Raw genomic sequence first — 563,443 nt, 5'->3', positions numbered from 1 at the left:
CCATCAGTCCCTCCCTTCAGGTGATGAGGAAGGCAGAAACTCTGTAGATTGTTAGAAAAACGGAGAGCTTTGTGTTTGGCACATTACCTCGCTCCTACAAGGAAAATGAAGTACCTGTCAATGCCTCATCAGGCCAGCAGCACAATAAGAATTGATTGCCCCTGGAAGTCCCCAGCTGAGAGCTGCCATGTGGAGGGCAGGCAGCTGCCCACCCAGCAACCCCAGCTCCTGTTCTGCCACAGGCCACCTGGTCTCCCTGAGCCAGTGGGTGACTCTGAACCCTCCCTCCTGCCCTACACTGTCCTTATCCTTCCAGGCTCAGGGGCCACACTTTAACCCTAGCTTCTGTAGAGCTTGATCTACCCAGACTCCTCAGAGAGACACAAGAAACAAAGAAACGCAGAAAGCAATTCCTCCAGAGAAACAAACTGGATCTGACTTTTCACTTAAAACCTCCTCATTTGGGTGTTTGAACTGAGTGAGCAGGTTTGTGTGGGATGTAAATCTGGGCCAAAGCGGTGAAAGAACTATCCATTCATCCACCCATTCCTCTCCTGGCTCCTTGCATGGACCCCCAATCTCTGGGTTTTAGAACTCTCCATAATACAAACACCAAATGTCTGGATTGCCCCAGCTCCACTTTGAGGAAGGCAATTTTGGAAAATACATTTTCTCAGGGTTATGTGAGGCAGGCAAGCAGCTTTCACTGAAATCCTTTATTCCTAGTATGAGCCAGGAGGGAAGAGAGGGAGAGGGAGCCTACTTAGGCTGAGAGTTTGCCTTTGCTGCAGTCTCTTTTGTTGCAGCTCTGGTTAGAGTTTCTTCTCCTCTTTGAATAATTCATGTGATGTAGGAAGCGTTGGCTCAGCACAGCCAACACATTTGTCCTTGCAGAACAGTCTTCTCATAGCGAGCATTTAGAACATGGGTACCTCCAGATCTCAGTACTACCCACCCACATGCTCCCGGCAGGGCTTCTCTGGGTGAGTTTCTCTCTAGCTGGGTTGAACAGCAACTGCTCTCACTGCCAACTCAAGGACTGACCAGTGACCTTCCCTGCAGCACATCCCCCTGCCCTGGCAGCAGCTGCACCTCCTCTTCCTCACACTGCTCAGGCTTGCACCTGGCCATCTCCAAACTGAGCAAGAAGAAGAAATTCCTCTTGGTTTCTCACTCCAGACCCCTAATCCTGGTTGACCACTGGGGTGTGTGGCAGGCAAAGCAGCAAGGTCACCATGATGGCACGGCCCAACATGACCACATGTGTGCGTTAAAGCAGCCCCTCCAATTTCCACCAGGCACACAGAAAATGAACCCCAGTAGCCCAGCTGTGAGACACCACAGGTACATATGGGTTTGTATGTGAAACTACAAAACATAAATGTCTTCCATGTAAAGAAACATGTATTTTCTGGCATTTGAGATATTATTCTGAATGCTCTCATGACAGCTGAACACCTGAAATCATGGAAGAACCCAGCTCCAAACTGGAAATGCTGCAAACTCCAGTGCAAGGAATTCACTTGGAAGACTGGAACTCATGTTGGAAAGTGGTGTTCAAAACCCATACCTGCCGTGGAAAAAAAGGGTTTTGTCTTGTCCATCTTTCTGGTCTTCTGGTCCCGGTTTGGATAAAGACAGCACAGAGCAGACACAAGAAGGGAGTTATGCTTAAAATGTGGTGTTTTGTTCACTTACCCACACATTCTCTAGTTGCATTTAGCACAGATGTCTGAAGCCTGTCCTCCATGCATTTGGGGCTGATTCAAGTGGCTCCCTCAGAGATCCATCCTGGCTGGCCCCTGGCAGAGTGTGCTCCCCTCAAGGATGTAGGGGTCTCTCATTAGCAATACCCCTTGCCTCACCATTAACTGAATTACACATTTCTCACAGCAGGTTTCCTCTCTCCCTCCTCTGCACTCTCAGGAATCCTTCACTTCCTGCACATCTGCAGTGCTTCAGCAGTAGCCCCTTCAGAAATTCACAGATGCTTTCTCTAAGGCCTAGAGAAAGTGTGTTACTCACTCCTGCTTCTCCGAGGGCAGGCAGCTCCACAGGAGCAGTGCTTCTTCTCTGTTTCCTCCTCCTCAGGCTCACAAAGTAACAAACTGTCTGGATTCCAAAGCCTGGATTCCAAAGCACTGCCTGGATTCCACAGCACTGCTGCAGAGACTGTCACAGCAGCTTGGCAGTGCCCTGCTCCTGCTGGGGCACCATCCACAGGGCACCACCCAATTCCCAGCAGGAATGTGCTGGATGAGGCCATGGCGATGCCTGTGGGACTAATCCCAGCACGCATTCCAGAGCATCAGCTGAGGAACTCTTCCTGGATAAGACCCAACAGCCCTTATAGACCCAGCTGTCATCATTACTGTCTTTTTCTTTCCTGTTTTAACCTGTGCCCTAATTTTCTTTTTCAGAAATTATACCACATTGTGATTCTTCTTTTGCTGTCTCAGACCTCCTTAAAACACAATGTATTACATAATTTTATTTTAAGTCTGCTGTTTGCAAACTGGGGCTGAGTCCAAGATACAGAATTAGCTTGCACTTGTAAGGAAATATTTTGCAAAATTAAAACTATATGATTCATATAGCTTGTGGATTGAAACTACAAGTTTCAATTGAACTACTACTATTGAAACTACAGACTCCTATCCCTAGAGACAACTACTAAGTGTATTAAAACCATATTTTAGACCCAATGCAGACCTAAACAAACCAGCATGCAGATAGCCACTGCTCCATCACTACCTCAGGTGTTCAAGAGTAAAGTGAGCTGCAAGAAAACTCGAAACTGGTCAAGTGCACATACAGGGGATGTGCCTTCCTAACACGAGCTGTGCCTTGCAGACACAGGGCTTGATTCAGAGTTTTAGCAACCCCTTAAGAAAACCAAGTTGGCAAATATCAGAACTAGCAATAAACATAACTTGTGTGGAACAGTACTTTCTACAGGTACAAGTAAATGTACCCATAGAGGCTATCTAATTTTTTACAGTTATTTCTTTTACTAAAAAGACTTGAAATATCATCTTTATGCTGCTCCTGCTGATGATTCCTCAACATAGTGGACAGGGTGAAGTCTTTACCACATTTAAAAGAGATTTTTGCTACTGCTTTCAGTGCAGACTGGATAGCATATACATTTCATGTGCTGATTGTCTTGCAAGCAGTCTCTTCTCCCAGTGTTTGTAAAATATAAAATTTTGATCTCTTTACAAGTATTTAATTATCACAGTAATTGACCCTGACACTAACATCATGAGAAAGTCAATTTAACCTTTTGGTGTCTGCCGAATTAACATAAAGATGTTAATTTTCACTTTGTGCTGTGATCAACCTTAACTATAACCAAAGGCTGCTGGGCTCCTCCAGTGGAAATACACAAGAATAACTTTGTCAATTTTTAATCAGTTTCTTTTCAGTTCAAGGCCATGAGATCACATCCCTGATGCTTATGAGATGATTTTTAGATCATAGTTTGCTCTTGTTATTTGGAGGAACCTTCTTTTGTTAGAGCAAGATGACTCTGCCTTTTTAGCTCTTACCAAGAGCTCAAAGGCTAGAAAATCCTGAGTGACCTCTCTTAGTAATGGAGATTTCTTAAAATTAAATTGACGTTTAGAATTTTGATGTTTCACAGCTGAGTATCTTTGAAAGTTTTAAATGCCTCCATTTCTTGCAAATGGAGCAAAGTAATGAAGCAGAGATAATGAATATTGGTTTCATCTGCACATAGGTCTTAGGGTTGGCAGACTTTAATGTTTACAGCACTGGGAGTTTGACAATGAACAAGGCCTTGATAAAAGTTGTCTGGTAGATTTCAGTGAATCATGGAATCATTCTTTCAGGAAAAGACCTTTAAGATCATCAAATCCATCTGTTGACCCAGCACAGGCAAGTCCACCACTAAACCATGTCCTTAAACAGTGCCTAAGAGGTTTGCTTAGATCACAACCATATTTTACTGTTAGGCACAAAATTTTGGGTTTAATCCAATTCTTCCTTTGTATCTGTACAGTGTTTGGTGTACTGGAGACCCTATTTCTATAGGCACCTGTAAAAGCCACTGTAACATTACATAAAAAAGAGGGTGCTGTAGGAATTCAGCCTTCTTGATCTACAGCATCTGCTGTCAAAGATAAAAGAGGTGACCTGGGATCCCATGTTATACAAGGGTTTAGAGTAAATGATGAATCTGGTCCTTCAGATTTTGAAGCCTGTGGCTTTACATCTACAATTTTCTGCCATAAATGAAAATAGATTCAAAGACTTCAGAATCCTGATTCCTATTTTACCATATATGAAAACTGAGTGTTTTCCTGCCAGGTTAAAAAGTTTCATGTTGAATCAGCCCAAATCAAATTGTCAGATGTTACGTTTGTTTCCCTGATAACTGCAGAAAAACCAGCACTAATTTTAAGTTTAAAAAGGGTTAAAAAAAAATCCCTCTTTAGTTTCTAGTTTCTGCTTCTTGATGAGATTGCTGGTATGAAAGACATCTGATCACTGTTGGACACAAAATAAAAATAGTGGATCTTGGGATGCTAATCACATACAAAATAACAATAGAAATAAGAATTCCTATTTATAATTTTCCTTACTGAAAGCTTCTAATAAAGTACTCATTTCTTACCTTATGCTGTAAGAGGGATTTTAAAGCATTTCTATGTGGAAAGTTCCTATATGATGTATGTTCTTTTTTCCATAAAAAGAAAATGGGCACAGTTTCTACACCATTTCACTAAAACAGATATTTTTGATGATGATTTCTTTGCATACAGGAATACATTTTGTTAATTAAAAATAGGTCCTTTTTTACTTTCACAAAGCTTTATAAGAAAAGTCTTGTAGCTGGACATGACTATTTCTGTAAAGTTTGAAATTTATTTGAAAGTTTCTTGGGTTATAGTGACACCCTATGGCAGTTTTATTGTACCTTACAGATCATTTTGAAATTAACTTGTCATAACATTTTACAGCCTGTCTCTGGCTGTAAATCACTAAGGAACTGCTTTGATATTTTTAGAAATCTTTTAATTACAAGTTACTCAAAAGATTATTCCACCTCTTCAAATTTGTATTTTCCCTTTTCCTCTTACTAGAAAATTATATTTTACAGCCTTTGGTATTATCTTCTCTCCACGTTTAACAGATAATCTATGCCAAACAGTACAGTTATACTATTCATAACTACCTATGGTGATACCAATTTGTGAATAGTCTCTTGCTTGATTGATTCACTAAATTATAGAATGTACCTCATTGTGTTTCTCTAATCCTAGATCTGAACTCTTTAAAAGGAAACAACATGTTAGAGGTTAAGGAATTTTTTTCCCTGTTAAATACTGTTGGAAACTAAAACTGTGGGACATGAAAATAAAATTCACTACTACATGAAGAACAGAATTTATAAAACCTGCCTTCCTGGGCCTCTCCCTTACATGAATTTTCCAGTGTCTAACCAGACCTCTCTCTACCTACAGCCCTTCCCTCACCTGAGGTACAAAGTTGGTCCCTCTAATGAGGCAACAGTTACCATAAAACTTACATTAATTCTTTATCTTTGGCATTTTAACAACACTTTCATCAAACAAGGGTGGAAAATGGGCAGCAGGTTTGAAGTTGTAAAGGGCTGAGAAGGAATGAGGGAGAAGGATGACTGAGCACGCACATTGATCTTAAAAACGGAGATGAAAATCTACAAATGCTCAGCCTGACATGAAAGAGGAGTTGTGTTTATGCTGAACTGCAGTTAGAGCTTAGTTATGTTAGAATAAAATAAGCTCCAGAGTACCTTTCATGTAAACTTTTCTTGTTTTAAAATTGATATAGAGACAACTTAAAATGATAAAGATTTTTTTTCTTTTAGCAAGGTATTTGTTTCAAAGCAATATTTTAAGTGCCAATAGATGTCAGTTAATACACTGTAAGTGTATTAACAGATGTCAATGACTAAATATGTCAAATCTCTTACAATCTATAAATTAAAAAATTAAAACCCACATGCTTTTGCCATAATTTTAAAGGTATTTCCATTGCTAAACAAGCTGAAATCGCTGACTAAACACCTAGCATCTCCTGCAGCTCTTTTGAGAGAATGGGAAGGAAACCAGCTCTATTTCAATTTAAAACCACTAGTGTTTCAAAACTAAGAAACTGAGCAACATACAAAGCAAAATTTCTTCTCTCACAATGCCTGCATTAAAATGTACTGAAGAAAAATGAAATTAAGCAACTGTATCTTCTCGAAGGACACAGTGACTAGTAACTCATAGCTCAGGACAGTACTTTTAATTACTATTGCTTTTGTTCAAATAAATTTTGTTTTAAAACACACAGATTTAATACAGTCCCTTTCTAATGTCTCTAATCTTTATGTATATTTACATACTGAATATTTGACCTAACTTTCACTAGAAAATGTCTGCTACAGCAAAACAGGGACTGGGAAAAAAATTAATTATTCAACTTCCTAATCGCAGACATTCAATTTAACAAAGTAGTTACTTCCAACAAAAAACAGACACAGAGAAATGAAACATTCCAATAAGAGTGTTAAGACTAGATTAAATCAGAGCTCAAACAGCTGCCCATCAGCAGCAGCAATAGTTGTCAGGACCAGTCAGGCTCTTCCATAAAACAGCATCCAGCAGCACTCCCTGCACAGGCCCAGGGAATGTGAAGAGAGCAGGTGGGCAGGAGGTAGAATTTCAAAGAAAATAGGTCCAACCCTGCAGGGCAGCCACTAGATACTCTGGCATTTTGCAGATGACAGTTTCCACTGTCCTTCCTGTTTGTTTTTTTTTTTTCCTTCAGCAATTCCCTGAACTCTGCCTCTCTGCACTGGAGGGTTGCTCTATCATTCTGGCACCTGGATTCAGTAATCCTTCACTCATCTGCAGCAGCTTTTAACACTTCTACTTCAGGCTCTTGTTGCCTATAGAATAGAGGACAAGGCAAACAGATGATCATCAGCCCACTCCACTGCCTTGCCAGAGCTGGACCATCAAGCTGAGATGCAGAGCCTCCATGTTAGGCTCCCTTCTGCAGCCCCTCATGGCATAGCAATAATCTCCAGCTGAAAAGCAACAAGCACAAAATTCAGCCTGTCACTGTCATAAAGTCAGCATCCCTTACCAAGCATCACCAGAAAAAAGAAATTGTCAGAAGCCCTTGAGTTTGGTTGCCCTTCTACTTCTAAAGCCATGCACTCCTTGGGAGCACTGATGCAGGAAAAAATCAAAGAGAAAGTAGATGCAAGAAATACCTTCACCAGAAGGGGCCTGGAAAAGTAGCAGGCACATGGTCCAAAGGAAAATTCTGACAAAAAAGTGTTACATGTGGAATTGAGCTCAGTTAAGTTAGAAATTATGTGTGAAGAGACACGCATAATTTAAGACATACTTATTTAATCTCTGCAATGTGCAGGAAATCACAGCTTTGTCCTATCTATGTCATGAATAGAATAAGGCAATACTTTCAGCAGCCAGTTAATGATCTGGTTAGCTTAAGAACTATTTACTGTTTGTTAAATCAAAGTATTTCAGCTGTATGGCTCTGGTTTGCAAAATGTAGCAATGAAGATATTGCAAGAGGTATTTGCTACTTCACTGCAAATCTTTCATTTGTAATGGTTGTAAATCAGTAAGACTCAAGCAATGAATTCTTTAGGAAACATAAAACCAGTAAGGACAATCAAACTATAAAAAAAAAATCAGCTAATTTAACAGTTTCCTGCTTGCCAGATAATAGAAATAGAGAAACAATAATTTAATCTTACACAGAATAATGATTAAAATGTTAGTACTTTATACTGAAATCAACCCAATTGCAGAAATTACATCTAGTATCTATCAAGTCAGAAAATTACACAGAAAATACTTCTGTTGCTAGTTTTATATATAACTATATAACACATCTATATAACAGATCAAGAATTCAAGCATAGCTTGCATCAAAATTATATATAGTTATACAAATACTTTAATTTTTTCCCTATTTTGTAGCCAAATAAAGCCAGGGTTTGTAGCATAAGGCGATTCAAGGAAGGTCTATAACTGAAGTTCCCATTCAACAACAAAAGTATGAAAATTATATTCTAGTCTAATTTTAGTTTTTCCTGATTCTCCTGCTTTGATTTTCTAGGAGTTTCATTGTAAGTCAAAATCATTGTAAGACATAATTATTTTTAGAAATTCTTAAAAAATAAAAATAATAAAAACATCTATCTGGTGCCAAGTTAGGATAGATTCTTCAAATGAAATTTACAGCAATTAGAGAAACATCTGATTGCTTCATTAGCATTTTCCTATTTGCAGTATTTGAAGTCACTGCTGTGACATTGGTTAAAATGCTTATTCACAGCATTGGTACCACAGGTAAATGTTTATTTCATCTGAATGGCAACAGCAGTAATTGCAATTCTAGGTTTTTTTAGTTCTCTACTCCAATATTTTTGTGTTCAGAAGATATGCAGTTATTCCTCTGTGTGGTGTTTGGTTCTAAAGTCACCTGCTGGAAATCAAGCTCTACAAGGTTTTGATTTTATTTACTCTTACAAGTACTAGGTTGCATCAAGGAGAAACAGACTGACATGAACAAAAGCTGCCTGTGTCATAACTTCAGCTCCCAAACCCCTTGCTTCCCAGGTAAAAGATAACAATGATGTAGTTACAAATGGAGGTTCTTCTTTGATTATTTGGCTAATTATTGCAGGCTAATGTAAAACCTAGTCTTTTGATGTTGTGCAAAAGGTGAAGCATTTTAAGAAATTCCATCATAAAAGGCCAAATAATAATTAAGGCACAAGCAAAACTATGAAAAAAAAAACCTTTAAAAAATTGGTATGTAAATATCGGAAGGTAATTAAACTTCTACCATTTCTGAGTTTCCAATCATTCCACACCCAGAACAGCCTCAATTTGCAGGAAGAAACTGCAATAGATCCATCATAATACAGTTCATAGACAGGTGTCATACAGAGGGAAAAAAAAAAATTAAAAAAGCCTAGAGTTTAAATTTTATGTCTGGAATACTTAGTAAATTATTTCAGTTTGAATAACTAGTATTTATTGAGGTGCTTTTGGGTTTGTGCATGGATAGGAGTGTAAACTGACTTCCTGCTTTGTCAGTTTGGCACAGGAAACCAGAATCCACCTTGTTACCTTATGAACCATTTTCCAATCCTCTGAGCAGCTGCAGTGGTCTCCAACTGGCAACACAGCTCTACAAAGGCTGATATAAAAAAGATTAATTAAAGTTCTAGTGTATGACAAATCCAAAGGTTGGACTAGAGATATTTAAGTGATGAAATACAGACAATTAGCTGCCAATATCAAAGAATTCCAGGCAAAGAAAAACCAACCAGCTTCCCTGTTTGAAGATTTAGGTGATCTGGATTCACAGAAAGTTTATAAAAATGTCAACTTTACTCCACAACAAACCAACTCACAACATCTGGATTTCAGCACTTGAAACCTTCCAGCTTAAGAAACAGGTAGGAGTTATGTATCCTACCAATATCCAGAAATGGAGAGACCAAGAGAACATTTCCAGGGTGAAGGACATGCCAGTCAGATCAGGACTGTGATTAGCTGAGCAAATTAAGGCAGGCATTTTCTCAGCAGGAGGCTGACATAGGACAGGACTGTGCTCACTTGATGGATACAGCTGTGGGAGGAAAGGGGCTGCTGTCATCCTCAGCAAGGGAAATCAAAGAGACAACTGAAGCCAGCTGATACTACCTTTCCATTTGCACCTCATCCATCTTTTTGTTCTTTCACTCTCTTCTCCCACACTATCTCTGCTTCTAAGCAGATCAGACATCAGATGTCTTGTACTTGAACAATTTATACCACACAAAAGGCTGAGAACTACATTTCTTCAGAGCACTCTTTGGCAAACTCTAACCTGCCAAAGCAGTGAATCTTGAAACTCAGGTTTAGAGAAAGGGCTGGTTTCTGGGTCAATGAGCTGTGAAAATGCAAATTGAGATCACCATGTGTCATCAGAAAAGGTAAATGCTAATTTTAGAGGCATCTAGTGTGGCAGTTTTCCCCCAGAACTTTAATCCACTGCATGAAGGCAATATGTGATGACATTTGACAAACGTCTGGACAGCAATCTCTAAGAAATGAACTCAGAAGTACATGGGATAAAACTCAGAAGTACATGGGAAGTACATTTTGTATTTCAAACAAAATGTACAGGGGAAAAGTCTACTGTAGAAGTTACTGTTAGTTAATTTAATGAAAATTATCAATAAAAATATCTTCCAACGTGAAAATATGAAAATTCATTTATTTCCATAGGCAACCTAATTCAGAGTACAAAGTGATGTGTATTTCTCAAAACTGTCACTGTACCTTTTACATAACTTTAAAGTAACTGATCTAAAAGTTGATACAAGAATAATTTTGGTTTTGAAGAGCTGTCCAATAAATCAGATATACACTAATGCCATGCTATGACAGTTCTATTTATGAATCACGGCTGACACAACAACAATATCACCATAAATCCCATGAGAATTTTAATGTTTTACAATCAGAACATAAAACTGCCACTACTACAGAGACTGTACAATTAGACAAATAAACAAGTATTAAATATTTTGCACAAGGCCTGAGTTCACTATAACACATTTTGATTTACAGCTTCATCTCAGAAATCTGTACAGCAGTTAGACCTGTTCCAGAGAACTTGAAGATAATACAACTTCAGGGCTTATTTGTTATGTTGATACAAGGGTGAGGCCTGAAAGGCAAGAGGATTTGGTGTATGAATCCAAGGTTTTACTGCCTTGTGTCATTTTCTTGCAAAGCAGTCAAAACCTAATTGAAGGTAATGCACAAGGCAGAACCTCACTTGAAACTCAGCTCACTCATCTTAAATTCTCCAGATAGGTTTTCTCACAGCTTTCCAAAGAAAAAGTTCACAATGAGTATATAAAATGCAGCATATCTCTTAACAAAGAAAAAGAAGGATTACATATACAGCAGGGTATTTTTTTTTCTGTACTTCCCCTCCCTTCTTTCATTGGAAATGGCACAAATCACCAATATCCCACCCAACCCCAATAAAAAGACCTTAATCAATAACCAAAGGTCACTCCAAAGTCCAAAAACTTCATTGTAATGCAAGATCCAGTAATGCAAGATCCAGTGTTCATAAACTTATGTTTTAAAAACTTTCCTTTTCTGCTCAAGTCACACAGATGTAGGCAGACCAGGCATGTATTATTAATAATAGATAACACAAGTATCGTATAATTCTTAGCCTGTATGGAAGCTATATGGAATTTGATTCAAATCTAACTTCTCATTTAATCTCTGGTTTTTTGGTGCAATTGAACTGAGAAATCCAAAACTCCTACAATCTAGAATACAATCACACTTATCTATCTACAGACACCGATAACACTACAACAGAGGTTATAATACAAAAGTCAACAGACATTTTTCTTACTTTAAAAGGCAATCAGGGTTACTTGTTAAGGTTCCACATAAATATGAACCAGTTGCTGCTAAAAAGATGAAACAGAAAAGGAAAGTTTTAAAGAATAAGGCTTGAAATGTTGTGCACCTACACATCCAAAAAGTCAGCCTTTTACCTGGGGTACTTAACACTTGTGTAAGGCCACAACTTCCCCACAACATTTCTTATTCACAGTGAGGAGAACAAAGTATCTTCATTAAAACAAACCAGCATCTACCCATGCTCCCAGTAAATTTCTCTCCCCAATCTCCCAGTAACTGGAAACTCCTTTACCTTTCAAAAGCCTCCACTGGTACTGCTGCCCTCCTGCATAAGCAAGTTCCAAGGGCTGTTCTGTGCCTTAGTCACACCACTTGTGTGATGAAAAGGCACAGAAGCAGCTCCCTCCCCCAGTGACACCTGTGCCATTTCATTCCTGGTTTCTCTCATGAGTCAGAACTAGGGGCTTCTAAGCTAATCTGAAACTCAGTAGTTTTTTCTCCATCAGCCCAAGTAGAGGTTTTTCAAGCCTCTTTAATACAATCCTTCCCTCTAGCAGGATTCGTTTGTTTTCTGTGACTGAGTTTTGAGAGGATGCTTCTGACACTTTAATATTTAAACCCAAATAGAACCAAGAGCTCTAATATGGAAAACATTGCTGTCTTGGTGCAGTCATATTCATTTAGCATACACCAGAGCAGGAAAAGCACAACTGATGTAAGATGTGCAGCTATTTTCACTTAGCTTCTCCTTTGATAGAAAACAAAATATAGATGAATCACTCAAAGAATAGGAACTTATGCCCTTCCCTTTACAAATCAATGTAAACTAGATGGGCTGGGCATTTCAGCCCAGACCCTGTCCTCATTTACACAGTAAATGAAGACATGCTGACAGTGGGTGACCCAAGTGGGTGCAGAGTGGCTGCTGTCATGATACAACCTGACAGGCTTTCACATTTTTCCTTTAAATTAGGTTCAATATAAAGGGCAAAAATTTAGTGTAATTTACTGTCTTCCTCAAGGCATTGTAAAGAATAACTTATTACCAGGTTATAATTTCATTAACAGCATTTCTAGTTTCTTAACCAGGTACCAATTTCAAACCTTTGTTCTTTCTCCGCTTTACTTTACATGAGGACTAGGCAGACCCTCTGCTTCAGGCCAGGCTAGATGTAGCACTGTTTTCCATCCAAGTTCAGCTACAGGAGGCTCCTGGAATACCCATATTTTGCAACATTGTCCCTTCCCTTTGTCTTTCCCAAAAACCAACTTGGATGTGAAGCACAACTGCTGCTCTCAAACAATTCACTCTGGCCACAAAACAAGTCTTCCAGCCTCTTGCAGGGCCTTAGAACCACAACTTGTAAGTGGAGAGACCAGTTGGCCAAGGATTCCTAAAGAAAAACTACAGTAGCAGGAGCCAAGTGGCATGTGGCCATGATGACTTACCTCTTGCAAGTCCTCTTTCCTTTAAGTTAAGAAGAAATCATTTGAGAACTTCAAACACACTGAGTTTCCTGACCACTAAACAAGAAGCATCTATGTGAAAAAGAGACTGGACTCACTGCTTTTGTTTTATTAAGTTTAAAAAAAAAATTAAATAACTGGAAGATTTTGTAGGAGCATTTGTAAGCACCCTTTCCAGTTTTCTTTGCTGTTCTTCCACTCTGGGCATTCTGAAAATTGCAGCAAACAAGAGAAATCAAAGTTATGTTCTCAAATATAAATGGAAAAAGTCCTATTGCTCAAGTCAGATAAAGACCTTATTCCATTGCATTACCACTTCAAAAAAGGGCTTATTTTAATTTGAACCTGCAGGATTTATTTTTATTTTGTTCTTACGAAACAGCATATATTCTGGTATAGCCCATGCCAAAAGCACATACCCCAAACCACACAGTTTAGGAGGTCTAGCAAATTAAATCAGACCATTTTTTTTCTACTTTCCCTGCAATAGGCTAAACTAAATCCAGTTCTGAAAAGCTCCCAGTCCAGAGACATCAGGACACTGACTTTTATGACTGCCTTTGCCATAGATGTATTAATTTAATACACTGTAGCGTCCTATGAGATGTTTTTAATATAAACCTATTTTCCTAATAATTTAGAGGAATACAGATTGAAGTAATTCTTCAAAGGCTTGCCTTAGGTTACCCTAACAAAACACATAAAAGAAGACATGAGTGTGATTGACAGTATAGAGTGCCAGCAACTGTACATGAATTTAAATAGTTCAACAGTTCTAGTATTGTACTTCAATTTACATGGATATTTTAACATAACCTACAATGCTTACCATGAATATTAACAGCACATAAGCCTCACAATGTATTAGGTATTGTTTTCCAGACCACAGATTTATTGGTCCCAGGTATTTTAAAATGATAGGACTAACGCAGCAGCTATTATACATAAAGAATTCTTTAAGAAATATGCTTAATGCTATCACGGCTTCGAACTGTGGAAGTATAACAAAATACAAGTCATATTTACAGCATAAGGCCCTTTGGTTTCTTAAGCAGCAAATGAAAGAAGAGTTTCTTCAGTGAAAGGCTTTGAAAAATAAAGCAAGTAGGCTTTCCATAAAAAAGGTAACTAGTTCTTTCCTTCTCAAAATAACCATTTATAGTCTGCAAAATTCTAGGTAAGAAAGCTCTTGAAATTCTTAGGGAAAAAGAAGTTAAAACTCAACAGTAGTATCTGACAGAGCAGAGATTCCACCATGGGCAAGCTGAACATACACCTTCTGGAAGTAGAAGAAACCACTATGTGGATTTCTGGAGACCTTTATTGAATTTAGTGTAATACAATAAAAAGGATCTGAAATACCTGTGTATTTATCATACACTCTAGAGCTTACAAATCCGTATTTGAGAAATCACTTCATGTCAATCTATCCTTCATAAGGACTTGATTTAAATCAAAAGTAAAATGAAATAGTTCACTCTTAGTCAAGGCAATTTATGGCAGTCTGCTTTTCCATAAAACCCTGTGCAAATTGTATAAGGTGATCCTTTTTCATTGTCTCAACTGAGCCAAAAATTATTAATTAATTCAAGATATTTCTGTGTAACTATGTAGCGTGTGTTTAGTTACACAGTTGGGGCAGTCAACAGGAATTTTACATTTACATTCATTTTTTGAGGTTTCATAACTACAGGGTTTTTTTCACATCAGTTAGAAGCAGCATCATACTAGCCAAAACAATGGAATATACAGTAAATGTGATGAAATCACCACATGTATTTTAAAATCCTGCTTAAGTGGTATGTTGCTTTTGCTATGGGGCTTGTAACAAGGATCTGGCATTATAAAAGAGATTGTAAACCCGCATGACCTTTGAAGCAGTGTTCTTCTTCTGTCCCAAACTTGAACCAAGTTTTAAAACAACTTCTTATGCCTGATGAATCTTGTTAGATCTTACTTCCACATTCATTACATTGGCTTACATGAGAGAAGAAAGTCAAAATATCCTCCCTTCTTGGTCTTGCCCTTAGTTATGGGTTAGAGTGCTCTCTGTATATTTTGGCTATCAAGATTTTTAGGTCAGCTGAAGAATTTTCTTTTTGCAAACTGTGATAGAACAAAATGACAGCTTGTGACAAATTCAGGCAACATGAGTAATTCTCCAGGTTTGCATCCAATAGCAGCATTATACCCCATAAGCATTTTTGCTGAACTTAAACAAAATATTGTAGGGAATTTCATTGGACTTGACTGAGTTCAGCTCTGAATAATTTCAATATACTTCTTTTTCAGGTGAATATACACATCCTACCTTCAGCACTCTCATGTTGGCAAAGAGACAGGAAATCTTTAGCATGTAAGATGACTTTGCACTCACACAATTCCACTGCAGTACCAGGTGAATGAAGCATCAGCCTTTTTTCCTGCCCAGAAGTCTTTACTTTGCTGGGTTGAAAGTTTCCCCAAGTCATGCTTTTATTAATAAAACCAAGATGTTAATCAGCTTACCCATGATCCAAATTTCACCATTCTTTGAAGGAAGAAAACAAAACATTTTACCCAAAAAGATCTTTTAAGTCATTGCTAGCTGAGCTGCTGTTTGTCATTGTGTTTGCTGGTTGTGCAAAGTTCTGAGGAGAAAAGAAAGGATTACCCTGTATGCCAAAGCCTGGCTGTGCTAGCATGTTCATCTGAGGTCCCAAGGCTGTATTGCTCGCATTTGGGGACCCTGAAGGTGGCACAAACTGATTGACCCACTGGCTTGATTTCTGTTGAGCCAACTGCTTCATGCTAACTTTGGGCTTTTGGGGACCAAAAAGATTATCTAAAGCAGACATGTCTGGGGGTCTGTTTTGTTGTGTCAGTGGAGAGACTGCAGATGCAGCATTCATAGGACTGTAATTTGGCATATTGGCAGGTGGTACCATGTTCATCTTGGTTGCTCCTGCTGCACTTGGACCACTGAAGAAATTCTGAGTGGCAAGACCTGCTCCCATGGTGAATCCAGCAGTCTGAAACCCCATGTTTGTGTTTAGTCCATTTGTCATATTTCTCTTTGTGTTGTCAATGGGTGATGAAAATCCCATCCCAACACCCATAGAAGGAACAGAAGAGAAGCTGTTTGAAGATGCAACTTGAGCTTGGTTGATAGGACGGCTGGTCAAAGATGCCATGTTATCTATCAAGGTATCTGTCAAGTCTTTTGTCTGCAAAAGACATAAAATGCAGTTAAATGTTTTTCCTGTACAGACACTCTAGCAACAGTATTTTATTGTTACCCCTGCAGACCCAGCATTAATTTTTCAGAAATTAGAATTCACTGTACGGAATTGTGCATGAAATGTAATAATACACAAGAGAAGTTACAGTATTTGTGTTCTTTGCTACTTAGAACTAATTGTTATGCAATTTTAATTTGACATCTAAGACTCCACACAAAGCACTACTGTGACTGTTTGCTTAAATGGCCCATTCCTATCCCCAAATCTTATATATTTCCTTAAGAAACTCTTCAGAGAAAAACCTTTTTTAGTATGTCCTTTTTCCTTATCTAGTACTATGACCTTCCTATAATAATGACACCCCTGGAAACTCTGGCAATTTGAAAAGTGGAAATATTGCTAATTATGCAAATGGAAGGCACATGAAGATTTAATTTAGCTTTTCTCAACTGTGCCGTTGTACCACCAGAGAAAACAAAAGTGAGTCACAGGAGAAAAAATATGCTAAATGCATACAGCCCTTGAAAAAGCATCAGAGCTCCAATGGAAACAGTGCAGTTGTTTGTTCTCTCTCACCTGCTTCACTGGAGGTGTCACTGTAGTTGCTTGGGGCTTAAGAGGTTGCTGGCTTTTCAGTTTCTGTGCCTGTTCTTGTTCTTTAGCTAACTTCTGCTTCTCTTCCAGAGTAAGTGAGGCCTTGAAAAGGGAAAGTACTGGTAGTAATTTGCAAAAAACGCTTATTCTGACATTCATATTTTTATTTCTTACTAGCACTGTTGTTTTAATACTATGTGGTAAATACAATTATTTACACAAAGGAGAAAGGCAATAAGTGAAATCTACTATTATATTTACCATAGTGCTAGAAAGCACTTCAAGCAAATAAATATAATATTAAGAGCAGCATAATGACAAATTTGGCCAGATCTCAAATAAAACAGATATATCAGCAGAGCCACTTTAGCTTTGTTTCCTTAATATTGGATGTAATAAAAAGTGTTCTTTACAGTTTTTGTTTTTATATGGTTACTAACTTGATCTAGAAATTCAATTGACTGTGGAGTTGAAAATGGAATTTCATTTTAAAACTGCTCAAGAATATTTTGAGGATTTTAACTCCACTTTTGTTAATACTGAAGGATGAAATAATTAAATAATTCCCCCTTACTTTAAAATTAATGCAAGGACTCAGATAACTAGAAAGAAAAATGATAAAACATAGATTCTGGGCAGCCATTTCTATAATTAGTACAAAAAGAATTTTACAATACTTCAAGCTTATGTTTACTGTATTTCTGCTTATATTTTATATTATGCTATATTTTTCCTTTACTTTTTGTATTTAACCACATATTGACTGTTTTCACTTAACTTTGAAAGGTAGAGTAAAAGTTAGTCTCTACTACTACTTAAAATTCTACACTTTATCTTCATTTCTCTTTGTCATTTTATCATAAGGATCCCTATTTTGCTTTTCCTACCTATATCCAGTGGTGAAGTTTCAGTTTCATTTAAATCTATAATTAAGGAGAAAGAAAATGACCACAAATTTATAATCCTAATTGCTGCCTACTTCATACAAACATATATTCAAGGAAAGGCTTACATGTAAATTGAAGGATATGATCTGAACGTTTTTCATGGACCTTCTCATGTGACTATATAAAGAAGTTAGTTTTTCTACTAAAGCTTTAAATATTGTACCTATTTACACAGTCTTTTTCTGAAACCCTATCAGCTTTGGGTTAGACAGATGGAAAAAAAAGAATTACAAAAAAAAAAAGCAAAGCACACCTTTCTTTGTATTGATGACATCTCATTCTCTTTACTATCAGATCCACTAGTGAGAAGGTCAGTCCCATTATTAAATACCTTGTCAATCTGTTTAAGTTCAAAGAAAAGAAATTTCATTATTTGAAATAGTGCAATTCAAGGCTATGTAAATATCAACTAAATGATTCTACATTTCAATGTTCTATGAGTAAGTTACATGTTGTTTCTTACCTGATTGCCTGTACCACTAGATCTTGCCTCTTCAGCCCCACTCATTTGGTTGGCTATGTCCAAGGATCTACACAGTGCAGAGTATATTACAACAAGGCAACTTTGCAATCACATCCATAACATCAATCTAACAATGCAGATCATTCTTCTGCATTTAAATAATACCAAACAATTGCACTGAGAGCAACCACTTTTATATAATGCCTTCAGGAGACTGGCAAATGTTCCTTTGAAAAGTAGTAAACATCTCCTAATAATCTCCCATGGTCTTCATTTCTCCCTTTGAGCAGGGTGACCCAGACTTTAGATATCCCAAATTATTTTGTCTCAGAAATCTCACTTCATATCAGGCTCCATAAAATAGCTCCAAGTACTTCAAAATATCACAGCCTTCTAAAAGGCTGCAATGTTTATGTTTCTCTGATATGGTTTATTTCTCAGCAACTACAGGAAAGCAGCTTAGCACATAGAAGTGGATCTTCTGCCAACTATGCTTATTAGAGATAATTCTCAACTACTGAACTTAGAATTACCTGATTTTTTTTATTGCTATGGCTAGAGTTCTCTAACATTTGCCAAAAAATGACTACTTCTCCAACACAAAACATTAACACTTACTTCTGTTGCTCTTGCATGACATGAAGTTGCTCAAGTTTTGTTTTATGCTCTGCTTCCAATCTATTGAGCATATCTCTTATAACACAAATAAAAGAATTGAACTGGAAAAGAAATACATAAGAAGTTTGGATTTTGCAGTGATGGAATTCAGATAGGTGTAACTTAGCAGGTAATACCTCATAAACCCACAATACACAATGTAAGATAGTGTAGACTTTAAAATAATTTATACTCCACCTCCATTCTCATGCATTAGACAGCAAATTACAAGCAGAGTGCATAGTGAAACACAGAAAAATACATGCCACTAAAAAAACTGAAATGGGCTAATGCAGACAAAACCTCCACACAAGTATTTCCAGATTAATTTTTAAACAAACAACCAATCTATTATTCCTTTTCCCAATATTTCATAGCATCATAGCATTTTATTTGAATACTTATTATGTTAGTAGCTAACTGCTTTTGCAGGGTATTTGGAAGGTGACAGTATTAATTTTGAAATTTTACATCAGATCAGTTAAATACACTAAAAAATAACAAGCTTCAAACACAGAAATACAGTAAAATTGGGAAGGGTTTTTGTATTGTTTATTTTCACAATAGACACAGATATGCAGTAATGAATGAATTTTTTTATGACAACAGTTTAAATTTATTCTCAGATAACTGTCAAGGAAAAGCATGCAGAACAGTTGTGCTCCTACCTGATTGAGATTAAGATTGTTCTCAATACTAAGAGGAATCAGATGGGGCAATACTTTTCCTGCAAGCTGTTCTTTGGTAATTCCCAACTTCTTGTGAGTAAATGTACATTTGTAAATACCTAACACAGAACATCAAAATAGGAGAAAATGTTTAGTAAACAATGTGAACAAACTTGAAGTAGCACACTCACATATGTATTGATCATCTGAGCAAGCACTGTGTTTGTGCGCAAGCAGGGACAAAACGTGACCAAGAGATCTTAAAGGCTAAGTACTGATCCACAACAAACAAGAGGCTTAGCTACACTTCAGAACAATAACATGTCCAAAGTCATACTTTGCAGCTATGAAACCTGGTATTAGTAAATGTATTGTTGTGGCCAATTATCTGAGAGTATGCAGCTCTGAACAGATGATGTGCAAGCAATTTGCCACAAACTGACACACTGCCACTTGAGAAAACAAGCTGCATCAACTAAGGACGTGTTCTCTCCTGCTCACTACAAGTGGCTAGGATTAACTATCATCCTGCTCTCTGATGGGTTTTTTTACAAAAACTGTTAACTAGAAGTTGTGGACTGTTAGACATAGTATCAGAACTCATGCATAATCTTTATCTGTTTCAAATTCACTGGAAAAAAAATCCTGGCAGGCATGAGAGACTGAGTGTTAAGCCCAAAAGTTCTGCAGAGTTTCTGAGAGGAAGAGTCCTCTGCTTAAACAGTCCAGGTTCTGGTGGCAAAACCTGAACATACCAGCATAAAAGACACAGCAGCTTTCCTCACTTTCTATAGTAGTAGAACAGAGCTGTCACCAAGACAAAGACAGTGAAGGATTGTATTATGATTCTGGAAGAAAGGAGAGCCTGCTGATTTCAGCCCATAATTTCCAAACCAGGATTCACTTACTCACTGTATCTGAGTAGAATTCAGAATTAACAGAACTAAAGCAAAAAATAGAGTCCCTTATTCTTAGATAGCAAATAAAAATCAAAGCTGCAAGGGCTAAGGAAAACAGGCAGCTTTAGATCAGTACAGACAAGATGCCTTCTTGCTATTTTGAGCAAATAAAATAATGCAGCCATCATATATGAGTACAGTGTTTAATGAGGGTTACTGGCAGTGCAGCTCAGCTGTTACAACTGGTCTACACAACTTTGGTGTCAGGAGGGGAAAGAGTCACTGTCTTCCACACTTGGCCAAGGAGTCACAACTCTTCCTTGGCAGTGGCTCTGGTCGTCTGGACTCCTTAAGCCCATTCCATTTGCTAAAATCACACACCCAGTGAAAGCCAAGCACCAAGTGGCAGTAGGAAAGCTCAAGTGGGAGTGAGGTATCCCCTCCCAGCAGTACCAAACCATTTGGTTTTGTTAGTCATTTTGGGAGACCTCACCCAGACTGTGTTCCACTTCTGCCCACAGGCACAACTGTGTGCCTAAATATCCAACAAAATGAGTCTAACAAAACCTGCAGTAAGGAACAGCAGATTTGTACACCACCATTTACAGCATCTGCTATGCAAGAGAGGTAAAAGAAGGCAACAGTAATATGTCAAAAGCTCCAGCATCTGAAAGATGACAGTTCATATATACTTCTGAAGAAAACAACCCCTCTGACTCTGTGGAGCACCCAGTCCATGTAAGTGTCACAGTCAAGAACTGCAGTGAGTACTCAGAACTGCACTGGGCCCTGAAGACTAAAAATATATGTACTAGTGCTCAAATGTCATACATAATGTAACTGAACAGGGACATACTCAAGAACCAGAAAGGTTTTAATAGTCATTTTAGGGAAACACTATGCAAACATGTTCGATGGTAACACAGAAAGCTCTTGGATTTACAGTATCAAAACACAAAAGAGAAAGTTGGAAGTATTAGTTACCTAAAATTCCCATGAGCACCGCAGGTTCCTTTGACGGAATTTGTTGTAGAAAAGGTAAAATATCATCAAGTACAAACCATTTATCCAAGTACTCCAAAATCTTGCCCAAACACACCAATGAGTTTACCCGGACCTGTGAAGTACGATAAGAATTAAACAAAGTCTTTATTTATAGGAAGAAAACAAAACAAATTTACAAAACTAGTAAGATAATCTTTGTACTGAAAAATTCAAGACAAGTTAAAAAAAGGTTTTGTATCATGAAAGAAAAATGCTTGTTTTTATGCTCACAAAAACTTGGCTTTTCAGCATGACAAACATTGTCAATGTGTATTACTGTGGAACTCACTTCAGTGATTTTTACACTATTACCAACTATTAACTATTTTTACACTATTAACTATTAACTATTTTTACACTATTAACAACACGGTAAGTTGTTAACAACTTTTAAAATTGTTAGAGCAAAGAAATGATGCTTTTGCACTTTTAAGAAGTTTTTTTAAAAAAATTCAGTAAGAAATCAGAACACAATGATTGGCTTTTCTTTAAAGACACAACATGGTAAAACCCAAAGTAATTAAAGGTTACAACATTTTCTGAACACTAGAGAACGTTACTATGATACTCACAGCAAGAGAAGAAGTTTGCAAACATGCATTTTTAATTCTTGGAATTAATGAATTTTTCATTGATGGGTAATCTATTAAATTGGCAAACGTGGGAATTATGTTTAGGCAAAGCTCCTAAAAAAACAAAACCACACAAGTTTAAAAAGAAACATGCATATTTATTATATAATTAGTACTAATATAACTCAATATCAGTTAGTTTGAAATGTCTTCTTAGGCTTTCCTCCTAAGGAAATATTTAAGGAAATCTTTTCAACTAACCTGCCCTTAATCTATCACACTCACTTAAAAATAGCTATAATAATAAAGCATCATGGCATGTATACAGAATCTTCAAAAATGGATTCTAGAAAAAAGAGCATTCATAAATTCATAATATTTAAAATGCAAGAATATCTTGCATTTTCATGAGGTTCCTTTATATAAAACCCAGCTTTTACTACACCAAATTATTAATCTCTTATATAAATCAACAAATTTCAATGAGTACTATCGATAATACCGCAGTAAAATAAGGGACTGAATGATAAAATACCATGTCAAAACTAACCATCCTTTCGCAACAGAGAAAAAATAAACACATAATTTCAGACCAATCTCAAAAAAAAGAGACAGTAATACTAAGTATATGTTGTAAGTATATGTTGTAAATACGTCAGTAACCAAAGTACTGATGCAGAAAGAAACTCATGACAGATATATAGAAACAAAAACCTTTGTCCCTAATATTACAAAGGCTTTGCAAAGGCAAAGTCACATCTGATTATCCAAAACTGCCTTTCAGAAATATTTTGTTTCTTTATCTCCCGCTCCTGAACATTTTTGGGTAACTGGAAGTTAATTGCAGTTGAATGATTAAAAAAAAAATCCCCAGAAGAACCTTAGAAAGGTAGAGAAAGCTAAGGAGAAAAAAAAATCATGGATATATAAAAAAAAGTCACCAGAATGCAGATTAATATGACTTTACAGCACATCAGGTCTCCTGAGGTAACTGTCAGCACAGATGTTCTCACCAGCAGGAGCTCAGAATCAGCCACCTCTCACTGACTGGTACAGGCATGCATGCCTGCATGGTTTCTGCTGCACAGGCAGTGAAATATAAATGCATATCCTACTTCCTGCTATGATGGCTAGTAGGAATCTAAGATAAGAGCATTAGAACAACAGTCAAGTGGTTACCTTCCTGGAAAACAAGGAAACTAAATTTTACTTTATTAGAAATAAATATTCTTTAATAAAACATTCATCTCTTTCAACATTCGGGCATATTATACAGTTTTATCTTTTTTTTTTAAGTAAACAAACACTTTTTTACAAAATAAGTTTTTACAAAACTTTTTGTGTGAGTATACAAAAAGTTGGCATGTCAGCTGAATGAAGAAAAAAGAAAGTTTTAAATAAAGGCTGCAACTACTATACCTGGATCTGAATTGAAGGTGCTTCCAAGGCTCTATAAACCATCGGCAGAACGCTGTTCTTTATTTCATCTGGTGGAGTTTTGGTTAGAAGCAAGTCCATTTTTTGCAGGAAGATTAACAATATCTATTCAAAGAAAGACAATTCAGAAGCAAAAAGTTTTAACTGCAAAGGATATATTTACAATTTAAAGTGTTTTGTATCATATCAAAAAAACTTCAGAAGTTTTCTTATAACTCAGGAAATATGATCACTTACCATGTTGCTTGCCTGAAGGCATGGAAGACAAAAAACACTTTGACATGTTATTGTAATTTAAAAGCAGCAAATACAAATCAAACAAAATATGCATGTTCTAGACGGATTCTTATAAGAAATAAGAAATTATAATGACTCAGTAAGGAGTTCTTGTTTCTACTTACAAGAACATGTAAATAGTTCTTGTTTCTCTTTATGGTCTTTTGTTAATATACATCCCCAGAAAATTTTTATACACACATCATTGTTACAAAAGCCAAACTTCCAAAAAACTATAACTCAAATTCTGTCTTCAAAGCACTTGATCACAACTCCACATATATAAGCTGCATTTCATGTGTCTAAAATCAAAACAGGGACATAATAAAAACAATATTATGGCTACTAGATGGACAAAAAAGCCTTTATTCTATTTAACATGGAAATTGTGTATCCTAAAATTAAAAAAACCTCAAATAAAATATTCACATTGCATTAAAAACTAGAATAGCACATATGCATAGTGGGATGCATCTTGCTTAAGATTAGCCATCTAAAGGTTAAACACTATCCTAAATCACTCAGCCAGCTCAGTCTCAAATACAGAGCACTATGTAACTCATAAGATTCATATTACAACTCGGACAGGTGCTAGAGGGGATACTGAGCATCCGTTGATAGCAGAACTCCTTTCAGAAAATAGGCTAAACTATTTGGATAAATTGATGGATAAATTATGTTTAAAAGTATCACATTTATAACAAAAAGCCAAGTATTTTATAGGAACACTTATATTTTTGTCTAAAAATATATGGCAATCAATGCTTCTATGTCAAATAAACAGAAGTATTGAAGTGTAGAAACAGAAATGTAGCAAGACCCCATTACAAATTCTCTCCTTTTATTTATTCTGCCTTCTCTTTACAGAGAAGAAAAACAGATTTTTATAGTGCAGCTAATATGTGTTTTCTTGTTGGAAATGTATAATTTCCCAAATTGCACACACCTACATACAAAATCATTCATTTGTTCCATGAACATTGATTCTGACGTAATACCCACATATTTGGGACAATCAGGGTGAAATGGACGAGACCAGTTTTAAGGCTAAATTTTACGGTTTTCTTCAATACATAATCTTTGTCCTAAACTTGAGTTTTTAAGCCTTACATGTTCTCTTAACATCTGCTCTTCTCTAACAACCCTAACCACATAATGTGGATTTACAGTTTCTATGTTTAAGCTTCTAGGATTCTATTTGATGCTTTTTATCTATTTAGGTAAAAATTAAGAAGGTACTGATTCACACACATCATTTAATAAGCAATTAACAGCAGCTGCACTCTAAGTAACAATGCATCATTCATTAATGCGGGACCCAGTACTTGTCAGGGACCACTTCTGAGTAGTGAATTAGAAAATGAATTTACAGCACATCCTATGCTGCCTATGGAATCCTGTAGATACAAACTAAGGGTTTGTCTGCGAAGCTATGTCAGAGTAAGCCAGGATGTTAACATACAGAACACATTACTCCACACTAACAACAAGAATAAGTTAATCTGAATATTCCATTTTCATATTATGAATTCCCTTACAAAAAGACATTGTGAACACTACCTGACCTTCTTCATATTGAATTAGAGCACCTTTCCTATGATGCATTCATTTCCTAATTTGAATATCCTACTAAAGTCAAGCAACAGGCCCCTCATACAAATCTGTAACATCTTGAAAGAGTGTTTGGAAGAAACACTGGCATCTTCCCTGAATGCCCTTCTCCAGGAGTCAGAAGCACACAGAAACCAGACATTTCTGCCTTGTACAAAGATAGATTTCCAGGTGTGACTATCCTCTGGCATTCTGAACCTCTGTAATTTTTTCCAGAATTCCTGATATATTAACTTTGAAAACATGACCTAGATTACTTCAACTTTGCCATACTAAAAAGACCATAGAAATAATAGCTGAATAAGCCATGCAGTACTTTGCATTAAAAATACCAGCATAAGAATAGTGTCTAGATAGTCACAGAAAAGCTTTGCAAAGACCTGTCTTTATGAGTTGACTCCAAGTTTGTATTTTGCTTCCTTCATTTCTCAAGATACAAACCAGCTTTTGTATCCATTATGCTCCAGATGTAACTTTGCTACAAATGTTTTGCAGTAAGGATTATGTCACAAATCTAATGCTAAAGGCAACAGAACACAGATTTACCTTTTAGGATAACACAGCACAAATGAGATGTTCACTGGCTTTTGGTTAGTTAAACATTGACTTTTTTCAAGACAAAAGAACTAACATGAAGCTTCAGTGTACAAAGTATAAACAGCATTAAGTAGTTCAAATTTCCTGAGGTATTCTTAGACAGGTGCCTCCTTCCCTGCCTCCACAGTGTAATGACACTTCTCTGGTCCAGTTTTCTGAAACTCAGAAATCAAAGGTCTGCTATGTTTACCTTGCCCTTTCAGTACTCTGCAGATAAATATTGGCACACAGGAGTGAGCTAGAAGGAATGCATACCTGTCTCTCATCTGCGGAGGCACAATGCCTTACTTTACGACAGATTTCTCAGGAATCATCATGGTGATGACAAAAGGATGCAAATTTTTGCTCCTTTTTAGTAACAACTATGTCTTAATGTTATACATTTAAACAGCACGGAAAACAGCATATTTTACTTATCCATTACATTTGCCAAATAAAAATGAAATTAATTTCACAAATTTTTGCACAGTCCTCAAACAAATGCTACTCTTAATATGAATAAAGAGCACTTCTTAGAGAGTGTCAATGCTGCAATTTTTCCACCCCATGGTCCCAATGTCAGCAAACTGGATAGAAGAAAAACCCAACTCAAAAATCCCCAGGTTCATCTACTGGTAGAATATATGCAAACTGCACTGTACAATCCTGCTCAGATTGCCAAGATATGTGTTAACATGCATAGAAATACATCTCCTACAATCAACCAAAACCAAGTGGTAAATGAAACCTTTTGTGCAAATCCCATCTCATCTATAAATGCAATATACCCTCAGAACTCATATAAACAAGCAAAGGTAGAGGCTCTGAGAATATCCTGGAAAAATTTATTTTGAATGAAGCAAGACTGCCTGGACAACTACAGAGCAGACTGGGCAATGCGTGTGAAGCTGGAAAAGGGAAATAGAACAATTAGTCATTTTTTCAGGGAAAACAAAAACAAATGCAAAAATTGTAATATGAATAATATTAACATACCTGGATTGGTTCTTGCTGCTTAAAAACAGGACCAAGATCAGGTAGAATGAGTTTGATATATTCTTCTTTGGTGCACTCCTCAGCAATTAAGAGAACATTAGGCAAGACAAAGGGTACCATATCCGGATTCACAAACTCAGAAGTCAAGCAAGGCAAAATTCGCTGAATTATAACGCGCTAAAAGAAAAAATACCCAAGTATGAATCATGTACTGCACTGCAGTAAGTTACCATTGTGCCAGTTCAGCAGCTTGAGACAGTAATACTAAGTATATGTTGTAATATAGACAGATAATTTCCAGTTTTGATCTCTTATTGGCACAAAATACTGTAGTTAATTTACACTGAGCTACTCTGTTTAATTTTCTGTTTGCACTCAAAATTAACAACTATGAACATCAACAAAAAGCAATTAACGGTACAGAAAATAGGACTTTGAGCCACACATGAGTTATGACAACCATGCTCCATATGCTTTCTTAAAAATACACTAAGACCCTTAAAAATATCCTATAAACCCTCCAAATTAGTAATTTTTTGTTTCTGAACCCCATCATTCACTGAACAAACACATAATCCTACTATACCTTCCTGCGAAACTCCAGACACATTCCCTAACTAGGATTCTGCTGATGAAACAGCTATTAAAACTGTGGATGTCTACTGTAGCGTTAGACATCCTTAAACGCTCTTGAAGTCAATAAAAAGAAATATATGGTTCAAGGGCATAGTCATTTCCCTCATAAAATATACTTTCAAGACAGAAAAAAAAAATTAAAAAGAATGCCCTAAAGATTATTTGATCAATCAGTGGCTGTCTAAAGTTAGATGAAATACAGGCCACTTATTTTCAAATTCAAAGCACCAACTCTTTCTGATCAAACAAAAAAATTACTAAATAAAAAATAATAGAGTATTGACTATGAAGTCTAAATGTCGCACTGTGTAGTGCAAAACAGAACTAAAAATATAGAAATTTAATGCACTGGTTGAGAAGCTCAGTTATTCTACTATGTACTAAACTACTTTTCTATCACATGTGCATTACAGCTTATATAAATTAAGGTATACCACAAAAGGAAAGAGAGCCAGTCTAGACATATTGCTTAAACTGCACAGGAGAAATATGTAATGACAGGCATTTGCCTTTGACATTTCTGAGCACTGCCAGCACAAGAAAGCACTTAGTCTACTGAGGGAAGGAAGCTTTGCATCATTCAACATTAAAGTACTGCCTTGCTATGAAAAAACTTGAAGCAATCTTGTAGGAAGAAAAAGTGGCAAATTGGCTTCAAAGAACAGTGATGGCATCTAGAAACACAGGGAAAGCCTTTAAGTGGAGAGAAGACAACTCCCTTTCAAACTGGGATGAACTACAACAGGACATGCAAATGATGGTTCCTAATTTGGCTCATTTGCCATTTTCCATTTAAAGTATTATTGATTGCTGAGGATTACTTCCAGAATAAGCAGATTCTAATCTCCCTTTATTTCCTTCTACTCTATTCGGACAGTCTCACGGCAGTCTATTATGGTACAATGCTACAGAATGTCCAGCATTCCAGTGCCAAAATGCTAACAGATGCTCATATATTTTCAAACTTGCTATTACAAGACATCATTCAGACATACCTTAGGTAGTTTTGGCAGAACTTTTGGTAGTCCTTTAAAGAACTGTGATTTCTGCAGGTTATCCCTTTGAAATAATGAATCAAAATACTGAAGCGTCATTGCTCCTACATCATCGAAGAATGGTATCTAAAAATAAGATTAAAAAGTTTTGATCTGGAGGGGGACAACACTGACACTGCTACAATAATTCCAAAATATTATCATCTACCTACCCTTTCAATGCATGACAGTAAGCTTTTACAATGACATGTCTCCAACTAGCAATCAGAAAATTAAATTTTTACATAAGTAGTAAAACATTCAGATACAGGTTGATTATTAAGACAGAATTTTCCTAGCATTTTTCAAAAACTCATGCATGTTACATGTATCTAAGTTAAAACATTATTTCATACACAGTAAGGGGCTTACAAAAATATGTAATGTAAAATAAAAACTTGGAATAAATATTCTTCTAGGAATAATTATGCTGTATTGTATTATATTATATTACAACACAGGATGACCTACATCTGGGCTCCCACCCCTGGAAACTCCAGAAACCCTGGAAACTCTGATATCTCTACCCTATAATTTTAGTGTGCAGATGTGGTAAAAGAGACTCAACATCTTTATAAAACCCTACTGCTTAACACAACCCCTCACAGATTTGTTTGTTGTAGTCCTTCAGAAAACTGAGCTGATACCTAAGAAATATCTACCAATTCCGTCACTCCCATCTTTCAGCATATACGTGCACAAAACCATCACCTGCTCCCTCTCTCCCTTCTTCACCCACTTTTTTCTTCAACAGTTAAATCACTGATTCCTATCTCTGCACACCATCTTTTTACACCACAGCAAAATAATAAAATCCTTTAGCAAAACAAAACTATAAGCAGGAACCTGAAAAGCTATCAGATTGAAGAAAATGGGGCATAAGACAAGGGAAGAACAATGCTACTTTCATATAGGAAAATGAAGCAACAGTTTTGCCTTATTAAAACTTACATTAAATCCTACTTGCAATTAAATTTTGCTTTGTTAGGGTGAACAATTTCTGAATATACTTTATTATTCTGCACACTTAAGAATATATCAAAAATCATAAGCCAAAAGTTAATCTTTATGTTTACTGCCCTTTATCATTTCCTCACTTTCCAATCCTTCCAATATAATTTTAAAGATTGAATTGTATAAAATCATAGCACTGAAAGGATTCCAATTGAATGGAAAGGAATAAAACAGTGTTGCATTGAATAATTTTTGAATAATTGAATAATTTTTCTAAATTCTGTCTCAGCACCTACTTTTTCCCCATAAATAAATGTCAGCATAAGGATAACTTCTGACATCAACTAACATTACATCTAAATGGTTAAAAAATATTTAACATTTCAAATAAAATGCTTCACAGAAAACACTTCAAAATAGCTCTAGAAATCAAGCAGTAATTTCTCTCTTTCCTATGGCTGCTGTATTTTCCATGGACTGACCTTAGTCATTTGATCAGCGTCTGGTCTGACTGCCGGCGCTACGTTTAGGAGGAGCTTCACGTGCTCACGCACCTCCTCGGGTATGTTCTCAAGAGTACTGGAGCTTAAACGGCTCAGCTGTGGAAGTAATTCAAGCATGAACACCATGAAGTCAGAAAACTCTGCATGTAACTATTTCCAATATACAACATTTGTTCTCTTGATGGTTTCTCTATCCATGCATTTGATATCCCTCTCTTCTTGCTCACAGTCTCCTCTGTTTCCCAAGAGCCTACCTGTTTTAAGTCCCATCTCTGTTTTTAAAACTTCCCACTGTAGTTCAGCTTATCAGAGAACACAAACACAATATTTTAAACAGGCAAATGTCATTATCTGAGGTGTTGTCTATACACATTAAAACCCAGTACACACTGTGTGGCAGTGGGCACCCAAAGCACTTACAACAAAGGAAACCTGCATATGAGCAGACATTATGTCAGCTGATCCAATTAACTGTGATGCTGTCCTCTGTTAATTCTCACAGTCCACAAAGAATGTGAAATGGTGATAGCTAAGTGGACACCAACTGCCATGTCAAGTGATCAAATCACTCTAAACCCAGCCCTCTTCAGTGGTCCTACACAAGTAATTTGCTGCCAGGTGTTTCATCCTGTTCATCCCAACAGGTAAGCATTATTTCATGAAACCACATTCAACAGGTTTACCGAGAAATTAGGTGAAAAATGCGATTTTTAGTTTACAAAATTGGTACATGTAACCTCCTCTAAACATATTCTTATTTCTCATATTTTGCTATGATGTTTTTCCTTGTTATATGTATGCAGGGTAAGATACCATTGTCAGATGGTTTATGTTGGAGCACTGATAGTGTTCTCAATATTCAAATCTATTTTACAGCAGTAACTTTTCAAATATGAAAATCAACAAACAATAACCATAAAAAGAACAAATACCTGGTCCAGCTGTCTACTAAAGCTTTTATAAATATCTTGCTTGTTGACCTCAAAAATTGGCTTCCCTTTATTAAACACTGCATACATAACAGCTCCCAGAGAGTACATATCACTGGCGGTCTCACAGCTCACAGAGAGAATATATTCTGGCGCCAGATACTCAGGATTTGGAAGACACAAGGATGGCAAGTTTGGATCCCATTCCTTACAAGGGAACTTTGGCTACAAGAGATGTATGAGAAGCAAAACAAAGTACATTTATCAAGGATTTTTAAAGACCGTTTTCAAAAAGAAATTCAAGCAGCGAAAAATAATTAAGCCACTCAAATTCAATTATGAATCAAACAGCAACACAGTAAGGCAAAACTGTAAAGATTCTCTGTCTAGCTTAGATGCAGTGCAGATCTGAATCCCTGATGCAGTTTTATCTGAATATTAGAGCTGGGAAGTGTAATGTAAAATCAAAGCACTGCTGTAATGGGGAAACATGAGATATGATGGAATTAATTTTCAAAGGTAGCAGCCAGGCACTGAGTAAGTGGAACACACTAAGTTATGCTTGCAAGTCATCCAACATAAAGGGGACCAGAAGTGGCACAGGATCCAGCCTCTGCTTGAAACCAGCACTAGTCCACTGTGACCCCACTGAGCTCACTCAGGCTCTTTTTCTGAGACTATCATATGGCATATATGTCTATGGCATATGTTCTAACTTCTGGCCAACAAAATACAAAGGTGAACATTAAATAAATGGCTATGTACTGGAATGTAAAATCATGAAACTGGTTTCAGGCAAAGACCTGAATTTGAAACTGAATGATGATAAAGACAAAGATTCTTACCTCCTGTTCAGATGGATTTGTTGATTGGATACAAAAATCAAAGCCCATAATTTTCCATGCTCCACTCTTATTCAAGATTATATTTTCAGGAGTAATATTTCCATGGACCATTTTGACACTGCTATGCAAAAATGACAAACCTTCAGAAACCTGTTCATAAAAGATCATTATTTCAGGTTAAATATTTCCCCAAACATCCTGTAAGACATTTACAAAATTCTGTTCTTATGGTCACAGTTAAATTCCTAAGTTAACTAAGAAACAATTTTTCATATTTTAGTCTATGCCTTAAAAATTATGCATGAAGGAAATTAAACACAGATGGGTAATCAACAGGTGAGATTAGCAGTGTGAATTAACTATCATGGCATAAGTGTGATGGTGCATTCCCCTCTCCTCTCAGGCCACGCCATCTCAGAAGAACAAGAATGCTTTATGAAGCTGGTCAATATATTCACCAGACAAAACCTGGGAGCTAATGGTTCTCCACAGAACGTAAAGGAAAGACTGACATATGGAAAAGTCAGATGTAGCATAGACATTTACATGGAAAATAAAAATTTTCTATTTTACATGTCAGAACAATCAAAAAAAGAGTTGCACCTTAGAGTTTCTAGTGTTTATCCTCTTTTACACTTAGAGAGATCAGGGCACTATTGTCTCTCACCTCACAATTATTTGATTTACTATAGGCAGACAAAACTTTGGCAGTGTACTGACTTCATTTAAAAAAATCATTAACACTAAAAGCACAAAAAAAATTATAAAGACAACCTGTACCATACCTGAAGCAAACCATATTTGGTCTCCACGTCATAAAGTTTGTATTCTTTAATGTCTGATGGTAAAGGAGAAGGTAGGTTGTCCCAGCTGCCAAGAACATTAGCTAAACTTGCACAGACTGGTTCTGTACAAAATGCCAAGCAATCCCTGTATAGGAAATGCATTAAAAAATTTCTTGTACATAAATGTAATATATCTCTTGACTGCAAATAAAGAACCATACAAATATCAAGTATATTGCCAAAGCACCTGGTGCTACCAAAAGCCATGTTATATTTCAGGTTTTGAATTCTTTTCATATTATACTAAAGAGAAACACACAAATATCTGAAGTTCAAAAAAATACTAGAATTAGGATATTTTATTCTCTAAAATTCACATAAATCACTAACGATTCACAAAATTTTTTTCATCAATTTTTTTAAAAAAACAATGCTTTCCTTGTCCTGGTCCAGGACAAATTGATCAAGTAATTCTTATTACTATTAAAACTTGTAAAATCAGACTTCTACCTATGCCTAAAATCCACATGTCCCTGACTGAAGTAGTACTTAATGAGGTCAGACAATGATCAGAAACTAAATTAATATAACATAAGGGAGCACCTGAATATTCTTTTACTTTGACAACTGATAGAGAAGATCTGCAAAACACAAATACACTTGTTATATGAACAGCAGTTTTCATGTGAAGTGACTGTTCTCTAATTATTTTATTGATTTTTTCTTCATGAAAAATTAATGGTCTTGCTTATGCATTTTTGTGTCAATTGTTTTTGAAAACAGAAGAAGCAAACTTCCGTACATAAGGACTGGTTGTAACACTGTCAAAATTTCAGAATTGGTCCTATATATTGGAAACCAATAAATGTCTCAATTTCCCAAGCTTCATGCAACACAGACAGAGTCATTCTTTACATCCACATTCTTCACACTGTTCTGCACAGCAGTGGAGGCCCTGGACAGCCATTGCAATTCACTCCTTAATTGTTTTAAAGGGATTCTTTTGAGAAAGCACTACATGGATGGTAGCACACATACCTGCTTTAAGGATCATTAATTCATGAGAACACTAAATACTGCATCAGGATGGACACAGAAAACAGAAACCAAAAAACAGTAACAAAGATATATTTTTTAATCTAAAGTTCTAGGCAAGAAGACAGAGCCTAACTTTTTGATCACTCCATAAAAACATCAGAAGACACACCTCAGCATGAAACTACCACATATCTTTTTAGTATTTCAATTATTAACAAGTTTGACCTTTGAAGTACAATAAGGCCACTGTAACATGCAAACCTCTTACTATCCATCCAAACTTTAGTTTTATCTCCTGCCTCTCTAGAAGAAAAACAAGTGAAAAGTAAAATACTTTGAATGCTAAGTGTCAGCCAACCTGACACAATTTTTTTGCTTGGTTTCCTCCCTCCCATTCTGATAATGACATACCTTTCATGTTTCTATTAATATGGCTAGGGTTATAAAATTTGTTTCTATCACAAACACAAGTCAAAACGAGAACACAGAAAGACAAAGCATTTTCTTTTCAGTCTGACTTCAGCTTTACCACAGAGCTTATCCATTTTAGTTATGGTTAAGGCACAGATAAAAATACCAAGGGAACAGTTATTTCATGGTTTTTATAACAAACTCTCTGATTACTGCTGGTTTGAGGGAATAAAAATATGGCTGTTTATTTTTTACTTCAGGAGGTAATTAAAAAAAGGGCCCAAGTCACAGTATTGGGGGGATGCAGTAAATCTAATTAAATAGCAGAATTTTGCAGGAGGTGATGTCTGCCATATAGGGCAGCTGCCTTAACAGTTTCCTGAATAATATCAACATGAAATTCAGAATAATAAGATAAAAATATTTAAAAAATAAAAGTAACAAATGCAATGTCTAGTAAATTATAAGGGCCAATTCACACTACTACTAATTTTAAAGGGTAGGAATGATATTATGAGTTAATCCACAATTTGGATTTTTTATCCTTTTCTTCAATAATAAGCCAAATATAAAATAATAATGCTTTCCAGTGCTGTTAATGGAATTCAAGACCATTTGTAAATAAACATACTCATATTACATATTTAGTATAAATAAGGAGTTACTCATATAAATGCATGTTAAGAGGTTTTACATCATTATATGTAATACATACATTTATATTTAATATAACTATGTTGGATACCAATAATTTTTAGTAGAAACATTCTATTAATAGCAGAAAAGCTATCTACACACTAGAGTCAGAAAGGTATGGCCTTTCTTTCCATATCTACTTCAGCCCTCCAGGTGCATCAAGTATCTAATTTGCATCATATAGGAGGAATATAATGGGCGACCTGCAAGCAGTTCATTACAACTGTATACTACTTTGGGGAAACACAAAAGAAGAAAAAAGGAAGAAAAAAAGATCAAGTACAGTCTAGCTAGAACACCCATGAGAGATTTCTTCAAGAACAGACACTCTGCAAAGACCTGAAATCCTAAAGCAATCTTACAGCATGCTTGCACAAGGTTAGACACACATATATTCTACATAAACCTTTATTTTATTAATCTTCTCCAAAAACTGTTACACCAGTAACAGCAACTGTACAGGTTTTGTGCTTCTGGTGTTTCTACCAGCAGCTGAGTGTGCTGAGTATGGAAACAAAAACAGCTGAAGCAAAGTGTAAGGCATTACTAAAGACTCACAAACAAGAACTGTGATGTAACTACACTGTTACTTTTATTCAAAAAGCTTAAATGCTTCACAAGAACACCACCAAAGCTTTCTTAAAGGTATCAATCTGGGTGTTTTCTTCTGAAGGGCAAAGTTCAGGGGAAACGTTGCTGAGTCAACTGGAAAGCTGTGACAATTTTAGGAAGAAGGCAGAGGTATACTCTGGGAATCACTTGCATACACTATAATTTGAGATGACCCTAGGCCATTCAGCATGTAATAGTTTATTTACTGTTCTAGAGTACTGAGAGCTGTCTTCAACTACCTAACTGATTTTCTTTAGGCCATTGTAAGGGATATCCTAGATCACAGGTGCAATGACAGCTTTGAACCCCTGTTAACGTGAAATGTGTTTAGCACTGGAGGAAAGATAGATATGAATATGTAAGTGCAATCCAATAAACCTGTCTCAGAGCAGGCATTGCAAAGATGAAGCATTCCTACAGTATTCTCAGCTTCTAGAAATCATTTGGAAGAAGTCAACACAGAAAGGAAAGACATTATAGAAGGAATCTTTATCAGGCTACTTAGGATAGGATCACTTCTGGAAATCATCTAGTCCAACCCCCTTCCTCTTTGGGGAAAAAACCCTAAAACCTCCATGATCTTCTTTGGTATTATCAGGATCAGTTTCCTATTTTAACATAAAAGCTTCATTTTCTATGTTAGATTTTAGTGTGCTGTTATCCCTACAGCTGAACAATAAATCTGTAAGACTAACCAGCTATTGTTCCTAGTGACCAACCTTTCATAAATCAAATAAGCACTAGAAGAACATGCTGAATTTTGTCTTCCTTGATGGGCACCTGAAGGCCTTTTCAACACATATTTAGTTACAACACATACAATTTATAAAAAATCTCTAATCTCACATGTACTAAATACATGTCATACATGGAACAAAATATATGAAAAAGTTTTTGAGAGAAAACTATTTTAAGAGAATTCTTTGAAAGCAAAATTAATTAAAGCACCAAATTTTCATGCTGTAATGGTCATGTGTAGCCTTACAGCTGCAACTGGACTACAATCAAGCAATAGATTATTAATTTGATTCACACCCAAAATGCATTCTGTGGTGGGGGGCGGGGAATATGGGGATAGGGTGAATACCTTGTCATATGAATAAATACACTAAACTTCAATCTCATCAAATGTATGTATTGAATGTTCCAGGCAGTTTACATCCACTACCAAAACAATGATTAAAAGTAACTGTTCTCTACTTTACTACAGCTTACCTGGACTCTTCTAATGGATGCTGCACAGTAAGTAGTCTAGGGTGTCGAAGTCTAGTTAGCTGTTGAACACCTCGTTTTAAGGAATCAATAATCTGATCTTTTTCAAATTTTTGGTACTTGTCTATTAGCTTCTTATCAAAGACAAAAACAGCCACTTCCTGAAAACAAGCAACAAAATTCTCTCAGTATATAACACAGCCAAAATCTAAGCCTACACACAATTATATACAAATGTGGTTTTTCAATCAACACTACAATCCCAGCAATACAATAACCAAACAAAGAAATTGACTTGTTCTTACTTAGTCCCAGTCATGGGAGACCTTACTGTAGATAAACCCTGAAATAGGCATTTTGAATTAAGGTACTAATGTTCCTTTATTGTATAAACAGTAATGAGTAAACTATAACCCCTACCTACACAGTGACAAAGCAGCAGATCCACAGTCAGAAATCAGCCTGATTTTAAGTAGATGAAAGCATTTATATCTACCATGAACAGTTAAAATATTCTGAGTATATATCAAGTGTTGCTTTATTAAAACAAGTCCTGTCTTAGTGTTCTGCTCCAAACTAGTACAATCTGACAAAGGAGTCACAGTAGTCTATTAATCTGATCAGACCATTCACATGATAAAACACTAAGAATTTTGTAATGCTTAAAGATGTGAAAAAACCAAAAACATTAAGAACAGAGAAATTCTCTCCAACTTCTGCAACTGGAGCAGGAGAAAATTAAGAAATCTGTACGAAACTTTGAAATTACAGAGGTCGATGTAAAATAAAAAATTAGATTACATCAGCATCTGGGAAGTCGTTAATGTCGAAATTTATCAACTGATGAAAACAAGGAATTAAAACCTTTCATCATGAAACAGACTTTTATATGCTGCTACAACAGCATTATGAATAATAATAAAGGTTAGAAAGCAGTAGAAAATAATATGAAAATACAGTTTGCAGTCCCAAGAGGAACTCAATGCTCTTTTATTGCACATTTTATAATCATTACTCTAATTAAAATCTCACAGGAACAACTTCATTATTAATTAAATAAAACTCTATAAACTTTCAGAAATAGGCTATCTAAAATATGAAATTCAGCCCAATACACAAAAAATTGATTTTTAGCTATTTTCATTAAGCCCTTAGCAGGTGAATACTTGTAACTAACTCAACTAAGTACACTTTTCCTACCTCTATTTCCTGCCTCTATCCATATCTGCTCCCTGCTCCAGCTTTTATATGTGATGGATCAAACATTTACACAAGGCAGAGAATAGCAATAACAGCGGATGGAAGAAATGCACTGAGCAGCACATGAACAATAACAAAATTTCAAACTAAGACTGCACTTCTGAAAAAACTTCTGTTTGATGACAAGTGAAAAGAATCAAAATATTTAAATCAGCTATGGTTTGAATATTTTCTGATGGGTCTAAGTAAGTTCTATTGGTGCTTGCTGCAATCCTGCATGGTTTGTTTAAACTCATAATTCCCTGCACCTGGCAGCAGAGAACACGATTTGTGCTTCAGATCCTTAACCAGCTGACTCAAGGCCATTAGGTCCCTCTTGACTGTCTGTAGCCTTGTTGTTGGGACTTACCTTCTGATTTCTGCTAGCTTTACAACTGAGCTGGCAAGTGCTTTGTGACCTTACCCTATCTATTTATGATCGCACTTTCTAAGCAGAAGGACAAGTGCCACATTGTGCCAAAAAAAAGTGTAAGTGCATAAAGTCTAAGTTATATCTAAGATGAGCTGAAATACATACTGTGAAAGTATACACCTATATATAACCAGAGTGACTCATAAATCTTTCAAACAGCAGCAGATCAGCTATGAAACAGAACCAGACAAACATATGCACACAGGTAAGTAATTTCCTCACATTCTGTTAGGTTGTAACTAAGTCACTTACACAATAAGCAAGAAAATACAAGGTACATTAAAAAAATAATAACAGATAAACATTTAGAAATCCTAGAAAAGCAGCAAGGCAGGAACCAGGCAGAACTCGGAAAAGAAGAATAAATCTAGAGATATCTACTGTCACCAGAGATGGAATATTTGTAACTGTCCACTGACTCAAAACAGGAACAAAAGTAATCCTGAAAACAGAGATTTCTGATGGGATCTACTGCTGTAACATTAAACCCTCCAAATTTAGTTGTTTTATCTGGCTACAATGACTTAAACTATTAAGTCTATTAGACTTATAAGACAAACTATTGTGTTGTGGTAAAGTGACAACAACAAGGCCTTACATCCTACTTGTCTGATTACAATACACACTGCAAAAAAACCTTGTAGCTTCAACTTAGATATACACACTTGTAATACAGCAAATACGTGCAACTTCACAAAAGTGACTGCTATCACCTTGAAAATGACAGCCAGCCCAAAGAACATTCAGAAGGTACATGGGAGAGAAATAAAAAATGTTAAAGAACATATATTGCAATACAACATACCATAAGCCTGTATTGCTGCACAATTTGTTTTGCAATGGCAAAGTGAATGTTGACATGGTATTACCTAGCTGGTAATATTAATACTTAATGGGAACTGCATGTCAAAAGACCAGCCATCTAAAATTCCATGCAGTACAACTGCTGCTGTATTTTTAATTACATGGCATGCAACTGCACGGATGTTAGTCAGGGTTTACAGATATATTGCAGGACCACAGGGAGCACCTGAACTAAAACTCTGTAAAACTGTTGGTCAGAACACCCATTCAAGGCTTGAAAAAGGTGATTGACAGGAAACTAGTTACATATACTCTGTCAACTATACAGTGAAAGAAACTTGCTATAACTCTCCAGACCTTAAGGATATACCTGCTACAGGTCAAATGCTTACTGGGCACACAGATTGTATAAAACATATCAAAATTACCATGCTTCTAATGTTATTACTGTGTATAGCCGAGTAAGACCAAAAAAAGGCGCAAATGAACAGCTATGTTGGGTAAAGTCAGTAAATAAAAGACGCACAGAGCTCTGCACCAGCTAAAAAATGAAAACATGGCAAAAGTACTTGATTAAACATTGTTCAGACTCTGTCACACAGAATCAGATCACACATTCTTTGCAGATTATTTATTCTATCTATTATATATATCTATTTACTACTGTTTATTTGCCTATGATCTAACAGATTGTATAAACATTTTCCAACTACATTCCTTTGCGTCCATTTCTTTTTGGTATATTTGCAGCAAGCTGTTGCATTGTCTAAGTGACTTCACATTTCTTAGCATTACTTTTAACTAAAGACTATAATTTATTAACACTTCATTTACACTTTGAAACTTGTATTTTCTCCCTGAATTTGAAAAAAGACTTTTCACATTTCTCCAGTGCAACAAAATAATTTTCTGTAATAATAATTCTTAAACTCTGTTTTTTGCAAACCTTCTTCTGAAGTCACAGTCCTATATTCGTTTATACATGTAATTGCAAATGAGTCAAATGCTTGACTATTGGTGCTCTAAACCCTACTACTTTAAAGAAACTAAAAAGGAACAATACTGATCTGAAAGCAGCACACGGAAAGCATAACTTCCTTCAAAACCTCCTCCTCTATCCCATGCCTTCCTGTTACAGTATCTCATAACTTAACATTTCTAAGCTCTCAATTTCTGTACGGTAGCTGAGCAAAAAACTACAGTATGGGTTGCTGACAACAAATGACTACATACTTCACGGTTATTTTAAACTGTAAAAAGTCAGATTTGTTACAAAAAAAAAAAGCTCAAGCTGCAACAAACTGGGGAACCAATCCATGGTAATGTAAACTTACTGTCAGGTCACTTTTAACTCAGATGAATTCTTGATCTTGGTTCCAAATTGTATGCTATGAATGTAGAACCCCTTCTTTCTCTGACAAAAGGCTTAAAGCAAGTAATACTTATATATCTGAGAACAATGTACTTAAATAGCACTGAGTTTTTTGTGTCATTTCACTACCCTTTACATGAGTCTGTCCAGTCGCACTTTAACTCCCACTTACCAACTGCTACCAATCAATTTGTCATCTAATGCTTATAAACACAGGTCTTTAGTTGATAACTCACCTGCTTTGTTGATTTTTTAGTTCCATGAAATATCTTCCAAGCAAGACCATTACCTCCACTGGCAATGTGCCGCCCCACATCGAATTCCCTGGTGACGGGATTTCCCATGACTGCACTGGTGACATCAGCTGTCACCTTCGTGACAGTGCTCTTCAGCTTGTTCAGCATGGACTCCATGGTTTCAGTTTGCACCAATGGCTTATCCTACAGACAAGAAAACAAAGGTTTGCAGTGTTCTCAATTCAACCATTTACTGGAAACTGTCATCAAATAATGCAAAGGATTTGTAAACTGTCCCCTGACAGGAAAGGTTCACACGCTGTGTGTTAGTAACCATCAAATAGAGAAACAAATCTGAAGGAAAACAGACTCCTTTAATTCCAGTGCTCACGGAACTACTGACTTGTCTGAGGTGAAGGATTGCTTAAGTTCCCAGGCCAGCAAAATAATGGATGTGTACTATACAGACAACAAGTAAAAACCAGAAATATTCTTTCCTATGTAGTGCTTTTCAAAATACAAGCTCAAAATTCAGTATTTTGCCCATCAGACTGCTGACATTACCATTTGCATGATCCAACGATTAATGAGCTTAATACTTAAGTGCATGGGAAGGAAACAAGAAAGCATCTTTTTATGCTTTACCAAAATTGTGCAATGAAGCTTTTTTCACATCACCTTTCAAATTTTAGAGCTAAAAGACTGTGGCAGCTTCCAATTTACTTCATCTTCCCCTGTAGTGTGGACTTTCAGAGTTTTCTATATTTTCTTAATAAATCTGACTTGCCTATTCTGCCAGATACAAGTTCTGAAGCCATTTATGCTATTGTTTCTCTGATAATGTATACACAAGAAAGAATGAAGGCAGCAAAGAAACAGCAGAAAAAAAAAAAAAGATATAGATATCCAGCTTCCTTATCTGTGTGAGCAAAGAAAAAGAGAATGCAAGAAAAAAATTATTTCCTGGAATCAGTATTGTGTAGTATATTCAAAAGCAACACTTGGGGATATTTCTTCAGTCTCTCTTTCAAGTAAGATGTAAAAACATCTGTATCCTTCAGTCAAACTTAACCAAAATCAACCACACTGAAATTACCTGGACATGCACTCCTTCTCTCCCTGGTACTATAGATTTGATTCCACTACAAACCAGGACAAATAATCTGATTAGGTTGTAATTGCAAAGACCTGTAATAGAGGTCTGTAAATGTAAAAGAGGTAATAAACATACTAAACAAAACCTCCCTGTGTTATGGGACAATTCCCTCCAGTGCAATTGTGCGTAACAGTATTAGACAAGCCCCAAGCAAATCTTAGTGGAGCACTGCAAGCAGAATAGCTGTGCTGCTCTTTCTCAAATGTTTGGATATGAGAAGCTGTGTCTGAAATCAACAAGACAATCTTAAGAATAACTACAAACTTGTTTGGTATGTAGTTAGTGTTTTGTTGAGAACACACCTTGAAATAAATTATGGAAACACAGAATTCCTTTATTAAGTAATTTTATTTCAGTGTTTTAAATTTCATTATTACAAGAAATTAATTTTACTTTATGATGCATTATATGGAAAAACACATGCAAGTCCTAACTGTGCAGCCCTACACCAAACTTCTAGGAAGACACTGGCTAATATCCCTGTATGAAGAAACTTTTCATTAAACTAATAAATATGCACAAACAAGGATCATGGATTATTCTAAAAAGGATCTATAGGCATTTCCAGCTCTCAGCAATTTTATTCAGCAGCTATTCTGTGGGCAAACTCTATATGCTAAAAGACTATAAAATCAATTCTAACAAGTTTAAGATAATCCCAAATCTAATTTACTTGGGTTTAGATCTCGTGCTTTTTCCATTGTTTTGTTCACTCCCAGCCATCAAATCTTCTCTAGTACCAATGTAGCACCATCTTGTTAGGACTCTAAAACACTTTGCAAAATTAACTGCAGAAATATTATGAAGAAAATGCATGTGGATGCATGTTCAAATTCCTCTGTGTAAATCTGAAAGGAAACTTTCTCTACAGAGATGGTGGGAAAATGGGATAGTATTCATTAAATCAGAAGTGTCCTCTGCTGTGGGTGACAGACAAACTGCAGTGAGTAGCCTGAAAAAGCCACTAGGTGAGAATGTCAACAGTATTCCAGTATCTGAAGTGCCAGAATTTAAAATTCAAGCGTGGTAGACCCTGTCCAACCTGTTCCCCTCCAGCCTGACAGTAGGCAAACTATTGCTTAATTTAGCTTCTGAGCAAGCAGTACCAAGCAACTTATTTCTCAATAAGCAGATGGAGTTTAAAGCTTACATCTACCTAACTGTAAATTTGTAGAAATCCTCTTATCAACATCTGAATATAAGCTAAAATAATAGATTTTGCTTTATAAAAACAACTGCATCACCAACTTCAGTAAAAAAATCTATATATGTCAACAGGAAAAAGGTACCTGGAACATCCATACCCCACCAAAAACATCTGGTTTGGATAGTATCTCTAATACCACAAACCATGACATGTTAACCACATCTGAAATACAGAAGTCTAGTTCTCAACTGCAGGAAAACTTGTTAGTTCAGTTAAGACTGGTCTAGTATTTTTAAAAAATAATAATAACCAAGTGGCAATCAAGTCAGTCACCCACGATGAAATTTGCATTTCAAGTTAAAAGGTAATAAACGAGACAAATGCAAAATCTGAAGTATAACAGTGTCTGTACAAGCAACATAGGACATGCAATAAACGCTTCAGAACTCTTCCTGTTTGAATTTCATGAGTAATATCAATGCTACTGATTCTGAGTCTGCAAAACCTGGAACTAATCCTAAAAAATTCTGAATATTCAATATGTTTTTTCATGAATGCCTCTCACAATCAGTAGTGGCTTTTATACTGATGTACATCAGCAATCGTACGGCAGCATGATGAGAACAATCATTTAGCAAGGTAGTAAGCAACAACCAACACTGCACTCAGAAAGCAGGCAGAACTTTCAAAATGTTGAAATACAGGCTGTTGAAGTCCAAAACAAAGACTGTCCACCATTTTTCAATTCTCACTCATAAAAAACAAACCCTGCATAATGCAAACGCAGCAGTTTAACCTCAAACTAATCCACAGCTTCATCTGATGTATGGCTGTGAGTGCACACTGCACGGCAGTACAACACACACTACCACTACTCTGAACTATAACAAGCCGGGATCCCCCTTGGGGAACCCAGACCTGCAGGCTGGTGCACAGCTACCTCATGCTGCCCAGCCGCATCCGATCCCCCTGCCCCAAGCCAGGATCAATCCACAGAAGTAACTGCTGGAACAACTGAGGCACAGCAAATAAAAGGACAAAACCTCAGCATTTTTAAAGCACATCCAGGCTTTTACATTTGTTACAAAAACACCGAGAGGGTCAAATGCAATGAAGCACTGGACAAGGCTGCCCTCGCCGCACGTCACCTTCCTAACTTTCATGTACCATTTCGGTACTGAGCTTCAGCTGAATCCCTACCAAAATCCCACGGATCGAGATCCATGAACAAGGCTCTCTGTCTGTCGCCTGGTGACAGGTGAAACCAGCCTGTGCACTGCACAAACCCCGGTCAGCCTCCTGCGGGCCAGTCCTCCGGGAGGAAGTATTTACTGTTATTTCCAGTGAGAGCGGACTCGCACCGCTCCGCGCCGCAGGGCCGGTGCCCGCGCTCCTGCTCTGCGGGGCAGCCGGCAGCAGCGCGCCGGGGGGCGGCCACAGGCGGCAGGTGACCCGCGACCCGCCGGCTCGGGCAGCTCAGCGCTCCCCGCGCGGCGATCGAGCCTCCGGGGCGGCCCTTCCCCTCCAGCCCTCAGCGCCGGGACCCGAAAGCACCGGCCCCGCGGAGCCGGCCGGCCCTGCCCGCCCCGCGCAGCGCCACCAGGCCACGGGCAGCCGCTGTCGACCCGGGCCGCGGCCTCTCACCTGAGCCCGCGGAAACTGCCGGCGCAGCGCCCGGCCGCCCGTCGCCCTGTGGGCCCGGCGGGCCGCCTGTCACGCCGGTTCCGTCTCTCGCTCGGACCCCGTCCTGCCGCGACTACTCCATAGTGACGGCGGCAGCCTCGGCGGCGGGGCGGGGGCGGCCGGAGCTCGGCTCACTTCCGACCCGCAGGGGCGGCGCTGGGCGCGGCCGGGGGCGGCGGGCGGGAAGTGATGCGCTCTGCCGGCTTCCGCCCGGCCGCGGCCATGGCGGGGTATTTGACTCCGCGCTTCAGGAGGATCCGCAGCCAGAGCGACTTGCAGCCGTGCCGGGGGAGCGGGCGGCGCCGAGGTGGGCGAAGAGCGCCATCCCCCGTCTCTCCGCCGCAGTGTCGGAGGGGCCGGGGAGTGGAGCGGGCTGCGAGGGGCCGGCGTTTCCCCGTTGTTTGTGCTGCACCCCCGGCTGCCGGTGCGGCGCAATGGGCGGCGGGCAGAGCGGGACTGGGGAGGCTCGGCAGCTGGACGGGAGGAGAGAACCTTCCTCCGGCCGTACCCCCGGAGCTCAACTTACCGGGGACGCCGCTGGTAGAGCTGGGCTGGGTGCCAGGCGCGGTTAATGCGCTGCAGACACTTTTGTTTGTTGTCTGCTGAGCTGGACGCCATGTGTGAGGATCAACTGGGGGCTTCGGAGCATCTCCCCCAGAGGGGCTGAGAGCACTGGGGCTGCTCCGCCGGGAGAAGAGAAGGCTTGGGGGTGTCTTTGCAAGAGTGCAAAGGGGATGGAGGCAGACTATGAAAAATGCATGTATTTTATGATTGGCTTTCGCAAATATTAAAGGGAATATTATATGTGTTGTGTTAGAAAGTAGTGCTGTATTAATTCTCTTAAGTAGTGTGTTAAATATAGTTTTAGGTTATAAAAATGTTAAAATAGAAACTATGCTGTGTAGGATACTTTTTTTAAAGAAAGGACACCTAAATCTTTCAGAGAAAAAGAATTTATTGCCCTCTTATCAGAAGAAATGAACTTCTTCCCGCCTTGAAGGCGCTGTTAGGATTTGGAGGAAGAAGTTGGCGATGACCAGACAGAATCCTGTGTTTGAATGGAATTTATACATCATGTATGAGGTGTATGAATATGCAACAGGCTATTGTTTTTAAGGGTTAATCCTTTGTTAACAGGTGTCCTTTTCTGGGCTCGTGCTGCTCAGAAAAAGGTACCTGGACGTCCATAACTCCCTTGTCTCTATTGTCTCATATTGTCCTAATTCAAATTGTCCAAAATATTATTGCTCTAATTGTATCACTATTTTTATAGCCATTTTATTACTATTAAACTTTTAAAATTTTAAAAACAAGTGATTGGCATTTTTCACACAGACTCTCTTCAGTGATACCCAGAGAGGTTGTAATATGGTGTGTGGAAATCTCGGCTTCTGGAGTTATTCAAAACCTGGTTCTGGATGGCCTTGCTTGAGCAGGGAGGTTGAACCTGATAGACCCCAGAGTCCCTGCAAGCCTCGGCTGTTTTGTGATTAAATAATGATTTAATGTGTATGTACACAGCGTATACATACAATATATATGGTCATAACAATGACAAAAAAAACCCTTCATCACCTGTTTTTAGTGGATTTTTGTTCTCTTCTCTGGACTCTACCATAGTGGGTGTGAGTCAGCTTATGAGAAGGACTGAGTCATGAAATACTATCTTTGTAAAATTCAGCTGATTTCTGATTTTTTATTTAAATATAAAACTAAAATCACAGTGTATTTTTCAAGTATTAAAGGTTTGTAAATTTCTACAACTTTCATATAAACATTTTGCAGACTGTGATGGTCCTTTTCAAGCAACTCAGCTGTGGAATAGTATTATACATGCCCTTCACAATCAAGTGGAAGTCAAAAGGCGTAGACAACACCTGAAAACATACAGAAACTGTTTCACCGGCTCCAATGCTGTTGATGTGGTACTGAGCCATCTTATGCAGAGCATGTACCTAAGCTGCAATGACATTTCTCGGCTGAAGGGGGTCCGTGTATGCCAAGCATTGATGGATCACAAAGTGTTTGAGCCAGTTGGAGCCAAGCTTTACTTATTCAAGAATGGGAAGGAAACAGAGTTTGAAGACACGGACACTAGTCTCTATAGATTTGTAAACAGCAGTCTTGATCCTCTTCTTCCAAGAAAGAGTAAGGACAATGAAAGCTTATCTCCTGAGCAAATCTGCAAGCAGAAAACTAAACGATGTTCCAAGTGAGTTATTCTGGACTATTCCAGTTTTTCTCTTTTTTACAAAAAGTTAAGGAGGGTTACCTTTAAATGAAGTTATGTCTGACTAAACCAGTTGTTGGAGACTTCTGAAAAGTATGTGCCAGTTTTGAGAAACGTTTTGTCTAAATTGTAGATGTTTCCAGGTATTTTTGAGTAAAGTATTTTGATCTGCCGTTTGTTATTTGGAATAAAGTCTGTCACAAATGGCATAAGCCTAGGAATAATTTGGTTTTGCTATCAGTTGTGCTGAAATCTGAGACTTAGCATGAATGAGCTGGTTACTGAAAGCCAGTAAACAAAGTGGAACTAGAAAACAGTATTTGGAATCAATATCCTTGCCCTTTCCACAAAGCAGATGTGGATGATAGGAATTCCTGTAGCAGGATAGACTCCAGATATAATGAAGCCCTAAATTTCTGATTTAAGAGCAATTTAGTAAGTAACAGAAAGCCAAGTGTGCTCTAATAGTATTTGTTATACATCTTTCTTTTCCCCTCCCAAAGCAGAAAGTGTGGCACAACACTTTCAAACCCCTTAGCATTGGAAGCAGCTGATAAAAAGAGGATTGAGGAGCTTCTTCAATCAATACATGTTCATGCATCTTTACCTCCAAAGATCATGGTTAATGAACCAACTCGCCTGCTTTCTAAAGGAGGTGAGGATTAAATTTTTTCTTTTGAAAACTTGATTGTTCTTCACTGTATCTTGTAGTGAGTGCCCCATTTTTGTTAAACAATGCTCCACAGAGACCTAAATTTAACCTGTCGCTAATAACAAAATATCTAAATAAGTGTTAAAGGGGTTAATGCTTATGAACAGAAGTAAACACAACAGGGTTATGTTTTTGCATAATGTGCTATTTCTGAAAATACTTAATCTTAAGATTATCTTTATTATGTGATTCCTTTGCTTTTCACTTGTCTTTTTTTCCTTCTACTAATTAGAGTAGTTTATTCTGAATCCTAATATGATGGGGGAGACTTTTTTTTTTAGCATTCCTATTTTGATCATTTCTTACCCAGCACAGCAACTTCACACTATTCTGTTACTGTGTTTTGTTTGAACACTTAAAAGATTCTTTAGTGAGTTAAAACAAAGGTTAGTTGTTTACATAAGATCTTGTTTCTGAGGGTTTTTTGTTTGTTTATGGTATCAGTAATAGAAGATGTCTGGAAACAGCAAGCTCTGCTACGACTGCTGCAGTTAATTGATGTTCCCCTTCTAGAAGATATCTTGGTGTCTTCAGTGAAGACAAAATCAGACAGTTTTGGCAAAGAAGAAGACATGATTATATCAAATACTTTCCTGGACAGAGAGGTTGCATGTAGCTTAAACTTGCCCGAGTAAGTTTTATATCTGTTAAATGAATTTGTTAGTAAAGGCTTTATTTTATTCTTGATCAAAAATTTGTGTTAAATGAACAAGCAGACATCATTATGTTTGTGTAGTTATAGACAGAGGTGATGTTAGTGTGATTGACTTCTTTTCAGAAGTGCTAAGTGATTTCACAAAAAGTATGTATTTAGAGTTGGACATTTGAGCATTTCAAGTGAACATTAGAACTTTAACCTTGAATGTTGTAAACATGCCTAGTTTCTAGATCAGAATCTTTACTCTTAGGTCTCTGTAACAGATATCAGAACATGAAAACTTTATTCTGAGTCTTTGTCACAGTTCCTGGTCGCTGTGGTGTGAAGATACAGAGTCAATAATGCATCTGTTGTTAGCAAGAGAAAAGAAGAAACCAAGCTGTAGCACTGAATGCTTATATCATGAGAATATAAATGTAGCTGCATGTTGTCAATGTTCTTTTCCTTAAGTCTTCTCTAACTTTTGTAGTGTTCCTGTTTAGTGTACTGAGGTTGATCTCTATCTTGCATATACTTCTAATGAATATGTCAAGCCTCATGTGAATGTCTTAGGAATTACTATTTTTGTCAAATTAATTCAGTTTTTATCTGTAATTTCACAATCTTTATTTCTGTTCTCCATGATAAAAATAAGATTCTGTGGATCTTAAATTATATTTGCAACTTGTCATTGGTTCAGATCAAATTATTTTACATCCAGAATCAGGTAAAAGCAATTGTTCTTCTGCCTCACACATTTCTATGATTTTATATTTATTCTGTACAAAATGGTTGGAACTTTTTCCTCTGATTTTCTGGCTTCTTTCAACAATAAATTACGCACCCGAATTTTAGGTGTGTAATTAGATTACATTTTCTTTCCTTAATTAAGATATAGAGACAATAGATGCTTGTGAAAACTCATGCCTTTATAGTAGGTTATATAATAAACCACTTCTGTAGTCCTCTGGGATTAAACCAACTTTTATTTTCCTCTTTTTTCAAACTAACTGTCTTTTTCTCTTCTGTAAGGATCAGGTTTTTTCACCCTGGTTAGCCCTGGTGGGTTCTCAGTGTGTGTGTTGGAGTCATGGTGGGGGTGGTGTTTGGTTTTTAAATACTAGCTGAATTCCTGGGGACAGTGACACTCCTGCATGATTGCAGCTTGTTTTGGTCTGGGTTTGTCTCAGGTGTATTGCCTTTAGCATCAGAAAAACATGAAGGTTGCCCATTTTGAGCAGGTTCTTGAACTGCTGTAGTGAAATAAGTTACACAAACTGCGTAATAAGCCAGTTCAACATTGTGGTTCACATATGTGACTCTACCTGCCTGGCTATTTCTATCTAGTTTTCTTTTAGAGGATTGAATGGACCCTGAGATAGCTCAGTTGTTTAGAGCATGGTGCTAATTACACCAAGGTTACAGATTCAATCCCATTTACTTAAGAGATGGATGCAATGATCCTTGTGTGTCCCTTCTGACTCAGAATATTCTATGAATCTGTGAAAATAAAAATAGGTAGAGTATTTTAAAGCAAGCACTAAAACAACCTTTTCCTTCTGCAGGCTTGACACATGGCTCTATGCTGCAATTGAATGCTTGGAGTATTTTCCTGACCAATTCCTAGTGATGGTTAGTCAGCAGTTACCTGAAAGCACTGACAACCCCAGCAGTCTGAATACATACAAGAAGATTCTTTTTGATGTTATTATGAAGTATTACAGTCAAAAGAAGGACTCTCTTCTTGCCACTCAGGATTTTGATATTCATTCAGGAATTATAGAACTTATAGGTAAGAGCAACCTGGAACAAAAAAATTAAGATGAAAACTGTGTAGAGGAAGTCACAAATTATCAATTGACTGCATCATGACACCATTTGCACTGCCATTGCAGATGCACTTTTTAGGTTGGAAGGAAATGCGCAAGATCACTATTATGAACCTCTACTCAAGACAAGGACAAATTTCAAAGTTAGATCCATTTGCTTAGGGCCTGGTCCAACTGAATTTTGAAAATCTGGAAGGATAGAGATTCACCAACCTCTGTGGATAATTCGATATGTAACTACGCCCATTGTGAAAGTTACTCACCCCAGGTCAGAATTTGCCTTATTGCTACTACTAAGTAATAACGTAAAACTAAAACCATTGCTATACAGCTTTTCCTGTTAACCAGAATAAGGTTTTTAAAGTTATGGACATAGGGTCCTTTTTAGTAATAGAAGTTATATAAAATTATAAAAGGGACTATTAAGAACCCTCCTATCGTATGCATGCAAGTAAACCAGAGGGGTTTCATTTAAATACAAGTTTAACATTAATCCCACACCTAAATAGGCTTTGTTGCTGCTTCTTCAGTCCTGTTGGGTTGTTGTGCCTTAACCCCAGCTGCCAACTAAATACTATAAAGCTGCTCACTCACTGCCTGCTGCCATCCTGCCCCTGGTAGGGGAGGAAAAAGGAAAACTTGTGGATTGAGAAAAGAATCCTTTAATAACTGGAACAATATGAAATTTTGTTTGGAAGGAAACACCCCCCAAAACTGAGATTATTATTGGGATTTAAATAAGTATTCATGACTCTGAAAATGAATAGTAACTTTGGATATGCTGTTTAACTCCATGACAGAAAAAGGAAAAACAGATCAAGCTCTGGAGGCATTACAACTTTATTTAAAATTATTAGCACCAAATATCAGTGAAGAACTTCACAGGCTCCTTACATTCCTAGCCATTGCATCAGAATCTGAGGGCTACAGATTGCAAAAACAAGTAAGTGTCTGTTTTGCTTAATGTGAAAAATAGCAGTTTGTCATAGTAAAGCTAATTTTTTTGTCTAGTTAGAAGTATTCCATTTACTACCTTTCCATGTGATTTGTTTCCCACTGATAGCATCCTGTTGTACTTAGTCTTTGCTAGCACTCTGTAGTCAATCTAATGCCAAATCTGGGTACTATTTTTCTAGTTTGAGAACAGATTTGTGATCATCAAGACTTGTACAAAGTTCATCTTACAAAACAGGACCCTGTCAAGAGCGCAGGCAGAACTGCTGACTCAGTTTCTGATGGACAATCACGCCGAGGTCTTCAAGGTATCATTCTCCTTACATCATTGGCTTTGTCATTTTAAATGTTAAATGCCATGAATTGCCTTTTTTTGAGTATGACAAGTCTGAGGAACTCTGTTTAATGTTCCATTTTATAATAGTGCAGCCAAACAGGGTGAGAAGTTATTCCACACTATACAGGACAGATTTTTGAGAGCTTTGCAATCCTTTATAAATTATATCCTCTCTTTGTATTTGAATGATTTCTATTAGGAAAATATTTAAAATACTAATAATTTTTATAGAGTCATTTTGGCACCTTGTTGGTAATGAATGCCTACTAAATATTTAAGTATCTTAATGTCTTTCTCCTTTAGAAGTTCACTGGCATACTCTGAGTGGTAGAAAATTGGCATGCTTGTGTAGCCCAGTGTATGTGTACAGCTTTGACAACTCTAAAAGATCCTTCAGCATTTTGGAATGTTAACTTCTAAATTGGAATGTTAACTTCTACAATTGAAGAAAACAAATAGAACCACAAAATGCTAGTAGCCTTTCTATTAAACTTGATGAGTTGTGTAAATATACACATATTATCTCCTTCATTTATGTTTCATCATATTTTCACATGTGAAAAGATGAAACTTTACCATACCCTTTAAAAATAAGCTTAAACAGAAATTTGGTTTCAGTAAAGTACTGGTTTTTATATTTATACAACATATTGATTTCCATTTCTGACTTCAGGTCAAGACATGGGAGAACTTTTTTTTTTTAATTAGCTCCATTTTAGTTTGAAAGCATTAAGTGGTTAGTGAGGGTTTTGTATTTGTTAGTACACAGCCAACCCCCCCTTTTTTAATTTGTGTTAAGGGTTCTGACATGAGGGTTGAGCCTTTTTTCCCCACTGGAGTCAGGGCCAGAACTGTGCAGCAGTGACAGCAGGATGGTGGTTCACTCTGACAGCTCAATTGAGGGCCTTGTGTGAAAGCTGAAATCAGCTTGTTTTAAACTGCAGTTTTTGCCATGGAAAACAGCATCGAGAACTTTTTGCTTCCTATTTCTTTGGCCAGAAATAAACACTTGCGTCTTAGTAAAACTATGTATTTTAGTGCAATTCTGTGAGAGACTTTGAAATGTGTACAAAAAAAATGTGGGCATAAATTCTTCTGCATTTAACTATGTGTTTTTAAATTGGTTATCTGAAAGCTTTACATTATAAAAATATAGAAGTATTGCTTTTGTAATATTTTCTTTGTTGGGTTGTATTTTCAGGCTCCTTTAACTCTTCTGGAACTAACGAGCAGGAAACTTCAGAGTTTGCTAGAAGGGCAAGATCCAGATATCAATTCAGGTAGATAATGGGATAAATTTTTATATAAATTATTGTATAAGAACTAATTTATCATCAGTTGACTATAATTGTGTGTAGACTTCTTTTCTTTGTCGCAAGTGATGCGTTAGGGGGATTAGTGGCTAATGCACTAAATATTAAATTATATGCTATCTGCAAAATTGGTCTGAATATTGGAGAGCAAGGACTCGATTAATCTAGTTTGGGTATGCTATGATTTTTTCTTTTTTTTCTTTTTTACCAAATAATTTTTTTCTGGAAATAGTAGTGCAAAATGTGCTTCCTGAAGTGATTTGCTTCTAATTTGGTTTGGGAATTTGATGAGACTTTGTATTTAGGAGCAGTAGTCTTTTATTTTTGCCACCAGACACCTATAAATTGTCACAGAATTCAGTAGTTCAAGGTTCTGATATATGACTTGAGCACAGACTTTGTCTGTTTTTTTGAATGTTAAGTGTTTTGAAGAACTCTCTCCTTTTTCTGGGTAAGCTTAAAGTTTATTAAGATCTTAGGACTTATACACCAAGTGTCAAATGCCTTCCTTTTAGACTGCACTACCCTTCTGTATGTGGGGTTAATGCTTTTCAGCTTATTTCTTTTGAGCTAACATTCTGTCTGGCCTTGCTGCCAATACTGATTAAAAGGGTTGGCTTAAATAATTGGATTTCTCTCTGACTCTTCATCTTCTTTGACTCCTGTATTGCCAGTGCATTGTGTGCTTAAACACTGAAGAGAAATCCCTCAGGAAACAAATTACACTAAGTTATTTTGCTGTGTAATATTACATTTAATACAGCAGCTGCTGGAGAAGTAGTTTGGTACAGAATCTTTTACCATCTGTGTTGGATTTTGGAATGAGGCCAAATTCCTTCTGGTTCAGTGTTCTGAGAATCACTTATTATGAAGCCAAAGAATACAGAGATGAGCAGCAGTGGGAAGAGGTGCCTGTCTGTAATATTTTCAGAGCCTGTGTGATCTCCATTGACACACTGAAGAGACAACAGAAGCACGAACCCCATATTCCATTTTTCTTACTAAGTTTTGGGGTTCCAATCTATAAATGCATATAAGTTCCATCGACTTGTTGAAATAGTTTGATCTGATTGTAAGCTCTCTGGCATGGCATATTCCCGTTTTCCTGTGTGCCTCATATGCTGGTGTCATTTTCCCTTTTTCCAAAATCTTTCCTAGGAGCTATTGAGCATTCTTAGCTGGTGAACTTCTTAAGTCCAGGTGGGAGCAGGAGGGAATGCTGGGAGACCCAGATAAGAAAAGGGGTCTGTCAATTGCAGGAAAGTAATCCTTAGGTCTGCTGGAAATAAAAAAGACTAAAACCAGCAAGAGAACTCTGGAATTTGTTTTAATCTAGTAAGACACTTGAAACCACAGAACTCAAGATCCATGCTGAAGTTTTAAGAGTTAATCTCTTTGTCATTTGTTAAGCCTTCCCTTTTAAAAGAGCTGCCTTTTTTCTTCATCTGATTCTACTAAACCATAAAAGTATTGATGTTTGACAAACTTACTTTAGAAGAAGGGAAGGACAGGTCCAGATGAAAACTGTGACAGCTCAGGTTAATACTACTCTCTCTGTGAAGCCTAAAGATGATGGTGTTTATAAGGAAGGATTAATAAGAAATCTTTCCCCTTCAGCAATTGACACTTGTTCAACCAAATTGCTCTCTAATATGTATAGGAATAAAAAGTGTCTGTGGAGTAGCTGAATGCCTGTCTTTGCTCAGGCCAGAACCCACCTGCCCAGTGAGGGGGCTTGAGTCCTTGCAGGGCAGCACTTCAGTGCGGAGATTCACAACCTTTTAATAGCTAAGGTGTGCTGAGTTAAGTATCCCTCTTGCATCACCTTGGCTTCTGGTGCCCAAACCATGCTCAGATGTCTGCTCATGTAGAAGCTCCTAAATTCTGTTCCTGATTTTTGTAGTCTGGTTTAGAGGCAACTGTTTCTCCAAAGTATGTATTCACTTGCATTAGGTACTGAGCCTTGCTTACCGATCTGATTTAGTCACAGAGAACCTCTGGATCCTGACAAATGCAAGGTGCCATTCTTATTGTGTAATGTTCTTCTTGTTTCTGTGTGAGAACTGTATTTGCTCTTTGTCTTGCAGGCCTGTTTTTCAATACAGAATCTTCTATGATACTGTACTTGTAACACTGCTTTTCAACTTTATTTTTGCATTTCATGTTTAGATTTCTATCCGTTCTCAGTGGAGAGCTGTATGTTTCATATTACTTGTAGATGTAATCACATCTGAACTAAAATATCAATATACCTATGTTTCTTGTCATATTTTTAACAAGGCTTTTACATGATGCATGAAACTTAATTTGAATCTCTGATTTCTCACAAAGGCTTCACCTTCTGTCAGCGCATTACAGCTAAAGAATATGAAGATCAAAAGCAACAAACCAATCAGTATCTTCTAGCACTGGTTCAAGAGATAGACAATGACCCTACTGTTCCTTTGAAGCAAAAGAAGAAATTAATCAAAGAATTCCGAAAATACCATTCTTTTGTCTACTGTAGTGGTTGCAAAGCTACATGTGAATTTTGTACTCCAAATGGTTAACTACAATACAGCCTTTTTTAATATTTTTTTTAAAGACTGAAGGAGGCACATGAAAATTGCTCATAAAAATGCTTTTATCTTACATCTTTACATCTTCAGTTTCAGGAGGCTACAACTATCAAAATTACTATGCTGCTATAAAGCATTAAATCTAATTTATCTTTTAAGCAAAATATACTTAATTATTTGTAAGTAAGTTGTAACAGCTCGGTGCTTGGGCTGCCTTGAGTTCAGGGTTTGGCACTTTTTTCAATCTGTCCCACAACCCCATGGCTTTCTGTCTGAACCACATCTATGTTCTGAGCCATGCTTGGGTTGATAATCAGTAGAGGGGGTTTTAATATTTTCTATCTTTAATTAATAATAACTTAATCTCATCTTAAACCATAGGTTATGACTCCTGTGGGTATTGTAAAAGTGTACAAAGTGTGTAAAAAGTGTTAGAAACAGGTCAGTGGATTTTGGATCTGCAGCAGGAAGGATTTATTAGGCAGGTGAGCTGTGTGTGCTTGTAGTCAGTAATTACAACCTGTTGTTGCTGCCTCCCCACTCTGGCAGACTGAGCATCTGCTAATTAACAGGGAAAGTTACATTTTAAAGACGTCCTCTCCAGGTCTCTTTGTAGGCTCCCTTAAGGTACAGGAAGGCAACAATTAGGTCACCCCAAAGCCTTCTCTTTTTCATGCTCTCTCAGCCTTTTTTTAATAATAAATAAATATGTGATATAGTGTGAGAGGTTACATTGCTTCTTTGATGCTTGCAACAGACATTTAGTCATGTATTGGACAAAGGCTCAAAGTCTTGGTATTGGAAGGGACCTCTGGTCTACTCTCACCAGCCAGATTGGAGTTGATGAGTGCAGGCTGCTCAAGGACTTTTCCAGTTGAGTTTAGAGTATCTACAAAAACAGAAATGCCACAGCCTCTTGGGTGAGTCTGGTCCAGACTTTCACCAGTCTCACAGTATTTAAAAACAAGCAAACGAACCCTACCTCCACACAAAAAAGAAAAAAGAAAATACCCAACCAAAATAAGCTGCCTTATGCTTAGGCAGAATTTCTTGCGCTGCCTCCTGTCCTTTTACTGGCACTGCTGAAGTGTCTGGCTCAGTATTCTTCACTCCCTCCTGTGAGCATTCTCAGGGCTAAACAATCACAGCACTCTCAGCCTCTTCCCTGTGTGACAGATCCTCTACTTTATCATTTTCTTGGCCCCAGTGCTGGACTAGTTCCACTAGAAGCATGATTTAATGATTTATTTTTTTTCTGTTGTGAGTGTGCTGTTTAGGTGTCTCCATCCTTCTGTAGGCTCTAATACAGTCAAGTGAGCAGGATACCAAAGCTTTCTTAGAACAATTGCTGTTTGTTGTTTTTTTTAAATTAAAATAGTTGCACTATAAGATATAAACAACACAACCTATTACCTGTGCACTTAGTTAACTTGCATATTTGAAGTAGCCTTATTTAAATTACCTGGCCCTATTAGAAATCAGGGAATGTAGTTGAAATCTCTGTCCATGAATCCATGTTTATGCACTTGCTATTTAAGTGTGACTCACCAGTGTGAAATAAATAATTTCTAGAGGAGGAAAAACATCCAAGTTTCCCCTTTCAGAGGTGAATGCCCTAATCCCTATACTACAGGGCCATGTATTCTTTTTCTAGCCCTGTGTGGGGTTTTGGCCACTCTCCCAGAAGAGGGAGCGTATACAGAAGCAGGTTATTGAGACTTGTAAACAGGAAAGTATTTCCTGACTTAGTGCTTCTGGTGTTAAGTAGATGAAGAAAGAGGTTTTAGTTGTTTTTTTTCCAAATCTCTCTCTCTGTGTCTTAAGTCTGTTTACTGTGTCTTACTCAAAATACTAAACCTGGTAACAGGCAGAGGTGATAACGTGGTAGTTTGTAGGCTGGATGGGCTGGGAATTGCTTTGGGAAAAACTGTGTTGTTAAAAAACAAACTTGCACTTTGTGACTTGATTTAGAATTTTCTTGTGGTAATTTAAATGTAATAAATAATTGTATAAAAAGTGATGAGCCTGTCATTTCATAGTGTGTTCACTGGGAAGAGGCAGTTCAAGGGGAGTAGAACGAGCTATTAAACAGTAAGGGAGTGTTCTGAGCAGCAGTTTATAGCTGTCCTGTTGTTCCCTTCAGTTTGTGGCACAGGAAGCTAAGATTGATCTAGTTCTGAAAAGGAAAGGAAGAGGTCTTGAGAGCCATGTTTTATTCACATACCCTAACAGAGGATCTACTTACCTTTTAATCTTCTCTTGACAGAAGCTTGTTATTTTACATCTAAGGACCTACGGAATAGGTTTGGTGAACTATAGACTACTGGTTTTCGGCTAAATTCCAAAATTAGAAAAATTTTATTGGCCTTTAGAAAGTTCTGTCACATATTTTTAACAGTGTCTGACACAGAATCATGTGCTAAGGAAACTTGGGACCTGTCACTCTTTTCTGTTTATGATTTCTAGCATACAGCTATCAAATTAATTGCCAGTATGAATTTGTTTGAAGTAGAGAGTGTTCAGAGTGAAGAGTTTAATCAAGGTACTTTTCAGTACAGTCTTATCAAAGCACAAGTGGTGCCACCTTCAAAGGAGGCTTGCTTCTATTCACAGAGTATTCATGTTTGCTCCTACAAAAGGTTCATTAGTGCTTTCATGAGAATGTGTATGTTTCTTTGAGTCCCAGCTAAAGTATGCTGACACTTTCATGAAGCACTTAGTTAAAAAACCAGAGCTGGGACACAAGGCTTCTCCATGTGGCTGTCAAAGTGACAGTGTACCAGACTTACTCATGTCCTACACAAAGTCATACAATCTGTGTCCAACAAGTTGTAGGTGCTGGTCTCATGCCTTCATACCCTAGCTGCCTCCTGTGTGGCTCACATAGCTGCTAACAGCAGGAGGAAGGTACTCCTTTCATTCCTTTCAGCAGGTTAGACTCGAGGAAAGCAACCATGAGCTTCTTCCAAAGTTAAAAAAGCCACACTCACTCTCTGAAGCACTGGCTGTTCTTCGATGTTGCCCTTATGCAAGGTAGCCAGGTAAGTGCACTGTGCAGGAATATTTACTGGCTTTATGTTAGGACAGATGAAAAAGGGAATATGAGACACAACAGGACACTCCAGTGTCCATTTTCCACCCTGTCTGAGTGCCTGTCTCTGTCTTGGCAAGCAGGCAGGCCAGGTGGGGCACCCCCATCTAGCCTGGCCCTCCCAGCCTTCTGCCTCTTAGGCCAGGCTCTTCTCCCTCCTGCATGCCATGCTGCACAACTGATAGCAAAGTAACAGCTTCTGATGCCAGAAATAACAAGTTCTGGGGTGTTTGTGTTTATCTAGGATGCCTGGAGAGGACACAGATGGGTCATCACTCAGGACACAGCTGCAAGCTTTGTTCATCACCTTCATGGCAACTTCTTATCAGAAAGATGGGAGTGGCAGGAAGCTTATTTGCTCAGGCATTGTTTAAAATGAAAACCAAACAAAAAACTACACAACCTACTAAATTAAAAACCGTTTAGAAAAATGAATTGTTCAAATTACTCTTTTCTCAAAGCCTAAGCATATTGTCAATAGCAGCGGTCACGTTTCAAGTATATTTCCCTCATAGCTACTGACTAAAATAACCAAAAATAAAACTCATGTATTTCTTTGCAGGAAAGGCTCCTTCTAAGATACATTTAATGCCCTTTCAGTGGAATATGTGAGGTAGAATAATACTCATTTTGAAAAAAAAAAAAATTTCTTCTCACTATGTATTAGCATCACACCAATACAAGCACTTGATATTTTTATTGCCTCATGCACTGAGGTGTTCTGCAATAAAAATACAATGAAGCCATCAGAAAAGATACAAACATAATGAAATTACAGTGAACATATTACTTCATAGTATTACGCTTGTAAAACTTTATTTCTAAACTCTTAACATTTTTTCTCAACCCAATTCAATACAGGAAAGCTAAAACACAATCCTAGCTGATGGAAAAGAGGTTGTAGTTCAAAGAATTCCATTCTAAGTAAATCAATGGAATAACAACATATCCAACTATGCCACCTATATATCAAATTTTTCTTCACAGATATTGTGTCCATGTTCTTCATAGTCTTCTCTAGTTACTATCATGTCTTCAAAATCATCATTTTCAGAAATGAGCTTCCCACCTTCCCAAGAATAAGTGATAGGGCTGGAAAATGAAAGTTATTATTACTCCTCTATAGATTCATTTAAAATAGAAATATGCAGTGATGATTTCCAAGACTTTTATTTAGCCATACCTATTTAAACTACATTTTTGTTTGCTAAATCAAACCATCCAGCTCCAGAGAAATTACGAGACAAAGTCTGAAACTTTAGCAGGGCTAGCTGACTTGGGTTTTAAAAGGGGGCCTGTTTGAATGCAGGTGTGAAGAGGGAACAACATGGATATGCTTTATATTTACTTTGCACAGATAATAATTCTTTAATAGGATTTAAAAATACTCCTTAAAAATGCTTTTTTAAAAGTAGACTTTTTTGGTATATTCAAAATGTACTTATTTTGTCTCCACTCCTTCTGCAAAGATGTTACCCCTCCCTAACCCCTGAAGTGGTTTATTAATTATGACTTGGCAGCTTTCAGATGCTGAAAATTCTAAGTAAAAGACTCAGTTCTAATCTTACATAGTTACAATACAGCCTTAATTATCTGTTTGCAGTAAAAAGGCTGACCCTAAAAACACTTCCTTAACTTTATTAGGTAAAGTACAGAGCAAGCAGGTGATCTTTAGTTTATTTTGTTTGTCTGAAAATACTCTGATTTAAAACATTCTCTTGCACAGTTTTTGTTCACTTAATATTTAAATTAATGCCTTTACTCAATCTACGTTCTTAATCAGCAAAAGAAACCCTACTTTATTGTTTGCTCTGCTAGAAAGATAAAGCCCCTTCTATTTATTAGTTTAGGACTTACTTTTCAGGAAGAACAACGGAAACATCATAGTCAGTTGGCGTAAGACATCTAACTTCAGAATAAACCCGATCTCTGAAGCCTGGAAAAAGGGTGTTTCCCCCAGTCAGAACTATGTTCTTGAAGAAATGAGGCTGCATTTCTGTAAAATAATTAAGTAAATATGTAGTTAAGAGATGGAACATATATCTAAAGATTAAAGGTGGTAATATTTCCAATTTTGTTATGAATTTAAACAGAAGTAATAAATATGTATACAAAAAATTTATTATCAGCATATCAATTAAATGGAAATATGAGAAGGTGATCAATCACCCTATGTTCTCTCTGATTTCAGAATTTGGCTTTGATAACTACTGTTTTCTTGTATTTATTAAATTTCACATTTGCCAACACAATTCCCCTTTCAAGAGTGATTTTAAATGACACAGGCTTTTGAAGAGTCGTTAATAGCCTAAATGCTGCCATACTTAACATGGCATCATAAAACCTATGAAAATCTTCTTTGTAATAATAATTATCTATACATAATCTATGAAATTAAAGCCTTAGTATTACTTCTGACAAACAGCAGTCAGAAAGGTTTTACTCTTTGATGCTTAAATTACTGACTTTTGGTCAGTTTCACACCAAATGAAACCAAGCCATTACAACATCCCTCCCTGTCCCACTCCCCTGTCCTTTTCAAAACACTTTCAGGATATACCTTCAGGTAAATTCTGAATAGAATAAACAATGGCTTCAGGAATTCCCATCTCTTGAATACCAATATCCGAAGGATGGAAAAGTATTTCTGGAACTGCAAATCTTTCATTTGTTAGACGAAGTATTTGTTCACCGGTCTTGTATTTTCCACTTAACACCATCTCTTCCCTTGGCTAAATTAAAGACACGAATAGTATCCACTGCTTAAGAAAAGAAATCACATCCTAGAAAATTCAGCTGATCCATTTCATGTCTTGCAGAGGTAGGCAGTGTATGCTGCCATTGTCATATTATCTATCAGCAACTCTTTTAAGAATAATGCATACTCCAGTATTAAATCTGAAGTGACTTTGCTCTTACCAACTGCAGTTTTGCCCAAAGCAAAATAAAACTAGGTAGGCATGAGAGTAGCCTTGAAGTATAGGACTGCTTTCAAAACTATGGCTGGCTCAGTAAATGAGATAAAACCGTTAAACTGTCTTCACTGATATTTCAGGCTCTTCTATAACATTGAACTTTCAACCTTATTTGGGTGTTTAAATGTAATTCAGAGAAACAAAAAAAACCATCAAAGCAGAGAAAACATTTCCTAACTTAATGTTCAAAATCTTAATAATGATATGAGTAAGTTATATGACAGAGCACAAACAGAGACAGCTACAGCTGTTAAATAATAGAATATAAAATGCTATGCTGAAAAAACAGTATTTTGTTGTCATCCCAATTTACTGAGGAAAAACTTTAGAATTATTATTACCTTACAAAATCCTTTTTTGATTGTGCTGAAGTCTGGCAAAACATAATCTACCATTACAGTATTTTCCTCTCCTTTCAATCTGAAAAAGAATGTAAAATTCAACAGAATAAAAAACAAGTTCTAAGTTCCAGCTATTTTATACTAACAAGACTTCAACTTAACTGGAAAGTTTTCTGATTAAGAGTATAGTTTTGTTTGTACAAACAGATTATTCTCCATTTAGTACCATTGCATACATACTTGGCAATGTCCATGTCTTTGTAAAAGTCTTGAGAAACATAACACACATCTTCTTTCACTTGGTTAATTACATGTGTTTCATCCATAACATGTAGCTGCCTGTGAACAACAAAAACCAAAACCACATAAGTTTGAGAATAATTAAGTGTTCCCTTTCCTGTCCAGTTTTGCTCTGGAACTGAGCAACCATTGTTTTTCAGCTGCAGGAAGCTCCTGTCTCAATATCTAAACTTGCATTCAATTTACAAAAGCATTCCTGGCCTACTGGCGCTTAATATTGTCCCGTTTCACAGTTCAGTAAATCCATCAACCTGCATTTGCCCACTGTCTTGCTAACAAGCACAGCTGTAATCCTGCCAGTAGCTCTTTGGTAAAGACCTTTACCTAGATACACTTCCAAGCTGAAGGATCCCAATGAAAGGTTGATCCTACTGCATTTTATTTTGCAGTATTGATATAATCAGTCAGCAAACTGACTGATGATCTACTCAGAAAATATGTCAAGACTTGTATAATTGTGAACACACAGGTAACCTCAACAACTTCAAAAACACTGGCACTTTGAAAAACAACAGCCTAATTCTTCAATCCTAATTCATCTTGATCTTAAGGTCAAGATGGTAGCTAGCAGATTATAACAGACAAAAAATTCCCTTCTCCTTTAAACAGCAATTAATCTAAAATTCACAAAACCAGTAAGAATACCCCATAAACTTCTAGCTCATTTCATACCAAGTTTCAGAGTGAAAATTACGATGCTTTACCTGTAAGAGATGATCTCCTTTAGATGGTTGGTTAAGAGTTTCCCTCCAACATTAATCCTACAGAAAGAGAGTAACATGAGGAATTCTGTCATTAACTTCAGGCACAGCAAACAGTTCTTCTAGAAAATATATACTGCAGCATACCTGATGATTGCCTCTTTTTTCTTTTTACTTCTGCAGTAAGGTACAATGTGGGTAAAAGAGTATCCGCTATCCACGATGATACAACACAGCTCAGATGGATTATCCCGGAAATACCTGTGTGCACTAAGAGCTCCAGCTGAAATAGAAAAAATTGAATTCCATTTTTATATGAACATTTAGAATTCACAGTGATATGAAGGTGTACTTGCTTCATATTTTAAATGCCTTTGACAGACTTTCAAGACCTCAATACATAGTAATACAGCCACTGCATTAATTCATTTTGGCAGTGGGTAAAATTAAGTGTTATATATGGTCCTATTTAATCTTTTTCAGGAATTCCAGTCCATGTTCCATTTCCTCTAAAGTCTAATCACACTGATCATGCTACATACTTATCAAACTTATCAAACTTATCAAAAGGAGTATCCTGTGTCCAGTTACCTGTCAGAAGGGTAGTATGGTTTTTCACACATTCCCTTTGAGACGCAATACATTTCATAATCATAATGCTGTATTTTATTTGCTAACACATAACAAAACCAAACAAAAAACCAATCCTACACCCCTAAAAAAGGAAAGCTATCAAAGAATTCATGCAAAGTTTTGGCAGAATTCTTCAAATGTTATCCTGTTTCAAAATCCATCTGTTATTTCTGTCATCCTTACTCTCCTCAAATTTCCTGTCCTTATATACCATGACACTCTTTAGGAAGTAATACAAGAGTACAGCTGGAATTTGTAAAAAGTACAATTTTTAAAATGTTTAATCCACTTTTATTCAAGAGCCAGGAAGCAACTGAAGTAATAGTTTTTACTATGTATATATATGTGTGTGTGCATGCGTGCTTGCTAATTCATTTATTTAAAGAGTTAAGCTTCAAAATACATAAATGCAAACTGGAAGGAGACATACTCACCATTTACTCGAAGAACAGCTTGAAATTGATATTCTTCAAATAGAATTTCATTCATAGATTCTTGTATTGAAGTGAAGTTAAAATAAGGTTCGGTAATAATTATATTGGTATCTACAAAATCCACCTATAAAAAACACATTAAGATGGTCAGTACATAAAAGTTAAAAATTAATTAAAAATCCATTACCATCTTTTGCAGCAGTGGAAGATCATGTAAATCTGAAGTCATGATTACCACTTGGCATATCTGTTTGTAGAAGCTAGACTTAGAATGTTTTGGCTTTTTTAAGGGCTTCATGATCAGTGATACAAATTTATCTAATTAATGGGTAAAAAACATAATAGAAGGCAACACTTTCATATCCTGATTTTGTTCCCATCCTTGCAAATTGTAATTCAACATTTTAAAGAGATACCACAAAGGAACACTCCATTTTTAATGTAAAATACTTTACACTAATCCTGTCAGCTACAGAAAAATAAGTCTCCTTGACAGCTCAGCACTTGCACCACAGCTTACTTGTCTAATAACCAAAGCCCTGTACAGTGAGGAATCAATAATAAAACTCCTAGCGGCCTCTGCTGAGGCCAGCAAAGGATCCTGGATTTTCCATGTTCACCAGTATCTAAAACACTGTTAGAGAGGACTTAATACGGTTACTTCAATCATAACTGGACATGGCCCTAAAAAAATCACCAGCTGTATCTCTCTGTAGACTTCACTTGTGAAGAATTAAAAACAAATTCTCTAAACCATAATTACATTGAATACAGTTCCAAAACAAAAATGGAATTTATGTATCAAAAGCCAGCACATTATATTTTAAATATAAAAATGTACAGAGACTAAGTTGATTTGAGGGATTACTTTCATTCTCAGTATGCAGGTGTTGGAAAAAACTCAAGAATTTCCAGAAAACGCAACATTTTAAAAAGAAAAAAATTAAAAGAAATCCCTAATACACTTCCTGTGCTAAATCCAGCTTGTGTGATATGAAAAAAATTAAGTATCAGATATTTATATTTTATACATTTAAGTTATTCAGAGGTAGAAAATGGCTAGCCAAAGATGATTACTAAATGTGTATGTATTTTGGCCTACTGACCCAGCTCATCCCTCCCTTTTACATTTACTATTTCTTGATCTCTTAACTACATTGTATCTGCCTGTGATTATTTTTTATTAACTTGACCTCTTAATTATATTGATATGAATTTCTTATGTGGGCTATACTGAGTACATACCTACAAGACTAAAAAATTTAAATAATTTTCAAAATTCTACACCAGAACTCAAAAACGTTTGCAAAAATTTTAAATCCCTGTGATTTCTAATTGAAGGCACTTTCAAAAAGAACAGTAAGATCACTTGTTCTACTTAATATTTGTTAATTCCATTAGTCAGTATTTAATCTACACAAAATATGTAGTTAAGAAAAGACTCTTACTTGATACATTTCTTTTCCAAAGAGATAATCCCAAACCTGTCTCTGAACATCCCAGTTCACCAAGTAACCCTGTAGGAATTTAGAAACAAATTTACACTATTTAGAAAAAATAAAATCATACTTTAAAAAAAAAGTCAACAATTGAGACTGGTAATATAAAAATAATGAGAGTTAAAATGTCTAAATTTACATTTTTAGGCTAAGGAGTAAATGTTACATAGGATTAAGGTGTGTTACAAATATTCCCCATTGATACATTGATTGCTGCACTTCAAAAACAATGTACAGTATTGTTTTTGGCAGAAGTTTGTCCGTCTTCCTCAGTGCCAGGGAAGCAAATTATGGAGCAGATTACCTGGAGTGCCACCACCCAGCATGTAGGGGACATACAAGTGATCAGTTCCAGCCAGCATGGGTTGATTACAGCTTGACAAACTTGTTCTTCTGTGACAAGGTGCCCCACTGAGTGGAGAAGGGAATGGATGTGAATGCTGTCTACGTGGACTTTACCAAAGTCAGGAAAGTCTTTGACAGCAGTTCTCACAGCATTCTCTGGAGAAGCTGGCTGCTCATGCCTTGGGTGGATGAACTCTTTACTGGGTAAAAGACTGGCTGGATGTCCAGTCCAGAGAGTGGTGCTGAATGGTGCTACATCCACTTGGCATCCCATCACCAGTGGTGTTCCCCAGAGCTCAGTATTGGGGTCCCTGTTATCAACAATGTGGGCAAGGGAATCAGGTGTACCCTCAGTAAATTCACAGAAAGCACTAAGTTGGGTGCTTGATCTGCTGGAGGGTAGAAAAGCTCTGTAAAGATTTCTGGATGGGCTGGATTGATGGACTGAGGACAATCTTATCATGTTCAGCAAGGCCAAGGGTGGGGTCCTGCACTTGGATCACAAAAACCCATGCAGCACTGCTGGCTAGGGGCAGAATAGCTGGGACATTGCCCAGGGGAAAAGGACCTGGGGGGGCTGGTTGGCAGCCACTGAGCATGAGCCAGCAGTGCCCAGATGGCCAAGAAGGCCAAGAGTACCCTGGCCTGTATCAGCAATATCAGCCAGCAGGACCAGGGCAGGGATTGCCCTCATGCACCAGGCACTGGTGAGGCCATCCCTTGGAATCCTACTTTCAGTTTTGGCTCCCTCCCAACAAGAAAGGCATTGAAGGACTGAAGCAAGTCCACAGAAGGGCCACAAAGCTGGTGAGGTGTTCAGAGAACAAATCCTGCGAGGACCAGCTGAGGGAGGCTGTCTACAGAAATGGAGGCTCAAGTGGGACCTTACTGCTCTCTGCAGTGACCTCAGAAGAGGTTGTAGTGATGTGGTGGTTTTGTCTCTTCTCCCAGATAACAAGTGACAGGACCAGAGAGAATGGCCTTAAGCTGCACCAAAGAATTTTAGACTAGAAATATTTTCTCACCAGCAGGGCCATCAACCACTGGCAGAGGCTGCCCAGGGAACTGGCTGTGTCACCACCCCTGGAGGTATTTAGATGTGCAGATGTGGCACTTGGGGACATGGACAGTGCAAGGTTAACTTTTGGACTTGATGATCTTAAAGTGTTTCAACCTAAACACTTCTATGACTGTTAAACTTCACACTGCTGACTGATTCTTGTATGATACCACATATAACCTTGCAGTTGGGACATACAGTATGAAAACTATTCCTTAGAACAATTTACACTGGGCTTTAATGTTAAACTGAAGATATCTTACTCACTTTCTGAAAGGGAAGAATATAAAAAAGACCAGAGGGATCCTTAATTTCATCCAGTTGATTTGCCGTAAACGTTTTCAAGCGTGCAGTCTTTGACCTGAATTGACAGTTGGGAATAACGCTGGAAAAGATTGGGAAGTTTCCTATTAAACATGGTATTAGACACATTCACTTTCTTTAAGCCACTTTCATAAACAGTCTACTTTTAATAATATTTTCGCTGATGTATTTTGGCCTTAGTCCATTAGCTGGAGCCAGTCGTGAGGGAAATCTTTAATTTCTGACAACTCCAGTACAGACAAGACACTTTTTGGAAAACCAAGTACCAACCCACCTCCGCCACCGCCTGCAAGCAGGAAGAGCGCCAGGGGCTCTCCCCCCACCCCGGCCGGTGGGGCACGGTGTGACACAGAGGGGCACGGTGTGACACACAGGTGAACAGTGTGACACACAGGTGCACGATGTGACACGGCGGGGCACGGTGTGACACAGGGACACGGTGTGACACAGAGGGGCACGGTGTGACACAGAGGGACAGAGTGTGACACGGCGCGGCACGGTGTGACAGAGGGGGACGCGCTGTGACACAGAGGGTCTCAGTGCGCAGCGCGGCGCAGGGGCGGGGCCAGGCCGCGCCTCTCCGCGGCGAGCGCAAGCGCGCTGCGCGCCCGCGCGCCGGTGAGCGGCTGTGGGGCGCGGGGCTGGCGGAGAGCGGCGGCGGCGAAGCCATGAGGGGACGCCCAACGCCCGCCCCGCCCCGTCCCGGCCTCTCACCTGACGTTCGCGTGGCTGTAGCCGATCTTGGCGTTGTAGGCGCCGTTATCCAGCACCAGCGTCGCCATGTTCCCCACGGCGCCACGGCCGCCGCCGTCCCAGTATAGATCCGCCACCGCCGTGGATCTGTACGGTGACCATAGAGCGGAGGAGCAGCGCGCGCGTGGCCGCGGGACGCGGGAGTGCCGGCAGCGCTCCGCCTCTGCCGCGGGGCGCGCGCCCTGCCCGTGACGCTGGCGGGAGCCATTGGCCGGGCGTGACCCGGCAGCGCTCGTCACACGGTGGGCGGGGCGGTGACGCGGCGTCACCGCGGACAGCGCCCGGCCCGGGCGCGCGGCCCCCCGCCTCCGTCAGCCCCGCGGGGAGGGCACCGACGGCTGGGGACGAGGCGGGGGTGGGCGGGGCGAGAGCCCGGTGTGGCGGTGATTTAAAGGTACACACTGCCTCGGGTGACCCTGCCGGCTCGGGATGCTGCGGTGCGGGAGCGCCGCGCCTCGGGATAAAGGTGCTGAGTGACGATGGCATTGAGAAGTGCGCAGCAACACGGGCCTGGCCTGAGTAAGAATGTGACACAGTGGAAAGGGAGACAGCTCTAAATTCCATCATCATTGTTTTACTGTTACAGAATCACAGAATCAATTCGGTTGGAAAAGACCTGAGATCACTGAGTTCAACCTATGACTGAACACCATGGCACTAATGCATGGCCTTTCTTTAAACACCTTCAGGGACGGTGTCTCCACCGCCTCCCTGGGCAGTCCATTCCAATGTCCAATCACCATTTCTGTGAAACAATAACAACAAGTTCTGGTGCAGTTTAAGAGTAAGTCCTCGCATCCTGTCCCTGGTTGTCTGGGAGAAGAGACCAGCCCCCAGCTGCCTACAGCTTTCCTTCATGTAGAAAGTCTTTCAAAGCATGCATAATTAACACTTCTATTATAAATAGTATGGAAAACAGTGCTATTGGAATTCACTGTTGCTGACCAGTTTTTGTGTTACTGAAGTCTGTGTAGTATAGCAGCACACACCTTTGTAGAATCATGGAACCATAGAACAGCATCAGGTGGAAGGATGCTGAAAGATCATCTGGTCCAACCTTTCGTAGTAAAGGGAACCATGATGAGACAATCTAACACCCTGTCCAACACCATCTTGAAAACCTGCAATAGGAGCTCCCCGAGGAATGATTTTTGCAGTGATTGGTTATTCTCAGGGGGCAAAAGTTCCTTATATCAAGACAAAAGCTCTGCTGGTACAACTTAACCCTTGTTTTTTGTCGTCTTGTGAGGAGAGAGCCTCCATCATTGTAGCCACTCTGTAAGTACCACAATACTGTGATAAGGTCCCCCTGAGCTTCTCCAGAAAAAAACAAGTCCTTCAGTCCTTCTTCAGTGTGTGTTCTTGAGTCTTTGATCACCTTTATGGCCTTAGTTTGGATGCTCTCCAGTTGTCCACAATTTTTTTGGAACTGGTGGGAGCAGAACTGGACACAGTACTGCAGGTGTGGCCTGAAATGCACCAAGCAGGGTGGGATGATCAAGTTTCTGTCCCTGCTAGCAATGCCCCTGAGGGTGCAACCCAGGATCTGCTTGCTGCAGTGGGGCACTGCTAAGGGCAGTTCAGCCTGATGTCCATTCCACAAGGCTCTTTCTATAACACACAGCTCTGAGCCTGCACTGGGCTCTGTGGGTATGTATCTCAGGTGCAGCACCTTGCACTTGTCTTGGTGATGAATTTTTCCTCTATTTATATGTTTTATTTGCCATCACTAATTCCTTTGTTGTATTCCAGTAAAACCAGAAGAGCATTACAGTTCTGTATTTGTGTGTAATTGACTTTCGTGAACTTAAAAATAACTTACTCTGTATGATGACTCTTCTCCCTAGCAAATAAAAAATGTCTTTCCATGAGCCGGGATGTTCACTGGAACACATGGCAATCTGCTTTTAGACAAATCCTCTTTGTGTGCTTGTGAAGGAAGTGTGTCTTAAGGACAGCTTCCTTAATCCTGACCGTAGCAGATATGTTGTGGTGTGTTGCAATATCCTGTTTTACCTTCTCCCTTCCCCTCGCCCCTCGCTGAGTGTGCCCTGTCAATCAGGCTAACATACCAGCAAGGCATCGTGTGATAGGTGTCCCTAGTACCTTGAGACCCTGCCCCTTCACCTGGTTGGTGACTCACCTGTCCCCTCCCCTTCCCCTGTCCTGAGCTTAAAATGTGAATGAGACCATGCGGCTTCATTCTGTTACCAGCAGTGGCCCAGTGCAGACGTATCTGTACTCATGGAATAAACATCTGGCTACCTTCTAGCAGAATCCATTCCCTTTCTCTCCACCATCGCCAGAAGCTCTCTCCTGAGGAGAACGGAGTCCTGTCTTGTGCCCCGCTGCACTTTGCCGCCAGCCAAGGTACCTCTGGGGTTAAACACCACAGTGCTGCCTCTGGCCAAGCAGCGAAGGTCAGAACTGGCCTAGGCACCATCTAACTGGTTATATTGGGATACATATTCCAATATATTGGCGTCCCTGGGTGGGCTCGACTCTGCAGCCCGAAAAAGGACTCGCAGTTCCTCAGAGAAGCTTCTGCCAGCCGTGCATCCAGCTGAAAGGAGCCTGGCTTCAAGACTCCCAGCTAGAGACTTTGGGAATACTCCCAGAAAAAGTTTCGTGGACTGTTCGGCGCCTTTGGAAAGCCCTGCTTCATTGTGGTGAACAGATTTTCCAGAGGGAGAAAAGGGCAGCCTCTCTTGCACCCAGAGAGAGGTCCTTTTCCGGTGGAGACCTGCCTGCCTGTACCCAGCCTACAGCTTCCATTTCACGTGAGTATCTCTGCTTTCGGTAGAGCAGAAGCTCAAAAACAGACTCTGCCGCGAGTTCTGTTCCTTTTTTGCCTTTGCATTTTGGCTGCGCAGCCCCACAGACGAGAATTCATAGCGTTCTAGTTTAGCTTTCCTGCTGCGTGTTTCACTGTTTTTTAGAATTCGCGCCGGAGCGGGATCGCTCTCTGCCCTTCCCCCCCCGGCTCAGCAGCGTGTCCAGACACGTGTTAGGAGATTTTCTTTCTCTTTCTCTTGGCGGAGGAGGGGGGGGGGCTCTCTTTCCACGTGGCCGGGGGACCTGCGGGGGTCGGGAGTGCTCTGCACACGCGGCGGCGGGGGGGGGGGCGTCCCGGTTTCGGCTGCCACGTGGAGTGGCTGCTCCCTCTGCTCCGCGGGGGTGCTGCATTCCACCGCAGGGGGCATGGCGTGCCCTACTGCTGCTGCCCGGGAATTTTAAAAGCAGTATATACAGCTGCATTGTGAAGCTTTTGTCTGCTCGTTATCGCTTTCTATCTGTGGTTTTTTTTAGAAATTGGTAGCTGAATTTAGCTTTGTTTTTGGTCAGGCGGGATTAAGTACTTTGCTTTTTAACATGGGTTCCAAACTTAGCATTGTACAAAGGGGAGTGTATTATCATATTGTTAGCATTTTAATCAAGAGTAATGTGAAATTCTCTAAAGGAAAATTGAAACAGTTTATAAGATGGCTTTTTCTGCAGTTCCCAAACATTTCCCCTGAAGAAATCCACAATATTCAATTCTGGGATAAAGTTGGGAATGAATTGATAACCTTAGGACAATCTGGCAAATTACCCTCAGCTAAATTTGTGTTCTGGAGTTTGCAAATTCGAACAGCATTGCTCAAACAAAAGGAAATGGAGAAAAAAGCCAAATGTAAAGCCATGTGCCTCTGCTCTCCCTGTTCCTCCCTCTCCCTCTAAAACCCCTAAACCTCTTTCCCCAAAAAAATCCCGAGCACGTGTTAGCTTTTCGGAGAGCAGTGATGTCCAAAATGGCCCCCAGTCCCTAGGGGGTGCACAAGATGGTGGGTGCCACGTGGCATCTTCCCAAACCTGGTCTTCTTCTTCCCAAAATCCTCTTAAGCATCCCAAAATTCCTGCCCCATCCCCCTCTCCTCCTGTTCCTCGTGACACCTTCCCCCCTCCCCCCGCCTTTCCTGCAGTACCCTCAGCTCCGCCCCTCTACTCCTGCCAGGGGGCGGCTGCTGACGTGATGTCACCAGGTGACCCCGCCCTCTGTTCCCACGGTATCCCCGCCCCCTGCCAGCCCCTTGACCCCGCCCCCTGTTCCCACGGTATCCCCGCCCCCTGCCAGCCCCTTGACCCCGCCCCTTGTTCCCACGGTTTCCCCGCCCCTTGCCGGCTCCCTGTCCCCGCCCCCTCCCCGGGTTCCCACGGTGGGGACACACCCACTGCCTGTCCCCAAACCTGTAGCTGTGATTCCAATGCTTCTGATTCAAGGGATACAGAGCAGGGGACAGCAGACCCAATGCACAGTGCCATGTTGTCACTGGCTCCTGTTACGTTTCAGCCTGCAGCTCAAGCTGGAGCAGCCCCAACTGCTAATTGGAGTTCTTTTGGACGACAATTGATTAAAGAGATCTGTAAATCTCATAAAGAATATGGTCCACACAGTCCATATTTCCGTGGCCTTTTAAATTCTGAATTAAGTAGGACTATTGTGGTTCCACATGATTTAAAACAATTGTTTTCATGTCTCATGACATCCACGGAATTCAAATTATGGGAATCAGCATTGAAACAACTGCTAAAAGATGCTCTCCCAAGCTTACAGGCTGATCCAAACACAGCAAAAGACAACAATGGTAACCTTATTACTATTGACCACCTCTGTGGTGAGGGTCAATGGTCTTCTCCCTCAGTCCAAGCTGCTGCAATTCCTGCAGAAACACTTGAGAAAGTAAAGGAAGCAGCTGAAAAGGCATTCTTTTCCCTTCAACCTGAGGGGCCTTTTGAGCCCTATAGTAAAATCAAACAACTACCATCAGAACCTTTTGTGAAATTTGTAGAAAGGCTAACTAGAGCCATTGAAATACAAGTTAAAAAGGAAAATGCAAGGGAAGCAATTTTAGAAGAAATAGCGTTTACAAATGCAAATGAACAGTGTCGAGCGGCAATCCTGAGCCTTCCTATGGAACCTTCCCCTACATTAAAAGATATGCTTCTAGTCTGTAACAGGAAAGTGCCTCTGATGAGTGTTGCTGAAGACACCAGACCAAGGCTGCTGCCAAGACCACCTCAGCGTGTTGCTGTTGCCAGCCCTGCACCTTCTCTTTCAGCACAGCAGTACCCTGGGCAGCAGCGGAGACCGGCAATGGTTGAGCCCACTAAACCATGCCTGCTTTGTAATAAGCTAGGGCACTGGAGTAACCAGTGCCCCCTGAAAAGGGAATTTGATGAATTTAAAAATAGCAGGGGAGGAGAACTGCAAGCCCTCCCTGGGGGTCAACAACAAAAAAACGAAGAATAAAGCGCCAGCCTGCCAGGCGTGCAGACATAAAAGGAGCAGGCCAAGAGAATAAGGGTAGCAAAACAAATCAAGCGCGCGATAATATTAACATTTGTGTAAGTAAAGCAGGTGCTTCAAAGACCAAGTCTGCTAGTCCACTGTTGAAAGTGAAACAAAATAAGCTTTGTTATGATTTAAGTAATTCTGTATTAACCGCATCTTCTGTCAATGAGCCTTACAGGTTGCAGCTGACAGAGTCACTCCACCTGAAGGACACTGACTGGCATATTGTCTCTGTAAATCCTGAACAGAAAGGTACTTGGAACCAAATTCGTTGTAAGTACATCATCACTGGGGACAAAAACACACCACAAGAGATCGAAATTGCTCCGGGACTGACAACATCAGATCCTAAGCAATTTGTTCTCAGCCTGCACTGTTTCCACCCACCCCTGTTTCTTCCCAAGGGACAAATTGTTGCTCAAGCTATCCCTGTGCCATCTTTACCTGAAAATGTCAATAAACAAGGGCCCACAGTCGCCCGGGTCCAAGTTATTGGGACAGATAAACCCAAATTGTGGTGCAATGTCAGTGGGAGTGGGGAGTCTAAACGCATTGAGATGCTTGTAGACACAGGTGCAGACTGCACAGTGATTCCAGTACAAGACTGGCCAGCACACTGGCCTTTACAAAATGTTGCTGGTCACCTTCGAGGTGTAGGAGGTCTGCAATTGGCAAGGCAATCCAAAAGCATTATTCAATTCGAGGGTCCAAACGGACAATTGGCAAATATCCGTCCATTTGTGTTAGATTATTCAGAACCTTTGTTAGGGAGAGATTTAATGGCCCAGTGGGGTGTCACAATTAATATTCCAGACTCTCCACAGCATTTTTGTGCAGCAGTCATTAAACAACAGCACCCCACCCAAAAACTTAAGTGGAAAACAGACGAACCAGTTGATGTGAAACAGTGGCCACTCAGTAAACAAAAAATAAAAGTGCTTGAGGAACTAGTACAAGAGCAACTAAGAAAGGGCCACATTGTAGAGACCATGTCCCCATGGAACTCTCCGGTGTTTGTCATCCAAAAAGCTGACAAAAAGAGGTGGCGACTTCTCTGTGACCTCCGACAAATTAATAATGTAATTGAAGATATGGGTTCTCCCCAGCCTGGTATGCCATCCCCAACAATGCTTCCTCAAGATTGGAAATTAGCTGTTATTGATATTAAAGATTGTTTTTTCCAAATCCCATTGCACCCTGACGATGCACCGCGTTTGGCATTCTCTGTCCCTTCTATCAATTCAGAAGCTCCTATGAAAAGGTACCATTGGACCGTTCTTCCTCAGGGATTAAAGGTATCTCCAGCTATCTGCCAGTGGTATGTCTCTTCCCTGCTTTCCCCAGTTCGTGCAGCCACAGAGAAGGCCATCATCTACCATTATATGGATGATATCCTTGTGTGTGCCCCCAATGATGATTTACTAACACATGCGCTTGACCTAACGATCGATGCATTGATTGTTGCAGGGTTCGAGCTCCAGGAACAGAAAATTCAAAAGATGCCACCTTGGAAGTATTTGGGCTTAGAAATTGGAAATAGGACCATTGTTCCTCAAAAACTAGAAATCAATCCAAGGATCAAGACCCTTGCGGATGTCCACAAGTTGTGTGGGTCTTTGAATTGGGTAAGACCATGGCTTGGTCTGACTAATGAAGACCTTGCCCCTCTTTTCAATTTATTGAAAGGGGGAGAGGACCCAGGGGCTCCTAGGTCTATTACCCCAGAGGCACGGAAAGCTCTAGAAAAGGTTCAGATTGCAATGTCCACAAGACAGGCCCACCGATGCCGGCCTGACCTGCCATTCAAATTTATCATCCTAGGTAAGTTGCCACACCTCCATGGAATTATTTTCCAGTGGGAGGAAAAACAAACACCTAAGGCAAAGGACACACCAAAAAAGGACCGGGACCAGAGGGACTCTCTCTTGATCATAGAATGGGTTTTCCTCAGTCACAAAAGGTCCAAGAGGCTGACAAAGCCTCAGGAGCTGATAGCAGAACTGATCCGGAAAGCAAGGACCCGGATCAGGGAGTTAGCAGGATGTGATTTTAAGTGCATTCACATTCCAGTTGAGTTAAAATCAGGTCAAAATACTATGAAAATACTGGAACAATTGTTTCAAGAAAATGAAGTGTTGCAGTTTGCTCTGGATTCCTACTCAGGACAATTTTCGGTAGCACGGCCCGCTTGCAAATTGTTTGAACAAGATGTTCAATTTACTTTAAAATTAAGAACTGCTCTAAGTAGGAGACCTTTAAAAAGGGCTCTGACTGTCTTTACAGATGCGTCCGGGAGGTCCCACAAGTCTGTTATGACTTGGAAAGATCCTCAAACCCAGCAGTGGGAGACGGACATTGCTGAGGTGGAAGGTTCGCCTCAGGTTGCTGAATTGGCTGCAGTTGTTAGGGCTTTTGAAAGGTTCTCAGAACCATTTAATCTGATTACAGACTCTGCATACGTGGCAGGAGTAGTATCCAGAGCAGATCAAGCAATACTGCAAGATGTATCTAACATTGCACTTTTTGAATTGCTTTCCAAACTGGTAAAGTTAGTCACTCACCGAGAGCAACCCTTTTATGTGATGCATGTCAGGTCACACACTGACTTGCCAGGGTTTATTGCTGAAGGCAACAGAAGGGCAGATGCTCTTGCTGCGCCTGCAGTGATGGCCACTCTCCCAAATGTTTTTGAACAGGCAAAAATCAGCCACCAGCTTTTCCACCAAAATGCACCTGGCCTGGTTCGCCAGTTTAACATCACTCGAGAACAGGCCAAAGCGATTGTGGCCACGTGCCCAAATTGCCAACAACATGCACTCCCTACAGTGAGTACGGGAGCAAACCCAAGGGGACTGAACAGTTGTGAACTGTGGCAAACAGATGTAACACACATACAGGCTTTTGGACGGCAGAAATATGTTCATGTTAGTGTAGATACCTTTTCTGGAGCGGTCTATGCTTCTGCCCACACAGGAGAATCATCTATTGATGCTATTAAGCACCTCTTACAGGCTTTTTCTTTCATGGGCATCCCCAAGGAGCTGAAAACTGATAATGGGCCTGCTTATAGATCCAAGGAATTCGGGAGCTTCCTGCAGCAATGGGGAGTAGAGCACAAAACTGGCATCCCCTACTCCCCTACAGGTCAAGCCATTGTAGAAAGAACTCACCGTGATATTAAAAGGGTCCTGGACCAGCAACAACAGGTTCTGAAGGTAGAACCTCCCCACATCCGGTTATCCAGGGCGCTATTCACAATAAATTTTCTGAATTGTTCTTTTGACAGCCTGAACCCTCCCATCCTACGCCACTTTGGGGGGAACAGTCACAGGTTGATGAAAGAAAAACCTCCAGTTTTAGTAAAGGACCCTGAGACTTGGAAAATGGTGGGACCTTACAAATTGGTTACTTGGGGACGTGGATACGCCTGTGTGTCCACCCCCTCTGGTTTAAGGTGGGTTCCTTCCAAATGGGTAAAGCCCTATGTTCCCAAAGTCTCAGAGAAATCTGCAGAAGCACCCCAGGTTGCTCACGCTGCCTGGAGAAGAAAACGCCGCGCACGTTCTCTGGAGGAAATTCCATTTAAGCCTCCTATCTGGAATAGTTTGTAATATATGTTTGTCTCAAGTTTTTGTATCAGTTTAGATCCCACTGTTCGTGTGTAGCCTCGAGACGTCATGAGACCGAGCCTGCTTCTCGTCCTACTCGTGATCATCCCACCTGCAATCTCCTACATAGTACCGCAGCCCAAACCACGTATGGACTACCTTGACAAAGGCTCTCAGACATCAACAGAGAAACTGACAACGAGCTGAATGGACTTTTCAATGGCTGGGGACTCTCGGGCTGGTTGGGATCTATTCTGAAAACTGTAATTTTAGTGCTGTTTATTTTAGTTGTAGTTATTGTAGTTTTTAGCATTGTTTTTGGAGTAATCAGACGCATGGTTCTCAAGTTAATCTCAAACTCATCTCCCCCTCCTGAAGTCTACCATTTGGAAGCCCTCAGTGCTCCAGTGGATGACCTGGAAGCCTCAGTAGAATCATTCTGCACCATAAACACAGCCCTCTTCTTTTTAAACAAAACTAGGGGGAGATGTTGTGGTGTGTTGCAATATCCTGTTTTACCTTCTCCCTTCCCCCTCGCCCCTCGCTGAGTGTGCCCTGTCAATCAGGCTAACATACCAGCAAGGCATCGTGTGATAGGTGTCCCTAGTACCTTGAGACCCTGCCCCTTCACCTGGTTGGTGACTCACCTGTCCCCTCCCCTTCCCCTGTCCTGAGCTTAAAATGTGAATGAGACCATGCGGCTTCATTCTGTTACCAGCAGTGGCCCAGTGCAGACGTATCTGTACTCATGGAATAAACATCTGGCTACCTTCTAGCAGAATCCATTCCCTTTCTCTCCACCATCGCCAGAAGCTCTCTCCTGAGGAGAACGGAGTCCTGTCTTGTGCCCCGCTGCACTTTGCCGCCAGCCAAGGTACCTCTGGGGTTAAACACCACAGTGCTGCCTCTGGCCAAGCAGCGAAGGTCAGAACTGGCCTAGGCACCATCTAACTGGTTATATTGGGATACATATTCCAATACAGATACATTATTTGATTCTTGAGAAGAGGTCACAGGAATTATCAAAAGCCTGTTTTTCTAGTTCAGGGGCTCCTGGGTGCTTTTTAAAGAACGCTCTAGGTTGTTTTCCTTCTTTGCCTGCTGACAGGTATACTCATAGTAAATTTTTGGGTTTGTAATTAAAATCCAAAATACACAAAGCATAGAATAGTAACAAATTTATTAGGTATTCAGTGTTACAGAGAAACATAAAATACTACTCTTAAAACTGCATAACTTTATCCTTTTACTAATATAAAGTTATTCGAATAATTGTTTAGATTCAAAAAGTCCTAATATCTATTGCTAACTTTTGCCTTGTGAATATAAAAGTGAAAGCTAGATTTTAGTAAATTAATGTTTGCCTTCTAAATACTAGCTCCAGCTCATGAAGCTTCATCTCCTATCATCCAATGACTTGTTAGGAGTTACTTTTGCTTTTTTCCTTTTTTTTTTTTTGTCCTAGGATGTAGAACAAGTGCCAGGCTTTTAAGAGTTTACTTAGATATATATGAAGTGGTTGATATACATAAATATTTCAAATGTCTTCAAACTAAAGTTGGTGTATTTACTGTCACTGCTACTTGAGGGCAATTCATACATATTTTTTGAGATTGTTTACACATTCACCCATATATTCCAATGGCACTTGTGATAAGACTTTCTGCTGTTGTTGGAGAAGGTAACACAGACCAAGTCAGCCACATAGCAAGGACACAGTGTGACACAGTGTGTCACATAAATAGGAATTTCAAAATCCATGTGGTAGCAAACCTTGTACATTGCCCCTTACAATAGTGAGAATTGATATTTTGTGATGTTCTTTGAATAATGGTACTAATCAGAGTACTTAAGCTTGCACATCTGCATTTGAAGACAGACCATTGTCTTTTGCAGTATCTATAAGAACGCATGCCAGATTTCTCATTCTGCAAGTACTATACAAAGCACTCACTGAAACTTAGCTCAAATTTAGTTTGTTCTCATACATCTCCTACTGCCTTATTTAATGGGGGAAATGATTTTTTAAAAATTGTTTTTTTAAAAAATTCTGTGACCTTCATGTTTCTGAAGTTGCTTGAGCTCTAGTTGGTTTTGTGTTTTTTCCTCTCAACTCCATTCCAGTTTTTACAGTTAAGAAATCCCCATGAACACATGAAACTGTGAGAGAGTCAAACTCACTGTGCACACTCTCTACAAAGCACAGGTGCTCCAGTCTGTGGGAACAAGCAGCCTCAGAATGACTGAGTGGTGCCAAGTACAGAATTTCCAGTTTGTTTGGAGCATCCAAAGAAAGATTACCTTGAGGAAGAAGTTACCACACTCTTTGCCACAGAGGGCTGTTATCCTGGACTTTGCATCAATGAACAGTGCTCCATGTATCCATGTTTGAGTGATGGTGAAGGGCAGGGTGCTGGTTGAGATGACTGCCTGGTAGAAAATTCCACATCCATGGCTTCTTGAGTGTTCTGTTGAATTCACAAATTCTGTTGTGTTTGCATATAGGCCCTAAGAATACCTATGGCAAATACAAGACAATTTTTTTCTTTGAGATCCTTTCAGCATCCTGGATATGCTCACAAGTGGGGTGCTTTTTTAGTGACATGAGGGCCATCTGCTCTGAGAGGGAGAGAACCCAGGAGCTGGGAGGGCTACTGTGGCCAGCAGGGTAGGGCCTTCCTAGCCAGGGCTTGTCCCAGCACCCCCAGCCAGGGAGCAAGGCAGACAGGCGTGGGAGTGAAGCCCAGAGCCCAGGTTATCAAGCAAACATGACAATGAAGCAGGTGGAACATCAAGTACATAAAACAATCCTCAGGTCACAATCAGGATCAGGACTGGTGGGATTAGCAAGAGCCAGACATAGTTTGAGGATCATCATGCAGGTCCATGCTGACTGGGAAGGTCTGAAATCAACATTGTTGCCCTTCTAATTCCCTTCTGGGGGAGGAGGGTGTGGTGTGTGGTGGGTGTTAATCTGTGCATTTTCCTCTGTTCCTCCTCACAGTATGCTCCAGGACATGGGGGTGCAACATGAGGTCACAACTCAAATCAATCCTGCTGGACAGAAATATTTCTGGTCTTCAGTTCTGACATCAGTGAAGAGCGTCAGGACTTCCCCTGTTCTTCCAGAGCTATGCTTGTAGGATGCTTGAAAGAGAACATATGGCATGGCCCTGCTTTCCTTGCCCCTTGTATTTTCTCTCTTAATGAGAAGCTGACCCATCATGATGATGAGTATTGTTTCTCCATTATACTGGTAGACTTTTTCCTAATTGAGAAAACTGAACATAAAACAGGCATAAAAGTGTTAGCTTCATAACAGCTTCATACATAGCTCATTCCTACATTATAAATCTCCTTAAGAATATAATGAGGTCAGTATTACACAACTGACTGATTTTTAAATGCCTGGAAAAATCAATTGAAAATGTTCATCTCCTGACCTATTTTTTCTATACTGCTTCATATTTCTGACTTAAAGGTCCTTGGGGTTTTCGTTCATCACTTGTAAATTATTAATGTTATGTATATGAGAAGCAGAGAAAATAGTATCTGATGTCTTTCCTCTGCAGCTCAGGCTCTATTACAGAGGCCCATCTTGTGTATGGAGGTCACATTTGAAACTTTTTCGTTTTCTGACTGATAATTTTTTCTTTTTTTTTTTTTTCTTTTTCCAGGTAATGTTTTTAGGATACTTGGTTACCCACCACTGAAATACTTCAAGGTGCCTTTTATGAATGAGGAAGTGCCAGAGGAAAAGGGTTACAAAACCATGTTTGGATGAACAAAACTAACACGAGACATTAATTTCTTAACTTACTTGGAGATTTTGCTACAGCATGAGAGGCTGTTCTCTCAAAAGTAAAATAACTCATAGGCTATAAACTTGTCACAGATAGCCAGCAAAATGTAAGCATCTGGGGAACAACCTGATTTTACAAGTCTCTGGGTTTGAGCAATTCGGGTATAGGATATAAATATGTGTGTGTGTGTGTAAATGTAAATTTCTTGCCATAGCATTGTAAGTTTCTGCCGGTAAGCTCTTTATCTTATCCAGCTTTGTTTCTTTTCTGTGGTGCTGTAGAAGCTGCAGCTCTCCTATCTTTGCGCTTGGCCGCGGTCAGGCCCAGGCAAAGGTGTGATGGTGCTGGGACACGCTCCACAGGCGGGACAGGGATGGAGCCACAGGCGGGGATGCACAGACAGCTTCCAGAATCTGGAGATGGGAAGGCTGAAGAGGGATGAAAGAAACAGCTGGCGAAAGAGAGCGGGGGAAATGTGGGCGGTGGGGCTGAGGTGGGCAGAGGCTTTGGGCGCTGAATGGAGACGGAGATGCTGAGCAGGCGGGCAGGGGGTCTGTGAACAAGCGAAGGGCGGAGGGGCCACCTCCCTTGCCCATGGCGCCACGAGTGCCCGTGCGCCTGTCCCTGTCCCCGTTCCCGGGCCGTGCCCCCGTTCCCCGCGCCGCTCTGCCCGCACGGAGCCGCCGCTCTCCGCGCGGGGCGGGGGCCCCGGGCCCGTCCCGCCCCGTCTCGCCCCCGTCACCAGGCGATGCTGCGGCCAAGATGGCGCCGGGCGTCGAGTAAGCGCGAGTGGGGATAGCGGCTCCGCTCCCGGCGCTCTCCCCACCTCGGGCAGGGGCGGGCGCAGGGATGAGGCGCGTTCCCGGTCCCGGCTGGTCGTCGTGAGGGGCGCGGGCAGGCAGACACCATGGCGGGGATTATCAAGAAGCAGATCCTGAAGCATCTCTCCAGGTCAGTGGGGCGCGGTGCACCGGGCAGCTGAGGCGCTGCGGGGAGGGGGCGACTGCGGGTCCCAGTCCCGGTGAGCGACCCCCGGTCTGGGCGCTGGGCGGGGGCACCGGGTCATTCTGCGCGCAGAAGGGGGAACCGAAGACGCCTCCTCGTAGTGATTTGGAGGCGGAGGAGGTGGCTGGGCGCTCGTGTGGGGCTGTCCGGCGGCCACAGCCGCTTAGCTGGCCCCTGGCCCCGGCTCCTTCGGCCGGTGCCCGGCGGCGCAGGCGGGGAGGGGGCTCGGTCTCCTGCCTGGCGCAGGAGGGAGTCGCCGAGTGAGTCACCGCCGGGCTGAGGGTGCCCGCCCCCGCTGCCCGAGGCGTGCGGGGGGCAGAGAAGCGGGGCAGACCGCGACCCCCGTGATTCCCGGGCGGTGGGGGCGAGCAGAGCCGCCGCGGTGCGCTGCTGGCCGGGCTGGGGCAGCTCGGCCTGAGTGTCCTTGCGCTCAGCTCGCCAATTCCGAGCTCTTGAGACACCCAGCAGGTGAGGCCGGGCCACAGAAAGGAGAGGTGAAAATAAGTTCGTGGTTTTCTGGCTGACTAAAATAATGTCTAAGGTGCCTCGCGGCCTAAAACAAAACAAACAAGCCTCCTGTAAATTTCTTAGCTGTCAATGTCGTGTGCTTGAAAGATGGAGAAATCACAGAAAGTACACAATCTGATTCATACAGTTTTAAAAAGCCGCATCAGGTTTCTCCCATTTTCTCAAGAGAGGCAAAAACCTGTTAGGTACTTGATCTGTCATAATACCATAGCGTTGCTAATTCTTCACAACTTACTTTTATATCTTAAAAAATACAATCTGAAATACTTTTTTTTTCCTTACAAAATGTTCTATTCCACTTTAGTGTAGTATATCTTAAAAGTGTTTATAGAGAATCAAACAAAATGAAGTGACAGATTGTCATTTGACTAATCTGTTGTTGATGCGTATGGAGAACATAATTCTCATTCCAAATCCTTTGATATCTATCTGCTAAATGTGATGTATGGAGCAGTAGTAGAATAATTTTTCTGCTCTGCCCTGCTCATGAGTTATGTAGCAGGGAATGCTGACAAAGAAATCTCTTCGCATGAAAATGACAGAGCACCGTGTGAATGGAAATGCAAGGAGAAGATGTCATCAGCCTTGAGTCAGGTTTCTAATCAGCAGTGTGCTTGGAATAGCTGGATTTAGCAGCTTGTTTCCTGCAGGGATATGTATGTAGCAAGCCGTATGAGAAGAGAAGTGAGCTCTAGTCTCTGTGCTACAGGTTAACTCTAAAATGTATCTGGGAACTAAGCCTGAGTAAGATGCCTCGGTTGTTGTCCAGTTTTTCAAATGAGCAGCTGAATAGATTAGAAATAAGTACTTTGTCATGTTTGTGATTCCTCTCTTGTCTGTTGTGATAATGTTTACTCAACAAGGCTCTGTCAAATGATTATGACAGATTTTATCACTTCTGGAAAGCTTATGGGATATATCCAGTGGTATGTGGCTTGCAAGTTGAGCTTGATGCTCATAATCCATACTATTCAAAGAGTGTTTTTGATGCCTGTAGACAGCATTATGAAGCCCCTTGCTATGGGTGTTGTTCATTACATGTTCAGATAATACCTTTACTTCCTGCAGAACAGGTGTTTCAGTGGTTTCAGAAGCTCATTACTCAGGAAAGCAGAATTCAAGTGACATGAGCTTAAATTTCAGGACCTTGACTTTTCTGCAAAAAATATAAAAGTATTCATTCAGGATTTTCATTAATAAGTTTTGTGAGAGTGTGACTAAGGAGCCAAATACATAATGAATTTCCTGTAATAGAGAGCGTGCCAAAGGACGCTTTCACTTTTTACTCTTACTATAATAGTTACTGTTCTGCAGTTTTCATAGTTTCTTGCAACTGCTGCCTGCTTCAACTAAGCAGGCATTAGTGGCAGGACTAAAATTTATTGGAAGAGGTACATATGTAGTGGAAAGAATTACCCTCTTATCTTGATTTATTTTCATTTTTTAATATTTTATTTCCCTTTATGTTTGAACAAAGATATGAATTTGTACCTTGAGTTATAGAGAAGTGCTTTGATTTTTTTGCCACAAACCACAGAACAGTTGAGGTTGGAAGGGATCTTTAAATCTTGTCCAGCTCCCCAAATCATCATTGATTTGGCAATGTTTGCCATGAAGATCACTGCAATATCTGTTAATCATGTTTTTACTCTTCTTCCTATCTAGGTACTGTATTTGCAAATTTGGAAGCATTGTGTCATTGAGCAATGCAGTTTCCATTTAGCAGTTCACAGTGCTTTTATTAGATGAACTGATAATGGACACTGGTGTAGAAGGAGCCTTCATCATTCTACGTTTGTTAGACAGTGAAAATGTTTCATAGGTATGAGCCTTTAAAGTCTGAGAATAAGATGACCCAAACTGCATTTTGAAATGGTTTTGATATCCAAATGACCTTTTACCTTTATAAAGAGTTTTTTTGTTGCTGTGTTACAGTTTAAGAGCAGTGAAGGTAATAAAGCTTATTTTATTCGGTTTGTAACAAGTCTTTATCTCATGTCAGGATGTGGTGATGAGTTTTTTGCTTTTTCAGTCTTTTAAATTTTTTTAGAAATGTTCTCTATCTTCAACATGCATTGCTTTCCAAGGCGGTGATAGAAAATGAGGAGGGAAGGGCTAGGAACATACTACATCTGTTTTTGTTGTTCTTCACATTATGTGGTGCTTGGTGTAGGGTATGAAACTAATTGTATCAACTAAACTGAAGAGATGAATTTGCCATTTGGAGGCTTGAAATTGTGACATTTCCATTTTGTGTTAGGTGAGGTTTTACTGAATGCAGTTGATGGAGTGTCTTGGTTTCATATGTGCCCTAAAATGAAAACAAGTGTCTGGATACCAGCATCATCCTTTACAGAGGTAGGAAAGATACTCCATCCCTAGGAGAAGTCTTCTCTGTAGTGTTGGGATCACTCACTTGTACTGTAAAGGCCTTCCTCATTGAACTGGAGCTTGTGTTGAATCTTCATTTGTTACGTATTTTCAGTGGTGAGAGAATTCTTGTTGAACAGCACCTTTTTATTGCAAAATGTTCTGTTCAGTGCTCTGCTGTGATGATTGCAGATATCCTTCAGAATTCCTTCTTTTTTTCTCAGACTTGGTGAACATGTGTATGAAACAATGGTGTTAAAGATTTCCAGTAGGAATCTAGATTGCCCTGGGCTTACTGTAATACTTTCTCTGGTTTTGAGGGGATCATCTCCATGGCAGGGGTTTCAGTCTTGGGTTTTTTGGATGGGAGGTGCATGCAGAGATCAGGTATTACTAACTCAGACTTGTATAAGGGTGTTTTCAGGTGTTTTTTAGTTTTGGACACCAGTCTCATTGAAATTCGCTTTCTAGTTAATGAGCAGTCTGAGTCTTCTGTGTATTTGCATGCTTCATGCCTTTCTGTGAAAAACAGTTTTGTTTCTTTGTGTAAGAAGCATGAAAGCAAACTTATAAACTTTGCTGGTCTGATAAGTAGCCACACTGAATATGACAGTCTTCACCTCAATTGATATTAACTCTTAAGTTTATTAATGATAACACGTAGTTCAACTTAAAAAGTCCCAGTTTGCATCTTACTCAATATTTTCCACAAAGAAAACAGTAAGAGGTTTTGAAGTGTTTGGTATGGCAGAAATTGTTTTCAGTTGTGTCATTAGTTAATGTTCTGCATGAACTTAGACCTTTGCTTTTGCTTATCTGAATCAATAGATGTGAACATACTAAGATTTCAGTAGAGGAAAATTGCAGTGAGTTTTGTGACAATTGTTTTCATCCCATAATTAGGAAATCATTCTAAAGCTCATATGGAGAATGGTTGTACAAAGAATAGCATCCTAATTGTATGAATGTCAGGAATCAGCTGGTACTGATGTAAACAATGATATCCTACCTCATCTAATACAACTGATATGCATCCTACCGAAGTATTTACCCTGCATATTGACCTGGTTTTAAGCCAGTCAGACATGCCTGATTGGTGAGGAATGTTGTCCTCTCAAGGGATCTGATTTCTTTTAGGTAAAGCAATGTAACACCTTTATTGGGCTAGAATGGGCCATTTCCTTCGTGAAAGTGAATGACCAAAATTGTTTGGATGAACTTTGAATATTCTGCTAGTAGCAAAATAAGTAGGTTTTTGCTTATTTTCAGTTTTGTGTATTCTGCTTCTGTGTCACTTTAGTTTTGTGAAAGTTATCCAATTCCTTTAGCCAGCCAAAGAACACAAAATGTGTGCTTTTCTGCTTCTCTCTTTGCTTGTACTAATTTTGCAGAGTGTATTCTAGGTGACTGACTTCATTGGCTTGTGTAGTATGTGAGAAAATCGCAGAACACAATGTAGACATAATAATCTCTCTTATTCTGAATGAGTCTGTATGGTATCTGAATGCTTGCAGAAGGTGTTAGCATTGTGTCTGTCTTAAATGCTGCACCTAGGGAAAGAATAAGCCTAAAAACTACAAGTAGTAAAACAGAACTGCTTTAGACAGCAGACAAGAAGGAGAAAGAGCAATTTGAAATTTCACTGTAACCCTGTATTTCTTAAATTCCCTTATGTTTGAAAATCAATACTTTTAGTATTTAAGTGGAGACTTCGTGCCAACAATTTCTTCTGTGTGAACATCTTAGTAATGTTCTGATGAGCATGTAGGAATCAATAAATGCTTTTTTAAACAGAAATAAAAAACTTTCACTCTCTTCTGTTTTTATTAGTAGCTTCATGCATCATATTGCATTTTAATATTCTGTAACAGAACATCTTCCAAAATTCAAACTGAAATTGCTGTGGTGCTTTATGAAAGTATACATGTATTTTGGAGATAAATGAGCAATAATGCATTTTCTGGAAAAATTCTAAATCGTTACCTTTATTAAGATTTGATATTAAATCTTGTGTTATGTCTCAGAAAGATCTCTTCAGCTTTCAGTAGGATTTGGATTAATAAAATAAACTCACAGAATTTGAGATGACCATTTCAGTTTGTTTTACATTATTTTTGCAAATGTATTATAACTCTAAATGCTAATTCTACAGACATTGTACAATTAAAGCTCTGCTGAAGCTTTGTTGAAGTCAGACAACTCTTGTGCATACATAATAAAAACTAATACATTTGCACAATCAAGAGGAATTAATCAGCACCATTTGAGTTGTATGTGATCATTTTCTTTAAAGAGTTCTCAGATTATGAGTAGGTTTCACAATGAAAATCATTTTGAAGATTGCTCTGTTCAAGTATCTGACACACTAGTATGAAGTATTCCCTGGGGAAAATGGGTATTTAAATAAAACCTGTAAGGAATAAAATTGTCCTTTAAGGTCAAGTGATTGTGGAGTATGTAAGTATCAAAACTAGCCCACAGTTGCATTTTTTTTAAATTTGATATTTCTCCTATCAAAGCCTTAGTGTTTTGAGGTTTTTTTTTTTTAATATTGAAGCAGAATAAACGTTGGTACTAAATAACTCCAAGAATGAGAGGTGCTTTTTAAACTGTCTTGGTATATTTTTTCTTTTTTTCTACAAGAAGATTGGATGAAGGAGATCAGATAATTTCTGATGAGACATTAATGGAATTATGAAAGCTTATGCAAAGTGATTTACTTCACAGTTTTTTTGTGAATCATCAGAATAATTGCTAACAAGTAATTACTCAGTTGTATCAAGAGTATCTTGGGTTTGGCCGCTTGCACAACAACCCAGGTTTCTCAATCCAGTAACTCATGTAGGAGTACAGCTTTGTGGAGCTGGTGCTAACCAAGGTTCCGATCTCTTCATTGTCTTCTTTTGTGGTAAGGAGACACAGGAGAGGAAGGAGTTCCAGCTAGACTGTGCTTTTTAGTTCTTCCAGCCTCCCCTGGATGGGTGGACGAGCCTTGCTGGAAGAAGAATGTCCCCAGCACAGATTTGGTGGCAGCTCTGCTGTGCATCTTTACCATTTAGCTTGAAAACACCGGAGGAATTCAGATTCACCCAGGAATCTGAAAGTTATGTGGTTGCCTACTTATGAAATAGTTTTCATGTCGTGGTTTCTTCCATTATTGGGGTCTGGAGACTTGAGAAGAATAATTTTTAACTAGGTATCTGTAAGTCACTTTAGTGATAAGTCTCTTAAATTCTGTTCTGATATCCCAACAAACTGCCTACCAAGGTCACTGTCCAAATGTTTGCATTTTGTTGCAACCAAAAGGGTGAAAGTTTAGGAATTAATTATATTTAAGCTGAAGTATCTCTTTGAAGTGAAGACAGTTAGCAGAGAGCTTTTTTTGAAGAGCTGATTGTACTAAAATTTCATAGCCTGCAAAATCACATTGTCAGACGTGTGCAGGTCAAACACAAAAACAAATCTAGAAGTCCCATTCCCCTACATCTCTAGAATCAGATTTCTTTAGTGTGAATTTTGAATAGCTGAGGTTGAGACACTGTAAGTAGGAACAAATAATATGGGAAATCTCAGGCTAAGCAAAACAAAACTGAAAAATTGTCTCCCATTTAAAATAAAACCCTCTTATACTGCATCTTTGGGCTATCTTCTTCCTCATCTTCCAAATGTACTTACTGGGTGTCCCTGAAGTGACTTGACTACATTGTATTGATCTTTTCTGAATTATTAAAATTTTATTCATAAGCTGTTCATTTAAACAGGGCTCCAGTACTGTAATACCAGACAGCAAGGGATACTCTCACAGGAATCTAGTGTTTTACACAGGCCTGTTTCCTTTTGAATTCTGTAGTGTCATGATGTGTAACAAACTGTTGTAACTGCAGTTATCTTCAGCTAAAACTCTCTTACGTTATTGTATCACTCCTTTTTCCCTTTGAACTTGATCCCTTGTGTGTCCCCTGTGTCCCGTTCCCTACAGCGATCCCAGCTGGCTCTGGTGGAGATTGGTTTGCTGTGAATATCCTTACTACCAAAATGAGTACCAGAAGCTTCTCAGAAGCCGTGGCAACTGACCACTTGCTTTCACCAGGAATAGGGGCCTTATGTCTGAATACCTTGCCCTCAGGTAACTTCCCCTCTCCCACCTTTGTAGAGTAAATGTAAGAGGTGGTATGTATTTCTATAAATTTAGGAGTGAAGTGAGCTCTATAAAATGTTACTTGAATTTCCACTCCTGTTTCTTTTTGTAATTTAAAATTATGCAAAAAATAATTGTTTGTATGCAGCTGTGTGTTTTGGATTCTTTGGGATTTTTGTAAGTCCTAAACTAAATTCGGGTTTGTGAAATAAATCAGCAATCCCATTGTTAACATACCTTGACGTGTATTTTCTAAATGTAATCTGGGTATTTCCCAATATCTTTAGGCTATATGACATCTACTGTTTATTATTTGCATCTGCTTAATTCTTTTTCAGTACTTATTGTGTATTAGCTCTGTATTTGATATACTTGAAGGATCAGACAGCTCTTAAACTAGTTTACAGAAGAAAGTGACTGATTTTATTTATTTATTTAAAATTAAGAGTTCTTATAGATAATATCTTATCAAAAATATCTTACTTTGTTGTGAGATCTGATCAGTTACCATTAAAAAAGATACCTGCTAATGTCATATAAATAGATGATACCATTTCCAAAAAGCAGGTATTGTTATGCTTTTACACTGTATCATTACTTCATGATTTTAAATTTCTGAAGTTTTTTTTCATCAAATGGCTTTTTTTTTTGCATTAGGTACAGAATATTGTATTTTAAGTGGTATTTTTGAATAGTTTGGGTTTTTTTTAATAGTTTAAATATATTTAATAGTTATCAATTATAACCAAATTAAGGTGGTGTTTTTGCTGCCTGGGATGGGGAACTTGCGTATGTATTGCCACATATTGTTTGATATATTCAGGATTTTATATTATCTTGTACTCACTATATCGTTAAGGCATGATGTATAGGACTGTCATATTTGAATAAATTTCTTTTGGGTTGATCATATTGACCATTTCTCTGCTTGATGTGAAAAGACTCATGGAATAGAAAAGCTTAATATTGATCTGTGTGAGAGTTTATCATAAATGAAAGGTAAATTGCTTGAGCAATGTTTTACTTGCGACATGATTATCATTTGTGCAGTGCAAGCTCCTCATTTATGCACAGTGCTTGGCTGTGTCTCTGCAGATCTGCTTCATGACACATAATTAGATAATAACCACTGATGACAGCAGCTGTCTCAGTTCTGTCTGTACCCAAAAAGCAAGCAATACAGCTTTTCTAAACGGAAAGAAAATAATGTCCTATATGTGTTATTACAGAATTAACTAGGGGAGGCATTACATACTTGGTGGGGATGTCAGTATTTGAGAAAGTGTGGAACAGGTCTTGAAGTGAGTAGCAATGTTCTAAGACGTCTTTAGGAAGTCACCTGGAGTGGAAGTCTGTGCTGAAGTCCTTCTGTGCTGTAATGAAATGGAAGCAATTATTTGAAAAGTGTCAGCAAAGCAGATGCATTATTCAGGGCTCCTACAATGGGATGGATCAGGAGGTGGTGTGACACTGTGCCAGATGCGTTACACAAATATGGGTTTCTTGTTGAGCCAAGGTCCTAATTAGTGATCTCCCTGGAAAGGAAGATTGTTAGACTATGATAGGCCAAAAAGCCTGATAACTGTTAGGTGCTTGACGTCCTATATAGTAGCATGAAAAGTCCCACCTGAAGCTGTAGGGTTGTAGGTGCTATTTTGGATCTGTCCAGTGTGCTATAACTCATGGCCAGCCCAAGAGCAGTAAGTCCAGCTGGGTGTGTGAACAAGGAAAAGCCCTGTCCTGCTCCAAAGGGTTGGGTGATGAGCACCTTCACAAAGTGCTTTGCAGGAGGTGATGCAGATCCTCTCCATGCTGGACATCCAGCAGGCCATGGAGGGTTCTCCCTCTTGCACTCAGACACCAAATACATAGCAGACAATTGTGCAAATGTTCATGGTGAGATTAGATAAAGCATGTAGGAATTAGTGTGGAGTAGCCACAATACCGATGGGTAAAGGGGTGATACCTTTCTCATGTACAAGCTGATGTTGGAGGGTGTAAGAGGGTGCCAGTTGGGTGTCACAGATAGTGAGGGATGTACTTGATCAAGCCAGTTACTTAAAATCAGCTATGATTTGTGGTGTTGTGTTGGATGAGAGGAACTCAATTGTAACAGTATACACTGGTGATCCCAGTAGTTTTTTTCCTGTGGGAAATTTGACAGAGAGTTAGTTCTATTCCTCTTCCATACTTGAAATCCTCAAGTTTGAAGTGGTATAGTGAGCTGAATAGTAGTAGACTTCCTTCATTCTGTTACTTAGAGTCATGGGAAGGAAACATCTTACTGAGAAACTCAATTGTAAAAGACCATTTTTCTTGTTTCAGAAATGGTTTAATATTCCTTAGTGATCAAATAACATGGTTCAGCCAGGTGAAACAGTAAAAAAAACCCAGTTATCTTCATGTTCCATTTCTGCTGTTCTATTATTGATCCAGTTACCAGTGCTTAGTAGGTCATGCTTCCCTTTTTCAAAGTCCGTTGTTTAAGCAGTTTGAGTTCATAACAAGGAGATAAGCAAAACTTATGGTACATACTGTGATTTAATAATTTATCATGATTAGAGCATGCATCTAGACTCATATCGCTGAGGAAATTTTATTTAAAAAGCAGGGAAGGCATGGTAGAGCTGGGGAAAGCAGTTGTATATTCAGGAGATGTGCCAAACATCTGAGAATCTGTGTCCAAATGTGATCCAGGCTTCTCTTATTTCTCTACTAAATCCAGAGGTTGGAATTTCTGTTGTCAAACTTGACAAGGCACCACCTGGTATTCGCTCCAAACCTTTGGGGAGCACTGCTCTAAGCTTCATGTGGTTTGTGGCCTTCCTTATACAAGCCATACGCTTGTGGCTTCAGAAGAGCGTTTTCCCATCTTCTCTACCAGTTTGGGGGGGTCTTTTGTTTCTGTTTCAACTTCTTGGCCATCTTCTCTGCCAGAATGGTGGAGCTCCAAGCCTGTGGTGTTACAAACAAACCTTTAGAAAATAACTATTTTAGACAAGGAAATAAATGCATCTTTTATGTAGGTTTTGAGTTATTTTAGAGGGAGAGAACTGAAAGAACTGTTGTGTCCTGACAAAATACATTGATTGTAACTTACTCCTCTTTCATTCTTAATACTGCACTGTTACTGTACAGTCTTTTATGCTTTTCACAAAACTCTTAGTTTGTACTTTGTAAATTGAAGTTGAACCATTTATCTGTAACTGCATAGGTGTGTAGATGTACCCAAAGGAGCTGTGTCAGGCAGCTTGTGATACTGACAAATTCATATTTCTGGGTTCTTGCATTTAAACTGTAAATATTTTACAGCATTATTCTACTTATGAAATTCAATATTAAAGCTGTATTGAAATCTATACTATCACACAGTAATTCAAACCTCAGATATGTTTTGAGAAAGAAAGTGTAGTTTGAAAAAATGAAAATCAATCTGTGAAAACAATTCTGTGAAGAATATCTTTTCACTGCTCACTTGTTGGGAGTTTCCTTCCATGATTTTTGACATGAAGAGTACAGTCCTGACAGGCAATCCTCTTATGTCTGTCTCGTCTAAATGAAGAATGTATATAAAAAAAAGTGATGGTCCTTGAAATTTTTCTCTGTCCTTCTGCTCCATGTTGAGAGAAACTGGCTTCTATTTTGTTTGTTGGAAGGATATGAAAAGTAACTCAAAAATGGCTTTGCTGTTGCCATTCTCCCCCTGGTTGGTATTTTGGTATCTTTCTTATTCTGAAATTTGAAAACCTCTTTTTGTAGGTCCTGTGTGTTTCCTCTGATGTGTCTGCAGCTGTGATCCAGGATAATGCTTAGATCTGTCTCCAATCTGAGAGGCATTTCTGGTGTGGCTGAACTACAGGGAACTCTGAGGGGGACTTCTTTCACAGAGCATGTGTCTCAGGAGACTTGTGCGTGTGTAATGGCAGAATGGTTTTGCATTTGCTGTGTAAATGTGACTTTAAATGACACCAGTTTGTAATTCTTATGTTGACCCTTACGTAGAAAGTCAAGACTGAGAGGTACTACCAGGTGACTGAAAACACTCAATGGCTGCTTTTTATCTTCTAGGAATTTTGTGCTACCTGAGTCAGATGAGACTTTGCAATAATTTCAGAGATAGGAAATTTTATATTTTGCTGTTACTAATAGGTTGTTTTAATGAGGAACATTATTTAGCTCTTGTCATTATTCTTTCTTGTTGAAAGCAAGAAAAAAGGGTAACCAGAAAACAAAATAATTGAAGTCCTTTATTCCCCTCATAATGTTTCTAAACAGACCATTTAGAAGTACATTAGTTACCAAGGAGAATGCATTTATCAATACCTTTATCTCAGTATATTTTTAGTACTGAAATTATGAAACTATATTATTCACAGATTACATCTCATTGCCTGTGGATAATTTATGAATGTAAGCAATACAGTAACAACTTCAGTACTTCTGTCATAAGAAACATGTCTAGTATTATTTGCAAATACATACTACTTGTATTTTGTCAGGCTAGGTAAATGCATTTTCAAAGCTAACCATCCCAGAATGGAGTCGGGGAGTTGGACTCAAAAAATGCCTTCTCTGTTTCAAGCTGTATTTGGAAACTGTTAAGAGGAAAATAAAAGCTTGCTGATCTTCTTCATCTTCTTCCACATCTCCTCCAGAATCAGACTTAATGAGGACCTTGTAGTTCATTTAGAAGCTGGTCTCTTGAATGGAAAGGAAATGCTGGAATTGCACCTCCTGGGGCATTGCTGCAGAGTGATGTTCCCTCACTGAGGACAGACAAAGCCCTTTGCTCTCTGCCTGGAGAATAGCAGCACCAGGAGATTTTGGTGGGAAAAGTCACAAAGCATACTGCCAACAGCAGTATTTTCTACTCCCTGGTCTTGCAAAACTAGACTCAATTCATGAGCAGAAATAATTTTTTCATGGCAGATTGAAAATGTGGCAAAGTATAGCCTGTTCATAGCTTATGGTAGATACAATGCTACAGCTGTTGGTTTGAAGGCAGGGTACACATGGGCTCTGTCATGCTGTCTCACAAGGATGTGAACCATTTGACAGAGTCACATTATCAGATTGTTTCATTGTATCATCAAATCCTAGTGCATTTGAAATATAAAGTAATTTATATGTACACTTTTAACTAGGTACACTTTTTACCGCATGGATATCATGTTGAGCTTTCAGGTTTTCATCCAATATTTTATATACCTCATGCTGTTGTGTATGTATTTCTAATTGGTCTTTAAATTCTATGACTAAATCGAATTAATATTGTAAATAAAACTGTTTTATTGCAAGATTTTAACCAAATATAGAAAGGTACTGTTTACAATAGTAATTTTAGGGGTTTGGGATTTTTAATTTCAAAAAATTAAAGAGTGAAATAGATTCAATTCTACTTTATATAGTTTAAAATAAATAGTTCAATAGTTTGAGTCAAGGATCATTTGTTATTCTGGGTGACACAAAAATTATAAGATATCTCACAATATATTTTTGTTTACTGTATTTATACAGTAACATTAACTGTATTTATAAATTGAGCTAATGAGATGAAAAAATTATAGGCACAAATCAATTACATCATACCATTTCTTTCCTGGGTGAAATTTATCAAAGATTTCTTCACCCCCAGACCATTGCTTTAAGTTAAATTGCCACCGATATGCAAGATAACTTTGATTGCTTTATACATATTTACTTAAGGGGTGTTTGTTTTTAGGTTCACCAAAAATCTGTCGCCTGACAAGATCAACCTGAGCACGTTAAAGGGGGAAGGTCAGCTGACCAATTTAGAGTTGGATCAAGAGGTGCTCCAGAACATGCTGGATCTTCCAACATGGCTGGCTATAAACAAGGTGTTTTGTAATAAAGCATCCATTAGGGTGAGTGTTTTATTGCGCTGGAGTGGTAATTAACCGACTCTTTTTTCGGTTTGTCTTTGTAAACTTTCAAGCAACTTTGTATTAGTAGGAAATTCTGATAAGTCCTTGATAAAATTTTAAAAAACAATGAAGGTTTTATCAGCAATCATTTCTTCCTTATTTTTCTTTCTCATGTGATGACATAAAATACATCTGGAAATAATGAAAATAAGAGTGATTATTTTTAATTTTTTTTTTCTTCCAAAAATACCTTTTGGAGGGATTCTGATCTCTGTGGGAAATGTGGGAAACACAGTAAATCTGGGAGATACTGCATTTTTGGGTGTTGTGGCTGCTAATAATTTAAACAATGTGTATCATCTCTACCACGTTGTATGAACGTGGGATTAAGAAATGAAGTATGCCTTGTTCATGACTGAAGTTACAATCAGGTCAAACATGAACACCTCCTTAGTCTTTAGGTGGAGTTTGTTTATGGTTTTTTGGTGTTCTTTCTTTGCTTTTTTTTTTTCCCACAATGGGAGATTGTCCTGATTTTTCTAAATGCAGTGAGCTTGATGTTTTGTTGCAGGCATCTAATTAGTTGTAGGTCAACAAAGGAAATGTACTTTTTTTTTTCCCTTTTAAAGGAAATAATGTGTAAGGCTGTGATGCTTTTTCTGATGCTTGACAACTCACTGTTAAGGAGACAGATTCTCCTTTGTTCCTCTGTTTTTCTACTCAATGATTATTAAATTTTGAAGTTCAAACTTTTTAACACCTAGTGTGCATAAAGTTACCACACAGTATGTTCAGATGAACTTAATATTTTGAAAGTAATGTTATGCTGAGTTCAGAAGCTAGAAATATAATTTGTATGCTTAGAACACATTCTGTGTGATTTATTTTACTGTATTTTTAATATTTAATTTGCTTTAGAGTAGTGTGTTCTCTTGCAGATACCATGGACAAAATTGAAAACACATCCCATCTCTTTGGTGAGTTCTGAAATAAACTCTGAAATGTACTGTGTGTAGGAGAATCTATATCAAATATTTATATAGTTCTCTTGTATATGATTCTGGAAATAACTGAAACATTAACTGGCCTTTACTAAGTGTCCTCTGGGTAGCAGCAGATCAAGGCAAAATGCCTTAATGTTTTCCTTGGTAGGTTTATTTTCTTAATCTGTGGCTTCAGTGTAATCACTGTAATGTTTGACTGTTAGCTCACTTCTGTCACGTTTTTAGTCATTGCATGTTCATTTGGGCTTACCTGAAGGGTAGGTTTTTGTCCAAGTCACCTCTGTTAAAAGTTCCTGCCTTTCTTTTGGAGCAGTCTTTTCTAGGACTTTTCAGTTCTACATCTATACTTTACATAGTGATCTCAGCTATGGCAGGTTTGTCACACATAGCATTTATAGGGTTTTTGTAACCACCTAGGATTCAGCCTGGATATAAATAGGAGGTAAAATGTGTAAATAGAACTCAACAACAATTTGAAGTCGCATTAATTCTCGCATTTGTTCTCCTTTGTTCTTTAAATATACTAACAATTGTGGTAGCACAAGAAGTAATGTATTTGATGATAAGTAAACTTTCTCAATTGCATTTCCTTAAGAGTGAATATTCCTTTAGCTGTCATGCTTCCCAGTCTTGCAGTGAATGTGCTTGTAATTCCTTCATTCTGAATCAGACTTGGGAAAGACATGTTGTTTTAAATAATTGATGCATTTGCTAGTGACCCAGTTGGAATGTACTTACATCTGTACTGCTTCTTCCTGACATCCAGAACTTAAAGCCTGGTAATGCTGAGGTGGGATGATTCAACTACTTGGCTGGGAGATGCAATTGCCAAATTAGGAAATGGGTTTAAGCTGTGCTATTCTTAAACATGACACACTTTGACCTATGGTAGCAAGGCACTGTTTGGTTAGCTCCTGTTGGGCTTACATTAGCACTCTTTGAGGCTAAAATAACTTTCAAGGTAATCTTTTTTACGTAAAGGTGTCCTTGAACAAGTGCATTAAATATGTAGCAAAAGTTCAGTATTCAATGGTAGATTATACAACAGCCTTTGTGATTTCTAAAGCAAAGTGAATTTGCTGCCCAAGTGCCAAACCTCAGCCCTTCACTACATCACTGAACTTCTGGTATTTTGGCAGGGATGGGAAGAAGGGAGATTTTTGCTACTGAGAGTTGAATTGAATTGGAATAGCATCCTCTGTTAGCACAGCTTACTGGATAACTAGAACCCACTTGTCTGGCCAAAGGGACTTTCACTAAGCTGAGTTGCCCTTTGTGAGAATCAGTCTGTTGACATAGTGGCACATACTGTTTGTTCATGACCCAGGTCTGGTTTTATATGATAAACAGGATAGTTTTGAGCAGTGATTTTGGGCCCCAAGGATGATCTGCAGTAGTTTTCACTCTATCCAAGTACAGAAGTTGCCAGTGAAAAAAGACACAGATCTGCAGCCAGGCATTCTTCATTACCTCTTTTTTATATTGTGCAGTCTCCTTGAATCCATGTCCTACTGTTCTGTGCACTAGTCATGTAGTAGAGGGAATTTTTAAAAGAGTGGTCAAATATCCAAAACCGTTAGGATAACTAGGAGAAATCTTGGCTTCCCCTCACCATCCTCAAACTAAGGGATTGTTTTTTTCTTGGTTTATTTCTCTGTTGTTTTCAAGGAAAGATAATCATTGAGATAGCTAAAAAATAATTCTAAAATGTCCAAATTTACCCTTAACAGCTATTGCTTCCCTTTAAGCATCAAAATACAGTGAAGTATAAATAAACCCAGACTAGACACTTCATGAATTTTTTGGTTGTAGCTATGTTTTCATGGATAAGAATAGCACAGAAAAATGTTGAGCAAGCAGATTATGACAATGGGCATGATTAACACAATATGATAATAATCTAGTAGCTAAGGCAGGTTGAATCATGAAAAATCTAAAATTGAGGACAAAGGGGTTTTGGTATTTGTCTGACCTCAGAGCATAAATGGGGGAATTCAGAAGGGCTGGTAGAAAGTTGCAGTTAGACAGGGAAAAAAATCTTAACTGTTGTGCTTTGAATCAGCTTGCATTAAGTATTAAGTATTTCATTGAAAGAACAACCATATAGAAAGAAAATTCAGATAACTACACATTAAAGCATGTACATTTTGAAATGTGATTTTTGAAAATTTATGTGTTGGATAAATAATATTCAGGGATCAAGAAATTTAAGATACAATATTTGACTGGGGGTGTGTGTTAGAACCCTAAAACATAAGAAATAGTTTAAAAAAGATAATTCTAGTGCATTACGAAAGTTTGTGGAAAAATTGATGTGGTAGGAAATATTTTATGTATACTTCAGAAAAAGTTCTCAACTGACCTTTTTTGTTTGGATTTTGGTTCTTCATATGTCATCTATTTACTTTGTTACCTCTAAGGTCTCCAATTTTGTTTTGTTTTGTTTTGTTTTTCAAGTCCTTGGATAAAGTTGTAATGGAAATGAGCACATGTGAAGAGCCACGTGCCCCTAATGGACCCTCTCCAATAGCAACTGCATCTGGGCAGAGGTCAGTGATGGTACTTACCTGTAATTAATCAGAAAAATTTTGGCATTATGTAAATCAGATTGACTATGTACTTCTGAAAATTTAAATTTTTAGAAGTATATAGCCTGCCATTCCCATCTCCTCCAAAATTTTATTTTATTGCTTGTGTGTGAAGTAGTGTAGTGATAATGGAGTTATCCAGGCCCAAGCCTGGAGAGAAGATGTGAACTAGATATAGAGCTTGCAAGGTACATTCCATAGGGGTGCAACTGCTATATCAGATATTTTCTGAGTTTAATTGAGATTAAGTTTTTAAAAAATGAATGGTATCTTGCCTTCATCCATTTTGAAAATACATATAATGTTCATGTGTGTTTTAAAAATTTTTCTTTTTTGTTTTGTCTAAAGAGTTCTAAGGGTTGTTTGTTAGTGCAGTGTTTTAAAGTTCCATTTCCTTAATTGTATCAACTGATTCTTACTGAAAGATTACATGCACACTGTGTAGCCCAAAACTTAAGCAATTTGATGGGACAGCACAACATTACATCAGTGATTTTATGTAATTTCCTTTACATGGACACAAAACATTTTTCCATGGTTACAGGGCCCTATATACAGAGAAATAAATTTGATGATACGATATTTTTTCTTGTAGTAACTTCTGTGCAATGTATGGAAGTCCATGGGCCTCTGTGTCTCCTAGGGTACAGCTTGATAATCACAGCCATAGAGATTTTGTGTAGAATGAAAGTTGAAAATGGAAAAGGAATGACAAACCACCCAAGTTTTTGGGGATTTTTTTTTAAAGAAGCAGAAAAAACCCACAAGAAAACAAAAGGGGGAAAATTTTTAGATGTTAAAATAATATTTAATATTCAGTTTCCCATACACTAATCTAAAACATTCAGAACATATAAGATTTTTATTTAAAAATTATTTACAACAGCTTAATCTTTTTTAATACTGGAATGCATGTTGATTTACTGTAGAAGTTTAGCCACCATTTAGGATGCCTTTCTTTATAGAGTGAAATAATGTAAATACTTTATACTATTTTGAATATCTGAAAGGTATTATTTTTAATGGACAAAATATTTTGGCTTATAGACATAAATACTAACCAGACTAGAATTGTCAAGTAATTAATTTGACATTAATTACTCCTTATGTTTATAAAGAAGAGTAGGCTTTCTGCATAATGATGTAGACTACTTTTTTATGTATGTATAATAACATATGATACATACATCCATGTAATTTAACATCAAAGGATTGTATTAAATGTTATAATTTCTGTAGATTGATCTTAGTCAAATATATATTCTTATGTAGAGATCAGGATCACAGAGTGAAAATTATTGTAAACTGCATCAAGTGTATTGAGCAAAAGTTGCTAACTGTAGAGTACATTAGTAACTTCATTTATTTTAACATCTGTTTCATAATTTATTTAATCTGTTTAATTTTGTGCCCTTTCACTCGGTTTATATTTAATATGTTGGCATTTCACTTTTTAGTGAATATGGCTTTGCTGAAAAAGTGGTAGAAGGCATTTCAGTTTCTGTGAACTCCATCATAATAAGGATTGGTGCAAAAGCCTTTAATGCTTCATTTGAACTTTCCCAGCTGAGAATATATAGTGTAAATGCAAACTGGGAACATGCTGACCTTAGATTTACCAGAATACAAGAAGCTCAACGTGGAGAGGTAAATAATACTGTTTACTAACTTTTTTCCCTTGTTTTTGTGATAAAGGAGGAAGTTGAATTTCAACCTTTTACAGGATAGAGAAAATTACTGGGAATGGAGACATTCTGTGCTCAGTAATTTCAGTTGCTCTTTAGGAGCACAAATGTGTAAAACTGGTGGATGTGAGTCAGATCAAAGAGCCAATGTGGATGCTTAGACAAGAACAAAGACCAAGGCAAGCCGGTGTATGGTTTCCCTCTTATGTTCTCCAAGTGAATGACTGTTCTAAAATGCAAACTGAGCCAGACTTGGAGAGTACTGAAAGAACAAAGAACAGTATATTAAATATGGAAGGATAAGAAGTTGTGCTTTTTGTTATTATTGTTGTTATTAGTAGTAGTAGTAATAATAATAACAACAGCAGCAGGAATTATATTTTACAAGTTTTGTCTGGTTGTTTATTTGTTTGTGAGAATTTGCCTGATAAGGATTTTTTTTTCTAAAGCAGTTTTAAATTAAATTTAGTCAAGTTCTTGTGGAATTATTTTCTGGGAATACCTAAATCTTGTGCATATATAAAAAAGTAATAGCAGTAAAGTATATATGTTTCTATTGTCCTGGAGAGTAACACATGGAAGCTCTAGTTTGTTGTACATCATTCATTTGCCTTCTTCCAGCTAACCAAAGTTAATTGTATACTGAGTGCAAGATTGATTATAAATATTGTATTCAAGGAGACTTTTTAGCATCATACATCTGGCCAGCTTACTCCAGAGTTGAGTCTGGTGATTGATTTTTATGTAGGGAAAGAAACCCCTAGAGAATATCAGTTAAAAATACCACAAAAGAAAGAAGCTGAAAACTATTTTTCTGACTGTTTTCCTTTCCTGAAGCTTATTTGTATGCTTATGCTCCCATGTTAATGAAGTCTGAATGGGAAGAATTAAACTTTGACTAGATGGAGTTTTGTATTGGAAGATTTTTTGATTTTGTGGTTTTTAGGAAGAATTTGATTCTGAACAGTTGACCTGTACACAACAGAGCTTTCCTTGGGAGAGTGTTCCTTTCCTATCCAATTAATACCAGAAACAAATGTCTAGATATTACAGTAAATGATTTGTTAGCAGCAAATTGCATGAGAAGGTGAAAAACCAAAACCAGTGCTGTACTTTGAAGATAACATGTGCTAAACGATATATTTAGGGTATAATCATTTAGCTTTGCACTGTAGCTACATTATTAATATAATAAGCAATCTCCTTAGAATACTTAAAAGCTTTTTATCACACTGCATCTCCTGTATGAAGAGGATATGTCTTCTGCTTTTCTGCAAAAAGTGTTTCAGGATGCTTTGCACTGCACTTTGCATCTTGCTCACTTGATGGAGTGTACCTCCTTTCTAGACACACTGGGTATGATTTACTTAAGTCTCTGCATTTCTCAGGACATATGCTGTAAGGTTTTCAAATTGACAAGAGGAGAATGACAAGTAAGAATAAGTCATATACCAAACAAATTCTTCCATCTTGCTCTTTACTCATGGCTGATCCTTGTTTCTTCAGAGAGTAATCATGGAATCATTAAGGTTGGAAAAGACCTGCAAGATCTTTTGACCAAATGTCACCATGCCCACTAAACCATAGCACTAAGTGCTGCATCCAGTCATTTCTTGAAATTCTGTAGGGATGGTGACTCTAACAATTCCCTAGGCAGCCCATTCCAATGCTTAACCACCCTTCTAGTGAATAAATTCTTCCTCATGTCCCTTCCTTAACCTCCCCTGGTGCAGCTAGAGGCCATTTCCTCTTGTCCTGTTTCTAGTCTTGTCTCCTGCCTGGGAGAAGAAACCAATCCCCATCTTTGCGCAATTTCCCCTCAGGCAGTTTTAGAGAGCAATAAGGTCGCTTCTGAGCCTTCTTTTCTCCAGGCTAAACATGTTTATTTCCCTCAGATGCTCCTCACAAGATTTGTGCTCCAGACCCTTTACCTTCTGTGAGCATGCTCCAGCCACCTCTGTGTCTGTGCTGAAGTGAGGGACCCAGTACTGAAGAGTCACTCTGCCCCCAGCCTGTGGTGTTGCTTGCAGTTGTTGTGACCCAGGGGCAGGACCAGGCACCGGGCCTTGCTGAGCATCATAAAATTGTCCCTGGCCCATCAATCCAAACTGTCCAGATCCCTCTTCAGTGCCTTCTTACCCTCCAGCAGATCAACTCTCTCCCAGCTTAGTGTTATCTGTGAACTTACGGGGGGAACTTGATCCCATCATCCAAATTATGCAGGAAGGGGTTTTAGGTCAACTAGAATTACTGGTTTTCCATACTGATATCCTGTTCATTTAATGTTCTCCATGATGTTCCTGCTGGACAGTTGTTCATTTTTCCGTATTTGATTTTCAGTGTCCAGCTGTACTTGATGCTCTTGTGTCATCATTATTCTAACATTTGCTTGCTGTGCCTTCTAGAAATCCATGTAGTGGATTCAGAGCTTATGGTGTCTGCATGGCATGCTGTGTGCTCAATGTTTAACTTTCTCTTTTAATTGAAATAAAACACTCCAAAAAAACCTCACCTATCCTGTAGCTTTGCTTCATCCCCTGCCCTTTTCTTATTTAACATTTTTTAGCTAAACTAAACTATCATTTTTTTCCTCTCCCAAAAGCAACCTAGCATGCAATAGCTGTAACTTTTATTTTCTTCTGAATATTTTAAATGCTGCTTTTTACCTCAGCCTGCTTGGAAGTAGCTTAGCGTTTCTGTGACAAGCAGGGTGAGGGCTTCCTGACACCTTTAGGTGGAACAACAAGTGAGTTGTATTTGTTCTGACTGTATGGCTCATGTGAGTTTTTGTGTACATATGTACAGATGTATACATACACATGCAGAGGGCTACGTGCAAGTAGCTGTCATATTGCATCAAGGTGTTTTTCTCTTTTTTTCTGTCTTAAAGGTCTTGACTTTTAAAGAAATCAACTGGCAGATGATCAGAATAGAAGCTGATGCAATCCAGAGTTCTAAGCATGAAATAATGAGTGCTCCAGTTCGACTGATTACTAACCAATCAAAAATTAGGGTCACGCTTAAAAGAAGGGTAAACTTGAAAAATTTGAAGTCTTATTTTATTTTTTAATTTGTAACTCATGCTCTTAATGCATACATGTACATAGTAAAGATTTTAAATTTAGACCATATTGAATGTAGAATTCCCTGAACTAAATTTATAATAACATGTCACTGGTAAGACTGTAGAGTTTACAAGAAATACTGCAGACAGATTTTGAAAATTAAGACCTTATATAGGTCCCATTAATAAAACGGTTTGATCTGCAGAGCTTTGTTTATTGTTGTTTATCTCATTGTTTTATCTGTCTAGATTCTGGTAATATTTACACTGCTTACATTCCGAGAAATGCAGCAGTTTAATATCTGATGCATGCCAAATACATAGAGTGAAGCATAAATATACTGTGTGTTAGATACTCCTTAATTAGTAAGAGGAATAAGATTTAAAATAAAAAAATGCTTGTTATTGCTTTTTGCATGAAGCTTTTCTTTACCTCACATATTTAATATAAGAAATATAAGTGCTTAGTTCAATGTCTTAAAATTTTTATTTTACAGTTAAAAGACTGTAATGTTGTGGCATCCAAACTGGTTCTGATTCTGGATGATTTGCTGTGGGTTTTGACTGATTCCCAATTGAAAGCCATGGTGCAGTATGCCAAATCTCTTAGTGAAGCCATAGAGAAATCAGCAGAACAGAGGAAAAGCTTGGCTTCTGAAACAGCCCAGGTATGAGGATTAATTGTCTCACTGTATCATTATCAGGTGTTCTACAAAACAACACAGTGTGCTTAGTTGTGTTACTTTATTTTAGGGAATATTCAGTTACTCATTTTCATTCAGCTGTGTATCATAAATTATACCAGGAATTAATCATAGTTTAAAATAGTCTTTACTTTGCAAGACTCTGTGTATTGATGCTAACTGCAGAAAATAAAAGTAGTTCTATTTCTTTACCCATGTACAGAGTGTTTAGACTTCTGTATTTACTTAACTCCTTATTGACTGTTTAGTAAATTTGTTCTCCAAGTATTTTATGGTTATGAATTTAAATTATTAAGACACATTAAAGTAAACTTAATGTGTGGGTAGATATGGTTACTATAATAATTTAACGTGCTTGTCCAGTTTGTTCTCCTGGTACTGAAAAATTAGGTTTTGTTTAGAGCTTACCTTCATACAGCTCTTGTTGGAATATATAGTGAAAACCAGTTCTACTTTAAATATATTTCTGCTGGCATATCTGTGCTGCTGATGCTGCATGTAAATCTTGGTGTTCTTCAGCACACAGAGCAGGTTAGACCAACTGGGCTTTGTGAGTGTTGAGGGGAGGCACCTCTTCTTGTGTGTGAAGAAGCAGGACAAGTACACTTATAGAAGATAAGAGCTATAAAATAAAACACGGTTGATTACTGAGTACAGTCACTTGTAGAGGATCTCTTAGAGTAAAGCCAGTGGACTGTAACAGAGTTCAGTTCTTTTGCTGGCCCTGATGCTTTATGCTAAGATGTGAAGGTTTAGCAACAGCAATGTAATGGTTACCTGCTCTTGAGCAGGGAGGTTCTGGTTCTTCAGTGCCCTGTACTTGCATCTCACCTGTTCCCTGACACTGGCACTGACTTATGTTTGACCCTGTCGTGATGTAGCCTGAGGAACTAAATTAGCAGAATGGAGCCCACTGTTGGTTTAGTTCCCTGAACAGCTTGCAACAAAAGCTAGAAAAATACCAGTGCTGTGAGTGACAGGGATGTAAGGAAGTGTGAGGAATGGGGAGAATGGGGTGTGCCCTGGTAGTGCAGTACAGTGCACACAGCCATTAGATCAACTTAGCTTTACTCTCAAACATTAAACTTAAATCTTAGTAATGATCCAAGGGGGAATACATGTCATGCAGATTTTTCCTTGTTTCAAATGCCTGTGTTGTGTAAGGAGACAGATACTTATGCTTGAAAGAAACAATAAACATCACAAATTGATGTGATTGACTAAATATTTTTTCAGAGCTCTGCCCCTGCACCCAGTTCCCAGCAGGTGAAAACGCACCAGACAACAGCAGCGCCTGATCAAAACGATGCAATAGTAAAATTGTTTAATGATTTTGATGTTAAGGAAACTTCTTATCACTTAGTAATTTCCCACTTGGATCTACATATATGTGATGATATCCACTCTAAAGAGAAAGGTAATTTTTTTTTTTAAGTTGCATGTCTATGAATCATAATCATCGTCAGGGGAGACGTTTTGAGGAATACAATAATGAGAAAATAATAATACAATAAAGTCAAGAGACTTTAGTTTAGAGGAATAGTTAGAATTGTCTCCAGTGTCTATGGATTCATGTACAGCTATTTAGGTAGCTCTGTTAGGACAGCATTTCATTAATAAATGTAATCATTTTAGAATAATTGCAAAACCTAGGAGTGTTAGTACTTCTGTGCTTTTTCTGTCTTCTAGGAACTTATTCTATCAGTCTGATTGTTACTGCTGGGTCTTGTATAAGTTAGCTGGGTTATGAAGAATACAGTGACAACATTTTTGTGGCTTGAAGGGGTCACTATACAATCTGTTTCTTTAATACTCTTATAAATGCAAACTAATAAAAGAGTGTTATTCTTTGTGTTACTAATTTAGACCGTTTGATATGGTCTGCAGCTCATGGAAAGAATGGAATGAGTGTCCTGTGACCTTAAAATTTTGTGTGTAAATCTTGTACTGATTCTTTTTAACAAAAGCCTATTGCATGTAGTCACATTTAGAATCAGAAAAAAAAGAAGATAAATAAGGGCATTTTTTCATGCCTTTCAAAAGTGATCATAGGGAGTGAGATATTACTGTATATTTAGTCACTGAAGAATTTATGGAAACATACAAGGTCTGCTGAAGAAAAATATGAAAAACGTAGGGTTTAACAAAAATGCATTTCCTTGCTTAGGAAAGACACTTTCAGAACAGCAGAGCATGAGGTTCACTGGCTGGAGATGTATTTCCTTACATGCAGTATATCTACTGTGGTTGGAATTTATCCCTCCTAGTGAGATCTTTTTATTGGTCCTTTATTTTTGGAGTTTAAATTCAACAGTGGAAAAAGTCAGAAGAGAAGATTCTTAGAAGACCCCTTCACTGCAATATTTGTCAAATAAAATTATATAGTATTCTTGAAAGTTAATGTTGACTTCAAAGACTGATTATAATCATATATTCAGCATAAAAAGTTTTGTTTCAGAAAAACTGCAGTAATGCATTTTCAAGATGTTGTCTTTTTATTAGCATTGAAAACAGCATGCAATTTGTAAGTAGTGACTGAGTACAGAATTCTACAAGCTCAAGCTGATCTTTAGAAATCATTGAAGACTACCTGAATGAAAATATTAAGGGAAGATAATGAGGTTGTAAGGAGAAACATAAGGGGAAGAAAGTAGGTGTTAGGTGTTTAAAGGATTACAACAGCATGAGAACTAACACACTAAATGCAATGTCTGCAGGCCAAGCATTGTTTTGTTTTGCAGACCCAAACAGACGTGTTACAGGAGGGGCCATGCAGCTTTCCTTCAGCTATTTAACAGTGGATTATTATCCATTTCACAAAGCAGGTATGAAAGCAAGCCTTTTATGAATTACCTGTGACTGTGACTGTCTTGTCTGAAAGCTAAAAAAATTTGTGCCTACACATATACAGCTTGGATAATCATGCTCAAACCATTTGAAAGGCACCTTCTATATGCAAAAGCAAACAACAAAAGCAACAATCTGGGAACTAGTTTAATTTCTGTGAATGAGCTGGTTTAGGCCAAATGCTTTTCAGTGTTTTGTTTGGTCAACAAAACAGTGTTTACACATTTCTGACATGAAGAGAATTTTGTGTTGACAGAGGAAGGCAGTACTGCATATTGAGAATTCAGTAATTGGTTATTAGCAGGAATCAATCTGTTGATTTTTTTTTCATATATAGAATACTATCCTTTTATATCCATTTCCAATCAGTGTTTTGCTTTTTACATTATTTTGCTGAACAGGAACCTCAGTGTGTAGAGGCTCAATTGTGTAGCCTTTTGTTAAGCATTGTTATTAAAAAAATGTTAGCGATTTCCAAAGAAGTGTTTCTTACAAAAAAAATATTTATGAGAAAAGTGTTTCTCATAAATTTCTAGTGGAAATCTAAAAATTTTAAAAGAGGCTACATCACAGAGCATGTGACAGCAAAACAGGGTCTGATCATCTTTCTAATCAGATGGTCTGGAGCAGAAATCCACGTCATCATGCATGTTAGTCTGTCCTCTACTCCCAGCCTGTAAACACTCAGTTGACTAGTGATCCATGCCAAGGCTGAGCTCCATCTGTTCCCACTGGTCTTGCCCTGCCTGCCCTCCTGTGCTCCCCAAAAGCTCCCCTGTGTTCATCCCCTCAGCATTTCAGTTGTGTGTGCTGTCTCACCACGTGTCTGTGACCCTAAAGGGATCGCAGCCGTGCGACTGCATACAGGGGTGTGGTGGCTCTGCTCTCTCACATGCATGTGTTAGTGTTCCTGTCCTTCAGAGAGGCAGTTGCCCAAACTGGCTTCCCAGAAGGAGTGTTAGAGCTTTCCCTATGGTGTTGCTGACAAAGTCCTGGAGGTCCTTCAGAGTCTGCTTGCATGTGCTTGGAGTAACCCCATGCTGCTAGCCCTGTTTGGAGAATCCCATTGTCATGGGCTTCAGTCTAATGCATCTTCATCCTTTAGTTCCATTTCTGTTTTTTTCCCTGTTCCTTTATCTTCCTCCTTAGCTATAAAAATGATAATAACCGACAAAGATAACTGTGAAGAAGGGTGGGGAAAAATGTCATCTCTTGTGATAGGCAGGCACCAGCCTAAAAGTTTATTTAATGCTGCAATATTTGCATTTAGACTTAAAAGAATTTTTTTCCAAAATAATTTTCCTATTTTAATAGCAATCATATTTGCTTATCCCTAGTGTAAGTATCCAAAAAGTCATTAAGTCCCAAAGAAAGTACATTTTCACATGGTAGTATTTAAAGAGTGATGTACCAACTGATAGAAGTTATTTGTCATTGCATCCTTATTATTGAACAGGTTGGTAGAATGTCTTTACAGGGACTACTTGAAGATACCAGGATTTCTTTCAGAGGTTTGAGTGCTTGACCAACAGAAACATGTTGGAATTGAAAGCAGGGACAAAAGCATTTCCAGTGGGATTGATTTTAAGGCTGTGTGTGCTGCAGCACTTCTTGAACTTACCTTGTTGTTTGTGTGCCATAAAGGTGCTAGAGAACCAAGACAAAAAGAATACATTTCTGGAAAGGGACCAGGAACTTCTTAGGACACAGTTCTGGCAGGAAAGATAAGCTTGGAAAAAGTGAGCATGAGAACATCGTTCTGTTACTTGCTCTCACTTTTTTTTTCAACTGAACATTTTTTTGCATGTTCTCACATATGACATTAATGTGTCGTAAGATTTCTCTGAACTGAAAATACTCAATGATGTTTTGAGTGTTAGTGGTGTTATAAGGCAGCTGGTAATGCTATATTCTGAGTGATTTCGTGAAGTGCTGAGACTTGGAATATGGAATGTATATGGAATATATAACTTCTGTTTTAACGTCTGGTATGACTGCTGTTGTTCTATAATTACAGCATGCAATGAGCTTATAGTTCAAAGAATACTTGTGAAATAGTAGAAACATGTTATCCTGTTAAAAGCAAAATTTCAAATGAGCTAATATTTTTCCCATTTCTCTTATTTGCAGGAGACAGCTGTGATCACTGGATGCATTACAGTGATGCCACTAAAACCAGAAGTGGATGGGCCAAAGAATTATTAAATGAATTCAAAAGCAATGTTGAATTGCTTAAGCAGGCTGTGAAGGATCAGGTCATAGATTCTCCTCCTAAATCACCACCTGCTGTATCTCCTCAGAACCTACAAACAGGTATTTTCTTTACATCACTACTACTCTACTAATGAAATATTAAAACTATGAAAAAAGACTGTTTTTTTCAATGATTCCATCACTATTCTTTCTTACAGGCAAGGAACAGATGCCAAAAGGAACATCTAGGGCTTCCTCTGTATCTTCCCAACAACCAAAGGGCAAACTGATGTCTAGTCCTATTGTGGTTAGACTTGCAGACTTCAATATATATCAGGTACATTTCTTTAAGTTAGTAAAACTGGGGTAACTCCACCCTTACTATTATGTAGTTGTGGTTTTTAAGGGACAATATGAAGCCCATTGAAATTAATGAGACTTTCCATTCATTATTGGGGTAGACCTTTTTGAACCTGCTTCTGCTTTGTTAAAATTGTGATCCTATCACAGTTAAATGTTGGATCTAAGTTCTATTGTTCTCCAAATTAGGAATTTGGAATTCAAATTTAATCTTTTCATTGTACTATCTTATGTGCCTAATATCTTAATATGTGGTTTTGTATATTATGCTTTTCTTATTGTTATATTTTTCAAAGTACATTAAAAACCGTTAAGAGGTTTTATTAGGTTTTTAAAATCTTTTTCCAGCCACTCCCTTTCTAGTGGTATTTTGAGCAGACACTTTTACCATTTCTGTCCCCCTTCCCTTTGTTAGAATGAATAGTTTTGGTTGCTGGTTGTGGTCCAGATTGACTATTCTGAGGCAAGTGAAATAGAGGAGGTGTGTCTCCATTAGGCAGAATTGTAGTGATATGTGAGGATCTACTCTTAAATTTCAGGTCCTAACAAAAATGTTTAGTGTGTGTTCTTTGTCACTGTGATTTCTGCTTGCTCTTTTTCCAATTTCCAACACTTTTCTGCCATATCACTACTGGTGTTGTGGGAGATTGCAGATTGCTGCTGGGAGCCTTATCTGGATCTGAAGTGGTTTTATTTTATTGTTTTGTACTGTTCATATTTCCATTTGCTTTCTGCTCTTGTCTCCTCCTCTGTACACAAACACATTTTCAGTTTTTAAATTGGCATTATTTCTATGCAATTTCCTAAAAGCTATTTTTCTATATACATCATTTTACTCGAGTTTTTGTGTCTGTTAATGCAGTTATGTTTGCCTCTTGAAAACAGCTACATAAAGTGAAGCAGGCTTATAAAGGTCATGTATTTATTGTTTCCAGAGAAATTCTAGTAGACATCATCATATATTCAATATTAATACACTGGGTAATTTCAAACTAGCAGTTTGACCTACCAACTGTTAAATGGAAAAGCTTTGTTTTGGCAACATACTTTTTAAACTAGGATGCATTCAATGAAATTTAAGGTCAAATATATATCAAATGTTGGTTTCTTATTTGTTTGATAGTTTACATTTTAAGGAAAGAGAAATGCTATGTTCCATAGCATCTTGATTCTTCTGTGAAGCAGACCTTCAGGCATATCCAAACATACATCTCTGCCAGGTGCATGCTGAACACCTTGCTTCACACACAGTTTGAGAGTCAGCTGTGTACTGGAATTTGTTCTTATGACAAAACAAGAACTACCTAATGTGTGTAATAAACTTACCTAGCTTATCTGTCCCTAGACCAGGGATAGATTGTATGTATCCAGACTGTATGGAAATACTCCATCCAAGCATAAATGCTTAAACAGGAGCTGTAGCATTTGCAATTAAAAATCAGATCATTCTAGGCTTCTGCTGGACACCTTTGAAAGTGACCTGCTCCCTTTTGTCTTGTATGAAGGAAGGGGATCTGGTACCTTTAAAACAATTTTCTTGTGAAACTCTTCTATGTGAGTCATTTCTGCTTCAAGGCAGGTAACTGTTTGTCACTGTTCATCAGCACTTTGTACTTTATGTTATGTTGTTTGGGGGCCTACACCCAAGAGCAGTGGAATGTTACCTTACTAGGGACAGTACCATGCAACTACAAATGCTTAATCATTCATACAAGTGGAATGTGTAAATGAAATAATCTTTTATCATTTACAGGTTTCAACAGCAGACCAGTGTCGTTCTTCCCCTAAAGCTCTGATTTCTTGCAATAAAAAGTCACTTTATCTTCCACCAGAAATGCCAGCTATTCATATTGAATTCACTGAATATTACTACCCAGATGGAAAGGACTTTCCTAGTAAGACTTTTTTAATGTGTTTGTTTTTGGTTGTTGTTGTTGTACTGATGCATAAATTTTGTGTGTTACTTTCACCTTTGTGAAGCTTAAAGCTTGGAAATAGGTAATGGCTTTCTAAAATGGATAGAGCACAAGACTGCTCCATTTCCACAATGCTTGCTCCTGCAAACTTCTATTAATATTGGTTTATATAAACATGCTTGTTCAGTCTGAAAACACTTGCAGCATTTTCAGCAGCACATGAATTATTCATTCTCCAGCATCCACATATTGTTTCTGCAATTTCACTGTCTGACTACATAAAAGAACTCAAACTATTGCAACAATACCTAAAATGCACTGAAGAGCTGCTGGAGTTGTTGTGGGAATGTGTTCTGTGGCTGGCCTTGTTTTATATACAGAAATGTTAGTGGATTTCTTGGGGATGGAAACTGAGGACACCAGATTTCCATGGTGTTCCCTTTCTTCTGTAATGAGAATATTCTCCCCATTTCTTCAGACTTAATTCTGTTCTTAGTTTTTATAAACTCAAAAATTCAGTTACTTTCTTGGAGTGAGAGAAAGAAGCATCACTTCAGGTATGCCCTAACAATTCTTCCTTGAGACTAAAGGACTGGGTTTCTGTTCTTTCTCTGATGAAAAGTATTGGTGAAATTGTAAGTTTGCAATCATTTAAAAACCAAAGAAAACCCAACCCATAAACATTTTCCTTATTCTCATGGTTTCTTTTTATTTTCTCCTTTAGTTCCATGTCCAAATTTGTATGGCCAGCTGAATGCTTTGCAGTTCACTCTGGATCAAAGAAGTATTCTTTGGCTAAACCAGTTTGTGTTGGATTTGAAACAGAGTCTTATTCAGTTCATGGCCATGTACAAGTTAAATGACAATTCAAAATCAGATGAACATGTTGATGTGAGAGTGGATGGACTAATGTTAAAGGTATGCTGTCATTGAGTAGGGGTTTTGTGGTTCCTTGGAAGACTAATTCTTTTGTTATTCTCTTACAAATACCTAAATGAATGAAAAAATGCTTCTCTAAAAAACTCTGCAGAATATGATTTTTTGAAGGCAGACATCTTGTTTCCTGTACTCCTTCATCTGTGTCCTGGTATTTTGGTTTTGTATTGAAGATATGAGTGGGAATACTAACAAATTATTTCCCTGTGGTCAGCAAACTTGGCATAGCAGAGCTAAAAAGAAATTGAGCATTAAAGTAAAAAAATGAGTGAAAAATTAATATTTGTACTCTATATTTATGCAAGGGTCCTGCCTTGTTCCTCTGGCTGTATTATGTCAAAGCTATTTTGTCTTGTCGGTGAATGCTCTAGAGTAAAGAAAGCAGTTCATCTGAGGGTTTATTTCCTTCTCCAAAACCCATTCTCACCATTTTCTTTTTCATGCTGGCTGTTAGTGTAGCTCAGGTACATGAGTTCTCTGTATGCTTGTGGCAGAGGAGTGATGCTTGTTAATGCAGCTGAACATCAAATTTTTGCTTGCCTTGTCTTCTGCTTCTTTGTAAAAAAAAGAATTATGGAACAGATAAATTTCCCACCCAAACCCTGTTTGCATTGGGCATTTCATTGTATGGATTCCAAGGTTCAGAGGTGAACAAAATGAGTCTCTTCAGTGGAGAGGAGAGGTTTCAAGGGCTCTAAAAAGTCAGCAAATGGAGAGGTGGTTATTTTTCTAACCTGTTGCTACATTCTTAATGTATACTTTACAAGGACATGGTTTGTACTGAATAGAAACAGTTATTAAGAGTGAATGACTGGAATCTGCAAATATAGATTAATCTGCTATTGAATCATTATATGGGAATAGCCTACTAAACTACGAGAGGATAAAAGTATTCTAACATCTCTCAAATCTTGATTTGAACTAATTATGTCACCCTGTATTAACAGCATTATTTTTATTCAAGCAAATGATGAATTGATGAATGGTTAATTATTTTATTTAGGGTTTTTTTTTTCTTGAGTCCTTGTGTTTAAAAGAAGAAGCTTCATTACCCCCATCTTTGTGTCTTTTGGGATGATTTTTTTACTCCTCCTTTCTAGATTCAGAATGGAGATACTGTGATAGAAAGCAGTGTCACTGATATTAGCCAAACTATATTAACAATTATTAACATATTAACAATTTAAGATTCAGCATTTGGCATAAAATAAGTCTATTTTAAAATATGCACTAAAAATATGCAAGTTAATTACAGTGTGCTGAACTATTTATGTTCTTTAGGAGTTGAGATACATTATTATTTTCCTGATGAAACAAATATATTATGATTATCAGATAATTGTCAAAAATACCTGACCTAAATTCTGCAATATTAAGAATATTAGCTGCAGTGGCATATCTAACTGATTGCTTGTGTCTTAACAAAGAAATAAAACACTGTAGTACTCGATATGGTGGAAAACCCAATCTGACATGCCAGATTGAACTCCAAATTATAATTCTCTGTTTTTCAAAGCTGTAAATTTTGGAAACACTTCAAGAAACATTCTACCAAGTTGCTTGAGTTAAGGAAATGAGCCACTTCAGCCTAATATAACTGAACTAAATTTAAGACCTTCAGATAAGAAAAGCCTGAGATGCTTATGTTTCTGTGCAAATATTGATGAAAAGCCTGAGACCCTTCTGTTTTGTACAAATATTGATGTCACAGCATCCTTCTTAAAAATGAGAGAGAACATAAATCTTAGTCTGTGAGCCCAACTTATCCCTGTTCTGTTTCACTGTACTTGATTTCTCATAAAACTGTAATTACATTCCTTTGTATCAGCTGTCATGGCTATTATTTTGTTTCTTTGATTGTATACCTTCTTATTCTACATAGTTTTAACTAGAAAAAATTTATTTCTCCCTTGCAGATCATCATCCCATTTGAAAACAAACCTGAAATTCATAAAGATCAACCTCGTGCAATTTCCATTCAAAGTTCAGAGATGATTGCTACGAATACCAGATGCTCCCCAAACTGCAGACACTCTGATCTAGAAGCTTTGTTTCAGAACTTCAAGGACTCAGAATTTTTCAGTAGAAATTTCACCACTTTTCCTAAGTCCCCCAAAAATTTTAATCTTTTACATCCAATCTTCCAGAGACATGCTCATGAACAAGATACCAAAATGCATGATGTTTATAAGGGTTATATCATTCCAGAATTGAATAAATATGCATTAAAGACATCTGCAGCTACTGATGTTTGGGCCATGCATTTTTCCCAGTTTTGGATAGATTACGAAGGAACGAAAAGTGGGAAAGGCCGGCCAGTAAGCTTTGTGGACTCTTTCCCACTTTCACTTTGGATTTGTCAGCCAATACGATTTGCAAAGTCACAAAAAGAGCTTGTATCCCGTAATCAGACAGCCTTGAACATTCCAAAAAGTGAATCTAGTGATCTCTCTAATAGATTGCAACGTAAGAAACTTCTAAAGGAGTATTACAGCAGTGAGACAGAGCCTTCAACCAATGGCATTCAAATGTCTGAGACCTCAGTGCTTTCTGAAAGCTCTTCCTCTGATGCAGATGTACATGTTCTTGTCCATGTTCAGAAACATGTAAGCGTGCAGATCAATCACTACCAGTATCTTTTTTTGCTGTTTCTCCATGAATCTCTTGTATTGCTCCTGGAAAACTTAAGGAAGGACGTAGAGGCAGTGACAGGAAAACCTGCAAAGCAAACAGATGTCTGCATTGGGATTCTACTGAAAACTGCAGAAGTAGCCTTACTGCTCCATCCAGTGACTCAGGGAAACCCTTGTAAATCTCCTGTTGAGGAAGAAGGAAGTACTATGGCATCAGAACTCTCCCCTGTGGGAAATGGGGAAACTCTTACTTCAGAGAGTAAATTAGTTGGTAGCAAGATAGTGGAAGCCAGTATTACTAATTTTGGTTATGTAAATGACTGCAAGCCTCTGAATGCTGAAGTTAATAAAGGAATTTTAATAGATCCTCTTTTGTTTAAATCAGACAGTAATACGGATTTTCAGAAAGCAATGTCATTTTCTGATGATGCATCAGAAAAAGGTTTGGGAGATACGAGTGAAGGAGGAAGCAGTGGACTTTTTAGTAGAAGTGATTCTGAAGAGGTCTGTGGACCTCTAAGTGAGAAAAGTAGTTTGAATCCTAGGGATTTGGTGTCCATTCTAAATAAGAGAGAAGATTCTACTGAATTTTTCATTGATAAAGAGGATGACAGAAACATATCCTCAAATAAGTTAAATGAACAGGAGGGCACAACTGAAGGCTGTCCTGACCAAGTCGCTGACTTGGAAACAGAAACTGCCTTAGAGTCTGAAGAGCTTGAAATCAACAAAGACAAAGTGGCTTCAGTTAAAATGTTTGCATCCCAGTCTTCTTCAAGGTATAGAAAATTAATACTAAAATAGTTTTCCTACTCTTTGAAAAGATTTAGAAATCTTGTTGGCCACAGACTTCCAGTACTTTCAGCAGTCAGAAGGGAACATCTTAAGAGTTGGTCTCGATGGTCCTTCCAACTCAGGCTGTTCTGTGATTCTGTGTTTAGTAGATGAAAATTTTTAAAGCATGGAAAAAGTTATGCAGTATCCAGCATTCAGTGAAAGTTAAAATTAGTGTTAATTAATTGATTTAAACTATTTACTTTTAGTTTAAGTGTCAGGAAATACGTATTGAGAGAAGTACTGACATAAATACCCACATGAATATGTGTTGTTTCTACATTTACCTTGTCTTGTCAAAGGATTATTAAATAATCAGACTTTTTCATTTATATCTTGCTTGGTTTAGAGGAATTTTTAATGTAACTTCTATGTATTATTTAATATAAACAATATTTTCTTCATATCTTTATATTTTAAAAGTGCTAAGCCCAAGGAACGCTGCTCGTCCAACCTCCCTGCATTCTCTGTTTCTTACAAAAATATGAAGAGAAGTCCATCACAAGTCTCTCTGGATACCATCTCTATTGATAGTATGATGCTAGAGGATCATTTGATAGAGAGTGATGGAAGTGATAGTCAAAGCTTTCTGGAGAAAGGTAAGCAGGTTTCACAAAATATTTTTAAGCAATACATCAAAATGTTGTTTGTTATTAAAGTCATGCTCAAAAGGATTCTGGTCCAGCAAATCCTGGATACTTTACAAGACTATTTCTGTTACCTTCACCAGTAATATCAAGTGTATTCACCACATATAATTTCAGGGGAAAGCAATAAACTGCACTACTTAAGCAGCACTATTTAATTTTAACACTGCTTAATTTTCCTCTCTTAAGGAAAGTAAGAGCTTTGAAGTGATGTGTTGCAAATCTGAATTAGGCAGAACTAGTTCCTTGCTATGCTTGAAAGCAACTGCTTTGGCTGCAATACTTACAGGTTGGAGCCTGAATCAGTGTTACACTTGAAGTGGCAAAGAAGCTTTCATTTTAGAAGTGGATAAAAAAGAAACAAATTTTCACTAATGCTCTCTGTGCTAATTACCAGTCAGATAGGTTTGGTAGTCTCCCTGCAGTTCATCCCTCAAGGAGTATTTCCCAAGTATTGACTGTCTAATAGCAGGTATTTGTCCAATTCTTGCTCATCTGTGTATATACTGATGAAATAATTTTCCCATGTCAGGAAATAGAGTAAGAAGACCTTATTGATACCTCTTTTCTGATAATTCTAATTAGCATAAGATTGTTTTTTTTCTGTAGGATTTCTCTTCAGTCTAGAGCAATAATGAGAAGACTGCTTCACTTGCAAGCCTGTTATATATTTGAATTGTAGGAGTATTCCTGCATGTGCTTATGTGGGAGTATGCCATGAAATACACTTTCCATTTTAAATAACCTTTATATGTCTTTTTAGCTTGTTAAACAATATTTAACTGCAGGTTAAGTATCTATGCTTTCCAGTTGTCAAGGAAACACTATCATGATTATGATTGCTCTAATAAAAAGATATGTAGCTTACTTCTCTAAACATACAAGCATCTGCTCTAAAGGCACTGTGCAGTATTTTAGAAACACAACTTGGATTTTTTTTCTGGCTTCATCGCATTTATATTATTTGATTTGGAATTCTAAAAAAATGCCTTCACAGTTTTTTTTAACAATGCATGTAGAGTGCTGTATTGTTTTTGTCACTGTATCCTGCTTTACTTTTGATTAGCATCTAGAACTTGGAACTCTCTATAAGAAGAATGGATTTGGCACTTCAGTTGTAAATATTTGTTTAATAAGCCACTCAACTCGTATTAAAAAATGAATAATGTGTGCATTCAGTAACAGTCACTGACTTTATTCTTAATGGAAAAGTGATTAAGATTATGCTGTGCTAAATTCACATTTTTTCTGATGTGTGTTTGCAAGGTATTACAGCCACAAACTATCAAAGTCCATCAGAAAATGTCCATGAAGGAGGCACAGTGATGGAAAATTGTGATGGGTCATCTCCAGATGCCATGAGTGCTGCTTCAGAAAATGCCCATGAGACTAGTGAAGAAATGGTAATGTTATTGAATTCCATTAGAACACACGATTCTGTAAATTAAACCTTAAAGCACAACTAAAATGTCTCCTTTTAGAGGTGATTTTTTGAGTCATTAGAAAAATGAACCCAAAATACTAGTAATGATGATGGATATACATCTTCTGATACCAAAACTGACTTAAAACTGGCTTCTGCTTCTTTTTTAAAAATACTGCAACCCTGTAAATAGAGAAAAAGGGCTGACTACTATGCAGATAGCCAAAGTTTAGTAGCCTATCCTAGCTTTTTAACCTGGTTTGATTCAGCACTGCAAGTGCTTGGTTGTGCTTATGATATGCATAAAGTTGAATGCAGTTGTAGGTAATGTCAGATACCTGATATTTCAGGTAACACATAGGTCATGTGCTTCTCTTGTCAGTAAGGAAACTCTATCTCACTTCCATGGCTTCTCTAGCCAAGTCTGAATGGGCATCAGTACAAGTGTCTGTCTTTGGACAGACTGTTGAGCAATCTATTATGAAGCCAATGTGTACAAAAAGAAAAGGATAAGAAAATGAGAACTTTTTATTTCTCTGTGAGCAAGGGCTTTCAATACAAAGGGCTGTTTTCCTTTTGTGATGGAAAAGGTTTAGACATACCTTACAAACAATAATCACTGTAAAATAATTTTATAATCTTATATTGTTTTATCTGGGTTTTGTTGACAGATGTCTGTTGTGGTTTTTCAAGTATTTGGTATTAATGGTGAAATTGACATCAGAGGAGAAGACACAGAAATATGCTTACAGGTCAACCAAGTGATACCAAACCAGCTAGGAAATATTGGTGTTCGACAATATCTGTGCAACAGAACTGTTGGTAAGAGCTAACAATTCAGTGTGTTGAAATTGGAGCTGGAAACATTTGTTCCAAGTAAATAAAAATGAAAACACAGTTTTATGTTAGCCTAGCATCCCTTTTATGCTAGTTTAGAACTCTGATTTTTTCTTCATTGCCATATGTTAAAAAGGAAGAATAAATAAATGGAACTGTGTATGATCATGTGGGTAAAAAGGTGCATTGCATTGAATTCTGGTCATTAGTTTGCTTTTTTGAAAATAAAGTAAGCTGCATTATGAGCTGGTTTTGGCTGGGGTAGAATTAATTGTCTTCCTAGTGACTGGTATGGGGCTATGTTCTTGGATTTTGGTTTTTGTATTAAACTGTCTTTGTCTTAAGCCACAAGTTTTCTGGCATGTACCCTTCCAGTTCTCTCCCCAGTCCCACTGGTGGGGGGTGAATGAGAGGCTGTGTGGGGCCTGGCTGCTGGGGGTGTTACCATGACAAATTGCATTGTGTTACTGTTTCCTGAAGATGGAACTCCTTATGACTGTAATAGTACTTTGCTTTATGTACCTTCCTTTGAAGGAATGTTTCCTTTTTTTCAAGATCAGTTTCTCTAGATTAAATGACACACACTGTTTAAACAGGCTTATAATATGTGGTTTAAGAAAATTTTAAACATTTCCTCTGTCAGGAAATACGAGCTTTAAAGATAGACAACTGTTTTTAGTTTGGTTTGGGTTGGGTTTTTTTGTTTGTTTTGGTTTTTGGGGGGTTTTGTTGGTTGGTTGTCTTTGGCTTTTTTAAGCTTAATACAAATAGTATAGTTTCATGCCAAGTATTTGCACAGCTAGATCAACCAGTGTCTTTCAGAGCTGTTCTTGGGCATGAGTACAATATATACACATTTTGCCAGAAAAACCGAGTTCTTGTGGATGATTTGTTTTCCTTGTCATGATGTATTGGTATGGCAGCTCATGTCACAGTCTGCTTTGTTCCCCTCTGCCAGCCTTCCACATGGATTGCTGGATGGAAGCTCTGTTGCACTATAGGGTTTTTGGGGAAGGTCCCTGACGTGCCAGCTTCCGTTCAGTTCCTTTCTGAGGAAGTAGCTGTAGCAGCTGTTGGCTGCCATTTTCTTATTCCAGCCTTCTATCAGCATGGCTTTTGTTCAGCAGGTGCTTCAGCCTTGGAGGTGGTACAACCTCTGATCCCCTAGCTAAAGAACATTTTCTGGTAAGCTGAGCCACTGCCAGCAGCTGCTGCCTTAGCAGCTGTTGCATGATGTTGTAGTCAACATCTGAAGGCTAGGAGAACATCCAGTAGGGAGCACTCATGGCTGACCTTCAGTTCATACAGGCAAATTGACCTCTGGTTATCTGCCATATCCTCTGTAAAAGCTGGAGGGAGTAAATAATATGAACATACCACCTTCCTGCTCTTCTTTGTATCTTCAGCTGGAGCCTCTGATAGTGATAATGCTTCTCAGCTGATAATGAGAGGCTTGTGCACTGTCTAATTATTTTATGGGTAGAAAGGATATAACATGATTGGAATCTCCAAATACTTCCACTTCGTATGTCTTCCTTTCTCTTTCTGGCAGGTACCTGAATGGATGAGCCAACAACACTTTTTTTGGTTTTTTATGCATTTTTTATGCATTTTTATGCACTCCTGTTCTGTAATGTACATATTCTCTTGACTGATCTTTTCACTGTGATTTCTGTACTGTCAGGAATCTTCTGCTCATGCTCCCTGTGTCCCATATTCATTTCTATTAGAACTAAAAGAGAAAAAGTTTGGAAAAAGCTTGAGAATCACATCAAAATAGACTGTTTAAAAGAGTTAATAGTAACAAAATACAGCTAAAAGAACAGGTGAGCAAATGTGTACCATAATATCCCAATAAAAGCAACCTCCCTCTTCAAGACCTTTAATAAAACTTTCTCAAGTGCTGCATTAACAATTGAAACCAGTAATCTGAGGAACCATGCAATGCAGTGAATACTCAACTTATAATTACAGTCTCCAAGATATTCTGGAAGAAAATAGCCATTTAAAATGCACTATGCTGTTAATGCAGTAGATGTAAAAAGGGAAGAATGTGGCTAAAAGCTAGACTAAGTTGAAAGCTACATGGCAGCTGTGCAATTCCCTGCAGGGCTGGATGCAGGACTGCTACTTTATCTGATCTTGCCTGGCAGCAAAACTAAAAGAAGGAGGGAGGGAGTATGGCAGAAGTATTGTGGGAGGGCTGTGCTTTTACTGAGATCTAATCATGCTGAACCTGCTTCTTAGAAGGCAACAGCAGTTCATAGCAGTTTCCAGATTTTTTAATAGCATTTTTTACTCCATCTTCCCTTGTCTTTGCCCCTTTCAGGTATCTGCAAGATGACTAAAATTGACTCAAGGCTGAGACTAAATCTGTGTTCTTTTCCTCTGCTCTTTTTCCGTACTTTGGATCCTCCCAGCAATGATGCAGGCACTCTTTTCAGGTGCAGAAATACTTAGGGCACCTATGCTTATTTCTTTATCTGTATGTGTGGGAAGTATATGGATCCCTGAGGTAAACAAAGTTTCCTGAACCAGTTGCAGAGATTCATTGAACAGCATGGTGATTGTTCTTCTGTCTGGAGAGTGTCTCTTTCTTTCTCCTGGGCTGCTGGTAGTTTATTCACTTTTGTCTGGACTGAGCCTAAAAAGATAGTTGATACTTGTAGTATGGTTTTGGTTGGTTGCTTGGTTTTTGGAGTGGGTTCTTCTGGAGAAAGAGAATATGAGATTTAGCACTTCTCAAACATTGGAAAGATGGAAGGATGGAGTCGTGGCTGTCAGTGTTGTGGAAACTCCTATTCACAGAGGTAACAAAGGGAGAGATTCTGGTTCGCAGCAGAGGCTGAAGGTTCTCATGTTCATCTTTGTCTTTGTTGGCCCAGATCGACAGTGTGTCCATCTAACCCGACTCTAGTGCCAGTAGATAAGTGCACAAGTCCTGACTCTGCTCCTGTGCCAGGTCATCCATGAACCTGCACACTGTACAGGAAGAGGAACCCAATCAATGTACAAATAGAAAAGCAAATCAATTACCTTGTCAGACTGCTGTAGCTCTAGGCAGTGTCTGTTGCATGATGAATTGACATAATGCAGTTGATTTTTCTTGAGTTTCTTGAGGTAACTTTCACCTTTCAATGTTTGTTTTTTCTGTTACTGTGATTGTGCTTCTTGTCATAGAGATAATTTCTGTAGGCCAGCCATCATAGTGATGACATGACTTGAGAATCCCATGGGGAACTACTTTATACAAAAAATGGTTACTGCTCACTGCCCACCTCCCGCAATCTGGTTACCTTAAATTTTTATTTTAATTTTACTTTAGCTTAGTTTATGATGGTTTTCAGAACTTTTTATGTTGAATTTTGTAATTGTCCTTACTGATTAAAGATACTGACATTAGCAGGAAAGTGACAGAGTTTTTTAACATTCAAGTCTATTGCTGCCCAAGTAATGCATATGTGGTCTTACTCTCTATCTTACTGCATTCATGGTTCCTAAGTTAGGAAGCCTTTCCAAGAAAATACCTGCTCTCCTGACAGAGTGAAGTGACTTTAATGTTTTTCTGAATTGAAATTTAATGACTTAGTGGAAAAGTATGCAAAACAATTGGTTATCCATCGTCAAGGCACCAAGGAAACAATTTTATTTTTGTGGATGGTGATACTTCTGCATTGTCTTTTCTCTTGTCACAGTGAGGTAATAGTCTTTATATGTGCTCTTTATTTTTGTACTTTGAAGTGCTATACTTAGAAATTTGCTCTGAAGTTCTGTATTTGCAACACTGCTTTTAATGAATAATAACTCTATGATACTTCTTGGGAAATCAGTTGGACAATAGAGGTGGAAATAATTACATCATAATTGATTTTCTGTACAATGCAAAATTTTAATGCAAATTTGTTTTCTTTTTGCAACAGGTTCTGACTGTAAATCTGTGGCTGGACCTGTTAATTCATCACCTGAGATTAGTCTGAGATGGGAAAGCGGGCCTAGTGCTGTTGTACATTCCCTGCTAGCTGTAAAAAATGGGTTTCTTCAGTGTCATGTGGAGAACTTCAGTGCTGAATTTCTAACATCTTCTCTCACAAACATTCAGCATTTTCTAGAAGATGAAACTGTCGCAGAAGTGATGCCTATGAAGATAAAAGTTTCTAATGCAAGGATTAATTTAAAAGTATGTTAACAATGAGATACTTGGCTGCTCCAAAAAAATGGTGTTTTTGTTTCTTTGATGATAAATTACTAATCTGGATACAGTTAACTTCAAAGAAACTGCTATCATACTCTGAAAGGTCTTTAGATAACACTAAAACAATTTTAAAATCCATAGATTTGGTTAGCTCTGTGGTATGCCTGGAGGGGAATTTTCTGCATGAATAAGCTATTTGTATGAATTAACATTTCATACTTCTTCCCCCTCTCCCAAATCTTTCTTGTAGAGTGACGGTGTCTGGGAATTTTATATGTAAGGTTCTAGAGGCACAGTGTGGGTTTTTCTGGTTGGGCTTTTTTGCTTAGCAAAGGATATATTTTCTAATTACAAACCATGGATTTTAAACGTTATTTCTCTTTCCTAGTTGGAGGGTTGCTCTTGCAATGAAAGTTCTGTACAAAATAAGGAGAAGGGTTATAGAATTACAGTACAAACCACTTGAACACAACCCAAATTTCATGTTCTTCTAGAAACAGATACTGAACAGTGCAAGCATTTTCAGCACCATATCTTAAAATAGTAACATTAAGAGGACACTTCTGTTCAAGTCTCTTAGGGGACTTTCTTTCAGACATTTAAATAAGAGGGCGAGTTCTGTGCTGCACAGCCACTGAATATAAAGATAGGGGCACTTTTTTGAGGGGTGTAGAACAACAGAAAAACAAACAAACATAAAGAATTATTACATTGCTTTGGACAGTAATAATCACCCATACAAACTTTGAACAAGGCAAGGATTGGAAGAGCAGCTCCAGTTCTACATCTGGGCTAAGGTCTTGATTCTGCCAAGATCATTATTGACTGGAAAGGCAGTTGTCTTGTGTTCTACTCAAAAGGCATCAGTATTCCTTCCCTCAGTGATACAGCCCTTCCATCCCCTGAGGATCTTTGGGCACTCTTAGAGTTGTTCCTCCTCTACTGGATTAGCATAAGCATTTTCTGTAAGAGCTGTGAATCTGTTCCTCAGATTTCAGTGGATCACAAACATGAATGCCCAAATGCAAAAAGCAAAACCTTTACACATAGTCACTTGCATTTAAAACCAGGATGGTTCTGGTTTATTGGCAAGAAGGCTGACTTAAGCAAAATGTTCTTGGGAAAGCAGCTGCTTGAGATGGCGAATGTACAATAATAAACTGGCAACAAGATTCTGCTTGGCAGCAAAAGCACCAAAGTGCTCACTCAGCAGTGCACACAAGTCACGGTGCAGTTACTCATGATGGTTGACAAACTGCAGATTTGACATAGAGATGATTCATTTCTCTAGAGTTGTTGGGTATTATAGAGTGAGAAGATATGGTTCAAATGTGTGCTACATTGCCTGTTCAATGCAGTATGTTCTTTTATTTCTTCTGCATGAGACTTCATGCAGTGTGTTTCATGGCAAGGGAGGAATTTAGGAAATATTATTTTATTGTTTGCATTTTTTCTGCTGCAATCTCAATGCTGTTTCAAGAAGCTTTGGAAGCTGTATCTCAACAGCTTTCTTGGTACACATTTAATGCTGATATGTATAGTTTCTGATTATACTGGCTTCATTATTCTGTTTGACAGGGATAATGAACTATAAAGATTTCCTGGGGAGACCCCAAAGAAGTAATTTGTGAAGTTTCTCTTGTGTTAAATACAGTAGTATAACTAAACTGCCGCTGGTGTCATCCCAAACTAAATTCTGAAAAGACAAAATCTGCTCAAGAATGATAGCTGTAGCCATTCAATCTTTAAATAGTTCAAGGGAAAATCAGACACTGTATAGCACAGGCTTCTTATCTGTGACTCAGCCACTGAGCTAACAAATGTCTTGAGTTGGGGTATAATCTTATTGAGATGTCTGTAAAAACACTTTGAAGTATTTTTGTTGGACTATATATTGAGTTCAGCAGACTTACTCCAGAGATAATTTTGAGCCTTTAAAACAATCCCTGAGGGAAAAGAAAGGAAGCCAAAGTTTAGTGGAGATCCCATTAGAAAATTCTGCTCTGAAACATTCCCTTTCAAGTTTCATTAAATCCACTTATGTTTAAATAAACACCCTACTTAACTATTTTTATTTCCTTGTAAACTAATTTTTTATTATGTGTGTTTTTTAGGATGACAGTCCACGTGAAAATCTTAAGGCATCTGAGCTGGTACCCATAAAACTGCATATTGACATACTCTGGATAGAAAGAAATGATGATGGCACTTTTCTCATTAGAGGTTTGTATGTTGCTGCACCTTGATCTCAATTCAATAATCCTGTTGTTTTTTCCTTTGTGCATACTTGTGACTAATTATGAAATGATAACTGTTGATAATTTGTGTAAGTGGTGTTGCCATATGCCATAATTGTAAGTGTAGTCACAAAAAAGAATACCTTTTTGATTAGTGTATTGGCTGTGATAACCCACAGTTGAATCAGTCTGGGAGAAATAAAAAATATGCTTATAATGTCATCAGGATATGCATTATCGGTGCATATCACTTCATCATGATAAATTTAGGGTTCCTTTGTTCTACAAAGCAAACAAAAAAATTGCCTTTCTTTACAGATTTCCAAGGTGGTTGCTGTCTTTATTGTTTTGTGTTGCAGGTAGTTGTAGAAACTACTGTAAAACCATGACCCTGACTTCTTCCCTTAATGTACAACAGTATATTTTAAGAGGTGTTATATAGTGGACTTCACTTACAAATGCTAGAAAATTTCTTTAATGGCAAGTAGTTAAGATTATTTCCTAATTTAAAAATGTGATTCTGCAGATTCATCTCCCTGTGTCTTTAAATGTAAATACAGTCTTCAGAGGGACCTGGAGACAGTAAGTTAATAGCAATATTAATAGTTCTAAAATTTCTGATTATTCAGAGTGCATATTCTGTGGTGATGATACAGGTCGGTATAAAAATGTGTTTATTTTCTCCAGGCTGGAAGTTACATATTGTTTCTTTCTTCCTCTAAAAGGTTATCAGTTTTAATTAAATTTGATTCTTAAATTTGATTTTGACAGGCAAATATTAATGTACTTAATATTATAAGTATATTTGTTTTAGGTGGATTTAATTTTGTACTGATAAGAATAAAGCTTAAAAAGTTTTGACAAAACCCCTGCACACTATTTCTGTAATGCAGACAATCAAAAAGTAAATGATGTGTCAAAGATGAAGAATTTAAGCAGAACATTGCAGCAAGCAGTGGGATCTGTTGAATGTAAAACACAGGACCAAGCCACGCAAACTACTTGGGAGACACCCAGACCTTCTAAATCAAGCAGGCATTCATCTGACTTCCTTAAAAATGAGGTATAAACTTTTGACTTCACTTTTCCCCCCTCAAAATTATCTTACAATGATTATTAATCATAATTGTAAGGCTATCTGGGGGTGGGCCTGCGATACACTTTTGTTTAGAAATCTGTTGGAAATGGAAAATATGGATCGTGGATATTCTGGTGTGGTTCAGCAATTTAACACTGCTTTCTAAATAGTGTAATAATACACTGCACACTGACCCTTTTCCTTTAAGTCAGAAGAAATTTTATAAGGGAGTTTTCTTTTCCTTATCTCCTTCATTCCTGTACAACACAGCTGCCAAAAACAAGGGACTTAGCTGTTTGGTCAGATCTGTACAGATCTATCAGTCATACCAGATTTTGAATGGACGTTGACAAAATCCACAGATTAATTTTGCTGTTTTTCTCACTGAGTAAAAATCTGATCCTAGAGCTCACAATCTTGGGTCATTCCATCCCACTCCAGAATGGAAATGGCACAGCTGAAACACTATCTATCCCACCTTTTGAGCTGATTGCATTAACTCTCTCCATGTTCTATGCTCACTGACCGAGAATCAGTTGCAATTGGCTCAGCCTCAGCAAACCTCTGCCCAGCAATGAATGGGAGCATTTGGTTTTTCAGAAGTTACTGAAATGGAAAAAAGTCATCAGTATGGAGTTATGCTAATAGCTTTCTTTTCTAACCCCTTCATTTCAGCTTATTGAAGAAAATGAATGTCTCAAACAGGAACTAGCCAAAGCCAAAATGGCTCTTGCTGAGGTCCAAATGGAAAAAGATGCCCTGCTTCATCGCATGAAGAGGATGAATGTTGATCATCAGTAGGACACTGTTCTGTTTGTTCAAAGCATCATCATCATCATAACTGCAGGTGGTGGTGGCACCTAAAATACTGTCTGCAAATCACTTGAAAATGTGGTTATTTTTTTGCTTACAGACAGTTTTCTCATTACAAAAAAAAAAAATGTTTGTGAACCAGGTACTCTTCTGAAATTATCATTACACATTGTAACTTTTCTCAGCCCATTTTAAACTGAAATGACTTTGGAAAAATCAGTTTATACTGTACTTTATTAATGTACTGAGGAAAAAAATCATATCATCTACTTTTAATATTATCAAAGGAAATGTTATTTTTAAAATGTTTTCTGAAAAGTGGATGGTTCTGTAATGAAAGAAGGTGCCTGGGTACATAGCAGAGTCCATGTACCATGCCTCACTAACTAGGCATACCTCTTTTTCTAAGGTTATGTTTGATTGTTACCAGAAGATATCTATAGATAAGAGGTTACATTTGCACTATGATGATACAGGCTAGATCCTCTAGAATAGTATAGCTACTGAAAATTAAAATACCAGCCCTAAACTGGCCCTGCATTCAGTGTAATTTGCCCCGAGAGGATTTTAAGTATAATCCTCTGGTGCTATAGAGTTCCAGATATCCTTTCCGTATGCACTCCTAAAATAAACCAGTAAATGCTGGAGAATTTAAATAAGAGGGCATACTACTGGGCTTTCCTTCTGCTTGAAGGTCCACTGTATCTGTACAGTTGATGTAATTTAGACATTCACACTTTATTTTTCCTTTCTCTGTGAAGAGGATATAGCCCTGATATAGGATCTGGCCCTTTGTGACAGGTGAGCTTTGAGCTATTTTGCATGCATGTCTGATTCCTGCACAACTCATCAGACATGCCCAAGGATTTGGTTCAATGTGTTTAAATAAATAATGTCAGTGCTTGTGAGGGGGGAAAATCCTACTGGGATTCATTAGTTGTATATTGCTCTTTTTTTTGATAAAAAAGCTGTAGAGAATCACTTAATTACCCAAAGAAATTGTGAGATTACATGAAATGTAATTATACAGTTTAAATTATGGGTGATTTGTACAAATTGAACAATAATTTTCAGCTAAAAACTGGTACAGATGAACAAGTAAAAAAGCACAACACCATAAAATAGAGACTATAAGAGTGTGCTTCTAAACAATTTAGGAAACAACGTACAAAACCATACATGCCTGTAAGAGATTGTCCTTGCTGGAAGTAAAACTGACTGAATAATTTAACTAGTGACCTTGAATCTGACAAATGAAAATCTTTTAATTGCTACCACAGTTGTTTCTGCTCCATGGGATCTTGGAGGGAAGTTCTGTTTGTAAATAAGCAAACAAATCTCAAAAAGTATTTAGTATCCTGTGGTTTGACTTTGCATACTCAGGTTGTCAAACCAGTTTTAATTAAATTGTTTTCATTATAACTTTTTGGAGGACACATAATTTGCACTGCTGGAAATAGTTATTGAAAGTGTGCAGATTTTAACCAAGAACTCTGTGGAAGAACTGGTTCAGGCACTATTTTAAAGCCTGCCATATGAAACCCTAGTTGAAACTCTTCTTAATTCCCATGGAAATTTTTATTTTATTGTTCTGAATTAGATGAAAAAATGTACACACAATGTTTCTATCAGAGAAATATTTGTATTTGAATAGTTACATAAGACAACACAGTATTAAATATGAGTGGTGCAATTTCACATAAATATGATGTCAGATTCAGGGGAGGAATTCTCCTTTGGTTTAACTCTGGTTGGTACTATTAAAGTAATTTTTATTTGGTTTATCCTTGCCAAGATCTAGTTGGAATTATTTTGAAGAAGGAATGTATAGAATGCTTAGTAGCATGTTGCTAGAATATTACATTGAGAGTTATCTAATTTTTAAAAAGAAATAAATAGCAATATCAAATGTCTGGAGTTTTTTTACTACATAAACAAAAACTTGCTTGTTTTGAGAAAAACCAATTGCAAACCAAATCCAAAATAACAGCCCAAAGCAGCCCTTCTCAGTACAATTGTTGAAATTCAGGGTATCACTTCCTAGCACTTCCTTGTAACTGGATGCATTTTCAACTTCATGGCCGTTGCACAGTATTGAACATCACCTGTGGGCAGTTCAGAGGAGATGGGTGTGCTTGGTTGTGAGCTTGACAATACTGAGAGTGATAGTACAGTGTCATTCTGAAATTAGTTTTCCTATTGAAAAAACTGCAGAGGGAGAGTTAATTTATTAATGTTTGAAAGTACAAAGTTAAACTAAGCTCTAATAGGTTATACTAAATGTAGTTACAAAAAGCCTCAGAATTAAAAAAAATAAAAAAGGCTTAATTGATCCTCAAGGCTCTGCTGTGTTCATAACCTCCTAGACAGGAAATTTGTACTATCAGCAGAGCCTCTTGCTTTTATTCTGCAAACACCTAAATGGAAGATAGTTTGGAGAACTTACTTGTATATAGAAAACTGACTCCAGAAGTCTAGCAGGAAAACTGTTACCATGTTTTGTTTTACATTTTCTGGGGAAATTTCAACTGGTCTACAGTTTAGCTTAACACTCTTCATTTTGTTTAGAAATGCTGGTTTAATGTCCAATGAAGCTTTCACATCAGCTTACTCAAAAGGCTGTGCCCTTTCCCAGGCTTGGTCACTGAATCTTTCTGGCATGTGCTGTTCCAGTTCTCACTGCAACTCTAACTTTGTTGGTAAGCACCAGTTTTAAATCAAAACTTTGTGGCCTTACAGTATTACTTATAAAAAGCCTGATGGAGAGGGAGTTCTTTAGAGATCATACCTGCTTGGGTCCCTTATGCCTAAGTCCTTTATTTCCCATTTCCATTAGCCAGGTTCTGTTTGTACACTGTCTCACTTAGGAATTTAATTGGGAGTCTTAATCTGGGATCACAAATGATCTCTAAAGGATAACTGCCAGCTGCAAAAAATTTCCTATGTCTGCCATGATAATGGTTACCTTTATTAAAAATATTTTTTTAATAAATGTCTGGAGAATGTGATGATAAAGGTAAAGAATTCTATCAAGCATCTACAATTCCAAGACTACCAAGTGTATGTAAGTATTGCAGAAGCAAACTCCCTGCAGTGACCAGATTTCAGGTAAGCAGTGATGGACACAATGGTTTCTATATAAAATAATCTGCTTGCATTGGTCTGGTTCTTAAAATGTTCATCACAAAATGCTTCAAGTGGACTTTCAGCTCACTATTGTCATCTGCACATTTTAGAGAGTACATCAGATTCCAATTCAGCTGGTGGTATAAATGAATGTCTTTACTCTAGGAACAGAGCATCACCTTGCTGATATTTTAAGTACCAATGAAATTGTGGGCACTTGCTGTGAAATCCACTAATTCACCCCTCCCAACCGGGAAATGAGTTTTTGTGACAGCCCTACAATACAACCTTATCTTTTTTTAATTCCAACCCATGCCACTTTTGAAGAGCAGCCCTAATTCCTGTGTCTGGTTGTGAACCCAGTGGCAGGCTCTGTCGTGCTGAGGCTCGTGGCTCCCAGTGGTGCAGCACCAAGCAGTGTGCTCAGCTCACTCGGCTGAGGGCCCTGGCAGTGACCTCCTCCCTCATCTCAGTGACAGCAGCAAACCTGAGAGCACAAGCAGCACCAAGGTTGTGCTAATTGGTGTTAAGGGATGCAAAACATGGACAGGAATAGTGCTCCTTGCTGGAGGAACAAAGCTTTGTTTCTCAATAAAATTAGGAAAAAGCATAAAGATTAAAACAAATAAATAAAAGCTGTGTAGTTACAGCTGTTTACAGTTTTAGGTATTTTTAGCATGCTTATATAAAAACTTAATTAAAATTGTTCTGATTTTAAAGTTTATGGAAGACATTTTTGAACACTTTATATTTCAAGAACATTTTTGGAACTCTCAGCTTCTCAAATATTACAGAATGTCTTGCAAGTATGTGTTATGCTAGTTGTTAGCTGAAACAAGTTGCAGGAATTAAATCTTCAAAAATCAACTAAACTCTTGATAACCTATGTTTTCTCCCAAGTAGCTTCTGCATCCCAAAGAGATGAATCTTTCATATTGCTGCATAATTAAATGGGTAGATAATAACTTTTTTTAAAGGACATTTTTTGGCTTGCTCTGCCATTGCCCAAGCCACTCCTAAGCAGTTACATTAAAGTATCTGTATTTTATTATTCCTTCACTATCTCCTGCCTTTTTTTTGTCACCATCACTCATTTTAGTATGAGTGGAAGTGGAATATATGTATTTCCTAAAGCTGTCTGCCATGTAATCTCAGTATTAAGTCTTAATATTGTCTTAACAATCTCTGAGAACATTGATTTGGAAGTAAAAATAAGATGCACTTATGCTGTGACTGAGAGTAAGATGGCAGTGTGTGGAGCATAATGCATGAACTGGTTTAATGCAGTTTTCCTAGGACAGTCTGTTTGAACCACCATGATTTAATTTGAGTTAGATAATTGGTAAGTATTTTAAACATTTGACAGAGACATGGACAGATGAGCACTTCGGAAGTGCTGCTCTGAGGCAGTAAGTGCTGAATAAAGAGGCAGCCTCTGCCCAACCTATCTGTGGAACAAATCTGCTACCCTCCGTGGTAGCGGAGGGTGCGACTGCCAGAAACAACTTCTGTCGTTGTAATTACATTGTGCTAGTAACGTGGAGTTTTTGAGCCCTGGAGAACGCCTTTGCAGTGAGAATTACCGCGGTGCAGTCCATGGCGGTGAGGGAGGGCCGCTCTCGGCTGCGGAGCCTCCCCGCGCTGCCGCCAGGGGGCGGAGCGGGCGCCGCCACTGCCGAGGGTCACCGGCAGCTTCCAGCGGCCAATGGTGCTCCAGCCCACAGCACCACTGAAAATCAGGGTTAGTTTGCTTTCTAATTTAGATAAGCTGGCTTTGTTTCCACTGCCTTCTTTATGGCATATGTTTGCCTCTTTAAGAAAATCACATGAACTGCCTGAACAGTGTCAGAAGAAAGATTTTCTTCCCCCTTTTAGCTTTAAATAAATTATAAAAAATTATTTTTCTACATATTGTCACCTTTATGGTAAGATTTTTTTAACAGATTTCTTGTGCTTCATCATTATCTCTTGGAAGTGTAGAATAAATTGTTCTGGTTTTCCTATCACTGTATAGATGAAAAGCTCCACTTTGATATCAACAATTTATTTGTTTAATTTCCTCGCTAACTAGAAGAACCCCTCATTTTAATAAAAAAAATTGCTGTGTTTCTTTGGGAATAACCAAATGTAATCCTTTACAAATGCTTACCTTACGCACCTTTGCCAGATGGTAATCTAACATGACAGTTTATATTAACACCATAGTGTGTGCTAAGTGATCTGGAGTTATTTCTTTTTATATCCTGTTTGGCTATTCAAAAACTTACAGGCAGAATGACTAAGCAGAGAGAAGAGCAATTTATATAAAATTTACTGTAGGAATGGGGTTGCTTTATTTTTATCAAATAGAGAAAATAGCATAGAAAGCAGCTGTCTCTTTATTCCTCTGGAATCCTAATGTAGTATTTTTCTTCCACTTATTTTTAATTCTAAAAAGAGCCTGCAACTCAGGATAGGTATAATGGAGAGTTTTTTTAAGATGTCATCCTGCAGTGCCAATACTAGAATATGTTGCAGAACATGACAATATACTGGACACCAGCGAAATCACAGCTGCTTACCTGAACTGAGTTTTATTTAGAAATGAGGCTTCTCTGCTCAAACTTAGCAGGAAGATAGCAAGAATTCTCCTGAAAAATCACTTCCTTCTAAACATAAGATTTGCTATTGGTGGAGTATCAACCAAAAAACCCCATCTATTTAGAGGCTTTCTGAGTTTGTATGTGTGTGTGTATTTGAAAGTATATATACCATGGCTTTCTTAAAGAATTATAACAAATATGTCACCCCCAGCACTTCATTTCCTATTCAGGAGTAATGTAAGAAATATGGTAAATTACAAACAGTCATTGAGAAATTCTTTAAAGCAGTATCAGTGCTATTTGCTTTAGCTAGGTCCTAAATTTTTCCAAGTCACTAACAGCTGGCAATGTAACTCATGGAAACTACAAGTTAAGTTTCAAACTCATGCTCATCTGAAGATATATCTGAGATGGGTCATGACCTGAATGCTGTTCTTAAACCTTCCTTTGCTATTATCAGAAGCATTTTCAGCTTATGCAACAGGAAAGAATTCCTTCAAAGTCATAATATTAAGAAGATTTTTAAAAAGACTCCTTGAAATGAGACTTGACAAAATACTCCAGCAGGCAAAGGCAACCTAGAGTTAATCTCTTTTGCCTTTTCATTATGCAAAACATGTCTCTTATTTAGCTACTGTAAGTCAAGGAGGAAAAAGGGAGAGTGTTTGAAATAAGCAAAGGGAAAACAACACATTAGAACAAATTCTCAGTACCTTATTCATGAAAACATGTTCCTATGTGGCTGAATAGCTGTCACCTTTAATGTCAGTGTGGCTACCTTTAAATCCACAGCTGCTGGAATCAAAAGGAATATTTTTGCTTAGCAGCAAATAGTAATGTATAGGCAGTAACAGATTTATTTTTTTTTCTTCTCCATCTGGTGATAAAACTCATATGGAGCAACATCATACTGCATGTGCTTGCTGGATACTAACTGACAAACACTGTCATAATCTCCCACTTTGCTGATGTCCTTTCACTTTAAGGACCCTTGGAAAATTCTTATGCCAATAAGGAGACCCTACTTCAAGTGGGATTTATAAATAACAGGAAATTTAGGTATCAGATACTCCACAATCTCACCCACTCTGCCATTCCTGATATCCACTAGAAAGGGGCCTGCAAGAATAATCTAATCTCTAAACACTAGAGGTGATTTCTGAGAACTTAAAGAAGGAGTGTTTAACTAAAGATAAGGCAGAGCTGTCGCACAAACACGTCCTCAGCATGATGTACATTTTCACTACAAGCATCCTAACAGGGATGTGAGAAATACAGGGTCGTATTATAGAAGGAAGTAGAAAAGGGAGACTGAGAATTTCTATGAAAGGAAATTTAAAAATTGTAGCAAGAGAAAAATGCACAATAAATAGACAAACTGAATAATAATTAAATCAGGTGCTACAAATATTTAGTTATTGTATACACAATGTGCATTACATCCAGGTACATTCAAAAAAATTGGAAAATATGATTTCATGTAAAAAAAATCCTATCGAAAAAAAAAGAAATTGACTTGGCTTTCACAGCAAATCTGAACTGTTGCTTCCCTGCTCAAATGGTGGGGGTGGTGGTGAAATGTTTCAGCCTCCCCTCACAGGAAACAAGTGATAGGACAAGAGGAAACTGCCTCAAGTTGTAGTAAGGGAGGTTTAGGTTGGACATTAGGAAAAATTTCTGGACCAAAAGGGTTGTCAAGCACTGGAACAGCCTAGCCAGGAAAGTGGTGGAGTCACCATCCCTGAAGGTATTTTAAAGATGTGTAGGTGTGGCACTTAATGGACACAGTGCAGTGGTGGACCTGGCAGTGGTGGGGCAATGGCTGGGCTCAATGACCTCAAAGGTCTCTTCACACCTGAAGGTTTCTGTGAAATGGGATTGGGTTAATGCAGGGTAGTGTCTTCACTGGGATATTGCTGGGAAAAGCAATAGTTGGATGAAGTACTAACATCAAAATAAAACTGGGCAGTTCCATATTTTGATGTTTCAAATTTAAAAATGTTTTGTTGTATCTTCAATATAAAAAGGAATGATGTGATAAATAGTAGTGTCATACAAGCTCATTAATTTGCCATTACAAAGTCTATTTTCAGAAAACTACAGTGCGTGGTAGGTCCAGAGGTGTGAAAAGAGGAAACAAATGTAAGAAAACAGCAGTTATCAGATTTATGTGACTTCAGAATTTTCCTACTTGAATTATTCATCCTACTTTAGTTATTCACCCAGCATTATCGGAGGTGGATCTTTTTAGCTCCAATTTGTTGTATACTTAATTATTTGATTAAAGATTACTTTGCATTAATTATTGTGTATTTTTCTAGGATTATGCCAGCCTATTTGCATATCCATAGCAGAGTGTGTCTCTGTACTTTCTATTCTCTTAATATGGAAATAGAACTTCTATCTCAAATAGCTGCACCAGTTTTCTTTCTTCCAGTGTGAAAGAATGCAAAGATTAATTCCTAGATCTGTTTTTCTGAATCAGCTCCAGTTAGAAGAGGGTCGTGGATATGCTGGTATTCCTGTAATCCTCTCTGCTACCTTTGCTGCTGATGCTCTGGGGTAGGTCAGTACACTATTATGTTCTTGAAACATTAATCTTACATGGAATAATTTTTTGTGCATGGTTCTTCCTTTGAGATCTTAGCTTTTACTTAGCTGCTGAAATAAAATCAGGGCTTTTTGCCTGGGGTTGATAGTCACCTTCAGTTCAGATGAGTAAGTGTAAATCAAATTAATTGGCTGGTTTAGCCACAGACTTTACCAATTATTTTTTTAGACCAAGACTTACTGTATTGTTAGAAGGCTCAAAATGAGGGAGTTGCACACCAGCAAATAAATTACTCATGTTAATATTTTCCTCTGTAATCCAGTTACACAAGAGGTAATTGAGATTAAGAAATTCACTGCATAATCATGTCCTCATGCAAAAAGCAATAACTTTCTTCCCTAGGCAGTGCAAGACTAGCTGTCTAATTTTAATAAACACTCTAGAATGTTGTTTTGTGGGGCTTGAAGAAGTAATTAAGAATGAAGAACCTTTTTACTCTTGGGCTAACTGAATAAAATATGTTGGGGCCCTAATCTTGTGCTAGGAGCAAAGTACCAGCTTCACAAAAACACCATTTCTGACAAATTTGATATTAATTGGTTTTTTGACAGACAGCAGCAGTACCCTTAACATCAGAATAACTATGGTTGTATATGTACTGTACGAAACCACAGTAACCACTGTGCTGTGTATTTTAATTTACACATGAAGACTCCATTGAAGTACACACACAGAAGGCAGTAACCTGAGATAAAAAAATTTAGCAAGACAATGAGCAAAGCTTACATACCTGTTATTTGTGCTGTGTTGCTATCAGTGTGCACATATACAGGTGCATGCTAACAAGTCATTTCTCAGAACAAAAGCATGGATTTCCAAGTGGAATACAAAGCAATCCCAAGCCTATTCTAAATTAAAATATTTGAATGAAAACAATGTGTTAACTTGGTTTAAGTCTGTCCCTTGATTACTGTGATTCCCAAGTTATTCTTTAGGAAAAATAATTGTTTCATATTTACTTTTTCCATGTCCCTTATTTTATATACTTCTATTTATATCTCCCTATGGTTATAATTTTTTTAAAGCTGAACTCGTCTAGTCTATTTAGGCTTTACGAAGACTGTAAATAATACACATCTGATCACAGCTCTTTCCCTTTACTGTACCTTGCTTAGTTCTGATATAATATTTTTGAGACAAGACAAAGTCAGTGGTTGTATACACTGACATATTGCTGCTCATTTCCTTTCCTAATAATTCCCAATAATTGTGTTTGCTGTTTTGATTACCATATAGCATTAAATGGACATTTTTATAGACATGTATGGAGAAGTAACAGCAGTTGTGGAATTGTAAAAGGGGAATCCAAAATATCCCTCTGCTAAAGAATTATTCCTTTCTTTTGACAACATTGAGTTCTACCTTCTGTTTTACTATCTACTAGAACAGTGTACTCTTGCATACTCAGTTTTAGTCCAAGCTATCTGTTGTTTTGCTACTTTATTTCACTTCTTATTCTCTTCAGAGGCTCTTTTTGAGCCTGCTGGACAGTGCAGATCCTAGGAGAGACCTTTACACAGCTGTACTGGCAACCTCTCACCAATGTGAAAATTGACCATTTTTCCCTTTTACTTTCCTTTCTTTAACCACTCACAAGAGAATTGTCCTTCTTAATAACAATTTGATTTCTTTAAAAGTATTCTCTAAGGACCTTGTCAAAAGCTTTTTGGACAGCCAAATACAACCCATTGATTGACTTGCAATTTTCTATATGCTCTTTGACTTCTCCAAAGGACTCCTACAGAAACATGAGACATGACTTGCTTCTCCAAAAGCTGTACTGAATCTTCACTGCTGTATGCAGGCAGGTGTCTACCAATTTTCCAAGCATGCAAGTCAACTCAGTAGTTCTCCAGGGCTCCTTCAAGCCCCTTAGGGGTTATTAGGATCACATTTGCCTCCTTCCACTCATCTAGTACCAAGGCCAATTGAAACAATAGCTCACAGGTCATCATTCTAATTCTGTGTGTGTTAGATCTGAGGCTCTTCAGACTATTTGGGGAACTGAATCTGGTCCAGGCAAGTTATTTTTATTTATTGATTTGTTTCAACAAAACCTTTGCTTATGAGACTGTAACTTCAGTTAACACCTTGGACTTGTCCTGTGAAGAAAAGCCCTGGTAGTTGAAATGTCAACTACTTTTTCACCACAAATAGTTATATCCACTGGAAAAAACACCTGGCCAGACCAACAATCCAGTGCAAAGTTAGCTATCTGCATAATCTGTGTTAAGAATAAGCATAAAAGCTAAAACTTGCATGGATTAAGTAAAATAAAGCGAGTAAGAGAATCTGTGGAATACTGTACATTTGACAATGTTATACTGAGAAAGAGTGCTGTGTCCATTTGGTTCCAGGTTAATTCCCACTGCAACACTAATCAAATATCTTTGTCATGTATTTCTCTGTTGAAATTTCAAATATATTCTACCTTGTTGGTCATTACCACACATATGCGCAAATACAAACATACATAAGGAATGCACGATGTACGAGTGTTCACTCAACCATTTACATCAATTCTGAGGAGTGATTTACCCCTATGTATTCATGTAGGATAGCTACTATTAGAGGAGACAAAACCAGAATAGACCCCCTGGCAGAACACTTCTAGCTATGCTATTGCCTTACAGTGCACCAGCCCTCTGTGCTGCTTTCCTGGGAGTTACTGATGGGAGAGCAAGGATAACACTTGCACACAATTCTACCAGCTGTCTGTACTTGCAGTTGCAGTCCCTTGTCACTTGCATGTTGCAGCTGAGACTTCTCTATGATCCTTCTTTCAGGCAGTCAGAATCTGATGTGTAGGCAATGTTGTACATATCCTCAAAGGAAGATAAGAAGATGAAAATATTTCATAGTCCGAAAGAGGTTGCAATGTATCAAGATAGAAACAAGTTGTTTTTTATGCAATAAGCTGTGCATTAAGCAGTACAGGCAAAGCTTTAATACTGCACTGTATCTGTCAGCACACACTGGATTGGGGCATCTAATCAGCATGCTGCTCTTACCAACTTGTATCCACATTTGATTGTGCATTTCTCTCTAATGAATGAAAAATAGTCTCAGGCATATTTTGATAGCACACTGATGTAAACCTAACCCAGAGCAGAAGGACTGGATGAATAATCATACTGCTAATCCCACCTGCTCTGACACAAGAAATACATGTAAAGATAGGTATAAGATAGGTATAGATATCCCAGTTAACCTTAGCATCTGCCATCAGAGCAAGATCACAGCTGTACTGGAAATGGCACAGCAACAGAACTTTCTGTCAGTAATATCCCACGCCCATATTCTGGAGGTTTGGCTCTCCAGCACTGACACCACCTGCAGTGTGTGTGTCCTTGACACTTTCCAGCAGTGGGACATTTCAGCTCTTTGGGGAATGCAGCACACTTCCCATCGTACATTCAGATGACTCTGTAGGTTTGTGGCTGTGAGACAGGATCACAGTTTAATTTCTTGCTCTTCCTTAACATGTTCAGAGCCCAATAAAGGTGATGCGATGAGGTCATTGCAAATGCTGAAACAGTGCCTTGCTGTTGTGCAACATCACCAAGGGACTGGTTTTCCATTCTTTTCCCATGCAAATTTCCAACATGCTTGAAAGGAAGTGTTTATAGAAAATGGAATCCAGTCAGAATTGTTTGGTCAGAGACAGGATTGTTGTGGTTGTCAAAAATGGCTTTTTCCTCACATGTTACTTCAGCTGCTACTTAATTGGGTGAATCCAAGAATCCATGCAGTTTTTTAAGACCACAGAACTCTTGGTGTTTTTATATCCCTCATGAGTTAGTTTTAGTACCTTCAGTTTCTATAATTTTCTTTTACAGTGGGGGAGGATGCAAGTCCTTTTGCATATTTCAGTGGTGAGAGCTAAACTAAGCATCATGTGAGTATTGTGGTGTGTCCCAGTTTTCCAAACCGAGGCCATGTCCACTGTGCCATCTACCTGCTGAGCCTATCCCCGAGGAGGGCTGACCTGCATCCAGGCTCCACCTTGGCAGGCAACCAGGACATGATGGCATTCATACCTGGCCTCAAGAGCTCATGGCTTGAAACTCAGTTTCTTTTTTATGCTATAGATATACACTCTAAAGAGCAAAAGACAATACCAAGACTGAAAAATACTTGCCACCCAGATGCACGAAAAATACTGCTTTCTCTTGGGCAGCCTTCACAAAAATTAGAATAATAATCAGGCCTATTTAATGCTAATTTATTTTCTGCTGTCAAAAAGAGCTGATGGTTTATTCTAGCATTTTGAGCTCTGTTTCAGAATATCCCTCAGAATTTGTAATCAGGATCTTAGGCCTTCCCTATATCTTTACGTGAGAGGACTGATAATACATAGTCCTGAAATACGATGTCAATATGTTGCTATTCTACACAACTATTTTTTAATATCATGGATTTAGTGTTTTCTTCAATACCTACAACTCAGTTTTTCATACTCTCTTCCACGCATTTGCTTGGAAATAAAGAGGGAAAAGTCATGGAATGTTAGAAAGCACCCATTTAATTTGCCTTTAATTCTGGGAGGCTGCAGGAGGAAGAAATGAAGAAGTTGTCACCCTGATATGAGAACAAAGCTGAGTGATAGTTGCATTGTAAAAACATTAAGGAAACTCCCTGCTTTTTACAGTCACTTGTAGTCCTTTCAAATGACAAACCAGTTAAAGAATTTCTAGGTAGGCTAAGTGGTCTCTCTGGTATTTTAGAAAATGGAAGAAAACAGAAGGTAAAGCATATGTTGTGTTGAGAGAAATTCTGAGATTGAAGGTGTGATGCCACTTAGACACTGACAGCTGCAGTGGTCATAACTTAAAATGTCTTTACAAATACTAAAACCTTAGAATCAAAATTATGCTGTCATATGGAACATCACTGCTCAAAAAACATACAATATTTTGAAGGATCTCTTTGCTGTTTTACGTATTATTTTTCTCATCTGTAACTACTGCAAATTATGCAGTTATGTTTCTACATTCTGTGTCTAATTCCCTTATTTATCATACATTTGTCTTTTAACACTCCACAGTCTTGTCCTGATATTACCCAGAGCAAAAAAGTAAGACATTTAAAAATACAAAGGAGTCCACTTAATCTAATGAATGTGTTTGGCCATTTACATTCAACTCAGTCTAGATACTTTGTTTTTCTTTCTACAGCCCACTGTCGATTTCATCTCTGGAAACAGACCAGCCCATGTTCTCAATTTTTCTCTTCAGTAGCCCTTAGAATTTATCCACATTTAACCCTTCCATTAAACAGTGCTGCTTACATTTCACTTTTCAAATTGATGGAATTACTCTGTTCTGCTGTATTTGTTAATGAAACTAAATCTTCTATTCAGCCTTCACAGGCTTTTTTGGGCACTAGGCTATGGATTTACTGGGGTTTTGAGCCTTTCTACATTCATAAAATCTTTCTGAATTTGCTGGCTACTGAATGCATCTGCTCCATTGATATTTCTATGCTGATTCTACTTACTGTTCTTCAACAGCTTTCTGGACGATCATTTCAATTAGAGCACAGTCTTGAGATTTTATTTTCCCTAGAAGAATTATGTAACATTTATACTGAGTCATATTTGCCATCTGCTGATCCAACCACATAAACAATACAAATTCTTGAAAACCTGAGATTTTCCTTAGCATCTGCTTCTAATCTAATTTTTCACAAATGTGCAGGTTTATGCACACACTCCTGCCTTACAATTAGCTCCTCACCAATTACTGGCACCTCTTCCGAGGCTCTCAGCAAACTGGAAGGAATCTCTTCATGCAGAGCATGCAGAGGATACATGTGAGAAGGTGTTTATCAGGCCATGCATGTGACTGCCTACAAAATCAAAAGCAAGGGAGGAAAACAGGGAAATTATGGCACTCTTAACACAAATTCAGAATGCAGGGGGGCTCTTAGTTTATGGCTAACTTCTTTGGAACTAGTTAATGCTCCAGTGGGTGCCAACAAGACACAACTTTTTATTGGTTTTGAATTACAGTTTTCCACTGTGAGTGCTGTGGCTAAGGACTTAAACTATAAATCCTAATTCATGTGATTACACGTTTATATATTCAAACCACATTGAAACACTTGTGATCACAGAATCAGGCCTTAAAATTGCTATTTATATCATACTCAATAAGAAAAGCTATAGTTAGAGTCCTTATTAATTTTACGCATGCATTCAGTTCTGTGTCCTGCTGACAATATTGGAGAAGACATAATTTTACATCCTGAAAATGAAAAACTATGTAAATTACATTTTCTAGCTAAAATATACTGTTTTGTTTCTGTGGATGACTATTGAAATGACAGGTCACCATAAGGATTGGGTTTTTTTTGCTTTTCTAAGAGAAAATCAGACCTCACAATGAAATTTCTATCAATTTTTAAGATATTAAAATTGCTTAATTAGCTAACAGAAACACAAAAACATCTGTAGAATTGTTACTGTCAGGGACTAAAACAAATAATTTGTTAAATCAACAAGGACCTTTCCACTGCCTTAAATGTACCATAGGTTTGGTGTAATAAATACTGTCCGAAAACAGAACATTAGAATTCTGCCTAACACAATGTTATTTCGCCACTGCTCCCATTGCTTCTTGTGAACACGAGAGGAGAGTGGGAACACATGGGACAGTGCCACTGATCCCAGTGGGAGAAGGGCGAGGGATGATAACTTATTTACTTATGGTCCTACCTACCCCAATTATTAAACTAAAACAGGAACACAGGGCTATCATTTTGTTCTTGCGCATGCACAGTATCAAACCATGCATTTCTCAAGGATCTGCCTATGAGCTGGCCAGCACTGAGAATTTTCAGCATGGCTTGAAAGAACCCACAATCCACGAGGAATGATTAATTTTGGACCCCGGAAAAGTCACACAATTTAAAAGGTCTCTGTAACAGAACCGGGAGCTCCAGAAGGGCTGATTGGATTTAATACGAAATATATTGTTATATTCAGTTATATTATTATATTCAGTTATACCTATACTAAGTGTTTCTTATCCTTGGAAACACTGAGAAGCCGCGACCCTGGCGTGCGGCAGGTGCCGGGAGTCCCGCCTGCCCGATTCGCTCCTGACCCCGCGGGGCCCGGGTTTTCCTGTCTGCCCGCACCGCTTGCGCAGCGGAGCCGGCGCTGTTCGTGCGGAGCCCCCGGCGCTGTTCGTGCGGGGTTCTCGGAGCTGCCCGTGCCATGTCCCCGGCGCTGTTCGTGCGGGGCTCCCGCCGCGCCCCTGACGGCAGGAGTGCCGCGGGCGCCCCCGCCCCGCACACTGTGCCACGGGCCCGTCGCCCCTCCCGCACCTGCTGGCAACCGCCCCGCGGGCGGGCGCGCGTCCCTCAGCGCCCGCCACAGGAGCCGCCTCTGCTCCCTCTGCTCTCTCTGCTCCCCAGCCCCCGTGCTCAGCGCGGGCAGCCGGCCCCGGCCCGGCGCTGCCTGAGGCCGCTCGGAGCCGCCGCGGGGGGCGCGGCCGGCGCACCTGGCGGGGCGCGGGCGGGCGGCGCTGCCGGCACCGCAGTGGAGCGTGGGGCGGGCCGGGGCCGGGGCCGGGGCGCGGCGGCCACGGTGGAGCGCGGGTTCGGCGGAGCGCCGGGGCGGGCGCAGGGGGCGCCGCGCCCGGGCAGCCACTGGGAGCGCGCCAGCCGCGTCTCCTCAGCAACGGGCCTGGCACGGCAGGGCTGCGCCTCCTCCCTGCCTCCCTCCGCCCGCTCCTCCCCGCTTCCGTCCGTCCGTCCGTCCGTCCATCCATCCGTCTATCCATCTGTGAGGGTTGTTATCCCTGCTGGCCCGTCCGGCCATAGGAGCCGAGGCTGCCCGCTCCCCCCGCCCCATCCTCTCGGCCGGGGCTGTGTGTCCATGGGAGTGGGGGGAGGTTCTTTATTGGCCTCGTCCTCCCTCTCTCCCTCCCTCCCCCCTTCTTCCACACTCCACCCAGAAATGATCCAGTGAAACTAGGAGGAGGTGATTCTCCTCCTCCCTCCTGCTGCTGCTCCTGCTGGTCTGGAAGGGACTGCAGGAATCTCTGCTGTGCTCTGCTCTGAGGCAGGGTCTGGGGAGGGGAGACCGTTCTGTGGAGGGAGGGAGGGGGCCGCAGTGGCCCGGGGTGCCGCTCTCCCGTGGGGGGCTGCTTGGTTCCCGACCATGGGCAAGGACCAGGAACTGCTGGAAGCCGCTCGCACTGGGAATGTGGCTCTGGTGGAGAAACTCCTCTCTGGAAGGAAAGGAGGGATCCTGGGCAGTGGATCTGGAGCTATTCCCTTATCCAGCTTATTGAGGTAGGGACATCGTTCCCCATCAAATGCTGGGGATATTAACCTGTTCTTCCCTATCATTATTATCATCGCACCTCTCATCTTCATTTCCATTCCCGCATCCTTCATAGTAACAATAAATCGTTCACTCTCTCGCCAAGTACAAGCATGCCAGGGTTTAAAGTCACAGGCAGTCATTTTATTAACATAGTGGTACTGAATTTCCTGCCTTCAATGCGTCTGCAGGGTCCTTGTTCATTCTGTTACTAGCTGTGGTGCAGAACTTATGTTTTGACTGTTGGGCTAATACATACAATGTATTAATTACCCTTCCTTTGATATTTCCATCTTCCAATTGCTACTTTAATCACAAATGGAAGTGTTTATCACAGACAAGGCATTGCATCGTGGAATTCTGTGTAAAAAGACATAGCTTCACCTCATACCCTCACCCATAGCTTCTACCCTTGCTTGCAGAGGAAATTAGGCATGCCATCGTAATAAGCCTACAAAACAAAGAAAGAGAATCTTTTTTTTGTGGGAGATCATCGAGGCAGAGGAGGTGTAAAACTTAGGGAGCAGGTTAGGTAAGAGCAGCATTACTTTCAAGGTACCTGGATTTAGTGGAGTGAAACTGGGTTACTGCCCATGTTGGGTGATAGGGCTTAACTTCAGTCATTAGTTGTATCTCCTGCCATCTCCAGCATAGCTTTGATCATAAGTTTCATCATGCTCTTAAGTCACAGCATTGTCACACTCATTTATGGCATCTGACTGTATTCAGAGCAGAGAAGGTCTGCAGCACACAGTCCAGTCCTAGTGTTCAACACTAAACTAGGCATAGCAAAAGGAGAAAAAATGAACTGAAACACTGTTGACCTAGAACTTGAATAAATTTGGGGTTTGGTTTGGAGTTTTTTTTTGTTCCTTAAAGAAAGAAAAGGCCTAGCACAATGGAAATTGATTAAATTAAAATATATTTGTGCTTCCCTTGCCAGTGCCTTCTTGTCAAGATATTTATATTATTTCCAAGTTCCCTATCAGGGAAAATTTATTGTTAACTCTCTAAATTATACTGTTTAAACTCTTTTATAAAATCTTGCTATTTTAAAGCTAGGTTTAGTGCTGTAAATAACAACAGTTCAGGTATTCATAGTTTACCAAAGTTCCGTGGCACCCCTGTTCAATGAGCTATTGCACCACTGTTGAATTACTAGCCCATTGACCAAAACCAAAACACACCATGTGATTGCTTTTTGTACTGTACTCGAATAGGCTGCTTAGGAAGAAGTGTGCCAGCTAGTCAGTTGAATTTGAAATATGATACCCACTTTTCTAAGTACAGGAGTAAGTTCACTTCAGTACAATGACTGGCCATTTATAATCTAGTTCTAACACATGGTTTGTGCAGAGGCTTTCTCCAGGGCTAGTGCCTGTGCTGTATTCTTGCACCGCTAATTTCATGTTGTATATTGTGAGTTCTGTATATCCAGAGGGGGTGCATTTGCTTGTGCTTGCCTCCCTTTATTAAATAGCACTGTTGTATGTTGTGTACACAGAACACGTGAACTGTGTGTTTTGTATATACAGATGGGTCATCACAGCCCTTGTTTGTTACTCAGGATTGGCGAATTTTAGGCTGTAAAGTCAACTGACTTTTTTTTTTTCCTGGAAGTGCACTTAGCTTGAAGAGAAGTAAAGCAGATAAAACATATACTGTTTAATTTATGGCATTTCTTACTAATGTCAACAAGAATGTCTATGGCTTTCTGTAAACACAGCTTCAAAAATGCAGAGTGAACTTTCAGCTGTATGCTGCATCCAGCTGTATGATGAAATATTTCTAATTTAGAAAGAATTCATTAAGCATCATTAATGATGCTTAAATATTCACAATCTAACACACTATGGAACATAGGGCATTTTAGAGGGTACAGCAGGAATGCTCAAAGCAGAAACTAGTATGCATTATAGTAAATGTATTTTATGAAAGAATTATATGTGACAGGTATTTTGACATAGCTTTTTTTCCTTTGTTTTTGGAAATGTTCCATGATCTAACTGATGCCATTAATTATGGATTAAGTCCAGAATGACATGCAAGATTAAACTTGGATCTGTCTTGGTACAGAAAACATGGAAACAATGTGAGAGTCATATGAACATCCTGATCCTGTTTGGGAAATCAACACTTACAGATAGTAGCCAAGCTGTAGAAGAGCCATACTTGTACACTATAAAAGTTTGAATTTGAGGGGGATCCAAAGATTTTTTAAATAGAAGACCTGAAGAAGTTTACTAGTAGAGCTATATTGGTATCTTTGCATACAGTTTGTTAGAATAAAAACTTTTGATGGTTGATTTTTAAAAAGCCACAGAGAAAAATATAGGGGCATAATTTTCTTAATTTTATTTAATTTTTAGGAGTAATTTTGACAGTAACTCCTGCTGTTTTGTTGATCATAATTATTGCTCAGTTTCAAAAATGGTGCCCCAGAACTGTACATATCCCACTGTGGTGAGAAAGGTGTATGTTGCTCTTTCTTTCTCCTTTTTGGCAGTGCTGTTTCTAGTGTTAGCTTGGAAAAGTCCAGCTCTTTCAGCATGCATACAGACTAATACTCTGCCTGATGCACTGGTCAAGGCAGTAGGACTACATTGTCCCTTTAGATTTCTTCCAAGTGCTGAAAACAACTCAGTTTATGTGGCTGAACGCTCTATGGATAGACATGATTTTTTGCCTGAATTTGTCTTTACAGTAATTATGTGCCCTGTGAATGAAATTTAGTATTCATAAATTGAAAAACATGCATTGATTGTTATCTGAACCAATGAACAAGCTATCTGAGCTCTGATGTCCTATTTGCATTTTTATAACAACTTTTTTTTTTCTTAACGATTAATGTGCTTTATGGCACTTGGGGGAAAATGAGGGCAAACTTTTGTATGGGTATTCTATAGCTTGACCTATTTGTTGATATTAATTGCAGACTAAATTATACAAATTTTAAAGGCCTGACTTTTAATTCCTAAGTCATTAAATTATGACAACAGTTGAAGAAAACAGTTCTGTTCTGGAAGGCTGTTTAAGCACACATATAAATGTATGAAGGAATTCCTGCGAGAATTTAAACATGTGCTTAGAGTATGTGCAAAGTACATAAAAATGATGTATGCTTAATTAAGACCTCATATGCGCCCAAATATCTGTAATACTTACTTACATAATACCTCATGGCCAGATTGGTTTATATACAACAATGACAACAAATCAGTGATGTTTGACTGTGTGGACTCTGTAACTCATTTCAGCTCAGGAGAAGTTTGGAGGGCTGCCCTGGGTAGTTTGTGCCCCTGCCTCAATATCCATAGTTTGCTCTGTATTGTAAAGATTGTGGCTTCAGGTGCAAAGATCTGCATAAAGCATTGCAACATACTAGAGCAAGTAACCTAAGTAAACACCTGTAATTTAGTTGCTTAAACTTGGGTACTTAGTGGTAGTTTAGGTGCCCAGGTGTTTTCTGAATGGAATGATGGACTTTGACAAACAACCAGCAACTCTGGAGATAACATCTAAATTCCCGGCGTGATACACTAGGACATCTAAAGCTGTGCTACATGTTTTGCCTATGGTCTCTAACCCAAAACATTAGTGCAGGGCCGGAGTGTCTTCTTTTACTATCTTGAGACACGTCATAAAACGTTCAAAGTTTAGAAGACTTAAGTCTAAATTTATTTTTTGTTTCTTTGTGAATTCCACTGGAATTGTCATAAATTAGTATATTAAATATGTTTCATCCTAAAAAAAAGTTTTTGAAGTTTAGAGTTATGGATTTTTTTCCAGATTGCAAATAGAATTTTCACGTATTTTTATGTGATTTCACTGGCTCTTATATTATTCCAGTGTAAACATCAAAACTTGACAATAAAATCCCACAGTCTCTCTAGAATTTGTCATTAATTTCTGTATCCCAAATTCTTAAATGCATATTAAAGGATTTAACACATAGGAAGAGTAATGTGTTTCTAACAAATCTGGTATTTTTAATTTTCTTAATTTGATTATCTCTGTATACATAGCATGTTTTAATTGACCAGCAGTTTTTCATAGCTGGATAGAGACAGCCTTCATTTCTTTCAAAGAATTTTTAGGAAAAATAACTTTGAAGGTTTTAATGTATCTCAGAGACCTTACCTCATTTTGCCACATGTAGCCATGCACATGCCCATTTCTTCCATGTTACTGGCAGGAATGGATAGTTTTTTGTTATACGTTAATTTTTAGTCTTTTTAAACTGAACACGTTAAAAGAGCTTTGGTTTTTTAACGGGACTGTGGGATTGAATATTAATTAATATGAACTGGCACCGAGTAGTAGGGAAGGTTGAATTGGCCCTTTTTTGCTCTTTGTTGGCTGCTGCCATTACACAGCATGAGAGGGTGGAGCAGCCTGCCTGGAGCTGGTTCTTTCCCCTTCCACGCTTGGCACTGTGGCCGGGAATGGTTTCGTTCTTTGCTCAGCCTTACTTAGCGCAGCTACACCATGTGTAGGCCTGGCCCAAGTTATTTCTCCTCCAAAGTGTAAGAAACACGGCAAGCAGATTGTCAGTCTGGGAGTTGCAATCTGTTTCCTCATCTGTTTCTCAGAGCAGTGTCTTGCTTGCAGCAAAGCCACAGTTTAGCCTGATGGCCTCAGTGTGTGCTGAAAACCACACAGATCCTCTTCTGTCCTTGTGCACAGCCCTCTGATTCATTCAGCTTCCTTTGTGAAAACAGATCGCACTTGGTAGGTCCTGTAGAGCAGGAAGTACTTAAAATGTTGAAATACTTTATGAAGCTTTAGTTAACAGTTTTAAAGCTTTTTCATGTTATAATTTGAATAACAAATGGACCAACTTAACAAGAATAAGGGATCTATTTCTGTTATTCATTACAGCTAGCATTGTTTAAAGTAAGGGGACCTTAACAAGATAGTGTTATGTGAGATTTGCAGTTCCAGAGTTCTGGGTTCACATAATTCCAAGGTATTTATTTCAGACAACCAACACAGATAATAAAATGGAAAATATTTATTACATAATTCAATATGGCATCCAGTAACTCTATTTCTAATTTTAGTCATACTACTTTTAATGAATGAAGGGGATTGTACTGATGTCCTAAGCAGAGCCCAGCATTCCCAGATTTCCCACTTACCTTCATTAATCTAATTCTTTTGAGGACATATTTAATCTTTCTTTTTTTGCCTTTCAGTATGGAATGCAAACTAATAATCAGGACAACAGTTAGTTTATGCTATTTGGTATTAGTGGTAGTTGATTGATGCATTGACTCTACTTTCCCTTGCAAATATGTGAGCTTCTCTTAGCCTTTGTTTTGTTATCTTCTACCCTTTTTAGATTTATTTTTAGTCTTCTTTTTGATAAATTCTTTCAATCAAAGTTCAGACAACATTTTATCTATTGAACTCCTTAGATTTCTTCTCTAGTTTGAAATATTTACAATATGTAAATGTAGCAATATAATAATATCCAGGTTATAGATAGATGGTTAAGGCAAGGCAATTCACGAAGTCTGTGTAATAAATCTTCCCTAGGAGTTCAATATGATCCCAGATTTAAGCTCTGTACTTAAACTCCATGGATAAACTTCTCACATCTCCTTACTCCAGAAATTGTTTTCTGAGTATTGGTGAAGTGTATGTTCTATTAATTTTCCTAAGTGTTAGACCAAATGCAAAAATTGACCACCAAGAACTGTAGATCTAGTGTAAAATCTACCAAGGTAATTTTGTCTGCCCATAGATAGGATCAAGATATGGGAACTCTATTGGGAAGACTGATGGAGCTTATGATGGAACCAGGCAGACTAGTAAGGGAAGTTTGACAAAGGTGTCAAAAGGAGAAGCTAAGGAACAACCTTCAGAAGATTGAAGTGACTGTAACGTAAAACAATACCTTTAGAATTCGTATAGAATCCTTAGCCACTAGATGGCTAGTGTCTAATTCCACAGAGGACCCTATGAAGTGATCATCCCTCCTGTATATTTCGCCATTTATAATTTTAGAGGTTTGGTAATTCAGTAGAATTAATGCTGCTTTGTAAATTTTTGACATTGACATGACATTACTGTTTTTAAGTAGTAATGTTGTAGTGGAACTAAAAGGGGAAATAAACGAAAGGGAATGAAGAATTACGTAATCTGAAAGGTCTGCTATCTTGTGAAAGTTGGAAATGTCATGAAGAACAAATACAGATGCTTTTAGGGCAGGTGTTTTCACAGTCACTGCAGTAGGGATCCAGGACATAGCCATGTTTTCAAAACTCTACAGGTAGTTTTTTTTTATTTGCCTCAATTTCTGTTTGTATGAGCATTCCTGGATGAGGTGTTAAGGAGTGCTTATAGCTTTAGGCAATTTTTTTTTATTTTCCTGACAAAGGCACTAGTTGAAGCATCCTATATACTGCTTTAATTTATGCAACTGGTGTATAATCTGTACGGGACAGTGTAATGTAGAGTGCAGTTACAGTGCCTTTTCTTCAGCAAGCTTAGTCTGCTCACCTGGGGAAGTGACAGATACAAGAGTTCTGCAGCTGGAATTCCCTTCTGCCATGGAATTTCTCTGCTGGCCATTTCCAGTTAGAATACACATCCTAATCGTATACTAATATTCGAAAGTAAAATATATTGACAGCTTTTAATTTTAAATAGTAAGTAGTGAGTAGTGTTAATTTCTGCTTACTCATACGACATTTCCAAGTACATGGACACTTTTGGGAAGCAGGGAATACATTTTTTAAAACCTTCTAGCCTTTATTGGAAGACCTTTTTTATTTTTAATTACTTTTTCCTGGTGGCAGTATTTTCAGTATGATCACTTTGCATTAAGAAGTAATACAACAACTGTTCTGCACCTCATTTAACATCTATGAATTTCTATTAATGTACAGGTATCTACTGTGAGAAAGGTTCTGTGAGATTTAGTTCCACAAGGTTATACTTTTATTATAATCATTTTACACTGTTTCCTATGTATTGCACATACATTTTCTAGAGCAAGAAAAAATGTTCAAAATGATGTCTTGAGTGCAATTTAGTTCCTCTTTAAAACAGCCAGTGGCAGCTATGTCTTTGTAGGTGTTGATGTCAGTGCCAGGTGTCTAAGTTCCTATTACAGGCAACGGAGATCAAGTCACTTAGGGGGCATAGAGAGTGACTGAGCTCACCCCAAAGTAGATATTGAATTATTTTAAGATGAAACATATCCCTTATTTAAATATTTTTGTAGGTAAACATTGAAGAACAGGAAAACAATTGTAATTGAAAGTATATGTAGAATATATTAAAAATTATATATAGGTAGGTTGAAGATAAATTTGGGTGGAATTTCTTTCCTTCTGTGTTGTATAGCTGGTTTGGGTTAATTCAGAAGCAGTAGAAAGTAGGTACTGGTCGATGATCGGTAGATTAGCTGGCCAAGGGGCAGAATTCTGGATGGTTGAAGTTAGAGAGACATGAAAATTGCTTCAAATGCACGATGTTGTATCACATGAGGTTTATTGAAAATGCTCCAAGTGTACAAGAAACAAATTAGAAAACATGAGCTGGAGTTGAAACTTAGGAAGATAGGAAAGGCAAAAGTAAATACGTTGACATCAAAAGAAAATATGGACTCAGTGCTTGGTGGGGTGGCAGAGCCAGTGACAAAGCTCACGTACAAGGCAATGACTCATTGTCTTTTCTGCTTTGGTTAGTCGGCTATACAGTTTGACTTGCCAGCTTTTGAAACAGTCCCCACAGTAGAGGAAGATCAGGGGAACATTTACATTTGAGGAACACATATTCATGTGAGGTCGCTGTTAATTTTTGGAGAATTGTATCAAACATGGGAAGTTTCTGATGACTGAAAAAGGAAAATGTCATGTGTGGGGGGATAGAATGTAAGAAAATAGAGATAGTGCAGAAAGTAATCTCACCCCTGAGGAGTTGCAGCTGTACTAATCACCAAAGATTAGGAGCAGGCCTGCCCTTAATAGGCCACAGCTGTGTCCAATAAGCATGAGTGCTATAAAGGAGTGGGTTAGCTGGCTGGGAGGCGTGTTGGAGTTTGTTGGCTGTGTTGTGTACAAGATAGAGTTAGTGCTGCGAGGGCCATGCGAAACCACCAAGAAGGTATGGGACTTTTGCAATACTGTAACCACAGTCATGTCCATGGTTTGGAAGAGCAAAAGGCTGGTTCTGGTGTCACCTGGCTCATCAGTCTATTCTAAGTCCTAGAGAAAGTTCCAGAGTGTATCCTTATGCATGTATTTTCTGCTCTCACAAAGGGTGAGAACACATCTAATAATAGCCAGCATGGATTTACTAAACTTACGATGAATAAGAGGATGATAAGATGGGTTGAAACTTGGTTGGACTGTGAGAGGGTGTGATTGACAGTACAAAATCCAACTGCTGGGATCTGCTAGAGAGTTTCCTCAGGATTCAAGGGCCAGCATTGATTGCAACATTTTGCGTATAGCAGGTTTGTAGATGACACCAAACTGCAGCAGAAACATTCATATGAGGAATTGCTGTAAGGAGGGACCTGGACAGGCTGGAGAAATGGGCTCATTGGGGTCTCATGAAATTCAGGCAGAAACATTGTGTAGCCCTTCAGCTAGGAGTGGATAGCCTCTTACACCACTGCCGGTTCTTTTGCTGCAGTTGGACAGTTTTTGTGTTGTACATCTTTTTCTGGCATGTTAGTCATTACAAAACCAAAATATTGCACTTAGTCTTTGAATTCACACATTAGTAACTTCTTTCTCCTGTGGGAATGGTGTGATTGGTATGTGGATTTTCTCCTAATCCTTCATAGCCTGGACAAGTGCTGAAATAGGTTAAGTTGTTAAATATTCACACTGTCACAGTATGAGACGTGTCCAAGAGATAGATGCCTTTTGGAGAAAATAAGAAAAAGGAAGAGTTTTATAAATCAAATTTGGGACTGTCTTTTGGACTAGGTATTTTCTGCATATTGCTTGAATTTTGCTTGCTTCAGCACTGCATATTGCTTGAATTTTAAACCTTCATGATAATACTTTCCAGTGTAGTTTATACTGGTATTCTGAAAGTTAACTCCTGAGTTTAATGTCTTCAGTGTTTACTTACTGACTTGTTAGGGTCATTGTTTTCTATTTTTAGATGTCACTTCATATGAACAGTGAATCTCTAGGTTATTTTTTGCAAATTAACATCCCCAGCATATTCATATTAGCAGTTTGACCCCAGAATCTCAATTAAGTTATTGGTAAGGTTTCTTAAAAACATAATTTGTGCTTATTTTTAGTTTTCAGCTTTCTCAAGTAATTATTTATGCACTTTCATGTCCTTCTTGTCATCTGGATAGTTAATTTGTCAAAATATGCTCATAAGTGATTTGCAATCACCCCGCTTCCTGTTTTGTGCACATTTATTGCAGAGCAGTCTCTTGCATAACCAAGTGGTAGATCTGCCAGGGATATTCTCACATAATGTGCACAAGTAATGCTTCAAAGGACCAAATAAATAATTTGTGGAAATAAAGCATATGACATGTAGTATGTTGTAACATACATGTTACAAATCTGTTGTTTGCCTGTCACAACAGTTAAATCTATCCCCTATATTCCTACTTTCATGTAGACCATGCAAATCTTGATTTCAGAGAGAGGCATCTTGTCATAAGCAGAAAGTAAAGCCTCTAAAGGTATGGAATAAGTATGTGTTCTGGGTGAGGAAATGGGGGGAGAAGACCTGAATCAAGGTATTTGGGGTGGTTTGCAAGCAGGCTGTATGTTTCTGAAAATAAATGATTGGTAAAGGAAATGGGTAGAAGAATTGAGATTAGGAATAAGAACTGAGACTGACCATGGCAGTTAGCAGCACTGAGGACAGCGAGAGAAGTTTGAGATGAGCTACGAGGAACAGGGCAGAATAAAGTAAAATTCATTCAGCAGAATTGAAAGAAAATATATATGTACTGAAATACAGTTTTCATTCAAAGCCTGACATTTTCGTATTTCCTTGCTATATTTGTGAAATGCATTTGCAAACGGTCTCATTTTCTTTTAGTGCTAAAATAAATTCCTATAATAGTGGTTAATAAAGGGCCACCAGACATGACATTAGTTTAAGTGGAAGAAGTGCTTATGATAAATCATCTTGTCAAGTTTTCCAAGATGACACTACAGGGTGAAATTTCAGGAGTTTTAGTTTGCTTTTTTTATGAATGATAACATTAAGGTTGCCAGTGAAGTTTTTATGTATCCCACTGAATGCAGGCATTACATGTTTTTATTTTAATGGCACAATCTGTAGTCTTTTCCTCACTTGTGGCCCAGGATAGACAGTGCTCATTAAATAAGCAGTTATTCAGCGTTTTTGGCTTACTACTCAGTGTTTAGCCCTGAGCCTCATTTTCTGCACAAAATTCAAACTCTTCTCTAGAAAAAGAATGATTAATATTTCTCCTGGGCTTTTTTTTTTTTTTTCTTTGGTGATGTTTGTCACTACGGTATCTGACTGCTTCACAGCATTAATGAGTTTACTGTCCCTGTACTTCAGTGACTGGATAGGGTTTTAATATCTGCATTTAAAAATGCTGACTGAAGCACTCTGAGATTATGGTGAGAAGTTTGTGTTGAATTGGTGTTTCCATCTGGTGACTTCAAAGAGCTCATTTTTCACAGGATTAATATAGTTAGTATAAAATTATAGGAGTGGCTCTTCATGGTCAGAATGAATGTCTGTCTAGCAAAGTACTCCTCTCCACTTTTGACTGTGAGTCAAGAGCCTGTTCTTAGAAGAATATAGTGGCAAAGCAAACACGTAGTGTGTAACAGTTTCTCCAGTGTACTCTCACAGCTTTTAGCAATTTACAGCAGCTTTCTACAACAGATGTATTGTCTTTGTATTAAATAGCTCCAGTGGATTTTTTTCTTCTGTGCATTTGTTCAATTGGTCTTTGAAGCAGTGCAAATTTTTAGCATTCATGACATCTCACAGCAAGGGTTCCACATCTTAATGAAGTATTATATGAAGAACATTCTCTGTAAATTAAGTAGCATTTATATGTTCAAATGCATAAAGATCTGTTCAGATACTCAGAGGTTTCTGGAGAGCAGACATGGATACAGTGCAGTTCTGTGGTGCAGCATTAAACTGCTGTTCCTGTTCTTACCTTATTTAATTGATTTAATAAATACCAATGCGCCTTTTAATACCTTTGATTTTCAAAACGAAAAGTTTTTATTCAATCATCCCCATTAAGGGATAGGCCTTCAACTGTTCCAAGATCATTCATTGCACAATAAAAGGAAACCATGTGATTAAGACTATTATTAATACTTGTGTGTTAGTAGGGTGACTGAGCATCAGAACTTTAATCCTTGCCTTTGCAATCACAATGCATTTTAATACACTCCTTTTGTATATAGTTATGTATATATTTCCACAGAAATGTATTTTTTTTTTCCAGAGAAAAATGCATTTCTTTTGAGATTGTAAATATGGACTACCCATATGGTGGTGAATAGAACACAAAGAAATTTGAGACATCTCTAATAATCTAGGAAAAACTACAACTCCTGATGTGTATCTAGTATGTTTGAGACATTATGTAGAATTTAAGATACTGGAGGATGGTTTTTTCCTTTTTTTCTTTTCAGTGACTAGTGGTACTCATTTGCACAAGATTCCCATTATATTATGTGAAACAGCAAAAGTGAGGCAAGACAAATCAAACTTTAGTTGTTGAAAGTCAAGTGTGAAGATGAAATGAAAGAGCTGTGTGTAGGGGAAAGCTGTTATTTTCCTCTCTTCTCTTGTGGGAAACAGCAAGGTCATTCCCAAGTGATGAAATGTTTAGTCTTATGCCCTAGAAAGATAGTTTGAGGCATAAATGGGGTGTGTATGATTTTCTCACTTAAACTGTGGACCAGAACTAATGAGTTACTTCAGAAGAGAAGCTGTTCTTGGTCTGTGGTACTTACTGTGTTGCTACTGCCTAACCAAAAAAAGAGAGGAGCTTCAACACTGAGCATCTATGTCTCTGTCATTCAAGCAAGAAGGAGTTACACAGACATAAATAGTATAAAAGGAGTAAAAGTAGCTGAAATCTTGTCATCTGCCTCCAGTGCCTGAGTAGTCTTTGCTATGACATGAACTGTTGCAATGTTTGTGCTCATTCTTTTGCTTTAAAGCTCAGCTGGTTGTAACAGGACACAGACTGAGTTTTGAGAAAAGCGCTTGTTTAGAAGTGTCTCCTTTTTAAAATGCCAAGGGAGCATCCTCCTTGTTAGGCTGCCTATTTCAGTAGATAATCTCCAGGGAATAAATCAGCTAATTATGATGGTAGTAAGAGATGAAGAGATTTCTTTCCCTTCCCTCAGTAACTAAATATTGTTTTCATAGGGTTTTTTCTCATCATCCCTTCCTTTCCCACTATTACTGTGATGCCCAGCCTGAAAGGGGGAAGAAAGGATGTGAAGAATCCTGAGGTTGCTTGTGCCAGTCTTGAAAAAGAGAACCTTGCTGCAGGTATTCACCTCAAGGCCAGGGAGTCCATATGGAAAAAAAAAAGATATCTAGGTTAATGACTTTGGTAAATGCAGAAGGCACTAGGCTGGAAATGGCATGGAAAAATTGAACATAAAGCAGAAATTCATTGGGTAGTTTGAAAGAACAGACGCAATACTGATGAAAAATATAAGATCAGGGATACAGGACTGATTTACAAAGTAGGGCATGGTAATTTCCTGGACAAAATAGTAGAGGTCCATTTTCAGAACCTTCCTTAAAGACTGATGAAAACTTTTGAAGTGGCAAATGAATTTATGTAGAGTGACAAGAAAATACATGGAGATGGTTGGATGTTGTCTGGTCTTTGCCCAAGAGACCCGTAGCACGTGTGGATGAATTTGCCTAGCTACTGGGGAAAATGCCAAAACCAAACCCACTATCTCTGAAAAATGGCAGAAGGAAGGAACTCAGTCCTTTTGTGGTATTTCTGGTAAAATATGTTCTTGGGCCTAAAAAAAGCTCAGTTAAGAGTGAGAAAGCAGGCCTTAGGATTATTTTTTAAAGCATAGAGCCAGAATGTCTAGACTTTTTTCTTTTAAAGTTCACTACTTTGTCTAATCTTCATGGTAGCTAATTATCCAAATCTCCTTTGAAAATCTGACTTTGTTAAATTACACAAGATGTTACCATTTTTGAGTGTCACAATTCCTAAAGAAGAATCAAGAGCAATTATTGGAGAAGGTCAGCTTGTAATATGCATCTCTGTAGATAAGTTTCATTTGACTTGTGAGGTGCTGTATCACCATGCAACTGTCATTCAGCATGCATTATTGTAGTCTTCTGGGATTCTTGGAAAAGTCCACAATACAGCTGAGATTTTCTCCATGAAAATGAGCCTTTTGCTAAAACTGACAATTCATTATATTCCTGAGGAGTTGGGTCTTTGGGGATTTTCTTTCTCTGCTCCATAGAAAGCAATCTATGTACCACATTAATTTCACAGTATTGCACTACCAAATTTACTGGGATGAACCTCATGTAAAGCATGCAGAACTCAGCAAAGGATGGCTTTCTTTTCACTGTGACTATAAGGCAGATGCTACCTTTCAAAGCAGCTGAATTGACACGCACGTAGGGAGTTGTCAGGAACTATTTCAAATTTTCCAGAGCAGCAAGGGAGGCTGTCCTGACTGAGAGCACTGCTCAGGGCGTACTTCTGTAATTTTAGTCACAGGGCCTAACGTTCCGATCATTGCAGGCAAATGCAGTATAATTTTGATGACAAATCTCTTTCCCTTTTCAACTCCATTAGGGTACATTATTACACATCTAAGCATACAGGACTTGACAATAATAGGAATGATTAAAATAGTTGTTTTTCATTTAAACCATTTTTGATTCATATATGAAGAATTTCTTTCTAAAGATGTTATAAGTTTAGTTTTCATGGGCATCATGCAAAGAAGCTTTAGCTAGATTTGAAAATTCTTAGAAACACCTGGGATTAAGATTAGAGATTTGTGACCCACCTTAAAAATTGTCAGAAAAGGAAAAAGTAGCCTGACTTTAACTTCTCATTTGAAATGTAATATGTCTCTTAATTTGGTGTTGTGCTGCTGTGCTGAAGTTGGCTGTATATAATACCGTACCTGATTTTTTTCCATAATTTTCAAGTGATTGTTTTTTGAGCAGGTTTTGGGGTCAGTAAGCACATATAGCAATTACAGTATGCAAAGAGAAGTTTGCCTCATCCATTCAAATGGATTCTCAGGCTAAAGCTGGGATAATTTATTCTGACCATGACAGCTGAAGACTTGTACACCTAAGCATTAGTTCACATTCCAAATGAAGAAAATGCCTTTGGCTAACAGCAATGCATTCTGTAACTCTACACTGACCACATTAATGATATTGTATAGCTGAGTATTACTGCACTAAATATTACACATCTCCAGTTCTGTTAGTGCTTTGATCATTAGATTCTCTTTTCCAATTGAAACACTATCAAGTTGTGTTTGTGTTTCACTGTTAATCAATAGTGAGCTAGCCTATCAATTTCTCAATAGGGCAGTATTTTCCACTACAGCTTAAAAACTTAAATGTAAATAATTGCTCACTTTATCTTCACACATCTCTTTTTTTTCTATTGTGGGATGTTACTTCAATGCTAATGAGACAGGACTGGGTATCACCATCCTCCAGAAAATAATGCAAGTGGGAGAAAACATACTGAAGACATCTTGCAAATAAGTTTGAGTTATGTTTTCTATATAGGAAACCTTGAAAAATCCTGAAAGGAGCTAAGTCACACTCAAGTAGTTATGTGTCTGGTTTATAGATCTATGCTTCAGTGAAAAGAGCCAAATTCCTCTCCTTAGAGTCGTGCATCAATAATATGATGATGTCAAAGGTGCATGTCCTCTTCCCTCCCAATCAATATCTTTTTTTTCAAGAAAATGGAAGTGTTTGTATGTCTGTAGTAGTGCATGAAAAGCCATCTTCAATTAAAAAAAACCCCAGGTTTTCTTGTTGAACTGTGGTTGTTTTTATACTTGCTGTGGTCTAAGTTTCTGACCACACAAAGAGCATGGAGTTTAACAGAGCCCAAAACAGTAGTTAAGCTGGTAACTCTATAATTCACCTCTGATGTGGAGATTCAGGTTCAAGTCTCTGGTCTTATCCCAAGAGAATTCTGTAATTGGTTTACCCAGCATGTACTTTTCCCCAGACCAAAGATTATACAGAGTTACATAAAAATATTATTCAAAGAGATTAAAGATTTTAAATCCAAAATGTACAAGCAGTGTTGGACATGACACTTGCTTGGGAAACAGAATGATGGTATAAGGTTACTTTTAAGTTTAATCTTCCCATTGTAATCCATCAGTTTTTAGTTTCACATTCTGTTTTTTTCTGTTTAAAAAACTTAAAAGTCAACACGAAAAACCCCCACTTCAGAATGATTCTTAGTTTAAATTTCACATAGGAAAGTTGTTGTTTTGTTTTTTACATTTTGAATGAGTAAGAAATGTGTTAGATGGTAGGTTCAAAAGCCTTAGCACTGTTTGAAGTGGACCTGCAGTTTTCTCTGTGGCATGGGCTTGGAAGTACAGGACTTGGAACTTGTCAGAGTATTCTGTGCTTTTATAGATTTAGCAGAACTGTGCAGTTATGAATGTGTTGGTTGTAGGTTTCATTTGTTTAGGCACTGAACAAGATTTAAAACTGCTCCTTTCTCAGATGAATATCATCAATCCATTCATGTCTGTGGTGAAGTTTTACATTTGTGCAATAACTTTCATCTGCTGAAGTAATTACTATTCATATGTGACTTCTGGCTGAACTGGTTGGAGAAAAATATGTTCATTAACATATTACATTACTGAAATCTATCAATCTGGAGCATAGAGGTCTTTCTTTAATATCTCCATTTCTTTCTTCCCCTTTCCTCTGATCTGTCTCTCTTGGTTTCTCTGCCCACCTGTTGCCACTGTTTCCCCCTTCTCTGCCTCTCTCTCCCCATCACTCTATCTCCAATAATCTACCTTTCCATTTATCCCTTTCTCACCACATCTCTGCACCAGCTTCTGCCCCACCACCATCTCTCTCCCCTCTCTCCACCAGTTTAAGCCATAAAGAGAATCACCTGAGGCAAAATTATGCAAGAACACAAATCAGGAAGCGTTGCCTATTGAGCTGAAAATAGTAAGATAGAAGGATTCAGTGACAAAGTAATCTGAAAAGGGAGAAACTGACATCTTTGTTTAGGAAAAAAGTTGGTGTTCCTGAGGATGAGCCAATGGCAAGTATGATTAGACTAAAACAGGGCAAGTTACCCACAATCCCATCCAACATTAAAAAGGAAAAGTGTGAAATAGAGAGGACGCGTTTTATTTAGAATATGGACATCTGCTTGGGTTGTATACTCTTGTCTGTAAACTGAGACTTAGCATAATAATGACAGCAAGTATCCTAAAGAATTGTTGGATGATTTGACTGATTATAGATAAGTTCATTAAAAAATAAAAGCCTATGCAGAAATACCTGATAATATAAACTACTTCAGAACAGAGAGCTGAAGATGAGGATGTCTGATATGTTTTCAGAAATAATTTAGATGACAGTGAAAAAAGAAAGGTGTGACTAGGGATTTCTGGCAGTAAAGAGAGAAGTTTTAGATCACACCCTTTTAATTGGTTTGGTGATGTTGCTAGATTGTAGTGGATGGGCCTTTTTTATAATGTACACAAAAGAACTTCACACATAAGTGCTTCAAATTTACAATGGGGCTGCTTTGGAATTAGATAATTAAAGTACTGAAAAAGCAGAAAGAGTGAGGAAAAGTACAGTGACTGGCTTATTTACTGGTTTATAAAAAACCTGGAGACATGATTTTGTTAGTTAAAACATAAGCATAAATAAACATATTTATTTAGGGGAGATATAAAGAGAAGGTACAGAAGGGAAGTCCTTCTCAGTATGCAATTGTCTTGAGAAAGAGATTAATGAGTAAAAAAGCTGTCTTGCAGAGATTAAGATCATATTCTGCACTCCACTTCAAAATTCTCTTTTTCTCCTTCCTAAAGATTTTATATCTAGGCAAAGCATCATAGAAAGCGGGGTGAGCAAATTTAGGATCTCTTAGATGCATGGAAAGCATGGTGAGGTAACACACAGCAATGTTATCTGTAAATGACATCATCTGTGCCAGGATCAACAGAGCCACCTAACAATCTACATATGGTTCTCTTTAGATTTACATGTGTGGAGCAATGGTACCCAGCCTAGAGCTACACAGAGAGAGCTTGGGTTTAGCTTGGGACTTCTTAGCTGAGGTTCAGTGTCATGCAAATGTGGCTATAATTCTTCTGGACTTCAGCTAGTTTTAGGAGCATTATAAATGCACACAGTTGGCCAAGAAATGCTAAGTCCTAACTGGCTTTTGCAGGCAGTCCTATGTCTGTGTACCCACATTTCTCTGCAGATAGTCTGCCTATGAACTGTGCTGTGTCGGTGGCATATTGTGTGCATCACTGAATGTTGTACATTACCACATGGTGTTCTTCAGATAAAATTCACTCCACTTTAATCATATGAGAGGAATGGTGCTCTCTTAGTTGTTGTTCAATATTTTATTTTCTCATTGTAGCTGTTAGCTTATGCCTTTGACGCACAGCTTGTAGGTGTTTCTATAAAGAGAATTCTTTTCCTCACTTATTTCACAGTAGAGTTTTGCAAGTATAATGCACTTATTTTCAAAAACAACCTTTGTTGATGACAGGGTATTATTACTCCACTTTACAAATGGATATGTGAAACCCTGAGACACTAGGGTCAACATCATTGGGTAATTTTAGATGCCTGATTCAAAACACCTAAAACCTGCTTTCTGACTTTGAAGAATATTTGTCATCACAAACCATTTAAAAGTGCAAAGCACAATTTCCTCTGACTAGCAGGGCAACTGCGTATAGTGCTTGTGCAGTTCAAACTCAGAATATGAAGTGGATATTCTGAAAGTTACATGCTTGATGATCATTCTTATAAAGTTAGATTTAAGAGACTTTCCTACTGTCAGAAAACCTCTGTGGTACAAGAGGTCTGCATCTCTAGGTCAATACTGCACTACCCTGCATACAAATGTATTCATTTTTCCCATGCAGTCCTCTAGCCCATTCAGAATATATTTCCCTTTCTGTTCAGCTTCACATTTAGCTGGCTCTGTTCTACAAATTCATGAACTGCCTTTACAGTAGGTTACATATACAGACTGAGGCAGTTTTAATAAGGACAAAAATGCATGCATAACTTATTTATGCCATTTCTTGTCTTTTCAGTGGGATTTCTTAAAATATTTTTACATTATTATATATAGATATATAATTTCCTTTTTCTTTTATAAAAAAGTGATAAACTAGCAATTCCATCATGTTTGTGGTATCAACGCTCAGATGCTTTAGACCTGTTCAATTTTTGCATCTCAACTGACCAGCTGCATGATAGCAACTCATGGGGCTAAGACCCAGAGTATTCATGGCCAAAGAAGTCCTCTTTTGGCCTTATGAAGCTTGTAAGCCACTAACTACATGAACCTGATGCAGGTCAGTGAGAAATGGCACTTCAGGATGTGCTGCACAGAACTCTGTGCTTGACTAGCGTGCTTGGTACAGGTAGCCAGTGGTCATGGGCATAATTATTTTGAAAGCGTTGCTGACGTTTCCCCAGTTATTGTGGAATTCCTTTTAGGAAAACACGTTCTGGAAGGGTGTTTTACAAGTGTTAGACACTTGTCACTTGATGAATGCTCAGCTCTTCTAGTCTGTCCAACTGTTTTCTTAGCTTTAGACTTCATTCTAAATATCCTGTGTTTCTTTGTGTCCTTTCACAGCTCTTCATTTTACCTTGGGAGGCTTATCCTGCCAGTCTTTGCCTCATCTATTTAAATTATTTCAACAGCTCCCTCCAAATTTCATGTCTTGCCTGCCTGAGTCCTCTTTTCTGTCTTCTCATTTAAGCTTATTTTAATTTCCTGCAAATTTCCCTTAGTATGCTAATTCAGATTTTCTTCCCTCATCCCCTATTTTCTTCTACTCTAGATCACCTTTCTTAGAAATATGACATGTGACATTGCAGCTTCAACAAAGCAGTTTAATCATAAGCAAAGTAAAATGTGATTTTTTTACATTGGGGAGTAGAGGTAATGCATAATAGGCCGTGTTGCTAGAGCACTTGCAAAATTCACCATCCATAAAGAAGATGAGTTAGTCAGAGAAAGAACATATCTGAGTCTGCATTTTACTGATGGGCAGTAGCTTTTTAGCATGATTTGTACAGAAGACCGTGATTTATTTAATTCTGCATGGTAGGATGAGTCTCAGAGTGCACTAGTGTGTAAATAGTACACTCAGGGAACTTCTTGTTTATAAAGGAAAATCTGATTATTATTGTAGAATGAAGGGAATGCTGCAGTCAAGCAGTATGGAAATAGTTTTGGAAATTTTAAGACTTAAGGGATTTCTCAAAAAAAATCATGCATGAATACGCTTGAAAAGTTGGAATCAAAAGGTTTTTGGTTGAAAAGGGGAAAAAAGGCATTCTTTTTTATGTATGTATATATAAATACATCTAAAATGAACCAATAAATCATTCAGTGTGTGATGCTAATTTTATTGGTTTGATTAGTTACTCTGCAGTGTGAGTGGGAGAATTCCTCAGTGCCATGAAAAGCACAGTTTTGCTCACATCTAGCATATATATGCATGATGCAGGTATTGCACCTGAACTTCTGCATTGGTAACATATTCCGAGTAGAGAAACAGTCTCAATGTCAGTGCATTCAACTCTTTTATAAATCTATCTTGACCGTGAAAGATACGTTCTCAAAGTATCTGACTGATGAACAATGGGAGAGGACCTTGTAAAATTTCTCCACCCAAAAAATGCAAATTTCAGAATTCATGCTACATAACTAATTTTTACAGTATATATATATGCTGGATGTTTTATTTATGAAGATTATTAGCTTGAAAATTTTTGCCATATCTGAGAATTATTCTTTAAAGAAAACTGTGAAGAACTGAACTCATCCCTTGGTATGGTGTATAGCTCTCAGAAGGAAAAATCATGACAATAAATGTTGATTTCTCTCACTCTAATATAATATTTTACTATCATTTAACTTGGAATGTATTACAAACAACAAAAAAATCATTCATTATCTAGAACCTGAGCAGAAAACATTACTTATGAATGAATGATAATTTATGTAGAACTAGGTCCCATCTTAAAAGACAATTATAAAATTGGATAATGAAAGGAATGCAGAATATGCAACATTTTAAATTTTAAATATATAATCAGATTGAAGTAAATAAAATGATACTGTGATTCGTAAGACCTTAACGTTGGAAAAAACCAAACATTGCATTAGCTTGAACATGAATGTTGTCATGGATTGAAGTGTTACTAGATAAGAAACTTTAAAATTTGATAGAAGAAGCTACCATTTATAGTCTCTGTTTAATGTTAGTAGCCAGAGGGTTACTCTAACAGTGAAACAAAGAGGAAGATGCATTTAAATGTGGCTGACTCCCAAGCCAATCTTAAAGTCCAGTCTGAGAGTTCCCATATTCCTCTAACCAGTTTGTTTCCTTTGTTCAGCGTCTTGAAATAAATTGTCACTTAGAGAAATGCCAAAGTTTGATTCTGTGGAGTATTTTCATTTTGGAGGAAGAAACTAAAATTGCGTTAGTCAAATTGACAGATACTGAAAAACTAGAAACTATTGTGAAATGCTTTATAAAACAGGATTAGACTATAATAAAACCCTGATAATCTGCAGAAAAGGGTTAAACACAAACATTTTTGATAGACCAAGAATATTTTAAAGAAGAGAAATAAAATTTTAAAAACCATATATAAAGAATACTGAGTGTGAACAAATTGGTATCCGATTCTTTAGATAACCATTCTATGTATAGACTTCTTACACTATCAAAAGAATTGAAAGATCTCAAGAAAGCTCTGCGAACCTAAATTCTGTAGCAACATACTGTAAGAATACTCTTAGTCCCAGTTTACAATACTAACCCACAGTATTGGCAAGTGACACTAATAGAAAAGTTCCCAACAACTTATCTCAAAGTTTTCTCAAGATGATGAAAGTGTGTACCACAATTGTAATTTCTTCTCACATCTCTTAGTATGGGCTAGTGGTTCATATTTCTCAAGATGATGAAAGTGTGTACCACAATTGTAATTTCTTCTCACATCTCTTAGTATGGGCTAGTGGTTCATATTTATTTCAAGTTCCTCAGATGTCTGCATTTTTGTATTCAGTTCCACTAAACTTTCAGTAGGTTCATCTTGGTATTTTTGTTCTTCTCTGATATCTGCAATAAAAATAGCGTACTTTATTCAGCTGGTGGCTGGGACACATCCTGGTGCCTGGTTCATTTTGTTTTTAAATACCCAGGGGAGTTCTAATCTGTCAATACCTGCAGGTAGTTGGAGCAAAATTTTTTTACTTGAACATGTAGCTGATTTAGCACTATACACCAGGATCTATTCTTGGCATCTCAGATAATGATAGTATTTTTTAATTAAATGAGGTATTAAGACAGTAAAGTGACATATTTTCAATGATGTTAAAAATAATTTTAAATTAAGGGAGATCCTCAGATTGGTGAACATTTTCTCATGGCAGAAGATTGCTGGTCTAATGTGTTCTGCTTTCTCTTGATAAAATTATGCTTTGTGTACAAGTTTGCCATTTAATTTTCAGAAGTTTTATCAAACCTAGTGATAATCTAGCTTTCACTGTAGTGAAAATTAGTGATTATTTGCACTAGCACCCAGCATGTTGATTATAACTTCAGCTTTATGTCTAGGTGCCCCTGTTTTGAAATAGATCTTTATGGTTTTCACTGGGTCTGCGAGAACCATCCTGTTTGTCATTCCATATTGAATATGCAGTTTGCAGTGAGTCTAAAAAAGCCCCTTATGATGATTCTTGAGGCTGTACCTGAGAAATAAAACTCTTCTCAATCTTCAAGAGATGTTTCTCTTTTAGTACATTACCAAGGATATTGAAGTCAACAGGAACTTGAGCACATCTTCAGGGTGTTGCATTGCAATTCTGAGAGGAGTATGATAGTTAAACAGTTGGAATGAGTGCATCATGCATTAGTTTTGTTTTACATTATCCCATGGCAGGTGTATTAAACTATTTCCTATTCAGCTGTTTATGAATAGTGAAGGGCATGACTGAAAATTCCTGGAAAGTGTAATAGACAGTGTATTAGAAATTACAAGAAGCAATGTCAGTGAAACATCACACAGTTGACTGATAACAGGTTAATCAAATACATTAAAGCTTAATTTAAATGGATCTAGCATTACCCATCAACTCAAAACCTTCTATATGTCGGATTTTCCTTTTAAAGTGGGACAGTTGTGGTCAAAGTAAATCCAACCTGTTGTTCTTTGTTAGACTTAAAGTGGATCCACATTCAGAAGATGATCTGAAATTATAATTAATTTTTTTATTAATAGATCAACTATTCAAAATTTTTGTTTAAGATCTGAGGAAGTCCTACATGGATAATTAATGTTTTTCATCTCATTCATATTATTAATATATTATCAGACAAAGTTTTAGTGTGAAATTATTCTCTATTTATCTTGATCTTTTGCCCTAAAATCAAATTTGAATGGTGATGCTTTCAACTGAACTTCAGTTTTAGTCTGTAATAAAGATGGCTGTGCAAGACTATCCATTAACTTACGAGCAAATACTTTAAAATTAGTTGATCAGAAATTGCAGAATTCAAGATGAAGCAAGCATGTAGTAAATCTGAAAAATTTCTGTAGGCATCCAAATTCATATTCATCTGGATAATGGAAGCTTCTATCAGAAGTTTATTATTTATCACGAGGAGAAATAAAGTAGGAGAAAGGGATTAAAGCTGGAATGGATAAAAATGCTGAAAAGGACGGATAAAAGTACAGTCTTTAAAGCAGTACTGCTCTTAAGGAACAATTGTATAGTGTGAGGTAGTAAAAGCAGGGATACTGTGTTCAGTGAGAGTGAAAGATGGATGTGTGCGCCCAAGTGGATATCTTACTTGATAGTGGTTTACCCTGTCCTTTGCAAATAATTTTAATTTAGAAAGATAACATTTTCTCAAGACTATTAAATTTAGAATGAAATAGTATGGACAGCTGGCTTCAGGATAATTGGTAAATTTGAACTCTGACAGACCAGGCTGTTAGCAATGAGAGTATCTCTTGCTTTAACCCTTTAATGCCATAAGGAAATGTCTCAGTCCTTAGAATTCTAAGTTAATACAGCTCCCATACCTGTTCCCAGCTTTGTCTCATATACTCTCAGCACAATTGTACTCTTACGAGAGTATGCCTCCTGCTCTTTTCACAGCTAAAATCTACACAACTAAATTAAGTTTGCTTCCATTCACTTTTTCTATTCATTTGGTAACAACCAACCTAATGCTGAAGGATTCCAGGTCCTTGGACCATTCTCTCTTCTCTTGTGAGCTGTAAAAGGTTCTGTTCCTGCTTTGTGCAAGGAGGACCACAAGTAGTAGAACCGCCTGGATTAGAGTAGTAGAATTAAATGTTATTATTACTTAAATGAATTAAGTAGTGAAGGAATGAAGTAATTTAAAGAATTGAATATTACTTGTAACATTACTTGATCTGTAAGGATTTAAGTTCCTGTGGAGTGTAGGGTAATAGTTATTTTATGCTTTCTGATATCTAGTTATCTCTCAATCTTACATCCAAGAAAAGTCAATCATAAAAATATGGCATATGTCTGGGATAACTTTTGAAAGCTACTGCAGGTAAAATTTAGACGTCCTAATTTTCCTTTGATGTAACTCCATAGATTTTTTTTTTCACGAATATCTTGCCACAAATTCTCTATTTCTTACTTTTGTTTGACAGATTTAAATAAATTACCTGTCATCAAAACCACAAGCCATTTGCAGAATCTCCTGCATAATTCAATGTAGGCTTTATAGAGACTTGTTATAGGTTTCTGAGAAAAAATCCTTACTCTTTTTCATGCTTGAAGTGTTCTCTTGCAAAGCCTGTGTCAGGATTTATTATTCTTATGATTGTATATGTTTGGTTAATTCTAGATAAAATACAGAAACAATAATTTGCTGGTTAGGGGACTGGAGGTCAGGGTATTTCCCAGGTGAATACTCTCATTGCCCTTTTAAGTATTTTCCGCCATCACTGAGCACCTTGAAAAGAAAGGAGTCAGCTTTTCTGAGTTCTTAGGAAGGGGAGATGCCTACTTATATTTCTTAAAGTCCCTCCAGTCTATGGGTTGTAAATCGAGGACATTTTTCTTTAGTCTTAAGATACTTTATCCTTGGAAGAAGAGGGGGTTTTCAGAAATGTGTATGTCTTGGAATTTCCTCTTGACTAGATTTAAGGAGCTACTTAGTGTTTTTTGCTTTGATTACTCTTCTGAGTGTTAGCTGAGGTGCCTAATTCTGGCAATGCAATATGTTTTTTTGTTTGTAAGCATTTAACTTTATTTAACCTGAGGAGAAAGAACAAGATTACTTATCCTGTATGTACTGTCTTTTTCATAATTCTAGGCCTTAGAAAAAAACAACTGCACTTTAAAATTAATGGGAAAAACTTCAGGTCATGGGAACCTGAAGAGAGAGCACAGAACATTAGTAGCCTTTCAGCTTTATCCAGGTAGTATTTATTTACAATTTGGTATGCTCTCCTTTTTAGAAGAGAACTGGAAAATTCAAAGGGTTTCACAGTAGTGAATTGATGGAACATATCTAGACTTCAGTCTGTGAATAAAGAAGTAAGATCAAGGTTTGAAAGACAGCAATTTGAATATTGGACATAAATTAAACCATGTATAGAATAAAGAATGCAAAATTAGTATTTCTTTCTTGAGTCATCTTCAGTTTTTTAATATCTTCAACCCTATCAGGGTATGTGTATTTTCTACATGACAGCATATCCAAGTACATAAAGGACGAGAATGTGAATGAAGGCATCAACCTGGATTTACCAAGGCTAATTTGTAGCTGGCTAACCTGTCTGCCATCTGTGAGGAGAACGTAAGTCAGCAATGTGCCCTTGCAGGAGAGAAGGTCAACAGAAAACATGGCCAGCAAGTTGAGGGAAGTGCCTATTCACCTCTGTTCAAAGACTGGTAGTTTTTGACTTCATTATAGGGGATACAAACCCACTGGGGAAAATCCAGAAGAGAGAAACACAGCAAGATCATTAAGAGGCTGCAGCACTGACATATGAGAAGTTGAAAGAGCTCTTTGTTCAGACAGAAGAAAAGAGCACTAACCAGAATCTCATTAAGGTGTCCTTAACTAAACTACTTCTTTTGGTGTTAAAAAGGGCCCCCATCTTATTAGGTGTGCACAGCAAGGGGAAAATGGGGGCAAATACAAAATTCAACAAGGAAATTTATGTTGGATATTATGGATAAAAATCACAGTGTAATCAAGCTCTGCCAAAGATTGGCAAGGGAGATGATATAATATCCATGACTGAAGACATGTAAAACTTGACTACACAATTTTGCAAGCAAACTGAACTAACCTCAAAATTAGCTCCACCTTTGAGATTTTCATATCTCAGAGAAAGTGATTGAATGAGATTATTCCAAAGGTTCTTTTCATATATTCTGAAAGTCTTCACAGTTAAATTCTCACCATAAGCATTCTGTCTTTTCTGGCAACAATATTCCCAGCTGCAAGTTCTTCTGGTGCTGAAGCTTGGCCTAAGAATTTGTGATCAATCATGTTCACTACTTGCTACTGTTACTTAGATTCTTAAGCAGTGAGACGGTTGGACAAGAGTAATTTTTTCCTCCTTTTCTCCTCCCTTTTACAAATATCTCTTAGATAGTAGTATTTTCTCATTGACTAATTTAAGGTGTACTAATTTAGTAACTCTCCTTATCTGTTACTTTCTTCACTTTGAGTTGATAGAGATGATTGCATGTTCCCTTTGTTTTCCACTTGCAGTCTGTCATTGTTAAAGGTGACGTTCTTCACAAACAACTTCACGGTAAAGCAGTTCTGGTACCTAGAAGTTCCTTTAGCCTCTGAAAATTAGACAGTTATCTTTCAGAGGGATAGAACTTCTGTTGCCCCAGTCAGTCCATTGTTTACATTGTTCACAAACTGAAAGGATGAAATTGTTCAAATTGTCTTGCCATCTGGACCACAAACATTTAGTTTTTCAGGAGAAAAGAAATAGGTATGTTGCAAGTTTTTTGGGTAGTTGTGTATTGTGGTCTTACTTTGGTACAAGTCATTTGATCAACTTTTGACCAGTCTTGTTATTCTAATCCCAGTGGTTAATGGGAGGACTTTATGGCAGTGCTGAATGCAGTTCAATGTATCTCCTACATGTCTCTCTAGCACTGCCAGAAGCAGGGATGTTATTAATGCATCCTAGCTCCAAGTTTGAGGAAGTGTGTGTAGAATGGAGTATGAGGTGCACTTACCTTACATGTGTTAGAAAGGAAAAAACCTGGTTGGTTTGGATTGACTGGGTATATTTACTCCATCATTCCATCAGTGAGTTACTCTTCATGCAATCTGCTTACTGGTGTTAGATTAATTTTTGGAGGTGAAGCTCTGTATAGTTGAAGAGGTCAATTTGATTTTTCTGGATTTGAAGGAAAAAAAAATTACAGATGAATTTTCTGTTTTATGTACTTTGATGTGTGACATCAAGAGGTGGACCTTTCAGTAAAAAATTAATACATCTTTGTCAGCATCACTGCTTGGCACCAGCTTATTATCTTAGTTTAAAACTTTCATACCTTCTCTGAGTTCTCACGGGAAGCTCCTTTCAACACTGACACCTTCTCTCTTTCTTCCAAGTGGCTGGCTGACTCCTTCCTGTTCCTTGCACAACCACCTGACCTTTCCTCCTCACAGCTCCTTCAGCACTATCTCTATTTTCCTGCATTCTACCCTCCCACACATCTTCATGTAAGATTAATGTGTATCACAGAAGGGTTGTTGTTGGAAGGGACCTCAGGACATGATCTGCAGAGGTCAGCTAAAAGAGGTTGCCCAGTCACATCTTGAGTACCTCCAGAAATGGCCACTCTGAATCTTGGGCAATCCCACTCAAGTCTTCCATAATAATTACAGTAAAAAAGGATTTTATTATTTCCAGAATATTTATGGAATGTAATGTGTTGAACTTCATGTCCATTACCTCTTTTCCTATCACAGGGCACTACTGAGAAGAGTTTGGCTTTGCCTTCTCTACACCCTCCCACTGTATATTACTGTGACATCCTCCCAAGTCTTCCCTAGCCTAAACAATGTTATAAGACTCAGCTTCTACTACTCTTAAAAGATACTCCAGTCCTTTAGTTTTGGGAGTTAAGGTTTTTTCTTTCAGTAACAATTGTGAAATAATTATGCTGATAGTTGGACTGAAGTTTGTGAAATGTTTTTATTTTGATTTTTTTTATCCTGAAAATACAGCTTTATTTAAAGAAACTTTATCCTCTTACATAAAAAGAATTCAGAAAAATATCAGGAGAAAAAAACCCACTATTTTATTCATGTATTTTACAGCTATAACTTCCCTTCATTTTACGTTTTCATCTTAACTACAGGGATAAAGAAATAGGAATAGAATCAATAAAAACAGGATCAAATGCTGTTGGAAACACTTAAAACATGGGGAATTGCTGTTCTTTTATTACCTTAATTATTGACAAAGTAACTTCTCTCATTTGACTTCAAAATATTTTATGCATAATTTATGTTTTATAGTATAGTACCAAATGTCATAGTAAAACTCAATTTTATGTTACTGTCTTTACAATGCTGAAATATTGATGATTTGATAGTAACTATGTTGAATTTGGTATAATATTGTATTCAGTCAATGCTTAGGTTGTGTTCAGGATAAAAAGACCAGTTAGTCACCTTTGTAAGGGTAAAATCCACATATTGTCTTTTCGAGAATATGAAACTTTCTTCTTCTGGCTACAAAAATGAGTTCTGTTTGTTATAGCTCAGTGTCTAAGTGCGAAAATAGTTTCCAAAGAATGGAAATGGCCTTGGGAGGAAGTGAATAATCAAAGTATATGCATATACTACTTAATGAACCCTCCACAGTATGTGGAGGAGCATTTGCAATTGAGTTTATTCTGTATTTGCACATGTCTGCCTCTACTTATTGCAGTAACCATATTTAAAATCAGTTCAATTTAAAATAAATAATCAGTTCAATTTAAAATAAGTTGTATTTTTCAGTGTGCTAAGGAGATAGCTAGATAGCTTCTAATTGTGGATTATATTCATATGGATTATTGTTCCTTTTTTATATTTCATTTGAGATCCATGGGTCGGGATCCAAATTTAGAACTATTCACTGAAATAAAAGGAGTACATAGTGAACCACATCACTAGAAATAGTAAACAAAGAATAAAAAATACTACTTTTATAGTATAACTAACTTGAGTTCTTCTTATTTTTAATCTTGTGGTTGACCACAAGTTTGTGGTTCATTGATTTCTGCACACATAAGACAATGCAGCTGAAATTAGACCTCCTTGACCTGCACTGCCTGTAATTCACTTCATCCACCATGTACAAGTGTAAAGAAGGTAGTACAGTCTGCTACCACATTTTAATGGCTATAATAGCAGGATACAGCTGGTAGGAGCTCAATTCACATGAACTGAATTTTGATTTTTCCTCCTTTTTCTTTTATTAATTTTATTTCTAATATACAATATTAATTGCATTTTGTTCTTATAGGTGTTTTAGTTTGTACTGGCATTGGTTAAGATATCTGCTTGAGTGTCTCCTCCCAGCCCCATAGCTGTACCATGCCAATCTTCCTTCATCTTTTTGTGACTGCAGCCAAGAAATCAGTTCCTTTGTTATTGCATAAGAAACCAATGGTAAACCAGATACATTCAAATTTGAAAGAAAAAGGGGTCCATCTTGAAGAATAGTTCAAATGATAAAATTCAATACTGTTTTATCTTTAAATTGACAGAGGGCATTTGTGTCTCTTTATTTGTAAGACAGTCTTTTTTCCATAATGTGATTTAACTGTGGGAAATTTAACTTAAAATTGGTTATGAGTATTCCAGTATGTAATCCTGTAGTTTGGACTCTTTGTGACTCCACGTATCTTCTGTTACAGTTCCCCATGCTCAGGTGGACTAGAACACCATTTTAACTTCACTGTAATGATTAGGTGTGGAAATGGTGCTGTGCCACCATGTGATCCATAAACAAAGTGATACAAAATTCTCTCTGCTGGAATTGGAAGCTGGCTAATCTTTCAGATCAGTATATCCAGGTAAAGACTTCAATTCCTAGAAGCTCTGAATACATTATCAAACAATTTGACCTACCTACAAGCTTGTGAACTGTGAGTAGGAGATTTAAGACAACATTTTGTAGTTTGATTTTATTACCTCAGCCTTCCAGAAGCTGAAACTTTGTCTCAGAGATCAATAGAATGTCTCCTGCCCTGCTTCAGCTGTCATGAGGCTTTGGAGTTCCTTTCTTCTCTGTTTAAATTTCCTGATTTATACTTTTTCATTTTTAAGGGATTTTCAGAGATAGTATGACAGACTGCCACTATTGTAGTTCCTGGTTCCAGCATATTCTTCATCATGGGCATGGATAGCCAACTCTCATCCTTGACCTGTTCTCACAAGACAGAAATTTGTTCTTTCTTCTGGAGAGACCATTTAATTAATTATGGAAAATAATATCTCTAAGTGGGACAAATTTCCAAAGTTTAACTAGGTCCCTCTCACCTAAGAAGGCTTCTTTCTCCTTTATTTGTGATGACTGGGAAATCAGAAGTGAGAAATGTGTCAGTTCAGTAAGGCTTTGGCTGTCTTTAATTTCAACTTGTTTAGTTTTGGTGGGATTAATTATTTTTTTCTACCCAATCACTTCTTGCTTCCTTCTGTGCAATATGAAGTTTCTTCCAGAGTCCCTGTTTACAAAACTTAAATGTAGGTATTTTTTGGTGTGGAGGATTTTCATATCTATGCCTACCTTTTGATTTTTTTGAATCAAAAAAGGACTGCTTTTTGCTAAGTGTTCTTTCTGCTAAAAAGTTCAAGACATTGATGCTGCTATAGCTATTAGCAATATTTTCCTGGAATAAGGTAATTCTGAGTCTATTGTGAATTCCTTTCTTAAATTTTTACCAGAATGAGACTCCTAGACTGCCTTGCAGGTGTAAAATGCAGTTTGGATGCACTGCTAGGAATTTCCATCAATATGAGTGTGCAGTTGAAGGAGGAGAAAAGAAGTTAACAACAGTGGTGTATTGTTTGGGATTTTCACATTTACAACTTTCCTCCCCCTTATCCTGTATCCTGGTGTTGAGCAGTCAAACAATGAGCTAAAAAAGGAATTGGGGTCAGTGTACCACTGCTTCTCCCTTCTATGCTCTTTGCTGGGAGAATCAAAGGCATAAAGCTGAAACATGAGGTGTGGGCCAGAGGCTCATCCTGGTGTGTCTGGACCTAAACTCAAAACAGTGTGCTCTTGCATCCTCTGAGTGATAAATGCTGCTGGTGAGTGACAGGCTTCTGCCAAATTTGTGACAGGAATGTGAGACTGCATCTAACTTTAATGTGCCAGGGAACATTTCTGGGTACTGGAAGGTGCCATGTGGCACTTGCCCAAGCAAAGAGCTACCAAGCACAGCTGAAGAATGGGTATGTGCCTAGGGCCTGATAGACAATCTGGATGCAGCTATCCTGTTTAGAGGGTTTGAGTAGTGTAGGTGTGGAGCATTCTATGCCAGTATGACCTTAGTGCCAGAAAATAGTTCCAAACATGTTTAGTTTACTATTGCTGGTGCAGCCTGAGTTCCTAAATGGCTTAGAGCTGAAGTGACAAGAGAACTGACATGGCATTCAGGGTCTGGCAAAATGGGGAGTCGTAACCTGCATACAACCATGACATTTTCTGGGAGTTAAGCAGAGCCAGATAGTTTTAATGATATAGATTGTGCTTTGGTCTCAACAGTACATAAACATTCTAGATCCCAGACTGTCCACTGCAATTTTGTAAATGAGGCCTGAAACAATTGTGCCTCTGTGACATGGAAGAGTAGCATGTAAAACTCTACTGCCTAAAAATGATTGTCTGGAGAATCTGTTAGGGATATTAGGTTGTTCAGAGCGACTTGGTGATGTGGGAAAGACAAAAACCAGTTTCTGTTTGTAAGATGAAAAATGCAGTCCTGTACCAATTTACCTCTGTATTAAGATTTTTTTTTTTTAGCTGTGATGGCTGCAAAACTGAAGCTTTAAAATTTATCTTGCCATTTAAAAAAAAAAAACCCCAAGCTATTCTGAAGTTATTTCATACCCTAGACTGCTCCTAAAGTCTTGTCTTCTATGTGGCAGAACTATATGATTAACTGTGTTAAAATTTGTGTTTCATGTAATGAGAGTCTATTCCTTGATTGGTTGGCCAGTTAAAGTTTTATGTTTTACAAATAAAAAAAATCAGAAGTTTTGTTTCTACTTTGTTTGCTGTAGATTTGGAATAGTTTTAGAATTTCTGCAACCATGAACTGCATTCTGGTGTTGTTTCCATGCCCAAGGAGAAATTAACCTTCCAGCTTTGATTATGCTTTTAGAGAAAACACTTACAACTTCTCTGTGTATTCAGTCTACTCTGAACTGGCATGATCAAAGGCTGTATGGAATCAAGGCTGTATGGAATCTTTATGCCTATAATGTACCCCCAATTAATTCAGTGTCACAATTACCAGTATTATAGGAGTAATAATGTGCTGTGTGTGTCTTTTCAAATAATGTGCTATGCATGGTCATGTCAATTTGGGTTGAGTTTTCATGCCTTTTAAGATGCCAAGTTCCTTCAGATCACTTTGCACTCTTTTCAGGTGGCTTCCTGAAAATCCAGGAGATGGATAGTCTGGTAACTAGATGGTTCTTAAATGTTTACTTTCTACAACTTTCTACTACAACAAGCTGTGTGTCATAAATTATTTTGTTCAATAGAAAGTGTCTTGTTGGATGAATTAATGTTTTCTGAGTGATTCAAATGATTGCTAGCATATCTTAGCAAATAATTTGTCAGTCATGTGATGGTTATGACCTTTGTAGTTATTTCAGTAACAGTGTTCAGGGAGTTTTAAGTGGTGATACATATCTGAAAGCTTTGTAAGACCTTTGTAGTATGTCACTGAAACTTCAGTCTCTATTTAAAGTATGTTACTTGTCTTTGTGAAAGTAATTTTTTGGTAATAAAAGTATTTCTAGTCATGATCATAGTAATGCTTTGGATGCTGCTGAGGTAATTCTGACCTCTGTTGGCAAAGCACAGCAAATGAAATGTGTGCTGAGTAGCATCCTTCTGTTTAGATATTATTTATTTCAAATATGACATGTGCTGAGAGAAGAAATTAAGGAATTCTATATTTTTATTGCTGGAAAGCTTTTTTCTGTCTTACTGTTCCAGTTAGCTAGAGCATAGCTAGCTAACATAGGATAGAGAATTTATGCTCAAACTGTCCTTAGTTAATAACATTATCTCAATTAAAGTTTTGTATCATGCAATAGTTTCATCCAGTATCATTCTTACTCAGATTTTCTATGCTATGCCAAAAGCATTTGAAAATTTCACATTATAATAGCTCTATGTGTTAAAGACTAGATGTTACAATGATTCCATTTGAGGTTTGCAGTATGTCTGATAAAGACCAATCTTCAAGGCTCTGCAAAAACTCGATTAGTGGATTGATTTTGCCCAGTTGTACTTAATGCAGTAGGTAATTTCCTTCCTTATTTAACTTGATATACAAGAGAAGAAAGAAATGTTGATGTAATCTGAACAGGTGGCAATTTTTTTCTATACAATGACTATCATTTCTATAATGTATTTGTCATATCTATATTTCATATGTCTTTCCTAAGCTGTGTCCTTGTTAATGAAGTTAATTCAGAGCTGATGGAAAGAGTGAGTGTTAGCACTTGGATGGAGGCAGTCAATATGCAGATACTCCATGGCAGCATTCTAGCATATGCAATAAGAGCACCTCTGATTTAAAATGGTTTCTCTAAAGAACAGACTCAAATTGTTTAATATTTGTTATTAAATATAAATATGTTTGTATTATACAGTTCATTATAAAGTCACCCCAGGACAACAGGAAAGAGTTTTAGTACTCTTTTGATTCATTTTGATCAAGGTTACTTTCAAGTACCTTATATCCTGTAAAAATGTACTCTGGCACACTTGTGATGTTCCCTGACTTGCTTATTGTCTGCTTAGGCCCATGGAGCCTGAATAACGAAGGAAGTATTCTACTGGAAAGCACAAATGTTATGCATATATTCTACATATGTTATAGGTCATTGATAGACATCAAGAGCCTTAATATCTCAGGATTCATATTTTGGAAGTGAGCTCCTGGAGCTGTAGTCTTTCACAGTTCTGAGTTTAGGCTGTTATGGCAGGTTGTCCAAAAGGGTTGGACATTATTGCTGCTGTGATGACATGAAGATATGGAAGCTTTGAATAAGGAATATGGCAAATCATGTGGATAACATTTAATATCATGTGGATGAAAACGGAAGTGAGACTCTCACATCTGTTACATTTTCATATGTCAAGATAGTGAGGGATTGATTACATGGATGCAGGGATTAATGTTAATACAGTTGATTTCTGAATCTCATTTTCAAATCTTAGCATAAATTGAGAATAAGATGTGAGATGGCCTTCAAGAATCAAGGGGAAATAGAATTGTGCATTTCTTTTTGTGTCTATTTTGCTAGTGTCTGAAAGAATTACTCTACTTTTGAGGAAACCCAGATGAGGAAGGACAAGGTATTAAAGCCAGCTGAATTGCAGACTCTATATATAGCAAGCTCTGTTCTGTGTGTCCTAGAGCTATAACAGTCTCATCTCAGGTTGGTTTCTAAGATGAACAATCTTTAGTACAGGATTGAGGTCACAGATCTAGCAGCATCCATATTCAAAAATCTTTGATGCAAATTGTTGCTCTTCCCAGTGCTGCTTCCAGTGCCAGAGCTTCAGGAATTTTTATTCCACTTAAACAAATGTCAGTAAGTGTTCCAGGATGCATAATTAATCATTTAGAGGTTTTTAGTTTTCCTTTTCTAGTAAATATTGACTTTGTCTCTCTGTGATAAGAATGTGTTTAAAATTGCAAACACCATGAATTTATGCTGGATGGGAACACTGTATTGGATCTCCAAAAATGAATTGTGGAAAAAGTATCTTTTCTTACTAAAGATTCAAGGTCAGTTGAGTTAGGAAAAAGAATTGCTAAGGGAATATCTTTCCTAATAAAATATATAATCATATCTGTATTCTTGAGAGATAGAGAAATATGACTTTGCTTCCATTTATTTCTGATAAAAGTAATATTGGAGTGGGTTTTAAAAATTTTTATTTTAATGTCAGCTTTTTTTTGAAAGAAGTCAGAATGGTCTTTCTGAGGATGTGCTCTGCTCTTCAAAAGAGAATTATGATGTATATACTAGACCTCAGCATCCATGGGTATGTTCATATAAGTGTATGCAATCTAAAAATCATAGAATAAGCATAGTTGGAAGGGACCCACAAAGGTCATCAAAATCCAACTCCTGGCCCTGCACCATCCCCAGGAGTCACTCCCTGTGCCTGAGAGCATTGTCCAGATGTGCCCTGAGCTCTGCCAGGCTGGTGCTGTGACCACTGCCCTGGTGAGCCTATTCTGGTGCCTTAACACCCTCTGGGTGAAGAATCTATTTCTGATACCCAACCTAAACCTCCCTGGACACAACTTCAGGCCATTCCCTTGGGCCCTGCCACTGGTCACCATAGAGAAGAGATCAGTGCCTGCCCCTCCTCTTCCCGTCTCAAGGAAGTTGTAACTGCAATGAGGTTTTCCCTCAGTCTCCTCCAGGCTGAACAGACCAAGTGTCCTTGAACAGCTTTCCTCTCAAGGCCCTTCACCATTTTGTTGCTCTCTAATAGCTTTATATCACTCTTATATTGTGGCACCCTAACCTGCACACAGCGCTCGTGGTGAGGCTGCACTAATGCAGAGTAGAATGGGACAATCCCCTCCCTCAACCAACTGGTGAGTGAGTATTTGATGTACTTCGAATCATAAGATATGCAAGGGTTTTCACAACCACTCAGAAGACTGATTTCTGTTGTGATTATAGAAAAATGATTATTGTTTATGTAATTTCACTAAGTATTAGTTGTCTAAAAGAGTTGAAAGAACCCAGTATTTATTTATAGAGGGAGTTTAATATATGTATATACCCATAAGTGTTGTATTCACACTGAAAAAAGATATAGCCAAGGCAATTAGCCTTTATTATATGGCTCAATAGTAAATAACACAGTGACTGTGTTCCTGATTAATCTTGATCAATCTATAGATCTTATACAAAGTGCATAGGTCTGATTCATAACAAATACATAGAACCCAAGCACCTCATATATATTAGGGAGCCCAAACTAAGGATACAATGAGAGTTGAGTTGCTCTTCATAGGAACAATTAATCTGATGCACTGATCTTCAGCATTAGCTGTGTGGTATTCTTCAGATTGCTTAGATCACCTAAGATCATACATACCTCTGGCAATGGTTTTAGAATTATTTACATTGTTTAAACATAAATTATTTTACTTATGAAAGGTACTGCCTGCTGATCTGGTTTTGGACTGTGTATTTTCATAATTTAGTAGTTGTTCTTACAGCATTCTTCTGCAGGATGATGCCAAATGAGAGGTAACATTTTTTCCTGTCAGAATGACTGTATTTTCAAGGACAGAAGCCCGGATTGAATCCAAAGATCTGTCTGACTCATCACTGACAAGCTGGAATTACTGTGGTTCTCTGTGGACTAAGCAAAACCCCAGCTTGTCCCTATAGACAAGTGGAATACAGAGGAGCCCTTATGTCATAGCTGATGAAGGCTTTCTCTCTTTTAACTGCTCCAGGCAAATTGGTCTTGACTCTAAAAGCTAACGAGTACTAGTAAGAAGCATTTTGCATTCTGAATGTAGCCACAGTATTATGCAGTATATTCAGCCAGTGTACTTCTAGATGCGTAGTCCATAAGGAATGATGAAGCCAGACTGGTTAGGTAAAGGTCAAATGCAAAGTTACCTTATATATGACAGATTTTCAAATTTTTAAATTTGACATCATCCTGGAGTCAATGTGTTTCTCCTTTTGGAGTTATTTCAAGTGATGTAACTATTAAGACTATCTGGATAAAAGTACATACCCTCAAGGGAAATTGATTGCAGCTTTGAGTAAACAGAGTTCTAGCTCAGTTAAAATAATTCATGTGACTTCTGTTCTGGTTTAGTTTTAGATTTTACCATAAAGAGTACTTAATTGGAGGAACTGTGTGTTCATCAACATGTTTTTACTAGATGGATTCTTTCCCAAACTGGGCATGCATAAATTTGCATGTAGTTACACATGCACAAACTGTCCAGTTTGAAGAGTTGTAGGATGTGCCTCCCAATGGTCTATGTCAAGACCTGGTTTCTCTAGTATTTTTAATATAGATGTCTTAACCTCAGAGACATACAGCTACACAACTGACTCCCAGGCTACTTCACCTACTTTGCTGACTGATCCACCTTGGTCTTCTTAACCAATCACACACTGTCTTACACACTCACATTACAGCAGCCTCTGATCCAAGGTCTCCCTCCAGTTTCTGGTATGCAGACCTCATTTGCTCTATTTCCTGGCCAGACTGACATATATTCTCAATAGCCCTCATCTGGCTCAGGTGCAGGTAGTTTGGCCCTCATGCACACAGGATAGAGGCCCCTGTCCAAGGAAATGGAATCAGAATTTAATAAGATTGAGTGCAGGACATGACCAGCCTATTGTGCTGCAGAACCAACTATACACAACTGGTCAACCCTTTTTGTCCCCTTATCCCTCTATCTCCTCAAACTTGTTCCTCCCCAAATCACCTAAGTCCATCCCTTTCCCTGCCTTTGGTTCCTTCCCTAAATATCCCATTGGAAATCCTACTGAATCCACATGTCCCGTAGCCCTAGACAGTGGCGTCTCTCAGCTTGAAGTGTTATCCAGCGTTGTTTTGTGTTGATATGTGTCACTCCTTGGCAGTGGGGTGGAGGCTCTCACAGCACAGTTTTGAGAGAGACCCCAACAAAGTGTCTTTGCCTGCTGTGGTGCTGCTGTGCCCTGCTGGACTTGCATGGATGGGCTTTTAATGCACTGGTGATCTTCTCTGATGAGCTCCAGAGTAGCAGGGCTAGGGCATTACTTGATTCTCCAACTCTGTTGTCCCTTTGTGCTCCTTTATAGATAAACAGGAGGTGTTCATCACAACCTAACATGTGAATAAGAATTTGTGTAGTTTCCAATCATCTTAGTACTATTCCAGCTGTTCTTTGGGTACTTTACAATCATCATGTCCTCATTTGCAACTTCTATAATTTCTCATCTCAGGAGTTCCTTTAAAGTTGTCTCTTAAGTCCTAACTCTATCAAAATATGCTTTTGTAAAACCCTTTTCTTTCAATTGCATTCTTTTATCCTGAGGTTATTCAGGATAAGACCATATTGAATATTATGAGGTTATTCAAAGGATAAGTCCATATTGTCTCTCTGAAAGGCTCATCATGACTAATCTATTCTGGATAGCCAGGACTTTGGTGTGGGTGCACGCACAGTTGGTGGTAATTGGCAGCAGAGCCTCATCCCTAATGGACTGCAGCTGTGAAAAACAGGTGAACAGCATTGACAGTAATGAGACCTGGAGTGCCCAGGTGTACTGACCAATCACGAGAGGGAACAGAAGGCACACAGGTGCAATGCATGTACTATGAGGGGTATAAAAGGTTGGGCTGAAGAACAAGAAGGGCAGCTGCTTGCAGCCTTCTGATGTGGTATGGTGTTCCTCTGTGTGGGTAGATGCCTGAAGCCTTCTGATGTGGTATGGTGCTACTCCGTATGGGTTGAAGCCTTCTGATATTGTATGGTGATGCTCTGTGTATTGTGGCCTTCTTGACTGTGGTGTGTGCTGCGACACTTTGGTATTTCTGTGTCTGGCTTTCTGCCCCTCCTCAGCAACACACTGACTTTCAGTCATTTATAATTAACCTTTTCATAGTTCTTTCCACTGGAGAAGCAATGGATGGCAGGTTGGACTAATGATGGCATGGGTATCATTGTTCTCCAACGAAAAATGCAGTTAGTAACAGCAAGAATGGTAAGTGAGCAAGTATCTCTGTAGCTATCTGTTGGACACCAGGTTACCTGCATACTTTTAAATACCGCCACCCTACTCCAAATTGTAGTCTGGGCAGATGTACTTGTTACATCTGTCAGTGTTCATTTAGTAATGATACTTCACAGAACTTGAAAAGTAATAATTATTGCAAAGATACTGTTTTTTGAGTCTTATGTTGTTGGACATGGTCCTGTTCTTCAACATTTTTTTTTTAATTACACTTTTTACTTTTATGCTTCTGTTATCATTTTTAAGTGTTGATCCTGCTGTTTGCATATTTGGAGAGAGATCTTTTTCTAACCCACTGTTGTAGCTAGCTCTAAGTATAGTAATGACCAAAGGTTGTATACTAAATAATCACACTCATAATGTGTATTGCTCTTGCTATATCAAATAGAAATCACAAATTGAAGACACTCAGTATGGAAATGAGATCACAGTTTGGTGGAATCCTCCAGTTTTGCAGACTTACGCTGAGGCCAAGACTGTAAACAGATCTGGGTTAAAGAAAGCAAGTGGAATAAACTGCTTTAGAACCTGAACTTAAGTAACATCCATAATCCCATGAATAAGTTGAAAATGAATTTTGTTGTATTATTTATATTAGGGAAACTAAACAAGAGGAATCAAAATGAAATAAGTGCATTCAAAATTGAGTCACGTTTCACACTGATCGAACAAAAGCACTAATTTAGAATTATATATACAAGAAGCTTTTAGCATAAGATCAATATTAACAAAATTGATAATACATTCGCCATTCTCTTTATTTTTAAGTAAAATTTAAAAATATTTTTGAGACTTTTTGCTCAGTTGCTTCATGCGACAGGCTTTTTTGATAATGGAAAGAAAATCAAAGGTAGCCTTAATCAAGATATCATCTACTTTTCTCAATTTAATACCTATAACTGCACCTGCTTGAAATTAATTCTAAAATACATTTTTTTCAGGTTTTTTTGCATGTACAGTTATTTGTTAGGCTTTAAAATATGACTTTGTTAGAAAGTTTTATCTGCTACTAAAGGCAAATATTTAAATTTACTTTCTTTGAAGTCATTTGAAAACATACATGAAATTCAGCAAGGGGTGTTCATAATTGGTAAAACCATCCATGAAAAAGAAATATATATTTTTTATAGGATAATATATTTGGCATAACACTGGATTCTAACAAAGAGGAAGCCATAGAAAGAAAAAAAATCACATGTATTAAAAAGATATGCTTCTATATTTGATAAGTAACATTAAGTTATATGGGTTAGAGCAAGAGTTGTCCATTTGGTGTATTTGTGCATACAGTAGAGAATAAGAGCTACTTTTCTGCTGTTCACAATAAGTAATGTTATGTATCTGAATGATGATATATATTATTGTGTAAAAGATTGCATTTTCAAAATTCTCTGTTAAGTTGCCCATGTGCTTGGTATAAACTGAGTTTACACAACTGAACATGTGTATGAATGTAGGCAGAGCACTAATAAAGAGCCTGGCCACGGGTTTAAGAAACTTTAGTCAGTGTGTTTCTGCCAGATTAACAAAAAGCATGGAAAATTTGGGAGATTTTGGCTCAGAACAAGACAAATTGCTGTAATATGTATTTATTCTGTGGAACACAGGAACAGTAAGAGGCTGTGTAAATCTGAACTGGTTTCTAAGGCTTTTAAAAGTTCTTATCCTTGTTTACCAGAAATATTTTCCTTTCATCTTAGCAGAACTCCCATGTAAGGACCAGAAATATTATTGCATAGTCATGAAATAGTATAATGATAATGGAATGATATAGTGCAGATATATATATAGAGAGAGCAGAAATGTGATGTAAAAATTATGCATACCTTGCAAGCATAGTTCTTGTACTATTGGTGGAGAGTGTGTGTGTGATGATTAACTGGAAAAAGCTTTTATTTCCTTGCTTTTCTATTCATATGTGTGTAACAACAGCCACTTCACAATTATTTCTTTCCAAAAAGAATAGCAAAATAAGAAATCAATTGACCAACCATAATTTTCTTTTATCTGTCATTTTCATGTGTCTTTTAAAATTCTACTCTTTATATGTAACTACTTAAGCTCATTAAAGAAAACAGTAGTTTTCTTACCAAGTAAAGAGTATTTTCAATTAATATTTGACGTCAGTTCATATAAGGTCAATATTCTTTGTCCACAATGAGAGCAGACTGTTGAGGAGGACATCTTTCAGCTTTTAGCAATAATGTAAATAGTATAACATTTGTTTCTTTGTGCCTTACTTTGGCAAGATGTAATGGAAGAAACTAATTGATCATCATGTTTTAATTCACCATTGAATGAAAACTAATTTTTTTTTCCACAAAAAGTAGGTTCAATTACTTTTTAAAAATTAAGTAATGGGAAGGTTTAATTTACTGATGTACATGGGAAAACAAATTCCTAACTTACTAATGCGTACCACATTAAGAAATTTGGTTGACTGCATCACTAGAAGAAATATGCTTTTAAGAGCATTCAATATTAACTATTCTGAAGAGCTGCTAATTTGCTTTCAATGAATATTCTTTTCTGGCAAATGAATGGTGGTGTTTGTTTCCTGCCAGATCCTCTTTTTTGTTGCTGTTTTTACAGATACTTTAATACACAGATAAATGAATATATTTAATGGTTCTTCACACATCTTATATGTTTATGATACCAAAGGAGGGATCTTTAGGTTTTCCTCAATCTCTACTCCACTTTTGTTTGAAGTCAGCTGCTTTTTATGGAGCTTATATATGACTGGACTTCTGTCCTGCTGTGTTCTAAAGGCAAGAGAAGAGCTTTAGCTGAAGCTGGGAGTTTTAGGATGTAAGAATTTTTGTTTGGATTGTCCAATTTGAATTTAATTTGGTTCTCAAAGTTATCAAAGCATAAATATCCTGTGTATATTCTGGACCTGTTGCAATGCAGGACCTTCTGGGAGAGGATTTCAGCACAGGCCCAAGGGAAGCCAAGTCCTGCTCGTGTTTGCTGTGTTCTGTACTTTGATAACCACACTGTGATTTTAAGCATGCCTTTGTGCACCCTTTGGGAGCTGACAGTGATTAGTCTGTCCATCCTGTCTGGTGTCTCTGAGTCAACATTTACTCATTGTCTTCTGTCCTTTGCCCCTCAGCTGCCCAACCTGTGTGTCATGAGGAGTTGGACACAGGTGCATTTATATACTCTTTAACAAAGTCTCAGGTTTGTTTTTTTTTTTAAGTCGATATAGTTTCAGTTGAAAAATATTTCCTAATTCTGGAGTCAGGAAGTAAAACAATGCTTTAATTAGTGAATGGATTAAAGAAGAAAATTAGAATTAGGGGAGAAGAAATGAGGGTTATCTTAAGGAATTTTGGTAGGAATTAGCAGGTTTTTCCTTTATTAATTTTTTAAGTTCATGATGCCTAGTGCATCATGAACAGTATAGGAATTAATGGATTCTTGCACTTTAAAAAAAGAGCCAATAGACAAATCCTAACAACTCTAAGTCAAACCAAGCAAATTATAACCATATAATAACTATATAAATTGTTCTGATTGGTAGTGTATTTTTTTGTAATATTTTAAATCTTATTTTCTATGCCACTTCTTTTCTTCGTTCTCCTATAAACTGGTATATATATCAAAGGATGAAAATATAATAAATAAAAAGTAATTGATAAACACAAAAGTATGCAAAAGTATGAGAGGTTGTACCTCATCAATACAGAAGGACTTCTTTCCTTCTAATAGAAAGGAATGGTTGTCTTTGCCATAAAAATAACATCTGTCTATTGCAGAGGAGCTCTCAGTTCAGGGACTCAATTTTTACTATTCCATGAACTTAAAATTATTTCCTTTAATTGAAAAGATTAGAATGACTTGTCTTATCTGAAAGTTGCCCTCTGCAGAGAACTTATCTGTAGATGTCTGAGCAGATTTTTTAAACAGTTGCTTTTTCTTTTCGTTGCTACTTTGGACCCAAGAAAATAATTCAACCCTGTTCTTCCAAGAAATTAAATTGCAGGGAGAGGTGAGGTACCCAGCATTATGCAGAATTATGCTCAGTGCAGAACGCAATGTTTCACACAAATAATTCTGTATGCACACAATATTACTTGTAGGAAAACAACTGCTTAAGTTTGAGCTAATGAATCATTTAAATACACACAAATGAAAAAGAGACCAGTCTGCATCAGTATTCCCTTGTGTGGATATATATATGTACAAATATATATATTCCATTTTATAGGTAATAAAATGCAGATTCAATAGTAAATCTTAAAAATCATTTGTTAAGCATAACATGTCATTTTACTGATGTAGATAATGAAAAATGACAGTATGAAAAATTCTTTTCACTTGTTAGCTTCAAATTATTTTCTTTAAACAATAGCACTTAATTCTAATGTATGAAGTGAAGGGAAATATATTTTCCCAGTGACTGTTTAGCACAGTACTAGAAACTAATGAATATAGACTAATTCAGGAATCATTATTTTGTATTCTGGAACTTTTAATACTAATGATTAAAACTGTTACAGAAAATTAAATTGCTTCTGTCAAGGATACAATCAGTTTCAAATGTGGCCAGTTAGATAAAAAAACTTGCTGCTTCTCAATGCACCTCTGTTATCCAATTTCCAGGGCTTGGTTTAGTTGTTGGTTTTGGTAGATTAGCAGTCATGTTTTCCACTTTGAAACAAAATATGTCCTTTACTGTTTTTTGAACAGCTCATAATAGATCATGAGACTGGTTAAACAGGACATGTAATGAGGCTGTCTGTAAAATACAGCAAGATAACAAAACTTAAGTTAATTAACTTATTTTTGAAAGTATATCTAATTTATTTTAAATTATAATCAGCTGAAGTGGGAACTAAAATATCAAGGTAAGTAAAAAGAACAAATTTCCTGCCCCTTTAAGCAACATGATTGGTTATCACTAATCTGATGTTTGTTTGGTTCTAGACTAACTGCCCTAAAGACAGTTAATACCTACTTGTAGAAAAGTAGTACAAAATCAGATGATAACCTCAGTGTAATTACCAGAGTAATAGAGAGAGAACAGTTCTAATTGAAATGACTATTCTGTTATTAGTCTTTGAGTCTGCCCTACATAAAGTTCATGACTCTTATATAGATGGATGTGTTAAATTATTTTTATAAATAAATTATATTGATATCAAGATGACGCTTGCTATTTTAACTTTCTTTCAAGGTAATTCATCTCTTAAAGTTTAATCACACTTGTTGCAGAGATCTTCAGATTATTTGTAGATCAAATTTCTGACACTTCTGTACTTGCCAAGCCAAATAGTTAATATCACACTTTTGCTTTATTTGCAGTATCTGGCGAGGACCAAACATAAACTGCACTGACAGTTCGGGTTATACTGCTTTACATCATGCAGCTTTGAATGGACACAAGTAAGTGCCTAACATTTTGTTTTTATCATTTTTAGAATGATTTTTAACTGTGTAATGCAAGAAAACAGCATAGTTCTGAGGTTTCTACCAAAAATTGGCAAACCTTGACATATTAAAGTGCCTTTTTTCCAAATAGAATAAATTAATATAAGATGTTTTGATGGTGTCATCAATATCAACAAGTAGTAATGACAAATGGGAAATGTAGTTTAAAAGCTATTGATTCTGTACTGCTTCTTCCGAATTCTTCCTTGTTTTTGGGGAAATTTAGCATTGTTACTGCTGGTCTTGCCTGTAGTTTTCATTGCTGGGAAATTGCAGCAGAACATATTGTTATATTTCTGTATGTAGGCACATATGTGTAAAGTGTGAGCCTTTCAGGAAGCAATTTTGTGAAACAAAGAACAGTAGAGATTAATCATTATCAAAGCAAAAGTGACATGGAAAGAATATTTAGTAATTATACACTTGAAAGCAGGGGGGGAAAAGGGTATTTTCACTAAAGGAAGTTTTGACATAAAGCTTTGGTTAAATTTCTCTGTGGGAGATGAGTAATTGATCCAAACCTAGTGGAAATTAAGACTGGTCAGCATGCATTTTAATGTGATTTTGGACTGTCCATAAAATAACACATGATACATAACTGTTGTTTATTTATCTAACTTATTGCAGAATTTTTGCATCATTTGAATGAAAAATTTAAACTTTAGGATGTGTCTTCAATTGTATTCTAGAAAGGTGCCTGTTTCCTTTAGGATGGATCAATTGTTTGATGAATATGGGATGTATTTCTAAATAAAGATATAAAATAAACTCTTGAACTAGATATTGTGCATTTTTCAAAGTTTAGCTGTGTAGGAAGGTTCAGAATCATCCATTAATATATTTTTACTTCCATATAATTAGGCCTAAGTTCTTAAAACGGTCTGTTAATCTCAGCATTTTTGTTCATTATTTATGGATTATTTTGCTATTGCTAATTTTTGACCAACCAAACCCCAAGCATTGACTTGCAAAGATTGCTGATTTTAAATAGATGAAAAGATGGGATTGGTATATTTAATACTAGCAATACAGCAATAGTTACACAGAAAGTTAAAAATATTGCTATATAAATACTGAAACCATCAGAGGTTCAAGTGAATCCTAGCAATATAAAGTCCAAAAACACACAAAAGCCAAATCATGATTTTAGACCAAGTATTGACCAAACTTATTCCAAGGTCAGGGAGGACTTAAAAATGTGGACTTATGTACAGCAGCAGATATAACTACAGCCTTTGAAAAGTTCTGTGTTGGCTGCCATGACCCCTTACACTCGCAGCAGGATAAGTAGCATTAATTGAAATCACAATTATACCTTGTTATATTAAACTGGAATATATCTTGAGGTATTTTGTGATAAATCATGAGGGTTCCAGGACCTGCTGTTACCCAAGACATTATACTGATCCTGCTGCAATGGTAGCATGGGCAGCAAGAGAACTGGACAGATACCTGGTGGTCCTAGTTTTGTTATTTTAGTCATTACAAATAACCAATACATTACTCTCTCTTTGACTTTTCAGACTTGATATTCAAAATAAAAATGGCATACAATCATTTGACACAATAAGCTGCCCACTTAGGAGAAGTTCCTGTCTTTTAAAAACTTCTGGGACTTTAATTTTTCCCACTTTACACTAGGTTGAATGTGAGAGATTTCAGAGTTTTTCAAGAAAAGCAATAATTCTATGATTTGTGGCTGGGATACTTGGACACCATTGTTCAAATCCTTGCTTGATCACTGAATGTGATGAATGCCCTCCTTCTTGGTCATTGTGGGATCATTTTCTTTCTTTGTGAAACTATTCTGCTTTATATAAGTAATTAAATTATATCTGGGGCAGGCACTGGAATCTCAGTCTCCCTAAGTAATTTCACTTAGCCCAGTAAAGTTACTGGGCTAAGGACTTTGTCTCCTCCTCTCTCAAATGTATTTGTACAAAATGAAAAAGTTCTGCCAAAGGACTAAAAAAGGCTTACCCAAGATAAGTGTGATGGGTCAGGGCATTCTTGAAGGATGAAGGAGATGCATGTTCTATTTTGTAACTCAAATCTCATAATAGACTCTTCCCAAAAATTCCTGCATGTTTTAATCTATAGATTTCATCTGTGCAGAGCTTTTCTTCTGATTTTCTTCTACTCAGCTCAGTTTAGGCTACCTTTGTTTGGTGTTCCTTTCAAAGGAACTGCTGTGTATGTCTAGCTCTCATTGGATGATTTACTGCGAACTATTATTTAATGGGAAGTCTCTCAAACCTTATGTGTACTAAAAAGTTTCCCTCAGGAGTCATTTTTTTGGAACTTTTTGTGCAACAGAAATCTTTCTGTAGTGGACCTGCGTTTTTTTTTTTTTTTTTTTGGCTGTTCTCATGGAATTTGACCTTGTCAGGTGTAACCAAAATCCAGCTTAAATTTTCCTCAAAGCTTAGATGTGATGACTCCAGTATCTTTTGAAGTCAACTGGCAGTTTCTTTTGTGCTGGATATATTCCCTCATAACTCATCACATTTGTCTTTCAATATGCAATTAAATAGGGTTCTATCAAGGTTGGAAGAATAATGGCATTAGATTTATTTTCTGTCTTAATTTGTAGTCAGTTTGTAGTAATTTTTTTTGGTCATAACATAGGCTACATCGAGTTCCCTCTCTTCACTGATTTTTTGGGCGAAATCAGTAAGTGTTTCCATATTTGTAAAAAGTCTGCATAGAGCTGCCCACACTGGATCATAGATTCTCTTAGCTTAATAACTAAGGAGGCCAGACTGTGTCAAACTATGAGACTACAAATGCAGCAGCAAGACAGAATTTATTTACTTTCTGACATACTTGGTAATGTTATCATACCACACAGCTGATTTTTAGTTTAGCTTTTGAAGTTAAGTACAGGAAACTGCTTAAAAATCAGGGATGCAATATACTAATTTATGCTGATCTTTCACTTAATGTATGATAAGCCACGCCAAAAGGAATATAAAGAGAATTAAAATGGTAATAAGTCACTTTTCCCCTCACTGCTACAAGGCAGCTGAGTGTGGAAAATGAAAATAGCAGTTATTTCATAGAAGTTATACATAGAAGTTATCTCATAAATCTAGCTAGATCATCATTAAATTGTTTCCTAAATATCTTTGAGATAATGCCTTAAAGAAGAGGAAAGACTATTACTTAGCCTTACAGTAAGAAATGTGTCCATCAAACTATCGTCTTGTCATCCTGCCTCCAGAGTTCAGCTGTGATGGAGACAAGAGTACTTCTCTGCCTTTAGTGCCTTGGGGACATGCACATGTTCTGTACAGGAAAATTCTAAAAATAATTCTAGGGCCAGGTGATCCTATTGAAAGAAATAGGTTCAGAGAACTGATGATAATATTGTTGATGGTATTCTTAAGTAAGAATCATTAATATCAATTAATAGTTTTTTGTCTATGCTTCACTATCTATTTAATGTTCAGAAATTATTTGTCTTCACTTTTTGTAGCGGTTTTGCTTGAAATACAGGTTTGTTTTTTTTCTATTTTCCAGGATAAAGATGTTGGTCAAATGCATGTTCATGTAAAAACTTAATAAAATTAGTTTTCTGTTGATTTTGAGATTTACCTCCTGTTTTCTAGGGATATAGTTCTCAAATTACTTCAGTATGAAGCATCAACTAATGTAGCAGATAATAAAGGTTACTTTCCCATTCACTTGGCTGCTTGGAGAGGAGATGTAGATATTGTGAAGATTCTCATCCATCATGGACCATCGCACTCCAGAGTGAATGAACAGGTGAAGTGATAAAAAATATTTGTGTATCATCAGAAAAAAAATCCAGCACATATTCTATGGGTTTGACCAATTTATAGACAAGTTTAAAAAAGTCTGTTTTCCATTGTTTCAGTAATTTCTTCTCCAAGATTGATAAAATCTTCCATTATAAGCATACCAGATGCCTTTCTTCTGAATAGGCACTGACTTAAAGAATACTATATTTTAAAAGTATGCAAAAACCTTCTGTTTGCTTTGGAAAAATCACATGAAGACATACTCTAACTTTACATCTTTTTTGTATGGTTGTAAATTTGCAGTTTTCTATTCTGACATACTAAGTTCCTGAAAATCTTTGAGATAAAATTAATATCCTTGCTATATTTTAAGAATACTGTAAATAATCAGATATGCAGAGGTAAATATCAAACCAGATGGGCTGCATGGATGCACATGCAGCAGAAAGGATAGATAAAAAGAAAGACCAAGAGAAAACTGAGAGTATTACAGTGTGTAAGGGCAGTATAAGCATGTTGCATTCTGCTGTCAAACATATGGTACACCTTCTGTTTTTATTCTGTGTATTCTTCCATGGTCCATTCATAGGATTAGTACTTAGAAATAGAAAGAAGCTGATGAAAATTTGACACCATCTAGGCTGAGCTGCTTAAGAGCTGGAAGTAGGCTGTGAAATGCAGACAGTAACCATTAAACAACTGCATTTGCCAGGGTAGTGTCTTGGTTTGGAAAGACAGGAGTCTGCTAAGGAAGGCAGGAGCCTCCCCTGAAATGGAGAATGTAAACCCTCCCCACCCCTCTGAATTACTATAAATTTTAAATTAAGGGGCTCTCAGGCAAAAAATATGGGAGCAGGAAATAACAGTTCTTTAATAGGGAAAGGAAAAAAATAAAAGGATAAAGTAGACAATGCAGTACACTAAAACAGCACTGACAGGGTCAGAACTCAACCTGACACCCTGTTAGTCGTGGTGTTGGTAGCAGTCCAATTGGGAATGTGGCTGCAGTCCTCCTGGAGTGTCAGGTGTGGTCCTGTTGGAGCAGGGGGTCCTGTAGAGAAGGATGTATTCGTCCTCTGAAGATCCAGTGGAAGAAGACAGCTGCTGTTTCTCCGGGGAATCCCATGGAGAAAGCCGTACCAGTGTCCCAAAATCTTCTGGATTATATCTGGGCAGGAATGCTTGGCTCCCCACTCTGGGTGGAGCATCTCACAATGGGATGTTATAGTTCTCATCAGTCATGCAGTGACATTCAATAGCCTGTTATCAGCAATGTCCCCTCCCGAGTGAGGTGTGAATGTGGTCACTCAGAGAGATAAGGCAAACTGCCCACTTGACAAAGGTAATCTGCCATACAGATGGTAATGGAAAACAACGTGTATTGCAATCTTCAACAGGTGTTCAGAGACTTGGAATGTGAAGGTGGGAGTCAGCTCCTGATTCGGATCTAAGCTATAATTGTCTGCATTGCCTGCATGGTCACCTTTTTGTTCCACAGAGGTCTGGGCTGTGTAATCACAGGAGCCAACAGGGCTATTCAGATGACTAAAAGAGGGATTCAAGTGTCCCAACACGGAAATGCGGGATCTTCTGAGACCCTGCAGTAACTGAGACATCTGCATGGGCCTGAGAGTGTGACAGAGGGTGCTCAGAATTTCCAGGTCCTTGTGGAGAGAGTGGTGAAGTCCAGCTATGGTCCCCCCTGGCCCCCCACAACACCTCAAATGGCGAAGTGCAATCTTACATATTAATTGTTCTTTCAGTGCCTACAGTAGTGTGGCCAGAAGGCAAACAGTGAGAAGATAAGAAATGGGAGACCTAGATTACAAACACTCCAAACACCATGCTTTGAGTAATCTATTTGATATCTGAGGTTATACACCTAGCCATTGGAATCCATACAATAACTAAGATATGAATATCAAGTATTAGTGCAGGTAATATAGGAAAGTAAAGTAATAAAATATGTCCATGTGGCAGCCTTCTGGGATATCCTGTAATACTCTGGCACATTCAAGAAAAAAACAACACTCAAAATTTGTCATTTTGTGATTTCAGTTTCAGATTAACATAATTCTCCAACTTGCTCATTCTCATCAGTTTTATGTAGGGTGAAACCAGTTGAACTGTAGGATTAGCTTTTGTCAAGGAGAGGTATTTTCAGTTTTATTTATGCAACAAAACAAAAAGCAACTATTGAATCATGTGTCACGCATTTGCTTGAAGACATTACGTATGTTCTACTGACAGAATACTGGAAACTGTGTAGGAGCATCCGAGAGGCTGAGAGCCAAAAAGATATTTCAGTAAGATCAGAAAGAGAAATGTAAATTCAAACCTACTTCTCCTCAGTCCCACATATACCCTCAGACTTTAAGAATATTGTCAGACTTGATTAGGTGTGCTGTATCTGCTTTGATCACTGGAGCAAATAAGCAGGGATGCAGCTGATACTTCTAAACCCCACTGACTCAAAAAAGGTCCTTCTGTTTATGTATTTAACCCAAAAACCTTACAATAGAAAATGTGCGAGCAATCCTCACAAGAAATGTTGCATCTTAAGTCTTTTAAGGGCATCTTGATCATATCAAACTTTGAAGTTAAACTCACATATACAGAGTTTTTCTGACCTTGTAAATTCCTTAATGTTCCACTCTAGGCAATGGCCAAGTTTAGTGTGTGGACTACTTTGCTGGCACCTACTTCCCTCTGCTAATTAGCACTCTGTGAAGGATAATATCCTCAGTATCCCAGAAAGAGGGAATGTGGTGTTGTTACAGAGCCACCTCCACCCACATATCCTCAAATAACACCTGAGGCATCCTCACCCTAACACCTGTTGTGCTCTCCCATGAGCCTGTAGGATTCTGAGGCCTTTGCTTATTTGCAGACAGATCAATGCTCTGTTAACTTCTCTCTGGAGCTGTGGCTTCTAAGAAATCCTGGACTACTTTTCTTTTTCTTCTGAGAGCTGAAGATAAGGACAGCCATATTTCATAACAATTTTTGACCTCAGCAAATAGTGCACTCAAGTCAGACCATTTTTTCCACTGTTTTTGTTGGTAGTGGTGTTTTTATTTTCCAAAGAGTCACATTAAGATGTAATTGTTTGCATTTTAAGAAAGTTTTGTTTGTGATTTAAAAAATTATTGCGACTAATTTGTAACATGTTTTTGTTTTCATCTATCTGATTGAAATTCTATGTGAAAGAAATGCTGCTAAAAACTTACGGGAAAGCAGTTGGATGACTGAACAAAGAAATAAATGACAAGCTCATGATGCATAAATTTATATTAGATGAAATAATGAATTTTTTTCGGTATATTGTAAATTGATGAAACTGCGTTCTACACTTTGAAAATGCAGTTCAGTAGCATCATATGCAACCATATCCAGCATCTAAAGCTCTGAATGCCCCCTGCTGTTCCTATTACATAAAATTGGAACAAACGGTAAAGAGACAAACAGCTAAATGACAATTATATTATGGGGGTAGTGTAATGTAGCCTGGCAGCTCTACACACAGAGAATGGTTAGAGCATAACAATTATGTATGAGGAATTCTATCAATGTTTCATGTAGGAGTCTTGGTTGACAGGCATGGTGTATGTTTTAAATCACAAAATATGGTGACATTGCAAAAATGTAGGGTTTAACTTCATTGAGGATTTAAAATTATGTAAATTATAAACTGAATTAAAATAGTATGAGATTAAGATTTGTTAATTGATAATAAAATAAAAATGTGTGATGTTAACAGTCAAACTGTTTATAATTTATTTCTGCAAAATGGATCTGGATAGCTAAAACATTTATTGTGGCAACTTTCATCATAAAATTGCATAATTGATGACAAATCCTAATTTAAGAAAAAATGTTTAATAACAGCCACATACAGGTCAATATGCAGTGTTTGGTTTTTTCAGGAAAAAATGTGAATAATATCAGGGCTAAATCTAAATATATCCTGTTAAATATATAAATGTATTATTAAATATGAATAAAATATATTCCAATTATATATATGCAGAGTATGAGTTGTGAAAAATTTACAGGAAAAAAATGTGAACTCTTGTGAAATTTTTATGGATTCAATGTGCTGTAGAATTTGCTTTTGCATCAAATTGTAATTGCCACAAAACCCACCCACATTTCTTTAAAACTACTCAGCAGTTGTTCTGGAATATGAAGAGAGTCCAGGATGCATTCATATGATTGTAAACACCTACATTTTAACATATTTGCAAAGTTCTCCAAATCATCCAAATGAAACACGGACTTCTCTCAGTGATACCTCATGGATTTCCAGAAGTTCAATTCAGTTCCAAAATAGCCTGCAAATCCAATACTTTTAAAATTCTGCATTTGATTTTACCCCTCAGTTAATTTGGTACTAGTGTGTGAATTTCAGTGTTTCCCTTCCAGCTCTTACTACATTTTTTTAGAAGGAAAAAAAGTGCACGCACAATCTTTGATTTAAGCCAATTGCAACAATAAATTGGGAAAAAAGGTTTTTTAAAGTAGTCAACCATATTATGTTACTTTTTTACATAAGTAAAAGTGAATTTCAATGGGAAGCCAGTAGATTTGATTTAAATTCACACTGAGGAACTTGCAGACAAACTTCCTTTATTTTTTCAGAATTATTAACTTGTTGGTGGAACTTCTCAGAAAACTAAGACCATCCTGAGGTCATTCCGTTCTCTGTCTTCCATATATTCTTTCACTCCTTTTTTCTCTATTTATTTAGTTATGAAAGCCTTATTTTTGTATTGTTTTTTTCTTCTAGTTGACTACTTTTGAGTATATTCAGCATATAAATAGGTGTTTCCAGAATGTCCCACCAGAATCTCCCATTGTTCCCTCAACTTCTTTAATTTCAACTTAAATTCTCATTTCATTCTCAACTGAGAAAAAAGCAAAAAGCTTTCAATAGCAAATGTTTTGTTCATTTAGTTTACTTTGGGATTATGTGATAAAAATGGCTCAGTGATTTAGGAAGTCTCCTTTTTCAACCCCTTTTTGATAAAAAAAGGAGTTGAGCATCCTTTGGAAAGGTCTGTTAAATCAGTACTTGAGTTATTGCTGGTACAGTACTTGCATGGACTTTAGGAGATTTAAAACTTGCTTGGCAAAGAAAAAAAGGACTTCACAACTATACAATAAATGTCCTGATTTTACCCACAGTTTAATAGTGCTTCACAAGAGCCTCTATAATATTCATGATAGCCATTCATTCTCCTGATACTTCCTGTACTTCTTCACTATCAGACTGCCAAGCTACAATAACGGTCTCTGTAATGTATTTGCTAATCTGCCCTCTAATGAATAGACCTCAAGATATATTGTACATTTTGCAGTGGCACACCTCCTTAGCAGCTGAATGATGTAGCACAGCCTGCAGATTCTGATGAGGTGCAGGGCTCTGAAGGCAGTTGAGTTTGCAACCACACCAGCCTGAGTTCTGGCTGTATGTGGAAGAGAAGATATTCAGAGAAAGGCTACAAAAGGTCAGGATCTTGCCCATGAAATAATACTTGTAACAAATAATGAAGAAAATTTAAAAGAGGTTAAAAGCTGACTCATGAAATGCTTTGCTTATTTCTGAACAAGGTCCTTTGCACCATAAGAGTAACTACTTGACAAAAATATTATTTGTGAATGTTGGAGACTGTTTTTAAAATTCTGTGTTTGCATAATATTGGTCTACTCTATTTACCTTACATTTTGTATGTCTTTACTTGGTTCTTATTTCTCCATCTTTCTTTTTCTAGAACCATTAAGGTGTAGAATCTATCTTGTAGTTGCTAACATATCATGAAGTATCCAGAATTGCTGCAAGGATTCTAGTATTTTTCTTCAGCACTAGATGTATTATTTAGCCCTTGGGTATCAAATTTCAGGCTCTAATTACAGAATGGTAATTTGCTTGCAGGTATTTTTTAGCAGATCACCTGCTCATGGCAATGACTGTTAACACATAAACTTTCTGTGCTCCAGAAACAATTGTTTATGCTTGGAACTGAAAAATATTGCTTCAAAATAGTATGTGACTTTAGGGATATGAAGGCAAACTACCTTAAAATCAATAGTCTCCTCTCCTTTCCTCTCCATTCTAAGCTGATTTATATCAGTAGTACTAAACTGTCAAAGTAGATAAATTTAGAGGGCAGTTAAGCAAGTATTAATTGACTCTTTGAAGGTTAAAAATAATTTTGTCTTCTCTACCTGAATTGAAGCTATTAATTTACATTTTGGAGAAGGACTGTTTTACTATCAAGCTTTAATTAGGTAGTACCTCTCAGCTCTGATAACACAATACGTACAATGCTTGTTCTGAGGGCATATATGAAGGTAATTTAATTATCATGTTTGCCCAGGCTGCATTCTTTTGCTTTATTTCAGTGATATGTAGCTCTTTCTAATTTTGTATCAGTTCAATTTCTCGTGAACTGAAATGTAGCATTTATTTGGCAAATAAAAACCATATTAAAGTGTTCAACAATATATATCTGAAAATAATAACATTTTGTTACTTCGCTTTTCTTCATCAGGATGGTTCAAAATGTACCTTTTCTTTTCAATATGCCTTTGTGTGAAAATTCATCTGACTATTCTTTATCCAGAGGGAGCAAATTCCAGTTTGCCGCTCAGCAGCAGCAACTTGTACTGTTTGATATCTATGCGTCTGTATTTGTCTATCACATTTTGAGACAAGGGCCATAGCAAATTTAATTTTTCTTTCTTTGGAAATTTAATCAGAATACTCTTAAGCTACAATATTAGCATAGTTGGCACAAGATTTGAAATAGTTCAATAAGTACTTCCATAAATTCTTCAAAAAACCCTCAGATGTAAGATGATTTTGGACAGATATTTAATTGTAAGCCTGTATTTTGTTATTTACCTCCTAGAATGCCAATACAGTTAGTTGCATAGTTATTACACAACTTCTTTTTGTAGCTATGTCCATTGGACATATAAATACAGAAACTGTAGGCAAAAATTGCCATGATTGTTCATTTTGTGTGCAACTATCTGATGTTCAAACTTAATTGTACAAAATCAGGCTGCAGTTGCCTGTTCATCTAGCTGTCTATGAAATATTGAAAAATTTAAAAATTAATTTTAATAAAATGTGCTTGTGATTTGTGGGCATACAATTGTGCATAAAAAAATTACTTTGCTGGGTCCTATTTGAAGATATATTAAGGTCACTAGATCTCAAAAAGCTTGTTTCAGGTAGTTGGTAGAACATTGCAGCAGTGTAGTATTGTGACAGTATATATTTTAATATCAATTTCTGGTCTGTGCAATAAAGAAAGCCCACATGGTGGTCTGAATGATGCACAATGATTTAAATACTTACTAGAAATCAAGCCATGTCTGCCAGGGGAAGCTTCTTCACGGATCTTCTCTAGCCTCTGTGTTGCAGTTCAGCAGGAAACATACTCTAGTCCCAGATCTTGTGTAGTGTTGCAGACACCCATGAGTTTGACTGCAACGTTGATTTATCTGAATGTATTGATCTGTCTCTTCTGTTCCCAAGTTCATCTGAGTCATCTTAGATTGCCAGAGATGAAAATGACAGTCATGTTGTTAAAACCACAAACCCAAGAGTTGAGTTTTTTGGTTACAGAATTAGGAACATCATTGCCAAAAAAACTCCTTTCTAGTTTTTACTGTGCAACATGAATATTCTTATCCTAGCTAGCTTTTGAGTAAGAGTCCAAAGCCTCATTTCTCTGCATCTCTGACTCTATCTGTCTTTTCAAAGGCAATTGTTTTTTTTCTATTTTCAGTTCTCTGTCCCCTGAACTTTCTTCAGCTGTCTCCTTGAAAAATAGAACGATGGATTCAGATTTGCCACTTTTTTTTCCTTTAGAGTGATATCTCTATCTTTCTTTTGCATCTTTTCTGAATTTACATGAATCTTAATTTTTTTATATAGCTTATTTATTTTGTTCTTTTACAATATTCCTAAACTGTCACAACATTTTATAAATAATTTATCAGAAGAGGCAGTCAATGTATATACTTATAAAATTTATTGCATCTAGTGTATTTTAAGGCTTTGTAAATTCTGCATATGATGTATTAATAATATGGATGACGTATAGAATTCAGAGAGCTCGATAAACTATTTCCTTTGTCTTTTCCTGAAGTTGTCTTTTTGGTATTATAAGTATACAGACAGAATTGGAAGGAAACAATTAAAAAATATAATGCTTATTCTCAATATTTATTATTAACTTTATTGAGTAATATTTTGGGAAACACTTGGAGGCATTGCCTTATAAAGCAAAAACCTGTTCACATGCATATTTGTGAGCATATGCGTACTCATATGCCATAAAACACATAGAGAGCTCTCTTTGGAGTCCTGAGAAGACCAAGTGCTTAAGGGATTTGTAAATATTTGTATAGGTGCTGTTTTGTCTTCTTCAGAGTTTTAATTGTTGTCTGGATAGTAACTTTTTATAGTGATACATGAAACTAACCTTGTGCCTGATGTATTTGCACTGCAGTTTTATCCATAATTCCATTTCTCTAGTAATAAACCGCTATGGTATAAAATGAGCAAAATCAAGAAGAGATTGTTCTCTGTCAGAGTATTTTTAAGAGAAGGACTCAATCATAATTTCAGGAACAGTTGAATCAAAGAAGTTTACAGATTTTGGCATATCATGAGCTACAAGGTTTTGTGGGGCATGTTGTTAAAATGGATTGGGAGCAGTGTAGACACATAAGAAGCTCATCTGCTTGAGAGCAGCAAGCTGAAGTATTAATGTGTTATTATTAAAATTTCAGTGGAGTAATTTTGAAGCATTTAACATATATTACCATACATTATATTACAAACTCTGCCTCTGTAGTGAGCTCACGGAAGCAATTTAGAGAAGCTGAGCATTTCTGTTGTGGATTAAACATGAATATCTGAAGCTTTTGGGTTTTTTTAACAGAACAATGAAAATGAAACAGCACTGCATTGTGCAGCTCAGTATGGTCATTCAGAAGTTGTTGCTGTTCTGCTAGAAGAGCTGACAGACCCCACAATAAGAAACAACAAACTGGAAACACCTCTGGATCTGGCAGCACTTTATGGACGTCTGCGCGTTGTGAAAATGATCATCAAAGCCTATCCAAACCTGATGAACTGTAATACAAGAAAACACACTCCTTTGCATCTTGCTGCTCGTAATGGCCACAAAGCTGTCGTGCAGGTGCTTCTGGAGGCTGGAATGGATGTCAGCTGCCAAGTTAGTGTGTAATTCCTCCCTCCCCTTCTTCACTCCCTCCCTCCCTCCCTCCCTTTCCTTCCTTTCCTTCCTTCCTTCCTTCCTTCCTTCCCCCTGCATTAGACTATGATTTAAATGAAATTACTTCTTACATTTTTTTCTTTAAGATACACTTGCATTTACTTTATTAGAAATGCTGCAAGGTGATATATAATACAACTGTATTTATTACAACTCAATGTGTTAAAAAGGATAACTCAAGAAAGATACATATCTTCAAAGCTGAGTGCATATTTTAATGCTGTCTTGAAACATGTAGATACACAAATCATATCAACTATTCATGTAGGTGTGTATAAATATATTTTGTACAAGAGTGGCTGCAAAAGGCTGTAAGCTGGTTTTCTAGAGCTATGGCCCTTGGTCACAGCAATCTAAAACAGTGTTTGATTGAGAGCTCATTTTCCTGTGATTATTCCATCCTAAACTCAAGTTACAGAGCAATAACAATTTTGATTTTTGCATTTTTAAACGGTTCTTGTATAAATCTGTGAGAAAATTCTATAGCAATACTCTCTCCCAGCTACTGACTCCAACCTGTCAGCTCTTCGGTGCATCGAGTTTTATGCGCAGTAAGTTATAAGGATGTTAAAGGGGTAACTTTAAATAAAATAGACATAGATGGGAAGAGACACAAGGTACAGCAGCAGTGAATTTTCTGTTCAATTCTTTGTACTGGAAGGTGTCCAGGCCTTTTAACTACGGAGGACTGGATTCTGTTATGTGTTCTGAAAAGTTGCCTCAATCTTATGATTTCTCTTGATTTGATTGATGGCACTGAGTTTGTTGTAGAGTGGATTTAATCTTCATAAATGGAGTAACTTCCTTGCTGTCTCTGTCTCACTGTATAAAATATGTTTTGATGTAAGGTTGTTTCAGGTTTATACCTATTTTCAGATAAAGTAAGCAAGCAACCAAAATTAATTACATTTACTTTAGAGTCACATTCAGACATTCTCTACCACTTAGCAGTTGCTTAGAGCCTGTTGATAAAACCACCAAAGTTGTGGGTTCAGTCTCTGTATGGGCCATTCACTTAAGAGTTGGACTTGATGATCCTTCTGGGTCACTTCCAACTTAGAAGATTCTGTGAATCTGTGAACAAATCTTGCAAACTTTGTCTAAACTTTGATTAAAATGAATATCCATTTTAAGCTTTAATTAAGGTGCTTTTAATTAAACTCCTTTATACACAAAATTCCCTTTTATATGGAAAGATTGGACCTGGATTCCAGACACTTTTATTTCTGGATTCTTCCATCAAGGTCCTGTTTTTCAACTTTTGAGAAAAAGAATGTGAAGTGAGGAAGAAAAGATAGATTAAAAAAAAACTCAAAACAACAACAAAAAAGCAAATCAGAAAATATTAGTGTATTTTAAGATTAAAACTGGATATTCTCAAGTTCCTTCCATAGCAAAATGTGGTAAAATTGTTTTACTACCTTTATTACTTGTCTCATATTTTGAGTTAGTGTTGATACTTGTTTTAAGCTATTTTAAAGTGAAACACTTTTGTGTGATTTGTGAATTTGCCACCCGTCAAGCTTTCAATTTAATTTGATTTTGATTTTCTTTACTAGAAAAAGAGACTTTTGCAAAGGTTAATATAAGCAGCTCATTTTTTCTTTCTATTACTACAGTTTCAGTAATTTAGAAAAGTTTAACAGCAACATAGAACTTTCAAATGCATATTTCTGAATGTATAATTTTTCTTTTATCTCTAGCAAAAGAATGAGGAAAAATTTAGAAAGAAACTGGTGCCTGAATTGATATTTAAGAAATAGAATAATTGAAGGAAAATAGTCTCTGTCATGGCAACTTACAAACTGATGGTTACATGAGGGCAAAATATTACACAATGCTTTTATGAAATGTGTTCTTCCTCTTATGTAATCTAGATAATTTTAGCACTACTGTGAATTCTCCTAAGCCATTTTTATCTATAGCTATACTAAAAATTTTTCACTAGACTTTAAAAAATACAGTGCCTGGGATCTTTTAAGAAATGAAAGATTCTTTTAGTAATGGTGATCTCTTTGACATCTCCACTAAAATTATAGGGCTTACTTGTTTTTTTCTTTTTTTTTTTTTTGCAATTCTAATTGCTTTTAAGTGATTTATATTCTTAGGTTTTTTTCTGTAGTTATTCAGAGGCAGAGATTTTTTTTTCACTAGGTTATCTTGTTTCTTAGAGGTTTTGTCCCAGTTGCCATAAGGAAATATCATTTATTTATTTTCTTGCTGGTATACAGATTCTCTATCAATATGTTCCTTTTCATTCAGCAACTTAACATATTGGTAATTTGGCTTATTAACTTATTACTTCTATAGCCTCTGAAAAATTCTGTTGATGATTACTGGCAGCTTATTAAGGTGAGGAGAGCACAAAATATCAGCTTGTCACTTAAAACTATTTTGTTATTAATTAAATTGATCTGCATCACTGTTTGGGAAAGAACAATTTACCAAGTAAAACCTTATGTGGTAAACAACAACTTTGCACGCATTTAAACATGTTAAATAAATTCAGTTTATCACCATAAAGACCTCTCAGAATATTTAGAGATGATAATAGGAGTAGCCTGTCTTGTATCACTGTAGTTGTAAAGATGTATTTATTTAAATGGGAGGTTTAGTTTAGCCATGTTATCTTTCTCTTTTTTACTCCTTGAGCACTATTAATCACAGCAAAAATTTGGACTAATGAAAGAGAGCATTTACTTTTTTATTTAATTAATCACACATTTTATTAATTTCCCGTGTCTATCCCACTATCCTTCAATCTGGAATTATTTAGGAGTGGGCAATACAAATCTGCTTCATCTCTTTATGCTTTGGAGTTTTCATTTAAATTGAAACATATAAGAAATATACATGTTTTGGTTAAGTGAGAGACTTTGGGCCTTCACTAAATTAATATACTGTACAGTTCAGTATGTTTCATGTAAACTGTAGTTTAATAATTATAAATACCCTAAAATATTGGCCTCTTCTATTTATCCAACTTTCATCTATCCCTATTTGCCTTCCCTGTCTGTTCCAATAATGATGAAAATTTCCACTGCTTATCACTGGTACTTCTGCCAAAAGCTGTGCCCCCTCCTTTTTGCTCTCACTGTCTATGAAGGATATTCTGTGAATCAATTTGCAAAGCTACCTTCTGTCCTTCAGATTGTCTGAAATCCATGTCAGGCAAACTGCCTTTGAATAAGGACTAGACAAGTGACCTAATTACAAGCTCTTGCATATTTACATGATTAAAAGAAAATATGTAATTATTGAAACCCTTGATGGTTCTCTGTGAGCCTACAAATTGTATGCCAAGTTGACCTAGGTATTTTGGTGTGCCTATTGACAATGCCCTCCTGTCCTAGCTTGATCTATGTGTCCAGCTGACCTGTATTTAGTAGTAAGCAGGGGCAGGGACTGTTTTATTATGTTTGGCACAATTTGTGCTCTAGTTCTCTGTATTCCATATACAGAAAATTATGCCAGTGTCAATATATTATCCATTGGAGCAAACTCAAGTAGACTTTAGCTCACTTTGTTCATGAAAAATTGCCAGCAGTTTCTGTATTAAGTATCACTGGGAAAGACTTTCCAAATATAATGGTAGTGTTTACTTTGCCAGGAAAATGTGATCCAAGGCAATGAAAGATTCAGGAAGTAAAACAGTGAAAATTGTCTATAAATCTTAAGCTAACTTGCTGTAGTATAGACAAAGAATATATTGGTGCACAAGCACACTGTTATAAGTGAAAAAGAGCTTCATAAAAGTTCTAGGACATCTTAAATAATATATAGAAATTACTTGCAACTATATTTTTTAATCCTTGTGATTTATGTAAATGCTCTAATGCACAAGAATAAAACATTCTGAATTTACTTCTACCTTCAAGTAGTAAGCCACATGTACATCTAAAAAGAGAGATGCATCTACTTAGCCAGTCTGAATTTCTCTTGGCCCTGTTTATCCTGAGGTTCAGCATTCCCTCTAAGTTAAAGCAGAGTTTTGTAACTGTCTGGTAACAAGGGCATTTCTGCCTTCTGGATAGTTTTTGGGTTGAGGGGTCTGATTCACTTGTTAGTTATTCACCATTACCATGAAATCCTGCCTAGGGCTTTTAAGATTTGTGTCAGAATTCATCTCCATGACATCTTATGCAGGATTACACGCCTGCATCTTAAAAGTGTGCTTTCAATCTCCATATTCTCAGATTGGTTTTAGTTCAGTTTCATGGTAGTATTTCTCCCCTTGATTAGATATCACCTTTGTAGTGCACAGATCTTTGCACTGTTTATGTGGTGTGCGTTTTAAATTTCTTTTTTGAAGAAATTGTTCACAATATGTATCTCATTTCCGGGATATGACATTCATTACTATTGTCTGATAGCTCAGAGTTATAAAGCACAGATTGCCCTAGAATTCAGGGCAGTGTGGAATGTCGGTAAAGCATTTTAGGATCATGTTCTGATATGACAGGAAGTATTATAGATAGAATAGACTAAGAAGCAAGAAAGTATATATGGAAAAAAATGGCACTTAAGTTTGGATTCCTCTTCCAACTCTATGAATTACATGTGTAAAGGTGGGTTAAGTTCCTGTACTCCCTTTATGCATAGCAGAACTATAGGTTCTTAGGTTGCCCCCAGATAATTTGTTTGCCTTACACATCTACAGGAAGTTCCTCTTTTCCTGTTAGTTTTAATTCAATTTCTTACAAGATGCTTTCATCAAGGAAAATATTGCTTACCTTTCCTCCAGTGGGGAATTTTGATGAACAGAAAGACTGCTGCCCATGCCAATTATCATATCAGGATCCTTTTCACTGTTTAACTGGGTAATCAGAGGATAAACCCTCGTCCTCAAAGCTGTTGATTTAGTATGCCAGAACATTTGATCTTTCTTAGTCTTAGATCATGGTACAGTTGTCACTAATGTAGTCCATTTTTTCCATTAAACAAGGATCCTTATTAGTACAGAATGATATCTTTGATTTTAGTCAAGGTGCAACTGGTTTTCATTTTTGTGTTTCAATCTTTTAGAAATAAAATTTAGTGCCCTGGCTTCCTCTAACAATTGAACCTCTGTGGATTTTATTGTTTATGTGTACATCACTAATTCTTCTCCTTGACAGAATCAGAGCTTGTTTGAGGTTGGAAGGGAAGTATGGAAGTCATCAGGTCCAACTCCCCCTTTGAAGCAGAATCCCATAGAATAGGTTGCCCAGGATCATGTCCAGACAAGCTTTGAACTGAATTATCTTCAAGAACTGAGACCCTACAACTTTGCTTGACAACCTGTACCAGAGTTCAGTTCCCTGCAAAGGAAAAAAAAATCATATGTTCAAAGAGAACCTACTGTGTTTCAGTTTTTCCCCATTATTTCTTCTGACAGTGGACATGACCAAGCCTTGCTTAGACTTCTTTCCTCTTTATACCCTCCCTTCAGATATTTGTACACATTGATGAGATCCACTATAAGCCTTCATTTGTCTAGGCTCAACTGTCCCAATTCTCTCTGCTTTTTTTCATAGAAGAGATGCTCCAGTTTCTTAACAATTTGTGTCTCTGTCTAGTAGCTCCATCTCCATCTTGTGCTGGGGAGCCCAGAACTAAACTGGTGTGGACCCCCAGTAGTGAGCAGAAGGGGAGCCACCTCCCTTGACCTGCTGTTAACGCTCCTCCTTGATGACAGAGAACTCTTTTAACTCTTTTTAACACCTGATCCACCTAATAGTCATGCCAGTAAGTGACCAATCCAAAGGAAATGCAATATGACACCAAGAGGATAATAGGCTTTTTTCAGAATTGCTGATGTCAAACCTTTTCAGTAATCAGAACTTGAACTATCAGTGACTTTTCTGAGAACTTTTCTCATTCCCAGAAATGTCTGAGCTGCACATTAATCTCTCTGTGTACCTCTGTGGTTGCACTGTCATTGCAGAGTTACCCATTTTGAAGTCAATTGCACTATCTGGAACTATCCTGAAGATATTGTTTGAGTAAAGGATTCTGAAACCATCTCTAAGTAAATCTCCATATTTAGTCTTCTTGTTCCAAATAAACCTGGGAATGTCCAACTGGATTGCTTCTGAAAATGGAAATATTAGAAGTTGTTTTGAGATGTGTTTCATATGTATACTCTCTTACTGACTTCCTTCTCCTCTCTTTTATACTGTTAGTGTAAATGGTGTGCAGGATGTGGATGTCATTTGGCATGCTCTACTTTTACCTCCATGTACCAAGCAGTAGTAGGACATATGTACACTTACAGTGTACTCGCATCCTATCTCAGGATCTCTGATTACTTCTAAATATGCTGTCATTGCATTGCTGTAACTCTGATGCCTTCTGACACAACTAATTAATAATGAATTTCTATTTTGTTTCAGAATTGGGTTTTGTATGTATGTATCTTTAAGGTCTTTCTACCATAGTAAGTATGACTGGATAAAGTACAGGAAAAAACAAATTTAAGCAGCAAAATCTTTAATGTTTGTCTAAGATAAATTTCAAAATCTAATTTACCATTAAAAAAAGAGGTAAGTCAGATACTCAGTGAGATCTAGTAGTGCTCTAGTTAATGCTATTGGATGGAAAGTGATTCTGTTCCGATTTTTCAGTAACAGCAGTATAAAATACTAAGAAAAGCAGCTGGTTAAGAGAGTATGTTTTTCAGTACTATAAATTTTATTTGAGCAAAAGTCTGCTCACAAAGAATTTTGTGTCAAAAAAATCTGCAAAATCAAGTTCACAGACAGCTAAGTTAGAATTCAAATGACATGAACATAGGCATCTAAAGCTGTTGGGGGTGCCTTAGGGTATCCAAGGCATCTGTATGAGGCAGATGTGAGGCAGATCAAATGTGAACATCAACTGGACCAGCTGCTGGACCCCAGGATGTCCTAGGGCATCTCTCACATATAACTGAATTGACCTTCTAGGGTGTGATCCAGTTTCACACAAAAAAATCTAATTGTAGATGTCCACATGTAAACTGTCTGACTGCTGAAGAGCTGTGTTCCACTGATGGTGCTGACTAGAATTTCACTGCCTGTAATGGGAGTTTAGAAATTTTTCACAAACTCAGGCTTGTTAATAGGGAGCTATATTCCATTCCTACTATATTTTCTTATATTGTTATTAATTTTACAGTAGAACTGACAGCACTTTTGGTTTTGTCTTGAACAATAATAAGAAAATCTTGTATTCTAGTATTTATTCTTGCCTATTCCATGGTTTTTTATGTGTAAGTAAAATAGAAGGGCAAAAATATTTTATTTATAATTTACAGAAAAATTAATTGGTATTTAAATGTCATAATGTTTCTTTTCTAGACAGAAAAAGGGAGTGCCCTACATGAAGCAGCCCTATTTGGAAAGGTGGAGGTAGTACGCATTTTGCTTGAAACAGGTAAATCTGATTTACAGGAAACACTGAACAAATGCCCTTAATTTTCCTAATTTGGTATGTCCTTAAGTTTTGGTTATACAAATTACTGTTATCTCTATCAGCCTTTGCAAATCTAATCACATGTACTTCTCCTTAAAACAGTGTTCTTTTAGAATAAGAAATTGCTATACACAGAGAACAAAGGTGATGTTCAGACTCAGAAATTCCATATATGACTCAGTGTATGTCACTGTATTCTGAGAATAAATGTATTATGAGAACAAAATGGCTACATAAAATTTTGTTATTCAGTCTGAAAGGCAGCCAAGAATATTCTTTGATGTAGAGACCAGAAGATTCATGTTCACATTTATTTCCTTCAGTTAGCTATTCCTAGCATACGCACCATTCTGCTTGCTTCTTCATTTCCTGGATAAACTGAGTGCCTGCAAAGAAAGGGGAAGACACTGTATCTCTGAGAATTGCATTTGTCCTGAAAGAAGAACAGGGATATAAAGTCCAAACATAATACTACATAATAAGTTTCAGAATTGTTGTAGGTAAATTACATTTCTAGACAACTGTCTTCTCAGGTAAATGGTAAGACCAATGAGAATGAAAATTCTTAGAAATAATTTCTTACAGATCCATGAACTTCCATTATACTGAGGGATCTCATTGGTCTTTATTATTGTTCTTGTGGTGTTATATATGTATTGCAAAAGAAAGTATATCCTACTTGCAGCTCTTCATCTGAATCTCAACGAGTGTATCCCTTGACCTCAAACCTGTTTTCAGAAAAAAAATGGTCCTTCTGAGTTACTTCTCTGTTTGGATGAAAAAGAAGGCGGCTGAAAGGGATCTTTACCTGCCCTTGAAAAGGCCTTTTTATTTCCTAAAAAAGGAAGGACTGGAGAACATCACACAAGCATAGGAAGCCCTTTAGACCACAGAAAAAACCTATCTTTTTCAGATTAATACATGTTGCAGCCTCTACCAGCATAAAGTTGTCAAGACAGTGGAGTAGAATCTTCACAGTGAACCTTCAACCCCAAATGCTCTGCACTTCTGCCTTTTGTACCTAACAATCCCTTCTTTTCTAGTTCTGCTTAAAAAAGAGTCAGAAGATGTTATAAGTAGCTCCTACAAAGGAAAGATGTGAGTTGGTACGTCTGGCCTCTGAAAGTCAACTGCCACTGCTAAATAGCCCAGTAATATTTTGGTTTTGTTTTCAGTGAAAAAAATTTGTGTTTCTCACAAAACAAATTAGGAAAATGTCTTGGGTTAGGAAACTGCAGCCTTTTCTGGATGCTTTCAGAATGTCCTTTTAAATCCTGCTTCCTCTGTTTTTCTCTGGTGTCCTGAGAAGAATTTCACTTTTTTTGCTAGGACATTTAATATCTTTACTTTTTATGTAAACCACATCTAAACTGAAAAACAACTTAAGCATTCCTACTATAAGGTAAAATTTCCAAGGAAGCTCCTACAAGGCAAAGGTAGAGTCATGCTGTACCCTGTACAACAGGTCCTGATCCAGGGCAGGCCTCAAACTTAATTCACAGTTGAAGCCCAACCTGAGGAAATCCTGTGGCTGTTCATAGTGCCCGTATTCTACACATGGATATTTCATGGATATTTCTATTCATGGCATGAGTTTTGAAAATGCTGCCATGAAGTACAACTTTAACATATAGGTTAAAAAATTTTTCAGTCTTGCTCCCAAAACACATACTGGTACTCTGGACCAGAAAGTTCCACCAGAAAGTTCCCAATGAATCAAAGTAGTTTGGAGAGAAATGTAGGAAAAACAATCAGAGAATTTATTGATTCTGCAAAATACCTTTTCAGCATGGTTTTTCTTTAGGAGCAATCTGTTAAAATCCCAAATTTGGTTACTTTATATCCCCATGATATACAGAAACATGAAAACCATCTATGTCAGCAGGTGAATTTTAGGCTGCTTGAGCTTTAAACAGAAATGTATCGTCTGTATCTACTCAGCTGTAATGCTGTTGTAAAACCATTTGCTTGCAATTTGTCAGGTAACTCAGTCTGATATAACGCATTTATAATCCGAAGCGTTTAGGGTTAAATATTCCACCTCAGATCCATTTCTTTTTCAGGAATTGATACCAACATAAAGGACAGTTTGGGTAGAACGGTTTTGGATATACTTAAAGAGCATCCATCTCAGCAGTCTCTCCAAATTGCAGCTCTACTTCAAGGTAAGGCATATTCAATTACACATTTGTTAAATACAATAGAGAAATATTATTGTATATTGTGATTTCTAATCTTTAAATGTTTCATTACACAAAGGAGCAGCCTTTTGATTTAAAAAGACTAGTTGAAGAAAAATAAGTTGTCCAATATCTGAATTTCAGAGTAAACCCTTTCTTTTTTGCAGGCCACTGACATTACCGTGGTGTGTCACTTATACTTAGTCTTTTAACATTCTTCATTACACCATAACATATTGTAATATTTCAGTAGCAGTTCCATTAAATTGTAATGAAAACCTACAATTGAAATGCTTGATTTGTAGCAACTAAATGACTGAAAGATGTTGGCAATTTTTCAAACCATTTCATTATACTTCTTCATTTTCCTTAAATGAAAAAAAATATAAACCAGGCAGTATTTCTTGTTATTGTAGGAGAAAGAATAAGTTTTCCGTACATGCATTTGTTCTCATTCCCCATCGTACGTTCATGGTGTAAGGTTGATGGAAGTTCATTGCTTACTTCAATCTTCTACTCTAGAAGATAGCTGTAAAGTGATGAAACATGAACTACAACATAATTCAGTGTTAAATGTCATTTCTATGGAATTCTATGGAATTTGTTCCCTGTGTTTTCAGCTTAGCCTTTCATTAAGTGCATTTGACAGAGGAGGTCCCTGCAGGTATCAGTGCTGCATCTTCATTTGTATTTATTATTCCCACCATTAAATAAGCCATTTTAATCAGTTCAGTGGTGGTTCTACACATGACAGGCTCCCTCATAACTGTATTTTCTAAGAAGATTTCTTAGAGAAAATGCGGTCATGTAGCCATACTGTGCCATTTCTTTTCTGAATTACTTCCAAACTACATCAAAGAATTGACCAGGTTCCATAAAGTTTTCTAGTAAGATGATGGTCTGAAGATAGAAAATCCTATAAGTATAATGAAAATTTTGCAGGTTCTAGGAGAGGTATTCCTGTAAGGAGCAGATTCATGTTAGACCTGAACCAGTTAACAGATTGAGGTCTCCCTCTCTCCCTTCTTCCTATTTTCTTTTGCCTTTTCCCTCACTTTCCCCCTTCCTCCTCCTCTACTTCCACCTACACAGTTCCCTTACATATTCCCCATTTACATGAGATTTCAAAGTTACTTGATTCAGTTCACAAACCAAATATATATTTATGATATATATAAAATTATGAAAAATATTAAAAATATAGAACTATACTTTCTATAGTTTTAATTAGCTTGCCTCTTCTGTGATTCAGGTCTCTGAGTTACCTCTGTCCCAGGTAACTGACAGTAATGTGCATTGAAAAGTGGGAAGGAAGAGATGTGTGGGGGACACAGGGCTTCCCCTGTCAGAAGAAGGGAGTTTCTAATTTGAGTCAGACTCATACTTCAACCTTTAAGTCCTCACAGAGCTGCAGCATGAACACATTACCATGTAGAGGAAAAGAGGGTTAATGTCATCCTGGGACTTGTTCAGTGGCAGGAAAACAGTCAGAGCTCCCACTTTCTTAGACATCCAAATCAATCATCCTTCAGGTACTGATTTAAGATGCATCATAAAATCCCATCACCAACTAAACTAATTTTAATTTTACTGCTTCTTTTTTGTTCCATTTTATCCTTATTGTAAAAACCTTGCAGTCCCTAACCCCACTGATGAACATTTTTTTGCTCTGTGAGTAAAAAGCACCACACTCCCTCTCATAGGTTTCTCACATTGATGGATCAGTAGCTGCCCTCAGTCTTTACCACACAGAAAAAGAAATCTATTAATTTCAATCAATTTTTTTGCTTTGCCATGCAGTCTTTTTCAAACGTGTGCCTTGAAGTATAAAAATGACTGCTTAGTAGTTTCAGCTCTTATTAGTGTGATGAAACTGTCTTGTAATGAGCAGCTGTTTATTTTTGCTCTCTGCCTATAATCAGAAGTGATGTGCAAGAATGAAAAATAGTTACAAAGATGCCATTCTGACTCCTAAGACAACCTGAGGAGCTCCTTCAGAACTCACATATATTCTTTTGGGGAACTTACATATATTCTTTTTCATCAGCAAAATGTTCACTGAATCCTTATCCATCAAAGTATGAGTTGAAGTTGAAAAAAACAGAATTCAGTACTAGCACTACTGATGATGCAGTTGACCTACCCTCCTCTAAAAGACAGCTGACTACAGTCTTCACTAAAGTGTGGGTATTTATCCTATTGTAGCTGAAAAATCAGTGAAGCACTAGATTTTTGGAATCCTGAATGTACTATAATTGAATTTGACTTCAGTGCGTAATGAATTCCATGCTAAGAAAGGGCAATTACTGAGAAAGATTTCATGGCTTTCAAATACATTCCTGTTAAGGCTGCTGTCTTCAGATGGTTGTCTAGAGCAGCTTACATGGCTCTTTCATGTAGACATATAGGAAATAGAAATTAAATTAATGATGTCAGACAATTACTGGCCAAATTGTTTAAGTTTCTTGCTAATGTTGTGCTTTATGCAGACAAAGAAGGATTGATTTGTTCTTTCACCTTGTTGCAAGGATAGACTAAGGTGTTATCACCAAGTAATGTCATTAAGTTATTTTGGGTCTCACTTGCACTGTTCTGTGTCACTTTACAGTTTATAGTATTAACATAGCATAGTATTTGTCCCTGCCATAAAACATTAGCTTTCAAAATATAAAACCAAGGCTAAAGGATCCATATGAACAGGCTGGCAGAGGTGGGCAAGGAAATTATGTGACTGATATTACTGGTGGGCCTGTTATGCAGAGGAATAACAGAGTTGGAAGAAATGTTTAGAAAGAAAATCAGTTGGCTTTGGGGTTATTTATAAGAAACTCCCTGAAGGAGATGAAATTTCTGTGTTTGGAAGCAGTTAATGGAGGTAGTAACACTAAATCCCATGAGCTGATACTAGAGCCAGTAGGGCTGGTAGCCACCTGTGAATAAATGCCCTCCCAGAATTTAAGAATTGTGGATAGAAATTGTTCTCCCTCTTTTAAAGAGTATTGAGACAACTACTTTTTACAGATTGTAGGTTTAAAGAAGCAAGACCTTTTGCTAGTGAGGTTTTAGAAGTGATCCTAGCCTTCTTGCGATCTTTATTTTACATCCTTTCGCACTATCCTGAGAAAAGAGCAATAGAAGTTTCCGCAAAAGTTTTTTTGTTTGTGTGTGTTTGCAAAGTCTGCCACCTTTTTTGAGGATTTGGCACATTATCTGGTAGAAGGAAAATAAATTAAAAGATCACTTTAATGAGCAGCAGGAAAAAGGCTGAGTAAGCTATAGAAGACCTATTTTTTTTTTAACATCCTGTTAATTATAGTTTGAATTAATAGAAATGACAGTTCAGGTTTTACTTCTATATTTTTTGTATATGTCACATCATCTTCTGTGTCTTCATCAGATCTGAGTAGCATTGAACTCAAAATGCTTATTAGGGTTTAGATTCTTAATGTAGTAAGGAATAAATAGATATATAAGTACTATGTACTGGAAGAGCAGAGAACTAGGATATTGTGCCAAGCAAGGCCAAGCTACTGGATGCATTTCATGGGTGCAGTGAAACAAAAGCACTCAGTGCTGAAGCAGTTAACAGTACTGGCACTTAGGGCTTTTATAATTAGGCATTGGAGATAAAAGGGATGTTGCCAAGTCTAGTAGGCCTAAAATTAAACCAACCAGCTGTGTTTTAGTTTCAGCACATGTGAACGTGACGCAGGTGCGAGCTGCACCATCTTTCAACTCTTTCTGCACAGCCCACTATGCTCTCTATTAGAATCTTGCTCTTTTACTATTTCTGGAAGCAGAATTCTCGTTATTATGAAACAAAGAAGATAGTAGATAAACAGATGAAAAATGGCATGAGCCCCAGTAAATGCTGCTGCACAGACAGTATGGAGGGAGATGCAGTGGAAAATGCATTCCTCTATTCTGCTGAAGCTGCTTAGGAACCTAACATTGTACCTGTTACCAAATTACTCATAAATGGAGAATACATAAGCAGCTGCAGAACCAGAAATCCTTTCATTCCTCTCTGTTTAAATAGCTTTGGTGACATTAGCACTGGCTTTTTTTTTTTTTTTTTTTTTTTTTAATGTATTCTCACTCTCTCCTCTTTCTGTGGTCAAGTAGATCTTCCATTCTCTTGACTGCAGGAGGCCAGCCTCAGTCAAGGCTGGAAGAATGGAATAGATTTTCAATCAAGAATTTAATTAAAACTGCATGGGATGAAAATAATTGAGATCTCAATTCCTCTTCATTGTTTTGGTTTTGTTTTTATCTTCTCTTTTGTTTATGGGTTCATTTTGTTTTGTTTTTATCTTCTCTTTTGTTTATGGGTTCATTTTGTTTTGTTTTTCTGGGGACTTTCCAACTTTTTCTGTAGGCCCTTGTGCGAAAGCTGTAGAGCACTGACTGCATTCATGAATTAATTTAACTACTGTTTTTTTGACTTGAAGTTTAGCTGCGACCTTACCTATCTCACAATCGCAGGAGTACTTCAGTGCCTGTTTCTGTTATCTTCCCTTAATACATGCACAAAAACATCTATTGATTTCAACTTTCTCTGGGATTCAGTTTGCCGTTTAGAAATTGTCCTCTGAAATTTAGGAGACTGAGGTGAACCAGCCTCCACCTCAGCTTGTCTGTCACTTTAGCACACCTGACCATGGTAGTTCCCAGTCAGGTTCCTGCTACTGCAGCTGCTTTAAAGAGAAAAGGAATTGGGTCACAAAGCCTCAGAGGGTTCCTTCCCATGGGGGCGAGTGAACTGTTTTGGGAGGAGCTTTTTGAGAGTTTCCTGGCTGGGCCAGCACTCGATAGAGCTGCAGAATCCCCTGACAGGTTCTGGAAGATCTTAGGAAGGGCAGAGGCTTTTTGAAGATTGCTGCCCTTCAGGAAGGTGTGAAGGAGGTGTAAGCACCCCTCTGCAGGGATATTTGCTATGGAGGGGACTGGTTTCTGTAAGTTTTATTTCTCTGATCTAGTTACTTGGAGAGTCTTCTGCTTAAAAAGGTGAGTGTTCATATTTATATTCTGGTCAAATTTGGCCTTTTTTGGTTTTTTTTAGAGGTTTTAAAGAGCGTTTTGGTCTTCCTAGGGAAAAATTGTTCTAGAAAGAATTCTATATGAATCTACCACATGGCATGGCTGAAGTAGGGTATAAAAAAAAAAGAAACCAGCTTATACTTAAAGGAAAATAAGGACTAAAATTGTTTATTTATCATTAAAAAGGAAAATAAGGTCTAAAATTGGTTTTTATTTATCATTAAAATAAAATTTTCTGAGGTGAATATAACCATTACTCTAAGAGCCAAGGTTTGTAAACAAAGCAAAACTCCTAACCCTACCACCTCAGTGAGAAATTAGGATCTAAGAGGAGCTGAAGTTTAAGCAAGTTGTGCTTTTATATTCCTTGGAAGTTCAGGAGCAGCTCTAGCTGAGCTGGACCATGCTCTCTTCATGCTTGAGAGGCAGCTGTGTTTCTCTGCTTAGATGTTCAGTCTTTTCCATCTCTTTGGCTTTGGCCTAACTGGTATTACAGAAACTAAGAAAGCTGGAGTTCCAACTGTTTGAACTTCCCAAAGCTTGTTCCCTGTTTGAGTTATATTCCCCACTCTTATTTCCACTGCTGTGTGACCACTTGTATGGTATTACTTTTTGTGCACAGCACCCAATTTAGGTTGAGTGGGGCTTTGACAAAATCTGGTAACTACAGAAAACCATCCTACTAAACTGATCAAGTTTTTTTAACTCTTGGTATTAAGAGCTGCAGTAGTCCTCACTTTACACTGAGCTGTAAGGCGAAGAGGTTAAATGGTCCATTCTTCCCATTATCAATTATGACAGGTTGTGTCCTAAACAGCCTTTACTGTCCCCTTTATTAGGAATGATGGGTTTTCCTCTAAAATTGTGTGAAACCATAGATGGGGATACTGTTCTGGTCATGAAGTGGTATAAGTCACTAAGTTTAGCTTTGTTCTGAATTCTCTTTTGGCTTTGAGAAAAATGATCCACCCTGATCAGTCTCTCAAGCACCCAGCAGTGACGATTTGAAGATGGATTCCTAGCCAGCTGCAGGTGATTAGAATGCAGCTGCTGGTAAAAGTATCCGGTGCTTTTGTGTGTTTTTTCTTTGGCTCTTGATACTGTTTACCTGTTCTGTGTCTCTTTCTCTGACAATATTATGGGTAAGTGTACATTTACCTAGACTATAAGCCTCTATAAACTGAGGCCCTGTCTTTATCTTGTGTGTGTCTGGTAGAATTTTCAATAATATAAACCAAGTTAGGAGTAATAGTCCCAAAAAAGCCCAAAGTCTCAAGGGTTGTGCCCTAAAACATTGGTATGCAGCCAGCCTATTGTAAGCTTTTTGTGCCATAGCTTGTGACAGCCAGCTGTAAAGATTTCCTGGAAGGAACTCTGTGTTTTTTAAAGTAAGTATTTAAGACTTATGTTGAACTTGGGATTTCCTCTTCAGAACTAGCCTCCAGGAGGTAAGTGCATTGGTCTGGAAGTGGGGACTGACAAAGAGCAAAAATAGAGAATTACATTAAAACCACAGACTTGTATGATTGTGAGAACAAGGTTAGAGTTCTTCACAATATCTCCTTTATTTCCTCTGCTAATTTTATAGCTGTAATAATCTAATAATTGTAACGCTCACCTGATAGAATTATGTTTCCTTTTGGGCAGTTGCATAATTACCAAGCAAGCATTTTTCATTCGTGAATTCTCTTTTTCTTTTCGTTTTCTTTGGGTATGGATTCCTTTTTATCCTATCCCCATCTTGCACTTTGACTTGACAAATACTGTCTCTGACAGAGCTGGAAAACATTCCAGAGCATTTTGTCATAGTGTTAGTTTTCTCATAGTCTCCTACAGTTTGTATTTGCTTTCAGACCCACACAAACACAAAATTTTCATATGATGAAATTTATGACAGCTAATGCCAGGGACCACTGCCAGTCATTAAACTTAATATATGGCACTTTCAAATCATACCATTTAAAAAAAAATACCCCAACAATTCTGCAAGGCATTTTGAAACTGCTTGCTGTTCTATGCCATTTCCAATTTTAATTTCTCAGATGTCTATTTTATCACAGATTGTATTTGGGTTTTGGGATTTATTATTTAATCATGAGTAACAGCAAGCTTAACAAGTGCATTTATAGACTGTAGAAATTAAATCAGGGAGATTTCACTTCCCAGAAACTCCTTAGTCCTTCAGTGCGATATTGATGAAAGACATTATTGTACTTTGATGCTCTGTGTGCTGCAACATATGCTATTATTGTTATCACAATGAAATTATTTAAACAATTTAATAAACTCAAGAAAATGCAGATGCAGAATAACTCCCCAAATTGAGAACCAGTTACTCTGCTGGGAAAAAAAAGAAAGTGCCACTATTGCAGAAATTAACTTCTTATTTAGTATTGCATTGCAATTCATTAATGTTTTGGTCTTTCATTGAGGTAGCTTGTGGAGAAAAGCACATGAAAATAATGTAGATATTTATAAGAAAAGAACAGTAATGAAATTGAAATTTAGCACATCCATTATTTCATGTTTTTCTGTTTTTATAAACGTTGTTAACATGGGGCAAGGGAAGTTTTAAGGAGAAAAAACAGAAGTTTCTGCACACTGCTTTTTAGACTGTTATTTTTAACTTAAATTTTCAGGGGTGCTTTTTGTTTTTCCTCATGTACTGTATTACTGTATCTGTGCTGCAAGCAGAGTATTTGACTTTCTTGTATCAGTGTTTGTATGGATTTTGAACATCCTGAACATTTTGAACATCCTGAATATCTTGACAAAAAAGTCTCCACAAACTTAGAATAAAAGTGTCTTTTAACTGTAATAATGTAAAAGAACAGTCATGTTGATATTTCAAGGAGGCAAGAAAAACACAGGGATGGTCTCAATTGATTACCCTTACAATGAGATTTCTGTAGCTGTTTCCACCGACTGAAGCACTGGCCATTTTAGTGTTTTACAGTACTTTCAACAAATGACTGCCTTGCAGCAGTATTTATTAATAACTATTATTACAGGGTTGTGATATTAATGTTTGTCAATGGCAATATTAATATTCATAATAATATTATTATGAATAATAATTATTACAGGATTTTAATATGAAAATTTGAAAAGTCTTTAATGAAAAAAGAAGTAGAAAATATACTTTTGATTGAAATAAACCTGCATAATTCAGACTTTTAAGTGTATTTGTATCTTTAACTTGCAGAATATATGGAAACAGGAAATGCAAGCATTTCAGAGGAATGCCCACTGGAATGTGCAGAACATCAGTCTTGCGTTTTGTCTCCAGAAGTTCCTCCATCTCCAAAGGCTAAAAGTAAATACATGTACTCTGTGAATGCAAAAGCTGCACTGAATTTCTCTTTAACATTCATACAAACTTACAAAGTAGAAAAAAATTTGAGAAAGTTATTGATATCAAGTCTGTTTTTTTTCCTACCATGAATCACCTATCTTGACTTACATACACTGTAATCCATGTCATATAGAAAAGCAAGGAACTGTGTTCTCAGAAAGGGCAGGTCACTAATGGATTACAATGTACTGCATTGTTTGATCTTAAATATTTTTGCTTTATCTGACCTTATCCATTGCATAATCAAGCAAAACAAAAATACTCAATATGTTGAAATACTCTGCAGGTATTGTTTGCATTTGGGTTAAAAATCGAGTTTACTTCATCCTCCCTAATGAGTGCATCTACCAATGGTTTTACATTTGGAAGCCTCTTTCAAAGGTCACAAATGTACTGCTCTTCCTTTTGTCTTCTAACACAGCTTTCATACACTGTACCAGTCACTTGTGTGCATGAGCTTTCATTTTATGTTCTGATTTACCATTTCCTCACCACAGCCACTAAAACAGGGCATGTCCTGAGTGTGGTGTCTTTCATGAAAGTCATCCACCTGTAGAACCAAACCTGACTTCTATCTTCAGTAATCATCCAGAATGAATGTAATTGACTGCTGGCAAATAACTGAACCTGTCCTTGGTTTTGTTGTGTGAGTTGTGGTGTTATTTTGCTTAGTAGTGATTTTTTTTTTGTTTGTTGGCATTGTTTGTTGAGTTTTTTTGGTCTTTTTTTAACGTGTTCCTTTTTTTTTCTTTAACATGTTCACTGGGAGAGTTTTTATTCATGAGAGAATGAAGCTTCCTGATGCATGTCAGGTTATGATCTTCATGGTAATAGTGAACAAATGCTGTAGTTCCTATAATATTTCCCATTGGGGTGCTTAACACATATGTGGTATGTGAAGATAAATAGCTCCTTTGAGATTAGCAGGATTGTGAAGCTAACTGTGCAATAGAAATGTCTGTTCTGAAATTAAGTAGCAAATAATTTTAAAATATGTATTACTTTTTAAAATAATAAGGTCATGATCTCACATTCCTTATTTCCACTTACAAGGTATAAATAATGTAAAACATGCTAGCTGGCTTTTGCTTGTCTATCCTGTAATCTGATACTAAAGCAGAGAAATAGTACTTGATCGTGCTTCCCATCCATCTGTCTGCCATTCACTGACAATCTAATTTCAGATAATTTAAACCAACTTTGGAAGAGGGATAGCAGTATCAATTACCTTTCTGTGACTTTCATGAAAATAGGGAGCTGGATAGAGGTTAAAGGCCCTAATTAGTACCTGCCCTGAAATAAATAGGTAAAATCTGTCTTTAATGTATTCTGGCTGCAATCAGCCAGACAGCTAGTGCACTCTCACCCAGAGTCCAGTTTTGTCGCACAGAACACATTCTTGCTTAGTAAGAAATACTGCAGGCCATATGTGGGAGAATGTGGGACTAGGGACATGAATGTAGTTCTGTAGGAAGCAGTAGTTCTTGTTCTTTTTTTAAAAATCACTGTATTGTGATTTTGGAATAGTTTTAATATTTAGGTATTTCAGTTCCAATTTTTAGTTATAATATTAATCTGGAATATTCTCAATTTACTAATTAAAATGCAGAATATATATAAACCCAATTATAATTTTGCTTAATTTACGAGTTTTGTGCAAAGCTACTATTGACTAAGAGTAGAAAGATTAAATGCTTTTAATTTACCACTTCTAGTCTTGTCTCTGAAAATTTTGGTTATAACTGGCTATGGTTATACTTTAAATATATTTTTGAGTATTTGTGTTTACTTAGCATAGCAAACAGCAACTATGAAAAAACTGAAACAAACAGAGCTCTAGACCTAGCAGATACAGTTTTATCAGTGGATTCTGTAGTTATGTGAACATACTTAGGTCTGGTTTATGTATGCTGAGCTTAATATGCTCACTCTGTTTTTCCTTTTCAGCATTTTATTTCCAAAGATGGAGTAACATGGAAGCATCTGTATTTTATCAAGTCTAGGCACTGCAGTTTTCACCTTATGGCTGTTGTAAACCTAGTTTAAAAAAGGGGTTTCTTACTTGCTCCTGGAAACTCTTGGTCTTTTTCATTTTTCATTGCTATTACTAAAGGTAGCTGTGTAACACACACACAGTACATAATCAGAACCCAATGTGGTTGATCATAATGAGTAGCTTTTCAGTCTGTGGAGGCCTTGCTGCTGCCAGTGGATTATTTGCAGAATGGTTAGCACTCAGTGTGTTTCTAGTACTTATTACGACAGCTATTTCCAATAGTGGTCCTCAGTATAGACATAGAAAGCCTATTGTCTTACTGTTCTGGCAGATTTCTTTAGTTAAGAAATCTGATAAATTAAGGAGAAAAACATGAAACACAGTGCAGAATGCACTAAGTGTGGGTTTCTGATAGACTGCTGTAGGGAGGCATGTTTTAAGCATGTAGGCTTTGCCCAGTATATTCTTCCACCATTCCATTTAATCCTGGGAGAGTGAGCAAGAATTATTCCTAAAGCATAGCTGCTTTGATGGGGGAGATATGCATTCTTAGTCACTCACAGTTTACAGAGCTTATGTAGTGTATTAATTACAGCAGCAAACATGAATCCAATGCAGAGTATGGGGTATTGATTTTGTATGTTTGTAGAAACTTTCCTTCCCTGGATTAATTTTACATTCTTGGATAGTTGCTATTTCTCTAAATTTTCAGGATTAGAAAACATAGAAAGGGTAAGTATATATTCATCCTAATTAAATGCAAGGTACAGGGCAATGCAGAAGTATGTAGATTGCCTCAAGCAAATTCCTAGCCTGGAACAAGATGCCATTATTTTTGAGCAGAGAATGGTGCATGAAGATCATTGTTTAGAAGATAAGGTATGGAAAATAATAGATGATAAAGTTTAAAGAATGTGCATTTCCTTTTTAGGCATAAATTACCCCGGTATTCTAATTACTGACTAATGGTGTGTCTGTTTTTAAAGGTGAAGCTGTGACTGGAGAATTATCAAAGCTCTTAGATGAAATCAAATTGTGCCAAGAAAAGGAATACTCTTTTGAAGATCTGTCTCATACACTATCAGACCATTATCTGGAAAATTTTAGTAAAGTATCAGAGGAAGATCTTATGACCAGTGGAAGCCAAACCAAGCTTAATGTAGTAAGTAAGATGGGATACAAGGACAATGTATTCAGTTATATCTGATTTATTTATAGCACATTCAAGAAAGAAATAATAAAAGAGTGAGAATAGTGCAAGGTAATATTATAATAAAAAAAATGTAACATGTGCTTCTTACAGATTTAAAATGTAATGTTCCCTTCATTTCTCAAAGGTATTGCTTAGCACACCTCAGAATGGCATTTCATGTCGCCACTAATTCAGGTTTCTTGTTTTGAGCATGGTGAGTGCAAGGAAGGGGTTTTTTTGTGAAATCAGTGGAGATCAGTATGTTCAATACTGAATGCTACATGTTAACAGAATCTGATCAGATATGCCCCCAAAAGAACCAGCTAAACATCCTCAGTTATTTTTCTTCTACATTTTATTACTATATAGCTTTCATGGTGGCCTAATGGTATTGAAGATTGAATCTCTAATACAGATAATTGTGGTTGTGATACTTCAGTAATTTCCAACTACAGTTGAAGATAACTTCATTGCTATTAATATTATGAATAAAGTAGTCTAGGATTCATTTTTTCTTTACTGTAACAAGGCTTTTTTTTTTTTTTAATTGAATGCTCTTCCTCATTAGGTTTCCTGGTTTCAGCTGGTTTAGACTGAAACTTAAATTGTGACACTAAATAAATGTGATTGCTCAGGGAATAAAGCAGAGAACAAAGGAAAACTGCTAAGTTCTAAATTTCAGTTAACGTTTTTCGTAAGTTAAGAAAAATTATGCTCTCTTGTGTGAGGAAAACCATGGCAAGTTAAAGACTTTCACGTTTTGGAGGATTTATTATGACATATGTAGACAAAATGAGATTTATGAAGATGCGTAGCTACCCTGAAATGCAGTAGATACTTTTGAAAAGCCCTTCTAGATGTTTGAATGTTTAGATACATAACTCATATTGAACTGAATTTGAACAAGATACTAATCCCATTTAATCATTTTTAGACGCTTGTCTAGTGTCTCTCTGAATTTAGGTGCTAACTGCTATTTAAATCTTCTCAGCTGCTGTTTTGCAGAAAATGTATTCCATATAAATCCGTCTGCTCAGGCCTAAATGAAGTACAATATGAATAGAAAGTATTCAGACACTAAATCTGTAATTTCTGCGACAGGGAAATATAAAGGTAAATTAGGCAGTATATTTTCTAGATATTTAATGTATTTTGAATTGAACTAGATGTGGAAACAAATCTTTGAAATTGGAGACTGTTTGAAGCATTTTATGGTGCTTTCCTGCTGGGGCATCCAGCTTTTCTTTTAGCGAAAACTGTAGTCTAGATGATGGCTGTGCACTCCCAACATGAAGTTAGGATGGAGGGCAGAATATTTCCCCCTGCAGTAAACCCAGCTATACAGATCCGTATGGAGAGGACTCTTTGCTGTGATGTGAGATTTTCCTGTTTGTTCTAAAGCAGCCATTTCATTTTTAATGTATTTTAGGGTTATTCAGTCTGTTCAGAGGCTACCTTGCATTAAAAAAATGGAAGTTGCTTCCATTTTTGATACACCTTTTAATTTTGGGCAGGTATTGCCTTCCCTTTGTGTTTAGGCTCCCTGGGTGATATGAAAATTACCATGCTCTATAAGGGGCCATGAAAGAGTAATTGGGAAGAAGCACTAAAGTGAAGAGATATGTGTAGCTCTGAAAATGATTGCAAAGGTGAATGCTGCCAAACTGCTCTGGGGGCAGGACCAGCAAGTGTAGTCAAGGAAGATGTGTGACAGTACAGAGATAATTGAAGAAACTTAAATGAATATTTATGTAAGAACATGAAGATACAGAGAGAAAGAAGTGAAGATGTCTATAGATGTGGAGAGTCAGAAATAGATTGCTTGGGTATGTATTAAAGACAGATTCTTGCAGCTTTTTCTGACTTAAAGTTTTCTCCTCCATGGGAAGCTTCTGTAAGAATCTCAGTAGGTTAAGTGGGTTCTTATATTTTGTCTGCATTTATTCACCTCATATTTGCCTCTACTGCACATACCAAGACCCTTTGAAAGTATGGGCAGCCAGGACACCCTATGGAGTCTGTCTGGAGCGCAGATGCTTTCTGCCTGCTGGACTGGGTGTTGCCTTTCTCCAGCTGGAGTTACCAGCTCCAACAGAGGGCTGGAGCAGTTACTTCAGGTTCATATCAGTTCATATTCAGGTTCATATCAGCAGATTTTTCCTAACTTTCGTTGCTGGCTGTGCTGGCATCAGCTCTGAAGAGGTGTAGAAGTTAACTCCCCATTGATAATGTGTTAGGTGGTGCCATTTCCTGAAACTTATGTCGATTCCAGAGACTATGACTGTTGAAGGCTTTTCAACTTCATGTAGTTCCGCAATCTGAAAAGTTTCCAAATCCCAAGTCATGCCACTTTGTGACCCTGAGGGAGATTCTGCAAAGGCACTGGCTGCTTGGAGACATCTGAATTTTTTGCATCATGCTATTGTTTAGAGAAATAGGGGGCCAAGTCTGGGGAATTTCTGATTTGAATAGTAACTTGTGGATCATAAACTTAGGAAGCTGGAGCAAGGAGCATCAGGAGCCACCTCCTGAGGATAGCATAGGCTTGGGAAAGAGAAGACATCAGGAGGCATAGTGTATTTCAAAGCATTTTTTTAAACAATTGGCTCTTTTCAGGAGGGCCAAAACTGCTGAGACTAAATGAGGTTATGGTTGATTTGGGACTGTAGAAAGGAGTGTCTGTCTACCCAGAATGCACAGGCTGGAATTCTATCCTGAATTTTAACTGCCAGCCTCTATTGTTTGAAACAGTGGGGCTCACAGTTTTTGTTTAGTGTAAGGATAGTGTGAATGCCTACTTTTTAATACAGTAACTTGACAGTAAAGGCTTCATCTGGAAAAGTGGTGCTCAATTCTGACCATGGCATAGGGGTGAGTTTCCATTGGTCGTATAGTCTCCCAGATAAAGTACAGACATCAGGCTATGATCCCTTCTAGTATTGTTTCTGCATTGTACAGCCACTGGAAAAATACCAGTGCAATCTGAAGAGCAGGACTTTGGATGCCTTGTTCACAGGAACATTCTCTTTTCTTTTCTGGTCTTGGGCATCTTGCATGGTTTGTTGCCCAATGATAGAGCACTTGGAGAATTCTATACTTTCTTTGAAAGAAGTGGGTTGGAAGTCTTTTAGGTTAAGGACAGAATGGAATCCATTCCTCCATTTGCTGTATTATTAGACAGGTAGTCATCCACCAACATAACAAGTTGTTTTGGAATGTTTGTAATAAGGAACTACTTCTTTTCATCTAATTTTGCATTGAAAACAATACCTGTTTGTATTATATGTTTCTGTTGGCCAGGTGTGTGATTTGTGACAAGGCATTAAAACCCTAGAGGTTTATGTGCTTACAGTATTTTCAAGTCAAATCGTAAGCAGAGTTTGCACAGGTCTGAGGTTCAGTGAAAAAAAAAAATAAAAAAAGAAGCTTTGGTTTAGTCTTCCAACTTCCAAATTACTAATCAGCTTTGACTCTTAAATTTCCTTGGGACATGGAGGAGCTGACTAGGAAAATTGGTGGTGAGGTGGAAGGCGTGACATCTGGGAGAGGGAGAGTACAGTAGAGCAGTAAGTAGAAGTAAGGACAGTAGCAGTACACCCATAGTGTAGACATGAATAGGAACAGATCTGGAGATGAGTGAAAATGTCCCCAAAGGATGCTTCCCTTCCAAAAGTTGAAAGGGGAACTGTGACAGAAGAACAGATTGTCTTAGCTGCCTGAATTGGAGGGAATGATTAATGAAGAGGGAGGAAAAGACTGAATGCTAACAGCAGAAAGTCAGATGAGAGTAAGTTAATGTTATCTTTCAATTTGAAGAGTACGTTATTAAAGATAAACTAAAGGAAGTCAAAGCTGCACTGGAATGTCATTTTTAAATGTTTTCTTTTGCCACTCAGGCTGTGTTTGGTGTGCTGTTGTGTAGATATTAATGCCATGTTTCCTAGTCTGCCTTTACCAGTCATTAAAATATGTACATTACAACATAGCATGCAACGAGCCCCTATTCATTGTCTCCACAAAATTAAAGGCCAGATTGAACACAGTTTTGCAATTCTACTTCAGGGAGAGCTCCAAAAGGTGTTCATACAGCTATGCATCATTTTAGTTGCCATTTCTAGTACTTCTTAATTACTTGTATGCTGGGTGATGGTCACTTCATAGATTTGTACTTCCAGTTCCTGTCTTTGTTTTTCCCATTTTGGCCATTGTTACTTGAATGTGCTTTTTAGTTGACCTATGTATGCAAAGACATGGAAAGCCCTGACTGGTGCTGCACAGGCAAGTTTGGGAAGCTTTATACTTGTGTTTTGCTCAGCGCTGACATATTACAGTTTTTCTGTGTTCCCTAGATAAAAATCTTTCGAAAAAACTAGAATTTGATTGTTCCGTGAGTCAGAAAAGCAACTGTGCTTCAAAACACATTTCAGAAAACATGAGGTGGAAAAAAATATACGAAAGTCCTTGATTTATATCACAGTTCATTTGGAAAGGTGTTTCCTTTTCAAGCTGAATTAAGTGTGATTGCAGTTTCAGGTTTGTTTTTTTTTAAAGTATAATTAAAAAAATATTTATTTTCCAATAGATGGCAGTCTGGTTCAGTAATTTCAAGAACAAAAGCAACCATCTTATATAAGAGTTTTCCAGCATTTCTCGTTGCTGTGTTAAAATTGTGCATTTTAACACAGTTGATAGTCCAAAATGCTTCAAAATGAACACCTTAAATTCCTCTAGGAGAAAAATGTATGGAACATCATGACATACATTTAAGCTACAAAATAAAACATCAGGACTAAATTTAGAAGTGTATCGTGGCGAAGAGGTTATACACCAAGTGTGCATTCAAATGATCTGTGTGAATTGAACAGCAAGCAAGACAATTTAAATAGGTATAATGTACAAAGCAGGGATCCTGAAAAATTAAATGTGTCAGGAAAATGAACAGAAGATTGTCAAAGTGTGTATTGTGAGAATCCTGAGCACCCACAAGAAAATTGCTTTAGATTCCTGTCTGTGGCATTCTAAAATCATTGCCAGTTTCCTGTCAGGTGTGAGATACCTGTGTATGCATTCATGTCAGGACTAAGAATTCTAATTAAACCCAGAAATGCACCAGCTGTATTGCAACGTATTTGCACATTGTGTTCTTTAAAAAAATAATATCGGAAAATAAAAATATGGGCTTTTTCTAAGTGTAAGAAATTCCTATGGATTTCAAAGAATATTTGACTTTTTACTTGCTTTGGACAGCCTGTGACTGCAAAACAAAAAGTAGAGATTAAGAACTTCTCCACTTGTCTGTGTGTGTAAATATACATTTACTAGGTGTACGTGTTGGATACAATAAATCTCAGACTTTTTCTTTAGTAAACTTGATGTTTTATTTGAAAAATGTTTTCCTAAAATTCTCTCTTAAAAAGACTTCATCTTACTCCGTATTCAAAAGTTTATTTACATCTTTATTTTGAAAAGTGTGGTTTTCTTTTCATGTAGAAACCATAAGTATTCCATATTTTTTGAGAACTCCTGAGATTTTTTTGAACTACTACAAATTTTAAAATGTGCCACTTCAATAGAACTGAGGCTCCACATTGAAGTATATTCTTCAGAACAGTCTCTTTAATCTTTTGTAGTAGGTGGTTGCAATGTTTGCTTTTACATTTATGCTGTTGTGTTCAGAAGCATGACAAAAAAAATGTGTTACTGATTTTCAAGTGCAAATGCAATATCTTACTGTCTTTGGATTTGTGACATGAGTTTAGATTAAAGAAAAAGTTCTTGAGAGTTTTCTGTGTTCTTAAAAGCAGAGTGTATGTTAAAAGATTTTGCTTAATTACATGGTATAAATACTGAGAAACTTAAAATGCCCCCAATTTATTTTTTTTAAACTGAAGATAGTAAAACCGTGTAGTAACTGCACTACAGAGGGATTTCACACAAGTGGCAGCAGCATATCTGTTTAAATTTAATGTGGTTTTATAATAGATAATAAAGGCTGGCAGCAGTAATTTAAATTTAAACATGAGGAAAGGTTCTGTGTAGTCTCAGGGAAAAGATTTGGATTTCATCACAGGCATATAAATGTCAGTTTCTGTCATCCAGAATGGGAAGTTGATACTTGTGCATGTTGAGAGAGTGGAAAAAAATATATGTAAAAATATAATAAGATTGCTGAAAAGAATGATGGTACATATTCAAAGACACAATTTTTACTCTTATGTCAGGATATCAAGAATATGAGGCTATATAACATCAATAAAACTATAATCGTGTCTGGTTTATATCTAAGGAGAGATTCAAAATCATAGAATTATGTGGTTTTGAAAGTTGACTAAGAATATATTAGAGTGGGTAAAATTTATGCATGGTTTTTCAGAAGTCAGTTATTCTGATTAATTTTTTTCTGTGAAGAAAAGAGCAGTTATTTTTTTATAAAAAGCACAGGATTTTTTTATTATTTCACAAAGTAATTGTTAGAGCTTGTTGAATATTGAAGTAAACTGTTTAGTAGCATTACTCAAGAATACTGTTTTGGTTTTTACTTTTGATATAACATTTAAATAAATAATGGCTGGGTTGAAATATAATAGCTAAGAGTGACCAAACATGCTCAAGTAAAATAATTGCTGTCTTGGGCCTTTAAAAACACCACACACTTGCATGCATTATTGAGAGAGGAATACAGAATTTCAGAGAAAAATGGTGATGAGCAAGTCAGATGTGCAATGGCTTACTAATGAGGATACAGTAAAAACACCTTCCAGAACAATTTTGCTTGCTTATTCATTAGGGAATAGTAAGATAATCAGGCCTGATTGTATGGGGCTTCAAGGACAGAAACAGATAAATTTAAATAATTTAATATAGTAACACTTGGTGAATTTGATAATGAAGCTTCAATGCATTTTGCAGGTATTTATGATGTTTTGAGAGACAGTGTTTGGAAGATCATTGCTTTTGAATTCCTTTTTTATGATAGTGTTAGATAATTTTAGTATTGCTAAATTATGATGCTGCAAGAATTTTATATTAAGTTGCTCTTTTACCCAGTTCAGTTATGAATCCTATTCTGCAAGTATATACTGACTCTTATTTCTATGAGAAGTGAAAGTATGATGACCATCTCTCCTAGGATATGTAAACATAATTTTTGAGATTCCCTTGTTGAAGAGGTCTTCCCACACTCTGAAGATAAGATTATATAACTTTAAAAATTTATTTTAAAAGCTACCAGCTCACTAAAAACCATCTGCTACTCCCAATTTCTAGTGCACACAGTAGTATTTCCCACTGAGAACTGTTGCTGCTGCTCCTTTTTTTCATTAGATATTTATAATGGGACATCCAGTACCAAACATCCACTTGGTGAGTGTGGAATTATATACTTTCCATAAATTGCTTTAAAAAGGATTTCTAAATTCTGTTTAAACATGAACTAGTGATTACAAAGAAGCAGAAGGAAACCAACTGAATACAAAATTTTTCCCCATCTTTTAGGCTACCTACCTAGTGAAGGGGAGTTCAGACTTTCTAAAAGTATCCTTTCCTAATGTGTGTTCTGTAGCTATTAAAAAAGATTGTTCTGTATCTGTAGGTTAGGCTATGCTTCAGCACAGTGTTGTGAAAATTTACGTTAGAGGGGTCCTAATAGGAGCTATGTGGAGCTCTGCACAGAATAATTTGCCGGGTATCATGCTTCACAGCTGACTAAATTAGCCTGCAGCTCCCTGCTGCTGTGATTTCGGGTAGAAAGATTGCTAGCCAGTCCTCCCCTGAGCTGCACAGACCTACCCTGTGAGAAAGCCATTGCTTGTTTAGGAATATAAAATCTCAAAACATGACAACACTTAGTATGATTTAAACTACATGGAGTTAAGTATAACTAGGAGAATGTGCTGGCCAAACCACCAATTCATTTAATCTGCATTAAAAAGTACCTGCTCTTTTTTCCACTAGAATGATTTTCTAGAATATTTAAGCAGTCTGTGCAATTATGTGTGTGTGGCAAATTCCTTGACTATCAGGTACTAGCAGGAAAATAGCTTACAGACAAATGCATCTCTCTGAATGCTGTTATGTGTTCAGCTTGCAGTGGTGAAGCCTGAAGGTATCTAATCCTTTTGCTCCAGTCTGTCACATTGTTTACCATCGTGTAAAACCCTGTATTGCTTTTTTGCAGAATGTGTGCTCTAGACACAGGCATTTTCTCTTATTGGCTGAGTTTATGCTTCCATTTATTCTTATATGGTAAAATCTGATTGAGTAGAAAAGACCAAATGCTTTGTGCACACCCTTCGTAATTTGTAATATTTCCGGCTTGTTCTTTCTTAAAGCTTTCCTTTTCCTGACTAAGTAATCTTAGCATTTTCTTATTTTGTATGTAGGTCTTTCCATGCTGCCAAGCACTTTCACTTGCCCTGCTGTGGACCCTTTCATCTCAGCTGAATCTTTTACATAAGGACCTTGGATATAGGTTTAGAATTTTTTCCATATAAAGTAATTATAATACAAGCTTTTCAGATCAAAGAGCTTGTTTGTCTTTGTGGTTATAAAGCTGTGTGTAAATTTGGGGTGCTGTGGCAATGATTAGCAAAATATTGTCTACTCAAGAATTCTGTTTGATAGCTAGGTTTTATTAACTTGACTACAGTAGATTTTTTTTTTTTTACAAGAACAATTTTAGTGCAATACTGAGCACATATGTAGAGTCATCTCTGTTTCATTATACTTAGATGAACACCAAGGATATCTACTAATCTCAGTAGGATTAGCCAACATCTGAGGGCTCTGTCAGAACTGATCCTGAAATCATCTCTCCAGTATGAAATATATTTGCTTGCATTAAATATCTTTTTTTAATATTACTCAATGCTTTAGAGAACCTTCTTTCTCATCTGTGTTTCATGAATTTTTTTAATATCCTTGAGCTGCCTGAGCCATTGTGCCACTGTTGCCAGTGCTGCACAGCAGAACCCCTTCTCTTTCATTTCTTGTGCTATCCTCAGGGTCTGTCATCCTGGGAGTATTCAGTAGTGTACAACATGATGCCCATACTTAAGCTGGAGTCTCCAGCTTCATTTGGGACCTTCCAAGAGAGTTGGGAAGGAGAACAGAATGAGAAGATAATACCATGACATTTCCACCCAGGCAGGGGACTTTTTTAATGTTAGCATCAACTCTTTGTGATATTATTATAAAGCCAAATTGTCAGGAACACTAAGTTATTGGTAACCAGAGTTGCTTCCCTCAAGAACTGACATTCATTAGAAGTTTGTAAAAAAAAATCTGTCATGAACTCCTGCTCTCCATTTCCCTTGGGTTTCTCCTGTCCTCAGACTGTTCTCCAGTGTTCCAGTCAGAATCACAATTTCAGATTCTCCTTCACAAGAGAACAAAAAGTTCTTTTCATCTTGCTTGGTCTTCTCAAAATACAGGTTCTGCCTATGTGATTTAGAGCATCGCAGGTAGGAACACTGATACTCCAAAGGTGTATTGGTTTATCACATTTGAGCAATAGAGTATGGAGCAATGTACGAGGTCTAGAAGGAATTTGAAAGACTTTGCTGACATTTAGGTAAAATCAGATTTTAATTTCTGAAACATATTTTTTGCTCTCTGGAAAAACTGCTTTTGGTAGAATATAAGAACAATGAGCTTAGATGTGTAGATTTGTTTTTCACGGTCATATATATATATTTACCTGAGGGAAAAGATAACTGAGTTAATAAGGAAAGAAGGACCTATCCTGCAATCTAAACAAAAAACACATTGTTCTAGAACATTTTAGCTTTTGATGTTTCTGCATTTTAAGAGATAGGAATTTCTGTAATAATTTACAACTCTTATCAGCAGGTACCAGGTTGTCAGCAGGTACCAATGCAGGTTTGATTGTTCTTTAAAATGCATAGGGGTCTCCGAATAAATGAGTGTTATACCTACACATCAAGTTACAAAGAGTAGAGGGGAAAAAAAAGAAATATTTTTGTATATAACTCAAGTACAACTCAAGTCAACACTGATTTAATGTCCATTCCATTAGTGTAGGAATTAAGTCATTAAGCTTGGAACTTGCAGTGAAGGCTGATGATCACCATCTGACAGGAAATGCATGAGAAAAGTAATGACTGTATGGATATGTCTGTTGTTTTCTGTGGTGAGTGGAACAGCATCATTTTGTCCCAATGGTGTAACCAGGAGATGGAGCCTGCTAATCCATCAGAGCCATGTGAACTTCTACAGGATCCTAAGGGGTGGGGATTAAAGGTATGGTTTCAGTATATTTGGTTCTTTTGAAGTTCGCTAAGTAGGTACTTTCTTAGAAGCTGCAGTCTTGCTTTCTTTTCTTTGCCTCTTTGTAAGAGGTATACAAATAATGCTAATGATAAATAATGTGCATATTTCACAGGGCAAAATGACCACCCATGACAAGGTAATACAGAATAATGCTCTCTTTAAAAATTGTTTAGTAGCTGAAATTATAGCATTGGGCAATTTGTTTGGACTACTTGTTTAATTTCATTTTTATTCTATCTTAGTGGCTGCAAGCAGATTTTTTTATAATAGGGATATAAAATAAATTCAGTATTTTTTTCCTTAAGTTTTGAAAGTTGACCATTCATAACATAGAGTTTCATTGTATTCTGTTGACAGATTTTTCCAGCCCCTGTTAATAAGCTCAGCAAGTAGAAAATGAATAGAAAAATATGCTGGACCAGATTCCTATACCTCTATAGAATATAACATCTTGAGGAATTCAGTTAAGGGCCAGTGCCTGATATTTAGTATGCATTAGAAAAGTTTGCCCATACATCAAGAGCGTGCTAGAAAAGCACCCCTTAGCTTTTCTGTGACTTTATTATAACTGGAGTTCTTGCCTGACTTCACTGGTATAGGTTTTTAAACTGAAATTAGAATCAAAAACCAGATTTACTTGATGTGTTGTGTCACATGATGCACATGTCGGTCCTTACAGCAGTTTCTTTATTTTTCCAGAGAAATGTGAAGGTTGAATGACTTACACAATTTTTGAATATGTATTTTCATTCCTCTTGTCTTAGCCTCTATCCTTCCTAAACTTACCAAAAGTTTCAGTTTAGTGTCATGAGGGAAAATCTTAGGAGAGGTTCTACCATTTTATTTACTTCAGTAATTATTTGAGATTAAGCAATTTGCATTAATACTACCACTATTATTTTTGTTGATATTGGTGCTCTGCCTAATATTTCTGAAACATAGGCTGTTCCTAATCTGCAAAGAAGCAGCCTCAATACTGCCTTAGACAAAAATCATATTAAAATATAATTACTTTTTTATTGCTATGCTGGTCTTTCTTTCCATTGTTAATAGTTTCCTACTTACGGGTATTGGAATGTTTATTGCCTTGCTTTTGTCTCTGTCAGTGGTGTTTCCTTTAAGAAATCTAAATAATTTTAACAGTTCACAATTGCTTATTTAGTTATTGATACCTCCTGAGAAACATAGTGCTTCACAGGAGTTATAGATGAAAGCCTGTTACTGACTTTATCTGTATTTTATAGGAACTTTAAGACATTATATTATGAATGGCTGGAGAAAGAATTTAAATATTAAGTCTTCAGCTACTTATTAATGTGTCTGGAAAAGAACATAGAGGCGTGCTTGTACTGCAGTGGATCTGAATGTGTGGTGTTGAATTTACCACAGGCAAAAGGAAACAGTACCAATGAGCTAGCACAGAAAAAGCACACCCTGTCCTACATCTTCTGGCAGTAGTGGTTATTGAGATTACTGCAGTGATATCACTGGTTTAACTACATAAGACAGGAAAAAGCAGCAACTTGAAGTATGTCAACTTCACACTGGGAGATTTTCCTATTGGCCATAGCAAAGACTTTGCCTTCCTAGTGAAGGTGATTTTGAATGCTGCTTCCACGTGCCGTGTAAATCCGGCTGCATTGAGAGCTGCTCTCTAGTTGATAGTGTGCTGCATCCTGATGGGATGTGTGTGATCTTTTCCAGCACCTCTAGAGAAGTCTGAGCCATTGCTTGTGCTTCTGAGAACAAAAGGTAGATTATTCTTTGGCTGATCTTTTCTAGTTAGGCCTTCAACTTTTGTGCCTTCTAAGACATTTCAGCTGTCTGCTGTTCTACTGTGTTGTGTTTACATTATGTTTAGCACTTGGCTGCCAATATGGCAAACCACAAGTAATTTGTTACTGCTGGATCTGTAAATCACATAGCAAAAATGCTTTTCAAAGCTCTTTTGATTGTCCACTCTTAACCAGCATTCACCTTCAGATGACTAATGCTGTACTGCATATAGTTCTTTAGATTGCCTTTGACTATTCAGGTAGGATTTTCTTTTATGTTCTTTATTAAGGCAACAGCAGCTTAATGGAATAATAACTGCGTTTTCATTGACACATTTCTATTGAGAATATGTGTGCTAAATAAAAAACTCTGCACTGGAGGAGTAATAAAGTGGTGACTTCTGCCTACTCTCTTGCCACCTGATTTTTCCCCTGCTTTAATTTCTCTTCCTTCTGCTCTATTTCATGAGAAATAATGTGTTTTCTGTAAGTTTCATCATACTGCCACCCACTTACCCACCCTCTCTTTCACAATTTTAAAAAAGGAAAAATGCAAGGTTTACAACTGATTTTCATGGCAATTACATAGCACTGAGATTTTCAAATGTTATATGATAACATTCAGATGGTATAGGGCTGTTAAATACAGAGATGCCTCTGTAACTATTCTTCAAGCAGTGTTTTCTCTGAGATATTTAAAGCCAAAAGTGATTTACATTACTTTGAATTATGATTTTTTTCCTTTATGCAAGGGCAAATATTCTGTAGCCTTTAATTCTCTTTAATATTTTTTAAATTATTAACACTTGTTTTTTCTTTTATGTGGGCTCCTATGCCCTTCATTATCAGTTTCTTCTTTTTCATCTGGTGGATGAGTTTTTCAGTGAGTCACATTTTGGAGTGAGTCATGTGCATATTGATTCAGGGAGATGCAAAAGTCTGTCATTAACATGAGAAATTCCATTAACTTAATTGCAACTGTTCTTGTGGTTAAATTTCAAGACTTAAGAATAAAGGTACCAAATTCCTTCCCATTTTGCACAGCCCATATTTGTGTATAGCCTTCCTTACATACCAACACAGGTCAAATCTACTATGCCTGTGGGATGGAAAGGCATTCCTAGAGATGCATTCTGTAGCAGAGTGTCCTTGCAGTCTTTATGACTTCCTGGGTGAATTCTATTTTAGGGCTTTATGCTTCATATGCTAAGTTCTTTTTCATGGTAAAGTAAAGTACTTGAAATGCTTTGACATTAAAAATTTAAAATTAAGTGTGCAAATAGACTGATTTATTAGTATTAGGTATGTGCTCAAAGTTAGACAAGTATTTCAAACACAGGTTCACTTTATTTTAGCTAATGTTAAGAAAGAGAAATTAATTTGGCAGTTCAATCCTGTCCCAAACACATATATTAGAGTGGAGTAAGTTATGGAAGTGCCTATGTTTTGATACATTATAGAGAAGTAGCTTAATCCATATATTAAACATATAACTTTTATTAAATCACAGAATTCACTGAGTTGGAAGGAGCCCACAAGGATCATCAAGTCCAGTTCTCTGGGCCTGCAGAGAGCCATCCCCAAGGCTCATACTCTGTGCCTGAGACTGTTCTCCAAATGCATCTTGAGCTCTGTCAGGGTGTTGCTGTGACCGCAGTCCTGGGGAGCCTGTTCAGTGTCCAAACACCCTCTGGGTGCAAAACCTTTTCCTGATATCCAACCTAAACCTTCCCTGACACAACTTCAGGCCATTTTTTTGGGTCCTGGAACTGATCACTTGAGAAAACAGATCACCTATTAGGTTTTTAAATCCTAAAACTTTTGTTTTATGAATGGTTTCATCCCTCTATGAGAGTAGTGCAAAGATTAAGAATCATCTTAATATTTGTTATTTATGCTAAATGCAAGGATGAATTAAAATTTCGAATGTATTGCTCTACTTTCAATACATGTCCAGATGTACTCATTTTATAATCTCACTTTTACTTAAAATTTTGACCTTATTTAGTGTTCATTATACTTCCCATTTGGTTCCAGGATGTATTTCCTGTATAGTGTCAGATCCTGCTGTGGTGACAAAGTGATTTATTTTGGGGTGCTCATGATAGGTGTCAATGGCACTTGCCCACTGAGGGGCAGCAGCTACACAACCACAGAGTTGGGTGTATATGTGAATGTATGTGAATTAATCACATTTGCCTAGTTAAAGCATCTTGTGTTTGCTATGTGCGGTTGTTTCACTTGACTCTACTGACTTCAAGTGACAGGAATTTCTCCTTAGAATCAGATATCACAGTGATCTTGAGTTCCAGGGGTGTAACTGCTTCAGATGTGATGTTTCTTTGGGACCCCCAGTCAGAAAATATCACATGAAACTGGGCTGATGGCAGTGGTGTAGAAACCAAGATTCCACATCTGAGACTGCTGGAGCTGGGATTTGCAGGGTACTAAGGCTCATATACCACTGAGAATAGATACAGAGTCTCCCAAAATGATTCCTGATGTAGCCCAGAATTTGTGCAAACTCACCTTTGGTTTCAGCATAGGCAGCAGATCAGGAGCAAAAACTCATCGACCCTCTTGGAGATGTTGAGATAACATGGCTAGCATCCCACAGGAATTAAGGCAGAGGCAGGTGCAGAGTACTTTTCTCCATCATTCTTCTGCTATAAGTACAAGACTGTCTTTGCCTTCCTGATTCTTTGCAGAATACAGGAGGTGCAGTCAAACTCTACCCACACTCAGAGCGAATGAAAGAGATGCAGACTCGGAACATGTTTGTGAAAGAACAGCAGCAGATGTGCAGTGTAAGGTGAAAGACAAAAAAATGAGGATGGGAAACAGAAAATCATTAGTAGGGAGAAGGCCTTGGGGGATGTGGGAAAAGTGTGCCCAGGCTCCCAAAACCTTTCACTGTCTGTGAGACATAGGATGTATGTCATAATTGAGGCTCCTCCTTTTCAGGATCCTTACTCAGTCTCAGAAGGGCATATTTGCTTAATGCAGGGATGCTGCTGTAGAAAAATAGTAACTGATTGTGTTATTTGCCATGCCCTAATGCTCTTTTTACTTCTGCATACCTCAGGCATTTTCCCCTGAGAGCAGCTTGGGCAGCAGCAGGGGGAGCACTGAGAGCACAGAACAGTGTCCCAGCTCTTCTGTCCCTGGCTTGACTGCTGCAGCTGCTGGGGACAGCTGTGGCAGAGATAGACCTGCTCATCCAAATTTATAGAAGAAATTCAGGAACAGTTTCCTGTTCTATTAGTTATTAGTAATAATAATGTCAAAATAGAATACTAGATAACAGACCTGTAATTTTTTGCTTTTATTTCACAGTGTAAGGTACATGTCCTTTGGGCCAAGGGGAGTTAGAAGCACATCTCTGTTAGGATGATAGAAAAATACATGTTTGACAAATTATTTCGAGAGAAGAAACTTCCTACTGACCTCATTGTTTCAAACTGAGTGACAGCACTTGGCTTATCAAATGTCGGGTTGCTTTCTGCCTCCCATAAGCAGAGCAATATTGCTTTCTGGATTTTATCTTTACTGCTCCATTTAAAAATATTGTTTCCTAACGAAGATAAATGATAAGGGAATGTTTGTGTCTCCAGAGCTATGATGCAATAGCAAACAGTAAATGTCCTGTTATATAGCAGATACTGTTTGAAAGGGTACATGAAATACTTCTGCAATTGGATGATTGTGAAAAAACCACATACAAGAAGTAAAGGTTTTGATGTTTGGTTTTAGGTTTCACTGGACTAGTCCAGGAAAGTCTCCTTTGTATTCTGAAACAAGGGAATTGAGTGGCAGTGTCTGCTTAGAAATGTCAAGGCAGAAAGCAGACTAGTCTTCAGTAAAAGTTGAGAAAAATGGAGGGACTGAAAGGACATAAGACATCTTTTATAATTTATTGTATTCCTTAAATAAACTTATCTAGGTAATAAGGTCATATGTTAGATAGGAGATGGTTAACATTTGATAAAAAGAAGGCCATACGTAAAGGTATTTTTGTATGTTTTATACATGGTGTACAACTGCTGAGCTGTGAACTTGGTGACTGTAAATAATAGTTAAGATTAAAACTGCTCTCACCTTCTTTTGTTGTTGACTTTTAAGAGTAGAACAGACTTGCTCTGCTTTTTCTTTCTGTATTCATCGTTTTCTCTGTTGATAAATATTGCCTTGCTCTCTTAGATTAGGGTAGAGATTCCAAGTTATTGTGATAGACAATATGATGTACATACATGTTTTGAGAATGAATAGGCTCTTTATAAAGTGTCCTTCAGTCTAAAGTGTCCTAGTACCCAAATCTTTGCCATTTATATAGATGAAGGCATGAAAAGGAAGGCTTCCATACCTAAATTTTGGAAGACATGATTTAGATACTCATTAAGTATGAAAATGGGAGATAATGTGATAGGCTTAGTAGTGTCTGAAGAAAATTTGTCACTAGTTGTAGTGGTAGAATGTCCTTATGCTAGATCTTACTACTCTCTCACTGCTGTATCATTATTATTCTCTCTTTACTCAGAGAAATTACTTTCTTAGCCTTTTACTACTGCAAGCAATGTCTAATACTTGATTCAGTGTTCCAGTAAAAAACAGAACTTTTAATAAAGCTTTAATTCCCTATTAATATCTTTGCAATTACTCTACCAAATTTTCCTTTTGCATATCATATCTAACATCATGTAACATCGTGTAAGGTTTTCTGTCTGTTCTGTTGAGGATATATGTTGCTTATCCTTGTCTCTTCTAACTTAGGCAGAAGTTCCCTTACTGAAGATTAGTACTGCAGTTTATACTGGCTTTGCCATTTCATAATGTCTAATTCAATTAATTGAGTAGCTGTGATTTAGATGGCATTTTAAACTACATTTGTTTGGGTTGTTTTAACTCCAAACAGACATAAATAAGAGGTTCTAAATGGTGCCTGTTTTTCTTTAGTTGACAGAAATATCTTCTACTCTGTTTATTTATTTATTTTCTGAGAAGTGGGCATAAATAACTTTAGTTTTACTAAAACTCTCCCTACAGGGCTATATCAAGGCTTTCCAGTAGCATGCACAGAATTAGATTTTCATGTTCAAAGGACCTCTAAGGAGGCAAAATTAAATTATACAACAGAACAGAAAAATTAGGGAGTTCTGGGAAAGGAATGAAGGCTGTGAGACATTAACAGGAAACTGTGTGGTCTGGGTTTGGAGTTTTATGGGTTTATGTGACAGTCTGAGCTCTGTGAATGGATTGTAGATTTTTCTGTATCTCGTTTGCCTCCTCCAGATGCATCCCTCTTCCCAGGGTCTGCAACCCCAGTCTATCAAATTTGGGGCACTTGTGACCCTTTTCTCTCATGCAGTTATTAACTCCTTCCTTCCTCTTTGCAAATGCAGCTTTCTTTCCCTGCAGTAATTCCCACATATCTCTCTCCCACTGCCTGGGAGGAACTGGGCATCTGTCAAGCAGGGATGGATGAGAAAGGTGATGGCAATAACTGTTTCTTCACCCTCCAAATTGACTTTTCCTAATGCCGTCTTTTTTAGTGCCTTATTGGTGGCAGAAATCTGTACAAGTGTAAAAAGAGCTCAGCCTGATCTACAATAGTCTGTAAATTAGTCTGTATCATGTTCATAGCTGTGTTGTCTAGTTGCATGACAGTACCAGTTTGTTACAGTAGTATGTCCAGTGGACTCTGGCTGATCCTTAGACTGATCCTTTTTTAATGATCAGGAGATCTGACTAGATACTTTGCACTTCCTCTCATTCACATTGACATTAAATTCGAGTGATTCGCACTCTATCTTAGCCTATTTATATAAAATACATCTAAGGGAAATGTACAACTCTCATTCTGCTTGTCTATTTTGTTTTTACTGTTCAATAGTTGTTTGGCATGGAGTTTTTTCACTCTGTTCCTGTAATGGCTAAATACTCATATGCTCCCCCTTCAGTGACTCTATTGTAATTCATCTTCCTTTAGTTGTGTTGAAGATTTCTCACTTATGTGTGTGTGTGTTTTACCTTTACAGGGTGCGCTGACATTTTTATATGACTTTTGTATTCATTCACTTCCATTGGCTTGTAAGGTTACAGCTGTGTGTCACCTGCTTTCCTGTGCTGAGCACTGCTGCAGTTCTTTGCTTTTTACTCCAGGGGGCAAGAAATGCTTTATTCTCTGGTACAGCAATTCTGAGATTTAAAATGCAAGTGTAGGGCAGCCACCATGGAAGATGGTGTCATAAATAGAGGGGAAAGACCTCTAGTCTGCTTCCTTTGTCTATGCAAATACCTGGCAATAATAGTCTTTCACGACCTACACTCTGCAGAATTAACCCGATGCTTTTAATAATCAGTGTGAGAATATTGGTTGCTATGGCAACCCATTCTGTGGTACTACTAGAGTGTCAAAATAACCTAATGAAATACCATGCTAAGAATGCTTTAGAAATTGACTTCTAAAAAAAAAGTAAATAAATCCACCTAACTTTACAAGATATGGATAGATAATGAAGTCTGCAATAAGGGAACAACCATTTTCTAACTGAGGGGAATCAGCATAATGGAGTGGGGTATATTGTGTTTCTCATCTTTGATGCATCAGTTGAGATAAAATTTCTAAATATTTTACCTGCTTAAATAAGTGGTATACCAACAACTTTTGTGTTAGGAAGTTAGCTCAAGAGTTGAATGATCCTCAGATGTTACACAATTTGAGTTAGTGCCTGTCTGTGCAGTGCCTTTGCTTCTACAGTTTCCATCAGCTTGTGTTCATCTTTTGAGCTGCTGCTGTTTCTCTACTTCTTTTCTTTCCTACTTTTCTTTCGCTTCTCTATTCCCTTACTTGCAGCAGACTCCATGCATTTCTTTATTCTATAGGCTAAAATCTGCACTTAGGTGTTGGGGTTTTTAAGATGATTTTTAGATGATTTTTACATGGACCCCATAGCAGTGCTTTAGAGTTAATGTTACCATCTGATTGATAGCTGTGGTCAGCCATTGTCTCAAAAAGTGCTATTTTGATCCTGCCACTTCTGAAAGAAGTGGTCCTAAACACAGCATTTAGTATCTGAGTATCAGGCAGGCTGCTCAAGCAAATTTGAAGGAGGCTAGAACAGCTATTTCATATACCAATTTAGAATTAGTGTGTGAAAATTACTTTTTGTTTTTACTTGTAACAATTTGTGTTGACGTGAGATTTTAAAAATCATTCATTACTGGGTTAACTTTCCTCCTCCTTCTCCTAAAATTATTAAAAATTACCACTGCAATTCAGTTGGAGTAGATTGTCCTGTGTAGCAAAATAACATAAATATATGGGAACTGACCACTGTTCCTATTTCTGTCTGTCATAAAAATGTAGGATTCTGGTTTAAGCAAAAATCGGCATTTTCCCGTTATCACTCAGATCAATATGTAAGCCACAGTGTTCATAAGTCACTGATTATTCCTGATACTTTTCATCCCTTCCATACTATAAAGCAAAATAATACAGGTCATCTTTAAATACATCTTTTGCCTACAAAATAAGATAACACATTTATTACTGGTAAATATAATGCAAAACCTGAAACCTCATCCTTTGAGTGATTTAGTGGTTTTTGTTTGCAAAAATCTTGGACCCATCCAGGCAAATGTTAGTTCTTATTCTTTGAGGAATATCCTAAACTTAATGATATTACAGCAAATTTTAAAGCAAAATAAAGTAGAAATTGCCAATTTCTTGATAATAAAGACAATGAATATTTTGTAGGTATATTAATATATTCACTCAATTTTAAAGTATAATCGCAGGTAGCTTAATGTGCACCTTCCTTAGAAAGTATTTTTATACAATAGTTTAACAGCTGAGTAGGTATTTTGGATTAAAATAGCAGTTTATCTTTTGGTATTTCTGAATGGGACATTCTTAAGTTCATAAGATAAAAAGTTTCTTTACAATATATATCACTGTGTTTAATTTGCAAGTATTGTTTCTTTATGCACAGAGGCCTTCTTCAATGCGTGTATTACCAAGGGAGGAAGAAGATGATGATGCAGCAGAAAATACTTGTGGACCTTCTGGTTTATGGGAGGCACTCACACCCTGTAATGGATGCAGGAACCTTGGATTTCCCATGCTTGCACAGGTATGTGATTTCCTTTTCATCATAAAACTTAGTAACTATGGAAGAGATGCTTAATCTCTGCCTTAACACTTAAAGTTATTTATAGTCTTGCCTGATTCCCTTCAAAATTGCTGCTTTCACTCTTCATTTTAATGTCAAAAGCTGCTTCCAAAATTAAATATTGAGGTTCAGTCATCCTGCTATAATAATTATTCATAAGAGTTTAATATGGAGACTGGTGTTTACTACCCCTATTTTAGACAGATAGTTGCTGTGTTGGATAGCTTTCTTTTCCATCTGGAAAGAAATTTTGAAGTCGCATCGTTTCCTTTGGGATAAGTACTCTATTTTTGACCAGCTTCTAATTAATATAATGACATCTCAGCTACTTTCTTTATAGAATTAATTGAGGACATCATGCATAACTCAACTGATGTAAGAATATAGCCTAAGACTTCTTTTTGAAGATTATGTAAGTTAAAGAAAAAATTCCCAAACGTTTTCAAATGTTCGTCATAATACAGAAGAGAATAAATAGAAGTGGGTAATATATTTGAGTCTAAGTCCCAGCAACTCTCAGAGCAGATCAGTCTACAGTATCTACCAAAGCATTCCAGCAGCTGTTTCCTGAACAAGTGATATTGTATTGCTCCAGAACAGGATGATGCTTATTGCTGCTTCTGGGTCTCCCTTGTTCTCTCCCCCCACCATAAATTAGCTCTCTCGTTTGTGTAACATTTTTCCTGCACTCTTTTTTTTGTAGCATTGAATGAAGACCTGCCAAATTTCTGTTTAGAAATGTCTGGTGTTTTTCCAGTTGCATCCTTACTTGGCACTACATTTAAATAGCTTTGTCAGATTCTTGTGTACCACATTGGAATTCCATATCCTGTCTCCCCACACTTCATACACTGTTGCTTTCATACCGTGACTGTACGTTTTATTCCCTTTAAGTCTCGTGGGACTTGCACCTGTTTGAAGTCAATGCTGAAGCCTTCCCTGCAGTCAATGGAAACAGGATATGGCAGCTCATGTGCTTGAATAACAATGAGCACTGCCCTGTCTCTTGATAAGGAGCCTTTATATTCCTTTCCCCTTTCAGAGGCCGTTTCCTACTTCATACTATCCATCATTTTAGACATTTGGCAAAGTGGGGCCTTGTCGGAATCATCCTGATTCACAATCGGAGTACTAGTTACTAATTCCTCATTTTTAAAGATTTGTTTCAAAATGTACCTCTTAAATGGAACTTTTCTTATTTAAGTATCACCTGTGGTTTAATTATTGTTAAACTTGCCTATGATGAACATACTTGCCATTTTTGTTTCCTGAAAATGCTTTTTAGGAAATAATTTTTCTAATTTTAGAAGTTACTTTTGTTTTCCTTGTTTCTTCTTTAGGTAAGGTATGCATAAAGGGTGCTATAAAATTGAAGGATGCATTTGAAATGTGTTATCAAGTGTGGTTGGTTGGTTGGTTGGTATGTCTTTCCTATTTATAAAGAGAGAGTCATTCCAATTATAATGTAGGTTTTAAGATAGGGATTCCTGAATGAGTGTTATTCATTGTACTTAAATTTTAATCTCAGACTTATGATATCTCATCCTTCTTGCTCTGAGAATAAAAAGATTTTTAATTACAAATACAAAAAAGAGTATATTTCTTATGCTTTCATTTATGATATGACAGATTGCCTTTCTAGATTGCTTCTATCCATAAAAATTCATGACAGTAGTTTTGGTCTTTTGTTGATTTCTTTTTATGGGAGAAAGGAAAAAAAGGTACTGAAAAACCTCCAGACTAAAAGCCAGTGACTTTGGTTTGTATAAATTGTTGCCATCAATGCATGCAGTCTTTCAAGCTGTTAGCTAATCTGTTGGATCTTTCACATTTACTTCAGAAAGCAGCAGAGAACATCTTGTTCTAAGGGATTGAAAACACAAAGTATATATGTAAGTTTCTGGATTAAGAACAGTATCTGGAGTTGGTCTAACAAATTATATATTGTCTGCAATAGCATTTTTTAGGTAAAAGTACAAAAATATGTTTCTGATACTCACGTCAGTGCACTAACATATCAGTGTGCAGACTTCATCATGAAGAAACAGTGAGATAAGGGTATTTGACATGGTGTCTTAAAATTTGTACTCTCCTAAAGATCCAAAAATAGGGAAATGTCTCTATCAATGACTCTTGGACTCAAACAAGTTCATTTTTACTCTCCTTTAGTTAAAAATCGATTTTACAATCATATAAATATAGTGTGTTTGCACATCAAAGGTGAACAAACATAAAGATTGATTCTTGCTTTATATACACAGTCAGAGGCACAACGATAACATGAAATTGAGTTTTAGGGGAGATTATGAAAATGTCCATCTGTGACCTAACAGTTTTCAGTATGCCAAAGGAGAGGGCAGTAATCTCCTTGACAAACTTGGTTTCGTTTTTGCAGTCAGGGAGAAAAGCTTGTCTGGAGGTACTTCTGGCATGCAGTGTGTTATTGCTGTCTCTATTGTGCTGGGAAGTGTCATTTTAGAAAGGCTATTATAGAATGTTCTGCGCAAAATGTTACTTAAGACCTAGCATAGCAGTGATACAGGTGTTCACAGAATAATCAACTCTTTTACAGTCTCAAAATTGGTGAAGTGCTGGAAGAGCTTTATGGAAAAATCTTTGTGCCTTGTAAAAATTTCAGGGGTTTAGAATATGCAGCTGGATTTTTGGAGACTGGAATTGAGACATGTCTTCTTATTTGAGCAGAGAGTCTATTCCATTTGTAGGTTATGATTTAAGGTTAATTTGGGTTGTTGCTTTGTTCTGGAGTTAATCTTTGGTTTAGGGTAAAAGCTCAGTACCCACATACATATTCACATTTTCTTGAGAATAGAGCAGCATACTCTGAATGTATGTATAGAATTCCATTTTCTTTTTCATGTATAGGACACCTTGAATATTTCTCTGCTAAGGGCCTGATGTACAGAGATACATAGAGAGCAGTCTGCAACGTCAAAGAGATGAGTGCTGCAGAGTTCTATATGATCCCTTCAGTATTATTAGTTTAAAGCAAGCAGTTCACACACCTTAATCTTGACAGTCATGCCAGCATATTTTTCTAATTATGATATAAAATAATTGTGAGATAAGGCAGTTTTAGCTCTGTCCCGTTTAAGATGCTGCTGGGTCAGCTTGACTGGTCTCTGACTTGAATTGTGTTGTATGTACAACTTAAAAATCCTGACAGTGATTCCGTGTGTTTGACATGATGACAGCAAGGAACACCTCATTTGTTACACTTCTGTTACAAAATGAAAATGTCTGTAAGGAAAGCAGTGCAGTTGCTATGGAAAAATTGAACTTTGATTCAAATCTGTAAGTATAAATCTTCGTGTTGCCAGTCTCTGGGAAGCATGGCTCTTCACAAAAATATCTGGCAAATTTACTTAAGTATTTAAATGCTGTGTTTCTAGCTTAGTGTCCAATTTTCATCTTTTAAGAGGGAATGAAATTCGGGGAGACCATGGCATGTCCCTTTAAGACTGATCAACATTCTGCTTATATAACTCTAGAATTCCTAGAGGTAGGAACTCCAGCAACTTTATCAAGGATTCTCCTGTGCAAGAGAGACATTGCCCCCAAACAGCCTTTTTAATTAGAGGGAGGGTAGAAAAAGTGGACTCCTAACTATATTTTTAGGAGATGAGAATTGTATGTATTAGTTTCTTCATCAGTACAGGCTATGGTGGGAATATTTAAAGTTTGGAATTTGTTGCATCTGTTAATAGGGTTATTTATTTCATGTCTAGCTTCCAGAAGGTTATTTTATCCGTATGTACTTCTTTTAGTAAATTTTAAATAGTAATTTTTAATGGAAAGAGATTTTGTATACTGTTTGTATTGTAGAAATTAGTTAAGGTTGTTCTGTAGAAAGCCTGACATTGAAAATCATTATGTTGCAATTATTTTTACATTTTCAAAGTCCGTTCAGGATACATGAGAGATGAATGGAGTATTTAAGTAATGTGCTAACTCAGTTTTCACATAGGGATCAAATCTGCTCCTAAAAAACCCTCCATACTGACACTCTCTGGAGGGAGGCAGCATGGCTCTTTATCTCTTTCTGAAGAATTTTGATATTGGGAATTTTATTTGGCATTATTTCTTTTCATTTTAACATATTCTTTTTGTTTGAACTCCTTCTATCTTCAGTTGTCTCAAAAATTTTCGTAGATTTTAAGGTCAATGTGATGAATATTCAAGTAATTTTTAAACTGCCCTGGTGCAGGGGAGGTAGTATAAAAGAGGAAGTATTTCTTCTCTGTTCTTTAATATAATCAAACAAAATCAAGGAACATGTTTTTAATCAAGCAGTAGTGGCTAAAATGTTTCATCTTGGTTTTTCAATCCATTAATAACTTTACCTTTTGGTACATTCAGTGGAAGCAAATTTCAAACTAGACTGGTAAAGAAGCAGATTTGGCTCATTTTACTTAGTGCTGAAGTTCTCCAAAATTAGAAAGTCTTGTGGCTTTATCTAATTTCTGTGTTACAGGGGAGGAAACCTGTCTCCTTATTTAGTGATGATATAGACAAAGTAGGGAAAGCTTTGACCTAAAATATGCCTGAGTATGGATAGCCAGAGTAAGATTGTTATATTATCTGTAATACTTTCCTATAGTTTCTAACCTTCAGTGAAAAATATTTTTTTCTTCCTAATTTAGTAGATTAGATTATGAATTTACATAAATGGGAATAATATGGAAAGCTCTACTATTTATAAAAATATTTCTGTCAATATTTCTGTCAAACTCTTGATTTGCTATGTTGTCTCTTTTGCAGTAAGTTTAAGTCTTATTAGTAATTTCAGGAACACACCACCCACACAGTGGAGGAGCTACTGAAAAGTGCAATATGTATGCTGCCTAGAAAGAACCAGCAGGTGATGATTATACCCTACTGGACAGTGATAGGAAATAAGTATATTGAAAAAATTGTGGTTTATTTTGGTGCTATGCTGCATTTTCTGATTGTGTTTTAAGGAATAAAGCTGAACGTTTTATTCTTGCATGTGGTATGTATTGCATATGTAGTTTCTGAATTTCCAGTGTAAATTTGGAGTCACCCATGTAAATTTGCAAGTGCCTTGTTGCAAATGCATTTTTACTGTGCTAGTTGTGTAATCTACACACCACTACACAGGTGTGTAGTATAACCAGAGAAGTTATAGTCTGTTTATCCTTGGGTATTTTCAGAATTGACTGGTCAAGCTCCTAAGCTCTGCTTCAACTGCAAGTTTGGATAAGATGACTTGCAGAGATCTCTTTCATATTGTTGCTAACACCTATGTTCTATAATCCTCTGTAAGGTTATGGGACCTCAGATGAGTTTATTTCTTTAAAAGCTTAGGACTGCCTCTGCAGTTTGTAAATGACTGGTTTTGAAAATTTGGCTATCCCTGTCAGAGCACTGTGTAAATCTGGTCACTGCTGGGATGTGTTATCTCTTGGTATGATCATGAAACAGCAAAATTAAACAGGATGAGAGAGAAAGGAGAGAAGTGTCAAAATGTACTGGAACTATTGATGTATGTCAGAAATAATCTGAAATATTGATGACTGTAGTGTTTTACAAGATTAAATTTAATTCCTATTAATTGTATTCAAATTCATGTAGAAATTTCTGTTGAATTGAGCACTGTCACATACCAACTGAAACATGTCGCAATGGTAGTCTGGGAAGATCTTGCATGGTATGATAATATTGCCTTTTATTGTTTTGTGGTTTAAAATTTAGTGGTAATCAGAAGACACACTTTCATGGAATGTCTTTGCTTTCAGTGCTGCTTCTCAAATTATGGGAAAATGGAAAAAAATCAATTTGAATTGCCCAGTGAATAGCTAGCAGTAGCACATGGCAATTAGTTTTGTACATGAAATTCCAACTTAAGGTTAAAAACCTAATGTTTGGACTTCAACTGCTTCATAACAACAATATTAAAGCAGTATATTAAAACCTGAAAATTTATGTTGATCTTCCTGGTTATTCTGACCAAATTGGGCTACTAATTGTTCAGTATTAATGTTTCCTGGGAGGAAAAGCCATCATAGATACGTTGTATTTGTTACTTCTACTGTAGTAACAGGAGGAAGAGTTTATGCACAAAAGTGGTGGTGTTGAGGTGTCTGGAGTTAAGATATCAGTTGAGTGGAGATATCCAGACATGGTGATTGTGACATGGATTTGTTACACTGATTAGCCATGCAGTCAAGCTTTGTGTCAGGTTGTATTTCTGTGAAGGGCTCTTGAAAGACACTTGACATTTTGGGACTGTTTTTGAGCATAAAAACCTATTTTCTATGGATTTTTTTGTTTGTTTTTAATTATGTTGAAAATATATCTGAGAACTAAGCTGATACTGGGACCATGAGGGATATTTTTTCTTACTTCAGTTTTCATAGTATGGAAAATCATGTCTTTGTAGAGTGAGTCCATGAGAAGTCTGTAAAATTTATAGACCTGATTTCTTTCTGAAGAAAAGACCTGACTGGCAGCTGGACTTTTCAAAAGGACAACTTTGTACTATCTAACTGTGAATCCTCTCTTGCTGTGTAAAAGGAAATGCATGGCTTGGGTTTAAAGTCATGTCTGTTGGTTGTATTTTACTGAGAACCTTTAATGATGGTATCCATTATACTGAGTCTAAAAATGGGATAGATCCTGAATCAATTAATTTCTTAAGTATAAGCATTAATGTGCTCAACCCCACTTGGATTTCCATACAAATGGAACTTTATAAAGAGATACCTTATATTTTAACCAAAATTCAAAACTAGTCTAAGACTTACAGTTTCTTAAAATCCCAAACTGATTATTATGATTTTTTTCACTACTAGCAACCTGTAGTTGAGAAGAACTCATGAACCGGATGAAAAATAAATGAAACTGAATTTGGGGGAGACTTTATTTAAGACATCAAAGGGAAATACATAAGACTACATTGTCTCATGTTTTCATGAAAAGGTATTTTGGATTTACTTTGGATAGAAAATGTGATCTGCCAATTATAGTGAAATACTTCTTTTTACTTTAAGGTCTTTTAAAAAGGCAATTCAGCTAGAAAATGGGAATCTCATGTTTCATGTTTTTTTACCTCGGATGTTCATCATATATATTGCTGTAGAATGCAGATTCTAAATGCTCTATTCACTTTCCAGAAGCAGTAAGAAGTTTTGTTTCATAAAATCTACTATAATAAAAAGAAGTCACAGTAATGCTCCTAATAGTATGGAGAACAGCTGTGCTCCTTTGGTGAAAGGTGGAGATAGCTTTTTTTAAAAAACTTCATATAAATATGTCTCTGTATAACACGAACAGTCTACCAGGCATTTTGCAGTTTTTTGAGATAAAAGGTGTAAGTGTGAAGACATCGAGGTAAATTAATAAATTGACAGTATCATACCAACTGTATTATTTTTGGAGATGCTATAATTTTATAACATCCTAGTTTTTGTTTCACAATATTTTATACTGTGAAGAAAAAGAGAGAAAATAAAATCTTTAGGCAATGCTAAGTCCTATTTATAGCTACCTAATTTTGAATTTAGCAAAATTGGGTGTATAACTCTCAGACAGTGTTTTAGCCCAAACAGTCTAACTAGCAAACCAAAAGGTTTGTCCCTAACTAGCTTTTCTGAGTAGCAGATACTACATACAGACAGCAGTTCTATATACACATAAAGCCTTTTTACTGAATTGTTGTAATGTGTTTGTATATAGGCAGGTGATTAAATCCTCCCTTATTCACACTGGTTTTATAGAGCGAGTAGCTTTGCATTGTGAAAAATAAATATTGACAGCAGAATGTTCCTTCAGAAACCCATCCGGATATTCTTGCTCCTTGTATCATTAAGAAAGTGTCAACATCTCTGAAGGTATTTGACTGGTTGCTCTTTTCTGTTGAACAGGAAGCCACTGTGAGCCAGCCATTGTGAGATATGAATTTAGGGATGTTTTTGACCACATGCCTAGCTTTTGAGTTGAATTTGTGTGCAAATTAAACACCGGGGCACTTAGAGTACACAGCTGACAAAGCAGAAGGCTTTCCTTCAGTTCTTTCTACCCACTTCTGAAGTGGACAGACTGAGTGTATCTTTTTTATAATCTCTTTTGAATGCAATCATGTTCTGTTGCAAGGTTCATGAGCAATTTTTGAGGTGCCTCTCAAGGATAGCAATCTTAACATCTTTCTCCCATAGACAGTTATTTCTCATCAGGACTGTAAGATCAAAGAAGAACTCCTCACACTCCACAGTTTGGATTTTTAGTGGCTAGAATGTCATTTTTTGATCCAGGAATAAAGACCTACTGCCAAGAGTTTCCTTTTGTCTGGCTTTAGGTGGTTTCATGTGACATCCAGGCATTCCATTAGCAAATTTCTTTTACTTAACAACACCGTTTTCTCAATAATGAAAATTTGAAAGGATCTTGAGTTTGCAAATTACTTGAGTGTTTAACTTCTAGCATTTACATTGCTGTTTTGGAGATGAGTTATTATTTGATGACATATAAGAAAATAATTGAATCAGAACCTGGAGCAATAGAATCGTTAGGGGAAAAGTTCTTTTCTGAGAACTTTTTACAATCTTGGTTTCGGGAAACTCTGACATAGTAATTTGTATATGAAGGAATTAACAAAATTGACAGAGAATACCTGTAATAAAAGTATTCATTACAGATAGTATGGCTGCAAACCTGAAGCAAGACCCCTTAATTCTTGTTAAATAGACAGAGTGGTCACTGTTCGAAACTGGAATCTTGCAGTGAAACTTTGGAGAAATTTTTAAGTTCAAATGTTACTGAAAATGTGGTTTAGGTTCCCTTATAATCTTCATTAATTTAATTTAATGTAGTCTTGACATTCTGTTTCCATTTCACAATATCTAGGCCTGAGAATTTGCAATGAATTAACACATCATCATAGCAACAATTAAAGCAATAGAGCTTTGACATAAAAAGGTGGGATTTCTTGTTTAAAGAGCCATATGGAAGTAGCATGTTTATTAGTGGATTGATTTCCTTCAGTGATGAATAAAGTAATTATGTTCATGTATTATCCTTATATTTTCATCTTACCTATGTAAATTCAACATGGCCACATCAGCCCTCAGAAAATTGCCAAGAATATAGGCAGTATGAGGAGATAGCACTGAGCAATGTATCCATAGAACAGCAACCTTTTTGTATCCATAGAACTAAAAATCCTTGTTATGAATGTTAGTGGGCTTTGGCACACTTTTGGCCAGGAAACAGCTGAGTTCATAGGTTCCCATTCAGAACTACTGTTCTGAACTATGGTATGAAATAGAAAATCACTGGGTTATTTAGGAATATAGGAGGTATAGGCAATATCCTCTTAACTTGTGTTTACTGCTAATGTGCATATTTCCCCTGTTGCCATGGAAAAACTTGTTTTACTGTTTTTAAGCATCTCTTCTAGCTTACAGTAGCTTACTTCCCTCCAACTGTCTCTTACTGTTAGGCTGACTTTTCACATTGCTGAAATATCTGCAAAGTTTATTTGGTACTATTTAATTAGGAAGTATTAACTTTTACAAACTTTGCATGCCGCTGGGATCTTTAAAGAACAATCTCAAACTTTTTTCTGTTAATTTTGTATTTCACTTTTCTCTTCAGTTATGTAACAAATAAAAGTATGATCCACAACAAAGTTCTTTCGCTTTCACAATACAACTCTCCATAATTTGATTATTTTGAAAAACATTTTCTTGTTCTTTCTATTTTTCTGTGGGAGCATGTGTAGGAGAGATTTCTTGTAAGACAGTCTTAGTTTATGCTATTGCATAAGTATGTTTATACCAAACATACTTAAATTTTGCTTTCTTCAGTCTCAAAAACTTTTGAACATGGAAAATTGTCTTTCCTGAAGTAGCGAATATTTATTTGTCTCTTCTATCAAATTTATTATATGTGATATCAATTAATTGGTTTCTATTTTACAAATTTTTCAGAGTATTTACTTCAGAAAAAGATGTAGGGGCAGATATAGAATATTTTTTAAAATATATGGGTTATTTGTAATAGATAATGGATTAACACATGTTGGTGTTAAATCTCTCTTTTCAAAGAAGATTTCTCCCATAATGTCTCCCATAATTTTAGTGAAGTTATCTGCTCTCCAATCAAGTCAGTTTACAGCTGTAAGGTTGCTATTCACAGAGCAGTTGTGTTTTGCTTCAGGATTTACTTAAGTGCATTCAGTTCTTCTCTCCCCTTCACAGCAACACATACATTTTTCATTTAATGGCACAGTAGTTGACAGAAATTAAGCTATAAAATGTGAGAAATGTGAGTCTGCTTAACATAGAGTAGAGCATTAATTGTTTATCTGCATTTGCTGTCAAATATTGACTTTTGTATAAGGTTTCCCAGTATCTAACATTTTCCATGGTTACTGCCCTTATAATGTAAGGAGTTAGTTTTCATATTTGCTGCTTCTGTTAGAGCTGTGTGTGTATGTTTAAAACCTAGGCATTAGAGCATAAGCATCTTGCAGAGAAGTATTGTTTCCATGGAGCTTAGGTTTAAGCTCATTTTATCTTTTTTTTTTAATATAATAGCCTTTATTTTAAAGAGGTATTTTCCCACAGCTTCAAATTCAAATACGACATAATTTTTTAAAGTATGTTTCATGAAAACAATAGAAAAAAAGGAGGATATTTAAACTGGAAATTGCTTTCTTGTTTATAATTGTATTTTTTCAGCTAAACTAATAATTGTTTATTAAAACTATTATATTACGCTACATCACCAAACACAACCACTAACATTTGCATAAAGCACATTATGTACAGTTTTAGTGTATTCTTTGTCACAGTGAGTTATTTATTAGAAGAAGCATCTGCTCTTTTCTGTGGCCTGAGTGTTGAATGCATGGGAAAGCATGTAACATGACTACAACAATCTAGCTTCATTTGAAATGCTGAATATCTGCCAGCTAGAATTATGAAAACACTGCATAAAATATAGTGACATGTTTCTGCTGCTGAGGTTAGCACTGCATTCATTATGCTCACAATTTACCCATGTCTTCACACATTTATAGTTTAGGCTATATTAGTGAGCTTTGTGTTGTAAGGCATTGTAGGAACCTTTAGCTTTCAGGGATTTATGTCTGTACAGCTTTTGTATGAACTTTTAAATTTGAAAAGTGGATTTTTGAAATTATGCATTGGAAAAAGAGGAAAAAACCCCTGTATTTGGGGTGTTATATAAATAAGGCTCAGTTTTTCATACATAAAGTTTGAAAAAGCAAATCTAAATTTTGAATGTTTTTTGAAAAACTAAACATTATATTTACATTTCTAACTAAAGAGGAAAACAACTCTAACACACTTTTTAAAATTGATGTTTTTCTCCGCTCTGTGGAAGTCTTTCTGAAACTTAAAAAGGCTGTTTCAGGTTTTTGAAGGGAATTAAGTATTTCAGTTAACTCTGTACATGTATTATTCCTACAACTGCAAACCTGCAATTTCAGATGTTTGCTGAAAGAGTAAAAGATCCTACTCTTTTAAAATCCTTGCTAGAATTACTTTGTGCAGACCAGATTAGATCCTCCGGTGTCATTACCTTTAAATGAGATTATTGGTGATTTTCCAGATTCTGTAATATATCATGAACCTTATTATATGTTCTATGACAAATTACACATTCAAGTGTTTCTAGCTGTCAAAACAATGAACATTTATGATAGTTTGACTCATGAGAAATTATTCTAATTGTGTGATACTATGAAACTTGCTTTGGTTAAATTATTAGTAATAGATAAATGTGTTTTTGCTAGCCATAAATTATAGTACTATTCCTGATATCTTTGACTGGAAAAGCAGTCAAAATAAATATTTCACCATCTACTTTGAGTTTTGGATTGTTGTGACATAGGAAATACTTTCAGTTGTTTTTGCTTAGTACATTATTGTGGCAAACTTGTGCAATGCTATTCAGGTTCCCACATTTCCCTTTCCACCTTGCTGCATGTCTGAAAAATGTTCTAATTATCTTGAGTCACTGGTCAGGACTTCTTTCTTGCTTGAATTCTTGATTCCTCTCAGCAACCTTCAGTTACTTATCATTAATATTTCAGTGTGAAGTGTCCCAATCCAACAAGGTTATATATCAGTCTGTTTACAAATGTTAAGAAGTCTGCAAGTACACTCAGATTAGATGGAAGGAAAATATTTTTTTCCAGTGAGGATGGTAAATCATTGGAATAGTTTGCCCAAGGAGGAGGTAGATGCTCATCCCTGGAAACATTCAAGGTCAGGGGCTCTGAGCAGCCTGGTCTACTTTAAGATACCCCTCCCCATAGCAAGGGATTTGGCTAGATGGCCTTTAAAGCTGCCTTCCAACCCAAACCATTCCATAATTACATGACATACATGGGATAAATGCAGTATTCATTGCTCACTCTCAGGATAATCAGGAGCTTTGGGTTGATGGAGCATATAAGGTCAGTAACTCTCCAAAGTTTCATCAATAGAGTGTCATAGTTCTCTTCTAAGGAGCAGCTGGGCAGAATTGATCATACTAAGATAGAGGGACAGCCGCCTGGGTTCTAGATGCTGGTCCTCTGGCCTTCAGCAAGCCAGAGGAGACAGCACAATACCCTGGTGGATCTCAAGGGGTATGTCAGAATTTATTAGCTGTTCTTCACTATCTATATAAATGAAAAAGATGTTCCTAAAGGTGAGAGATGCATTGCATTCTTCCTTTCCGTTATTCCCAGATTATTTCTACTTTAAGAGAAGTGTCACGCGTGACCCTGGTGTGTTGTCCCATGTTCCAGGGAAGTAATAAAGCTTCAAGTGACTTGATTTTTATGGAAAAGGTTATTGACAGAATAACAAAAATTCTGTGTAGTACAAATTCTATCTTCTTGTCAGAGTGTCACTTCAGATTAGGTGCCTCCTGAGCCTCTATCATTCTATTCATAGGTCATACAAACACAAACTTGCATATACCTCAGCCCTTAGTCATACATCATTCAGTTTGACTCTTAAAATAAAGGCAAGACTACACAGAAGGCAGAAGCAAGGGAAGCTAGACACCTGGAAAAAAAGGTCCAACTCAACATCATGTAGTTCTTGAAGATTTAGTCATATTATGGCACATTGTTGCACAATTGTGTATAACCCTTTGCAATGGCCAAAAATAGATATTTTAGGAACAATTTCATTCCCACTGATTAACAATCTCTTACTCCTGTGCAGGTTTCAGATAGTGTGTCATAGATATTCTATTTTCAAACTTATGCTCAGAGGAGACGCAGCTGACTGCAGGCCTCTGAATAAGGGCCACAGTGTGTCCCTGGCATGTGCTCTGCAACTTCAGTGTCACATTACTGTTTCTTTCTACAACACAAAAAAATCTAATTTACATGGATCAGTATGGGTGGCTGTTCTCTAGTGATTTCCCACTAGAGTGACTCACTCACTCTCAGTGTTGGCGTTTTTTTAAATTCTATTGTGTATGTATTTTTATCCTTTCCACAAAAAAAAAAAAAAAACCAAAAAAAACAACAAAAACAAAAAACTCATTTTATTTTAATTTGCTAGAAGCCCAGGACATTATTTTTGTGAAGTTATCATTTCAAATAAGGATAAATTCTGTCTTGATGTTGGTGGTCAGTTATATGTCTCATGTTCAGCAATTTGGAGTGGTTAATAGAAGTTTGAGTTTGAGAAGTTTGATCTCTATTTTTAAAGCAAAAATTAGACTCTGATTTTGATTTCAGGACTAAAGACAAAGGAAAAGTATTTTTAGGATTTTTTATTATGAAGTTGATAATAACTTGGGCATGTAGAATTACTGTAGTTACCCGTTGCAGCTGGTTTTGTTTGAGAGCTTTTAAGAAAAGAACAGAATCACAGAATCGCTGGACATACTATTGTTGTATTTTATTTATTAGAGAGATAACTAGGAAGACTTTAATTGCTGGTAGTTTACATTCTGACAATTTTCTGAGTAATCCCATCATTTTTATTTATTCTTCTCTGACATTTATATTCATGCAATGTTAATTACAGAATGTTGAATAACATTCAGAAAATCAAACTGAATGTTAAGAGCAATTAGGAAAGGAGTAGAGTACAATAAAATCATTATGTCAGTATGACTGCTTGGTGAGCCCTCATCTTGAATGAGGAAATCTGAGAAAATGTCATCCCTGTCACATCATTGAAAACTGAGAGGATGAAGGGTGACAGAGATGGTCAAAATCCTGGAACAGCTGGGGAAGTAGGCTAGTATTTCTCATTCCCTAAAGGAGAGGACGTGGCAAGTACATATGTCTGTGATATCACAAGGAGAGGATAAGTAAAGAACAACCCTTTATTGCCATCCAAAGTATAAAGCAGCAATGTCAGACTTGGTGAGATAGCTAAAAACAAAATGGGGGCATGCAAACTATGAAAGGGGATGTGTGCTCTAAAGCAACTTGAGAAGGCAATTCTAGCAAGTTGGATTGGATTGGTGCACACATGAAACAAAGTCAGCACTTTTTGACTATGAAGGGTTAGACTCAAAAGGTGTTGGAGAAGGAAAGCAGTTACTTCATGCTTGACCTAATCTCAGGTTGGTTTCACTGTTCTCGAAGTCAGCACTGCTGTCTGCCTTTACAGACAGAATGTTGGGTGACACAAAGTATGATCCAAAGTCTGTTCTAATGTTTGGTGTATCAACTTTTATTTTTTTGTTTAAATGCAGCTGAATTCAGGCACTGAACAGAATTTCCCTTTGGTGTTTTGTGACAATTTTAAGGCTACAGTATTTCTTCATGGGCTTCTCTAGGCAGATTTAATATGATTAGAGTTTTGGCATTCTGACTTAAATGCGTATTTCTGGAAGAGTACAAGGATTAAATTCAAGTCTCTTGTTTTAGTCATTGCTTTGGTAAATAAATTTTTGCCTCTGCCTTTTTACCGTAGACTTAAATGGACAAGCTAAAAATTCTCTTTTTTTCAAGGTTGGAAGGATTTCTTCTCTTGTCCTGCAGTTGCACTTCAGCTGCTTCAATGCCTCTGTGTAATTTTCTATTAACTTCATTTAAGGAATGAAGTGGCTTAAGTTAATGAAGTTACATTTGGAGCTGCAGGAAACCTACTTGCAAAATATTGTAGTCTTTGTAATGTCTACTACCTGAAACTAGTTACTAATAGTCTATATATGTGAGATTACTAATACTGACAGCTCATAATCTGACTAGCTAGAAACTGGAAAGGTAGAAACAGGTAGAGATGCAATCTCATTCCTCGTTTAAATATGTTTTTTGAACACTGACCACCAGTTTTTTATTGTTTTCTGGTACATGCTAAATTTTTTTAAATTACAAATGCATCTTAGTATTCAATTTACTTCTTATTTTTTTAATATTATTCTCTTTATTCTATTTATTTTATTTGTATTATTTTTCCCCTGATCGCTGTTTTCAGTGTTCATTTTCAAATTCTTTGTGAATTTAACCTGAGATTTAAATCTGTCTCTACCGAAGTCATCAATTATTTTGAAGTGAAGCTGCTCTTGGTGTCATCCTAACCCTATCCTTCAAGAGGCCTGGAATTATTGTCAAACTATGAACTTACATAAAGATAAAATTACCACAATGGCCAGGAAAAAAACCCAAAAAACTAAGAGTCATGTAATTATAGGCCAACAGTATAAATAATTTATCCAAAAAGGCACTGTTACCTGTAGCCATAGCTTACCTTAGGTAATAGAACATCTTGGTGAAGAAATTGTTACTCCACATTTTGTTTTAGGCATCATGTTCTTCAATCATTTTCTTAGTAGGGCTACGATACTATCTAACTGTCAGGGTGCTTTCCTGCCCTTTGCCTTTTATTATATCAGATTTGATTTGTGTCCGATGCTTGACTTTCAGAGACATCCGTATGTCCAATGTAAGAAAGATGCGGAAATATGTCTTTGCCCATGAAATTGCTTTCTGCTGGGATTAAAAAAATAAATCTCTGTTGAAACAGGATGTTATCTTCTTATTCATGGTTGAAACTATAAACAGTCTGCTTGATTGGATTACTGTACCAGTAAAACTTCTAATTCCTTTTTTCCTCCTCCCTCAGCATTTGCTGATCAGTAGAATTTGCTGTACATATTGCTGTTATGGGACCTTTTGTCATTATTTTGCTCAAATGTGGAGTAGTAATTCATCTTCATTCACAGCCCGCCATCCATATGTACAAGGCGTATTTTAAGTTTTCTTATACGTAATATAAATATTTTGTAAAATCATCCCTGAAGAGAATGTAATTGTAGTGGTTAATGTAATTGTTGCTCTCAAGAGATACAATTAAAAAAGAAAATGAGACATCCCCTGAATTACAAGCTCACAAAACAGGTACTGCAAAAGCTGTAATCCAGTTTTCATTAAATAAAAAGTTTGATGAATGAAGTTCTTCTGTAACTGAAAAAGAACTGTATTATACAAAAATTTAAAGAAATAAATGTTTTCTTCTAGCATGCAAGTAATTCTGGTCTGTTACAGTTTGGATTTCAGTAGAATGTGGTATTTAATTTGCTGAATTTTAAACCCTGCTAGCCAGAATTATTGAGCCTGGTCTTTTTCCTGTTTCATCTAAGAAATATCTCTCTTACCTACTTAAATTTTTGCATTTCAGGAATCCTATTCAAAGAAGAGAGGTTATGCACTGGAAGCAATACCTTCTGTACCTCTGGATGCAGTTCCTTCAGAAAATGACAGCAGTCTTTGTGATTCCATAGACGTAGCAGTGACCAAAAAGCCTTGTTCCCTAGAGATAGCAAGAGTTCCTTCCTCAAGACCAGGTAAATCACCAAATAATCCTTCACACAGTCATTGGTGTAAGTGTTAATCTATAGAATATGTAGATTTATGTTTTGAAGCATGCAGTTCCCTGTTTATCACAGTGTGATTATAGTCTTCCATTAGCTCTCTAAGAGCTTCACGTCAGAATAAAGATTAATAGCAAAATTTGTGGAAGTGAAAACAAAGCAGATGTTAAAGTATTTTCCTAGATAAATACAAGGTTGCAAAAAGCCAAATTAGAAAGGATTTCTTGTAGACAAGCATTTTGCAGTAATCCTTTAACTAGCCTGCTTCTTTTTCTAAGTACCCCTTGGCAACAACATTATGGAAATACTTCAAAATTCAAAGTACTCTGCATTTTCATGTTACATGAAAGTATATCTGATCCATTTTTGAAAATTAAATAGTGTATGAGAATTAAGAGAATATTCAATATTAAATGACAGTTTGACAGACTGCTGTTTGTGTTATATATAAAGTTTGAACAGCAGTGACTTAAAATAGTTAAAAACTAATAGAATTATGCTAAGTCAGATGTTATCGATAAGTATGATATTATCTGTCAGAATTGTGTATATGTTCTCCAAAATTGTATGATCTCTTTCATTACCCTTGTTTGAACTCTTCATTAGTCACCACCTGGTACAGGAATTTCAGAATTTAGTCATTTTGCTCTAAGTAATTGGACTGAGAGTCTGCTGTGACAAATGACAGTTCTCAGCAGCAGAGACCTGTTTGAAACAGGCAATTGACTTTCCGACCTGTGTGATCTTGATTAGGAGTCATGATTTGGGTAATGTACGGGGATGACAGATGACTGTTGACTAACGTCGTGCTACTGCTCTGGTCTGTGTAAGGGGAAGCACCTTCCTGATTTCACAGCTGTACGAATACTGAAGGAGTGCCAGAGCTGTGTTAGGCATAGTGTATGAGGGCCAGATAGCAAGATACAGCTTTGGAGTGTGTAAGGTAAGGGGGAGTGGATCGTAGTTCCTACCTCTCTTTTAAATTTGGGCTAAAGACTTGCTGGAACCTGAATTATAAGCAGCAGTCTAGGGTGTCACAAAATAGGATAGCATCTTTGTGGCATAGTTGCACAGAATGGACCAGAATCTGTCTTGAACATCAGCATGACTACTTGCTTCTACTTCTTGTTTCTGACTTTCATGATTTTGGCTCTGATAGTCTAAAACAAAATTAGTCTGTGCAGGACAATATTGTGGGTTGCTTTTCAGTAGAGGAAGAAAATAGCAAATTATCTTTGTTTTTCACACTTCTGCTTGAATAATTGCCATAAATATATTTATTGTAGTGGAAAGACTACTATACACATACCCAATAAATTGGTAGGGGGAGTTCATTACCTGTCTTCTTAATAATGGGCCTCAACAACAACTCTTCCCATTTTTTAAAACAAGATGGAACTTTTACTAGTTAAAATACCAGCTTTGGAATTGTGCTGTCTGCTGAACATAAGCATTTTTCTTAGGCATAGTAAATCCATTAAGATCAGCATGAAACACCCATCCTATAAAGGACATTTTTATGTCTTATTCTGTAAATATGTTTTGTGTAAAGTTTAAAATAGTGTGTGTCAGAGGCCTAGAGTATAACTAATAAAGCTGTAGGACATTCATGAGGGCATTCATGATATTTAGAAGATGTAACAGATCAATGAGTTGACAATGCAAATGTCCTGTAATTCCTTCTGTTAGTTTTCCATATACCACTATGATATTTTCCTCTTGGCATTTTATTGGGAAGAACATTCGGCTGTATAGAAAAATGTAGTTTTATTTTAAGCTATAAATGTAGAAGCTATCCAACTGGCCTGACTTGCAAGCCATATCTGGAATCATGTTAGCTCTTATCTTATACTAGAAATGGACCAAATGAAATAAATCTTATAATAAATAAATCTAATAATAAATCTCAGTTATAAGGTATTTAGCACTAGGCGTAATTGTATGCAAAGTCATCCTGCCACTTTAGGTTGTATAGATTTATTGCTTGAATAAGTTACGTATTATTATAGATCATTTATTTGAAATAAATACCTAATTCCGCATGGCTTTTTCCTGAATTTCCTCAGTTTTTGTGTCACTGAGACATGCCAACTTTGGGAATACTGTTTCAAATTTCTGTATTATGTGATATGTAGGGTTCTGGGGAGAAAAAACTGGCTGCTCTGTAGTTCTCCTGAGTCTTGTTGTTGAACTGGTAGGGAATCACAGAGGATGAGAACTCCATGCAACAAATGGTAAAGGCTTCTTTGTTTTCAGGGAGAAAAACTGAATAGAAAGAAAATAAAAGTAGTCATAAAGTTGGTTATCTTTACTTCTGAAACCCTACTTTGTGTGACTTTTATGTCTGTTTGCAAGAAATTAGGTTCATGTAGGAAGAGAAACAGTTACATTTATGGGTTTATGCTCACAGTTAAAGCAATTGCTTGTAATTAGCCTAGATTTAAGAGCAAGAAAGACTATCTGTCTCAGTCCAAGTTAAACTGTTCTTTTTTTATGATAGAGTAATAAGACAAGTTTGGCAGAAATTATTTCTTATCATTTCTACCTTTAAACTAGTAGTTAACACATGATAGGAATATTCTGAAATATTGTGCTCTTTGAGAACATTCTTTCCATTAAGTAAAATATAAATTTGGGGTTAAAATTTCATAGATCCATCTCATAAAATGAATATAAAATAGTGATTCATTAATCAGTCTGACTGATTCTTCTGTTGGCTATTGTCCTGTTGGATATGTACTGTATCCAACAGTGTCAATATTTCTTAAACTAGGTGTTTCTGCTACTCATTTTAATTTTTACACTGCTCTTTTGTTTAAAAAAAATCACATGACACATTTAATCTTGAAAAATAATCATGAAATTTTATTAGTTCATAAGCCATGCATTAGTATTTTCCTTTTGCTTTTAGGGATGTAATGAAATTTTGTGAACTGTAGGAACAAATCATCTTGGAGAAGGTGTAAATTAATTTAAAAGATGTTTGTGAAGTTAGTGTGGTTTTGGTCACTGATATATAGTCCAGAATGCTGATTTAGGTATTGGGGCTGCTTTGGGGCTCTGATGTTAAAGAGCCTTACAGACTTGTACCCTTAGTAGCTTAGACATTGTGTACCACAATCCATCCTTGCACTTCATAGTGTCATCCATTTTATTTAGGAGAGTTGTTGAATGAAATCTGAGCTACATTGGGGTTTTTTAGTTGTAGTTAAGTGCATATCCCTACCCAGTAGGGAGATTTATATCTCTTTGAGTCTGCTTTTACCATTTCTACTGCAGAAACTCCCTATGAGTGACACCAGGTGACAGTTCACATATTAAATTTTCAATAATAGTGAGTGATGGCCAGTAATAATTAAACTATTTTTAGATCTCCTTGAGTATCATCAGGAAATAGAACTTTTCAAACGCTGTTTGTCCCAAATAACTTGTGGAAGAAAAATACAACCACCTTCCTTGGGAAATTTGTTCTGTCTATGCAGATTAACAAGGGTTTTAATAAAGCATCTCAATGACAAGAGACATTTCTCTGTGCCAACTGCATGAGAATCACCATTGGATAAGAGAATTGTAGTTCAAGAACCCTTTTATGTTTCGTTATGTTACTTAGCTGTGGCTGCAGGTCAGGGACACCTTAGTGAGCCATCTTCAACTCTAAAAACAGCTGAGCTGTGGCAAAGCAGAACTCAGTGGGGGCTGCAAAATCCAGCTGAGAAATAAGGTGAATACTATGGGGCTTCACTTGTGCTGAGCTCTCAGCCACTGCACAGTCAGCAATTCCCAAGGCAGTAATTTTAAAGATTGCTCTTGTACAACTACTCTACCTGGTTATATCAAAGGTATGGATTCTGTCAGGAATAAAAATTGTCCTTAGATATGTGATGTGTTGCCAGTTGCCTATAGAAAGCAAACACAAGGCAAGGAACTGAAACATAAAGAAAGAGGTAGCAGCTGTTCTGCTCCTTTGCCCAGATAAGAGTACTATGAAGCAATCTTGCTGTTGTCAGTCAGGATGTTTTTGTTATCTGAAGAAATTGCTTGGTTTGTCCTTAAATGCCAATGACTCCTCAGGAGGACCAGGCAGTTAATAAATATGTAATTAATCATACCTTCTTCTTATAGCCTCATAATTACAACAGGGAAATTAATAAAAAGTAGTTGACATTGAATTAATACAATCTACCAAACTGTCCCCAAGCTGGCCAGTTCTTTGCACTATTAGAGATAGTTGTTTTTTTTGTTTTTTTTTTTTGTTTTGCTCTCTCAGCCTGGCATCCCTCTCCTGTCATTACAATGAAAATGAACCTGAAAACTTGTCAGTGTGTCATATCACCTCAGCTGTATAACACTGTATCAGCAGTCTCACACAGATGTCTAGAAGACTATTCTCCAGCAACCTGAATAGAAAAAAGAGCCTTGCTGTGATAACATTTTTATCAACATTAAAATATGTCCTCTACTAAGTTTCAGAATCATCAAATACTTTACTTGGTAAATAAAGTTCTATTTGTCAGATCATCAGTTTGTGTTTGACTTCAGTAATCCTGAATATTTGCACACTTCAGTTTTCCAGATTGAGACCAAGATCCCAAATACATATTTTCTAACTTGATTAATTTATACCTTCAGTTTTGTGCAGTTAGTTTCTAGTTATAAGCAAATCAGTGAAAAGTAGCCACAAGAAGGAACCATCACACTGCCAGATATAAAAAATTATCTGGATGAATAGAAGTTCAAGAGTGTAGCTTTAGTCATCGATGCTTCACCACTTTGAAACTCCAGTTGATCTGAAGGGTCAGACACAAACCTTTCTGAAAGCCACTCACACTTGAGTTGCTTCAAGCAGGACTGCTAATAGAGCTGTATTTCATTTCGGTATGCTTTTTAAACCAGAGATAGTAGGATATAGTGCACTTAGACACATGACCTACAGTCTAACTCCCCAGCATTAAATACTTCCAAAGAAAGATATTTAATGATCGAAAAAGTCATCTTAGTTGTGTGGAAGAGCATAATAAAGGAGGCAGGGTAACAGTTGGTCTAAACCAGCTGAAAATACTCCGTGAAATTTAGCCTAATTTAACACAAATGTTTCTGAAACAACTGGCTGTTTCACGAAGGCTTTTGATATTGTGGTGCATATTCTAAATCATTACTACCTACCTGCCATCAGTGCTGAATTTTCTAAGCAGCAGGGATGTGAACAGAGAACTTCAGAATGCTTATCAGGGCCATTAGAACATACTAGTGCTTCAGAACCTGACATGACATCACAGCACCAGCCTGCCAGAACTGAGGAAATGTTTCAACAACACTTTGGCGCCTCATGTCATTCTTGGGGCTGTTCTGTGCAGGGCCATGAGTTGGACTTTGGTGATCTTGTTGATCCCTTCCAAGGAATTATTATCAGAATATTCTGTGATTCAGTGGTGCTATATGAGTGCTAATCCAATGTCCCTTCTTGTTCTGTCTGTTACTCAAGGGGACATTATCTCCGAAGAGTGTAATTGGTCTGTGTGTTGAGTGAGAAGTGAGGAGCCACTCCGAGCTTTTCATTACAGAACGCAGGGCATAGGCATTGTAACGTGAGCCGTGCATCCTTTTGGTGGAATTGATTCACTGACAAAAGAGGGTTGTGTTTCCATAACAACCTAATAGCTGAACAAATCTTAGGCAGCAAGCATTTTCTTCTCTAAGTAATTTTTTGCCTTAGAGAAATGTTCCCATTGTTAAATAAAGTTTCCCAGTTCTCAGGATGTTTTGCACAATATAATCCCCCTTTACATCTAGCACAGAAAGAGTATCATAGGCCATGGAAAGAATGAGCAAGAGAGCCTCACTGTGCCCTAAAATGATGACAATATTCCCCTTAAAGGGAGAAAAGTTTGGTTCTAGTCCTTATGTAGTTCCTTTCAAGATGGATCTTCAAAATGTTTGGGTTTTGTGCCTGTTGTTCTTCAAAGTCATCTGTATTAGAATCACTGATTTCTGTGCTAGATACTAAGAAGCTTCTTATTTCCAGCTTCAGTGTATTCATGGCCAACTACAGTCAAGACAGATATATCCTAAAATTCTGTCTTTGGAGAAGTTGGAGCTCTCCAAGAACTCTTCTGAAATCAAATCTGGATTAAAATATTTATACCAATGGAAGTGGTTTAACTGGATAACAGATACTTTTTTTTTCCATTTAAATGTTATATGTAGTCCAAATGAAAATAGTTTGATTTTACTGTTTAAGTGCTTTTTTAGTAAAAATTACTTCATAGTAAAAATTGAAAATTAGAAAAATTTTTCAGCTGGACTTTTGATCAGTAACTTATTAATAGTGAATTTTAATGTCAGGACCTATACATTGTTTTTCTCTCCTATTCCTTTCCTTACTTTAACCCATGTGTGAGCTAAATGGACACAATTTGGCTATTGTACAGAATGTATCCACTGACTTGTTTTAACAGGTAATTTACAGTGTTGTAAGGTTCACATTCAGAGTTTCAAGATACACATCTTTGCCAGCACGCAGTACCAGAAACCGAACCACCCTTCTCCTGACTTCCAGTGGTGGCACATTTTGTGTTTGTCATTCCAACTGCTGCAGGATGTAGTGCACATTTATCAGAAGTGATTTTGTCTAGTACATTAATGTGTGTTTATGGTTAAGATTTTTTGTTTCATGTGACCTTTTAATGAAAATCAAGAGAATGCTGATGGAAAAGTGAAATATACAATACCTCTTCTATCTTACATTTTGCTGGGTTTTTCTTCAGTACAGCTAGTTCTTTTTTAAGGAGGCTTCAAAAGCAGAAAAGATTCCTGAAACTTATGCCTTGAGTATTTGCTGCTGTAGCTGTTTCTATAACAGAAATTACAATTTAATAATTTCTTTTAAGTTTTAAAGTATCTTCTGGTATTTTATAGTTCCTTTTAATTTTTTAATTACAAATATTTAAGTACTAATATGAGAAGCTTTGCAGTTTTGTCTCATCATAATGATATTTTCATACCTGCTTTTTGTATTTCTTGTATTATTTAATTAGGATGCTTTCTATTGACTTTTTAAGTTCTGTATCTCCTAGAGGAGCACAGTTCACCTATGGTCTTGTGTTGGTCACTATTTTATTGACAGGGGTTATAGACCTGCTGGTCTCAATAAATAGGTCTTCAAGTGATCTGAGTCTCAGGCTGACATGAATTTTTAATGTCATTGATGTTAGCACGTGTTTTGATGCTGATTTCAGTTGAGTTAGATTTTTACTGTGCACATCATCTTCCAAAAGAAGGTGCTTCATTAGAATTAGGAATTAGTCAATTAAGTATTAGTATGACACTGGGAAAATGTCTCTTGTATTATGAGATGAAGAATGAGATACTGTTTGTGAGAATATTGGCCTTCTGATTTTGTCTGAAATCAGAAGTTGCCTCTCAAATTATCTGCTACACTGCTGTAGTTGGAAGTGGCTGTAGACTGGTCAGTGAGGTGTGTAACTCTGATTTCTGCCCTGTTAGCTACCTCCTTCAAATCCAGTTGTGACAACATATTGAAGCTGTGGTCCACCCTAGCTATATTTGGGTAGTGTTCAGGAGGTGAGTGAGACAGCCTGAAAATCCTTTCTACAGTGATGTTTGTTCCTGGGTTGTCCAGGTTTGGAGGTTTCTGGTATTAGCCAAGAAACAGGCCCAGGTGATCCGTATTCACGTTTTGAAGACAGATGCTGTCCCATATTCTTTCTTGACATGTCTGTAGCCTGCTGTCAGTAGATACACCCACAGTGCACATCTCCCCTCCCTAATATTTTAAGGAGAAAATATCCATGCTTTATTGTTTCAGTTTTCTGCACAATGTGGGAATTGGGGTTTTTTTGTTAGATGTTATAAAAGGAGAGGAAAAAAATTAACTTTTGTTGTGCAAAATAAGCACCATTTTCATTAGGATTTGACCCTCATTACAAATGTATTAGCAGAACAAATTAAGAGATGAGAGAAAATAAATTACAGACATTTTCAGTAGCAGTTCTTCCTCTGGCTTCCCCTCTTGGCAGTCCTGGGCAGCATGAGATAAAGCCATAGATTCCTCTAACACAGCTGATCCATTAGATATTCTATTTTAAACAGTGAAATTTTGTATTTGGACAAACCTTTGTTATCATAAAACTCTCAAATTAATAACTAGAAAATTGAAATCATCCGCTTTTGTCATCAAATGTGTGGCAGACTAACTCCAAATCACTAGGATAAAAATGAAGTCTTTGCAGTGTTGGGAATAAAAGAATTCAGCTATTTTTTTTTTCTTTTTCTTTCACTTAACTTCTTGACTTTTGAAAAAAATGGGATTTTTTCCTGCAGGGCTAAAATAAAACTTCACTGTCATAAACTGAGAAGTAGACAGTGGAACAGACAGAAGTATTCAGTGATGGCTGTTTCTAGAGTGCTTTCATGGCTGACTCTTCCCCATTTAACTGGCAGCTTTCAGAATCCTGACAAAGAGCATGAAAGGAATGAGGTCTATGTAGGCTTTTTGACACTCCTTCTACCCATTGTAGATTTTCAGGATAAGGATGGTAAAACTGTTACCTTTTTTCCATTTGGGGAGTGCACTCTTTTCATGCACATGTATTTGGAAGAATTCAGTATAAAATATTTTTAATTTTCGCCACTGCAATGACAGACCACTTGAATAAAGTTTATTAATCCAAATTTCCTTGTAGTACTATTCCAAAAACTTTAAATTTTATTTTAAAAAACAAGGTTGAATAATAAGATCCAGTTTTTCTGAAATAATGCTGATTTGCATGACCTGTGTCCCTTCCATTTATTATTAATGGTGATCCATATCGACTATTCCATTATTCCCGATCTCAGGCTGAAAGCCTGTAATGACCAAGGTTACTTCATTAGCTTCCTTTTAGTCTTAAATCTTATCAATATGCCAGGTACTATTAAGAGACAGCACCATTTCTTGAGATGAATTCTTGCCAGATCTTTTTGAAATCTTGGATACAAATTAGATATATTGATTAAAAATTTCTAGCTTTAGTAACTCTCATTTAACATTCATTTGGAATATTATCCTATGAGTTTCTGTTTGATATTTAGGAAAAATATTTTTCATCTCTCGGTTTATAATATTGTTGACCCTGCCACATTTCTAGAGTGATGTACCATAATTTAGTTTGTTCCATTGTCCATTTCCCCCACATTTTTATGACCTTGATGCAGCAGAAGTCATGTGAAGAAACAGCATTATTATCATAAAGGCTTCTTCAGAGTGCGTATGCACAGGAGACTGAATTGAGGTTGCACTATTGAGGTGTCAATTCTTACATATTGCAGCTCTAATGTACTTTCCATTAAAACCTTATCATCCCTCTAAAAGGTTTTTAGTATATAATTAGGATAATTGCTCCCCTGGATAGCATCTTTGATAATATCCTGAAGAATGAAATGTTATTCTTAAAAATACTCTGTCATATTTGAAGTTAACACACATGGGGGTGGTGATACCATGGGATCAGTTCATTATCAAAATACGTGCACTCTCCGCCCATCCATTATGTTCCAGTAAATGTTTATGTTGAAATAATTTCATTTTCCAAAGGACTAGCTTCCATTTTCTCTTCAAACACAAGGAAAAAGGCTTCTGCTCAGCATATGTTAAAATTTTTCTGATGTTTCATTGGGTTTTATTATTATTCATTAAAATGCAGTTGAAAAAACTCAGCCCTCACAGGAGTTTTTGGCAATTTTTGCAAATGAGTGCTCATCAAAGTGTGTTCATTCTGACCAATGCTCAGTTTCATCCATCCTGGTCTGATTACTGTCTAGAATGATCTCATTATACACTTGACTGCATGCTGTCAGACAAAAACCCTTTTTCAAATCAAAACAATAATTCAAAGGAACATAATTATTTTTGGCTGTTTTGCATTTTAAAGCCCACATGAAAATATTATTTAGCAGGATTTGAGTTTTTCTTTGTTAAATGAATATTAGTTGCGACATTCTTTGTAGTACTTTTGAGTTAGGGATGGAATATATATAGACCACATAGAACATATTCCATTCTAGTCAGTAATACTACACCTCAGAGTGCTGATGGGATTGTTTGATAATGGAGCAGATGTAAATGACAGTGCCTTTCATGAGTTGCAGTAACTTAATAGATAAATGGGAAATAATACTTCTGTAAAAGTATTAAGTAAAATATTAATAAAAAGTATTAAGTAAAATACTTCTCACCAAATTGCTACTATTAGGAGTAATAGTAAAACTTCATCTATTAATTTGTTTGCAGTTTACATGCATCTGTTACATTCTAGAGGAATATAAGTTTGAAATAGGTACAGCATTGCACATAGATCTTAATAGGTATATAGCTAATATTGCATGCCTGTGAATTTTACCCTGAATTTTTTACAAAGCTTTTCAGTTTATCTCTTACCCCATTTTAGAAGCTGGGAAGAACCACTTATCTTGAGCTCATAAGTTTTATCCTCTTATATTCAAGACTAGGATACCGTGCCATTGTGCATGAAGATGGAGTCCTATAGTTTGAGAGATTCAGTGCTCAAGAGCTAGTGCTTCACTTGAGTTATGTCTGTAACGCAGTGCCATTCAAGTACTGTAAAAAAAGCTCAAGTGATTTTCAGAAACACTGGAACTGCAATAGAGGTATGTGTTGGATCACACAAAGAACTCGGTCTTTTGTGGAAGATTAATTTCTCTGCTGTTTAGTCTCTTAATTTCAGATGGTAAATCTGCTCAGCTCTAAATGTTTAATCAATAGACACTGCAATATACTTATCTTAGGGTACTCTAGACATTCTCAGCATTACCAATGCTCTTGATCTCTCCTGCTCCTTGTATAGTTTTTCCAGCTTTTTTGGTATTTTAGGATTGAAGATTGCAAGTTTAACACAGTTTATTAGGGAATAGTTTGTGACTTGCTGCAGATGGCAAGTAGATGTGTAGCACAGGTTTTCTTATGTGATTACCTTTGATTTAGCTATTACATTTAATTACCTGGGCAATCCCTTGTGTTTCTATCCCCATATCAGGGATGTGGAAGATCAGGGGAACCCTAAGCATCAGACTATAATATGAGTGACCATATCTGTATCACAGAACATGAAAATTCTATTCAAAGCTGGGTACATCCTGTGTGCATCCCAGCTCCATGTCAGACACCCCATACAGTAACTCTTCCCTTTACTCACCACCAAACAACCTACAAAAGTTTTTCTGGTTCTTCTGATTGGGGATCTTTAGGAGAATTGATTTGGTGACTGACTGTGTCAAAATTGGAATATTATATCATACAATCAACTGAATAGCCATGCTAATAATTTTATTTCAGCATTGGCTTGAATCAAATTCGAAATACTAGATTTTATTACTAAAAAAAAACAACAACTCCTATTTCCACTGTCTTAACCTCTCCAGTAAAAAAACCAACTGAAATGTTGTAGTTTTGTGAAAAGAATTAAGAGATTGTATTTAATACTTGAATATGTTTTAATTTGTTCCCCTGGGAATTCTTTCTAATGAGAATTATATGTTTTAAGAATTTTTCATAAACTTCTCTATTAACTTTAATATATTTGGAAAGCATAAATCTTGGCACAGCTTGCTAAATTTTGTTTAAGTCAAAATATTTGTGACAATATTAAGCAATTTCTAAAATAAACCAATTTTTTACATAATTAACAGATTTATTGGCTTTATTCAGTGTAATAAATGATTAAAAAATAGAAAAACATTGATTTCTAGTGAAGGTACTCAGTGTTGCATTAAAAAAAATCCTCCTGTTCTATTTGACGCTAAATAAAACCCACTCATTTACTTCCATTTTCTCTGTTTCTGTCTCCCTTTCTCTTTTGCTAGTCCTGATAGCAATGTGTAGCTTGCTGCCAAAAAGTTTTCTTCTCTTACTTTACAGAAATTTGATTTTTGTTCTTTCTATACCATTTTCTTTTTATGCCACCTCAAAAGAAAACTTGAAGTGTACAAGTCATGTAGGGTTTTGCTATCTATCAAAATAGGGTGGGAAAAGGTTTTTATTGCGAATCCACAAACATATAGATGCAGCATATATTTAATAGTATCTAATAACAGAATAATTTGCTACTGCAATAGAATATCAAATTAGTCTTTTTCTCTTTTTTTCCCCCTGATGTGCATTAAAATATCTCAGTTTTGGAAGAACTCATATGAAAGGATATGTTCACACCCAGCTGCTTTATTGTTATCAGAAAACAGAAAGTCTTCAGAAAGACCATTTCATATTTTGTCTCTCCAGAGCAGGATGTGTTACTTCTGTAGTGCAGTATATCACTGTATACTGTGCTTGTAACTCTTCTGGATGATGACATTAAAAACAGCTGTTAGTGAGAATGCTCTTTCCAGTCTAGCTCCAGCTCCAGTTCACCCCATGCCCTTTTGCTTTCAGAAATCATTCTCCTCATGATGTAAGATACATAATAAATAGTGCAGCAAAATTAAAGCCATTTTCTTAGCCATAGGACTGGGATTGCTACTAAATTTTTATCCAAGAGCATTTCCATTACTTTTCTGTCCATTTATATAGGACATTATGGTGAAAAGATACCAGAACTTCTGTGAATATTGTGTAAGTAAATTTTGAAAAAACCTTTTTTATAATCAGTTATGTAAGTTGTCTTTCAGAGTTCTTCTCATCCAACCTGATATAGCTGCAAGAAGAATTTGCTAGTGATCAATTTAACAAAAGTGTGTTCTTATGGAATAGTGGCATTTGCACTAAGAAGTTGTTACTGGTTAGAAGTTCCATCAGTAAGAGTGACAGGGCTTGTGTGGGTCTCTTAGTTAAATTCTTACCTGCATTCCAGTGTGATTTAATTGTGATTCTTTGTTACATTTTATCAACTGTAAGGTACAGAAATTTAAAAATTCAAGCCATATTTTTCTCCATAAAACTTGACAAACTCCCAATTGTTTTACTTAATGATAATCCCTCTTTGTTTCTGCTCCACTGTGCTGGAATACTCCTTCTCGTCTAAATTTACTGATTTGGCTCTATATCAACCAAACAGGCCAAAGCTTCATGGTCTAAAAATTGAGATTTATTCATTTGCTGTCAATAACAAATACAAATGGCTCTTCAATGTATACAAAGTTTTATGCTAATTTTATCATTTCTCTGTATAGTTAACTGCAGCCCTTAAAAATTCCAGCAGTCCATCTAAGCTAGATATCTGTGGTCTCTATAATCAATGCAGTAGGTTGTATTAGTGAGAAAACATAATAGGAAGAATTTTAAGAAATTTACAATACTAGCATATGGATCTTAGAGAACCTAAAACCAAAATAAGAAGAGAAACCTGGGATTTTAGCAAATTAAATATGCTGAAGTGTTGAGAAGATTCTAAACACTCAGAGAAGTTATGTAAGTCCTGCTTTGTCAGTCAGAAGGTGAGATTAATGATGTCTAAATAGATAACATTTTTATAATATATCTTTTTATCTGAATTGCAGGAGATAGAAAATAAATTAATGCAGGAATATTAGTAAAAGGGGTAGAATTTTAGTATTTTTCAGATGAAAATTATATGTGCAAATGAAATATATAAAATCTGGCAAAAAAGTTTTGGGAAGTAATCATAAAATGGAAAATTCAGAAATTAAAAATGCTATCAAATTTTTTGAGGTTTTGAGTTATTAGAAACTTTAATGCTATAGTGCCAAAAATTAGCTGGTTGAAAATTATCCACAGTATTTCCTTTCTCTTTCTCAAGTCATTTGGACACTATCAGGGCAACATATTGGTCTATATAACTGGTCCACTCTGGTCCAGATGCTTTGGTATCTCTTTCAAATTGAACAGTAAAGCTCATAAACGATCCTTGAATTCTTACTGTGTATTTGTAGTGTATTCTATCTGCTGGACAAGTTCTTTATGCCTAATGACTATAACTGTGACACAATCCAATATGCAATACATATTAACAAGATACTTCTTTCAGTGCACATGTATATTAAATACAAAAATGTAAATTTTCGGGGTGAGAGTTGAGCTTCCTAAATCTCTCTGAAGCTGCTTGAAAATTTAGATACTTTAAATAGGAATAACTGGATTGTGAAACATTTTAAGACATATCTGTGTCTTTGGTTTTAAAATATTTTGGTTAGCACTTTGACTTCAGTGTTCTGATGAAGAGCTCAATTAATAATGTGATACCTAGAAGAACTGAAAATATAGGTTTTTTCCATTAATTGACTTTCACTGTAGCTGTAGATAGATGTATATTGGGAGGTTTATCTTCAAGACTGCTTAAATTATTTATTGACTGAGCTTCATCCCTGGGGTGTATGGCTATCATTGGCATTATTTAAATGATTTGAAAACACACACTCTCACCACCTTCTATAGTTTATTTTCTGAAATAATTTGACAATGTAGCCTAATTCAGTAATCATCTGTTGCCTTTGTAAGGGTGGAGTATTTTTTCTGTGCACCACACTTTGGTTATTTTCTTTGGTGTATAGGAGAAGCCTTATGAAATACTAGGGCCTGCATATGATCACATTCAGTGACCTCTCCCTGATAAATTAGATTTAAAAATAAGCACAGAAATCCCCAACCTACCTAGGTATTTTTTTTTACAAGAATATTAGGCATCCTGGGTTTTAGTTAATGGTTAAGATAACCAAAAATATTTTGGCACATGTAATTAGACCGTATGCTTTTCACTGAACTCCCAGAAATATGGTGCTTGTATGTTGAGACAGTGCAAATACAGAAATCTGTGAAATACCTGTCATAGACAAGTGCAATCATTTCACAACAAACCTTTTAAATATGGAAAAGCCAACAAAAAAGCTATTACACAAAAAAAAAAAAGGTAGATGGCAACTGTGTGGTGTTGTTTTTGAATGCTCAATTAGACATCAGCAGCTTGCAGAGGCAGTCTCAAAAGGTTACTCAGGAAATGGTGGAAATCACCCATCATCTCTCATTAGTACTTAATGAGAGATGTTTTTCCAGACAGTTGCCTGGTATTACAAGGGTTATGCAGGCTTGAAGCAGTTCCAAAGTCTGTTTGTGCAGGTGGGTGATTAGAGGAAATAAAAACTTGATAATAGTCATACCCAACTCTCTTGGATGATGCAGAAACAACTAAACAAACCCCCTGCTGCCTCTGGAATGCACTTCACTGGTAATTAATTCCAAATACAATCCTGAAATAACTGGCACATCCAAGACTGGGCCAGTTATAGCTTCGAGTGCTTTCAACAAGACAGTTGCAGATATATATTTACAATTCTACTCAGAACAACAGTTATTCAGGGTTAAGTGAGTGGGAACCAAGCAAATTCAAAAGAGCAAATTCAAGCAGTTGAGTCCAACCATTCTTCCTATGCATCCAATGTAGCTACCTACTGATTCTGTTATTCACTATTCCATCTGTTCTTTTGAAATGTCTCTGGTAATGTTTGTTCCTTGAAATCCTGAAATACACGGTTGTCCTTATCTGTAGCTTGTAGATTTATTCCATATTGAACAGTCATGAAGGAGAGAAGATTTGCTGTGAGGATTTAGTCAAGTAAAACAATTTTAAAGCTGAATCCTATGCTATGAGAAATTACTTAGTCCTGTTTGAGGCTACTCTGTAACATGAATGTTTTTATCTCCCTGACAAAATAGAAGATTTTTTTTTTCTGGATTTCTGTATGAACTGCTTAATTTACTATATGCTATTGCTGTTACTCTTTGCAATGGGTCCCCCACTTACAAGGGACAATGCATTTTTGTCACACATGCTGTCCAAGAAGTCTTACACACGGCATCTGTAGATAAAATCAGTGTGGTTCCTGCTATTTTATGACCTGCTCTGCTCAGTTTTGGGTTATGTTAGTTCTTTCCTATTTGATGGCTTGGGCTCCTGCCTTGTAAATCTGCTCTTGCTGGAATTCAGCAACCAAGACTGATTCGTACAGAATGGACTGAGCCCAAGTGCTGTCCTCATACCTACTTTTACTGAAGTCTGTAGGTTTGGATTTAGAATAATGGGTTGATTCTCCTTGCTCTGCCTTAGAAAGGGTTGTTAATGAGCCCTCTGCAAAATTCAGGGCATTACTGGGCCAGAATTCTCTTTACCATGCAGAGTCAGGTTCAGATGACTCTTCATGTGGGTCTGTGTCTCTCTCTTGCTTGTGGATCAAGCTCAAAGATTCCCTGAAGCAGAATCAGGAAAGTTTATTGGTCTCCTCAGCATAAGAGTATCAGCATATTCCTGATAAAGCATCCCTATCTTTGATTACCATAGGAATCAGAAATTGCTGGTTTATCTATCACTCCAGTGGAATTATAAGTGACAATTCTTTTTTTATTCCAGCTGTGAAGATTTTAGAAGCAGTAGATGACCATTCCCCCATTATCAGAGAGCATTAAAATCTGTTCCTAATGGTACCCCACATGATGGGACCTGCATTAATGTGTTAATTTCTTAATCAGTCAATTAAATTAGCCATTTTGGTGGCTCTGTTCTCTACAAGGAGATATATGTAAATTCAGTCATTGCAGACTGATCCTCCAGAATAAGTACTATTTCCATAATATCTTCTTTTTACTCTTCCAAGATTTGGATTATGACTGCTTTCTGTCCAGGGCAGTTCATTAGCATTGCCATGTTCTTTTTAGAGCTTTTTGCCTTCATGCAACATGTTTGATGTTAAGAGGACATGTAACATATACAGACAAAGGCACTCCAACTTTTTTTCCAAACAGACAGATCCAAACCCATAGAAATTGCCAGACTAGATAAGAGTTTTCTAATAGTGTAGCAAATTGAGTCTGCTATAATTGATCAAATTTAGGTCTGTCTTGTTACCACACTAAAACTCATTTTGAGCCCAGATGGCACTAAGCTATCTGGACCTATATGCGCATATTTGCCTTATCTCTGATGGGGTGTCCAAAACAGATGGAGGATTTTGACCCACATTCTCAAGTAGTTTGAAACAGTGCATGAAATATTCTACACTAAGCAGAGCTTGAGGAAGCTATTGCTAATAGTGTGCCTTTGGATTTGTTGTCCATTTATGTGTGCAGGTGTATCTCTATATATTTATGTGTATGTGTTCCACCCTTGTCTTTTTTCTCTCCCAATTTTGCAGTGAACAAACCTGTCCAGGCCCTGTGTTTGTAGTATAAATTTCTACAAGGTCATAAGGATTAGGCTTTGTGCTTTAAATGTTTTTGTTCATGCCTAGTATCGTCTTTTTTGATGTTTAGAATTTAGTATATGTATTTAAACACAGGATTAGGTGTGTAGTGTATAATCTGCTGCTAGGCTATTACTAGTTCATACCTCTAAAGTGAAATACACTTTTCTTCCATTTTTATAGCAGATGGTAAATCTGAGATTATAGTATTTAAGTGACTCCACAAATAGTTGGAACATGGAAATAAAATAGGTGGCGTACACATTTGCATTTTGGCTCAGGGCACTGGATGTGAATATGAAATAGATCATCATTTGCAGTTACTATTATTTTCTTCAGTTACAGGCCAGCTTTGGAGCACATAAACCATATTCCTTCTGGATGTGAGGCTCCGTTTTAGGTGGGCACTAAAAGCACAGGGTCCTTCTGGACGCTGGAAGTTGTGAGGAGCATGTATGGGCGTGTTTGGTAGAATAAATAAGTTGCTAGATAGTGCTAAAAGTTCAAACCCACATATAATCTAAATGGAGTGTCATGCAGATCAACTGCTTTTGATCTGCTGATCCATTGCCATTACACTGAGTTGTAGAAATAACTGGTATAATAGCTAATACAGACATAACTGTAAATTTTGATAAGGATGCTAGCATGTTTCTGCAATGAAAGTAGAAAACTAGATTAACTGTGTGTTCCATTGTAAAGATTTATCTCTGAGGTGAAATCTAATTAGAACTATATTTCTGGAACATGGCTGTGTCTGGTTTTCGATATTTTGCTTGCTGGGATGCAGGAAGTGTTCTGGTTGGTGTACTTAGTCTTGCCTGATAGTTAATATTGTGGCTTTGTATACATATAGTGCCTTTTCTTTGAATGCATTATGAGAAAAAATAATCCTTTAGAGAAGTTTCAGTGAGTGGTTTGTGGTTTGTCCTCACAGCACATAGATAGTGGGATGAAAATGTCAATGAAGCACTTGTTGAACTCCAGTGTTATGGTCTCTTATTATCCATGAGGGCCTTTTTCTCTGTGCAGTGCTCCCTGAGAAAAAAGACATGTGAAACCAATGACTGATGTCACACAGCACAGGAAAAGGCAAAATTTCCTGTTTTGTCTGACATTTTAGAAGACAGCCCTAGAAAAATGTCTTAGTTTGCTCTTACAATATACTAAAAGACCACATTCATGCATTTTTCTTGTTCTTTTTTATTTCCTTTGCCCTGAAATAAAGAAAATGGAGAATGTCAAGTCCTCAGTAAGCATTTAGGCATTTTCAAAAATCAGAATAAGCTCGAATTACATAGACCTTGTGACAACGTCTCATGTGTGATGGAAGAAGGAAGGAGTATTGTTAGAGCATGCTGCAGTTCATTAGTTTTTAGCTGCTAGATGATCCCTGGAGCCTGATGTTATGTGACTTACACAGAAACATCTAGATTATTGCAATGTGAGCCAGGAACTGGAAGAGAATGACAGTTGTAACTACTTCCCTGTTGTCCCCATCTGTAGCACCTATCAGAAATTCAGCATGAGAGCTAATCTTTCCAGGGTAAATTTGGTAGTTTCTTAAGTTTCCAAGCTCTCTTTGCCATGAAATGTTTTTCTGAAACTTGCCATCATAGTTATCTGAAGGGGGAAAAAATTGCCTTAATTTTGTCACCAGGATAATTTAAAAATCGTTTTTATAACATTTAATTCCAAAGAAAATAAATTCAACGATACTCTTAATGAAACTATAAGTACTGTATACATAAACAGGTCCTACAAATTGGTTGCAGGAACTAATTTGATGGTGTTGTTCTCTCTCTGATGGAGCAGACCCAGGTAGTAAATCATTGTTGGTTGCCTAATGGGAACATCCTACTGTGAAAATAAACAGCTGTCCACAATAAAGAAATTGTTTACAAGAAATCATTACATGTCAGACACTTAGCCCCTTGAGAAAAAAGGAAAGGTGTGAAATACTGAACAGTTGGATGTTTTTTCTGGGCTGTTTATTTAAAAAAAAAGAATTTATAACTTCTTTTTGAAAAGCTTTGTTTTAGGCTGTGAAAACATGTTTTTGTTTTTTTTTTTTTTTTTGTATTGCTGCCTAATTTTGCTGGGAAAGAAAATCTGTAACTAATCTTTTCTGAGGTTGCTGCATATTGTGTATATTGCTGAATTGGTTATGATTGTATTCACGCATTGTAGCCTGAGAATTTTTTCTCAGCTCTGTCTTGTGGGGCATGTAACAACCCTGTTCCCCCTCCTGTATGTCTTCCAGTAAATTTTCTTTCCAAAAATGTCACTTACAGTTGATTCAATGCCACTCATGTGGCACATGTGAAGGGGGAAAACCTGGCCTTTAGTGAGCTACAACTGAACAGGGTCAACCAAAGAAGTCTTTCCTGTGAAAAGACCAAAACCTTGCTCATGTAGCTTGACTCCTTGTTACCCTCTTCTGCATATTTGAAGAGTGGTTAAACTGAGCTGAGGTGACAATCAACAAGGCTTTGAAACAGAATAAACTGGTGGGCAGACAACTGCATTTGTTACTCTTGACACCAATCTGTGTTTCTTAGGATGTGCCCTTTGAGTGATCCATCCTTGAGAAATCTAGATAATATCTGCATCTGCAAGACTGCCTGATTTCACTTGCAAGACTTTAATGTGCTGAGTAGCTCAAGGGCAGTTGTGCTAAGCACAGGCTCACAGGGAAATAGGGACAGAAAGGCAAGGACTGCTGGAGTATGGAGGAGTTTGTGTTCTTTATAGCTTTAGCTGTTTGTCAGAGACAGTCATCCTGTTTGTTTCTCGCACCAGTGAGTAAATAAGTGCACTTAGCTGGATTCATGTGGAGCATTTCTCACTCAGGAATTCATTTTTTACCTTCCTGTATATGGTGCCTGTGTTCCCACATTTCTTGACAATAGTGTAGTCCCCTGTTTGGTGGCTCCCCCAACAGAGGGCAAGGGTCTCTTAGAGCAACTCTGATTCCTCAGTAAGGGAGGTTCATTGATGATATTCTGTCAGACCATAGAGTGAAAGGAGATGCTGTTTCATAGCCTGGAGCAAAAGACATGAAGACTTTCAGCTCACTTAAGGTGTTACTCTAGCCTTTATCTCACTATGAGATTTTCAGAGTATATCTAGCCTTTGTCCTCACTATGAAATTTTCAGAGTATGGCAATGCTTTAGAGGTTTCTCTTCTTGCCAAATCCCTATCCCTCCTTTGATGAGCTGGGCTTTCATATCACAGAATACTCATTTACATGGTGCATGTGAACAACATTATAAAGTTAGACACCAGGTCAGGCAGGAAAGAATATGAGAGACTTAAGGCTTTCTGAAATGCTATCAAAATTCTTCCATGTCAGTTATGTTATTGTGAGAGTTCATTTTCAGTTATTTTCTAAGGCTGTGTTTAAATTGGTTTTGATACATTTTATCAACACACATTTATTACTTTCTTAAATAAATTACTTCTGATCCAAGCTTCCTGTACACATTTATGATGATTTAGGAGGAACTCATCTGTGTGGTAAGACTGCATACCTTTTGGACTGGCAATTTCAATGACATACTTTTGAAAAAAGTTGGACTTCTCTGTTTCTGTAGCAGAGAGTGTTTACACTGTAAGGTAACACCTGAGGCTATCTACAGGATGTCTCCATTTTGGATGTCTGTCAATCTGCCATCTGAATTTTTGTTTATACCTTCATTAAGTGTTGTATCAGTATTGCTGAAATTTAGAACATTCCTGCTTGACATTTTTTTTAGAAGACTTAAATTATCAGACTGTATTTGATCAGAAACTTTGATTAGAAACCTCATCCAGTTACAAAGTGTTTCTGCTGGAAGAATCCTGCAGATTTCCTAGAATCACTCATGCTGTGAAAGTATCTGTAAGCTGGAAAGGCCATCAAGTTTCCTGAAACTATTCCCCTTTATTCTATATGATCTCTGTTAATGTAACTGGGTATTTCCTTTTTTTCAATATCTCCGTTACCCTTCCAAGGAGTTCTTTCAGGTTAGTAGGACTGAGAGAGCAGCTTCGTCATGGCTTTCACAGAGCCATTTGTCACTTGTGCAGAGGGAGGAGTTCATGTGGGTACCTGTAGAAGTTGGTCAAAAATTCTCCAGTTGAAGAGAGCTGCTTTTGCTTATTATGTTTGGGTTTTTCAGGAGTGGATTTGTCCACATAGTGGGAGCACATATTGGAGAACTACCTCAATCACAAAAAAAATCGTGCTTTCTTCTATGAACCCTGCTGGCTGTCAGTTGAGACCGACAGACATGAGACTGACATCGTTGTCTTGATGCAGTGCTTCAGGTGTAACAGCACATCCAGGAGCATGGAGCACATCTTTGTAACTCACAAAGAAAGGTGCTCAGTAAATTCACAGGCAATGTAATAACCACCATAACCATGCACAGGCAATGGTGCTTTCCCCAGAATCTGAATTAAAGCATTTCTTTACTGATACAATTGTAGAGGCCTGAAGAAATGTGGAGTTTTTGGCCTTCTGCTAAGTCATTCCAATGATTGGGTGCTCTCACAGCTGAGAAGCTATTTCATAGTCCTCTCTACCCTCTGATCTGATTTTCACTAAATTTACATTGATAAAACAGCATTAAGAACATTTAGAGAAGGTAACAATTATATTTTAAGTTGTTTTAATGGTTCATCCCAGTGCCATAAAATGGTAAGATCAAAATATGTCCGAAGAGCAGTTTCCCATGCAGTTTCCCATACACATGCAGGTGTGCAGATATTTTTAAGCCAGCTGTAGGTTATATAGCTGAGGTACTGCTGGAAAGGAAGTTATTGCAGTGCAGAACTCTATGGAAGATGAAAATTTTACCTGAGAAACTGAGCATATTTTCATGTAATTTAGCTGATCAGTTATGCTGATCACATTGTTAAGCAAAGATGTCAATGATGGGTATTAGGTATTAGCATGTTCTAAGTATTAGAACAAAGTTGTCAATGATGGGTATTAGCATGTTCTTTGTCTGTGTAACACAAAGATATATGTAGAGCTTGGTCATATGTGTTAGGATTTTCCAGGATGAGCTAGAAGTTGCATTATAAACCTTCTTTTCAAGCCAACCCTGTTATAGTGATAATATTTGAATTCACTGTCAGTAATGAAGTAAAGAACATAATGAAAGAATGAAAGTAAAATATTCATGCTTGGTTTCCACCTCATTTTGTTTAGGTGCTGAGAGAATGCTCTATCTTGTCTTAACATAGAATGAATGTATGGGCTGAAAAAATAAGTGTAGCTATGCAATATATTCCTTGACAAATATGTATAAATTCTATTAGATTTTGTAAGTTGAAATAGTGTTCTGAGAAACCTTCTGTTTTCAAAGTTCTTTTTTACTTTAAAATACACAAAGTATTTGTAATTTCACATAGATGTTATTTTTATTCACAGATAATGCACCTCAGGTAGCAATTACCGCACCAGGATCTGGTAACCATAGAAACAGCTCCACAGGCCCAACACCTGACTGCTCTCCTCCATCACCAGACACTGCACTTAAAAACATAGTGAAAGTCATACGTCCTCAGGTAGGTCCTCACCAGAAGCATCCTCTTACTTGTTGTATTTCTCCTTTCAGTAGCAGGCTGTGATGCATGTATTCTAAGAGGATGTTATGGCTTTGTGCTTTTGAGTAGGTCAAAGACATAAACAGGACACAAAATACTTTGTCTTCTTAACAATCATCTTAGTAGCAGCAGAAGATAAAATATTTTATAAATGAGCCCAAATGCACAGAGAGATATCTGTGCATATTTCTTATAGCACTAAGAATGAATCAACTCCTTATGCAGTATTTTGGTTTTTTCCATACTCTTACTTTCTTTTCAAGGTTATATTTTGATTTTATCAGTATCATTTCCATATTAATTTTTCAGGTTTACTTTCTTCTTTCTGCATCTCCATTTGCATGAAGTTATAATGTTTCATACCTTTTTTCTTTTACTTTCCCATGCAGTATTGCTTATGAACTTCCATATTTCTAATACTGTTTGGGAAACACAAGATGTGATGCATAATGTGTGGGAAACTTGAGTGCTCCATTTAATTCTTTAAGGAGTGCATCCTTTTAAAACCAAAGCTTTAAAGTAAATACATGTTAGAACTTGAATCAGTAATACAGAGTTAATCAGTGTAGAGGAGTTTATTTTAAAATTGTGGATCATGGGATGAGTCAGAACAAACCTTGGGATGATCTATTTCCTTGTTTAAAAAGCCATGACATTAGGTGTGCCAAAGCTAGCTCGGACAGCTACATGCTGAATTGACTAATTGTGAAACTTTTTTAATGTGAACCAAAAGAACTTCATCTCCTACTAATTTTGGGTTCAAGTGCAGCCATCTGTTCTTTATTGCCAAGCTGGTCTCTGCAGCTGAGCCTCTCTGGATGGAGGCTTTGTACCATCAGTATGTCACTGGCACTTGTTTTGCTTGAGGAGCAAGCTGATGGACACATGATATTTTCCTAGGACTAGTATAGGCCAGGTTGTTTTGGTACCACACAAGTGACTGTGTCACAGTGTTGGAGGTGAATTTTCCTTTCAGTTCTCATTAGCGTGCACAGTTGAGAAGGTCTTGCAGAATTAAAGGCAGTCACTAGGTGCACTTGCCATTTCTGTCTAGGAGCCACTGGCTTCCTGTGGCTGACACTGTCACTTTGCAATAATTCCATTGACAGGCTGGTGCAGACCATCCCCTTCTGATACCACCACAGCTCAGGTTCCACATGCTGGTTTAAATCTAGATTGCAGAGAGTCTAAAATTACAGTTTCTTCTATTTTTTATTTTTATAGTTGTTTCTCATTTTGCTTGTTTCTGTAGTGTCTCTGTCCCTCCCACCCTACATCAGTCTATAGTACTGAAATGCCTCCTTCCCTCCAAGCTGTTTTTTATAGTAGGCGGCAAACAAAAAGAAAGGTAATGAAATATTGTTGAAACAAGCTGTTGTGTGATAGCTTATTGAAAATAGCATTTAAAAAGCTGTTTCCCTCATGATATTGCCAACAGATGGACCCAGAACACTTCATGGTGATGCTCTCCTGCTAGTTAACTCTGAATGGGTTCAGCAGATTCGGGGGAGCTATTTTCAAATTTAAATTATTCCATTTACTGACTCACAGTGTTCTCATCGTTCTGCAGAACAAAAGCTAGCTCTGTGATATATATGGTCAGAACTTTACCACATTTCCTAAAATGTCTCTCACGTGGCCCTACACATGGCATGCTCCCTATACAGAAAACAGCAGCAGACAGGCGTAATGTATGTTTTAAGTCTCTGTGCTAATACATGACAAGTTGGATACACTGTAGCATTCAGATCCCATTATGCTTCTCCTTTTTTTCATGTTTTATGCACATCCCCCAGTATTCTTTATTTTCTTTGTTTTTGCTTTTTATCTAATCACCTTCCCCTAAGACCTCAACTGAAGAATTTAGACAAAGAAGCTGTAGATATTTGCAATGTGCTGTTTGCTAACCATTAGTGTTCATTCTGCCTGCATATTTAATTCCTTTCTTCCATTCAATTACATGGCAAGCTCTTTGAAGGGTAGCACAATGGGATTCTATTCCTGACTGACCTCTCACCATTCATGTAAAACTAATGAATACTGTTACACAATGTATGCAAAATAATTAATTTTCTGTTGGCTGCCAGTGCCTCTTTGCATTTTTCTAGCAAAATAAATTGATTTCTAAGAGATCTAAACCAAGGATCATATAGATTTCCAGAACAGCTGTCACTTCTTTCCTATTTTCATGTCTTGTGCATCCAGCACAGGAAAGTGCCAGTAAAAGTAGAATGGGAAATGCTTCAGCAGCCATCTTTGCATGAGGCAGGCTTTGGCAGCTTGGATGGAACTGCCTGGGAAGTCTGTTCTTTCAACACATATATTTATTTTTATTTGTAGCCTTACTTATCTTTTCTGTAGGATTGTACATATACTGGTTTACCAGCAGTGAGGAGAAACACTGTGTTTCTATGCAACCAGGACAAGAGGACACAGTCTTAAGGTGCATCGGGGAAGTTTAGGCTAGACATAATGGAGAATTTTTTCACAGAAAGGGTGATTACACACTGGAGTGGATCACATCTTGTGAAATGATCATCCATGGAGGTATTTGAGTATTAAGTTCAGTGCCACAATGCCACCCACCTCTGCTACCTTCAGTCCTGAGGCTGACAACCCTAACAGTATCTCAAGGATCTGTGTGCTCTTCTATCTATGCACCTTAGCTATGGCTTGTACTTGTGATCTAGTATTTTGCAAATAAATTTCTTCTTTTCAAATTTTCCTGTGATCAGTCTCTGAAAAAAAAACTTTTTAAATTTTAAAAAGTTGCATATATGCAGAAAAGAAGTAAACAGAATTTAGCTGGAATTGCTTGATTCCTTGGGTTTTTTTCTGATTGTCCAGATGAGACTTACTAAGTTTCTAACTCTTGAATTGCTAGTTAATAGAGACTTTGAGAAAATAATACACTTCGAAATTAAGGACATATGCTGCTGTGTATATTCACAGCACATGGGATCCAAAATAAGATGGGGTAGGAGAAAAAGTAGATAAGTCTGCTTCAAGTTTTAACTTAGTTACATTAGTACATAGAGTAAAATATTTCTTACCTCATCAGACTGTAATTTTAGAAAGTGAAAGTAAAATGGAGCTTGTTCTATCACAGTTCCTGTAGCTCTCAGTCTGGATGAAGCTTGAAAAAAACTAAACTGCTTGTGATGCTTCATGTATGTTTTTCATTACCTACTCAATTTAATAGGCTTCTCCTTATTTATTTGTTCAGCTCCATTTGAAAAAATAAACTGTATCCATAGAGGGAGAAAGAGCACCTTTTTCCCTATAAGAGTGTTTCTTTTGGCAGTGTTACTTACTTGTGGGTCTTGGGCCAATTCTCATAAAACTGAATTCTGACTTCTTACCTTTAAATTTAGTTATTAAATGTAGTCCAGCATTTGCATGTTGTCTTCTTGTCTTTTTAAGATATGTTTCAAATGTCTTTCTGTAGGTACAGCTTTTGATGTCAAAATGTGGATTATTTAAAAGTTGCTTTGATTTTATCTATAATGGATTAGTGTTTTCCCTAGTTTATTTGTATAACTCAATTTCCTAAAAGTGTTGTTTCAATGCTATTAAGAGAGTTCTGGTAGGAGGACAAAGGAACAAAGAATTTCAGTGTTTCTGACATGATGAAATTTCATAATCTTGTTCTTTCTTGTTTTATTGCTAAGATCTGCAATAATCTATTCATCATAATATCTTTTTTTTTTTTCTTATCAATATGTGCTGTCTTTACAGGAATCAAAATTTTTTCCCCATTTATCTTTTTTTAGCCTTGGTAAGCAAAGTTGCAATTCAATCTATGGCTTCTCATTTATCTGGCTAAGACATCTATGAATATAGTAGCAGCTAATAGTTTAAACATTAGCAGGCAAAGGAAATTGTCTCCTTTTTCTGTAAGTTCTAGCAGAATCCTGCACGACATGTGTAGCCTTTGATAGACCTATCCCACTTGTTTGGGCTACCATGTGTATGGCAGTTTTTGCATGTGCAGTGTGCCCATCAAACCTGTTTGTGGTTCATCGAGGTACAGGGAAAGACCAGGACCAGGACATGAATGGACAGACTGTCTGTTGGAGATGTGTGCTCCAGAGCCTCCCTAGATGATTTTAAAAGTGATAATGATTTACATTCAATGAAATTATTCATCATTCTTTTTGCTGGTAGGGGCGGGAATTACTTTGAACACAAACAAACAAAAATCATCTGAGTGGAAACTGGAAAATCACAGTTCCATAAAATAAATTTTCAGAACTAATGGTTCCACAAACAGAATTTTTCAAGGGGATTAGTGTGACGGTTTCCCCATGTTGAAACAATGAAACTATTTCTGCCTGTTTCCTCCCCTATACTAGCACTATGCTGTGGTTTCCTTGTTCACAAATGAAATGCACGCCTTGTCACAGTGTGCCAGAGTTGGCACGTCCCTGTCTCTGCTAGCTTAGTGAAGTGCCTGCTGGAGGTTGTTGCACCAGTACACAGCACCATGAGAACTCCATGTTGCATCTACTGAACTTCTTTTGCAACACACACAGAGAAAATCTGTTTTGTTCCATTTTACCACAAAAAGGAGGGCTGGAGAACAATTGTATGCAATAAATCCTCTCCACTGTCTGAATGAGATCACAGGGCAGTGGGGGTGCAAGGACCTTCTTTGTCCTATGAGCTGCTTTCTGTGCTTAGCTCCACTTACAACATGCTCACCCAGGTTGATTTTCCTCCACCAGGAAAATCACTGTGAAGGAAGACTGTTCAGGCACATGTCTTGTTCAAGTGTGCATCCTGTTCAGGTGCACACTTCTGCTGCTGCCATGTTTTGGTGCTGGACTTTGTGCCCTGTCTGTGCTTAGCACAAGAGGCAGATAAGACTTAAAAAAAACCACTTTACTGAGGGTTATGATTTTGCAGGGGATCATATCCAAGGTAAAAGCTACTTCTGTGTACATACTTTTATGAACTTCTAGGAAGTGCTGAGCCTTCTCCAAACCCTCTAAAATAAAAATATATTCTACAGTCCACACATGGGTAGATTTAGTGCTCATGCTTTTTGTGCCTGGTCTGGAGATTTTCCCTGGAAAATATTGTTTCCAATGTTGTGTCTATCTCTTAGGGCTGCAAGCAAATTAAGGTGGTTGTCAGCAGTCAGTGACCTTGATTCTATGTAAATATATTTCAGATTATTCTCTCTGTGACAGAGAATGTCTGTACAAATCTACTGCACACAGTTTGATGTCTTCTCATTCTAATGATGTTGAATAAAAAATAAAGCTCCTAAATAGCCCTTGAAAAAAAGGGAACAAAGCAGAGTAAGAGGTATACTGTTAATGCCATTAAGATGTGGCTAGCAATTAATCTATGCATGACTGAAAATAGGACAGACATTATGAAATTATTTTATACTGGAATACTGAGTACTAAACACAAAAAAAGGTTATGGTTGGAATTATCTCTAAGGATTGATTCCTACACACCCCTTTCCCCCAGCACACATCCCCCCACACTCACCTGTTTTACCACAGCATTCATGGGCAGAAGATGTGTTACAGCTCCAAAGGAGAATATTTAAAAAAAAAAATCCTTGGAGCATAATGGATACTCTGTGACTACTTAATAACAACATTAAACAAAATATTATTAAAGAGATGCACTGTAAGAGATCTCCTTTGACAAGTAACTATAAAACATAATTCTATTTATATATTTTAATTAGGTCTAATAAGAAAACATAAACACATCTACCCAGTACATGGTACTAATGAAAACAGCAAACAGTGTGTGTTAGTGCTTTTAATTACAGTTCAACAGGATACTAAAACACAAGTATAAATTAAAGCAGAATAACACTCTGTTGTGAGAGTGTTAAGTTTTAGAATGCCATTTGTACATGCATATGTCTTTCTTGGTTGAAATTGGTTTCTTACCTGGAGAAATTGTCTAGGTTGTGATTCCCGATTCAATATAAACACAAATCAGGCAGAAATGTAGAACATTTTTCCTATGTGAACAGACATTTTTCCAATATGTAACAGACAGGTGAACTACTGTTTTTAGAGGTAGTTCAGATACTGAAAGGAGCATCTATGCTAGTAAAATGAGCTTTAGCTCTGCAGAGTTGTCATCTACACTGTTGAATTATGGACACAGTCCCGGTTTAATTTTGGTAGTGTACAATTTTCTTTCTCCAAACATATCCACTGTCAGGCCTGATTTGTGATTTGAATAGAGCAAGCAGCATTCCTGGTAGATAATTCTGCCTTGAAGACCCTTCTCTGACACCTAATGAAGTTTAATTGTAGGGGTGTGAGCAAATTCATGCCAGTAGCCCTGCCCTAGTACACATGATACTTGGCAACAGAACACACTCAAAATATGGAAGATTAAAGCCTTATCTATTGTGCCTTCATGGGTTTCTTACATTATATTCTTAGCATTTTCATTTGTTTCTGTTAGTATGGGGGTTTTGAGCACCTTAGTTACACAGTCACCCTTTATCATCATCTGATAATGCACATTTTCACACGTGCATGTCGTCTGTAGCATGCAGCTTAGAAAAAACAGCCATCACTTTGACCCTTCAAAATTTATGATATAGAAATATCATTATACAAGTAATTTTCATAATCTGCAGGTGGAAAGGAGGATGTTACTAGCAGCTGGAAGCTGAGTTTTTTGAAGAATATGGTCTTACATCCATTTTCCAACTGTTTCAGTGAAAATAACACTCTTTTAATCTTTGAAAGCTAGACAATTTTTATATCTGAAGAATGAGACATTCCTCTAATTTATCAAATTTATCTCTTGCTATCTGGGTCTCATTTCAAGCAATTTTTTCCCAGGATAGGTATAATTGTGTATCTTTAAAATCTGGTCACACCTGCCAAGGAGGGAAACTGTTCCGAAGGTGTTGCAGTTTTTGGCATTCAGGATTGCTGCTCCTCAGAACCCACAGCTGCAATATGGTTGCAACTAAAATAAAAGTAGAAGGCAAGGAAAATAGAAACTGAGGGAGATCAACTTTTTCTCTTATTTATTTCCTGTGTGGTTGCTCATCTGAGATAAGACCACAGGTAGAAGGGGCAGCAACCCTCTGACCTGTAAGTGCTTACTCCAGTGGGAGGCTTTCAAGGCAGAGCTAGGATAACATGCAGAGGAGAGCAGAAAGCACTGTGTCTGTATGGCCCCAGAGTCACACAGCACAGCTTCCTGATCACAGGCTACACAAATGAGCTGAGTCTGTGTCATTCCTGAGCATGGCACTGACAGGGGAGTGATCCAAGTATTCTGGGGGACCATGAGATTACTCTAAAGTAATATGCACTTTCTGGTCTTGCAGGATGCAAGCTGTGTCTTTCTCTAAATTAATAATCAATCAAACAGAAATTTCTAGGACTTTGACACTATGATGTCATTAAAATCAATTGAAAAGAATCTATAGTAAAAAACAGTGAAAGCATTTTTGTTTAATTTTTTTTTTAAGTCTCATGGTCCTGCAAGCTTCCTGTTGTGGCTGCTTGGGATATATTAGGTGCCAGCCTCTGTTTATTTTCTGCTTTCTGCTCTTAAACTTAATTAAAATATTGACAAGTAAAATCAAGAATGTCAAGATGGGTGCTGAAACTGCCTATATTTTATTTTTAATTGTTGTTGTCATATAAGATAAAGTTTTGTGAAATTAAAAAGGAGAAAATTATATTACTATGTTAAAAATAAAATGTGTCTTCAGCTTGTTCAACATGGTATTTTGAAGCTTGACAGAATAATTGATTCAGTAGTCTAGTAATAATTCAGTGTAGTCTTGCACTTCTAGGTGACATAGATAAATCAAACACAGATGCATTGTAATCTCCAGTTTTTGCAATTTCAAGGCTACTTGATCACCTTAGCTCAGATCCTATAAATCAAATAATTCTTGACAGCAACATTGACTGATGAGAATGCATCAGAACTGGTGATTTCTGCAAATCAAAGTGGGGACAGGAGAAAACAAGGAAGCCTGTCCTGTCCCAGACTGTATTTTACTGGGAAAATTTTGAAGGTTTGGGCTTCTATGTAAGTGTACATGAGCAAATGGGACAAAGATAGAAACAGAGATGGTATGCTGGAATGTTGAGGCAAAAGGCAAGAAAAAAAAAAGTCACGTGAAAGTTGCATTTGAAAGGGAGGACTGAGGTTAAAATGGAATGCATTCAAGGACAATGAGAGGGATGTAGGGACTGTAAAGTCAGTGTGAGATGGGACCATGAGGGAGTCTTTTTGAGAGACCTTGATGACAAAACCACAGAGAAAACAGAAAATCAAATTTTAGAATGCCAAATAGAACTGGAATCAACTGGATACTGTCCAGGTCTTTTTAGAGTAATATAAGTAGATTTGGAAGCAATGTAACAATAGATAGAAAGCAAAAGAAGAGAGGTGCCCAGAGAAATTGTGGATGCCCAATCCCTGGAAGTGTTCAAGGTTAGATTGGGCTCTGAGCAACCTGGTCTAGTTGAAGATGTCCCAGCTTATTGCAAAAGGTTTGGATCTAATGACTTTTAAAGGTTCTTTTCAACTCAAACCATTCTATGAAAGGGAAAATGAGTGTGTAGAATGAGATTTTAGAAGGAAGCTGAAGAAAGGAAAATTTCTGAAGAAGGAGTGAGTTGATCAGAGAATTGAAAGAATTTAATCATCTGGGCAGGTATCAAAATGAGGGATTTTAGTGGCCATATAAGTGCACTCATGTGGTGTTAAATATGTGATATGAGCCTGGGAGAAGGGACTGCAGCCTCTTGCTTTCTTTGATAAGTCTGTATTTTATGTGCTAACTAGAATTTGAGAATGTAGGTGCAGTTCTCTCTTCTATCATACATTTTCTGCATGATATATTGCAAGTGAAACCAGTGAAACATTATATAGGGCAGCTGGAATTTGCCAGGTTTTGCCAATTGCAGAATTTCCTTAGGCTCATTGGTTCTCATTGTTTCAAAAAACCATACATCTCTCCCTTGGGAAAGTCTATACCCTTGATCAGCATCTGTACAATGGGGCAACTAGCTCTGCCATAGTACCGAGTACTGTGAGAATTAATTTTTTTTAAGACTATGATAGTGCTATGTACACAAATCCCGAAGGTAAAAAAAGGTGAAGTCAGAAGCTTGTATTGTAGAGTACACTTCAAAGCTGAAAAAATATTTTGGTGTTAAATTGAGAAAGGAGTTTTGCCCTACTGCCTCTGCTAAGTGTTGTAAGAAATATTTGAATGATCCCTTGCCTGCTTATAGTGTAACATGCCAGTCATGGTAGCATTACAGAACTTGCATGCAAATTCCATTAATGGAAGGATTAAGTTCTTACTTGTCTTTTGAATATAAAAGCAATTCAATATGTGTTTTTTGATGCTTTTCCTGTGTTTGCAGTTCCAAAGGGATATCTTTCATTGATATATGTTCGCTACAGACTGAACATGAAAATATTTTTATTATACATGATTTAGCAGTTATTTAAATCTTATTGTTATCTTTAAAGATTAGTACTGACATTTTTTGTTATGCATTGAAAAGATTTATTCATTAGCATGATTTGATATGCTATTTTAGGATGGTGTAGGGTTTTCTAGATTGGTATAAGGACAATTGAAATAATATTTGTGAAGAAATACCTAAAAAGTAAATATTGGTAATTAAATAGATTTGCACATAGCAAGTGGATTAAACACTGAATGAATGAATCCAATGAATCAAAACCTACTTAAGGAAAAATCTGCTTTCTCTGTAGCACGCTTATTGGGATGTGGTGAAGTCATAAGTATGCCAGAATTTCACAAGGATTATCTCAGCATGTCCAGACCTTTGGACTAGTACAAGGAAGGCATGTAATGACAAAGCTGGCTTTGAAGAATGAGGGAAGCATTATCTCTTTGGGACAGATTTTTGTGTTTGTGTTTCACAACTATGAAATCTTGACCCTTGACTGAGTTATGGTGTTCAATATAGTAAATAATCTTAGAATTTTTCAGAAACAATCTCAAGAGTTCTTGGTAAATGTAGTTAAACAGTGGCTTTGGCAGGGGCAATCACCAAACCAAGTCAGGATTTACTGCCTGTAAGACTGGAATTTGATGTTAGATTCTAAGAAAAGATTTCTAGAGTGTTTCTAAGAGTGAACTGGATGTGAGATTAAATCTGGGACTGACACACCTCTGCTTTCATTTCTGTGTATAAGAATCTCTGTCTGATTTAGAGTCCTAATCTCCCATCATGCTTAGAACAGTTGCAGGATTCAATTCAGTTACTTAAAAGTAGGAATCTAATGTCACTTGAGGTTTTATAGAGGTGTCTTTGAAATGCACATGCACAGGTATTGTACAGGCATATAACAGAGGAGACTTGCACTCTTCTGAGTGGCAGCTGGAGGCCTGGTGGGATGCCCTAAGGAATCTGCAGTGATGGTAGATACTTGCATTAAGGCAAGAAAATCAATGCCAAAGGGGACTGGGGTGAGGTGAATTGTTCTGTGAACTCTTGATGGTACACACACTAGATTGTGATTTTATTAGCTAGATCCCAACTGAGTGCTCTGGGAGCTTAAATACCTAGGGTACGTGTAAATAGCTATGCTGGAAATTTGGTTGTTGAAATCGGGAATGGAATTTAATCCTAACTGTAAAAAAGAGTTGATTGATTTCTACTGTTTTTTTTTTTTTTTGTTAGTTTGTTTTTTGTGCAAATAGTGCTTTAGAGAGATAAAGGCAGAGAGATAACACTCAGCCCAAACTGGTTTACTGAGTCTCTCATAGCATATATTAATGAGCAACTAGTGTACTTTAACAGCATAGCATTTTATGGACACAGCAAAAGTGAAAATAATTCCTCTAGTTTCTTAGTTAGCTACAAAGGCTTAGATGCTGGATTCCTGACTAATTATGTAGAAAAATTATTGGCACATGTTGATGGATGGACCTTGTTAACTCCAAATATATTGCAGCAATGTAATACTGTGCAGTACTAGAGGCTGAGAGGTTTTCTGCAGAAGCCTTAAATTAGAAAGACTTTAAACTGAGATATGTTTCTGCCAATCAGTAATAATAATGCCCAAGTCCAAAATAAGGTGGTGAAAGGCCAAATGGTGTATCAGATGCTGCTATTCTGCCTCTAAGAAAGGGGCACACAAACAGAACAGTGGTTGGAGGGCTGACTAGACAAAGGCCCGGGCAGTTGCCTTTGGAGCTGCTTTGGGAGACAAAGATGGACCATTCCAATTGCACATTTAGTCAGGAACTGTCTTGGCTCAAGAATAACCAGACACCACACCTCATGTTAAGAGAAGTATCCCCTTTTCAGTGCAGGAGTTTCCAGATCTGCTAAGCCACCATTGCTGGGAAAGGGCCAGAAATGTACTTCTAAATGACCAGAGATCGTTTTCAGTTTTAGAAATAATTAGGTCATTCATGAATCTGTTGTCTAGCAAAAGTGTGCCATTTAGATTTAATTAATACAGATGAATGTTTTTGGTCTGATCTGAGAGTTATTTTGGCTCAGATCCCAAACAATGACTTCCAACCACACTGTTTGATGTTGGAGTCTGTCCCTGTTCATTTAACTCTCCCATGAAATTACTAGAGCTAGGAGTCAGGCTTTCAAAGCAGAAACTGGTTTTAATTATTAAAGAAAGTAAGTCTGCTCAATAGACCATAGATGAGTTCCAGATGCTTACCAAAATTTCCCTTTTTTCTCAGTTTTTAACATGACACAGTTAATTCATATGATGCCTAATACAACTTGAAGAAATAATCAACATTATACAGACCTAATTCTATTGAATTTTTCTGTCTGACATTCCAATATGAAGGGTGACTTTTTAGTGAAAACAGCCTGGTTCTATATTTATAACACAAGCATTGCAGGACTTGTAACCTAAAAAATTAAATTGACCAAAAACAAATTTGAAAATCACTCCGCTGGAAGATTGATAGATTTAACAGATAACGGATGGTGAATACCTTTGTGGTCCAATGAGGATCTTATGTTCTCTAAGGTAATAATTAGGTCATGACACTAATAAGGAACAAATTTTTGACCCTTACAAATATTCTGACATGTTAAGCCTGACATGCTAGGACAAGAAGAGATGACGCATCTTTTATTCTCTTTTTCTTATTTTTGTCCAGGTTTGGTTTTTCAAAGCAGATTTTCCTGAGATGTTTTTCTCTATTGTGAAATATACAGACAGCTATAAACGTGGATGCAGGGCCTCCTCTATTTCAGAGGCATTTAATGTTTCAGGTCATTGATGTTGAGGCAGCAAGGAGCATTCTGGGGTTAGGGTACTGTGGATGTAGAACCAGATGAGTGGTACAACAGACTGTTTAGCATGGCATTGCAAACCAGCAGTGGTCTGTGGCTTAAAAGCTGTGATATTGGCCACTAAGGTTATGCCTGTATTAGTATGTAATGCAGTGCAATGGGAAAAAGTCCATGTAGTGAAAAAGTTGTTGCAGACCTGATGAACACATTATATAGGTTTAATTTCTACACCTGATGGTGTAGATCCACCCAGAAGAAATCAGTTTCTCATGCTTTAAAGCTGCTCTGCAATCCAAAGCACAGCCATTAAATGGGGTCTCCTCAGAGGTTTCCTTTGAAAGTAAATATTTGAAATAAAGTGGTGCCAGTTTGTTTAGCTGTTGCATGAAAACTCATACAGACAGTTTGAATTTCATGTATGAAATGTATTTCAAGTATTTCAAGCTAACACTTTTCCCTTAAGCTTCCAGACCCTTCAGTCTTTGAATATTTGAGGCACATTCATAAATGGAATAAACAGCAGAGGGTGGCTTTCGAGTGATGGGCACTTGATATTATTTAGTAAACTTCATTATACAGACATCAGCGGTCTAATTGTTTTGCAAGATGTACCCAGCAATGCAGCTGGTGAAGAGCTCCCTTTCTTATCAAAAGATGATTGAAATTATTATATGCAAGGCTGTAAAGGCCTATTTTATGTTGAATTAAATTGATTAGAGTGAAGACATGCATTTTTTTCTAATAAAGATTAATCCAGATTTTAGAAGGAAATTAACTCTACACATAAGCTTGTCATATGAAATGATTTTTACTACTATAACCTTTGAGCCAAATAAAAAAAGTAAAACCAAAGAAAAATAGGTTTATTAAATGTCAAGTGATGAAAACTGTATAAAAATTCTGTATTTTTAATGGCAACCTTCTATTTTTCTTGTAGCCAAAGCAACGTACATCCATAGTATCTTCTCTGGAATTTCACCGAATGAATCACGGCCACAATTATTTTGAAATTAACCCAACCATTGGCTGTGCAAGTTTTATTTCTACTCCTGCAATCAGTCCAGCTAATTATTCCTTTGGATCTCTGGAATACAGTCTTGAAGAGAAAGAACTTACAGGTATAGAAATAAAGCTTACTTTGTCTGTCAGCAAAGCTTTATAAAACTTTAGGTCCTCGGGTTTAACTTGTAATTGCTGTTGTCTTTCGTAGTAAAATACATTTATCATAAATACACAGAATTATTCCTGATTTTTTTTTTCTTACTACTCTACAAAGAGTTTTGATAATTGTATGACCAGTATTATGAGGGATACGTTTTTTCCTGAATATTATATTTTGAATAAGAAACCTTTAATTACCAGACTTGCTTAGAATTTAGGCATTTTAGTTTTTGAAATGATGATGGTTCATGCATCTACTTTCATCATTGTTTCATCTATATACTCCAATTAGAATTTTAAGTTGAAAAAATTTAATTAGAAATCATTATGTAACCACCAGTAAAGATGAGGAAGAGATTTCTAAGAAAGCTGTGATTGTTTCTTCAATAGTGATGGGATTCATTAAAGTAAAACTTCAGTGTATTTGCTCTGATGATAAGAGTTGAATGGAGTAATGGAACAAGGAAGGTTTTATCTGTAAACAGGGATTTACATAATGAAAATGCTGTAAAAAGGATTAAAGTATTTCCTTTTTCACAGATCAAAGCTTCAAAAATGGGAAATTGTCAGCAAAACAAGCATTTATCTTTGTCCTTTCAAATTGCATATAAAAGTTGCTTTATTTAGGCTAAAATTGTGGCAGAAGGGTGTAGTATTCGGAAAGCTGATATGAAAGAAATGTCTTTGGTAGCTAGTTTATGGAATCTGCAGATCAAGTTTAAAAGGGTATTGTATTTAAAATATAAATAGGAGTAGATTACTGTGAAATAAAAATAATAAAAATGTTATAATTCAGTGCAAACTTATCAATTGGTTTTTGTAGCATTGGTCTTGAAATGAAATGAATCCTCTTCATTCCTAGTTGGTAGAGTTGAAAAAAATAATTTCATAGCTAGATCAACAGAAAAATATATGTTTAGGGAACTATTGTGAAATAAGAGTGAGAAATCCTATCTTCTTTGATGAAGAGAGAGTTAAAATGATCAGAGATTATTCATATTGTTTTTCTGGATTATAATATAAACAAAGATAATATATATCATCTTTGAAACTAAAAGAAGGTGCTTATATGAAGGATATAGAAAATATTTTTCAACCTTACTGGAAGTAATTTGAATGGTATCTTTTATTCCTAGGTCTGGGGTCATTTGATTCTTTAATGTTTTGGTTGTTTTCTGTTGTTACTGAGTTTTTTCCTACTGTAAATTCTCCTCAACAATCACAATTTTATTCTGGGTAGTTGAATTAAACTAAATATTTCTTGATGTTTAAAAGCAAAGGTAAGAAAATAGAAGAAACATTCACTGGCATTAGATAATTCACTTCTCCAGATTTCTGCTGTTACACAATTCTATTAAAATTCTTCACACTATCTGGATTCGCTTGTCTCTTACCTTCTTTGGTTGAATCTACAATGGACTATATTCAGTAACTTCTAATTACTGCATTTAATCTTATCTGAGATTAGGACTATAAGGTCCTGCTCCTTAGAATTTTATGCTTCTAATTTGTGGATGATTTGATTTATGGACTGAGTGAAAACTGAATTTCCTTTTATCTCTGCCCAGAAAGCTAAGAAAAATTAACAGGCGAAATGACTGAAGTTCAGGGCATCTTCAACAAGCTTTTCAATAGTACATTTTACCATCAATAATCCATTAGTAAATGAAATAATTTCAATTAAAATTACAATTCTGCCCTTAATTTTCAGCTGGTATCCTGGACTTACTTAAGTAATATACAGGATCCTGTATTAGACACAATATTACTCTGAATGAAAAAACCCACACTTTATTTTGATCATTTAGTTCATTTTGATTCCTTACTGATAGATGATGCATGGTAACTCTGCAAGAGACAAGAAGTACTAATGTGGAAAGATAATAAAATCTGAAAGGAACAGATCAAAATTGTCTCTCTTGGAAAAGTCTTTAAGGCTTGTCTCTTATCTAAAATGTTAAAAGCTGAACCTGGAATAATAATGGTCAGCAAGGAGCAGCAGAAACATTGTTCTGTGTTGTGCTACAGCTTTTCTCTGCTTTAGATAGCTGTTGTTTCACTGAAAGGTCCCTTGTTTCTTTTCATGATCTACAGTGACAACAGATACAACTCATCATATTATCTAAATATAACCTTCTGAAAATTCGTGGAAAGTCTGCATCTTAAAATACTGGTTAGTTTAATTGAAGATTGTGTGCATTTGAGTGAAACAATTTAAATGCTTTTTACAGGATTTCTAAATCAGAAACTTCCATCTAAATAAGGCATAAGTATTTCCCTACTCAATTACAGTGCTTTTCATGTTTTCTTCTTTTGCAATGATTCATTATAATTCAGATAAAAGTAAGAGATGAATACAAAAAATAATTATTCTGAAAAATTTACCTTTACCTGAGGTGGTTTGGCCTACCTTTGATAGTCTGCTACCAAGGAATCACCCTGTTGTTGATTGTTCCTTTTTGTGTTTGGGGAATCACAGTTTTACTTTTGATGTTTGCTAATCCTCTACATCACCTAATTGAAACAGAGGTCCTGATTTTTAAGAAGTGTATTTTTATCAAATAGAGAAACATGGAACACTTTCACAGATATATTTAATATCTGAGATATATTATCATTATTATGAATGATGGTATATGTCAACATTTCTGATTAGTTATCCGGAGAACTGGCCACATACAATGGTAAATATGTGTTTCAGGTTTGGCATCAGATAGTAGAGTAGACAAACCAGGTATGTTGCATGCATGGATGGCAGCAGATACCTTAATATCAGGTTGCCTGGTGGAAGAATGAAGGTTCTCTCCTTTGTTTTGAACTTTAACTGGTGGAAGAACCTGCAACAAGTTGGCACTATTTGTGTAGGGCAGGCCGTGTGAATGCAGCGTTGGCGTGACCTCTTTTCAGGGCTTTGTCTGGTGCTAGATCATTGCCATCAGAGAGGCATTCTCGAATTCCAAGTGAATGTTCATGCTTTCACAGCATTGCATTTCACCTCCAACTGGACACCAGTGCATTGGAGTAATATCATACTAATGTAATCATACATAATATAATAAATTACTGTACTAAAAGTGAGACCACTTTATTGCACAGGGAGTCATTTCTGTAGGCAACTCTGTCCCAGCAAGATATGTGTGATTTTTTTTCATCATCTGACTACAGATACTTAATAGGTGTTCTGTAAGATAACACACATGAAAAATTAAACACCTGACAATTGGGTGATTGTTGTTTGAGAGATGTTCCTCATGTTACTTTGACCATGAACTAAGACCACAGATGTGCAAAATTATTCATTCCAGGAGAGGGCAGCCTGGGCTTTCAGGGAAATGCCTGCCTAAGAGATCTCTCTGCCTTGTTTTCTGTATCCCTCAAGTTCTCTTGAAACTGTAAATCTTAAAGATGGAAGGCAACAAAATTGTGGCCTTTTGGTAACATTGGCTTGGCACAATCAATGCTTGCAGCTGAAACTGCCAGTCTGGATAATTTTCATTTTCACTTGATCAGTCAAAATAATGGATCTTTCTCTAACCCATATAATTACATTATGTCTTCTTGTCCCGAGTAAAATTGGGCTGTGAAATTAAAAAGACCGTTCTGCAGAGGTTCTTGTTCTGTTTCAGCTCACAAAATATGTTTGTACTCAGATTCATGTATGCAGCAAAAATGCCAGCAGATGTCTGAAGGTAATCTCATTACAATCTTTATTTTCAGCCCATGAAAATCTGTACATTTTCAATAAGTTCAGTATGCCATTCATTGTAAACAAGGATACAGTTTTTTCTCATCTTGTTGTGGTACTGAGAAGTATTTACTGAGTTTGTCTCTTAGTTAGAAAGGCTGTCTCCACTGGAGGGGACCTTAAAGTAGCTGTTACTGCTTTTATATGCCATGTTCTTTAACTGTGAGAGACATTTAATACCTCTAAGAAGGCTACATTTTTCCTTAAACCAGACTGGAATGAACAATTCAAGAATTTAATCTTCAATGTGTAGACTATAGGTTTTTTTCTTTTACTTTTGAAAAAATGGTATTTGAGTCACACCTTCCATTCCTTCTATAATAGTCTTCAGATCTTTCTTTACAGTACATATCTGATGAAATTGTTCTGTCCCACAGGCCCTATTTCAGAAGAAAAAGCAGCTCTAAAAGCTCAGAACTTGTAGTTTTGTCTTTTTCTTTTGAGAGAATCGAGAACTACAGCCTATTAGAATTAGAAACTTCTTTCAGAGATCAGACCTAAAATTCTTGGCTATGTTGCATTCCTTTATACAGTCAGAATTTATTCTCATGCAGGAATGTTTCTTAATGTGACAATAGCAAAGCTGCTCTTCGAAGTAGGTCACGTATTTGTCAGCATTGCTTTCTCATTCAAGTATCTCATTTATTAAGAGCTGATATGAAAAGATCAAACTGATGTCTATGGAGACTCTTCAAGCCTTGTTTCTTCAATTATAAGAGGTTTTGGAATGACTAGAAGTGAAATAGAAAATGAAAGAAATACCAAGAAGAAGAAAGTAACTTTTATTACCAGTGCATTTTTTTGGTGTGCTGTATGCAAGCTCATGGTGCATTGTCTTTGTTAACAAAACCTCACTAATGAGTAAAAAAACCATGGTTTTTAAGTGACAGATAAAGGGGAAAATATTGGCTTGTAATGAAATAAGAATAATCAAAGAATTTTGGTAGATAAAGCTTTCCAACCTCCTTTATCCAGACACCTGTACATCCAGTGAGATAATATCTAAAAAAAATGGTATTACCAGTCTGTACCAACTGGTCATTGATTGAAAACTCTTTTCCAGATGAAATGGCTCTGAAGGTCAAATTCAGGCCCTCTTTTCTCTGGTTTTTCATTTTCGTCATCATCTTCTTGATTACAATGCAACAAATTCTGCCAGGGCATTCTTCAAAACAGGTTAATTTGAACCTTTTCATCTGCAAAAATTATTTTTTTTTCTCTATAATTTATAGCTACATTCAACTGAGTGCAATTAGTAAGACATAGTAGAGCTATTCCAGGAATTGCTACTGGGGATCATACTCTCTACTGTCTCATACAGTTTATTTTTTGTTCTAATTAACTTGTCCAGCAGATGTAGCATGTTGAGGTCTCCTTCTGTTGCCCTTCTTTTTGCTGCTTCTAATTTCAACCTTTGCAGAGTTATCCAAGGCAAGACGCAGTCAGTCCCACAGGGACAGGGAAATGTAGGGTTGATTATTATTATAAACTTCTCTTTTTTAACTACTATTGTCTTTGCACAGTCCAGTTTCAAAGAAATTAATTTCATGCAGCTCATTGTAGTTATATCTCAGTGTTACGAATATTTCAACACACCAAAAAATCTAGCGGCAGAAAGGTCTTCTGAGGCAATACCTGGAAAGCTGTGGATGAAACCAATTCCTGTTGTTCCAGTCAAAAACAGTATCCCTTTTTCCAAGAAACTGGAAAATTTGTGCTAGTGCCTTTGTGAAACATTAGATACAATATGCCCCTGAATCTCATGTCACCTGAACTTAAAGGTAATCTCCTTGGAATTAGCTATATTATTCCAATTTAAAGTTCATGACAGCCCTTCAGTAATGCCTCTGCAGTGTTGTCATTCAGTTTTTTTCTCAGGCTTAAAGGAATTATCTGGGCTAAACCCACTTAGTTGCTCATGTGAACCTGCTCTCCAAACATACTGTCTCATGTCACTCAATATGTGGACGCTCAGATTGCTAAAAAATGATAAAGTAATATGAAAATAAAACAATTTGTTGCAAGCATATTGAGGGAATAAAACTGCAGATGGGTCTTGAATCTCTGTTGTCAGAAATAGCAGTGGATGTGTTAATCAAACAAGGAATGACATGAACAGCTTATCTCTTTTCACATCAAATTCTGAACCATCTGACCACATGTGGAAAGGCATGTGTTGAGCCATGTGCCTGCCTATCTTTTATTCAAATGGCTATTCTTCACAGGATTTGCTCTTTTCACTCGCATTATTTGCTTACACTGAATAAAGCCAGTTAGCTATTGTTTACAATATAGGGGGAAAAAAAATCTGTTCTGATACTTAAGGTATTTTTGCTTATTTTGAAAGCCTGTGTTCTTAAGCCTCAGTCTGGCAAGGAGGAAGGTAGGAGATGGAGCGATGCTGTGATGGTGCTGGAGAGGAAAATTTTAGATACTCTCCTAAAACTGGGGAAAATTTCCCTCAGGATCCTTAGGAGTGTGTTACGCTGCTATCAGGTCCAGGAGGTAGCTATTTCTCTGAATCCTTTTTTGCCTCTGAAATAAGCATAATGTAAAGCTTACTGCAATGTATGCGTGCTTGTATACGTGTCTATCTGCAACTAGTAAAATCTTTTACACTTCATTTAGTTGCAAACCTTCCTTTTCTTGAGAGGTGTCAGCACAGATAAATAAGTGCTTCATCAAACCATAAAATCATTCCCTGAAGGAGCAACAGATACTACTATATTTAGTCAATAAGGACTTTCTAAGGACCTTCTTTTGAGGAACCTTCTTTTGAGGTTATGAGTGCAGCTGTTAGAAGCAATGTAATTAAAAATGTTATTTATCTGCATTTAATATAGCTTTTCCCAGGTGTTATAACTATCCTGACATGTAAGGTCAAAAGAAGAAATATTTTCTGTAATGTGTCATTTACACTTCTTAGCCATCTCTAGAAGCAGAGTAACTCTGGACAATATTCATATTTATCTGATTGTCATATTAGTCAGCTCTTTGCTTTGCTGTTTTGGTTTGACTTTTTTTACTGAGTCAGAAGCAAAATAACTCTTTAACTTGTAATAGGACCATTTGCAGAGACAGATTGTTTTAGTCTTTAGGCTGTCACCATGCCATGTATTGTTCCCTTATCTTTTCATTGGATGTTTTGTAAATAAGATTGGCCAAGCTGTGGAGGGATGCTCTTGAAAACTTCTTCATTTCATCAGTCAGAACAATTGCCATTGTGAGGTGAAGGCAATGAACAAAGAGCCCTAGGATATCTCAGTCTTCAATTCCTCACAGTATTGTTTGTGGTACAGTTTTCTTTTACCCCATAAATGCAGTTAAACTGATTGTAACATTATTTAGGATATTCTACTTTACATTTCAATCTGTTTTTCTTTGCCTGTGTCATGTCCTTTTATTCATATTTAATTGCTTTTCTGCTTCTCCTTTGCATCTTTTAGAAAGCTTTCTACTCACCAGCTGTATTTCCAAGCCATATGTGAGATGATTAGAACTGAAGGAAATAGCAAAATCTGCTTGTTTTTTTAAGAAATTTCAGTCCTCTGGGTATAATTAGTGATGTCCAGTTTTAAGAAAAACAAAAAGCTCTCTGTATAACACACTAGTCAGTAACAAAAAAACCCATGTTTTCTCCTAAGGCCATTCTGGAATTAAAGACAATTCTTGTTTCTCTTCCTTGCCCGCAACTCACTAGATTTCTTTCTTTGTTTCTGATCCTTGCTCTCCCGTTGTAATGCTAGTATCATTTGATGTAACAATCTTCTCTCTTTATGTCATTCCAAGCTGTATGAAAAAATGGGAGTGGGAAAGCAAACCTTCTTTACCCTTGGTGGATATCCAAAAACAAGAGTGGAGTCACTCTTCCTCATTAGTTAATTTATTATGCATTTTATAAACAGCTTTAGCTGAACAATGTAAACATGACAAATATCAGAGTACATTGCTGATGATGGTGTTCTTGTGGAAAATTAAACTTTGATGCTGTTTAGTGAAGGCTGAAACCTGAACACCAGTCTCCCTCATTCAGGAATAGCCACTGTCATTTTTCCTAAAATGGATATGATGCCAAGAGTTCCAGAATTTTGATTCCAGCCTTGAAAAACCTTTTTTCAGCAGGATTTGGTCAACAAATCTGAGACAATTGCATAAATGGTTTCAGCATGACTGAGTAGATCTTACTGTAAAACAAGATTAAATAATTTGTATCTGATTCTTGCTATATTGAATAACTTTTATACGGTGGCTAGTTTGATTTGTAATTAGAAATTTAAAAAATAATGGCAGGTTTAAAAAATTTAAAATACTCCTTGCTTTCAGGAGCATTTCTACCTTTTGGTAGAAATGATTGATTGTAGAAATTCAGTATATAATAAAATTGAAACTCTCAACATTTCTTTGAAAATCTACAGAAACACTATATATTACACCTAATTTAGCACTTGATCATACAAGGTGTGTATATGACTTTTCAGTTCATATTTATAATAGTAATGTAGCTCTAGTGCTAAAGTTGAATAAATAGAAAGAATTTTTTTACATTTCTAATTTTTACATAGTGAGAGATTAATTATCTTCTTAGAGCTATGCAGAGGGTTCACTGGGAGCTTGGACTTGTTCATTTGAAGAAAAAAAATTCACATGGCCATGTCTGGGGAAGATACACAGCTGTACTCTGAAAATATGTCAGAACTGTCAGATACCCAAATAAATAAGTTCTCATAAGTTTACTAAAAACAGAAGGACAGACAATGATGCGGTGGGTCTCAGTAAGAGTAGTTTTATCTACCCTGTGCCCTATTTGACTGATTATGAATGCCTTTGGGAAATGTGTAATTGCAGTACAGTGGCACAGTGACACCTCTTCAGAGTGTTACAGCCTGTGAGTGTTTGCAGCCCAAGGTCCTCCTAAGCCCAAGCACCTCCTGGGTGTTTCCTGTGTGTTATGTAACCTTACTAGATGTATGTCTATGGATGGATCCATTCTCCATGCAACCCAAATGCAGATTTTGTTCCCACAAGGAATTTTGCAAGGAGTTACACACTTAACTAACTGTCTAATCACCATGAGGGAGTTCCATCTTTTGTTTCAATAATACTTTCAAAACTGAGAAGGCTAAAAAGTGGGTCCACTGTTCATGTTCTAGAGCTTTCATCTGTGTCACTTGTACCCAGCAAATTGTGACACCGTCTGATGCCAATTTTCTGCATTTCATCAGCACTGTTCATAAAACTAAGATTCTCAATTCCTGAGACATAGAATAATTTTCTAATCACAGAATATTCTGAGCTGGAAGGGACTCTCAAAAATCATGAAGTCCAACTCCTAAATGCATGGCCCATGCAGGGATTGAAGCCATGACCTTGGTGTTATTAGCAGCACTCTCTGACCAACTAAACTGATCTTTTGACTTTTTTTTTTCCTAGTTATGCATATTTTTCTTATATCAAAGGAAGAGTTTTGCTAAATCATTTAGAAGGAAAGTCTTATTTTCACTTTTGTTAGTGTTTTGTAGATCTCATTAGCAGCTGTTTATGTATTTACAAGGATGAAAGTGTTGAAGACTTACTCTGTAGTAGTATTATATATGCTTTCTTAATATTTAAGTCATGCTGAAGTGCCTCTTAAAAAGGACTCTGGATCAAACTTGTATAGCTCACAAGGAATAATATTAATTGTCTCCTATGGATTTTTATTTTTAAAGAAAATATTTAAGAATTGGTGCCTCCAGACATATCTCATAGAATGGCAAGATTCTCCATAATTTTTCCTCCCAGAATCCATTCTGTCAACAGTAGAGGCACCACACACCAAGGACTTTGGGTCACACTTCTGATGATCAATGTAATATCTCTGCAGTCTCTCTTTAAAATATCATGTAGATTGTAGCTTTGATAATGAGATCCATGTTTCTGGCACAAGTCAGGCTCTAAGTGGCTGTAGAGAGAAGTATGTCCTTGTGCAATTGTTTGCAAGATGTTTACTTCTCAAGAAATAAAAATCTCCATGCAAAACCTCAATCCATATGTGAAAACACAAAGACATGCAAAAAATAATTTCACCATACCATTTTAGTACAACTTTAATTAAAAATCTAGTTTAGTTTAAATATGTCTCTGGGGACCAGCATGCTTGCTTTTTTAAATCTAAATTTAAGTTTTTCTTCAAATATAATGCTCCCCAAGCCAGTTTTAATTTGTCTAAGTATCAAGATATCAGACACACACACACACACGCACATATATGTAGGCATGCTTGAGAGCTGTAATGTTACTTCTCTGTGGTGAACAGTGACAGGACACAAGGGAATGGCCTGAAGTTGTGTCCAGGGAGGTTTAGATTGGGTATTATGTATTAGAAATAGATTCTTCACGCAGAGGGTGTTTGGGCACTGGAACAGCTCCCCAGGCAGCTCAGCCTGGCAGAGCTCAGGGAGCATCTGAACAGTGCCCTCAGGCACAGGGAGTCACTCCTGGCCATAGTGCTGTGCTGGGCCACGAGTTACACTCCATGACCCTGTGGGTCCCTTCCAACCCAGACTTTTCTGTGACTGTGATGCTGCTATTCTCAGCTTACATGAATTTTAAGTAGGAGAAAGGTAGGTGTAGGTTTATTCAGTTTTAGTTTTCACTGGATTCCATAGAATACTATAAGCAAATACTATAGTTGAATTAAATGTTTAATAGAAAGAATTCAGTAACAAATTATTAAAAGTTAATTTACTTTTTTATTTCTAATTTGGTATTTCCCAGAGCAGGACTATAAGGTTGTCACTGGGGACTTTTGTTTCTGATAAATGGGTTGAATTTAGAAAAAAACCAACTTTTGTCTACACAGCAGTCTTCTAAGAGGCAGTTTAATGTTGCTATTACAAAGACAAAAGTAAAAACCAAATATCCTTCAAATGAACCCTGTGAATCTTATAGATCCTTGTTGGATCTTAAAATATTGGCTTTGAAAGTCTAGTGGCACCTTAAAAATGATGGAAAAACAGACCATGTAAATCAAGTAAAAGTAAACAAAGGTATAGCAGTCACATTTGAGCTCACATTCCCACTTAATTTTACCCAAAAGGAAGGGACTTCAAGATTGCTCCAGGATGTGAACAAAACCACCATAAATAGGAACTGTGGAGAGATTTCCCAGCCAAAGTAAAACACTAATGAAGATGCACCTGTAAGCCTTCAGCACAAATGAGCTCCTATTAACCATGAAAAAAATTAAGATGAATGAAAACAATGAGAAATGAGAGATTCTGAATGTTTCAACTGTGCAAAAAAGCTGTAATTGTCCCTTTTACCATCAGAAAGTCTGACTATGAAATACAGGTTTTGTATAACCAAGCTTATTGTTTTGCTGTTCTTTTCTGGGAACAATTCCAGGATTTAGATGTTAAAACCATAAATATTCAATTATTTGAATCGCTTGCTGTCTATCCAAGCAATTAGAATAACCCCTACCCACTTGCTAGCTAGTTCATAGCCCTCAGATAAAGTGAGATGATACTCAAAATTGCCTTCCCCTCCCTCCTCCTCTGGAAAGGTATTCTGTGTCATCTTCATAGGCAAGACAAATGAGACACTGAAAAAGAAAAAAAAAAATAGAGTAACAACATAAAAGAAGAAAAACAGTGCTGAAAGTACAGGTTCAGGGAACAGGGAAGACACTTTTTCCCTGTATTACCAGGCATTTTTCTCAAAGCTAAAAACAGACATTTCTCAGAGCAGCATGTACTGCATGAGCTATTCTCCCCCAAATTTTTTGTGACTTAGGAGGTGGCGTTATATCATGACCACAATAATAAATGTTCATCACTGTTTTCTTTTTCATATTGAAAATATTAAAATTCCATACTCTAGTATAGGCAGAAAACCCCTCAATGGTGTAACACCAGTGGAACTGACAGCCCATATCTGTCTACGTGAGGTGTCTGCTGTTGTCAGGAGAAGTTCTCCTTGGGCTGTATATCACTTAAGAGTTTCTGAGAGAATTCAGGCAGCTGTGCTTTGGTGGTTTAACAAGCAGCCAGCCCCCATCTGCTGTGTCTTCATGCTTTTACTCTATGGCAAATGCTGAATTTGTCTTCCGTGCAGTAGAGATGGAACACTGTTGGTTATCATCCGTGTGGGAATGCTAAGAGTAAACTCTTTGCGTTGAACTCTTAAACTCCTGATAAGGTGCTGCAAGATGCCTGAGTGATGTGTTGTCTTTTATCATATAGCTACATGTTGAAAATGATGGGGAAAATGGAAACAACTCTAATCTCAATTAAAGATAAGGCAAGCAGTACCGAGGTACTAAGTGCCTCATTTAATTTTGTAGAAAAATTTTGGAACAGACCTATTTCAAATTCCAGTCAAGTGTTATAATGTGTCTTAATGATTATTTCAGGAAATAATCACACATGATAATTTTAGGATTTCAGAAAATTCTGAACTGATATATTCCTTCTCTCAAGAACATTCTTCCACAGTAAAGCAGCAATTGAAACATCACCTATAGCAACAGTAGCCATGGGGAAGCATTTTTTCTCAGTCAGTAAAAGCAAACCACTATCACAAAATGAGGTACACATAACATCGAAGCAAGAATATCTCATGATGGTATTTACCTGGAATCCTGATGAAGTAAACACTCTTAATGCATACTTCAATATTTTAGATTTTTAAATTGCACTGTTTGAGATTAATAACGTCATATATTTTGGTCTAAACTACTCTGCCTCCTATTACTCCAGGGATAATATTGAATTGCCTTAAACACTTACATCAGCTGCATAAATAATCAGTACAATTACTTTAGAAAGTGTCATATAATTGTTGCCTTTCTTCACCTTCTGGGATTTAAATGGTCATAGATTATTATGCCTCGAATAAGTTCTAAACTTGTCATTGTAATTAGATATCATATTGTGTTTTCCTTATGAAAGCTTTATTTCTTTTTACGGGAGCTCTGCACTCTTCTCAGCACTTGGAAACCAAGCTTGGTTACTGGATATGCACTCTCCTCCTGTTTCATTCTTCTGTGCCACAACCAGTAAGGGCATTCGCACTTCCAAACCTCATGTTCAGATATTGATACTGAGTTAAAATGGTGTTGAACAAATAAAAAACCCACCCATCACTCTGCATAATTAAATTCTGCCTCAGCACCATAGACAGCAGATCTTGTACAATTAGCATCATATCTGTAAGCAAATTAAGATTAAAGAATTGTTTACTAAATACTGTCATTAAAGTAGTATTAGGAAAAAATACACAAAATAGAAAAAATATGTTAACTGCATTTCACTGCTTTCAGTTTTCTTAGTCCTCAATCTGATAATCCAAGGATAATGGCACTGATGATACAAAATAAAGGGAAAAGGTTTCTAAGCAAATAATTTGTCTTGTAAAAGAAATGCAATTCTTAGCAGTTCTTATATCACTCATCCCCTGGTATCCTGAGAACTAAAAATAAACTGAAGATATGGCAGTAGGTCCAGTTTTTCTCTTAGGTAAAAGTCTATAATATGATTAGGCTAAATCTGATGAGAAATTTAGCATCATATGATTATGCTAAATCTGGTGAGAAATTTTGTATTCTGACTTAGAAATGTCAGAACCATGAGAAAGAGAACAAGAAGAAATTAATAGATAAGTCAAAATTGGGAGAGAGAAAAGAAAGAGAAAATAATAGTCAGCAGTTTGATTGCTAATTCTCATCTATACTATAAAATCCTACTTTCAAGTACCTGTTTTTTAATGGATGTAGCAAACTGTTCTGCATGTTATCACTCATTCATTCATAACCTGAAAAATAAATTAGACTGTTTATAAAGGAGTTTTAATTGCATGCGGTAGTTACATATGCTGTATAATTCTTTGAAGTCACTGTTTAGACCAAAATGTGCAAATGTATTTGGCAAAATACAATGTTCTGCAAGGTACCTACACTAATAGGTATACATAACTATACCTATATAGTTATCTATAGAAAGTGTCATAGAATATTTGATACCGACAATATATGGAATTTGGTACGAAAATGTGTTTAAAATGCTGATTATCAGTTAAAATTCTCTATGGGCCTGATCCAAAGCTTATTGGTAATAGTGGAAATTTTCTTACTCAGTATAGCAGATTTCAATTGGAATCAGACTCCAACACATTAAAAATTACTGGTGTTGAAGAGCTTTTTCTGTCTAAAAACACTGGAGGCTTATACATTAGTTCAAAACCAGTGGGATATCATTCTGGACTAAGTCTATAATTCTGAAGTAGAACATGTACAGGATAGAACTGAACAGTGATTTAAAACAGATCTGAATTGGACTGGTGCACTTAACTGACAAAACTTGGGATTATTCTGTGCTCTGAAAAGGCATTTAAATCTGCATGCTTCCTGTTTTTCTAAGGCTAGCAATCAATTTGGGACATTTTAGCACAGTACATCACTTATTTCTGTTTCAGATTCTAAAAATTGCTTTGAAGTAGATGCCAGAAGCAAAATTATTTCTGCCTGTAGATGAAATAACTCATTCTCTGTGGCTTCCTCAGTTGTGAAGTCAATCTCTGCTCAAGTAAAATATCTTTTTTAGTAATAGAATAATATGTAACTCCTAACTTTAAGTTGAACATTTAACATCCAGACCACTTTGTGGGCTAAATAGTGGCACAGAGCCAAAAGTTTTTCTGATGGAGGTGCATCAAAGAAGTCTGTCTCAGCTGGGCACAACCTGCTCTGGGAAATAAAGAGGTGGGACTGTTGTCCACTGTTTGTTATGCCAGTGATAAATTTAACTTGAATCACCTTGGATAAGTTCTTATTAGAAAAGCCTGGAGGTGTTAGAAAAAATTGCTGTTTTTATTATTTTTTACTTTTATTTAGCAGTACAAATTCATGCAAAATAATTTGGACTGTTACCTCTTTGCCTCTTTTCTTCAGATGTGTAAGATGTAACATGCCAGAAAAAAAAAGGATTGGTTTATCTCTTCATTCCTTACCATGCACTTCAGGAAGAGTTTCTGTCTGGTTTTTGGACAGCTGTCTTGCTAGCTGGTGTAAGGTCTTGTGGCAGGCTTTCACACATCCACAGTAGATCAGGAGCAGTACACAGTCTGGCCCTGTGTAGATTCAGAGCACTATATAAATAGAAAGTCACAGAAAGAGATACCTAGCTCAGACCATCACAGCTATAGTCCCATTACATTTTTTTACCAATTTTCCGCATAACTCTGAACCTTTGAATATTTTAAGATCATCTCACTGAAGCTCTAGTGTCACCATTTCTGCTGCTGTGGCATTCAGTCGATTGTATCTGCTTGTGTTAGAATGGTTTATAAGGAGATTTCACATAAAGTGAATGCAGGACACATTGTCACTAAGGCTAGGATCTGTGAATCATGCTAGAAATAGTTCTAGAACTTTCAGTGCCTAAATTGGATCTCTGAAGCTATTAATTTTGCCACCATTCTGTTCACAACCTTCCCAGATCTAGTGCAAATCCCACAATTCCTTCCTGCGTTGGAATGGAGAGAACACATTTCCTTCAAATGATCCATCATGGGGGCTTCTGCTGACATAAAACATTGGTGAATTTGGTTGATGATGTAAAACTTAAAATTGAGAATAAGCATGTTAAACATGTAGAAATTCATGTGACATTCTCTTCTGTGTGCACAAATTTCTGTGAACAGTAAATAGAATAGTAAATAGAATAGTAAATAGTGTACAACTTTGGAATACCCTCTATGGGGACACATAATAGGCTGGAAGATGCTTATAGAAAATCTGAAAGGTTTGCATTGTTTAATGGTGTTGGGTGGAGTGTTAAAGAAATAGAAGTTAAAGGGCATTCTCTTTTGATCCCATGTATTGGTCACTTTGATCCTCTTTCTGGACCAGGAGATGCACAGTAAACATGAAAACTCTTTTGAAAAGTGTGGTTATCAATAGAAATGTACCTTTCCAATGAAGTATTTACCAAAGCTTTTTGAAGCTCAAAGCCTGAATAAGCAAAACCAATGCAATTTTTTTCCAATTACAGTTCAAGTGTGATTCTGCATATTTTTATATAATTAGATAGCATATTGGAATTATAGAATTGTGATAAAGAAAGATTTGGTGAAAACTGTGCTGCCCTGGTATTTTGCAAAGAGTTACTGAAAATAAGTTAAGTGTGAAGCATTTCCCAGATGGTAAAAATTCACTCCAAGGAATTTAAATTGATACTCAAAATGTTGCTGTGTTCATGAAGCTCCTTTTGCATCTTTAAAAAGAAAATTGCAATGTACTCTAATCACTGACATTTGTACTGTAATTTATTATAGGGAAGATTAAATGAACATAAAAATTGCAGGTGGAAATTTAATCTCGCCCTGCATTAAAAACTTGCAGTATAATATTCTCATCTTTCAAGTTTTGACCTGTTTTTGCTGTATTATCATGAAACTGAGCTTTCTTCAGGGAAATATCAGTAAAAAAACATGCCCTTATGAAGCAGCTGTCAGTGTTAATTTAGTTATAGAGGCGTTTCTTTCAGTTTAAGCAAGCTTTCTTATGATCTTTGGATGCAGTGCTGGTTTCTAAAAAATATTTTTAATCAAAGGATTCATCATTGTTTTTTGAAATATTTGAGTCACTTTATAATTGATCAGTCTACTATAAACCTTTCTTCAAATTCTGTAACATTGAAATGTACCATTTTAAACTGTTTGCTGTCTTCTCGACTTGACTTATTTGTCCCAAATTTTGCATATAATTTTGTTATGCAGTGTTTGGTATGTCCTTAATGCAAACTGAGTCAAGCAAGGCAAGTGATGCTGATTTGATTAAAGAATAGAAACATACTGATTTAATTTGGCATTATTGGCATCATAATCAGGATTAATTCACACAATAAATGGCACATTCTTTGCCAAATCTCACTTCTATTGAAAAAAAACTTAAGTACTTCCTTAATTAGAATATCTGTAACCTTAATGCAGAGAATGAATCTTCTAAGTTAAGCTTCTGCATGGTCATGTATGCTTCTGCATGGTCATGTTTTCCTGGAGTTTCCAGCACACAAATTCAACCTTCTATGAAAATAAACCAAGAACAAAAGGTCTTCAGTTATGGCTGATATTAATTCTCTCCTTGCTCCTGCATCATTTGGAAGCTGATCAAGGTTTATCTGATATAGGCCACAACCTTGTCTATCTAAAATGTGAGGTAAGAAAGTGGATTGTTTAGTTTCTGTGACAAGAAAAGATGTGATGCTGCTCATAAGTCTGCTGAATGGTTGCCATTGTGTTCTTCAGAGGCAGCTGCCTCTGTTAGGGGTAGCTACAACGTGTTTCATGATCTTTGGATCTGAGCAGTTGTGGGACTGATTGTGCTTCTAGATATTTATTTCTATACAAGGAGATTTATTATTGTTTTGCAAAGAGAATTATTGCATGCGTTTCTGTGTATGCATAGTATAGCATTGTGTAGGCAAACAATATAAGCCTTTCAGTTTGTGATATTGAGAAATGAAGGTGCTGTTTAATGACTATTGTTCTGGGTTTGTTTTCTTTGGAGCCTGGCAGTAAAACACCAGAGGAAAACCTGAAAAACTGAGAGATTGATCCAGTTCAGTTTATAAAGCAGCCAAAGATTTAATTCATAGAACAATTTTATTTTAAAATAAAACGTAATACACAAGTATTAATTTAAATTTCTCTTAAAATCTAAAGTATGGATTCTGAGTTCTTGAATATTTATATCAAATAAAGAGAACATGCAAGGCTTATATTCAGCAGTAGAGGAATATGCCTTGACTGTAAGCTAATCTGTGACACAGCAGTAGACCAATGCTTGTTTTCTCTTAAAAGAGACATAAGCTCATGTCTACACTAAAATATGAAATGCAGCCACTATTGTAAGAGTCATATTTTTGTTGGATTTCTTATTAGTGGAAATCATACATAAAAATCGAGGATGTATGTTTAGCCTGTAAGTGAGAAACTGGGTTAAGTGCCATCTCTTAGCATTTTACGTTTAAACTGAGATATGCAAAGAAGAACTGTGAGCAGCTGTAGCATCTACTTCAATATTTTCTTCATTGCTTTGGTTTTGCTTTTTCTTCTGTGTTTGATGCTTTGAAAATTAGTTATTCTAAGACATAATTGCCTGGAATTAATCACTCTTGCCCTAACATCTTTATCACTGATCCTCTGTCTTTAGAGGGATCCCTTTCTCCTTTCTAAAATACAAGGAATGACCATGCATCTTCTATTTTTCTAATGTAATTCAGTATGCTAAATACTGAGTTCTTGGCTATGTAACTATGTCAACTCTTTGGTTGCTTGTACTGTCCTTCTGGCTTAACATACCCTGACTATATTTCTGTTTGTGTCAAATGATATTCATTTGCCTTTTTCTCAAATGAAATTCAGAATATCTTTGAAGACTAAGCTCTGTAAAATACAGCTATAAAATGACTGCTAAAATTACAGCTGGCTTATGGCAAATATTTCTTCTAAAATATTGGGAGGGGAAGTAATATTAATGGTGTAGGTAATATTCTTTATTCCATTACTAATTAATATTTCAAAAGTGCAAGCATAGATTACTGGATTTTTTTTTTTTTTTTTGTGAGAGATCACCTGAACCATGTCAGCAAAATGAAAGCTGGTGCCAGGACTGTGCTGTGACAACCTTAATTTATTGCAATAGGACTAGTGTTTAGATTGCAGTGATTTTATAAAGCCCATGCTTTTGTTCAGTATATCAGATTGGTAATTCAACTCAGAGGAGCTTATCCATTATTTCTTGCTGACATAAAACTTCCTGTGACATTAATAAGGGAATGGCTTCCATAAACCTTGCATAGATATCACAGAAATTAGTCACAAATGTTTTAATGCTTTATTTGATATGAAAATGTTGTTGAATGTCAGTGAATATTTTTTTCTGAAAAGCAAGTTTAAAATTCAGGTTTAAGATTCAGCTTTGTTAGTGATTCTATGCATTTGATGATTCAATGCAGTTTGGAAATAATACAAGTTGTTAGTACCAGTTCTTTTACAATTTTGTTTATGTAAAATACACATCAAATCTGGGCTGTTTTTCTGGTCTTACATAACATCACACTATTTTATAAACTGGATACCTATTCTGAATTAAGTAGATTTCCATTCAGTGAGATTACTTTTTCCATGTTTTGTTTCCTCGCAGTGGAGCTGGTTGCCTGAGCAACCAGTAAAATACCAAGACTGCTTCCTTCCTCACTTCTAACCTGCATGCAGTTAGGGCTGTGTGAGCTCCCAGTGTTGGGGGCTGTAAGGAAAGCATAGTCCATCACACTTTGCTAAGTGAAAGGTGAACCACCTCCCCTGGGCTAGACAAAATCTGTGGTATTTTGTGCTGGAGGTTCTCCTAAGAAAGATGGACCTGGAGCTGATGCATTGGGTGAAATCAGAGAACCAAGGGTGCAGATCTGAGGCCACGAGCCTCCATCTGTTCTTAGAGGGGGATTTGTCAGAGAAAAAACTGAAGCAGTGACAAGTGCTGTGACCTGCTGAGAGACACACATAAAACATGCAGCATAGAGATGTGCAGAAGATCCCAAACTCTTACAAGAGCTTCATGTTCTCTGCACGCAGATCAAGTGTTGCCCAAAATATAGGTAGCTCTGTGAAGCAGAGTTCCTGGGAAGGTTATTTTCAGAAGTTCTGTTGATGATTTTCACTCTTGAGCTCTTGTTAAAAAAAAGATAAAAATTAACTGCTCCTTCTCTTGGATTAAACAGAAAGAATGTGCTAGGCCCAATACTTCAAGAAAATTTATCAGTCTGATTTGTTCTACTGCAAATTAAAAATTTCAATGACTTTGTTTAATACACAGGAAAATTTAACCAGTCAATTATGTTGAAATGTATGGAAGATCAAAAATAGCCATGGTATGTTTCTTGAAAATATTAGCTGGAATAAGTACTCATGGATCAGATGCTGTAAAATCAAAACCAGTAATTATATTTTAGAAATATTTGGGGGGGGTTGAGTTTATACAATGAGAAAAGGTGAAATTCTTATGCTAACATTTCTTTTCCTGAGGCAGTAAGATGGTATTTTAAGAACATGCTTATATACAGTGAAAGGAAAATTGAAACATTTTATTCCTTTTTTTACTCCTTTTAGTTGTGAAGGAAATAAAATTAGATTTTAGCATAAATTAATGGAGCATAACTTTTCTGCACCTTTGGAAAAGGCACTTGGATGCTTTTAGCTCACTTGTTTAATGTAGAGTTCTGGTACCTGAAGGGAGAGATGATGGATTTGAGGATTTTTTCCTTCCTCATCTTCCATCATCACAATGATCTGTAGTGTAACAGTTCCCATGTTTTACATATTTATATTTTACAGTCTCCTTTAACAATAAAACACAATGGCAGGGGCTCTCTGCAACTTTTTTTCCCATAGCCAGGCTGGATGTGAGTATGAAAAAGCCATGTCACTGTTCAACATGTCTCTGGTGCTAAAAAACAATGTAGAGAGTTAATTTGTTATTTGAAAGCTGCCCTTTTGCTAACATATGTGGTGATTTTGCTTTTTGCTTGTATAAAATTTCCTTTCTTTGTGGGGGTGGTGGAAGTGGTATGTCTTCTGTAACACTTACGGCTAAACTGAAAATCCAGCCTTGTAGCTATTTTAGTATCAGGAGAAAACAGTCTGTAGAGAGACAGCAGTCTGTGTGCCAGTTCCATACCCATGTGGCTCTGCTCACACAGATGAAAGCTGGAATTCACTGGTCACTTTGAATGAGTGAAGTTACCTATATGCATAACTGCATATAAATTTGGTTTGAATGAGTGATGTTAATTACCTATATGCATAACTGGATATAAATTTGGTCTTTTTCTGGGGGAAAAAAAAAAGTCAAAATAATTGTATGAATTCTGTAATAAGGGTTTTTTTTCTTGAAAAATTCTTTTCCACAGTTTTTTAAAATTCTATTAATCGACTTAAGAAATGTCCATCATGTTTAAGGAGTAATTGTCAAAGTATAGAATTGACATAAAAATTACAGCTCATAAGTTTTTATCATATTATCGGCCTTCTAATACTTCTGTATGCAGATTGGACAAATCTGTTTTATATTTGTGATTTTAATATGAATTCACTTCCTGGAGGGGAAAACTGCACTTACAGACCACATATAAAAAGGTCTGTACTCAAATGTAAATATCAAACAAAATTGGATTTATTACTTTATTTAGTTTTCAGTATTTTTAAATGCATTAAGCTGCATTTAAATAATGTAAAAAAACATGCATTCTAGTTCTGAACAGTTCCATTACACAATTTGCTTTCTAAAGACATTTGTGTCTTCACAGTCCTAGAATCAGTAAGTGTGGGAAAGACCTCCAAGATCATCAATTGCAACCTTTGACCGAGCACCACTGCCACGTGTAGGCATTTCTTGAGCACCTGCAGGGATGGTCACTCCACCAGCTTCCTGGGGAACCAGTGCCAGTGCTTTCACCCTTTCAGTGAAAAAATTCTTCCTGATCTCCCCTGACACAGCTTGAGGCCATTTCCTCTTGTCCTGTCTCTGGGTTCCTGGGAGAAGAGGCCAGCCCCCACCTTTCTACAAACTCCTTGAGCAAATGTTCCTGATAAGAATATAGTCCTTAAATGTGTGCTGAGGCAGTTCCATATATTCATCCACTTCAGGAGGCTTTGCAAATACCAAAGATAATGTCAATTTTTCACCATTTCATGTTTTCGTGGAAGCAGAATTATCACAAAATTATTATTTTTTAGTCATTCATGCTATCTGTGGAAAATGCAATGCTCTGGGAATGAATATTATGCTGAAAAGTGGCAGATGCTCACACCATATGGATTAGTCAGGAACAGCTTCATGAATGTTAGGTATGGCAGAGGATCCTCTGGGTGTTTTCACATAAAGAATTGCGTGGGCATGAAAGACCCAAGGACATCTAAAGTATTCTTGATCTCTCCTGCCAACTTACTGCAGTGCAAGCTCTGGGGATTTTTTTGATTTTTTGTGTGTGCTGTATGTCTTAAATGGTTTTGAGGAGCTGCTTGAGGACCTGCAGTTCATGGCATGTCTTAGGAAGGACTAGATGCAGTGACCCCATCCTGGGTGTGTGCAGCCTTTAGTGATGGTGTTCCTCCACGATAGTATCAGTGTGTGCTTGGAACTGAAGTGAATGGATGGTAGTTAATACAAAATAATTTTGGTACAACACAAGCATCTTCTCTATGAAGTTTTAGCCACTACTGGAATAAGAAGAAATGGGTCTAGAGAACCCAGAAGAGAGAGACCTGAAAATAAAAAAGCAATCCTGTGGTAATATAAATGTCTTTTTCTCCCCTCAATCCAATGGTAAATAGATCGTATTCAGTAAAGAAACAGCTTGGAAGATAGTTTAATAGTCTTTAACACTAATAGTAGTAGTAAAAGTGGAAAAATATCTGGGTCTTAAACATGTATTTTTTGTTAATTATTTCTCATACCATCTTACAGATGCCAGTATTGTCTCCATTTCACAGTATTTCTGTGTTGTACAATGAATGTGCGATAACCCAGCAATTCAGGAAATAGAAACAATTAACCTGTAGACCTGTGTGAAACCTGTTAGTCCTGAGAGAGCGCATGAAACAGACAAAATTATATTGACATAGAAGGCTGTACTTTGCATCTGGGCTTCTATTTTTGCATTACGTTATATTCAGAGTTAGAGAAAGCATTTTCCACAGCTGTGCAGCATTGCTTATCGATGTCCTTACCTTGGTAGGAAAACTAGATAAGAAGTGTGAGGAAGCATAGGGATTGAGTCAGTTTCTGGAAAGATGGAATGTGTAGGAGAGGAGGAGGCAGATGATTTGGTTTGGGGTCATAACTTGGAGCAATGAGGAAAGGCTGCATGGCACAGGGGTGACACCCTGTTTTGGAGGCTGGAGCTGTGCAGTGGGAAGATTAAGAATGGTGTTTTAAATGGAAGTTTCACAGCTGGATTGATAGTGTTTCAACTCTCATATTTTCTGAGGTTAATTCTCACAACAGAGGCAGGTATAAAATCCCAAGGGATGTTACTTTTTGTATGGAATTAAATTCTGTAGGTTATTTAGATGACCTTAAATCATATCAGGCTCTAGGCAGTAAGCTCAATGACAGCCTAGTTACCAAGAAAGTTTCTTAAAAATGTCTTTTCTCAAAAAATACTGCCTTTTTTTTTGAGAAAACTCTATGATCAGTGGTCATCTCTGTCATCATTAGTGAGCCAGCCGCAGTTTCTGAAATAAGGTTATATTTGCAGAGGTTATTTGGAGATTTTTGGGAGGGTTTTCTTGCCAGCATTAAAGCATGTGAATGCAGTTTTTATTACCCAAAAATGGTAATGAATAAAAGTCTGAAAGTTAGATGGGCTGAGTGGGAAAGATCATAAAAGGGCAAGGTATTTAATTGAACCTGGAATTCATGACAACATTGCAGACTTCTGATGCAGTTTTTCTCCTTACTTTTCTGTGTAGCATTGCACAGTAAATAAATGTTTAAAGTGAACACCATATTTCTAGTTCCCCTTCCAATATAGAATGACTTTCAAAGACCCTAGAGACCCTGTTTGTCTTAAACAGAACAAAATTCTAAATTGTCTGAAATACCAGTCCTCTCAGTGAGAATACTGGATACCATCTGCCTCTGATTTAAATTCAGTGTATCATACTGTGTGAAAAATCACATTTTGCAAAATAATATTTAATCATTCAAATCTTATAAATATTTTAAATTCATTTTGTTGGAGTTAAACCATAACCATTTTCTTTTGAAATATGTGTGCCTAGGAGTAACACATTATTATTATACCCAGAGTGCTTTATAAAACAGTCTCCAATTTTTCAATTTATTATATATATAATGAAACTATGTATACTCTGTAGTTAAATTTGTTTCCACATGCATTCAGTTTCTTTCATATTAAAAAAGATTCCTACAAACATTAGAGAAGTAGAAAACCACAGTAAAAGAGTTTTTAAAGGACTTCTGAAAAACTCAGGGTTTATGGTGAAGTCTGACAAACATTTTAAAAGATGCTGATAATACTTAGCTTTCCTATAGTGCTGTTTTCCTTAGCAGGTCGTAAAGCCCTTTAGAGGGATTGATGTTATTGCAGATGAGGAAATTCAGGAAAACTAATATTAAAGTGATTTTCAAAATTCGCTTGGTAAACAACTGAGAATGCTAGGAGTGGCTCGTGAGTTGCAATATAGCAGATTTTAGTTTGGACTACAGTGGTTTTTTTCTTCATTCTGTTCTGCTTTAATTAGAATGTCTTCCATTTAGAAAAATAGCTTTTAATGATTTGTGACATTGTTCTTGTGGACAGTTAAAAATAAAGAGGTTGGTATTTTTAAAGATATCTGTGTATGATAGGCAAATTGAGTCAAAGCCTAATTCCATTAGTCTTTCCTGGCAGCACTGGTATTTTACCTAAATTGTTGGGAATATTTCTGCAAAACAGACAATTGTGCCATCTTTAATCTGCCTCTAGCTTGAGAACTGCTATCGAAGTGCAACATAACATGGGCTAATTTGCTCAGGGTGAGACCAAGCTTCACAGCCTCTTCAGTGCACCAAAATGATATTGCAAGGTTTCTGTAACCAAGTAGGGTGTTTTTAAAGCTCTCTTGCTGTGTACAAAACACTGTAGCTATTGTCAGTGCAGTGTGGTCACATCTCATGTCTCTTTAAGGTGTTCTGGTTTTTTTTCCTTCCTTTCTTTCCTTTCCTTTCTTTCCTTTCCTTCCTTTCTTATCACCTCTTTGCCCCCTTATGATTCAACCTCACTGAATGAGAACTTAATGCACACAAAGGTATTTAAGTTACATTAGATTTCTGTGAATTTTCTGTAGGCCATTAAATAAGACAGTTCTGAAGTGTTCATATTGCAGAGTTTGTTTCTAGTGTACGCTTGCATTGATACTTTGATATTTAACAGAATTTTGATGCATGTTCTTATTTTCTTCAAATTTTAACTTCTTAAATTTTTTTCTGGCAGTTAGAGTATCTTTCCAACCAGAAGCAAATTTGCCATTAAACCACATAATGAATACATTTTCTGTGTTTCATAAATACAGTCTATTTATTCTTTTTTGTATTTAGAAGGAGTTTTGTAGAACCCTATGTCCCCTTAGTAGAAGGGAAACTACCACATCAGATATTTTGGATACCACAATTTATATTTGGAAGGGGCAATTTCTTAATGTAATACTCTCAGTGAACAGCTGGTACACAGTAAATTTTATATAATCACAGCTGTCCTCAGTGATTTTTATGACTCAGCCTGAGTTTGATACTAAGACTAGAAGTTTAAATTATGTTCAATTTTTGTTCCTTCATACTTCAAAAAAATTTAACTTCAGAACTAAATGAAAAATATCCTAATCTCCTGATTTATGTGATTCTTGACTGTCTGTAAAATCCTAATAAATACTTGAGGTCTTTTTCAAGAAAATCAATTCCTCTCTAGTGGCTTATATGAAAATCAAGTTTCTTTCTCTATATGTAAAGTCTTTATTCTAGTTTTGATTTAGTAAGTCTTGAATTTTCTGCTGTGAAAAAATATCAACACAAAATGGTTTCATATTGGTGAATGTAGTTGAATCAGTATTATTATTATTACTCAGCTAGTCTGTGTCACATGTGCAAAACCATCCTCCAATAAGCACTGCTGCATTCCCACATTGTGAAGAAAAAACAGTTGTCACCTTGAAAACTACTTATTAATTAGGAGAGTGGAAATTTGCCATGATGGCTGATTTATGGGAAAAAAATAAAATACCATGTACTTATTGACAGATCTGCAGTATTCCCACTGAAATTGTGGGAAGGTAATTTCTTTTGTAAGAAGTTGAAAAGCTTTGAGGAGGAGACAGGATTATGAGCAGCAAATGCTTGGAGGCCACTGGAGATGTAGTGATGTGGCTGATGACAATGCCAGATGTCTCAGTGGAGTGGGACGTGAGAGATGATCTACGACACCTAAAAGATGTTCTTGGTGTCTCTAGGATCACAGCTGTCAATAAAGTGCTCCTGATGCCGTTGAGAGTTCCCCAGTAAAGGCTCTGTGTGCCACCCTTATGTTAGTATGATTAATGGGGTTGAGGGTGTGTAAGGGATAGGAGTCACACCTAGCACTCAGTTATGGGTAGTGCCTCCAAGCCAATTGTGCTTATTATACGTGAAATCGAGGATGAAGTCTGTCTCATTCACATGTTTAATTTAAGAGCATGTGGGAGCCTTATTGTATTAACTGGCTTTGAAGTTGTAGAGGAAGCAGAACAATAACAATCTCATGCATAACACCTCCAAACTTTTCTTGTGCGCTGTCATCAACATTTGATCTGTGTATTAGCTGTGTTTCTGTTTTCTGAAGAATGCAGTTGATAGGCTACATAATTTCCTAGCTCATCAAATAAACTTTTTGTCAAAAAGCTGAAAGTGTAGTGAAAAGGCTGAAATTCATCCTAAGATTTTGTAATATTCTTTAAAATGATAGAACCCAATGACTTTTTTACCTGCTTAAGTTATTTTCCCTTTTTCCCTCCATCTCAGTCTGTTGCTTAGGTGTACAATCTCCATGAATATATTTGTAATCATGAGGATTTAGAATGCAACTTTACATTTTTAGGTTATGGCTCTCTCTCTAAAGTTGGGAGAGGGAAAAGTGCATTCTGTGTGTATGTGTGTTGGTAGCTTCCAGTTTACAATGCCTGTGATGGCAAATACAAGTCTATGTAGAAATGGGCATGTGTGTTTGGGATTTTTAATTTTTGTTTTGAAAGAAAGGCATAGGTTCGTGAAACAGGCTAAAAATACTTTCAGTATTCTGTTCCTTCTCTTTGACCTTTTCTATCTTCTTTTCACTTGTCTGGTTCAACTCTGCCTCCTCTGCCCTTAGTTTTTCATATTTTTTTTGAATTCTCCCAAACTTCTCCTTGTGTTAGTCTAGGAATCTGGTATGGCCTTGGTACCTGCTTCCACTATGCCAGAAGCTTGACTTCCAGCTTTGAGCTTTGTACTGTTTTGTTGAGTTTGGTATGTAGGTTCTTTTTTTTCAAATTGTTCTGGAAAATTACTGTGACTGAAGAAAACACTTGGGACACCAGTCTTTTATCTGAGGCCCAGGAATACACTAATCCTCCTTCAGGAGGCAAAACATGTGCCATATATAAGACTGCACACCACAGAAATAAGTATATAACGACTGAGAAAGTGTCTGATGATGCTGCAAAAAATTCTTCCTTCATGACTGAAGGCTATCTTTGCTCAGCAGTGGCCTTGGCTTTACAACCTGGTTTACAACTCAGAGCAGCATGGCTAAGCTTCCCACATGACATAGCTGAAAGGGTTGCTGAGTGAATATGGAATATGCTAAGAAACTCACTGTGGCACAGCTAAACATGTGAGGAAGCTTTAATTAAAAAGAAAAAAAAAAAAGACTTCTGTCAAAATTACAAAAAACCTCCATCTAAAATGAATAACTCAAAGGTATTTGGGGTTATTCTTTTTCTTTTAGTTGAGTCAATATACAGTTTTTCAAAGGTGCTTTAACTACTGTAAATTTCTCCTTGATTTTGTCTTAAGTTTTCCCATGATTGTCATGATTGTGATGTGATACTGAGAAAATTATTATGGCTTAGTCCAGAAATTGTCAATGACAAATCTATAGGTTTAATTAAAGTAGGAAAATAAAATGTAATACAGAAAATAATGTCATTGTTTTTTGTGAAAGAAAAGTTACATTTAAATATGATTGACTTCAGGCAAGATGCACAGTAAAAATTAAACCTCCCTGCAATTGTCTTCATGTATAAAGAAACAGGAAACTAAGTAGTGTCCACTCAACAAATGCTTGAAAACCTCAGCTTGTACCTGGGCAGTAACTTAGAGTTGATGTGGCTGTGACAATATAGGCAAGGAATATAGCAAAAGTGAAAGACAGAGAGGTCTAATTTCAGGAGTTTCTGATCAAAGGAGTTTCTTGACAGGAGAGACAGATGCAGCAGGAAGACTGAAAGCCCTTGTCGAGTAGTGCAGTTCTGGTGAGAGCTCCCTGGGACTATTAATATATATATAACCATATAGAGCTATTAATATGTATATCTCTAGATGTATAATTAATATTCACCCTTGACTTCTGCTTCTGTGTTTCCCCACTCTCACTCTCTTGCTTACTCCTCTAGAATATTTTTAATCTTTCTGGTATGGTAGCTCTTCTTTTAAGTTTTCTCTTTTTGTTTCCTTGATTTCTTTTTCATGTATCTTCAAGCAGCCTTTTTGTATATTCCATATAGCAATACAATGCAAAATAGAAATAAAGTGAGTTTGTAGGAGCTTTGCCTTTTTAAAATACTTCAACAAACACTAATTTGTTAAAGAAATATCCCATGATTAAAACTGGAATCTGATCTCCATATTTAGTGTCTCGGTGTCAGATGTATTCAGGGGAGGTGAGCCTCATTATTCTATGCTCTTATGTGCAGGGCAAATGGAAATGGCCCTTCCTGACCCTAAATTCATTATTTTGTGTTACTAACTGCTGTGGTTTCCTAAAAGGCATTGTACCACACCTGAAGAAGAAAGACGAGCACTGTCTTAAGCTCTGGTCCACTTTAATCAGCTGGGAACTTTTGTCTGATGCCTAACTTTAAAATCCGTAGAACAGTTTGGGTTGGAAGGCGCCTTTAAAGGTCATCCATTGGACACCTGTGCCATGTGCTGGGACATCTACTAGACCAGGTGAAAACCCCATCCAGACTGGCCTCAAATGTTTCTAGCAATGAGGCATCTACCCCCTCTCTGGGAAATCTGTTCTAGTGTTTCACCACCCCCATTGTAAAAAACTATTTCTTTATATCTAGTCTGAATATGCCTTCTTTTAGTTGAAAACCATTACCCTCGACCTATTGCTACAAGTTGTACTAAAAATTCTGTCCCCATCTTTCTTCTATTCCCCTTTTAGTTATTGAAAGGCCACAATAATGTCTTCACTCAATCTTCTCAAGGCTAAACAGCCCAACTTTCTCAGCCTGTTCTCATGGGAGAGGCGATCCACCTCTCTGATCGTTTTTGGGGCCCTCCTCTGCACCCACTCCAACAGGTCCATGCTTTTCCTGTGCTGAGGACTCCAGAGCTGGATCCAGGTAGGGTTTCACCAAAGTGGAGTAGAGAGGAAAAATCACCTCCTCACCATCGACCTCTCACATCTTGGTGTGTAGCAATACTTCCATCCCCGCAATGAGGGTGAAATATTTTTACTTTCTATGATTCAGTCTCTCTAACTGCCAAGATACAGTAAGAACTCACATCACAAAGCTCAGGAGTTCTTATAGGATAAGCATTCTGCCACCCTTCACCTGAGGACTGTGAAGTAAAATCATACAAGTGTGATGGTCTTTCTTTATTAATAGTCTTCCTCAACTAATTGACTTCAGAAACTGCCAAAAAGAATCAGACCTTGGAAATGACTGACTTATTCTGAATCTTTGGTGCAATAAACATCGCTGTGTTGGCTCCAGTAGAAAGTGTGGTTTACCTGATGTAGAAGAAAAATGCCACTTTTAAGAAGCAGGCAGTTATTTTGATTGAAACTTCTGTACTTCTCTGTGATGATTACTGCATGTCTTGGGATTCTGTCAAATGACAAAAAAAGATTGAAATTCAAATTGATTAGAGAATTTGGAAGCAATTACAAATGACAGACTTTTAGTCTTCATATTGACTGTGTGGTGAACTTAAGTCAAGTTTCACTTTAAATTTACTTTTAAACTTCACTGATCAGTGTTCATATTGGTGTAGTCAATTTTGGTTTGAAAACACACAGTATATCCTCATATATGTGTAGATGATTTTTGGGGTTTTTTGGAATTTATCCAAGTTATGCTTGGAAGAAATGAAGCTGCTTTCAAAAAAAAAAGTATATATTTCTCTTTCCTCTATGCATATTTATTCTTTGTTTACCAGTACTGTAGCTGTCTCAATTCCTTTGAATTCTGGCTCACTACGTATTCTCTGATCAAAGAAGATTTTAACAGCTTAGTGCCTTCTTTTCCATCTAAAGACTTGAAGAAAATTCAGTTATCTGTTAACTGGGCTAGAAAGAGGCCAGTATCCATGTCCCATTTGGTAGTTGACTCCCTGTTCATTTAAGAACTGCTTTCATTCTCCTTGGAAATACCTAATGAATGTCATTTATTCCCACCACCATCATCATCCTTCTTTCATTTAGGTTGGTGCAGATAGGAGGAATAACTAATTAACTTAATGTGAAATGCTAAAAACACTATAAAATTCAAGGCAACCTATTCCAGGTGTGACCATCTTTACTTCTTTTACTGTGCTTTATTATAGGTGCTTCCACAAAAATGCTTTCAGGAAACAAGCATTGTCTAAAGATTTGACATTTTGTCTTTGTGTCTTCATGAGATTTTTGCAAGCTAATTAAAAAAAAAAAAAGAAAAAAAAACCCGAAAAAACCACAAAACCACATTGCACATTCAAAAAAAGTCTTTTTTGGGGACAATTCTGATTTGAAAGTCTAATCAAGAGTTTCTGGTTTTATTATCTGTGGTCATTAGAATGGCTTCTTTCTTTCCTCCTGTTCTCTCTCTGCCTTCCTTCTCTCTCTTTCCTATTCTTACAAGAAAAAGATGTGTGCCGACTTTTAATAAGAAAAGTGATTAAAATTTTTTCATGATTAAAAATTATTTTAACAATAAATTTTAGAAAAAGAAATAAATACTCTGCAGATTTTTTTTCTGATATATCTCTTTGAGTGCTGTCTCATATGTTGAGCAGCTAGTCATGCTTGTTTGCTTTTAGAGAGTAAAAGTGACTTGTTTTAAGTTTCTCAGGAGACCATGATTGTCTGATTTCCAGTTTATTCCAAATGAAGAATGTGCTAATTAAAACAATCAAAATATTGTTTCTGCAATAATTTGTTACTTATGATTGGCAAAACAAACCACTTCTGCACTCTCATTTCTCATGGATATGTTTCTCATGGTTAAATTAGACAACTTGCTATATCTCTTCACCTTGCTTTTTACAAGGAACTTCCCTGTTAATGGAGACTTGTCCCATCTACATATCTACAAAACAAGCTCTCAGTGATCTGTTGTCTCCTCAGGTGAAATGTAAGCACACTTGCTTAATTAGCAAAAATACATAAGTGATAGAAGGATCAGATCTGCCTGGTTTGAGGACTTAGTTCACAGGTAAATAAAATTATTGATGCTACCAAGTGTAGTCTAAATAAATTAGAGCAGAATTAAGCAATAATAAAATTCTACATCTGCCTTGCTTCAGATGTGTCTGGTTTAAGGCCCTAAAGAACTTTTTGCCACCTGTCTTGAAGCATTGTAGATGAGAAGTAAATAACTCATGGTAAAAAAAGGTGTTTTCTAAATATAAAGTATCTAATTACATAAGAAATTTTATTTACCTATTAAAGATGTGCCAATGAGGTTATTTGGTAAAGGAGAGTTTTCTACCATCTATTATTCCTGGTATTCTGATCAGACTGTTAGCTGAACAGAATCTGGACTATAGATTGTGAGACTGGAATGGTATCATTCCCACAAATACTAGTCTATATTCTGGTCCCTTAGACTGAGTTTCTGTTTTCCTATTTACTGTTTCTGGACTCTTAAACAAACTTATATATATATATTTCTACTCGTCTGGAGGATATTTTTGGAAGCTGTACCATTATAGTGCTTTTAGCTTGATAAATTAGTCCTCTTTATTAGAGGACTAATAATGTTTATTAATGTACATTATTATCCCTAGTTAAGAAAATATTATTTTTAGTATGTGTACCATATTTGCAAAGCAAGGCTGTTTGGTGCCTTTGGGGGATATCTGCCTGTGTGTTTCAGAGAGAACAGCAGACCCTTCTTTGCAGAGAATATCGTCCTTTCATGGCCGGCAGAGTTCAGTGGAAGTAGCTGGAGGTGTGACCAGCACCTCTGTGTCATTGCACTTCTTTCATGGAATGTCCCCAGGGATGGCTTCAGCAGAAGGGTTTCTGTGAGAATTTTTAATCCAGCTCATGCAAATAAACCAGGTGAATTCAACTAGTCTGCCCGAAGTGGGGCAGCTGATTAGCCCTCTAAGCAGGTTAGCCATTCCTACACTCAGCTCTGGCCCTGGAGTTGCTCAGTGATACCTTCTGAGTGGGGTGAGTGGTAATCTACTCTGTTGCTGCAGCTATTCAGTGGGTGAAACTCTGTCCTCCAACTCCTATATGATTCTAACTGAAGATAAATTATCCAGAGTTTCTATGTGTAGCATTTGTGTTGCGTGACTTTCCAGTTTGTTGTGTAAGAGGGGTTTTAATTACGTTAAATTATGTCTCTCAGTCTCTGTGGGAGCTTCTGTCCTGCAACTAGCTGATGAATCATACAGTTTTTCATGATAATATTTTTGTTTATTTGGTTGTATTTGTATAGTAAGAGAGCTCTGTAAAGTGTCATTTGTGGTGGAGCATGAAAGTTTGTAATTGTCTTCCAACGCCACTCACCACTCTTCCATGTCTAAGCAATTGTAGTCTAATGCTCGTTTTTCCTTTAACTGTATCTAAAATTGAGACATGCTTTTATGCATCCTAGAGGCTTAAAAAAGGCTACACATTACCTGCTAACTATGATGCTCCCCTAGCAGTCATAGTTAATTTAAAGCAGATTAATTTCATGTTCCAAATGCACATATGTTTCCAAAATATCATAACCTTGTATTTTGGAACTGACTTGGTGTCAGCCAGCCTTTCATGCTCTGTGGCACTCAGGTGTTCTGGACTCTTAACTTGATGGCTATTTTGGTAGATTTATCAATAATCATTATTTAAAATAGTAACAAGTTTTCAGTTCTTATTTAAAGTAAGCGTATGTAAGTCATCTGAAATGGAATATTTGTGCACATTAAATTATTTATTCTTACTATAAAGGATTCTTTGAGATGTACTGTCTACGTCTACCCTCAGTACTCCTTCTCTGTTGGCATTTGATCTCTAAGAAACAATTCTAATGCCAAACCAGATGTCTAGACCAGCTTGGATACTAGAAATACTGTTTCTGACCTCTTGCTGCTTCACCAGAAAGACAAAAGTTTCCAAGTTGTGTGTCACACCCGACAGCCTTTACAATCACTTGGGATACCGTGTAGTGTCTAAAATGGCCATATTATGTCTGCATTTAGCCACTTGAATATTTGCTCTTTGTTTCACATCTTCTTCTAAGCATCCTGTGTGTAATACTACCTTTTAAAGTAAATACAGTTACTTGTGAAAAGTAAACAACTTTTGGAGATATTAAATATACCTAGAAAGTTATTATTCTTAGATAAATTATTTTGCACATTATTGTGTCAATGTTTTTTAAGATCATTTATGTTTCATAAATACTTTTCAAAAGAATTTAAATGGTTATCCTGTCACATTTGCAACCCCCAAATAAATCATTTGGAGAAAGTAAATACAGTTAATTTGGTTTTATTCTCTCATTTTCCCCAGTCAGTATTTATAACTACAAAATGTGGTGAGCTGCAAGTTTGCTAAAAGACTATGATTTTTAGTGATTAGTTTCAATACTGTCACATGTAAGCAAATATATAAAATTTCAATGAATGGTCCACATAGAGTTTAAAATCTGAATGTAATTTTCCATGACTGTATATGTACCTATATCTAGAACTGAAATTTCATTCTACAGCCAGAGATATTTTCTGTACACTCTTAATTTTTGCACACTTTTTTGTCCCTACAACCTAACAGATTTAGCAAAAAACTGGGGTAGGGCACCTTTATTTTACATTATTTCTTATGAAAGCACCAATTCCATTCCTTCTGGATTTGAAACATAAGTTGAAAAAGAGCACAGATGATCTTGTGCATGGAATGAGGGAAGAGACAAGCTGAAATATCTTAAAAACACTGCTCTGATCAGAAATATATTCTATATCAAGGTTAGAAAAGAGAAATGTATGGTCAGTGCAAATGGCAGAACATACACTTTCTTTGCTTTCTGGTCTTGTCTCATGCTGGGGGAAACTGAGTTGTTGCTAGGGCAAATAATTCCTTTTAAACAAAATTGTTGTGCAGTGTCTCCTTTTAGAAACATTATTTTGAGAATCATCCACTGTTTCTTACAGTTTCTTTTGCCTTGTATGTTGTAAGTTTTGTTCCCACTTGGTGGAGGAATTTGTCATTCCTTCTTTGCATGTGATGTGTGAAATACCAGGAGTGGAACATGTAACAGGGCTTTTTTACAGTCTTCAACCAAAGGATACGAGAGCTCATCTATCACACTGATACTGCTTTGCACTGATTTTAGTTATTAAGTGTACCAAGTTTTCCTCTCGTATTACTCTGCCCTGCCATACTATATTGTCAAATTAACATGTTCTGAGCACAGCCGCAACCCACTCAACTGCTTTCTGCTGAAAAAAGAGATCCCCACAGAATTTCTCAGTGTGATTATATGTGATCTCTCTGCAGAATTACATTTTGCATCCATTGCCATTCACCTCTCAGAATTTCTTATGAAACATTCCCTAAAACTTAAAGACACACTGAGAGGATTTCTTTTTGCTTTTGCTGCATTGCTAAACTGAAGCATTCCAGCAGAATTTTAGCTTGAATGTGTGTTGAATTTGTCCAACATTTCACCTGAGGGATGTTGACCATTATTTTATCAGTCTGATATGTTTAGTCCATAAAAATGTTAGCATGTTATTTTTCTGAAGAATCCTTATTTTGATGTGCAGGCATAAGGCAGAATTTTGTGCTGTAAAATGTGATGGTTCATGAGAGCCTGTCTGTCTTTAAGATGTCTAGGAACCAAGCCTTATATAGTCACATAGAAAGAAATCCTCATGGAAACGGCATTATGGAGGTGGCAGCTGCAGCTCTTTATTTTTGTCTGTGTTGAATTTTGCAGTAAAAGGTTAACCCTTTATGTGATTATGAAAATTACATTTATGTCCTCCTCAAGTACAGAATATACATGTATCAAAAAAACCTGAAGATGTGCAGAAAAGACAAAACAGCTCAATAAGAGCTAAAATTAACTCTGTTTGTACCAGATTACACTGCTATTGCTGAAAATCTGGGCAAGGACTATATTTAGGCATTATAATGTGGTTGGAATTAGCAGTAATAACTGCCTAGTATTCTTCCTCACCCAAAGCTTTTTTTCTTCGTTAGATACTGGCAAACAACGTTCAGAAAACTCCTTATCTTTTCCTGAAAATCTTTCTCATCTTTTCGTTTCCTGATGGGTCATAGGGAAAAGATGAAGGTAGAGACAGTGAGGCAGTAAAACCCCTCAGTACAGAGTCAAGTGCAGACTGCAATGCTAAGGGTTGAATTGGCAGTTTTGAAGCTTATGAGAGCAAACTCCCAACCCACAGAGACACTCGCTGTGATTTCTAAGGGAATGGGTTTTGAGAAGCTGGCAGTGTTGGAACCTGGGCACAGAGCCTGGACACCATCTACAGCAACCTTGCCAACCACTTTTTGCTGGTTTCTCCAGATTTGGGAATAACCAGAAGAAGAAACTGCAATCTGGCTGGACACTATTGCTCCTCTTCTGTGTTGTTGCTGGGGACAGTAGGAGCCCACAATCTTCACTGCTTCCTTAGTAATCTTGTTGTTCCGTCCTTTGCAAGGTCCATTGTACCCTGCTATAACTTTGACTTGAGTGAGAAAATATTGTTCTGCCTCATCTAAGATATCTGCAGCCAAAGTGCTGCAATCAAAGAGCTGTAGCTTGGTCAGAGCACAGTGTTGTTTGCTGTGTGAAATAAAGACTTCCTGAGTATTGGTACTTCTGTTTTTAAATACTATGAATTTTCTTGATCTTATACCTTTTCTTGCTGATCATCCCTTTTTATAACGCTTTGGCTATACAGCTGATATCCTCACTACTGAGGGTATTCTAGTGCTTGCAAAGCAATCTTTACTATGCAAATATGCTTACCCATCCCTCTTTAAGAGGGTAGTTTCCAAATATTGCTCAGTTCTGACTGTTGGTTTTAGCAGTCAACTGAATGTGGGGAAAAGGGAGTTGAGAATACATTTTTGGGCAGATATTACACATGTGCAAAGTGTGATGCTAAAAACATCTTTCTGGATCAAATGAAAACAGAAGCTGAATAGAATAATCATGTCACAATACAGTTGTTACCATAGCTATAGAACAATTTTCTCGTGGATTTTTATTTTACATTAGAAATATTGTGCCATGGCAACAGCAATGCCTGTTAAAGATCTGACTCTGTCATTATAATTTATCTATTACAGCTCTTTTCATTAGTGTTATTAACAGCTGTTATTCTCCTGAATGTACTTTAGTTAGGAACATGGAATCTCTTGAGATACAAATGTGAATAAGACGATTTCCAATTTTACATGAATGCAAAACTCACAGTATTCAGTATGCTTCTGGTTTTCTTAATGTGCTCTGCAGTCTTGGAGTCAGAATCAGGAAAAATTATCTGAGTTTGATGAAGCATCTGTAAATTATAACTCTCAAATACTGAAAGTGAGAAATGGTATTCCATGGAGTTCTATATATGTACCATGAGCAACTGTGCTGGGGTGCATCGCTGTGAAAATAAATAGCTGATTGAATTGCAATCTGCTGCCTAAATACCAGTTTGGTTGTATATAAACTGGTGATAATAGCAATATGTATCTGTGGCTTTGAGATTATGGCACAACTGAATTTATTTGTAGTTCCAAATGTAAATGTTTTCCTTGTAACACAGCTATGGCAGTATCACAGTGATTTTCAGAAGTAATCCTCAGATGGATAAGCTGTACGTGCACTTGTAATAACACTAAAGTTCTGTAGAAATGACATCTGTTTATGTTTTGGTATTATGATACTATTTACAAGTAAAAAGATAAAGTGGTAAGAAAAGCAGTATCTGGTAAGGAAGCAAGATCTCTTTCTGTTGGCTTTTTTTTTTTTAATTACAAAAATAAGTGTACTTGCAAAAAGAAAAAAAAAATTGCTTATAAGCTGAATGCTTCTCTCCACTGGGATTGAGTCCAAGAGCTTGAACTTCTCATGTTCTCTTGTGTCCTCACCCCCTTTCCTAAAGTTCTATCTCATAAAGCTTACTCAAATGTCTGGGAGAAGAAAAAGCTGTCATTATTAAATGGCTGTTCACTGAGTATAGACCTATGTAATGTAATTATTTGTATAAATTCTTGGTGCCAGTTAAGTTGGTTGAAATAATAATAATAAGAAATAAAATTAACAATTAATAAGTGGTTTAATAGCATGGGTTTTTTTCAATACAAAGCAATATTCAAAATAAGAATTATTTTTATATGTTTAAAACCAGAAAATAATATATAAAATACCACATTTTTGCATTGCTACTAAGCCTCAGGAGAAATATTGATTTCAGTATCATTTTTCTTGAAGTTTATGACAGAAATATGCAGCAATTAAAAAAAAATCTATCTCAGAGATGGGAAATTATTAAAAGCAAGGATTTAAAATTTTTTATAAAGTTTCCTATTTTAGCAAGGGTGTAGTAGTGGTATTATCCTGTGTAAAGCTTTTCATTCTTTAAGTTCTTGAGATGGAGGTCTTGGATATTCCCATGAACAATGAATCTGCATTTTTAGATAATGATGCAGTTTGAAGAGCTTATTTAACATCTAACATTTCAGGTCTTAGGTCAACAAATACTGACTTGGAATAAGAAAGAAAAGCATACTCTAGGAAATTATTTTATGATTATCTGTTGTATGGTTTATTTTTTCCTTCTGTGATTTCTTTAGAACACGACAGGGAGTGATAGACTACTGTACTATTTAGAGCAGTGCTATAGTCCATCTCTGTGCTCTCCTTATTTGCTGAACATCAAAGTATTTAATATTGACTGCATTAGGAAACTAGAATAATAATACAAGTCAGTATACAGAGAGCATTAACCTTAACAGTTATCAGTTCAAAAGGCAGAAGATTCAGAATTATAATTGGTTCATTAAACTTTTGGATATCTGGAGGATTTATAGTCCATCTTCCTCTTTGGAGCAGGACAGTCATCATGGAATCAGACATGTCTTTTCCTAACCAGATCTTGAAACTGTCCAGGGATGCAGATGGCACCACTCTGCATAACCTGTTTTAGGGCTGCAGTGCAGCACACAATGCTGCTTGCTCCTTAATATTCGTCATGACCACATGGATTTTTTTTTTTCCTAACAGCCTCAGTCTTTTTTGTTGCCTAGTATAGATGTGGTTTTCATGGCTCAAAATCATGGAGTGAAGAATATATAGCTATAAGATCTTTGCTTACTTTGCCACATAATTAATAAAAAGTCTCTTATTAAAAGTCTCTTTAATAAGTCTCCCTGTCTCTGCCAGGGATTTTTTTACTCTGGTCAAGACAGACCAAAGGTTACCCAAGTAGCCGAAAGCCAAAGGTTATCCAGGTAGCCATTAACCATATTCCTTGGTTTTTGAATGATGAATTTGACACATCAGGGGTCTGATTTTTTTGATCTACTGAAATGAACAGCAACCATGCTTCGAAAATATTCTGTGTCTAAAAATGTTTAATACTCTGAACAAAGAAAATCTTGAGGAATCTGAAATCAAATGCCTAAGCATTTTTGTTTTTTCAGCATTATATCCCTGCACCTTATCTCCCATTTTTCAAATTAGCATAATATCACATTACAGTCTCTCCTTAGAAGGATATGTGAGTTCATATTTGTGAACTTCTTAGACAATGGGCATCATAAAAATGCAGTAAATAGGCAATAAGACCACTCTTACTGAACAAAGAGAATATAAATCCCTGAAGATATTTAAAAGATGTGAAGATGTGACACTTAGGGACATGGATTGGTGGTGGTGGTAGACTAGGCAGTGCTGGTTTAACAGTTGGACTTATGATCTTAGAGGCCTTTTCCAAACTGGACAGTTCTGTGATACTATGGAAAAGTTGAGAAATTCTTCATTGAGTAACTTCATTCTCAACATTAAATGAAATAGGGTATTTTTGAAAACTAGTAGTGATCTTATAAAAAGTGGAATAGACTACTTGCTAACACATAAGAAGACTAATGGGAGCACAAGCAACCTTTGTTTTAAGTTTTCCTGACTTCCTTAAAGTATTTGTGTGGATATTTTAAGGATGAAAGTTTTACCTAAAGTAGAATATATATACTTAGGTGTTCACAGTACAGTAAGGGTTGGGAAAGATTGAGCTGAAAAAGGCTCATACAATATATTTGGGGTCTTTGCTGCCGCATCAACTCTCAAACAACCAGAATTAATGTTTTGATGTGCTGTCACTGCAGCACTGCTGGAAAGAGAGACACACACTTTCTAGTAGCCAGTATATATATTTACTGACCACAGGGGAATGGGAGTTCTCAGTAAGAGCGAACTTACGTCATTTACAGTAATAAGTTGTGCAAAATCAGGGCATGAGATGCCACTGGTGCTTGGCAGTCTGTACTCTTAAGCTGTTTGGGTTTTGTCAGTCTTTGGCCAATACTAAATAGACCTACCTAGATAGTACCCTGGCACTGTGCAAGTTTTAGCTGAGACAAGAGACTGTTCCCAGTAAATATTTGAATGGACCAGCTCTGTCTTAAGGAGAGTTTAGTTTAAAGGACATGAGCCTAGTAATTCCTTCAGATCCTCATAGCTGTTGGCCAGTACTATTTAGTAACATAGATGTAGCAAAACTAGTAGTGAATTTCTTGCAATCCAGGTTCTGTAAGCTTTTGTTTTTCTTGATTTATTCCCTCCTGATTTAAATATTAAAATATATTTAAAATATATTTTTAAATATAAAAAAATATTTATCTCTTCAATGAGTTCAATACACAGCTATGAGATACCTGTCTAGAACATCAAAATAGGATTCAGTTCATGACAGATGTATCATGAAGGTATCTGGACACAAACTGAATGCTGTCTCCCATAAGTCACTGGCAGTGTAGTTAGCCCAGTTAACAGAGTACAGGGAGTTATAGGTTCCATTCATTTTATTAATCTGATATCTGACTATGGTAGGAGCTAACATGCTTCCTACCCATGTAGAAAAATGATGTGTCTTAATCTGGAGCAGAATCTCAGCTACTGAGTTTTTCATGTAAAGGAAAAGCACCAAAGCCACTAATTATTTGCATAATTTGTTCCTCATTTTGAATTCACCTTCGAAATTGCAGACATATGTATAAATCAGCAACTTTCAGAAATCAAAGAGAGGATACCCCATGTCCTCCTTTCCCCCTGAATTTTTCCCCTAAACCAAATTTTTCTAGGTTTATTGATCCCTTAAGTTCTGTCATATCCTACATTTAACTTTTCTCCAGAAGACCTCACATCTTTTTGGTTGCAAAAATGTCTGAAGTATATTCTAGTCGGTTGTTTCTCCAAGAAGAAAAGTGTATTTTCTTAGGTTCTTCGGATTTTATCATATACAGAAAAACATTTAATTTTATATTTTTAAGCTGCTGACTAGTAAAAGAGTTGATGAAGTTTTGAAGTACACACCAAAATCTTTCTTCTGTCATTTGTAAAGTCAAGCACTGCTTTCTTTTAGAAAGGATATTTTGAGATTTGATTGGGTTTTTTTTTGTCAGCAGATATTTTAGTTAATTGGAGAAAACTGCTCAATATCTTTGCACATTATGCTATGCATGATGCTATGCTCGATTCCTTGTGGTAGCTGCTGCTGTGCTCACAGTCCTGCAGTTAGAGTCCATCTAGAACATACAACTTCCAGAAGGAATGAGATGAATTTATTTATCTTTAATGAAGTAGTTATAGAGATGTGACCATTAGTAGGGACACAATTATTCTGGGTAGAACATGCTGACTTAATGCCATGTTGATAGAGTGATGTTAAGCCCAGCAACACTAAGTGAGGCACCTCAGACCTCCATTTTTCCCCCCCTCCTACGTCTTTCAGCAACAAGCATAAAAAAGAGTCATAAAATTTTAATAATCCACTCTAAACCTTGCCAAAGTAGTGCATTTTTCTGTGGTTGCTTTTTGTGTTTATGTATGTGCTAAGTTACATGTTAAGTGTGTTTGAAAAGACTTGATTTTGTGTTCTTTTTTCCCAATGGTTACTATTACTATTCTCAAAAGTTCCTGAAAATAAAAACAGTACTCAAATCTATTCCTTACAGACTGTCAGTAAAAAGGCATCATAGTGTAAATTCCCTATTATTATAAGCTATAAAAAGAAAAATTACTAAGAATACTCGTGACAATAATGATTCTTCATGTATTTTACCACCTACAAACTACCTACCTAATTCATCATACTAAACTATATAATTTTTGCACATTTCAGCTCAATAGCAAATTAAAAGAGACATCATCAAGCTGATGGAATAGCAATGGCCTATTTTATCTTATAAATTTGTTTTTTCATGGAGTTTTATATATAGCACTGAGCATCGTTGGCTATTCTTCTACCAGCAGATATTTTAGGATAAAATAGTCATATAGTCATATTTTAGGTTTTTAGGGGTTTTTTTTAAGAGAATAATAAATCAGTTCATGGCATAGTTGTCTTTTGTTTCATTACATAAGAATGTACCCAGCAGCATTAAAAAGTAATTTTGAGGGGAATAAGGATTTTTTTTTTGTTTGCAGTATTTTAAAACCCTTTTATGTTTACGAGGTTCTCTCTCATTTCAGAGCAACGTAGCCAGGGTGAAACATCGACTGAAAGTGAGCTTCCTGAAGGACACCCCGCTGAGCAGTTTGCAGGTTTACTTCATGGATCATCACCTGCGTGTGACCCACCTGAAAATCCGCTGCAGCTGTACAGCAAAGTAAACCTGTGCAGTGGGCCACTGGAGAAAAGCATTTTGAGCAAGAGCGCAGCGCAGCAGATACAGCTACGGAAAGAGAGCACCTCTGATCCTCCTGTTAAGAAAAAAAAGCCACCAATTGTAAACAGAACCATATTTCATACTAAGAATAAACCAGCAGAAAATCATACCCTGGTTGGTGCACCAAGGGTCAGTGAACAATGGGTTATTAGCACTGGGGGATTTGTGGAGCGAGCGTGCACGCTGGGCAGAATACGATCTTTACCAAAGACCTTGCTGGAAATGCATTTGTGCAAAAATGTTTCAAAATCTGATTCTAATCTTATCACCCATCCACCAAATGATAAAAAAGCAAGAAGCAATTGGAGTGAACCCACGCCAAAGCCACAGTGCTCCAAAGGGAATTCAGAGAGAACACCTTCCTTCACATCAGAGTGGGAAGAAGTAAGTTTTTTTCATTTTTTAAGTACTATGGTCTTCTGCAGATACTGTTGTTGTTTTAAGTTTCAGAGACAAAATAAAAAGTGAACATTCCACACTGCAAACTTCAGAGTGAATATCACAGTGTACTGCATGGGAGTTCAACAGCTGGCACAAAATGCAAAGCATTTCTGTTCTAATGCTGCCCACTCAATAAAGTCTATTGTTTCCCTAGTGAATGAAGTTAACCAGAAGTAATTCTGCAGCTTTTTGTGGCACTGAATTTATTGTCTACTAAAACCCTCACCGCTGACAGTAATAATGTTGGTAAAATCCTTAGTAACTGTGCCTTTTGTTTACACATTTGCTAATTATTTCCGCTATGGCAGTGCCCATTAGCAAGAGCCAGGAGAAAATGGCAGCAATAGAACCAACCCTCCTTATGTATCATATCCTCTAAGTAGTGTGTAGCCTGTGTGCAAAATGCTTAGCACATACCTGGCTGCTGTGTGAATTGGGAATATCTTATAGCAGCAATGAATTCAGAACTACTAACAGAAATTTCCACACTGAATTTGTAGTGCACATGCTTGCCCTTATGAGAGATTTTATTTTAGGTTTGGAATTCAATTTAAATTAATTTTTAGATACCGTATGTTTAACTTTTTTCCCTGTGCTGAATTTCAAGAATGTAAATGGTTCTTCATAGACACAAAAGTACCCATCTCAGTGAGGTAAATTAAGAGTTTGAAATGTTTGGATCTTTGCTGCTCCTACAGAGAAGTGAGAATTTCTCTTTAAAACTACTACAGTGGGGAAATTCATACATCTCCAGGGTGCTATTGCATTCAGAAAGAACCCCGAGTTTGATTATGTTTGATTATTTTCTAGGAAAATGTTTCAAGCTAACCTAAGTGTCTGATTCGTTAGGGCATTTAAAGTCACTTTTGTAAGGGAAATACTCTCTCAGTGAAGATGTACTAAGGATATCAAGTTTTGATCTTTACAGCTTGGGTATGTTATTATAAAATCCTGATTAGAATCATGTACAGATTTGCTGTTCTACATGGTCATCAAGGTTTGATCTTAAACTTTAAAAAGTGCCATATATAAATGTATATATTTATGTATAAAGTATGAATGCTTAATCTTCAGATTCTGTCATAATTTCCAGACTTTCTCCTGTCACCAGTGACTAATACATACTTTTCCTACTAGTCCTAATAGTAAGCTTAGTAAAGTGTGTTTCTCTTTGTCTATCTTCTCAGTCCACAGCCACCTTTTGATTCACTTTTTGGTTTGTCCTGTTCTTACAGAACATAAAATAGATTCAGTGGTTTTGGCCTAGTAAGTTCAATGTGCCTTAGACGCATGTAAGTTTTGGGATCAGTGCAGTGTTGTTTCCCAGAGAATGTTGTTCTGTGGTATGTGGGGACACAACTATGTTTCATACTTATTTACTGCCCTTGGGGCAAATGGAAAGAAAAGAGGGCTTGGAAATTCTCTGGAAATATGAATTGAACAAATGATCTAATTGTGTGTATTTTAAATAATTTGGAACATACAAGATATTTTTTTAATTCATTAATATTGCTGCTTAAATAAACCACTGCTGGTCATACCTAGATGACGAGAGTCATCAGTATGTAAGGAACTCTACCATGGAAAAAGAAATACTAGTCCAAGCCTTAGTTTTTACTAATATACAAAATTGCAAATCAAATTGCAATCTTCAAATCAAAGTGGAGATCAAATTAATTGTCTACCTTTCATTTATGCATTTTTGATTCTTTTTTTCCTAATGAGGGTAATAATGCCATAAATCTATGCATGAAAAACTAAAGTAAAATACTGAAGATGGGATCCCACAATTGTTTCACTGTTCTCTCTTTTGTAGATTGATAAAATCATGAGTTCAATAGATGCTGGAATTAATACTGGACTGGGGGAGATGAAAGATCACGCTACAAGTAAGGAAAAACAAGTAGCTATTGTTTAATTTTGACGTAATTGTCCATAGGGAAACTGTGGATAAGACATTGCTAAGTAACCCACTGTGTTGAAATAATTTGTAGATATTTGAATAACCATGAACAGAATCTGTGTTGTTTACTGTTAGAGATGCATTAGGCCCAGTGTCCTGGAGCTGTTGCTTTAAATAGCATATTGGAGTCATTAATGTTGTTTTGAAATCTTACCAGAAAAAGTACTCCATTAATGTCTTTGTATTGAAGCCTTTCTTCTAGGGGGGTATTTTATAATCTTTTTCAGATGAGGTTTTGTTTGGAATGATGGAACTCTTGTATATATAATCCATTAAGTGCTGACACTTTTTTAAGTATTGTATTATATAATGCTGCTTCGAAGAAATATTTGTCACAAGGATGAAAATGTTGCTGACAGACAGTGACTGGTGTTAGCAATGATGGGAAAATTTGAAAACCTCTGCTACTAAGAACCCTAAGTCATGCTTAGCCTGTTGGTCTGTCAGCATAAACCTGTGCAACTGTGCTGATAAGAATTTTGAAAGCATTTTATTATGTCTTCTCCGTAACTCATGGAGGGAAAACTGACTTGCATGTCCAAATAATTTAGTCCTGAGGCAAAGCTGTGTTACTCAGCTGTACTGGTACATCCTTGCTAAAAATTGCATTGGGTTTACGTATATAGGGCAGGATGTTATGTATCTTATCGCTTAAAATTGGGAAAAGGATATATTTGAACAACTGTCCATTTCATGGAACATTACATATATACAGGATGAAACTGTGTCTTATCAATTAAATATAATTGACACAGCTATTTTAACAGTAGCTTGCAGTGAAAAGGGATCTAGGATAAAGAGAAAATAACTGATTTGAATGCAAATATAATTGCAGATAAAACAAGCAAACTCAGCTTATTTTTTTTCTCAAAAGAGTAAGGGGCAATATAATGAGAAATGCTAGGCATGTTCTGGCAGTCTGTTCGTTGTGCAACTTGCAACATTGGAAAACAGAACTGTCCACAGACAAACTCCACATTAGGAGATGGTGAATAATTTCTGAAGATATGATAAATAATTCAGGGTTTTCTGTGTCTTTTGTTTTATCATAGTAATTGTACTGGGTCTGCTGGAGATGGAGTTATTTTTCCCACAGCAGCCTTCACAGTTCTTTGCATGGGTACCTAGAAAGGTGTTCAGCTGTCAAACACCCCGGTGCTCACCCAGCACCAAGGCTGCCTCTCCAACATTCCCCCCTCGCCAGTGGAAAGAGGGTGGGCAAGACCTTGGGAGAGAACATATCCAAGACAGCTGACTCAAGCTGCAAAGGACTGTTCCACACTATTGGAATATGAATCCCAATATTACCAGTTAGATTGTGCCTGGGCCAGTCTGACCCTTGCTGCTGGGCCAAAGGCGGCAGCTGTGGTGTATCACCCCAGAGACACCTTTAGCTTGCTGGTGATTGCAGCTGGGCAGCCGAACAAGTCCAGGCTTGTTAGGAACTCCGTTTACCTCAGGAAGAAGGCTTTGGGCGAATGGTGAGGAGGAAAAGGAGATGGATTCTGCTGGAGGGTTTAATATCCAGAGCTTTATTCCATGGTCACACAGGTCTGAATCTTGGCAACAACTCCAACAGAATGACGACGGCATGGTCTGATTCACCTTTTTAAGCTCCCAGGGGAGGGGGAGGAAAGGGGCAGGTGAGCCACCAACCAGGTGGGAGGGGCGGGGTCTCACGGGAGGATGACACCTAGACAGGCCAATGACCTCTGGACCTGAGGGGCATCCTTTGAAAGTGAAGAACCACATGATGCCTTGCTGGAATGTTAAAACTGATTGACAGCCCAGCAGGGGGCGAGGGGGGGAAGGGGAAGAGGGGTATTAGCACACCTGGGGAAGGGACGCGGAAGTTTTTAAAAGAGGCTATTGCAACACACTGCAACACCACACCATACAGGGCTGTACAGCAATAAAAGCTAAGAAAAAGGAAAGGGAGGCTGGATATCACCTCCTAATAGGAAGTAGGGAATAAATCTGTTGTTTTCCTTTGGTTTCACACAGACCTTTTCTTTTGTTGTATTAAACTGCCTTTATCTTGACCCAAGGGGTTTTTTTCTGTCTTATTCTCTCCTGTGCCCTGTCCTGCTCAGGACAGTGATGGAGTGGCTTGCTGAGCACCTGGCATCCAGCCAGGGACAGCTTCCCACAGCATCACACAGGTACCAAAGGCAAAATTGGGTGTAGGGTAAGAAGCTGCAGAGTAAGTAAAAGCTATGACAGGGAGACAATAGCAACAGTCTATGTCTGAAAATTTACATATTTTGGTCATGTGTAAATACTACTCTATCTACTACTCCTGTCAACTTCTTCACAGTCTTTAGCTAGTTTAGGATGATAATTTGATTTTGCTCTTAATTAAGACATCAAGCTATGGTCAATCAAAATACAGCTATCTTTCCTTAAATTTTATCAGTTTTGCTTTACATGCAGCTTGCAATAGAGACATGTCTTTCTACTATAAACCTGAATATATGCAGCTTCACATGTATGTCTTCCACTTTTCATTCCTTTTGGCCATTTCCAGATTTAGTCTAACACAATTTAGGCAGCAAAGCAAAGGGAACTTTTATTGAATCAAATGAATTGCATGCATCAAACATGTTATGTGGGATTCACATTCTTTGAACCTGAGAGAGGCAATGAGAGAAGCAGAGAAAAGAATGATCACAACAATTCTGATCTCATTTGCTGCAAGTGTGTTGTGCCAAAGTAGAATGCAATATGGAGATTGTTTACCCAGAGTGGTAGTGTTTTGTTTCCTTGGCCTGTCAGGGCCAAGCATGTGTTCAGACTGTTGGTCAGCAGACAGTCACAAGATTTTGTTGAGTTGAGTGCAGTTGCAGTTTAAATGCAGTATAATATAGTGTAATATAGTATAGAATAATATAATAAAGTAATTAATTAGCCTTCTAATATCAATAGAGTCAGATGCATCATTTCTCCCTGTAACAGGGGTCGCCTTGATTTACTATAATCTTAGACTTCAAGTACATTATTTTTTATTGGGTAAGTAATAACCAAGTAATAGATTATCTAGGAGGAAATAAGGAGTTCTTACTTCTCACTGCTAGCAGGCTTCTCCTTAAACATAGCACAATCAAAGGTGACGATCTGGCCTATGCTTAGGAATAAAAATTCAGTAGTATGGTATCACATAATATAATTTTGAAATACTTCATCAGTTTATGTATAAATATGAGGGATTTTAGTTTTTACTTGAATGTATGTGGAAAAAGCTTATCTGTAAAGCTTAAAAATAATATTTTTAATGTTCAGAGTGTGTAAGTCAAAGAAACTTCTGCTGTTGAACTGTAAGCATCTGGATCATTGAGCGCTGTATTCAAGCAATTTCACTTGTCTAATAACTTTTTAGCAAGTAACAAAATTCCTGGTAATACTGAAGAGTAAACGTAGCTTCCGCTGGAATCCTTCATTTTAGTGTTTGCTTAGTCCTGTACTTCATATTATATTTCAGTGTTTTCATGAACTGCTAATAAAAACAAAAATATGTGAAATTCAAGCACAGATACTAGATCAATCATAAAGAGCTTTTTGTACTACATAGTATCTCATTCTTAGTGGAAAATATTTGAGAGGAAATATCTTGCATGCTCATAATTAAATAGCTTTATTTAAAATTAGACAATGATGACATCTTGTGATGAAATTCTTGAATAGACTTGCCAGAACTTTGGCCTATATTTTCCTACTGGTGGTATCTGGAAAGACTTCACTTGGATCTCCAGGGAAATTTCTTAAGAAGCAATTAGAGGAGCAGTAAAAGGAGAGATTCAAAACTGAGTATGCTCATAAGGATTTCATCCCCAGCGTGCATTCAGGAACAAAAAAATTAAAGCAGAGCTTTCCATTTGGTAACAGAACAGGTACTGGAGGAGCAAACTTAAAGCTACAGAGAGGAAGATGACTGTTGATGTCCTCTGACTAATTAAAAGCAGGATTGCTGACCAGGAAACAAGTAAGAACAACTCTTGATAACTGAAAAAAAACCCCAAACACTAGCGCAAGGAATAAAAAATCCCTGGTACCCAGAGGAAATGAAAGGTGCTGCTGGATACTGATCTTCTACTCAAGGTGATGTGGAAACATCTACAACACCTGGCACTTAAATTGTGGCTTATGGGTTTCTTCAAAAAGTCAAATTTTTCCACATCACAAAGGATTCCACCAATCATTACCATAGGATAAAGAATAATAATGCTAAGAATAATAATGCTAAAAATTATTTTGCTAAGAATTGTCCTAACAAATCAAATATTCTTATCAGGCTCTGTGGCAGTGAATAAAGAAGTTGAAGATTCAAGATCATGTCCAAATCTAGCATCAGTCAGATAACAACCCTAAATCTAACTCTTCTCTCTCCTGAGAGAAATTTAAGATGAGAACCATTTGGCAAAAACAAAAATCATAATCTTAAATAAGGCAACTTGAACATAGGTCTTGTCCCTGGGATGATTTAAAACAAGATTAAATGTTAAACAAGAGAAAGTCATGGGTCAGTTTGCATGGTATCTTAGCTGTTTGCATGCTAATGGTAGAATAACAAGGAACAGAGAAGAAATAACTGAAGAGTTAATGAGGAAAACAATTTATTGAATATTACAACAAAATTTCCATTGTAGGTACTTTGTCATATTTATCACAATAATAGTAAAGTCATATAGAAGCAAGGAAGAAGAGAGGAACTTTTGGCTTGTATTTCAAAACCAGTTGCTTTGAGATCTCAAAAATAGAATTAGATAGAGCTTTTAAATATCTGTTGGTGTCCAGGGAAGCAGTGAAGAATATATTTGTTCTTGAATCTTTTCCAAAGACATTGGACATTATAGTAATGGAAGTTTTTATTTGCCATTTTTGTGTAAGAAATTACACTGACAGACTGCCCAAGGGAAAAAAAGCTGAAAAAGGTAGATATCAACAAATTCAAAGATTTAATTTTAAGAAATATATAGGGCACAGGTTTAAGACAAATCTGTGGGGGTTTCAATAGAAATCTACAAAAGACCATAGTACAATCTGTACAAAGTGTAAAAGACCAGCTGAGCTAAATTTTCATCTCTTCTTCCACCTTAGGCAAAATGAGGAAAATTTCTCTTAACTAAACATGCTGGAATAACACATGTGTGTAGAGACGTGTCAAAAGCGCCAAAGCACTCATTGAGAAGCACATAGCAAGATTTAATATAACATAATTATATTAGTGCATTAATGGAAGAACAAAAAGATGTTCAGTACCTTAGAGAGCTCCTGGAGGAAAGGAAAGGGTGCATGGAGTAGGAGCAGAGAAGGGAAAAGCACATCGTGATTTTTTATTACATGAGTTTACTGTTGAGATTGTCGGTGAATATATGACATCCACAGTTAATCCTAGAGCTAAAACCTCAATTGTAGATAAGGAAAGAGCAGACTATATAGGTTAGGTTTCTTAACTGTCTGCAAAACTTAGGCCTATTAGTGGCTTTCTGTGAGATTTCATGAGGGATGTATCAAGTACCAGAAGACTAAATAAGAATAACATAGATCTTGTCTTTAAAAGAGGAAAGAAAGAAGAATGTGGGGAATTATTTTCAATTAATAAACAAGTCAATAAACAGATATACTACTTTAAGTAGCTAGAAGAAATAAGTAATAAACCATATGGATTTGCCAAGAGCAAAGCTATTAAAGCCATCTAATTCCCTTCTGGGAGTGGATAGGAAATATTAGGTAAGGGAAAAACAGTAGATGTCCAGTATTTGGAATTCACTTAAAGTTTTGACACTGTCTCACCTGTTTTTCTTGCAGATTAATTAAGAAAGCATGAGCTTGATGAAAGCAATGGTAGGTCAGACAGATTAATCTTATTCACAATGTCTAAATTCAGACTTCTGGAGTGTGGACTGCATTGAGCACATCTGAGCCATTAATGCTGAGTTAGATAAGCAGGCATTTTTTTGTTATTGATCGTCATGTCTAAATGTCTGAAGCATGCAAAATGGCACTGGTGTTTTAGAGGAGCTCCTCAGTTGTAGCTGTCTAAAACTACCTAAAGTGCATTTTCCCTCTGTTCTGCAGGACAAGATTATAAAGGTGATACAGTGAAGCATCCAAATAGATTATTATTATTAGGAAGATTATAACTTTGGTTACATCCAGTAGCATCTGCAAGACTTTTGAATAGTTGCCAGAATGAGAAAGAATAACAGTTGGGATATATCTGACCTTGGCTTGAGTCAGAATCGAATAGATCACTGGTTATACCCCTTTGAGTCTATTTTGTAATGATTCTGTGACTACTGTGATAACACGATTTAGAAGGAGCCTATCTACAAAGTAAAGTAAAAAGAAGAAACACTAAAATTTCATATTTTCTTTGCCTCGTTATAAACAATTTTTTTCCAACAATACGTCTTTCAAGACATACAAAGCAATAAACCTGTGTTAGTTGTAGCTTGGTAGCTGTTTGCAGGTGTGTGACTCAGGGTTTACTTATATTTGCAAATCACTTGGAAGGGAATAATAAAAAATAATCTACTTCAAAAAAAAAAGAACTAAAATAGGTAATGGATATCATATCATCATCATGATTAAAGCTAGCATTGTGTCAAATCAGAGCAGTTAAAATAATGAGTAAGAAAATAATTGTTGAAAGTCATTCCACATCAAAATAGTCAACAATCATTTTAGTTTTTTGAGAGAGTCACTTATGTCAAATATGTTCTAGCACATGGAGGGTAATTTATAGTTTTATAATTCTGCTGATCATAAATTCTGTTTTGGATGCTGTCCATAAATGCACTAAACAGTTGCTGTGTGTATACAAGTCAGGATATTTTTGGTCAGCTGAGAATGTACCTACCCTTGACTGCTCTCATTGTTCCACCTAGAGGCAGAAAGGGTAGAGTTTACTGAATTACCTTAATTTTCTTGATCTAAAATTTTATTTTGAAACATACTGTAATACTTTTTTGTTACAGCTGAAATAAACAATTCTTATTGCATTTAGGAAGATTGTATTTTACAGGGTTTTGTTTTGCCCTTTTGTGAGAGCAGTGCCTTTTCCTGTGCTTGGAGATAATCCTAGCAGCATTTGCAGCATCTCTGCCTTAATATCAATGTCAAGGCTACAAACCTTGCTCAATGACACAATCTGAGTGCTTGCCTTTCAAAGATTAATGTTGCTTTTTACTGGAAGGGGTATATGAAACAGAATCACACCACATGAGGAAAAAAAGACTTTCAAGGAAGCTAGCAAATCTTGTGGAATATTTACTTTAGCAGTATGTATCCCCATGTGTACAGCTTCAGAGAGACTCATGGGTTGGCTCTTTTAGGGCTGCTTTGAAACCAGAAGGACTCTGGAATGCCGAAGGCTATGCCTGAATTAACTGCACTAGCTGTATCTTATTTTAAAGCAGGGCTCTACTGCATTGTGCTGTATTCTGAATAAACCTACAATTCCATTTATGTCAAGTTTTTGGTACAAACAAGACCTTATTGCTTCTCGATGTGCCCACTGTATGTTTGGGGTTCAATGTCATGTAGTCCAAACTTAATGCCAGGGACTGACAGTAGATCACAGAGCACTGAATTAGAATACATTTTGTAGTGTTCTTTCTCAAATCTTCCATCTCAGGATAAAAGTTGCAGACAGTCATCATATAAAAGTTATTTTCTTTGTTTATTAACCTTCTCTACTGATACAAACAAGGCTGTTATTGATGATTTCTTTGCAGTATGGGGAAAATTGTAAGAAATTTTACTTTTCAGATTTGTGAGGGAAATTAGTTTGAGCACAAAGGTTGGGAAAATAAAATACACGTGACTTCACCAGCTTAAGAAAAGATGGAATCAGGTGGGGCCACATCCAGAAAAGCTGAGAAGAATAAGGGTTCATGTTGCACCCTGTACAGCTGTAAGAGAGTTGAAATTGGGCAAAACCCTTGACTGCCTGAAGCTACATGCTTTGGTTTCCTGTCTTCCCCCTGTTCCACTGCCACTGCTCAGACATGAAGCCTTTATCATCCCTAGAGTGGTTCTGCCTATAAAAGCTAATGTATTAACTGAAAAGTCAAAAATTTCTTTGAACAAATGAAGCCTTGTTAGGCTGGTCCTTTTCTGTTTGCTGCCATATGGTTGCAGTTTTGGCAAAGTGGTTTTCCTCCAAAGCTGTTAATATCCTCCCTCCTCCAAGAGCTGAAAACAGATAAAATATAAGTACTTAAGGCAGAATTTTAATTGGATATGTGTAGGCATGTTGACATAAGGCAGATTTCACAGTGGTATGTTATAGACTTAAAAGTATATATTTTTTTGTAATTTAGTTCCTGTTTTGCAGCATTTACCTTGTCCTTTTAAAATCTCCATTTGGTTAAAATAAGATCTTTATTAAAGTGGAGTTATTTAATAGAATTTAATAAAATGAGCTATGAAACTTCTCACTGAGAAGGACACCTCTTCAGCTTGCAGTTTTGAACACATAACTATAATTTTACAATAGCCAACCACAACAACCACACAGTACAATAAGGATAACATCACTTCTCTCCCAGCTTCCCTTTGAAGGGAAGCTGTGCAAGAAGACCAAAATACCTGTAATATCATAGCTGGCAAAAAAGACAGAAGGAACCTGACTCTGTAGCTGATGAGACAAGGCAGCTCCAGTAGCTGTCTGCTGCCAGTGCTGTTTGATGTTTCCTCAATAGGAAATACACATGCAGTCTGAAATTACTAAGCTGCAAGTCTTTGGACTCTTTAGCAACAATTGTAGGACTGCAGTTCAGGAAAGAGAGCCACACATTTGTGTTTGGTTCTGCCCTTCCTTGTGTCCTGTCAACAACTGGAGTGTGGAATTTTATTTGCAGTGGCAGAACAGCTGGGGGGAATTTGCATGACTAAAGTCAATATGCAATGTTACAGAAGGCAGAAGTGACTTTTCTTTCGGGTAACACTGTTTTCAGTCAGTCCCACTCTTGTATGGAGCCTGTCACACTCAGAACCCAGGAGCAAGGTGTGCATGTGTGTGTGTGGCCAAGTTGCTTGTCCTTAGTCACTTCTATGTGTTGTGGTAGGCTGACTGTGGCATTTTTAGTGTATCTGTTGGATTCCTTTCGATCAGGACAAGCAAGCTTTTTTCCACAGGCCTTTAGGAATCAACCTTTGCTGTGGTAAGGCCCTTTGGATCCAAAATTTTCTTCAGCGGCACTCATTTTTTTGGTTCCTTTTCTCAGATATTTTAGGCCATCCTTTTGGAATAACAAAAAGATGAATATCACATGCAATGTGCTGTAATGTTGTTGCTGTAGTGCAGGGTCTTCTGCTGATAAATTGTCTGAGCTGTTGTTTTATCAGAGCACACTCCTCCTCTTGACAGGAACATATTCCCTAGTGTTTTACCACTGCCAGCAGTGTCCTTGATTATCAGAACAGACCATGCCTTTAACTCTTTGAGGCACTGTGTCTTCACATATGCATTTCTGCCCCTGCATTATTCATACCAATCTTTCTATTTCTGTCAATCATATCTTCATTTCAAATTATTTGAATAGCAATTTAAATCTATACAATCATCTAGATTATAAAATAGTGGAGAACAGAAGGCATTTGGCTATAAAATGTTAGGAAGAAATATTTTTAGCATTTATTTACTGAGGACATGATAGTCCTAATGTATTGCATGTCACTGAACTTACCTAAAGATCATATAAATTCTACAGAAGTTATCACATATATTTGGGGTAATTTTTTTTTTTTTACTTCTACATCTTAAAAACCTAAACAAGAGATAAAAATGTATCTGTTTTAATGATGTCTTTAGTCCCAAAACAAACCTTACAGACACTGGGTGAACTGCAAGATAATTGTAGAGCTTTTAGCTATGTTTTATAACAAATGTAATGGGATTTGGATGCAAAAGCTGCAGGCATTTATTTTATTTTATTATACTCAAGTATTCCTATTGTATTAGCAATTTTACCCTGTAGTGTCTTAAATGTAATATTCAGCTCTATATTCTTCATAAATCATTTTTTTGAAACAACCTACTACAACAGAAGACTCAGGCCAAGCTGAAAATAGAGTAAAAATCTAAGTCATTGGACCATATTTATCAAAGTAGTCTTTAACTCTGATACATTTTCTTTTTACATTTTCACTCTCTCTATGAGTGCCAATCAACATTTAGCTTTTATCTCTGTCCATGCTTTTTCTGTTCAGTGTTAGGCTTCTTTTTCCAAAACTGTTGCAAAGCAATTCAGTCTTTATATTCACAGACTTGGATAAATGATTTCTGTCACATCCCTTCTAGAAGGAATAGAGAATATTGTTAGCAAACAAAGAAACGTAGGAAAATGGAGCTATAATGTCATAAATATTGACATCCATCAGAGAGTAAATGTATAGCTTACTTTTTGTCAATTTTGGTGTAGTCTACTACTGGCTGTCAGACCTGGTCTGCAGCAGGACTGCTTGAACAGAGGAGTCTTCTACAAACTCCCTTTTAACTGGAGGATTGACATGTCATTTTGACTGACTTATATGCTGGGACTTTTCAGCGGTACTTTCCCACATCAGATGTAACATGCTGTTAAAACACATAGGAAATAAGGGCCCTATTTCAATACTGAAATTTTCTCCTTTTTAAAAAATAAAAATTAAAACCATCAGCAGTCTGGTCTGCTGTACCATTATTTCTGAGAAACCAAACTTTTTTTCCCCTCACAGAATACAAACAATGTATTCTTCTTTGTAAAATTTTGACAGATTTAAAGGTTTTTTTTTTTATTTTCTAGAAGTACTTATTCTCAGAAAGAGGAATGCATGCTGAATCCCTACCATGTCTTCTTTTATTTTGTTGTTAAACTAATAGCTGATCCATCCATTCTATTGTTAACATGGTTTAAAAAGAAGTCTTTGTGACCACACACATATTGAGTTTGAATGCTACTCAAATCTATGGAAATTCAAATAGTGTGCTTACCACTATTATTAAAGCCTTCTTTCAGTATTTTTAAAATATTCTCAAATTATATAATTTCCTTCTAGAAGAAGTGAGGGATATTGAGTTATAAAGAAGATGTGTATGTTAATATGTCATGATATAGAGCTATCTTATATACACTTCCACTATGTTTTTTGAGATAGAGTGCAGAATGGCGTGAATACATAGCATGCAAGACAGAAAATCAGATTTTCAGTGACTTCCAAGGGCATGAAGCTCAGAAATACTGACAAATAATAGTAAAATGGAGAGTTCAGTAGTATGATGTTTAAGTATGTTTGGGGTCAGTGCTTAGAAAAATTGTCTATGTTTCTCTAAAGAAAATCAAAAGTAAGTGAATAAAAGTTATTCTCACTTTAAAAGTTTCGATATACCTGCCTAGGGCCCTAATCTTACAAAATCACACTGATAAAAAAAATCATGTTAGATCTCAAATTAGTTTGTTGTGAAAGTTGCTTAAAAAATAGTATTGCTCACATTACCTCCTGGATTTTATTCAAAGTAAATGGGTTCCTAACACTTAGGTGGATTTAAAAACATTTCTGAGGATGATGTTAATGCAGCACTCTGCTCTTCCTGGTCAATTCTCTCATCTGTCATACCAGTCCCTCAGGTCACTGAGATGTATAGAATGTATCTTTTCCCACCATGGGGTTGAATATATGTCTAAGCTTTGCCCATCTAGATAAGAGATAAAAGGATCAACCAAGGAAGATTATGGGATTCAGAACTTGAAAAAAAAAAGATTGAAACACTTTCAAAGTTATTTCCAGTAAAACTGAGGTCTTGCCTGTTTCTCCACTGAACCACAATGGTGTGGGGGAAGTTTCCACTTCCACTTTCCACCCTACCACTTTACAAAAACACTTTGGCTGCATTTCACAAAGTTAATGCCAGAGTGCTTGCTGGTGTGCCTAAAAAGTAGCAAGCCAACAATGCCCTCATTCTATAATGCTCTAATAATCATCCTACTGTAATTCCAGAGGTTAAGAGATTTTTTTCAAGACATGATAAATTATATGAAAAGAATTATCAGATTACTTGAAAGCTTTAGAAATCACATGTTTAGGTTCAGCTTTTTCCTTAATGTTTAATCTGAACCTTTCAACTATTTAGCCACTTACACACATGTATGTTAATATATTATTCAATTTGTTTGACTAAATTGAACAGCGTTTATTTCTAAAGCAGAATCAAATTCAATACCAGGTTGAAAAAACATATGCAGAATAGGAATCAGCACATCAATGGAATTAAAAATATCTCATGAAAAATGAGGCTTTTGCAGCCTGTGGCCAGAAAATACTTTAAAGGCAGCAGAATATTCCTAACTTCCAAAATCGATTTTACAGATTTGGCTTTAATAATCAGTTTGTTATTTTCATGTGTGATTTCTAGTGGCAAATCTCTAAAACTTTGTTCAGTATCTCTGGCGGTGTTTTGTATTAAATGCTAGGAGTGTTACTTTCAAAAATATGTTAGGGTTGGAGATGATGTGGCAAGTGAGACTATGATGAAGTTTATCTTTCATAAATAATATAGAGATCTAAGTCTACTAAAACTGTATTAATAGTGGTTTCTTGAAAATTCAGCTGATTCACTCATATTTCCTTCTAGTAGTCCTTGGATTTAAATAGATATGAATCTTTGGATTAATATTTCTAGTATTCACATTTTGAGTAATCACAAGAACATCACATGCTAGTTGAAAAATCTTTAGCTTATTATAGAATTTACAGCACACCAAATTGTTTCTAGTTTTCATTCCACCTACAGAAAATGAAGTAATTCAGAATATTGAACTTATTAAAGGGAGTTCATTTACTTTCTAACCCAGACTGTTAACCTGAGTTCATTATTTTAATGCTAGGATCAGTATTTTCTTGTTTCATTTCCCTGTGTTCAGGAAGGTACTGCATAAGAATGCCTTCACATCCTTCAAAAATTATTTGTGATATGCTGCTCACCAGCCCTACAACGTAACTCATGATACCAGGAATTTTACAAAACTGTTTTTCTACTTTTATCCATTACTGCTCTTTATTTTAGGTTATTGTATTATTACAATTCCGAGAATGGCTGAGGTTGAATTATTGATTGATAATGTGAATTTCCATTAAATGCTAAAAATAGCGTTTAGTCTAAAGTTGTTCTGGAAACTACTTCTAAAGTGCATTTATTATTCATTGACAATAAATACTTGCACTTCATGTGTGAGTTTAGATAAATATTTCTTACAAACTCTGTTGTTTGCTTTTCTATTTACAGAGTATGATGGCCTATCTCAGTTACTTTGTGCTACTTTTGTTTTCTGCTAGGCTATTTGAAGTGTTTCATAGAGCAGAATTCTAAAGAATACATTATTTTGTCAGTACACAAATCCCCCTATTTGTGTATCAGTGTGGCATTTATATAGAGCCCAGCCATTCTTCTCAAATTTGTGCAAGAAGAAAATCCATGTACTTGAAAATTTTGAAATGAGTAGCAAGAATTGTGGCTAAACAGCTCTAAACCAGAATGTGAGTCTACATGTAGGAGTTGGGTTTGCTTATTAAACCACCTCCAGTTTTGGTATACTTTGTAGTATAGGAAATAATCATGAACCTGCAATAATCTTTGTAAAATATTGGTGGATCTAATCTGATCTTCAGCTAACCTGTACCTGCAGGACCACTTGAGCTCAAGTTGAGATCCTTTAGCCTTGACAGATGAACTAGGTAAGGAATCATTCCTGGAATGCATTTTGTGAAACTTGTCTGAAGAGTTGCATCTGTATCATTCCAATTTCTAAAACAAAAAGCCGTGCAGGACTAAGTACAATTCCATTAGAGGTATTTGCAGTGTTGTAAACGTCAGCACAGATCCTTGAAACAAGACCCCAGGCTCCAGAGCTGGGAGAGTGAGAATAGAGCCGTTGGCATGAGGGAGCTCACAGGCAGGATGAACTGGGTTTATATAAGCTCATCCATATGCAAACAGTCCAGTGAGTTGCCAGAGCTGTGCCAGCATGCCACCCACTCAAGTAACGTCTTTATTATTCATTGAAAGATGCTGCAGTTTTCTTGTGGAGCTGCAGAGCCTGTGTTAGCAGGAGATAAATATTACAGAAGGTGGTTATAGAGTTTGTGTGTAATAAGGCAAGTTCCTGTGGAGAACCTGACTTTTTGTCAGGAAGAGAGATGGATAGTTATTCCCTAAAAAGAAAGGAGATGTCTGCCCCTGCTGGGCAGAGCCAGGCGCTGGTGGCACACTCCACTGACCACTGAAGTTAAGTTAGTATTACCTGAAATACCAAATACAACCTACTCTTAACTTGAAAGAAATCTTGAGGTAGTTTAATCTCAGATAATTTATTTCATTTTTTAATGAACTTTTTTTTTAAACCTGTTTTAAAAGATTTGAAAGGGGAAGTGGGAGAAAAATATTAGAAAATGAAAAAATCTGATGTGAAACAAAACAATAAATTGTAGTAGCTGGAGGTGAAAGATGACGAAAGAGCAAATGACCATAATTTACAAGAACAAGAAGTGAGATAACCAGGGAGCATAGAAAATTAATTATAAAATGAAGTTAGAAAGAATAGAAGGGAGAGAAGGGAATTTACCTGATCAGCTGTTCAAAGGAGAAGTTCACTCTGAAATCTGGTGCACCAGGGGCAAGGAAGCCTCTGAACCCAGCTAGGCAAAAGCAACCAGAAAAAAAAGTGCCACACTGTCTCAGATTGAATCTGATTTATAAAATAATCTCAGGAGAAATCTTTAATCTTCCATCATGTATAATTTCACTATTCAGAATTTCAAAAATATGTGTCAGTAAATGCTTCTCATTTCCACAGCTCTTCACAGGACCTTGCAGCACTTACCAAATCTATGAAATCAAGGCTATAGGTTATTCAACAGCTGTATGTAACTTCTTGAGATATCTCTGTGCAGATATCTATTTTTGAGCACTTTCTTCAAATAGTTCTCTGTTACCCAGTTCTGTGTTACCTAGTTCTGCTTGTTTGATAGTCCAGTGTTGCTTAGCACAAAGCTGTAAAAAGACTTGCTCAAATTTGAAATTACATAAATTTGAGTTTATGGTGCCAGGAATTATAGGATAAAGGGTTGAGCTTCCTTAGTATTTTTAGCAAGACTGTGTAGTATACATTTTTTATATATATGCACTCAGTGTACTATCTTTTAACAGTAGTCTAAAATTTTTACTGAATTAGGTAAAATATTTTGATTGGTCATGGTGTCATGTAAATTTTCAAGGGGATTTTTTTTTCCTTACTAGACGAAAGCAGTGAAAATGATTACTCATAGGTGGTGAGTGTAGTGTTACTATTATCCCGTAAAACTTCCCAAGAAAAGGACAGAAATTGCTCTGAGACAATAACTCCATTTTCAGAAAATATTATTAACTTCCATTGAAGCCAGAATAAGGATGACTCTTTCTTAGACCATATTTCAACCACCAAACTGCCAGAAAAATACATAAAGGACAACTAAGCATAAGGACACTTTCTCTTTCAGAAAGACATTTAGCTGCAAATTGCTGGAAACTGGGAAAATGCTAGGAAAGGATTGCTGGATGTGCATCTTATGCTCTTCTGCAGTCATCTAATAGTAGCCACTGTGATTGAAGCTGGTGAAGGATGAAGCTAGATGAGCTAGATGAAGCTGTGCTCTGATCCAATGCAGTTGATCCTGTGGTCTTGCGGTGAAACATCCATCTGTTCTTAACTTGTGATTCACTAGCTGCATCTTGTATTGTAAGCCAAGGATATACATCTGACTGAAGTCGTACATGTTGCAATGCTATATAACATATATATATATTTGATTATCCCAGTGCCTTTAGAAAAAAAATCTCCAAAATCTATTAATTTAAAATAGAAAATCAAAATCTGGAAAGATTAACTGTATCTCAAGCAGTCTTGCTGCATGGTAATATATGTTACCAAATATGATAGATAGATAGATAGATAGATAGATAGATAGATAGATAGATAGATAGATAATAAATAGATACTTCTCTGCATTATGGTAATGACATTCTTGAATAGAAATGAGTCCTCGTCCAGTGGCTGTGCTCTAGAAAACAGGTATTTTAATTTTCCAATAAGATCTGCTCCTCATTGACTGAACAGCATGCATTCTGAGGGAGGCTAAATTAAAGTTGTCAAAGCAATCAACTGAACATGAAAAATATTCTAACTTTGAAGTGTCTGTGATAAATGTATGTTTCATGATACAGTGGAGTACTTTGAGCTGTTCCTGGGTAAATAATACATCAACAGTCAGAAATGCTAACATGTAGAAGGGCCAGTGTGTTTCACAAAGTACAGGTCACCACTGACAAATCACCTGTCAACTAAAATGAATTTTCCTTGTTGACTTTGAGGTTATAGTTATTAAAGATACAGCACTTACACAGTGGTAATGTAGAGTTATAATCAATATTGGTATAAAAATCAGAAAAGAGCTGTGAGGATGATTTTTCCTAGTCACTGAGGGTTTTTCCATTAGCTTGATTAACTGTGATCTGAGAGCTATTTTTGTGAGTTCTGAGCCACACATAAGTAGTGGAATGTAACCTTTAGATCATAGATACTAGATAGTGTTACTTAAATTCAAGCTGTCCCTGTTGATTTTGTTTTGTTTCTGTATATGCCATGAAAAATGTCTCTAAAAGCACTTTCAGAGAAATATTCAGCATCACCAAATATTATTATCCACAGTGCCATCATCATCCAAAGAGCCAGGCTGCCAAGAGAAGTTATACATTTTATGCAAGGCATCCATTTTTTTCAGAGTTTCATGAAAAAGATCATTTAAAATCTCTGAACTTTTGGGGCTGCCTTATAGTATAAACTGAAATGCATGAGATAAACCAGAATCCTGCATACCTTTCTTGGAACCTAGGGTGCTTCTCCCATAATAAACTTTAATTGTAGTAATCTGCTGGATGTTTGGTGTAGTTTTTCTCATACACCATCCTGTTCCTAGCTATCCTTATGTCCTCTTAGGGGTACATGCATTAGATTAGTTTATTCAGTAGAACACCCTGCCATGCTAACTGCTGTCACAATGTAGACAGGTAACTTTTGTATCTGCCTGAAGTCATAAATATAGAAATTATATTCTATTTAGCTCTATACAAAGCTGAAAGCTTTAATTAAAAAAAAAAAAGTTTTCAGTACTTATTGTAACATCAGTTTCTCCAGCTTTGCTAAACTTTCCTGCCAGCTTACGTAAATGATTCATTTTTTCATATTCTCTACTCAAGAATTTTTTGGTCACTACTAGTCACTACTAAAATACTCCACTTTTTGTTTCCTTAGCACCAGAAGGGTTTAAATTTAGCAATGTTTAACAGTTATTCATATATCAAAAAAGAATTGTTTAAAATATTCTGTTCGTAATGATTCTCCTCAGTCAAAAAAACAAAAAAAAATCAATAAAAATTCATATTGCTAACAGTAGAAAACATAAAATTGAGAGGCCCTTAAATTACTTAGCATTTAGAGCAGATCTGCCCTACAACAGGTTTGAAATCATGTGCCCTCTGATATTACAGATTCAATCCATTCCAAACCCCACAATAAACATATTCTGAATCCCATTGGGAACAAGATGTCTTGTAGAAATTATCGTATAGCATACCAGATGGCATCTTTCTTGCAGACATCACTTCAGTGTGCTTCTTCTGTTGCCTTGGAGAAGAAAGAGCCAAGTACTGCTATCTCTGTAAGAGACTTAAGTGTCAGCTCTCCCATGTAGGAATGGATGCATCTTTTTTGATTGTGGTATCACAGAAGGATTATCATGGAATTTTTGTCGTTTGAAATTGCAGGAAAGCACAGTAGTGTGTAAGTGTGTCAAGGTGAGACCATCTCAGCCTGCAGGGTGTTTTCAATGTCAGCACCAGCTTTAGGCATAGGCAAAGTGTAGGCACTGCCTGCAGCAGCACGCTGGTGGGGCTGGCACTGAGTCATAGACTTAAAAAAAATCAGGAGACAGCCTTTTAGTCTCAAAGCAGGAGCATCTGCTCCAGGTTCCCATTGCACTGGCAAGGAAAAACTGCCCAAGCAGCCTCCCTCAGGTAAAACACCTGAAGTGGCTAAAGATCTGGAGATCTTAAAGGGCTGCAAGTTCCCTCATCCAAACAGTCCTGGCTCTGGGCCTGCCTTTGCCTTGCAATAACCTTTGGTGGAAGCGGGAGGGAAGAAAAGCCTTGTAGATAACAAGATACTTCAGCAATGAAACAATAGTCAGGGGTGAGGACTAGGCAGCAAGCTGACTGTTTCTCCTCGCTTTCTTTCCCCTTGCTGAGCAACCTTATGTTGTGTTGATGGGTTCAGCCTCGTGGTTATACTGGCAAAGGACAGAGTTGGAGAGAGTGCACAGTGGGACCAGCAGTGCTATAATCATCCAGGGCTGGAGCCATGGAGACAGTTAGACACAGTACCAACAGCTACATGAGGAAATGTGTCTGGGGAGCCACTCAGCAACTGAATTTTGCCTACACTGTTGCTAGGCATTGAGCCAAGCACTCATCACTGGCAGCATAGCTTCCATGCTGTTTATAGTAAGGTAAGGAAGAAGCAGTTCGACCATGAAACTAGTATATTGATTATTGTGTGCCTTTTTGTGGGCAGCAGATTTTTGGTGTTGGGGAACACAATGCAGAGACATTTGTGTCTCTGCATTTATAGGAAATACAAGAGCCAGTCATGCATAATCTGTTCGAAGGGATTATGCTTTACAAGATCTCTGATATCAATTTTTCTGCTTACAGGGGAAAGGGAAAGACAGAATCAGAAATCCTTTTGAAAGAAGTTTATTAATTCTCAGTCAACTAAGAAAAATCAGAAAGGATAGAATTCTCATCTTATTTAAGATACCTTTGTTCTCAGTTTTCACTCTGAAGATCTTGCCCAGCCTTTTGAATTTGCCTACTTGGCGGATGTCCCCTATAAACTTACGATTTTATTCTTTTATTCTTTTATCTCAGCTCAGCATAGCCTACCCTTCTTCATGCCTGGGCACTATCCTGAAGGGATTGTGATCTGCCTATATACAAAAATATTCATTCATGGTAGAGAAAACTTTTCAAAAATAGGAATGATTTGCAGACCTGTGTGAACAAATGCATTTCTATCTCCATCAGACCTAGATTTCTTATCAGTTTGGCGTACCTGCTTTCTCTGAGAAAAAATTAATCCTCCATTCATTTATTTGAAATACATTTAGCAATAAGCAAACTGCTAAAAGTTTCTTTGTGTACTGCAGGTTTACCAGTGCCTGGTGAGTGTTCAGTATTCTTTTCAAAGACATAATGAACCTTTCACACTTTGTGTAGTAAATTTATCAAGTCAGTAAGAATACCTGGAATAACAGAAAAACTTATAAGAGACCTTAAGCAACATTCCAACTTCATGAAAGATTTTCTATGCTCAACTAAAATTATTCTACAAAATTATTATGGACTTCAATTTGCATGAGATGTTTCAAAAATCCAGGCAGCAATATCAAAGTGAAAGGTCATCCAAGTTTCAGTCCAAGGACTAATCAGATTAGAGTTGAAACTCTTAAAATATTGTTAATTCTATATATTTAGAATCTGTTCTGTGAATGCTCAGGGACCTTCTGTGTAGCACTGGAAGAGACATTGTATTATAATGTGTTGGTCAGACTGCAGGTTTGGTTTTCTATGAAACAATTATCTGCCATAGTACTATCAGTTCCATATTATCCCCTTGACAAACATCTATAATTTCCTCATGCCTGGAATTACATTCCTCCTTTGAGATGGTCATTGCTCGAGATGCACAATGGATAAGAAAAACAAAAAAGTAATTAATTTGCTCAATAAATGAAGCACCACTGACAGGATTCCTTCTGAAATTGTACCCTGAATATATCTATTTCTTGCCTTTTTTTGATAAGTCCTTTCATATGGTTATGAAAAACAAAAGTTTAGTAAACATTCCTTTCAGAACAAAGGAATAAAATATTTCCATCTCGAGAGAAAGTGTCTCAAAGATGAAATGTAGATATAAAATACATCATGAGATATTTGGTTTCTTATGCAGAAAATGAATTTTCTGCTCATTTAAAATTCATAATCTTTTTTTTTCCAGTTATAGTTGATAAAATTTAAATCCTCTCTAGAAATCATGCAAATCTTATGCCTACTTGCTATCATTCACATTTTTGTAAGAAAGGATATAAACTTACAATTTTATTCTTTTAATTATTCATTTGAAATGGTGACCTTTTCAATTTGAATTATTATATGTCAGCATGAAGGTTTTCTTGTGTCTTAAATTTTACAGTTCAAGAAGAAATCATGCAGATAATCTAATTACTTTGACTAAAATTGTTGTGCCTTTTATGTCTTTTGCTGTACTACACGAGAGAGAAGCTGTGAAATATATTCATTATTGATTCATTAAACGGTTTTGCTATTATATAAGCAGAGATGCAGACCCCTACCTATCTTACATTAAAAGGAGGAAGGGGAAGGCATAGTAAACCATGCCATGGGCTATGCTTTAAGTACTGTGTTTCTTAATGTCTTGTGAAATGTAAAAATCTACAACAAATAGATATGTAAAGCATAGCTGGTATGAAGATTCTATTCAGATTTAAGTGCTCTAGGTTGCTTTTGAATCTTGCTATTTTCTGCATTTGTTTTGACTGCTCTCATCATTCAAGATTGACGCTTGGATGGGTGTGTAGGAGGAAGCAGCAGCAGCAGGCTTACAGCTTGCAGACAAAAAAAAAATCTGCCTTATCTGATGGCTATTATTGAAAATGCGAGGTGTAGCCTAGGCTGGGTAATGAAGGGGAGCGAGCGAGGGGGAGCAAGAAGCATGGAGCTGCATACTGATGAGTGTAGGAGTACTTGATAAAAAGAATTCTTGCTGCTGGCAGTGCATTGCTCATTGTGGAGTATTCCAACAATCACATATAACGGAGAGCAGCTTAGCTGACAGCTTGATATGCCTTTTTTTTTTTTTCCTCTACTGTATGACGTACTGGTCTGTAGTAAAGATTAATAACCAAGAAATGTAGAGCTGCGATCAGACCTTACGTTATATACTGCCCTGAAAACTATGTTTTACTTCTGACTTTTCTGTTTGCTGAAAACATTAATCTGTCAAGCTGGCGGGCTCGTTTGATACCAACTTTTCCAGGAACACGATGTGGCAATGCCACCTCTCAGCCCAGGACTACCGCTATTATCCAGTGGATGGTTATTCGTTGCTTAAACGCCTCCCTCTTCACCCTCCTACAGGACCCCGATGCCCTGTCCAGACAGTGGGACAATGGTTGGAAAATATTGGGCTACCTCAGTATGAAAACCACTTGCTGGCTAATGGATTTGACAATGTGCAATTCATGGTAAGAAATCTTCCGTGCCTGGCTGTGTATATACACTGTAGCTGCCTTTTTTGTCTGTCTCGTATGTGCTCGTAAAACCTTAGAGCTATTCTGCATTGCACTAAGATCTGTTTAGTGTTTCACTCTCCTATCTGTAGCTGAATTAATATATAAACTGCCTTTTTATAAACTTCCAGACTGTACACATTACAAAAGAGTCTAGCCTGATATTTGGTAAAATAAAAACTGAGTATTAATGTTCTTTCTCTCCCTCCTCAATCCTCCGACTGAAGAAGAAAAAGGCACAGTTCTTTTAATCCATTGCAGAATTTTCATAGTATGAAAAAGCTGCAAACACCCCTTTCTGCAGTGCATCACATTGTTACTTTTATTTCATCATTAACTTGTAATGATAATTAAAGAACATGCAATGCCATTCTTGCCTTGAGAGGTATTTTCATAACAGAAAATTATTTAATGAAATGCACTGTCCCTGCAAGTAATTCTGGATGTCTTGGTTAAATATTTTTGCATCTTAGATAATCAGGCTGTGGGATTCACTTGTTGAAACTTATGCCCTGAGAGAAAAAGTAATGCATTCCTATTAATTGTTCCATTTTAATGTTTTAACTCTAGGCATTTATCAGGAATGTTTGAAAGAAATGAAGTTTTAGTTAGGTCAGGATTTACCATATCACCATGTGGTGTAAAGTAACAGACCTGTCATGCACAAACTTTCCATTGAAATGAATATTGACAGTAAAGAGAGAAGCTTACTTGTAAAGCTGTTATATAATCACATCTCTACCTGCTTCAGTATTCCTCCTACTTGAGCCTCTTCCAAAAATCCTGACTGCATTTCTTAAAAAGTATCAAGTCTTTAAAAATATTTTAAAATGCCTTTAAAATATATTTTAAGTATCCATGTATATCTTGGAACAATTCTAACTTTTCATAACTTCTGTCTGCCATATAAGAAACAGAAGTGAAAGGGCATGAATATTATATCTGTAAAATCATCACACGAGTTGTGTCCTTCCTCTTTACATTATTTTGCCAACATTATTATATGCCTTTGGAGTACTGATCAAAAAATTAGGAGACATATCTCTGCCATTTCCACATTATAATAGAGTAGACATTTCTTCCTGTTTTGTATGGCTACCATGTGATCATTTGCTTAGATCAGTAAAAATCATTGTCACCTGCACCTTTAAATATTCTTTAAAACAAAGCTATGCTGTCTGCCCAGCAATGTAGGCAAGAAAAAAAAAGTGTATCATGCTGCAGTTTCCCAAAGTGTAACTACATATTCTTACATATGTTGTAGCATTAGTTACATAAGTAGGTGATCATTTAGTCTTAAAGAAGCTACAAAAGGAAGCTGTTCACACGAGGCTGTAGGTGGCATAACAAATGCAGAGGGGTGCACCTACCACAGGTAAAATATGAGCACCAGAGAAGTCAATTAACAGCCCTGGAGGACTTTTCAGTCGAATCCCGGCTCTGGAGGGGCCTGAACCATGGTCTCAGGGAATTTATGTGACTTTCCTACATCTCTTATTACTCTACTTATATAAGCATACAAATTACATACAAGATTTTGTTATGCAATGTGCAAGTCAAACTTCTAACGTATCAGGCAGATTAAGTTTTGCTTGTATACTTCTCTGCTAGCCAGTGTTTTCTGGTAATTTTAAGCCTTTTCTGATATATTACAGATGAATACATAATTACTCTTAATATTAGCTAAGGTAGCATGCCTTGAATGGAAGATTAGACTCATAAATCCAATAACAATAAAAGAGCTGTGAAATTGTGTTGTAATTAAAAAATGCATAATTTCAGCAGTTTTATAATTTCCAATTTATTGATTTCACTATTCATCATGCTTTTGCATATTTCAGTTTTGTCTATGCCAGAAATCGAATATTTTCTATATTTTATTAGAAAAAAACCAATTATTTCTTTTTATATCACTTCTTTGAATACATCAGCATTATGTAAGAAAAGCCTCTCTTGAGGAATTTAAACAAGTGGTTTAAAAGCTCTTTTTCATCCCAGCAAAAATATTAAAGGGAAAATTAAACTTAGAAAGTATATAGAAAAATGAGAAGAGAAACACCTACTATGCTAAGAGAAAAATTCAGATTATTCCAAACTTAGCAAATTGTATTCTTCCTTAATATGACAGAACAGATTTACCTTTATTACAGCAGTTTACATATTAAACTAGAGTTCAAAATGTTATTAACTTAAATGTTTCAGATAGATTAGCTGCTTTACATTGAAGAAGTCTAATAGTTCAATGCAGTAAAAATCAGTTAAGACATATTTCTTATTCATTCTGTACTATATTCCTGCTTTTGTTTTTTCTGGAAGCACAGTCTGACCTGCATTTATTCATTCTGTTGCCTAAGCAACAACCATCACACTCCTATTAAGTATGATTTAGTAGTACAGGTTTTACTAGCTGTTCAGAATAGAAAAGGGAATATCACAATGTTATAATTAATGTCCATGGAATAACGTACATCTGAGAACAAATATATCCCATATATACTATTCTCAACAGCAAAATTCTATTAATTAAATTAGCATTTTAATAAAAAGGTGATTTTCTGATAAAAAGATTTCACAGTTAATAATTCATTAGATCATGGAAATTAACTCCTTGTGTTTAGTCTCCCTTGGGCATTAGGAAAGTTAGTCACTAGACTGTGGTTAGAATTACGAAGATTTGTTTATCTTACCTGAAGTATGTGAACTTCATATGAAGAAACAGCTGGATTCCTATTAACTTTACAGTATAAATATTTTTCAGTTCTTTATCAATATATGTTTTAAAAATGCATAGAAACATAGTATGTAGAAAATTAGTGTTTTTTCATTAAATACTTTAATTCTACTTACAGCATGTTTGTGCACAAAGCAAGTGCAGCTCCTACCCACTGTTAGGGTCATGCAGGAATGACACTTCCATAATTTTTAGCAGGCCCCAGGCAGATTCAGTCCCAAGTCTTGGTTCACATGTGCTTGAATATGTGTATGGATACGTAATCATCATTAACTTTGATAATTTGTTGTGTAATAGGCTGCAGTGTCCTTCAGATGTAGAAATTTGTAGTGACTTTGTGCAGATAGTCTGTATTTGAAGATGCAGATGATACTGCAGTTTCTTAATGTGAAGGCCTCTTCACAAGTAAACCAATTCCAAAGTGAAGAAACCAATTAAATCAGTCATAAATCAGAGTATATGAATTAGATGTATATGAAGTATATGTAGATTAGAACAATAACAAAACTTACGCATCTTTTCAATGCATAGGTTTTGCAATGTATATGCATAGCAATGGATATCCCTGGGACAAGCTATAATTTTATGCAGACTTGCAGGCCTACATCACTTAGTGTGCTGAGGAAAAAAAAAATTGACTTGCAGAGAAACAGATGTAAATATATAAATGTGCGAGGTCACTAAAAGCTCTCATGCAGTTTTCTACAACTGTGAAACTTCATCAAACACTCCATTCTGCATTCAGAGATAAAAGCAGTTCAATCAAATCATTGCCCAGTGGGGACTAGTTCTGATTAAGGGCTGTATATAAGAACTATCTATTTGTAGGTCGTCCTAATAATTTAAAATATTCTGAAGTTTTATCGCTTATTATTGCAGTCTGATGAAAAAAATGTCTCTTTAAAATAATGATAAAGCACACTATGAAGGAACAGGGACCAGCATTCAAAGTGAGTAACAGAAAAATATGGAGCATTTTATTAAATCTTTGACATTTAAAAATATTGTTCACTATCAACAGTTAATATTTGCATTACACTCTAGGCTTTCATAGCTGCTTTTAAAAGACATGCGTCTCTACCACTCCAAGTACTTATGTGGCTTGCATTGCCTGATGGTCTAAGTATTGCATAAATGGTCTGGTTTTTCTTTTAATTCTCTCTTTTCCACTGTTGGGAAACTGAGACATAGAGTCACTGCGGGATGGGATTTAAAACTCTTATGCATTTGATACAAAAGGCACTAATTCTCAAAATGCCTGCTGACATAATGTTTAACAGATCAAGTCAGTTGCTTAAATGTGGGTGTCTAGTACCATTGAAATACCATAGGGAACCCAGGAGATTTAGGCAAGGTTGACAGATATTGCTGAGGACCAGGGACAACCAGGCCCTTCATGATTATCAAGTTCAGGTGGGATATCACCAAAACCCTCAGACAACTGTAGAGTCCTGATGCTTTGACAGCTGAAATGAATCTTAAATTACACAGAGTTTGTGACATGTCTAGAAACTGAACATAGATGTCTTGAGTTTTCACTTATTTGCATATGCATTTCTTTACCTTCTAATTATTTTCTGTATTTGTATTCATCCTGTGAACTTATCTGCAAAAGTATTTACCAGGTTTCTCACTGCTAGACGTGGTCTACCTTCTCAATTCCCCTTAGCTGAGTGCTTTGGATGTAGTTTTGAGTTAAGTTTTGGCTTTTCTTTCTCCTTTCCTCTCTGTCGCTTTCTTTCTTTCCTTCTTTTCTTTCATTTTTTCAGTAGTTCTGGAGGTTGATTATCTGAAGTTTATCTGAAGACTCTCTTCTCTCAGGTGTCATTCCTGGGAGTTGCTCCTCTGGAATACACAGTAGTTCTTCTTGCCTTTAATCACTTTTGAGGATCTTAAACTCTGTATCAAGTACAGAGGACAGAAGCAATTTTATTTCTTTAATGAGTGAAATGTACCTAAAAGAAAATCTCTATGTACATTAGCTCCAAGTCCTGTATTTGTGGAGACCACCAGATCTTTTCACCAAAAATATCTAGGGCAGAGCTTGATTATTTAGGCATTAGATGAAAGCTAAAAAAGAGTCCATCAGTCTGCCAACACCTTTCTTAAATTGACCATGGTGATGAAAAAGAGGCAAATTGTAGACAAGGGTTCTAGTCTGTAGTGACCTTGGTGAGCAGAAGCCAACTCCTAACAATCAAGTCAACCCCTGCAGCATCCAGGCTGTCATCTCTCCAGGCCTGTAATGGCTATGCTGGGACTCACTGGGATACTTGTGCATCATCTGGACCCTAAGAAGATTTAGAGGGCATTGTCGGTGTGTATTTTACCCAGAAATTAAGAACTGTTTAAGGCAACCTTAAAACTGGCTGTTGATAAGTTGGTGATATACAGCAAGCCATATTTTTAGCTGTGTACAACTGATGCTGGAATAAACTGTGGTTTACTATAGATCTAATAAAATCTTAGAATATATTCCTGGAACCACAAGTTTTGGTCCCCTTATCAAGGCCTCACTGTCATACCCAGGACTTTCTTTTAGTCTACAGAACTTAACATTAAAAATGTGGAGCTCCTCTCAGTATCAGTGTAGCATTGTGGGGTTTTTTTGCATGAGTAAAGTGACTCTGTCATTCTGGTGTCAGAATTCTGAGTCTTCCTCTCCTTCACCCCAGTAACCTTGGAACCTGTAGGTCCTCAAGTAGGCCACCTTTCCCCTTAGCTCAGAGAGAATGAGGCAGATTTAAAATTCAGATATAGACAATTGCATGTCTATTTACACATGAGTAGATGTTTAGAACTCAGTTCAGTAGCCATCATATTGAAATTGAGATGTCTGGGACATCTGTGTAGGCTTGGACTTTGCTAGCAATACCTGTCTGGAGTTTCAATCAGATTCCAGGCAATGTACATCTGCAGCACCTCAGATGACTCTAAATTCATTTCTGTGGTTGACTAAGTGAAGCACCTAATCAGACATTAAAGCCAATGGAGCACAGAATGCAATTTAGCTGGGTGGCTGAATAACTATTAGGGTAGTTATTTGAGGATAAATTAAAGTAGAGTCATCTGATCAGCTGAACCACTGTCTAAGCTCTATTGATGGTTTTGTACTAGATCTCTTTAAGCTATAATGTAGACACAAAATTTATGTTGGTTCAGTTTGGTCTAGAATCCATACAGAGTTCACTGAAAACAAAACACAAATTATTTTTATTAGAGCTTTTTCTCCTCCTTCAGAACATCTAGCCCTGAGGCTTCAAGATCTTTTTCATCCTAGTAGGAATTCTTGCTTTAGAAACTGCAAATTAGAGCTCAGGTGGGTGCCAGAGTTGAAGATTGTGCCTGTCATCCTGCAACAGCAGCGAGTCTAACAAATAATCCCATTCCACATGCTCCTGTTAATGCTTCTGTCATGGTATTCCTCAAGCTAGTCAAGAGACAGAAGGGCTTATTAATGTACTACCCAGTATTGCATGTGTAAATAATAGCTTGCACTGTCATTCTCTCTTGAGGTCTCTGGCAAGTTGGCATCATCCTGTGTAAGTGCATGCAGCTATGGAGGAGAGGTAGTGCTCATTCCCCAGTGGGAAGGGAGTTTAGAGGAATCTGCTTCATGTTTTTATATCTATATATGTAATGTGTGTGTGCAAAAAACACAGCACTGCAAACTGGAAACTGATCCTGCACTAGATAAAGGACTTTACGAAAGTTTTAGCAATAGTGATTGCTCAACAGGGAGACCAAGTTTTGTGTATTTCACTTGAATGGTTGATTCATAAGAAACACACCTCCAAACAGACTGTTGGCTTCATTAAGACATCCTGGGTATGGTGGATCCCTTGAGAGTCAGAGGGAGTATGTTTTCATCTAAACCTGTCTAAGCAATTGTATCTTGAAGGTATAATCAGGGATGGATCCATCTGCTGTATGCTACGTTCTGTTAAGTTAACCTTTAGGTGAGGGTTTCTCTGGTTGTTCTGGAATATTTGGCCATCTTCAATTAAATGTTGTTCCATGCAAGGTTGTACATACCAGGCAGAGAGACAGAACTTTGGGCTGCACTCCTGGTACACAATCCAGGTGCCAGTATCTTAAGCGAAGTCTTTGCACTCACCTCTGCCATTCAAGTTAGTGACACTTGGTGTGTATTTGCTATTTTGCTAAGCTCAGTCTTAGAAGAAAGAGCTTGTCCAAGGTACACAGCAGTGTATTGGGTTCAGTCATACCCTCCCTAGGAATAAAGGGCCAAATCCAGATGTTGAAAGCCATCTCATGTACAGTCACCATTACCAGTTACACCATTTCATGGTATAGATCTGTGAATACGACACACGAGGATGGAATCAGTCCCATCTGTTCTAACAATATGTTAAATGTTAAACAGTGTGTTTAAGCTCAAAGCCTGCCTAGTGCAGAGGGTGGCCTCATTTTGATGTACAAACACTGATGAGCTGTATTTTGAGACTACATATGTGAGGAATTGGCTATTGGCTCTAAATGCAATTTTATGATTAACTAGTCACAAGTATTTAATCTGAAAGCTAGTTTGATAAAGTGGATGAAAACTCTAATAACCAGAATGAAGCATGATCTTTTAATAACTCATAAAATAACAGGTGTAATACTAGTAAAGTGTTCTTGCTATGTATTTATGTAAAACCTTCCAGCTGATTATGTTGACCAAAAGGAACATTGGTAAATCTTCAAGAATTAGAAATGTTTGTGTATAGAGTGATGTGTATGATGATGTTATTGATAACCAATAAAAGTTAGGGAAAACTTGACAAGATATAAACATTGTTTAAAGTAACAGAAAATTTAAAGATTAAGAAGGCGAAAAATCTAAGAGGTTTTATGCTTCATAAAAGAAGAAAGCTGAAGATTGACAGGACAATCAGTTTTTAGTTCTATTTACAGTTTTAAACTAATGTCCTGTCTGTAATAAGAAGTTACAGCTTATTCATGGTTATTCCATACAGGAATACTTTTTAATAAAATTAAATTAAAAAAAAAAAACAGAATGAAAGAAATTCTCAAAGCAACATATAATATGGTTGTGTGTGTTACTGGATTAGAACAACACTGTCCAAGAAGCAATTAAATGGAATCTGGAACAGTAGATAAATTTCAAACAATGACAGACTTCCCTGACTAAGTTAAAGGACAGAGCAGTACAGAGTGGCTTGATTACAGATAATGGCATGGTGGGACTCTGAAGGAGTTTTCAGGGAAAGATTAATGACTACAAAGAGATAGCTGGAAATAAGCATGATTCTTGGGCATGTTATCCTTTTTGAAGGAAGACCAGATGAGGTGAGAAAAGCTCGGAGAGTTACATGAACAAGTATTAATGCTGATCAAAAAACAGAAGCAATATAAGATAAAGAAAGAATGCATTGTGAAAGAGCAGATAAATAATCAAAATACAAAAAGGAAAAAAGAAATAAGAGGGAAAATGCAATGTCACTAACTGTGTGAATAAAATGCCTTCAGAGAAATTTTTATCAATATGCTAAAACTAAAAGGTCTACTTAAAAATCTACAACCACTGCTGGAATTAGATAAAATTCATTTTAGTTTTGCAATAAGAACAAAATATAATTGATCAAGTACAGTGTTAATGAAAACCACTGAGAAGTTGGAAAAAGAGAAAGAGTGAAAATAATCATATTGCAAACAGACAAAAGAGTACTTGGTTAATTAGAATATCTGAATCACCTAGGTTAGGTGATATTTTATGAAGAGTTCTAAGAAACTGAAGAGAAAATACCAAATCATTTAGCAATCATTTTTGAGAACTTCTGGAGAATGAATAAATTATTAGAGGACAAATAAAATATAGATGTAGTACTAATATGTATGTCAGATTACAGGATTCATCCTCAGGATAGATCTCCAACCTCCTGGGCTGTTTCTCTTCAGCCATTCACTATACAACCTTTGCCTAAATCAAGGGGGAAATGTATGATGATGTTACTGGCAATAGAAAATTGCTGTCATTAGCACTGACTCTGGTGAAGGGAAAATGGGGAAGTATATGGAATGCTGCAATGAGATGTAATGGGAAGAGAATAAAGCTAAATGAAGTAACTCAGCAGTTGGGAGCTGAACTATTTAAAGGGAACCAGTAAAGAAACAGATGTACTGTACAACACATTCTGCCCTGCATCATTTTGATGACAAATTATTTTTTGTCAGAAGCCACTAAAATTTCTACAAGGGAGACATCTTTATTTTGTGAGTAAAGCTACAGCTACCTTTTAAAAGCTGGTTTAGAGTGATGTACCAGAATTGCCATGCAGGCAAGCCATTTCTGTTACAGTTTGCCTAACTGCTTCTAAATTTCCTGGATATCTAAATTTACTGTCCTTCAGTTTGAAAATCTTTTGTTTTCCCACATATTGGCGAATGTTTTGCCTTGTTTATGGTATCAACACCCCAGCATCTGTTTTAACCTTGGCATGACACCCATGTAGCCTTTATCACTATGCTGTCCTTACTGTCTGTTCACATACACACACACAGACACACACACTCATGTTTGTGCACACACATATTACACAAAAAGGTAATTCATTACAATGAAATATTCCACATGCTTAGGAATAAAGAACTGGAGAGTTACAGTACTTAGGTGACCTCAGTTCACCCCTCACATTCACAAGCCTTATGACAGAGTCTTCCATCACAGGTTTCTTTACTAATTTTTCCCCTCAAAATTCCTTTCTCATTAAGTATACTGAGATTTGAGTATGCATAGGAACATACTTCAAATAACTATCAGTTAAAATAAAACCTTTTGTTATTTTTCTAATACTACGTTGCTTGAATTTTATTACCTTAGCCCAGTAGTCATTTAAAACAACAATGAGACCCCCTAAACTGCCTTTTTTTCTCATTCAGGAGTGATGTACATTTGCATAGTGTTGTTCATCTGGACCATTAGAAAAAAATACCTATATATCTGAGCATGCATTTGCATTTTAGAAACTGAGTTATAAAGAGTTAGAAAACATTAAATTATAATACTTCAGGTTATAGCTTTAGACAATTGAAAATAAGTATATGCAGTTAGAAACACTTGTCACAATTTTTTCAGAAGCTGAGAACTGTGCATCAGAAGTCACCTCCAAAATCTTTGCCTGTGCTTCACATGGGTCAAAGCACAAGCTCAGTTATAAAAAAGTTTGATATTCTTGACTTTACATAGGACAAAATATAGATTCTTAAATCTGCTGAAAGTAAGGTAAAGGCCCAGTGTAGACAAAGCAATCTGCTGTGTCTAAACTATGATTTTATTCCACATATGCATAATTGGTTAAATCAATTGAAAGCTTTTGTTCATTGTAAGTACAATGAACAAGGTCACACGTGAAATTCACACCTGTTCTGTGGTCTTGTTCTTAACCCAATCCAAATTGAAATATATTTTCAGCAAAACAAGAAATGCAAATGCTACTTTAATCCCCAAATAATGTACTTCTGTAGTCTTTAAAACTCTGCATTAAACACTTCAAGCATTTTATTCACTATGGAACATGTTCTATTCTGTATCTTTTCCATTAAACCTTGATTATTGTGCGTGTGGGATAAAATCTCCATGCAGCAATACACTGTATTTACTTTGGAGTGGCTAGTACTGATAAAACTGAAGGCACATGCACTTGTTGCAAATGCAACCCTTGACTTAACTGAAACCTCATATTTCAGATGTATATTACTCTTATCTTATGCAGTATTTTATTAAATTATTGGAAATTGAACGCTTTAATAACATTATGATGATGATGGGAACATCAATGGGTTAAATTTGCAAGATGTACCATACCTGCTCTAGATTTGTGTTGAAAGTCTTTGATTAGATAATAATTATTTGAATTTTTTTTGGTCCAAAGTCTGTACCTAGATGGAAGTTTTGACATATAAAAGCCAAAGTATTTGACCAGGTGACAGAAGTGGGGGGGTTAGGTTACTGTAAATAGAAGTATATAAACATTAAAAACTAGAATACCATGAATAAAAATACACTGGATAAATACCTATCAAATGACCTTCGAGTACAAGTCTCAAATGGTATTTTCTCTGAATGCCTACTTAGCAGCCAAAAATTAGCAAAGAGTGGCCCCTCTGTGCACTATCCCCCTTTGCAGTCACGAAGAAAGGGAAAAAAACTGTAGTTTATTCACTGGTATCTTACAGCTTGCACTAAGAAAAAGTATGTTATTTGTTGCAGCTGGTTGAAGCTCTTCAGTCTCTGAAATTATTGATCGCTTCTGTTCTTCAGAACTATTCAGAACTATTTCCCATCTTTTTCACTTTTTGAGGTTTGTTCTCTCCAAACAGCTCCCCTTTTAATCACATAGGAACGCCACTTCTTGAAGTAAGTTAAGATGGCGTTTAAAAAGAAATAGCAGTTCTTAGCTGCTATGCTGCATTAGGATAAAAGATTGCACAACTGAGTTGGTTTTTAGCCTTGATCCATTTTTAAATATAGTATGAATATTATAGCCCTGTTAGCTTCTCTGAACTCCCTAGGCATCCCTCTTGTTGCCAGAAAGGAATTACAAATTGACAATGCAAGTTATTTTATTTTGTTTTCCATCTCCCTTGGAATTTGGAAGTGTGTCTGTTCTGTCCATGAGCTTTTTATTTCCTGACATTCTGATTTTTAAGTACTTTTTTTATTGCCTATAGAAATAGTAGATCTTCGCTTTCTGCTCAGAAAAATAACTTTATGTAGCAGTGGAGTGGAATATTATACCAAAGAACCAACATACCAACAGATCTATGACTCTCAGTAATACCAAGCTTTTTGTCAGAAAATTCTGCTCTCACTGCTTGTATGGTTGATTTCCCTCTATCTCCTAGCTCTACTTCAAATATATGTTTGTTTAAAAAACATTCTGATTCCCTCATTCTTCAAAAATAAGAAATGGAGACTCAGGGGAAAAGAGAATAAAGAAAAAACTTGCTAGGACATGCAGAAGCAGCCTGGTCCGTGGAGAATCCATAGGACAATATATCTAAGGGTCTTTTCTGAGGTCAGCTTTTGATTTGAATTATGAATTTGGAGAACATGCCTCTCTATTCCCTTATCTGGTGAAGGGAAATTGCATAACTTTACTGGCCTACATATAGGAAATCAAGAGAGGATCCTGGGATAGAAATATCTGTGTATTTTGAGCTGTCTTATGGATAATTATCTGCTTGTGTCTGACTTTTGACATGCAGATCTCTAAGTAGCTTTAGTTGGGAAGAACACTTTCTCAGGAAGGAGTCAGAGGTAGCCAGATTACCTGAAGAATCAAACAAGTATTTAATAGTTAATTTAATAATTTTTTTAATTAATTAGGAACTTTTTTTTTTCTGTATATGAGCTTTCTAAATGTAATTTATCATTACTTTAATCTTTAAGTAATGAATTTTATTCCATAAACCAAACTCATGTCAGGAGCAGTTTCTTAACATTCCTCTTGTCTCCTCTGGAGCTGATGGCTACCACTCTTCCTTTCTGTTTATTTCTGAGGTTCTCTACATCTGACCCCTTCCCCCAAAATTCTTTTGGTTTCTGAGATCTCTTTCTTCTCACCATTCCTGCAGGCTGGACTCTTCTTGTGTAGCCTATGTCCTCCTTTTCTCCATTTCCTCTTTCCTAAGCAGAAATTACCATATTTCTTTTCTTTGGTCTGTAAATCAAAGGACGGAGGGTCCAAGGGAGTAAGAGAAGATGGGAAGAGGAAAAAAGGAGATTAAATAACTGAAAACAAAGATGGGGGACAGAAGATGTCTGCTTCACATCCACGTTCTTTTACTGATCTAAAACATTTTTACTTGATTAGAAAAGCAGTGGGACGTTTAACTGGATGGTTTTCACGGTGATGTTCTTGTCACTTGCACCTCAAACCCAACAGAGTTGATGCTGAGTGAAAAATTCCTTGTCTGGGCTTAGGATGAGTTCTTGCAGAAAGTTGGCCATGCTTTCCAGCATGCTTTGTAGTTCCATGTTATTCAGATTTTTCCATTTTCCAGGTATCTCAGACTTCTTATTTACCTGGACAGCTAGCTACAAATTGTGACAAACTTGTCTGATAGAACTGTTGCACTCAAAATTCTTTAACACACATGGCAAGGGGAAGGAGCAGATTTTGATTTGCTGAAGTATGAGTGCTCACAGCTAAAACTGAATATAACTGCAGTTGTCCCTTGAATAAATATGTAGGTAGATACTAAATACTTACTGAAATGGAAGAAAGCAATCTGCATTTATGCATTGAGAATTAATATATTGTAATTTTTTTTTAAATTCTAGCCCTAATTTTTTCTACTTTAATTCTTAATCTGTATAATGGGTATTAAATTGCCACCTTGCTTTGATGGAGTCTTATAAAATACATTAAATCATTGTTTGGAGCTGTCTAATATTAATTCAATGAATGTCTAAAAAAAGTCTGAAAAAAGTGAGTCATTCTTACTGGTGAGATCTTCAATGGGAAGCTATATATAAGACATGGACCCACACAGAGAATGATAAAGGCTAAAAGAAGAAATATCAGCTGCCTTATTTTCCAAGTACAATCCATCCTCTTGTACTGAATTCTTGGATTATTCAGAAATATAATTATAGTGTGCGTTTGGTGCCATGTGGGATATGTAACCTGGGGCGAAGGGTAGTTAGCCAATGTTGAACAATCTGCAGTCTGGTGTTTTGTAGCTTCATGACATTCCTAGCATGTGTAGTGGGGATTAGTAACTCCTGTTTTGTCTGTTTTATTCATTGAAGTGACTGTTCCTTTTAGGAAGGTGTACTGAAATCTAGAAATTATATCAAGTGAAGTCACAGTGTCCCACACTCTTCTCTCACTGGATCAGGAGCATACTGTTGTATTGTGCAATTTGTTGATAGCACTGGTCTGTTTGGATCAAATACCACAAGGTGTGAGGGACAAGGGAAACTCACAAGTGTTTGCCAGACTATTAGGAGCAGTTTTTTTACTGCAAAGAAAAATTAAATCAGAAAAATCCAGCTCATGGAGCAATGTGTAAAGTGTCAGTAAACCACTTGTCTTGAGTTAGGATAGGAGGAGGCCCCAAAGGATCCCTAGTTATTTGTCAAATGCAGTATCCTTGTATAGAAAGGGATTGGTGGAAACACTCATCACAACAACATCAGGAAGAGGGGTGCCAGAAAAGGTGGACTCTTGCATGAAGGTTTCCTTGTGACTGAAGGAATGAGGTACTAGAGTTCCCAATTAATGGACTTTGACAGCAGGTATCCCGACACCTTAAAAATCAGCTGTGTAGCAACGTTGCAGAATCCTTCAATAGTGTTTTGCAGCTGGTCTGTTTACAGTTAACATTATCCTAAGAGTATATCAAGCTGTCCCCTCATTAATTTTGAACACGTTTATTCAGATTTTTAAGAAAATGCAGTATGTTGTGAGAAGTATAATTAGCCCCTTGGTCAAAAAGCAGAAGAAGCTTACCGTTGTAGAAAAGACTCTTGAAGACAAATATCTTTGCTAGTCAGGAGAGTTCAGAGGGCTATATCAAGGTGCTAGGACTATGTGTATGAAACCAATATGTGGCTTTAGGTTTCACAGCCAGTACTTGCTTCGGCTGAATGCAAGTTACATAGCTCGTTTCTTTGAACAAACTTCTTTAGGTGGGTGGATTTTTTTTTTCCTTATATTCACTGTTAATAAGAGATTATGTCTGGCATTAGATATGCAACTAATTTATGGGCTGGTGTAAAAATGACATCTTGTGTGAGTATTTGTAGCATCTAACTACTCAGGTATCAGTAGAAAACACAGAACTATTGTAGTCTAATTACTGCTTTTGTGTTGCATGTGAGATAAACAATACAGGAGGATTTGCAAAAGAGTGAAAAGGTGTAAATAAAGCAGAGAATGTGTACAGAAAGAAAGGTCACAATATTAGAACTGTTTCTTAAAATATGTGGGCTGGGAATAAGTTGCACAGGAAAAAAGAAGCAGACATGAAGGAAAAAAGCGGACAGAAAATAGGCAACTTGCTATCTGGCTTACACAACCAGAAATCTGATTTTGCATTTGTTTATTTTTTGGATGTGCTTGTTTATTTTTAGGTTTTGGAATTATGAATGTTATTGTTCAATGGCAAGATACTTGAAATTTGTGGGCAAGCTATGTTGAAGCCTGTGGTATTTATTATTTCATAAGAGATCCACTCAACAGCTTCAAAGTGGTAGCGACTGTTTTTTTAATAGGTTCTGGGTGACAGTTGCTGCATTAGCCATGATGTAGCTAGACAATGCTACATGAAATGATACTGTGTAATATTAGCAATATGTAGTCAGGAATTGAAAAGGAAATACAAAGAAATGTATTTAATCACTCCAGAGTGCACTTCTTACATATCAGTGGCTACTCAGTTGTTTTCCAAAATGGAGCCTTTTCTGTTTAGATAAGATTAGCATACATGGAATGTGTTTCTCTCATTCTTTGGGCTCGTTCATCAAGTTGAAAGGCATTTTGAGCAACATGAAAATTGTCCTGCCCATGGCAGGAACTAGATGATGTTTGAAGATTCCTTCTGACCCAAACCAATCTGTGATTATGACTCTGTTGGAATCATTTAGTTTGGAAAAAACTCTTAAAACCATCAGGTACAAGCATTACCCCAGCATTTCCAAGTCCACTGCTAAATGATGTTCCTAAGTGCCACATCCATGTGTCTTCTAAATACCTCCAGGGAGTGTGACTCAGCCACTTCCTTGGCACTCTGTTCTTGACAACCCTTCCAATGAAGGATTTTTTCTTCATATACAATCTGAACCTCCCCTGGTGCAAGTTGAGACCGTTTCCTCGTGTCCCATTGCTTGTAACACAGAGGAGACTGAGTCCCACCTGGTTGCAGCCTCCTTTCACGTGGCTGTAGAGAACGATAATGTCCCCGTGGAGCAACTTTTTGTCCAGGCTGAACATCCCCAGCTCCCTCGACTGCTCTTCATCAGACTGGTGCTCCCTCCCCCAGCTCCACTGCCCTTCTCTGGGCTGCCCCCACCACCTCTGTGTCTTTCCTGTAGTGAAGGGCCCAGAACTGGACACAGGATTTCAGGTGTGGCCTCACCAGTGCCAAGTGTTGGGGGTTGATTCTGAAATATCCTTTCTGCCATGATCTCTACAAGTTTGGGTCTGCCATCATAACCCTGTTTGGAAAGGTGAGCTTTTACTTCTGTTCCTGTGGAATATATCTTCCCAAAGTTAATTTGTAGAGAAAGAAAGTCTGTGTTTCTTTCATCTCTGCAACACATTAAGAAAAAAAGAAAAAGAGCTTTGCAGTGCAGGCATGTTAGGTTGCAGTCTAGAAAAGGCATGGTATATCAGTTTCCTCAAAATGATAAAGAGCTGCTGGATCTCATGTATCCCTTCAAATTTATGGTAGATTTTTATTTAGGAAAATCAGGTCTTCCTTCTGCTGGGTATATATAGATGTATCTATATCACTCAGTCTCTGGTGCAGCTAAATGCCCATGTGCTTAACTTTAAATTAGCCCAAAGATGAGAGTGGAAAAAAATATACATAAGGTAAGGTAAATTATTTATATATTTTCTTTTTCTGGGCAGTTTTGGCCAACAGCAGAAACACTGAACCAATGAGTTAGGAAGACCTTTGATGTCACCTAGTGTGGTCATACCGATGCTTCTGAACTGCAGGACCAATTCAGATTGTCTGCAGTGTTTCTGAGGATCAGGGTCTGCTTGGTGCTGAACACAGACTTCATGGAGCAAAGCAGTCATTGCCGAAGCCGCTGCATGGGAAGTGAGGCACATCCTGAGGTGATGCAGCAGTCCATGCGTGATGCCCAGGATGCCCAGTGGAACGACAATCCGTCCTCCTTGGTGGGAGTGTTGGCCTGCCTCTCCCCACGGGTTGCGGGAGAACAATAGGCCTGTGCAGTGGCACAAGGCGCCTGGGATGGCGCCGCAGCGATCTGCTGGTTGCCGTGGCGACGGGAGTGGGCCCGCAAAGCCAGCCTCCTGGCTGCTGAGTTGGAAGGGATAAGAAAAACACAGCCCACTTCCCATGTGAAACGAATTACAAGAACAAGCAAAGGAAGAAAAGAAAAATGTCAACCCTTAATCAAATGTTCTCTTATTTTTAGAAGGGGTTTGAAGAAAATGGAGACCATCTCTGCTTACCCTTTGGGCTCAGGGATTTGGCTAGTAATACCTCTGTACATACTGTGGAAATAAATTACAGAGGTTTGTATAAGAAAAATCATGTGTAAAAGGTATCTGTGTGCAGTGGGAGATGAGAAAACCTTATTCTATCCTGCTGTCCTTTGTGCTTGCCTTAGCAAACAAAATCTGTAAGAATATGTTAAAATGGTTCTCAATCTAATAACTATATTTGGCAGTCAAATGAAATACACTAGTTTTTAACTAGAAAAATGTAGCATAATCCAGTTTCTTATTATCTCACAATGTCTCTTACCTTTTAACCTTACTGCACAGCTGCATATCAAAAGCAGCATGATGGAATAATACTGTGAAATACATTTAAACATAGCAAATCACTGGTGTGTAGAAAACACCATTCATTTTCTGGCATTTGTCATTCTTGGGAGCTCCTTCATATTTTATTATATTTAGTAATATTAAACAAACCAGCAGTTTCAGTCAACCTAACAACCTCCAGTTACTAGCAGCTAGGTCCTGAAAATTATTTGGGCACCTGACAGTTTGGAGGTGCCTCCATTTCACAGTACACAGTGCACTGAAAAAACAGCCAAGTCAGGCCTCCAAGACCATGATAAACTCACAGTGAGTTGCAGCGATTTTTGAACATCATGATGTTTGACTGAAGAGTTCCTGTTCCTGAGAGTAGGATGTCTACTACTGAAAAGGCAACAAGACCCTGCTTAACTTAACAGGAGGAGAAAGGCAAGGAGAAAAAGGGTGTGCAGTGCTAAGCAGAGGAAGCCAGTGAGATGCTTCAAAGCAGGAGTTGTATCTGGAAGTTTTGCTTCCACTTGCATCCCTGCATTAGATGCTATTTGAAAGGTGGAATTCGTGTCCTGCTCCCTGGATCTTGACATGTGAATCAACCCTTTGGATAAGGGCAACTGCTTCATTGTTCTTTCAAACTGAAATACAAGCATGTCTGTAGCTTAGAAGTTAGGATACTTGGATGAAAGTCATGAATTTTTAGCTTTTTTTCTGCCTTTTCTTTTTTTTTAACAGTCACTAGATATAAACCAGAAATATTTCTAGAAACAGCACAAGAAGATTGATTTACCACAGGCAGCTGTCACTGGTCTAAAGGATTATATTCTTTCTGTCTTACTGACTAAACCTCACAGCAATTTAGTTTCAGCAGGACCAATGAGCAATTCCTTCTCAACCCCAGAGTTCCCTTTCCTGATAGTTGTTGCATAGTTTCCTTTGTTTTTAGGAAATTTGAGTATGAGAAATACAGGTAAATCTGATCTCCTACCTTCTGCATGAATGGGTAACAGGTGGGCTGTTCTATGAGAAAGAAAGCTAAAGCCATTCTTCTTCCTTTTGACACATTTTAAGAAAAAGCAGCAGTTCATGTGGTGCTCCTGTTTCTGCCTTGGGCATGCTCTGAGACTTCCTACCAGATCAAGCCCTGATGACATTTCAGAGGAGGGCCTACTTTTAGACTCCCACAAAGGATTGATGGGGTTTCCTATCTGCTCTGTCTGCTCTGAACTGGGAGCTTGAACACCAGGCAGCCCACAGGCAAAGGCACCAGTGTGAGCAGGGTTCAGTTGCAGGCAGGAGGTGAACGAGTGCTTGAAGATGTCAATCATAACTTTAGGGCGTAAGTATGTGAAAACTTACATATTTTGTTGGGAATGTTTTCCTTGCTGCTATTTGACAGGCCGCTTCTGGCAATAACCTATTTTTAAGGTGTGGAAGTTGCCTGGAATTTTAGTATCTTTGATTCTGCATTTTGTGCTCTCTGGGGTGATTTAGGTGGCTGACATTTTAAAACATAGGACTATGGTTGATAAAAATATAGGGAAGGAAATACATGTATAGGACACTCTGAGAGGTGAACTGAGTTTTTATATTTCATAGAATTACAGAATTACAAAATAGGTTGGGTTGGGAGAGACCTTAAAAATCACATAGTTCTTCTCCAGGCTGAACAACCCCATCTCTTTTAGCCTAGTTTAATAGAAGAGATAGTCCAGCCCTGAGATCATATTCATGACCTTCCTCTGGACTATAGGTTCAAGTCATTCTTTGGTGAGGGCTTCAGAGCTGGATGCAGCTCACTCGGTGGGATCTCACAACAGTGGAGTAGAAGGGCAGAATCACCTTGCTTGACCTGATGGCCACAATTCTTTTGATTCGACCTAGAAAATGGTAGGCTTTATGGGCTGTGAGTGCACATTGCCCAGTCATGTCAACCAAACCCTTCTCCTCAGGGCTGCTCTCAATCCATTCGCTGCCCAGCCTGTATTTGTGCTTGGGATTTCCCTGACCCACGTTCAGGACCTTGTCCTTGGTCTTGTTGAACTTCGTGAAGTTCACACAAGCCCATGTCCCAAGCCTGTCAAGGTCCCTCTGGATGTCATCCCTGTCCTCGCTGTCAGCTGAATTGGTGACAAACTTGCCAAAGGTGCACTCAATCCTGCTGTCCATGGTACTGAAAAAGATCTTAAACAGCGCCATCCCTGCACCAATCCCTGAGGACACTGCTTGTCCCTGCTCTCCACTTGGACATCGAGCCATTGACCACAACTCTGAATGCAGCCATCCAGCCAATTCTTTACCCACTGAGAGACCCACTGAGAGGCACATCTGTCAAGTCTGTACCTCCTCAGCTTAGAGACACTGTCTCCACTGTTGTGTGGGACAGTGTCAAATGCTTTGCACAATCCAGGTGGAGAACATCAGTTGTCCCTCCCTTATCCACCAGTGCTGTAACCCCATTGCAGAAGGCCACCAAATTTGTTTGCTCTTAGTGAAGGCATGTTGGCTGGCAGCAATCAGCACCAATTGTAAATTTTATTACAAAAGTTAATTTGTTATTTGATTATCACCTCCTTATTTATTGCAATACCACAGTGCTAGCTGGTTAAAACTCCATGTTACATGCAGATTAGGTTTTCAACATTTTTTGTAGGTCTGAAAATATTATCTTTGCCCCTTTCAGCACTCCACAGCCTTACACACTTACTGGAGAAAGGAATATTTTTCTGAGACTTTAGAAGTCTGTTAATTAGCTCACAGTAATATTGATTTTTTAAAGTGGGTCCTTTGAGAAATTTAGCATCCAAGCTAAGCAGCATTTATAGCAAGTAATCTGAGTAATGGTACAATAAAGACTCTCTGGAATTTTCATTACTCAAATGAAGTGAAATTATCTTCACAATATACATACAAGACATTAAGATGTAATTTAGGTAAGTATTAATAATTATATTATTGAATTGTTATGACTAAATAGGTAGACAGAGTTGGGTCCACAGCATTAGTAATTAAGTGGGCCAAGTGTGACATCAGAGGTAATTTTTTTCAATTGCCACCTTATCTGTGCAGCTAATTTGCGTGTGACAATTGTGTTGCTTGTAATGAATCAGTGCTACAAGGAGGAGGGATAAAAATAGCAGAAATTCTTCCTACAAGGATCCTTGTCCCAGCTATCCATGTTGGTTAATTACCACTACACTCTAATTAACTATTCCTGTTGTGTGAAAGGTCTGTGACTGTATGATCATTTGAATGTCAATATTTGAAAAGCTTTGGATGGCACTGGTTGCTTCAGGTTCCTTTCTAGAAAAGCTGAATGTGAACCAGAGAAAAATCTTTAAAGCTTTAGTCATATGGGCCTCAGGTCTGTAGGGACTCCTTTTTAAACTGACCTTGCTTAAATCACCACTTTTTATGCAGGTTGCAAATTTGTACACAAGTGCTATCACCCCACCCTTATCTTTGAGTGAAATGGCCTCTTTTTAGTGAGCATTTCAGTAGTAGCTTGTTTTTACTTTCTGTATAAATGGCACTGACATGGAAAACTTTCTGTTTTCTCTGATTTTGTTCATTTTTTAATTACTAAGAAAGTCATAAATGTAAATACTGGAAATGGAACAAGGTGAGTATTGAGAATGAGTGTCAGTAGTTTTACAGCAAATTAATTTTGGAAGAATGTTATCAAATGATTATTTTGCAACTTGCTTGGTCCTTTCTTCTGAACATATTTTACAATCAATATCTTTCTCCCAAGACAAAATTCCATGCTTCTGCAGGGGATTTTTCTAACAAAATCTTGTCAGGTTTTTAGATTAAATAATGTCTACAGTATCTTAAGGAGTCTGAAATCTTTCTGACCTGAAAGTACAAGTTGGGCATTTAACTCCGTAGTCATTTTTACAGATCTTGTTTTCATGTTAACAGTGGAAATACTAGTGAGAGGCAACCTTTCACTTATAATGAAGCTTGCTAAATTCTGGTCATTTGCCAGTTCTTGTTTGGAAATTAAATATGTGACACATTGCCTGAAATTTTTGCACTAATAAGAAGCAATGCTCATTACTGAAAGCTACATTTCTCTAGTCCTTTCTTGCAAATCTCTAAGAAATAAATTCTTTTATCTTGTGGGGAAATTGTGTTATCTTGAAAAAAACCTTTTGGCTTATAATTTAGCTTATGAAAAAGTTATTCAGTGTTTTTTTGATTACATTGTGAGATGTCTTTAATTTTTTCCCAGATGACAGTTTAGATGTCCAATATTTCAAGAGGATGCAGTTTGGAAGGATATTGGGGTTAGATGGGTGAGAAACAAAACAATTCCAAAATTCCAACTGAGGAGGCTTGTTTGAGTGAGCTATTGATGATGTGCTTTATATTTTTCCCTCGCCAGTTATGCATCTGGAATCGCAGAAAATAAGAAAGAATAGAGCTTTTTGGTGCTGTTGATCTGAGTTTGAGTCTGCTCTCTCTGACTCCAGTCTCCAAGCATGTGTAATGGAAGAACATGCCCATCTGCTCCTGCCCTGCTCCCACCTCTCTTATCTGAGTGACAGGAATAATGGCACTCTCAGATACTCCAGTTAAGTGTACAACCCAGCAGATTTTCTTTTCTGTGCCAGGCCATATTTCCAGCAGCTCTGTAAGCTGAAGTATGAGGCCTGTTGCCCAGCTCCACTGAAATGCCCCAGCTGTGCTCCTGCAGAGCCAGGTCTCAGTCCATCAGGGTGAGGCTCGGTGCAGTACACTTTGGCAGAGGCATTGGCACGGCACTTCAAACACTACCAGACCTTGTCTGCCATACACTTACACCATGGTCCTACCCACTGCTGTGTGCTGGATGTCACCTGCACCAGCTCCTCAGAGTCTCTTCTGACCTCATTATTTTGGTGATGCAGCAGATTACTACACGGATGACTGGGAGGGGACAAAGGAGAGTGTAAAGTGCTCTCTGCAAATTGGGAGTGATGCAAGCACCTTTGCTGCCCCATCAGCCTTCTGCTTACTTCAGAAGTCATCCTTCCTTTGTCCATACCTATCCTGCTGTTTGTCGAACCAGTTTCCAGTACATCAGAAACATAAAACATTAACAGAAGTTGTTGTTACCTTGTTGTTACCTTGTAGCACTTGATATCTCCAGCCGACCTGGGTTTCAATAATGGCTGCACAGCAAATGACTTTGGCTCAATCTGTTAACAGTAGCACTTACACAGCTTTAGGTACCTGAATTACTACTTTTCCTGCTCTGCTGACATAGATGAACACCAAAAGAATCCATTAAGCTGGCACTGCCAGCCTAAAGCTAGAAGTCCCCCAAATCTTCTATTTCTTTTTTCTTTTTCCTTTGCAGGGGAGAAAGAAAACTTTAAATTCAGAGTCAATTTGTTCTTTCTTTTTTCAGTCATTTTGTTCCCCACAGCTCATATCTTCCAACTTCAGTGGCTGAATTTCCAGAGAGGTCTAGTGATACATCTGCCAACTCTTTTAAAGCTTCTGTACCATTTTACTTAGGTGACAGAACCAGACATTAGAATTTTTCATTATAGTTCCCAGCACAAAAAATATGTGAAGGAAGATTTAAAACATAGGTACAAAAGGAAGAATGTGAAACATACAGTCATGACTGCAATTCTAATATGTTGTTCAATATTTTATTATCTTATGGGACAAATCTTCAGCATTTGTTTCGGCAAAAGGTAGAATGCATGTGGGTGCTTAGGTCTAATCCAGAATTTCTGGGAATGACTGTATTTAGGTGGAGAATGCAAGAGGTGATTTTGTATTGAACAACCCATATAAATGCCAGTAACATCTTTATCTCATAATGTATCATTATGCATTTTGTTCTGAACTCATTTATAGGAACTATCTCAGAATTTGGCAAAATTTCTGGGTTTTTAAAATTATGTTGTTTTTCATATGCCTCCAGTCTCCCACATGCCATTTTTCCTTCGCTCTTGAGCCCAACTGTTCTGTGAAACTACTGCCTTCTTGCTCAGGAGATGAGCTTCCTATGTGTGCTTACAGGGAAAAAGATGATGATCCTGGGAGTTGTGCAGAACCACAGATCTGGGGGGTGGAGGGTCTCAGATGCACTCTTTCCTAACTGGAACTTCAGAAGCAGGATCTTTCCAGTTCGTTAGACTATTGTGCATTAATAAGACAGGAATTTCAACACTGTGAGCTGAAGTGTATGAGACCTGAATCTATCCTTGTTTAAGCAAATTTTGTTGTGAATTCTATGTTTTCCTTCCAACTAAGTTTTCCTATAGACTTAAGAAACTGCAGTATCACAAAGTCTCTTATGTTTTCATTACAGAAAGCATAAAGCTCAATAGAGATTGCTCACCTATATTTCCTGTTATAAGAACCTGTTTTTTTATATGCACATAAGCATATAAAAGTTAAATCTTTGGACTCAAAATCTCTAGGTGTCTACTAGGATAATTTCTTTTTGGTGAATATTTCAACTAATGTAGCTCAACTATTTTTTAAGAATAAAATAATGTGACAAGGCATTCTTGCATTCATATTAATTTTAATTCCATTTACCAAGTCATCTCTAAAGTTAATTGAGGTTACATTTGGTCCAGCTTATAATAGATGGAAGCTAAGAGCAGGGAAAGAATTTCTCCCCTTGTAGCCGAAGGAAGTTAGGTTTTCTTCACTCTTGATGTAGGAACCTGTGGAAAGAGACTGGAAGAGCACAAGAGGAATAATCAGGTAAAAAAAAAATCAGGGAATAGGATTAAGGGGGTAACTTGAGCAGATACTTAGAAGATAGGACTATGAGGGATAGGCTGTTTCTTTCTCTTCACAGGTATTTCTGCAAATCAAACAGCAGCTTTCTATTGCCATGAGTTTATTCCTCTATACTAAGCAGTAGTGGATTATATTGAGTATCTAAATTTCCCTGGTTTGCTATTGTGGAAAGATGAAAGGTTGTTTTAGCTCCATGGCAGAAGACAATAAAATCAGTTTTACGGGAGGGATGAGTGCCTGCTACTGTTGATACTTAACGTTGACACAGGAAAGCTCTAAAACCTGAGCACATTCAAAGATTTAAAGACAAGGTTGTTGCCTTATTGAGGCAACATGAGTTCTAGGCTTTCATGAGTTTTAAATATTTGCTTTTGTAACCTTGACATACTTTAAAAAAATACATTCAGTAATACATAAGGAAAAAACAATAGCAAAGAATTAATAAAATAATGCTTTCTCTGCGATGCAGCAACTACATGCAAATATTTTTCCTGTACCTGTTAGTTTAATTGAGTTTTAAACATTGTAATATTTGAAGCTGTGTGCCAAGGTTACTGGCACCAGTAAACAGTGATGAGTACACCGTGATTGTGTGTAAACATCATGCAGTAATGAAGGTGAAATCTAAAAAACTGTTAAATGAAGTGAAAGCAGTAGCTGCAAACAAAATAGATGCATTTATTAAAATCAATGGAAATGTATAGCCTTTGTTTTGGACTGGATCCTCAGTTGGCTCAGTTCCCTTAAATCCATTTATGCTAGCTATTTCCAGCCGCTGGAGAAGCCCAAAATGGATGGCTTTTTTCAAAGTTTTTTTCTATAGGTTTACAGCCTCCTTTTGGTTACTTAAAAGAGAAAGGCAGAAAGAGGAAATTATATTTTTTGTGTGTTTACCAGGGAGATGAAGGGGGTATTACCCCCATCTAATCACTATCACTGGTTGCACAGCCCATGCTGCAGGCACTCTTATATCAGGTGCTCTACGTAAGCTGGCATCATTGCACAGCTTCTCCTGGTAGAGCAAGTTTCTGCCTGCACTGTTCTGAATGCTGCACACAGATTGTCTCGGGGTATGATTTCCAGATTTGTAGTCTTAAACCATACCACTTACTGTAAAATATAGTTTAAAATATAATGGCTTTGCAAAGTTTCCTCGATTGCCTTAAAAAGACATCACCTAGATTTCACAGGGTACTCTGTGGAGTAGCACTTGAGTATCCTCAGGGGTATTCCTGTAAATTAATCAGTCCATCTGAAAAGAGTGAAAAATTAGCAGCTGAACAGAGAGAAGTCTTCCATATTCCAGGGTCATTTCTGAAAGAAATCCATGCTGCTTTGGGACTGGAGATTTTATTTTCAGAAAGAAGTCACATCCTTCATTAAGTCCTGACTCAGCAAAGCATTTAAGCATGTTCTGTTATGTGCCTATTTGCTTTTCATTTTTCCACTTCTTAAGAGCTGTGCTAAGTCAGAAGCAGCAAGCCAAATGGAAAGCTAGAGATGAAGTTTTCATGGATTTGCTCTCATAACACCTATTTAATGATCAAATTAAATGAGTACAAGTAAGAATTCTTGCTTCTAGTAAATTAGTGTTAGGAAACTTCAACAAGGGTAAGAGATCAGGACAGGTCATCGGTTTTTTCAGGTTTTATTTTCAACTGTAATAGTTAGAAAATTTTTTAATGTATTTTTAAAAAGCTGAGATTTTTCTCTGAAATTATAAGCTCAAAAAAGGATATATGATTGCCAGCTATTCCAACTTGATCCTTGTCTTCAATTCCCCTTTTGAGCCACTCTTGTGTCTCCAATGATTCCTTCAATAGTCACTGACAGCTTTTTAGATCATCAGCTTTCAAATGCTGGACTTATTAGATGGTATCAGACTCCTTGAAATTAGGAATTGTATTGTCCTATTTGTGTAGCTCCTACTGCTAGCAACTCCTATGAAGAGATGCTTGAATTGTGGAGGTTTATTTCATTGACTTTTCTGGGCAATTATTTTGTGTATTATTGGAACAGATGGTCTTTTTCAGCTATTTGAATGTTTGGAACTATTTGACCTGCCCACAAGCCAGAAGATAAAAGCAGTGGCAAGTTAGGATTGAACTGGTACAGTTAAATGGGGCATGGGGACTGCATAGTTTGTTGACACCAGTCCCTTTCTTCATCATTTTACTATCAATGAACTAAATAATTTTATCCTTATCCACTCTCCTCATCTTATTCTGTGTGGATTTTTTTTCAATCTGGAGGGAAATAAACATTATAAATAGATAGGTGAGGTAGGAGGTGAATTGAAAAAATGGAGAGTTTCTGAACAATTCTGTAGTCGTGTCCTTGGTTCCAAATGAAAGAGCAATCACATCTGGTATTTGGCTTGAGTGAGAGCTACAATTTCTCCACCAGCAGTGCTGCCAGCAGTGTAGCAATAGTCCATGGGTTCAAGCACCTGCCACCATATTTTATTATCATGAAAATGAATGCAATCATCAGTAATTTATTATTCTTGGCACATGCTGTAAGTTAAGCAAAGTGTTCTCTTTTAAATGTGACAGAAGGGCCTGTTTCAGGGTATTGAGGGCATCTGTTAAGTTTTCAATTTTAATTCCACCTTTTTTCCCCATTTTTAGGGAAGTAACGTGATGGAGGACCAGGATCTCCTGGAAATAGGAATCCTTAACTCTGGCCACAGACAGAGAATACTCCAAGCAATCCAGCTTCTCCCAAAGGTACAGTTTCTGTTATTATGCAACTGAGGGAACTAACCCCTGCAGTATTCACATTATTTAAAACACTTTTTTGAATGGAGATAGATGTTACTCTACTGGTTTTGTAGACACATTTTTTGCATATGCAAATATGGCGTAAAATAATGTCAATGTATTGAACTCCCTTTGCATAGATGTAGTTGACAAAGCAAAGGGAACTAAAATCTGTAATTTGACGTGACGGCTGTCGAGAATGAATTTGAATTCCTTTTGACCTTTCAGCCTATTTATAGACTGCCATTACATATGTGTAAATAAGTCTGTCCATGAATCCCAGAATGCCTTTCTTAACATAGGAGTTGCCCTGGAAATACTTTGCCCCTTATATAAGTACTCATAAAAGCATTGGAGGAAAGATTGTTTTCCTAATACCTGCCTTTTGTGTGACATACAGAGACTTCCTGCAGGCTGCATATTTAATTTTCTGCTATGTATATGAATTTTGCTTCTCGGCTGCAGGCGGAAAAGCTTGCAGCCATTTTCTCAATCATTTTTAGTGCTAGCCAATTTAAAATCTAGATTTTAAAATCAGTGATAGAATATTCTGCATACCAGAATGTATCACTGGAGGCTTCTACTACCATTCCAAACTAGAGATAGTGGACCTAACATGAAAAATTGCTACTTTGATTTGGAAAATTTTAAAAGGAGAATGAATGATGAATAGCAGACACCAGTAGGGCTCAGAAGGCTATCGCATGTGATGCTGATACTTCGTGCAAAATACTAAGGCAGGAATAAAATCAAGTGTAAGGTGCACTGAGTGTTCTGGTAGCATCATGTCAGAAGTAATCAAGGTAAATAGAGATTATTCCACTTGAAGTTTCATAATGCTGAAGAATGACAAGAGTTATTAAAGGATTTTTCAGTTTAGATCATCAAGCAGAAATGGTTGTAAAAGGCTTTTTGATGCATCAAGGCTTCCTGGGTGGATAACTTGTAAGAAGGAGCACAAAGGTTTCTTTTGTATGGGAAAATCAGAAGTTGTGAAGCAATTTCTGTGTCTGGAGGTGTTAGGCAATCCATATATACTGCAGTGTGAGTCTGCACATGGAAACACCAAAGATCATTAAAAAGAACCATTTTCCACGTAGCATATTAGACAAATGAGATAAATGGTACAAGAAGTAGGGTATGAAAAGTAGCATTTGATGAATTAAAAAAGATATTAAAGGTTTATCTATGAATTTATGAATTTTTCAAGAATACTATCATTCAAACAAAAGTTTTGTAATCTTTAGCTGAGCTTGTAGCTGATGATATCTTTATACTGTTTCTCATGCTTCTTAGAGAGATTGGCTTTCATGTGGTTTTTTTAGCATTCTTCAAAATTATTGTTAATATATCATCATGTTAGTGCTGTCTGCACTCAGTGGCTGGTGTTTATGAAAGCATTGCTAATATGGTCTGCTTTTGGAGAGTTTACTAATGCTGAGAGCAGATTCTGTTAGAAAGCTACAACCTCAGTCCTTTTAACATCTGCTTCATGTGAGACCAGATCGAGATCTGGAGGTACTCTTGAAACCAGTTGAGAACAGGATGGTTACACAGTTACTTGGAAGAATTCTGTACCAAAGATAGTTAAGTAACACAGGATGGCTTGAAGCCTGTGCTGAATAATGGTGAGAGAGTTTTTAGCTTCTTCCCCATTGGGCTAAAAAGGCAGTCCCTAAGGACCACATTTTTAACTTGTCTTTGATGCAAGGATGTTACACCAAATCAAATGCAGTTGCAAGCTGAAGCCGTGCATCATTTTTCTCCATGTAAATGACTCAGCAATGTAAGGGAGCTTACACAGTAAAACCACATAATTTCCTATATAAACTGAGTTGTTTTGAAGGCAGGTTATAGAGCCCAAAAATTAGGATCATGGGAAGTTTTATCTAATGTGACACACCCTTGTTGTATTCACAACAGCTTGCTGAATACATAAAACACTTTCACATCCTGCAACAAACCATTAAACATTGCTGTATTTCTATTTGTGTGTTGATAAGTTCAGCTCTGTCATCCTGCATTCAAAATAGTGCATGCTATCTAAATATATTAAGACCTCAAACTGTAATTGGAGTCTCACTAATTTGAATCTCATTAGATAAAAATTCTGTTAGTTTGTTTGTTTTGAGCATGTACCTCTTTTCTGTTCCTCATTTAATTTAAATCTCGCTGACTCCATGTGTTTTAACTTAATGACATTGCTGATGATGTTATTTTTAGTTTTACTAATGTTTCCTGTCTTGAGATACTTTTTAGCTCATATTTTGAGGTGGAAGTTAAGTGCTTTAAAAAGCACCTATCAAACAACACTTTCTTAAAGCCCCAGGCAGCACTGAGTTAAAAGTTAAAAGGGTAAAAATCAAGCAACAAATCTATCATCAAGGTTCTAAAATACCTTTTTTAAAAGCTCTTTTTGTTGTTCTGATACGTATTCACCTCTGCAGCCTGGAAATGCAGCAGGTATTTAGTAGCTGAAATTTTTTACTCATAACTACTTCCTTCCTAAAGAGTGATGAATTTCTAGATATCAAACCACCAGTATCCTTATTAGGAACCATTCTCTAGAGCTTGAAGTGGTTTTAAATAGGAAAAAAATACCCACATTTTGGCCAAATATGGATTAATTAAGCATTGTGGTCTCTTATGCAGGTATAAAAGGGTATGTTTACCTGGATTTCTCAAAATGTTTTCCCATTATATTCTGTATGTGAGAAGAACATTTCATAAGAGGAAAAAGTAGTATGTTCACCAGTAGGTAGGTAAGGTTGAAACCTTTGAGACAGAATGCTTCTTTTCAAAATACTCTATTTTTGTTGGATTAGAGCTTGCAGCTCTAATTCTTGTCTTGTACCAACGTAATTTAAATTTCTGAAGTTTCACCTCAATATTAACTAGAGCACTTTATGGCTTATTTTAATAATATAAGGTTAAGACAGTCTGGTAGAAATATAATTTACAAAATTAATTCTTGAAATAGAAGTATTTTATACATTACATCAGTCTTAAAGCAAATTTCATAGCAGAGTTTATTGCATTTAAGACTTTTGTATGAAAAAATGAAATCAATAAATTTTTGGAGGAGGATTTTATATGCTTTATTGAAAGGAAATTCAGATATGTTGAGAAGTGGAGATAACATATAAAAGAATACTAAAGCTGCAAATACCTTGAGAAAAAAGTTAATACTGAGAAAAGAATTGTGTGCAAGGTATGCTTAATTGACTAAGAAAGTAATAACAGTCATGGCATAAAATTTTAGTCACACTTAGGTTACACAGAAAACCTAAGGAGCATTGGCCAGCTATTTCAGCATCCCAAACCTGTGTGTGAGTGACTTCTCAGTGGGTTCTTCAAAAAGTTGGGTTTTTTAAATGACAATTATCCTAGGTTATCTCAAAATTTATCTAAGGAAGAGGATTGGTTTTGTGTGGGATGCTCAGTGTATGGCTCCTTCTCCCAGCATATAATGGGAACACATGCTCTCATTTGACAGATGGAAGAAAGATGTTATCTGAGAGCAGCTTTCTCCTGGCTTCAGAGCTATTCTTAAAGCAGCTTGTTCCTTCCTGCACAGAGAGGTCTCAGCACAAAGCAGGTTTGGGAATAGCAGTGCTGTGCAGGCAGCCAGCCTCTTTTCTTGGGTGCTTTGCAGAACGAGACAAGTAGGATTCGAGCAGGCTATGAGCACGTCCTGTCTGCAAGTGGTGTTATAAAGCTCTGCTTCCAAAAGTGCTGGACTTATTACTCATATGTAACACTCTTGTGCAAGCACAGTGAGTCTGGCATTTAGGAAAGCAGAATGACTGTGCATGTGCTCATTAACTATGCTGTGTTTGTAAGAGAGAAAGATCACATCATGTGATCTTTGCTGCTGCCATATTTGCTATTGGCTTAGACACTGCAGAGTTCAGCAAGATGCTTTCTGTCCTGGTGTTTAATTACCTCCCATCTAGCACTTCCGTTCCTAAGACAGGTTCCAAACTAGGAGATGCTGCAAAATGTTGATGACCCTTTCTGACTGTGACTTCTTGTTTCTGGTCTGCTGGAAGTGAAGATGAAAAATGGGATTCAAAGGGCATGCTTTTTACTCTGCTCTGTTCCCTGCTTCTTATGTCTCTGGAAGTTACTTTTCTGGTTTGAGGGGAGGCCACTCACATGCTCACTGCACCACTTGCAAAATCCTTAACCACATGGACAGAAAAAAGCAATTAGAATCCAATATAACACATGAATTTTTCAAATCTGAAATATAAATGTATAGTCTATGTTATTTAAGTAATGCAGCACAATAGGAATGAATCAGTAGAAGCAATTAGATACATGCAAGATATAGTTCCAGGTGTTTACTTCACACCAGTTTTAGACTAGTCCCACAGACCTCTCCAGGCATGAGCTTCAAAACTCACTGATGAAATAAATATCATAAACATTTTCCTTCTTATCTGAGCCTACCAGAGAGCCGCTTTAGACATGGCATGCTGACATTTATCTGTATCATGTAGATAACAGTAGCATGCAGCTGGTCCTGCCACTGTTGCCATACAGGATGTTTTACTTACTTTCCTGCTTCTTTTATACTTTCTTATTTGTGATTGGCTCCACAATATCTACTGGCTGCTCTGAGAATAGTCAGCAGGCAAGGAGATACGCTTCATTACAGGAAGTGCTATCCCCTTTTATTGGTAACCAGACTAGGATGATAACCCAAGGAGCTGAATTGAACTTTTTCATGAGGTCAAAAGTCATAGCTTCCACTTAGTCTACAAATTTCATCTTTAGATCTTCTTAAGATTACATTTTATGCAATGGATATGTCCAAACTGTTGCATACATTATCACTGAATGACAACTGTTATTGCCTTGTCCCACATATTGTATCTGATGAAGAACTGGGAGGTTTCTTCATTCTTCTGGATTGGAACGGTTTACATTTCTCCAGAAAAAATAAAAAAACAAACACGAAAGCCCCCGGGTGTGCATCTCTTTTCCTTTAAATTTGAATGACAGATTCCAGCTGAAAAAAACATAGAATGGATAGCTACTGTAATTCTGGCAATCTTAGGTAAGAAACACTGAACTCAGTTAGGGGTATTCTGGACCTTGCATTGAGACAAGATCCTGAATCAAGCACTGCTGTGAAGTGAATATACCTGTACTGTCTTTTTCTAGCAAGCTCCACAAGAAGACAGAAGGCTTTTGATTAGTGGAAAGAAAAGTCTAACATTAATAGAACACAAGCTTGAATTGTTAACTTTTAAAATATGTGACAGGCTAGATGGAATAGAAACCCAAAAAGTTTATATACAGCTCTTCCTCACCTGCTGTCTCTCTGCAGGCAGACCCTGTTTCACTCAGTGCCTTTCTACCAGCAGCACATGCAAAGTCCGCTCAGGTCCTTCATCATTTGTGCCCATCCCCTCTGAAAGCTGCTCCTCTGCCCCTGAGTGCAGGCTCAATTTCTGCCCAGGCACTGCAGGCACCAGCTCCTTGTGGTGCCCCTGTTCCAGCCAGGCTCTCTGGGCTTCAGAAGTGTCACTCTTCTGAGCCTTTTTTTTCAGTGCTCCAGAGGAGGAATGATCTCCTCTTCCAACAATATGACTCCAACTGACCACATTTGTGAAGTACATAATACATAACAGACAGCTGACAAAGACAGGAAACAAGAAAGAACTGCTATATCCCCCATTACAACCACCTAAAATTTCTTAGCTAGGTAGCTGATAGTTTCATGTAAGTTCCCAAAAATGCTCCTTAAAGCTCTTGAATGTGCCAGCAGTGTAAAAGAAAGCATTATATGCTTGCTAAAAAGATCTTTCTTCCAAATGAACACAAGCATAAATTCACAGTAATTATAGCCACCATTTAAAATGCAGTGAAAGTCAAGTAATCTCATCCTCCTTGTACAACACATAAAAAGCTTGTGGATAGTGATCCTAAGCTCCACTGGATAGTGATACTGCCTTTGGAGAACATAGTATTCATTCTCTATGTCTGTGAAGTTCAGAGAAAACTGGTAACAGTCCATGCTACTGAATTTACCTTGATTTTTCTAGTGCATATGTGATTACTTTGAAGCTCTATTTGTGTTTATTTGGCCACCTTTCAGAGACCAAAAACTCAAGTGCCTTTTATCCTAATGTAAAATGCTCTATCAACACAGCAGTGATATACTTTTTTAAAAAGTCTGTTGTGCAGACAGTCTCGTGTAAGGGGTTTCTCAAAGCATTAGGATACTACTTGACATTGCTATTTTATTATGAGAAACAGCTCTTTCTGGCTTTTGCTTTCTATTCATTTCAAAGGAAATGATAGTGATGATATATCATTAGGACCTAAGAGAGAAATTTCATATGTTTTGTATCTACTTCCATACTTTTTTGAATCATATTTTCTTAAACATTTTTTTTCTCTAAATCCTTTGGGCTTCAATTCCTATCCTTTTCCACAGTTAGCACATGGAAAATCTTCTGCAGTGAAAAAGCTGACATTGGTATTGCTCTCTAAACAGCTGAATGAACTTGTAGTAGTGTCTGTGGAAGAACAATGGTGCCCCTATTTATGATCAGTTAATATTTGAAACACTGTCATGACTTGCAGCTCAGAGGTTTTACATTGATCTGAGTCAAACAGTGTGCAACTTACTTGGATGCTTGACACCACTGGTGCTTGTGTTGTAGCTGGTGCAAAATGATTGAAATATCTATGGAAATACACTCAGTAGGTAGGAGGGAATTTTTCTTTCAAGAAACATCAATCAACAAGGAAGCCTACGGAGTTTAAATTATCTGTGAGAGGAGTCCAAGATAATAGTGCAGCATAGAAGAAAAGATACAGTCTAAGAGTCATGACCTCTTAATGAAGATTGGGGTAAGATGCAACTAAACTGAATCTCTGACAAAGTAAAAGGGCAGCACTTCCAGACAGATATTTCAAAGTGGTTTTATTTAAAAACTCAATAATATTTTATATGAAAAGCAGATACTATTAATGATACTGTCACATCTAGATAACCAGCATGTCTGTCAGTAAGTATTTGGAAGGAAAACATTCAGGTAACTATGAATGACAGTTAATAAAGTTGGTATTATTAAAAAACAGAAAGAGACAAGCGGAATGATACTGAAATTTTAATAATTTTCATTTTAGAGAGCCTTAGAAAGTTTTAGATAAAAGAGTAGTTCTTTGTTCATGACAAAACAAAATAATGCTTTTGTGCTGAAAACAATAGTAAATATTCTAGTTCTGAGATTAAATTTTTGTGATAGTAGCAACTGTCCTGCCAGGGCAGGTGGGCTGGGAGCTCAGAGGTGAGTAGGACAGGGACAGTGGCAGTGACTGTGAGCAGCCACATCCCAGGGCAAATCAACAGGACACTCACAGGGATGAGGACAGGACAAGGTCACCTTGGAGGGTCAGTCAGTGTTTGAGGAGGAACAAATGTGGCTGGGCACAGACATACCTACAGCATAGCTCAGGTGAGTGTCAGGACATGGACCTGAGTTCAGATGCAGCTCCTGCAAAAGGTGAGGTCTGGCTAAAGCCCTGGCCAGACTTCTCACTGCTCTTCCTCACACAAATCTGATCCTAGGCTAAACAGCTGCACTACCTGCAGCATGGCCTTGAATATTAGCAGACAAAAATCTGGGAGAGGGAAAATTCCTGCAGAATCGGCTGCTGCCCTACAACAGACGAGTGTATTTTCATGTAGGCTATTGAGTGACCCAGTAACAGTTTTGTCTATTGGCACCAAATCCAAACACTGAAATTGTCACATCCATTTCAGTTGTTCTCAGCCTCTTGTTTATTGTATTGTTCACCTGTGTTTACTTGCCTGCAGTCCTTTGCTACTCTGTTGTAGTAGAGGGATATCAATTTTAACAATTCTTTTGATGGAGATCTCCAGTGGGAATTGAGAATTTAGAAACTTGCCATGTTGTGTTTACTTAGAGGCTGATGGGTTAGCAAAAGTATGGACCAGACTGTGTGGGTTTTCTCAAGTCAGGATGACAAAAAAAATTAAAACCAGAATCTATTACATGTAAAGATTAAATACTAAGAAACACAAGAAATAATTTGCATAACATGCCCTATCTGAATAAGTTGAAAATTGTTTTAATGGTGCATCAATTTTCTTTGTTAGAGAAAGGAAACAAAAATACCTTATATTTTCTGAAACTCATGTGTTCCTTGTGGATCTGTTCATGACCTCTCTATACTAGATTTTTCTTCTTCTATTTATCAGGTTGTTGTCTTACAAGTGTCTATTTGAGCATACCCGTTTTTAAATCAGTATGCCAAAGAGAAGTGATGCAGGCACACTGCAACGTGAATATGAGAGTTTAAGCCTCAAAGCATTATGTTTCTGTCATACTTCCATTGTTTCTCATAAAGTAGGAATGTATATTAGTAGGCAAAAATGGGAGACTGGCTTTTACTATTTGCAGTCACCCCTGCACAGTCAGGACAACCTATGCAAAACCCATGATTTCTAACCCTCTAAAGCTTCTCAACAATTTACTGGTTCAGTGTATTTTCAAGTTAGCAATAGTTACATTTCCATAGAAAGACAATATGTGCAGAATACTGTTGAAAATTGAGGCTATTTCATAACTTTTTCTACCTCATTCTGCTTTTTTTTTTGACACTATTGTAGGTTACTTTAAAATTCATTATAACAGTGTGGCATAACAAACTGCACAGGTAGAGGCTTTATAAGTTTTATCTTTAATAGCTTTAATGACTATCTTGAAAGTCTTCTCTTGTGTCACTGAGAGGCATTTGTGAAAGAGAAATTGCAGCTTTTACTTCCTGGCAGCTTAACAAAATTCAGAAAAATTAGATGCCAGAGGTATTCTTAGTTTTTTTTATGAAAACAAGATTTATAACATTAGGTGGCTGTGTTTCTATATAGATGCAAATGGTGCACTTCTGTGTATGGTATTCTGTCAATTCCATTCCAACAATATCTGATTCACTTGTCCAATCTCAGGCAACTTAACAGACAGTGAGAAATATAAAACATGTTAAATTCCCATGCCATGAAAAATGTGAGCAGGTAGAGGAAAGAGACTTTTTTTAAACCTTCCCTGGGGATGGAAAAAATATAGTGCAGGTTCAGCTGTTATAAAATAACATATAGCCTGGTAGGAAAGATAAATTAGGAATAATACAACCAAGACCATATATTTCATTTGCAGTATGACACAAAAAGAACCATTTCTCAGTCTAATTTCTTCCCCTTCTGTGAAATTTGAGGTGAAAATCTGACATTTTTGGGCAGTAAGGATATTAATGTCTTTTTTACCCTTTTGCCTTCCCCCACTTTTGGATTCTTTGATGCCTAGAAAGAATTGAACTACAGCTACAGTCTTGGTATACTCTGGTGTAAAAGTCAAGATTCCATAAGAAGATGATGTACCGAAAACTAAGTTCTATTGCTGCTTAAACACAAAATGGTTTCATATTGTACTAACCATTAAAAGACCGTTGATCAGAGAAGAAGATAAGTGACCCAAAGAAAACAGCATGTGTAACTCCTGTTTGGAAAGGTGTTTAATGGGTATCAGCAGTAATTGTTGCTCATCCTTGTTTTTCAGATGAAGCAGATTGGTCACGATGGTTACAACCCCTCCTCTGTAGCTGAATGGCTGGATTCCATTGAACTGGGTGACTATACCAAATCCTTTCTAATTAATGGCTATACATCGATGGACCTTGTGAAAAAAATATGGGAGATTGAATTAATTAATGTAAGTTGATTAATTTATAGCAGTAGTTCCTCCCAAATACATTACATAGCACTTGTCCTTGTACATCAAGGAGAATGCAGAAAAGCAATTTCCACCACAAGTACAATCATCAAATGCTCTTAATGACTACACCTTTCATGCCTGTACCTGGGTTGGCTGTACCCTTTGCTTCCATTTAGTTTGCCATTGTCTTTAGCATGGTATTCAATCAGCATGATTGTGTTTGCCTTCAGGAGGCAGAATGACATTTAAAAATATGTTTTGGGAGTTTGTAGTTACAGAGCACACAGCTCCAGCTGAATTAGACATAAAATAAGGAAACCTTATTGTTAGCAAGTTATTCTAAGAAAACACTGTTTTTTATTTAGTCATCAATTTTGTTTGAAACTTCATTTACATGACTCAGTTTAATTAGATGCCCACATATGAGAAACCATAAACTTTAATGTGGACTGCTCTGCAGGGTAATTTGGAATGAGAGGAAGTTTGTGCTGTTGTAGTGAAGTTTCTAATGTTACAGTGAAGACATTGATAGTACAGCTCTGCCAGAGGAATTTTCATGTGAGTTATGTGTCTGAAAGTGAGTTGTTTTTTCCTATAAAAGATTGAGCATTGTGGCTTTGCTGTGACTTCTGAAATCAACTGTAATGTCAGTTTATATTAACTTTTAGGGCAGCCTCTACATGGAGAGAAGCCTGGTATCACGTGTTATTGATTCTTCACAGACAAAAGGCTTTGCTCTTCCTTCAGGTGTAGGAGATGCTGCATCTCTGCCTCTGATTAGTGCTGGAGTCCCAGAGCAGTCCAAGGGCTACCAGTAACCACAGTCAATCAAGCATAAGATGAAGCAGCTGCTGTAGTTGTATGCTAGGAAACAGCTCCCACTGCGTCCCAGGCTGGAGAAATAAAGAACACAACTATGGTGCAAAGCCCTGCTGCAGCACAGTAACTTCTGCACAAGGCACAGGCGGCTGTAGCCTGAGACCATCCTCTAAACAAAAGAAAGAAAAGCATAAAAGGAGTTAATTCATGTTAGCTGGAAGACAAAACCATGGAACGTTAGAATTTCTTTTCTTGCTGTCACAGTTGATGTTAACTGGCAGAAAAAGTGTAGTGTAAGGGCCAAACTCTGCCTTGTGTGTTTTGTCTCATTTAATGTATCTTGTAGGTACATAATTGGAGTCAGGATATGATTGATGCATTACAGATGTCTGCTGCTAAGCTAGTTATAACTGGGATTCTTTTTTCTCTAAATTGCTGGAATTTTAATAAGAATTGGGGACCCTTTGCCTCAGAAGCTAATATAGGTCATCAATCAGCACTGAAAAAAGTAGAAGATTCTGCTCTTACTGTTTTCTGTAATTTTGCATCCCGTTTTGCCACAATCAATTTGCAAACAAATTACCCTTTAGCTCCCCCAAGTGGATCATTAAAACGTCATTAAAGGTTTGTGGTTTGATTCCAAACATGCTTAAACTGATGAAAAGGGGAGTACCTGCACTGAGTTTAACAGGAATAGACTTCTGAAAAACTTATATAAACGAAATCCTTATGTCCCTCTAACTTTAAAGCTTAACATTATGTTCAATTTGAAGGCCTGTACTTCTTGGGAAAACACCCTCTTTTGCCATGAGTTGTAATTAGAAGCTGTTTAATGGTTTTATAAATACTTCTATAGATATAGGAATCTATAGAGATAAATATTTTTCCACCTGATAGGTCTGAATTATATTGTTCAAGAGCAAAGTTAATAAAACAGTTTTGCCTTATAAGAATTACTGTTTTAGTCCTGCCATATTTGATTTCTCCCAATCAGTAGGAGCTCAGTGTAATGATATTATGTTTGCTGAGAAAATCTGTAGCTTAGAAAGGTATTTACTATTACTATTTTTTTTCATTTGGAGGGAATCTTTCAGAAATGGACAAGAAATTGGTTTGAAGCATTGTGCAGTCTGTCAGAACGAAGTACTTAGCTCCAGCCAGCAGTCCTGATGTCTGAAATTGATTTCAAAGGTCTCACTTCTTCAGTTGTTAGCAAAGAAAATCTTATTGCAGAACGTTTTTCATAAAAGAATGCATAAAGGTCAAAGTCACTAACTCAGGAACTGGACTCTTCTCTTGAGTAGATCAAAATCCAGACATTTGAAAAACAAGAGAAAGAAACAGACTCAGAATCATAAAAATAATTCAGAGTACCCTTGGTTTGGAGGCTCTGGATGCCTCAGTTGTAGATAGAACAAGAAATTTAAATTAAAGTTATGCCTAATATGCAATAAAAAATATCAAGGGCTACAGAAATGATAACTTCTTCATTTCAGCTTCTTAAATAGCTTCAGCCACTGAATTTGACATGAAAGCCATACCTAATTTGCTTCAGGGAATCCCTTTGTTCATATTTGGTGCTTCTTTCCATTTAACTATTGGGAAGTCAAGCATATGTCCTGGAGGGGTGGAAACAGGTTTGGTGCTAGTGATAATATCTTCTGTTTGTATCCCTCACTGCAAGAGGAAGGTTGAGGCACTGAGTGTATCCCAAAAGGGCAGCAAAGTTGGTGAAGGGTCTGGAGCACACATCCTGTGAAGGATGGCTGAGGGAGCTGGGGGTGCTCAGCCTGGAGAAAAGGAGGCTCAGAGGAGACATTTTCACTCCACACCTACCTGGAAGGAGGCTGTAGCAGGGTGGAGGTCAGTCTCTTCTCCCAAGTAACAAACAATAGGATAAGAAGAGAAAATGGCCTCAAGGCTCATCATGAATATTAGGAAAAAATTCTTCACTGAAAAGAAAGAGTAGTCAAGCACTGGCACAGGCTGCCCAGGGAAGTCATCAGGGTTGAGTCACCATCCCTGGGGATATTTCTGATGTGTAGGTGTGGCACTTAGAGATATGGTTTAGTGGGAGCTGACAGCGTTAGGTTTATGGTGGAACTCAATTAGCTTCAAGGTCTTTTCCAACTTAAATGATTCTATGATTTAAGTTATCCTTTGTAGTTTTTTTCCTTTATTTCCATATGACACTGGAATGATCAGAACTTTGGGTCTTCTTGTCTTCCTAAAAAGAACTCTTTATTTCCAGCACAGTTTTATTATTCTTGTAAATTATCATCTAGGTGAGTGTATTTAAAAGCACCGTGCGGAGAGCACCAAGCAGGAGAATGTCCTGAGGCACTGGTGGGAAAGGGCATCTTCCCTCAGCTTTTCTGGTTCCCCAGCCGGCTCTCTGGCATTAAAAAGCAAATTTAACATTCATCTTCCTAAAATTTATTTCAAATTATTCTGGCAAAGTAATGTCATCTCTAACTTACGTGCTAGTTTCTTTCAAACTTTTATGTGTACGTAGGGCATGTGTTTCTTCAAAGGCAATCAAGCAGCAATTTCTAAAAGCATTTGAATCAGAAGAATAATTGTAAAAGTTATTCATTTGTGTTTCTTGTAAGCTCCCACCAGCATTGTCAGTCCTTCTTCAACAAGTCAGACTTTGCAATTTAGATTTTGTTTCAATAATTAATTTTTCATTTGGATAATTTAGAAATTTCCCAGATCCATTTCCATCTGTGATGTGCTTTCTGGGAAGCATTGTTCTAATTTTCTTGTCCTGGAATTGTAAGTATTCAGAATGCCTTCTCTTAGATTAGGCTTTCCCAACACTTCTGCTTTTGTCTCCCAGGTTTTTTGGCTCATTGGAGAGATCAGATTCTGTATCCTGATTCAGATATAATTTATTCAATGCTGTAGCCATGAGGAACTTTTCTGAAATACATATCATCTGCTGAAAAAAAAAGTCCAGCATGTTCTATAATCCCCTAACCCTCCTGTGCACCTGTGCTTTGAAGTATAAATGCTTTTCTATATGACTAATCATATTATCCTTGTCTGTTATTCTAGATTACTTATGTAACCCTCCCCCTGTGGGACTCGCTCTCCTCAGGGAACTTTCACCATAGAGATTCTTCAGGCAAGATATAAACACTTTAAAATCACAAAGCAGATTATTTGTCGTGTAACACACAATACTTTGTAGGACTAATGAACTAGGCATTAAATCAACCCCCACCAAATGAGTCACTCAGTATAATGGGCAAGTAGTCATCACTCAGGTAAGGGGAGAGCTGGCCTCTGGGGCTCACTGAACAGGCTGATCTGTGGTAGTGCTGAGCTGCTGTCTTCTGATTTCCCTTTCTTTTTCCTTGTTGGGATTTTATTCCCCTTCATGTGAGTGTTGTTCCTTGAATCTTTGAGGTGCCAGTTTTCCCTGTCTCAACAATCTTACTTATGTCTGCAACTTTACCTCTCTTATGTCGAATGCTTCCAGCCTGTGCACTCTCTCACAGCTCCCTCTCACGCCCTAGCAATTTTCTCAGAGGGGAGCTGAGAACAGTTGCACAGCTGCGCTGTACTGAAAGTAGGTCTGGGATCACAGATAGCTGAACTCCTGGGAGGAGGGTTACATGGAAGTGGCCTGGTTTACATTTCTTCTCAATTAGTTCATCTTGCACTCTGAGCTTCTTTTCTCATACATACTTCTTTCCCATGGATGATTCAGTCTTTTTCTTCTGTAAAATTAATCTTTATGCTATGGTTCAATTACTGTCCAAACTTTGAACTTTTTGGGAAGCATACTTGAAAATCTCTCCCAGATTGCACTCCTGGTTTCTCTTAGGATATGATGGCTGCTGTTCAAAATCAGAGCAAAATATATCAGAGAGAGAAATTAGTTACCAATGGACTGCCTTCCATTAGTTTATAGCTAAATACTTTGGACCTTTCACAAAATCACTGATGAGTCCTACAAATACTGTGTGGAAAAGTGACTCTTTAGTTTTATTTAAAGTGGATACATGATTATTGAAGCCCATGATGTTTTTACTGTAGGAATGAAAGAGCCTAACAGCAGCCATAGTGAAGCAGATCAGTAGGTCTGTGTAACCCACTGTGATGTCTGTAAAAATCACTATAAACAGAGTACCAGGGAAGGCTATGTAGCAAGTATATTATGAACAAGCATATTATGAATTATTTGCATAGCATTCTTAAAATAACAGTTTTGAGCTCAAGGACTTCTGAAATTGGGCCCAATTGGTCCTTGACTTTTTAACCTGGAATAAGTTCCTATCATCATCAAATTTTGTGATCTTATTGCTGGTCTTCTTGCCTGTAGAATGAATAAATATATTGAGCTGAGGTTCATTCACAGATCTCTTGAGGAATTCACTAGAAACCTTCTTCCACCTTGAAAACTATGATTTCTCCTGCAGTTTCCTGGTTTAAACAGCTATTTCTCCATGAGAGAACCTCTTCTTAATGCTTAATGCTTAATGACTGCTGTTTTGTGGCCTTTGGGGTATTTTTTGTCTAAGGGTTTTCAGAGTGACTTCATCAAAAGGCTTTAGAAGTTCAGGCAAACAAGCAGATCAAGGAAATTGTTAACCTTCACTATGTGATTTTGACTGCTTCATGGAACATCAGTAGGTTCCTGAGATATGAGGCATCCTTACATGCAGTCACTCCAACTCTTCTTGGTTGGCTTTATTCATGTGTGCATTACTAGTATGCATTTTTAAATTCCTACTATTTCACCTGGGATAGGTGTAGGGGCCAGTATTATTATGGATCTTCCGTGAAACTAGTCTCAAAAACTGACATCAATTTTGTTACTTTCTAGTCCTCAGATAACAAATTTTTAAGGGAAAGGTTACACATTGTTGCTAGTAGCACATCAAATTCATCTTTGAATTCCTTCTCTATTTATCTTTTCTATGCTATGGTTCATTTTACACACTTCTATCATTTCTCCTGTCAGTGGTCTCATTTGCAAACCAAAGAGTCCTACATCATTTAGTTAATTTCAGACATCCATAAATCCTTGTTCTGTATCTTTCTGGTCCTTCTCTTTACAGCTCCAATGCAGTCACAGAGTGGCAGTGATACATGTCTGATTTCAAAGTCAGAATTTCTTTATGCATATCTAGCTTGAGCCTTTAGGTCTAAGTTATGGAAACCATTGAGTTGAACTTAGTGCTCAGAGCTCTCATGAGGCCTTAGCTGACTAATACACCTACAATATCTACTTTTACTAAAAGTTCTTCTTTTACTAAGGAACAGATATTTCTAGCCTCTGAAATTTTAATGTGAATCTTTAAAATTCTCTGCCAGGCAGACTGAACTTTGGGTCTTCTTGCTCATTAGTAGAGTAGTAACCTATGTATAAGATGCATGAATACATTCAGGGAAACAATTTCTGCTACATTTATGGTGGGTTTCATATTAAATAACTAGAAATTTTAAATGGGTAATGGTCAACCTTGGTTTGTTTGAGAAAATGTGAAGGAAAATTTCAAAATTCATTCAAATTCTTTGGCTTCACTTTCAAAGCTATCCTAATTATATTAATTAGGATCATTAATATAATTAATTATATAGAACCGGATATTAAGCATTCTTTTGACAACAGAAGAGTTGTTTGTGTTTTTCATATCAAAAAGATGAGTATGCAACTGAATGGCTTTCATCATGATGCATTACTTCTTCATGAGGTAAGATGTATATGGATTTGTTCATTTCCTCCTGCATTGTAGGACAACGCTGTAAATTGGATTACATTCATATGTGTTACCCACTGTGGTTTCAAATACAAAGGATAGCACTCTAAATTACTCTATTTACCTTTGACACTGGATCAGTAAGTTCATTAAATGTACAAAAAATGCCATGCACTATTATACAAATAGCATTTTTTTCCATATAGTGGAGTTATGTAGATTCCTTTTATCCAGGGCACCCACAGAGGTATCAAAGTAGTTTTAATAATGGATATCTGTTTCTTTTGCAATAATTAAATATGTACCAATTGCAATAATGTACTAAATTTGTTCCTTTGGATCTTGCATTTGAAAATTATTCTTTCTGCTGTCAGACTCTTTCTGTTTTGAATGCTGATAATATCTCCATCATTCAGTTCCTAAATTACCATGGATGTTACTTTTAATTTAGAAACTGTTGTTATGTTGTAGTATTGCAGTGGCTGTCTCCAGAAATCTCATTGGAAGCTCTGTATCTTCAACAAATCCATGTGGCAGTATTTTAACTTTGTAACACGTTGAACTCTTCTGTACAGTTTCTGCATGTAATGTTTTGCATAGGTAGTGATCTTACAGCCTGGGAAGAATTTGATGTGCAAGCTGCCATCTGTTCCTCACTCTGAAAAAAATACTTTTTAAATACATCATTCTCTTTCCTCTATACTGTTACTTGCAAAAGAGCTTGAGATGACATAAACCATGGCAATTCCTTCAAACATGTTGTGTTTACCTCTTCCCACTCCCAGTTTGGATCATGGCAGTGCTTAGAGTTCAGAGCAGTGGGAGGGAGTGGAGGAAGGGAGGAGGGAGGAGGAGGAGGAGGGAGGGAGGAAGAAGGAGAGGTAGAGAAGGAAGGAAAGGAGGGAGGAAGAAGGAAGGGAAGGGAGAGGAGGGAGGGAGGGAGGGAGGGAGGGAGGAAGGAAGGAAGGAAGGAAGGAAGGAAGGAAGGAAGGAAGGAAGGAAGGAAGGAAGGAAGGAAGGAAGGAAGGAAGGAAGGAAGGAAGGAAGGAAGGAAGGAAGGAATATTTGCGCTGTGAACAATGTCATGACATTTATTCTTTTGGTAGCATAATGATTCTTTTCTAATCCACCTGATGTCATTTTGTACTACAGGTTATTTTAATAGAAGACAGGATATAAATACTTTGAAGTCATTTTCCTGATTCTTTTATTTCCTTGCATTATGGGAATAACAAAAAAAAATACTGTTTTGTGATTTAAAAGTGCTATTAAAACCAGTATGTTTTATTTGTAAATCTAGCCATTCAAATTTGGAGATAGCAATTGCTTTTCCCTCCTTTCTGAGGCAAACATTTGCCTTAGAATTTTTAAAATCAGAACTTCCCCCCCTCTTTTTCTCTTTTATTTCATTCCTTCTCTTCCCCCACACTCTCTTCAAAACAAATTATAATCAGGTAGTGATTGGCAGTCATTTTTAGCACTAATAATCAAAGCTGAGCAATTTTAGCACCTATTGTGTTCCATCTGCAGGATCATTTTCTTGTCCTGTAACACAAGGTAGCACAAATGATTGATTTATTAAAAAAATTATCTTGCATTATAAAGTAACCCACTCTATCTATTGCCAGAGAGAGCACTGTCTCTGAAGTATCCTAACAAAATCTCTCTCCATTCAGGGAACAAATAAATTGCCTTATCATTTGATTTTCTGTCTAAAATCTTGATGTTCTATCAGAAGGTTCATATTTCAAGTTTCAGAATGTGATCTCCTTTCCAGGGAGTACAATAGACTTCTTATTTCCTTTAAAACCCCTGGAAAATAACCTCTTCTGCCAGCCCACAAGTTCTCTACAAAAAGAGATAAAATACAGTCACTAAATATTTTGTTGTCCTAGGCAACAACTTGTTCCTTCAGTAGCTTAGAAGAGGCCTGAATAAAGAATTATATTTTACCAGCTTAACCTTTTAAGTGTTGATGAGCCAGCAAGGAAATTGGATTTCTATTTTAAAATAATATCCTTTTTCAGATCAAGCTGAAATTAATTTAGAAATTTTATACATATCCTATTTTGAATTTGACCTCTGAAATATGCAGGCTTAGGATAGCATTCTTCATTACAACAAGAATTGTTGATTGTAGTGAAAGATAGGTGCTGTAAATAATGTCATTATGGGTATTTTATTTTGTAGACAGTATTTGTGATGCTTGAGCTGGAATAAATTGTTTGTTTCAAATGCTTACAATTTCTGCCCATAAAACATACCTCTCATAGTATTAGCTTAAGGCATTTTAAAACAGATTGTGTTGATTGAAGGTCAATACAAAATACTTGAAGGTGATGATACATAAAAGCAAACAAGAACATAATTGTGTTAATGTTGCAAACTAATACTTCTGCTTTTACTTTGAAGCAATTTACAGTGATAAAAATCATAAAGAAATATCCCCTTTTTCAAAGAAATAAAGCTGCAGAATTTATTACATAATTTCTTTAAGGACTGCAGTACTATTTTGGTGCTTTTCAAAGAATACTGTGTTCAGTAGTGTGCAAAGGAAAAATAATTCTTCTTTAAAATCTAAAATCCTTTTTTTTTTCTGCTTCTGCATTGACACATAAAACATTGTGAAGGGTTGATATTTCCAGTTAAAATTCCCAAGTGTATCAGATCTTGGCTAGCATGATTTGTCTTCTCTTTGCAGCTGATTTCAATGGCTGAAGATAGACAGGAATGAATGGCAATCATTTTAACTATAAAGATGTTGAAGATCAGAAATACTTTAGAAATATTTTCCCTCTATAACAGATTTTTTTGACATTCTCAGGTGTGAGAGCCAATGCAGTGCTGTGCCATATAGACTTAGCAGTGTGATTAATGTTCCAGAATTAGGACAGCAGCCTTACCCTGGGTCTTTTGCTTGATTCTCCTGTCTCACATTGTTCAGAGCTACTTTGGATATCTCTGCAGTCCACTGCATTTGTATCACACAGATACAGCCCTGGATTTCAAAAAAGACTGGAAAGTATTATACCAAGATTATTAATAGAAGTAAGGTAAATTTTTTTCAAAACAATGAAGTTGAGGGGGAAGGAAGTATTTACTCAACTGTAAAAGGTTCTGTTGCAGCCTACAGCCAACAGGGCTTGAAGTCGTCTTCAAGGATTTTTGTCTTTCACTGTTTTTAACTTTCAAAGGAATAAGGTTTCACTGTCCATAAAGGGCAATGCACAATTCTAATAGCTGTTGGTGCCAAGAAACCTTTTATATTCAGTCTGTATTATTTCAAAATTAAATACCATTTTCTCCAGTTATAAATTTTCTATAGATGTAAATAACACACTGGCAGCCCAAATGTTTACATCCTGGAAATAGTTATTGGCATGTACTTGCAATCCCTTTCATAATGATCAAGACCTTGGAAGGTTATGTACATTTAACTCCTGATTTAGATTCCTGCCTCAGATTGTACTTTCTCACTCATTGCTTATTTTAAAGACTGTTCTTCGTACCACGTAGAGATCTTGAAAATGCTGTATTCATCCAAAAAGCAATATGTGTATGGATTTGAATGCATTTCAATAATATGAAAAATAATTTGAGAAAATGCAGTTAACCTTGGTGGGTTTTTTTGTGCAATGATATTCCAAATGTTATTCAGATAATGAATTACAGCATAGCTTGCAAGTCTGTGAGTCTGTTAATAGGAAATTAGAAAGCTTTCTAGTTTTCTGGGGTTCAAAACAGAAAATCAGTTCTAAAATCTATTAGAATGCTTCATCTGTGCTTTTTTAATCTATGAACTAAGTGCCTGATTCAGATGCACTAATGACAGAAGCTACTGGAAAAATATAGTTAGACCTTGCTTATTCTTTCTTCACATATTAAAAGCTGGATCAGAACCTGCCTGAGCTAATCAGGTTGTATGAACACATTCATCAGTAAAGGAAGGACATATATGAGTTTTCCAAATGGCATTTTTTATCACTCTTGAGGCATCAACCAAGCACCTGGCCATCCTGCTTTTCTCAGGGTCTGGACTTCATGCTACCCTTTAATACATTTAATAGTAATTCTGTTCAGTGGTTGCAGATGAGCTGCTGATGACTGTCTTTCAATCTCTATCATCTAAGAATTTTTCCTGTTCTACATGCATGATCTACTTGAAAACAGAAAAGACAGTCATAATGACTTTCTATAAAATACTTTTCCCTCCAGTAAGCCACAAAGCAATACATATGCACTCATGTGCACACATAAAGCACAAGAAGAAGAATTATGCAGAGCTAAGTATTTAAAACATTTGTGTTCCCACACACAATATGGTTCTACTGTGTTTTCAGTGAACATAACCAAATGCAAGGTATTTTGTGCTCCCTGCTTTATAAGTTAAATTTATGTAAGATTTATATAAGCAAGAGATAAGCATCAAAGCCATAGCTGAGGAGGATGGATGGCAAAACACCAGGCTAGTTCATAAATTTACATTATTAAAGAGAAGTGATAGATCTGTGCTGCTTCTTTAGTTGAAGCTGAGCAACAATTTGCAAGCAGAAATAATTCTTCTTACCTGCTTTTCATAGCAAAGTGTACAGTAGCACTAGTACATGTAGCACCAAAAAAAATCATTATTTTAGGTTATCTGCTCTATCTGTGAACACTTTTTTTTTTTTTTTTGGTAATTTGTGGCTCTCTGGGAATCAGAAGCATAAGATGTGACAATGTGAGAGAAAAAAAATGACAGAAGTCTAATATGCCTCTAAGCATATGGAGTGGTTGGCTTTGGAAATTGGCTAGAAGTGAAGCATGGGAAAGAGGAAGCTGAGAACTGAGGAGAGTTAGTAGCAAATGAGATACATGCCAGGATGAGATGTCAAGAGTCAGAAACAAGTGCCATGAGAAGGTAATAGGCTTAGCAAGAATGACTAGAAATATATTTTGAAGAAACAAAGAGTATCTAAGTATCATATAAAATAGATGACAGTCCTTATTTTATGTCTATTTAAAATGGAAGCAAATGACTACACAGATACATAGATAGTTTCACATATTCAAAATTGCTCTCAATTAGGTTTTCTGTTTTTCTTTAATCAAATCAGCTTGCTGACCCTTTGCATCAGAGATTCACCCTCAAGGTTTGACAGCGACCTCCTAGAACACTCTCTAAAATATGATCAGAAGAAATACTTTCAGTATTTTTATGGTGTTATTAATAAACAATACTATGAATATGAAAATTATGATTTACAGAAAATGTGAGAGATGACTACATATCATATATTGTAGAAGAAATAAAACATTGGATAGTGTTTCAGGTAAGATTTGTGTCAAGAATTCCTTGATGTGAGAAAGAGTTTAAAAGTTTATAAAAGATTCTTTGGAGATGTTTCATTTAAGCTGAGGTTCTTGGAAAAATATTTTCCTGTGGATTTTGATGTGTGCTTCAGCTTTTCACCAAAAGATTTCTATTGGCCACTGGAATTCAGATAAGGCAGAGAAGCAGTCTGACTGCTATCTTCTTTGCATTTCCCCAGGGATTTAACACAGATTATTCCAATGTGTCAAGGATAAAACCCCCACACTGTTTTGCAGGAGGTGCTGTTAAGCGAAATGGCTGAGATTTTGTGTTTACTGCTGACAATTTGTTATTTTTCCATAAGCATCAGCATTTTAGCATCCCATTTGTTTGTGTTAACCTAAGTATTTTTTTCTGTGTAAGTATGGAATTAGCTGCTGCATTTTTCTACAATGAATCAAGGAAGATACTGCTGATAATTAAACACAGACCAATTAATAGGAAAATGAAGACTTTTATTTGGTCTTGAGACTCACCTATTTTGTTTGACTGTGCATGTAGCAATTATCAAGACACTAGATAGACTCAGAGGTTATGAAATATAAATTTTCCCATGAGAAAATGTCAAGGTAAGTTTAAATGAATAGGAGGGTCATGAATATGTTTACTGATAAGCAGAAAACTGCCATTAGAATCACAACACACATAATTCTGAATATATGAAATCTTGTATTTGGACTTAGTCTTCATCATGTCCTCCTAATGTCTTGCAAGTAAAAAAAAAAACCCCAAAATTAAAAAAAAAAAAAAACAAAAATAAGAAACAAACTCCCAAAACCTTTCCCAAGTATCTATCAGCAGAACTATATCTTTATAACAAATCTTTTATTGAATTGTAAGAGATGAGTGTTAATGACGATACCCACAGTTAGTTTTTACCCATAACTAGTAAAATAATAATAAGTAGTAGCATGTTTTATTTATTTTAGTAGCTAGCTGGCACTTGGCTTTGAAAAATACTGTGGGAAATCAATTATTTTCATTGTTCAATTTGTTTTCTACTTCATCTTTTTTATCTCAAGGGTAGTTTTCCATTAAAACATTTCAGAACCTCGTTTGGTCTCACTGTGAGTTTCCCACCCGAGTTCCTAATCCAGTTTAGCTGACATGCCACGAGTAAGTGGTCCTGGTACAGACAGAGCAAACACCAGTCAGTGCAATGGACATTCTGGGACGTGTCTGGAGGTCTTATACCTTTGGTGCTTTCACCAAAGCTGTCTTGCCAGCAGCTGAAAATTTGGAATTCTCCTGTATTTCCTTGTGAAACTTACCGATACTTTAGGAACCCAGCATGCTTGTTCAGTGCATTGCTTTGCCATGAGGCTCTTGGGAATGTTTAAAATGTGTGCACTCAAATGTCTCTGGTGGTGGGATACCCTGAGTTGTTCAGTTTATATGTGAAGCTATATACAAAACAGTATTAAAAAAAATAAAAATCACAGAATCATTTAGCAGGGTGTTTTAATTCAGTGTATACTTATCCTGATCTGCTTCTTGTGTTATGTTTAGTTTACTTATGGCCTGCCTCTCCTGGCTTTTCTTTTTTAAACTTCTCCTTTGCCAGTCTTCATATGATATTACAGCATAAGCAATAAAAAACAAGGCTAACAGTATTCTTGGAGAGCTCTAACTCAACCAGTTTCTCTCCTCATCGATAAGCAGAAGAACCCTCAGTTACATTATTGATATTTTAGAGTGCATCTTCTAACCAGCCATTACCAATATGATTGAAGTTCAAAAGGGTTTACAGCCCAACTTTACTAAATTATTGTATAGGGCAACTATAGCTAATTAGACCTATAACTATATAGGGCAACTAATACTATATTATTATAAAGGGCAATGTTGGGCAAAATTCATAACTGTGTCTTTCATGTGCCCATTATATTAATTATTTTGCATATTCCACTCATTAAGCGGGTGGAAATAGAGCAAGACATTGCATTATTAGAAAAAAACTATGTTTTCCCTATGCATGTGTTAATTTCTAAGTTCCTTGTGATGATTGGTCCTACAGTATGCAATCATGGATATACTGGTAACTGTCCAGATTATTTTGTTTTTACTAAAATTAATTGTCTTATGAAGCAGGCAGTCTTTTTCATAACTGTGTCACAGTTATGAAAAAAAAATTCTGAAAATTATTATAAAAAATTAAAAATAAATTGCATTTGAAAATCTATATTATTTTAAAATATCTAAATATTTTTAAAAATCATCTTGAAAGTTTATTTCATGTACCTAGGTGATCACTTGAAATTGGAATGAAATCAATAATATGTTCTTTGATCTATATTGAACATGCTGAATTGTGTTCTGCTTTAGCAAAAGGAGGAACAATGGAAGGATAAAATTTAAGTTTCTGACTATATCAGTGAAATTCATATTTACAGCTCAGTCATAGGAGATACATGTCTAGCTTCTTGCTATAATCATTGAAGATATGCAGCCATTTCTCTTATGTGATTCATCTAGTCCTAAAGCAAAAGCCTAAATTATATCAAATGAGTCATGCCTTAAAGGTGCCTATTTTTCCCTGTTAATTAAAGGGACCTTGACATGAGTACTGAGATCTCTGTTGTGAACATTTTTTATGCCATAAAATTAATATTACTCTGAATCTGTATTTGGACTTTTAGTTGAGAAAATACAATAGAAATTATTGACTTAAAATTGTGATATACAGGAAAAATAATAATTAAAAATAGTCCCAGTATCAAAACTCCTGAGATGAAACCTGTTTCCCCTAGAAACCTGTTTCCTACTTGAGGAAACGTGCTTGAAAGTCTCACTATGTTCTGAGAAAGTAATTGTAGCACACCATCGTATATCAACACGTTTTATCATTAACAGCCACTGGATGTACCAGACTGCTGAATGCTGCCTACTCCTTAGGAACACCATGTATCATATGTCTGGCTTTTTCAGTCCTGCAACTATGTCACTCGTACTTCTATGGCATTTGTACCACAAGAGAGAACAACTTTTACCATGTCTTTTTAAATCCACGCTCCTAGTTATGAATAGAAAGAATAAAGTTAATAACCTCATTTTTTCTGACCAGTCAGTATGCTGAAAAGTTCCAGAATAATTCCATGTAAAACAGATTTTCCAATTTCCGTTTTAAATTTCTGTATTTTATCCAGGACCTGTGGTCTTTTAATTCAGGCAAGATAAATCCCATTCAAATAGCACAGACCTGATTTTATAAGGACTGTGCTCTTTACAGCTATGCCTACAGATTTGAACCCATTTGCACTTCCTAAGGATAAATTTTGTATATGATGATAATTTGTAAACTTCACAGCAAGATCATAAAAATTAATTCTATGTTCAGCAGTCAAACCAAGCAGTTGCTGAAAGTATAGCTCAGCATGTCTTGTGGGTTCAGCTGCTTTACATTTGAGGCCTAGAAAACTTTATAAACATTTTTCTAGTGTTCTCTGCGAAAATAAGTATATATATGGCAAAGAAGGAATGAAATCTGATGATGCTGTCTTATGTGCTAAAAACAGTCATGCATGCAGGATCACCAACTCCTGCTCATATTCCTGAGATTAATTTTAAATACAAAATAGTTTGAAAGTGGTTTTACAGTTGTAAAAAAGACATGTTATCAAAACATATATTTAAGTGTCCTTGATATTTCTGTGCAAGAAAAAGTTCACCAGAGAGTTTAAATATAGCAGTAATAGAATTTAATACTGTTACCAACACCACTGTGAGGTACAGAAGGAACATGACAGAACTTTATAGGTTTGAAGTTTAAAAGCAGATAGGTGTCAGAGTTATATATCCAATTGCTTAAAAAAGAATATTACACAAAAAAGACACATTTAATTTAGTTAGAAGAAAGAAAAAAATAATGGCATAAGAAAAATTAGAAAACTCTCTCTCCCTCTAAATGAACAGTGTAAACATCATCCTCTCATAAATTTAAGGTAGGTGAAAGCCAGAATAATAGTCCTGCATGGCAGGAAGAAACCTAGCAGTAATCTTCCCAGCCCTAAATTCTTTGATTCAGTGACAATAACACATATTGGCTTTCCCACCAAGCAGCATATCTTGTGATACTGCTTACAAGATGGCATTTTAGAGTCGTTGTAATAAAGGAAATTTCCACTAGGTGGATCTGGTGCTCTTCTGACAGGGATCGAGAATGTTGGTGCACAGTAATTCCGTGCCTTCACTTTTTTTTTATTTTCTTGATTGTTTTCTTAGCTCTTGTGATTATGTCAGAATCCTAACATATAGCTGTATTTTGGATTTTAGCACTAATATTGTGTTTATTGATTAAGGATATCCTTGGTTAAATAAGACCAAGGTATGAGACTTCAATAATGTGTAATTCCATTGCTGAGTAGTAAGTATTTATCTTAGTGCTAGTATTTATCTAAACTGCTAAAGCCATGTTTTATTTCAGCCCTCAAAGTTACCTTGAATTTTTAAACTTTTACTGTAATCACAATGGACTTTGAATTACATTTTTTCTGGGAAGTATCATCAGTCTAAGTAGAATTTTAAATTGGTACATTTATTACATTTGAAACATTTTTATACTTAAAATGGAATGTCACAACAGAATGTGAGCAACCAGGGGAACTTTCTTTTTGTACGAGTCATTGCTTAAGTGAGGATGTTGATTTAAACACATCTCTAGAGCTCTGCTATGGCCTGGTGCAGCCACTGATATTTTTATTAAAATCACTTAATGCTTTTCAACTTTTTCTCTCAGATGGCCTGAGATATGCAACTTCAGACATGCAGTTTGTATGTTCTCAACTTGTATTCTTTAAAGGCTGCAATTGCTGTTTGAGACCCAAAGGCCTTATTGCCAAACACCTGTTTCTCCCAGATGTGTCAGTGTGGTCTAATAAAAGGTGGTTTTCAATACTACAAATCCTACCCTTTTGAGAAGCTTTAGAGTGGGTTGCTGTTTCTACAAAATGCTTTTCTGTCTTTTTTCATTCTTGCCATTTCTAGTGTTACACAGTTGGTTATTTTTGCAAACAAGCCTCATGTTATTAATGCTAGGTAACTACTACAAATATTTCCACAAACTACAGGACTTAGTTTGTTTCAGCTGTGTTTGCATTTTCCTAATATGCTGGTGAATGAGTTTTGGAATATTACAGAGAATAATATAGAAAATTAAGCATAACAGATATGATAAATTCCCAGTCTGCAGACCAGAAAACTAATTCTGATGTTTTTTTAAATCATTCACTATATGTGGTCTTGTTTCTGGTGGGCATGTAGGTTCATATGCAGCAAATACAAACCTATTGACAATAGTCCTGCTGAGACAATAGAAATTATTGTCAGACCCACAGAGGTCCACAGTGCAACAGACTCCCATCAGGCCAGAAATGCGAGCTTATATCATGTACTGCTGATAATTATGATTTATTTGGTATCTCTTTTCTTTTCCTTCAGCTCACTGTTAAGATTTTTTCTGTTAAATATAAGGTGCAGATCATCTACTCATCAGCTGTTTTAATCTAATGCCATGCCACACAACCTGTGCAGGGAACTGGATTGGTGCCCCACTTTGCCAGAGTAATCTTCTTACTTCTTTTCATGGTAGGTGTAGAATGGAGATCTGCTTTAGTCATTGAACAAGACTAGAAGTACAGGTATTTCGCTGCATGCAAGGATCTCAAAATACTGCAACATCCAAAAAACATTCATCAAAAAGAGTAAACCAGTCTGAAAAGTGCTATGTCATGTTTTAAAAAGCAGTTATTTGGCTGGCAGAGATAGAAAGCTCCATCTTTCTATAATAAAAAAAAAAAAAGTGGCGCACCTTTTCTAAAGCTCAAACCCATTCTTTCATCTTGCCATAGCCAACCCTCCATATCAGAAGTACTACAAAGGTGTGATGTAAATGTCCTCTAAGCTCTAGGAAACTTACCTAAAAATACCAAGTAAATAGAAGATCAAATGTGCAATTGTTTGTGATTCATGTGTTGAAATACCCTTGTGACCTCGGTTATTCTAGAAAAACATAAAACCAGCTAAAACTAGATATTGCAATTCAGAAATTCTTTGTACTCAAATGAAATTAGACATGCAATAGCCAGTACTGGGTGCAGAAATGTGTGAATTTGCAAAATTTATTTCTGCCAAAATTTCTTAGTGAAGTTGAAGCAGACATAACTTTCAACTACAAAAAAGCTTCTCAGTCTTTATGATTAAACCCCAGAACCTCATGAGTTAACAATTAGTAGAGGTTTGCTTTCAATTCTTTTGACTACTCTTGCTTGACATAACCAGGAACTATCATAGTAACCAATACTAAGGCATTTGTGAGTGTGAAGAACCAGCAAGGAGCATTATTTTTAACTTTTGTTTCTAAGCAGTGCGATAGCAACAACACTGGTGCTGCGACAACACTCCTCTGCCTCAGCTCTGCCCACAAGCCCTACCTTAAGCAAAGGAAGAGTACATGCTTGGAGAATTCCATTATTAATGATCTACAAAATTTACATCATTATATGAAAAAAAATAGTCTTCTGCCAACATATAGACATTTCAAACTTGTCTTACTGCTCAAAATAAAAACACAGGGATCAGTCATTTTGGCATGAAAAGCTTTGTTTTATGGTTCATAATGTGCATTGCCAGAATTGACCTTGAACTGAGAAGCCTGTAAGTATTTTTCTTTTCTCTCAATATTTCAAAAGACTGTTTCTATTATGTCCTAAATATTTTTTGTCATTGTGAGCTTTATTTCTAGAGTAACCTCTTATGGTATGTTGTTTCTCAGGAGAACACATAAAATGTCACAGACTAGCCTGGCAGATTACAGATTGCCCTGATGGTTCTTGATACACCAAGAGAACTTTGGAAACTACTAGAGACAAAAAACATTTAAGAATGGTTTTGATTAGAATTCTGATTTCATGCATATTTTTCCAAGCTGTTATTGTATTCATTTCCATGTGGACCTCCCAGGATACTACCTCTTTAATTCTGCGTGTCTGTTTGCTCATGGATTTGTACTTGTTGCAAGCAGTAGACATAACCTTGCTGGCTTATGGTACATTACCAAATTAGTTGTGACTTCAGATCTGTGAATTCCATAGTTCTGTCTATATTAGTAAATTAAACAGTGTTCAGGAAATGTGTCCAGGCACTAGAGCACACATTTAGAAGGATCCACGTATCCTTTTGGCTTGTACCTACTAGTACTGAAGAGGTGCTTGAATACATGAGGGTTCTTTTTTGCTTCTTCCTCTATTTTTCTGCTCATTGCACTGTATCCTAGTATTCTGGAAAAGGCAGGAGAATTTGTTCCCTCAGTGTGATTTCTACCCTGGTACTATAAAGTATGCACGTGCATTAAAGTAGTTTAAAAATATCCCATTATCTGTAATGACAAATGTCTGTCTTTAACTCCCTGTCCTCTTTGTCTTAGTTACCAAAACCCATCTTCATTACTGTCTTGCTGTAACAACACTTTATATGAAATTCTAACGACTTGCATCTCAACAGGGAGTTTTAATTAGGCACAAAAGTTTTCCATTTCTGTCTTTCTCACAATACTGTCATACAAGTAGCAGATGAAAGGTTTAAATTTTAATGTGTACTCCAGCATACTCCTTTGATTTGTATTCTAAGTACTATTTGGCAGCCTGCCCTTATTACTTGTGTTTTACTTTATCACTATACATAATTTTGAAAAATTGCTCTAAGAGTTGATACAAAGTATGGGTGAGAATAATCTAGGCACTTGCTGTTATATATCTTCCATTATTATCTTGTTTCCAACAATTTTGCTCTACTTGTCAGCTCTCTCACATTCAATGATACCCAGGTTTTCAGATTGCTTTCTAATTTAGCCATCAGCTGTAAATTAAAGCCTCCTACTTCTTCCATTGCTCACTCTGCAGACATAACTACTTTAACTTTGCAAACTCCTCAGAGGAGAGATCACCATATTATCTGCACAGTGTTTGGCACAGTGACTTTCTGACTCATAATCAGTTTGTCTGTCCACTCTAGAAGAAAAATTAGCTTATTATCCATATTTTATAATGAGTGATTTAAATTTTATTTTCATTTGATCAGGTAGAAACCAAGCAAAACACAGTCTTCCAGGCTCTGTTAGCATGCACTGCAGCATGACAGTGTGATTTCAGAGGTCTCATACATCCTGGCTTACCCCATGGAAGCCGGTGTATCCTTTAGAAATGAATTGTTCCATCTCGAATTTTATCTGAGGGAATAGCTGTTGAAACCTGTGGTACCACAGGTGTGGTGTTGTCAGTAGCTGTGCACAGGCTGAGGCCACACATCTGGGCAGCTGTTCCCTTGGGTGCTTCAGTACCTCTCAGCCTGTGACTTGGTTCCACTGGGAATCTCTGTGCCTCACAGTGGGGCAGGGGTGGCACAGGGGGAGCCTGGTGCTGCACAGGCTGTGCCACAGCGCTCCAGCAGTCAGCTGTGCCTGGCAGGTGGGGCGGTGTGGGCACACAGCAGCCTCCTGCCCACGGCCTCTTCCCTCTGACTGGCAGTGTCTGAGCCAGGAATGACTCAACCTCTCTGTGAGATAGCGACGGAAGTCGCAAGCGCTGTTATTTAAAACCGTAGTGTTTCCAAGCTGAGCTAAGCGGATGTGTAACACATGTCACAGAGCTCCGGCGTCTGCTTGATGCAGTCGCTTTGCAGAACGCTTAAAGTCATGTTTCTCCATTGCTGCTGGAAAGGAATGGATTTTGAGAATAGACAACGGAACTACAAGATTTAGGAAGAGTCCAAAGCGACAGGGTTCCACAAGACTGGGGGCTCCCCAGGGCAGTAGGGCAGGGCCTGGCAGCCGAGCCTCACCCGCCACTCCAGCCAGGAACAGGGCATCTGTGGGGGACCAGGACAGCCCCAGGGATCGGGCACCTTCTGGGGAAGGACACAGGCTGTGCTGGGATACTGGCCCACAGGGGGTGTCAGGATCAGGCAGGGTGTGTGGGGGCTGGGGTCGGACATGGCCCCAGGGTCACTGTGCAGAGCTTCCCCATGGTGGTGTCTGGGGCCTCCATGAGGGAGGCCTCATGGAGCACAGGGGATGTGCTCTGGGCCTCGCCAGAAGTGTAGAGTAGCTGACTGCAACATGGCAATGGCATGAACCTAGTGAGTCCTTCCTTCAGTTGTTAGAATTGTCCAGAATGTAACATCCTTGCTGTTTAGATAGTTTTCAATATATCACTACATTTTTATTGGAATTTGAGATTGTTTAGATCTTTCGGCACATTCAGAGATTTGGATGTAGTAGTCTGCTTGATTATATCATAGAATCACAGAATATTAAGGGGTAGAAATGGACCTTAAAGATCATCTATTCCCAGCCCCTGCTGCCATGGGCAGGGACACCTTCCACTAGACCAAGCTGCTCAAGGGCTGCTTCAACTTGCCTTGAACATGGCCAGGGTTGGGGCAACCCTGAGTAATCTACTCCAGTGTCTCACCACCCTCACAATAATTTCTTCCTAATATCTAATCTAAATTTCCTGTCTTTCAATTTGTACCTATTACTCCTTATTCCTGATGAAGAGTTGCTCTCCAGCTTCCCTCTAGGCCCTGTTCAGGTACTGGAAGGTTGCTACAAGGTCTCCAGGCAAGCTTCTGTTCTTCCTTATCCTTTATGTCAAAATCTGGGTATAACAGAGACACCTTTACTGAGGATCTCTACTGCATAGGTGTAGCAGCTTGCCTCTGGAGAAACTCCTCAGGATATAGGATACAGGAACATTTTAAATGTTTCTACTTGATAATAATTTCTAGGATATCTGACTTTGGCTTGTCATTCCTTTGTGTATGACAATCCAGCTCTTTTAACTTTAGCTAAGTTGAATATGAAGCTTGGTGGTTTTCTTATTGTTTGGGTTGTTTTACCTCTACTTATATAAATTAATTTTAAACTTTCATAGGTTTCTAAAAATTGAGTTGATCACGCTATGAAGGCTGGTAAAAGTTAACACTTTCCACAAAATATTACATTCTTACCCTTTAGTTCTTTTTCAGTTGAAAATGCAAGAAAATAAGTTATGTTGGATGAAATGCTGTACTTATTATTAACAAATATAGTAGTTATTGTTATATTTAAGTTCACAAAAATGTAGATATATAATTTGGTAATTCTATTCTTTAAAATAAGCATATTAGTATCCCTGCTACTTTGTAGGCATTCTCCAAGGTCAGTGGAAGGAAATAGGTACCCCCCATGCCTAATTATCACATGCTAAACTGTTGGTTTATTCTGAAATTTTGCTTTTGACCTCTACTGCTCAATGGGGACTGTATGATGGGGAATATAATTGTGCTGATATCCAGATTCCATGTTACTGAGCTCTGTTTTATTGGAAAATTTTCCCTTTTCATCTGGATAGTGATCTCTTCTGCAGTGGTTGGGGATGAGAGCAATGTTCTCATCATAGCAGTGACTGCATGTTGAGTAATATGCCAGAAAACTTCTGACTTTTATGAGTCACCAAATCTGAGTGGTGTGGTGATCCTCTGGGCTGATTTGAAGGGTGGAGCAGGAAGAATTTTAGAATGTTTCTGATCATTCTTGAAGTGATCCAGTAGCTTCTTGTTCCTACTACATCAAATACATCATATAAGTTGAGCAAAGAAATGTTCTTTTCCATTAAAAGAAGCAAGCAAAAGCCAGAGGAGTCAGAGTCTGTATGCTTTTTGAGGTTAAGTTTGGTTTTTGGTGACAATTGGGAAGGCAGAAGTTTCACCTAAAAAGATTTGAAAGCAATTTATCTTATTTCTGAAGCAAAATACTTCCACTCAGGTAAAGGTTGTATATCTCATAGTTGTGGAGAAACTCCTAAATGTTAAAATGGATACAGACTCCAAGAAATGTAGTACTGTTTGATATTTCTGCAACTTTCCTGCAGCTAACTGGTCCGTTGAAATCCTCTGATTGACACTTTCGGTTATCATGAAGTATTTACAACTTCAAAACTTGAATTTTCTTCTTTTCTATTTTTAACTGCAGTAAGAACACTGACAAAATAGCAGAGCATGTGAGCCTTTTAAGGATTAAAGAAAAGCAGTTAAGTCCTGTGTATGAAGACACAGTGTATAGTTTTAGAAAGCCATCAAGGCCATTCTCTGTTGATGGACTTAGGATAAGATGCATTCGTGTAAAGTTTATTTAAAGAAGGATTTTTTGAGAGTAGTCACAGAGAGGCTGAGTTAGATTACAAACTGAACATGATTAAGGACTGTTTGTGGGTTCTGAAATTAAATGACATGAGCTGATTGACATCTGTTCAGCAAAAATCTCATCCTTACCTACAAAAGAACAGGTGATGATGTCTGAACTAGCCAGTGAGAATGGTGCCTGGAGCAGGCTGTCCTGAAAACTATGCCACAGAGAGTGCTAATTTGCCATCCCAGGGTGAAGGCTATCAGTTAATTAACATGTACGATCAGCAGTGTGGTGCCTGGGCTCACTCCCTGGCTCCATTCCACTGAGCAGTTTAGCCACAAACAACTATCCTTGCTGGAATTAGCAGCTTTTCTCTGTGGGCTTCAGGCTTGCTAATGGGCATTGCTCATTGATTCAAAGGCAAGTTGTGATTTAGTCTTGTTCGGTGGGTTGCTGCTTTTCTTTTCTTGCCTTGCATTATAAATTGATGAAATCCCTTCTCTTGGAGCACTGGCAGAATCTGGTGCCTGAAATGGAAGGCAAAGACCAGCTTATACCTTATTCTCTTTCATGCAGTCTTACTGCCATTTTTTTATGAAATAAAGGCAACTTGTGAGCAACCTAGCCAAGTAATCCAGTTTGTGAATTTAAAGAAAGAATAATCTGAAAAAAAAAATATATACAGTAGCTAAACAAATCCAGATCACTGATCTTTTACTCTTGGGTGCAATGGGTGAATTAGATTTGCAGCAGCTTGTATTTGTTTTTATGAGAACTATATTTCTTTCTTTCCCTACTGCACAAAAAAGACTGTTTTCCCAGAAGAGCTTAAAACACCAGGAATATATGAAGCTGCAGTCCCAGACTTCAGCTTTTGTTCAGACTCCGACCCAATTCCCTCTCCTGTGCTATAGCAGTGATTCCAGGAGGATATGACTTTTCTTGCATCTGGATGGTTTTCAGCAAAGGTTGTTCCTGAGCCAGGAGGAGGCAAATGCTTACCTCTTGAGACTTAATGAATTAGTTCTGATTACTTTGATGGGTTCTGCAACCTGTATTATCAGTATTTCTAGGTGGTGTTGGTTCTTTTTGACCAGTAGACCTATTTACGTGTCAGTATTTACTATATAAGCTGTTTTTTCTGAAACCCACAACCAAGCAGGAGGTGCAGTGGCTCTTACATCTTGGAGGACCATCTCATCTTTATTATTGCAAGCATTCCAGGCATCATTCAGATGTTGGTCACAGCAACAAGGAGTGATGGGACCAAATGCTAAGCCATGTCTTTCTAAGTTTGGAAAGCAAAAGAATCTCTGTGGTAGGCTGATACATCTGCTTCTTCCTAAATGATTTGGAATAGATTGTGAAGTTTTTTGCATTTGCAGAGCCTACCATGTTATTGAACAGCACCAAAGAACAATCTCCTGTATCATGAGGGGAGGGCAGGTATTACAGAAAGCATTCAAAATGATGATCAAGAGAAAGAGCACCCCTGGAAGTGAAAGCACCTCTCTGGACCTGCAGGAGAGCTTACTATAAGTGAAACAGAGAGCTATCAAAAAAAGTGAAGCCACCAGACAAGGTATTTTGCCTTTTAATGTCACAGCTTTTATGTGTGTGTGTTTTTTCTGGGAATTGATGTAATAATTTTTAATTTTAGCAGACAGCATCCAGGACTTGATGTGTTGTTTCATTAATGTCTCTCTCTATGATTGCATATGTCAATCACAATATCCTTTATAAACCATTTCCTAGTTTTGTATTTCACTTTAAGAAGCTGATGGTTTTTAATATTCACTTGTGATGTAAGAATTATGCTAGCTCCCAGAATAAAGATGGTATCTCATTGTTGCTGTAAAAGATAAATGCCTTGTAGAATGTGAGTATTCCAAAGAAGAAATAGCAAACATTAAATCAATTTACTAGAAAGCAAGTAGCCCACTTTTTTATTTGTGGTCTCTTTACTAGTAATAAAGTGATCAACATGTTTAGATGATGGCACTGGAACAGCTGCTTATTTAGTTTTCAGCCTGTAAATACTTTGGTGGCCACCTCACATTATCAAGGTTTTCTCCCCATGCTGGTTTAAGTTTGCCTTTGTCTGCTGAATTTACTAATACTGATAGCATAAGCTTGTGAGGCCAGGAGGTGTTCTAAATCTGTAACTGATGCTAACCAGTGCAAACAGGGTCTTCTGGGTTGGGAGCAAACATGCAGGTTTGCATTATCTATTGTACCCTGATTTGGTCCTCTAAGTAGGAGCCTTTCCATAAAGGTGATTTATCAATACCAAGATTGAGATACCCAGAGGATCTGAATTAGTGGCTTCAATGCCAGTCTTTTACCTGTTGCATGTCTAAAACTTGATGAGAAATGGAATACACAATAGCACTGCTAACCTGCTCATACCTTTCTTCTTTTTTTTTCCAAGTGAGAAGACATTACATATGGTCATACAACAGCAGAAGCCAGGAGAGAGCTCAGCTGCATAGCAACTGAGGTTTCAGAAGAACAGAAGACTGAGGCATCTTCCTCCTTTTATGCAAGGAATTATAAAGATAGCCTGAATTGCAAAAGCCCAGGAGAAATAAGAAAGGGGGAAAGAGTAAACAAAAATAGGATGTGAACCCCTTTGACTTTCCATAGAGTTTGTATCTTCAGCATATCAAAACAGTACTGAAAAAAGGGGATCAGTAGCAACAAGGAAAAAAATACTGCAGGAAAAAAAGTAAGATAGAGAGAAAATAATCTCCTAAGATCACTTTTTTTAAGAAATGAAAACACTTAGCCAAATTGTCAGTGTCCTTGGTCAAGTGCATTGTATATCAAATATGAAGTTGCAGAGAAGCAGAAAACTTTTGTCCCCTGTAAAATTGGTAGGAAAAAGAAAAAAAAGCAAATGCGGAAAAATATTTTCTTTAAATGTGAATAACAGTCCGTTTTTTCTGCAACATGTGATATTCCATGAGTATCCTGCTTCTTCTTTTTGAGACTGAAAATCTCTGAGAACCTTCTGGAGGAATCCATACCCTCCAGAAGGCAAATTCCTCCAAGCTCCTATAAAACTTAGAAAAAAAATACAAGCCTCAAACTACTCTGTTCCTTCCTGCTGTCATACAAACATGGGTGTCTGTATCTTAGAACCTTAAAGATGCTGTATTATTTATTTTTGCTTCTTAGAGAATGATACCCGGGGTTGTGTCCACACTGTGCTTTTCTGATGACATGCCAGTCGGAAACATGCCTGCCTGTTTACCAAACATCCAGCATAGTGTGGCTGGCCTTTATTCAGGGGATAAAAGTAGGTCTCCCAAGATATCCTGAACCTTCAATTCTTGGTAACTTCATTCTGCTATGACTATAGGAAAGGTAAGCATAGGTTCACTCTTTTTGTCTGAGAAATGTCAGGACTGTTACAAATCCCCTTACTGATACAAGGGGAATCACAGTTTTGCTGCTAGTGATTTTCTCTGAAACCATTTCTTTATTTCTATACGAAATATAGAAATATATTCTTATTAGAATATAAGAATAGATAAATATATATCAATATATATATAAATAGGCTTATTGCTCTTTGTATTATACTTCTGTCTTCTACTGGAGAAGGAAGAGGAAATGAGAAGTAATCTATTGGCAGCTTTTCATGTTACTGTTTATGTCCATTGTTGAATCATGAGAATGAATTACAGAACAACCCTGAATTTATAGAAGCAAGTGGTTTTCACATTTCACAACTAACATCCATTTTAATAATTTAGTGCATTATTAAATCATCATCTTTGCAGTGCATTGCACTGCCCTCTCTGTCTTTCTTTACCTTTTCATTCAAAAAGGTTCCACCTGTGTGATATACCTGATATCGTGTCTCCTATTCTTCTGTATCTCTCAGGCCACCCTCAAAGTCATCTACTTCAAATACAAATGTGAATTTTAAAACTGCAGAAGGTGTAGTAAAAAATTACTCAAATAAATCTGTTTTATTTTATTTAGCTACTGATTCAGCTGTCCCACTTTGCAACTGTTTGCGATTTGTGGACTTGAGGGAGAGCAGTCTCCTCCTCACAGTTTCTTGGTTAGAGAAAGAAACCATTCAAAAGCCCTACTGTGGGCTATTATCCCCAAAGTTCAAATTTAAATCCTGACTTTCAAACAATTTTCCTCTTTCCTGTGGAGCACATCTTGAATACATTTCTTCTGAGGGAATTTCCAGCTCCTTCTCAAAGCACCATCACACTACTAATTTGTTACTGATTAGGGAAATATTGGCATACCTCCAATCTGAAGGTTGTTTGTCTCACTCTGGTTGTTTTCTTTGTTTCTAGCAACTACAGAGCAGTAGGAAATCATTTTAGTGGGGGTAAATGAGCTCTGCAGATCATTCATTGGCTGTTGGTCTAAAGCCACACTGTTGGGTCAGTGTTGCATATCCGTTTAGTCTTATGCTTTAAGGTTTCATGCTAAATTAACAGTTTTAGGGGTTGTAAGTAATTTTTAGACACAATATCAAATTGAACAAGTGAAGTTTTTATTTTGCTGCTTCATTATCTGTTTGCATAGAAGTCTATGACCTTATGTTTACCCAAATATATAGTACACATTGATTTTATGCAAATAATCAATCTCTTTTGGGTTTTCTGATAAGAAATTGCCAGAAAGCTAAAGTAAAAAAATTCTTAGAATAAACTCATTGACATAAAATTAATTTTCTCCTCTCTGTACTGTAAGTCATCTAGCATGCTTCCAGTAGTTGTAACAATACTGAGCTCTTTCAGAAACAAGTGTAATAAAAATGAGAAACTAAGCACAAATGACTGATTGTATTCTGTCATAGCTAAAAACAAATGTAAATAATATCATCACAAGCAAGGGTGTGAATGTTGGCTACTGTTGCAGAAACACAGAATTTGGTGAGTTGAAAGGGGCTGATAGTATTCTTGCTTTAAGGCATTATTACTCTTATTTTGCAAGTTTGGTATATGATATTGGTAAAACTAGACATTTCAAATAATTCCTGGGAAATAGTTGATTTAATTAGTTTTAGCTCTGTTTCTGCATGTGTTTTTGTCATGAACATATTATAACTTTTTCAAATGTACTCATTAGAAAAATTTTCTGAGTAAGTTTTAGTATTCATATTCTTCACAAATACTTTAAATTCAACATCTAAGCTGTTTTAAAGAGCTTTGATTGGATATATGAGTCACATAGTACTGTTGTGTTCCAAGACTGGTTAAAAGAAACTTATAAATTTTTATGACTGTGTTCTAAGTTCAAAATTTTCTGTGTTCTTATTCTCTCTTTTGTTAACTGTCCTGCTATTTGACTCATTTGCCTGAATAGGCACAAAAAAACTAGCCTCAAAATGAGTCTAAACACAGCCACAGTAGAGTCAGCGTTTTTTCAAGTAAGTATTTCTGGAAATTCCACTCATGTAGGTATATACCTCATGAACTGGCCATTTCAAATGTGCTTTGACATACTTTTTTTGAAGTGACTTTGTCATGGGAATATTTAGATCTTGCAAACTGGGGGAGGAGGGAGGGAGGAAAGCTCATTTGCAATTCTGAGGTATTGTCTGCTGTAGTTAAGGAAAGTAATTTAGTATCCCTTAGTGTCCAAGTTCATATCATCAGCACTGAATACCAGCCCAAAATATCTGGATGCAACTGTATGCTCACTTTTGCATTCACAGGTTTTCTACTCTGGTACCACTTAAAGGAACCAGCTCTTAAACTGATACTTGACTCTAGGACAGGTTTAGGAGCCAAATATATGTCTGTTATTCTAAATTATATACTAAATCAGAAGCATATTTGTGACATGTGATTATTTATATGTAGTGATTAAAAATTTAAACTCTAAGGCTAATACCCCAAGGCAGTTGTTCAGTTTTGCTGATACATCATGGTGAATTAAGCTGGTTACTTTTGGCCCAGTTACCTAATTCACACACTCCATAATTGAATGAAATATTTCGTTAAAATTTGGTTGCCTGCCCTTTACCTCTAATAATTTTTGGTAGAGACAGAAATGAACAAAATCTGTTGATTACATACTCCACAGTTTTGTAGTGGTTAGTATAATTTAAAAAGGAAGTTAGGCATAAGAATATGTTCATTAGTATAGACTTATACTGCAAACACCATTAGGGTCATAATGACATTTAATATCATGTACTTTGACCATAAGTAACTAAATTTATTTAAAAATGCCTCAGTGGGACTAATTCAAAATTCAGAATATTCTTAAATTCTCTATAGACTTGAAATATGTAAGAATTTCAAATTGTCTGTCATTTCCACTATGGCTCTTCCTTGTCTATGGTAACTAAAATCAAATATATGCTAGTCTAAAGAAAGGAAGTTACATATATTTTAAAGCAAGCTCTAAGTGTATCACAGAGTTCATTCAACATAATCTAAGATTCTATAAGTTTGCTACATCAGAAACATTCATTTATATGTCTTAATTGCCAATGATCTCTTGCCACTCTTTTCAAGTAGCATTTTTAGGGCTGCTGCTACCAGCAAGACAACTAGTAAAGTGGTGTCTTAAATAATATCAGTCAGATTTATTGAAGCAAGTATTTGACCTTCATTTTTGTTCACCTCTGTAGTCTCAGGTAAAAATTAACACTTTGCTTCAAACATATAGCAAGTACTGCTTTCAGTCTTGTTCCAGAGAGAATCACTATTGAGATTTGAGAGCAGAGCATGGCCAGAGTTTCCACAGACTATTATTTGTCTCCTACCTGGATATATTAATGGCCTTGTTTTTATTTCAAGTAGTTAGCAGATGCTCTGTCTGACAACCTTACGCAAAACTCTGTGAAGGTGTTCCCAATAAGTAAATTATTATCTTGACTATCTAATAGACACCATTAAATGCATGTTATTTTTCCAGAGCTATCCCACCACTTAGAACAGGTGATGCTCTGACAATAAATGCTATCTTTAGAATAAGATGAACTTATATATTTTGCCCTTTATAGAGATGTGCTTAAAAAATCAGCAACACTATCTAGCAGTCAAAAATGGTAATTATAGCTTTCTCTTTCTTAAATTACATAAATTCATTTAGCAAAATAACACAAGGATATCCCTTATGCTTTATGATGGCTTGTTCTTCTGCCTTTTTTTCACGCAGAGGGACAACCATACCTTACATAGGATCCCAGCAGGAAATCCCTAGAAATTCCTGGAAGCCCTGCCATCTGTTGGAGCATAGCAGAATGGGAGCTCTCAGATATATAGGATGTTTTGGTCCATCACTTCTTCTACACTTTCTGTAAAGAACAGAAGATAACACACAGCCCTCCATTTGAATTTTGGGTAAGCCTCTTTAACATAATTCTCATAAAAAGATGTTGCTGGCTTACCTGAGGCTCTCTGAGATCACCAGTTTGGGATCAGCATTATTTTATTACATGAATAGTAAGGATGTAGCAAAAACTTGGATCAAATGAATGCAGGTTTTGCAATTTTTTTTTCCTGTATGAGCTTCACATCCTGAGAGAATAGCTAAGGATCACTGTTATTTATCAGTATACAAATTTGGTAGCACAAAGGGAATATAAAGGTTATTTCTGCAGTGAGTTGCTTTGCAGTGATGGTATCCCACTGACAGTCCTTTAGTAAATGAGCAGTTTTATCCAAAATTCCTGTTCTTCCACAAAAACATCCTGCGTCTGCTTTTCTCCCTTTCTAAAAACAAAGGTAGAGCAGATGGAAGAAGCAGAATTAAATAAAAGCATTTCCTGTGCAGTCTCTTTCACTGTACTTCTTTAAACAGATTATCATAGATATTGAGATAACCACTATTTTTCAGTCTATATAAAGACAGCAATAAGGCATATTTGTTACGAAGTAGCATGGGAATCAAAAACAATCTTCTGGCAAACAGCACAGTGAAATAGGAGCAGAAAGGTCATGTTAGACAGCATCTGGGTGGATTGTGACAAGAAAGAAATGGAGATGACTGACTAGTCTTGGATTAAAGATTCTCAGAAGCGTCTTACAGTAATCATCGTTGCAAAGGTGATTAAAATAGCGCGCTTAGTCATGTTGTCTCCACTAATCTGGAGCTGGAACATTATTATACAGCACTTATTCACGTATGTAGCACATGAAGGCAGAATTTTAAAATGGTACATCCCATTCGGCTTGTGAGTCAAGCTAAGATTATGGAACACCCATTTAATTGCCTCTGTAATGCCACAGCTGCAGTACGTGTATTTCTGCATTCAAATACTAGAAGCTCCTTTCCTTGCTGTTTTAGCTCATTTTACCTTCATTCTCTTCCCTTCCCTGCTAAATCAGCTGCCCAAGACCTAGAGTAAAAAATGGCTTTGTGCCATCTTTTAGGGGAAGGTGCCTCCTGCACCCAGCTGGTCTGCAGTAAATCAGAAACCTCCATTCCTCTTCAAAAGGTAAAAAGCTTCTGCATTCTGCCTGAAAAAGGCATTGCTGACATTTTTAACAGACCATCAGACACCAATCTTCCTAAATTATTTTCAACAAATTTTATGTAACAGTTATGATCTCTAATCTGTCCAACCTTCTCTTACAATTCATGGAACTATTCACAATCAGATACATGATCTTGAAAATTCCTGTGTGCAGCCTGCCTGCTGAGACTTTAGACTACCATGCTGTTGCATTAGTCGTGGTTTATCTTTTTTCACATCCATTTTAGAAAAAGATTCTTCATTTTTGATAGTTCCTGGCCTGAGGGGATTCTGGCCTGCTTGTTCTCCTTGTAAAGGCAAGTGACCCTGAATATTCCACAGCCTCTGAAAAATCTAAGAAAATAATTGAGTAATAAAAGACATATTGTCCAAATGTCTCTAAGGTGGACAAATTATCCCACATGCACCTTTTGTATCTACTTTATGCTCATATTCTATTGTGTACGTGGAGACTGATTAAGAAGGACAGGACATTAACTGAAAATGCTGCCATTGTAATTAATTTCTTTAGAATCTGAGGGTGAGAATGTAGCACATAGCAAGACTATCTTCTCTTGGATATTTTTAATTTGTGAACTGAGAATTTAGAAGACTAGAAGAAAATAATTGGCATTATCATTGCAAAAACATCTATGAAAATAGAAAAATTATAAGGGTATGTCAGTCTTCCAAATGTCAGTAAAATACACAGTTTCTTGAATAATGAAGCTAAACACAGAACATAGCCTTAGAGGGAGCTGAAGTCCCTGAGGAAGAGAGTTTTGTGCAGCCCTAACCTCTAGGGCATTTGCAGGAGACAGTGGCAACTTACCTAGTAAGAAGCCATGTAGCTGCTTTATTGCACTCTGCTTGCTTTAATTTGTTCTGCCCAGAAGTTGTGTATGTTGGACAAGGCAAATCCCCTCCCTGGTGTGTCTGCAATGCTGTAAGTCACTGATGTACTCTGTGCTGAGTTGTGCTGTCTCATCATGATTGAAAAGGTTTCTTCTCTGGTGAAAGTGTAAAGTTAAGCAATTATAAAATATCTTCTTTCTTCATGCATTATTCTGAGTGGTATTAGTTGTTTTTCATTTTAGTCACCTTTTTTCCTTGCACAGAAGAAATTCTGGTGTAGTGCCTGGAAAAATGATTTCTCAGGTGTCCTAAATCCCTTCTGATACCCAGATTTTTCAAGATGGTCTTGCATAATTTCATTAATAAGGAACAGATGCACGGCTAAAAAAAGTAGTTCTAAATTTAGATATATTTTTAATACATTTAAAGCCATCTTTTAATTGCTCTAGTTTGGAATATGGATATTGATAAATTAAAAAGTAAAATAGTTACTGGGACTGATTCAAACAGTTGTGTCCTTTCAACCAAAGAAATAAAACTGTTATTGATATTTGCTAGCCCACTGTATGGAGCTCTGCCAAACTGCTTTCCCAACTGATAGCATCCATGGTAAATAGGCAAGATCTTTTACTTCTTCCTCCCCTTCATCTGTGAAGTGTATTCAACTCAAACATGAGATTGGCCTCTTCCCAGGGGATCCAGAACTTCATATCCCTGGAAACTAATGTTCCCTGCACTGAAGCAGTATCATGAATATTATTCAAGAGTCAAGATACTGTCTGTTCTGCCAGAGAAAAGAAGGCTTTTGCCAGATTTTAATCATGAACCATATAACCTAATAGCCTAAGTTTAGAAACTTCTCTTCCAGATGGTGCACATTTCCTTTTCTAATCTTAGGAATTCTTCTACTCAGTTGCACTGTTAATGTTATTCCGTCCTGGTTTTCCCTCCATTTCTCTTCAAATAAGATTCAGAAATAGTCAATTTAGTTAAGGTAAAAATTTTAAATAATTTGAAAAGTAAAAGTATTTCATTTCAGTGCAGTCTGCCTCAGGGTAAAAATTGGTATTTTTAAATAGTTTCATGCCATTTTTCCCAGATGACTCCAAAATTGTTTTTGAAATTATTTTACAAGTACTCTAAATGATCTCTCATTTGATTTTCTTTGAGATGGCAATAATTTTGATGAATTGCAGGGTTACATTTTAGTCTTTCTTGCACTAATAGAAAACAGTAAAATTTTGAAAATTTGTTTGAAAGGCATTGTTGCATAGAGACTGGACCAGCAAGAAAAGAAATTGTAAATCACTATTGTCTAATTGTAGGGGCAAGAAAAGAAGCAAAGTTCAATAGAACTCCAAGCCTACTAAAAATTGTTGATTAGAAAGGAAGACATGACCATGAAAGCTTTTTTTTTGTTGGGTTTTTTTGGTTTTGATGGGAGAAATCTTTCATTCAAGGGTGTAGAACTGGGTGGGGGGGGAACCACAACCAAACAACTGAGAAGCAGAAAAATGAGGATGAATACTGCTGAGTATACAGTGGGGTTTATATATTTTTCTCTTTGGTGAGATAAGCCACCGCAGACTTTTAAAGGTGCATTTGATTGCATGGTACCAATGTCATGGCTCTGATGAGAGCCTTCCTTTATCACTGTCCAAAAGGAAAGTGTTGTTAACAGGAGCACAGCCCAGACAGCTTTACTTTTGCTGTTGTTCCAGAACCTGTAGGAACAGTGGCACACTGAACATCTGAGAAATAAGAGTGGAAAGTAAAAACAGAGTGAAGATAAAAAATAAATATTTCAAAAGAGAGGAAAAGTTGCAGTAGGAATCAACATGGAATCCAACAAAACATCCTTAGTAAAACCTCCATCTATTCCATTGTTCAGGCGTTGACTCTGTTTCCTCTTATAAAAGAAGAAAAATTCTGACAGAAGAGTGTTTCTTAATATTAGACTATTATTCCAGTTTCCATGCCCCTGTTTTAAGGCTTCGGACTTGTAGCAAGATATTCTGATATAATTGTGGAAAATGTCTCATGGAGCACATCTCAGTAGATAAGCAATAGTATCTTAGAAGAACATCACTGGAACATCATTGGATTAGTAATGAACTGAATAATTTCCTGCTGTCTTGATAAAGGTGGTGACATAAATGGATCATAGTACCCTTGAGTTATCACAGTTCTTTTAAATCTTTGGACAGAGAGTCACCAAGGACTCAAGGGCCATATGCAGGATGTTTTTCTCTCTCTCACTGCTACTGTCCAACCAGTCTGATCTCAGTGCACTAAGACCACGGGGAAGCTATGATCAGCTCCAGCAGCTGTGAGGGAGAAGGAGGGACACTGCAGGCTGTGCAGAATGATGTCTTTCAGGCATTGTACATCCACTCTGTGAAACAACTATCAGATACTGTGTCCCCAGCTTTGAGGAGAAATTATATTAATTGGTCAAGGGGGCAAAAGCAGATATTGGACAAGTACAATATTGGACCAGGGAGTACTGTATAGAACCAGTACTCCCTGGTTCTGAACAAGCTTTATGTTGTGCTGACTGTCCTGACTAATACCTGCCTAATAATTCTGGTACAGTTTAGTATTGTGTTTGTTTAAACCTCAGTGTTGTTAGTTGTGTAGTGTGGGAATATATGATGGTAGTATTTCTGCACTGATGAGGATATTGGGTTTTTGAATAACAAGAGTGAACTCCTCTGAGTCATGCATACACATTCATATTTTCTGCATCTAGATAAGATGAGGAATTAGGAGCATCATACAGAGCCTGTTCTTTCTTTTTGGATCTGAAATCCTTCGAAGCTGACACAAGCTGTTAATAGCAAGCAGTTAATACTGCTGTTTGATGACTCTGGAGTGGACTATGTGAAATGTATTTCATGGCTGCCTTTCCAGCTTCTATATTTGTTACAAATTCAGTGGTGTTGGTTAAAGACTATGTATACTCAAAGGCAAAATTATTTGCATGTCTGTGGAGCTGATGCTTGCAAAATGGTTTGATGAGTGCTGGCAGGGCTGTGGGGAAGTTTGCAATGGGAACTGATACAGTTCTCCAGTGGGAGAATGGGAACTTGAAAGAATGAGCAAAATGACCAGAAAAGGTTTAATGAAATACATAGACAGTTGGAAGTAGTTAAGAGAAACCTGAGTTAAATGTGAACTCGAACAACAAAAAAGAAAATTATTATAATAAACTGAATGATAATTACTTTTGGGAAAATTAGAAAGAACAATTCACTTGACAATGGATAATGAATAGGATCAAAAGGGAGAAATCTCAAGATTACTATATGATTAATTGCTATTTGCACTCCAGAGAGATTATTATTTTAAAATCTTTTTTTTTTTTTTCTCTAAGCTATACTGGCATGTACTGTATACCTAGATATCTGGATCTTTTTTTTTTTTTTTTTGCATTTTTTGTAGGGGATCAGACAAAATACATTTCAAGTTATTTTAATTATTAAAGGTAGTTTTTTCACTTTCCACGTACTGTGTGACACCCAGAAATTATGAAAAAAAGGGTATCTTTTCTGGTCACAAAAGTCTATTAACTCATTTTTAAGCTCTTAATAAGGTGATAGTCATAAATGGATACCTGGTGATAAGGTCCCAGTATGAGACAGTACTTTTAGTACTTTTTTACTAAGCAAAAATTTATTTAGGGAATATCCAGCAAGATTACTTATACTAAAATTTTGCCAAGTTCCAACTTTTGCAGGCATTTCTCCACCTTTCATTAGAAACTGGGATGTTAGGATGCTGGTGTCTCTTGAGGAATGCCTTTAAGAACAATTACATAACATTCCGAACAGATATTGACACATTAAGGAATCTTTTCACAGATTGTTGAGATATCTACAGAACAAAATTCCTGAAGTTACAATCAAACTCCACCAATTCCTTAATTTTTTGCCCTCAGCTAGCAATATTTTCAAATTATTTCAAAACAGATTGCAAAACATTACCTCAACATGATGTTAAAGAGCAGGAGGGAACATCCGTGATTAACAGTGCAATTCACATGAATGGGTTGCCCTGAATAGATGAGCAGTCGTGATGACTGATGACTTTGGAAAACATGGAAGATCATTAGTGCCTTCATGCATCAAGAAGAGAAGGAGGTAGGACCAAGCATTACTTATACAGGATATTTTTTTGCAGTGGCTTCAGCTGGTGGAACAAGTCTATTTTTTTTGGCACAGCAGTCTGAACACAGAACTTAGGTCTGACAACCTAAATGAAGCTGTAGTTTGAGCTGTAATCAAAGTGCACTTTGTATCTCGTAAAAAGTGTTTAGCCCCTGCCATCTGGCAAGCTACTTTTTTCCCAGTTGTATCAGCCTGTAATCGGCCATTTTAATGTTGGCAAATCAACCACTGAAGGGGTTTTAATAGACATATACTCTGATAAGTCAAAATATGCCCGCACTGGCCATAAAACTCAGCATAAAAAAGATAAATTACAGGTTTTAGTCGGTAAATTCTGAAGTCAAGCAAGCCAAAGACATAACCCCAAGACATGACTGTGGCACATCATTTTGCAGCCCCCACCGCTGCTGGGATCCTGAGACCATCAAACACTTGTATAAAGTGCCTGTACACCAATGCATGCAGAATGGGGAACAAAGAGGAGGAGCTGCAGATCCACGGGCAGTCCCAGGGCTTTGACCTCGTTGTGGTTATGGAGGCATGGTGGGAATGATCCTTGCCTGACTGCAGTGCTGTGCCAGGGCTTCTTGGGAGAGACAGACAAGCAAGGGGTGGTGGTGGAGTTGCCCCCTGTGGGAGGCAACACCTGGAATGTATCGAGCTCTTGGGGTGGATGATGAGCAAGTCAAGAGCTTATGGGTCACGATAAAAGCTAGGGCAAACTAGTAAAGGTGACATTATGGGGTGGGTCTGTTAGGATGGAAGGGAATCCTGATTTTCAAAAAGGGTAAGAGGTAGGGGGCACAGAGAACTACTGGCCAGTCAGCCTCACTTCAATTCCTGGAAAGACAATGGAGCAGCTCATTCTGGAGGCCTTTTCTGTCCACGTGGGTGACAGAAATGTGATCAGGAATAGTCAGCATGAATTCACTGAAGGTGAATAATGCCTGACCAACCTGATTGCCTTCTGAAATGAAACAACTACCTGGATGAATGAGTGGAGAGCAGTGGATATTGCCTTGGATGGTGCCTTGATTTCAGCAAGTCTTTTCGCACCATCTCTCACAATGTCTTCATAGGCAAACCCAGGAAGTGTGGACTGGATGAGTAGACAGCAAGGTGGATTGAGGACAGACTAAACAGCAGATCCCAGAGGGTTATGATGGTGGCACAGGGTCTAGTGGGAGGCCTGTCACTAGTGGTGTCCCTCAAGGTCCCATACTGAGCCCAGCGTTGTTTAACTTATTCCTCAATGACTTGGAGAAGGGGGCAGATGCTTTCTCAGCAAATTCACTGATGGCAAAAGCTGTGAGGCGTGCCCAATGCTCCAGAGTGCTCTGCAGCCCTTCAGCATTGCCAACAGGTTGAGGGAGGTGATCCTATCCCTCTGCTCAGCACTGGTGCGGCCTCGGAATGCTGTGGCCAGTGCGGGGCTCCTCTGTACAAGAGAGGCATGGAGGTCCTGGAGTGGGTCCAGTGGAGGGCTACAAAGATGATGAGGAGACTGGAACACCTCATTTATGAGGAAAGACTGAAGGAGCCGGGTCTGTTCAGCCTCAAGAAAGGATGACTGAAAGTGGACCTCACCATTGTCTGTAACTACTTTTGGGAGGGTGTCAAGAGGATGAATCCAGGCTCTTCTCAGTGGTGCCAAGCAACAGGACAAGAGGCAATGAGCAGACACTGATGCACAGAAATTCCACCTGAGAAAAAACTTCTTTATTGTGCAGGTGACTGGGCACTGGAGCAGATTGCCCAGAGAGGTTGTAGAGTCTTCCTCACTGGAGATACTCAAGAACCATGTGGACACAATCCTGTGCAATATGATCCAGAATTACCCTATTTGAGCAGGAAGGTTGGATCAAATGACCCATCCCTTCCAACCTTGTCCATTCTGTGATTCTCTGAGCTAATATTTGACCTCTCACCGCTGGGCAAAAGACACTGCAAGTACTAGTTGATTAGGTATGTTTGATCCATTAACATAAATATATGTAAAGTTCCCTTGTAGCATTACATTTTGAAATTTCACTCTTCTCCAAACACTGAGTAATGAAACTCTTGACTGAAACAGATACTAGTGGTGCTATAATTTATTGCGACTTTATTCTGAAAGACCCACCTTGGCTCACGCTTCCCTGTTTCACAAAAATTACTGCTGTTTGTATGCTGAACTTCTATCCAAATTACAGAATGATACTCATTTCATGTGGTCGATGTTTGTAGTGCCTGCATATCAGAAAGGTGTTTACACAGAGGGGATAGATGGGAACCAAATCTGGAGAATGTCAGAATGCTCTCAAGAGGCTGTAACGCTGGTTCTTCAGATGTCCTCTTGGGCTTTGGGGTCATGACCAAGAGAACATTGTGCTTTATTTGTAAAGTGGATTTTAGGTTTTGAGTGGTTAATATTGGGTAGGAAATTATTGTACATTATAGTGCCTGTTTTGATTTCATTTATGAAATTCATTAAAGGGGATATGCAGTTGAATGGCATTTTTCAGTAAAATGCACTTCCAGAGTAATAGAACTGTAGCTTTGAGGTATAACTGCATAGTAGACTGGAAAACTAAAGCAGCATACAAAAAGGCAATGTGCAGGATGAATGCATATTTGTACAGCCATGGATCATAGCTGCTCTAGTTCTTATTTCTTACTAAGTGGAGGGTCTGTCTGTCCCATGTAAGTAGAAGACTTGCAGTGGTCTTGTGTCCTCAGTAGGTTTTAGGACAGGGTCAGAAAGGCCAATACATTTATGCATTGTCAATCACTGTCCTTCAGTGAGCTCAGCTCGACTGTTTCATATGCAGTGTTTTTTCCTGGATGAAACTTTTTCTGTGCAGTCTTCCTTTCCTTAACTTTTTCTGGCATTTTTCTAGTTCTTCTGCCTTGTTCTTCTCTCTAATGTAACTCTTCCTTTCTGCTTTTGTGCAGCTGCTGACTTGGAGGCATAACTTGGTTTTATTAAAGCAACACGATTTTTCTTTTTCATTCCCTTTCTCATCTCTTACAGATAAAGCAAGGTATTAACTGCTGATACCAGTTTTTTTACCTCATGTTATGCTGTACTTGGTGCTAAAAGAAAGAAACAATTTCGATTCCCTTACTGAAGAGCATTTTCCGGGAAGAAGAGTAAGATTTGACAATGTTTCTTGTTTCTTTTTTTTTTCTTCCCATTTTAGTGTTTTCCCTGGAATACAGTCTAACAATAGCCTTTCAAAGGCTACTACACATCTTTCTAAGCAGAGGCAAAGGATTTAAAAGTAGTAAGACTAGTAACTTCATTTTAACCCTTCCAAGATGGTCTGTCCTTTCTTTGAAGATAGCACCAGCCAGAAATAAAGTATGCTATTAATCAAAAATAAACCACAAATTGGAAAGGTGTACTTAAAAGTTCTTCAGCATCCTGAGACCAAGGGTTTAGCAAATGGCATAAAGATTGAGAGTGACCAACAGATGTTAAACAACATTTCCTGCTTTTTGTAGGCAAGGATGATGGCATAGAGGATCAAGTCAGCAGGGAACAACATGTATGCTTGAATTGGCTCAGAGAGATCTAGTTCAATGAGATATATTTAACCTTTTTGTCAGCTGAAAACTGCCAAAGATAAGCTGCCATTATCAGATTCTTTTGAACTGGGGGGAAAATGCATTACACTGGAGAAATGATCTTTCCTTTTAAACAACACGTGATTGAGATATAACTTACAGTTTTACTAATTGATTCCCTGTGAACAAGATAAAAAGTACATAAAGTTTCTTCGTTCCTCCAGCATTGTTCTGCTAGTGATACCAGATGCAGTTCATAAACAGGACAAGAAAATTTATCTACCACTTTCTTACTATACAGGGGATAAAGGATCTAAGTGTTCCTTGAAAAGCCATTCTCTCTGAGATGAATGATCAATTTCAGGAAGTTGTCATGAGACCAAAATGTTTAAACTAGACCCTGACCAGCATCTTGATGCCATGTGAGTGCCAGTACAATGTGGTTTTTTTCATATTTAGTCTATTTAAATGGTCTAGACAAATTTCTGAGTATCACTGAGCAGCTGCAGCACATTTAATCCCTGCATAATCAATTTACTTTTGCATATGATATAGTTTAAAAATGTGTAAAAGATGTTGCTAATTTGTACTCACCAGTAAAAGACTAAGTTCTATCATGGGAACTTAATTTGGCAAGGATATATCCTGTATGCCTTTGAAAATATGGTGGATTCTTTTTTACTTTATGTATCCATTTTTCAACAGGTATTGTATGTCTTATGGCATCTTCCAGTTAGAGGAATTTGCTAGCTGTAGTGGCAGCTGCTCTTTATCAAAAATTTAACTTCCCCTAGAATCCTTTTGGTAAGGCAGGTTCTGACTATTAGTCTTATGAATTTATTTATTATTTATATTTCCAAGACCGCCAATTCATAAATGTGAATGTAAATACACATTTCAGGTTAATAAACAGTTAATTTGAAATATGAATAAGAAATCTCTAAACCTAGATTTCTATTTCTTATAATTATGTTTTTTCTCCTACTTTTATGACAACTGTAGAAATACTACTTCTCAGTCATTGTATAGATGAATTAGTTAGTATATTAATAAGAGGTATAGGGCAGTATCAATTCTTCCTTCTCCAAGAATTTGGACTAAATTGATGACAGCAGGAGTGGACATATCGTTAGGAAGTCTCTGACATATTCCTGTTCTTGAAGGATCTCTATTTATACTATACAAAATAGTATTAATGAGATATGGCTTCTGGGACAGCTGCCTAGTTTGGCAGGACAGTATTTCCATACCCATTAAACAGTGATTCAAATCTACTCTGACTAGCAGTGTCTGGACAGGACACCTGAAGAAGGAATGGGTGTTACATATTCATGTACTTTCAGGTTCCATTCACTTTATCTTTTTTGTGTGAGAAGGAAAGGGATTCTGACCAGAATGTTAATAAGGTCACAATAGGTGCACAAGTTGGCAGAGAAGAAAGAGCTGAGTCATTGGAAATACCACAGTGTTCCTTTCGTGGCCTGGCTTTCAAGATGTGCAGGAATGATTCAGAGGGGAGGACTAATAGGGGCACACGAGGCTGTTGAAGTCCTGAAGTATAAAACATTGTCCTGCCTCTTAACTCTGATTTAAATGCAGGAACAACTTCCATTTCCACAAGATGGTGATGAAACAGGGGAAGAACTACCTACATAGCATGCAGCTAAAATTCTAGATTGCTTTGCTTGAACTTTTATGACCCCTAACTCCAAAGCAAAGTGAAGCAGCAATATCTGTACCAATTAGTGATCATGATGTATATACACTTAAGGCTCAAATTTAAGTGTTACTTACAAGTGAAAGTTTACTGAAAAATAATTTCTAATCATTATGTAACAATAGCTTATAGCATTTATATGTTTTTTTAAAGGAAGCTTAAAATAATTTAGTCTCAAGCGTGTGCAGTTTTAATTTCATTTTATGTATTAGAAAATCTTGTTATCTCTAAAAGTTTGGTATGGCACCAAATTTGTGACCTTATGTAAATTTTCTGCTAGTGTGTTTCTTGGACTTTTTTTCTTTCATTCTAATATATGATAAGCTCAAAGGCATTCATATTTATTCCTGAATGTGTTACATTGCCAAATGGAAAAATGAGGATCAGAAGCAGTTACAAGAGATGAAATGGTCAAACCAATCAGAAAAGATGGGAGAAGTCTCATTTGATTTGCAGATAAAGGATTAAAATGTGTAGTGGGGGAAAATATCATTGGTTTTACTGCTCTGTTTTCTTGCTTCAGTAATACTCTGAAGGTGCTATACCATTAGAAAAACACCTAAGCAGCTGGAGGACTGAAGGACATTGAAGTCTTGTCCTGTCGTTACTTACTAAATATAGAGGTAGCACAGAATTTTTCAAATCCTATACGGCAAGCAGCAAGCAATGAGAGACTTGGTTATTTTAGAGCCCTTTGTACCTGCTGGATTAGAGACTTTCTACAATATTGTTACTTATCTTTCTCATAGGCTGCCTGGTGATGGAACTCTCACAGGGTAGAAAACAGGCTGAAGGCAGGTGAAAGCAGATATTTCTCTTGGCTGCACTCTGATGGCTTTCATGGTCTCAGGGAAATGTTTGATGTATTTCAGATCAGACCCAAAATACTGAACACACATCATGATTCTGTGGTGACAGCCAGGTAAAAATCTGGTCCAGCTTCTCACACAGCGTGTATGGAAATGTGCACTGAAAAAGGTTATTTTGACTTTGAGTTTTGGTAATTCACCCTGAGAACATTGGCAAGGAACTTGCCCCTGGAAACAGGATTAATTACAATAAGTGTAACTTGCTAGGACATCAATGAAACAGTTAAATGTGCCTCATCTTAAAGGCACAAAACTTCAGGATCTTGTGTTGTGCCTGTTCACAGGCACAGGACTTCTGCATTACCATCAAAGGGCCTGTCTTGTGCTGGAATTACCAACTGCCAAGTTTTGAGTATGTCTACATATAGGTAAAAATTAGATAAATGAATGGGGTGGGTTGTAGATTGAAGGGATCAAGGAGTTCTCAAAGCAAAGCACATGTGGAGCAATCTGTTTGTGATAGTTGTGGAGAGGACTGCTTGACGAGGTGATTGAAATAGTAATAGCAACCTATCTCAGGGTGAAATAGACCAATGTAGGGCCTCATTTTACATGGAGTGAAATTTATTGCTTTTTCAATTAAAATCTTCAATGTATAGAGAAGAGCTGCATTTTTATAGAAAATGTTCCATTTGCTGAAAGACTTAAATTTAAAAAAAAACAAACCCAGACCTCTATAAATTTCCCATAATCCTATCTATACACTTCATTTCTGTGCATGTGCTGGTTTTGGCTGGATTAAAGTTAATCCCAACTGGGGTTAAACCATGATACTGCATAACGGACTCAGTTTTTGTTAAAACTTCACAATTCAATATAATCTTCCAGGAGCAGCCATCAAAAGCACTTTCACAATGACTTCAAAAGCCTCTCTTAAGTCTGGAGAAACTGGCTATCAAAGACTGTCAGCCAAAGCACTAACATAATACCATCAATTCAAGTCATGATCTAAGTAGAAAAATGATGTTTCACTCTAGAGCACTTTAAAATAGTTCCTCCTTCCTCACACTGTACTACCTGATTGGCAGAAAGTTGTGTGAACAGTGCAGTTCTCTATTCTAGCTGTTAATCAAATAATATGAAAATTTTCAGAATAAGTGTCACCACTGGGATTTTTTGTAATTTAATATGAGCACAATCCAAAGGACATGGCAACAGGAAGGAAAAGCAATGATATCTTCCTGAAACCCATCAGCTCATTATGGAATTAGTCTCCTTGGAGATGACATCTGAACTCCTTTCTACAGAATTTTCTATTGCAAGCATGAAATGAGGCTGATAATAACTATAGCTGTTAAAGAAACCGGTCTCCTTTATGAAATAGAAGTTGGTTTACTTTTAATTAGAAAAAGTGTCCTGAGGAAAAAAGGTCTGTTTATTCTTTGCGCTTCATCCAATTTTTTCGTAAATCAGTTGCTGTTAGGGTGCTCTGTGTAGTTTCCTAACTCTTTTCAGGCTAGCAGCTGAATGTTTTTTTCCAAAGGCATAGATTATTGATGAAATTTCTGCAAGAAGGCATGGTAGTGTATATTTCATTTGAAAGGCTGCCATGCTCAGGCCTTGAGTAAGTTCTGGAACTACTGAAGTCCTTTTTGGTGACATTCTGTCCAATACATGCCCTGGAACTCTTTTTGATATTAGAAAAGAACCCACTGAAAAAATACTGATATAAAAACCTCAGTTCTTGACAATCAGAAATAAATAGAAAAAAATCTGATTATGAACTGAACTAAGAGTCAGATAGAAAAAAGAATTCTTCTGAGTGCTTTAATAACTTTTTGTTCTTTTTATTTTTTAGGTTATTGTTTTCCTGCTTCAGGACAGTCCTTTCCTTCCCTTAATGTGCCAGAACTGCAGGGCTTAGTCATCTTTTTCCCTTCCCCTCCTACCCCCAGTGACAGAACTTTTCATTTATGCTTTCATTTTTTGAGAAAGCTAAAGCAACATTTGTGTGCTCCTCGTGATTTATCCATAATCCCCTGAAGTTCAAGGAAAACTTGAGCAGAGAGTTTTTCAGAATAAATGGTAATGAAATATGCCTCAGAAGAGGTTCTCAAGTTCCCAGTTTAGAATTCTTTATTTTTTCATTTCTGCTGTTGCAGACAAACCATAAGTAATATTTTAATGTTGATCACTGACTCCTGATCTAGGAAATCCTGAGAACCTGTTAACACAGTGTAGTTACCCAGAAGAATTACTGCTGAGCAATATGGACACCTCCTCACCTGTAGGGATTAAGGATTTGGCATCTTCAGGCCAATTAATCTTTAAATTGAGAAACTTGGGCATGATGGTGGTGCTAAATCTTCATGAAAAGGCAAGGAAAGTAATTATCAGTGAGCCACAGAGCAACTGTCAACTTTTTTGTTGTTGTTGTTTTTGTTTCTTTAATGGCATGTGCATTAGTTCCAGGTAAAACAAATAGTAGCTTAGAGATTTTCATTTGTTCAAAAATGTTACCAATCTAAAGCCATTGATCTTTTACCTTATAATGCTGCTGCTCAATTTAAGCTATTTTAGAGAGGCTTTGATTAGGAATGTCCAATCCAAGTATAAGCAAGTGTCATTAAAATGTAATAAATTAAAACTCACTGCTGATCCTTTTAAAAGCAGTAAATTAATTAAACTAAATTGATGAGAGTGTGGTCCAAAAGGGACCATTCAGAGTCCATGTCCATGGACATCAGTGGGAGGTTGATCCCTTTAAATCACTGTTTTCCCACAAAATATTTCTCTTTTCCTTTGACTGTTATTCAAGAAGAAACAATTCCTATGGTAAAGAGGGAGAATGTGGCATAAATCCAATATCCAGCTGCCACAAAACCCAAAGCATCAAACCCAGACTGATTCCAATGACTGATACAATTTCATGTATCACTGTTGGCAGTGCAGAGGTGCTCTCTAGGGATGGTGACGGTCGTGGTTTGACACTGGCACAATGCCAGTGGCCCCATACTTCACTCTGTCACAATGCTTACCTGGGAACTCTTCAGTGATTCCAGTTCTGCAAAGTGCTGAGCAGGTTCCCAAGTGCATGTGGCTCCCACTGGCTTGCTTTGGGGAGCCATTCAGAGGCATAAATCCAGAGAGAGATATTGGGCCCCTGCTGAAAGGGGAGCTCTAAAAGGTCATAAGAACAGGGGACTGCTAAATGGAGTGTGGAGAGGAACTGATAATGCTTTCCACTGTAGGAAATTATCTGGCTTTCTCAATAGGTTTTATATTTAGGATGCATCCTGGTGCTTTGACGGCTTCCCTTTTATGGGACGTAGTTGGTTCTTAAAAGGCACTATTTGCTAGCAATTTCCAATGTTTCCAATTATACTTCAGTTATTATTGATTAAGTATCAAATAGTAATGCTTTACATATAGTAGTTCACAAAATAAAATTGTTGTGGCAGGCTAGTGGATGCATCAGAAATAACTTCTGGCATTCTTTAAATTTGCATTTCACACTACTGGTCTATTTGTGCCACTGGATGCATTAATTATTTTCAGACTGATTTTTTAGGGTATTTATAGTCAATGGCTACATTTGTTCTTCTGAATGGCTGTTCATTTCCACAACTCGAATTTTATTTCATGAAAACCAAAAGATGTGTGAAAAATAAATAGAACAATGTTTCAAGTGTGTGTTTGCACAGAGTACTTCTAATCAGATCTCAGTTTAAGGTTTGAGAGTTCTGAATAACAGTTTACCTCAGTAGTTAGCTCAGTCAGCTGAAGAAAAAGGGACGTGAAAGAGTGCAATCTGAAGGTTACAGATCTTGTCCTGAACAGTAGCTCATTGTTGGTATGTGTATTTGAACTTAGGAGTTACTTCTGCTTTTTGTTGTGACTCAAAAGGAAAGAAGTCCAGCAAACCCTCTGAGCCTTTTGGGGAAAAGATAGAACAGTGCTAATTGGTACATGACAGAGAGAATGCATGAACACAACCTAGGAGTTTGTTCTGCTGAAAGCATCATATCATGTTGTTTCCCTGTGGATAGAAACTGGAAAAGTCAAGGTATTTTTCTCAAGTTTCTTTACTGCCATGAAAGTATTTTGAATTACATATGTTGGTAGAATTATCACAGTAAATTTTATACAAAATCTATACATTACTGAAATAAGAAAATAGTAAGTTATCTATTAAGGTAGGGGTATTTGCCTTTCATAATTTATTCTGACATATTCAGGACTTGGCTAAAGGTCACTGGCAAAAACAAATTGTTTAGACTTGTTGGGGTTTTTGTGTTGAATGCAGGGAGTTTTCATTCTGTAACAGATCTGGACACAGCCCCTGCCTACATCCAAATACCCTCCTGCTCTGTGGACAGGAGTCCTTGAAGCTTACTTGCCTTACTGCCTCAGGCCTAATAATACATTCTGATGCTGATTGGAAATGTGCTGTAGCCATTCTCTGAGTGGTTTATAGGGGAAGAATAACATCTTAATTGAGTTACATTAATTTCTGGTAATTATCATGCAATAACAATTTAATGTGGCAAATACTTTGTCATTTAACTAGTGTAGTTGTTATTGCATATTACAGCTTTCTTGAAATTTTATATAATTTACTCATAGGCAAACCTTTATGTGTTCACATAAAAATTATAATACACATAAATATATTATATAATTGCTCATATCTAATTGCAGGTATTACAAGGAGCAGCAATTTGAGAATAATATGATTGCTAATTATTAAATCAGATGTTTCCATGAAATTAAAAAGAAAGTTACTTTTCTAACCTGTATTTTTTTTTTTGTTTTGAAAAGCTTTTCAAAGTTACCTTCTGCCTCTCTTGGTTATTGGGCACTCAGATTAAGTGTTAATGTCACTGAAATTATCAGTGTCTGACCCCAAATAATTTGCTTATTGAAAGACATTATATAAATTCCCCCAAATGAATTGGCCTGGTGGCACTCCATGAACTAATTTATATCCTGCTTAAACAAGTTCCAGAGTCTGAGGGAGTCAGTGGGAAGGAACTTGAGTAACTAGAGGCAGAATTCAGCCTGTATGAATTCATCATTCAAATACAGGCATTCTTCTATCAGCTAATAACACTGAAGCTAGAGTTTATTTTTTAAAGTATAATTAACACCAAAATATCTTCAGCTCTTAGTTACTTTCACTTCCATGCTACCCTGTTTCTTCCATAGGATCCCAAGTAATTTAAAGTGGAAGGGAACTCTAGAAGCCATCTGTGCCAGATGAGAGGACTCAAAGGAAATAGGGATAGAAAAATAAGTTTGCAAAGGCCAAAGTCTTCAGATACTACTGAGAATATACACTAGAACCTAAGATTTTTTGTGTCACTGCACCATTTATATTCAATGGTATACTCCTTTTACCATAAAAAAACCCCAGCATTTCACATTAAACTATATTATTTCTCTCCAAAAGACAAAAAAGCCCCCTTTTTTAAATCTGGTATACAGTTTTATAAATATATCACATTTTTCCCTAGACATGTAAAAAAGCACTGCGTTACTCTGCTGTCCACATGCTAGCATAAAGAGATGTAATATAATTTTAAAGTTAATACTGAGCAGTTTACATGCTTGGGTAGTAAAACTCTTCTCAGCAATGTCTTCTGCATCTGAAGAGCACTTCTCTCTGGTCAGAAATGTACAGGCCTTTTCTGCAGGATATTGTTGCTGCTCACCTTTCTCTGGCTAGTTTTGAGGCACCTTAGAAGTCTGTGCTCAATGGTGAATTTTGTATCCTTCTGACTCCCCTACAGTGGCCACACATACAGTACAGCAAGGGTGGTATTGCAAGGAGTTCTGCTCCAATAACACCTTTTTTTTTTCTTTAGTCTTTCCAATACTTGAACAAAGGCTCAAGGAATGCATCCTTGTGTTTTTATTTTGCCCAGTATTGTATTAAGTCTCTCAAGGAATTAAGTTTTCAGTCAAGATTTGTCCTAGAAAACCCCAGGATGTTTTCTCTTACAATTTCCTCACAAGTCTAGATTATGACTTTTTTGGTAACTCCTTCCAGCACTTTGTCTTTCTGTGTCAACTCCAATTTGGGGGAAATCCCAAGTGTTTCCTTCAGTATGACAGACAGGTGAATATATTCCTTCCCTTCTGTAACAAGCATCAGTACTGAAGTGACTTACTTTGATTATGCAAAGGTATGGCAGAAATAGAAAAACGTCTCAAAAAGAAAAAAGCTGCAAGAATTGCCAGAATTTGCCCCTTCATATGGTTTTATCAAACAGCTTCTGCCTCTGCCAGAAGTTTCAGCAGGACTCCTCCCTGTTCCCTCAGCACATCAGCTGTGGGCAGCAATTAGGCACAACAAAGTAACAAATTGCTGGCTCTGCACTTTGTTCCTCATTTGTCTTTCCTCGACTGTCCACTACATGTCAAAAATAACTGTCACTTTAAGACTATTAAACTTCATTATTATTATTACTATCATCCAGCTAGCTAATTTGTGCCAATCCTCTTCCCTCCCATTATTTTTTCCAGAACACTGAAAACAGTCAATTTGTCAAGGACATAAATTTTCTGTTTTGCCCTTGTGCAGCCAGAGTTCACCATGGGCAAACAGAATCTCTGGGCTCACAGGGCAGGGCAAGGAAAACAGGGAGGAGGGAGCAGCAATAGGATGGCAAAAGGGACACATAAATGAATATGGGGCTTTGAGAAGGAGAGCCATGAAAGGTTCCACAACCTTCTTTGTGCAGGAAACCCTCAACAAATAGTGTGCAGTGTGATTTTATTGAGATATCTGCTTTCTCCGTCAGCAGTTTACATGATCCTTCTGCATGCTTTTTGGGGATTATTGTCTATTCCTTCCTGCCTTCTCCAGATCTAACATACCTATTTGCATTGGAAGTTTCTGTTTGTAATCACTTTCTAGAATATCTTCTTCTGTCACTTTTGTCACTGTCAATTCTCAGTGGCTCTACTTTTGGTAGGTGTTGTGGTTTTTGTTTCTTATGCTACTGTATTTATTGGGCAATCTGATAAAGCAGGGGTTTCACTAAGCTTTAGAAATGCTTTATTTAAACCAAACTGAAAATTTTATTGGAAATTATATAAATATAGGAAGGCTGGTGTCTTGTTTTGAACCACATCTGTAGAAATGGGCTGCAAAAATAATATCAAACATTTTTATGAGAATTGTCAGTGAAATAAAGGAAGCACAGTGGAGCAAATTAACCTTGGTCTTCCGAGACTAAATAAAAATATTATAAAGCATTCAAGAGATCTGGTTTGATTAAGGGCATAGACTTTTTGGAATATTTGTGTAACTTTTCCTACACAAGAAGTAACATAATAGTGTGCAAATGACTGAAATACAAAATAAGAATAAATTTATTCACAAAAGAATAAATGCCACCAAAGGCCATTAGTAAAAGTAAAGAAAAAAACCAAACTTGAGAGTTCAGTATCAGTAACATAAAGCATCATTGAGGTGCAGTTAAAAAGCTGTTGTGAAAATAGCCAAAACTTTTTCATTTGGGACGTTTTAATCTAGTCTGGGGGAAAAAAACCCTTGGAAATATACGAAATATACTTGAATTTGCAGAGATTTAATGGGATACTAATAAAGATAATCTCCAGCTCTAACATCTTTGAATCAATTTTTGGGCAAGACAACCTGAAATATTGATGTTAAATAGAAATTTAAAGTCATTGATGAAATATCTTGTTGTGGTTAGGGAAGTGAACAAATTACAGTGATATGTCAGAAAAGCACAAGTGCAAACACCTGGAGAAACTAGTAAATCTAGGAGAAACTAGAGATCCAGTGAGGCAACCCTAAAATACTTCATTTGGCCAGTGGACTGTACTACAGATGGAAATTAGGTTTGTAAAGATGAGCAAGCCATTACCTATGAGGACATATTGTTATGCTGATGTTCCTTAGGGGGAAAAAAATCATAAGGTTCCCTGTGACATACTTAAAAATGTAAGTATGTTCCATTCCACTTTGCAATATTTTTCTCTTATATGCCTTAATTCAAAAGCCCAGCTTCCATCTGGGCCTTTCATTTATGAACCTCGAATGTTTGCTGTTTGGGCTTTCATCACTATCGCCTTGTTAGGGTTTCTACCATGAAATTTAGGACAGAAAATGACTGTATCTTGGATGTAGAAACATCTTGGCTGCCAGACTTTCTCACTGCTACCAAGCATCTTCTCACATCTACAGTTTATACCAAATCTTGAGAGACTGTTCCTAAGGTGATCTTACTGTAACTCTTGCTCATATTTACCATGATTGCTCTTTTTTCCCAGATGCCCATTTTAATCCTTTGTTTTTTAATGAATTTTATCTTGCTTATTTCAGATGTTAAAAGGATGTGTTTTAGTGTAGCTTTTGCTGTATTCTATCATGTTTTTAAAAACATTCAGAAAGCCTAGATTTATCAGGGGAGTTCTCATTTGGCAGTTAAATTATTTTTGTCATAAAGTGGATATTATAAAACTCTTTGAGAGGAAGCATGAAACTGAAATAATGGGACAAAGATCAAAGCAGGATATACACAGAGTTTCTTGAGTAGAATCCTTGACTGGCAAAAGAGAGCTGGCTGATGACTTTTTTTTTTTTTTTGTACAACTAATGAAAATTTCTCAAGAGGTTTAGCCTCCTAATCGTTTGGAAGATGTAATAAAAACTCATTTCAGAGTAACACAGATTTTGCTGCAATATGTTATATGTATGAAATCTGCCCTTTACAGCTGGTAATTTGTCATCACCTTAATCTTCTGTCCTGCAACCACACACAGGATCAGTCCTGTTTATTTCAGTGCTTATTCCCAGAAAAACTGTGAAGTCTCGTTGCTGCTGATCTTTCTCCAACTTTGTAAACAGATGCTCTGATGGTTTTTAGCAGTACTTTTTTTAAATCAGTACAGAAATTGAATCTCTCAATCCTTTGATTGTCCTGGTGGAATATCTGCCTGTAAGTGTCTGTATTCCTTTACCAAAATACTTCAAGATAAATATGATAAATGCAATTCTAGTAAATTAGTAGAAGTGGTAAAACATTTGAACATTTTCACCAAACTCCTTGATTTCTCACTAGAAATTTTTGTAAATTCTGATTTGTAATTAAGTTTTCTGGAAACCTTTAACAGTGTTTTCCCCTTCCAACTGCAAGTAGTTAGGTATCATGTTTATATAATATGGCCTGTGGTTTGTGTACTACTTTGCTATTTACTCACAAGGAAAAGCACCATTCATTAAGCATTTTGTTGAGTGTAATGGGCTTTCCTTACACAATATCCATCACAATAAAGAGGACTGCTGTTACTAAGATCTGGCAGCTATACAATCCAAATGATAAATATAAAAGCTGTTTAACATTCCAGTAGACTGTAACTTGCAATAATTGCTAAAATTATAAAGCACCTCAACATTTTCATCCTGTAGGGTCAGTTCTGAACACCTGTGAATTTTCAGAAGTTTTTAGAGGCCTATCAGGAAGGCAGACATCACCCAGAAAATGTCTGATACAAATCTCAATTTCTTAGTTTTGTCAGTGTACTGCAAGGGATGTCTGCTCTATAAGGGAGAGGATGCAAGGGGATCAAATATATATATTAAAAATAAGGAAATTTTCATCCAGAGCTGTGAAATCCCCTTAATCATGCTGCACTAGGGTGTAGTGGTCAGTTTGGATAGTCTCAACTCCCTTTCCCCTGGTATCTGGAAGAAAAGATCCTGTAAAGATCAGACACAAAGTCTGTTGCTTATGAAGTTGGCATTAGCTGTTTTCTAACCACCTTGCCGTTCATGGGTTTGGTGGGATTCCTGTGTCATTAAATCAATGCTTTGTAGCCCTAAGAAAGATGCGACAGGGGCTTGGGACTGAGTCACCATTTCCAGGACCAACTATGTTCAGATACTTGCCAGCCAAGTGACATTTTCAGCACAGACAGGCAGAACTGAACAGCTGACTGGGCTGTAAGAAAATGATGCTCATGTAACACGGACTTAGATGAGCTGGGGAGTTCCTCCTTGTTTAACACACATGAAATGTCTTACTACACCAAAAAAAAAAAAAATCTGTTACTACACAAAATGTCTTACTTGATTAAATAAAATCACTACTACTACACAAAATGTCTCACTGATCCAGTTTTCCATCAGGATCAGGAACTTCTTTCTCAGGGAAACATCTTACTGGTTGTTCCTTCTCAGTGGAAGATTTTCTTCCTTTCTTATCTCAAGCCTGGCCTTCACTGGAGAACCATAACAGCAGTTACTTAACTGATCTAAAGAATTTTTTCCTCAGCAGTCTTGCATGGAGAAGAAGAACATCAGATGTTTGATGTGGTTGCCTTTGATTTATCCAAACCTGATAAACCACAGTGTTTCCACGAAAATGAATAATCCAGTTTCTCTTTTGGGATTATTTCCTTCTGGAAGGTCATTTCTCTGGTTCATGATGACCACCCCAGCCCCAACCTGATCTTCTTGCTCTTGGCAAATCTTTGCTCAGAGCAATGTTACCAGCCCTTGCTGCTGCTCTTACTGCTTAAGACATAATTCAAAGTATTCCTTGCTGACCACACATTTCTATTAAGACAGAATCTTATCTCGATGCTGTCATCCTTTTTTTTATTTCTTTTTTTACTCAATACAATAGATAGGTAGCTGTAAATATACTGGTATGTCACTGAAACACAAAAGGCTGTTTTATTTGGTTTTTTGCGTGTTTGGAAATAGGCCTAACTAAAGAAATGTGTGAAATCTGCCACTAGATGGTCGTGTAATATAGTTACCAAAGAATACACGGAAAGGTGGAAAAGAAACATTTTTTCTCCTGGAATATGAAAAATACAGAGTAGGAAATCAGTTTTTTCAAGTTTGAAAGATTACTGTGCTTCCATTCATCTAAAAGAGGTAAGGAAAGATACTTTATTTTACATTTTTAAAACTTCAGCAGAAGTTTCCCATAATGAGAACTCTAATTCTGGAATTGAGCTATTATAGTTAGGTTTGAACATATTGGTGTCAGAAGTTACTCTGAGTTTTGCCACAGCAATATACATTATATTTCATTCCAATGACCACTGCATCACCTGCTGCTAACACAAGGAAGACAGAATTTAGAGATGTTGATTTATGCAACTGCTGATTATGCAACATTGGATAACAAAAAATAATTAGAGATAGTGCAACAATTTGTGTTTTTATAGAATGTTATACAAAAATAGTAAAGCTGAATTAATTTCTGCAATATCCCAAAAGAGCAGTAGGTTCTAAAGAAAAGCAAAGAGAAAAATAAGTAGTTTTGTAGGAACAAGTTATTTTCACCTTATTTGTCTACCAAAACCAGACTGAGCATCTTTACAGAACCATTAGCATATTTTCCACTCTATTTTTATCCAGAAGACTCTGTTCCTCTCTAGGCTCAGACTGAAGTGTTTTGCTTTTGAATAATTTCAAGTTCTGGTAGGTTGCTCCAGTAGCATGGCCCCCTTGCCACTATAATCATTATACTGATTGATATATAGATTCCAGATTGGTAAGGAATAATTATATTCTGTTCTGCAATTCTAGTATTCTTCATTTGCTGAGATCTCTAATACTGTGCATGTGGAAAAAATGCAAGGTACCTTTGAGAAAGAATGATTAAAAAAATAGTTCCAAATTTGAAAGTATTACATATGTCATTAGAATTTTCTATTTGAGCGTCCCAATATGTTTATTTAAGATTACCTTTAGTTAGGTCATTTAAACTGAAGAAAATGTATTATTAAAATTGATTTTGTCCTCTAAAATGTAATTTATTTGATAGAATGTGGTGCTTTGGTGAGTAAATACCTGTTGATATATTCATTATTTCAATGTTACAAAATATGGATTTATCTATCAACAACAAAACTGCCTGTATCAATAGTAAACTGCTTGATTTCTTGCACCAGAATGGAAAACAACTTGAAAATGCTGATTATCTTAGAGCTACCTTTTTTGACACCCTGAAAGCTCTCATTTCATTATCACCACCTGCCATTGCTTTATAGATTGTAATGAGTGAATCTTCCCATATTCTAATGAAAAATAACTATCAAAATTATGCACTACCAGAGGAAATAAAAATAATCAGGGTCTCCTTCTGGCCTGCCCAGATTCTGCTGACTACAAAAAAAAAAGAAAAAAAAAGCAGTATCCATTCAGGAACATGCTCCATCTTGCTGGTATTTTGCCTGAAACAACATGAAACAAACAGAATGGATGAGAGAAACTTATACAAAAAGCAACTCAAACCCCTTTGACTGCTCTAGGTTAGGCTGTATTGAACCCCAAAGCTGTGGGTAGAGTTCAGGCTTTTGAACCAAAAATATTTCAGGTTAAATTTTCCAGAAGCATGGATTACCAAAGAGTTTCATTTTTCTGTGCTTGTTCTTGGAGTTTGTAGTTTGCTATGTATTGGTGTCATCAATACAGATACTGTATTAAAACATTATAAATATAAAATACTGACTTTAAAAACTGTCATAAAACAGGTAAATCAAACTAATCATGCAGATGAATCAAACTGAGTGATACAGCCAGCTAAACTCTGATACTTCATCAACTGGCAGAATTTTGATAACAAAAATCTAAAATGCCCTGGTTGGGCTGCCTTGCTTATGTCTCCCTTGAGACAGTCAATTGAATTTGCTAAAAAATCCACTCTGCCTATTTTCCCTATCACAAATGAATGGATACAGAATTATGACACATCTTCATTGACTGACAGACTTTTGTCATTGAGACCCTTTCTGCTTTCCTACTGATGTATGTACCATGCATACATACAATGTTATGCTGGAAAAATATGCATAAAAGCTATCACATTCCGCTTAATTAAAAACTAATTAACAGCCCTTCTGGCCTTTGCAGAATACCATGCTCAATTCAAGAAATAATTTGAATAGGTTATTATGAATGCTATTTTAAAATGATGAGTTGAAGCATCTGCAAGATTTTACCTTGACAAAAGTGTGATTGCTAAAATTTCCACTGACTAATACATAGCTGGGAAGAACAAACTTCTTTCTCTTAGAAAGGAAAAAGTGTAGTCTCATTGTCCACAAAAGCTCATTAGAAATAAGAAAGAAATTCGGAGGCTCTCCAAATGCAGGATTATGAAAGGCAAGAGAGAAAAAAGTAATTTCTTGGAAATATTTATTAATGGATGAAAATATGCAACATCCAATGTCGTTTGCAAGGCACTGGACTTTGCACCATGCTAGCAGTGATTGTCTCCCCACAATGCAAATTACAATACCAGGGACCAAGTAGCCACTGTCATGTGCAATTCTATGTTATAACACTTTAGATTCGATTTCTACAGCAGCCTTGAAAACGTTGCTGCTGACAAAATGAAATGTATTCTTTCATAGGCTGGCTTTTCAGTCTGCTTTTTATTCACTTATGCCCATAAATCATCACTCTCTGTTTATATTATAAGGTTACACCAACATCCTTAATCTAACAGTATTTCAACCAAACCATTTATGAAAATTAATGGTTTTCATACACAGTATGAAGATGTCTGAATTACCCAGAGGGTGGCTAAAGTACTGTGTTACTGTACAAAGTACAAAGGTATTAATCAGTTTCGTGGTTTTGTTGCCTTTTACAAAAGCCAGAGGCGATTGCAGCTGCAGAGTTGCTCAGTCTTGAGATGACCTCTAGGGGTCACCTGGTACTTTCTCTTGTAAGGCACAGAGCTTATTTAATTATTTCTAAACAACCCCAAAGAAAATAAGACTTCTTGAACGGTTTTTCACTTAGAGCAAGTGATGGCACACTCTGGTTTGCATATGAACTCTTATTTGTTCAAATCTTCTACAGCCTTTCCTAACGTGTAACCTAAATTTTCCCCTCTGCATGTTAAATGAGTTCCTCAGTCTTCTTTGATTAATCAAAAAATCTGGCCTACTTTATGACATGCCTTTAATTATTCGCAGACAGTTCTTGTTATGTCATTTTCCTGCGGATGGAAATTGCTTAGCTGTATAATTCCACATGGATCTTGTTTTCCAAACACCTCTGTTCAGCTCCAGTCTACTCAGCTGGCTTGGCCAAAACTCATCCTGTTAAATGCTGTGTCCCTCGTCAATTCCCTGGTCTTTAATCACTGTCGAGTACTGCATTCCCACCTTGCTCAGAGTTTGCCTTGTGCTTCTCCAGAGTGAATGAAAAATAACCTCTGAGCCTAAAGGGAACCCTACAAGCAAGGGGGAGGAAGAGGCCAATTTAGGGGGGAAATGAAGAGTGATGTTAAGAGGGGCAGCAGCCATGAGAATCCTGAAATTCCCTGCCGGGCCAGCCAGGTGTGAGCACAGAGGAGCAGGAGCTGATGTTGTTCTGCTGAGCCCGGGAGGAGTGTGTGCCCCTGTCCTTCCTGCATGCAGGTGTTCCTGGGCTGGGAGACAGCTTCCTCACATCCTGCCCCCAGCCATAAACTGGCTTACAGGCTGACATTCCAGTACCTTCATGCAGAAAAAGAACACATTTCTCTCTTTTGTAGCCATGTGAAATATTAATATAGGATAAATTTATATTTGGTCCTGGGGAGAGAACTAAAGGTCATTGTACCTTTGCTTTGCATTTTTTATGTAGAAATACCTTCTGGCCATAAAAGATAGGAATTTTCTGAATCATTAATGTGGATTTGTCTTTGACTAATGCCTAAAATTTTAAACTTTTTTTCTTAAAATAATAAATATTAAGATTTTTCTTTCAGTGAATACTCTATAACTTTAAAATGCCTTTTAATTGATTCATGACAAGAAACTGAAATCCAAAAATATTTAGTGGAGAAAGTATTCTGAAAACGTTTTCAGAGCATAGTCTGCATGTATAATATGTCCATATTTATGGTCATAGACAGACATTTGTTTTGAATTCTCAGGCAAAAATAAAATAGTAGCATTGTAGTTTAAACTATTCCATTTATTTTCATGTGGGATCAGTATTCATAGACACATTTTATAATAGTTTGTAGTCTACTCATTCCTCTGATTCACCATGGTATTTGTTCAGAAGGGCTCTTGTACTGTAGTAAAAGACTTTAAGGGATTCTTTTTCTTCTTCTGGGAAAACACAGAAATCTTACTTATAGATCCTGTGAGAAATTCATTGATTTGGAAAGATAGTCAATAATTTTTTTCTTGTGTTGGAGAGAAGTTATTAATATGGAATATTTAATTTTGTTTTACTTATTCAAAACACAGCATTTGTAAATCCCCTAGTAAGGATACTGTATATCTTTTGATTCTCTTCCAACTTCTGATCACTCTACTTTATAATCCACCTCTCTATCTGCTTGTAATATCTTGAGAAATTTTATGCTGAGTAGTCTTAGAAATAGACTGTTTGTTTCTAATATTTGAATAGTTCAAATATAATATGACCACCATTACGACACAATGATTATTTGCAGCATGGCCTTTGACACCAACAGCAATATTCAGAATTTAGATTTTTTTAAAACATCTAAATGCATCTTACAGTGACATTAAATATATATATTTGAAGCCATCTATTTAGTGTTGGTATACAATCTGCATGCATATGCCTGTGTTTCTAAAGTCAAGTTTTCTTTCTGTTAGTATCTGATCATTTCATGGTATTTTTGTACTAACTGTGCCATCCAGCTCAAAATTAATTTCCTCAAGTAGCCTTCTCTGTCTAACTCTCTGGGAAGCATTTATTCCTTCCTCTCTGACTTCCAAGCTTTAAAAATTATACATTTTCAGGAAAAATAAGAGAACAAAGCTACTTCCATGATTTTATGCTTTCCTTTTCTACATAAAAAACACGAAATGGCTGAGCTGGGTGTCTCCCTACTTCACTTCAATATCCCATTATTGTTTCCCTTGTCCCAGTAAATACATGCACATTAACATTCACATACATCCCCTCCATGGGTCCATGGTTAATTATCTCATTACTAGGAAACAAATATTCTGTTCTATAATTCTGAGGTATTATTCCACTTTATACATTTCTTAATCAAGATTAAGAGCAGATTTTCACTCTTTTTCATTGCTTTGTTTCTGATCACACATTGGATTATATCTTCACTCAAGTCTTTATTTTCTTTTCTAATTAGTCAAAGGTAGAATAACCATTGTGGTGACAAGAATAAAATGGATCCATGTACTTTTCCTAGATTTCTTTTTATCTTTCCATTAACCTACTTGAAACCAGATTATACATTATATTCATATCAATATTCCTAATGGAAAATATTCTCCAGTTTTCTAGAAATTATTTCTATATCTTTTTTTTTTTTTTTTTTTGCTTCAATTCAGGTTGCCAAGTGGTTCTTTTAGGGAAATGTTGCTCTCAGAGAAACTGACTTTACCAATATTCCATGTTTATAAGCACATTCCATGTTTATAAGCACCACCAGCATTGGTAATTAACCAGATCAGTTCTTGACACTTCATTCAAAGGCAGGTTAAGGGGATTTGTAGTTACTCCATGCCTTTGGCACCCACATATTTGTTAGTTCTCAGCAAGCAAGAACCAGATGTTGTTTGAGTCTGTATGGACAAGACCTCTGTGTATATTCAGTTGATCCTCAGATATTAAATTTATTCTATTAACACTTTATTTCTTTATAGAAGATTGTCTGGGGAAGGGAAGGCATAATTAATGTTTGCCAGTGAGAGTTTCTCCTCAAACCCCAGCACACCATAGGACCAGGTCCTGCAGATACTCCAGTGCTTCCAGAAGATACCTGCAGTTATCTCTTTGGTTCCTACAATAACTGCATGCCCACACAACTTTATTGAGAACTTGCTCTTTCCAAAGGGACTGTATAGTCCAAATTTATCCATTTCTTTTAAATGCTCTCTAACATTGGACAATTTTAAGAATAAAAATCAAAATAAATTATGGATTATTTGAAACAAGGGCATTTCAGTTCCTTATTCTGAGATTGGAATTAAAAGAAATGTACAAAGACAACTCTGGATGTAGTATGATAGCTAAATTTCTTTCTAGTCCCTGACTTCTTTTTTTTTTTTTTTTTTTCCTGGAATATTTAAGCTTTCAGAAGCGTTTGTCCTATACAGGAAGATCCATCATCTGAGGGCTGACCTAGAGCTGAAAATAAAGCCAGCTTGCAGGACTGGCTTAAATTCCCTATGAGATTTCCCTGCTTAAAACATCATTCTGTTACCTTTCTGTGTTCAAAAAATGACAACTTCCTTTTTCTTCCTTACTTTGAACTTAAGTCCCTGCTCCTTACTGAGCCAACACAGCTGTTCCATCTATTTTCAGTTATTGTATTCCCTTTGTCCTGATTTGCTGCAGCCCTGGTGCAAGTGTTACGGTCTCTGTCGAGTTATAGAGCATGGGCATTACCTAAGCAGATTTTACCAAGTGCAGAGAATTTCTGTGATTCTTGTTTGCAGCTCTCCCTCTCCACGTGTCCCTTCTCACCTGTACTCCCAGCTACAGGGACCTATGTACCCCAGCTAGAGGGGCTGGTTTTGTCAAGTGTAATTTACTGGTAAAATTTTCAAATATGCATTCTGTTTATCTCTTAGATTCATGTAATGATTATGCTTTCTCAGTAAACATATGCAAACAATTTCTTTATACAATATCTGTATATTATTATGTTTATGTGTACTTCTGCTAACCTATGGTATAAAGCCAATCTGCTCAGTCCCAATTCAGGAAATTCAAAATCAACATGGCTCTGAAAAAAAGATTATAAAAGCAGTCTGGTTAAATATTTTCAATCATTTCATCTTGCTTTTTAATGAAGATCACTTCTCTACTTGAAAACATGATTTAATTTTATCTTGCTTTAACTCACTAGACCCCTTGATAGACTATAAACTAGAGTATGGACATCAGCAGAGCAGTTCAATTAGCAAATACTTATCTCTAAGAAAAAAGAATCAAGTTATTATAACACAGACTTTTGCAGCAGACTTTTTCTTACTGGTGAAAGAAAATAAATGAGCACAAACCTTTGGAGACGTTATTTGAAGAATCAGGATATAGTACTTCTTCTAAGAAGAAGCTGTTTCAACTCATTTTCAGAAATAAATTTCATTGGTAAAAGACATTAATTTTTATGACTAAAACTTCCAGTATGAAGCTAATCAAGTGTTTATTAACAATGAATTTTAACCAGAAAACAGATTTCCTCCCTGTGTTTCAATAGATCTCACTTTCTGTGAAATTTACATAGCATTGTTTCTTGGTTTCTCAGAAAAAATAACTTTTAGGGGACATTTTGTTAAAAATCTAGGTCTGTTTTGACTTATTCATCAATGTGCAGTGTGGTGATAAGCCTGGGAAATCTTGCATGTAAGTAACTGTATGCATGTGGTAACTGGTTTCTTTATTTAAAACTGTCTTTTATGCTATAGGTTAGGGTGATCCTTTTCCAGAAGTAATCCAAACCTCCCATTTCTGCAATCTCATTTGTAGAAGAAATTTCTGCTACTTTCACGTGGAGGTGACTCATGTCTAAAATCTCTGGAATGTTGCTGCCCACAGGTGGTTTCCACAACAAGGAATTCCCCAGTGTGCCTGACTTTAAGGCATATCTGGATACCAGCTGAATATAAGAGAGCAGATCCTGTTCTAGCCATTCTCTGGGAATGGAGACTTCCTCGTTGTAGTGCCCTACTGGTCAGATAAGCTTCATTCAGGCAAAGACAGCAGTGGTTGCCTTTTGCCATGAGGCTGGTTAGCAAGTTGTGCTCCTCATCTGACATTGCTGAAGACACCTGAGTAGAAGCACTGCTGCTCAGCCTGAGCCACTCCCAGGGCAGGAGAATCACATGTTGTCTACATTCTCCAGCTTTTAACACCTAGGAGTTTGCCCCTAATCAGCCACAATGGATGAAGCTTGCAGGAATGTGTAATGGCACCCAAAAATAATATGAAGCCATTCACAAAACCAAACAATTTGACAGGATTGTCCCATTGCTGTAAAGAAGAAAGCCATTGCAGCTCCTTGTAGTGATCCACAGATCTACAGATAAAGGAAGTGTTGGGCCAGGCTTTGATCATTGTGATCAGTACATCAGCATACTTTGCTGATCATTTCAAGAAAAATCACAGGGATCTTCCAAGAAAAGAAAATTATATTTGTGATCAGATCCACTCATACAATCACTGACAAAATTTGGCCTCAACATACACAGCCAAGATTTTGAAGCTTAAAAAATATTTTATAAAACTCATTAAAGGCATCCCTCTCTCTTCTACCTAGATTCCCATTGCTAAAATAAATTCTTACTCTGCCTTTATGAAAAGACAGTGATCACACCTGTTGAAACATAGAATGGCTCACATGGCCCTCAAGCCAGGACTGCAGTGTGTCCAGAGTCTCTGGTCTCATATCCCATCTCAGTCCAGCCTGTAACACCCACAAGAACACTAACTGAAGAAATGGCCTGTTCCTGCTCATGAGAGAGGCAAATTTTTTTCTCCCTTTACAGTAACAGATCTTCTAAACAGACTGAGAGGTGTCCCAAAGAACATTCCTGCTATGACACAGGTCTCTCACTTCATTGATTTTTATCTTTACTTATCTGTCAGGATGTGACTGACCAACGTTCTCTTCAGCGCCATCACAGGAGCAGGGTGAGCACCAGGTACAAGTGGCAGCCTGCAGGTGCAGACTTGGCTCACTCACCACTGACACAGCCCTGGCACCTGCTCACCTGTAGGTGCTCAGGCCTCAGAGAAAGTGCTGCTGGCTGGAAAAGAAGCCAGGCAAAAAGAAGGTCAGAGTGGCTGAATGGGAAATGTACCCAGTGGTGAAACCATGCAGATCTTCCCTGTCAAAACATTACAAAATCCACGTTCATGTTCGCCTCTTCTAAGCTTCTCAATGTCTAAAAATGTCCTTTCTTTCACCATCTTGCTAGACACCTTCATCCTTTCTTTGGACTTGCTGTGTGTTACACACATCTTTCCTTCATGGAGAGCTGCTCTAGGCTGGAATATGTTGCAATCAATAGGAGTAATGAAGTTTATGGCAGGTATAGAAACCGGCTGGCACATCCACTATGTTCTGCCATCATCAGATTGGCCTCATGCTGACAGCCTTAACTGGTTCCTCCTCTGGCTTAGCAATTCCATGTAATTATTGCTCCTAACTCAGACAGTTGTTAATGGATCACATCCCACCTATTCTAAAGATCTGATTCCAATTTAAAAATGCAGATCAGAAAATCCAGGACAAAGCAAGTTCAGACTGTGCTAAAAGTCTTGTTAGTTACAGGGATAAAGATGTGGAGACCCAAGGTATTGGAAAAGTATAGACAAATCTATAAACATCATTCAACATTTTAAGGAAATGCTGCCAAAGCATCTGCTTTGACAAAAGTGACACTGACAAAGTAGACGTTAAAATTTAAACTGCATTGACATGTTTTGAAAAGATGAAAAAGAAATGTTTTGAAATGGACATGTTCATATTTCCAGACTCAGTTTTTGGAATTCTGTTCAGGATATGTTGCAAAATGTTTATGTTTTCTCCTGATTCAGGATGAAACTAAACTTTTGTATTCTGTTCAGTCCTTCTCCAGATGGGCTACATCAAATCTGTATAAACACCAGACTGTGTCTATAAGATTTTATTGAAACAATGGAGCTCTGCAAAGAAGCAGAGTAGTCAGTTAAAATCAAAATAATTTTCCAAATCTCATTCTAAAATGTGTTTTAGAGCTAATGCTTAGAGTTTCCCAACATTATTTTGGCAGGAGTAATTAGATGAAATCAACTATGGTATAGAAAACTGTATCTCTGGTTTTCATTACTACTTTCAGCATTCCTTTCAACTCTTAGATAATCAGCAGTTGATCTCTGTGATTCATAGGCAAACACTGCTGCCTTTACTCACACACGCAGCAGTGCATTCAAAGTCAGCACTATCTTGTGGTTGAGTCAGTCCAGCCAACCCGCTACACATCCCTGAGCTTGTGGCTATGTGCATGTTATCTGCACTCTGTAACCAAGAGAACCATTCGTGAATATCACCATTTACTCCTTGAAAGACTTGCTTTGGAAAAAATGCAGCTTAGCATTAGTTTGAGACCTAATTAATGCTCTGAGGGACATACACTCAGAGCCTCAAGTACGATTTATTTTGGTGCTCAAAGCCATCTATGCTTGAAGTTCTATATAAGCACGTGCAGTTGAACATGTCAGACGAAAGGGCTGGTGAATTAGGTTTCTACATTTAATCAGTGTGAGGTCTCTAAGCAGTCTGACTGACTATGAACTTGTGCACCTGGAAAGTTTGCCTTGCTGGTGTGCTGGATCTGCAGCTACTGCATCATGCATCCATCCCTGCTCTTCTTGCAGGGCTGAAAATGATACTGAATTTCAGCACTATGACTTGTATGTATAAAGCTGTGCTGCCCAGAGAGAAACACTTTGTTTTTCTTCCAGTTGTTTATTAAGGATTTTATTTCACAGAATACAGAAAGCCTCCAAAGGCAGGACTGGGGCCTGAGGCACCTGCCTGGCTGATGTCTTGGATAGATCTGCCAGGAGTGGGCTGGAGAAATGCAGCAGGCTCCCTATCAATTCACCCGCTGTAACTGAGTAAAATTGTTTGACCTGGTAAAATGCTTCTTCCAGTCTCCACCGGCTGAGCTAGTCAGATAATGTGCTCAGCCATCAAGTGTGTAACTTCCTCAGGGAAGCAGAGTAAGAGATAAGAGCCACCATGGGGGACTGGAAGTGCAACTCTGTCTTCTGACATTTTGTAAAGTTAAATTATAGGGGCATTATCTTTTGTATTTTATTTCATTTATTAGGCAGCGCGGGTGCTGCTTAATGGGATGCAGTCACTGAAGTAAATAATCCCGTGGGATGCTTATTTGTTCGTATTAACGCAGAAATTCGAGCTCGGATGTGATTTATGTAGACACTCGTGTTAAAAAAAAAGAAAAAAAACCAAGGTGGTTCTGCCAAGGGAACGAGGCAAGGCGCTCGCCAGCCGGCGGCGGGGACGGAGTTTGGCCGGCGGCTCCCGCGGTCCCCGCGCCGCCCCGGCTCCGCTCGGCGGCCCCCACCAGGCCCGGGGCAGCGGCGCCGCGCGGGAGCGCCCCGCCCGCGCGGAGTGCGCGGGGGCGCGCGGGGCGATATCCATCGATATCCATAGTAACGGCGGGGGCCGGGGGAGGCGCCGCGGCAGCTCCCGCCCGCCCGCCCGCCGCAGCCGGGACCGCACCGAGCCGCGGTGAGCGCGCGCGCGCGCCCGTCCCGCTCCGCCCCTCCCCCGCCGCGGGCGGCGCGGCCGGGAGCGCGCGCGCGCGGCCCCGGGGAAAGCGGGAGGGGGCTCGGGGGGGCCGGCGGGGGCGCGCGCGCGGCGGCGGCCGGACGGGGAGGGCGGCGGGGGCTCCGGTGCGCGCGGCTCCGCGGCGCTCTCCGTGCCTGACTCACCGCGGGGCGCGGGGAAGATGCTCAGCGCGGAGGGGTAGCGGCTGCGGAGCAGACGTCGGGGCCCCCTCTCTCCCCTCCCTCCCCGCCCCCGCCGGGCTCGGCAGCTCAGCCCGCCGCCGCCGCTCCTAGGTGAGACCGGGGGCCAGGGGAGGTGCTGGGCGAGCACGGGGGGCCGGGCACGGGGCCACCGGGCACCGCCCCCGCCCCGCCGCGCCGCCCGGAGCGGGTGTCGTTCCCCCCCGGCCCCGGGCGCAGGGAAGCGCCGGGAGCGGACCCCGGGGGACGGGCGGGCGGGAGCCGGCGGCGCCTGCGGTTGCTGCGTTCGCAGGATTATGTCAAGCCTCGCCTCGCCGGAGCCGCTGGGGCGAGCGGCGGCGGCGGCAGCTCCCGCCCGGCGGCGCTGCGGGGCGCCGCGCTCCGGGGCGGGCGGGGGTCGGCGGGGAGGCGGCCGCGGGGCAGCGGTGGGCGGCGGGCGGACGGAGTTCGAGGCGCCCGACGGAGCCGGTGCTCGCGGCTGGTGAGTTCTCACCGGGCCGCCGTGGCCGCGGGAGCAGAGCAGTCCCGGCCGCCCCGGTGCGCTGCCTGCGAGCCGTCCGGAGCGGTGATCAATCCCGGGGGAGCGAGCGGGCGGGCGGGCAGCCGCCTCCTGTGCCGCACGGGAGAGCGGCAGCGCGGCGCGCAGGGTCCGCAGCAGCGGCTGTCGGGGGGGCCGTGTCCGTGTGCGCCTGCAAAGCTCTGCTTGCTTGGGTTTGGCAACTTGGCCGTGGTGTGCCCTGGTCCGAAACTTGCTACGCGAGGTCTCGCCTTCACGGCACCGCTGGTTGTCCGCTCGGTGTTTCAGGAACGCTGGTTGGGCCAAATGTTACGGTTGTGGGGGGAAAAAACAAAAGGGATGGAAAGCAGAAGTGTGTAAAGATGAGAATGATGGTTTATGTTTCGCTGTCTCGGAAAAGACTCATGTTTGAAAAACACACAGTAATGAGCAGGTATTGTACTGTACGTCGAGAATGCAGTACTGGTATTGGGAGACAAATGGTACTTGAGAATTTTATATGGAATTTAGTTTGCTGCACACGTGCAGTAACAGTTTTCCTGAGCATTTTTAGCATGTGGAGTGATACATGTTGCCATGTGCCTTGCAAAATTCCTTTAGCTATGCGAGCAGTGGCAACGTGTGCCAACGTGCCCAAAAGCAAGGTGCACTCCATGCCGTTAAGAGCAGCGGTGCTAATGAGGAGGCTACAGTGTCCATCTGACAGGATTACTGATAGAACGTATCTTATCTTAAAGAACGTTTTAACTTGATCCTTTAACAAGGCACAAACGGCTGTTAGACCCTGGCGTGATGGATAGTAACTTGCCATTTGAATGTGCTTCAAGGACCAATTTGTGTCCTCTTCTGTATATGCCAAAATATACTATATAGTCACTTGCTAGAAAAAAACCCTCAGTGGAAGGCTGTTTGTGTGACTATCTTTTCCTGCATAAATGTGATCACAAATTGTAAGCACTCATGTGAAGTTGATACTTGTTTGCTCAGTATAAAGCCTTGGTCCTATGGTGTGTAATTAGGATAAGGAATTAAAGCTTCATTCTGATAGCATTCTAAAAATTTCAGTGGTGCTCTGAAAAAAATGAAGAGGAAGTGATTTTAGCAGAAAATTTTGGTCTGTTGGCAGTTGCTTGCTAAGAGATCTGTTCTTGTTGATACGCGAGTATAACACATACAAGCTGCTGTTGTGCTGTCGCTCCCACACCCTCTTAACTTTACACACCTGAGAAGTTCCATTTCAAGAATTTCTGCAAATGGTTGACACATGAGATCTGGAAGAGCTCGCTGATGTATTCTAAGTAAGCTCTGCTTTCTGTACCATTGGTGGGCTCTTTATAATTTTTTTTTTTCCAGAGAAAGGAGATGTGATAGTCAGGAAGATATAAATTTATCTAGAAAGAAGGCAAATTAAAATGTACTGTACATATTCATTCTACTTAGGAGGCATTGAAATGCAGTACCCCAAAATTAATTCAGAAAGCTGAGGGTCTGCTGCTTTTTCTCTTTGCATTTTTTTTGGGTAGGGGAGAGGGAAGAATGACACCTCTAACTGGAAGTGGGCACATGGAGTTAAAAATGCAGGGTAGAGGATGTGAAAATTGGGAGCAGAACTGGCACTGAAGGTGCCATCAAGGCGGCTGCACTGAAGTAGGAGCCTAAAGCAAACTGGCTCTAGGTAAAAGTTTTGCTGCTGAGGAACTTAAGAGGGAGCTGTGACCTGGGTCAGTCATGATTTAATTTACAGTCCAAGAAAAAGATACTTTAATGTTGAAGGAATCAGAATTCCATTTCAGAAATGTTAATTTTAATTTGTTTCTATCACTCAGAAGGATGGAGGTTTTGCTTTGTTTTAACATTGACCGATTGGCATTTTGGTAAGGATCTTTGTATTTATTTGTTGCATGTTAGTGATAGGCATAGTGAATAATATTCTTCACAAATAGTAGATTCCCACCTTGCTTTGGGCATACTCAGAAACTGTCAAGCCTTGGACTTAAGCTCTTTTGGCTCTTGGTCCTGAGACCTGCTCTGCATGCAGACTACAGGTTAAAGCAGAGATGAGAGTGAATGACACCATTCTGGGTCCAGCTTACTCATTTGCCAAATACCAATCATGAATAGATTTTTTTTTTCTGATGATCCTATTATCATAATGCTTTGCTTATTAAATGTTGAAATTTTATATTAATCTTCCAAATCAACACTCGCTCTGATGAACTGGCCAGTTTTTACTCTGAGGTATGTGATTTTTGTGTTTGTACATTAGGGAACACATTGGCTTATACTAGTTCACATTTTCAATGTTGTCTTCACAGTTCTGCGAGCTGCAAGCTTATTTTTAAGAAATCACAGTCAAATTCTGGAGAATAACACCTTCAGAAAATTGTACCATACTGGCACTCTTTACGATCCAAAAAATGCAATTTTTCCCTTTGTGTAGGCAATAACAGAGGGCTGCTTGTATTTGGTCTTTTAGTCCATGTGCCAACTATGCCAGCTTGTCTACAAGACAGTAGTCATGGTTCCAAGTTTCAAGGGGTTATGCTTCAGATGAAGATGGCTTTGACAAGGTAATTAAGCAAGGAAAGTTGTTTCATTGTCTTCGTTTGCTTGCTGTCTCTATCCATGGACTTTCTGTATTTTTTTGCCTATGAGGAGAAAAGATTCAAAAGGTGGTAAGTTCAGGGTTTCAGCATGTTATGCTGAGTATTTTGGGCACTGCAGTTCAAAGGTGCAGGTCTTCACATACCTTTTAATGCTTAACTCTATAATAGAGTATCAGTCTGCACCTTGAATTGCTCTTAGAGATTGTCTTGCTTTATGGATTACATGTAAACACAGTGGGGCATGCTTGGGTCAATTTTAGTGGTCATATTGCTTTTGATATGGACTTATATACTGCCAAGTGTTCTGGGTGGTGTTCAGTTGTGGTTGTTTTCTTTCTTTTCTATTTACGTACTCTGGAGCAGTAGAATTTTTCTAAAAGTCCTTCAGTCAGGTAGAAACATTTTTTCCTCTCTCCAAAGATTCTTCATTTAAAAAAAACCCTCAAATTTGGCCTGAATTCACTCTGACAAACTTGAGCACGGTGTTGAAGGATCTTGTTGACATTGTCACCCTGCAGTTAATTTCTCTGAAGTGAAGTATCTTGCAACATTTCAGATGGCTTCATGTTAGCTGCAGGTAGCAATTGTTATGTCTGGCCTAAGGAAGTGAAAAACTGGTGTTGAACAAACCTTAACCAAAGGAAAATCACCAGGCAGATAGTCTCTCTTCCTTGATAAAGAAATGGTCATTCTTGGTTGAGGAGCGCTGGTACATCTCCTTGGAGATTGTTCTCTGTCCTCTGATCACAGAGAGGTTCTTGTTGTCATGAAAATGCTCAAGCACATAGAAAATCCAGGACCATATCTGTTCTTCCTCCGTTCCTTCCTTATTGCCTTCAGCCTCTTACTGGTGGGTTATTTCTAACTCTGTGGACTGAGGAACATCTTTGAGAGTTTTGTGATGCCTTTTGTAAAAGCAAATGATACTTGGTCCCTGCTCGGCCCATCCTTTGGGGTTGGATAGCATCTTTGTGGTATCTCAAGAGGAATAACAAGAACACAGTTATCAGTGTTAACAATACCCAGCTTTGGTCTCTTTTTTCATTAGGACTCAAATCCCAGAATATGTGCCCTGAGAACTGAGTTTGGATTAAAGTCAAATGCCTGAAACACAGCTTGATCAAGAGAAGAGGTAATGAGCAGTGACAGTGTATCTGAGGACCTTCTAAGATCTCTGGCTGTGCTATCACTTGAGGGCACTTGCTCAATGTTAGAAAGCAGTCTTCAGCCCTGGAATGTACTTGCTCTGTGGACAGTTAAGATTGTACTTTTTTTCCCTTGTGGATATTCATATCTTGGCTTGTTTCCAAGGCTTGCATGATCCCTTGCTGAAAGAAGAGTACCTTTCCTTTGGGAAAACCAACTGAAAATTCCAACTGGTCCAGAACTAAGTAATTGTAACCATCCTGTTTTTTCTAAATGTACCACACGTTGTGTAGGCTTATCAGTGGTGCCTGAAATAAGTGTCAACTAGGGTCTTGGGAAGCTTGAGGTGAAAGTTCTTTCTCCCAGGTCTTTGTCTTTGGAGTTTCCTCTTTCTAGAAACAAGAAACTGGGATATGCTAAGGAAAGATATGTCATTTTTCTTACTTTTTTTTCAGCTTTGTGATGCAGGAAATCCAACGTGATTTATACTACATTTGTTACATGTAATTGGTTTGTTCTTCATTCTGTTCTTGTTTCCTGCAATCATCATACATTGAGAGAGTTTTTTCTATTGTTTAGAATGTTTTAAGTTCTGAGGCTGTAAAAAGGCTACATTTAATAAAAGCTGCAATAATAGCAGATGAAGTCAGCAGGGGGTTTTGCCTCTTTGACAGAAGATTTTAGACCATTGTTTAAATTTTGAAGTTCTTTTTTTCCAGAAAGTGCTTCTCTACAACGAAGAATAAGCATTTAGTTTTGCAGTACATTTAAATGTCACAAAATGGGCAGGTGATAAACATTTGTTTTGCTTGTCCAACTGTAGATAATTTTCTAAACTCTTCAGTTAGTTGACTGGTCCTCCTGGTGCAGATTGGGGTCAGTCCTTCAGTGCTTCTGGGTGTTTGCATGTATGCTGCCTTAGTTGGTTCTGGGTACTTTGAAGTAAGGCTTTTGCAGTGATATCGGTGGAATTATGTGTCTCTTTTACCATGGATATAATGAAGATAATTTCTTTCTTCTTCATGTATCTGTTCAGTGAAGAGCACTATTACACTCAATATCTTTAAGCATCTCAATACAATGATGGTACAAACCACAGGTAAATTGGTGAGCCACAAAAATGTTAGGGTGTAATGATTCCCAATATGGGAAAATGGGAAGTCAGTTACAGTGTTCATCGAGAATTATTATATAATACTAAAATGTGTGTTTATGTATGTGTTTGTGCATGGATAGTAGGAATAATTTAAATTCTAGAAGTTTTACTGTTGTAATGCGTGATCATCTCACTGTTCTCAATCTTCATCTTACCCCACTGAAAGTGATATTAAAGCTCTCAATAATTTTGAAAAGAATCATAAAAAATGTGTGTAAAAATAATCTAGTAAATTCTTACTGTTTATACAATCTTATATAATGTCACAGCATAAGGACATATGCTGTAAATGCCAGTTTGCAAATAGTTAAAAACACTTATTTTTTAAGTTAACTGAAAACTGGCTAATTATCTCTTTCAAGATCCCATAATCAAAGAGCTGTTGTGCTTTGTTAATGCTTTTGTTTTCCAGGAATATTTTCAAATATAGTTATAAAACCTTGGAAAAGTGTTACTTTGTTAATAGTGCAGCCACCTGGAAAGTACATTATTAATGAGTATGCAATTGGTCTGTGAAGCACCTGTGTTATTATTATACAATCAAAATACATAGAACTTCAGTTTTCTGTACCAATATTAATAAACCACCACAGAGGTAAGTGGATATTAAAGTGAATAGTCACACAGAAAAATACTTTAGCAAAACCTAAGGGAATTATTGTATGATTCATTGTATTTTTAATGAAGTCATTATAAACTGGATGTAAGTTATTATTTTTCTTTAAAATCTGAGTGTGGTAGGGATTTGGCTTTTAGCATTAGGAAGAAACAAGAATTCAAGGATTTCCATAGGCTTTTGTGAGTACTTCTCATTTCTAATCCATGTTATGCCCAGCTTGGGTATTTCAGAAGCAAAGATTGGCTCTACAAGAAGCACATTATAAGAAAACTTCCAAACCTCATCTTTGTTAAAAATTCACATGAAAGTGTTATGTTTAACAGGTGTTGACAGGAATAAAAACGTGTTGCACTAACCATTTCCTAGGGATTTCCCCACTGGTTATTAATTTAATTAATTAACTATCCATGTCACTTTTACATACTTATGCAAAATGACAATAAATCTTTAATATTGTCTCTATACTGCAAAGTTGCACTTCTTTAAGCATTAAAATATGAAAAGAACATGAAGTATTACAACTGTCATTTTTTGCTTGAATTCTATTGATCCTAATTTTTTTTGTTGGCATGAGTATCTTTAACTTGTGTTAAACCTTAGCACAAGATACAGGTTTTGGAATCATCATGTGATGGTGGGACTTGAGTGCTGCCAAGCCACTGCCTGCGCTGAACCATCTCAGCGTGCCACCAGGCAGCTCCATACTTGTCCTTTAAGTACTTTGTGTATGTGTTAGTCACAGCACAGTAATAGCAAGTTTAATTGTTTAATGCTGTCCGCATCCTGTTCCTTTCATAAACCTCCCCCAACCAGTGGAGGATAATCTTTGGGCTTGCCTGGATGAAACACGCCCTTTGCAGCTGTAGTTCTTGGCTGTGCCCAGTCCTTGCTGGTACCATTTTTGTTCCTTGCAGGGCTGTCTGGGGCTGAGCAGAGCAGCTCTGCAGCGATGATGCGCACGGGGAAGCGCAGGGCAGAGGGAAGCATCACATACCCTCAGGGTTTGTGCTCAGAGGTTTTGAACACAGTTCTCAGCTAGTGAGAACTGTCATAGCGCCACTGATTCTGTTGACTGCACAGACTGAAGAGCATGTCTCAGGTACCTTGTCAGAAATAATCTGCCTGGATACTAGGAAGAGGGACAAGCAATGGAATATGTTCAGTTATCGCTGTGGTGAAGAAGCATTTGGCCTGCTTCACACGTACCTTTTGGAAGATAGCAAGAGTCTTCCTGCTGCTATCACAGTCATGGGAGCTCTGACACTGAGAGAAGCCCTGTGGGGTCTTGCTAAAGATGCCATCTTTTAACATGATTTTATTTACTTCTTCTGATTCATTTGCATTGACCAATTAATTGGCTAAAACTTCAAAGAAAATGAAATGTTGAAGAGGAAACTCGATATGTGGTTTTCAAAGGGAAAGGTGCCTTTAGAGGAAGTGTTCGTATAATTGATATTCTCTGTAAATGCTCAGCTGTGGAAATGGGAAACTAAAGTTGGGTGGTCCTGATCTGGAAAGCTTGGCTGAAGAGTGTTAAGTTTCCCTTTGAAGTATATTTCACTAAATATGCCATGTTCTACTGTATATACAAGCAAGTGGTGTTCCTAGGTTGAAAATTTTGTTGAAATCCTTTAGCCTTTATATTTTAAGGGTAGTATTGCAGGCCTACACTTCTGTAATAAAAGTATTGTTAATGTTCATTAAAAAAATACATGCCTTTTAAAACATAAGCTAGAGAGCAAATCACAGCTCCCCAAAATAACAATCTTTTTCCCCATTTAAACGGTTGATTGCATTGAGATTTCAGTTTTTGGTTATTAGAGGGACTGAAGACTACTGTAGTTATAAGAAAATTTACAAGCTCCTTTCTTTTTTGAGCACTTTCCTAAATACTTCCACAAGTAAAGCAAAGCTGCTACTTGCTTCTGCTGGCTCTCAGTATGGTGCACCATCTCCTGGGTGTGGTGCCTGAGGACTTGATGGTGCCCATAGTGGTCAGATCACCTCAGCTGAGAACAGTAGCTTGGTCAGACTGGGAAGTGATTCCCCAGTGGCTCACTCTTTGATGTCTGAGATTGGTAATCTATGCTGGGATTTTTTGCAAGAGAAAGATCCTGTTTTATCTGCAGAGCATCACATAGAATTGATTTTTTAAAATGTCTTTCTTGACTTACAGAAGAAAAAAATTTCTTTTGCAAAAGTAGTTTAGAACAGAAGTACTGTAAAATAAACAATCTGAGTTAGAAGCAGTGAATAAACACAAACCAGCAATCATCTTTCCATGTTGTTTTTACATTGGCATGCACCCTGCTTTGAGTTATGTAACTTAAGTAATAGGGTTGTTCTTTGACCTTCATAATCTCATTCTATACTGGAGGTACAAATATTCATGTAAAGTAAAATTTCTTCTTTTCTAAGCAATCTTCACTTTTAGTTATCTGTATGTGATGATGATTTTATTCTTTAATGCAAAACTGTTGATTCATGGAAGTAATCCTGTGTTCATGCATTATACAAAAGCTATATCTGGTATTGTTGCTATTGCTAGGGGCTGATGTGTCACATTTTTATAAATCTTGTTTTTAGAATATCTTATTTCAGCCACCACAGCCCAGTTCTGTTTAAAACCTTGTTATGTTGATCCTAATGCAGTGATGACATAACTAAGAGAGTGAGGGGGCTTATTAAAAACTAATAATATCCCTGAAGTATTATTTTAGTTTATTAGGAATATAGCAAATCCTTACCAGTCAGGTGTTCCTAAAGAGGTTGATTTGAATGTCTAAACTAAGTGGACTTCAGCAGTTTTGGGTTTTTAGTTGTTTTTTTCTTTTTCTTCTACTCCCCCCCCTGTTTTTTAGTCTAAGTTTATTCTTTTATGCTATGGATCTTGTACTTCATTATTCACCTCTGCCATTCCCAAAACCAAATCCTGATCTTTTGCCCTGATGCCTTTGTGCTGCTCCATGGGCAAAGGAGAGGTGGTGCTGCCCTTCCAAAGTGTGTGTGGAGAATCCTTTTGACTGATGGTCTCCAAGATGGATCTCACCATTTGGCTTCCTGTTGTTGCTCCTGTTCCTGACTTCCCACCTCAGCATAGGCCCCAGTGATGAGACAAAGCTCTGAATCTCCCTGCCCGTGGGAGGAAGCAGGTGGTTGAAACTTAACCCGATCTTGAGGCATCCTCGTATCCTACAGATTCAAAATGAGGATTAGGGCATCAAGTATAACTTCAAGTCGGTCTTTGTCACACATTGCTGTGGTGAGCAGAGGGTCTAGCCCAGCAGTATGAAAACTGACATAACTGAGTTTGGTTTAAAGGTCTTCATGTTGCTGAATTCACGGATAAAGCAGCTTGAATTTGGCTCAAATGTTAATGGTGTGTGCGAGTGTATAATCAAATTTGAAGGCATTTACATAATTACTGATACATCGGAAGCATTAAGAGACCTGTCATGCATTATTATGCTATCAAATGTGATACCCTTTGTAGGCTGTGACACATGGAGTGTTTTTGTTTATGCTTTTGACATGCTACAAAAGATTGTGTGATGCATTCAGAAATTACATTGACATTATAGCAGTCTCTGTCTCCCTTTTTCTACACAGCAGTTTTTCAGAGAGAACAATGTCAGTCATGGTTTTCTATAATCTGAAAAGGGATAAAAGTTGAGTTAGTTAATCATCATAAAAAAAAAATAGATGAAGGAGGTTTTTTTCTACTTCTTAAAGCTATGACAAAGAGGACTTCTTCCTCACTCTACAGTACCCTGTATTTACACGGCTGTGAAAGCTGAAAGTTAGGGAACTTGTTACACTGTGAACAGGAGTAGTTGAAAACAGCAAGTTTAGTGTTTTGTGTTTGTAGTCTGGAAAACAGTGATGGCAGAATGGAATAGAAACTTCAGGTCTTCAGGACTGATTCTGGGTACTGTATTAATTGGACCATAATCAATCAATGTTTAGGTTATTACAGTTTGTATTTGTATCCTGGTGTCTTCTTCCACAGACAAGAATTCAATAGTCATATTCTTGTTTAGATTTTGATAGAGCTGGTATGAAAGATTGAAATACTGCCTGCTAATGGGGTAGGATTATTTTATTTTCTGGGATGCAAGACTTACTGGGCTACATTTGTGAGGATTCTGTAAAGACATTGTTCTCTGTTATACTCCAGGTGTGGGCTGGGGAACTTGTGTAATCCAAAGACTCCATATGGAACTTGAGCCCGTCCTCCCTAATGTATCAGGGAGATATTTTGATGGTGACATTTTTCTTAGGTATGTACATTACAGGGACTATGCATATCAGAGCAAAGGGCATGTTCAGTTTTACAGAGTGCATCTCAGACATCAACTTGAAAGTGCAATATTCCTATTATTTAAGTGAAAATCTAAAATGTATGGAATTGGTGTGTTCTGAATTGCATATGTGTCCACAGCATTGCAATGCTTGGTCAATGAGAACATTCTGGTAGGTGCTACTTGGTAGAAAGCTCTTGTGCCAAATGTCAAAAAGTGTGAGTGGCTGAAGGCAGGTAACAGCAACAAATGGGGTTTATAAAAAGGCTGCAGAGAGACTCTTCACAAAGGACACATACTGATAGGACAAGGGGGAATGACCTTAAGGTGAAGGATGGTAAGTTTAGATTAGCTATTATGAGGAAATTCTTTGATGTGGGGGTGATGAGGCACTGAAACAGGTTGTCCAGAGATGTTATGGACTCCTTTTCCGTGGAGGTGTGCAAGACCAGGCTGGATGGGGCTCTGGGTAAACTGATTTAGTAGAAGGTTGCCTGCCCATGGCAGTAGGGTTGGAATTAGATGTTCTTGAAGATCCCTTCCAACCCAAAATATTCTATAATTCTGTTGTAGCAAGTGTGGCTCATCAGTAGCTCTGTGTTCCACAAAAGATATTGCAAAGTCATCTTTGGTTTTTTGAGCAGTAAGGAGTGAGAGAGCAGGGTCTCTGAGGCATTGGCTCAACTAAAGCAAATGTTCCTTTATGAAATCACTCCAGTTGCTCTTATTTCAAGCCCTCTCTAGAAGGTTAGAAAAGATTGTTCTAGTCTGCTACAAATAGCTTCAGTATCAGTCCATGACTTTTGATTTAGTAGAGTAGTAGACTCAAATACTTCTTAGATTCAAATACTTCTTTTCACTGTAGTGAATCATCCATCTGGGGCAAGGATGTGTTCTACCAACCAAACCAAGGCTTTGTTTGGTGATAGGGTTGATTGCCTCTCCAAAGTAAAACAAATCCCACTGGAAAGCAAGAATAATTTCACCAGGAGCACTTGGTCCATTATGAAAGTGAAAATGTTTTTCTGAATAAAGTAGATAAGAAATTGAGTGATGCTCATTTCTTACACTTTTATCCTAAACTACTGACCTCCTCCTAAGCAGTCCTGAATTTCTGTCAGCTCGGTAACAGCCCTGGCCTTTCATCTGTCTGTTTAGGATAATGCTATGTGTGTGATTATTTTACAGTTACATTTTTGAGGGATTTATTTCCTGTGTTAGCTCTGCTGCCTGAACCATACCTATCCTAGGAGTTGATTGCAGTATTTATCAAAGCTATGGAGCCCCCATTGGAGCCATCTGTAGGTAGTGGTTGTGCCATCTGTCACTGAAGACTGCGTTCCAGAGGGAGAGACAATATGCACAGACCTCGTCGTGCAAAGCCTGTGGGGTACGGTCTCTGATGTTTGCTTTATCCTTCTGATATGTGTAAGTTTCAGTGTTACACTAACTCCTAAAATCTTTATTGCAAGAGGCTTTTGAACACCACAGTAGCTGATACTTCATCCTTGCCCCCTCTGTATGCATAATGCATTTTGCTGAACTCCACACATTCCTCTGAGAGGTGAACTATGATCCCTGGTTGTTCAAGACTGCAAGAGTAGTAAAAAATGGGCAACACCAAGCTGCAAAAAATTTCCTACTGGTATATAAAGCTCAGAGATAATGGCAAGAGACACAAAAACTAAGGTGCCTTTGGGTGCAAGCATACAATTTTCTGAATATTTTTGCTATGAATTATCAAGGATTACAGCAGCAGCAGATGTTCGAGGCAGCATGATATGGATTGTGTGTACCTTTGTGCTGTGATTAACTGAGCCAATATCCTTGCATGCTAAGAGATAGGTGACTTCAAAAAGTTTCAAGAGAACATTAACAGAATATTTCAGGAATGCTTTCCCTAAAGATGTTGCTAGCAAGAGTAACATTCAAAATTTTTGTGTGGTGTTTACTAATCTTCTAATTTGTGAGTAGAAGTGGTGGCATGTGATTAGCCACCAAGTTTTAAGTGGAATTTGTGTTGTCTTAAGATGTATCTCATGTTGTATCTGGGGGCAATGTGATGACCTAGACAATATTGGATGTGGGAACCTACTAATGAAACTGCAGGCCTTCAGGACAGCAATTTTCATGACTTCATAGTCTCTCTACTGCATAAGCTTAATTGCAGTCCTTGTCATAGGGAAGGATGTACCTTCGTACTTTGTGCTCAGGGGGCCACGAATCCTTGTGCTACCTCTTTCAGCTCTGAGTAAAGCATGTACCAGACGCATGCTGGTAACCACACGAGCTCATCCACACGAGTAGCACTCCTGAGCTACTCTTATTTGTTTTTGTCCACGCAGTGTTGGCAATCTGTCAGAAACAGACATGAATTATAAAGCAACAAAGTAGTGGGACTTTTAGTACATTTTCTTTTTAAATAAAACTCAAGGAACATTTTGTACGAATGACAGCACCCTAAAAAGAGATATTGCATCAGTAAGAGGCGATACTATGCACTGCTGTGTTAAATGGGAGAGGAACTGATTTAGCACAAGCAAACGAACTTTAAACAAGCTCTGTGATACCTATTCCTATTCTGTTACAGATCAGATGTAGCATTAAGAGCCTGTCATGGCTTATATGTGTTATGGCTGTGTACATATGTATGCATTAAAATATTCCAAGAAATACATAGCAAGAACATTATATTGTCAGCAAGAGGTTCTACGTGTTTAATCAAGACCGAGCTTCTGAAAATACTCATGAAATGTGGACGATCAAACATTTTACTTAAGTATTGAATTTGAGGGCATTTGAATGGATTATTCTTTGTTCTTTATGGATGTTCTCTCAACATGAAACGACGGGAATATACAAATATATATATTTCCTTTTTTATGTATTTTTTTTGCACCATAGCAAGGACTTGCTTCGTTGCTAGGTAACAAGGTATTGCTTTATTTGCAGGAGCAGTAGCTGAGTTGATAGTGGAGGCAATGATTTATCTGAAATGTATTAATATATACTGGAGCAGTCATGATGATTATTGAAATTGCTTATTTTTATGTGCTCCATACCATGGAAAAAAATATATAATCAGTCCATTAGAATATTTCTTTCTACTGTGTACAATAAATGCTTAATTACTAAGAATGTCCATTTATTTAGTAAAGCACCAGAATCTCCATCATTTATTTAGTGTCTTAAAATGGGTTCTTTCAGGTACAAAACAAGTAATAAAGTGCTACCAAAATAAGGGGATTTATAAGGTGTAGCTATAATTGTCCATTCATAGCTTTTTTGGCCTTTCGTAGACAGGCTTGCTTTTTCAGCAGCAATACATTTTCCTCCAGGGATCAAGGCCAAACCTGCCAGTCACCAGGGCAGAAGCTGGCTCCTTTCCTGTGGCAGGCTGCCAGCTCGGCTCTGCCTCCAAGAAGACTGGCAGGTGGTCTCCAGGCCACTCCACTGCCTCCTTTCTCACACGAGTCTGGAAATTCAGAATGGTTGCAGTTGCCTTCAGGGTAAATGCTAATGCCACCTGCTGCCACTGCTGGCACGGTGACTGACTGGATGGTGCTGGATGCTGTGGCCATGGCCAAAATGTCACTGCTGTTCATCTTGCTCAGTTTTGCTGCTGTTTGTGAGAGGGAAGCATATACAGTCCTGGTGGAGTCCCCGTTGACTTGATGCTTGCTCCTCTTAGGTCAGGTTACTCTTAGCCAGGTAAGCACCTTCATCCCTGTCTGTTCTGTGAGATGCCAGGTCTCACAAGAGTCCATGGATGCAGGAGAACTTTTGAGTACATGAAGGAGGATTTCTGTGGTCACACTGAAGCAGAAACATGCAGTTGTTCTTTCTTGGTGGTGGAAACCGTATTGACTCAGAAGAAAGTTGTCTTCAGCATTAGCCAATTAGTGATTGGGGTATGGCTGAACATTTTTTAGTATGATTCATGGAACCCTAGAATATCCTCAGCAGGAAGGGACCCACAGAGATCATCAAAGTCCAGCTCCTGGCTCTGCACAGAACCATCCTCAAGAGTCACACCATGTCCCTCAGAGCATTGTCCAAATGCTTCTTGATCTCCATCAGGCTGGTGCTATGGCCATTTCCCTGGTGGTTCCAGTGTCCAAACACCCCCTGGGTGAAAAACCTTCTCCTGATATCTGACCTGAACCTCTCCTGACTCAGCTTCAGGCTGTTCCCTTCGGTCCTATCACTAGTTACCAAAGACAAAAGATTAGTGCCTGGCCCTGTGCTTCAATTTCTGTCACCCTTGCCTAAATTTTTGACACCTTTCCTTCTTGCAAGGACTGAAGTTTAATAATAAATCACATGTATTATTCTGCTATTTTTAGAGTAAACATTGGCTTTTTCCTCAGTTTTTAGCAGCTGCAACTCTTTTTAACCTGCAGGATTACCTGTTAGACTTTCAACTTTTGTTCCAGATGTTCACATACAGCTCCAGAAAGTTGCAGTTCACCTCCACTCCACTTACAGAGATTTTCTTACCCTGGTGGTTTTACCTTTAAAAAGGCTATTAATCTGTAGTCCTGATCAATCTGTTTTGTTGTTTTGTTGGTGTTCTTTTTGCAAAGCAAGATCCTGCTTAATTTAAATAAAATGAGGCATTTAGCAGTCTGTGATGGAGACCAAGACTAGTCTACAAGGGACAGCTGATGGGCAGGCAAAACCAGGATAGAAGAGATAGCAAAATTTATTTCAATGTGCCTTACCTGTGCAAAGAAACATTGCAGCTTGTTGTAGTTTCTGTATTGTATCACACTTGACGTTTTCCCTTAGAGCTCTAATGACTTCTAACACAGTCATCGACATAATCATTTCATAAGTAAATAGCTGCAGGCTTGGACAGTGTCTTAAGAACTAAAGTATTCCTTGTCTTTTTGGCTTCCATTTCAGCAAAAACAATGAGTAAATAAAACAAGGCAAAATGGCGCTTTCACAGTACCTGGCTTTCCTGAAAAGTTGCAGAAAAGAAAAAGAAAAGCCAAAGCACAATAGGGTTAAAAAGAATAACATTTAGAAAACTGTTTCTAGATCTATAAATGTAGAAGTTCAAAATAAATAAAAGGGAAACAGAAAGGACAAATGGGAGAAAATGGGTGCTGCAATAAATAAGAAAAGAGCAGCAATTATGCTTCAGCATGAGTCAAAAGGATGAATAAGGATGGTTCTTTTCTGTAGATCATCAAAAGAAGAAGGAATATGGAACCATTGCTGGGTAAGGACTTCAGTATATACAATTCTGTTATTTTAAAGTTAGAATACAATTTTTTTTAATTTTTTTTTTTTTTACATTTTCATGTCCTATCAAGCGAAAGTTATGCATTAAGGAAACATACATTCAGGGTTGGTCACACTGCCTGTCTGACCATCCTCACCTCACTTTCACCTCTTCTGACAGCACCTAGTGTGTAGTGTGTTAGAGCTCGGTGTTGATTTATCTTGGCACTGGGAGTGTCTAGAGAACTCTTGGATCATCATCAGAGGTACACTAGCATGGACTGTAGGAATTTCTTAACTCCCCAGATTTGGTGAGCTTTGTGTTTCATTGCTGTTTAAAATTCCCCAGTAGTAGTTATGATACTGACAGAGGACAACACTTGCCTGCCTGATGTTTTCATTATTTGAGCAGCCAGGTTGATGACTTGGTTCTTTGCTGAATAGGAGGTCAACTGTATGGCTCTTTTGGTAAAAATGTTTTCCTTTGTGGATAAATCATCAAAGAACTGGAATTTTTCAGATTTCAAAATACTTTAATATGTTAGTGTAGATGTGTTATAAGCTCAGAAATCAGTTTGATCCTTGCACTTCCTAAGCATCAGATCACTCTTTCTAATCTGTGTCAAAAGAATGCTGTGTATAAGTTCTGGATGTGCATGCTAAGGTGAGAAGAATCACTGAAGACAGTTGCTTAATTAATCACTGTTCTGACAGGAGCGTGGAATGACATTCCCTCTACATGAATGCCATGTCATTTAAGTAAACACGAGTGCACAGCCCAGGTTTGTTATGCTGACTTGTGTTAATCGTTGCAGAAGGATGGAATTGAATCTAAATTTGGAGTGCTTTAACTTCTCGGTTTTAAGCAAAAGAATATTAAGAGTAGCACAATACTCTTTTTTGATGTGGTGGAGTGTAATTAAATAACTGCAGTTATGTAAAGTTACATAAGAAATAAGATTTGATGTTCTTGTTCTGAACTGTATTATTAAAAGACATGTATTTTAGCATTTTTGGTGACTTATTTTAAAGTTGCCTTTTGGAGAATACCTTTTAACTTATAAAGTATGGTCTTGCAGTGATTCTGTTGATCTTTCAAACTGTTTGGCCATTTGAGCTGGAAGAATGGTTTCTTTCAGAGGTGTTAAGTTCCCACAACTTTCATGGAAGTGAGCAGCGGGAACTCTTTTCATATCCTCTTTGTGGTGGGGATAGTGTGTCTTGCTCTGTTGAGGGTAGGAAAAAGCACAGTTGAGTAGTAAAGCCATGCTGGGAAGCTGAAATTACAGTGAGGATGGAAGAAGCTGAAAATAATACAGAGAGAGGAGGAGTTCTGCTGTGGGCCAAGGGAAGGATTGTGGAGACAGGCATGAAAATCCAGAGGAAAATGTTCTGTTATTGATGCTGCTGGTGGTACTGGCCAATCACCAGCTGACTTTTTAGAACAACTCACTGTGTGATGAATGGCATGTTGGCTTAAATAAAAGCACTCAGTTACAGGTGGCTTCTCATACTGCTCTTCTCACTGCAATAGTGCACCCTGACTGATGACAGCCACCAGCACTTGTCTGTGGTACTCTTGTCTTCTGCCCAGGGGAAAAGGATTGGAGCTGGATTGAGCAGAATGCCGTGGTTGGTGGCAAAGTTCCTCAATGTATGTGTTGGGAAGGCAGAGGCAGATAAATATATCTGGGATGGAAGGCAGTGGAGTGATGTGGTAGATGGTGACATTAGAAATTCACTTTTGCTTTCTCATGTATTTTCTATCAGATGTTTTATTTTTTTACAAGGATTAATGTTGGACAGTCCTTGATTTGGGTTGTCTTTATATCTTTGATCAGAAAATGCAATGTCTGTTATGTAGCCATAATAATTTTTCACTTAAACTAGTATTCCATGAGAAAGAGTGTTGTTACATTCATAAATATTATCATTAGTTAATGAGAACAAAGACCGCTATAAGAAAATAGTGTGGAACATCTGATTTTAGGCTTCCAGAGAGTGAAGACTGTGAATCACTTCTTACAGTGCCTGGCCAGACTGCATACATGGTAGATGTTTTTTAATGGTTGTATTTCACCCATTCTGATTGTGTGGATACAGCAAGTAAATCCAGGATGATTTCATGAATAAGGCATGGTGTTAGGATTTAGAAGATAGGGTTTTCATTCCTATTAGTATGCCAAGTTTCACCTGCAGCCTCAAATTTTTCAGTTAATCCACAGGTTTGCATTTGTTCAAAAGAAAATAGGAAAGAGAAATCAAGTTAGTATTTTTTCCTCTCTGCACTGACAGAAACATACACTTGCATTATTCAAAGACTCGAGAGCCACACTCATCAGCAATACGGAATCAAGTGACCACATTGCAACAGGGAAGGTCGACTCTATATAAATTTAAAGTCAATGCATTAAAAAATGGGCTTATAGCCTGATGTTTGTACTATGATAAGACTCACTAGAGTACAATAAAGCTTGATCATATGCGGTGTAGGATAGTGGATTAAATTTCTTAATTGCTAATAATAAGTAATCCTTATGTCTCCAGGGTATATAGAAGGTTGAAAAGCAGCCAAACCCACTGCATTTTCATTGTGTCAGTCTCCTTGGCAGTTCTCTGTGGAAGCATGCTGATGGGCAGGAGGGAGGTTAGGAAGAGCCTGTGGGTATGTATGGCATTGCTGTCAGGTTAATAAATTACATGGGTCCGCTGCAAAGTGGGTGCACAGAAGCACATATTGTATATGCTTCCGTGACACTCCAGCATGGCATTCTTCTGGCTCAGGGGATTCAGTTATTCATAGCTCTCTCCCTCTCTTAATTTAATTTGTGAGCTCATTTCACAGTAGTCTATTCTACTCCTAATGCTTCTACTAACTTTCCAGAATACTAGAAGTGTATAAATGCAGTGGGAATAGACCCTGAGCCTGGACTGTGTTTTTCACTGTGCTAAATACGTGTTTTACCATTCATAAGCTCCCACTCCACAAAACCTGTGCTGCTGTTTTAAGATAAAATGTGTAGGTTTGGATTTCATTTTCCTAGGAAGCTGGATAATAGACATACAAGTGATGCATACAGCCATGTATCAGAATAGTTCTGTGTTATATAGCTGTATTTGAAAGTAAAGCTCAAAGAACAAGTCTTTTATTCTTCTTCACATTTCTTTAATCATTTTTTAGCATGCTGTGGAATAAAACATACTGTGTCATATTTTTCTTCTCAAATCACCTTGCTCTACCCTATTCTTATTTATCTAGTGAAGCAGGAGGCTGTGTCTGAGCGCTTGTACTTTGCACCCTGCACTCCAGTTCTAAACTCATTTGATGTTCAGTTTACTGCCCTTTTTCATTTCATCCTGATGGCCCACGTCTTCTCTTATACTTTACCCTGGAGTGGCAGAAGTCCTGGATGCCTGAGATGCAAGGACAAATCTTAGCAAATGGGATGTGTCCAGTTGTCTTCATTTCACCAAGGGTGTCATTCTTCTTGAGACCCGAGATCCTTGTGAGCTTCTGCTGTAAAAAAACGTGGGTGTTCACAAAGCAGACTGGAAATGTTGAGTTGACAATATAGGATCAAGAGCAGCTATTAGTAAAAGTTGCTAACATCTTCATCTTATCTTAGCATATCATTAAAGTTGTGACTGGGATGAGCCATCTGTGCTCTGAGCACTGACAGCCTGGGCGGAGTTCCTGTAGAGAAGGGAGAAACACATCAAAACTGCAGCTTGTGCCCAGCTTGTCTCAGGTCTGCCTCTGTTTCACACGCTGAAGCAGTGGGTTGGCACGAGGGGATTTGCACTGACAGCAGGGTCCTTTACACCTGAGTCTCAACAGAACCCTTTAAGAACACGGTCAGGGAGAGATAACATCCCACAGCTTCTCTCCTCTTTGCATATAGTTTTGGGTTTTGTAGTTTGATTTCACTTGTGTCCAAGCTTTTGTTTGCATTCCTCAGAGATTGTGAATTCCTTGAACTTCAGTGAGTTAGAATCGTTGACAAGCCAGTGTTGTGAAAAGCTGAAGCTTCTGGGAAGTGTTACAAAGTGCCCTGTTCATTTTGTATTGTGAAGCACAAGGAAAAAGTTGTCAAGTTTGGAAATAAGAGTTTTCTCTTAATTATAATATGCATGTTGTCTGAAAGTCCAATTTGGGCTCTGTAAGGCTTCTCTCTTGCCCTTATACAGTAATAAGGTGGCAATTTACAGTAGGGCTGCTCCAGCTCGGGCAGACTGTTCCTGTGTGTAGAATGTGAAAGTTCAGTTGTCCTTTAATTAGTAATTATCTATGTGATGAAAAAACTAGTTACTCTCAGGGCTTTAAATATTATAGGGGGAAAAAAATTACATAATTCAAAACTGTCCATGCGGTCATGGGACTTGTGCATTTGTCTTCCTAACAGAGCTGAGATTCAAAAGTTTGTGGTTTTGGGAAGCAGATAGACTTTGTTGAGAATTGTGATGAAATCACAAGAGTGAAAGACAATATACAGGATCTGCTTACTTTCACCATAACTGGGCCATCTCTGAAATTGAAATAAAAAGTAATCCTAGGATGTTTTTCTAGCTCTGAGTATAAGCAGTTATGAGATTGAATATATTTGTAGGGTAGGGCTGCTGAATAAGAAAATACTATTTTTACACAGTCAGCTTTCGTTCTACCATTTCATTTTGACTTTACCCATCCTTTTCAGTTCTGCAATGCAGTGTAATCCCTATTTTATTGGAGTACAGCATGTCCAAGCAAGATACTGGCTTCATTCCAGTCAATGGTATTTTGACATTGACATCAAGAAAACCAGGTTCTCATCCTTGTTACCAGTACGTGGTGTTTGAAAGAGAACCTTTCACTGGCATTAGATCGTTGCAGGCAGGCAATTTATAAGCTTGTGGAAAATATTTTAAGTGCTTTCAAAATTCTAGTGCGTGTATGCTTTGTTATTAAATAGTGTCAAGCTGGTATTCAGTGTACATTCAGAAATTCTTACAAAGCAAAGATTCCTTTGGGAACAGGGCGCCTCAGACCAAGAACATAAGTGTAAATCTAGACAAAAGATGAAGTGTTAGCTCGGATCTAAACGTGAGCAGTTTCTATAGGGTTTATACGTTGCACAGCCCCAGATGTCCAGCACCCTGGTACTTCCAGCAAACTCAGAAGGCTTCTCACTGGGTTCCCCTGCCCCGCAAAAAGTACATGGATCCACAGGCAAGGGCAAAAAAACCCAACCAAAAATGGCATTTTGATTCTGCTTGGAGGATTTTGTTGTTAATATTTAAGTTAATGAAACACCTGACCTATTGAATTATTTTCTTAACCATTTGTCCAGCTTTAAAATGCATGAAAAATTCAATGTAACATAGCAAAAATTACTTAAATGTGTGTTCACTGAGTGCATAATAATCTGTAGAGTATAGATAGCTTTTCAGTTTGCTGCACAGAGATTTAGCTGTGCAACTTTGAGCTAAGTTAAAATAATGATGTACATTTTCCCATTTAATTTTAGATCCTATTTTTCAGTATGTGGGTCAGCTTCTTATGTCAGTCTTGCATTCGTCTTTTGCACAAAACAGGTTTAGAACTGCAATCAGGTCTTCCACATATTTGTTTCTTTAAAGTGCTGAACTGTAAATGAGATGATTCTATCTAGAAATACAGGTGTGTCCAACAATGGCTCTTGTCCTCTTGCAACCTGCACAACAAAAGTTATATTTATTCTCTGAAAGAAATTATTTTTACTAGTGACTCTTCTGCTGAATCTCTGGGGGTTTTTTAACCTTTCAAGAATTAGAGGTTTTAGAGAGAAAAGGTTTTTTTCATCTCATCTTAATCTCAGTTGTAAATTGTATCAGGTTTTGCTATCTCACTTGTCCATGTACGTTCTCTGCTGTTGTGAGGAACATTTTAGCACTGTGGCTTGTGTCTGCATTTTTGTTTGGGGTGGGGGAAGCTGCCTCGATTTTGACTTTAAAATAGATTGTGTGAGCCTCCATGAGAACATCTGAATACATCTCAGAGTAATTCCTTGGTTGTGTACCCCAGAAAGATGAGGCTTACCTCCCTGTTTTCTCTGACCTGGAGGATATTGATGCTACTCCAATCCAGGCTTTGGGGGTCTCTGTTTCCCAGGCTTGTTGTGGCTGGCTCTGCTGCAGTACTATGAGGGGTCTCTTGCACATTTTTTCTTTCCTGCTTTCTAGCCATTGTGCATGTACAAAGATGGTAACACACATCACGCATTTTTACTGAAGAGTGGGTGTGTTTATTTAAACCCCGCATACTTGCACACCAAATGTTTGGAATCAACTCAATGAATCATGCCAGTGCAAGATTCACTATACTTTCCATTTTATGCCTTAAAACTATGATTTTATGAGGAGGGTGGTGTGAGACATTTGTCAATGAAGGTCACTAGTAGGTATCTCTGAGCCATACCAGCCCAGGTCTTATCCATAGAGCACTCTGTATTTAGAGTTTTTATACTCTTCATATATGGAAATTCTTCCTGCCCTCGATTTATTTTCGATGCAGGCTTTGTTAATGCACATTTCCTTATCACACACGCAGAATAAAAATGTGCTTGAACTTTAAAGAATAAATGACTGCCCTTGCACAAAGAGAAACCTACATATATATATATATACATGTATTCTGTATATATATCACCTGGCCTTTAATCTTATCAGGTCATATGAAGTGGTGAGCTGTGAGGGAAATACTGCCCTTTTCCCTTCCCTGATTTTAAGAGATATATGTTGGGGGGAGGGAAGATGGTTAGGATAAGCTTTTGGCTTTTTAGCACCTATTGAAAAATAATTCCTTGCAAATCTTATGGTAGACATTCTTCATTGTGCTTGTCAGTTGTTTCACAGCTTTACATATGTTTTAAATGAGATAGCTGGACTACATTGCTTTAGCATTTAAATGAAGCCAAATTAGTATTCTGTCAGCAAGCAGAAGGGGTTTTTATACTAGAAAGGTGTAGGAGGGAGATGGATAATGGGGGATGAAACTTGCTGATACAAACACATGCCATATTTTGTTAAAAAAATGAAATTCTGAACCACTGAAGCTTGTAAATTATTAAAGATGACCCTAGATGATTTTAACATACATGCCTGTTCCTGGGGGCTTATGAAATTTTTTATCAAAATGATACAACGATAACATACAAGAGTGAACTTTTATCTTTTCTAAGTATTTCCTGCACCATGACACAGTAATAATTTTTGGTTTAGACAGTAAGAAAATGTATCCTGGTGAGGGGATTTCGTGGGATTTTAAATAACTAAAACTTAGATACGCAATATTATACAAATAATATTTCATAGCAGGAGCCCATGTTCCCAAAATCAGTTCTTTCTTCAAAACGTTATTGAATAGGCAGCCCTTCTGCAAAATGTTTCCTATTGGTAAAACATTGTGTTCTCTCTCTGTTTTATCTTAATAAAGAATTAAGCTATTCTACTATGTGTGGTAGTAAACTCAGTAGTCTTAGGTTGCAGATCATGAGGGGAGGTGGTTGCAGTTCTCCTTGCAGCACCACTTGTACAAGACTGCACAGACCATGAAAGAATAGAAACGTATGTGGGTGTTTGTTCTCTTCATTTCCACGGTATCCTAGAGTTGCAAAATAAAGACAGAGATTGCTGAAGAATGAGGCAGTCTTTTTCTGCAACCCTGAGCAGTTATCCTGTAAATAACATATATAATAGACGTTAAACATACATTAAAAATGTTCATTAAGTTGTTACTTCATTGCTTATGGAGGAGAGCAGATGCCATTAAATCAAATCTGATTTTATTATTAATCCACCTGCTTCCTTTCCATTTTTCCATGGACTTTTTGCCTTATTCACTGGCTGGCAGTTTTTGCTCGTTCTTTTGCTGTCATTTCTCCCTGTCACCTCTGCAGTGGTTAGCTGAAGGAGGTGGGAATGTGGTTGCAAGTTGCTGAGCTGGGTGATGAGTGATGGGTGGTAAAGAAATGAAGGGGACCTAGAGGAAAGCTGCAAAGGAAAAGGAATTTGGGGTTTCTTGAGCTGGAAATAAGATGTGGAGAGAAAGGGAGAAGGTTGACAGAGAGGTAAGGAAGTTGAATTTGCAAAGAAGAAAATAGGAAAGTTACCCAAAGAGCCAGAAGAGACAGATAAAATAATCTACTCTGGTTATCACAAATGCCTTCTGATGTCACCTACTGATATCCTTCAAGTAGTTGCTTTTTAATTTTATTGTAAAATGTTAATCCTTCCATTAGCTATTTCTCATCTGATTACTATAATGACCCATTTTCTGGTCTTCCTATTCTTCTCCCATGTTATTCATCCTCTTAATATTCTGGCACTCATTTTATCTCTCGTAGGTTCCAAATTCTCATTTTGCTTTATTATTTCAGGAGCTTGCGTTGGTTGTATCTGCAGTTAAGGAGCAGATTAGCAAAACTTAACATTTGCATTTTAAGTTCTCAACAGATATAATTCCTTGTACAGTCAGTACTTAATTGTAACTCGTGGTGTCTCTCACCATCTTTTCATTTATGATTTGCACATGGTGTTTTGTCATCTGTTTGCTTTCCCCAAGCATGGATGTGGAGAAATCCCTGGCCTGTGCAAGGTCTTATTTCCTGTTGGTCTGTAAGACAAATGTAGATTGTAATGTTCCACAGTCCTAGCTCTCTCTAGAGAGAAGATGAGAGCATTCCTTGATGCCTGAGGTGAAGCCAGAGATACGAAGCACGCAGCAATGCATTCAGCACGACCCTGCTTGCAGCAGTGGAGCTGCAGGATGGCAGTGAAGCAGCTCCAAGCAGGAAGGGCTTACTGGGCTGGTGGTAGGAAAATTTGTGCACTGTAGCATTCCACTGTGCTTCAAACTCCTTCATCCCTAAACCTACCAACATCCTGGTGTTGAACAGGAGCTTCTGTGTCAGTCCCAGAAGGCTCTGCCAGCTGATTGCTGTTGTCTGGGAACGGTCTTGAAATTCCAGGGAGCTAGTTAGTGCACTCTGCTCTGCTCCCTGTTTTCCAGACTGAAATACACCTTTTCATATCCTGAGCAACCCTGAGGAGCCAGTACATGCAGTGTTTTCCTTTCACCCAGAGGGTGGCTGGGCAGCTGAACAGCTCCCCGGGGACATGGTCACAGCGCCAGCCTGGCAGAGCTCAGTGAGTGTTTCCACACTGCTCTCAGCACAGGGTGGGACTCTTGGGGTGCCCTGTGCAGGGCCAGGAGCTGGACTTCATGACCCCAGCAGGTCCCTTCCAACTCAGCTTATCCTATGGTTCTACCATTTGAGAATGCTTTGCTAATTTTATGTCTCATTCTCGATCTCCAAGTGTGAAGAATCTGCAGCATTTTTCCCAGTCCATCCATGCCACACTTGGATGGCACACACCTGCCTGCAGCAGGGTTGTGCTGGTTCTGTCCTTTGGGCCCATGGGCAGGGAGGGCACAGGGCTCAGTGGGAACATCAGTGCTTGGTAAATTCCTTGTGGAGAGTGTTCTTTCATGAAAGACCACTGGACCAAGTTTAGGGTGAAAATTCCTGCAAATGAAGAAACTTCCCACTGCTAAGTAAGCCTGTGGTTTTTAATGTAGAAATATAATATAATATAACATTTCAAAAGCATATTTTAAATTCAGCACAGTCATCTCCTTATAATTCTGTTCAGAAATTTGGTTTACTTATGCAGTTGAGTATCTGTGAAAAATCTGTTTGAAAGGAAAATATGGACGCAAAATATGAATGGAAAATATTTTATGATTCAGAGGATCTTACAGCAGGAACAAGTAAGTTTAAATGTCAGGATTCTTAAAATGAGAAAAAGCTTACACTCTTCTGGGTCCAGATCTGGATCACAAATACAGGAAGAATTAAAAAACCCACATAAATGAGATGTATGCTTGAATAGTAGTCTTTCTAAAACTATATTTAACAGTGACTAAATTTAGGCTTAATGACTAATTTGAAAAGCCAAAATGTTATTTAATTCTCTAGTACAACTCAGAAATACATTTTAAGTAAGTCATGTGAACATACCCTAGGTGGCTGCATATTAGAACATAGCACCTATGTAGGTTACATTATCATCTAATTGTCCATAATAAGAGTTTTTTTTCTCTTTGCTTGTTATTTATTTAAATCTACTCTTCTGATTCATCATTAATCACAGTTCATGTGGTGATTTGGTGTAAAATGCTCATGACAGGATTTCTTGTTGTAGTGAGTTCATGTGATCTGTACAGTAGTGCACGTTTGTGACAGGATCATATAGGAACTTACTTGGCTTCACAATAATGCCTCTGGCTATTACATCTAATACTGTAAATTAAGAGATAGAAACATACATGTAAACTAATCTCTTCTTTTGCTGTAATCCCAAACAAATGTGGATTTTCGTGGCATTTTTTCTGATCTGAAAGGTGATTATTTTACACTGTAGTAACATTTGTAAAATAGGATTAAAATAGAGTATGATCTTCATAATGCATAAATGGGCTGAATCAGTTATATAAGATTTAATTGAAGAAATGTGAAAGTGATTTATTTTGAAAGTACAGATCACATGAGAATATAATGAGCTCTGAGTATATCACTGAACAGCGCTACGGGGGAATAATTTGGGCGGGAGGACAAAAGCTTCTGTGTATTTGACTGAACATCCGTCAACAACAGAGCACAAAAAAAGGAATGTTGTGCATAGTAGCAAGAGGAGTGTGTTTAAAAACTTGTAGATTTCTGTCCCCTAGCACAGTTCCCTTCATATTTCACCGGGGATAATATGTTTATACATTGTATTCTTTATGCCCACTTAAAACAAACTAGGAAAAGAAAACAAATTTCTATTCTTGGTAGGAGAGTTTTGCAAAATTGTATGTATGTTACAATAAATGACTTGCAGAAGAAAGTAAAACTGTTCATAATGATGAATTATTTTCCGAAATCAGTGAGGACAGAACAAGAGATACAGAAGTGACCATTTAGGTTAAATATTAACAAAAACCATAATTCAAGGATCAGAGGGTTTAGTTGTTGCGTTAAGGATATTTATAATAATAGGATCATTTAGGTAGGAAAAGACCTCTAAGATGATTGAGCCCAACTGTCAAGCTAACAATGCTAAGTTCAATTTAGTACTGCCAAGATATTTGCTGAATTACAATATTTAGAATTATAAAAAGACATGACTAGAGACTGGAGAGATTCTCAACAACATTCAGTGTGTTTTGGAAATCATTATAGATGTGATTCTGGGCATCTGACTTCTTGCAGCTTGGGACAACTCTCCTGCAGTTAGCTGAACCCACAGGTTTGGTAAGTCTTTTTGGTTTCATGGAGGTCCAAATATCCCCTCATGTAACACTCTGCAAGAAAGGACCTGCTGGTGTTACTGCTACTGATGGGAAAAGTTACTGCTACTGATGGAAAAATCCTTGGAACTGTCTTTCCTTTTTTTGACTTTATTTTATGGGTTGGATGCAGTTAGGGTAAAAAAGAAGAAAATCAAAGCATGAGCCATGGAGGTGGTGTTTGTCATCCGTTTGAAGAGAACCTTGCTTTTTCGGGTCTTTTGATAAGGCTGAAGAGAAAAAGGAGAAAGAGTAGAGGTGTAGAAGACATGCTGCTCTACCCTGTATGAGTAGTTAGTCCTGCACAGCCCTTCTCACTGAGAAAATTCAAATAGAATTTGTAGCAAGAAATCCCATGACAACCCATTCATTGGTGGGCTTTGTCAGAATGCTTCATTAATAATGTATCTGCCCAAACTGTGGATTCAGAAGCATACATCCATATTCTTTTTCATTTATAAAATAACTTTAAGGACAAGAAGTTTGAGATGACCAAAACTTTGCCAGTTTTCACTGTTAATAAGAAGTTTGGTTTATGTTTTTTTGAACCATAGTACAAAATCAGCCTCTTGTTTGGAGAGCTCTTCAGTACAGCTTGCTTTGTTCTAATTTGGTAATGTACAAAAATGTTTCTTTCTTAAGCCAGACTAATGTTGAATGTTTAATGAAGGAATCTGCATAAGATGTGTAAGATCTGAACTGCCTTGTGGTTTCGATCTCTCTCAAATCATGCAGACAATAATCTTTTCTGCTGGAATTCGCTGTGTTGCTCAGAGCCACGTGCGAAGAATTTACTTGAGCTATTGACGAATGAATATTTTTGCCACTTTATTTGTATCCTTTTGTAACGCCACTTTTTGATGGTATTCCTTCCTGCTCTTACCTCAAAGCATGAAAGAAAAAGATATTTTGAGAAATGCTTTTGCTGTCCCCTTGCTGCCCCTGGCAGAGTTAATCCAGCCATCCTGCTGTGCTTATAGAGTCTGTTCTTTCCCACCCACGGTGCTTCCTCCTCACAGATTAAGAGTCAAAGTACAGGATGATGCTGGCTCTGCCTGTGATGTATGATTCTGCTCTGCCATGGTGGCCATTGCCTTTTTTAAGATAAGGACTATCATTGATAGCGTCGTGACAGCATTGAGGATATGAACAAAGCCAGGATATAAGGGAGAACTAATAGCTTTTTTTAAGCCGTATCAGGTATTTGGAAAGTGTACAAGATTTGGGGTTAAGCATCTGGCAAGCAGCGTCACAATCCAAACTCAATGTAGATTAGTCAAAATTTCTCTTAATTCATTTCAAGTCAGCTGATCAATCAGGCTACCTGAAAGAAATCAGTAGACTACTTTTAGCTGGAGCTGAGATGAATTGATAGCTTTTATGTATGCAGTAACTTCTTCTATTTGTGTTAAAGGATGAGCTTGTTGAAGGTGGATGGGAGCATGAAACTTGGGGAGAGGGGCTGGCATTTCATTCAATAATTGTTTAGTGAGCAAAGATTACAAACCAAGATAGTAAAAGATGTCTGGAAAAATAATTAGATGGAGACAATTTTTTATTAATTATTTTTATGCTAAGGTTGTATGTCACAACCTCTACTGAGTTTATCAGTTATTCAAAGTTTTTTCTTCTAGGGAGTGTCCTTGCTGTAAGAAAAGTGATGAAATTGGTCAGATGGCTGTTCCTGCAGTACATCTGGAGCGATAGTTGAGGATCCTCTTTACACCTTGTCATGTCTGTTGGTGCATATTCCCTGTAGATTAATGAGATTAAGATCTTGATAGTAGTGGCATTCCTGGATGGCAAAACACGTGGTGCCCAAAACCAAAGTTTAGGCTGCCTATTACCAGCATGTCACAAAATGTGTTCTTCCTTCAGTGTGCCACACACTGTCAGCAGAGAGGTATGGCTGGGGGTAAGCAGCCGCTCTGCTGTAGGATGATAACTGTTAAGACACTGATAACTGTAAGACAAGAGCTGCTGAATACTCAAATGCATGGGCTTATAGACCATGGTTTCTGTTAAAGCATTTGCTTTATGACTCTTTGCCGCCTTTTTAATCCTAGCTGCCCTCCTCTTTCGGGTGATCCATTGTGAAAGAAGCTGCAGTTTCCCTGTAGTGGGTTCATCTTGTGTTTAGCTTGTGCTGCTGTAAGCACAAGCTGCTGCTGAAAATGAGATTTCCACCCCTTCTCCTTTCATTCATCTCTGGCTATACTTTCCAGCCCATTTACTTGTGCCAATGCTAGCATTTCTGTGATCAAGGAACATAGTAGATGAGGAGCTGGCCACACAGAGAGCTGCTTCCTGTCCACCTCCCAGGTCCATTTTTGGATCCCAGGAGTGAGATCCCTGGGAGCTTGCTCTGCTGCAAGTGCTCCCACTGCAGCTCAGAACCCCTCCTGTTGGACCAAACCCTGGTACTTCTTTCTAAACATCTTTCTTCTAAGGAAGCAGTTCCACACAGTTTTCATGTGATTTATAGGACAATGCACCTATATTTTGGCAATGAATTGGGATGGGTTGTGGCCTCAGCTTCATGCTGTCAGTTCGTAGTAGTAGGGTACTGACATTACCTGTGCTTGTATCAAAGCCTACAAACACTTCTCAGATTTTTATTATGATGATTCTTTGACAACCTTTCCCCTTATAAAGTGGGTAAATATTAATGCTACCAGTAGAGCAGTAATGCATTGTCACGTTCCTAACTCTGGGATATATACTGCTGTAAGGATGAGTACATTTTGGATTGCTGTACGTCCTGTATGAACCACTCCATAGCATGCTGGACTGTGTCCAGAGAAGGGCAACAGAGCTGGGGAAGGGTCTGGAGCACAAGTCTGATGAAGAGTGGCTGAGGGAGCTGGGGATGCTTAGTCTGGAGAAAAGGAGGCTCAGGGGGAACCTTATTGGTCTCTACAACCACCAGAAAGAAGGCTGTAACCAGGTGAGGGTTGGCCTCTTCTCCCAAGTTACAAGTGACAGGACAAGAGGAAATCACCTCAATCTGCACCAGGGGAGGTTCAGTTTGGATATTAGGAAAAAATTTCTTCACCAAAACCATTGTCAGGCACTGGCACAGGCTGCCCAGGGAAGTGGTGGAGTCACCATTCCTGAAGATATTTAGAAGATGTCTAGAAGTGGCACTTGGGGACATGGTCTAGTGTTGGACCTGGCAGTTTTAGTTCTGTGGTTGGACTCAGGGGCCTTAAGGGCCTTTCCCAACTTAAACAATTTCCATGATTCTGTGGCTCTGTGATAGCAGAGCCAGAATGAAGCCACAGCCTCTGTGCATAGATCTGGCTTGAATCTGGCTTGAATATCTATTCAGGAGTGGAATCAATGCTTTTAATGTGAAATACAGAAAAATTGTTTTACTAAACTGAAATGATTATGATGCAATTGTAATTAGGTCTTCATGCATACATCTGGTAACTGGCAAATATACTGAGAAGCTAGGTCTATTCTGAATAGCATTTCTTAACCATGTTAGTTCTAATCCTCAGTCCAGGTTCTTCTCTCCAGTGTTTGGATTTTCCTTCTCTATGTTGATAACAGTCTTTCTGCAATCATTTTATATCTAAATAATGCTGATGTAAAAGAAAAAGCAAAAAAACATAGAGGGAATTTCATTAAACTCTAGTAGTAGAAGATATTACACCATCTGAGGTTCTTCACTATTTTTGCTGCAATTTTTATCAGATTATAGAATTGCATTATATAAAAATAAACAATTTCCAATCCTAATATATTAATATCTTTATAATTAACTGATAATATTCATATATTGAAGAGCTTACCTTTTCATGACAGCCTTGGTTATGATGGTGAGCTAGAGTAATCTGCATTTTTACTCCAGAGGGTGAATAGCTGTTTGCTTCTTCTGATACAGTAAAAACTCTTATTATTCTGTGTTATTAGAAGGTTTTTTTAAAAAGCCATTTACTTAGTAAAAAAGTGTCTCATTCTTTAAATAGGCTTGAATGTTTGGGGTTTTTTTCCTTTTGCTTGGAATTAAGTAAGTTTGCAATGAAAATAGATCAAAATCAGAAAAAAAAGGATCCATTTTAGAGCTATTAAAATTTTCTATAGAGATTTTATTTCATCTCTTATTTCTCATTACATGAGCTGTATTTCATGCTTGTGTACAGATTAATGTGCTTTGCTGATAATTGCCTATTAAAAATAGATAAATAAATTATTAGCTCATTATGAAATGTGTTATACTACCAGTAACTTTAATTATAATTTATCTGCTGTGTAAGTAATCCTGCAAAATGTTGTGGGATAACATATTGGTACTGCAATTGCTCTCCTGTAGTGCTACATGATTAAATCTGAAGACCTCAAGAAGTGCTTCTGGTCTCTGTGACTGCACATTCTTCACATCTGATCTGAACCAGTAACTGGATCTATCATTAGCTCAACACACAGGTGAAAATGCAAGTCCTCAGTGGAGGGAACAGTCTGTCTTCTAGCACACATTTGGGAATGTGGTCCACCTTTCAAATTCTCTAATATTTTTTTTTCTACTTACTTCCTGTGAAAATGGAATGCTTTCCTTTATGTACAGACCTGCTTAGTGCTTGCCATTTTTCACATAAATAATATTTTCAGCGCTGCCTCTTAGAATAGGTAATCATTATTGTAATAATCTTGGTGTTTGTATGTACAACAGATCTTTAGGATTTCTGATTTATGGGGGTTTGAGAATAATGTGACAAAAATGCACATATGTAATGTTTATCATTACATCTGAGGCTTGTAAAATGATTAAACTGTGACTTATTTCTTAAGAAGCTGTGTATTTAACTTTTTAATTAAAAAATTGTTTTTAAGAAACAGTCCAGCCTGCAACCTGAGACATATCCTTTGGACTAAAAGTGGCTAGGTATCAATTTCAGCCAAGTCTTATTTCACTACATTTTCCTGGGGTTTTAAAAGGAAATATTAAATAGATTTTTTTTCACTGAAATATTAATGTTTATTGATTACAAGCTCAAAATTACTGTTACTATTTTTATCTTTAGTGGAGCCAAAATACTAGTACCTGGTATTTTCTGTTAGCAAATTTGGAAAACACTTTAATGATAAAAATGGCTTGATTGGCCAAGTCAGGACAAAGTCTTTCCTGAGAACCCCTACAAAAAATAATGAATTCTCAGTCTGACCTGGGATGGCAATGGCAAGTTTACTTGGAGACTCTCGGCCTCTGCCTTCTCAATGGCCTTAAATGGAAATCTGCATCTCAGTTATTTATTTGAGTGATAAGGGACCAAAGAAACATCAGTTCCTCGTGATAACATCTAGAAATGGGACTTAGAAGACAGCCATTGGCCTTTGTGAAATGCTGTCATCAAGACAACTGACATCAGTTTCCAGTTGGGTAATTAATTCAACAGGATTGTGACACATATTTCATATCCTTATGATGTGAAATCATTATGATATGAAATAATAAGTCTCTTACAGGTGTCTTCCTAGGCATAATAAGCACTTGCCTCCCCTGCAGATGTGGACACCAGAGAGGCTGCAGCAGGCCTCTGGCCAGCAGGATGCTTTGGTGCTTCTCTGTTGCCATGTGCTGAGAAGGAGCCTAAAGTGTCCCCATGTGAAAAATGCGGTCGAAGTCTGATGTGATTTGACTGGATTTGGCTTTGTCTGGTGCTGCTAAAGCCACTGGGCATTCACAGAATCACAGAGTGGTTTGGGTTGGAGGGGCCTTGAAGAGCACCCGGTTCCATGGACATGCCACCTGCCCCTGGACCGGGTTGCTCAGAGCCCCATCCAACCTGGCCTTGGGCCCTTCTAGGGATGGGACATCCACGACTCCTCTGGGCAGCCTGCTCCAGTGCCTCACTAGCCTCACTGTAAAGAATTTCTTTATTTTTTGATATCTAATCTAAACCTGCCCTCTTTAAGTATCATAGATTACTTGGGTCTATTTAATTTTCAAAATATACCAATTATTACACCAAGTAATCTCGGTCAGAATGCAGAATGTAGAGGTTTTTTACCTTTTTTTTTGTGGGTTTTGGTGGGTTTTGTTTGTATATTTGTTTTAGCTGTTAACATTGACAGCAGTTCTGTGGTTAGGATGTGTAAAATTAATGCTGAAAATTTATACAAGTATGTTTAATCCTTTTGTAATTTTCAATCCCCTTGGTCAGGTGAGCTGTACAGTTGATCTGGGGTCACTTTCTGGCTATTCTGGGTCCTGCCTTGTTTTAGGATTAGCCCTGTGGGGCAGCATTGTGGCAGGAGAGGGGTAATAATCAAATGTATCCCTTCATCTGTAATTCAAGATAGCTTGGAGTTTATTCCAATATGACCAGCAGTAAAATGGTTAATAATATTGATTTTTAGCAAGTGTTTTGAGCTGTTTTCTTGCTGAAATAGGAAGATCCCACTGTTTTGGCTTGCATTTACCATTTTTTTCTTGAATTCTGGTGTCTTATGCTGCTACGGAGAATCACTAGTACTGGTCTGATCACTCTTTAATTTTATATTTTGTAGGTGGTTCCTAGTGTCCAGTTGCTGCTACACATTTAGTCCAGACCTCTTGTGCTATTATGATCCTAATTTTAGTCCATACAAAAATTTTTCAGATTATTCCAAAAGAAGGAGAGTTAATGTCTTGAATTTCAGTACTCTTTGTAATATTCTGGAAAAAAATGTAGAATCATGCAGTATTGAATATTATTATTCAATTAGAGAAAAGATCAGGCAGAAGAATTTTGCAGAAGTAAAGCTCATTTTTGGGTGGAATAACGCGTTAATTCCAGCATTTGCACATACACAGTCATCAGGGAGTTATTGGGCTACATGTATCTTTTGAAACATCTGTCAACTAAGCCGGAGATCTAAATGCAAAGTGTTACATTGGCTATATTTGTGGATTTCTTACATTTCCTAGTGGAATTTCATTTTGTATGCTAATCATTGCAGAGTACAGAAGTAAAAATAAGATTAAATTTTTGTGCATGTGTCAGTGCTTTGGATGAATGACTTGCCCCATTCTCTTTTAATTGTACTGCAACATGAAATACATGAAATGGAGTAATATCATTCTTGTCTCGGGTATCCTGCCGTCAGTGTGGAAAGAAGCATGTCATGTACATGCTTCTTTTTTTTTTTCCTTTTGTCCCAGTGATGAAATAACATACTGTGGGCAGTTCTGAAGAGTTTTATGACATGTTGTTGCTGATTCTTGCAGCCACACTCATTTCATTGTTGTGTAGTAAGGGGGCTACAATCCATTTGACAAAATGCCTCGCTGCATGACACTTAGGTGCTCTGTATTGACTGCATTCAGTGTTAGTTCGGTGTTCACTGTAACCTGATTTATAGAAATTAATATACCAGGAAGGCTACCTTGTGGGCTGTTTTAGTGCAAGACTTTCAACTGTAACGTATTTCTATGGTACTGCCTTAGGCAGCTGTACCATTCCACACTGTTGACCTATATTTGTGCTATTTGACATTTTTGATAAATACTGTCAAGGATAATCCATCGCAGGATGAGTTTCCAGAGTTTCAGGATGTTTGTTAAACCCTCATAACTCAAATGTAGAAGTGTTTCAGAAAACAGTACTTTACATCGGGAAACAGGTTTTCCAAGTAAGAAAATTGCTAGGGAGTAATTTCCAGAATGTCATGGTTTGACCAGGAAGGAGTGGGAATTCTGGGAAGCTGTGGTCAAACCAATGAAGGTTTTGGGTTTCATACTGACACCTGGTGTAGCCAGTGGGGTTTGGACACACCTCCGAGAATACACAGGGGTTAAAAGCAAGGCACTGCCCTGGCACTTCCTCTTTTTTGGACATCGTCGGGCGAAGAGGTCAGATCTCTTCCCCCGCCCAGCCCGCTGCTGCTGGGCGGGGGAGGGGCCGCCATGCGGTAGGCCTGGGGCCTGGACAGAGGTGGGGGTTGAGGGGGCTTTCAAGGATGGAAGGGTGGGGGAGCCCCAAGAGACATCGAGACATCGGGCAGCCAGCTCCCCCCCCGGAGAGAGAGAGAGAGCCGGCGGCACCGAATGTGATGGCAGCCAGCCAGGAGGAGAAGGGGGGAGGGAGAGCGGCCGGCCGCAGCAGCAGCACGTGTGGGAGTATCATCTCGTCCCAGGACAGACAGAGACTGAAAACTTTTAACCCTTTCTTGCATGATTGGGGCCTTGCAAAAATGCTAATCCTCCTCGAAGCTGAATAAGAAGGGAGATAAGAGATGAGATAAGATAAGGACCTGGCCCGGAGAATGTGGAGATGATTGGATGGGGAGAGATGATTTGGAGTGGCCTTTTGGCTGGACTTTTCTCATGGCTATGGACTCAGTTGTTCCTGTGACACAGACTGCATTTAGGGGGAGGCAGTGCCTCAAAACCAGGAAGGTTCTTCGTGAGGACCCCCCGGCCCCAGGGGGTTGGAAAAATATGGGGGGGACAGAGGTCCCAAAAGCAGAGACTGTGCCTTTTTGGAGTGAGACAAGGCATCCTTGAAAGACAACCCTAAAAGCAGCTCTGGTCCATGCCGTCAGTGGTGAGAGCACTGGGCATGGAAGGACGATGTTACAAGCGGCAAAAGGACTTTTTTTTTCCGGGCGGTGCCGAAGTAACAGAGAAGCACACGAGGTTTCAGTGTGTTTCCAGGAGAAGCCTATGGAACGAGAAGGACTCCTTTCCTCTTCATGAACTGATGTTTGAGTATACTAAAGTGTCGTGCCGGGCTGGGCAGTTGTTTTGGGAGAATGTATTGGATTGGGAAAGTCAGGTGGTGGGGGAGGAGGAAAATGGTTTTTTTGTAAGGTTTTCAATTCTTTTCTTTTTTTTTTTTCCTTATAGTCTCTCCCTATTTTCCTGTAGTTTAAGTAATAAAATGGTCTTTATGTTTAAGTTAGAGCCTGTTTTGCTTATTCCTGGTCACATCTCACAGCAGACACCAGGGTGAGGCATTTTCATGGGGGGGCACTGGCTCTGTGCCAGGCTCAAACCATGACACAGAAGAATACAGCTGTCTTCAGTTAATGGGGTATGTGCTCCAGATGATGCAGCTGCCTGTTGCCTGGGGACCATATGTTTCTGTAGGTTGCATTGTTAACTCCCTGCCATTCACATTTGGGTGACCACCATTATAGAAATGTGGAGTAAGCTTAGCAGTGCCTGTGCTATTTAAAGATCTGTATTACCTTCAAATTGAGAACAGTTTTTGAAATAATTTAGTCATTGGGACCTGTCTGCTAATCTCTTATGTGTGTAGTCCCTCAAGACACATGCCTTGTTCTCTCCTGTTGTTCAACAGCTCTGTGAAGTCAAAGAAAATTGCTTTGTGTGGTTTGATATAGCTAGTAAGGCAGTCAGAGTGCTGAGGACCTTGAAACAACTCAAAGAACTTTAGCTTGGCTTAAAAATCTCTGGATAAATGATCTTGTTGATGGGGAAGCATTATGAAAAAAGCAAGTTCACTGAAGTGCATTACTTGAGTAATGTTTAAAGCAGCTGTGGTTCATTCACGTGTTTCACATAGTTAAATACAGAGATAAACTGTGCACCCTTCTGTTTAACACTCAGTGTAAACTGAATACATAACTAAGTCTCCTGCATGCCTCAGGCATTTCTCTGTGTGCTGCATTATCTCAGCTTTGCTCGTGCTTCTCTAGATTTAGACTGAAAGGACAGCACATAGCAGGGTGGTTTGTGGGAGCGCAGCTTGTGCCCGCTGCTGAGCTGCAGGGTCTGCAGCAGCCCTGTGAGCTGCCTCTCAGAGGAAGGGTCCATCTGCTCCATGGCATAGCCCATCACTCTGGAGATGTGGGCAGCAAAGGGGTTACTGATGTTCAGCAGTATCAGATGGCACAGAGACATCTAACAGAGGAAACGTGGATGGATTCGTGTGCACGTGGATGGGCAGGACAATGGGTGGGTAGGCATGGATACTGGAATAATGACAGCGTGTTGCTGTACCATATTTTGAGATCCTGCATCTAAGAGATGTAGCAGAGGAGTTGCTGGGGTTTGGGTTTTGTTCTCATGAATTGCAGCTCTGAGTGCTACTGCTTAAGCTGAGGTGGTTGTTCATTTAAGATGCAGCATTTCCAGGTTTTTTGGGGACTATTACTTTTTCTAGGTTGAGTGAGAACTTCCTCTCAGCTGAAGGGTGTTGACACACGGTGGTCCTAAATATAGGGGGAAGTACTGTTTTCTGAGAGGGAATGGAGGCAGCTCTGGAGTATGAAACCACATGTACAGTCTGGAGGAGTTATGTAAGGACACTGCTGTTTGCAGAGCAGAGGCTTTGCTGCTACAATTAGTGCTGCTATACACTCTACACTACAGCCATTGTAGCCATTAAAGAATGCCATTGAAATATGTTGTTTTTCCCACTAATACTTAAAATTTCCAACTCACTGCTTCTGCTCTCCCTCTTTTCCTGAGAGCAGTGGTTTTCTATGAGGCAAGGACACAAGTACAAATGAGGAGTAGTTGCTGTAAATTAGGGGCAACTTTTTGTCATGTTCTGGGAGTTTGGACGAGCATGAGGTGTGTGAATGTATCCCCTGATGGACCCGTTTCTGTGCAACAGATTTTGCATCTGATAAAAAAAGTAATACAACTCCAGGGTAAAACCTTGTCCACCCGGTGTTTCTTACACAAGGATGATTCTACATAATAACACAAACTGTATGAGATATTTGGAGATTACTTTGTGTGAATCTACACATACTGGTAACCAAGGGCAACCCTCAAACCACAGCCAAAATGCAAAGGATGAATTTATTTCATTACCTTGCTAGCCACACCAGGTGACAGAGGGACAGGGACATGGCTCCATTCTAGCTGGCAGGAGGGGATATAGAGGGAATATAGAGAGGCTCCTGCCTCTCTGTAACACAAGGCTTCCCCCATGTCCATGAGAGTGTGTTATCTCTCCACAGGACTTTCACTTCTCAAAACAAGCAGAGGATGAACAACATTCAGCATAATAAAGGGAGTTTTCCCACACCAACAATTTTAGCATTCCCAGCTGCAAGGTCACTGTGAGAGAAACTATTCCCTCCTCCTCTGCCAAATCTTTCAGTTTTAAGCCTTTCCTAGCAACACTGTTAAAGGCATGGTTAATGAATTTAGAAGTTGGAACATTTACTCATCCTACAATTCCTTTTTTCCCTTCTTGCCTCCTCTAAGCATTCACTGGCTGTTTCTCACTCTTGTCCTCATCCATCCTACAAATCACTTTAATCCTCATCACTCACTGTTTGCATGCACCTTTGCATTTCCTTCTCCAGTCTTCTCATCCCCTTCCCATTTTTCTTCCTGCTCTTCTCCCTTCTCCTCATTTCATTTTTGTTTCCTCTTTACTCATGTTTGAGTCTGGTTTTTTTTCAGTTTTTTCACCTATACATGCTCTAGTTTCTTCCTTCATTTTACAGTGTTTTTCCTCTGATCTCACCTCTCATTTTCTCTGCTGATTGTTTGCCTTGCACAGTTCCCTGTCTGCTCAGCCAGTCTAGAGGACTAACTTGTTAAAAGGTTTAAAGAGAAAATGGCTTCAATCTGAATGGATGTTCATGTAATGGTTGCCATGTGCTCTTTTAATGATGTATTTTTGATATTATTTCAGGTCTTAAAAATTAGCTTGATTGGCCACCGGAAGCGTGTTCTGGCATCTTTGGGAGACAGGCTTCACGAAGATCCTCCTCAGAAACCACCTCGGTCAATAACCCTCAGGGTGAGTCCCCATGAAAATTTGTTTTTGCATTTCTTGGCAAGTCAGCAAGGGTTTAATAACCTTCACATGAAAACAATGGCTGCTTTGAGTGTGGTTCAACTTACCTCCCTTCAGAGTTGTACATTATGGACACCTTAGGCTGACCTGCTCTGTCACACCTCCCCATGTGGCCAGCAGAGATATATTGACATTTTCACAGGGTGATCTCTGTGACCTGTTTCAGATGTCTGCCTGAGGATGAGATAAGTAGAATCTTAGAAGTATCATTTTCTCTTTGCTAAGGAAACTAGCTCAGGACCAGGGATGTAAAAGATGCATGTCTTCATTTGCCCACAGGATTCCCAGCCCAGCTGATCAATACTGCAGGAGAGTTACCATTTTCCTTTCATGTTTTCAAATGTTTGCACTTACTTTTCAGACATATGCTTTAAGCTTTCTTTAAGGAGAACGTCTTGAAAGTGTTGAGATAAAAATGCCATTAAGGTGTCTTTGTACATCAAAAGTTTCATCATGTTTTTAATTTTCATTTGTATTCCCTGTTTCAGAAACCTTGTTGCAGTGTCCCTGGGGTTTTTCCACACTTGACCACATTTAATCTCCTCTCATTACACTACCTTTGCTCAGTTTCTCCAATCAATGCCTTTGCTTACTTGTTGTCTGCTACTCTTACCAAGTTGTGGTCTGATGGCCACTTCCTACTGGGATCTCTCCAACAGAGTTCATAGCAACATTTTTATTTTGATATTTTAGGTCACACCTTTCGCATTTGATTGGATCCTATTATTTTCACGGGGCTGAATTTCTGACAGGAATCTTGTTTGGGATTAAATTTCAAAATGTCAGAGGGTGTCTGTGCTCCCAAGTTAAATTTCCTGGTGTAAACAGAAATGCAGAAAGACAGAATGAGGGCTTATTTTTAAGTGTATTTAAAATTTCTGTGACCGACCTGTTTTCACCCTGCTTATTCTCAGATGCCCCATACAGACATTTTAGATCCAAGCCCTTAATTCAAGCTATTTCCAATGCCATATTTAAAAAGGTCTGACAAATCTGTAATGTGCTCTAAGGCACATTGCATAAATGTGTGGATGTTTTTCTTGTATTTTATATTTATGTATTTTGTGAATGATTCCTGATGCATGGCAGGTGTTAAAACACTCCCAAGAAACAGAAATAGATAAAAAGGCAGACTTTTTTTGCTGAATGCCTTCAATACTCTGGACTGGATAATTAATTCCTACTCAGCAAGTGGGAAGGTTTCCACAGGCCACATTCTTGGTCAGAACTGTATATTCTCAGTTAATATGGAAGAGAAAACTGGATGTCCTCCATCTGTAGTCAAAATGATAAAAAGTAGTCTGCTGCTGCACAGCTAGGGTTACTGATGCAGGCCAGTGCTAAATGTCATTTATCACCTCTTGCAATTGCAGTCTTCACGGGGAATCCTAAAGAGGAGGACATGCATTTGGAATGAAGTTTTTCTTTCCCATCTACTGCTACTATGCCATTTCATAAAAAACAAAGACATAGTGTTTAGTTTGTAGTCTGCAATAATTTGTATCATGAAAATTGGCTTAAATAAGCTGTAGGTGCTGCTACAAGATTGGTTTATATAGAATCACTGAACAGTTTGGATTAGAAGGGACCTAAAGATCATCAAGTTTCAACCCTCTTTGCCATGGACAGAAGCACTTTCCACTAGATAAGGCTACTCTACATCAGTAGAAGAGGTAGTTTGCTATTTAAAGTCTTCTTTTAAGTTCCCAAGCTCAAGCTAAGCAAAGCTAATGCTTCATCTTTTTTGACTGGTTTAGTATTAACTTTTAAAATATTTCAAAGCAGAAGTATTGATAAAAAGCAAAAATTCCTTAAAATCTTAAAAATATCCACAACATAGGTTATTCTCTGTTGTGTGTTACTATGTACTAAGAAACACTATTTTGATTTCAAATATACTATATTCAAACATATATATGTTATATATATATTGCATATATATACACACAGACACAATACAAATATACTTTTCTATACACAAAAGTATAGAAATTGCTGGATCCTGGGTTACCTAGGCAATCTTGCTTTCTTTCCTTGAATGCATCTTTTCCCTGAGTAATCTTTAATTACAGGACCAGTTTCCATGTTCCATGGGAGCTTTTCCTCACCCAGTCAGCATGGGAGGCCAGAATTTAAACTGAAGGACAAACAATTTGGCAGAAATTTGGAGAAGAAGGGTTGAAATAGTAATGATATTTTAACACAAGAATTAGTTCACTGTAGAGAATTCCTGGTTTCAGGTTAGACAAACATCTGTGGGACATGAAGTGTGCTCAGGCAGCTTGGGAAAGGATCTCTTAAGCTCCCTTCCAGCCCTGACCTCTGTGTTCCAGGTGTACAGGAGCAGCAGGTGTGGGAGGGGATGGGGCAGATCTTGTAGTGAAATATGTGATCAGACACCCCTGCAGGTCATGTGTCCTTGCTCTCACAGCTGAGTAGAAACACGATATGAGTATCTGGTGACTAACAGCAGCGTGGTACTGAGCCATGGGAGCATCTGCAAGGGTGTCCTTGCCTGGTCTGCAGCTTTGTTTAAGGAGGTGAAAAGGTGGGTATGGAGTGAGGAAGAATGGGAGACAGGCTCATGATTAAAGGAATAGCTATAACTATGAAACTGTAGACTTACACCTGTTTTTGCCACAAAAAACTTGGATAATTTGTGGTAAATTATTTAATTAATTGCCTCCTAAACAGACACTAATTGACAATCTGCATATTTGACTAGAGCCTTGAATCTGATTTATACAAGTGCTGAGTATGCAGTGCTGAAAATTAGATCAGCAGACATGGAGTTTGGAACTCAAGCACTTGGGAAATGGAGAAATAGATGCTGTGATTGAGTGAGTGGTACTTTCTAACCTTTGTTGTCTGTGTGTCTCTGGTCACCCACACTAAAGTAGTGATTATGAAATGCCAGAAGTCACAGGTGTGGTGAAAATTAATTGATTGACATTTGTAAAGCACTTATGAGCATCATGACTACGACAATATTAATCATCTTATCTTCAGAGCAGGATTTAGAAAGGGTTTAGGAGAGAGGTTTGGGGCCATGAAGCAAGGCAAGAATAAAGTACTGACTACATGGTAACTAATGATAACACGGTGCTGAGTAGATGACAACACGCTGCACAGTTGAGGATCCATCTGTGCTGTGAAGGACAACTTTGAGAAAATAGCATAAAATTGTACAATGACATACTGTTCCATAATGCAGAGGCACAGTAATTCTTTTATTTCTTGAGTCGGTAGTTCTTGTCTGTATTGCCTTGCCAGCAATCTTCCAATGTAGATCTCAGAGTGAATTTCCTCCTCATAAGCAGTTTGATAAAATATGAAAAGCTCGATGAGGGCTGGAATGTCTGTGTTCATCTGTCACTTTCATACACTGGTGGCCCTGCAACAGTGGGTGAATCCTGATCCAGAGCAGAGAGAGGTTACCCTCCTGGCTGAAGCAGTAGGTAGCACTCACTGAAGAGGATCTTGTTTGGTGCCCATGTACTCGGGTTATTTTCAGAGCAGAAGTGTGTGCCCCATGTTTTTAAGCCCAGGAAGGGTGGGTTTTAGAGGTTATGCCTCACCAAACCTACTGAGCATGTGCAGAATACAGCTTTCCAGAAGCTTTTAACTGGGCCAAATGTAGGTGGATTTTTGTGAAGGAGGGAAAAGATTATTCCTTAGAGGAAGATACTCTTTTCTTTGCCCTGGGAAATGTCAAGTGCTTGTCTCAGATCATAGGAAAACCAGAGAATTTTTTTAAAAAATTTAAATCCCAGTTAATTAAAAATTACTTAAGAGCTATATTTTCCTAACATTTTTCTTATTGGCAACATGAAAAATACTAATCCATTACTGTGATTGCAAGGACTAATGTGACATAGACTCCTACACTTCAAATATTGACATCAGGCATTACTATGACTTGAACTTTCCTTTCTATTTGAAAGAGATTACAACTCTCTGATTTCTTACACCAGATCTTGTTTATTAACAGCATGGAGTAAAGTACCTTGACGCTTTTCAGAACTGGGCTTGCCTCAGTGTAATAATGCATGAATCATCCATTTTAATTCTCTCTTTAAATAAAAAGGCAGAACTTTTTTACCTTCCACACTGGAGCAGGTTTTTGCTTGCTCCACCATCTTCAGGTCCCCTCTTGTTGCTGAGTACTGAAATAGAGCATTGCAGCAGCAGGTGGTTTAGGGAAGGTCTGCACTGAGCAAACCTGCTCCTGGGTACCTTCTGCCAGAACCCTACATCCTGAGAGAGGAGCATTTCCCATTCAGTTGCTGTGAGAGTGTTTTCCTGCTCACACTGGGCAGTGCTGGTGCAGGCTGGACAGTGCACTGTAGCTCCCTGCTCCTGCTGATGGAGCTCCAAGACAGTGTGGGACACTGGACCTGGACACCGATGTTTGTAGCTGGTTGAACAAGAGATGTGGTTGTTTCCAAACATACAGCACAATGTCTGGCTGTGGGCAGTGTGGTGGCAGGTCCTGGTGAAATGTACACCAGGAGAACCTGTTTATTTATTAGGTGGCACTTGCGTATCAATTCTGTGTGGTATTGGCACACTGACTGTTTACAGTCCAGTAGAGGTAAGGAGAAAAGCCAGGTAAAATATTTGTGCTCTGATGCTTTCATGCATTCCAGGAATTGGTATTTAGCTTGTTTCTGATACCTGGTACTTCAAGTTAAAATGGATGTTCTGTAAAACCTATAAAAACTGCAACAAAATGTCTATGCTGTGTAAATGGGCATGTGTTTCTTTTTTCCAGCAAGAGGTGTTGCTAGTGTTCAAATCACTTTCACTGCTCAGAAGTGATGAGAATGTATTTCATCTTACAAATACCTAATCCTAAATAATGGCTTTATTTGGGCCTTGACAAGAAGTAGCTCACTGTTTTATCTCTAGGAGAGAGTATATATTACACAAGGAGCTTTTGGGGAGGAAATTTGCCACTAGTTCATGTAATCAGTGAGCTATTTTTCCTTCTACATGGGCTCTGCACTTCAGGTAGCAAATCTCAAAAGTTCATCCACAATAACCTCTACTGCATGAATTGTTCCATAATTTTTTTTAGCGTGAGCAATTCAAATGCACTTTTAAATGTGTGATTTGAAGTCAGCAGTATGCTGTTCTTCTTATGCTGCATTTTTCTTTCTCTGTCCAGGAACCCAGTGGTAACCACACTCCTCCTCAGTTGTCTCCATCACTTAGCCAAAGCACTTTCACTACTGGTGGCTCCCTGGACGTTCCCCACATTATCATGCAGGGCGATGCACGGAGAAGAAGAAATGAAAACTATTTTGACGATATTCCCCGGTCAAAGCTGGAGAGGCAGATGGCACAGGTAGGACTAAAACCAGTGCCATTAAAAGGCTGGGCCTGCTGCTCTGGGTTACAGGACTAGTCCTGACCACAGCAGAGGGCTGTGTATGAAGGCTGAGTTGTAAACAACAAAAGTTGACGATTTTTCCAAGCTGTCTGTTCCAGCTCTCTATATTTCAAGTAGTGTAAATTGATGTGTTGGTGTACAGTCTCTCCTCAGAGGCAGAGGGCTGAGGGTGTTTAGGTGCATGGAGGCTGAGATGAAGGTGGCTCCTGTGCACCAGAGTGTGCAGTCTTCCCCCAGCACTGACTCTGCCCCTCATTTTCATAATAAGGTGCAGATTCCTGAAATTCTGAGCAACATAGATAAAAGTAAGCTTGCATCAGTTCACTGCTGGAAACTCAGAGGATTTGAAGGCTGATGATTGCTGCATTTATTGATGGGAATGGTCAGCATTCTGCAAAACTGTGATCTGGGGATATATTCTGATTATTTAAAAAAAAGATTTAACTATGAAAAAATTATTTGAATAGCACTTTATTATAACACTGGGTGTTAAATCAAGCTGTTCATGAAAGAAAGCTTAAGGTCGCCTCCATGTCTAAATTTTTTGCATCCAGCCACTGAAAGAGTACTGATAACTTTAAATTAAGCATACTCTGAGTGATGCCACAGAACCATAGAACCATGCAGGATGGAAAAGACCCTTAAGGTTTTCAACTCCAACCCTTAACTCAGCACTGCCATGTTCACCACTAAACCATGTCCCAAAGAGCCACACCTACATGTTGTTTGAACAATTCCAGGGATGATGATTGAACCACTTCCCTGGACAGCTCACTCCAATGCCTGACCACCCTGTTCAGTGAAGAAATTTTTTCTAATATTCAATCTAAAGCACACTAGATTATGCATGGACAGTCTGTTGGTAAAAATGCTTTAGAATGAGCTCAACTGGTTTTCATTGATACCTGTGATGATGAAAGACAGCCAGGTCTTATGCTGCATGCTGGAAACAGGACTTTGATTTGCTGTCAGAAGCAGATGGGCAGCCAGGGCAGTTCCTGGAGCAACTCATTCCACGAAGGACCAGGTTGCTGCATGCTTCCCTGCATGAGGCTTCCCAGCAGTGGCTCTGCCTGCCACAACCCAAAATAGAGCCTCTGTCCAAAATTCAGCCTCAAAATGGAAACAGCTATGCAAATAACTGTATTATAATGAACAAGAGGCTGCAGTCTGTCAGCTAATTACATGAGCAAGAAGTAATTAAATAAAAACAAACAAAGCAAGGTGCTGCCATTACCTGGGAACACAGAAGCAAATTGAATTCCACTTGTTCAGAGGACATTTCTAAGGAAGTGAAATTGCATTTGTTTGGGTGGGGCCGTAGCCTTGCCCTTTTTAAATCTGATTTTCTGCTATAAAATATTCTAGTACAGAATTAAGGAGAAAGTTGCTGAGTGAATGAGCTTGTTTTCAAACCAAACTCTGCTGGGCTTTTGTGGCAAGAATATGGTTGAGCTGAAGTCCAGCAAAGAAAAGACAGGTTCTTAAAATGAAAATACTTAATGAAATTTAGGTATTTGAGCATAAAATGCACACTTGCTTGTGGCTGAATACGCTGGTTTGTCTAATTAGTTCCTTTTATCACTTTGCTCACTATCCCTAACTCACTACCTCTTTTAGTCACTAGCATTGAAGACAAAAAATAATACAAAACAAAAAAACACCCCTATGCTAACAATTTTTTCTGACTCCGTTTCTCTCCTTTGTTTTACTGATATTCCCAAGAGGTATGGCATACTCTAATAAATGACACCTGGAGATTTTCTTTGTGTTGTTGAATACTGGATTTCCAGAAGGACTGATATGCTACATGTCCAAAGAGAAAACTGAGCAGTGATTACTTACACCACTCCAAACTCCTGTACAACCAATGAAGTGCTTAAGGGATTTTTTTTTGTTGATGGGGAGTTTTGGTTGCATGGGTGGGTGAGTGGATGATTGGTTTTTGGGGCTTTTGGGTTTTTTTGGGGATTTTTTTGCTTGTGGCTTTTGGGGTTTTTGTTGGGTTTTTTTTTCTGTTGTTGTGGGTGTGTACCCACTGAATGGATAACTTAAGTGCCTTCTCTCTAATTTTAACCATTGAATATAGCTGTCATCCTTTGGGACTCCAAAGGGGAAAATGGATTCAGATTAAATCCATAAAACGTGGTTTGTGTTGCTCCCTGAACTCCAATCTGTTTGAAGTCTTTTTCAGCTCTGCCCCCAAATTCTGCATTCCTGATGTATGTAAAATTCCCTTTGACTTTAATGGGAAAGTCAATGACTCCCTCTGGTGATCATTCTCAATAAATTGGATTCACCCCATTAAGAGACTAATCAGGGATTTCTTCAACCATTCTAGCCCAAAAATAGATTCTTAAATTTATTTTGTGCAATGTGTGCTCTGCCAAAATGAACTATATTTCCTTCAGTCTTTTCCCCCAAAGCCTCTTTGAAATTAAAAGTAAAATAATTGTTTCTGCAAAGCAAAGGAGATCCAACTGATTCTTAACATAAACCTTCTGCTCTGTGTGTTGTGGGTTTTTTGGGTTTTTCTGTCATCTAGCAACTTTCTCCTTGCAGTTTGCTGGTTCTTTTGGCTTGTGTCAGATCAGCAGCAATTTCTGAACTGATACCAGTCCAGCTTCCCAGCTACAATACTTTTCACCTACAGAATGATCTACAGGGATTGTTTGAATTGCTTTGAGAATGTTCTTTTGTCTTAACCCTTTCTTTGCTAGGCTGTTTGCATGCTGCTGTATGAATCTGCATGTGTACTGAATGCTGTAGTTCACAAATGTGCACAAATGGATGCTGTGGTGTTTTGGAAGTTTTAGGTATGTTCTGGATTATGAGATTAGTGGGTGTTTTTATGGCCTTGAAGAGAGAGGCCAACATGGTATTGTGAACTTATTTACTGTATTGCTTTCATGAACTTGATTTTATTTAAAAAAATGTTAGAATGAGACTATCTCATCCTTAATTTAAAATATAAAATCTGGAGATATTTTGATGAAATTGGATATTTCCATCTTTACTATGGCCTGTGTTTCCACTAAACTGTTACAGGGAGTCATCAATCATGTTGATCTTTGCATCAATCAACTAATATTTCTTAAACAATGAGCACAGCAGCTTAAATCTGTTCTTCTTTGATGTGCTAGATGTGTTTAAACAGTTCTTCAAACCATAATCAAATCTGCTTGTAAGTAATACAACTCTTTGTTTCCTGGAGGAAGCACTGATTTAAATTTACTTAATGTGGGTGGTTTTGTCTCAAGGCCAGCATGTACCTTCATTTACAGTTCCCTAGCAGACTATTTGTGCCCTAAGGGGAAAATTGTGATATAAACAATGAGTCTAACCAATTTAGATTCCCCAATGGAATAGGTTTGGTCATCCAACTCCTCCATTGATCATCCAGCTCCGAAAGTCTGTGATGTCTGGTTGTATAAATCATAACTGCCAAAATGGTAATACAGGAGGTTGTGAGATGGTTTGTTTTCCAAAGAAAAAGGAGAAAAAAAAATCTAGGAAGAAATTAGTAGTCTGAGTCATCATTAGCTGTGGATGTTGAATTTTGAGCCTGCAAACTGTAGGTTAGTATGATCAAATTAATGCAGTTTAAAATAGCTGAGGTTGTTCTTAAGATTGCCTAAACCTTTAAAATAGAACTGAAATCATGCAGGCAAAGCTTGAGTACTTTGGAACCAAAATCGATAGGAGGAGGAGTCCCATTGAAGGGATTGGGCTCTTCATTCACCCCTGAAATAGGTGCAGGGAAGAACTTTGGAGGTTGAAAGGAATCACAGCCATGTTCATTAAAAGACATCAGTCAAAACACCACCTTTGTAGGATTTGCAATTCTCCAGGAAGGAGAGAAGCTTCAGGTACCAGCTGCAAGCATATTCCTGACTGCCAGCCCCAAGGCACTGGCTGTTTGTTACATGAGCCAGAGGTGTGTGGTGCTTTAGCCACCCTGGTCCATGGGACCTTTGCCGTGGTGCTCCGAGCTCTGCACCCTGCCCTGAGCCAGGAGGGAGGAACAAAACCATCTTTGCCATGGCAGGCCTGCAGGGAGGTGCAGGAAGCACCCCTGCCCGTGGCACTCCTTGCCAAGGGAGAGCAGCGGCGGGTGTCCCCTGATGCTGTCACACACCCTGAACCTGTGGCACGGCCCGAGCTGGGACAGGTCTGTCCTCTTGGGGGCCTCTCTGGGGACAGCTCCAGCCTGGAGTGGTGAGTCAGAGTAAGCTTTCTAGGAGGGTGAACCCACTCATGGCCCCTGTGGGGGCACCCCAGAGAGCTGTCATGGAAGGAAGAGATCTTTTAAGATCTGAGAGAGTTGAAAAATTTATTCACAAAGGCTGACAGGAGAAGTTCTTGCCCAGTTCTGCTGAACTCAGACTTGATTTTGAAAGCCTTTCTGGGTGCTTCAGTCACATGGTCTGAGGGTTCTTGCTTTTTTAAATTTTTAGGGTTTTTTCCCTAAATGCAGGATGGCTTCAATGTAAGGTCATTGTAATGGCTGCTCAGTAAGTGTGAAGCAAACCTGTCCTGATTGTTGAGATTCTGCCTTTTAACATTATTTTGTAAGATACAATAATTCATTCCTGGGTTAGGATTGTTATGCAGGGGACAGTCATTTAAATGGATTTACTAAACAGATTCTTTACCTACAGAAGAGGAGAAATGTCATAAAAACAAAAACAAAAAAAAACAGAATTAGCAAAGGCAGGTTTATATTAAAATTGTGAAATAATTTTGCTTCTTTCTGAAATAATACTTTCAACTCAGCAACGTCTTCCAAATCTTCCAAATACTTCACAGATACTAATGCATTTGTATTTCCAGTGCACTGTGGGGCTGTAATTTAAAATCATATGTTCTGTTTTTCAGCTAGGAAAACTGACGTACAGGGATGTTGCAGGTTCAGTAAGATGAGACAGAAAGTTTGAAGGAGCCTAAAATAGTCATCTTTAGTTTTGTAACTTTAAACCACAGTACGACTTATTTTTTTACTTGTTTCCTGTTTGTTTTCTCGTCTCCTCTGCTTTTGAAGGATTTAAATATTACTGTGAATGAGGGCAAATATGCCCAAGAGAATACTGGTGTGTAAAATGAGATTATCTAAGAAGCAGTGAAGAAGGTATAGTTGAAATTACTCATGAAATAACAGAATTCTTTACTAGTTGATTTATGAAGCAATAAATACAGAAATATGGTCATCTACATTCATTCTCTTGTTACTTCTTAGGCTACTTATTTCCTTTTTTTATTACATAAAATAGTTTAAGTTGGGAGGATAAATAGACAGCTATCTAAAAAAAAAAGTAAAATCCAAACAAAATTCTCTAAGGTTCATATTTTAGGTGCATTATACTTTTAATATGGAAAGATGACTGAACTGTGACGACCTTCAATTTAACATCAAAAGAAAAATGCTTAACTACATCTATTGCTGGCAGTTGTATTTGTAATTCACACAGATGCAAGCACCATAGATGGCTGTATCTTGATCTGTACATTTCAGCTCATTTTCTTCCATGGATCCCTTGAGAATTGTGTATTTCATAGAATCATAGACCATCACTGGGTTGGATCATCCAGTTCCCGCCTCCCTGCTCTGAGCAGGGACACCTCCCACTGGAGCAGATTTCTCAAGGCCCCATCCAACATGGCCTTGAACACTTCCATGGATGGGTATCCAACACTTCTCTGGCCAATGGACAAGAAAACTGATAAAGGCATTGTAAGAAGTCTTCTTAACTTCTGTCTGAAAACAGAGAGAGAATTTTTTCAAGAATGTTGCAGAAGCTAATATTTTAGAACTGAATTCATGTGAGGTGGATCATACCTACAAGCTGCTTCAGCAAATGGAATTGAGGAAGCCTCTTCTGTATTCAGCATTAATGATCCAAACTTTAGCTGTTAATAGCACACCAGGAAAAGGAAAAATGTTCTTTACTAATTTACTGCTTTTCACACTCGCTTTTGTGAACTAGAAGGTCTACATTGAAAAGATTTTATGAAAACTGAATTTTAATACCTAACATTTACATTTTTTATCTGCTGGAAAAAAAGCTGTGCTTAGAGTTTTGGGTGCTTTTCTGAAAGAGCGTTTTTGTTGTTTGGAGGTACTTTTTTTGCAGAAAGGTTGATACCTGTAGTCTGATAAACTTCAATGGTGTTTGTCCAGAAGTTTGTATCCTCTCTGCAAGGCTAAGAGGCTGGGATACACTGGAAGCTGGCAGCACCAGCAGAAAGGGTATTGTCAATGACAAGGAGCTCACCCATCACCCACTTCTTGCCTGCAACAGAGCCAGCCCTAGGGGCCCAGTTGTTGCCTGGAAATTTTCATGTAAAGTATTTTCAGGAGCAGCAGAAGAAATACACTGCTGCACAGTGTGTAATTCTTCTAATAAGAAGTGATATTTTGAGTTTCTGCTTCTCTAAAAGAAATACAAATTTCAAATTTCACTCTAAATCTCTGAAGATTTTTTTTTTTTTTTTGGGAAGGAAAATTTGCAGTTATTTCTGCTAGTAAGGCAAGCTCTTCCCAGAGCTTTGAGAACATTCAAGGATGCAGCACCTACTTTTATTAAACAACTGAGGTTTTTCATTATGGGAGAAGTAAATTCAACAACGGGCCACCGAGATGGTTGGGACCTGAAGCAGTTGCCCTCTGAGGAGAGTCTGATCAACCAGGGCTGGCTGGAGAACACGTGGCTTTGGGTACTAAAACTGAAAGAGCACTCTGGGCACCACAAGGAGCTTACTCTCCATATGGACAGGAAAGCAGGGGGACAGGTTGTTCACAGAGTCTGTCCTTGCAGTTTTTAAGACATGACAGGATGAAGCCCAGAGAAATCTGGTCTCATCTCACTGCTGCTCCTGCTTTGAGCTGCAGTTGGAGTGGAGCTTTCCTGAGCTTCCTTGCAGCATGAATTATCCTGTGATTTATATCCTTATTCTTCTGAAAGACTGCTCTATCTAATTTGAAGTATACTGAAACTTTCAGATCTTTTTTGACGTCCCCTAACCTAAATCACTTTGCTAATTTATTTGCTGTTGTATTTCTCTGTGTAATCCTACTAAATTTCATCTGACTGATCTGTAGGTCATCAGACCTGTTTTCAGTTCTTACCCCATTCTGAGAAGTCCCTCACTTCAGGATCCTCCTTAGAGAGCACTGGCACTCCTCCAAGCCACAGCATGGAGCAGGTCCCTGCAGATTGCCTCAACATGTTCAGTCCATTTGTGCTTAAATACCAATAATCATCCTCGAAACATGCTGCATCAGGAGTGTCCAAGTCTTGCTGTACTTCTCCTTGCTGCTGCTAATTTAATTGGCCAGTTTTCCAACACAGGAAGGAAATGTGATCTGAGATGATTCATACTGAAGGACCTCATTGTGAACATCTTGAATTTTTCTTGGTGCATAGAAACTGTCTTGGTAGCACATGGAGGCAATATTACACTTTTTCTTTGTTATTCTCAATAATGTATGCATAGATATAAATATACACGTGCATAAATATATTCCTGAGTGTTTATCTCAGATGGCCAGGAGTGATGCCAGAAGGTCATGAAAACCAGGGGATGGTGACTGGATTTTTAAACTTTTCTAGTCACTTACTGGTCCCTGCAGTGAGGTTGGCTATAACCTTCTGAACCTTCCTTTTCTCCCATCTTAAATACTCTTTTAGCCCTTCTTTGGTCCTTTAGTATCTTCTGTGACTTTTCAAGGATAGTTACTCCTAATCTAGGTAAATCTTTAACATCTCCTAACTTGCCATTGAGTGAAACTCATTGAGCTGTCATGAATACATTTGGACTGCCTTCCACCTGGCTCCTGCTGCTCCTGAGTGTACTGTCCAGGTATTCTTTACTGCCACTTTCCTCTCCTTAGAAAGCATGTGATTTCTATGATCAGTCTTGTAGTTTCTTTCTTTCTTCAGATTATCAGCCATGTTTTCCTGGTCTATAAGGAGGAAGCCTAAAGTTTTCCCTGGATAATTCTTTTCACCCTTCCTTTGCCCCTCCTGCTTGTCAGAGTTGTGTCCCACTGTGACTAGACAGGGCAACCTTTTATGCATGGGACACCACAAAAAGGATATGATAGCAGAATCTTGCTGTGACCCTACTTGTGAGCATTTATCTTTTGGGAAGTATTAAGATAATGGCACATTTGATACTAATCAGGCAATAGATGATGCTATTGTTTTGCTCTTCTTTGCCATATTACTTAGGAAAATGCTCTTTCTTAAACTCTTTCACAGAACCTCTGTGTCAGTGGTATTGGGTGCCCAAGTGTATTTGTGTTTACTGTGGTGGGAGTGTATGCACAGAGTGAATTCTTTAGGGCTTTATTGAGAGCATATGTTTTGGGAGCTGAAAGTTGCGAGTGTTTGAAGCCTAATCCTCATTCCTCTTTCTACTGCCTATTTTTTGGCCTCTGATATTCACTTAACCTTTTTCCTTGCCTTGGTTCCTTCCCCTCCACCACAGGGATATGCAACTTTAGGTACTTTTCCTGGGTATTTCGTTAAAAATTTTAAGTACTTTGAAGATATAAACTATGTATATAGTAAATGCTAAATATTTCTACAATGGTGCAAGGAAAAGGTTGATTTCTGAATTTGAATTCATTACCATCCATAAATTAATGTTCCATCTGCACTGCATTTCAGTACCTTAGTCATTCAAACATTAATGAAAGCAAAACTGAGTAATGAGTTTTGCACTGCTGTCCTCCTGACTGGGCACTTGTGGAGTTGTGGGAAATTCTCAGTCTCTGCTGGTCTGCTTGATTTGTTGTGCATTGTATTTAAAAATTTTTTCCCTTAAGTCTAAATCCTTCAAACCTGTAATTCTGAAGGTAAATTTTTTTGTTGGGGGAATTTCACTTGAACAGTTCTTGAAGCAGAGACTTGCGCACTACTTTCCATTTGGGAGAAGATGGGCTGGGGAGGGAGGGGCCGGATGGATACCACTGACATGTGTAAGAGAGATTCATTCACTGCCCTGTTTTTAAATGGAGCACCTTGAGGCCTGAGCACACACGTGCTGCAGGGCTCCCTGTCCCTGACTTAGCACTGGGGCAGCTGAAGGACTGAGCCCCATCCCAGTCCCTAAAGGCAAGTCCTTGAGAGGGGCAGCATTTAAGAGCACACTTTTGTCTCAAGAATATCATGGTGCTGAGAAGTGGCTGCATGTCTGATTTTCGGCTGTTTGGATGGCCTGGAAAGGCCCAGGGTGGCCTTGGGGCAGCCCGCGCTTCAAGGACGAGAAGAGGCTTCAAATCTTTTCTCGGTCTCGGTGTTTATTAATTGCTTATTTAAAAGATTTTCTCTCGGCCCGACAGAGGTCTGCTCAGCAGCCAGCCATGAGCACACTCCTTGCCCTCCGGGGCGGTCTCCTATCTTTATACTCAAAGTTACGTATACAATATTTATCATTTTTCTCCAATACCTTTTGCCTTTATTAACTAGTGCACTTTTAGTAATGACTAATCTCAAAGTGCCACCATCACCACAGAAGATGGAGGAGAAGAAGAAGAAGAGGAAGGACAGGACACGCCCCAATTCTTCCATCTTACTTCTCTAAACCCCCCTGTACAGAAATCTTAAACTTTGTGTTTTACTCTCTAATTAACTTATCCCTTCACCGTTCACTCTGGTGAAATCCTCTTATCTTCATACAAGTGTCGTCTCCTGTGTAGGATCAAAGTCCAGCCACCAGACACTTCTGGCAACATTCCAGGACTCCCGAGCCCCCCAAGGGTGGTTTCGGTGACTCGGCACCTCAGTCCTGAGGTGCTGAGATCCCACAGCTGCACAGTGTGGCAGCATCATGGCAACCCCTTGCCAGTGCTGGGGGGAAGTCAAACATCTGCCAGCTTGCAGTATCCTGCTGCATCCCCTCCTGCTTTTGGTACCTCGGTGTGTACAAATAGCAGTGCCGTCGGTTTTCTTCACTACCTTGATGACCAGATGTTTGGGCATGCTGCACCAGCATGGAAATGCTTTCTCTTTACTCTTCTCTTGCAAAGCAGAGGCACAATCTTCTGCCATGGATTCCTGTTCAGGAATCTTCCCCACCTGAGGCAAACAGATATAGGCATCACAGTGAACAGTATGGCCAGAACATCCAGAAGTCAGTTTTCTTGACATACACAGAAAAAGTCATTGGTAGCCACTACTGCAGTGTCCTAAGGATGGCACAGCAGAAGAAGCAGCAGCAGTGTTTTGCTGCTGATCTTGCACTGAGACTATGTGTTCATCACATGTAGGAGGACTAGTTTGTAGCAAGTTGCAGGGGATGAGGTAGAAGACTGAAAAGTCAAAGTTTTAATCAGCTAATGCTATCAAAATGTAGAGCCCTGCACATCTGGAAAGAAAAGCAAAGAACTTTGAAAACAAGATGAGGGAGGTGGAATTAACCACATCTGTGAAAGTATTAAAATGATTGAAGCTGAAGGAAGGGTTGTGTGCTCATGCATTTCAGATGATGAAGGAAATAAGGGACAATTAACAACATTAGACAGCCACCAGGCTGTCTGGCAGCACTCTGTAGTCAGTCCAGAGGATGCCAGGCTTCCCTGACAGTATATAGAGGTGGTAGCTTGTTCTGTCACCAGCCAGGGTGCAGGCTACAAAAGGTAAGAGCATATTTTAAGAAGACTTGCACTGCTTCGGGTTGATTTGAGCATTAGTGCTAAATTCCTGCTGCTGCTGACAAAAACCAGCAATGCACATTCTTGATATTGTTAAATTACTGAAATATTAATTGCTATCTCTTCTGGATGCTGCAGTTGCATTTTTCATGTCTGTTTATTGCCTTTTGTTGCTGCCTGCTGAAGATAGCGTGGGCAGATCCTATGTCTGATGCTTTGTTTTAGTTGCCTGGCTACTGTAAAATGTTGTCTTAGCTTTTGCTGAGGTGCCACAGATGTTTTATTGATGGTTGTCCAAACAAGGAAATATATAAAAGATGCTGGTGAATGCTGTGCTTGCCTAGTTCTGCTGCTTTTGCTAGAGATGCTACAATATGCTTACTTTGCTTTGCTACTACAGATTCTCTGTACGATAATGTAGAGGGTAGGCTGAAACCTTTCGTCTACACACTGGGGTCATGGTCAGTGCCAAAGGTAATACTATCTGTATCTTAGTATGCAAAGGGACTGTTGTTGGAAGGAGATGGTGGGCAGCTGCTTCACTAAATTGCAATGCATTCATTTCTGGTAATTGTTATAAAGAAAATGTATTTTTCCTGTTAATCATGTTGCCAGATTTTCCCCTTATTTTCTCCCTGTGAATGTCTCCAACAGAGAGAGTTTTAAGTCTCAAAACTTGCTTGGGATGTTGACTTCAAACTTCTTCCCTGCCAAAAACTGAAAGTAACCAATATTTCTTCTGCTCTAGGCAGTTTCTATTTATGCTTGCATAACTTTATCTCTGCATCATTAGCGCTTCTGACTAAATTGTTTTCTTGTACTTACAGTCTGAAACCTCTTCTAAAGTCTCTGAATAAGCTATGTCTCTTTTCTGTCAGTCCAAAAATATTTTGTCAGCCAATAAATAATAGAATTACTTTTTACAACTGTTTTACTTCCTTCTTTAGTGTTATTGCAAGCCTTTTCCTAATTATTCTTGCCTTTTGGCAGTTGCAGTGCATTAATATTTACAAGATGAGATACAGTTTTCTGTTTATATTAGCAGTCTTCGGTCTGTGAGATCTGGACCAACCAGAATGCAGGATATCCTTTCTCCTCGATCCATCAGGTCCATAATGTAAGATACAGCGATGAATGGCTGTGTTGTCCCTCTCTGTGCAGGATGTGCAGTCTGTTGCCGTGCTGTTATCTCGGGTGTCGTGTCGCTGAAATGAGGAGCAGTCCGTACCTCGTGGGCCCCGTGCGGGGCCGTGTGTGCGCGCGTCTGTCCGTCCGTGTGTCCTGCCGTGTGGTTGCCGTGTGTCGGCCCCGTGTGTGCGTGCAAGTGGGACGGGGGCACCGCCAGCACCCGGGGCAGCTTTGGATTCTGTTCCTCATGTTTCTGTTGGCTCCCTCTTCCAAAGCGGGAAACCGTGTAAACAGCTCGGTTTGCACAGTTTGGCCCCGCCGTGTGTCCTGCTGCTCTCCCCGTGTCGCTCCGGAGGCCTTGCCCAGCTGAGGTTGCGCACTGCCTTGGCAGAGGCACTTTGGGGGAGTTGGACTCATGGTGCCCCGAGTTTTTGTCACTTCTGTGGCAGTCACGAGCGCTGTGCACGTGAGAGCAAACCTGGTGATCCGCACTGCAGCGTGGTAAGGACGGCAGCCACTTGTTCAGCAGAGTACTCGAGAGCAGCTGTACATTTCTCCTCATTCTGTCATGCCTCCTTGGAACATTTCTGCTAGACAGGGGTCATTTTGGCCACCGAGCATCAGAAGTGTTTTAAATCTGAAGTACACCATGAACCTGTTTCCATTATTTCAATGCCAAACACTTTAGGAGCTAAAAAAGATTGTCTTCCTCTAGGAATTAAAACCCAAGCAAATAATGAGGATTTGACTGGTCTGCAGAACATTTTTAACATTTTTACAGGAAAGAATTATAAATTTTTCAGCCAGAACTGTTTTATCCATGTGTGCTCCAATTTGTTGTTGTCATGGTGACTAATACACGTTACCATAACCAGGCATAAGGCTTAACAGGTGAAAACTTATAAGATGTGCTCCTTGTTAAAAATAACTACATTCAAACCACTCAAAACCAGGCCTTTTTGGCTTTTTCTTCCACTTAGCACGGAGGTTTTTTAACGTGACATTTTTATAAAAAGACGAGGGAGGTGTTAGATTTTTATAGATTTATTGAGGTTACTTCTTATCTGAAACTATCTCTGCATCCAGGTGCCTTTAATATGAGTCAAATACACTTCTCAGAGAATGGAAGAGATAGGAAAATGTGCAGCAATTGTAGAAAAAATTGTAGGGAAAATAATAGCTGTAGTCTGCTTCTCTAGCTCATTTGACTTCAAGCATCCAACCCTTTCCAGAGCACTGAGAACTGCGTATCTGCCCATTTTTGGGGTTAGAAAACACTGCAAGAGCACAAGGTATTGGTCTCCAAGGCTGTTAAAAGTTGTCATTGCAAAAGGATTGAATCCTTACCACTCTGACACCTGCCTTGAGACCATTTTCTGATTATAAATAATTTACCTGCAAAATGTAGAGCAAAAGATCTTCTTTTTCAAGTTAGCTGAGGCCAAAGAGAGGAAAGATGCTGGTTAAAGTCATAGGGAGGTTAGAATACTAAACCACAGGCAGTACAGAAAAATCCATGTGATAAATTGCACAGCTGTCTGATGAGCTGTAAAGTTAGATGAGGAAGAAATTATCTCTTGCCTTTCTACTTCATCAGAGAGATAAATATCTCCATTCGTATATTGTGTCATAAAAAATACATAAGCTTAAATGTTTGATTATTTCTTATAATTGCAAATTAAATATTCAAACCAGAAAATCCTTATCCTATCATATCTATTTTTAAAACTTAAATCAAACATTATAGTTGGTCTTGCACTGCAATTTATTAACATTTCTGTACTGTTTGAAAAGTGTATGAGGTGCTTATGAAAGAGTTGAATCTCAATATATCACCCCTAAATTGTTCCACATCAACTCCTCAGATTTAGCACTATTAGTAATTAATATTTTTCCACCCTGACTTGAGCCTTGTGATTTCAAGTCTTCTCTAGGTCAAAGATGTTCCTGTTTTGTATTTTACATGATGTTAGCTGTCATCACCACATCCTAAATCTCAGAATTTCACTACCTGACTAGAGCCAGTCAGCTGAGAAACTCCCTTTACTCTTGGTGAGGTTTTTAGACACAGATTTATGAATGTATTTAGCTCTCTAAATCTTGTTTAAAAGCGTTTCTTCCCTAAATTTAAAAAAAATTAGAAAAAGAAAAGAGGAAAGGAAAGGAAATTGCATAGGGAATATGTAATAGGAATTACACTTCTAAACATCTTCATGGATCTGGGCCTTGGAGACTACCCTGTTACAACTCAGTCTAAATAGGTTATGAATACTAACAGTAGTACTGTTTAAAAGTCTAAGGAGTTTGGTAAGAAACAAAAGGAAAGGAAACCAGGAGCCACTTCTGCTGAACATTAAAAAAAACACCAATGATACAGCTGTAAAAGACAATTTTGCCTATGTATAATATCTTCTCCATCCATCATAATAATCTATATGTGTTTAATCTTATAAACTTTTCTTAGTAGCTGCTTCCTCTACAAGACACATGGAAGTGCATGAAAGGCCTCCAGGGGCTGTGGTCTGTCAGGAACAGCAGAAATCCTGAATGTCTGCATTCCCCTAACCTCAGCTCTATTGCATGTTTAGAACATCCTAGAGATATGTATAGCAATCTTGGCAAGTCTGTTTTGTCTAATTTAAAAGGAGTAGGTAGTAAGATGATTGTATTTATAGAGCATTCAATGGATACAAACATGGTCTCCACATGGTCTCGCTCTAAGTGTCTCATACACAAGTTTCATTAGCCTGGTTGAAGATTATTTCTCATTTCTTCATAAAATTGAGCCAAAACAAGAGGTAATCATTGTTCCCCTTTTTCTGTCCTTTATTTAGAGGCAGAAAAAATGCAGTTCTCCGTACTTTTCATGCTTAATGTGCAAAAGGGAAACAAACTGTAAAATTATGTACTCGCTTTACTCCTTATGTACCCTGCTTAATTTGCCAGTGCTGTCCCTCTCCTGCCTGTGAGGGAAGCCACCTGCTGGGCAGTGCAACAGAAGGGTTTGGAGCACTAGCCCTGGTCACTTGTTCAGTAGGATTTCTGCTCCTGCCTCATGGCCATCCCTGTGCGTCCTTGGCAGAGAAACTGATGGTCAGAAGATGCACTTTTGTAGCTTTTCTGTACTTAATTTCCTCCCTGTCCACATAGGAACCTTTTGCTAAATGGCCAGGATGTACCTCCTGAGCTCTGCTTCCCTACACAGAACATGCAGGAGTGTGTCTTTATTAGGGGGAAAAAGAAGAACTAAATCAAGTGGTCTGTTAGCCGTGGCCTTGAACAGTTCGTAAGAGGCAGCCGAGTGTACTGTGAGAATTTGTGATGGGTGCAATCCATCTTCTCTTGTTGTGAAAGACAGACTCCACTAATAAGGATGCAGATCCTTGCCCCTTGTAATATGATGGAAATCTTATTTTATGAGAAGAGCTGCCTGGTAAGGAAATCAAATTCCTCCTTCAGATTAAATAAGATAGAAATTTTTTATGCATTAGTGGCCAGAAGGATTCACTTTTGTGGATACAAACTGCCAAAAATTGGAGCAATTGCTCCTGCTGCTTTCCTTTCAACATCTCATGCTGAAGTCATATCCATGGCATATAAGCAACTTAACTAGGCAAAACAGAAGTTACACTACTGTGTAATTGGTAGATTTGCTAATGGTGCCAACAGTAACTAACTAGGTTTGACTTGTTTTATGATGTTCTCTTGCTTGAAGTTGCCATGTTGGCAGGGTAATGTTGATGTTTCCAGATTTATCTCTTGCTTTTCATTGCAGAGCTGTGCAAATGTGTGTCATTTTGTTATTTTGTGACACATGAAATGATGTACTTGTTTTGTTTACTCTGTCCTGACTTAATTAGTAAGATGTGATAGATTGCAAGACTTTGAATGTCTTCAATAAGATTTTTTCATGTGTTTTTGATGCTTAACTTCTTTTTGCTGTAAAAGTCTGAACTTCTATCCATGTTCTGTGTGAAATGCTGATAACAATTCCTTGTCAGTTTCAACGTGTATTTTAACAACATGACATATATAGAAAATACACAGAGAGAAGTGCAGGTAAAGAAAGAAGTAGCATAATCCAAACCGAAATTATCATATAGGAAAGGGTAAAGTAGTTTGAGAGAGAAGAATGGGCTGGAGAAGAAGGAAGATCAGGAAGGACAAGTGTAATTGCAGAAAGACGGAGTTGTGAGAAGAGGGGATTTGCGAGGCAATCCAGACCAGATGGGATAGAAGTGAGAGTGGTGGCAAAGGGAAGAGGGCTTAGGAAGAGGAGAAGTCCATGCATCGGTCTTTTTTGGTTAAAGCGAGCTCATGCATGGACCTGCAGGGTAGAAGGAGCCCCTAAGGAGAGGTCAGTTCAGGTCCTATGGAGCCATGACCCAAAATACACAATGGCAAGTGAGACCCAGACCAGCACTGCCAGGCTGGGGACATTCCTGCACTGATGCCTGCATTGGCTCTTCTGGAGGGAAGAAAAGTGTGCTGCCAAGGGATGTGGCAGCAAACTGCACTCCTGTGTTCTCTGAGGGCTTTGAGGAAAGAGGGGAGAGCGCAGCTCAGAAAGGCAATCTCCTATATCAATGGGAATGGTGAATGTGGAAGGACAATGTTAGTACCTCCACAATGAGGCATCAAGAGAAGGTGATCAAAGTAAATATTCATCAAGAGATTAAAGAATGCCTCGTGTGTTTGAAGAATGCATAATAAGTCTTCAGATCAAAGCAAAGTCTGTGTTATTTAGCCATTTAGGAAAGTTAGTTATTGGTTATATGAGCCGGATAATGGAAGGCATATTAACTGTGCAGAAAATCTTGTAAAACACATAGCAGAATTTGTGAAAGGCATTTTTGTGCATCTCATGATTTTTTCAAGTGCTCTCATCCTCATATATGTATTGTAAACACTTGTTTTTAAGGAACATTTCCGGTGCCTAATGATTTTATTCTCAAAGCAAAGAGATTTAATTAAAGCCTCATTAAACACTACAGTAGATGACTTTGGATTATAAATTAAATCACGAAAAATGTTGTAGGAGTTGTGTTCCCTTATTTTAGTAACATGTCTCTGTGTGTAGAAAATAAATCCTTGTTAATTGAGCACAACAGTGGAGGGCTACTTTACAGTGAATTTTCCTGTACATACTCTTACATCTTGAACAACTGTGATTTTCAGACAGGAGACTGGGGAGAGCCTTCAATTACCTTACGACCTCCAAATGAAGCCACAGCATCAACGCCTGTACAATATTGGCAACATCATCCAGAGAAACTCATCTTCCAGTCATGCGATTATAAAGCCTTTGTAAGTGTCAATAAATTTAGTGCTTTGATTTGGGGTAGATACATTAAACTTGGATTTTGATTGGCTGTTGTGTTTTACTTTCATTTACAATATTTTTTCCATAATTTTTAGAGAGACAGGTCACTACTTCTGAAATACTGTAATTGTAATAAATGAGAAACAAGGATGCACAGTACTTTTTTGATATGAATTGTGTGATGCATTGCAGTCCATGTGGCATTAGTGTTAGAGAAAGGGCACTGTGAGTAAGTGGCTGAGTGTTGTTGAAGTGACAGTGAGAGCAAGGACCCCTACTTTTCATTTCTTACAAATCCCTGTTCTGTAGTTATGGAAGAATAATAAAACATACCTACCTCATACCTACCTTGATGCTGTGTGCACAGCAGTTAAAGTGTTACCTCACCTGAGTTTTATACAGGTGTTTTGGGGAAAAGAAATAGAGAAAAAGGAGGTGAAGGTCCCACCCTCAATAGACAAAAAGGAAGTGAGGGTCCTGAGTGTTTTTCATCTGTGGAACAAGGGCACATTCAGACCTCTCCCAGCCTGATGGCTACTTGAAGTACCAGTAACAGTCAATTCCATCAGGGCAAAAATACTTATTTTTACTTCCATGTGGCTGCAGGCAGTTACCACTTCCCATCCCTGGAGAAATAGAGCTTCCCTCTACAACTAAAGACAATTAGTCTTCTCTGGCTGTTATAAATGTTTGTGGAGGAGAGAAAGGTCTCCTGCAGTACAGAGAGTCATTGGAAGGTGGTTTTTTTAATGAAAAACAGTTTTCTGAAATCTTGAGTTTCCTGTCAACAGGGTGGGGGGCTGGAGCTTCTGGGGAGCTGAAGAGGTATCTCAGCCCACCTTTTTAAATGCTTGCATTTCCCGTTCTGACTTTGCTGGAAAGCATTGTTGAAGCTGCTGAAGGTGCCTGCCAGCCCCCTCTGTGTCCTCTCTGGAGGTGGCCACCTTATGGCTGGCTTATGGACAAAGGAAAGGGCTCCGTTGCAGAGTTTAGGACAATAGCTGGGGGTTAACTGCTGGTCCAGGACGTGGGGTTGAGATCCTGTTCACTTCAAGGGCCTTGGATGCTTTTTTGGATAATGCTCCATTCACTAAATAATGCTGCATTTTAGCGAACAGTTGGATTGGATTTAAAGCATATCTGGGAAGGTAGGAATTAGAGACTAAAAGCAGGTGAGACAGAGCCTGGCTGCCTCTGAGGAGGGGCAGAAGGAGTGTTACAGACCTGTCTTTCTGGAGCACATCCGTGTCTTCCACTGGACCTTCATGGGGTTAAAAATTGCCATGCATGCAGTGATCATCCCTGGACAGTACTAGAACCTCTGTCTTCCTCAGCATGATGGCCAAGGACCTTCTCACCTGCTCTGTCTTGTTCTTCTACTATTCAAAACCTCCTTGCTCGCCTCAGATTGAAAAGGAAAGTTAGCAACTTCTAGTTCTTTAAATATTGTTCATAGTTTTCAGTGAAGTGAAAATGTCTATCTCAAATGCCCTTTCTCTTTTTTTTTTGTATGATCTAGCAGTAAATTCATAATCTAATGTAACCTCTGTAGTAGATTGGAAGATGGATCATTAAAGAAATGAGGTTGGAATGACCAGGAATATCCAAGTTAGTCGTGATTAAGGAAAGACCTACCTTTCCTAAGGACCATGTGCCACCCCTTTTTATCAGCTCCTTGAGCTGTACTGACCTCAGCTTTAAGTTATAATTGGGGTAGCTTTCACTCTATGCCACATCAATCAGTTAAACTGTTGGATGTTCTCTCTATTGCTCCCACATGCCCTGGGTGTTTGAGAAGGACTGTTTCCAAAAGCATGGAAAGTCAAAAGGAAGCAAAATTTCTTCCAAGAGTTTTGAATTTTTCTGACATCTAAATTGGATGGTACTGCTGTGATTTGTGTGTCTATTCCACATTCCATCTTGGGAAGCATTTCTGAATGTTTTCAGCTGAGGTTTTTGCTGCTGTGCAGATGGGACAGGTGCTCTCCTTCTCTTCTCTTTTTTCCTCTTCTGCCTTAAGCAAAAAACACTGCTTTTTTTACCCAGGTGCCTGACCAACTAGTAGCTTTCAAGGAAAAACCAATTTGTTTTACTGTAGTCTCTAGAAAAATGAGAGGGGAAAAAAAAACCAACCCCCAAAGCAAAACAAAAAACACTCAACCAACCAAAAAACTGAAGACATTAATTGCAACCTACCCAGAGAAGGCTAAAGATTCCAGATGTGTCAGACAGCAGGATTCAGAGAAAAACACAGTTAAGTTCAATATGGTTTTGTTTACTCCTCTAATTTCAGAGTTTGCTTTAAATATGTTGTTTTTCTTCAAGGGCAACATCAAACTGTCCCATCAAATTAATGCCCAAAGCCCTATTCACATCATCAGCACGGCCCCAGCTGGACTCACAGCTGCTCAGTTTATGAATCTTTCACATCTGCAGTCCTCTAGGAATGCCCTTCATTCATTCCTTTATGCTTGTGCTTTTCTGGTAGTGTTGATGTTGCTCACTGGCCCATTTATAATGCCCTATAAAGTGTTTCTCACTAATTGCTGTGTTGGCTACTGTCTACATTGAAATATTTATGCATTTTCTTGCAGGTCAGAGACTCCTGCTGTACACAGTGTAAACTGAAGGCTTTAAAGAAAAGATCTCAGTTTAGGTCAGGAGACCAGAGAACTGAACCAGTACACTTTGTGTTCAGTTCCAGCTTGCTTCATCTGTAACTGAAGTTCATTTTGATAGGTTCTTGTCTAAGCTGAAGCTGGTTCACCATCTGATTCGGTCAGTTTAGGCTGTTTCCAAGAGGTGACATTCTGGTAGAGTGAGACAGGTCAGCAGTGGTGGGTTGCAGCATCCTCTGGAAAATGCTTTCCACAGTGCTTTCTCTCCTCCTGCAGCCTACCTACCATACTCTCACAGTGTATCTTCTACTCCATGTTGCTCACTTAGAACTGGAGACTCAGGAGAAGCTGTGGCCTTGTGCTGCAGTGAGAATACAGAGAGAGATTCCTCTGTGCCTGGGGAAGAGCAGGTGAGAATACAGAGAGAGATTCCTCTGTGCCTGGGGAAGAGCAGGTGAGAGGGGCCTTGCTGTGCTCTGTGCTCAGTTAAGCCAGACTTGCATGCAACATCATGCAGAAATTCAGCAATGTCCCATTCACACAGAGCTCTAAGGGCACACACCCACCCACAGGTATGCAGGCCTGTGGCACCTGCAGGAGAAATGGAGAGCATGGTGTGGCTTTGGTTCAGCCCAGGTTGCCATAGCAAGACCCCTCTGTGCTGGGTGGGAATGGCAGGGATGGTGCAGCAGCTCCATGCCTGGAGGAGCAGCGCCATTCAGGCACGGTGCAGGGGGTGCTCAGGGGAGCAGAGGCTGCTGCCAGGCTGCAGGAGGGGTCAGCCTGGCTGTGCCAACCAGTGACACAACCAGTGACACAGTGAGGGAGAGCCTGCAGCACAGGGCTGTGTCACTGGGGCCTGCCTGCCTTGCTAGCCCTGCAGATGAGCAGGCCTCTCCCAGGGTTTCTCACAGGGAGCTGAGCCAGGACACAGCACCCTGCGGCCTCCTCTCACAGCCTCCTCCAGATCACTGAGGGCTTCAAAATAAGTTCAGGGGCAGCCTTTCCTTAGGAAGAAATAATGGTTTAAGCCAGTTATAGTGCAGATTTATTGTCTCTCTTTGCTGACATTGGGTTCTATTTGCACATAAATTAGTTCCACATTGAGTACACTGAGGTTAAGACCACTGCTGGCCTTCGCATCCATGTGACTGCACACATAACAATAGGAGTTTGGCAGATGGCAGCTAAAAAAAGCAAATTCTCCATTTTATAATCAAATGTGGTTTTTAAGATGGAATCTGTATTATTTGTTTGTTGTTTCGGTAACTAAAATGATAACGTAGAAGACTTTCAGATATTGTTTCAAATGCTCCAGGTGATTCAATACACTTGTTGCTGTGCATTCTTGTTTCGTGGGTTGATTAACATATTAGTTTAAATGATTTTTCAAAGAACTGCAGAGTAAGGAAGATCTAAAGCAATATGTTAAATTGATTGCTAGCACTATGTTTTTTAAAGCTTTTTAGTGCATTTCTGCGGCTGTTTGTTGGTTCTGGGATTTCAGTTAATCTAAGTTAAATGGATTTCTGTTCTAGTATTTAGGTTCTATGCTGGTAAAAGAGTTAAGAGGCACAGAGTCAACACAGGATGCATGTGCAAAGATGAGGGTAAGTTTGTAAACCTACTCTTTCTCTATTGTAATAGTATTAAATAACTGTGAATGCTTGTACTGTAACCTTTTTGCTTTTGTAATGTACTGTTACCCATTTCCTTTCCTTGCTTTTACATTGATATTCAATAGGAAATCTATTCTGTTTTATATCTTAACTTGAAGTAATACCAAAGTTTAAAGATAATTTTTTATTTTGCATGTTGTATCTAACAAAAAACCCCAAATGTTTGTGTTATGTTTCTCATGAATCTTTGAGCATGTTTCAAAGTACTGTCCACACAATTTAGCCTGCCCATATCCAATTGTTTTATAAACAGAATTTATAGCTTTTATATGATAATCTAGATTGAATTTTAAATGTTAAATATGTAGTAGTAAATATTTAACATGTTACCAAGCATATTGGTTTTTACATATAGTCTAATCCAACAGTTACATAATCCTATGGATAATTTTTACTTACATGAGTATTTCCTTTAATTGTTAGTTACTTATATACTTTTTGATTAAAGGATGAAATGGAGTCGAACTCACTTTCATCTCATGGTGGAAAAGAAACTAGGTTTCCTTCAGACTATTAAGAATATGTTTTTCTGTGGCTCTTTGGCCTGATACCGGTTTGTAGAAAATTACAGTAGTCTATCTACAAGAAACATTGCTGCTGGAAATGCAAAACAAGCCACAGTCTGATTTATTCCCAGCTGTAGTTGTAATAAGAACACACCTGTTCCCAGCAATGGTGAGAATATCATGGCTGGCATGATTAATTAATGAAGAAAATAATTGTTTGCTAATCTACCAAACGTGTACAATTTCCTAGATGAATGAGCAAAATCTTTTTTTCTGTGTATCATGAGTCTCCTATGGAAGATATCTCTGAGCACAAGAGGTGACATTCAGACCAGAAAGCAGGAAGATGTGTAAAATTCATGCAATCAGACAACCATTTCCTGCTGGTTACATGTGCAGCACACAGACTTGCATACAAGCTGGTTTAGCTAAGGGCTAGCAGTAATTCACAATTATAGATTGCCTGAAGATCTGAGGCTTTTCAGCTAATTACATGCTAATCATTTCTTACCTGGGCTTAAACTCCTCTGGAAAAAAACCCAACAATTTGACACAGAGGGATCTACAATCACATACACGTGTTCTGGGGAATTAATAGAGGCTCTAGGCATGCCATCTTCCAATCCAGTTTTCAAACTGTCAGGCTTAGCAGTTTGATTCTTTAGGCATATGCATGTTCAGAAATTAGGGCAGAATTTGGCACTATAGTAGTATATGACAACTTCAGTAAGTTTTCTGACTGAACTAGGAGACTTAACATCAAAAAAGGCACTCCAAATAATTTATAGGCATTTTAATATATATTTCTATAAGTAATAACTTTGGCCAATTAAAATTATACAACTGGAAAAACTAAGTGTTTGAAAACAGATTTAATTTAAAATACACATTTCCTATATAAATAGTCCAGTTGCACTAGTTTTCTATAGTGCCATACAGGACACTTATATAATACAGTGGTGGGGTTTTATGTACATTTGTTTTTTACATTCTCTTTTGAAAAAATTGTTCTGTGAGAGTGTTTATTTTATGGTTTGAGGGTTTTTTCATTGCAAAGATATTTGAATAAAGCAGTTTTTAATCAGGATTTCATCTGTTCTTTCTGTGTATCCTTTTAATCATGTTCCTATTCAAGTCAAAAGCAAAAATGTTTGACTTAATGGGAACAAATTATTACTTTAGCCTGTTTCCCAGTGAGAAAAATGTATATTTTTCCAAAACTTTCTCCCTCTGGATGTCTCCTGAAAGTTGTTATCAGTGAATTGGGAGTCCAGGTTGTCCAAAGTCATCCTGAAATTTTGCTGTGATGTTCATTACTGTGTTTAAGTAACCTTGGGTTGTCATTGAAAAGCTGGTTTCTGTTATAGCTACATTTTACTTGAAATGTATTGAAAGGTACATTTCACTTACAAGAAAGAGAAGTGAAAAGCTGGTTGTATTATTTGTCTGGCTCTCAGGTACTGAAATCTTTACACTTGTCCAGTGTCTCTAGAAGCAGCAAGACCTTTACATAGGGTTTACTATTGTGAAAGAACAACATTTTTTTAATTCGGATATTTTATTTGTTATTCCATGCACATATTGCAAGACTACAGGCTGCTGCAATCTGAAACATGTTGGATATGGGGATTTATATGTCAAATATAAACTCGTACCAGGTGGAGGTCACTCCCCACAATTTTTTTAATCTTTCTGGACTCAGCCACATAGTGAATTTATGGAGAATGTATGCAATTAGGTACCTAATTTTTGTGTCAATGTGGCTTTTGATTGTCCACCTTTAACCTAATGCTGCTCTCAAAAGCATTGACATTCACTGGATGTCTTGCAGTCAGCAGGTGCACAAGGATGAAAGAAGTGTATCAGTGAAAAAAAATCTTGATCTTCCTTAATCATTTATAAATACAAAGAAACAACAAAAATGAAATGTTTGCTGACTGCAGATCCCTCACTGTTAGTTGTAGATGCTCCCAGGGCTTTCAATTATTGCAATTGATGGTTTTGGTTCTCCAGGGAAGTGTCATGTGGATATCCCTTGTGTCTCTTTGCAGAGAGGCTTACAGCAGCCTCCTTCTTATAGCTTAAAAGGGAAAGGAGAGCCTAAATCTTCTATAATGTAAAAAACCCACCAAGAACAATAATTTAAAAAAAAAGAAACAAAACAAAAGAGTGACAACAAAATAAAACCTGGGAACCTTTATGTTAATAACTCTTCTTGGAAATCCACTGTGCCTCTCAGCATTGTGCAGCAATGTGCTCTAGCAGGGCAGATGATGGATTTGTTTGGGGAAAGCCATGCAGATGCAGTAGCTGGAGCTCAACACTGGGGTCAAGGTCATACATCTTCTTTTTCCCCATCCAAACTGCAGAATCATGTAACCATGCAAAATTATGGATATTTGTCAAGAACTTCACTTTTCTATTAATATATTTTGACTCCTTTATAATTTACAGTTTCTTATTTGTAACTCCCTCTCTAGTGGACACCATTTCCACCCACTGTAAATGACCTTTCCTACTTGGAGATTAAACCTGTCCTGGCCAGAATAGATTTATTAATTCTATTTGAGAGATGCCTTCAAGAAATTAAGAGTTCATCTTTTTCATTGTGAAATAGGAAATACTGTAAGTTGAGTTTTCAATCAGATTGCTGCCTTCATCACAATTTATCATAGGAACATGAAGGGAGAATAAGATTGCATTAAAATAAAGGCAAGGGTTAAAGTAAATTTTGAGCTGGAAAGAGACTTGTTCTCTACAGAAGACTTAATTTGGCGTTTACACATCAGAATTCCTTGACAGGTGGGAAGGGGATTGTTTTATATTTACTGGCATGAGCACAGCAACAAGGTAGATTCTTTCTTTGCAGCTGTGTTAAATCACTGATGTTGCACACACCAGCTGAACTGGGTAAACCAGTCAAATATTTACTGCAGCAGAAGGGAACTTAAATTTGGTTCTTGGATCCTGCCACCTTCCTGACTATTATATTTCTTTCTTAAATATTTTCTTGCTAGGAATAGGTTCTGATATTTCAGGTCAAAGTTCTGAGGAACCAGCAATATAATTCTGTTCACAAAGCAGGTGAAATGTCTTGCTGACTTAAGACCAAAATGTCAAAGTTGGAGTTGCTATAAAATCTGATTCTCTTATCTCTGGAAAGTGAGGCAGAGTTGACTCACTGAAAACAGGCAGCATCTAGGGCCTTTCTTCCTCCTTTCATTTCTTCTTATGTAAGGAAGGAACGGAATTTAGATGGCAATCTCCTTGTTTCTGCTAAACCCTTTCTTGCTTTTCAATCTCTGTTTCATTTTTCCTGCCGAAGTAGCAGTCTGCATATGCCTCCTGGTGAAACTCTCTCAGCAAATACCATGTCAGCACCAAACACTATTTTGGGATTTAGATTCTTCAGTCTCTGCTCTTTGGAGACTTGTAGCTCTGCCTCTCTCTTGTGTGGCCACTGCTTTCAGAGGGTCTACAGTGGAACAGGCACATGGATCTTAGTCAAAAGGAAAAAATAGGCAGTGGTGGAAGATCTTATGAACATTCAGTCTCTATGCACATCCACATCATGCTGTACCATGTGTTCAGAGGATTTTATGTCCTTGAATTCTGGCTAAGAGGAATCTCAAGGGCAGTTGGAATGCAGAGGAATGTTCAGAGACACTGGAAAAGAAAAAAACATCTCACTCTCAACTAGGTGCATTACCCCAGGTGCACTGTTCATATTAACAATGTAGCTTGGAGGCATCCACTAATTGTTGAGCAGTAAAGAGATTTGTACCACAAGGATTGCAGATGTAGTTTTATTCCAAGAAGTCTTAAATTACGTCAGTAATGCATTTTTAAACTTTTTGGGATGAGAGAAGTTAGTATTTGTTCAAAAGCAGATTGTATAATTGTTTGTAAATATTTGTTAAAAGGCAAATTGGCTTCAAAACTAACTGGACATGTGTGGACTTAGACTTTTTATTTCAATTTCATCTCCTGCATGATCTTGTCAAAGAGATTCACTCAAGCTCCTCTTCCCCAGCTGGTCAAGGGAGGTGATTGTCCCACTTTACTCCGTGCTGCTTCAGCCTCACCTTGAGTCCTGTGTGCGGTTTTGGGCACCACACTATGAGAAGGAAATAAAGCTGTTAGAGAGCATCCAAAGGAGGGCCATGAGAATGTTGAAGGGCCTTGAGGGGAAGCCTTGTGAGGAGCAGCTGAGGACACTTGATCTGTTCAGCCTGGAGGAGACTGAGGGCAGCTCCTGCATTGCAGTCTGCAGCTTCCCCATGATGGGAAGAGGAGGGGCAGGCACTGCTCTCTTCTCTGTGCTGGTCACTAACAGGACCCAGGAGAATGGCCTGAAGTTGTGTCAGGGGAGGTTGAGGTTGGGTATTAGACAAAGGTTCTTCACCCAGAGGGTGTTTAGGCACTGGCACAGGTCCCCAGGGCACTGGTCACAGCAGCAGCCTGGCAGAGCTCAGGGAGGGTTTGGGCCACGCTCTCAGGCAAGGGTGTAACTTTTGGGCCAGGAGTTGGATTGGATTCAATTATTCTTCTGGTTCCCTTCCAACTGAGATTTCACTGATTCTGTGAACTATTTAGTAAAGTTTCATAAGCTTAAATAAATACCAGACTTACTGGTATGATAGTAGGTGGTACTAACACATGTTTTAAAATGTGCAGTCTGATGCCATTTAGAATTAATAGTTGCTACCAGTTTGGGAAAATATTCAGATTCTTATAATGAAGTGGATTCCAATACATAATTGGATAGAATTGCCAGCTACAGTGTTCATATAGATATTAAAAATCAATATAGGACTGAAGATTCATTTGCAAAAGTAGAAAGCCAGGATGAAGACTTAAGATTTTACAGGCTTATAAACTTTTACTTGGAATTTATGTATGTATGAGGTTGTTAGTGACTCGTCATAGCTGAATAAAATTTCTTTCCTGTGTATTTGCAATATCAAATGTAATTGCATATAAACCTAAAAGTGAACCTGTTTTATTTTGGCCACTGTATGAAAGCTGAGTGATCTAGTTATAAATGCATGTATAAGTATATTGAAGTGGTCAACATAGCAAAGTGGAAGTACCAGTGTATTCCCTTTCCTCTTGCAGAAAATAAATAAATGAGATGAAAGATTTTCAGAGGGGGCTGTGTTACACCATATGCGACAGTATATCAAGGGAATTTGTTAGCATCTTACTTGGACACCATTCTATGTGTGTTTCTGAATTTCTTATTCAGCTGCTTTGTGTGGGTGTGTGCTCAGAGATACCAGGGTTTGTTTGTACACTGCAGGAACATTCAAAGGTTTTGAATTAGTGCTCTCAGTTCTGCATAGAATAAGGTATTAGGTACAATCCTGTCTTGAAAAGGTTAAAGGCCCTTCAGGGTTGCAGGTTTTGTATTTGCTTTTTAAAAATAAACTGCTAGTTTATATTACTTTATTAAGTCCTCTGCTTCTTAAGTCATTGCTAACTACCTAGATTTGTTAGGCATGCTGGCAGGGTGGATCACAAATTAGTTGGATTTTATTTTATATTCTAAATAAATGTCTAGCAGTTCTGCACAGCCTTTAACTCAAAATCAATGTGCAAGTGGAAATGCTTTACCACTTAAGCAATTTGTACTTATGACAATTTGTAGTAAAATGAAAATAAGTTTAGGCTCTGGATAGGAGAGTGATTTTTTTTTTTTAGTGAAACTAAAAAAAACCCATGAACAAGATGAGAAGCAAGATTGCACTCCCTCTCTTGCTCTCTCTGACACCACTGCTCTTGCATCTCCTTGTGACCCATTTCAAAAGGAGAAACTGGGACCAGCACTGTCCAAGCCTATGCAGGGTTTTGGCACTGTCCTACATAATGGCAGCAGTGGGTTCAGATGCAAACTCAGAACAGTCTCAAGTTCAGACCTTTATTGTAAAAGCAGCCACTGTAGTAACCAGGTGGTTATGCAGAGGGTACCTTCTACCTTCTTCCACTCAGCTGATCTGCATTGTGGGTGCTGAGGGGATGAAGCAGCTTCATTGCAGCAGCTGCATCAAAATACAGACAAGACTGGTGCTCCAGATGTTCCTTGTTCTGAAGAGAAAGATGCTCTGTGTCTTTTGAGAAGTCTGGGGAAGCTGCACATATGTCACATTAGATTTAGGACGGTGTTACTTTCTTCTATCTTGCTGTGTATGCACACAAGCCTGTTTTATGGTTCTTGAATTATACATGGCCTGCTTTCATGTAGTCATTTACCTGTCTGGCAGCAAGGATTCCAGAGGTGGCACCAAAGCTCAGTCTCTGTGGCAGTGCAGCCTGTGCAGCACAGAGGGTCCTGCCTGCAGGAGCAGTGCACCCATGGAGATGGGGCACGCACATCTGTCCTGACGTGGGTGACCAGCTGATCAGCAACAGGCACTGGCAAGGAGCCTGGAATAGGCTTGCTGTTCACCCAGGTGATTCTCCTAAAGAAGTGTCTTGAAATGAAGAGCCAGTTACAGTCACAAACAGTGGAGTTCACAGGAGCTATGACCAGTTCCAGGCTAGTGAGCAGTTGCCCAAAGACAGTGTCCTGTCACTATGATTACTTCTTTGTGAGATGAAATCTAATCCTGCTACTATGGTATGAACATGCCTTGGAGCATGAGACCATATGTCAGCATGCACATGACATCCAATGCCAGCCTTCAGCTGAGGCTCCTACAACTTTGGCTCAAGTCCATATGCTTCCCATAGAGACACCAAATGGACAAGAATATTTTGTCATCTCATTGTGTCCTCATGGAGTTGGTACGGTGGCTAGAACCTGAAAAGCCTGAGGAAAAGGAGTATTGACTCCTGTGTCCCACCTTCTTCTCAGATTCTGGGCACAGACATGGGCAGAGATGCCCACTTGGCCTGCACAGAAGTGTGAAATGTCTGACCAAGGAATCTGTGGGACTTCATCTCAGCTTCCTAGAATTCAGAGCCAAAGCACCTACAGGGCCTGAGCAAAAGGTATTCATACCGTATCTCTGAATTCATTCTGGCAGACAACTCCTTCATTAAAAAGAAAGGAACAACAAGCAAATAGTGTGAGCTCACCATGACAACTCTAAACTACTGAAGCCTGGAATCTGCTTGGAAATTATAATTATCTGGTGGACCTCAGTTACTGTATCACTAAGAGTCGAGCCAAGGAATAGAGCTGCGTGTTTTTCTTGATGGCACTGTCATAATAACAAAGGATGTTATTCCACTGCCCAGCTGGTTGTTTCAGTGAGAGTACAAGTGCAGAATTGTTACCCCAGATTCTACACTGGACTGCAGTCTTCCAGAACACCTTCCAGCACAAATCCTGGGGTTTTTATGGTTTGCAAGCTGATGAGGAATAGCCTGTGCTCCTTACCAGCTGAGATGGTTTTGCTTAATAAATTACAAATGTCCATCAGTCTCTGATTCGTTTCCTAATTTTCCAGCTGTAATTTAATAGCATCTTGATGAGCTGTTTCACTCAGAGACAGTCTTCTTGCAGTTTGCAACCCTGATTAAATACTAGAGGTCAGGTCTGGTCAAGAAAAACCCAGGTGAATGTGGAGCAGATGAAGATGATTAAATTACAAACTAAAGGTCTAGAGGGAAGAGGTAATGAATACAATGTGGCCTGACCAACAGGATGCTTCACCTTTATGGCAAATACCAGACAGTGGGAATTATACTGAAAAACTAAAATATGTAAACTTAGTATCTGTGTTTGTATAGCATGTTGGAGAAAAGGAATTTTTCTGTTAAGGAGGCAATGAAGGAGGTAATTACAATAATCAAAATGGAAAAGAAAGCTCTCTTGTGTGTAGCTGTTGGACTAAGTTGAAAGGACAAAAGTTGAATGATTGCTGCCCTGCCAGACCATTAAAGTGATATTGTCATATTTGTGACTATTTTGTCTAGTATGAGCATAGATAGGGTTTATTGCTTGTTATTCTGACAGATGTATGTACTGCAGGTTCTGTACAGTCACTGTCATGCTTTCTGTGCATTGAAATTGAATTTTATGAAAAGATCTGTTTAAAGATCTGTTAAAGTGACACACACATATACACACAGGTAGCTGCCTGCTCTACTTTTGGCAGGGATACCAGTCCACTCAGTTCAGAGGCATGCAAATAAGATTAGTGTCTTTCTTCAGAATTTGTTAAAATTCTTCAAGATGTTTTATCATTTAAGCTTTCATTTCTCAAAAGTGGCAAGCATTCTGGGTGAAAGGAGTTTTCTCTGGGGTAAATTGACTCTTGGTTGCTGTCTCAAGTCTCTCGTCATTTGATACAGAGAGATCCAACAATCCTCTCTATTACACAGATGGGTGGAGCTCTCCTTGAAACTTTAATATGAGGTCTTAACCTGCATGGACACTAATTGCAGAACATAGCTGGATCTGTAGCTTAGAATTTTATGCTGACAGAAATGGAGCCTTGTTTGATTCTGGGAGGATTGAGAGCCAATAGGAGACAAGATCACAGGGGGGTTTTTTGTTTTAAGTTTCTGTTTATTTTGCTCTCTAGTGTTAGCATTGCCTATTTTTTCAAACATACTTTTTAGTTACAGTTTGTGTTTTCAAGTTTCTATCTCTGCTTCTTTGGGCTTTTTTTGAATAATACAAAGCCACCGCTGCTACTTTTGTTCAGCTGCTTTAATGATCTTCCTATGTGCCAGTTCTAGACTTGTCAGTGTGTTTACACTCTCCTTCTGTGTGCTGATGTTTCTTCATGTTTACCTGTAACTATCAATAGTTCATCTCCTCTCAGGAAAATATTTGACTGATCTCTGTGATTGTTTGGAGATAATCCCATAAATAAGCATTTTCTGAATGTTACTGTAGAATAATCTAATGTGTAGAATAGTCTAGTCCATCATTGTTGTCAACCTTAAAATAATTCAAATCAGTTATAAAATATTATGCCACATTTGGGAGTTTTGTTTTGCTGGTTTTGGGGTTGTTCTAGTAAATTTAATCTGTAAATGAAAGAACTTTTTTTTCTGCAGAGAACTTAAATCTGCCCCAAATATTTTCCCAGTCTGTTCAGTGGGAAATATGTTTGCTGTGTGCATCACGCTGAAGGCACACAGAAGTAGACTAGCATAAAAGGAAAAACAATCTTATAGGAGGGCATGAACTGTAGGTAGGAGAACCTGGCACTGAGGGAATGCAGAATGAGCCTCAGTGCTAATTCATGTGTAAAGCAGCTTCCAGTAGCAGCTGCACTGAAGTGCAGACAGCCAGACTGACAAGATACAGCACTGGGCTGACAGACTGACTGGCACATATACATGATACCTCATGGCACAGATACAGCTGCAGGAAAGGAAAAACAGGGAAATATTTCTAAATAACAACTAATTGAAGCAAAGAATTGATACTACAAGAGGTACTGTCCTGTTGATTCTTACAGCTGAGAAGGGCAGGAGAGGGGAGGGAGGCAGCAGTGGATGAGGCATATCAAATACATGTCCTAAACACACACATTTTGGGAAACACTGGTTGCATGACTGGTCTTTTTAAGCCTGGAAAAGTCACTTTATTCTCTTCTCATTGTGCTAAAAAAAAAAAGGAGAATTTTTATTATCCTCACAACAAACTTCAAGCTATTTTAGTTTTGTAACTACAAGAGAGCATAAACCCAGAGCACAACTGGCTGAAGAAAAAGTAAAATATTTATTTAACTTAGGTATTTAGTCAGAAGAAGAGAGCACTGTTATTGCAATGCAACACAACTCTAAGAATAATAGTATTTTCGTTTTGATTTCAGAAGTCTACAGAACAAATGAAGAAAGTGCCAACTATTGTCCTGTCTGTCTCTTACAAGGGAGTCAAATTTATTGATGCCACAAATAAGGTATGTGCAATTACTGAATATTACCTTTTGTTTCTCACAACTAGGACAAATACTAATACTATGAAGGCCGGGCCAGAGAGGGAGCAGATTTGCATTTTGTGTTTTCCTCTCATTGTTTTCTCCTCTTGCCCAAAATGGATGTAATGTAATTGTCAAACTCAGTCTGGAGAGCAAGTGAAGCAGCTTTAATGGTTTATTTGGAGAACATAACTTTGTATCCAGCATTCTTCTCTTAAATGCAAGCTTACCACAAAAGATGTTCAGCAGGGAGCCTCTGTGGAATCCTCTACCATATTCTTTCCTATACAGTTCCATAAATATGTAGAATGTATATATATATGTGTGTGTGTGTGTATATATATGTTCATAATATAATTTAGTTTTTTAAAAAAAGATGTCTGAATAAAGAATAAAGAAGCAGTTTTATCCAGGGCCAGCCATTCTAAGAATAAGGAACACAAGCCTTGAATGTCCTTTCCAAACATTCAAATACCTCTGTGTAAGCTGTTTTCTTGATGCTAGCCATTGAACTACCTGAACTGCAGCAGTTTCTTAATTGTTGCTATTCCTTTTTTTTTTCATCTTCCTGAATGGCAATGCTCCTGCACTTTGTCTCTTACATTTCTAAATACATCCAAATCTTTAAAAAACCCCAACCAAAACCACAAAAGCAGAAGTTAAGAGATCAGAGAACTCAGTGATGGATAGAGCAATGGATTATTGCTTAGCCAAAGTAAAATGTACAAGCTCTGTAAAGAGAAGTAAAGTAATGCATTAATTTCTCTTCTTTGTATGTCTAAAATGGCAAGGAAATACAATCCATACTGGTGCTTTTATATGAACAGGAAAGAATTCTGCTATGTGAATAAAACTGACTAAGCAATATAGAAAATAAATCTGACAGCCCAGCCACCTGACCAGGTTAATAATGTATATAGCAGCTTTGTGTTGCTGAACATTCAGACCACACAGTACACCTAACCCAGTATCCTTCAAACTTGCCAAATCAATCAGTTTTTAAGTTTAACTACAACTGTGCTTTAAGTGGTGGATGGAAGCAGTTTTGTGAACTTCTGCTAGAGTTTGGAAGCCATATTTAGAGTTAGAAGATGGCATAATGGGAAAATTAAGGTGAAATGACTGTTGTTTCAAGTCTGGCATGTTTGCCAGAGCAGAGGGACCAGGGATTCCTATCTGCTCCTTTTTCCTTCCATTGATTCAAAACTGAGCTTCTACAACCCTCATTCCTTTTATGTCCTGTGATGTGTAGGACATAAATCAGGATGTTGTAATGCATTAACTCCAACTTGGATAGTACTGATTTCAGCTCTTAAATCTCCTCTGTAGCATAAAGGATGTAACTGCAGTGTCCTTAGGTTTACAAAAAATCCCAGGAGAGCAAAAGGAGCTTCTTGTGTTTCTTTGCACAGTGCATAGAGTCTTATGTAAGAGGGAAAGCTGAAAGAAGTTTGGCAAATTGCATTAGTTGACTCTAGATGTCCCACTGAAACCTAGTGGTGGAACAGATATATTTGATGGAGTTAAATATGCCAGAGTGCAATGTTTTTCTCAAGTGGTAGATTGCTTTCGCTCCAGTTCAGAATTTGCACTGCCTTTCCCTTCTGTAAAAACCAGGTAATAGCCTGCAACTCTCCCAGAAGCATTGTTATCATCCTTGTCCACAGTGTGCTGTTCCCAGTTCCTTCAAGACCCAGACAGATTAGCCCTGTCTAAGGTGAGAGCCTGTCCAGACCTGTGCTGCTTCCATATGAGCTTATAGCTGACAGCGCTGGGCACCACTTAACCTGAAACACATCGTTTTCAATGGCTAGCAGTTCTGTGCTTGAAACTCAGCTCTCATGGCTGCCCATGCTTTTCCTTTATGCCACCAAGCTAAGAATTTGTCCTCCCAGTCATAGCAGGCAAAGTTTCAGGTGACGAAGGAGCCCTGACCTCATTCCACGACAGCTGTTTCAGTGGCGCCTCCAAGTTTGGCGTGACACCATTTCTGTGCAAGGGAGGCCAGAAAGAAATTAGTGCTTAGGAGAAAGCAGACTCACAGAATTTTCTCATGGCTCACAACTCACCCAAACTTCTGGGTGATTTCTGCCAGAAGGGAGATTGGCTGGCATGAGTTAGGCAAGCAAAAGGAAGGCTGCTTAGCAAAAGCCTGGTCTCTCCAAGGTATTTCCTTGGCAGAACCACAAATGACTTTCAGCTTCCCCACTTTTTGAGAAGAACTCAAGGTTTCTCTTGCCAAACTGAAAGACAATTTTTAGAACAACTGTGCAGTGTCAGTCAGTGTCTGAGGAATGTACCCAGAACAGGAAGCTGGTTCATAGCCTTCTACTTCCTACAGAATAAGACCATGATCTACTGAAATGTGACAGTAGGACACAGTAAACGCATACACTGAAAAATGTTTAATTTTGAAAGGAAATCACAGAGGACATCCTAGAGCAGCTAGGGAGAAACCTCAATTTCACTACCAATTTCTATCTAGAAGATTTCATGCAGGTATACTTTATATTATTCAAAGTAGATTTGATATGCGTATGTTTCTAAAATTCACTTGATTTAAATTTAAAACATTAAAATAATTAATGCAAATCCCTGTGTCAACCCCAAGTCACCTAGAAAAAGTTTCAGCATAGCAGAGCTCTTTCCACATGTGCTGCATAAATTCAGGTGATTACATTGTGGCTCATGATTTGGCATAAATACTTCACATATGATTTTAACACCTTCCAAGGTTGATTTCTTTCTGCTTTCTGAACTACAATGTTGCCAACATTAGATCAATGACAGTGCATTACAGCTCCATCTGTGGATATCTAAATCCCTGGTTTTGGTATAATTCTAATTCTCATCAAAATCTTTATTGAGGGTAAAAGTTATCAATTTGAGAACAAAGAAAATAAAATGCTTCAAGTAACATAAAAAGCAGGCAATTGTTGAGCAGAGATTATACATGTCATTATAAATTGGCATATATTGAAACACAAGTACTGGTTTTGTCATCTTTATGAATAATGCATTAAACAGAAATAATCAAGTATGTTGCAACAATTTAAGAGGATTATTTCTTTTCTTCAGTAAAGTTTCCTTATCTCAGTTTTTCCATAATTTGAAATTTGGTATGCTTTTTATTAGGATTTTTCCTAAGTCATGATTTCTTCAATTAGATATGTTAATACTTCTTTTCATTAACTTGGCACCTACGTGCAAGGGGGAAAGTTGCCACTTAGCAAATGAGAGAAGATACGGCAAAGCATCTGAAGTAACTTAGTTGCATGTATTAAAAAAATAAATAAAAAAAGGAAGTGTAGGAAATGAGGTAGGAAGGAAAGGAGAGGGGTGAGGGAAAACCAGATATGCTCAGAGATTGTTTTATCTTGGGCAGATGTCACCATGGCAGCAGCAAGTGGTGGCTGTGTGAGGAACTGGGACACTACAGGTGTCACCTGTTCCATGAGGCAGGAGTGATGTCATGCTGCAGCAGGATGTGTCACTGTGGGCTTTTGTGGAAATGCCAGAGCTACAGCCAGCAGGGGTAAAATTCAAGAAGTTATATAAACTAACCCCTAAGTAAATTCCTCTTCAGCGAATCATTCTTCTCTTTAAACAAACCATTTGAAACGTGTGTTGCTGAAGCAAGGCCTAATCATAAGCCACTCTGCTGTATCTTCTTCTCTGGCTTCATGGTTCCCTTGGCCTGAGTGCAGTAATTATACATCAGCAGTTTATATAATGAGTATTTATAATTTTCTCCAAAGCTTTAAGACAGCCTTTTTTTATTCCATTGGACAGACATGCCCCCCTCTCTCCCAGTAGTGTGCTATAGCTTACATTGGCTGTTGCAAGTAGTGTGGCTCAGTGCATGAATGGTTTCAGTTTCCTGCATCTCTCCTACAGGATGCTGCTGTCAGTAAGTGGAGATAAGCTGTAGTTACTATTTTAGTAATCAGAATCCTTGAAATTTCTCACAGTTTCAATTGTAAGGGGTGTTTGGTGGGGTTTTTTTCCTCCTGAAGAACTATAACTAAAATTTGTCAAATGGTGTGTTCAAAACCCTGGCCATTGAGCTTGCTGGGTTTCAGCAGATCCTGTCTGTCAGTAGACTGAAAGTGTCCCATTTTGATCTTTATACAAAAGCCCAGAACTTCATAAGATGCTGGTATAGCGCTTTGAAATTGTATCTATTAATACAATTTCGAAGCACCATATACCAGCATCTTATGAAGTTGTGTCCTGTGTGCCAGGAAAGATGTCTCTTTGTCAAAGGAACCTGAATAAACTGCAAAGCACAAGTGGTCTCATAGGGAAGACTCTAGAATATAATGGTTTCCTACCAGACAATTGGCAATTGGAGAGGGTCAAAATTCTGAATACCTGTGTAAGATATCACATGTGATATATTAAGTCTCTTCTTACTAGGACGTTTCTGAAATACTTTGGTACAGTAGATCAATGCAAATGTGAATCTAAACCTGCACCTTTTTTAATTTAATTCTTAAATTGATTGAAAACTTTTTTTTAAACAGAATATTATTGCTGAACATGAAATCCGTAACATTTCCTGTGCTGCACAAGACCCCGAGGATCTTTCTACGTTTGCGTACATCACTAAAGACTTGAAGACCAATCACCACTACTGCCACGTATTCACTGCGTTTGATGTGGTCAGTTGATAGAAGATACTTCATTTAATGGTTCTTTCTATTTGTCATAGTCACTTAGCTCTGTTACAACATTTTCAGGATGTGTTCATGGTGATTAATGGGAGGCATCATTAATTTACCCCAGGAAAAGATCGCTATGGGATTGCAAAGGGACATTTCTGGAGTAGAGCAAAGATTTTCTTTGATATCTCATTTCCCAGTGGAAATAAGTCACCTCTGTCACCTCAGCCATTAACTGTAAACTTAGTGAGTAGCTTTTCATGCAAGTCTGAACATGAGATTCTCATAACCTAAGCTACAAGCCTAAGGCTTCCAAAAGTTTGTAACTGTTGCCTTCTGATATAAGGCAGGCGGCCTGGTTTCAGGAGACAGCACGGTGACCCATTCCCCAGGGTCACTCGGGCCTAAGAAACACGCGGACACCAATATGGTGGAGGATCAAAGGCCTTTATTCTCTCTTCCCGTGGGGTTTTATAGTCTAGGGGGCTTCTACGTCAGGTGAGGGTCTGTCCTTACCATCTATGGTTAGTAGGGGATGGAAAGTTACCTGGGCAAGTGGAAAGTTACTGGAATCCGGTTTGGGGGGCTACATTCCTATGTTAATTTTCTTATCTAAGGGGGCAGGGGCCCTGTCTTCCCGTAACATCACGAGATCTTCCGAACGCCAGGCCCTATCTGCTACATCTCCCCCCCCTTTTTCACAAATGAATGAGGTAGTCATATACTGAAATGAGATATGAAGTTGCAGTTTGATAAGGAAAACGGGGTTTGGTAAATCTGAGTATGCTTTCGCCAGTCAAGGTTAGAACTTGTGGCTGGCAGTGTTCCCTGGTTGGATTCGCCGCCCGATGAACAGGATGTTGGCTCGTTCCAGGCGGGCCTGAATGAATGAGACCAGCTTGTTCAGCAGGCATGGTCCGAAGGTAACCGCTAGAAGTAGCAATGCCAGTGGACCTATTAGGGTAGAAATCAGAGTGGTTAGCCATGGTGATTGATTGAACCAGGACTCGAACCAGCCCTGTTGGGCTTCTCTGTCCTTCTGCCTCTGAGCCAGTCTGTTTCTGAGTTCTGCCATGGAGTCTCTCACGACTCCTGTGTGGTCTGCATAGAAGCAGCACTCCTCTCTCAAGGCGGCACACAGGCCCCCTTGCTGCATGAACAGGAGGTCCAGACCTCGCCTGTTCTGCAAGACCACTTCCGAGAGAGAGGAGACTGACTTCTCCAGGAAGGAGATGGATTTCTCGATCCTTTGCAGGTCCTCATCGATGGTCATTTGCAGCTGGGACAGTCCTTGGTGCTGTGTCGCTAGGGCTGAGACACCCGTTGCCGTTCCTGCTGCTCCTAGACCGAGCAGCATTGCAATAGTTACACCTGTTATTACTTCTCTCTTGTGGAGCCGGCTGGGTTCCTCAAAAAGGTGGTACACCTCTTCGTCTGAGTGGTACAGGACCCTAGGAACAATCAGAACTTGGACACAAAAGTCGTTAGAGTCATCAAATTTGGCAAGAGACACACAGGGACTCACTCCAGACCGCTGGCAAACCCACATCCCAGGTGCGGATGGGACTACCCACTTATTGTTTTTCCTGTTAGGCTTGACAACTTTGGTGCAGATGTTGCCTCTCCGCCTAGCTAGGGTTTCATTGCCAAAGCATCTGCCCTGGCCTGTGACCTGGCTCAGGGTGATTCCTTTCCGAGGGGTTTCCCATCTGCACTGGTGAGGGGCATCGGCTGTGGAGTAACTGAAGGGGGTGTTTAAAGCAATTCCTTCATAAAAGGGAGGTTTGACATCGTAGCAAAGCCAGCAGGATTCGGTTAGGTTAGGGTTGGATTCATTCAGGGATATAAAGGTAGCTTCTAACATACGAAGTATTGGGTCTGAGTCCGATCTGGCTGCGCGGTCTGTCTGAAAGACTTCCGCATGGCCGGTTGGGACTTTGCTAACTCTAGTGGGTAGGGTTTTAGGGTAGGTTGCGTTTTTCCCTTTCGGCACGCTTTTAATCACTTTGTTTGGTCCGACTGCTCGGGGTGCCGACGGTTGGAGCCTGATAATTCGCACATTTACTCTCTCTTTTGACCCTTGAAGGACTACTGTCCACGTTCGGCCTATGGCCCAACTGGGGTGATGTGGCTGCAAGACTGTCATGTTATAGCTAGTGCATTTCCGAATTTTTGGGATTTTATGGTGATTGCGATAAAAGTTTCCCTGGAGGAAAATGGGTGTTTTGCAGCCGCTGGGTGCCCAGGTGAACTGTAAGAATTTGTCGGGCTCTTGTGGATCCCACCCAGGCCCCGACGGTCTGGCATCTGTAACAATGGTTTCACAGCCCCAGTGCCCACAATATCCCCACCCTGGGTGATTGCAGTAGCTTTTTCCTGGGTTTGAAGCTGGGCACCAGTAGGATAGGTACATGTGTGTGGCGTGTGGGGAATTGGGGTCTACCTTTGGTCGTCCTGGGAACAGGTCGGTGATGCGGAGCACGAAGGATGGGGCGTTTGGTGTGGTGACTTCCCTGAGCACCTTGTCACTACTAAGGTGACGCATGACCCACCTGAAAGGCCGGTGGGGGTAGTGATCTGGGCTGGCTTGTCCTCTGGCAACAAGCCCCAACAGCAAAATCACACAGAAACACCGCTGATGCTTGGGTCTCACCCGTGCGGGTCTCTCGGGCGCTGCCAAGCGGCTTGGTGGTCTGTCACTTTCCTCTGGGATGGGCATGTACGCGTCACGAGGACGTCCTATGAGCATGTCCTGTAAACAGAAACTCACAATTCTCGTCAGTCTCATCCTGCTTATTATGAAGGTCGGGCTTAATTGACTTAAGTGGACACCACCTGACTTTGCCGTCCTTTTTGACAGCTGCATACCCTCTCCCCGTGAGCATCAGCCTCCAGCCCCGTTCCCATTCGCCCAGCTCGTTTCTAATTACCACCTGTGGGCCCTCCTCTAGCGCTCGGTTGGCCCAGTGCTTTTGAACGGGACTGTTTGTTTCATCTCCCCTAGGGAACTGATTCAGTGCTAGCAAAGCAGTTGCCAGCATGCGCGCTTGATCTCCCGGGGGAATGGCATTGGCAAAGCCCTCTGCTTTTGCCAACACCTCTAGCTTGGTTTTCAGGGTCTGATTTGCTCTCTCCACTATGGCCTGCCCGGTACTGTTATATGGGATACCTTGCACTAATGTGATGCCCCATTTTGAGGCGAATTCTTGTACTGGTTTGGAGGTGAAATTGGACCCGTTGTCCGTTTTGATCTGCTTGGGGATACCAAGCCAAGCCATGGCTGTCAGCCAGTGCTGAATTGTGGCCTTGGAATTTGTTTTGGGGTGCTGTGTGGCTATGATCGTTCCGCTATAAGTGTCCACTGTCACTGCAAGCCACGCTCGGGGCTTCAGTAGTTCACACCAGGTGAAGTCCGATTGCCAGATCTCTGAAGGCTTGAGACCTCTCGGGTTGACTCCACTGGTCCATAGGGGTGACTTCTGGCAATGAGGACAGGTGGCTACCACGTGTTTTGCGTCTGCGGTCGGGATCCCGCATCTCTTTGCCAGCGCTTTGGCTCCGATGTGGAGCGACTCGTGCAGCTGACGAGCTTCCTGCAACGTCCACACGCCTTTTGCTGCGGCGTCCGCTTTGTCGTTGCCGATCTGGAAGTAGCCTTTGACTGGGTCATGGCTGTTAACGTGAATGACTGACACGGTGCCCTGTCGCGAGGAGAGTGCTTCTTCCAGCATTAGGGCTGCTGCTGATGTAGACACTCCTGGTCCTGCCATGGCTAGGCAAAGCTTTGCCACGAATATAGAGTCCGTTACTATGTTAAGGTGTTCCTCTTGAAAGAGTCCGCACGCCAAGACTACTGCTGTCGCCTCCAGCTGTTGCACTGACAGTGTGGGGTCACATGCTTTGACGCAATGCCATTGCTCTCCTGCCTGCCACACTGCTGCTGCAGTTGAAGTCCTGGAGGAAGCGTCTGTGAAGACCGTTGGTCCTGGCTGCGGTCGGTCCATGACCTTTGGCGGTATGTCCATGTCGACAATGGTCAGCAGCTTAGTCCAGGGTGGTTTGGAGGAGTAGGAGATTTCTCCTCCAAAGCCGGTGAGGGCAAGGGCTAGGTACTCCGATATCGTGACTGACTCCGTAATTGGTTGCTTGCGAAACGGAAGGTGGATGCTTGTTGGCTCAGTCCCTAGGTGTTTCAAAGCGAGTTTCCTGCCTTTCATGATGAGGTTAGCGATGCATTCGATTCCTGGGGAGAAAGCACGAGCAGGTCTTCCGAGAACCACCCATTGAATCGGTCGGGCCTTTTCAGAAGGTCCTTGAGCCAGTGCTCCCACTCCCCCCCTCGGTGTAAAGTGAACGTATAAGTCCAGTGGCAGGGCTGGGTTCCACCTGGCAAGTGTGCCCGTGGACATCTGGCTTTCGATGAAGTCGAGGGAGCTTGTGGCTTGCGGCGTCAGCTCCTTGGGTTCCCAGGGGTGCTTTCCTTTCAGGAGGTCATACAGGGGGTCCATGACCTCAGGAGGAATCAGGACAATGTTGCGAAGCCACTGCAGTGATCCCACCAGGCGTTGCACGTCGTGTAGTGTTTTGACGTCTCGACTGACCTTCGCCTCAGGGGGTGTCACGTAGGAGCTTGTGATCCCCACTCCCAGGAAGGTCACGCAGGGTCCTCTCTTGATCTTTGCACTTGCGATCTCGAAGCCGTTGGCCTGAAGGGTTTCCGTGATTGTGGATACCAGGTGATCCACTTCACTTGCCGATGGAGCTGCTACCAGGATGTCATCCATGTACTGGATGATGGTTGCGGTGGGATGGGAGTGTCGAACTGGCATCAGTGCTTTGTCCACAGTGATTTGGCATATGACAGGACTGTTGACAAGTCCCTGTGGCAATACCCGCCATTGGAAGCGGAGGTTAGGCCGTTCGCCATTTCGGAATGCCACGGAAAAGGCAAATCGTTCTCTGTCCTCAGGGTGCAGGGGTATTGAGAAGAAACAGTCCTTGATGTCCAGCACTGCGCACGGCCGCCCTGCAGGGATGGCTGAGTTCGTGGGTAGCAGTGTCTGGACCGGACCCATGGGTTGAATCGCTTTGTTTACCTCTCTCAGGTCGTGGATGAGACGATAGCCTTCTCCGGACCTTTTGGGGATCACGAATACGGGGGTGTTCCAGAGGCTGATGGAGGGTTCTATGTGACCCTTTTGCAGTTCGCGGTCGACCAGTTCCAGTAAGGCTGCCGCTCGAGGCTCTGTCAGGGGCCACTGCTCAACCCATACGGGGTCTGATGATTTCCAGGTCAATTTGATCGGCAGCGGAGGGTGTACAGCAGTGGCCCTTAGGATAAATTTGTAATCCGGAATCCTAGCATGGAAAGAATGTCCCTTCCTAACAGGGGTGGAGAGTTTTGCAGTATGTATGGGTGGATCGCAACTGTCTGTTCTGGTCCCTTTTTCGTGTGGAGTGTTATAGCCACCAGCTGGGTGCTTTTCCATGCCCGAGACTGCCCTCCCACTCCATTCACTGGAGGGACTTCTTTGAATTGCCAATGTCTGGGCCAATGTGCTTGGGGAATAATCGTGCAGTCTGAACCCGTGTCCGCCCAGAACTGTAACCCTATGACATGGGAATCCTGACTACCATAAAGCCGGCATGTTCCCCACACCATCAAGGGTTCCCTCCCTATTTTCATAGCCAGGGCCACCCAGGGATCCCGCTCTGGGGTGTCTCCTGCTGGCCCTGCACCACCGGCGCAGCTTGTGGCAGTGGGGGGTGTGAGGGTGCTGAGGGGGTTGCATAGCTTTGCCATTGCACCGTAGGCAGGGATGCAAAATTGGCTACTCCCTGTGGGGGGATAGGATATGAGGGTCCCCTGCCCCACTGGGGGTTGCTGTAGCTGGGCCGCTGCATATTCCAGGTGGGAGGGGGCTGGACACGGCCCGGCTGCCCCCCCCTCTCCCGTTTCCCTGAAGCCTGGATCTGCATTCCTTAGCCAAGTGCCCCTTCTTCCCGCATGCCCAGCACGGTCCCTTAAGTCCCCCTTGGCGTGGCGGAGCAGCTGCTGATAGGCGCCTTGGCTGGGGACAGTTTGCTGCCAGGTGGCCTGCCTGGCCACACTTAAGGCATGCCATCACACTGGTTATTGCAGTGTGAACTGCTGTTTGGATAGGAGCCAGATGCTCTTCCTTTGCAACGTGCCTAATCATGGTTGCTGCATTAGCCTCAGGTGGCAGTGACCTTAAAATGTCCTTGGTGGCTGAGTTACACTGCTGGCGCAGGCAGTCTGCCAGCACGGGACCCTTAGCCTCCGACGGCAACGAGGAGGAGTCCAGTGCTGCCTGAAGTCTGTCCACAAACTGAGTGAAGCTCTCGCTCTCATTCTGTTTGATAGTTGACCATGGGGCTGGACTGGCTACTACTTTAGCCGCTGCACGAATAGCTTCCCGGGCAGCACGGGTGGTTGTCATAACCTCATGAGCCCGCAAGCCCTCAGCCTGCACCTGGGGTGTAATCATGGTGGGGTCTCTGCCCATGAGCCTCTGTATGCTGGAGCCATGCAGTGGATGGTTAGGTCCTGTCACTCGGGCCAGCTCCTTTGTGCATTGATCTTCCCACTCCTGTTTAAAAACTATCATCCCCGCACCATCAAAAATCATCCTACACGTCTGTTTAATATCAAAAGGCAACATATCATCCCCTCCGAAAACGCCATCAATAAGTGTGGTAACCATGGCAGAATTAATTCCCTTGTCTGCAATCGCTTTGATTATTGCCTGGATTTCCTTTGGGTTTACAGGGGAGTAAGTCCTCTGTTGGTTATCGCCTGTTCCTCTTACGCGGACCGGGAGCACCAGGTTAGCAGACGGGCTCCACTCCGCACAAAACATCTTTATTTTCCGCCAATCCGTAAGCGGAGTCTGGTCTTTCTCTAATGATCCCTTCACCCACGCAGGAGCCTTGCGACTAGAAACCTTGTATGTCGCTGATCTCCCTCTGTTAAAGCTAGAATCCGAATCCGAGCTCTCTGAATCCGAACTCCCTGACTCCCCCTCGTCCCAGACCGAGTCAGAGTCAGAGCCGGAAACAGAGTGAGCCCGCACTTCCGGGCTGCTCTGCCTTTTTCCCGGGCTCCGACCCCGCCCCCTCCTGCGGGGGTCGGGCCGTTCCCTCCCCCTGGGGTCCCCCCGCCTCCTGCTGGGAGAGGGTCTTGCCCTATAAGGACTTAATTTGAATAGAGCGCTTTGATTGGTCTCACGCCGTACCGCGGGGGCCGCCCCTTCTCCCCGCTCTCCCGCACATGCGTTCTGGGGCGCGCTGACTGCATTTCCGCCCCCCGTCTCCTTACTTCCGCCCTCACCACGTGCTTCGGCGCTTTTTTCAAACCCATATGGCGGCGGGGAGTCCCTGCCGCTCCCGGCGCCGCTCCCAGCGCCGCTCCCGGCGCCGCTCCCGGCGGGGTCGGCCGCGTTCCGCGCCTCCTCCGCCAACCCCCGCCAGAACGCCCGCGCGTGTCCTTCCCCCCCCGATGGCGAGCCCGCTCTCTGGGGGGTTTCCGCCGGCCGCGCCCCCCCCGCGAGGCCGCCCGGGTCAAGAGTCTCCGCAGTCTGTGTCGCCGCACCTACCCCGGGCTGTGGGGGGGCTAGCAAGCAGGTTTGTGCGGCTTTCCAGGCTTCCTGCTCTTGTCGAGCTTTCTGTAAAGCCTGGAGAACTTTGCCCCAGGATTTTAGGGCTTTCCCTGAGCCGGACGACATAGTGTCTTCGGCCAGAACCTTAGTAATATCGTCCCAAACCTCCGGATGGAGGATATCCGTGGGGCTTTCTATAGCCCCGAGCTTAACCAATCTCGGCAATGCGAGAGATAAATCCTTAATTTTACATTCTAACCCAAACTGTGCATGCATATCTGATACGACCTTTGCATAGGATTCCATGTTCCTTGCCGGTCCGGGGACGTCTCCCCCGCTGTAGTCGGACCTGCCGCTGCAGCCGCTGCCTCCTGTCCAGGCGAATTCCCGTTCCCAGGGCGCTGATCGGCTTCCCGGGTTTCGGCACCAGAATGTTGCCTTCTGATATAAGGCAGGCGGCCTGGTTTCAGGAGACAGCACGGTGACCCATTCCCAGGGTCACTCGGGCCTAAGAAACACGCGGACACCAATATGGTGGAGGATCAAAGGCCTTTATTCTCTCTTCCCGTGGGGTTTTATAGTCTAGGGGGCTTCTACGTCAGGTGGGGGTCTGTCTTTACCATCTATGGTTAGTAGGGGATGGAAAGTTACCTGGGCAAGTGGAAAGTTACTGGAATCCAGTTTGGTGGGCTACATTCCTATGTTAATTTTCTTATCTAAGGGGGCAGGGGCCCTGTCTTCCCGTAACATCACGAGATCTTCCGAACGCCAGGCCCTATCTGCTACAGTAACAAGTAAGTTTGGCCAGCCATTCTGAAATGTCAGTACACACCAAAAGATTGCCTTTATTATGAAAGTAGCAAATTAATTATTTAATTCTTATTTCCTTGTTCTTGCCTACGTATCTCAAAATGTTACTTCAGCAAAAGTCCTTTTAACTCCTATTATATTGATGGAAAATTAGTCGTTTCTTCCTATACTTATATTTTTCAGGTGGGGATACACAAACTATTATGATTTCAAGAAATCATGAACACATATCAATTAATCAGTCATGCAGTTTTCAGCTCAATTTGGTGAACTAAGTTCACCAAATTTATAGTCCAAAACTTTCAAGGAAACTTACTCTTTGAGTTGTGCACAAGAGAAATTTAAGGTGCTATTAAAACTTCAAACTCATTCAAGAAAAAATATTTTAATAGAGTATAATGTGTATGAATTCTTGAAACATGCTTTTATGAATATAAATAGGTTAAATCAAAAGAACAGAGTACTTTGAACTGCAGCTTTTTATTTGGAACTGGGAAAATAGTTAACATGAAGAGCAATAGTGTGTGGGAGAATTTAAATAACAAGATGTACAGGTAGGTTAGAAGCATTCTTGCATTTTGGTTGAGTACTTTTGTTATTTAAATTCTCTGCTGACATTTTAGTATCCACTAAATGTAGGGGGGTAGGAAAACTTTGAAATTGTGTTAAAAATAGATAGAAAATTATCAACAAGATGCTACATGATACAGGTTTTAGTGATGTGTGAACAACTGAAATTAGACTGATTGAGTGAGGTTATTATTTCTCCTGGTCTATTTAAATTCCACTTAATGGTTTTGAAGTACTGCAGTTTCATTTATAGGTTTAGTAATCAAGCAGAAATATAGACTCAAGTATTGCAGATGAAATTCATCTCCTTTCTTGGCAAGGGAAGAAAAGTGATCCAGGAATAATTACATTTTGCCCACTTCCTGTACTTTAGGAGGAACATTTAATATCCCAAGCACTTTAAAAGGCTATTTTAAGCAATATGGAAACTTTACTGTCTTAAGTTTGTTTTCTCCTGCAACCTAATCCTCAATTGGGTGTTACCTACTCAATATCTTTTGTGTTGGTTTTTTTCCCCTCAGTAGCTAGCTTTTTTGATGCAAGTACGAGCTCTATAAAAACTAGCTAGATGCATAAAAACTATGCTAGATGCAGCTATGAGTGCAAGGACAGCGTGAATTAAATTTTCTATTTAAAGCCTAATGTTAAAGTGATTGTCCCATTTGCTAATAGAAACAATTCAACCCATTTGCCAATGGGTAGAAGTACAATCATTTTAAGAAAATTAAGGTTTAAAATGGTACAAATCCACAATAAGATGTAAGGCATTTTAAACCATATATATTTTGGTAATACAATATATGCAATGTTTTGAAAAAAAATCACTCTCTTGGGTTCTTCAATTTCTCAGGAAATGTGGGCAAGCATAAATTATTTATAGGTAGGGAAGTATTTTGGTGTAGTGACATGCAACCACAAGCATTACTGATACTATTTAGGAGTAACTGTACATTTAACTTTAACTCAGAGTTAAAATTCTACAATCAAAATTGCAGAAACGTCAGACATTATTACAGAATATTGAAGGGGAAAAGGTTTGAGGGAAGAAGAGGATTTATTATTTGGGAAATTCCTCAAACCAAGTTTATTTACTTATGGGGTTTTTCCCAGATAACTTTTAAAAATTTCACAAGGTACAGTTTTAAAGCCCTCCTTGCCTCCATGAGCAGACTTCCCTTTGTCAAGGCTCTACCACAGTATACAATGTATGAAATTTATGTACAAGTTGTGGCTCAGTTTGCATTTCAAATATTGAACAGAACAGTGGATGTTCTATTTTATTTCCTATACTTCAAATATTTATTAACCAGAGAAGCAGTTACATGTTTCTTATGGTTTTCAGGTCCCAGACAGTCCTGTTTTTTTAATTTTGCAGACACCGAAGGAAAACAGATAATAGTGGCTTTATACAAGATGCAGGACTTAAACTAAATTATGGCTCAGTCTGGCAAACTTTCAGTCTGTCTCTGGTCCTATCTCCCAAATTTTCAGGCTTGTGTCAGTGATCTTTCTGTGTGCCAAGCTGGGTGGTGTATTTTCTCAGTCCTGCTAGTACTGCAGCCTGCATGTTCTCCAACAGGCCATTCCTACACCTTGTCCTGCTGATGTATTCCTCAGTAATATTAATAATATCCACTGCAGACAATCCCATCATGATATAGTAGGCTCTCTGATTCTAAAGACATCTCTCTTTAGAATATCCCACTTAAATTACACTCCATTCGAAATTATATTACTCTCTATATTCTTAACAACTATACTCTGTTGCTCTTAATTCCTTGGCCAGCATTCCACTAAAAGGCAGAGCACTTTATAACAGGCTCTTTAGTTTTTCTTTTATTATTCCACTGGCAAAGTGCAGCCTTGGTGTTTTTCAATTCTGGACAGTTTCCCTTGAAGTTAAAGGGGAGATAATTTGGAGACTACAGCAATTAAATCAGGCATTTTTATTTGGGAAGCTATAAAATTTTGGCTGGCTTGCTGTTGTGACTGTAGTTGTAACAGCAGAGAGCAAGTCCCAGAGCAGGAGTATAATTGTTTTCTGTCTGACCTAACACAGAGCAGAACTGGCACCTTTATAAGAAGCTCTTATAATGAGCAAAATATGCTGAATTTAGCCTGTATTATGTCAGTATACAAGAGTGATAAAAAAAGGAATGGAAATTCTTCAGGGAAATTAAAGTGTAAGGCATGAAATACAATGCTTGTCCATTTAACTTTGTTTTAATGATTGAAGGGGCTGAAAATAGTGTAATTCTAAGTGAATTGCATTGCTTTGTCACTAATGCAAACTTAACAGTTAGACTTGACTAGTAAAGACATAACTCATTTTGAAAAAGCATCAGGGAATTTTAAGGGATCACCTAGGTTAAAAAAATGCAGAATTGCTTCCTACTATAGACTGTGGAGATTGAGGAAGGAGAGAGTAACATCTGAATCATGTCAAAGTTTTATTAATTCTTCCAAGGAGACTGTAGGACATCATATGGAGGCAACAGGCTTGCCTTTGCTCTGCAGGGGTTCTAAAGATTATTGCAGAGTTAGTAGCCCAGAAATAGGCTCTAGTAGGAGCCTAAAAATGGGCTCCAGTAGGAGCCTGAAAATAAATATACAAAAACAAACCCACAAACCTGAAGAAAAATTACCATAGGACTTCAGTTGCCATTTAGAGTAAGGTCAGGTTTGAAACTCCCAGTTGCTTTTTCATTGATGTATAACTGTACTGAAAATATATTTATATCAACCCCTCTGATACCTCATTCATGCTTTATAAATATTTCAACAAGTTTTCTTCCCCATATTTGAAGCAGATTTAAAATATTCCACTTGTAACACTGAACAGGTTTTAGGCATAACAGCCTGACTTTTTTGGTTATGCCCAGTAACCTCCGTTCCCCTTGCTAACAGGAGTGTTGTTACACAACTGTTTGAGCTCAGTTTTACTTCCAGAAAACAAGCCCACGAGAAGGTTTCCTTGGGACTTGCAGCACACACTTGAAGCAGTGCACTGACTGCACACCCAGCTGCCTGCACTGCATCTCTCACTCGCAGGACGCACTTCCAGCCCTGCCTCTTTGTCCCTTTGAAAGCATCACAGTGGGGCTGCAGCTCTTCTGTGCTGCTTGGTGAGCATACAGCATCCCAAGGCATGTGCCCAGGGAAGCAGCCAGTCAGGCTGCTGGCTCTGGAGGAGGAAGGGTCAGCACAGGAGCTCTGAAACAGAGCGAGGCCGAATGTCACATTGCAGCAGTGCAGGAGGGGCTGGATCCCTAGAACAGCAGACTTGGGATGAGTTGGGAAGGTGGGAAGGTTAATGTACTTGTTCTAAAAAGAGATGACAACACACTCACCCACTCATGTTTTCATGTTTAGTAAGATGTTTTCAAGGGGTTTAGAAGTAATTACTTTCAATACAATAAATTACTTTTAGATCGTTTTTAATCAATGAGAAATCAAATGACAGATGTAAACATCACAGAGACTGAAGAGCCTATTACCAGCCTGATTTTAATTATTTGCATTGCAGATCACTACCCTACTACATGTATCTGACAATAATTTAACCTCACCTCATTTTTAACTGTTTCTGTTTTGTTCCAGAATTTAGCTTATGAAATCATTCTTACACTAGGACAAGCATTTGAGGTGGCCTATCAGCTTGCACTACAGGCACGAAAAGGGGGTCATTCTTCAACCCTCCCCGAAAGCTTTGAAAACAAACCCTCTAAACCTATTCCCAAACCACGCGTTAGTATTCGGAAGTCAGTGGTAAGTAGAAGGTGGTAATGCATGCAAAAAAATCCAAAATTCAGCTATACAGTTAAGAGTTTATATACTAGAAGCTGTACAAATATTGAGTCAGAAATGTTCCATCATGCCACCTCTGCTCATCAGCTGGCAGGGTTGTGTCACCACAACACTGGCAGCCATCTCAAACAACTGCTTATTTCAGATTTCTCCAGAATAAGATGTTGCTTGGTTAGTCTTGTGTCTTACAGTAATTACTGAACTTTAATTAATTCAGTTTAATCAATGCATACCTCTCAAACTCTGCAGTTTCATGGACTTCCCTAATCTGTCACCTAACTTGCTTTGTATACCAATCATGTCATATGTATCCTAATCAAATTACAAATCCAGATCAATTAACAATTATCCCGTAAGACCAAGCAACTTCTTTTCTTCTCCTACCCTTTTCTTTTTCTCTTTTGGTTTTATTTTTTGGTCTGGGATTCAATATACCTTTTCAGTATTAATCACAGACTCCTAACAAACAAAGCTCATTGAAGCATACGTATTGATTGCCATTAAAGTGCCCTCCTGAAGTGCAGAGATGACAGAAATATTCTTTACAGTAGACCTTTTTAAAAAATTATGAAAACTATTATAAATTAAGTGAGAACACAGGCACAGGGTGATTTGGGAGGGAAAGGAGAAAAATGACCGCACACTGTATCATATTCACTGACTATAACGTGAGAATTGTACTCTATGACACTTAATTATTGGGTGAGGGGAAGGGAGGGGGGGAAATGTATGACTGTACACTTTGTCATCCATTGCCACAGAATCTTCCTCCATAAAACTTTAAGTAGAAACATTTCCTGATGCCATCGTCTGTCTCATTAGCGAACAGACTTCTCAGGATGAAGTGTGGCTTTAATGAACTATGATGCCCTATAGCTTGGGGGTAAACACAGCTCTGATCTCAACAGGAAGAAGAAGGCAGCCATGAGTACATGGGAGTGTAGACACCACCATACTTGCTGCTGTACGACTTTGTCAATTCGGGATTTGCCCTGTTAGTTTAAAGAAAAACCCTCTGCTCAAGCTGCCGTGCACGGAGATGGTAACCCGTCTGTATGTTTGCATTTGTCTTAAAGCAGATAGATCCATCCGAACAAAAGACTCTTGCGAATCTACCCTGGATTGTTGAACCTGGACAAGAGGCCAAAAGAGGCATTAATACCAAGTATGAAACTACAATTTTCTGATACAAAACTGTCCCCCTGTTCCTTGTTGTGCCTTGCACGCCAAGCAGTCACAGCACAGCCTTTCCTTTATGGCAACGTTTCAATCCAGCAGAGAGGAAGACTGCACTGTATGAGTGGCCTTGTAACTAACAAAAAAGGCTGACAGTCATTTCTGGTGATGTTCTTCTTCCTGCAGCACTGACTGAAGAATGATTCTATATGAAGACTTTTAAAATTAAAGTCCACAAGAGGAGTGAGAAACCTTATTTTTCGTGCAGTTCTCCCTTGTGACTCTGCCACAGTGCTTTCTTTGATTTCTTATTTTAGAATTCTACTTTTTAAAGAAAAAAAAATCAAAATGTCTCTAAACTAATACTAATGCTGCCTACAAGTAGAGTATTTGATTGGGTTTTTTATTTAAATCTTGGCAGTTTTTAATTGAAATAGAACCAGAATTAATAAATAGATTATTTGTGAAACCACTGAATTCGTTAATAATTACTGTGTTGAATAAAGAATTCATTAAAGTGACAAGAAATTAGGCACCCTGATTTCTGTGTGCACTGATTTTATATGTAATCATTGATGTCCTTTGATCCTCTACAGAAATAAGAACCTCTTGCATTGTAGCAAAGGATCAGAGTTTTATGAATGGTTAGAAAAAGGTATTAATAATGCACAGAAAACATTTATTAGATATTTTTATGGAAGAGAAGTACTATAGGAAAACATATGAATATTTATGGAAGGAAGCCAGATTAATTATGAGAAATATTGTTTATTTTAAAGTTAAGTAAATGACTGCTATTGCAGCATTATGAAAATTATAAGAGTTGTAGCATCAGTGCACTGGATGTTCTGTGTGATCAGTCTGGAATGAAAGTGGAATGATCATTCTACTACACCTACATATAGTTTATGCAGTTCAACATTGCTATAGCCATGAATTCTGATAATATTTTTAAAAAAATAATCTCAGTGGTTCTAAAAAAAGTCAAAACCATGGATTTTGCTATCAAGATTTCTGTCACAGAAAGCTTGTTTGGAACAGTGTTGATAAAATTCTACTGCAAAACATTTTCTAAATAAAAACAGCAAGAAAAAGAAAAAAATTCCAAAGTAATAAAAATGTTTTCATGAAACAAAACAATTAAGCATTTGCTTAATATTTGGTTAAATGAGATTTACTTACTTTTTCTTTAAAGTGTTTTAATTTTTTTAATGTCTGTGGAGTATTTGTATAATACCATGATGTATATTTATGTAGAACTGAAATTATAACAGTAAAAATATCATTATAGGAGAAAAATGACATTTTAACGTATATTGTTCTTTCCAGTCAAATTGTGAATCATTTTGAAGTTCATTATAGAGATATTGATAAATTGTGTGGTTGTCTTAATGTTTTTTTAATTATTATTTCATATCCAGCTGAGGTTTTTCAGCTAGAATCATCAGTTGGTATATTCCAAAAAATGGATAATTGAACTTGGTTTAAAACTGATAACTGTATATGGTTTAGTTAAACCTAATCATAGCGCTGAGTGATGACATCCTTTTAATACAGTATTCAATTTACTTGAACAAAATAGTTCCCTGTACATATTTTTGCTTATTCACTGTTGATATGTACTTAGTCAACTGACAGTAAAAAAAAAAAAAAAAAAAAACAACAACACTAAAAATATGGTACCAAAAGGAAAATTGTATAGGAGAACAGTAAATAGTAGCCTCACTGCAACAAATACTTATGTAAATATGCTTGGGCTTCCAGTTATAAATTTTGTAATTTTGTCATTTATTTATATCCTATAAAAGCACACAAAATAAAAGGAAGTTGTACAGTCCCAGCTTTGTGTATCATTTTATCATTGCTAAGGGAAATCAGGGGTCTGATGCAAAGGATACTAAAATCAGTGAAAGATCCCCACCCTGTTTCATTGGGCTTTGGATCTTGCACCAAGGAAACCTAGGAATTGCTGTGGAGAGAATTTTGGTTTGCAATACAGATTTTGTTTACAGATGGTAAAAACATCACACTTTGAAGTCCTCATTTAACTGATTCTTTCATGCTCTACTCAACTGCTGACTTCCCATATTTAATCACACCCTGTAAAGATTTGTGCAGGAGTTACTTTAAAACACATTCACTTCAGGCACATAAAGTACAAATGGGCCAGGTTTTCAGGGTTTAAAACTGGGGCACCTCTTATGCAGCTGAGTGACCCCTAAAATTAAAGGATGAGACAGGAGCTGCAGCAAAACTCTGAGCAGATGTAAAGGAAAGGTGTGAAACAACAGGAAGAACTGCCACCTTGCAGGAAGAATTTGATCTAGGTTCATCAAAGAGATATCAAGCAGGTAAGGTGGCACAGGAAGCAGCTGAACTCATTTGGGAGAGATAATTGGGGCAAGAGAGACTGACGATAACTAGCAGGACTGATGAAAGATGAGACAGATGAAAGACTGGTAGGGCAGAGAATTGAGGGTGAAGGTTTTGAGACACAGGCAGTGAACAACTGAAGCCCCCACAGCAGGCAGATTTAAACTGGAAGGAAAGATAAGAATTAACACACATCAGGGACTTCTGTATTTGCAGAAACCTGAGATTTTTAGAAGGAAACATCTGTCTACTCACCAATTCTAGTGTAAGCCAGTTGGAGAGAAGTCCATGGGGTCTCCTCTAGCATGGGACAGTGGTTCAGCAGTCCTTTCTTCAGATCCAAAAGGACTTCACTAATTCAAAGGAGTTACCACTTGATCTTTTGTCTTTTTTGGTTAAGATGACTTCTCATTTCAGTTCCTGGTATGCTGGAAGTGTATAGGCATTAAGAGGATAATGGTCAGTCTTAAGAGTGAAGGCAGGGAAAAACCAAAGACCTCTATAAGATCAGAAAGTCAGGAAAATTGCTGTCCTTGACCTCAAGGGTAAAAGGGAAGCAGAGGCAGGTCAGGGAGGGCATATGAAAAAGTTGGAGCATTTGGATGCTGGAAAACCAATAGTTAATTCCAATGGCTGACTTGGAGTGGAGGGTAGAGAACAAAAGAAGAGAGCTGATACAGAAGTAGATGGCATTTGACATGAGAAGATAAGCAAATTGACATCCAAATGAGATGTTGGTGACAAAGGGTCTTGAGAATTATGTGAGTAGTGAGGTCTCTAATATGCTGTGAATGGGTGTTTTGTGCTGCTCAAAGAATCACTGGCAAAGGTATCAGCTAAAAAAGGTCTAATTAAAAAAATGAAAGTGCAATGAAGTTTATTCGTGAACTACATAGTTGAAGCATACAGAGAAAAATTGGACTAAAACATAAAATCAATCAAACTCAAATCAGTCTAACATTATCTGTGTGGAGGGTGGGGATAGGAAAAGGTTAAGGATGGAAAACCATAAGGATAAAAGGGAATGAGGGGGACCCTCCTGTTGAGTCACAAAGTTCAGAGTAGATGCTTTTGCCAGACTTGATTAATGGCTTAGGCCTCAAGCTTTTAACAGCACTTCACTGAGAGCCTAATTTAAACAAGTTAAGATTCTTTAGAAATGACAGTGAGCACAACAGTAACACACAGGCCTACCTTGCGCAGGAATCTAATGTACTTACCAATTACGGAGATCAGCACTCACAGTGCATGTGTGTCCTGGTTTTGGCAAGGACAGTTCATTCTCTCACCATTGCTGAGAGGGGCAGAGCCTAGAGGTGTGTGGGTGTGGCTGGGCTGCTCTTCTAAACCATCCAGGTTCATCATGGGGGAACATGGTTCCAGGTGGAAGAGAAGGTGAGCCTGCAGCAGAAATGCCACCATTTTGTTCCTTTTTTCTGGACGAGCAAAGGGGTGCCCACAACCCCTGGGGTGTGGACACAGAGCAGGGCAGTCAGTGCAGTCAGTGTCATGCAGACAACCTGGCTTGGGAGGTTTGTCCATCCTTGTTTCTCGTTGTCTGGGGCCTGGGGAAGGAGGACACCGGCTGCAGGAGCATCCACCACACCTTTGTTTCGGGAAGAGCGTGTAGCTGCTGGGTTGCGGTAACATCCACCATTTTGTCTTTGTCTTGGCGGCCATGTGGAGCTGGGTGGGGGTGATGAGCACCTTTCTCTATGTAAATCACCTCTTTTACGCACTGTTGTTATGAGTACTGTTTGCTGTTACTGTTTGTTTTCCTTCTCTCATTGCTTTTTCTCTAGTAAATTGTTATCTCAACCCATAATCTCTGCCTTTTTGTCCCTTTCTCACTGAAGGGGATTGGGAAGAGAGGAATCTGCTGTTTGGTTTTAAACCACAATGTTTTGCAATACTATATTCACGCTTGGCAGACACACATTAAAGGAGCGTGGACACACACCTGTGAAAAATTCCTCTCAGGATCAGTGAAGTACTCATGTTGGATGCCTTTAGCATCATTCTGAAGGGTGAAGAGTTGGGCCTCGAGGAGTGGGGGTATCAGCCCAGGCTCCATCATTGGCTTTTGGCAGTTGTCCTACACAAAGAGTGAACTTGAGAATTTTCTCACTCGGAGGGGTGTCCTGCTCAGAGGGAATTGCTGGCTGCAGCCCTCTGTGGTCCAGTAGAGCTCAGAGGGTCTCACTTAGAACCACTCTTTCTAGGGTTGCAAGAGTGTTTTCTTTTGTCACAGCAATTTTCCATCCTGGCCACAATTCAGGTCAGTAACTTTCTGTAAAAATTCAATTACAAAAGCGGTGTTACACTTGCATTCTTAGTCAGGCAAGAAAAATAGGTTTCCAAGACTGTTCACCAAAATACAGGAGCTCATTAGCCAAAATAAGTTCCTGGGAGCACACAGTGTTTCTGATAAGCTCAAGGAGCTTAGCTGGGCTGTCATTCATCAAGGCCAAGGCCTACAAGCATTTCTGAAATCATAGTCTGGGCCAGTGTGAGAGGGGGATGCACCACCACACATGCACAGTAAAAAAGCTGCTGCTGGGACAAGGCTTGAAACTGTACAAAGTCCTGACAAAGAACAAGGAACTTCTGTGTTTGTGGAGTTAGAGGGTTTCCTAAAGCAGATGTTGACATTGCATTTGAGACTGGATGCAGTGACCCCTCCAAAGTGGCCTGGTGTTTATTACAATCCAGAAGAGCCACTGCTTACAGCTGGCAGGAAGAAACACTCAGCATCTCTGGGGCTGGTATTCTGCCAGGAAGTTTGTGAGAGGCTGCTTCTCCTGCAGAGCCACAAGGTGCTCATGCCTTGCAGTTTAAAATCAACATCTCAGCATCAAAAACTGGCATGGCCATAAAATGGTAACCACTGGCAAGGGAATCATCAGGTTGTGAAGATTTTGTCTGTCCTTTGGAAAAGAAGCAGCGTGCTAGACAACTAATGCACATACAACTGTGGAATAGTTTATCTCCCATTCTAGATTAAAACAGGCAGTTTGTGCCACATGCAGGACTAATTTTGCCCTAGGTTTCTTTCAATATGTGCTGTTCAGCTGGCCTGCTTCACACTTCACTGGAAGATGGTGTCTAAGATTGACTCCGTGAAGGAACTGCGTGGCACTGACAAGCACATAAATGAGAGACGTGGCACAGGGATTAGAGACAATATTTAGATGTGGGCACTTACCTAAGAAGAGGGATATTTGTTATCTCTTGTTAAAAGACCATCTGAAGAGAGTAGGAGAAAAAAGGTCTCCTGTATATTCAAGAATGTGGGTCTGGGTGAAGTGGTGACAACTAGGCAGACAAAAATGCCATCCATGCCATCAGTATGTAAATTAAACCAAATTCTCTCTCTTTCTCTCTCTCCTGTCTTCTCTTGCCACTACGCTTAGATAGGAAAACTGCTTTTTCTAGCAATCATTAAAGCTGAATTCAAAACACATTACAACAACATAAGGAAAGATGAAGCTTGCTGTAAATATTCAAGAACTGCCTGGATGCAGGCCTGTGTCACATGCTCTAGGATGACCCTGCTTGAGCAGGGAGCTTGGGCCCACTGCGGTCCCTACCAACCTCACCCATTCTGTGATTGATACAGTTTCTATGTGTGATGAAGAAGTCTGTCACAGGTGCAACTTCATAAGCTCCCTTGATTGTAAAATATCTGCCTTTTGTATTTTTAAACATGGCATTTCCTACTTTCAAGTCACTAGAACTGCTCGAATTCTCCACACCCTTATATAAAGCTAAATTAATTCTAATATTAAATCCTTAGCAGGAAAAAAAAAGGAAAAGAAACAAAAATTCATGCTCAGTGTTAAGGATAGGCCAGTGCCTGAGAGAAAGTGTTCAAATTTGAAGGCAGTATATTTGTTATCATATTTTCTAAACATATATTAAAAAATCAGAATGCCAGTGAGACAAAGGAAATGGAAATATGTTCCAGTACTGAGAATACCCAGTGAGCATTAACTTTATCCTATAGTGACACCATGAGGAAAAAAAGAAGTAGACCACACTAATTTAAAAACCACATTAGATGCAGTGCAGTCTGCATTCTTCTACTTGTGATTATTGGATAGTGATAATTGTGAGGCTACAGAATGTCAGGCTAGGGCATGTCCTAAGCAAAAATATCCTAATGTATATAGTTGAGGCCTAGCACTACTTCTTCCCTGAGTTAATGTTGCAAAGATTAATATTCTTTTCTTCAATTTACCTCCCAGACAGTGTGTAAGTCTATAAAAGTATCAGTGATGGATTAAGTGAACAATTCTGCACTGGAATTGAGTGAATCTACTGAAACATACAAGTGTCTGGGAATGGTGTGCATGAGTGAAAAATTAGTATAAAAAGATATTAGATCATTCACCATGGCCATCTCTCTGTCACAGCCATTTCTCAGTTATTCTTACATAAAGCCTGGAGAGTTAACTAAGCTAAGTACCTCAATAACCTGGAAAATTCAACTGATTGTTAAACTACTAGGGAAAAGAGGCCATTACAGTGCCAACATTATCCCCAGCCCCTGATGTGGCAAGAAAGCCCTTTAGAGAGTTGTACCTAAGTAATTGCAGCTCATGATACATACAGCCTGCTCCATAGACAAAAAGATGGGGGGAAATATTCCTGCCAGTCTGTCAATTGGCAGGAATTCTGCCAATTCCTGCCCAATACTCTGGGGATATCTCTTTCCCAGCCAGAAGTCTAGCCCTGGCATGATGCAATCTGAAAGGAAACAAAAATATGAGTATCTATTGCACCTGAAGGTACAGATCATCTCTGTTCAATACTGCACATCCTAAAGCCAATCTCACAGGAAGGTTGAAAAGATTTAAAGATCAAATTACACAGTACAAGAATGAAATTCTTCCTGATCTGCAGATGACCAACAACAACAACTCTGAATCCTGGTGTTCCATTACAGTCCTTTCTCTAGAGCAGACTTTTGCAGACCTGAAGCAATTATCAGAGGGTCTCTGAAGTTCCCTATTTTTAGGTGAGACATGTAAAGAAAGGAAAGAAAGATCTCAGCTTTATAATAACCCATACGTAACATTTGAAACA

At 37.8% G+C, this 563,443-nt stretch overlaps 5 protein-coding genes and 2 long non-coding RNA genes across 19 annotated transcripts; 4 read left to right on the top strand and 3 right to left on the bottom strand.

Annotated features, from left to right (window-relative positions):
- Positions 1-6,300: 6,300 nt before the first annotated feature.
- Positions 6,301-9,657, bottom strand: LOC135457225 (uncharacterized). Its single transcript, XR_010442683.1, has 3 exons — positions 9,523-9,657; positions 9,171-9,240; positions 6,301-7,084 (listed from the first exon to the last, which is right to left on the bottom strand). It is a non-coding gene; the product is annotated as an uncharacterized LOC135457225 (long non-coding RNA).
- Positions 9,658-10,285: 628 nt separating this feature from the next.
- Positions 10,286-44,806, bottom strand: SCYL2 (SCY1 like pseudokinase 2). 2 transcript variants are annotated; one of them, XM_064702145.1, is made up of 19 exons: positions 44,598-44,806; positions 40,651-40,854; positions 36,570-36,727; positions 32,598-32,742; positions 31,813-31,962; positions 30,971-31,192; positions 30,018-30,134; positions 28,543-28,668; positions 26,912-27,088; positions 23,690-23,701; positions 23,435-23,557; positions 22,016-22,129; positions 21,384-21,516; positions 19,501-19,619; positions 18,794-18,894; positions 18,176-18,242; positions 17,966-18,052; positions 16,748-16,867; positions 10,286-16,156 (listed from the first exon to the last, which is right to left on the bottom strand). In XM_064702145.1, exons 2-19 carry the CDS (start codon positions 40,825-40,827, stop codon positions 15,506-15,508), a joined length of 2,799 nt encoding a protein of 932 aa, XP_064558215.1. In that variant the 5' UTR covers positions 40,828-40,854; positions 44,598-44,806; the 3' UTR covers positions 10,286-15,505. The 2 variants fall into 2 exon arrangements, with proteins under 2 accessions (XP_064558215.1, XP_064558216.1); XM_064702146.1 differs by lacking the exon at positions 23,690-23,701.
- A 52-nt stretch (positions 44,807-44,858) lies between these two features.
- On the top strand, positions 44,859-57,119 carry DEPDC4 (DEP domain containing 4). Of its 2 annotated transcripts, XM_064702147.1 has the most exons (9): positions 44,859-44,943; positions 46,422-46,848; positions 47,370-47,521; positions 48,023-48,209; positions 49,781-50,007; positions 50,845-50,987; positions 51,181-51,306; positions 52,537-52,615; positions 54,980-57,119. In XM_064702147.1, the coding sequence occupies exons 1-9, from the start codon at positions 44,859-44,861 to the stop codon at positions 55,195-55,197; spliced, it is 1,644 nt and encodes a 547-aa protein (XP_064558217.1). In that variant the 3' UTR covers positions 55,198-57,119. The 2 variants fall into 2 exon arrangements, with proteins under 2 accessions (XP_064558217.1, XP_064558218.1); XM_064702148.1 differs by lacking the exon at positions 44,859-44,943 and having other exon boundaries at positions 46,437-46,848; positions 47,373-47,521.
- Positions 57,120-58,975: 1,856 nt separating this feature from the next.
- On the bottom strand, positions 58,976-67,883 carry ACTR6 (actin related protein 6). The gene is made up of 11 exons (XM_064731637.1): positions 67,624-67,883; positions 66,853-66,970; positions 65,130-65,198; positions 63,682-63,805; positions 62,762-62,897; positions 62,618-62,674; positions 61,854-61,952; positions 61,614-61,692; positions 60,858-61,029; positions 60,155-60,293; positions 58,976-59,389 (listed from the first exon to the last, which is right to left on the bottom strand). Exons 1-11 carry the CDS (start codon positions 67,689-67,691, stop codon positions 59,260-59,262), a joined length of 1,191 nt encoding a protein of 396 aa, XP_064587707.1. The 5' UTR covers positions 67,692-67,883; the 3' UTR covers positions 58,976-59,259.
- A 13,177-nt stretch (positions 67,884-81,060) lies between these two features.
- BLTP3B (bridge-like lipid transfer protein family member 3B) lies at positions 81,061-126,538 on the top strand. 2 transcript variants are annotated; one of them, XM_064702144.1, is made up of 22 exons: positions 81,061-81,356; positions 88,288-88,434; positions 94,169-94,331; positions 95,270-95,308; positions 97,793-97,884; positions 99,381-99,570; positions 102,499-102,639; positions 103,170-103,340; positions 104,613-104,793; positions 106,118-106,201; positions 108,354-108,536; positions 108,635-108,753; positions 110,530-110,671; positions 111,417-111,610; positions 113,545-115,040; positions 115,519-115,694; positions 117,009-117,145; positions 117,837-117,987; positions 121,923-122,179; positions 124,309-124,417; positions 125,325-125,494; positions 126,185-126,538. In XM_064702144.1, the coding sequence occupies exons 2-22, from the start codon at positions 88,412-88,414 to the stop codon at positions 126,308-126,310; spliced, it is 4,344 nt and encodes a 1,447-aa protein (XP_064558214.1). In that variant the 5' UTR covers positions 81,061-81,356; positions 88,288-88,411; the 3' UTR covers positions 126,311-126,538. The 2 variants fall into 2 exon arrangements, with proteins under 2 accessions (XP_064558214.1, XP_064558212.1); XM_064702142.1 differs by lacking the exon at positions 88,288-88,434 and having other exon boundaries at positions 81,062-81,356.
- Positions 126,539-142,630: 16,092 nt separating this feature from the next.
- On the top strand, positions 142,631-557,819 carry ANKS1B (ankyrin repeat and sterile alpha motif domain containing 1B). Of its 10 annotated transcripts, none has more exons than XM_064702134.1 (26): positions 142,631-142,945; positions 186,614-186,694; positions 190,351-190,507; positions 199,467-199,763; positions 207,143-207,218; positions 209,321-209,422; positions 217,683-217,793; positions 220,815-220,990; positions 241,077-241,217; positions 257,906-258,071; positions 280,718-280,854; positions 294,115-294,295; positions 335,818-336,398; positions 338,272-338,344; positions 359,708-359,814; positions 386,475-386,573; positions 396,206-396,358; positions 499,982-500,089; positions 505,317-505,496; positions 517,241-517,315; positions 522,505-522,633; positions 526,806-526,877; positions 537,235-537,318; positions 541,863-542,000; positions 554,600-554,767; positions 555,883-557,819. In XM_064702134.1, exons 1-26 carry the CDS (start codon positions 142,812-142,814, stop codon positions 555,991-555,993), a joined length of 3,837 nt encoding a protein of 1,278 aa, XP_064558204.1. In that variant the 5' UTR covers positions 142,631-142,811; the 3' UTR covers positions 555,994-557,819. The 10 variants fall into 10 exon arrangements, with proteins under 10 accessions (XP_064558204.1, XP_064558202.1, XP_064558206.1 ...); XM_064702132.1 differs by having other exon boundaries at positions 537,232-537,318; XM_064702136.1 differs by having other exon boundaries at positions 537,232-537,318; positions 555,715-557,819.
- Positions 180,969-181,817, top strand: LOC135442380 (uncharacterized). The gene is made up of 3 exons (XR_010438666.1): positions 180,969-180,994; positions 181,172-181,270; positions 181,689-181,817. It is a non-coding gene; the product is annotated as an uncharacterized LOC135442380 (long non-coding RNA).
- Positions 557,820-563,443: the final 5,624 nt, after the last annotated feature.

Source organism: Zonotrichia leucophrys, chromosome 1A (assembly GCF_028769735.1).
Source record: "Zonotrichia leucophrys gambelii isolate GWCS_2022_RI chromosome 1A, RI_Zleu_2.0, whole genome shotgun sequence".
In the NCBI taxonomy this organism is placed as follows: Eukaryota; Metazoa; Chordata; class Aves; order Passeriformes; family Passerellidae; genus Zonotrichia; species Zonotrichia leucophrys.
Note: the sequence above shows the minus strand (reverse complement) of the source record. Positions and strands in the feature narration are given on the sequence as shown.

Coding starts and splice junctions, on each gene's coding strand:
- BLTP3B (XM_064702142.1), top strand. CDS start 81,313: ATGGCGGGGATTATCAAGAAGCAGATCCTGAAGCATCTCTCCAG. Junction 111,611..113,544: donor TGGATGGACTAATGTTAAAG/GTATGCTGTCAT, acceptor TCTCCCTTGCAG/ATCATCATCCCATTTGAAAA. Junction 125,495..126,184: donor CTGACTTCCTTAAAAATGAG/GTATAAACTTTT, acceptor CCTTCATTTCAG/CTTATTGAAGAAAATGAATG.
- SCYL2 (XM_064702145.1), bottom strand. CDS start 40,827: ATGGAGTCCATGCTGAACAAGCTGAAGAGCACTGTCACGAAGGTGACA. Junction 31,193..31,812: donor CAAATCCATCTGAACAGGAG/GTAAGAATCTTT, acceptor CATCTCTTGTAG/CCAAAGTTCCCTTGTAAGGA. Junction 18,053..18,175: donor CTAGTGGTACAGGCAATCAG/GTAAGAAACAAC, acceptor GAACTTAAACAG/ATTGACAAGGTATTTAATAA.
- ACTR6 (XM_064731637.1), bottom strand. CDS start 67,691: ATGGCGACGCTGGTGCTGGATAACGGCGCCTACAACGCCAAGATCGGC. Junction 61,953..62,617: donor AAGGAGATCATCTCTTACAG/GTAAAGCATCGT, acceptor TGTTGTTCACAG/GCAGCTACATGTTATGGATG. Junction 60,294..60,857: donor TATTCAGAATTTACCTGAAG/GTATATCCTGAA, acceptor ATTATTTTACAG/AAATGCAGCCTCATTTCTTC.
- DEPDC4 (XM_064702147.1), top strand. CDS start 44,859: ATGGCGGGGTATTTGACTCCGCGCTTCAGGAGGATCCGCAGCCAGAGC. Junction 50,008..50,844: donor AGGAATTATAGAACTTATAG/GTAAGAGCAACC, acceptor ACTCCATGACAG/AAAAAGGAAAAACAGATCAA. Junction 52,616..54,979: donor AGATCCAGATATCAATTCAG/GTAGATAATGGG, acceptor TTTCTCACAAAG/GCTTCACCTTCTGTCAGCGC.
- ANKS1B (XM_064702132.1), top strand. CDS start 142,812: ATGGGCAAGGACCAGGAACTGCTGGAAGCCGCTCGCACTGGGAATGTG. Junction 190,508..199,466: donor ACTCCAGAGTGAATGAACAG/GTGAAGTGATAA, acceptor TTTTTTTAACAG/AACAATGAAAATGAAACAGC. Junction 241,218..257,905: donor GATTTCCCATGCTTGCACAG/GTATGTGATTTC, acceptor TTTGCATTTCAG/GAATCCTATTCAAAGAAGAG.